Source organism: Ambystoma mexicanum, chromosome 12 (genome assembly GCF_040938575.1).
Source record: "Ambystoma mexicanum isolate Mex_15411 chromosome 12, UKY_AmexF1_1, whole genome shotgun sequence".
Lineage (NCBI taxonomy): Eukaryota > Metazoa > Chordata > Amphibia > Caudata > Ambystomatidae > Ambystoma > Ambystoma mexicanum.
The window spans coordinates 1,091,122,634-1,091,699,349 of NC_090936.1; the positions used below are offsets into that span (position 1 = coordinate 1,091,122,634).

The 576,716-nt window shown below is 47.1% G+C and overlaps 1 protein-coding gene across 2 annotated transcripts; it reads left to right on the forward strand.

Moving 5' to 3' along the window:
* Positions 1–8,947: 8,947 nt before the first annotated feature.
* NET1 (neuroepithelial cell transforming 1) lies at positions 8,948–457,161 on the forward strand. Of its 2 annotated transcripts, XM_069629638.1 has the most exons (11): positions 8,948–9,200; positions 134,101–134,167; positions 266,230–266,289; positions 447,925–448,032; positions 448,766–448,933; positions 449,518–449,677; positions 449,813–449,889; positions 450,283–450,540; positions 451,509–451,679; positions 453,723–453,909; positions 454,714–455,484. In XM_069629638.1, exons 1-11 carry the CDS (start codon positions 9,058–9,060, stop codon positions 455,121–455,123), a joined length of 1,809 nt encoding a protein of 602 aa, XP_069485739.1. In that variant the 5' UTR covers positions 8,948–9,057; the 3' UTR covers positions 455,124–455,484. The 2 variants fall into 2 exon arrangements, with proteins under 2 accessions (XP_069485739.1, XP_069485740.1); XM_069629639.1 differs by lacking the exons at positions 8,948–9,200; positions 134,101–134,167; positions 266,230–266,289 and adding an exon at positions 442,723–442,933 and having other exon boundaries at positions 454,714–457,161.
* Positions 457,162–576,716: the final 119,555 nt, after the last annotated feature.

Here is a 576,716-nt window from a genome sequence, read left to right on the forward strand (position 1 = left end):
GAAGAGTCCAGATCAGATTGGGCCTTCTCTAACGCCATCTGTTGTCTTTTTGCCAGATCATGGCCTTCAGCACATTTATTCTGTATGGCTCCCATATATAAATATAAATATGCCGCTATCCTAACAATCTTGTCGTGTTCATCTTTGGCCTTAGGAGCCATATATAGTTCACTCAGGGCCACATGTAATGGACCCTGATCTCTCCATAAGTCTGACCCTGTTTCAGTGACCTGCCGCGTGATGACCTGCAACCAGGCATCCTGGCCCTGCTCAGCCCATTCACCTCTCACAAATAGTTTATGTAAGAAGTGCTCTCTGGCTATTTTCATATCTACCAAGGTCGTCATTCTAGAGATTGGTCTCTGTCCTGACTTACAGAAGTTTGTATTTTATTTTTGCAGAACAGAACTTTTCTTGGAGTGTCCCTTTTGAGGAAAGCTTCACAGCGTAATGCAGCGTGGTGATCCGACTGGATATGTGTATCTGGTCAGCTGGCACGCTGTATTAAGCTGCACAAGTGGTATTCTAACCCAAACGTCCGTCCCGAGCCCCCAATTTGTAAGAGGATTCAATTCAACACTACAGCTAAGTCAACGCCTAGTCTATAATACTGAATGAAAACCCTTATTGATATATCTTTATGTCCAGTTCATGCGTTCTGGATGACTACCCCTATATAACACCCCTCTGTTGGAATCCCCCTGACCCCACTGAGCCAAGAAGTAGTTCTGTTTTGCAAGTTAAAAGGTTTATTTGAGACTTTAAACAATATAGATATATATATATCACACTTTATAATAAATTAATAATTGAATATCACACTTAATCTGATATGATAAAGATTAACAACGGAGAATCTGGCACTAGCACACTTCTTTATAATCACTAAGGAGTTGACATGAAATGGATAAGGTAGCACACTGGTAAATAGTGACAGAAGAATAATGTGGTAGAGAATGCTTTATAGATTTCAGATGGATGCAATGTTGAATGAAATGCAGTACAGAAAATAACTTGATAGGATTTCAGCAAAAGACAATGTAATCACTTTCTTGGACAATTCACCCCCCCCCCCTTTTATGCAATGCAAGGAAATGGAAGGAAAAGCACACAGTTCTCAGAAATGCAATCAAATGTGATTCAGTTCACCCCAGCAACTTAGACTACAGAAGTTGAAAACACAGGCAAAGGTGCTTTGATATGTGCTGAAAAATATGCTAAATTGCTTTTAATTCCCTGTAGAGGTTCAGGGTGAGTGGTATCTAGTTAATATTAGTCCAGGCTCACTCTTGCAATGATTCAGGAATGATTAGCAGGTTAAACGAATTTCTGGCAAATGGAAGCAAGAAGCTTCTGTTTTCACACGTGGAGAAATTTGCAAATCGCGGCAAAATTCGCGAGTGCGTTTTTCACGATTACGGCAGAACTATAGGGGGTAGGAATGCGGTTCTAAGTTCGTAGGAAAGCCACGATTCTCAGCTTTCAGGGGAAAGTTACTGCAAGTCTCTAGCACAAACGGTCGCGGAGATATGAGCGATTGAATAAAGGTCGTTTTTCAGATTGAAATTTTAAAGTTCAAAAAGACAAGTGCAGCTTGCAACTAGCAAATCACAAGTGACAGCTTTACAAATGACAGGTGACAGGAGACAGTTCTACTTAGATTAAAATAGATTGAATTATATTATTTTAACTAAGAGATTGGTTCTGCACAGTTTTGCTATGTACTCACAATATATTTAGAAATATGCCTTGCCACGGATCTGGTCAGGTTTAGGACTGGACTCTGGTCTCTGCACTTCACAGTGATCTGGGTCAGCTCTCTCTGGTTCTGCTAACAGTGGTCTGGTCTGGGTCTCTAGTTCTGGATAGATTGAAGTCTCTAGGTTGGCTCTCTGAAGGTTGATGGAGGTAAAGTATGGATTTTCCCGGCAGAGCTTCCAGCTGCAAATGGATTTGAAAGGGTCCTATCTGTCCTGACTGTCTGCTTTTATGTGTTTTGAGAGTGGGTGTGTATGCAGCATCACTAGACCCTACCCCTCTCCACTTGCCATTGGTCCAGCTTTCATTTCTCCCCTGATTGGGGGAGCTAAGTTGTGTCAGAGTGATGTCAGCCATTTATGATCTCTTGAAAAAACTCCCCTGTCATCTGTGCACCCAAATCTATATATGATAAAAATACCTATTTCACAGTTACACAGTTGTTTGAAATTACATACCCATGTCACATATCACATGAGGTATACTCTGTCCCAAATCTGCTGTTTCTAGGAGCTTGCATTCAGAAATGGCACATATTTCACTTTTTAACTGATTTTGCCATTTCTGACATTGACCCCACTTTACATACATGTGCGCAGGGAGTAGGGACATTAAATGATGAAGTTTCAGATTTTTAACATGCATACATTTAGAGTAATATCCACTTTTCCGCTAAAACCCCCCTGAACATACCACCGGTTCTAAAAACCTCTTAAACTGTGGGCAGAAAAATCACAAGAATTATGGTATCATTTATAAAATTTTCACATGTCCGCTCTATGAATGATCCATCTTTTTAAAGTTATGTTCTGGCTCCAAAGGGGTGTGGTTTACCCTCAGCACAAGGTTGAATTTCTGGTTTTTCCAGTTCTGCCAAGCCAGCTTGCTCTCACAGGCAGTGCTCCTCCCCTTTCCTTCAGGAGGAAGCCACTTTTTACGACCATTTACGACTCCTGCCATAAACCATCTGCCTGGGTGAAGGGGGTTACATTGTTCAGAGCTCCTGTATTCTGTAGGGGGCTCCCCTTAATTCAATTATCAGAGAGATGGTATATCCTTAGTGTGGCCAGCAAAAGGCAGATAGGCCTGGGAACACAGTTGTGACTCAAGTTTCACTCCTGATGGGGGTAGCTGTCAAGCAAAATCAAGTTCCTTAAGCCAGACTTTCAGCTAACTGTCATGTTTTTTTTGTTGCTTTTTAAATTAACTTGCAATTTTACACATGCAGCTAGAATGCTGATTCTAAGTGCAAAACTATGACATTTCAACAGTTACAAAGGCATGTGACACCAAACATAGGTCACTCATTTAATCTAAACATTTTCGATTTTAGTGTCTTTAAATCCAGTGCAACTTAAACTGCTGACTCCATAGCAGTTTTGTTATAAGCATTGTTTTGGGCTCTTCATTTCCCAGATTTTGTAGGCACACAACACTCCATTCTACCAAATGTCTGCTGGTGTCCAGTGAGTTTTTAGATGTGTTGCAATGTTTAAAATAGACATTTTGAGCCTGCCTTCAGAGAAACACAGGGTGGTTTTAAAGCGCTTTGAAGCTAACCGGCGCTACTGTTTTTCCTTTGGCAACCCATTTCCCTCATGGCAACCCGGCCTATCATTCTCGCACTGGTGGGTGGCAAGTGAGGCAACCATTTTGGTGTGCGCACAAACTGCGCAGCTTTCCTGGATTTCGGCGCACAGGTGGGTTTTCCGCCATCTTGAATTTTCTAAGCCCACAGCACCAAATGTTGCAGCATGATAGCTTAAACGTGGGTCAGGACACCCAACATTTGGAACCAGCGGCAGGCCAGTTTGTCAGAGGGTGAGCCTGAGGTTTGCCACTTCCGTTCCGCTGCTCTACACTTTTGTTTCAGGACTGCAAGTTCGGAGTGATACCAGGTGTTATGCTTAAAGGAAGATTTCAGGCGGATCCTCATGACTGGGGCAAGGGTTCAAAGGTATTGGTGATTGCTGAGTGCAGATTGCTGAGAACAGAGTCTGTGGTGAAATCTGAGATAGGGGGAAAGGAGGGTGAAGGTAGAAGCAAAGGCAACGTCTGACATCGTTTCATCGGGCAAATGTTTGAGAACAAGGTTGGCAGGGCTTTTGTGGGTGCGGTAGGAGGGCCCAAAGGGACCCAGGTGGGAGGAAAGGAAAGGAGAGCATGGTCTGACCAGGAGAGAGGGGGGGCAGGGGGAGAGTGAGCGAGAGGTCACAGTGGATGATGGCATCCATGGTGTGTTCAGGCGAGTGGGTTGGACCGGAGTGGAGGATGGAGAGGGAGAGAGAGGCGCCGATGACAATGAAAAGAGTGGATGCTGAGGCAGAGGCGTCCGATTGGATGTAGAAGTCATCCAAGAGGGGGAGGTTAGAAGTGGATGAAAGTAAGGAGAAGCAGAAATCCGCCCATTCAGAGAGGAAAAGGGTGGTAGCGCCTGGAGGCAGGTAGACGGTAGCAACGGTGAGAGTGGTGGAGGGAGAGATGTGCAACTTGCAGACCAGGCTCTCGAAGGAAGTATAGAGTTTGGTAAGTAAGATGGAAGAAGGCACCCACTCTGGCTAGATTAAGGTGACCCCACCGTCAGCATCCGCCCAAGACAGCTAACACCAGTTTACTGCCCTACTTGCACTTTGACCTACTCTGCATCCCTTATTAACTATCCTGTAAATCACTGCCTTATCGATATTCGCTTGAATGTATATTTTGTAAATTTTGTAAATCTTCCTGTAATACTCCTGTAATACTTTGTCACATTGCCTTGTCATGCTTTCATCTTGTTGTAACTAAGTTAAGCGCCCGGTTGCCCCTGGGCCTGGTGCGCTATAGAAATAAATAAAATACTAAATACTAAATGGTGAGGTCGAGGCTTGGAAATGATCTTGAAGCCGACAGGGAGGAGGGAGTCAAAAGCAGTGACAGAGCTGGCATTCAAGCAAGTCTCTGTGAGAGCGATAAAGTCGAGGTCAGTGTCTTCAAGAAGGAGGCAGATGTCAGAAGAGTGTTTGTTGGCAGAACGGGCATTAAAAGTTGCCAGGTGGAGGCGATCTCTGCCTTCGAAAGTTTTCTGAAGCGGAGTACAGGGGCGTGGTACTCCGGTCAAAGGGAGAGGGACAGTGAGAGTGGTGAGGGCAGAGGCAGCAGACAGAAGGAAGTTAATGAGGGAAGGCAGTTCCCTGTCAAAGAGAAGGTTGGCCTGAGGACCCTGAACCAGGATAGTGCCAGTGTGGTTGACATTAATGATGCAGCGTGAGGATGTGAAGCCAGCCCAGAGGACTTACCATGTGGTCCCACCGATAATTGGAGAGGAAGTGGAAGGGGAGAGAGTAGAGATGAGATGAGGAGTCCAAAGATTTGGAGAGGGGACAGAGAAGAGGATATCCATGAAGACCTCTCTGGATGTGGCGCTGACATTGGTGTTTGCGATGGGAAGGCCAGGGTTCGTTCGCAGGATGTCTTTTTTGTGCTTTTTCGTTCCGGACTTAGTGAGAGAGGGGGATAGGAGACAGAGTAACAGAGAAGATAGGGGAGATGGTGAGTGCCATTTGGGTGACAGAGGGAAGTTGAAGGAGAGGGGTGACGGCACTGTATAGTTCTGACCTAGTCTCAGAGATGGCCTAGAAGTAGCAAAGAGAGAACGCAAATGCAGTCAAATCAGGGTGCAAGATGTAAGTACACACAGATAAATGAAAACGATTTTATACAGAGGACACACCAGAGAGGGAAGAGGAAGGTGAAGAGGATAGGCAAAGTGAGATATGCAAAGATATAGAGCAGGCTGCTAGTGGAGAGGCACAAAAATAGTTCAAACATCACTCATTGGAGGCTCCAAAGTTTGTATGCAGCAGGCTGAAGCATAGTTTGTGGGTTGGGAGAGCGTGTGGGAGAGCGTGTGAGGGCAGACAGGGCCATAGATGTGGGCCTTCGGTGAAGGGGCTGACTTTTGCCTGCTGGTGCCCCTGATTGGCTTAAGTGAGATTGAATGCAGCCAATTGAAGAGGAGGCAGGCTGCAAGCAGTGGATGGCTCCTCTGCCCCAGGCAGGGGCGGCCATCTTGTAGAGTGCACACCAGCACACAAGATAATGTAAGCAGGAGGATTGTGCCCTCTCGGCACAGTTCAATAACAGATGACCCAGGAAAAGAAATGCTTTTCTGCAGATTGAAATGCGCTGCAAATTAGCTATTTTGTAACATGTCGCATGCTATGAGGCAACTTTTGCTGATTAATATGGATCGATTAGAATAAAGTGTAGAAAAGTCCACTGCTCGCCTTTGGTGGGCGATGTGATCCAAGGTGCGAGTCAGGGGCAGGGCGGGTTGGATTCTGGTGTTGGGGCGTAAGTGGTGGTCATGAAGTTGTTGCAGAATCAGAGGTACATGGTTCATGTGTTTTCCCTAGGGCCTGAAGGCCGCCTAGGGGATTGGATGATTATGTTTGTGAGTGATAGCTGAGCTGTTTAGCTGTTTTGCATCCCTTTTTTGTTGTTGCATTTGTTACATTAAATGTTGGGTTTGTAGCTCTTACGTTTTTGCAGCTCTTTCCCTTCTTTTAGTTTCCTTTGGTTATATTCTCTGTTCATTTTCTTTTTTTTTCATTACCTTTCCATTCTTGCTGTTCGATTGTGGGTGTTAGGATAAGGGGGGAGGTATGTTGTAGCTTAGGGTATGTGCGTGTGTGTTGTGTGCGCGTAGCTACCATGTCAAGCGTTCCATAGAATGTAATGTGTAAGCGTTCTGAAAATGTACAGTTGCTGCATATTAAACCGCGGGGTGCCCGATGTAATTTACCTGTGTGAGTGCTTCCTTCTCCGTGGGGAATACTAAACATTTCTACTGCTGACCAATAATGCTGAACACCGTGAACCTGTGAACAGTTGACCACCAGAATCAAGTCTCTTGAGTTCTATAGCGACAGACATCTCTCCTTCAAGAAGCAAATAGCAAGGAAGACACTAACGGGCTGGTACCAACTTTCCCTTCTATGGAAAATCAAGTCCTTCATACCAGAAACAATTTCAGATCTGTTGACCAAGCCTTCCTCCATTCCCATTTGGATACTGGCAACACCCTTCTGAAAAGCCTTACAGCGACCACCCTGGCACCCCAGAGATGTGTCCTATGTGCTGCAGCATGACAAAGATACATTTGGCCACCTCACCCCCAACCATGATTGAACTGCACTGGCTACATCTGCATGCACAAATCACCTACAAATCCTACTGCATCATCTCCAAGACAGTTGCCTCAAGTCTCAAAACTACCTCGCTGAGAAGCTCAGCATCTTCAGAGGCATATGATCCACTAGAAGTAAAGTCATGTACAGACTTCGACTCTGTCAGTGCAGGAAGGAAATAACCAGAATACAGACTTTCTCTGTCTATGTCCCCCTACTGTGGAACTTCCTCGTCATCAACACGAGACTCGCTCCTTCTCTTCTCCATTTCAGGAAGGAGCCCAAGACCCTCCTCTTCAAGGAATGACTCCTCCATAACACCTGGGTCAACACACCCTCCACCTAACCTGCAACTCGGCTATCAGTTTTTTCTCGCCTGGTTGCTTGTAGATCACTTGGTGATCAAATTGCCCACCCTCCCCCCTCTCAAGTTTTCAACTTCCTGCTCCCTTGACCCTCTGCTTCCCTCACTGGGTAATCCAGCAAGCCAAGTTGAAATGACTCGAAAAGTTTTCAATATCATGTATTTATTGTTTGCTTATTAGGCGCTTATACAATAAGAAAATACTGTTTCAAAGCGGCCACAAGGCAGGGAGGGAAATACATTACACTATACATGCCAACCCACCGATTTAGGCGAGAGACTCCCATTTTTTGGTGAAAAATATTGCTATTTTTTTTACAGTCTCCCACCTAAAATAACTGTAGCCCCAATGCATTCCTATAGGAAATGTATGTCTTCTGATTTCCCTGTCGAAATCTCCCTCCCAGGTGCGTCCGAATGTTGGCATGTGTACAACACAAAATGTAAGAACAGAGGGAGGGTGGGCGAACCTGCTATTCCTTGTGCGTATTAAGAACGTGCAAGTGCAGAAAGGGAGAGGTGGAAAGTGCTGGGGGGTACGAGCTGGGGGAGATTAACCAATTAACTAATTAACCTTGAATGGAAATATTTACATTGCTCTTAAAACAAATTTAAAAAACGACACGACTGTTTTTATAGCAAAATTAGTTATTAAATTAAATTAATGGGTATTTTCCTTTAACATTAAGTAAAAATACAAAATAGATTTGTTTGAGAGCAATTAATATCACAGTTTCAGTGGGGAAAACGACAGTGGTTTCCAGTGGTTAATACAAACTCGTGGTAGTAGACACCAATTTTGCAAGGAAAAAAGCACAACGTATGGTAAGCAACAGCTGGGCTTCGCTGACCTATGGACCATTGGACCCTATCCATGGGAAAACAACAAAGATCTCTAGACTCGAGATCTTTAATCCCCATTCAAAGGGAGGCAGGAATTGGGTCTCCTAGGCAACCGCCCGCTTCCTGAACTCTGATTGGGCAAACCGGTGACTGCCCACATTTTCAAACTCGGGTGATACCGTGGCTTATTTATAGGTAGCCTAGAAAAGGTACGAGAGTGGCACGCCTCTCATTGAAGAGCGTTATCTATAAATTCACTTCTGCTCTAGTTCAAGTTTCTGCAAAGTATATTAATGATCATTTCCATGTAGAGTCGCTGCCGGGATCTAACCGACAAAGAACTTCTCTCCAATAGGGTAGCTTGTAAACCTTGTGCAAAACATAGAAGACGGACAAGGACGTCCCCTTCTTTCGAAAGCTCGGCTGCCCTCACTATTAATGTGACGAAAGTGTTGAAACAAGAGCGGCTCCCGTTCAGTAATACTAGTGTGCTAGGCGACTACATGTGGACATAAAAGCGGCATACAAAGACGAGTAAAACAAATTTACCGCGAGCCCAACGTATATCGAGCGATATTATTTGTAGAACTAAACATTGACCCATCTTTTATAAAGCAAGCAAAAGATTAGAGAAAATGAAAAATATAGAAGGACGAATTCTAAGTTAGAAAATAGAACTTATTAATGAGAGTTTAATAAAAATTGAAAGATTAAATCTCATTTTATCCTTTTTGGATATGCCTTATATGGAAGCGAGTACCTTGCTAGAATGGTCGCCTCGATGACTTAGGGTGTTAGTCTGTTTTCGACGTCTCTCCCCCGCGTGCCAGTTAGTCTTTCCTCTCTCTCTATGGCAGTTGTCCGAGCTGCCAGTGTGCAGTTTCGCATTCCTACCCAGGGCAACTCCCTCGGGGTTTAGTGATGTCGGCCGGGGGCACAATGGAGGAACAGACAGAGGTGTTGGGGGCAAAGCCCCCACGACAGAAGGAGAACAAAAGGGGCAGGAAGTCAATGAGTGGCAGCAGTCTGCAAGCCATGAGCACCCCTGAGACCCCCAATCGCAGGTGAGCGGGGCGTGGGGGTAGAGTACTGCAAGACCCATGAGCATCCTTCAGTGCCCACTCGGTGCGTCATCTGAGGGGAAACCGAAGGCGCGAAGTCAATAATTCGATGAGTGTGAGGTGCCCATCCCATCTCCAAGTCATTACACATGGTCACAGATTATAACAGTGTCCCCTCCAAACTATTACTAAGCATAGGTCAAGACATGGAGACACATAGCCCGAGAACCATGCAACTCCCCCTGTGCCCCCCAATAGCAGTTACAGAACTCGTAGTTTTCCATTTCACGTATCAAATTCAGATCTATAAGTACCAGAATTCAAAGAAAAAACACAACTGACGCATGGCATGGGGACATTTGAGAGCTCTGCTTAGTTGTGTATATGGGCGCCACATAGCCCTGGACTTAACTGGCAGCCTTGAAACAATTCACCGCCTGTGGACACATATGTTTCCAGTGCTGTAACTGGGCATGAATCATTTCAGCTGCTGGAAGGCAACATGGTCTGTCCTTTGGCATGCGACCATGGACACCGTAGCAGACCTGCAGTTCAGTTGTCCATGTGAAAAAACACTACATATTTCCCTCCTTTATAGAACACAACCAAACACTTTGGCAGAGCACATCAAGATCCTAGTATGTTGGGAAACTGCAAGACTCTTCCTGCAGATGGGTAAGTGCACGTAGCCAAAGGCAGAAAGCGTGTTCACCAGTGACTGATCATTGCAGTTATATTCCAGGACACATGCTACAGAATCCTGCTGTACGAACCAAACCGAGACAAGTACATGTTGGTGAAGGCACAAGGCCATGCATCACTCATTGGCAGCCATCCATCCGTCCTCTACTCCGCGCCACCCCATGATTAGATGGACTGGGCACATAGTCTGTGAATTATAGTTTGTCCCAGTCACCAGGCAAGTGAAAGACTTTGGGAGGTGGGGCACTGAGGTATGTTGCAAAATCTATGAACCATTGGCATCTGTGAGACAACTTTCTGGGTGTCTACATAGGGCATGTGGTTGCATTCGGCTAGTCTTGTTACCCTTGAGAACTCGAACACCAGTTGGGGTCAGGGCACCCAGGTTCTGACTGCCATAGCCGTATCTTGAATACCTTACCTGTAAGAGATAGTGGAAATCTGAAGAGGGCATTTGCAAGCTATGGTAGCCCAAAGGTGAATTTAATAAACAATCGAGGAATCTCCCTGCTCTCTGGCCCCATCCTACCTGGCCTTTCACTCCACTGTGCCCATCTCCACTGAGTGCCCACCGCCGGGATATTAAAAAAAAATACTACTAATCCTTTCTTCGAATCTGCCCTCCAACTACAACTATTCTCCCTGGAAGGTGACTCTAGCATTACTCAAGCACATTGTCATCCCCCTGTCATCCCCCTGGATCAGTGATTGAACTCTATGCAATCATCAGATTATCTGTGCATATTTACATAATTTACATTTTTATTTTATTTTAATTTTATTGAGCATTTGTTAGGCGCCTATACAATCAATGGTATTTCCAGGCACCACAAGGCAAAAGTGGGGGGGGAGCAAGAGGGGGGAAATAAACAATAGTAAAAGCAACAAATAATCAAACAATCGTGGTCCTACTAGGCCTTGCGACATTCAGACATGCAAGTGCAGTGACAAGCGATAAACAGGGAGATGGAATGGGGGGTATGGGAAAGTGCTGACTGAACCCAGGAGGGGAAGTGCCAATGGTGCCAAGGGAGTGTGCCTCTGGCTAAGTGCGAGGGTGACGGTGTCCCAAGGGGGGAGTGTAGTCGCCCAGAGGGAAGTGCTGACGGGAGTGGGTGCTGGTGTCCACTGGGCAGAGGGCCTGGTAACCTGTAAGATTCAAGAAGGACCAGGCTGCTAGTCTCAGTAGCAGTGAGGAATTAGCAGGGGAGGGTAAGAGAAAAAGAGGTAGAGAAAGGAGAGTTTTGAGAAGTTTCCAGAACTTCAGGAGGTCCGGCTCAAGTCTGAGAAGGGCAGGGAGGCTGTTCCAAAGGGAGGCACCCGTCGATGAGAGAGACCTACCCCCCTACTGTCTGCTTGGAGAAGCGTTTGATCAGCAGAGAGAACTGGAAGAGTGGCGGTCTCGAGCCCGGAGGTATTTAGGGAGTTGGAGAGAGCAGGGTCCCAGGCCACAGAAAGCTTTGCGGATGATGCAGAGGGTCTTGAATTTGATCCTTGCGGCCACCGGGAGACAGTGGAGGAATATTAGGGATAAGTCTTGCAGCCCTGTTCAGCCCTGTTCTGGATTAGTTGAAGGGGGCGGAGGGAGGAGAGAGGCAGATTGAGGAGGAGGTTATTGGAGAGGACCAGAGCTCTGGAGACATTGAGCTTCTGGTGAAAAGTGAGGATACCTCTGAGGAGATGAAGCTGATAGTAGGCCTTCTTGGCAAGGTCCAGAATATGAGGGGTGAAGGAGAGAGAGGAGTCGAAGATGACTTCGAGATTTTTGCCCTCACTGGATGGTAAGGTTGAAGGGCCCAAGGAGGGTGGCCAGAGGGCAGGTGGGAAACGGGGCACAGGTGTCCCAATAGGAAGGATCTCAGTTTTACTGGCATTAAGACCGAGATCGTTGGCAGCACAACATGCCAAAATAGCCGTCAGACAGTCTGGAATGAGAGAGAAGGTGGGAGAGGGAAGTTTGAATGAAAGCTGTGTGCAATCAGCGTAACACTGGAAATGAAGAGAGAAGGAGGTAGATATTGAAGAGCCCCAGTGATGGGATAGAGCCCTGGGGAACGCCACAGTTGGAGAGTGAGGTGGTGGAGGAGAAGGGGTCCAGATGCACCTGGGAAGGGCAGTTAGCTAGGAAGGAGATCAACCAATCCAGTGCCAGGTCCGCGATGAAGAGGGTATCACAGATCCATTTTATGACGATAGAGTGGTTGACTTGTGTTGAAGGCAGAGGCGAGATCAAGGAGAATGAGAACAGAAGGAAAGTTGGAGTTAAGGTTACCGAGCAGTACTTCACGGGTGTTCAGAAGAGCCGTTTCTGCGCCTCTGGCTGCCCAGAATCCAGATTGATGGTCGTGGAGGCAGCCAGCAAGTTCAGTATGACGGATCAGTTAGGGGAAGGACCAGCTTTTCCAAGAGTTTGCCCAGGAAGGGGATGGTCGAGAAGAGGCGATTGTTATCCAGGCAGGAAGGGTCAGCAGATGGCTTTTTAAAGAGGGGATGCACAAGAGGGTGCTTGAGGGAAAGAGCCAGTGGCGAAGGAGTGGTTACAGAGATTGACTAGAGCCAGGGCGAGGGAGGATATGTTGTCCTTAATAGTTCTGGAAGAGCAGGGGAGCACTTGTTTGGATGAGACATTCATAGAACAGACAGTTTTAGAGACCTCCTTATGTGTAATGGGCAGGAAGGAAAAGAGTGCATGAGGAGGTAGTCACGGTGGAGAGTGTGGACAAGATTTCATGAGTTTTAGTTGTGAAATGGGAGGACAGTGCAGAGAGTCTGGGAAGGAAGGAGAGAGGTAGAGACTGCAGTTGGATTGACAAGTTCCTTGCATATTTTGAAAAGTTCAGTCATATCGTTTGTGGCTCCAGAGATTCAGGCTTGAATGTGGGGCCTCTTCTTGGAGCGGATAAACAATATTGCCTTTGGAGCAGGCGACAGGCCAGTTTGTCAGCAGATGTGCCAGAGGTCTGCCACTTTGTCCAGTTGCATTTCAGCGAAGCTAGATCGGAGTCATACCAGCTATTACACTTAGAGGCAGGCTTCAGGCGGATCCCCACGACAGGGGCACGGATGTCAAGGGTATTCGAGATAGAGAGGTGAAGGTTAGCAAGATGGGAGAGTTAGAAGTTGGGGATAAAAGTGGAGACCACGCAGCGACTGACACTCGCTTCATCGGTCGAATGTTGGCGAACAAGTCTGGCAGTGCGGGAGGCGGCTTGGACAGAGGGCCGAGGGGTCCCAGGTGGGAGGAGAGAATGGTCAGACCCAGAGAAGGGGGTTAGAGATAGGGATGTCATCAGAGATGAAGGCATCCAGAGTGTGTCCGGCTGAGTGGGTCGAACTGGAAGGTAGAATGGTAAAAGAGACGGCATCATACAAGTCTCGCAACAGTGACGTTTCCTGTTCGCTGCTTCTGCAGCTTCTGCTATAAGCTTCCACTCCATCACTTTAATCATTATCTCCTCAATGATCTCTGCAAAATCTTTGTAAAGCACGCTGCAAAGGGATTACTCTGCACAAACTCATGTTCTATAATGCATTCATGATCAAAGCAATCTCTTTGTTCAATAAACAAACTGATATTGTTTCACAGAGACTGAACACTGTTACGAAGGAGCCACTGGCATAATGTCTGTCTCCTTGCCACCTGGAACTGTGTAGTGATTTCGATCATCATATATTTTTCCCGAGTGTGCAGTATTTGAAAGAAAGCATGAGCATAAAATTCCCTTGGCGTGGCTTTAATTGAGTTGAATCTTTTCAAGACTGACAGTCTGAATCCTTGTTGTATAGTTAGTATATCAAGTCACTATACATAATACTACAGATTCTGAAAAAAACACTTTTTTAAATAATGCTCCATTTTATTCACTGTTTCCGTATTCCATTCTTGACATCGCTCATGCTTACCAAACAACCCCATTGATGTAGTTAATAAACCCAATTGAACACTGCCATCCATTTTAATATGCAGTACAATCAATTTCTAATGATCACCTACCTGAATGTCCTATTCTGCTTTCACGTTGCAGGTCGATTTTGTGTTTATTTTTTTAATTATTCATATTTTTTAATCCTAGCATAACATTGACAGGATTTGCTAAACCTACCCCAATGCTCCAATCAACGTTTGTCCGAAAATACCACACCAATGAACCCAAATGAGGGTGAAACACACCTGTGGTTGTCTGCGTCCTGGTGGGCGTTCTATTTTGGGTTGATAAAGCTATGTTTAAAATAGCGTTGCCCTCAAAGACAAACCGTTTTCTGGTGCAAAATGTATGCTTTTGAGCGGGTTTGCATACCCTCGAGTCATTTCTCTGGCTCTGAACTGCAGATAAACTTAAAGTGATAGCGACTGGGTGGCTCGGTAGTACGTGTACCTTGTTTACTGAAATAGACTGTTTACGTAGTAGACAGTCCCCTCCAGTCCCTATCAATGTATTTCACCCCATAATTAAGGTAAAAGCCCTGGGCATGCACATCGTCCAGATTCAGAAACGGCAAGTACAATTTCTGAATGTCATAATCTTGAGAAACATATTTCAAAGAGGTTAAATGCGCTGATGTATTTTGGACCTTTTGGGGCTGTTGAGCTAATTTCCCTGTGTGTCCACCTGTCTGATGGTCTGTCGCTGGGCAGAGGTCTGTGTGGGTTGTAGTTTCTCAGTGCGTGTTAGTGAGAAGACTGTATCTTTTCTGTATGTCATGAAAATGAAGTATCACACTTGGCTTCTATGAATTTCTCCATAGTATCCCAACTGTGCACCTCTTTCAAGATTGCGCTACAGTGTTCTGATAGATTTGGATCAATTTCTAAATTTGTTTTGGAAAATACAAAGGCTGTGTTTTAGAATTATATATTAAATATTCCAAGACATTCCTATTTATTTAATGCATTAGACCAACTTTTTATGTAGCGGGTTCCAGCCGGGTTCAAGTACAGTTAATTTACAAATTCAAAACCAACATCAAATCACTTTTTTATTTATTTTTACATTTAAAAAAAACATAACTTTAACATTCAGAAAGAAATCTTTAATTGTACTAATGGCTAATTTTCGGAGTACCCCCTGCCTTGTTTTCTTTCTTTACCTCTGCCCTGTTTTTCCTTTACCGCTTCCATAAAGAAGTGGACAATTTTTCAGCATTAGAACCTCTCCTTTGTTCCCCTGCATCCGCCCTCTCCTCCCTTACTACTTCATGTACCTTTTAATATAAGTTTTATAATACAGACTCGTAAGTATTTCTTGTTTTGTTGAAATTCTAATAGTTTAATTGAAAAAAACACTCTATTGGCAGTGGTCTATTAGACTGGATTTGATAGGATCATTCCTTTCTAGGTTACAGTGCAAATGTAGCAAACTTTAATAAACATACGTTTTCGTGTGGCACTTGATCCTATATTAGTATTGTCTAATGAGCTTTAATTTACGAGTTACTATAACATTAACCTATCCTACAAATCCATTATCAATTGGCATATACACATTTCATGTATGTCTAACAAAACCATGCATTCTGATGAGACACAAAATAATGCAACCAAAATTGTGGATGGAAACTCGGGCTTTGCAAAATTATTACAAATCTCACTAGTCTTGCAGGGCGGCAAGTGCCTAAGTTTACAAACTCGACATAAGAGAAATGCACTTACCCCATGGTGACAGGTGATACAATATTAATCATGGCTTTCTGTAAAATGGTGCATGTCACCATAAGCACACTTCGTATTTGGTGCAATGCTGCCACCCAAAGGCTAGCCATGCACAGTGAAACTTTTATTTGCCATTTACTGCAAACAAACGTCTTCATTACGAGTTTTGCGGTACGGCTAAAATCATCGATAGTGCAGCAGTAACAGAGTTACCGCACCAACAAACTATGGTTGTGGCAGTGGGGTGCAGGAAAAACCTCCAGCAAAATACTGGGGGTATTTCCGCCACCTTACTGCCAAAATGCAACCATTTCTGCAGAATCGCAGCCGGTGGTAATTCTGCCAAAATCCCCATGATAAATTGAGACTAACACCGCCACTTGTAATCCGGCGGTAATTCCACCATACCATGAGGCGATAACAGTAATGTAGTTTGGCAGTATTCTGGCAGTAAAACAGCCAGAATACCACCAAACTTGTAATGTTCCCCAAAGTTTATTTGGAGTAAATATGAAATAAGTTTCAACATCCCCATACTTGCCAGCAATGTTGTGTACCATGCAAATGGTACTCGCTCTATATATCTCTTTGCATAGGCAAGTGAGCTAGTAGGTTATAGAGTTTCTCTTTAACTACAGTCCAAATACATTTTTCACTCTGACTTTTTTTTATCTAATCCCCAAAGAGGAGTATTCTAAATCTGCATTGAAGAAAAGCACCTTTGTGACTTGAAGTACTGTATGTGGTCACAGGTAACAAATATACCGCTCGCGTCGACAAGTGTCAAAGCTGCTGAGCTTGGAATATGGATTCTAGGCAAACCACTATACCTTTGTGCCCAAAACTGTAAACATGTCAAAAGTAAATGTTTTAAACACAAATGTTGATTTAGTGTGTTGTCTGATACCCAGTATCTAAGCCCTCCTCCCCTAACCCAACTGATTCGGTCTCAACTGGATATCACGGTTATATAAAATAATACAATTTACATCGGTGTTGATTTGATTCAGAATTACTTTGCCACACCACTGCAGTTTTGCAAACTGTCTACTACTGAAAGTTCACTACGATCGTTTCAGAAATTGGTGATTTTGCCAAATGCCGCTCTTAGGTTTAAGAGAACAAAGGGTTTCTTCAGGTAATTGAAGGTTTATATAGACTCTTTGGTTTGTTCCGAGAACACATGTTTTATTCACAGAACTTAACGTTTACATAAACCTTTGGAAGTGCCTTTTGATCATCGTATGGATTCATTTCCAACACTGCCAGCAATCATTAACTTCTGATGTGCTGGGAAGGCACACATAGACTAACATGAAACTAGTAAGATCCCGTTCTTCAATAATTGATTTTATATCTTCTAAATACAATTGAATTGGCAAATTAATGATCTCTAGGAATGCAGAGTGCATGCATCACAGTTCGGCTAATCTGGGTGTTCTGCTTTTTATATGCAGTCTTGCTGAGATGTCCTGCGTGCAGTGTGTCGTGGCTGCAGATTTTGTTGTTGTAATAATCAGGTTATTCTTCGACTTGTACGATCAGATAATGCAGAAAAAAGTCCATCTTCTAAACTAGATTCATCCCTGTCAAAGTTGTTTTGTTTGTTTGTTTGTTTATTTATTTGATAATGCGCGCCAAACCCATTAGGTAGCCGGGCGCAGTAGAGGTCAAGACAGCTTAAGCTTGGTTACATAATGTGTGCAAAGAAGCATATAATATACAAAACAGTTAGAAGGATAGGCTGCCAGGATAGTTACAGTGGCATGCAAAGGTAAAGCAAGTTAAAAAACAAGCAGCAGAGACAAGAGTAGGTGGTGCTTGGAAGGTGAGTTAAGTCGTTCGTTCGTAGCCATTTAATTATATTGAGTCTAAATTTCGGATATGGTTGTTGCTTTCTAAGGTCGTGCGGTAGAGCGTTCCACGTTTGTGCTGCAATGACTGGGAAGCTAGATCCTCCTGCTATGGCATGTTTAAATCTAGGCGTTTCCAGAGTGTGGGCATTGGCTGTTCTCGTTGGACGTATGGACGATCTTCTATTTATCCTTTCAGCAAGGTAGGGTGGGGCCAAGTTGTTTAAGCATTTGGAGGTGAGGGAGACTGTTTTTAGAAGTATTCTGTCAGATATTTTTAGCCAATGAACTTCTCTTCTAGCGTCAGAGATGTGTTCTCTCCTAGGGATATTCAGTGCAGCTCTTAGGGCGTTATTTTGCATAATTTGTAATTTGTCAATGATATTTTTGTTGGCACCTGAGTAGAGGGCGTTACAATAGTCTAATCTAGGGATGTAACGGTAACGGTATACCGTTAAAGATACCGTGAACCACTTAATTGAACAATAATAACCGTCACATTGTTTATACCGTTATGCCGTTCATACAGTTAAGTGTGCTTTTCAATCTGATTTGGAAAGGCTGCAGTAAGCAAGTGCTGCGCAGTCTTGGTCTTGCACTGTTGGATGTGCCGTCTGCCAAGTAGTTTCAGTTAGAGCAGTTTTTAATGCCATTCCATAAACAACACATGCTCAACACAAAATCAATATGTTAGCAATAGGAAGAATAGATACAGTGCCAAGAAGGAAAAGGGTTTACTTTGGGGTGGCGGTTTTGGGGTTTATATATTTATAATGGATAATGTTCTCTAAACATATGGCAACGGGGGGATTTCCCTGGTTCTATCATTGAATTTACATATAATAAGTCACACTGCGGAATTCACTGATCTGTCGGTATTCCCTGCTGCCATACCAAAGGGTAACATGTCCGTGATTACTGAACACCTTTTGGCCCGCAAGTAAACTAAAGGCTGTAACGTAAAGAGAGAGTGCGTGTGTATGAGCACAAGCGTATACTACCATCAGCCTCCATTGATCTGTGGCATGCAGGTTATCAAGATGGCAACATGTCCATCTTCACCAGTAGCCAGTGGGGGAGCAAAAAGCCTAAATGACCACTTAAGAAAAGCTATTGAGTTTGCTTTGCCAGTTGCAGCAGGACCACCCCCCTCTCCACACGTGTGTTTGTGTTTGGTGGAAGCAAGGCATTTCAGTGGAAAGTAAGTTGAAAAGCCCAATTCTGGCCCTGGGTGCCTGGTTTTGTTTGTGATGATAAATCTGTCAATTTATGACCTTTTAGAAAATATTTGTTAAGATTAGTTAACTCCACCTGCTATACCGCGATAACCATGATATACCGTCATTTGGCAAGAAGGTTATCGTACCGTCATAAAACTAATACCGTGACACCCCTAGTCTAATCTAGACATTACAAGGGCATTGGCGAGGGTGGTGCAACTCAAGGTAGAGAGGAATGGTCTGCAAGCTCGGATAAGCTTACAGGTATAGGCTGTGGAGGCTGAGAGTGAGTTGACTTGTTTCTTCAGTGAGAGAGTGGCATCAAGATAGAAGCCTAGTGTTTTGACCACTGGCATCACTTTGATGAGATTATTGTCGATATTGAAGGCGGTATAGTTCGGGCTAAGTTTTTTTATGTTAGTTTCGGAGCCTAGGATCAGTATCTCAGTTTTTTCGTCATTCAGGCAGAGGCCATGTGATGCCATCCATGCCTGAATGAGGAGGTATACTCTGTTTACTAAGGCTGTGTCCTCCAAAAAGTTGCCCGAAAGGGGAATTAGGATCTAGGTATCATCTGCATAATTTGTGTAAGTGATACCCAATCTGTTCAATTTGTCGAACAAAGGCTTAGTAAAGATATTATACATAGTGGGAGAGACACAGGATCCTTGGGGTACTCCGCAGGAGATTTGAGTTGGGTCAGCAGCAGTTAGTGGGGAGAAGACTTGCATTGTCCTGTTGGCCAGGAAGGAGTGGACCCAAGCTATGGCTTCCCCTGAAAAGTGTGCCGCCGACCTAAGATGGTTACATAGGACTACATGATCCACTAGGTCGAACGCTGCAGAGAGGTCTAGGAGAAGTAGCATAGCTGTTTGTCCCTTGTCCTTCAACTCGTCAATTTGAGTCTTAAGGTCTAGCAAGGCAGTTTCTGTGCCGTGGAGTGGGCGGAAGCCAGACTGTCGAGATCCTAGTAGATGATTGGCTTCCAGGTATTCCTGAATTTGAATGTAGGCCACTCTATCACTAATTTTAAGTAGAAAAGGGACAGTGGTAATGGGTCTATAGTTGGTGGGGATGGTAGGGTCTAGGGATTGTTTTTTAAGCAGGGGGAAGACCCAGGATTCTTTGAGGTTATTAGGTACAGTATTGGTGTTAAAGGAGGCGTTTATGAGCTTAGAGATAAATGGGGCAAGGTCTCTAGCCGCATCCTTTATAATTTGTGCCGGGCAACTGTCGCCCTTGCAGTTTGAAGGTTTTAGGGAAAGAATGATTTTTTCAGTGTCGAGAATAGAAATTTCTTTAAAGGTAAATGGAGTAGTTGTGTTACAACCTGTTTCAGGGGGTGGTTGTTGCTCAGAGGGTGGCAGAGAAGCTTTTTTCATAGCAATTTTCCGTTGGAGTGTAGTGATTTTGTTTAGGAGGGCTTTTTGAATTGCTGTGCACAATGGCTTGTCCTTCGGGACAGTGTCTGCAGGTGGAATTGGGGCTTCCATTTCGCGGAGGATGGAAAACAGTTCCTTAGTATTGGAACTGGCTTTTGCAATTCTATCATTGAATATATTTTTTTTTTATTTGGTATTTGGAAAGTTCTGTTAGTTTAGCTTTATTCGCAGTAGTCGGGAATGGCGCCAGATTGTTTGCAATTTTATTTTCTCTAATCTTAACTCTTTAAATTGAGGTGTGAACCATGCATTGAGGTGGGATTTTTGTCTGGCTTTGTGGATTTTTAGTGGGGCGGTAGAATCCAGGGCATGGGACATGGCTGTGTTGAAGATTTCCACTAAGGATTTAGGGTCAGCATTATTGTTAACATTATTCAAAGAAGGGAGGAGGTGCAGGAGTAGTTTTTCTACTGTGATGTCCTTTTTGCTTCTAGTAGGGAGTGGGGGTGCCATCTCGATGGTTTTAGGACTAAGGTCGAGTGTGGCTGAGAATGTAATAAGGTGATGGTCGGACCATAATTGTGGTACATTATCAGTAATAATAATGTTACAGTTCAAGTCAGCCACCCAATCCAAGATTCTACCTTTGATGTCGGTGGGGGATAGGACTTTTTGTGCTAGTCCATGATCTTTTAGAAGTGCAGCTATAGCTTGGGAGTGTTTGTTTCCAGCCTCATCGAAGTCGAGGCTGAAATCCCCCAGTATCAAGGATTGTGAGTGGTTTTTAGTGTTGCTAGTTTTGATATCTGTAAGGTCCTCCTCAAAGGTTCCTAAAGGGCCGGGAGGTCTGTATACCAAGTGTATTGTTAAAGTGCGATTGTTAGATAGGGGAAGTTTAGCCGTAAGGATTTCGCATGAGTGGCATGTAGTTGGAGTGGCAAGACTGATGGAAAGGCTAGTTTTGGCAATAATGGCTAGGCCGCCACTGCGAGAGTTAGGCCTATCCACTCTGATAATCTCGTAGCCCTCGGGTATTGCTATCATGAGGGCAGGACCTGCCGCGTCATGGAGCCAAGTTTCAGTTACGGCTAGTAGGTCTAGATTCTCATTGTGTAATGTGTCTGCAATTTCAGAGGCATGGGCTACTAGGGATCTGGCATTGATAAGTGATACTGATAGGGATACTGTGCCTTTATTTGCAGGGTAGGGGGGGGGAGTTTAATTTTAGGTGTATTGGGACTGCCAACATTACTTTTAACTATATTGGCCATAGTTCGGTTATTAGGCATAGTTAACACTAGGGATGTAACGGTATAACGGTATTCTGTTAAAGATACAGTGAACCACTTAATTGAACAATAATAACCGTCACATTGTTTATACCGGTATACCGTTTATACCGTTAAGTGTGCTTTTCAATCTGATTTGGAAAGTCTGCAGTAAGCAAGTGCTGCACAGTCTTGGTCTTGCACTGTTGGATGTGCCGTCTGCCAAGTAGTTTCAGTTGGAGCAGTTTTTAATGCCATTCCATAAACCACACATGCCTGACATAAAATCAATATGTTAGCAATAGGAAGAATAAATACAGTGCCAAGAAGGAAAAGGGTTCACTTTGGGATGGCGGCTTTGGGATTTATATATTTATAACGGATATTGTTTGCTAAACATATGACAATGGGGGATTTCCCTGGTTCCATCATTGAATTTACATATAAGTCACACTGTGAAATTCACTCAGCTCTGTGGGTATTCCCTGCTGCCATACCAAAGGGTAACATGTCCCTGATTACTGAACACCTTTTGGCCCGCAAGTAAACTAGAGGCTGTAAAGTAAAGAGAGCGTGTGTGCGTATGCGCACAAGCGTATACTACCATCAGCCTCCATTGATCTGTGGCATGCAGGTTATCAAGATGGCAACATGTTCATCTTCACCAGTAGCCAATGGGGGAGCTAAAAGCCTAAATGACCACTTAAGAAAAGCTATTCAGTTTGCTTTGCCAGTCCCAGCAGGGCTCCCCCCACAATCCACTCCTCCTCTTCACACGTGTGTTTGGTGGAAGCAAGGGGTGGCATTTCAGTGGAAAGTATGTTGAAAAGCCCAATTCTGGCCCTGGGTGCCTGGTTTTGTTTGTGGTGATAAATCTGACAATTTATGACCTTTTAGAAAATATTTGTTAAGATTAGTTAACTCCACCTGCTATACCGCGATAAACATGATATACCGTCATTTGGCAAGAAGGTTATCGTACTGTCATAAAACTAATACCGTGACACCCCTAGTTAACACTGTTCGGTTTTTGGTATTTTTAGGATCATAGAGTCGGGGTAGTCTAGATCTAAGTCTCATGTTTCTGTCCGGAGGAGGGCACGTTAGGAGGGTGGCTAGAGCCATAGTCACTAGGATGCTAAGTGTAAGTACTAAAGGTAGGGTTTTTAGGTTGTCAAGCATGTTCAGGGCTTGCCGAGGGGTCTCAGATGGTGTTTTGAGTCGGGAGACTATCGCCCAGGTTAGTGTTGATTGTGCAACAATTGCACTAGGTAAAAAGGTGTACAAGTCGGCTAGTATCAGTTGCACAAGTCGGCTAGTGTCAGTTGCACAAGTCGGCTAGTATCAGTTGCACAAGTCGGCTAGTATCAGTTGCACAAGTCGGCTAGTATCGGTTGCACAGGTAGGCCAGTATCGGTTGTACAGGTAGGCCAGTATCGGTTGTACAGGTAGGCCAGTATCGGTTGTACAGGTAGGCCAGTATCGGCTGCACAGGTAGGCCAGTATCGGCTGCACAGGTAGGCCACTATCGGTTGCACAGGTAGGCCAGTATCGGTTGCACAGGTAGGCCAGTATCGGTTGCACAGGTAGGCCAGTATCGGTTGCACAGGTAGGCCATTATCGGTTGCACAGGTAGGCCAGTATCGGTTGCACAGGTAGGCCAGTATCGGTTGCACAGGTAGGCCAGTATCGGTTGCACAGGTAGGCCAATATCAATTGCACAGGTAGGCTAATATCAATAGCACAGGTAGGCTAACATCAATTGCATAGGTAGATTAGTATCAATTGAATAGGTAGGCTAGTATCAATTGCACAGATAGGCTACTATCAATTGCACAGGTAGGCCAATATCAATTGCACAGGTAGGCTAATATCAATAGCACAGGTAGGCTAACATCAATTGCATAGGTAGATTAGTATCAATTGAATAGGTAGGCTAGTATTAATTGCACAGATAGGCTACTATCAATTGCACAGGTAGGCCAATATCAATTGCACAAGTAGGCCAGTATCAATTGCACAGGTAGGCCAGTATCAATTGCACAGGTAGGCCAATATCAATTGCACAGGTAGGCTAATATCAATTGCACAGGTAGGCTAACATCAATTGCAGAGGTAGGCTAACATCAATTGCAGAGGTAGGCTAACATCAATTGCACAAGTAGGCCAGTATCAATTGCAGAGGTAGGCTAACATCAATTGCAGAGGTAGGCTAACATCAATTGCAGAGGTACGCTAACATCAATTGCACAGGTAGGCTAGTATAGGTATGATTATCAGTGTCAGACAGTTGCATATGTAACCCATAATAGCTTAAGGGGGTGACTATCTGGACAAAAGGTGAGTATTGTGCAGTTACAGGAAGAGTTTGTTTGGGATCCTCAAAGTTTAGTCTTATGTTGTGGCCCGGAAGTTTGGGCAGGTGGAGGTTTTTCAGCGTTCGTAGCCAGCCGTTAATTGATACGGATTTGTTGGTGTGCAGATCGAGGGGGCAGATAGCCTTCGAGCGAGCATGGGGGATTGGTTTTAAGTGGTGAATAGATATATCAGGAGCGAAATGTAAAGGTTAGAGCATACCTTATACTATCGCCGGAGATGGGGACGGTGCGCATTCCAGCGCATAACAGGCGCAAAACAGGGCCTTTGCACCGTGGGCCGGCTTCTGCCTCGCCGGCGGATGTGCGTCTGCTGAAATGCAGATGGTTGCCTAGCGACACGACGCTGGCGCAGCCGTAGAAAGGGCAGCTGATGCGGTGGCTATTGACTATTTTTAAATAGCAGGTCGGGTTTAAGCGATCTGTTCAAGGGATTAGCACCGATGTGCTCACCTTCTCCTCGTTCCGTGCTGGTGCTTCACTGCTCCTGTAGTGAAGAACGGGATCTTGCTGGTGCTTCACTGCTCCAGCCGTCGAATTGCAGATCGTGCCTGGTGGGTCATGGGTGTCGGGTGCAGCGTGGTGGTAAAGGGCTCCTGCCCTCTCCTGCTGCAAAGTGGAAAATGTGTTTTATGCAGTACATTAACCCGATCATTCAGCAAGGATCTACTCTGCATACCTCTGAGATGTGCAAACATTTAGTTGTCTCTGTAATCGTCACCGTTCAGTTTGAAAAATGCAGTACTACACGGAATTAAAGAAACAAATAATTTGGGTAGACACAAGAAACATAAACCAGACCAGCAGAAACAAATTAAGTGTCAAAAGATGACATTTGTTTTCACTTATGCCCACAATGAGTAGACTGGGACTCTCCATCTTTACGTACTTGACGGGACAACCCCCAGCCCTCTAACAGTTTGTACTGACCCGCTCTATTTCTTATACTCCTTCTGCTCCGCTTTATCTTCATGGTGCATCCGTTTGGAAAAATGCATTGAAAACGACTCCTATATGTAAAACGTGGCATCTATTATTTGATGAGTATGAGATGAACAGCGTCAAAAACGCGTTTTAAATAAACTCTGGGTAGATACCACTGCTTGACTAAGCAATATGCACTTCCCTCTAACATTTGTTTGACAAAAAAGATAAGGTCCCATTTGCCACATGATTATTTCCTCTTCTCATTGATATCACAAGCCATCGAGCCTCACCATGTTCCTGTGAACCAATCGCCATGTTTTTAGATGGTACGTGTAACCCGAGGGCTGCTTCACAAAGTTGCAGTGTGGTTTTGTGGCGTTTAACCACCACCTGTTTTTATTCTGCCACTGTTCTTTCTGCAGATTTCTTCAGAATGTTGCCATGAGATCCCCTTCTCTGCTTGAAGACACCCTTGTATTTGTTAACTTTTTACTGTTGGTTTTGTGTGGTTGGATTTAAAAAGGGAATTGTTTGCCTTAAAAAGTATGTGTTAGTGTCCTCAAAATTGGAAAAGGCCATTCGCTGCTTCATGCGTTGGTTGGACTGGTCCTTGTTTGAAAAAGAGAGTTCCTTTCTCAACCACCTTGGGAGATGGGAGCCCGTTAATGTTTAATTAGAAACCGTGATTGAGGAGTAGTTGCTGTATTGTTTCAAATCCCATTTTTTAGTTTGGGCTATGTAAAAGCTCAAACTATTGCATTTGAGTACTGATTCCAGTACAAGAATGGCATACGAGGAGGCACACAGATGAATGGCATACGAGGAGGCACACAGATGAATGGCATACGAGGAGGCACGCAGATGAATGGCATACGAGGAGGCACGCAGATGAATGGCATACGAATGGCATACGAGGTGGCACGCAGATGAATGGCATACGAGGAAGCACACAGATGAATGGCATACGAGGAGGGACACACAGTCTATAGTTGTTTGGTTATGAGGCTGCCCATGGCCATGCTAATATGGCCATTCCCACCCGTTCCGGCCTCTACCTGCCCAAAACTCCTCCTCATGGGAACTCTTTGTGCTTGCCAGCTCGGATTTAATGAAGGCTTTCGGTTTGTGGAGCATTCTGAGGTAAGGCGCTGGCTGGCTGTTTTTTTTGTTTTGTTTGGGTTGGGGAGGCGGGTCAGGGGAGCAAGGGGTCGGGTTTTATGGAACAGTGCAGCTACAGAGTTGTGTTGCTTGATCAGCTCGAGTTAAACATTTCGAGTGCTTTTTTTTTTCTTTCACGAGGAGCATAAAGAATAATGCGTAGAGAAACAGCCTGGTAAGGTGAGGAGAAGCTCGGCTGTAAAATGAAGCAGCTTGAAGATGCAGCTGCCTCGGAGGAGGTTGAGTTCAATTTATTCACAAGCATTGGCCAAGCCAATGGTTTTGGCTTGTGTACAACTATTAGGCATTTGCCAGGCACTGCTATTAGATGCCCAGGTATTCGCAACATTTTGCACCTGCAACATCAATGGGCAGTTAATACTACTGTAGCTGTGCCTGGCAAGTGCCTTTGCCATGCCTACAAAAAAGTCCAAACTGTTGGCAGTGCCAATGCTTGTTTTCCCTGTGTTGGATATGTCAAATAAGCTTCTACATTGCTTCCAAGAACACTTTTCCTGGCAGAGAAGTACCTTTCAAGCTGAGCCCCTTACTATTACAAAAAAGTTTCCCCTTCTCAATGCTCGAAATTCTAATATATTTCCTACATTAGTAAAATATTGAGTACACTAAAACTTTGTTTTAGTAATCAACTCAAAGAAACCTAGACAAAAACTGATGGTCCATGGTATTTTAGAATGTTTCCAATCAATATATATAAAATGTAAAAGCTTGCGAGAAAAAAAAACCTTTATCGGATGCTTCGTACACACACACGCGCACACGCACGCACGCAAGCACGCGTTTCTGACTTCAGTTGCGCCCTCCCCCAGAATGCAGGCAATGGGGTAACTATTATCTTTGAATGCTAGCATGGCAGCTGTGAGGGGGAGGAGGGAGGATTGCTCTCTGCAGAAACAGAATTGCATTCCACGGGGAGCTTTTGTACAGTAAAATGTGAATACAAGATTAGCTTAAAAGATATTTTAACATATTATCTAATGTAACCGGGCCTTGCATACTGCCATTTCTTCCATTTGAGGGGCCTTCGGTGCTGTGCCGGGAGAGGGCGCGCTTTAGTTACTGGAGAGACAGTCGGTAAGGCAAGATGCCAGCCCTAACGCTGCGATGCATGCAGATTGGAAGTACCGGTTTGTTGTGAGCTAGTAATGGTCTGTTAGTTCGTTGGGCAGTGTCAGAAGGGAGAACCAGCTATTTGTATCCTGCCTGGTTGCTTGCTCCCCGATTCCGCCCTGCTAGAATGGATGGTAGTGTGAAGCTGGCTGCTTTGTGGTGGATTGGTCGGCGAGGTGTAGAGATATCTGGTTATGAGTTTCGCCCCGGCAGGGAGGGAGGGAGGAAGGAGAGTGGAGAGGAAGAGTGAGGGGGCAAATATATGTGTGGCCAGTTGCTCACGTGTCTGTTTTTAATAAGCAATATCAAAAAGGCATTAACATGCTATTTTTGTGGGGATGCGTCATCTGTCATATCAGTTTTTGATTTGGCATTACTTGTTAAATTCCTGTTATTCAAAGAGAGTTTGCCCTGGCTTAGGTGTGCCGTTTTGCCAATATGTCTGGAATGAGCGATTTTACCCTGGATGTTATCGGATGTCGGGTTGGCTGTCATTGGGTATTGGATATGGCGGATGTCGATATTCATTTTGGCCTCACAGAATGAGTCTTTATTAGCAGGCCTCAAAATTCATACTCTCCTCGAGTCATTGCCTAGAGACAATCGATTCTTGGCAAGTCAGAAATGGTGTGCTGTGTGTAAATGGGGGAATTGAGGGGGCGAGTGACTTTTATTTCGCTATTAGCTTGCTACTTCATATTTTTTAATCTGGACTCTTGGCATTATTTATTTTCTTGCACCCTAGCGAAAAGGCCTGGTTTCAGAGGTTTTCGGATAGTCCATTTGCTTTCAGTATATTTAATGGCCTATGCATAGTGTTGCAGAGGTTTATGGCATAACTGCAAAGCTGCAGGGTTTGAAATTCAGGTTCAATGAGCAGGAGCTAAAACGAGCTCCTGGGTGTCGGGCATCACCCGGTAGGCATGAGCTACCTCTGGGGAGCCTGGAGCGATTACCGAGCACACCGACTTCCACATGAGATGCACACTTTACATTTTTGTTTATTTTGTATGATTCATTATGTTGAAATGTGTACTGTGTGTCCTAATACTACTTTAAATTTGAGTATTTGAGAATGCTTTAATGCCATATACGCATGTTTGTAAGGCACCAACTGGAATGGGAAGCCAAAAGTAGCTCCTGGTAGTTGGTTTAAAACTAAACAGGCTCTCGTAGGCTAGAAGCAGGAGCTAAATAGCTTTCAGCTCCCCTCCATTTCGAACTCTGCGTTGGCTCCTCCTGGGGATTTTTTGTTGTACCATGGAACTATCCCTATGGCTTCTGACATTGATGGTATCGTCTTGCCTGGGACATATAGAATTAACTTCTACAAAGTGACTTCTGAGCCCCAGCCATTGAAGCCTCAGTGGGCGAAAGAAGGGTTTTGAAGTGGATCCTGCATTTGACTTGAAGCCAGCAGATAATCCTGGTTAAGTGTTTCCATCTTTTCGGTCTGAACGGGAGCCTGGCTGCTGCGTTTTGTGTTCTTTGGAGGCACTACTCAACGTTAGATCTCTAGTAGCCCCCCCCACCGAAATTGCGGACATTATCCTTTCAGGAGACCTTGATACTACAGAAACAGGGCTACATGAAGCAGCAGGACCCTGCCTCACTCTTGCTATTCCCGATAACTACTCCATCCTCAGAGCGGACAGACCTAATGCTCGCGGAGGAGGTGTAGCAATCATATTCAAGTCCTCACTTGACCTCAGACTCATCACCTCCCCCCGCTAAAGTCCTGCAAGCACCTCACCATCAAAGTACAAACCAATCGTAAGAGTACCATTACTCTGCAACTTATATACAGGCCCCCAGACCACATAAGGTCCTTCGAGGAAGACATTACCTCTCTCATAGCAGAGAATTCCAAGCCCCACTCCCAAAATATTATTCTAGGAGACTTTAACCTAGGGTTCAATGACCCTAATGACTCTCCTGCCTTATCCGAGCATGACTTCACCCAAGTCGCTACACTACATACCCACCAGAAAGGCAGAATTATTGACTGGGTCGCAGCCCACAACTGCAATATCACCTGCAAAGCCCCACAACCTCTTGTATGGACTGACCACTCCCTCATATTATTCGACATCTACCAAAATAATCCTAACCCTAAACAGCGCCCTTACGCACCAGCCTGCCTGACTAGAAACAAGCTCAACATCACCGCAGAGACCCTCACACCACTGATCCTCGCCATTCTAAACACACTCCCAGCTACCGCCGACTTAAACCTTCTAGTCAACAGCTACAATGATGCCCTAACTAGCACCATTGATGCGTTGCCCCGCTAAAGCAACGCAAATGTAAGCCTGTAGCTCACTTGAACCCTTGCTACACAACAGAACTCAAAACCTTTAGAAAAAAGAAAGCCAAGATGGAAACCCTATGGAAAACTAACCCCTCAGCAGAAAACAAAGCTAATCTCACGACCATTTCCTCCCACTAATAAGAAAGAGATAATCCGCACTAAAAAAGAACCCTACAATGTTAGAATAAATAATGCCCAATCCTCTGCTAAAGAACTCTTCACCATCCTGAAGGAATTAGAAAATCCGAATCCTCCAACCGATACCTTCGTGAAGGACAAGCCATGGTGCACCAGCATCCAAAATGCCCCAGCTAGCAAAATCACTGGTCTTCAAAACAAAATCGAATCCAAAAGATTACAACTTTCAAATAGTAACGCCTCATACCTAGCACACCCACCCCTACCAGCAATACTTCCGGTTTTACATTTAAACCGGTTACTATACCCGAAATTAAAAAAATCATAGCATCCCTTAAACCATCTAATTGCAAAGGGGACAGCTGCCCCGCACAGATCATCAAAGATGCTGCGCGAGACCTAGCCCCCTTCATCTCCAAACTAGTAAACCTATCCTTCTCGACCAATTCTGTACCTAATAACCTAAAACAATCTTGGGTTCTCCCCCTCCTAAAAAAAACAATCTCTCGACCCGGCCATTGCCACTAATACAGGCCTATTACCACGGTCCCCTTCCTGCTAAAAATCCTTGACGGAGTTGCCTATCTACAAATCCAGGATTACTTGGAGTCCAATCATCTGGTAGGCCTGCGTCAATCTGGCTTTCGCCCTCAACATGGAACGGAAACTGCCCTTGTTGACCTCAAAAGCCAGATTGATGAAATCAAGGACAAAAACAAAGCAGCCATCCTACTCCTCCTAGACCTCTCAGCAGCCTTTGACTTGGTTGACCACAAAATACTCTCCAACCACCTCTCTTCTGCTGCCCACTTCTCCCCCTCTGCTGTCATGTGGATACAATCCTTCCTAGCCAACAGAACCATGAGGGTTTTCTCATCTGTGGCCGCAGCAGACCCCATCCCCATCTCTTGTGGTGTCCCACAAGGGTCCTGCGTCTACCCTACCCTCTATAACATCTTTACAAAGCCTCTCTTTGATAAACTGGACCATCTGGGTGTCACCTACACCAACTACGCAGATGACACCCAGATACTTCTCACCATCTCTGGCAACTACAACACTGACGCCACCAGGATTAACGAAATCTTTGCCATCATTCAGGCATGGATGGCCACACACGGCATCTGCCTGAATGATGAGAAGACCGAGCTCCTCCTAGTCGGGTCCCCCAATAATCTACAGAAACTCAGCCCCAATTATTCGAACTTCACCATAGATGGCAATATCATCCCAGTTGTGAAAAATGTGAAAACCTTAGGCTTCTACCTTGACGCCAATACCAACCTCGCCAAACAAGTTAATATTACTGCCTTAGCCACCGCATACCCGGGAAAACTAATCTGGGCCTGTAGACCTTTTCTATCTACAGTTGCCTCATTCTGGCGAGGGCCTTCATACAATCGAAGCTTGACTACTCTAATAGCCTCTACCTTGGTGCCAACCAAGCTATAATTAAGAAACATCAGATCCTCCAATATAATGCGCTTAGAGCAGCACTAAATATTCCCAGGAGAGAGCACATCTCCCACACAAGAATATCTTGCAAATGGTTATCCATTCAGCAAAAAATTGACCTAAAAACCCCCTGCCTCACCCAATAAACCCTTAAACCACCTAGCCCCCCCAGTACCTGACCAACAAACTCACCCTTAAACCTAACACTAAAGTCACCAGATCATCCAATACTCTCAGCCTCATCATGCCCAGATTCACCACCAAAAGAGCGGGGGGCTCGAGTTTCACTGTCCTCGCCCCTCAACTCTGGAACACCCTGCCACTGAATATTAAACTAGCCAAATCCTTCCAATTGTTCAGAAAACTAGTAATTAGCTGGCTTCTGGAGAGGGTAATCCTTAGTTAGACTAAGCTCAGTACTAACTGTATATATTGTACATACTCTGAAATGTTTCCTACTAACTGCCTATACATACCATACTTGGCATATTTCTGCCACAATTGTATAACTGCTTTTATACTGTAACCTTGTAACTTGTCCTTAGGCGCCCATTTACCCCTCGGTCTGGAGCGCTATACTAAATAAAATAAACAAACAAACAAGCAGTTCACAATGTAGCCTTTGGGCCTATGTGGAGACTGTTGGCATAGTCCACTCTTGTTAGTACTAGTTTGATATCTGCAAGCCTTCTTTGGGAAGCGACAAGCATTATAGGATGCGTCAAATTGATCTTGTGTCAAGGAAGCGGATTCTGAGAAGTATTTTAACTTGCGGTTCAAAGGAGTTGTAGATTTCTGTTGGCGAAGGGCACGATTGTGCTCCTCAACACAACAACCCCATTTCTGCTCCACCTCGTTCCATCGTCCAAAACCACATAACCTGCCCCCACCACCATGCAGGGCGACATGAACGCACTCTTGCCCTTGGGCACGAACCTGGGGTTCTTCACACACACACACACACACACCTCTGATCTCCAACCTTGACATCCAAGGGTTTCCTTACTCCCTGTTACGTCCTCAACCACTCCTGGGTGGCACGTACCCTTTCCAATACCTCTGACATGTTCACTTCAGTGCGGAGAACCCCTCCTGCCCACCAAGAGCAGCCGTTCTCAACCTCGACCCTGCTTTCCTTCCCCTCATGAGCTAAAAGGGGGATCTACCAGTATAGGATGACAGCGTCTGTCTATACCCTGTTAACGCTTCCGAGACCACTACCTGCCAGCACAAACCATTGGCGATGGCCAATTGACTGGCCCCCTTCACAAAACCATTTATCCATTCAACTAAACCGTTCGCATATGGGTTATACAGAGCCGCCCCGTGGTGCCTAATACGATTCCAACTCAAAAACTCCTGCATATGATGTGACACAAACTGCACGCCATTGTCAGTGACAATACTCGCGGGTATGCCCTCCCTGTCAAACACCCTTTTAAGCAACCCAATGATTTTTTCCATTGTCACTGTCTCAAAGGCAACTGCCCCCTCCACCCACAGTGACGTATAATCCACCAACACCACACAAACCTAAAAACCACCCTTTAGACAATCCATTGGACCCGTGATATCCAACACCACCTTTTGATCACACCTCATTTGGAACATCATCTGGGAAAACGGGTTGCGGGCGCACAACTCTACTCTCATCACTCACGATACACACTCGTTCACAATGATCTCGTCCATCCCAGGCCACCATTACGACTCCCGCAAGATCTACCCAGACGCCCCTCGTGTGCCAAACCGACTAGCCTTGCTCTGAAACTGACAGGAGGCACCAACCTATCACCCCTCGCAATGCTCCACGGACCTTCCGCCGGTTCACTTAACTCCTGCATGTACGCTCTCCCTTGTTCTCTGGCACTCAGATTTCCAGCCACCACGCAAACCGCCCTTAATCCAAGCCAACTCAGATCTTTAGCCGATTGTCTTTCCCGTTCATCTTTGTCCATGGCAGGAAGCACACAAGCAGCGTGGTTGCTAACATCACACTCTGCATTCTCCTCCGGCACCACCACCGGTAAACGCAACAAATAATCCGCGACCATATTCCTGACACCTGGAATGTACTCTACCCTGAAATTGAATTCCTGTAAATCCACCATCCACCTTTCTATCCTTGGGGACACTGATCCCGCCCCCTTAGTGGTAAGCACATGGGTAAGGGGCTTGTAGTCCTTCCTAATGACGTACAGGATTAGGACGGACCGCAAGCCCCTTGGAGCTTGTTGTTTTAGTTGGGAGTATTATTATTTCCATTTTCTTTGGGCTAATCTGTAATCCGTTGTTGTTCATCCTCCTTGTTCCTTTTTCTACCAGTAAAAAGGACAAACTTCAGTGATTTCCCCCACACAGTGTCATTTTTTATTGCTGGTGGTTTGTAATACTGATTCACCAAAAGTTAGTGGGCGAAGCATGGTTGAGTAAAAAAAGAAAAATCCTGTAGCGTTTTTGAAGGGTCTGGATAGGGCTCCAGATAAGAATTTGAGGTAAGAATGTTAAACTGCGTTTTTAGGTTTGTAATAAGTGAAAACGTAGTTAATTCCCTTCAGGGCAAGTACAAATATACTTACATTACATTTAAAAATTGCTTTGCAGCTAGCACTTGTAAATGAGATGAAGCTATTTTATCTAATAGAACCGTCTTTACATCAAGCAGCTGTACAGCATATGTCTTCTTTGAGGAAAGTGCTCCTCGTAACACTGGGCTGGATACATCACGTGGCGTGAGGGTCAGACACATTTCTCCCTGTTACTCTCCGTTAGTGTGCGCTATTAGGTGTCTATAAGCCAACAATATTGTGTTAGTGTACAGATGGGGAGAATTGGCATATGAGGAGGAAACGTACCAAAATGTCACCAAGATTGTGGCGACATTACAAATACTATGCTCTTGTGCAGAACAAAAATTCCAACCCTCATTACACCGACTAAGGGAAGCAGGGGTGTCCCCCGCTCTCCTTAGTCGGTGTAATGGTGTTCGGGAGTTTGCGAAGGTGGCCCCCACATCCATTAGATGGTATGGAGGGACAATAAAGGGGGAGAAAAGAAAAAGGGACCCTGCGATGCCAGATCCGATCCACGTTAGCGGGAGAGAACTGACACAGCAGGGAATCGAAGGGAGACAGCGGCACACACAAGTGTGCCGCTGGAAAAGGTAAGCAGGTAGGGGGGAGGTGGTAGAGGATTGAAAGTCGACGTTCTGGGCGGCGCAGTGATCACATAGATTTGAGGAGGACACATGGCTTGTAGGTGTTTGGTTTTTCTCCAGCCCATGGGCTTGCTAATCCCTATGGCAACCTCCGGCCATTTCCACCCAGTTCCTGCCCACCCAAAATACATTCTCCTGGGAACAGTTTGAGCTCGCTTTAATCTAGTCGTACCATCAAACTTGGCACTCTAAGTGACTGTCAGTGTTTATGCAAAGCAGTCTTCTCAGATTTAATGACTTAATTGGTGCTGTAAATCAGCTACTGATGTACTAAAGATGTCAACCACGTCTGCCTTCAGCCACCCGATTTATAATCACTATGCACGTCCTTCACTGAAGTCCTGTTAAAAACAAGCATTGGCAAAGCCAACAGTTTTGGCTTGAGTACAATAATTAGGCATTTGCCAGGCAATGCTATTGGATGCGAAGGTACTAGCCCCATTTTGCATCTGCTAACATCAATAGGCAGTTAATACTACTACAGCTGTGCATGGCAAGTGCCATTGCCATGCCCACACAAAAGCCCAAACTATTGGCAATGCTTGTGACCACTGACCTGATTTTAGGTAGTAAATTAGCTGGCTACGCCACTTATCTGGAGCCTGAGTTTTTGTTTAATTTTGTAGACTAGGTGGTGTCTGAAAATGGTGGGGCTGTGAAAATGCTGAAGTTGGGGGGGTGGGAGGGTGACGCACTTGATCAGTAGTATAACCCATTTGATGCTGCAAGTGGTCACATTGACTGGTGGCATTTTCATGGTTTCCATCCTGTTGAAAAGAAATAATATCCTCCAGCTATGTTCACTCCAGGCATACTTTAGTCATTCTAACAATTTTGAAATCATTTGTATGGAAGGTCGCTGAGATGTCCACACTGATTAGGGAGTTTGGAAAGTCAGCATCTGCCTTGTTCTTCAGATTGTCTTTGATAGAGTGACTGCCGAAAATGCATTAGAACTCTAGCTTTACTAAATTTGTTTGGTATTTTCATCAAACAGCTGCTGCTCGGTCAATCCACAGCAGCCAAGGCTCTTTACCTAGAGTTTATATAGTTACTAGTTGGATATACTTTCTTCGGGAAATTAGTTTTGGCCAACAACGGTCTGCTTAATATATTTCCTGCAAATGGTAATGAATTTAAGCAGATTGTATCAGTACATTTGTGTGCCTGCACGTACCTTACTTTCAGTTTGAGCCAACATGTGTTTTTGCCGTCACAAGGTTTAGATATGCATCTTTTTTGTCACACATTGTGTTAGTAAGTGTACAAAACGTTCACGTTTGTAATGCATTAATACAGGGGTCTGCAACTTTTGGCTCTCCAGATGTTTTGGACTACAACTCCATGAGCCCATGCTGCGCTGGCTATGGCTGATGGGAGTTGTAGTCCAAAACATCTGGAGAGCCAAAGGTTGCAGATCCCTGCATTAATATATCTCACAATCAGGCAGGTGTATGCAGTGCTATGGATGCGATTTTGATGTTGGAGTATTTTACTCCTTATTTTTTAAAGTTGGGAGTAAAATGTAAGTCCAATTCCCAATAGGAGTGTTTTTAACTGTAAAACGCGAATGTTCTTGTAATGATTCTTCATTTGTACCTAGGTATTCATACCCATTATAAGATTTACTTCTTCTGATCAGGCCTTAATAAGTAGTTTCTTCCTGAGGTACAAAGTGCACTAGTGTTCCTAACATATCCTTGGATATGTGTGGGTGAAAGAAGAGGCACACAGACCTACGTGTTTGTTTCCCATTATTTTTGTGGGAGTGTTTTTACTCCCAATTTTTATTTTTTGGGAGTATTTGCCTAAATTTAGGGAGTAAAAGAAAGTGGCCGATACACCCCTTAGTAGGGCTTAGTGTATGACTTTTACGTCGTCTGAATTTATTTTGCCAAACATTCACTTTTACCTCTTCATACTTTCACTTCTTCTATCATTCACTTCGTTGTTACAAGGGGAGGTCCCCTTCAAACGCCTTCTTTTCTAACCCATATTCATCCTTTTATCCCCCTTTTATCCCCATCATAACCTTACCCATATCCATTGTCATGGTGGCAATGTGAAGATGCAGACAAAGTAAAGGTAATAAGTAAATGCATTATGAAGTAAACGTCAAGGTTTTCTGGACAGAGTAAAGGGGGATACCAATCAGTCAGGCATTGGCTACATAGGAAGTAAGACATTAGCACATAAGCATAATCGTTTCTAACCAAGCATCCTTCAATGTCATTCAAGTTTCTAAATCTCATTTGTTGCCTTATCAGTGACAGTGAGCCTATTTTGTTGTCTGAGGTTTGAATGGGTATTGGTGCATTTTCACATAGAAGCAAATCTTGTAATCGCCCTTTTTTATTTTTTACCATGATTTCCATTGGCTATCACTTTTATGCTGACATTATATACTACAGAAAATGCAATATAGTTGGTATTAATTCAACAGTATGAAAGTGGCATTACCTCTGTTTATTTAATTTTGTAAATTAAATGGTCATTCACTGTATTTAATGACCTGTGCAGTTGATTATAATCTGTATTTAGCAGTCCGTTTTAATATATTTTTGGTTTGTGTGTGGATTTTAAGGTAGTGTTTTTCCCAGTCTGCAGTTAAAATCCATATAATTTAAGATGATCTTTTTTGTATTGTGATTACAGTCTACGATTTGCTTTTATATATACATACAGCCTAATGCTAACAAATATTTTTCGCCCAAGTGACAAAACACTGATGATGCCTGCCATGATAAATGGAGCGAAGGAAATGGCCATTGGAAAAAAATGCCTTCCGAATAGAGCATATGAGGCATGAGTCGCCAATTCCGTCTTTCATTGGAAATCTGTCTCTCGCTCACAGTTATGACAAAAGAACGACCCTGGAAACTTGCAGGATCAACATTGTTCTATAATAATACAAAGACTGGCTTATCAGAGCTGAAGTAAATGTAGAGAAACTGTATTTATTTGGAATTTAGTACATCGCAGCACCAAAACAGTTCTTCAATTGTTGCCTCATTGATGATGCTGGTATTTCGGGAACTAAGTGTAAACAAACAAACTTTCTTTATGTAGAAACACCAACATAAGAACTAAGCAACCTGGAATGCTATCCACATAAGACTCTAAGCTGACGCTCTCCAGCACATTAATTCCCGGAATGCTGCAATTTGAAAAGGACAGGATTTCTTTACATGTCCTTATAATATGGATATCATGGCAGATGAAAATGTATCTGCAGTTAACTGTGATTTGTATTTAAGGACTGTCTTCAGGGGTCGAAGTTAGGCTTTGTTGCCCAGGAGCAAAAAGCAGCTCCTCGGTATCGGGCATCACCCATTAGGCAGGAGCTACGTCTGGAGAACCAGGAGCTAGTACATAGTGGACAGCAAATGAAGTGGGTTTGTAACCTTTTTGTCCATTTAATATTATCCAATATGCTTTAAATGCATCTTAGGTGTGTCCCTTATTCTCTTATACACATTCCCAAACCTACACTGTTAATATTAGATAGCTATGTTTGTATGACACCTCTTGCCTGGGGAGTCAAAACAAACTCCTGGTAACTCTTGGTTTAAAACTATACAGGCTCTCATTGTCTCTAACCAGGAGCTAAATGGCTCCCAGCAATTTCGAACCCTGGTCTTTAATTTATATTTTAGAGTACACAACTAAATTGTTCTGTTTTAACCAAAAGGATGTGAACTAAAGGGTAGAACCAGAACCTTACAAAAGTTTAATTTCTTCTTTGCCATGCATGTTGGAAGGGAATCTAGAACTGGTCCAAATGGAGAAATGAAAACTGCCAAGGTTCACTTCTCGGGATTAAAACACAAAGGGTTTCCTTGATCGAGTTTGGACCAGTTCTGAAGATAATATCTATAATGGCCATGCCAAATGTTACACTTAATGGATTCAAGTCCTCAGCTTCAAAGGACTTGTCAACATTTGTCAAAGTCCAGGCCTCTCATAAAGACTCCATTAACCTAGGTCAAGGGAAAGGTCACTGAACTGCTCATAGCAAAAAGACATCTGTTCTTGCATACGTAGATTTAATGTAATTAATATTTCATTGCACAGTTAATACTGCAGACCAGTCTCTAAGCATGGAGCTGGGATTTGGATCTGTGCTTCTTTCCATTGTGTTGCTTCCAAGACAAACGTGTTGCCCCTGAGCTATCCTCCCGGCCAAATAAATATATCATGGAAAAGGAGTGGCGTTGCACCAACACTGCCATCTGCAGGAAAAGGTCAGAAACTTCACCATAGAAAACCTAATTGATCTTAACATGAAGAAAAATCTCACATTAAAATGTGTAATCGATAACATTGAGCTCTGATTGACATAGAATATGTATAAGACTATGTAAAACCATATATTCCTTATTGTGTTTTCTGTCATGAACTATAGAACGCGTCCCTTTTGGACTTCCTGGTCCTTGTCACAACGGGGCCTGCACTCCATAATACTCCCAACATGGTCGTCCAGTGTGAAACCCCTTTCTCGCTCCACGCGTTGAACGTAACATATTCTATTAATAGACCACGCCTTCCGCGGCTCAGCGCGTCTCAATGCTATTGCAAAGTAGCGATCCGACGTGTGTCCCGTAGCTCGCGGTATTGTTTCCTTGTACCTGTCTATCTACCCGTTCCTTGCCCCTTCCTTTCCTCCTATTTCCTGGACTTGTGTGCTAGTTGCACCTTTCCTAGTTTCCCGGATTCCTGGACCCACGTTCTGAAAACTGAACGCACTCTGGAGTCGGAAGAGACTCGGGCAGACTTGTTCAAAACCAGGTCCGTCCGCAAGAAGGCAGCAACCAAGGACTCCAGCAAAGAACGGACCCAGGTGAGAAGGGGGGAACTCCTTGACAGTTTTCAATAGGTGAAAAACATAAAAACATGTAGCTCTGCCAGATTTTGTCAGAGCGATCATTTGTTTCAAAATGTACGCCTCAATGTGCAGAATTTGAAAATATTAGGTTTTAATTAATTTTATGTATTTTAGGGATAAATTGGAGTATACAAATGAAATCTTCTTTTCTGCAACAGGAGTGGTCTTCCTTCCCACCTTACTGATCACGGTACTGGAACGCCACACCTCTGTCACAAAGCAGAGTTGGAGTCAGAGAGAGAGATAATGCATGCACATTTGACAGGAGATTATTAGAAGTGGAACAAATTGGAGAGTAGAGCTTGAAGGACTGACCCCAGGCAGATAGGAGAGAGGTTCATTGGGCGAAGGATGTGTAGGAGATATTCTTGGGGCAACAATTCAGGAAGTTCATGCTCCACACCCCCACCCCCAATCAAGAGTGCCACACCAATTGAGAAAATGTTGATTCTTGTCCAGCCTTGTTTTTGACTCGTATAACGCCATTGTGCACCCTCCACACCTTCCATAGTATAGAAGCCAAGAACAAGGCTGATGTGCAGAAATAATATATATTTATTAATAAGTAAACAAAAACAGATTTGCACTATAGTTATCGAAATACACGCCACCTCACTCCATGGCACAAAATCATTCCTTATTGATAAAATTGAAACCGCAGTTCGATTCTTGAGAAAATGTTGATTCTTGTCCAGCCTTGTTTTTGACTCGTATAAAGCCATTGTGCACCCTCCACACCTTCCTTAGTATAGAAGCCAAGAACAAGGCTGATGTGCAGAAATAATAATATATTTATTAATAAGTAAACAAAATCAGATTTGCACTATAGTTATCGAAATACACGCCACCTCACTCCATGGCACAAAATAATTCCTTATTGATAAAATTGAAACCCCAGTTCGATTCTTTTTATACAAAAATCACAGACTCTCTAACCCAACACCATGTGCATTTTCCATTTGACTTTCTATTCCCCCTGTTAACATGTACAAAGAAAACACAGTTCTAAAAATATACCTCAGCGACTTGGGTCACTCATGAGGATTCCGTTAATGTAAGTATAATTAATGCAGCAAGCTAGAACCCGACAGTACAATTGTGCTTTACAATCTACTTTGTATGGGGTCTGATTTTAAGTAAAATATAGCATGCTTCTATTGGGCAAAAGAAATGTGACAGGCGGAGCGCTCTTTGTTTCTAAACTTCCTGCATGCTTTTCAAATCTAGCTGCGTTCTAGTACAACAACAATCTCTTCTCTACAAATGATGAACCCTTTGCCTTTACCACTATGCAGTGAGAAAAATCTCCCTTCAATTTGGAGTCACGTTCTCGCTCTCGGAGAGTGTGTTTTTAACTCTAATTTTTCAATTGGTTTCACTTTGAAGATACGTTTCTGAACAGCACAGACCCAGATATTTAGTTTATCATTTAGAACCCTTCTGTTTTAAGGTAGGGTCTGGGGAATAGCGAACAGTTCGGAGTTTTGTTTTTTAATACACGCCTCCACTTTAGGGGATTTTGGTGTTGGCAAGAATAATGTAGGGATACCCAATTACATTAACAGACTATGGGGCTCATTACAAGTTGGCCCGTGCGGTAATAACAGGCTGGTATTAATACTGCACATTACCGCACCGGCCAACTACAAATTTGCCTGTGAGGTGGCAGAATGACATCCAGCTAATAGCTAGAGGTCATTTGCCACCTTGCCGGCAAATATTGCGGTATTGCAATGCTGGCAAAATCCCCCATGGATTCCAATGGGACTCCATGGAATGGGGATTTACCCGGTCTACCAGCACTCGTAATGCAGTGGACATTCCACCGGACCGAGTGACGGTAATGGTAATACAGTTTGCTGATGTTCTGGTGGATTTACTGCCAGAATACCGGCAAACTTGCAAGGAGTCCCTATATCTTTATCATCACCGATGGATGTTGGGAATTTCAAAGTTCCCTCCAACGTCGGTTGACTCCGTGGGAATTAATAAAGATATTAATTAATTAGAAAATGCTAGGTATCTACTTCAGTATGCCCACCCATTTAATAAAGGGAAGATAGTAATTCAAATAGAACCCCACCAAAGGTTATTCTTATGTACTTACTTTAAATCACTCTGGGTCTATGCTCGGGACAAGCAATCAAGGCTCCATGGTCATCTCATGGGACACATAGTTACTTGGTCAGACGGCCCCTCCAGTTATGGATAGCCTCCAGCATCGATCCTTCTGTCCTGGTTCCCTCCAGATTTTTGTCTTTCTCCTGGTCTCATCCACCCCCTTCGGTCTCCCTTCCAATTATTTTATAGCACTCCAGTTGGCTTAGACCGCTCTGATCATTTCAGACAGCTCCCCTCTTTTAGTCAGCTCAGCATTCTGGACAGACAATCCTCATTTTGGAAAAAGCTCCCTTTCCCATTGTGTCTACTTTTAAAACCCTAATCACAGCCCAAACACTTTTAATGATGAGGTGCCAGCTTATTGGCCCATGATTCGGATTGGACATCTATTTTCCTCCCCCGTAGACAAGGCACAGTCCCTTTCTAATTGGTCTTGGGATTTTTAGGCTTCCCCTCAGAGTTATGGCTTCACCGTTTTGGAATGGCATTTCTCAGCAACTTCAGTTATGCACTTAAAAATCTTCAACATGACACATTTTATTTCCAATTTACAGATCAGTATCAGAAACTATATATTTCTGAATTGGTCCAATCATGCTGGTTGCTATACACTTTCTCATGTTGGTACGTGGTTGCAGGTGTGAAAGGCAGATTTGTTTTTGTTTATTTCAACATGATAAACACTTGAATTCTGAGCTTTTACAGGCAAGTATCTGGTTTCATTGGCTACAATAGTCCAAAATCTCCTATCCAGAATTAGTTCTGGGAAGCTGTAATCTCATTTTGGCTGATAACTCTTGTTCTTAAGGTCAAACCTTTCATAAGCGTTTCGGAAATATTCAAACCATTTTTGTAAGTGTCCCAGTTCCAAAGTTAATGGACAAAATATGATTCTTCAAATAAAACTATTGCATCCTATTAATTACAGCATTTTATTCACTTCATTTAATAAGATATATGTTCTTCTCAAGCCCATGATGTAGGCCTGGGCATTCACTCAGTGTTTACCTACCCTGCAATAAAGCACTTAACATTTTTGATCCCTGGGTTGATGACCATCTCTGTTCTTATCTTCCTTGAGCAGAGGGGATAGCTCCGCCCCCTGACTCATGTGACATTCTCCTGGAACATGTCCATTGTCATCAGCCCCTGGGCTACATCACAAAACGTTATTTAATTTTGACTATTTTAGTTTTCAGAGTTTGCCATCCACTAGCAGCATCATTGTTTATTCAGTATTGTCATTGACCCTAATAAAACCTCTTCCGAGGCTCAAGCCCCCTCTGCCCCTTCCTGGCTCTGCTGAGGCTTCATAAGAGTTGACCAAATGTCTGGTACATGTAGGGGGAGGTGAGCAGTTCTTGATCTTTGAATCAGATGTGGGGGAAGGCTTATTTGGGCTTAAACAGTGCTCTGATGAACAGAAATGAGTACTTTTAAAATGCATTTTTATTTCCATTTCATGATGCCTGCTTCAACTTCTTGTATCACATGATATGCATTTTACTCCTGCATCTTCATTCTCGCAGCTTGTTTTAAAACATTTTTTTTCCGTAGCCACCAGTTTCCTTACTGTGTGCCTTTGAATGTATTTTTGCAGGGAAGTTTCATCTGTAATGTAGTAATTTCCCTCCAAGCTGCAAAATGCACGCATTTCTCCCAGGTATCTCTGTTTTGGCACATGGTACTCAGACTTTCTGGCCTAGTCATATGAATACAGGCCACGCTAAATTTGTACTTTCCTGAAAGTAGCCCCTTTACGTTTAGCATTTGAAAGATACATGATGTCCTTGTGTTCTGGCAGCCAACCATGCACTTTTGGGCTTAATTTAGCAATAGGCAGTTCATTTTTATCTGAGGCTTAAAATACCCCATGAATGACGAGTCTGTTTTGGAATTTGAGTTCTAGGTAAGCCACCTGAAGGAATGAATTTAGGCGGTGTCCCTGGCTGACTAGCCAAAATTGGAAGCCATATTCAAAAGGTAAATGCAAACCCTAATCCACCCCAAATTGTCCAGATTGACCAGGGTAAAATATGGGATGACAAAGATAAAGAAAGTGTGGGGAATACAATTAGAAAACATAGGCAGAGGTGCTAATATCTCAATGCCCTGCCCCTCCCAACCCATCTACATTCAATACAAAGTGAGATGTGCTTTGAAGCCTAATCTACTTTGTACTGAGAAAGTAATTTAAAACTGAATATATTTTAGTGCCACTTTAATGTGGAACTGCCTGTAAAATGAGTACTATTGAAGCATTTATTAGTGGCTTAAGCCGGTCTATAGTCATTTGTACCATAGTGTGAGTCGCAACATACTATTGTCTGAGAGATCCTGCATTAATGCAGCCGGGGGAAGCCATAGTCCTGTATCGCATGTTGGCGCAACACAAATGAGTATAAAGAATTAATTTGATTTATTAAGAATTGAGCAAAGTACAAACCCCTGCATTCCCTTATTTTTACCATAAAGAAAAATGTGTAAGATGATAAAAAGTGGGTATTTTTAAAATTATACATGTTACAGGAGAATGCTATCTTTTCAGCCCGAAAATACATTGACACACACACACACTGATGCATTAAAACTGTGCAGGCATACATTGATTGTAAAGTTGCACCTGCAAGTAGCTTGAAAATTGTACATACACAAGTGTTAAAACTGCATACACAGCTGTATTCACAGTTACACACACACACACACAAAGTACAGACTGCAAATCACACATTCCTATTTAGTGAAAGTCATTTTTGCATTAGTGAAAAATGTAATAATGCCTTCTGCAAGTAGGTTCAGTAGAATCATTACTAAAGCAAATGTAGAATAGAAATGTGTTGAATGGGCCCACTATCTTTTGGGAATATAAACAAATGCTTCTGTGGACCGATAATAGCAAGATTTATATAGGCAGGCGATTTGATTTCTGATTCCTTAGTGATTTTCCTATAACTTTGTATTAATCTGCATGGTGTTAAACTGGAGGCCACCTTTGTTAAGGTTACATTATTCTTTAACATTTCGATTTTTGAATGCCACACTGTCTGTTCCTTGCCCAGAATTATGGGGTGGGATTGTATAAAAAGGGAATGTGAGATTAGCATGCCACACCTGTTGGGCCAGTAATAAAATTCATGCAATATATTCTACATTCCTTGTGGGATCAAAACCTGTCTGGGGTTTCTTGTGGTCTTGTACTGAAGAAATGTTACCAAGTAGTTCTGATGGGACTGCCCCTTTTGGGTGTGACTGAGCCTGATTTGCATAGGGTCTTTTCCCCTTTCTGGAATAGCTTTGCAGGCTGAAGAATAATAGAGAATTGCCCAGAGCAATGGCAGACATAAAAATGAAAAACCGCCAGCCATCACTCTTTTTGTCTTTCTGGCCATATCACCTACATGTTTTTGCAACAAGTAAATCTTTTTTCAAGTTCATTGTTCTTATTGACCTCCTTTCATAGAGGTCCAATGGCAGGGTTAGAAATTGAGGTTTGATGAGCAGGAACTAAAACCATCTCCTAGGTGTCCAGAATCTCCTAGTAAGCAGGAGCTTCCACACCTGAACGAGGAGCTAGTGAGTACACAGAGCTCTTCAAATCTAACCTTCGATATGAGATGCATACTTTAACATTTTGTCCATTTTGTATTAGCCATTATGTTTAAATGGGTCCCAATGTTTCTTCATTAACAGTCTCAAACACTCAGTTAATGTCACATATACGTTTGTAAGCCCCCAGCTAGCTGGCCTGGGGAGCCAAAAGTAGCCGCTGGTACCTTTTTGGTTTTCATTGTAGAAGCAGTTGCTAAATAGTTCTCAGCAATTCCGAACCCCGAATGGACATTTCTCCTGTTATGCTTGGTTTCGGTGAGCGCCTCAGCTCAAGATCTTTATTCTGGTTGATGTTCACGGAGCAATGGCAATGCTGTGCTCTAGTGTTCCTTTATTTGAGCAGCGGTTTATGTATTCTATTGCATAGCTTATTGCTAGCATGTGATTCCCTGGCTCGTGAGTGAAAGTCTCCCATGACTCGAAAAGCTACTGTTTTTTAGTTTTTGACTAAGAGGTGAGCGCTGCCTAGAAGCCTGAACTATTGCATTGAGGCGAAGGTTGGAGGAAGAGGCGATGACCATCGTCATGCTAATCCCTGTAGCCATTCCCATCCACTTCTTCCAGTCCCAGACCAAAACGCAACACATTCTCCTGGGAGCTCTTTGTGCTAGCGCTATTAAGTAAACCAGTATTGACAATGCCATTAGTTTGTGTAGGCATGTGATGGCCTTTGCCAGACACTGCTATAACATGTTCATATGTTCACACCATTTTCAAGCGGTTGCTTTCTTAGGTCCAGGTAGCTCCATTATGGCGGTGCCTGATATATGTATCGCCCATGCCTACATAAAAGCCATCAGTGTTGGCTTTGCCAATGCTTTTTGGGTGGGCTGGGTTTGATGCTGCAAAATGGGGTTCAGTTACTGGCGAGGAATAAGAGAGTGGGTAGAAATTGAGGATACCATCAGTAAACTGCAACCCTTTAAGATACCTGGCAAGTAGCCATGGCAATAATGACCCATGTAAATAGGACTTGTGCTAAGGCTGTATGAGTTGGAGGTTCAGAGAGTGCCTTACTGTAAACATATTGCGTTGTGGTGTGCTGAGAAAGGAAGGAATGCAAGGGTCGTACATAAAGCACCTTTACATCTTCTAATGAAATGTGAGCTCATATTACTTACCACATTCATGTGGGGTGGTGTGCGCGTCTTCAATGAACAGCATCTAGCTGCAGGAGTATTCTTTCTAACTTGAATTGCAATTTGATTATGTGCTGGGTACCATATACACCAGCCTTCTCTGTTTAAAGTGCACTAGGCTTAGCGAGGGCCAGTATTTATTTCCATGGCGGTTCTTCTGTACTGCGCTCTTGACTTAGATCAACACCCTGCATCCTGGTGTCGTTAATATTGAACAAGCGCCGCAGTATTATGCTTCTAGGTTTTGCAGCTTCATAAAAGCATTAGGATTTACGTCCCTTGGATTTGCAAATGTAGAGTATTTGTCTCTGGAGCAAGTTCGATCCCCGGGCTCATTATAAATAACAAAAAAAAAATATATATATATATATATATATATATATGCTACTGCTCATGGAGTTTAAAAATCCTGACAATGTGATTAGAAGTCTGGTATATGTCTCCAGACCTACTATCGCTCCAGACTAAGGAGGCACAGGCAGCAGGAACATGGTCCAGGTATTTCCCAAGATATGGCCTCTATTTTTGGCAATACAAGCTTTGCTCGGTACGATCATTGACCCTATCAGCCACTTGCCCACCCCCACTTTTGCCCCCTTTCCTTCCTTCATACACTTTCCAGGCTTCTTGACAATCTCTGACCTTGCATCCGAGGTGGCTTCTAGTATAATGGTTGTATATTGGAGGTCGTATTTCGTGCATCCACGTGCAGTACCAAGGCCAATGTGTGCTACTTAAACTGATACGTTTGAAACTGACAAGTTAGTTGGAACATTAATATATATATTTTTTCTAATTCTTGTGATTTCGAACATGCAATGCAAAGTGTTGTGAGCACACGCTCATTTAGCCTTCTCTGAGAAATATGGCTTTAAAAGAAGGGCTTGCCATCGTAATCTCTGCAGTATATGGGCGGGGAGGATAGCTCAGGTGCAACGGGTTTGTCTTGGAAGCAAACCAACCAGAGCAACACAGGCTCGAATCCAGTCCAGCGCTTAGAAACTGGCCTCTGGTTTAAGCTTGTTATCAAAGATTAAACCCTATGTCAGAAAAGCTCTGTTCCTGTTTTGATTAATGTCCGAATAAGTGTTTGGAAATTAAAGGGCTAAAATGCAAAAGGTGTGCATGGTCTTCGGGTGCTATATGGAATAATCTAAAGCAGGGTTTGAAATTAAGGGGAGCTGGGAGCTATTTAGCTGCTGCTTGTAGCCTAGCGGTGCCTGGTTAGCTTAATACCAACCTCTACCAGGAGCTACTTTTGGCACCCCAGGCCTACTGATGCGGAACAAACACACCTATGTGAATTTAACTGTGCGTTTGGGACAATCTATAAATAAACACATCTATACAATATTTAAAGCATTAAGGGGTCATATATAAAGGACAATATGATAATTTGGCACCTGATGTGGATGTTTGATTTGCAGAACGCTATGCACTAGCTCCTTGCCCAGCCATGGTAGCTCCTGGTCACTGATTAATGCTGGATACACAGGAACTGCTTTTAGCTCCTGCTTATTCAATCTTAATTTCGATTTCTGTAAAGACAAGGGTAGTTTCTCCTGTATAGGTATATGTTTGCCCCGTGAATAGATTTGCCAGAACATTGTGTATGGGCTTTTGTGCGTTAAGACAACCTCTTATTTCATTTTGACAAAAAGATTCCTAGGAGTTTATTTCTGTGTTTGAATTTTCAATGCTTACACGTGTTGCTTCATGGCATTAGATTCTAAGGGTGGCTCCAGTTTGTTGTGTTATTTTGGTTGTCCAATGTAAATAAAGTGACTGGTGTGCTGTATGTCCAGGCTGTTTGTCTAAACAAGTCTTTCTGCATTTGCTGATGTTACAGGCAGCGCTGGTCATTGGTCTAGATTTTTCTGGATCTGAGATCCAGTAAAAAACATTTTCCTTGGTCTCGGATCCGGGAAAACCATTTGAGCCCATTAATCTAAGTGATCTGCTTTTGTTGCCGGGCAGGGATTCGAACAATCGCCATGTGGACCAATGGCGAGTGAGTGCCTTTGCCGCCAGACTACTGGAAAGTCTGGTTGGAACACATGTGAATATTCCGGCAGAATTTTACTCTGCAGAAAATATTGAAGTACATTCTTGTAAAGTTGTGCACCTTTTCTTATTTGCTTGCAGCATTATAGGAAACACTCCTCCTTTAATAATGTATTAATTAATCTCCTGAAATGTCTCCTGAAATGTAAATGTTTGTTTATTGTATTTATTGGGGCGCTAGGGTGGGGATGCTGAGAAATATCTCATATGTTCCCTCTACCACTAAATTACAAACTTCAATCGCCCCCAACAGCTCCCCACCCCTGCCCCCACCCCTATTGGGATCCCTCAGTTAATACATTTCCATTTCCAGCGCTGGTTACAGGCCTCAAAGAATCGTAACTTGTGACGGTGTGCTTGTATGGAGGAGTTGGGGGAATCATGACCGACTTCATTATGTAGGTGGTACACGGGCGACAGTTCTGAGAATGTATATTACTAACCACGCAATAGTGAGTGGTTGTAATCCCAGGTGGTGGCCAGACCATAAAGGGCAGCGTTTGGGGATAGCTGTGAAAGCATGTTGTATCGTATTAAGACACACCACCAAACAGGTAAGTATAGTCACTGTTAGTTTATTACCATATAGGATTTTAACAGCACCTGTGTATGCAAGCAACAGCAATAACCTTCAACTGTCGTTTCCACTGCGTGTGATGTCAGGAGCCCAACATTCCATAATAAAATGCCATCCCACGCCCCCAACTAACGACCTACTTACCACATACGTGTTGGAGGCTCCACACCTTTATGGTTTAATAAGGATGGGAGAGGGCATTCCTCTTTCATGCCAGTAATCACTGACAAATACACTGCTCCCCAGCCTTAGCTTCTAGAATTGTATGGGTGCCTATCAATGATGGGGAAATATTCCACCAATTGGCTCCGAGCCACAGCAAGGTCGAACATTTCACCATGGTTGATACTCACCCATGTACAATTTTTATGTTGTATACGGGTGTCAATCAGTTTCTTCTGTGTTTTGGAAGAAAGATAGGGTCCTTTCCTTTAACAGGTTGTTCACTTGCTTACAGCGCGGGCGGTCTGTGGGCTTCTGTTGGGAGTCGGTAGGAGCGCCGTTATTTTCCAGGATAGTGGAAGTAGTGTTTATTTACAGGACAGTGCTGCAACGTAGGTACGTGGGTGTTTGAAGTTTCAGCTGTGAAATATGACGTTCATATTTTACTGCAGTTGGCATAGCAGCGAGTTATGACTTTTCAATTTGATTATATGTGCTAATAGAATTAAATGGAATCCATAGTCATTGCTGCCAAAGCAATTATTTTTCTGCGGTGTAGTGCATATTGTATCTGGTAATTTTCAGAACATGGTCTACCGAATTGCCAATTAAGCCAAAGCGCATTGACAGTTGGTGCTAATTTTTTATTTGTTTTTTTTATTGACATAGTTGAAAAATTATCAACCTTTCAATACATCTTTGAATTATTATTACTATTAATAAAAGCAATTCAGTACTTTCGTAAACAATTGGTGCATCAACATTTATATAAAAACTTTTAAAAAACTTTTTGTACAATTTAGTGCATATCAGCATTGGAGGGGACTCCTCAAGGTTATCAAAGTAAGTGGCAACAGTCCAACCTGTTTACTCAATATTCCTTCAATGGTCTGTTTAACTCAGTCAATCCAACTTTAAAGACTCAAGATATTTCATGGCTGCCGAAGTGACTGTTATTCAATGTCCACTTAAAATCAGCAGCCACAAGGTTTCGGGTGTCAACATGCGATAGTCCTTAAACAGATGATGCAAGAAGCGCTTTCTTTTAGGCAACAGAGCTGAACAGTATACCAATAGATGTTTTAACGTTTCAATTTGAGAACCATAATAACAAAATCTGCAAGTGCTCTCCTTTCTGGTCAGCTTACCTCTAATACTCTGGACTTCTCTTGTTGGCCACAAATTTAGTTGAAAACTAAGAAATAAAGTTCTATATTTGGGCGCAGGGAACCGGATTGGATACTTTTCAGGTTGATTAATAGGTTTTGCCTTAAACTGTCCAGTTCTCGCATGTTTATATTTAATGCAAGTGTCCCAAGTTTGGCACCATTCAAATAACCAGTTTTGATTTGGCCTGATTGGGGTTTGTTATGAGTAAATCTAGCGAGATGTCAGCTTGCACCATCCAGGTTGTAGTTTCAGCTTTCCAAGAGGATGAGGACTTGTCAGCACCAGATTCTAGAAGCTTAGATATAGCAGATAGCAATGTATTTGGTTCCGTTGGTATAACACATTTCCTATAGAGACTGAGCATTTCCCACATAAACGTTGCATTTAACGACAACAACGCCCATTTCATATCGTATGATCGCTATGGGTTGACTTGATGGAAGAGAGAGCACGCTTTCCAAAACGGACCTTCTAGTCTGTTCCAGAATAGCACATATTCAAACACCTTGGTGTCGGCCCGTAAATTAATATGGGGACCACTTTTTGTTTATAGGAGAGGTTCCAATGTGAATTTCCCATACCTTTTCTGTATGATTTGGGCTTTTGCGCATCGCAGTTAGAACTGTCTGTTTTTAATTCTAGCCGATAGGGTAGTTCGCGAGGGCTATTGTTTGTGTTAATGCCCAAATACCGATATTCGGATGCTATGCTGAGGGGAGACTCATGCAGGTGCCACTTAAAGGATCACCTAATTGAAGACGTTTAGCTGGGAATATTAGTATGTTGGTCTTTTTCAAATTTATAGTGAGCTGATTTTGATCTGCGTAGCCTTCAAGGGCAGATAACACATTTTGTAGCCCTTTCTGGGTTTTTGACATAGGCACCAGATCATCGACGTATGGGAGCCATGGGTCGACTCGTGTGCCCAATTTTGGGGATCTTAGATTACATGTTTAAGATTCTTTCCTATATCAGCTATAGGAAATTAAATAGAGCCGAGGCCAGAATACAGCCTTGTTTAAACTCTCTGCGCGTGGGACTGGACTGGGCCAAAATCCCCTCCTGAGAGAGTCGGATTTGAATGGAAGTGCCCGATTAAAACTGTGAGACCACGGCTAGAATGTGCCGTAGACTTGCTGCTTCTTCATGTTAGCTAACAGCATTTCGCGCGGAACAGAATCAAATGCGGTTTTAAAATCGATGAAGGCCACATAAACTGGCTGATCCATCTGTTTACACGAGAGGGCCAATACATTTACTGTGGTTTCCAGCCCAGGCACAAAACCTATCTGAAATCCGTCTGATAATGCTTTTAATGTTAACCAGTTATTGAAGTCTGTTAGCAGAAGGCGGGCAAAAATATTGCCCGGAATATCTAGAAGTTCAATAGGCCGAAAATTTTCAGAATTTCAAGATTGCCCTTCTTGTATATGGGAATTATTACAGACTTTTTCCAGGTTGATGGAATTTGTTTAGACTGCAGAACTTGCGTATTGAGTATGAAAAGTACTGATGGCCATGCTTAGGTTGCTCTTTTAGCATATAATTGGTGAGGCCATCTGGGCCTGCCGCTCTTGACTTGGATAGGCGTTTAATCTGAATCAGAATGTCTTGTTTAGCAAATAAAATGGTATCCCGAGTGCTCCAAGATTGAGCAATGTCGGCTTTACGCATGGTCTGCGTTGTATAGAGATTCTTGAAATAGTTACACCAGTCATCTTCATGTACTGCATTGATTTGATAGGGCAACTGGGCGTCTTGAAAAGCAGCATTCAGGATAGTCCATGTTTGATCACTGTTTTTGCTTGCTAGCATAGCTAGCATTCATTCTCTATCTTGCTGTTCAATATAGGCTCAATTCTTGTAGCGCATCTTCAGGTTGCGAAAACCCGCAACCTTGGTAAATGTAGACATTTGCGCTATTCTAAGATCTCTTTGCAGCTCAGTTTCTTTCTGTTTAATTCTGAAGTCAAATGCATATTTATGCTTGTAATAGGGTTTGTGCCCAACAGGAGCTCATTGTTTTAACACACTCATTGCCATTGTATATCGATCTTCTATAGGAGGTATATGTCACAAGGAGTAAATAGGAGGTTTTCTTAAAGATGCAGCTAGTTTAGTCACCATCCTATTAGTCCATCTAAATCTGTTTCTTCCTCCTGTTGATGTCAATTGGCTTGGATAGAAAGAACTTGCGAAGCCCGAGGTGTGCCAATTCAATGTGAAGTTTAGTAGACTGTGATCGCTTTGCACTTGATGTAATACAGCAAAACTCTCTACATTCATAAATATGTTTCTATGGATGAAGACATAATCGATAATGGAAGAGAGATTGGCTCTTTGCCAGGTTGATTTAGGGCACTATCTCTCTTTAGGGCGCCTTTTAACATGATGAATTGTCTGTCCTCAGGGCAAGCCATTGATTTCCAGGGTAGGTGGAAGAAATGGTGGAGGCGGATAGACACGTGTTTAAATCACTGCCTATTATTGTCGAGAGTACTGTGCTGTCACCTGCTATTGGGTGTAACATGTGGATGACCTCTGCTAAATGATTTGTTGGAGATGCCAGCATCGTTCCAATATAGGTTCAAAAGGGCCAGGTCACCCACAGGGGTCCTAAGCCTGACAAGCTGGATGAACCTCTTTGGAGACGCCCAAGATTCCAACCTAAATCCAAGGGTTTTCTTAATGGCAACTAGCAAGCCAGCAGGTGGTCGTCCCTGGGTCGCTTTAGCTTCTAGTAGAAAAATCAACAAGTGGGTCACCCAAAGCGGATGTTTCATGAGCCATGTCTCTTGAAGCATCATAATGTCAATTTCTACAAGAGTATTATTTTGATGCTTAAAACCTCTGGTGTTGTATGATGCCATCTTAGAGTGTTTAATGTATTTCTGATGGGCTGTTAATTACAGTTCAGGTGTTTAATCCCAACTGGCCCTCTAGGCAAGTAAGACTGAGAAAAAAATTCCAGTTTTGAAAATGTACCTGCCGCCTTGCATTGAAATCATCTCGGTCGTAATGATTGTTAGGGTAGCTGTCAACAGTTTTACTGTTGGCTGAGAATTGATCAGTGTGATTTCGTTTCTGGCTGGTTGTGGGAGGCTTTCCTATTGGTCTAGAATGAAGCCCAAGTCGAATAAGGTAGATCTAGCTTTCCTCAAAGCATTTAGTACCAGCCCAGATTGAATCCAAATTCGCACTACTCCAAGATCGCCATTGTTGATAAATTCAACCCTGGCTATGCCAGAGGATTGAAGATCTTCCAGCGCTGAAATATCCCCAAGAGGTTAAGCACGCTAGTCCTATTGAGGACGTCCGTAACGTGTGGTTCACCTCTGCATTTCATTATTAAATTGAACTGGCTAGTCCTAGGTCGAGTTTGCTTACTAGCTGGTTCTTTTTGCCATGTGGTTGTGTGTTTACCTTTGACTCCGGTCTAGTGATAACACCTCCTTGTATGATACTAACTTGAGGTATAGATCGTTGAGCTGATGTCATTGAGCGCATAGAACTCATTTGTAATTTTGTTTTAGGCTGCATGGGCAAAGGTTTTGCAAGAACATTAGTAAGCCTGAGAGTTTTCTCGATTTCAGAACGTCTTTGTTCTAGTGTGAGAAAGTTATCTTCCTTTCGAGCTACAATGGAGGAGCACACGTTATTTCTAGCACCATTTGATGTACTAACATGTTCATTTTTGTGATGTATATGTGCTTTTCCTGGATCCAAAATGGGTGTCGGGTCTTCCTCCTGGTCAGTTGTACTATTTAGAAGTTGTACAGCTTGGATAAGATCATCCAGTGGCTCATCTTCATATGGATTGGATTTGTCAGTGCAGAATCTATAAGCCTCATGATCCTGTTTTTTAACGAGTTGGCGGCGGGCGCTTGTTAGCGCGCTTTGCTGTTATTATTTTGTTAGAACTTGTCGTTTGTTTCGCTGGGGTCATGAGCAGCTGGGAAAATCTCTTTGCTCTCAATAATTTAGGTGCTGTTTTCTTTTTAGTAAATATGTTAAAAGTTAGTTTTGTTTTTGTTTCTGAAACTAGGCATGTCATGAGACAACAACAGTGAATTAATTGCTGCCATGTGCGACAAAGTGTTCCTCTCCGCAATAGAGACCTGTGGGAGTCGCCGTTGCAATGGTGTTTGGGCAACGGGATCAGTCCTTGAAACAATTGAATCCTTGACTTCACCAACTGATGGTGTATCCCCTACGTCTTGAAGATCCTTTGGATTAGATCCCCGAAAAGCCAATGGCTTGTTTGTTAGCCTAATTAGTAGTCTTGTTTGATCTGCTAGTGTTAATTCAAGCATAGGAGTAGTTTCTTGCTGTTTCAGTAAGGACCTGCATGGTGTAGGGTTTACAAAGGACACCGATGAGCACAGAGACGACGTCTCTGACACAGAATATAGTATCAAGGAGAGGGAGAAGTTGAGAGCCGGAAGATTCATTAAGTGAGGGGATTGAGTGTCGGCAACCCATAACACCTCACCATCTGGACAAGCCGATGGCAGCACACAATCGAGCTGGCTGCAGAACTGGTTTGCCGCAGGACCAGCCATTCACACCTTGATTTGCCCCAAGGGGAGAGCAACTGTGAAACATCGCACAAGGTTCCATTGGGAGAGCGCAAAACAGGTCCAGTGTTTACATGGATCTGAGTGGAACAGACTTTTGTCAGTAACTGATCTTTGGTGAGTAATGTGTCCTTATTATTAAGTGTGATGATCGTTGGGGGAAGTTAAGTAGTGTGTCAAGTGGAGGCCATGTTTTTGTGATGTAGTGTAGAGCACACTTGTAGCAACGGCAGATCTTTAACAAGTGATTCAGAGGCGTTAAGGGAAGCATTTTTTGGTGGAGATTTGCACCCGCTCTGGCTCTCTTGTGACCTACGAGAGACTGTGATTAGCGGCAAAGCGGAAACCGTTTGGGAATCAGTTATTTTGACGCTGGCTGTCATAAAATCATTTCTCTTATTCGTTTCTGCCGAGTGGCATTCATGCACAGGACTCCCTGTATGTGGAGGGGGGGGGGGGTGCATGCATAATCTCTGAGTTGACTTTCATGTTGCAAAAACCCCTGGTGTCAGTGGTTGCGGTCTGAGCTCGCTTGCGAGTTTGCGTCTCGTGACTGTTTTCCGCAAACTAACAACATTCAGTGTACAAATCAATTTCACCAGTATTGTATTTTGAGACATACCTGACTTCAGGGTCTACAAGTGCGACATGTGAAATAAGTGGGGTTGTTGTAGACCAGAAACTCCAAATTGAATAAACACAAAAGCATGTGCATACAAATATTAATGTAAAAAAAAAAATATTAAGACCCATGTACACAGCTGCAGCCTGCTCTCCTGCCCAACTGCAGCCTGCTCTCCTGCTCAACTGCAGCCTGCTCTCCTGCCAAACTGCGTAACTGCACTCACAGCTGCACTACTTGATGCGCGCGGCCCGCTCTTTTTATAGGAAGTTGGCGGGAAAGTGGCAGAGCAAGCCGAATTTGAAAGCAAAATTACAAATTATTTTTCTTTCCTTTAAATAAGGTATTGCTCCTTTGTCCACAATGTAATTGAAAGTCCAGTATATAACAGTAAAGTGAAATAAAGTTCAAGTTTAAAATCGAGCTGCAGACTTGTAGGATTTCAAAAAGCACTTGCAGCAATAAATGGATCCCTCCAGCATACCTTTCAAATAAACATCCAGAAGCTTCCAGGAGCAGTGTGTCCACTGCGTAACTGCACTCACAACTGCACTCCTTGATGCACGCAGATGCGCGTGGCATGCTCTTTTTATAGGACGTTGGCAGGAAAGGGGCAGAGCCAGACGAATTTGAGAAAAAAATAAATTATTTTTATTTCCTTTTAAATAAAATATTGCTTCTTTGTCCACAATGTATTTGAAAGTCCAGTATATAACACGTTCAAGTAAACGTCAAGAAGCTTCCAGGAGCAGAGGGTCACACTGCGTAACTGCACTCACAGCTGCACTCCTTGATGCGCTCTGGTTGGGTGCCATACAAATGTTGCATAACATATCTGGCAAATCTACTTTCGTTTTTTGACAATGAGCATGGAAATGGGGGAAGGAACAGAGACATCACTGTTTTCTACTTTGATTTCAAGGAATCTGTCAATACTCTTTCCCTCACAGGGGACGTTAAAAGAAGTTGAACAGTGCTAGCATTGCAGCCAAAGAGGTAAACTGGGATAAAGTACTTGTTGAATGACGGAGAACTGGAAATGCTTGGAAACAGATTCCATGAGGTCAGTCCTCAGTTCATTGGCACTCACTATTTGGTGCTAGTTTCAAAAGTTAACTAATACATATTCATTCAAAGACCTTGCCGAGTAGCAGCCTTCACTGAGTGGATAAAACAGGGTGATCCGCAGTGCTGGAAATGGACACAATGTACTGGGGGAACTCCCTGCCCCACCCATGTGGAAGGGAGGGCGTAGCAGGCAGGCTGAGTGAGTGAGTGAGGGTGTGGTGTGGATTATCAGTATTGTGGGTCGTACTGAGGGGCAGAACTAGGTGTGGAATACTATGGGTGCCCTGAATATATTATTGTGGTTGCTTTTCATAAAAACGGAATGCATTTTATGATCATAAGAATGACCACCAATGTATCAAACATGTCTGTGATAGTAATTCAATGCACACTGGGTATGGTGCTCATTTCATCTGTCAGAATAGTCACCCTGGCAGTAAAATGCGTGCAAAGCCTGAATATATACAGCTTTGGACAGTTTCATTGTTTGAGTTTGAATTGTAAAGGTGACCAAAGGACGACTTTCAATGCGGTTTGTAAACTTGTTGCAAATTGCTGCGTGCAGTGAGATGCCAAACCCACAGCGTTCGGGAGACTCGTGGGAGTCGGGTGAGAGCATTTCCTCAACTTTCGGGAGTCTACACGGAACGGCTCTGCAGCCAGATCATTTTTGCCAGAAGCTCCACTTTGTTCCAACCTAATTCCTTCCCACGTGATTTGAACAGGTGCAGATGTAGGATCAGCGGATTCCAATATGCAGGCCCACAAACCCGAGATCCTGCTGTTGCCAATATGTAGACAATGAAACGGGGTTCTGTGGGAAAGGCCCACACTGTGACAAAGGGAGGTTGTATTAGCACATCGCTCACCGGGGAGGCCATCCTGCATCCTGCAGCACTCAGTAATGTTACACCTAACACTTCTTGAGCATTGCCAAGCTGCTTCAAACCTTATAAGGTCTTCTAAACAAAAGTATGTGCCTCATTCCTGTTCAAATCCAGACTCTGAATTCTCATTGGCAGCAGCTCATCTTGTTAAAGGTTCGCTTCTTCTCTCTAAGCGCTGTTAGAAAACATGTACCCTGCCGTGTGCGAAGTGCTAAATGATCGTATACTTTATAGCTGGGTAGACTGAGTGAACGATTGTCACGTTTAAGGAATCCCCTCCCGTGCTTTCGGCACAGAAGTTGACATTTATATGAAGCGCCTCGGGGCGTTTTATGCTGACGGTGACCGAAACCATGTCATGCTCCGCATTCTTCCTCCAAACACCGAGGTGCTTTTCAATAGGCCTGCAGTTTTTGTTTTTAAATTCCATGAACACATAGTTTATGAACGCCATAAAATGTTTTCAGAAGGCATTCCAGTGATGCCAGTATGGTCACGTGGAGACAATGGAACTAGTGTGAGCTGAATTTGCAACTTGAAGGTGTGAGCGGCAAAACCATTACTTTAAGTTCCCACAACTATGATAATTATGGCCATTAACCTGTTGCTCCTGTTCTATCCTGGCTTGTGACTTCTGCACCACTCCCAGACAGACTTTGTTCTTGAACTGTTGTCTTCAACCGGGATCTGGCTGCCCCTGTCTCCTGGGACCCGACTACTCTTTACTCCCCACCCCCTCTCGCGGGAACAGGCTGCTCATTGCCCCAAACCCTGCAGTCAACCAACCCCCCATCACCCAGGATCTGGTTCCCTGGACCTGGCTGCTTGTCTGTCCCTCTTCTTTAATGTAGACCTGGATGCGCGTCCTGCCCCTCTCCCGGTGCCTGGTTGCACGTCCTGCCCCTCTCCCAGACCCTGGCTGTGTGCCTCGCCCCCTCTGCTCGGGGCCTGGTTGCACCTCCAATGTCCTCTGGCGGGGTCCAGTTACACCTCTCACCCTCTCTGCCGGCTCCGGTTGGACCTCCCGCCCTTTCCGCTGGGGCGGTACCTTTCCCGGAACCTGGTTGCACCCCTCTTCCCGTCTCCTCTGACGGGACCCAAGTACACAACATTGTTCTTATCAGGGCAAGTAAATGTAGCCCAGCATTTGCTCTCCTTATTTTAATTGACTTTATTTGGTCCTATGACCCTTCGAACAAGATGGCATTGTGCGTGAAAGGTCGGATGTGTCTTGGGTTTCAGAAGAAATCTTGACCGTTGCAGCTTTGAACTGTTCTTTACACTGTATATTTCAATTGCCTTCTTACCGCTTTAATGATCAAACAACTCTGGTTGCGTTTCAAGAAGGCGATCAACTCTTCCATCCTCCAGCAACAAAGTGGGGTCACAGCCCTCCCGCCTGGGTCCGGTTCCCCACAATAGATGTACCTACGGGTAGAAGCTCACCAACTGACATGCTAGGTATCCCCGAGAAATAGGTGACCCCTGTAGTGTCCTAGGCATACATCTAATAAGAAGAACTCAATAAATGCTTTCTTTAAGACCGTTGGCCTGTAAGGCAGCCTGGCAGAGCCCTTGTAAGACCTGGGAGTTAAAAACAATGAAACCATTGTTCATCAGGCTGTACAGCCCACAGAATACGCTGCAGGAGCTGCAAAGACGCCAACATCCTTTTAAAGCCGGATCACCGATTGTGATAACTCAACCATGGAATTATTTTGTATTTTCAAAGACTTCACTTCCCCTGCTGACCGCTTCCCTGGTTCCTTTGTCCCATCTCTCAAATGTTAGGTTCTGTTTTCCCGGCAAACATTGCGAACCTCTGACCTGCTACAGCTTCTCTCTCACTGCTTTTGCCAAAATGCATTCATCATCCATAATCTGTGAGTTCTCTGTAACAGTTGACTTGATCACCAAGATGATACAATCATGTAATCCATGATCTGCGAGCTAGGACACCTGCAACGCCAATTTAGCAGGACACCCCCATCATTGTCCGGCTCTTCACTTTGTGCACCAGCATGCCAATTTGTCAAGGTGACATCCCCCACAAACGCAAACACAAGGTTATATCTTCATTACCCAAAAAACCCACCACCGATCCTATAGTGCCTGTTTATTTATACCCATTTCTGATATTTTCCTGTGTAGTCAAAGCCTACAACTGTAGTAATTGTGCAGTGTCGGTGCACTTAGTCTTATGGTTTTCTCTCTGATTTCCACTTGGATTTCTACCACCATTGTGGTATCAAAACTACCTGTATGAACCCCTGGGAGGAGCGGCTCCATATTAGAAGACCAAGGAATCTCTTGTGCATTGATCCTATTCTTCGTACCCAAGGCCTTTGATACAGTGGATCGTAACATTCTGCTACAGTGCTTAAATGACTCCATGGCTATTGCATGCACAGCTTTAAAATGGTATACCTTCTTCCTCACCTTCTGGATCCACCAGGTGAAGTTTGGGCCGGTCCATAACCACACCTACTACCATTAGCTTTGGTGTTCTCTTACGCCTCAGACCTTTAACTAATCTTGAACATCTGCGACCCTGCTGGCACATATCTTCCATAGCATCGTTTATATATTTGCCTTCCCATATTTGCTGATGACATTCAACTGCATTTGGAACTCAATGTGATCGCCATAGGTTGTCAAACGGTCCTAGTGTGTGTGCTCCGTATCCAAAGCTGGAAGATTGCAAACCACTTTTGCATTAGCTCTTCTAAGACAGCTTTCGCTGATGGAGCATGTCGACCCTCCCTGCTCTTGTTGCCCCATATACATTGGGTCTGCCTATCGCTTCTAAACTTCAATTCCCAAATCTGGAGGTCATTTTGATTCTGAACTCTCCTTCATTCAACAAATAAACCCTGTGTGACATGGTCAGTAACCTGACCCTGTCAAAAGGGGATGTGGACCCCTCTCAGCTTGGTGTGGGAGGCCTTCAAGGATGGAAGCCAGAGCCAGTCCTACCACAGAGGGGTAGGGGGGCCCCAGTTACTGTGCCTTCTTTAAGTGCCTATATGTGTGTGGGAAGTACCACTGTTGCTCACCCAATACTTGTCTCGCATGATTTCGGCCAAGTTTTCGCTGTTTCTTGTAGAAAAAACGGCCACTGCCAGCAGACACATTGCCAAAGAAGCCAACGCGCTGCACAACAGAGAGCGAGAGACGGCCGCAAGGCACTGCGAATAGAAAACCTGTAAAGACTCCACACTCACAGACCATCACGTATGTAAGCCTGCAGAGATTTCCGCCCAACATTTTTACTCACTCTCTGCTACAATCAATTCAGTGAGTGATGCCCTTCTACCAGGCATAGGGAGGAGAGGTTGAGTGGGCATGGGACGCGGAGAGGTCAGCACAGCCAAGGGCTCTGGTGGCTGACGATTAGAACTGACCAAATAAGAAATATTGGCTGCTTGCAGTCTAGTTGAGCCGAGAGATTTGCTGGAGCAGGAGAATACTGTTAAGGTTAGGCATTGGTGTACCAAAGTGTGCAAAGTTTCAGAGTGCTTTGCGGCTCAAAGGCTTATGCTAGAGAGTTTGTGTGTGTAATCTATTTAATATTTGCATTTCTGATATGCAGTTATTTCTTTGCACACTAACCTGTATGATCCTAGAGCGCTTGCATTAGCAACCTGGCAGTTCTTGTCTTTTCCCAAAGATCACCTTTCCTTGTCAGTAGGAATATTCCCTAGCTTCACCACCCAATCCTGGTTTTGAAGATAAACGGGACGAGAACACGGAGCATTCATCACATGTCCATCCCCTTTACTTCTATGGCGAGTGCCTGTGTTCGTTTTTTTTACTGTGTAATTTAAAACTCGGTTCCTTTCACCAAGGCATCCTGAGCATATGTATGCTCTGGCCAGGAGACCTTTCATCCTTTGAGAACCCTGAAGTGCAGGTGGATTCACATACCACACGTCTGGGCATTTCAGCACTCGATTAACTAGGTGACCCCAAGATTGGGGTGCTGAGGAACTGCTGTTTATTTTGATAATGAGCACTTACTGGAGCGTTGAGACTCTTGGAAAGATTGGATGTAGATTTGAAAGTCAGAGTCGGTCCATACGGTATCGTACCAAAATACTGAATCAGAAAATCCTGAGGACGAAAATTCCGCATTTTAAATGCTGCATTTCGCTGCATATCTATGTGGGTTAGGGTAATAAGAAAGAAATATGGGGGGGATAACAGGTAGGCCGTGGGGGCCTGCCCTGCATATTTATGTAACGAAATGCATTAAAACAATTAATTTCACAGTGATAACATAGAGCCTACTGATACTACTAGCATGATTGTTTCCTTAACAAATGGTACTAAATTTCGCAGTTTGATAAAACTGTCATCCTGATTTCTTTGTGCAACTTTTAGCCTGCCAATCTGACACAACCAGAATGGACACAATAACTGTTTTTCTGAAACCGGTAATGATAAAACAGATGAGTGAGGAGGCTATTTATTTTTATTTTATTATGCAATTTTTAGGTGCTTATATAGCAGAATTGTTTCAAAGCGCCACAAGGCTAAATGGGAAGGGAACATAGGAGAGAAAAAAACATTGGCGAAACAGTAAATAGTAGTGGTCCTACTAGGCCTTGTGCTATTCGGACGGATCTACGTTATCACACCGCATTCCGAAAAGCTCAAATTACGAAATAGTGAGGTCCACTTTGTCGCATTTTGCAATTCAAGCTTTTTTGGAATTTGTTGAATTGTCCGCGCTTTCCCTTTCATGTATGCAGGGAACACCCGTGCAACCCTCAAACTCAAAATTACCGAATTAGGGGACTGGGCACACCCCCACAAACCCTGCTCACCTAGCTCAGTATTTTCGGATTCAGCATTTCTTTACCTATGCCGAATGCGACTAAAATACATTTATTCAGTATTTTGGGGCAATACCATTTGCAAGTGCAGTGAAGAGAAGTGAAGGAGATGGGGATAGGTGGGGTAGGGTGAGAGCCAGGAATAGACAAGTGCTGGTGGGGTCGGGGGGGCCGAGAGGGAAGTGCCAAACTGAGCCAAGGAGGAGGCCTTGGAGTAACAGCTATTGCGGACGACTCCCAAGGGTGGGATGTAGAGCTGCCAAGCGGGGGCCCGCAGGGGCAGTACTGTGGGGGCTGGGAGGTGCTGGTATTGACTAGGTAGACTGGCTTGGTATCCTGTGAGATTCATGAGGACCAGGCCACTGGTCTCGGCGGCAGTGGGGTGGTTAGCAGGGAAGGAATAGAGAGAAAATGATAGAGAAAGGTAGAGCTTTGGGCAAGCAGTTTCCAGAACTTAAGGAGGTCCAGCTCAAGTTTGAGAGGGGCAGGCAGGCTGTCCAAAGGGAGTGTCACAAGGGCTAGGGGGTAGAGATGTGCCTGCAAAGCCAAAGGGAAAAAAGTACACAAGAAGCAGGAGTACAAGGAGTCCTGCATATAAGAAAGGATAGGCATCAGAGGCAGTGAACAGAAAGGGGCAGGGAGTACAAGTAAAACAAACACGTTAGGTTCCCTCTTGGGGTGTACACAGAATGGGGGAAGAGTTTTCCACAGGAACAGCAAAACTCCAGCCTTCTGAGCAGGTTACATTTACAGGGTCCCACTCAGAATGCTCATCGGGCCTGGTGCGCTATACAAATAAATAAAATGCAAATGGAAAGGAGCAACCGCAGTGGGTGTTTGTGTCTGCACCCTAAGGCACTAACAAGGTAACAGTACTCACAAGCCTGTACGAGTACAGCAGGGACTGTTCAATGACTGCCTCCTGAAACCGGAACCAGCACACCGTTAACAATGACACAAAGTACAATACTGAAACGTGACAAAGGAAAGGGGCAGAGATTGCCTGCTGGAGACCCAGCAGCCAAAATCTGAACAAAGGAAGTACACAAGGTGCAAGTGAAGAACTGTAACAGAAATATCCAGGGGAAAAAGGAAGTCAAAGAGAGCAATGTTCAGGACAGAGAACCGTGAGAAAGAAGAAAAGCAAGAAGACTAGAATCTAAGTGCAGCGGTAAGGAGACTGGTAACTGCTGACCGGAAACAATTAGCAGTAACTCTAGGACCGGAATAACAAGAGTGTGACTGCAGAGAGAAAACAAGGAATCTGTAGCTCTGAAGTGGGATAACCATGGCAGGACTGAAGACTGATAACAAGGAAACTGCAGGTAGAGAACACGATAATTTGTGTTAGAGAGCAAATGGCTGTAGACAGGGAACATAGGACTGCAAGCAGGGGGGCAGGGCTGCAGTATAGGAAGCAGAGAGGCGCAGGGCAAAAGGCAGGGGTGAGAAGGCAGAGAGCACAGGGCCCTGGAGCAGGATCTGGAAACAGGACACAGCAGAAATCCAAGAATCAAAGTAACAAAGGACTGGAAGCGAGCTCAATGCAAGAGACCTGTGCTCCTGCAGGCACTTGCTTAAATACTGAGCTGCCCTCTGCTGAAGCAGGCTAATTAGCAGCACCTGAACATCATTGGCCTCCTCCCTATCTGGTCCTGGGAAAGTGAAAGCTGCACTGATCTCTAAAGCTTCTGGGGATTGTAGTTCTAAGACTGCTGCATAGGAATAGCCAGGTAATGGGAACTGCCATAAGGTGTATTATGGGACATTTAGTTTGTGAAATTAAGTAAGAAAGTTCAGAAGTCTTGCACACAGAAAATAAAGACAACAATATGAATATGTATTGTCCAGGGAGTATTATGGAGATGAATGAGTCCCAAATAGTCCACGATGGGTGCCAATTGGTGTGCCAGTGGCACTGTCGTGACAGGGAGGCACCAGCCGAAGAGAGAGACCCCCACCCCACTCTCTGCTTGGAGAAGCTTTTGACAATCTAAGAGTTAGAGTTGGAGGAGTGGATGGCTCCAGCAGGGGGGGGGGTATTTAGGGAGGGAAAGTTGGAGATCGCGTGGCCCCCGTCCCCAGAAAGCCTTCTGGATGATGCAGACGTTCTTGAATTTGATCCTTGCAGCCACCGAGAGCCAGTGGAGAGATTTTAGGGATGGAAATATACAGTCCCTGGGCTTGAGGCCAAGGATAGGACTTGCAGCCCTATTGTGGATTAGCTGGGGGTGTGGGAGGAAAGAGGGAGATTGAGAAAGAGGCTGTCGCAGTAGTCCAGCCTGTAGAGAACCAGAGCTCTGGAGACATTGAGCTTCTGGTGGAAGGTGAGGAAAGGGAGAATTCCTCTTAGCAGGTGGAGCTATGAGTGGGCCTTCTTGGTAAGAGTCGAAGATGACCCTGAGGTTTTTGGCCTCAGAGGATGGTGGGGGTAGAGGGTCCAGTGAGGGTGGCCAGAGGGTAGGAGGAAAGAAGGGTGCAGGTGTCCCAATGAGAAGGATCTCCTTCTTACTGGCATTAAGTCCGAGATCGCTAGCTGCACACCATGCCTGATTGGCAGCCAGACAATCGGGGTTGAGAGAGGAGCAAGAGAAGATAGTAGAGGGAAGTTTGAAGGAAAGCTGTGTGTCATCAGCATAACACTGTAAATTAGCAGTGAAGGAGATCATCAAGTGAGCCAGAGGGGCAATGAGACTTTGAAAGAGAGGTAGGATAGGTGATAGAACAGCAGTTGGAATAGATAGGGGAGATAGAGTGAGCCATGGGAGTAGCAGAGGAGAGAGCTAGACTGACAGGGGAGCTTCACAATGCACATGAACTCAACAGGTGGCCTAGCAGCCAGGCAGGCACAGCAGGACGAGGTGTGCAATGGAAGACAGTCAATGCACAGATTTAAAAGGCCACTTAAATTAGAATTTCCAATAAAGCACTAAAATGAAGCACACTGGTGAATGCACGGATTTAAAAGCACACCTAAAATCGAATTTTGAGCAAGACACTAAAAAGCAGCAGAAAGCGGTCAATGTGCAAGCGTTTAGCACAGCAGATACATATATCAAGTGGTGCAGAAATTACAGTTTGAAGTTAAGCTAAAAGGGAAGGGAGGCTTGATTCAACCAAGGGCAGAGGGTCCAGGGTAGGGATGTAATCCAGGTCATGGCGATTCGGGCTGCTTACAAGTGCAATGCAAAAGCAGATTTTTCTTGGTTTTTGAATGCAGGGGCCACTGCCAGTTTCTTCTTCGGGGAGCATGGCCTGGGTACAAGTTGATGGAGCGGCGACATGGTGAGGTGCTCCAGACAGGGGCCTTAACGTGGGCCCTGTCGGAGGGGCTGACTCTCTCCTGCCAGCTCCCTGATTGGCAGTGATGAAAAGGAGCTCGCCAATCACAATGAGGGCAGGGCCGGCATCGGAGCACTCTGGTGCTCGAGGAGGAGCCGGCGGCGGCCATGTTGTGGTAAATGGTTATTTTTAAAAATGTATTTGTAATTGGTTATTTTTAACACTCTTAATACCCAGAGGTTTCTAAGCACAGGCATGGAGATTGAACCTGTGTTGTTCCATGCCGTCTTGCTTCCAAGGCAGACACCTTGCCCCTGAGCAATCCTCCCGAGACAAATGGCTGCTTGCACCACTGAGCCCAACTGGGCTGATCAGCTTCAAAAGGGCGCTAGAGGTTGGAGGGCGTGGGGAGCGCAACACGGGTCAGCGTAGCAATCAGGGAGATGATGAAGTAAATACAGTGCTTGCCGCTTCTATTATGATAAAAGCGGGATGAAGGAGATCCAAGCCCTTACGTGCTTACCTAAAATGCTGCTGGGTCACTCGACTGTCCTGCTGTCTCGGGAAGTTAGAGGCCTGATGCTTCTTGTTCTGCCTGAGTTCGATCTCATGGAGATATAAGCCCCTCAGTGAACACTACTCAGCAGAACACTCCTTACAATACAAGCTTCGGCTCCACTGCAGAGCAAGACAGCATTTTCATTTGGCCACAATTGTGAGGTTCAGGTTTACCAAACTCTGAAAACTGACATTTCGGGTTGACATTCAGCTCATTCTCAAACACGCTATAGTAGGCATTTCATATACGCTCCATACCACATAGTCTTTTGTGCTTAAGTTAAAAAGACCTACCACTGTACCCTGATTACAGCAATGCGCCGTTATACCCAGTGTGGGTTGAAGACACCCCATATGATGCTGCCAGATTGACCTTGGACCCTGAGGAAGACTGGCGTGACTAAATACCACATAGTTGAAACATGCTAGGTCTGCCAAGAGAGACCTGAACATGGTTTGCAATGACAATTTTAGGGGAAGAATGTGAACTCTAATGAAAATGAGTCGCTTATTATAATTATAAGCCAGACCGTATGTTTTTACTTTTTGATGCATGTCTTGTATAAATATAATCACCACATTCCACAATTAAGAGTGATTATGACAAAAGACATAAGTGGTGAGTTTCCCAGATGAGAAGAAAAATGATAGTCAAACTCATAATGAACTCAGCAACCTTAGTAACTACTGTGTGGGAAGCGAGAGCCGACTTTTCAAACACTAGGATTTAAAGTTGAAACTAGTGATGCTGATGAAAATCAAGCAACAGTTTTATCTCCAAATATATCATTAAGTGAGCCCGAAAGGAAAATGTTGTCAGGATCTGAGATCTCAAGAAGCAAAGACAGTCACTGTAGTGCCACCCAGCATATTGTAATTCCCAATCCAACTGAGGAAGACCTTTATCGGGACTCTGGCTCCAGGGACTTAAAAATAACAATAAATGTTACCAAGAGCATACTGACAGAGCCTTCAATGTTCAAAAAAGAAGACATACAGAAGATAAAAGTAATTATTCAGTGCAAACAAAAATCTACAGACATCCATACAGACGAGGCCTCCAAGAGAGAGGAAAAGGAGACAGAACTGCCATGGGATTGGCTAGCTAGATCACTAGCCGCGAGCAAACGGAAGTAGAGCCAGAAGAGAACCCATGACGAAAATTGGGAAGTAGGTTCCTGCAACACTCAGGGGTTCAGTCATTTGTTTAACGAGTTTCACCCTGTGTTCCCTGACCTAGACCTTATCTGCATCCAGGAAACAAGGTTAAAAGATTCTCCTCTTTTTGATGGCTACATTGTTTATCTCAATCCGGAAAGAGGCGGAGCAAAAGGAAGACCATCCTCTGGGATTCTAACTCTAGTTAAAAATAAGTGAACCCATAGTGTCATAGAAACATTGAATGTGAACCCATACATAGAAGTAATCAAGATTCAGAGTATCGACAACATCAAGATAGAAGATATACTACTAGTAAATCTCTATTGGAAACCAGAGATAAAAGAAGATGACACTTTCATTGACTCTGTGACAGACGTTATTGAAATAAACTTAGCGGATCACACAAACCTTAAAGTATTAATCTGCAGTGATCTGAATGCTTATTGCCTGAAAGAAAAGGCTCCAAAAGAAAATATTAAAAAAGAAACGCAGATGGGCAAATGGATTGAAGAAATTAGCCTGAGAGATCTCCACCTAGTGAATGGAAACATCGATGGTGACATACCACCATCCACTACCTGGTCAAACGGTAGTAGTAAAGCAACCCTGACTACTGCTTCATTTCTGGAAATCTGCTGTCAGAAATAACAAGAATGGAAGTTGTACAGTCCAATCATATTGATCATGACCCTTTGATCATGACATTTAAAAGGGCCCCTACTAGGACACAAAAGCAATGGAGTCATAAGATTGAAGTTGAAGGAGGCCTAATCCCATTTAAGAATATAACCAATCGAAGTTCATAAATTAACGAAAGATCTAACAGAGCTATTGAAAAAAGAGCCAGACTCTGTAAATTACAGCAGCACACTAACGGCTTTTAGGGAGATAAAAAAAAAGGACTGATGAAATCAAAATGTATATATCAACATATTTACAGCAAAGACATAATACTGCAAAATAAAACTGGTGTTACTAAAAAAACGGAAATAGAACTACAACACAAAGTTCTTGCAGTTAATGAAAGAAAAAGGTCAAGCTGCAGACTCGCGCCTATTCAACCCGATGGCTGAACATTTAAAAAATGGCTTTGAAAAGTCGATAGAAACATCGAACCACTCAGAAGCCCGTGAGCAAAATGAGTCTGGAGCTAAACTGTGAAAAAGACGAGATTTTGCGGGTTGCAAATCTCGAGCTCTGGGCCCAGACGGAATATTAAACGCGCTAATGAAAGAGGCCCCAGAAAAATTGGCAGAATTCTGTGAAGAACAATTTAGCACAATATGTAAGAAATGAAAAATACCAAAATCATGGAAATTGGCTATAGTGATAGCAATTTTCAAACAAGGAAACTGAAGTTTATCACAGAACTATAGACCCATCGCATTTCTTGATGTGGTGGGAAACATCTTTGCGAGCGTTGTTCTCCAGCGATTACAAGATTGGCTAAAAACATCAAACTCTATAGACAAAACGGGTTTTATAAAGGAAGTGGCTATAACCTGAATCTCCTGATTTTAAACCTGCTAAAACAGCGTGCATAGCTCAAGAAGCTGGAAATCTACACAGCAAGTGTAGACGTAAGTCAAGCATTCGACAGTATCAACTTGTCTCTCCTCTGGGAAAAACAGAGAAAAAAGGGATGTCCAAAAGCATGCAAGTAAAACTCGACCAGCAAGGAAACCTTACATGAAAAATACAAGCCTCAAAGGGATTGAAACATGGCTGCCCTTTAGCAGCCCCCTTATTTAACTTCTTCATTGAGGACATAAGAGAAGATCTGTCTGATTGTAACACCTTCCCACCTGAAATAAAAATTAAAACGACTGACAGCACAGGGAAGGGAACTAAACAAATGATTTGGAAGATTTACATTCACGCCGATCTTAAAATTCTTTAACCAAAAGGTCACTCCTGTTATCATCTGTGGAGCTGAATAATTTAAAGGCCTGGGCAAAGAGATATGGGAATGGTGCAAAGGCTTTTTTTGGAAAAGAAGATTAAATTTAGCTCAATCAACTCCCGCTGCTGTAATTCGTCATGAGTTAGGCTTTAACTCATTATACTCCAGGATGATTCCCCAATTCGGGATACTCAAAAGAAGAGAAAACCTCGAAGATGAAGAGATGCTGGCGAATTGGAAGACAGAATGCGCAATTCTCCTCTCTGACCTTGGCGTATCAGAAGATTCCTTGTGTAGGAATCCAATGGCTGCCAAGAGAATATTGTTGGCTGACGATTGGCAAAGAACAGAGGAGAGGAGAAGAGAGCCGCGTCAAAAACCCATCCGTTATCCAATAACACTGGTGGATTTCCAAAAGTGACAAGTATTTCATGAAATTCCCGAATAACAACGCACAGAACACACTTATGCGGCTAAGACTAAATATCCTACATAACCAAAGTACTTTAAAAAGGTACAATAAAGAACTGCCAGAAGAATGCAGGCTATGGAGACAAAAGAATGAAACCTTGAGCCATGTTTGCTTATTCTGTCCTAAACTAAAAGACCTAAAATCAATACACCTCCTCCCTGAATAGGGAAAAACTGCTGACTTGGACACCGAGAGTTGGTGGGAGAAAGTCTATCAAGCAGAAGATCGTAGAGTAAACTATGCCACAGTAAACTTTTTGAAAGCCGCACTAGAGAAACTGGGGAGTTGAGAAGGAAGGATGTTTTCTTCTTTTTAATGTTGTACATTTGATTGAGGACTTGTTTATTTTTCTTTAATTATGAATGGCTCGAAAGATAGGAAAATAGGTTTGTAATAAAATGAATGCTAATAAAAAAAAAAAAATATATATATATATATATATAATGAATGTGATGAAATATTCTGTCTATTTCCCTTGTTTGTGTATCTTCACCATATAGGATGTTGTCATTTTAAACCAAGTATATGTATCATAAATATTGTGTGTGCATGTTAGGTGTGGGATGTGATTTGTTGATGTGATTTGTTGAAAACGAAATCAGATGACCATTTGATCAAACTTGTATGATATTTGGAATATTTATTTTTTCTTTAACGTACAGTATTAGTCTTCACTCCCGAGTGTAAAAGCAAGTCCTTTTCTGGGCAAAACTCATTCTGTTAGACTGGGCCTTTTGTTAGGGAGAATTCTCATTTTATGGCTAATTTCCCTTACCTATAGAGTCCCCCAGCAGCTTGCTGGATTTGAAGGGTTTATTTCTTTTTACCTGCGAAGAGTGAGACTCTTTTTCCCACTCTTGGGCATTTTTGCCATGTGTGTTCTAGGCTATTTTTGTGTTAAATGCCTATGGGATCTTTTCTCTCACCCATAGGAACCATCTTATGCACATGTGTCACACAGCACCCTGCGTGCCGTGACACAGGGGTGTCGTAGCGACCCCCAAACATAGACTCCATACCCAGGGACTGACTACTGTCTCCCAGGGCCTGTAAAGTCCCCATTGACTTTACTAGTCGATTTTTACACCCCATCTTAATATGGAAGTACTGGAAGGGGTTAATAGTTTTTCCCCTATGTTCATTTTCGAGAGTGTACCTTAAAGTCCCCCTCTACAAAGTTTCTGGCTGGTGGCAGTGGTTACTACCTTTTTATATTCAACCGCAAATATTTCTCTATGAATTTTCCCATTGTTCGAGGCTACCACTTTTACTGACAGCCTCTAACATACCGCCGGTTTATTTTATTATTAACTTTACTCTGGTAGGTTTTATTTGCCAGAACTTTGATAAAACTTCTTTGTCAAGTCTTAATCCATTTTCCTAACCCAGGGCGGAGATCCTTTGTTCGTCCTTTTGGTGGGCTTCTGCCAAGAAGCCCTCCTTTTAGCGCCACTGAGTCTGGGGTGGGTCTGTTGTTTGGGAGGGGGGAGTAAAACCCCCGGACAGAGTTGCCACAGCAACTCAGGTCGCACTCTAACCTGATAGGCTGGAGGGTCTCCCGTCAAGACCACCCCACTGTGTGAGTGACAGCTATGCTGTATGAATGGGTCTCTTTCTGCATAAAAGCAGGGTCCTGAGGACTGGAAGAGGAAGACGTTGCCACTGGAACTACGGAACCGGAAGGGAAGAGAAGCCAGAGATATCTTCAGCATCTACACCACCGGTGAAGCCCTTCCGGATCGTCTCACCACTTTTTCTTCCACGCGATGAGAGGAGATCTTCAGCGGAGGAGCCTCCTTCCATTGAGCTAGTGGGGTCAACCAGTTCACCTATCGCATCCTCGGACCTGCCTTGGTCGATTCGACAGTGCCCCGCACTTGAAGACCGGATAGCCAGGCAGCTATCGACCCAGACCGCGATTAAAAGGAGCGTACCTTTTAAACTTCGTTTGGCAGCACCGCAGCTGGTTTCATCCCTGGGTAGTGCAGCGACTCGAACCTTCCTCCACGACGAGAGCCTCTCTTCCTCTGTTGTACCCATCGACCTGCAGGAACTACCAGGAACAACCGCCACTGCAGGAGCCACTTCTTCATGTTTAAGGTACATTGTTCCGCCAGGCCGCCCTTTCTCAGTGGTAGCCCTAAAGGTGTTTTAAATCCTTTAACTACTTGTAGGGGCGGCCGCCCTCTCTCTTAACATTGTCTTTCGCCTTGCATCTACCTCTTCAAAAGTTTTCTACTAAAGACTTGACTGCAGCTACAAGAACATTTGCTCCTAAGCTCTTGGTCCTGTACTGACTATGGCTCAGGTGTATTGACTCTGGCTGGCTTGTTAGATCTGCTCTCACTAGATTAGTTTTCAATGAGAAATGTGTTGATGCACCTAAATCTTCTAAACCGATCTTCCTTCGTACTGTTTTAACTTGTGGAGTGCCATTTTGCTCAGTTTTCATTGACTTGTCTTTTGGTTAAAGTGTTACTGTGCATTACTTGTTCACAAAACTTCAGGGAAGTGTTGCTAAGGGGTGTCTGAAGATATTTCGGTTTAACTTGTACTTTCCCTCCCTTTCATTGAATTGGTAGTGTGCCATTTGTTGTAGGTTTTCACTGTGCCGTTTTGCTCAGTTTTCACTATACCACAAACTTGTCTACAATTGAATAGGGGGTTGTATACGCTTTTCTTTTGACTAAACTTAACTTACTTTATTAACTGTGATCTATTTGTTGACTTAGAAGTGTATAAAATAAATATATATATTCTCTTTTTAATACAAAACTTTGGTCAGTGTTTGCTTGCTCCATACTACTGTACTACCTATTGTGTCAACCCTGAATACTGCTCATCTCCCTCTTGAGATAAGTCTGACTGCTCAGCGACAGCTACCAACTAAATCTTTGTGGTACAGACTGATACCAAAGGGGATTTATTGCTCTCACCTGTAGTTCTAATCTGGGGTAGTGCTCCCTAAGGGAACTGCCCTGGATTCTGCCTAACACTTTTGTATTTCTTCTTTACTCTGATCTACTTTGTTTCAACCAAACCCACTCATTCGGCACTTAGTGAGAGGCAGATTATGATGCACTTTAAACAATCTCAAATTCATTAATATTATTTCAGACAGGTGAGCAAGTCTTTCCTAATATCCAAACCAGCAAGTGTTTTTTACAGGGTGCTGCACTTCCTCATGTGCTGATGAAACTCCCAATTCCTTAGTGGCTAGTGGAAAAAACATTCAGTCTGACTGCTGTTCTCAATGGACATACTCCCGTTTCGTAGTTTGGACACTATTTTTGATGTGTTCAGAGGGATCAAGTTTTGACGAACCGTGGGATTCAGTCACTACTCCTTTCCCTGTGAGGCTAGGGAGGTCATCCATTATGGAATACCCTCCCTTGTGGCAGAGGCAAGCAGGACCTCCCCTTTTCGACACTTGCTGTCTGCACATACCCTTGCACCTGCCATCTGCTGGCTGCACGTATTATTGTTTTGGCCCCATGTACAGCACTACCCCCCCTTTACCCTGGCACTTTTCCCATCCCCTTGCACCTGCGCAATCTCAATGTCACTTGGCCTACTAAGATCGTTGTCTCTGTCCTCCCTCTGTTCCCCCTTCCTTGCCTCGTCGCGCCTTGAAACTCTTGTGTATAAACGCGTTACACATGCCATCTCATATCAGAACAAATCAACATTTGTTAGTGTCAACCAAATCCATCCTTGGTGTCTATGAAAGAAAACCTTTAAGAAAACTGTGATGAAGAATATCGTTGGAAACGTTCATGGTATGAGACCAAAAGAAAAGAAGGACTTTGACAAGATGCTATGAGAGGCAGGGCCCTGGGACGAGAGAGAACAACGTAGTTTGAAATCAGCTGGCCGAGACCCGCTGAAGGAGTTCGGGACTCGCAGTGTCCGGTGTGAGAAAGCAGGCTGAATGAAGCAGCCAGCGCCGCACGTTGGGAAAGGGAAGAAGTGCTGAATGCAGCAGTGAAGGGAGGATGCACCCAGCGGCGCCCTGAGTCAGAGCGGAGGAAAAGTGGTGGCGTGACTGCTAGTCGGACTCAGTGGTCCGATAGGTCCATGAACGACGCTGATACCATGTTTGCAGAGTAAAGCAAGCACAGGAGGAGCGGAGAAGCAGTCCGTGACAGTCCTCAAAGTTGAGAAGCCATTCTGATACAATGAGAAACTCTGAGTTTATTAAAGACCATGTGACGTTCTCCCCACAGAATACAGGGAAAAGGGAAAACGGGAGACCCGGGAGGGCAACCAAAGAGTGAAAATTGTTACTGAAACGCTCATACTCGCCCCAATCAAGACCAAGCATTGAAAGGAGAAGAGCATAAAGAGAGAAAGCAAGTGAAGGACACCAATGGGATCTGGAAGAATCCAGTTTCTGAACTATATGATTTGATGAGAGTGGTTGCTAAAAACTACTTACGAATCCTATATTGAACCCACCATACAGGATAAGGAAGTCATTGCCCTGTGCCTTCGTTGTTCTAATAGGATAGGTTTGTTTTAGACAGTGGGCTGAATCTGATTTGGGACTTTCACTGACGAGCAACTTTGTTAGTTAGGTAGGGAACACCCATAGAATAGGGGAAGTTGGGAGTTTTCACTTTTTCTTTAATAAACCACTGTAGTGTGGAGAAAGTATGGTTTGTGGTGGTATTCAGAGCTTACACTGTGTACTGTGTTGCACATGCTGACAATGGAGCAGTCTTTTATCTATCTCCATAGTGGACATGGAGCATGTGAGAGGTGGAGCTGGGCTGGACTTTAAAAAATCATTTCGAGCGCGGAGAAAAGTGTGGTCTGTGTTGGTCAGCAGAGGTGAAGGAGTTGAGGAGCTTGCTGTTTACCTTGACTGTGTATGGCGTCCATTAGTGAGTTCTATTCTCCTCCTTCCTTATACATTTTATATCTTCATTATTTTGTTGTTTGCAGTCATTTCCCAATTCTTTGTGCAAGGCTCCTCTCGCTCTCCTTTCATTTTTTATTAGTTTATCCTTTGTTATGGTTGCCCCCTCAACCTCTATTTACAACTTGGGGAGCCACAGTATCACAGAAATATGGGGAGGTTACCGTCTCCGATTCTACAGGTTCTAAGACAAACTCTCTCCGCTCTCTGTGCTCAGTACAACTTGCACAGGTGGACAGACCTCATAGGAAAAAACAGGCACAAATCACCACTTTCTGCTTTTTTTTTTTGTCTTAGTTGCGTATTTATAACACGCTTAAATACCCAGAGGTTGCTAAGCGCGGACCCGGGGATCGAACCTGTGTTGCTTCGTGTCGTCTTGCTCCCAAGGCGAACACGTTGCCGCTGAGCTATCCTCACGGGCATGACTTGTAGGGTGGTCGTCTCGGTGCTGCATCTTAGTTGGAAATTGGACTGGTATTCTTGAAGCAGGTTGGCTGATCTTTTAATGTAGTTGGAGGACAACAGTCTTCTTCATGATCTTGCCAATGAAGGATAGAAGGGTGAAGGGCGATATTTTTCTAGGTCGTCCAAGTCTAGATTTAGAAAAGGATGAAATCAAGGGAGTCTCGTATCTGAACAGACTCAACGTTCTTAGGATTGATAGATTCTATGTAGATAGTGGAAATTCATTTCCATTGTGAGAATCCCAGGATTACAAGCGACATTTAAAATTACAACACTGATTTCGATAAAAAGGAAGATTATTCAACCATGAGAAGTTTATCATCTTTCCTGGGTAAAAAGAGCATGCTGTCGTCTCGGCATATAAATGGAAACATTTTAACAATCATAGTGGGTAACTCTGATATATTTACGCAAAGCTTCTTTTAATTACGAAACATTACATTAATTGATGAAACTTTTGGGGGCCCTTACCTTTGCTTTTAATAAAGGAGGCAAATAAAGATGCCAAGATTTCTTTTCATGTCGTGTCTTCTCGTGGTTTGTCAACTAAACGTTGTGCCTCTTCTGATGTGCCAGCTGGTTTTACTTTTTTGTGGCCAGAAGTAGTACTGTAATATTATATCATCACCGCCATGCCACCAATTGCAATATGGCGAAAGATCTAGGAATAATTGAAAGATCGGACCAGTTTCGTGCAACTTTTATCGGGAATTGTGGAGTTCCAACAAGCAACAAACCCTGGTCTTTTTATAGTAAATCATGAATTTGGGTTAAACTATCAGAATGTTTTAATTGGACGAGGATTAGAACATGGAACTATTAAAATGGTACCTACAAATTTGAACTGATATTAATAAGATAAAACCCACAGGAAATACTTGGCTCTTTCGTGCCTTTAGTTTCTATTCTTGCCCCTGATTTCACACATCAAGGAAAATTGAAGGGTGATCTTCATAAACTAGACAGCCTTCGATAAAGTCAACTGGTCCTTCCTATACCATAACCTTAAAAGAATGGGATTTGGGGATAGGTTCATTAATACTATTCGAGCATTGAATTTCGACATTAACGCTAAGGTTTGGGTGAATGGTGCTATGTCTTCCTCTTTTTTCTTGTATAGGGGGACGAGGCAGGGATGCCCATTATCGCCATATCTCTTTAATTTGGCACTGGAACCGCACATTGCGTACCTAACGCAGGAACAAAGTCTACGTGGCCTTCGATTCGGGAATGATGAGATAAAGGTTCTTTGTTATGCTGATGATATGACCATTGTTTTGTCCAACCCAGCGGAGGGGTGCAATAAACTTAAAGATATGTTTGAGGAGGTGGGTCGGTTACCTGGCCACAAGATTAATTGGGAGAAAACGGTGGCCTTCCCGCTGGATATGAGACAACCACGAGATGTTTTGGGTTCCTGGGATTGTCGTTGGGAAGTGGGTGCTGTAAAGTATCTGGGTGTTTATTTGGTCCGAGACATGAGGAGAATGGTTGAATACAATGTGTCTAAGGTATTGGTGACCGTGAAGAGGGATATTCTGAAATGGAGCCGACTGAAATTGGGGTTATGGGCTAGAGTGAATGCAGTTAAAATGGTTCTTTTGCCAAATATTCTCTACATCATACAGTCCATCCCTTTTAAAGTTCACTATGAAAGCCCTTGGTTCCATTGATAAAGTCTTTCAGTCCTTCCTCTGGGGAGAAGGCAATAGGCCGAAAGTGCCTAAATATATTTTGCAGCGTCCGGTAAAGGAGGGTGGGTTTGTTTATCCGAATCTGAGAAAATACTGTATTTGTTTTGTCGTGAAAAAATCAACTTTTTATCTCTCTGAAGCGAGCAACTATATGCCTAATTGGCGTATCATTGAAAACTCTCAGATTTCGCCTTGTTCTCTAAGTACAGTTTACTCTATGTCAAAGCTGCCGAACTCGGGTGTGAAACTGCCAGCTATGTGGGCCACTAGGGAGGCGTTGCAGAGCTTTGTGATAAATAATGGAAATGATGTTTGGATGCATTATGATGCCTCTCTGTGGCATAACATGGGACTAGAATTGGCGAATAAACCCTTTTTCTGGAAAAGTTGGATTAATAAGGGTATACTCAAGATTCGTGATGCGTGGCGTAATGGTCATATGATTCCCTTCGATCAACTGAGGACGTCTTTCGGGATTGGGGGTAGGGAAAGGGAGCTTTACAGGTCTTTGAAGGCTCTTTTGATTGAACGGACTGGTATGTTGACTGATGCTATGTCAGAAAGAAATTGTGTGTGAGATTATTCGTTCCTGCCAGTGTACTGTATCCACATATATAAAGTTAATGCCAATGGATGATCGGGAGGTGGTAGCGTGGGATAAACTTCGCCAGGCATGGATAGAGGACCTTGGTGTTGATATACCTGTGAAGGAATGGGAGTATTTGTTCCGTGTGGGGGTGCAAGCAAAATTGGATCTGGGGTTACGTTACATTAGGCAACAAATCCTTTGCAGATTATATTGGAGGCCATCTAGGATGTTGAGGTTGGGTCTGTTGGAAAATTATTTATGTTGGGGTTGTGGATGTGGCGGAGGGACTTTAATGCATATGTTGTGGGTGTGTTCAAGAGTGTCTGCTTTTTGGTCTGAGGTGCTGGATAGATTAGCCATAGTGATAGAGGAGCAACTCCCACGTACCTTTTGTTCCACTATACTGTTGTCAAACAGGGGTAGGGGACTTAAGGCCAGGGACAAAGCTGATTGGATAAATCGAGTTTTAGTGGTGGCAACTAAGCAGATACTGCGGGTTTGGAAGTCAAGAAAGAAACCAAAGGTGGAGGATTGGTTGTTGGATGTGAAAACTCTATCGAATTATGAAAAGGTTATGTTTTTACAACAAGGAAGGGAAGATTGTTATTCTCGATTGTGGGGGTCCTTTATTGAATTATTTGACTACGTTTCTGGTGATTTTAATTCGATTGTATCTACACATTGGTCGGGGGGAGGGGGGTTGGATTGATTTATTTATACATTATTGGTTGTTGGGCTTTCTCATGTGGTCTTGTCTTGATTGTTGTATGTCCGGATATTGCTAACGGGTTTGGTTGTAAAATGTTTTTTTTCTTTTCTTAAGCTTGACTTATCGGTTTCATGACCTGTTATTTATGTCATATAACTATTGTTGATACTGTATGTTTTGTAATCTATACAATGTATTGGCTTTATACTGGTATTTTGTTCTTGTTTTCTGTATGTTTGTTTGAAATTGAAATAAAGTGAAAAAAATCAAAAAAAATAAACTAGACAGTTGATTGGGAGCACTAGAACAGTGTAACATCCGCGCCAGATTGGGGATTTGTGGTGTACCCTGTAGCGTGCGCTGGTGTCTCTAAGGACAGTTTCCCACTGTCCTGGACTAGGAAATTTGGGAAATGGATTTGAGACCCCTCACAATCGCACCAGGTACTTAGGTCTATATCAGAGAATATTCTCACCAAAAGTACGTAGGAAACTCGGTTGAAAAGTGTACCAGGTGTTTTACTTGCGTTGTCGACACATGTTTTTACCCACAGGTGTCATTTTCAAGGCTGTGCATTATCATAGTTTTAAATTGTTTAGTGGATCACCCGATACCACAATATTTGGGAGTTCTATGTGAAAATGTCCTGGGAAAAAGTCACAAGGAAGGCACATTTTTCTTTCCCGCACTATACCTGGATGGGTATCATTACTATTCTAACTCCAGTCGTAGAATATTTGGGGAAAGTGCTTGATTTTCCTGAGTGCAAATTTGGCAACTTTCTTCCCACGCACCTTTTATCTCTGGATGCCTCTTTGGTAAGTTTCTGTTGAGTGAATTTGAGCTTGCCACTGAAGACTGGAGTTTATCTGACGCACTGGCTGGATTCAGAAAGAGTCCAGGCACAATAGATGTGTGCCTTCAACTATTTCTTTTCGTTTACAAATACGTCACATTTTGAAAAATGTCAATTTTCGTTTTTCTGTTTTTGTGGACCTCCGCGTAGCATTTGAATCCATAATTAAGAATTCACTTTAGGAAACATTCAGAACTAACTCCTTGAAAGCGACTAAAGATTGTAGCAATATTTGCGTATGAAAATGTTCGCTGTACAAGCGTTATATAAATAACTCTTATTATTCCATTCAATGTAAATGGTCGTTTTCCTGCTAAGTTTTTTTGAAAAGCTAATGCTGCTCCTGGCTTTTTGGCATGTATTATGCAGGCAGATTTCTTATAACTGTTTGACAGATGGCTCGTGGCAGTTCAGTTGCAGAACTCAAAAGGCATATGCTGTTAAGCATCTTAACCTTTTTAAGTGAAAAAGTGCTAAACTCCTAGGCAAAGCATTACAACCTGATCTGTTGCTTTTAAGTAGCTCTTACATTAGTTCTGCCGCTATTGATTATTACACTAGATGTCACTGTAGGACAGTTTTACAGTATCTATTCGTGTTGTTCACTCCCCATGTTTTTAGTTTTGACTTTCACACCCTATGATCCGAAACTCCTGCAATGGGAAGTTAAGTCATGGGATATGAGGTGGGGCACACTGCCTTTGTGTTTTTTGGTTGTTTATCCAACCAATGACAGCCCCACGGCCATGCTAGTCCCCATGGCCATTCCAACCCACCTGCACAAAGCACCTTCTCCCAACAGAACATTTTGAGCTAGCTCTGTGCTTTTAAGGGGGTGACCTTATTTACAAGCAGTTTTCGGAAAGGTAATGTCTTAATTGCAACTCTACAGCTGCTCTTCGTATAACAAAAAGATCCTAACCAAATTGCCTTCAGCCCTTTGATTTATAAGTAATATGTGTATCCTTGCATCTGTTCCTTTCACATAATTCCTGTTAACCACAGGTTTTGGGTCTTGTATCGGCGCTGGATATGTATTTGTTGGGTACTGACAACATATGCCCAGGTTCTAACACCATTTGCCAGCTGTTGCCGTCTTACTGCCAGCTTGTACCAGTCTAGCAATGCCTGGAAAATGCCTCTCCTACACCTACACAAATGGAAACCTTGTTGGATTTGCTAATGCTGTTTATAATTAGAAAGTTGCAGAGTCACAAGCGTATTCTAGTGCGCGCATGAAGTGCCTTTCCCTTCTGTACTTCGAAGCCATGTATCATCCGGAATTCGCTCGACAGCATGTTCATGTTTTTTTCTGGGAGGGCCTCCTACTTTATTCGTAGAGCTCTTCCCATCCTTGTACAAGCGGTTCCCTCTCGCGGGGCTCAACCATCGGTCACCAAGTTCTTCTGTCCAGTTATATACTAAGGGTGTTGCTGCCACGACTGGTGCTGCAATCTTCACCTGGCATAATATAATAATTGTGTAGCTCTTCACTACAAACGACCCCCCCCCCCCCTGCCGCCTCCTCCTCCCCCCCCCCCCCGAAACATGTGATTGGCAAACACGTTTCAACAGTTGGGGTGCTTTGTTTGGTTTAAAAATGGCATTTGCTTGAAAATAACTGTTCCCCCACCCCCAATTCATTTTAATTGCATTTGACCACACTAGCACACCCCTGTTAATTTGGTTACTACTTAAATTTAACTGCTGGGCAACAATTATGCATGTCTATGCAAATAGGGCGAACATACTGTCCCTACGCAGTTAGCGGGTTAAAACAAGTCATTTTCTGTTTTGGGGTTGGTGATAATTCACAATCGTGATTGCATTCTTTCATTTACTACTTGAGGTAAGTCCCGTACACTTCCAGTAAAAGCACATGCCATCAATTTTGTTAAATAAAATGCAGTGCAACAAATTGAAAGCTAAAAGAAGGTCCTGCTGAATATACTGGCTACGCTTTCGGGATATTTTGCCCTTTTCACCTGTTCCCAGCAACTTTTGAAAGGTATTATCAAGTTCCCTCTGTTTTTGATTTATCCGTCTCGTTCCTGGTCCTGAAATCTCCCGGGACTCCTGCTTCTGGAAAGAGGTAACCTCTGAAGCGGCCATACATAGCCCTGATGAAGCGCTTGCCAAAGGCTGCAGCAACACGCAGAGCTGTGCCAACAGAATATTTATCAAAACCCATTCCACGTTTATTTATGGCCCCTCTAGCCGGGTCCTGAGCACATTTAGATCACATTACCTTTTCCCACACAAGCCAAAGATAAATTTGTATTTTTATTTCGGTTGCTTAGCCTGGGGGTTAGCAACAGACACTTCTCACGCGTGCTGGGATTCCGAGTTAGGGACTTTAAAAAATAACATATTGCGTAAACATTTATGCTGCTGGACAAAAACATATTCTAGCTGAAAACTTGAGGTATTTAGTTTGCTGAGGCAACGGTGTCCTTTAAAAAAATGCAAACAATGCTACTGAATGGATACATTGTAAAGCTTTTCTTTCCTGCACCTTGTATCCAAACATCTTTTGCCACTTCTTGAGTCAATGATGGGCATTTTCAAGGACCTTGCAAATTGCACTCTGGGAACCTATTGCAATCGGGTACCCGCCGTGCACTTTCCATTGCTTTTTTTTATAATGCAAATAGTGTAAATGCCACCTGCCATGTACTATGGAATCTCCCTGCTTTTGGCATGTGTAAAAAGCAGGCGGCCTCCATGGGAATCTAAAGCATTACTGCCATCATGAAAATGAAATGCTGGAGGTAATGCATGTGGATTTGTATGGTAGCATGCTTGGGGCTGGCAGAAGTGGTACTTGCACCCCGTGCGCCCGCCTGCCCAACCATACACTTCCATGACAATTATATGGTGCACCGTAAAAAAGCATGCATATAAGGTTTTTGCATACACGACCTCATAATGAAAATGACCCCCATTGAGTATTTGTGCACCTTTTATAGATGACTCCCAGACCAAGGCACCTTTTCAATGCAAGATACACCAGATTCCTCCGTCTCATTGTCCCATATAGTGCTGACAGGTCTCTTTTCCTCCTCTTCACCTGATCGTGGTGGCTTCGCTCCCTCGTCGCGGGGGAACTACCCCTGTTCTTCCCCCACATTGCTTCTTCTTTTGAGGCAGTTCCCAGCCTGTCCCCTTTTCTTCCGTCACATTGCCTCTTCTTTTGAGGCAGTTGCCAGCCTGTCCCCTATTCATCCGTCACATTGCCTTTTCTTTGGAGGCAGTTCCCAGCCTGTCTCCTGTTCATCCGTCACATTGCCTCCTCTTTGGAGGCAGTTGCCAGCCTGTCTCCTGTTCATCCGTCACATTGCCTCTTCTTTGGAGGCAGTTCCCATGGCCCAATTGGGTATTGAGCCGCTGGAACCTTCCATTGTCCTTCTTGAGGACGCTTTTCAAATTATTACGTTGAAGTATATTTTATTAACCCAAAAGTTGCAAAAATATGATACTTTTGATGTTCAAGCAGCTCTCCCGGTGCAACGGACGTCCCATATTTGTTGCTAGCCTTTTGGATTTCCGGCAAACATATAATCGCAGCAATTTCAAGAAATTTCTTAAATGTAACTATAGCGAGTTCCGAAATAATGTAGCCCTGAAGTCCCCCTGCAGAATTAAATGCTAGTAAAGAACCTTTCAGGCAATCGTGATCACTGCCATTCCTACTCTCCTGGTATGCCATATGTCCTGCTGAACTACTGAGCCAAGTGCCAAACAACTCTGCAGTCCCATTACTACAGTGCCTGATAGATCATTCTGTTTCATTAGTTACTACTGAGCACAATTTCAGACTGCTCAGCACAGTGGCAGTACGCACTGCTAGTTCTCCGTTAACCGCTATTGTCGGGCAATGCTCTGCATTCGCCCCAGAAAGGCTGCTGACGGTGCCCGCTCCCCACTGAAGTCGTCTTGTTACAACTAGCACGGTTGCAGTCAACTCTCTGCAGTCTCCCCAATATCTACTGCATACAGTGCAAGTTAATATTATGCAGTCTGCATGTTTCTCCTATTTACTGCTACAGACAGCACCTCGCTGTATCCCCATTAGAGCAGCTGGAGACTCCCCCTGGGTGGTAGCGATGCACAGTGTAAGTCGAAAACACATAAGATTAGTGGGGACCTCGGTGCCCTATGAATCTTTGGACTATTCTTGTTACTACTTCACACAATGGCAGACGATTGAGCAGTGCTAGACAACTGTGCTGTGCCCTCACTACTACCACGCATAGTGCCAGGCAGTGCTCCTGAGTCTTCCCATTACTGCTGCAGACAGTGCCATACAACTATCTGCAGTCCCCCAATACTGCAGCCGCCAGTGCCGGACAACTCTGGTCTCCATTAACTACTACACATAGAGGAGGGGCTCATAACATGCAGACTTCATTAAACGAATGTAATAACTAGAATGCTCCCTGTGGGATTTTATTATCGATTGTTGGACATGCGCACACGTGGTTTATTCTTATGACCGCATGCTTAGTTGATCATATGATGAGACTAAAAACCATGAATGAGAGCAATGAAATGTCTTATTACGTTTATGAATTATACATTCATTGTTCCATCCTAAGCAGAACTGTGAATATCTCCCCCCCCCCACTAACTTTCCCTTCCCTTTACAGTCCTCATTAGTAACAGAGTGACTGCAGAATAACTGACTGTGGTTTGTAGTAACAGTAAGACTGTAGAAATGTGTCCAACACTTTTCGTTGTATCTGTTTTGTGAGGTAGCTCGGCACAGTGCTCTGTTTGTACAAATGGGGAGACTGCAGAGTGTGGTCTGTAACTAAAATGATCAGGGTGTTTAGTCTCCAGGATGGGGACAGTGCTTTGTTATAGCTTCACAAAAGGGATCTCTTGGGGAAGTAACCAGTGTTCAAGCTAAAACCTCCCATGGTTTGGTTTAGCTCCTCAGTACCTGCCTACTCTCCATCTTGTTCTCTCCACTCATCCTCACTGTCACATGCCCCGTGCCTCCTCTCACTTCTGCTCCTTCTCCCCACGAGACCAGTTCCATTGGAACTAGCTCCCATCACAGTCAAAGGCAGCATGAATAGATCTGGCCAAAGAGGGAGCACCCCCAAACCACGCCCCCATCCTCGGAGCTGACCCCACTGCTCCTCCAGTGCTGTGTAATAATGTAATTTTGTATATTTGTACAGCACTCTTGCTTGGCCCCCGAGATTCTTGCTCCCTTTGTAAGTTTCTTTTTTATGTTTGTTGCTAGTCTATGCCTCATAAGGTGGCTTACTGCTTGCTCCCAACTTTGAGCTGAGTGATGTACCAGAAAAAGTCGGACTAAGCATTCACGTGTTCAAGGGTGTTTATAAAAATAAAATGCCTATCCAGCCCTACCGCTGTGATGGAAGTTCTCTGCCTAACAAACTAAAAGTAAAGGAGCTTGTCAAATTTCCAAAAAAGAAACCGTCCTTCGTTCAAATCCAATTCAGCTAATAGGCCTTTCGACTTAAGAAAAAGGCGGCCAGAGCACTAGCCTTTGTCTAAGGTTTCTGCCTAGCCAAACACTTGGATTCCTTTTCCAAGAAGGTGTTTTTAAAAGTTGGTCATCGGTTTCTTGCAGTACTGTCCTCAGCCTCCCTGCAGGTGCTCTATGCCAAGTTTGTACGCCTTATGATGAATCTAGACAATTCGTCCCTTCTCCCCAAAGGGGAGCCCACCCCCTTTAATACTAGGGAGGTGAGCCTGCTAGGCAAGACCCTCCCTGTCTGGGCAACTGGGACCTCACTGGGAGTGACTCCTCTCTTGGAGACAAGGGCTCCCATACCGGCATGGAACTCCCGGCCAAAACCACCCTTTCTGCATATGTGGATGTCTGAAAAACTGTAAATTCCCTGTTAAACTGTAAATTATAAAGATCCTTCTGTGGCCCTATTGGCTTCAGGTAATGGGGTACTTCACCCGAGTGCCATAATCATGGAAGACAGACACCATGTAATTCATTCTAATAATGTGTATAGAAGCAAACGTCTTGTGAATGTAGGGGGGGAACTTCCACGTTGGGAGGAGAGCGCAAGTGCTACGAAGAGGCGAGTACCTGAAGCACCTACGTCCTGGAGGGGCATGGCCAGGTTGAGCCATGTCGAGCCGCAGAACCAGTGGTGACGTTCTGAGGGAGATATCCGCTAGCTGAAAGCAGGTTGGCAGGTGTTTTGACGGAGCAAGAGGCTCTGCTCAAGGTAAGACAGAGGACAGAAAGACAACCGTCTTCCTCGGTGGTGTGACCAGTGGTGGGCCTGGCGCCCAGTATCCAACGCCGAGACCCAAGAGAAGTCCGAGACCCAGAACTCCCGTTGATGAGAGTCTTTCCCACAACGAGAGGTACCAGTGGGGAGAGGGATGCCTGTGGAGGCGAACGAGATGCATGACTGCCGGTTTCCAGGAGCACAGATCCAGACGCAGGTATGGAACCCAGAGTAAATGTAACGGGCGCAGAGCCCCATTGAACCAGAGAGCAAACAATTTGAACATTGTACTAAAAGACTGAAATAAATGTCAATATTACGAACAGAGAAAAGGTGGTCATAGGCACCCGGAACCTCTGATCCATAGAGAAAAGGGATACGAACAATGTAAAACAAGGCTGGAATAGCGACAAAGCATGCTAAATTAAGAGAACGAGATAAGCACATGGCCTTGACTAAATAAGAGTGGGAGAAGATACAGAAACTGTATATTAAAGTTAGTCACCGCCAAGAGTGTCAAGGGAGCACAGACCGAGGTCCCATGTTGAGATGGAGTACAATGAAGCAGAATATTCTACAACACGGACAGCATAGTGCATATATTACGGGGAACAATGTTATTCGACAGGGCAAGAACCTTAAAGTTAAATTGTATAATGAAAGATTTTTTACCACAGTGCTAACAGATTTTGGGTATTGCTAGCGCTACGAAGATGGGGACGAAAGAAGTGTATGTTCAAGTCACCCGAAGGGATTGGAATATTTATAAATGAGAAACGATTTCCTCATTGGAGGGAGAGGGAAACCCTTACAGAAGATAGTTGTTTTTCCAAAAGGATTTTGATGCGTACATTGTGAAGGCAACCTACCAGAACTTTAAGATTGAGGACAAGTCAGCTGCAATTGCCCCAGGCAGGACTCCATACCAAGGCCGGTTAAGAAACCTTCATTTTCTTTTGAGTTAGGGATTTTCTTTTAAATGGTACGGCCAGTTAGCTACTGAGGATTCGGACAGAAGACTTTTTATTTGGACTTGACGAGCACCCTTAGTTTTACTCTTGTTAGGTAGGGAACGTCCGTCACAGCGATAGGGTTAGTTAGGCATTTTACTTTTTATTTCAATAAAACACTTAACCATGACATGTTGCCTGAATCCTTCTGGTTCACCGCAGTCTTGACATAGAGTTCATACGGTTTCTTTTTCTCAGGAAAGACAATGTTTTCTTAACATGACTTAGTTGTTAAATACCTTGTTTTGTACTTGTTAATGTTAAAGGACATTTTTACCACTCACTGTCACCACCGGAGTGGTCCCCTGCCGCTCTCTGGCCGCTCTGAAAAAAGGGAGGGACGGAGGGAGGGAGGGCGGGTTAGTGGGAGGAGGCTGGACAAATGCAAGAGTGCAGTGATGTGCTGTTGGCGGCCTCAGCCCGGTGGGTCTATTGGCTGGGCCTGGGGTGTTTGCGGCCGGTAGTCGTTGTGCACTGTTGTTTTTTTTTGTGCTGTAGGTTTGTGGTTGTTTGGTTTGGAGTTTGAGAGGTGAATGCAGAGGAGGAAATTGTTAGTGGAATTGGTTAGTTGGCATCTCTATCCTGAATGGACGAGTTGGGCTTGCATAATCTCTCCAGAGGGTACCCTGTGACTCTGGTTGGATCTGGGCCGTCCTGCATTCGAGGTCCCTTTCACGTTTAGCTGCCACCTCCACTAGCCTCCCTAACAGCCCTGCACGCCCCCCCCCCTACATGACCAGTGCACCTGTCAGTGTCCACAACTCGGTTAGTGTGGAGATTGGTAGTATCGCAACAATTCCACAACACAGTGGTACCTAGTACCAGCTAAGGAGCAAGTGAAGATGTTGGAAGGAATTGGCTGGGGTTGTTGACTCTGTCTCCTTGGGTGGCGCCTGGGCTCCACTCTGCCCGACGTCACCCGTCCAGGTGCCGTGGGTGCTTCTCAGTCGGTTCTAGGAGCTTGTCAGTGTCCTTTTCGGTTTAGTTAATTCTTTCCTTTCTGTTGTTTCGGTTTTCAGTTTGAGTCTGTGTTGTTGAAGAGCCAGGTTTTTAGTAATTTTCTGAATTTTAGGTGATCTTTGGTGTTTCTTATTTCTTTTGGGATGTTGTTCCAGGTTTTTGCGGCTAAGTGGTAGAAGGCGGTGCCTTGGAGTTTTTTCTTAATGTATGGTTTTAGTTCCAGGTGGATTTCGTTGCTTGACCTGGAGGGTCTCGTTGGCTTGAAGATTATTTTCTTTTGTAGGAATTTTGCTCCTTGTCCACAGATTGCCCTGTGCGTTACTTGAGGACTGGAACCCTCCAGGTTCATCCTCCAATTCTGCACATTCTGTTTCTGTATCTTGGAGTTAATGGGGGTGGGGTAAGTCTGTTCTGAGTCTCCGCTCCAGACTGCAGCCTGGTGAAGGACTCTGTAGGTGGGATCGTGAGTGAAAGGCCTTCCAGCATGGATTGGAATCGCAGGATAACTGGAGTCCTATAATCCCATTGGGGTTCTCACTAGTCCCATATAACTATCCCTCTCCCCCCCAGGGTCTGTTTCTCCAGTCCCCTGCTCCAGTCTTGCTATCCCCTGCTGTCTTTTCCCATGCCTTGTTCCTCTTCCCCACTTACGTGTGCCCGTTTCTCTCCTTGCTATTATTTCTTTGCCTCTCTATTGGTGTGTTCTCTCCTTTCTCCTTCAGTGTTTCACTCACTCTCGCCACACTTTCATCTCTTTCCCCCTGTGCTTTTCCACTCCTCCATCTCTCAACAACTCTTACAGCAACTCCTTGTCTCTGTCTCCTTTTTCCTTTCTTATTCACCCTCATTGGTATTCTCAAGCTCTAGCCATCTACTCTCCTTCCCATCTTCTTCGCTCCTTTGGGCATCCCTTCAGCACTTTTGGCAGCCGTGTGTACCTGTGAGGGTTCTCCATTCCTCTACTAGCTCTCTCCCCTTCCTCACCCCTTGGGGCACTTTTCTTGCAACAGTCAGGCTTCTCCAGCCTTCTGTCTTTCCCACCTTCTGCATCCATTTGGGCACTTTTCTTGTCCTCACTCCTGGGCTTTCCTCTCACCCCCTTCTTGTCGTCTCATTGATTTCCATTTTCTTTCTGATTCTCCTTTCCAAAATGTTCCAGTTCAACACTCCCATCCTTATTTTCCCACTCTATTCTGCTAACTTCCAACCTCCTTAGTTCCAACCCTCTACTTTGCTTTCACTTTTACCCCCTCCAAATGTTCCTTCTGCCCCTCTGGCCTCTTCTGCCTCACTCTCCTCCAGATCTTAGGCTTTCTCTCTGCAGGCCCATGAATCTCACTTCACCTATCTCACTGGCTCTTGTAATTTCTTAATTCCAGGGCCTGTCTTTCCCCCACCTTCCTAGACTTCCCCTGCAGGCTCTAGGACCTGCTTACCCCAGCCGTCTGATTGTCTGTTCTGCTCTCCAGAGGCTTGAGGGAATCCCCTCAAGTCTCTGGTCTCCGTCTCTTTCTCCAGCTCCGAATGATCTCTTCCTCCAGACTCCAACAGCCTTCTGGCAGAAACCCTGCCTTTTTTAGGGCCCCGGCTCCACCTTCCAGCTTCTTGGGTAAACGGGGATTCAGCTTTGTAAATATGTTTCTTATAATGTGTTGGAGCCCGCAGGCATCGGGGCGTAAAAGACTGAGAAAAAGATTTGTTATCTGGTATGGGCTGTTGTGCTCTGGCCTTGGGATGGCTTCCGGCCCTGATGTCGGATTTAGGACTGGCTCATCCCGCCCCTTTGGGCCATCTTCTCTCTGCCCTGCCTTCTAGCCTCTCTGTGGGGTAAGGGAACTAGGGCATCTCTCTTCAGGCTGCTAATATAGAGATTGATTTATGCGCCTCACCCTTGAGGCTGACTTCAGGGTTGGCAAGTCCCTCCTGCTGAGCGGTCCCCTCTCAGGGTCACGAAATGACCCCGTCCTTGGCGTGCACTCGATTTGTCTATCTGGTCTTACCTGTATGTGAGTGGAGGCCTTGTTCGTTGACTGCCCCTTGAATGTCCTGCCTAGTTCAAGTCCCCCACTCTTTATATGGGATTCCTGCGACCGTGCGAGGGAAGCAGAATGTGCAAGTGGCGTTGGCTCTAGTGCTCCCCTTTTCCCTTAAACAAGCCAGGATTGTCTGCAATGCGACGAGCTCCTGCCTTCTAGTCGTGGTATGATGGGAGTAGCTAGGGGAGGGGGGTCCACCCCCTGCGACCAGTATAATCGGTCTTCTGCCGGCGACCCTGCTTCCATAAACAAGGAGAGGCGGGGAACTTTTTCATTCACTTCTTTGTTCTATGCTGGGGATGGGAACAGCCGGTTATTTTCCTATTTCCTTGTGGGTGTAAAATAAATATTGCTCTCAATATGATGGGGGGAGGGGTTCTAAGTGATCTGACTGCGGCTCAATTTGCCACGCCCGGAACGTTTGCATGAGAAAGGTGCGAACTACCAAAAGTTTGTACCCTTCTCATGTGAACACATACATACTCACACCCACACACAACACACACATAACACACCCCCCACCCACACCCTCAACACACCCCCACCATAAACAAATCCCACTCACCACCTTCTTCACGCTGAGTCCCTGCGGCATCATTTCCCTTTCACTTCCGTGATCGGGAACCGGCGCAGCAGGGTCCTTTTTTTCTTTTATTTATTTTTTTAATGTAAGGCTGCAGGGGTGTCCCCCGCAGTCCCCGCTCACTATATATACTATAAAGTATAGTGAGGGGGGCGATTCGGGGGACACCCCTGCAACCCCCGTTTTTTATTTTTTTTACAATGCTACCACCAAAGGATTGAACTTTTGGTGTTCGAACCTTTGGTGGTAGCATTTTTAGACCTAATGGTTCATGTGAACGATTAGATTCGGTCAAAACGACAAATACCATGATGGGGACCGAAATACTTGAGTGAAATGTGTAAGCAGGTGTCCTGGGAGGTTTCTGGTGTCGAGCAAAGTTCTTAATATTGCTAGGCTGGACTACCAATAAGCAGTGTACGAGTAACGGGGGCTGCCTAAAAACAGGCCAATATTTCCAACACAGAAATGAGGGAGTAATAATGCTCCGGTAAAACAGGGAACATCAGACTAGAGGCAGCCGGAACCTCGGCGTTAACTTCATCAATACCCGAATAGGCAGGAGATGGGAGACCCTGGCCCTTTAGTAGGTGTCTCTTGGCTTGGTGGGATCTGCATTATTGCTGTGTTGGCACTTGGTGTACACTGGGGCTCCTGGGAGGAGGGGAGTGCGGGGTTATAAACTCACCTGTTTGTTTCGTGTCTGTACAGGGACCCGGCAGCCAGGGCTCCACAAGGGCAGTAGATATCCATGAAGCAGCTGATCAGGCTGAGCCCAGGTAGGGCAACACACCACCTAGGTCTCTCTCTGGCCACATCATGTCTGCTACAGCCTGTGCCCGTGCAGAGCGTTGCCATCAGGAAAGCAAGGTCTGGCAGGTCTCGGGGTCTGGCCTGATTTCCTCACGAGGAATGAAGACTCGCGGGAAAAAGAGGATTCATGGTGTGCCCTCGCCATAGGGTGTTTAGGGTCCCACATAAGGCCTCGGATGGGAAACCGTAAACATCACATGGGCATCCGATGGCCAACTTGGGACTTGTTGATGTCACGTGCCCATCTACCTGATGTTTCCGAGCTCGGTTTTGTGGTCTGCGTGTAGTGGGTGCCATGTTGTCAGCTATTCGGATATAGGGGCTCGTTACAGAATTGCTTTTGCATCAAATAAGGTAACTACCCTCTGCTGAACGGGGACCCAGTAGCCCGACTCCCATGGTAGTTTTAAAACAATGTAGAGCCTTATTTTCCACACCTGCTACGTTTCAATCAGGGCAGTCGGGGACTATAAAACAGTGAGTTCTTGACTTTCGGACGGTTACAGCTAAAGTTTGATAATACAGCTAACATCGGTATCCCAAATCAGAAGCGAATGAAAATGATCGTGAAGCGGCCACTAGATGGCAGTGCACTATTGCTGGCTGTACCTCATTCAGCCATGCAAATTGAAACATCCCTTGACTGGATACTACACGACAGAAAGGTTAACACATTGCAGAATGCTACAGTAAAAGGCACCCCCTCAGTGTGTGAGGATTAACCAATGAGCCGCGGACAAAGGAGGTATTGGAAACACTCCTCTAAGATTTCCGAATGCTAATGGCCTGGACTTCAACGCCTACCAGCCAAGCTGATGGGCTGATATGAAAGAAACGGTGTCTGAACATGAGAAACATTGCACAAAGCACGCCATAGAAAATCAATGAATGCCACATTAACAGTCGGACCCAGTAAACTAAAGGGGAATAAACGTTCATTTTGAAGCATAATTTTCTTATGCCCTTCAGTGTTGTCTCGGGGTAGATGCATAGCAATGGTCTGTGTCTATTTAAAAGGCACTCAGTGGCGACGTGTCTCCACTGAGCATTGTTCCCTGATAACAGGAAAGTGGTGCAGAAATGCCCCTCACACCCTGGGATGTGGCGATCACTGGGCTGCAGTAGCCCATGCCCACCTATTTATTTAGACAGTTGTTTGCAGCGCCCAGAACCCGACGGCATCATAGCGCTAGTACAGTTACACGAGAACATCAAAGTGTCAAATGATGCAGGCTTCGGCACCGGTGAGCAGTCGGTAACAACTCCAGTCCTACTTGTTGAAGAGCCAGGTCTTTCACAGCTTTTTGAATGCTGGGAAGGAGGGCTCATTTCTGATAGCTACGGGGAGCAAGTCCCACGGGGTACTTGCTGCAGATGCTAGTACTAGCAATAGCAGTCAGTGTTAATCATTTTCCTGTTTTTCCCACCTCGGCTGCATGTCAGTTGGACGAATTACTCTTTTTGGGACAAGTATAAAACGTATTATTTCTTTTACTTTTTTGACAATATTGTGTTTTTCCCATTGTTTGAAAGATTAATGCCTTTTCTACGCCTGCTACTCTTTCACTGTGATTTTCACTTTTGCCATTATTCCACGTGTTGTTCACCCTGCCACAACTTCCTTTTCCTCCCTTTTACCCAGTGCTTTAAGTGGGCCGGGCCTGCAGTAGGCACAAGACATATCCCCAACCCCTCACCCTCCTCCCTACGCAGAGTCCAACAGTCCCACACACTTCCCTGAATCTTTGTAAAATAGGTGACCTGACCGCCCTAGAAAGTACTGGGACGAGGAAGTATGAGCCACTTACAGAAACTGAGACGAAGAAGATCGCAAGAAACCCACTTGGGAGTAATGAAGGCAATACTGAGACGAGAAGGCATGTAGTACCCATGTTACCACCAGTTTAATCCTCCTAATAAAGATTGAGGACACTAGCGTGAGCTATAACCTATATTATATTACCATTAATTCTTTGTGTGCGCAAACACAAACGCTGTCTCTGGGAGCTGCGGTTGGGGCACACTGTCCTCTGGCGCGTTTCTCACTCAGCGCACTAGCGTGTCTCTCACGTCACGTAGCATGCACTCACGTCACCACAGCAGCGGAAGTCTTTTGAGGCCCATATGCCACTTAGTGTTAAAACCTGGGTTTATGAGTGTGTCCTTAACCAGTGAGTTATTTGCACTTGATCAGAGTTCGGAAAAGCCTTTTCGTTGATCATTTTAGTCCGTTTGGAAAGCCAAATTCATAATTCTGGTCTCCTGTTTTCACTTCTGACAATAGGGCTAAAGCTGTACTACAATGAGATGCACGTGATTGAATTCCTTCTACCTGTGTGGGGCTTGAGCGTTTTGGGCTCATTTTTACATCTCTCCCAAATCATCACGGTTTACAGTATGCATTACATATGTTTGTGTTCCAAATACCCAGATTATTAATCTGCAGGACGGCTCATCACTTTACATGTCATGGTGACCCGATTGTCTGTTGACTCTTGTAGGTAACGAACATCATCATGCGACATCACCAATGAGGACAAAGGTCAAATAAACCTGTGCTTTCATCAAAAGTTTGCCGGCTTGATATGCATAAGCTAGAATACGCCCCAGAGAGATACAGCATGCACACTGTTCTTAAATGGTATATTGGGCCAGATGCTTTCGATGGTCACAAATGCACACGCTCCATAATCTGGAGAGATGATTTCAAAATGGCTTGTTGCATGCCATCGTGAGAAGATGACACAGAGTTGTGCACAATGCTGAAGAGTAGGAATTGGTTCTATTATCCAGGCATATAGTGAATGGAAATTTGGTAAATGGGGAGTGCTTAATTGACTGTTGATGACCTAGAGGCCCATACAGTAAAAAATGCACATAACACCCAAGATGGCTTGCCACATAGACGAGGAGAACTGCCATCTTTCAATGGAGCGAAGCAGGGTAGTCTCTGGCTGTTTTACAGATGTCACTGTGACTACACAGTTGAGAGGAATTTTTGAGGGTGTGCCAACAAGGACTTTGAGAATAAGTACTAAAGGGTACTAGTGAAACAAGAAAAATCTGCAAATCTACCACTCAGACACTATAGTTATAGTGGCACAGTACTTGACGAGTGCTTGGTCCGTGAGTATGAAAAAACTTATGTGAATTGAGGAATTTTTAAAAATTAGTCACTACTCTAATCTACCTGTGACGATTCACTTGATGTCCTCACTTCCCCCAAGGGGGAGCCCTTTCCCATGAGGCCAGGGAGGTGAGGCAGGTACCCGATAGTCCCCCGGGGGGCGGGGGGTAGTATAATGCAAGAGGATCTCATGGGGAGGGACTCCCCCTCTAGGGATAAGGACAACCATCTAAGGTACAGCCCTTACGAGAACATCACACCCCCAAATCCTCTAGCCTGTCCTTTCTATGCTAACCTCTTTGCAGACAGTAGACCAATGTACTGTTATAAGGCAGAGTACCTCAGGGTTCTTGAAAATACTGAAACGAAGAACAACAACCAGAACCTAGGTAATCCAAGAATTGGAACGAGTTGGCCCCGCGAAGCAATGAAGATGAAACCTGTGAAAGAAACAAAGGGCTTATACAATGGGCAAAGACACTGCTGGCAACACTGTATAAAAATAGGTAATGGAATTAACACTTGGTCTCGGGCAGCCACAGAAGACAGCAGGTGTGCTGCGCCCTGAACGCAGGTGATACAAACCTGCGTTGCTGATCCGGAGGGAGAGTGCTCCAAGCTCCCTGGCAGCTCACTGCATCTGATGATCAGGAGGTCTGCAGCAGCAGACCGGTGCAAAGCAGTGTCAAGAGGAGGAAGGAATGCAGAAGGCAGCTGGGAATGCTGTTGCGCAGCCGCAGCGAAAGCAAGATGCCGGCCAAACCAATTGCCCGCCATCCCAGGACTGCCCCAGCGACGTACCAAGACCAGAGAGGATGTGGGGCGGCTTACCAAGAGGTCACATGCAGTAGACCCTAAGCTTCTTTTGCAACCAAAATGCTTGGGTGGTAAACCAGGGTCAGAAATCCTACAAACTGTCTCCTACTCATCACAGTGGAGGAGTGAAGCCAGTTGACCACCACGGAAGGGTCAAGTAGCCCAAGCGCAATAAAAAGAACTTGAGAGGGAGAGTCCCTCATGACGGTGGCAGGGATAAACCCACTGAAAGCCGAAGGAGGGTCAGAGACCCTAAACAAGATGCGGGTCATCTTCCATGTGGCAGTACTTGGCAGGGAAGTGAACCAAGTGGCTCAGGTCAAAGAAGAGAAGCCATGGTTGCTGACCCTCCTATAGATTTGAAGCCTAGTGAAAAGACAAAGGGAAGGCAGTCATTCCCCCTGGTTGTAAGGAACTGATAACAAGATACTAGTAGAAGGGAGTCATTCTTATGGTAATCCAGACTGGCAGGGAGGTCTAAAAAGGCCTGGGGGACCTATTCTCCTGGCCCACCAAGAAAGTTTTGTTTTGAACTTTACTATCGGGGGAAGGGAGCCATTCTCCCTGACAACCTGTGAGACAGAAGACTGTTCCAAGATTTGGGAACTTTTTCAACAAACCATATCCCAAGAGAAGGGAATAATTCTCCTGGGACTGCAACAGCACTGCCTTTATTGTTTAGTTTCAGGTGTAAGGGACAGAAGTAAGCTTTTTTTGATACAGGACGGTGGATACTTTTAGTTGATCGACATCCTGGCAGGCACCTTGTGTTTAGTTGAGGCATGGAAACCCCTTTTAGTGATAGGGACAGATATATTTTATCTTACTTTTTTGATTAATACAAGTCTTTAGTCCCAAACATGCATCCTTTTGTATCAGCCTTATAGAGTATCAAACTCAGAGATGCACAATGATGAGCGTTATCAGACAATTTAATTTAACTTTGGTTTCAAGTCCAGGCACATGCACTTTTAACTGTGCGGGATCCATTAGTGAAAATGAACGAAACAGGAGAATTGGATAGGCAGGATCCCATGATTATTTTTTAGACTTATTATAGCTGCCCTTAGGTATTTACGGATCCTGTAAATGCATTTTACATGTTTTTCTTAGCCATTACATGCTGCTGAAGATCACAAGATTTTCTAGGGACAAATACGTTAATTGATTAATGATTAAAATATAAATCCCTCTACATTGAATTAAATAATAACCGTGTGTGTGTATATACAATATATAATTTTCATGGAAAAAAATGGTTGATGGGACAGTAAATGGTATAGACATTGTTATATAGGATGCTCCCGACAGGACTGGAAATGCAATACCGTACAAGCTAAAGATTTAGATTGAAAGGATATGGGGAGAGGGTTGTGAACATATTGTAATAAGGATACAAGTGATTTCATGTATTTAATGTCCTATATTGTGGGACCGGTTTTAAGTGTTGCTTTTAGTGTACTTTTATCACTCTTGCCGAAATAAAGATATATGATGATGACTTGGAGACTATAGGACTGAAGAGGGACCTGTGAATCCCAAGTCTCTATAAAATATGGTGCTGATTTAATCTGACTCTCTTGATAGTTTCTATGCACAAAATGGCCACACATGACCGGTTAAACGCTGATGAAACAACTGGCTCTTTTTGATGGCCACGCGGATAAAGCCCATGTAGTGAAATAGTCTTGACTGGTGAGTTCAGGATGGATAGAGTTGGTTCCTAGGATAAAAAGAGCTACTTGGTAACAAATGGTGATTACAAGATATGATTATTTTATAAATTCATGTCTAACTTTCTTGGTATTTGGGGGCAGAGGGAAAGAGCACATAGGAGGTCATGAACCGTACATGTAAACTGGATGTAACAGCAAAAATGTGCAAGTGGTACCTTAAAGTAGGCCAGACAGAAAGACTAAGACTTGTAAGATGAACAATGTAGATAGGTGAGGGGTGTAGAGAGGTTGCAACATTAGAGAGTAAATGTTTGCCCTAATTAGTTTTCGGTTTTAGGCATAGGCCCGAAGGATTTCTGGAATGGTTACCTGTAAAAATAAAAACAGATAAGACTGTGTAGTTGTTTTTCTCCTTCCCAAATGTGACCAGTTATATTGGAATGGCCACTAACAGGTGGACTGAAACATGTTGCTGAAAAGGAGCTTACGGAATAACTCGTGTGTTGGTGGAAGTTGTGAGTTGCAGATGGTGGCATAAGAGTATTTCAGGGGTAACATTTGTTTTACTTTAAAAGCTCCCAGCCAGGGATACAAAGTCACTCATTACACAGTTCTACCCATTTACCCTCCAAGCCATGTCTTGCTCACTTAGTCAATTAACATTAGCCTGTGGCTAATGCACATTTTGAGGCCTGAGCTATTGCATCCCCCCTCTTGTTTAGATATTCATAGAAGCATAGTTCAGTACCCCAGGTATACATAACTACAGGGAACATGGAATCTTGGGATTCTTTAAAACTGGTTTGGGAACTAGATGTCAAAGAGAAGTGAAAACATTGCTAGCTAAATGGACGGACCATACACCTGTGGTCTATGGACAGTTTCCTTCCTTTCTTCATGAGAGTAAGGTCCACGCTTGTATTTTTGGATAAAAATAGCCGTTGCCCCTGAGGTTCAACTCACAAGTAAGTCATCATGAATGGGTAAGTGAGGACACCTTCTTGAAGATAATCACTTCAAGAGATTGCTGGAGCACACGCCGATTCAATGCTTATTGAATAAGTGGTGGATTAAGAGAAATCAGCAGGTCACATAGTAGTTAATAAGCTTGGGCCAATCTCATCCATCTTTGTTGTACAGATTTCAGGTTGGCCGGAGAAGTGAATGGGGGAATACTGGCCTTTTCCAAATATAGCCAGTGCACCATGTCATCTTAAATGTCCTAATGAAAAAATGTCTGCAAAACATTAAAAGAAAAATACTAACCTCTCTTAAAAAAAAAAAAAGGTGAAAATCGAAGCCTCGCTGAGGAAAAAGTTGGTGTTTTACTTTTTTAAAAAACGGTCTGTTGCACTACTCTATAACGACTCTAGTGAAAATGAATTGAAGAGGATTTGTGATGTATTTTAATTTGATTTATTGTTTATTTGTATGGCACTTATACAACAAGACAGTGTTTCGAAGCACCACAATGCAAAAGGGAACCGAACAAGGGAGCAAATATAGACCATGGAAGTAACAATGAATAAATAAGAAAACGGACAACAGTCCTACTTGACCATGTGACATTCAGAACGTGCAAGTGCAACAAAAAAAGGGGAGGTTGGGGGGCAAAGGAGTAAAATGGTAAGGGCCCCCAAGAGGGACTGGTGGCGGGAGTGCCAGGGTGCCTGTTGCAAAGGCAACATGTAATTGCATGTGAGGAGGCATACCAAGCCAAGAGGGAGGTCTGACGCCCATCAGTTAAGTGCAGGGCTGAGACAAACCACCCAACTAGTAGGTGTAGGCCCAGAGGGTAGTGCAGGGGAGTGGAAGCTGGAGGCGATTGGGCAAATGGCCAGGATCCGATTGGACTCTTGAGGGAACGACTGCCAATCTCAGCTGCTGAGGGGATGGTTAGCACGAGAGGGAGAAGGGGAGGGATATATATATATATATATATATATATATAGATAGTTCCAGAGGGGGGAGAGAGATCTGCCCCCAGCTCTTTGCTTGGAGAAGCATTTGACCAGCAGAGAATTGGAGCCAGAAGAACAAAGGGATATGGAGGGAAAATATTTAGTGAGAGAGAGTTGCAGGTAACGTGGTCCCAGGCCTCAGAAAGCCTTATGGATGATGCAAAGGGTCTTGAATTTGATCCTTGCGGCATCCGGAAGCCAGTGGACGGATTTTAGGGATGGAGAGATACAGTCTCTGGGCTTAATGTTATGCTATGTTAAGTTACTTTGCATTTATATAGCGCCTTATATGCCACTGGTATGGTCTGAAGGCACTGGTAGGTTGAACGCCCTTGGGAACCGAAGTTCAGGTCAGTAGACAGTGTGAAATATGCGTGTGAGCACCGGATATGTGTGCAGCTGGTGCAGTATTCGTGTAATAGCTGCTTCTTAGCGGTAGGCGTGGTGGTTGAGAGGTCAGGAGTATGTGTTCGTTCTGGCAGGATTTATCCAGACCGATTGTGGCTGCATTAGGCCTGATGAGAACGCCTGGCTGGGGGTGAGTAACCATCAGTGTTTAGATAGAGTGATGGGGAGTATGCGGCAGATGTTGGTATGAGAACAGTTATACCGAATGGTGTCATAGTATCTCTGTGTTCTAGCTGAATGGTGGTGTAAAGAAGAGAGTAAGCGTGGTGATGTGATATGGTGGGTTACATGCCCATCAAACGTTCATGCGTTCCAAACCATTCCATGTAAGTTGCGCAATTTTATGCACTCCAGTCTGCTCCACGCACTCCGGGCCGCTCCACGCACTCCGGGCCGCTCCACGCACTCCGGGCCGCTCCACGCACTCCGGGCCGCTCCACGCACTCCAATCCATTCCATGTACTCCGATCCGTTCAGTGTATTTCTAAGTTGTTTTCTGCACTCGATCCACGTATTTCACCCGTACCATCCACATCTTTTTTCTTCTTCTCTCGGTATCTTTCACATATTACACCAGTACCTTCCACATACTTTATTCGTTCCATCCACATATTTCATCCCTACCACCCACATATTTCACTCGTTCCATCCACATACGTCACTCGTTCCATCCACATACGTCACTCGTTCCATCCACATACGTCACCCGTTCTCTCCACATACATCACCCGTTCCATCCACATACATCACCCGTTCCATCCACATACGTCACCTGTTCCATCCACATACATCACACATTCTGTCTACATACGTCACCCATTCCATTCGCAAACTTCACCCGTTCCGTCCGCACTAGGCACTCGTCTGCTCGAGGCACTCGTCTGCTCAGCATGCTCTACGAACTCACCCGCTCTACGCACTCACCCGCTCTACGCACTCACCCGCTCTACGCACTCACCCGCTCTACGCACTCACCCGCTCTACGCACTCACCCGCTCTACGCACTCACCCGCTCTACGCACTCACCCGCTCTACGGACTCACCCGCTCTACGGACTCACCCGCTCTACGGACTCACCCGCTCTACGGACTCACCCGCTCTACGGACTCACCCGCTCCCTGATCCAGGTTGGGCCGCCAACCGCCGGTCTTCTTCCTGACGAGGAAGTACAGCGAGTACACTCAGAACCCTGGAGCGTCTTCAGGACGAGTTCTATCGCGCCCTTTTTTAGCCTTGCTCGTACCTCTAGAAGCAGTTGTGGGTTGTGGTTTTCTTGCCTGGCCACTGGTGGAACGCGGAGACACTTCCTTTGGAATTCCAGTGTGTGTCCATGGGCCAGTGCGTTCAGCACCCAGCGGTCAGTGGAGATGAACTTCCACACGCCGATGAAGTTTGCCGGCCGGCCTCCCACCGGGGTGCTCGCGTGGGTGCCCAACGTCACGGCCGGTTCAGCCCTGCTTAGTTGTCGACGTCCCCACCTTGGGGGCCTTAGCGACGACGATTGTCTCTGGCTTTGCTGCTGCCCCTGTAGGCTTCCTGGGCCGAGTAACGGGGTGGTTGACGGTACAAAGTGAAGTTGCCACTGAATCCTTTGGAGGCACCATGGGACTTGCCTCCAGAGGCCTGAAAGGACAGCCTTTGCTGTTGGTGTGCCCAAGGCACGAGTCATCTCGATATCTGCCTTGATGGCTTGCAGAGATGCGTCCACTGTCTTGCAGAAAAAGTTGTCCCCGTCGAAGGGCATGTCCATTACCCTTGTCTGGACGTCCTGATGGAAATTGGTGGCCTTCAGCCAACCTCGCCGACGAAGGCAAATGCCATTGCCCATCTGGCAGAAGCCAGTGATGTCCGTGGCCACTGTGATGGCATGGTCTGATGCCACCTCGCCTTCTTGCAGGATTTCAAGGGCCTCTGCCCTCTTGTCGTTTGGAAGTCCAGGAGAGGGGCGATCTTAAACCAAAGCTCCCTGTCGTAGCGGGCCACGATGGCGAGAGCGTTGGCCACCTTTAAAGGTTGTTGCTGCTGACGAGAAGACCCATCGTCCCATGGCATCCAGCTTCTTTCCCTCGCCGTCTGGTGGAGAAGTGGAAGTCGATGCCACCGACCCTGCAGATTTCTTCCTGGCCGCAACGAGACCACTCAGTCCGGGGACATCTGAGATCTGAGACACTTGGTGCAGAGTCTGGCAACCCTGTATTTCTTCTCGTACCGGTCTCTTTGCAGAGGACGGGTTCTTCAGGGAGGGACAGTCCTTGGTCCCAAATGTCGTCCAACAGCGGGATCACGAGCACTGTCTTCCTCTTGGCCTCTGCGCTGATAAAAGAATCCCTCCTTTTCCTCAGGGTTCAGTTGAAATAGCTTCAAGGCCCTAGGGATCATGGCATGGAACAAACTGATCTTGTCGGGTGGAGAAGCCCTGGGTACTGGCGACGGGAGGTCCGTTAGTCACCCGTGCCCGCCTCATTCCTCAGCGGAGGGATGGAGATGAAGGATGTTAGGGATGAGTCTCGCAGCCCTATTCTGGATTTGTTGAAGAGGGCGGAAGGGAAGAAAGAGGTAGCTTGAGAAAGAGGCTGTTGCAGTAATCCAGCCTGTTGAGGACCAGAGCTCTAGTGATATTGAGCTTCTGCCGGAAGGTGAGGAAAGGGAGAGTGCCTCTAAGGAGGTGAAATTGAAAATGGGTCTTCTTGGCAAGGTCCAGGATGTGAGGAGTGAAGGAGAGAGAGGGGTCGCAGATGACCAAGATTTCTGGCTGCAGTGGAAGGAGAGGGAGGAGTGGCCTAGAGGGCGGCTAGAATGCACGAGCGATACAGGGAACAGGGGTCCCGATAGGAAGAATCTCAGTTTTACTGTCATTAAGACAGAGCTCATTGGAAGTGCACCAGGACTGAATAGCAGACAGGCAGTTGGGGATGGTAGAGGAGGAGGAGGAAGAGGAGTAGGAAGGGAGCTTGGAATGAGGAGAGAAGGTCGTGATCAGGTGAGCAAGAGGTGTAAAGAAGATATTGAAGAGCCGGGGCGAGACAATAAAGCACTTCAAAACACCACATGTAGAGAGAGAGTGGTGGTGGTGGAGGAGCAGCCCAGTGGAACCTGGGAGGGGCTTCGGTTAGGAAAGAGGTCAACCAGTCCAGTGCCCAGTTAGAGATACCAATAATATCTTGGAGCTACTTTATGAGGATAGAATGGTTAACCGTGCCAAAGACAGAAGAGAGGTTAAGGAGAATGAGAACAGCAGGAGAGTTGATCAAGATTTGCAAGCAGCTCCTCGCAGGTGTTCATGGGAGCAGTTTCCGTGCCTCTGGATGCTCTGAATCCAAATTGATGGTCATGTAAACAACCACCAAGCTTAGTGTGTTGGGTCAGTTGGGGGGTGTAAGGAAGGCATGGTATCAATAGTAAGACGGGCATAAGTGACCACAGTTTATTGAACTTCAAAAAGGGTTTGAATAACGCCTGTCTAATCCTAATTCCACAGATGGGAGCAAGCTATGGCCATCATATAACAACAAAGTCCTAGTGGTGTCTTGTCAAAATTAAAGGGCCTATATTAATAAACCTATTACCAATCCCTACCTCTAAATACAAATAGTGTGGGAAACCGTGTTTTGCAAAAAAGAAAGAAGGGTTCACAAAATGATGTGGGGATGTTCAGGCCATTGGCCTCCCTGCCCCACGTTTTCAGCACGGGACTAGGCGGTACACTTGAGCTTAGCACAGTTTCTGGCTTGTTCAATTATTAGCATCAGAGCCTTCCATGTCCAATTCTCTTTGCCTTTCAAAGTCTCTTCTCACATAGGGCCTGATGCACAAAACAAACAATACATTCTTTTCCTCTTCGGACTTTACAAGTACTCAATTTATCAGGTGATTCATTATTCACCTCGGATCCCCCTCAACTGGGCCGGGATCCTCTTAACACAATATTCGCAGGATATTCATATATCCAATTTCCCTTGTGATTCACAGATCACCCCGGATCCCCTTCAGCCGGACTCAGATCCTTCTCAACACAATATTCAATCAGTCTCCCTCCACTGGGCTTGGACTGATTTCACTTTCCAACTTTACTATTAATACAAACTTGCTTTAACCAAAAGCTCTCAGCTGATCTCCCTCCGCCGGGTTTGGAGCAGCGTCCTCTGCGTTGTCATCAGCTTTCTTTGTCATTGACATTGAAGACTATCGAATGTGCATTGGGTTTTGCTTGACCCTTTGCAGGACACTTTGATTTCACAATACTTTGTCACACTTTCGCTTTTGCCACTTTTCGGTTGGATACCTAACAGACTTTCGAATGAGCACACACGTCGTGCCGGACCACTCTGTATACAGTATTGTATCTTGGCTTCAAAGTTCAATCACTGATCTGTTGTTTGATTTTGTTCATGTCGATTACCACATAAGCTTCCTACACTGTTCGCTTCAGCTTTCACTATACAATGTTGCCACTTGCAACCTTGGCTTTAACACAGATCGATCTCGTAGTATCAGAATCCCCAACTCATTGTATGCTGACTTCACTGGCGTTGCTTTGTTGTAGGAGCCAAGTACAGTACTACAGCGGCAATCGATTCTCCCCCGCCTTCACTATCGACGCGTGACAGCCCAGGGTACCTCCGACTCACAATGCAGGATTATTCCGCCTTGATACCAGGTCTTAAGTTTCCTATTTTCGAAGGTTCATAAAAATAATGGTCTCTTGTTGAAAAGGTCAAATGTATATCTCTCCTTGCGATCCCCTTCAGTCTTGCCGTTTTTCACCTTGTATTAAACTGCCATCTTGCAACTGCTGCTTCCTTGTGTGCCTTGCCTTGCTCAGAGTGCGCTCTAATGCTCCGCCTTTCATCCGTGTGGGGAAGTGTAATGGAAGTCAGGTGTGTGTAATGGTCAGTAATTGCCTGACCCTGCCTGACCATTGTATTGGGACATGTCCGGTATATGGCTCAGGTGTTAGTCCATGACATAGTGTTCGTGTCGGGAAATGGGGCGGTTGAGTTCCTGCATCCTACCCTGTAGGATGGGGTAAAGGTGTTACAGGGAAGGGGATACCGCTTCTCTCCATCCGGTGTCTCACTCACCGAAAATCCCTCGCCCAGGTGATCCTTCCGCACTGGCCCACTCCCAGGAACTGGATCCAAAAGCAGTGGCCATGTCCAGGCCACCTGGAGGACAGATCCCCGGGGACAAGCGGGTGAAACACCTTGGTAGAGAGAGGGTGGTAATTGGCCGGATACGAGGGGTCAGCTAAAGCCTTTTTGAGGAGGGGGTGCACAAGGGAATGCTTGAGAGAAGAGGGGGGGGAAAGCCAGATGCAGAGTGGATGCAGAAGTCGGCAAGAGCCGCAGCGAGGGAGGGGGATGTTGACCTTAATGATTTTGGAAGAACGGGGAGAAACCTGTTTGGATGAGACCTTCATAGAGCAAACTACTCTATAGATATCATCCGTTGTGATAGGTAAGAAGGAGAAGAGAGTGGGTGGTGGTGGAAGAGGCCAGGAGAGTCCGGGGGACAGGGTGTGGAATGGAAAAAGGGGAAGAAGAGAGAGAGAGAGGTCAGAATGTCCCGAGTTTTAGATGTGAAACGGGAGCCAGTTCAGTACAGAGGGCCTGAGAGGGAAATGGTGAGGTGGAGACTGCTGATGGATTGGCAAGTTCCTTGCAGATTTTGAAAAATTCAGCCGTGTTGTTAGAGGCTCCAGGGAAATGGGCCTGGATATGGGTCCTCTTCTTGGAGCAGATAGAGAAACGGTAATGGTGACAGGCAAGTTTGTCAGAGGATGAGCCTGAGGTCTGTCACTTCCATTCAGCGGCACAGCACTTGCATTTCAGAGCGGCTAGCTCAGAGTTGTATCAGCTATTATAGTTAAAGGCAGGTTTCAAGCGGATCCTCATGACCGGGACAAGAATGTCAGGAGTGTTAGTGATGGCAAGATGAAGATTGGCAAAGGAATGTCCCCACACTATTAGTTCAAACACAGTCTTTATATAATTAATATTCAAGGTTATGTACAACATCAACTCACTTTGTACTCGGTTATCTATAATAGCAAATATACAGTTCTACGTGGTACCACACTTACTATTAGATCTCTTTAAAGTGCATCAACTGTATGGTTAAATGGCACACAAATCAGTTCGTAACAGAAACCAACAATAGATATACGAGGAAAGCAGTTGGTTAGAACAATTGGTAGAATACTGGCCCGATACCGAGACACAGTTCTTTGTGGAGATCCCCCCCACATGGGCAAACTGTAGAATAAAGATATATCACAAGCCCAGTCCATATGGTGTTCACAAGAGACTTTCCAATAGTTCTGCAACCCCAAAGTACTTGGCGTTCCTCGTCGGGGAATCGAAGGCCCTTCTTAAGTGCCGTCCCTTTAAGGCAGGAGTCACGGGTCGTCATCCGACGGAGAACAGGATGAACTACGATGGTGAAGTGGCAGCTTCTTTCCTAGCGGTGCTCGTCGACGGGGAAGCGTAAACATCCTGCAAGGAATAGGCATGCGGGGCACCTCGGTGTCGATAGTTCAGGACTGCAAAGAGTTTGAAGAACTGTGGCCCAGCAAGGGCGTCGAGTCGTCAGCGGCTCTGTGGTCTTTGGGTGGTGGGAAACACACCAGCGGATGCTCCTCGGCGCGTCGATGGCCTGGCCTTCTCCAGCAGGGTAAAGCGGGCGGCAGTGCGGACGAGCGCGTCCGTGAATCGAAAGTTCTTAGGCAACAGGAGCACTGCGGCTCTGGTCGGTAACGGCGGTCGTCGACAGTGGCGGACAATAGTCCGGGCGCTTCTCTTTGGGATTCTGCGGCAGTCCCCGTCTCCGGGCGGCAGCCTGTCGTAGGTCTGTCTACCAGGGAGCTTTGGCAAAGATCAGCTGGTGCACGATGGTCCCTCATAGCTCAGGAAGAGGGCACCTTACCAGGTCCTCTCTGGGTCAGTCCTTGGAGACACAGCAGCTTTCAGATTGATAAAGAAGGGCAACAGCAATTCTTCTCTTCCAGCAGGGCTTCAAGGTTAAGCTTCAGGTTTACTCCAGTTACTCGTCGTAGTGGACTTCAGCTTCTGAACACGATTCCTAGCAGTGAGAGGCCCCCCGATATACTAGTTGATCTCCCATTCATTCTGCTGGGTCACACTCAAGTATCCAATCACTGCAAAGGGCATTCATGCAGGCAGGCAGCCAATCCGGTGCATAGTGCATTCAGGCCATTCACTTCTCTCCAGACACTCACAACAAGTTATGTGTATTGGGACAAGTACCCAGCCATTCAACACTCCACACTGCATTCATACCGGTTTCAGGGAGGGCTGTCTCGGTCGTTGTGTCAACAACCAGATACTAGACATCCACCACACAGAATGCGTATTTGTCACACACTCCATTCACCCAGGTCCCACCCACAGGGCGTATCCACAACATACAGTCGTTGGAAAGGCTCCAGCCAGTCTGGTCGGCATTTCCCCACACTACCATATATGGAACTTCCACCCAACAGCCAGTCAGGGGGAAGGGACTGAGTCCGGGCTTCCCGGGAAGATCAAAGTAACAGGCGATGGAAGGCAAGAGGCCACGGGGGGCCATCTTGTCTCCATCAGGAATCTACCGATTTCAATGACACGGCCTGGCCATCCCAAAATGGAGGACGCTCAGGGCACCAGTCAATTCGCACAGAGCTGCCACCAGCCCGTACCCTGCTCTGTGGGCCACACATAGGTGCCCAAAAACATACACTAGGGCCACAGGGTTGTACCCCCACCCATGGGTGCCATAAGGGTATCCCATGGGTCTGTTCACCAAAACCAAAAGAGAGAGCTGCACCGCCAGGAGTCCCACATGAACTCCTGCGCGGAAAACCCAACAGAACACACGATAAAAGGCAGTAAAGTATAAGGAGGCCCTGTCCCTCTGATGCATTTCCAGCATCACATATGGCAGTAGTGGAGGGGAGAGGGATAGACGGGGGGGCTGCACAGTGCACAAACTCACCAAGTGACGTAGCAGCCAGGCAAGTATAGATGGTGGTGTGCAATGGAAGACAATCAGGCACAGGTTTAAAAAAGCACACCCAAGTTTGTTTTTCTGTGAAGCCACAAAATGGAGGATGCAGCAATTGAAAAAGCACGCCTAGATTTGAGTTTGCCAACAAGCACTACTACAGCACAAAAATGCGGGGGGGACGGTATAGGGATTAAAAGCGCTCTTAATGAGGACCTAAGGGTTTGCCGCGAGCAGGCAGCACAAAGCAATGCAATTCGAGACAAAAGACATCAGCAATTGAGTAACGGGCCCACGTGCGAGATGCAGCATTTGGTTGGGCATACAATGTGGCTCATGGACAGAAGATGGGGAACTCATTCAAAGACAGTTGAAGTGGTGAGTGAAAAAGCAGTGGAGTTAGAGGAGAGCAAATGGAGACTTCTGAAGCTGGGTAGCATGGCCCAAGCGGTGCCATAGTAGGTGGGAGGCAGTCAATCAATTCCAGCATAGATGGAGGGCCGCGATGGATGTGCACACATGTGGAGAGAGGCACAGTGTGCAAGGCAGGTCAGGAGTGCTTACAAAGTACATGGCCAATAGGGCTTTTCCTTGCAGGGCGGGGTGACTCCAGATAACTGAGAACGGGTTGTGGCCAACTAGAGTACAGGCAGTTCAGGGTATAGTCTGCTTACCAGCAGTTGCAGTCAAAGAAATGGTTTGGTGATGCGTCCTCTGGGTCTTCCAGACCTGGACAGGGCCAGACGGAGAGCCTAGAGAATGAGAGATTGAGTTGAGTTGCCATATAAACAAATATTTTCACAAAGGAACTCTTTCCACATTGAGGGTGCTACGCATCTCTTGCGTTGGGCTGGGTTTGTTGAATCCAGCCTGCGTTTCGGAATGACAAAAAAATGAAATTCGAACCCGGCGAGGGACAATCAGATTGTAATAAGCAATCTGATTGTCCCTCGCCGGGTTATGATCCAGCCAGGAAAGACTTACCTGACGGGGGACCCTCGCAGTTCCTTGCCTTTCTCTCGTCAGGCCGCCATGGAAAGGGAGTCCCTTAATCCCTCGGCAGCCATTTTGTTTACTTCCCCCCCCCCCCATTTGTTTTAATGGCCGCCGTGGAAAGGGAGAAACAACTGTATAGTTCCTTCTCCCCGATACCTGGCGGCCATTTTATCTGCTTTTTTGCCCACCAAATCGAGAAACTGTTGCAGAGCCGTTTTTCAACTCGAGAAAAATTGCTTTTAGTACCCCAGTACGATGTGCCGGGGTACTAATAGTAATAGAACCCTCGGAGGGGGGCACTACTGGTCGGGTAATGCTCCCAGGGCTACGTTAAAGAGGTAATGCTCCCCCCCGCCTTGAGGGTTCTATTGCTTAAGTAAAGGCTCCTGAAATAATGTCTAAATGGTTCTTCTACAAAGTATTTCTGAATAGCCAGAAAAACTGAATGTATCTTAATGTTTGGTGTCAAGGAACCCAACCCTGCCTATGGGACCCCTCAGCATCATGGGGGGGCCCTCCTGTTGGGAAAGTTTTGCTTAGTTATCTGCAATGAGAATTTTGGTTTAGATTTGATGGGCCTACTGAAGAAACCACACTTCAGCTACGGAGGGGAGGTCGACCCTGACCAGACATACCTGAGGACCCAGACCACATCGCCTTAAGGAAAATCTCTTGAACACTTAGCATCTTGCTCTTCTGTCATTCAGTTTCTGGTACCCATACCTTGTTCCATGGCCGCCTTACCACCTCTGCACCTCTGGCATTCGGTATTTGATGCTCATAACTAGATGCTTGGCCTTCTTACCAGTGCTGCTCCTCGGTCATTCAGTTTCTAGTACCCATACCTCATTTCCTGGCCGTTTTACCACCTTTGCACCTCTGTGTTATTCAGTGTATGGTGCCCATACCGTGCCCCAGGCCTCCTTTAGAGCTCTGCTCCTCTCTGGCATTGGATCTCTCGTGACTATACCTGGCTTCCTGGCCTTCTTACCAGCTTTGCTCCTTGGTCATTGTTTCTGGTGCCCCTATCTTGCTGCCCAGCCTTCTTACCAGCTTTGCTCCTTGGTCATTGTTTCTGGTGCCCCTACCTGGCTGCCCAGCATTCTTACCAGCTCTGCGACCTGGTCATTCCGTTTCTGATGCCCCTACTTGGCTGCCCAGCATTCTTACCAGCTTTGATCCTTGGTCATTGTTTCTGGTGCCCATATCTTGCTACCCAGCATCTTACCAGCTTTGCTCCTTGGTCATTGTTTCTGGTGCCCATATCTTGCTGCCCAGCCTTCTTAGCAGCTCTGCTCCTTCGCCATTCAGTTTGTGGTGCCCATACCTGGCTGCCTGGCCTCCTCCCTAGCATTTGGTCTCCGTAGCACACTTCTTGCTCATCTGACTTTTGACAAGTTCTACTCCTTTTAGGCATCCGGTACCTGGTGCATGCCACTTGCTGTCCTAACTTTCTCCCTATTTCTTTGTTCTCACCACCTCCGAGCTCTTGAACACAGCTCTTGCAGCTGGATTCACTTTGCATCTCTGCATGTAGTCCATTGCTATGCCTCTTTGAACCTTAACATGGCTCTGCAGCAGCGCCTGATGTAAGTGCAGCTCTCCGCCCCTCCTCTGTGTTCTCCACTGGCTGACTTGCTCCACAGCTCTCCAGCAAGTTGCATTACTCTTTTTTTCCTCCCTTTGGGCTTGTCGCCTAAGGATACTGAGGGGGCACCCAAGACTCTGTAATATGTCCCATGTCGAGGAAGGCATGCCCCCAAAGCACGAATAGTCCAACACGAAATGGTACTTGCATGTATAAAATAGTCACACTTGTCATAATGTTTGAAGCAGAACTTGTAATTGACTCTTGGATCGTGATCAATCCATTTTTGGAAATTAATCTGTCGATTTCTTGTGACTGGGCAGCAGAGTGACAGAAATATTTACTGTAAAAGGAATTCGTGCAGCATCCCTTTTCTCCTAAATAGCAGCTCCCCCGCCACTATTTCTACAGCTCCATATACCTGCGTACTTGACAAAAGTTCATCTGTGTCTCTATGAGCAATGTTGATGATCACTGTAACCTACCTTCTGGCTACTGCATTAAGATCCAGGTGGAAATGTTGGTGGCTGAAGAGTGAAGTGATGGGTAAAGCAGAAACTTTTTTCCAACGCAGGCTTACTTTGTTCCCTTTTGTTTACATTTGTCTGGAATTGGCACACACACAACAGTATTGCATTGCCTCCCGGGATGTATTCACAAAGGTAGGATTCCCTGACACCTCTGCACGCACTTGCATTGTGCTGTGACGGGGACACCTGAAACTGTGTCCCGCGTTCTCATGCGAGATATTCCCAAAGGTCGCATCAACTGACGCATGTGAGCTCGCTCGCTGAGCCATGAAGGCTAAATCTTCTTAGATCACATTGTTCTCACAAAGGTTCTGATCCTCCTTGCGCATCCTTCTGCACCCCAACCTCCTATCTGGTTTCATCACACACCTGTGAGTCAGAGAAGTATTGGTAGAGCGGAATGCGACATTGCATCTCCGCAATAGATCTGCGTTGAGTGGAGCCTCCCATGTCTGACATCACTGCAGTAGACGCCACGGTTGGCATTTATCATTCATGTAAGACAACTGAGCAACGCAAGTGCTCAAGCGCCAGAGTATGAACATCCTGTTACTGAGCCAGGTTTTTGCGCTCTTGATCACATGCATGCATTGCATGACGCTTAGAAACCCAATCAGACATTAGTATTGTCCCGTGTAAAGAGTTTGGGAGCCTGACAGGCTGGACTTGGACATGGAAGGCTGGGATGTATGATATCCTCACAGGATCAGACATTGTAACAGCCCCAAAGTGAAAATGGGAACCAGTCATGTTGGGTGTTGGGGGGGGAGGTAGGGGTTACCACACAAGTAATGATTCGAACTACATCTGCGTGTGGGAGTCTTGGCACAGTGCCAAGGGATTTCCTTAGCCAAGCAGTGTAGTTTGCCACAAATGAACTGCGTGCGTTAGAGCCATGACGTAGCCCAACATTTTATCCGTCCTTGGAAATTGAGAAGGGAGTCTGACACACTGGTAAGGTGTTAGAAGAAGCTGGCGTTTATGACTACACTGGATCAATGTTATCAATCCGCTTGTATCTGCGCTGCCAGTCTTTTTATTGCAAAAAAAAGAAAAAAAATGTGTGGCATAACATTTCTTTTTTGTTTTTGTCCCCTTTAACTTTTTTTCATTCTACTTTTTTTCTGCAACAACAACATTGCTTTTTAAACTGTTACTTTTGTGCCAATAAAAATACGTTCGAATGTGATGACACCCATTAAATAACGAGTCACTACTTAATTTGTACAGCTCTCCAGGGAGTTCTAGCTAGGTTCACGCTATATAAATCACCTACATCTGTATATACATAATCTAGCATGCCAATAGCCATGATGTGAGGGCAAGGGGGCATTACCCAACTCAGTCACACATCTTAATTCTTAATTAGCTGAAATGTAAAGGAGGAAGGCAGATTCTGTCACGGTGCCGTTTGCATGTTTAAGCAGATTAAAAGATGCTTTGTTTCGAGCTATACAGTACGCGCTCTTCCCGTTTTTCTCCGGCTGTGTCAACATAGAAGTGCCTGGCCGCAGCCATTTGCAAATGTGTGTTGTGACTGGAAGCGCAGAAGGAGTTGGGCGATTTATGACCCTCTCCTCGTTCGTGAACTTGGCCTCACCTGAAGCCGCCACCGCATGACACAACGTTTGAAATATGGCCTTCACAAGGTATCATGTTTAAGGAATCGCTGCTTTCAAATAAATACCATCCGTGACCCGGGTGAAATCTAATCTTCCAACGCGTTGCATTTGAGCTACGCACCTTCTTGCGAATTGACACTATGTCTTGGCAGCAGGGGTGCCCTCAGATTTTAGTTTCTTTGCTTGACCCCGGTTGCCAGTGGTCTCTACTGGATTCAGTTGATGTCCTATGGATTTTTTGGCACCTGCGCAATACTAAAACATTCAAGTTTCAATTCTGAGCTGGTTCTTGATGTAACATTGTGTCTAAAGGTTTCAGATGATCTTTTAATTGAAAAAGCAATATTAAACATTTTGCAAGGCAAGAGATGATTGGACTTCGCCGCCATTAGCAGCCTTTCCCCACATGTGCCCTCTATAGTGGTCAATTACCTCATTACTGTTGCCCTTAGAATGTCCATGAATTCTGTAATGTTGATCTCGATTTTGTCTGCTCAATTATTTTAGTGTAACATTCAAAAAGCCATATTCCTCCACTCTGTCCTGTAGAAACCATTTCTTATAGAGGTCAAGGTGTACAATTACAATGTCCTGTAGACGATGGGCACACCTCGACACCTCAGACAGCCGTGTAGCCGAAGCGTTGCACCATTACAGAGACTACCTGTAGGTAGCACTTGGGAAGTACTGACCTCTGCAGACAGCCAATATTCCCGCAGCCTTTGCTACACGGACTGCCGATGACTCGGAACTTCAAAACAGAAGGCGGGCTGGAGGGCCCTGTCTCTCCTTTTGTTTCCGAGTAAAGGGATATCATGCATCCGGAAACCTTTTAAACAAGATTTTATGATGTGTAATGATACTTTAATCGGAAAACAAAAGGAGAGACCGGGCCCCTCCAGCCCTCCACCTGTTTAAGAGTACAGAGTCATCATCCTGCAGCAGGTTTCTAACCACACTGCACCTTGAATGAAAGGGCTGCCTGCTGCGTGTGAGAGCTGGGGCAGACCACGCCCCCTAATGAGAGCCTTCCACCCTCCCCCCCCTCGATTTAGTATTTCACTTAATCCACTGATTGTGAGGCGTGGTTGGAGAAGCTGAACCTTTATGAAATGACTACTGATGAGTAGTGGCTTCTAAACTGAACTCCCCACACTAATTCAAAACCAGCAGAGATCTACATAAAGGGGAACCGGGCACAACCTGATTGTTATACCTCCTTCGCCTCTTGTGATAACATGGTACTGTAGTTACTTTATCGATAGACTATATCTTAGTGTTGTAGATTTGTTTTACGGAGAAATGTCCCCTGGTCCGTCACCACCCACTATGGCAATTCCATCCCAAATCTCAGAGACAAGAAACAGGCTGTTTATAATCTGAATGTTCTGTTTTATTTAAAATAATCCATTAATTTTGAATGTTCAGGAATCCACCTGCAGTATTCCATACACATAAAAGCAGCTTGTCTACAGCCAAGAGAACAACCTACCTGCTATTATCTCACCAATTATTTATATTTAAAATGCACACAAACATCCATTTGTATAAAAACAAGCCTGAATAACTATTCTATAAAAGATTTTTTAATAAGCTCATCAGAAATGTACAATATATATTTCATATATTTTCTCTAACTCCTTCAGCAAGTGTTGGCATCAGATAAAAATGTTGAATTCACATATAACTTTTGTCACAAATGGCTCCCGAGTCACAGTCTCAGAGGTGGTTCAAGGGTTTTCATTAAAAGGTTTGTGGGGCCTATTGCTGTCCCTTACTCTCTTGTGCTCTGTCGGACCTCCACCCTATCATAGACGTCCCGGACCCCAGGTTAGTAAGTAGAGAAGATTGACTTCCACTGTCTAATGACTGTCTTCTAACGGTGATGACCTAAAGGCTGAATGCCTTTTCTTACTGGGCTTCCTCAGGGACTTCCTAACTCTCCCTACACTATCAATGGGTTGGTTTTCCAATTGGAGTTGGGTTGGTACCTTTATTGTTGCTTGATTCATGCCTATCCCACGACAGACACTCTGCCTCTTTTCATCTTTTACTGCTAGTCCCTCCGCCTCACTCTTCTGTCCCTCCGATGTTTAGCTCCTCCTATGTCTCTCCTCCACTCCTATTGTGGTTTTTCCCTCTTCAACTAATGCTCACTGCGCCCCACTACTACTCCCTCCTCACCACTACTGCTCCCTCCTCACCACTACTGCTCCTTCCTCACCACTACTGCCCCCTCCTCACCACTACTGCCCCCTCCTCACCACTACTGCTCCCTCCTCACCACTACTGCTCCCTCCTCACCACTACTGCTCCCTCCTCACCACTACTACTCCCTCCACACTACTCGGTCACCCTCATGTCACCCATTATTTATTTGCTTATCAATAACTCTTTTCATTACTCTTTCCAAACACCCGCAACTCAAGAATGCACCCTCACATTGCAGTGCCACTTCTGTGCTCTAGCCCAGGGTTATCCAACTCCAGGCCTCGAGGGCTGGAATCCTGATGGGTCTTCAGGCTGTCCCTCATTAATATTCATTAGAAAAAAGTGCATACATTTAGAATCATTATGCAAATGTATCTCATGAATATCAATGAAGGGTGTCCTGAAAATTCAACATGTTTCCTGCCATCAGGGCCGGACAACCCTGCACTAGCCAGTACCACGCGTTGCCTCCAATATTCACCACACCTGCCTCCCGCCGGCTGGTTTCTTTGTTGACCTCTCCCACACTTCCTCCTTCTGTACCCCACCCACCCGCTGGTCCATCCAGGATTGGGTTCCTTTCCCTAACCAATTTAATCTGGTCCTCCCTCTCCCGGGGTGTGTTAAAGTGCAAATTCTTAAATAGGGAGCTAACTCACCCACTTTCTCCATGCAGACTTGCTGCTGCATAACAGGAATGGCACCCCTGGAAGGTAAACATTCTGTTCGTGTTCCAGGCGTTGGCTCCACCTGTTCTCCTGGTAGGTTCTTTGCGAGAGGGTGTGTATGGCTCCCCCTTAGGTTCATGGTGGACAAGGGGGCCTCCGTCCTGCTGCATAGGCTCTCTGTGATTTTGAGGTCCTTGGGTCAGCTGCGTATGGCTGTGGCTCCGGTGTGCTAAATCACATATCAGTGGCTGCTTCCTTGGGTCATTCTCGCTCTCCTACAGTGTCAGTCTCGTGGTGAGGCGCGTACTCTTTTTTTTTTTTTTTTTTTTTTTTTTTTTTTTTTTTTTTTTTTTCCGGACAGGATTTTCCAGAAGTCTGGCGATCATTCAGGTGGTCTCTTATCTGATTTTGTTCTAAAGGCAACAGAAAGAAAGGGGCACGTTTCTGCTGTTGGAGGAAATGATGGAGATATCAGTGGTCTGCACATAAATGCACGGACACAGAGTGGGGGAGGGGTTTGAATTGGGGCTCTCAACAGATTTTCCCTAAGGAGGAAAACTGGTTCTGGATTTCTCCCTGCACCTCCCACCGTCTGTAGAGAGGGCTGTCAACCTTCGTTGACAAAGTCCGGGACCTAGCTTGTCACTCTTCCATATTTTAGAGGAGAGTTCACGCTAGGTATAAGGCATTGTTGGTGTCTAAGGAGGACATGTATTAAAAAAATCCAGTTGTTGTCTACTCTGTCTACAGGCTGGAGTTTAGGATGGAAGCTTTTATTTGTGTGTGGAGCACACAATCTTGGTTCATTGAAAGTGTCACATAAGCAAGAGGAGATACATTTGAGTCGGCAAAAGAATCAACACTTCAGTTTAATTGGCATTAGGAGTGCACCTAAGCAGAAGCTGTTATTTTCTGTGCAGTGCTATTTGGAACAAATGACATTGCTTCTTTAAATTGGCATTACTTTCTTGCAAATAAAGTGGATACATTAACCTCATTGATTCCTATCTTTAAGCTTCATAATACTTGTAGTCGAAATCGCAAGAAAATTATCAATTTGTGAACATCCTTAATGTTCCAATAACTTGTAATATGAGAAAGGTATTGACATATATAACTTTATTAATTTTCACATATTAATGTAAATTGTTTTTGGAATTGTGTAATCTGTTTTGGGTTTGGTTTTTAAATGAAGCAAAGCATTTACAGTGGATAATAGGATTTCATTTTAGTGGATTCAAATTAATTCATTTTTACTTCGTTTTTTCCAAAGCTCTGCATTGCATGTTTATGGGAGTTTCCCATTAACCAACATATGTCAGAGAAAAGCCTCTGAGATCCCAGGCCATGAAGCAGTCAAAAATAGCTAATGGATTTTTGGTCATCCTCCGGTGAAAAAGGTCAGGGCTTTATGGAAATGTGGTCTTTTGAAGCCTTCTTTCACTTGTTGAAGCTCCACAAAAATAGGGATTTTCTGAATATATGGGCCTTCATTTCTTGTATTTGCAAGATGTACAATATGCTCTGAATACCCACAGCAGTGTCTGTTCTCCTCAGCTAATGGGTTGATTACTGATCAATGGTGGGTCTTGTTTTACCAGGGAGCTGGCCTCTGGACCTTTTGTCTTTTGAACTGATCTTAATAAACACAGGCCAGGTTTTAAGGAGGTTGGAGGTGGAGGTAAAAGCGGTCCCCTGCGCGACCTGTAAGTTTTAGTTGTTGGTTGTATTATAGCCTGCAACCTGGCACATGGTTTGTCAGGGAACCAGAACTCCAATGTTCCCAAGGGTTTAGTTACTGAATGGTGTGACAAACCTTGTTTGGTAATGGCGCTGGCTGTTGGTTGCTAACCATTGGTTGTAATCTTCCATTCTCTGAGTTGTCAGCATTTGTAGAATTAATGTAAAAGCGACTCTTGATTGGTTATCGTCAGAGCAGATTTTAATGTGGTAACAAACATGGATCACATGTCTAGCATGTCTAGCAATGTATGCTAGGTGAAAGGTGAAGCAAAAGCCGACGCGCATTTCGACCGTAGTCTTTATCAATCAGTCCTTTTCACGATCGGGGCCGGACGCACTTGCATCCTCGGAAGATTTTCTTCCCTATTTTCCCTCTCTGGCTCTCGCTAGCGTTCGTTTACTAGTCTGTTTATGTCTTTTGAACTAGATTTTCCAGACTGTTCATCGTGTCACTGTCGCTTCGCGAGGGCGGATCCCCATCCTCTTTGTTCAGAGTGTTTGGGTCCGGAACACCGTTGGGACTCCTGTTTTTACTGTGACTCCCTTTCGGTCCGGGCACTTCAACGTCGGTTGGAGCGGTGGGAGGAGGTGTTCGGACGGACTCCTCCTTCGCATTTTCAGGCGTTCATCGACGAGAAGAAGAAACGCCTGGTAAGTTCTTTACTTTTCAGAGCACCCCGGCCGGGGGATACCTTCCCGGGTTCCTCTCGAGCCGGGAGGGGCGTTGACCGCTCTGTTACCGGGGTTCGCCCTGAGGTGCCTGTCGGGCCTAATAATTCTACCACAGTTTTCTCCGAGGGTCTCCGTAAGGGGCCTGTGAACACCAGAATACGCTCCGAGGCCCCTCCTGTGGGGGCTGTTTGTAGACCCAGTTCTACTGAGTCGTGGGGTACCGGAGCTTGCTCTGAGGCCACTCTTTCGGCTTCCCTCAAAAACAAAACCAGGGTACGCCTCGAGGTCTTGGCTGGGCTTGAGGTTACCGAACAGATGTTCGAGGCCCGTGCTGATAAGGCTTCTACCGGGCCGAGGTCCCTCGTACAGAGGCTAAGGAAACCAACAGTTCTGAGGGGCCGGGCAAGGCCCTATCGGTGACAGCACACTGTTCCCGCTCTTGTGATGACACCAGATCTGTTGAGGGGGCAAAGAAGAAAGTTTCTTCTTTTACCGGCAGTGCCGAGGCTCTTCCTTCGAATGCTCAGTTGGCGGTTGGTATGTCGCAGAAACATTCCAGGCCTCATAGTACTGGCTCTGCTGAGGTTCCTTACGTTAAGGCTAAAATTAAGACCCCTGATCCATCGACGGGGACCCCTGCCTCACTTCCTCACGTGCGGCAGTTCCCCTCAGATGAGGACAAAATGGCAGCCGTTCCCGCCACGACCACGGCGGCCATTTTAGGTACTACCCCTACAACTACGCCATCGGCCCCTGGTGTAGGGTTCGGTCCTTCGGGTGAACCCAAGGTCCCTTGTGCGCATCCTTACTGGCCAGTTTATGATTGGAACGCCCGGATGCCTCTTCCGCACAATGTTTCGTTGCCCGCGGGGGCGGCTCCCTTGATTTATGTGGATACGTCGGTAGTGGGGCCGGTGTGGCACCCTTCTCCAGCATTGGATCTTTCATGGATTCACACGCTTAGAATATTCCCCGTCGTCAGACTGGGACCCTCGGTACACATATATAGCCTTTTCCTATAGGAAAACTTCCGACACTTTTGTGTCCTATCTACGTCCTTTTAGGACCCGCCTACGCATGCTCCGTAGGCCGTCCCAGTATAAGAGGCCCGCCCCCGCGGCTCCCCTTCAGATTTCAACCGTCTCCAAAGTAGTGGGATCTCCTCGCGTAGTCTTACTATTTTGTACAAGGTTGTGTGCCTGGAGTTGGAGTTCGAGGACATTTTTCCCCATGGCAGGAAAAGCGCTGTTCCGTCCATGCGCGACGTGCGGCTTGAAAAAAGTTTACGAGGGGGACGGACATATGGATTGCATATACTGCCTCCACCCTCATCATTCGGCTGATAACTGCGACATATGCAAAGGGTTTTCTCAAAAAGACCCTCAAAGACCGAAATCGTAGGCTGGTGGCATGGCTGAATGACGGAGCAGGGGCATACCCCCCATCAGAGGTAGGCTCCACACAATCGGCGAAAATATCACACCGCGCTGCCTCGTCGGAACCACCAGCGAAGAAATCTCGACCGACGGAAAAAGAATCATCTCGCAGTCATTCAGCTAGAGAATCCTCGTCAAAAAAAATGTCATCTTCATCAAAAAAGTATGACAAGGAAAGGCCGAAATCCTCCTCGGGCGATCACCATAGATCGACTTCGAGTTGAGATTCCAGTAAAGGCAGGCCAAGTGTGGAAAACGCGGGATCGCCTAAACCACCTGCTAAGTCACCGTCGTTGACGGCGCTCCAGTCTTCGGCCACCCTGCCACTGACGCATGTGGTATCCACCGTCCCACCGTCAACGACTGCGACTGTGGCCTCGTCAACATGGGTTCTACAGGAAGCCTGGAGGCCTGAAGTTTTTGATCCGATCCCCCCGGATACCTTACTGCAAGAACAGGCTGTGTTGCTGTCCACAGGGGAGGACGAGAGCGGGAGAATAGCTGGCCCGGCCGACCTAGGGCTACGAGTGGTTGACAAGTCGTCGACGAGGGGATCCGGTATACCGGTATCTGCCCCTCTTCTCAATCCTCAATCTGTTTTGTCGTTGGAAATTCTGTCCAGTCTTTGGTACAGTCGTTGGACCAGAGACTACCTCAGGCCAACCTGCCACAGTCACCCGTCGACGAGCAGGGCCCGTCCCGTCCACCGACGCACTTGCACACGCCAACCTCAGCACTGGCACCCCAAGAGGAAGGTGAGCTGCCAGATTCGGAGTCTGACAGGGGAGCCATGTCGGATATCTCATCATCCCCCTCCAGGGATCCAACCTGGGAGTCCGAGGTGGAGTTAGAAACCCCAAGAAGCCCAGCTCACCCGTCCCCTCCGGACGACATTGCATCATTCCATTCTATGATGGAGAAGGCGTGTAAGGAATTTGGTTTGTCCCAGGAAGAACAGAAAAAGGACTGTTTTTTTGTTCGACCACATGGGTAAGAGAAGGAGGTCTGTGTTCTCAATACCAATACTAGACCACGTGTGGAAGGAGGGGTTGCAGACAATGCGTCGCCCCTTTTCCGAGCCGGCAGTGAAAGGACGCCTCGAGAAAAAGTTTAAGGCTCCAGAGTCTACCCCCAAGTGTTTATCCTCCCAACCAACACCGGAATCGGTGGTGTCGGCGGCAGCGGCGAGGAAGGCGAAGGCCCAGCACAAGTGCACGACTCCGCCTGAAAACGAAGCAAGACGCCAGGATGCCTTTCGCAAAAAAGTGCTCTCCGTGGGAGCAACCACAGTAAAGGCCGCAAACTCTCTGGCTATTGTAGCCAGGTACGACAGAGAGATGTGGCACAGGCTAGCGCCGTTGCTGGATCATCTTCCGGAAGAGCATAGGAAGGCAGCGATGTTGCTTGTCCGAGAGGGTGAGGAAGCCTCCAATCACGCAATAAACATCGCGGTGGACCTCGCTGAGTCAGGCTTCAAGCAAGTCAATAATGGGGTTGTATTACGACGACAGTCATGGCTTAAGTGTACCTACTTCAGACCAGAGGTACAATACAAAGTATTAGATATGCCCTTTGAGGGAGACCTTCTATTCGGAGAGAAGGTAGACGAGGCCCTAAAGGGAATGAAAGAGGACTCGGACACGGCACGTTCATTGGGTGCCCTCCAGAGTGGCCGAAGTTACAAGTCTTTTCGTCCCTTGAGAGGGGCTTCAGGTAATTCCAGATTCTCTGCGTCTGGAGACAGATCCTTTGGCAGGTCGGCTTACCCCTCCCAGGGATACAGGCATGCTTCCCAAACGGCAAACCGACGCCGAAACTTCCAGACGTCCAGGAAGAGACCATCTTATCCGTCGTCGCAGAGAGACAAGCAAAATAAAGATCAGCAGTGACAGACAACACACCGTTCTGGGGGGAAGAGTGTCAGCATATGTCGACGAATGGGAACGAATAACGACGGATCAATGGGTGCTGGACACTATAAGGAACGGGCACTCTCTACAATTCAAGCACAGCCCTCCGCACATTCCACCTGCGTTCACCGCTCATTCCCATCCGAGGATACTGCAACAAGAGGTAACTCTCATGTTAGCAAAGGGAGTGATAGAATTAGTTCCAACATCACAGAGAGATCAAGGAGTCTACTCAAGATACTCAAGATACTTTGTCGTAAAAAAGCCGAACGGCAAATGGCGTCCCATTTTAGACTTGCGCGTTCTCAACAAGTCTCTAAAGAGCCTAAAATTCAAAATGCTCACGCTGCAGGAAGTGATCCGCGCCGTTCAAGAAGGGGATTTTCTAGCGTCCCTGGATTTACAGGACGCGTACTTCCATATTCCAATGTGTCGGAAACACAGGAAATTCCTGAGATTTGTAATAGGGCGGACTCACTACCAGTTCACGGTTCTTCCCTTTGGGCTCAAGACCTCCACCAGAACGTTCACAAAATGCCTGGCCCCAGTAGCGGCCTGGCTAAGGAAGCAAGGCCACCACGTATACCCATACCTCAAGGACTGGCCGGTAAGGGGATCCTCCCCAGCGTCAACCAACACAAGTTTGCAAGCCACCATGCAGCTTCTACAACAGCTGGGATTTGCCATAAACTTCGAAAAATCCTCTCTGCGGCCATCGAGAACGTTGGTGTTCCTGGGGGCACAGTTCGAGACCCAGTTAGGGCTAGTGAAGCCTTCTCTCGGCAGAACCTCAAAACTCAACCAGCTGGCGAGCCGATTACGACAAACCAACAGGCTCTCAGTGAGGAAATACGTTTCGGTCCTAGGGGCCATGGCATCCTGCATCCATCTAGTGGCAAACTGTCGCCTATTCATGAGGCCAGTCCAGGAATTCCTCGTGGACCGATGGACGCAGGCCCAAGGATCGTGGTCAGACAAGATAACCATCGACGACGACAAGCTGTTTCGGACCCTTCAGTGGTGGCAGAGTTTCCACAATCTGAACAACGGGGTACCCCTACAGGAACCGGAGTTTCAGCGAACCATAGTCACGGATGCGTCCCTAACCGAATGGGGAGCTCACATGGGTACTCTTCAAACGCAAGGTCGCTGGTCTCCAACGGAGTCACTCCTACACATAAACGTGTTAGAGCTCAGAGCGGTACGATGGGCCTTGAAGGCATTCCTACCACACATCAAGGGATCGCGAGTACGTGTACTGACCGACAATACGAAGGGCATGTTTTATTTGAGAAAACAAGGAGGGACGCGATCAAGAACTCTTTCCATAGAGGCCCAGAAAACATGGCATTGGGCATTAAAGCACGAGATTTCCATCGTGGCTCACCATCTCCCAGGAGTGAGGAATTCGCAAGCAGATTCCCTCAGCAGAAGCATGGCCCATATACACGAATGGGAAATGGACACAGTTCAGCTGATGAAAGTATTCGAAAAATGGGGTCACCCCCTTCTGGACGCTTTCGCAACCAAGGACAACAAGAAATGCGAGCAATTCGCAAGCAGATGGCCTCAGGAGGGTTCCATGGGGGAGGCATTCTCCTTCCCATGGACGGACATGCTCCTTTATGCTTTTCCTCCGTTCCCCCTCATACGGTGGACACTACAGTGGATACGCAGATACAGTTGCCGGGTAATTCTAATGGCACCGTACTGGCCGCGGCAATTGTGCTTCTCCGACCTGCTTCACTTGTCGCTGGAACATCCAATAGCGTTTCCGAGAGTCCCGAACCTACTATCCCGGGACAAAGGCACGGTGTGGCATCACGACCCGGACAGTCTCAACCTTGCAGCCTGGCTCCTGACTTTTCGGAGTTCGGTGCGTTAGAAGTTTCGGAGGATTGTCAAAAAATTCTGCAGGCGGCTCGAGCCCCTTCTACCAACAAATCTTACACCTATAAGTGGCGGAGGTTCTGTGAATGGTGTCGAGGACAGCAAGGCCTACAACAGTTGACGGTACCGCCGGAACAAGTTCTACCTTACCTGCTTCTCTTGGCGGAGAGGGGTTTATCCTTCACATCGATAAAGGTGCACCTAGCGGCCATCTCGAGGTTCACGAGGAAGAGACAGTCGTCTCCTCTGTTCAGCGACAGACTTGTGAAACACTTCATGAGGGGTTTATTTCGAACTTTTCCCCCGGTAAAACGTTTCCCTCCAACTTGGAGTCTCAACACAGTGTTGGCAGGCTTAATGAAACCGCGCTTTGAGCCTATGGCCACGTCGGACATGAAATTCATATCGTGGAAGTTGGCATTCTTAATTGCTATCACATCAGCTAGGAGAATCTCGGAACTGCAAGCGCTGGTTGTAGACCCGCCATACTTAAGATTCTTTAAGGACAAGGTGGTCCTGGCAACTAATCCTACGTTTGTCCCAAAAGTTCCGACAGTGTATCACAAACACTCGTCCATTGTTCTACCTACTTTCTTCGCAACCCCATCATCGGCAGCAGGAAAAGCTCTTCATACCTTGGACGTTAAGAGGGCTCTGAAATTTTACCTACATTATACACAGGAACTCGGGTGTACTCGACAACTGTTCATCGCATATGGTCCGTCGTTGAGGGGAAAAGCGATCTCTAAACAAGGATTGGCTCGATGGGTCTCATCGATGATTGCGTTTTGCCACTCCAAGGCGGGAAGGCCGCTGCAAGGGCATCCCAGAGCCCATTCTACTAGATCAACGTCCTCCTCAGCAGCATTATGGGCAGGAATTCCGCAAACGGATATATGCCAGGCTGCGGCATGGTCAGTGCCCCACACGTTTACCCGCCACTACTGCCTTGCCAGGCAGCATGTGGACGAGGTGCAGATGGGAAGAGCTGTCCTGCGCCATCTGTTTCGGTAAGGTAAGCTCCACGGTGTGGAGAGTCTGTTTTCTACCTTTTGATGATAGTATACTTTATGTGGGAAAGGTTATATGAGTAAACTTATTCCTGCTGTACATATGCATTGTGTATTATGGTGAGGGTATATTACATTACATTCTCACCGCCGTTTCAGGTGTTACTGCTATACAATCTATTCTAAGCATGTGAATCCATGAAAGATCCAATGCTGGAGAAGGGAATAGTTTCTTACCTGTAACTCCATTTCTCCAGCATTGGTATCTTTCATGGATTCACATGCGCCCGCCAACCTCCCCGGAATGCAATGTCTTTGCGTGATAAGTTTAACCCTTCCTACTTTGGAGGGGCCGAAATCTGAAGGGGAGCCGCGGGGGCGGGCCTCTTATACTGGGACAGCCTACGGAGCATGCGTAGGCGGGTCCTAAAAGGACGTACATAGGACACAAAAGTGTCGGAAGTTTTCCTATAGGAAAAGGCTATATATGTGTACCGAGGGTCCCAGTCTGACGACGGGGAATATTCTAAGCATGTGAATCCATGAAATATACCACTGCTGGAGAAATGGAGTTACAGGTAAGAAACTATTCCCTTCCCCGTTACGTCCCAGGATTTGTCCCCTCATGAGAGGCCTCCTCAGGTTCCGAAACAATCTCCTGAGGACGCTTTCTTTGGTAAATTTCAAGCGCTTATGCGCACCGACCCCATGAGGGAATATTTCAAAGGGCTTTTCAAGGAGATATGTCCACCTGCTCCTCTGGCTCCGCCCGTTCCGATGGTGGTTCCGCCGGCGATTCCCTTGCCCGTGGTGCCTCCCCCTGCGCTTCCGCCTGTGCCACCATTGTCCCCAGTGGACAAGGCAGTGCCTGACTCGGTTCAGCAGGATCCTGACCTGTCAGATCACCCTCAAGGCGATCAGGACAACGAGGACCTGCCCCGCTCCACCAGAGCTTTCCATGACCGGGTACTGGACATGATGAGCTTCTTAGATGTTCCGGTGCCCGAGGCACCTGCTCCGAAGGAGGGCGTGCTTTCTGGGGCGTTCAACTTGTCTCCTTTGGAGCGTACCGGTCTGTTCTTGCAGAAGGACGTTTTGGCCGAGGTCCGAAGAGTTTGGGAAAAGCCATACTCGGGACTTTTTGTCAATAAAAAGATTGACGCGAGGTACAGGCTACATTCCTTGGAAGAAGTGACCTTGTCGTCTTGCCCGCCTCACTCCTTCACAGTCTTGGCTGCGGCCACGTTGCAATCCAGACCTGCAGCATCCTCCTCCGCGACGGCTACTCAGGTCTTGGGAAAGGCGGACAAGCTCCTGGACTCCCTAGGGAGGAACATCTTTGCCAATTCGCCCTTGCAGCTCAGGCAGGCCAATGCAGAATTGATTTTGGCGGGAGCTAACATGCGGATGTGGAGAAGTCTGTCGGAGTTTGAGGAGCACATTCCGGTCGAGAAGCTGGAAGATTTCAGAGGAGGCCTTTCCGATGCCAGGGTCTTGGCCCAGGATCTCCTGGAGGCTGCGGCTCATCACGTAGACACCACGGCTCGGGGTCTGATGCTTGGGGTTGATACCTCGCGGCAAGAATGACTACATGCCACTAAGTTCTCGAAGGAGGTGCAAGACAAGGTTCTGGACCTTCCATTTGATGGTAAGGAGCTTTTTCACTCTTCTACTGATGTAGAACTCACCAAACCCAAAGACAGCACTCAGACGGCCAAATCATTGTCTGTTCTGGTCAAAGCTCCCTTCAAGGCTCAAAGGCCGTTGTCGCAAGGTCGACCTTCCTCTGGTTTTAGCTGCTTACCCGACCGCAAAAATCGCAGAATGGATACCCCTGCAGGGAATAACCGCCGTAGACAACAGCGTACACAGTATTTCTCCCGCTCCTCAGGCTCCTCATCAGGTTCAGGTGTCACAGCCACCGATAAACCTGCCAAATGAGGGTTTTCCGCGCTCGCACGAGACCCCGGTGGGAGGAAGCATTGCGACTCATTGGGAGGCGTGGCAAGCCATCACAGAAGACAGATGGGTCTTGTCAGTCGCTCGAGCGGGCTTCCGCTTACACTTCTGCTCCTCAGAGCTGTGGAACCCGTTCCCCTTGGGGAGCGAGGGGAGGGCTTCTACTCCCGGCTGTTTACGGTCCACAAACCCAACCAGGCTGTCCTGCGCACCATCCTAGACCTTTCCCAGTTCAATCTTTCCCTACCCCAAGAGAAATTCAAGATGATCACGCTCGGCCAGATTTGCTCCTTGTTGCAGGCGGGCGACTGGCTCAGCGTGATGGATCTTCAGGATGCGTACATGCATATCCTGATTTGGAACCCACACAGGAGATACCTCTGTTTCTCTTTGGTAGAGGAGCACTTCCAGTTTCGGGTGCTTCCTTTTGGCCTCAGTTCGGCGCCGCGTGTCTTCACGAAGATGATGTCGGTGATCGCGGCCTATCTTCGTCTCCAGGGTATCCATGTGTATCCCTATTTGGACGACTGGCTCCTACACAGCCCTTGTCCGTTGACAGCAGCGGGCAACCTCCAGTCTCTCCTTCAGCTCCTGTTCCGTCTTGGACTGTCGGTGAACTGGCGGAAATCCTCCATGACGGTCTCACGGGACCTGATTCTCCTTGCTTTTCGTTGGAACACGATATACTGCCTAGTGTATCTGACCGGGGACAGAATGGCGGATCTGTTGGCCACGTGTCAGATGTTTACGCAGTCGGAGAGCATGTCGGCTGGTGTTTCTTGAGGCTTCTGGGCCTCATGGCCTCGTGTGTACTGGCTGTTCCTCTTGCTCGTCTCGAAATGAGACGCACCCAGATGGCTCGTCGGAGTTCCTGGCGTCAGGCTGTGGACCTGGGTTCCAAACGGATAACGATTCATGATTCCATGAGAGTGGACCTGGATTGGTGGTCATCTCTCAGCAACCTGTCAGTGGGCGTGGGGTTCCAGGACCCAACCCCTATGGTGACTATCACGACAGACTCCTCCCTTTTCGGGTGGGGCGCGACGTTAGATCTTCTTCAGGTCTCTGACCTTTGGTCACCTCAGGACAAGCTCCTGCACATAAATCAGTTGGAGCTTCTGGCGATTTTTCTGGCGCTGAAGGCGTTCAGACCTCTTATTGTCAACAAGGTGGTCCGCATAAGAATGGACAATGCGGTGTCAATGTACTACATAAACAAGCAAGGGGGAACGAAGTCTCCCCCTCTCGTGGATCTGTCCATCCAGATTTGGGAGTGGGCCGTGCTCCATGGGGTCTGGCTGCTTGCAGTGCACATCCCGGGCCGGCTGAATGTCACCGCGGATGCCCTCAGCCGGCGGACAGTGGTCAGCTACGAGTGGGAGTTGAAGGCGGAGATCCCCTCATGGATTTCTTTCGCATTGGGGCACACTGGAGGTGGACCTCTTCATCACGGCGGTAAACAAGAAGCTTCCTCAGTACGCCTCCAGATGGGGGCTGGGAGCCTCCTCTCTGGGGGACGCACTCGCGATCCCATGGCACAACATGAGAGCTTACGCCTTCCCGCCTCTTCCTCTGGTTCATCGAGCAATTTGGAAGTTGAAGAGCTCTGTCAACTGTTCTCTTCTACTGATAGCTTTGTGGTGGCCGGCCAGGTTTTGGTTCTCAGAACTTCAACACCTGTCGGTGTGTCCGCCGAACAGGTTACCAGTAACTCCCGATCTTCTTCACCAAGGGGAACAGCAGATGTGGCACCCCTCCCCACAATCGCTCAACTTGGCGGCATGGTGCCTGAGTTCACGGATCTAGATCTTTTGGGTTTGTCTGTGGATAACATGCGCATTATCAAAGCAGCCAGGAAACCCTCGACCAGATCTCAATACAAGAGTAAATGGCTCAGGTTCTGTCATTGGTGTTTGGAGAAAGAATTGGACCCGAGGGTGGCGACGATTGACACGGTGTTGTCCTTTGTCTCCTCCCTGGCAGAGTCAGGGGTTCATGTCTTGTCCTGCAGGACATATCTTTCGGCGATTTACGCCTACCTCTCTACAGACTGGTGTTCTTATTTGTTAACTAACCCGGTGGTGAAGAGACATTTTGCTGGTTTGACACGCATCTACCCTCCGGTTCATAGTCTGCATCCGCCCTGGGACCTAAACATAGTCCTGACGGTGCTGTGCCATAAACCCTTTGAGCCAATGGCACGGTTGACCTCAAGTACGTGTCCTGGAAAGTGTCCTTTCTGGTAGCCGTTACGTCAACGAGGAGAGTGAGTGAGCTCCAGGCATTGTCGGTGGAACATCCTTTCTTGGTCTTTCACAAGGACAAGGTAGTCCTTCAGACGAACCCAGCTTTCCTACCAAAGGTAGTGACCGAATTCCATCTGATCAGTCGATTTCCCTTCCGGTCTTTTTTCCGAACCCTGCCTCGGAGGTGGAAAGGGTTCTACACTGCCTGGATGTCTGAAGAGCTCTTAAGTTCTACCTGGACAGGACTGCCGAGCTTCGGAAGTCTTCCCAACTGTTTGTGACCTTTGGTAAACCCCAGGGCAGGTCGGCGTCTAAGGCATCCATTTTCAGATGGATTGCTGCCTGTATCACAGAATCTTTCACCGTCCAAAAGCTGAAACCTCCTAAGGGTATCCATGCACATCAGGTCCGAGGCAAGGCAGCTGCGGTTTCTTTTCAGAAGTATGTTCCCTGGGAGTCCATCGCTAGAGCGGCTACTTGGGCCTCCCCATCTGCTTTCTGTAAGCATTACTGCCTCGATATGAGCTCTAGGGCTGACGCTCAGTTCGGCCAGGATGTGCTGAAGAACCCGTTTCAGTAAGGGGTATTTCCATCCACCCATAGTTCCTGTAAGGAGTGCTTGGGAATCTCCCATAAGTATGGAGGAAAGGGGACGGGACATAGGAGTATTACCAGGTTACTCACCGTAGTGAACACCTTACTCCTAGTCCATAGTCCCCTTTCCTCCATACGCCCGCCCGCCGTCCCCTCTAATAAGGTTCCTCTGTTATTGCTAATGGGTCTTGGAACCTGCGATAGAAAAGGACTGATGGGCGATGCGCGGGGCAGAGCCAAGGTGGGCGGGGTTAAGGCCGCGTGCCGGGCCCCGTGCAGGAAAGAGAGGAGGGACACATTTTTGAAAAAAATTTGGATGCTTTTTACAAAAGTGCTCCAGTCCCGTCCCACAGGACGGAGAGATGTCCCATAAGTATGGAGGAAAGGGGACTATGGACTAGGAGTAAGGTGGTCACTATGGTGAGTAACCTGGTAAATCTGCCACTAGACCTTTGCAATTTACAGATCTATATTGAAAACTGCTTGTTTACTTTCATAGCGATTCACCTTTTTATTCCAAAAAGGACAGTGTGAAATTTAGAAAAACTTTGATACTACACATGCCAGTGACTTTGATACTACACATGCCAGTGATGCATGCTACAGTGATGCATTCTTTGGTGGACACCTTTACTGAAGTAGTCATAAATGTTCTCTCCAGTTTGTAGACCTCTTCCACTTATGTAGTAGATTTGGCATCAAAATCGGGTTTTTACACTTTTTAGTGAATACTTCGGCTGAAGCACTTTTCAAAGTGTCACTCCAGTGCTGCTACCGATACATTTTGTTTAAATAGATTGTTAGGAATGTGCATGTAAGTGTGTGGCAGCCATGTTGCCGAACACAACTGCACTTGCTGGGATGTCAGTAGATGAGGTCCAAAAAAGAGAACACTTGCTCACTATACTTTTTAGTGTGCAGCATTTATGGAAAAAACGACTGATTAGCAGAGTTGGCTTTCTGAGAAAGAATGACCATCGTCATTTGTGTTATAAAAACCAAACAATCGCAGGCTATAGTACATCCTCGCATTATCAGTCACCTTAACATATTGCATTGTACTGGAAGCACATATCGGACAGTGTGTGGTCTATAATCCATTTGGGAATTTTGATTGCCAGGGTTGAGGATGTGCCAACAGAAAACCTCAGTTTGAGGGCTCCTGATGAGAGTGCTCCAGCTAATATTTTGAAGTGGGAGTGTCATACCGTTTATTATTCAGTTTTCTATTAGGGGTATTTGAACAGATAACACATTTAGTCTAGAAGGGTGAATTTATCTGTCCAGTACGGGTGATATGTGGCCTAAGAAAATTTGACCATAGGCGTGAAGAACAATGCAATGGCTACCAAAAGAGTCAAATAGAGCATGGAACAAACTTCCAATGAGCGTTCGGAATTGTACTTTGTAAACACTTAACTTTAGGCTTAAGCATCATTTCTGGCTTTCTGCTGGAAGTTGTATTGGGAAAAGAGTGCCTTTTGCTGTTTTTCATTGTTTAGGAGGCCTGTGCCATAATTTATGGAAACCTACCATAAGGAAGTTGGTATTAACCCTGCTCTAAAAAGGGGCTTCAGCTGCCACCTCAGGTGTGGCGCAGCTTTCTCAGGCCTCATTGGTCAGGTGCAGCTGATGTTCCTGTGCATTGCGAGCAAGTTACCTGCATCTAACGATGCGCAATTGGAAAAATAAAGCTTGATGGATTTAAATGCTTGAATAGACCCCCAGATACCAAACCCCATGGTAGCAGGGGGGGTCCATATGAGTGGGCCAGGAGAAAGCAAAGCAAAGAGGTGCCCATATAGATTCATTATGTTGTTGCTGTTGCTGCATTAAGGAATACATTGTCAAACATCCAGTCTTGGACATGAGAAAGGTAGGCAGTATGGAAATGGAGTCAAGATGGCATTGCCTCTACATCTAAATACAATCTCTGTCCTGTCCACATACGCTTGGAAGGTGCAGGAGAAGGGGTCAATGCGGTCGGCCAAGGGTTGCAAGTACATGTTGAAGAGCCATTGGGAGAGGATGAAGTCTTGAGTGTCCCAAGTTATAGATTCTCGCCTCAGATAGGAAGGGTTCATCTGATGGGTACTTCCACTCATTTATTTATTTTCGGGGGGACCAAACTCAATTGTGGAAGAGTCTAGACATATATCTGTCTATAGAATGGTGACCCTCCCTTAGTTTAGGAGCTAAAAACCGTGCCCACAGCGTCTATTTGCGCTGCTGTTTGCTACATCTAGTGCATACAGCTAAAGAGAGAGTGAAGACCAGAGAGTCTAATTTATTTTAGAAAATGCAAGCGTCTCAGGCCAGCCAGCTTGTCCTTCTGGCCCGTAGTTTTTCTGCAACAGCGTTCAACGGCTCTTTTTTTTTTCTTTTCATGAAGACGAGATTGGTAGTAAACCATTTGTTGTGTTTATGCAGTGGTTTCTTTTTCTTGATAAGAGAAGCGAAGATGTGACTCGTGTTTGAGAGTTCACTTTGCGGGTGGCGAGCAAAGTGGTGCTGTAGCAGTAACTCGCTTCATGGGTTGTACCAAGCAGAACCCATAATCAGACCCAGATCCCACCCAATACAAAAGGAAACGCAGTAGAAGGTCAAGTTTAGTCCTCCCCACAAAGACGGTTTGCACAGTGGGCAGCGGACCATAGAAAATCCGTGACCACTGGAAGCTGTGTGTGAGGAAGCCTGGAGGGGTGGAATATCTGCACTATAATCTGCGTTTTATGGACCCTCTTTTATTAAATAGGACTTGAAATTGGAACATGCAAACAAGTGGAGAACATCAAGGTAGCCCCCCAAGGTGAGGAACATTCTTGATCCACCTTGCGTGTGTAATCCAACCACCCGACCCTCAAAATATGACAGAAATCCATGTGATTGAAATCAGTCCTGACAGAGGGTTGTGGCCAAGGTGTGTTCCAGTTGTAGAATGGCAGCGCAAAGACCATCCTGGCTGGACTCTACTGCATGCACCATACCGATACAGCCATTAATATAGCTTTATAGACTGAGGGGAGCGGTCATTTTCACAGGCTAATGACCCGCCACCAAATTTGGGGACCCGTCAGCTCTAGTGATGACTCCTCCCAAGATCAATAAGGCTATTAGCACATAGTGATAGTAACAATACATGTTTTGGATTGTTGGTGGCGAAGTAAAACACGTTACTTTAATAGTGAGTGAAGTAAATGGGCAAACTGAGTACATTACATGTGGTTTACGTTGTAGTATTTGGATAGCAAGGTTGTCTTCATAAGTGAAGCATTTTAATTGTATACTTGGCTAAACTGAGCTGGTTTAACATGAGCATGCATTAGAACTAAACGGTTTCTCCATAAGAAAGTGAAAGCATTTCCTTACGTGTTAGCTTTCTCAATGTTTTATAGGCAAAAAAAATCCTCCCAGACAGTAAATTGCATTGTAGTTTCTGGGTTTGCTTTTGAAGTCCGAATACAGTAAATACCAGTAGTTACTGACTGGACTCTAAACATTCTGATTGACTGTGAGCTGGTCAATAACCATCGCCATGTGCTAATATACATTATACAATGTACATTTTCACATAAAGAGTAAAAAAGAACAAGTACATGACAATATGAAAGAAAAATGAACACATTTTAAGTTGATAGTGATTGATTGGGATTTTGTGAAATTAAAGGAGGCACCCTCGTAATGTTATAGTCGTAACTGCATTCAACCTGAAACACAAATCTTGGCACCACGAAACCGAACTATCGGAGAAGGATGGGCAGTGTGTGCTAATCGGATACTGGCGAGGATACAGAAACTGTCCTTAACTAATGGTGAACAGTCGGCCTGCTCTCATCTATGCTAATTGTGTAAAACAACCCTTAGAGTGTGCATGTCTGTGCTATATAAATCCCTAAAGAGGGTTTGTGTTGTGATTCATGCTTCTATTTGGCAAAGGTTGTCTAGCATCCCTTTAAATCTTTCATCCTGAATGTTTGATGCAGCATATATAATTCATCGAACCATTGATGGGTAATTGTCAGTTATTGCTCTTAATCTTTATACTTTTGGTGTGCTACTTTTCTTGGTGTGGTTAATGCCCACAGTGGTCAGATTCGATTTTGTATTCTGTGTATATGCAAAAACCTGTTGTTTAACTTCCGGTTGAGGTTGCTAAGCTAGGACATTAGCACGATGGCTTGTATTTGATGCTTTTGTGATCCCTGTAGTATCCTAATTGATTGTGGTTAACTAAGGGGGTATATCCTTCCGGTGTTATTCTGCATTGGCCTTGGCAAAGGGATGCTGTGAAGCTTCTTCCTACCGTGTACTGTGTATGGTAGGCATGTCGGAAACTGCCACCAGGCCCACTGATGGAAATAGAATCCTCGATTTATTTTGATACTTGTTGGCTCTTGCTACTTTAATGATGCACCTGCTCAGTGAATTGGACGCTGGCCTGGTAGTAAAGATGATCTCTTACTCTATCAGTGTTTTTTGTTATTATGCTTATTATGATTTTGGAAAGTAGGGGCAGCTGCTAGCCGGACATTGACTGACAAATTCTGGTGCAAGATATGGTTACCTGAAGCTTTTAGGTATTTGGGAATGAAGAAGGAAGGTGTGGTTAAATGTTTGGCAGCAACGGGGCAAAGTGTGCCTGTGTTTTAACAGTGGGCGGAACAGGCACCCCCACCGGAATAGGATCGGGTGCTGCTACTGTTAAAGACCTCAGTGGGAGAGTGATTGCTGACTTTAATTGTACTGACAAAGCATGTGCTGCATTCAATTATTTCTGTTTTGGAAGTCATTAATCAGAATGATTGCCTGCTACATTGGGTATATTCCTGAGACAGCTATCAACTGCTCCAGAGGCGTACACGTGATACAAATCTGAGCCCTCCTGACGCAATGTCTACTATGAGTATTTGACCTACATTTCGATTCTCTTCATTCTTTGAGAAGTTATCATTTGTATTGTATTCTGTACATTTCTACCCCATAAGTCATTCTCAAAACCAATCCTAGGGCGTGAAATTTGCACTGGCCTCTAACCATTGGCCCGTGATATTTGACTTCTGGTGAATAAAAAATGGTGTGCTGTGTGTATGGGTGTAATTGATTAAGTTGGCGAGTGACTTTTCTTGGCTGACTGTTAGCTTGAAACTTGACATTTTTGCCAATGCCAACACATGCTTTTTAAGGATACACCTTGCTTCCTAGCACCATTGTATTTTAAGATTTCTACTCGTTTCGAAAGTCTTCCAAGGCAGATACTTCATCAAGAACCATGCTCCCCTCTTTCTGCCAGTAACTAATGACCAACCTAGGCAAACAGGCTGTGTTTTGTCCACATTTCATGCAAGTGCCATCACGTTTGCCTACTCCCTGAGCAGTCTTTCAGGAGTCTACAAAGATATGCGACTTTCAGGACTTTAGCCCGTATTTATTTTATTTATTCATTGGATATTTATAAGGCGTTTGTGCATAAAGACAGTGCTTCAAAGCGCCACAAGGGAAGGGAACAAGGGAGCAAATAAACCATGAAACTGACAATGAATAAATCGAAACAGCGTGCAAGTGCAGTGAAAAGAAAAAGGAAATGCGTCCTGCATCCTCAAATGGACAACCTGTGTTGGGTGGAAGGATCTGCCAATGGCAAAACGAGAGGGTGGTGTCTGTCGCCACACAGCTAGAACATACTTCTGCAGTCTTCTTTCATGTTGCTACTTCACGTCTGCCTTTTCCCTCACGTAAAAGAATGGTTCCAGAAGTGCATTTATTTATCCGAGTTATGTAGTTTCTGTCTGTCTGTCGTTGTGGTCAACTCTATCCAGTCCGACCTCGCCTTCGTCATCACATAGTGGCTTCAACCGGCAATATAGGTGCAGCCAGCATAGTGTGCTGCCCCTCTCGCCACAAGAGGGCTCCTCTCCTACTGGACTGTAAACAGCAAGGGGGTTTATGGTCCTATAACGAAGGGCTTTCCGGGATAATAATGTCAGACATGGTGCTTTAAAAACCCCTGCCTCCAGAAGCAAAGCCACTTTCTTGACCTGGTAACAGAAAGTAATTTAGACTGGAAATTGACGTGTGTCCTCGTCGAAAGACCACCTGGAAGTATTTGTTAGGAGCTCGTTTCACTTGCGACAAGGCACTGCTTGGATCGCCTGTAAACCCTTCGAATCTTTACTTTACATCTTTGGTGTCTATAAAGTTTTCCCCGACAAGTGGCTTTGAGTGGTGCTAGTCCTGCTAGGCTTTTCCCTGTGGTGGACACCAGCACCTTGCGGAACTCCCAAAGGGATGTTTTATGAGCCGACAACGTTTATTATTCACACTTCTTGCTCCTCCACTGTAAGAGAGATTTCTAAATCCTCTGTTGAATATTTTGGGTTCTTGGATTGTTTTTCTATTCATTGCATGAATCACTTTTTTCTCTTCCCTTTTCTAAACACAAATACGTTATTCATCTGTATTTCCACAGTAGGATGTTCCAACGTTTGTGTTGTGCAAGTTTAGGTTTGTTGACATGTCACCTTTTCTGGGGGTTTTTCTTACTATTTCAAGGTATCTGGATTTGTTTGCTGCCTGATCTAGGTTTCATATATGTATGGCTTTTTTGTAGCGTTGCAGTGGTTTCTTTTCTTCTTTGGCCGACTGATTGTATCTTTTGGACCAATCTTGGAACCTGTATTAGCTGTACACCCAAGTCTGTTGACCATGTGTTAGAGGCTCCGATTCTGAAATCCACTCTTGAAGGTGCCTACTGCTATCTGAAACTACACACGCAATTGATTTTATCAAAATTGATCATAAATTGTATTGTACGTTTTGAGAATTGTCCATTTTCGATAGAACTAGGGGATGGGAGTTTAAAATATGATTAAAAAGTGAATGGGGTAAATGTAACAACTCGCCTTCCATTCACTGCTGCGTATGGCTGGATTGAAATTAAATTGGCTGACTTGTTCATGTGTCTATGCCAGGGTGTCTAGTATGGTTGTCTCAAATAGCTTTGTTACCTCCATTGCTTCTATGCAGGAGAGGAGAACGTAAGTGTTTCATGATCTCACCCAATTTTCTTTCCATTTTCTTTCCATTTGCAGGCATTCACTCCGCCGAGGCAGCTCCTTCACGTTTCTGACTCCTGGTCCTTATTGGGACTTTACTCTGGTATGTAAGAACCCTAAGGCGCACTAGCATAATCAGGGATTTTATGTATCTAGTACATTTTGTGCTAAAGGCGATTTTACCTTCAGTTAAATGTTCTCATTACAGTTGTGTATAAGTAAAAGTTTAAAGGAGACTGAACATTTCTATACAATGCTCCTCTACAAGGACATGGCTTTGAGATGTACATTCGTATCTGTCTTTGCCCCAATACCCTCTGCAAGAGAAAGGGTCACGATCCCGAAACCTTCATGGAAATATCAGGATCGGTTTTGTCCCAAGCTAGACTATCCCCAGGAAGGAAACGTGCCACGATCCTGAACCTTCAATGGAAATAGCAGCTTTGTGTAAGCAGGGATCCAGATAACATTTTGAGGTGGGAGTATTTTGCTCCATGCTTTCCGAGTCTGATAGTAAAAACATTTTAAAGTGAGTAAAAACGTTGTTCTCATTGTTGTGGTATTTTTTGGCAAGTAAATATAAATTTCTTTTTAAAATAAATCATAACAATTTGTGTTGTAAAACCTATTTTTATGTGTCCAGTAATTACCATAAATGAAACGGTGTCTATATACCCCTTGAGTTCAGCCAACCCAATAATCTTGCTCCTCTGTCTGGCATACACTGATGATGCCACTAGTCACTATACTGCAGTGCAGGTGGCCACAAGAGGGGGACAACTGCCTATCTGTTACTTCCTGTTTTTGTTCGGAGTATTTTCTTAATTTAACGGGATGAAATAGACGTTGACATTGTTTATCTGGGAAGCGGTGTTTAAGTGAATTTTGACCTTGGTGTTCAGTGGTTCCACCAATCCTTGGAGGATTCAATGGACAACCACAACTAAAAGCAGAATTTGTGTTTTCTCCTTAGGATCATTTCTTGCAGAGCATACAAAAAAAACTTGTGGAAGCCTGTCTGTACGCAACCCATACCTAACCAGCTTCCATGCACTGCCAGTCCCTTCTCTCTATTGGACCGATTTATTCCATTGTCAATCATGCTTTCATCTTAAAACATTTTGGATTCGACATTTTGGTACTTTTCTCCAGTAAAGTGGCTTTTTTGTCGGTCCACGTTTGACAATTTATGCCTCCGCAGTGGAGCTTCAAACGATGCTGGGAATGCCCTGCATAACTGCCTTATGTATATCTTCATGACCTGTGTCTCCAATGGCTTGGAGCCCGTCAAGTTTGGCTGGGCTTTGCATTTTTCAACTCCTTTTCAGTTTGGAAACAAAAGAACATGTTTCAACCAACTCTTCAGTACTTATTTGACCTTCCAAAGACTTTGTTGCTCAGATGATGGTGGCAGGAGTCTCATTATCCTAATACCCCTGCACCCTGGTGACAGGTTGTTGACCATTTACCAAACCCTTATTGCTCCATGACATTCTCAGTCACCTCAGTCTTTCAAAAATGGTGGCTTAAAGAAATGTTTCCAGACTAAATTGGCCACTGGTTCACCTTCCTGCACTATAAACATGTTGGAGCCATGGTTGAAGAGCAAGCCCTTCCCTATGCTTTGGTGTTCATCACAACAGCCTCAATCTATATGATACTTCAATGCCAATCCTGATATGGGAGCAGACCAACTAGGCATATTTACTTTGACAACTAAAAATTAGATCTTGGATGCCTGTCAGAACAGCCATGCTAGCTGTCCTATAATGGTTGAAGCAAGCTGAACCTCATCCATGATCGTTAGGCACAGGTTGGGAACTTTGTCCCAGTACTCATGGCATTGGTCTTGTTTCTTCCAACATCAAGACTCTGTTACAGTCCCAACCCAGGCAGGCTGATGCTGCATGAGATTATTTTCTGGACAGACAGAATGCCAGAGGACCCTGTGGTCAATGAGGCTGGGATTTTATCTTCCATGTTACTGAGATGGTGGGCATCCCCCAATCGAAGAGGCTGGGGTGGGGACACCAGAGATTTGAAAGAACCTTGTCCTAGTCTCTCAACTACCCTACCACTAGCCCATCACTTCAAGCTCTCCTCTGTCGTTCTTCTGCTTGCCACTTAAGTGGTTTTTGATACGGTTGATCACCACTTTTTCCTTCCTACCCTCTTTCACCTCTACATCCAAACACTGTACGTACTTCGATTACTTCCTACCTCTCTCTTCATTCATTCTTCATTTCATGGACAATTAGCACCTCTGCGAATTGTGTGTTCTCCAAGATGCCATCCTTCGCCTAATTTTTTTTGCCTGCTAATTTCCTTACTTTTTGTATACTTGTCTCATTCACATTTACTACCATCTAGTCATCTATGACACCCAGATCATTGTCTCCTTTCCCGCTTCTACCTCTGATCACACCACTAGTATCGTTGTCTTTTCATCATCTCCCACTGTAAGGCACTTTGTTGTATTATGGGTAAGTCCTCTAAGATTGAAGTCTTCTACCTCAGGTTCCACCACTTTTTCCCTCCCCATATACATTCACCCTGAGATTCTCACACCATCTCTCAAAGCTTTCACCCTTCCGGTCCTCTGACCTCATACTTACCCTCAACCAATGTATCACCCCCCGCCCCCGGTAACCGCTGTGAATCTGAACCTACCAAGCCTAAGGAACAGCCTCCCTATCCTCGCCTATGATTCTGCTAAAACACTTCATTACCCTTGTATTTTATCACAAAGATCTCTGCATTATTTCAAATCTTCCCTTAAACTCATCTCCTCTAACTTGATGCAGATCTTTCCCTAGCCCAGCATTTCATTTGCCCCTCCACGATAGCCTTCCCTACCTCGTCGTACATATTGTCTATTCAACTGTACCTTAACGTATGATTTATCTTTATAGTTTGTCAGCCTGTGCTGTCCCGGACTGTGTTCTCTCATGAATGTTCTCCCTTAACTACCCAGGTCATTAGCTGCTCGAATATCGCTTTGACCTGCTGTAAAGCACTCTATAAAAGGATGGTTCCACTGTTTTCATCTTTTTGTACAGTGCTTCTGATTGAAGCCCTCTGCTTTTTAATACATATAAAAAAGTTCACATCAACTAAGAAATAATTTGCCATCTTTTTTGTTTCCTAATCTGTCGCACTAGGTGACAGATTAGGAAAAAAAGATGGCAAAGTCCTCTGCCTGGCTCTTGGGGTGAGTTCGATGAGGTGGCAATGGAAGCTGAGTGCCGCCGCCACCACCAAGTGATGCAAGGCCTGCAATTACTATTGGAGGATACCCCTGGTTCAGTCCATCAGACCCCATTCGTGTGCCATGGGTTTATCAGCAAGGGTGAAAATGTGACACTGTCCCTTTAAAAGGACATCATGCCCTATATGTACCCATGGAGAATGGCACCCTACTGTCATCCGAAACCCCCACATTGAACCTGACATAATGGGAATACAAAGGAGTGATGAGTTGTTAATTCTTAGAAGGACCAGAGAATTGACTTTGGAGCTCCACGTCCATAGTGTCCTGAGAGCAGAAAGAGGGAGTGAGAGTGAGTCTTGGTAAGGAGGGATAATATCAGGCGCATTAAAATCCTTATAGACGAGAGTGGAGTCGGGTTGGTGGTATGAAGTGTAATATTACACCTAGCCTGTTGACCAGCTCCAGTGTGCAACAGCACATCTGAAAATACAATTGAAACTCCTGGGTTTTAATCACTTTAGCTTTGAGCATCGATGCACCCCATGGTTTATTGCTGGTCAGAACAAATAGCGAAAACACTGTCAAGCTCTCATTCCTTCAAGAGATTACATCTGCCTTCTGTGATACTTACCGACCATACAAACCATGGCCGGCTCGTCTAGCTGAGCTGACCATCGGTAAGGTTGAAGTTACTTATTTACCCATCCCCTGGCCTCACACACTGTAGAACCAGTTCTCAAAGTCCACCCCTGACTGCCGTGTTTTAATCTGTTTATAAAAAGCCCACTACATGTAGATTCATAAATCACCTTAACATGTTTTCTGAGTGTGCAGGCATGTTTAATAAATACCATCTTTCCTTTAGGGGTGTCACAGTATTAGTTTTATGGCGGTACGATAACCTTCTTGCCAAATGACGGTATATCATGATTATCGCAGTGTAGCAGGTGGAGTTAACTAATCTTTACATATTTTGTTAAAAGGTCATAAATTGTCGGATTTATCATCACAAACAAGACCAGGCACCCAGGGCCAGAATTGGGCTTTTTGCAACATACTTTCCACTGCAATGCCACCCCTTGCTTCCACCAGACACAAAAACGCGTGTGGAGAGGAGGAGGAGGGGGCAAAGCAAACTTGCAAACTGAATAGCTTTTCTTAAGTGGTCATTTAGGCTTTTAGCTCCCCCACTGGCTACTGGTGAAGATGAACATGTTGCCATCTTGATAATCTGCATGCCACAGATCAATGGAGGCAGATGGTAGTATGTGCTTGTGCGCATACACACACAAACACACGCGCACTCTCTCTCTTTACGTTACAGCCTTTAGTTTACTTGCGGGCCAAAAGGTGTTCAGTAATCACTGACATTTTACCCTTTGGTATGGCAGCAGGGAATACCCCCAGAGATGAGTGAATTTCGTGGTGTGACTTATTATATGTAAATTCAATGATCAAACCAGCAAAATCCCTCATTGTCATATGTTTAGAAAACATCCATTATAAATATATAAACCCCAAAGCCGCCAACCCAAAGTAAATCCTTGTCCTTCTTGGCACTGTATTTATGCTTCCTATTGCTAACATAATGATTTTGTGTCAGGCACGTGTGGTTACGGAATGGCATTAAAAACTACTCCAACGGCAACTACTTGCCTTTTCGCATTTGAAGTTCTTTAATTTACCATTAAGTCAATGCTTTTTAGTTATCTTACGAATACGCAGGCAGGATTATCCAGCTGTAGCAAGGTAGCATTTTGAAACTTGTTTCTGCACATATTTAGCTGATCCTCCAAGGCAGCTGCAGAATTGGTCTTTCATGGCGCTCACTCGTTGATCGCCTTGAATGAAAGAGTGACGTGTTATTATGCACATTTTGAGCATTGAGCTTGCTGCTCAGTCACAGGTCATCGGTTTGAAAATTGGCATCGACTTGCATTTATTTTGGAACCACATGGCATGGCCAAGACCCCTCGCTGCAACAAATTTTGTTTTGGCAACTCTTTATCCCATTAAAGGGAGAAATGTCACTCGTATGCGGTCTAAAAGCCCATGTCATTGTGTTTCTTTTATCATAATGTCATAGCCAACACAGACACACCGAAAGGTTGCATAGTGATCTAATCACTATAGCTTGTTTACCATCTGTCTGGTGTATTATGATGGTCTGTCAGAGTCACCACTGACCATGTAATCCTAAAGGGACAGCGTTCAGTGGGCGCTGTTGATTTCTTTCTTGATTCTTGCAATACATGTTCATTTACCTTCTTAAAGATAGTGGCAAAAAAACAAAACATTTAAAATGACAAAGTTCAAATGCATATCGGCACAATTATGGCCTAGACAACCACCTCACCACAGCCCCATGATTACCATTTTCCCAAGGTCTGAATGTATTAGGACCCTTGTGATGCGGGTTCAGAGGGAGGAATGCTTTCATGGGTGGTGTCACAAATTGAGAATAGACCTAAAAAGTATTTCACACCCATTGCTATAGATACTTCAAATTGAATGTAGAATCTGTCCTGCCTGCTTGAGTCCAGTGCCATATGCAGAAGGCAGGTAGGTGAAGGATCAAGCGAAGCAACAACTCTAGTGCCAATGTGCACATTTTCAGAGGACAGTGAGGGGGCAGTTTATTTACTAGCAGAAAGCACTGATAGGCCCAGTGTTCACACAGTCTACAGCAGGGTCGGACTGGGGCATATAATTGTCTCTAGCACCAACATAAAAGTGGCACACAGTTGCAAATGGGAATTCATTCCTTTTGGAACACTGTTTGAATAGTAACCAAGGGGGAGATTTTTGATAAAATGTGATGCAAATTGTACATTTAAGAGAATATTTATTCAGCAACAGTCGTCAAAACTATTAGCCGCATAGTGAAGCCACTCATCAAACTGGCCCACTTTGGCCAAAAAAGTGCCCCACTTTGACCCAAAGAAATGGCCCAAACAAGCATTTTGCTTATTTGGTTCGGCCATGGGCATAATGCCCTAAAGGCCAGTCAATGCCTGGTCTGCAGAGCTAAAGTTGTTTGTGGACATGCATCAGAAGAGCATCCGGTTAATTCCCACCTTTGAATTTCTGGGATGTGTAGTTCCTCATCTTTCAAATTGGTGGGAAAACTACAAATCCCAGAATTCTAAGCTAAAACAGAACTGGATGGCTGTCCGATCCATGACCATGTGAAACTTAAGTCCTTGAATCTAAACCTTGGGGTGAGTAATTAGATATGCATGACTTCAAATGGCCGTCCATTTTTGTTTTACAATTTGCACAGCCGGAGCAAGAGCTGTTCCAATGTGTGTTTGCTTAGTGCTGTAGGATCTTAACTTAATGAACTAATGGCACATGACTGTATCGATACATTTCTGCTCCTGCTGGCTGAGTGGTTTGAAAAGGCTGCAGTGCAAGACCAAGACTGTGCAGCACTTGCTCACTGCAGACTTTTTTTTTTGACTTTCTTCTTTTTTTTTTACTCATTTATTTTCAAGATTTTCAAATAATCAAAAAAAAAATCACCAAAAGTTCAATAGAGTATAAAAACCAAACACTCTACATTAAATAGGTAAGGAAATAAAAGTAATCCAAAGCATGTATAAATACTGAAACATCAGACATTTCAAAACCAATTACTAACCTTTCTTAAAATAAAATACCTAAGCACAGTCTTACATTTTGACAATTCCAACACAGAACAACACAAAAGACATACAGACATCTCACAGACTCACACAAAACAGAACAAAAACAAGACTGACGAAGAATCCTCAATTAAAGCACATATACATTATCAGGCAGTCGGATCCAGATTGAAAAGCACACTTAGCGGTATAAACGGTATACCGGTATAAACAACGTGGCGGTTGTTATTGTTCAATTAAGTTGTTCACGGTATCGTTAACGGTATACCGTTATACCGTTACATCCCTACTTTCCTTTACAGTGGATTCTTTAGGACAGGCCCCCTTTCTCGTATGTGCATTATAAAAGCTCATCTGGGCACTCCATAGCACATTATGTCTGAATCACATTTATATTTCATGTGGAGGTTTTAGCATTTGTCTTTCTACGCGTGTGAAAAGGTAATATGTATCAGTTTAACCAAAAAGTGACACTAAGTAACAATTCCCATTCACATTTAACTATACTGGATACATATGAAATGGACACATCGCGCCTATTTGCTGCACCCGCAGTCACAAATATGGCGTGCGCAACAGAAAACCCTCTTTTGGGGACCTTTCCTGACCACCCCAACATTCCCCCTTTAGTTAATACTTTAACTAACAAATCATAATCCTCTTCTTGGGGAACAACCCTACAATCATTTCTCATCTCAGTCCCAAAATGGGCATACTCTTCTGCTGAACAAACCCAGCTTGTACCCCCACCATTTCCGCAATCTACCCGTTGCTCCACACAATCACAACTTGGTGGAGGATACAAAACAGGTTCAGTCTGAGTACCCATGTGAGTTGAAATGGTAGTTATTCTAGCTTTGGACAGGGTCACAGTCATCATGGCAGCTGCTTTTGGTACCTGGACAGAACAACATTGTAAGAGCAATTGACAGGAACAGAAAAGAATGAGCAAAAAGACAAAAATAGGCAGCAGGATCTTCACAGAGAGGCTCATCCAAGGCTGCACTCAAGAGAAAAGAGACTCAAATTATGAATCAGTATTCAGGGGTCCTCTGATCACACTATATAAATATCGTAGTCAAAAAGAGAGCACACACCGGGCAAGAAGTAACTGTTTATTACAGCCGGGAAAGCACAAACCGAACGGATCAGTGGATTGGAACTGGTTGATGAGAGCTAACAACTTGGTGCACCGCGAACATTAGTTTTATAGGATGAGTACAATAGTCAGAGCATTTGAAACTGTTACTGTTGAAATGTACATATTTTCCAACGTTTCCAAGACAGCCATTGGCTGTGTTAGGTCATATCCTTCGTGCTAATTGGAGAAATGAGGTCAAGAATATTTCAACACATCCCTCTCTTGTGGCGCCACGATTCTTTGTCATTAGTAATATAACATTTGTGCTGACCGCTGGGGCTTTATTACTCTGCCATTGGTCAACAACATTGCGGAAGAGACACCCTGCTTCTGGTGGGAAGGGGGGCATTCAAACAGTACTTTCTGAATATTGGCCTTTGCATGTCTTGTAGTAGATGCGCTGAAGGTTGGGCACCTCCCAGGGACACAAAACATGCTGCTTGATTGGTTCCTCCAGGAACGCCACTCCACTCGGCTTCCTTTCACATGACCACCTGCCGATAGGCATTCGTAGCTATGTGAACGGATCGCTGGCTTAGGTCCATCGCTGCTCCATCCCCGAGTGCTGCTGCATTTGTTGCTGCCCCGTGTTGACATCACCCAGTGAGGTTGCAGCAGGCTCAGTCTGCCTGTGATGCGCAGCATGAGTTCTGCACTGCCCACCCACCTGGCCTGCGGAAGGTTGATCATGTGCTAGGAGCGGGATTTCCCAGACATGGGGCTTTCACTGTTGAATGTGTTCTTATTCAGGAAAGGTCATCCCTCTCGTGTGCTAATTATACGTGGGCCTTTTGGGCTGTTAATGTACGTAACGCAGCCCCACTCCTGCAATTCCCCACATGGTCTCTTTCCATGCTGTGACTATATTTTGGTTGTCCCATGTTTTCCCCTCGTCCCTTTCAGGGTGCCCTATCCCCCCTTGATTGAAGGGCCAGCCCCCTAAATGGTGCTGGTTCATCACTTTCAATACAAATCATTGGTAATTCCTGCCTCATTTTCCATGATTACTGAGTTTATGCAAGGCAGCGATAGTTTGTGTTAGGGTACCATTCTCTGTGTCTTTGGGAGGCACAAATGTGCAGTAGGTACTCCCAATTTTTTGACACACTCCTCCCTCCATTGCTGTCATGATGTCGAGGATGTAACGATTTTGCTTAGTCTCAGTGCCTGTATAACTCTTTCTTAATGGCACTAATCGCTCACTCAGACATGTTGCCAAACAGTAAAAGTTCATAACTGGTCAGCTGGAGCCACTTGGAATTTGCCACTGCTTAGTCGCCAAGTGCCAGAAGAGCAGAAAAAAAAGTCTCAGTATGTCTAAACAGCCGATATTTCTCAGGAATGTCCATTAAAGCTGTTGATGATGCCGCTGACAAGAAATTGGAATATCTACTCTGTTGCAATAGTTCTGATTCTCGTTATCGAACTAAGTCATTGGTTTGTCGATGCAAGGGTTACACGGGACAAAGGGGGCACAGATGTAACCTTGCATATTGGATGGGCCAGGACCAGGTGCTCCACAGGGATGATGACTGGCATGTGGGGTTTACAGAATTTGCACACACCTCGCCAGTCTGAAGGCAAATGCCTATAGGCATTTGATCCACAGGTCCAGAAATTGTCCAGAAGGGCAGCCGTACCTCAAGCCAGATAAGTGATGGAAAGCATGCGACTGCAGTCCCCATTTGTGTCAATGGGGCCCGTGCCATTGCCCTTAAAATACAGAGACAAATTGGTAATTGTATCTTAACAGGTTTTTCCTGGCTCCTTGAGCCTCGTCCGATGTTGCAGGTAATTTTGTCACGCAGTCCCACATTGTTGGTCTAGTTGTGCCACCCCTTTTTCTGAGAATCCCCTCATTCCTCCAGCTCTGCAACTTTTTGCCCCTTGCTCCCATCGATTTTTAGAAAAAATAGCCCATTTAGATTCATTTGTGCTCTTTGGTACACCATTTGTTTTTCTGCTCTTTACGATCGGCTTCTGAACAGTCTTCATCGATGGGTATCCTTGATGCTTTAACCGATTGCCCTTTAAACTGCCCTCAGATCCTGCACAATGCTAGGTGCACTAAGCATAGTGCATCTGCTACCTCTACTTCATTGCGGATAAACACCCTAGGGACACCAGAAGCATAGGTGATGAGAGAACAGATGTAGCAATATCCTACTGATATATCGCTCTCCCAACCGTCATCATATAGCTATACCATATATTATCCACTGCAAAACCATGTGCATTCGTTGTGGGATCTAGTTCATCATCCCCATTATTCAAAAAATCAATATCAACATTTCTTTTTTCTCTTGACAATACTTCGAGTTCCATAAAACTAGATACATTTGAACCTTCTATATTTACACTTGTTGCCATCTTCTGACATGACACGAGGACCCTAAAAACACTCATGTTAATGCAATTTATAAATGTAAACCTTTCTTCTTTTCTTAACCAAAAAGATTCAAGTTCTGGATCTTTTCACACAGCCCTTTTCCACTGGACTGAACGGGGGATACTTAGGGCAAACTTAACTTTGTGCCTCCTGGTGCTCCTATGCTGGTGGAGGGGTTGCCAATATTCCATCGGGTATCACCAATATGAATCGGTTCTTGTTACCCTCCACTTTCAGAGCAATCGGAGTTGCGTAAACAATGCCATGAAGTCCATGGAAACGCTGCTTGCTCCAACAGCGCACAAAGGCCCGGATGAAATTGCGGTCTCTCGGGAGAAGCTCTGGCTTAAGTTGATTGTCTGTTTCCTTGTAGTCTGTTGGTGAGAAGACACAACCTGTAAAGATATAAGCTTAGAACTTTTGGTTAAAGCCCTAAAATACTCCCTGAACTCCTCATAGGACCTCTGCAGTCTTTTGTGCGTTGGAGACCGTGCATGCAGGTCAGAGAGGGGTGTGTAGCCTATACCCGTCATGATTTTGTGGGTGTTCAAATGATGTCTTTTCCTGGCTGATTTCGCAAATAATAAATTGCTAACAGAATATATTGATAGCAAGACTTTTACAACACATTGCACAATTTTGCACAATCCTCTTGGCCTGCGGGTGGTAAACCAATCTGTGCTTGATTCCCAAAAGTGAAGTCATTTCTGCAAACATGGCATTAAAAAATTTGGTTCCATTGTCGGATTTTTTTAAGACCTCACAAATTCCCCACTGTAGAAATACCTCTCGCCAGAAATGTTGCTGCTGATTTAGCATCTGGATGTGCGCAGGGACGAACCTCAAACCACTGAGAGAATGGACAAGCAATTACAATTAAGTTTCAATAGTTATTGCACATGTCCACAAAGTCTATGTGGAGCTCCCTGAATGGCCCATAGGGCCTGGGCAAGACTCCCCTTACTGACTTCATGGTGTTTCCAGGATTTAATTCTTTGCACACTACACAGTTGCCTACAAATGTACTTATCTGTTCCAATAGGTTCGGGATAAACCATTCCTCCTGAGCTCTGATGCGATTTGTCGTCGAAGTGTGTGACGTGTAATTAAGTTTCTCTAGGGTCATTAAAAGCAACTACACGGTCATTGCTACCTTTCCCCCCAGAAAATCTGTAGGTGAGAGAACACATCCTCTCTTCTTCCAGACCTCCTGTTCTTCTCTAGGGGCTTTCCCTTGCATCTCTATGATCTGAAACACCGGGACTGCAGTGTATTGGGGCTGGCAACTCTACCTGCTCGGACACTGTTTCCATTTTCTTGGAATCTTTATATGGTAAGTATGCCACTTCCTTCGCCATATGTCTGTGGCATCATTGCCGAGAGCTACTGGATTAGTACGGTTAGTATGTGCAGTGCATTTGACTAAACCTACCTCTGTGGATAAAGTTAGCGCTTCAATTAGTCCGGGTAGCACCGTAGCATGCTAGACGGGGGTCCCGTCGGAGTTCCTAAACCCTTTTCTGTCGCCTTGACAACCGCAAATGCACAATGGAGGTGACATATGCAGAGTCAGAATAAAAAGTGACAGCCTGTAAGTGCCATCAGTTCTGCCACTTGCGCAGAGTAATGTGAAGGCAAACATTTCTTCAATCTTACCGGGTATTCCCCATCCATAAAGCCCACAACGGCTGCACCAGAATGCCTCTCACTGGTGTCCTGATTAATGGTTGAAGATCCATCAACAAAATGTACCTCACCTCCCTCGAAGTCATCCTCTTTGACATTCCTCCTCTCTTCCTCTCCCCGCATAAGTAGTACAATCATGAACAATATCAGACTGCACTGGCCTGGTTACAAATGTCGCAAGAGTCACTAGGTGACACTGCACAGGATGTATTGATGCATTTGATACAATAACCTTGTATCCTGAAACTCTTTGGGTCGTCAAAGTCTAAGATTGCGAAGACTGCATGCTCAATATACGTCACCAGGCAACCCATGGTAATGGTTGAAGACTTTTGAATTGCAAAAGCTGCTGACGCTAAAGCTTGCTCACAAGGTAAATGTCCCTGCCTCACTGCGTCTAGGAGTCTGCTGTAGTATGCTAAACGTTTGTGGCCGCCTCACCTGCCCATTCGAATGAGAAAACAAATAGAATGGTTTCTTCTAATTCGGGGTGACCAACACTGGAGCTTTACTGATTGCCGCCTTCAGTTCCTGAAAGCAAGTTGCCATTTCTTCGGACCACTCTTTCGGACCTTTCACCTTCTGCTCTTCCGTAGCCCCTGCAGTAAAGGCCTCCCGTTACTAGAGGGTTTAGGTCTATTTGACTGAAATAAATTGACCTTTCCAATTGGGCAGAATTTTAGTTTTTTTATTTGGGAATGTGGGGGACTCCTCCACGCCCCAACCACCCCTCCCCACCCCCCACCATAACACATTTTCTTACCTCACCCCACATATATTTTTAATTTAAATTGACCTAAATTCCCCCAAAAAACAAACAAAAAAAGTGGTCAAATTGAAAAGGTCAATTTGGTTTGTGATCAAGTTTGCTAATACCAACTAGAGTACTCAAAGATCCACAATCTACAATAGTTACAGAGCCCCAAAAACTGCTGTGTTTGTTTCACTGTGACGGGCTGACGTGTATTCTGAACTGCGGTGGCTCTCTCTGGTATTACCTTCCTTCCTGTGGGCAATATTCCTTGCCCCAAAAATACTACCTCTGTCTGGCAGCACTGTAATTTTTTCTTTGTCCACTTTGTGTACCCCTTCTTCGCAAGCAGGGTGAGGAGTCTTATCACCTCGACGCTGCTCCTCTGACGTGCTACAGACTAACATCTCATCCGCATACTGGATTACGGTACTGGACACATTTAAATTCCCCAAATCCATTTGAATCACCCTGTTAAGTGCACTAATGCACTCAGAGATTCACAGTACCCCTGTGGTAACCTTGTGTTCTCAAATCTCGGACCACGATACTTAAATGCTGTGAGGTTCTGGGACCAGGAAAAATTCATTTTTTAAATCATTTGCCGTGAAGTGGGCCAACCCAGTAGGGATGTTACAGAGAATGGTGTCAGGATTCGCTACGACCGGAATTTACACCTCAGGAATATTATTGATGGGGTGCAAATCCTGGACCAGTCTCCAACTGGACCCCTTCGCTTTTTTCACAGGTTAGATGGCCATATCGCATGGTGACACAGAAGGTTATATTATGCCTTGCTTCAACAACACCATAATGGTCTTGTAAATCTTTGTCTGCCTCCCTAGACATGGGGTACTGGTTAACCCGTGGTAATATCGCACCAGGCTTCCATTTTATTAGCACTGCTCCAACACTCTTTAGCAGCCCCACATCATGAGGATTGCTAGTGCACAAATGGTCTGGCACCTTTCCCAAATCCTCTTTTCAATGTGGTGATGTATTTTTAATGATGAGCATAGTCTATGGTACTTCACTTTGCTCTATCGGTATCTGGCAAAGCACCCCAATTTTAACGACCATCTCTCCTGTGTCTTCAAACAATTGCTTGTCGGACACATCAACACGGATCGATGCACAGAACTGTGCGCCATTCTACACTTTCCTCATCTGCTTGAGAAAACCTCCTTGATCACTACTGCTTCTAAGAGAATCGTAATAATGGTGCCTAGTGTTACTTCCTGCGGCACAGCAGGCTGAAATAAAAACTCCATCTGTACCCGCCATGTCTGATTTCTGATCCCCAGGGACCCAACTCAACAAAACCATCACCCCATAAAGAAACAACATTGGATGTACAGGAACCCCCCTGATTGTGGGGGGTACAAACCTGGAGTCAAGCATACTATACCTTTCGAATGGATTGTGTCCTCCATCGTATTCCTCATCTTAGATGTATTCCATCCAGCTTTGCTGCTCTTCGGAAATTTTTTCGGCAGAGGGCGCCGTGCGTCGATGTCGTCGAGTCGATGGTCCCTCGAAGGCCTCTGTCGAGGGGGACGTCATCGGGTGTATAAGTAGCACGCGCGGCACCCATTGGCCTCAGTTCCGTTTTTTCGCAGTATACGTTGCTTCGGACATTCGGCGCGCCTCGAGTTCTGTGAAGATATAATATACAAAGAAGAAATATGTCCTCGTCATCGACGCCGACCACGACCCCGAGATCGGGATTCAAAAAGTGCAAGTCGTGCGGCTCAAAAATGTCGATCACTGACCCACACCGTGAGTTTTTGTGGTGCCTCGGAGAAGGCCACGACATGGAGGCTTGTTCAAAGTGTCAGGCGATGACGGGGAAGACCTTGCGAGAAAGGAGAGGAAAACTACAGGTAGGTCGAAAAACCGATCGAAAAGCCTCTAGCGTCGAGTCGAGAACCCATGAGGAGAAATCTCCTCGACACGAAAGGCATCAATCTAGGTCCCGAAGCGATTCTCATCGCTCGTCGTCTTCGTCAAAAAAGTCGAAGAAACGACGCCACAGTTCTCCCTCCACCTCGTCGCCAGACGAGTCTCCGAAAAAAGGATGAAATGCCCCACGAAACATTTGTCTTCCGAAGAGTGGGAAGCATTCAGGGTCAAAATGATGGAGGTGTTTGTGAAGGCGAGGTCTCGGTCCGCGCCTTCTTCGGAAGCCAGCCGGGAACGCCATCGCTCCGACACTCACACGCCCTCGAGCCCGGGTGATCGAAAAAGGAAGGATAGGGAACCTTCCAGGACAGCGAGCGAAAAACGCTCGAGTCGAGTCGACCGTTCAAGGTCACCGATGCCGTCCTAGACCGATCACACCTCGAAGGGAAAAACATCGAAGACTGCCTTGACGTCCTCGAAGCAGGCCCTGTCGACGACCACTATGTCAAAACCCTCGGCGCCAAAGGCTCCAGCCAAGCCAGGGAAGCCAAAAAAAGAGAAGGAGAAGGTTACAAAACATGTAATTTCCTCAGAGCCTGGTACTGCACCTCTTCCTCCTTCTCTCCCAGAGAAGGTTTTCAAGCCTCTCCCTAGGAAGGAGTTTTTCAAATCCCTGACCTCAATTTCTGAGGAACAGGAGAGATCTGATGAGGAAAAATGTACCTTTTTGGGTTGGAATATGGCACCCCAAATGTCCCAGAATGCTTGATATCCGAGGAAAGCAGAATGAGGAATTTGGTGGTCTTTACACAATGCAAGTGGCATTGACGCATCTCTTGAGAATGACTTTGGTATACCAGATCCAGGAGAGCATGCCAGTCCATCATACCGTCAGTTAATGACCAAGGTGGTAGATTACTTGGGATGGGCTAAACCACCAGCCCAATTCGTCCAAGACCGAGTACTACCTTTTCATGTAGCCTTGCAAAACAGGGTGGCCAAGAATTGGGAAACTGCGGATTCTATTCCTCCAGTAAATAAGTCCCTCGCATCAAAATACCACCCAGCCAGTAGCGACCCCGGCTATCTGTCAAAACATCCAACTCCCGAGAGTCTGGTCATACAGGCAGCCACAGATTCCAACAAACTTGCGTACCCGTCTATCCCTCCAGACAGGAACGATAAGCGTGTGGATGGTTGGGCACGGAAGGTTTTTTCAGCCGGGAGCATGGCATTAAAATCTGCCAACTCCACATGTGCCTTGGCAAAATCTTCGTACACTCTGTGGGAGTGCATCGCAATGGCGGCAGAGCACATACCAGAAGGGGAAGAAAGGGAAGGTTTCCTAGCCATCGTTAGAGATGGAAAGGAAGCCATGCAGGAATCCCTTCAATCTGGATTGGACACTGCGGATAGTGTAAGCAGGTCCATGGGCATTAGAACGGTAATGCGCAGATTTGCGTGGTTACGGAAGTCGGGTTTTGCACCAGACGTACAGCACCGCCTTCTGAACATGCCTTTTGACGGGTCTCACCTTTTTGGCAACAAGGCTGACGAGAGCCTTGAGAGGTTGCAGACCTCAAAAGCAGCTGCCAAATCTTTAGGAGCTGCTATTAGGCAACCTCAGCCTTTTCGTGCGCAAGGGCAGTCATGGAGGGGACGATCCTATCGTTATTACACCTCATATGGAAAGGCGAGAGGAATGGCCAGTCAAAGGGGCCAGAAAAAGGCCACTCGCGGTGGACGAGTTAAATGTGCTAAGCCAGCTCCAGCTGCAGCCTCTCTGCCATCAGCGGCTGCAACATCCGCCACAAAACCACTTTGAGGACTTGCATCACAAAACATGTGTAGGAGGCAGTCTGTCACAGCATCTGCAAGAATGGCGAGCCATTACTTCAGATGTTTGGGCTCTAGAAATAATAGCCCAAGGCTACTGCCTTCCCTTTCTAAAGCAACCTCAAAGCAATCCACCAGGGCAACACCCGTTGAAGTCTTCAAACCCGTTCCTACAGCAGGAAGTTTTAACCCTGCTGGAGAAAGGTGCTATAGAACCGGTACCTGCAGCGGAGAGGAACAAGGGATGGTACTCCCCGTATTTTTTTATCCCCAAAAAGGACGGAGGACTGAGACCCATCTTGGACTTAAGAAACAAGTTCCTCAGGAAGGACAAGTTCAAGATGGTTACCCTTTCTCAGATCCTTCAGGCCCTTCAACTTCAGGACTGGTTGGTGTCATTGGACCTCCAGGATGCTTATTTTCATGTGCCGATTCATCTCAAACTCAGAAAATACCTGAGGTTCGTAGTTGGCGACTCACACTATCAGTTTCGAGTCCTGCCATTCGGGTTGACCTCCACCCCGAGGGTCTTCACCAAGTTAATGCTAGTGGTGGCAGCGCACCTCAGGAGAGGGGGGATTCATGTCTATCCCTACCTGGACGATTGGTTGATCAGAGCGCGTTCCGCCAAGCAAGCACTGGATCATCTGAAAGTCACCTGCCACTTCCTCCACAAACTGGGCTTCTCCCTCAATTTCAAGAAGTCAATGATGACACCTTCCCAACAGCTTCAGTATATAGGAGCTGTACTAGACACATCCTTGGGAAAGAGCTCGCCTCCCAAGGCGATGGCTCAAGACATTCTTCAGATGGTTTCCAAATTCCAAAATGCCCAAAATCTCCAGGCTTACGACTTTTTAAGGTTGCTCGGCCTCATGGCATCCTTCATCTTCCTGGTGCCAGAGGAACGCTTGAGGATGAGATCCCTTCAATGGGCTCTAAAGACTCAGTGGTCCCAGTTCTCGGGTCAAATGACAGATCTTCTTCAGATTCCAAACAAGGTCAGACAAGATCTTCTATGGTGGACCTGTACAGAGAACATCCTAAAAGGAGAACCTTTTTGGCAACCATGGCCATAGATCACAGTAGTGACGGACACCTCACTCCTGGGGTGGGGAGCTCATGCCAACGATTTGACAATCAACATTCGTAGGTCTCCATCGGAGTCCAAACTGCACATCAACCTTTTAGAGCTGAGGGCAATAAGACTAGCGCTGAAGGCCTTCCTGCCATCTGGCAGGGGAAAGAATGTCCTGATAATGACGGACAACGCAGTGGCCATGCATTACCTAAACAAAAGAGGGGGTGTGGGGTCACTACCTCTGTGCAGAGAGACAATGCAGCTCTGGTACTGGGCGATTCAGGAGGGAATCTCTTTAACGGCAATTCATCTAGCCGGGGAAGAGAATATGACGGCAGATGCTCTGAGCAGGCAGAGCACGGTGAACCACGAATGGGAACTGGCTCAGGAAGTCATTCAAGAGATCTTCGCCCTTTGGGGAACCCCTCAGGTAGACCTGTTTGCAACCAGTACCAACCGAAAAATGCGAAAGTTATTGCTCAAGGGAATTTCCCTGAGTGGAGCCCTGGGGGACACGTTCGTGGTGGAGTGGAATTTCCCACTATTGTACGCTTTCCCTCCGATTCCCGTCATTCCTCAGGTCATCAGGAGGCTGAGACGCTTTGGGAACCGCATGATCCTAATTGCCCCGGATTGGGCCAGGAGAACGTGGTACCCGGACCTTCTAGATATGTCCATCTGTCCTCCAATACGTCTTCCTCATCCAGAGGTCAAAACACTCAACCTTCATGCTTGGTATCTGAAAGGCTGAGATACAGGGATTGGAACCTTCCAGATGATGATATGGAGGTGTTGCTTTCGGCAAGAAGGCCAGCAACGAAGTCTCTATACCGTTGCCGTTGAAAAAAGTTTTGCAACTGGTGCAGAGAAAAGAATGTCAATCCTTTTCTATGTTCTATTCCGGAAGTACTATCTTTCCTTCTGACCCTAGCACATAGAGGTCTAAATATCGGAACAATAAAAGGTTACCTTGCGGCGCTTTACATTTTCAAGCGCTCATCGGAAGAATGCTCCTACTTCAAAATTCCTTTGATAACACAATTCTTAAAAGGTCTCACTAATGCATTTCCTCCTCACCCATTTCAAGTACCGATTTGGGATCTCAATTTAGTCCTAAAATTCTTAATGTGTGCTCCTTTTGAGCCTATGCACACATGTCATTAAGATTACTAACGTGGAAAACGGCCTTCTTAGTTGCTCTAACATCAGTAAGAAGAGTGAGCGAATTGTAGGCACTGTCTTCTGGGCCACCCTATACTGTGTTCCATAAGGACAGAGTTGTATTGAGGGTTAAACCATAATTTTTACCAAAAGTAACTTCTGATTTTCATTTAAGTCAGTAAATTGTTTTACCCTCATTCTATCCTCCACCCCATCCTTCTAAGGAGGAGGAAAGATTACACAGACTGGATCCAAAAAGAGCTTTAAGCTTTTACATCTCTAGACTTTCCAGACTTCAGAGTGGACAACCAGTTGTTTATAGGCTACACAGGAAGGAAACTGGGTCAATCGGTAACAAAACAGACAATTTCACGCTGGATCGTACTTTGCATTTCAGAATGCTACAGACTAGCGCAAAAAGACCCAACAGAAGGGTTAAGGGCTCATTCCACCAGAGGCATTGCCTCTTCCACGGCCCTTCAAAGAGGTGTTCCAATAAGGTCCATTTGCGAAGCAGCAACTTGGTCTTCACTACACACCTTCTCAAAATTCTATAGCATGAATGCTTCCCAGTCTAGGGAGCTGACTTTTGGAAAAGCAGTACTTTATTCCGCCTTCTAAAGGCATTGGGGGGGAGGGAATCTGACCCCTCCTCCAGAGAAAGTATGCAAAATACTGCTTTGGGAGTCTATCTAAGATGAGGAATACGTTGGAGGACACAATCCACTCGAAGAACAAGTTACTTACCAACTGTTAACGTTCTTTCAATTGGATGTTCCTCCAACGTATTCCTCATCGCCCTCCCAACCTACCCCTCTGTAGATTTTTCCGGGTTATTGCTATCTCAAATCTCGCAAGGCTGATACCTGTCTGCAGGCACAATCTACACAGTACAGGATCACAGGCAAAAAAAGGGGAAAAACAGAACTGAGGCCAACGGGCGTCGCACGTGCTACTTATGCACCCGATAACGCCACCCTCGACGGAGGCCTTCGAGGGACCACCGACTCGACGACATCGACGCCCTCTGCCGTAAAGATTTCCGAAGAGCAGCAAAGCTGGATGGAATACATCTAAGATGTGGAATACGTTGGAGGAACATCCAATCGAAAGAATGTTACCAGTTGGTAAGTAACTTGTTCTTCTCTGTGAAAGCAATCGACATCTGTAATTTGCTCAGCAGGTCTAGTCCCAAAAGATTCACTGGAGTGTCTGTACAAAACAACAAAGGGACAGATACATTTTGAATACCTATGTTTAATACAGCAATCTTGTGTATAAAGAACCGACAGGCTAGCCCCAGAGAATCCCTGTGTGTCCATCGTTCTGCCTGGAAAGGGGAACTCACCTTCCTTAATGCAAGATTGCGTAGCCCCTGTGTCGACCATGAATCAGAATGTTCGATCACCTACCTGTATTCCTATTCCGCTTCTGGATCGGTGGTAACGGACAGGACTGGGCACATCGGAGATCCCTGAGGGGTATCCTACTCCTGGTACATATTAGCACTGGGGAGAGGAAAAGGTCTCCCTAAAAAAACACTTGCTCCAGCATATAGTGAGTAACCGTTCTTGCGGTATTGGATTCTTGTCCCAAGTCTGCACCAATGCTTGTGCTGGCATGATCGGTGGGATCCCATAGTCGCTCTGCAGTCCCAATCGCTGGGTTCTGTTCAACCCGTCCGTGCCTGCTGTGACCTGTGTCATACCCGATTTACCCTGTCCCTATTGTCCCAATCACCCATGCTATCCCTCTATAGAGTTGGTAATTACTGCCCCTTCCAAACAAATCTTCGCCAATTTCTTCTGAACAAGCTTGGCCTCTGCCTTTTGTGCCTGTTCTGTATTCTCCTTTTGCTTTCCTTGCCTCCTTTTCAAAAATGCAAATGTGCTTGAATTTCTGGCCAACTCTTGGCCTCCATCCCTACCACTTTATCTAGATCGTGCAGAACTTCCTGGGAAGTCATCTCTTTATCATGTGGAAAATAATTGCCACATTCTTGAGTACAAAGTGAGTTATTGTGATACTGTACATAACTTTGAATATTGATTATATAAAGACAGTGTTTTAACTGATCCAGTGTGCGGACATTCCTTTATGGGTGCTTCGGGACTACACTGCACTTAAGAACCAGCCCGCATCACTCCCCGAGAAGCTAGGCTTTGATTGCTCGACCACGATACCAATAATAGAGAATCTTGGCAGGGGTCCTCTGTGCCTCTCTACCATATAGAGCGGAAGTACAGACCACCCCTCTCCAGTCATCTTTACAACCCCCCATACTTATGCCCTGCAATTATTAAAAGCTTCTCTATCATGGGCATTTGTATCCAACTAAACTCCTGGATACTCTGATCCCCTCCAAAGCTTGTCTGACCACTCCCCCATTAGGTCAGTGAATGAGCTCTTCATGTCCCCTATGGCTAACATGACACCGGCATTGTGTTTCTCTAATGCATAGATCCACTTCCCCGCCTCTGCAGTGAGGGAAAGGAGGGTCTTCATTAAGTTATTCCGGTCCATGTGTGACCACGGGACATAATACACCCAAGATCCTTCTGGAGCAACAGCAACTGAGATGGACCTGTTTTTACTTGTGCTTCCCCCCACCTCACAGCCATGCGAGTACCCTGGCGCCTCCTATGGCTCCATGGTGTACCCTCTGTCACTGCTACTGGAGCAGAAGTTAGGGCAGCTACACCCTACTCGACATGCAATTCCCATTCCTCTTCATTTCCTGTTCCGGTTACCACATCCACTGACCCTTCTACAGTCACGGAAGCGTAATCGGCACTACCACAGGGTATCGCCTCCCGTTCTCCCTGCTCAAACCCTGTACCTGTGGCAGCATCCCTGTTCTCTATATCCAACTCAACTGCGTTAACAACTGATTTTATTCAACCTTACAAGAACCTGCCCATGCCTCCACCTCCCTTCCTTTTACATCCCTTACCTGTCTTCTCCCTTCTTCCCGCTCTTCATCTATTTGCAACCATATCAGCACTACCTCTTCCTTCGCGAGCCTCAGCGCTTCTTTCATGTTTTCCCACTCTTTTGTCTCTACCGATCTTCGTAGTCTAACCCCTATCATAGCGGGAAAAGGCCCAACCTCCTCCTCCTCAGTCCTTAATCCACTCTCTGACTACCGGCCTCAGTCTTTGTCTTTCTTCCACCCTTAATCTATCTGATAACCTAGCAGTCGGGAGTTATTCATTTTCCGCTCTCCATTGTCATTCTTTCCGTAGCCCTAACCATTGAAGGAGTTACCCTTCCACTTTCCTCTCTATACTACTTCATAGGAATCGCAGCTGACGGAGGCATCACCTGTGTCCATCTGGCAACCACTGGAGTGGCTGCTGGGGAATATAGAGGTTCGAACTCAGGGTTTATATAACCCTCTGTGGGCAATAGAGGATAACGCCCATATGGGGGCGGTGCAGAAGTAATTCCTGTATCCTCCTTTTTCGGCCCTTCCTTCATGGTTTTAACATTATGCCCATTCCCGCCTTTTTCATACATCCTCCATAGCTCTAAGATATTTAACTGTTTCTCTAGTTTCAAGCTCTTGTGCCTTGTAGTCAAGAATGTATGCAAGTTCTCCAATACCGCCGTATCATAGGGTCCCTCTATAGGCCAAGAATTGATCATTTTACCCATACGTTCCCACAACGATACCGTATGGTATTTTAAAATCTTTGCCTTATAGCTGGGAAACACTTGGCACAAGTGATTCAATGGATTCTCCATACTCCACCCCCATTTATCCAAGATATTTTCACAAAAACAATAACAAACCCGCGGTACAGAAGAGGTCTACCCAAAGAACCCCCCCTTTTTTTTTAACCCCTGTGCAGTTTCTTAGTCATTCCCACCCCCAATCACTCACCATACTTGTTTATACTGCAATTAACTTACGTACTTTCATTCTACTTCACACTCTTACACAAAAGACAATGGGGGTCATTACGAGCTGGGCGGTAAGGGGTTAACGGCGCCGGTCATGGTGCCGGCGCCGTTAACCCCTTACCGCCCTATTACGAGTTTGCTCGCGGCACGGGTCCCGCTAGCAGTCCAGGGAACTAACGGGCACAGTTATTAACGGGCTCGTTGTTAGCTCCCTCCCCATTCCCATTGAGCCCTATGGGGGCTCGAATGGGAATGGGGATGGTCCGGGTTCCTCGAATGAGGAATTACCAGGTCCTCCAAGGTTTGAATGGCCCCGTAAATCCTCATTTGAGGAGCATGCGGACCCGATAAGGAGGTAACCATGCCGCAAATTGCGGCATGGTTACCTCCAACCTCGTAATGACCCCCAACATCTTAACAAAAACACTTGCTGGCAAATATCTCTGAGATATCTTCCGTGCTCAAGCATGGGAGGCGCACAATGCTTTTCAGTACAGCACCGCTGCTCTCGCTCTCTTCTTTACTAGTACGGCCTTCTCTCCTGCAAAACTGTCTTTACCCGTCTACAGGACGTTTCCCCTTCACTACATCGACTAAGCAAGAAAATCTAGGCGAGGGTTATGCCGGCACAGCCAATACACAGTGAAGACTGCCAATGGGATACTTCAGAAAGGTATCTACAATTGGGCTAACCATAATATGCCACCCCACCTCCAGGTGAGGCCTCCAGCCAACCAGACCAGCAAACTAAAGGGTATCAAAACAAACCTCACAATGGGCAAGCTGGGTAGGATACCACCTCACACTTCTAAAATAACAAACTAGGTAACAAATGTATACAAGGGACTTGCAACCTAAGACAGTTCACTCACTCCCTCAAAGCACTCACTCTTTCAATGTCGTAACCTCAACTAACTTCATATGCACACACTCCTGGTCTACCCTTACGAACCACTTAAATCAAAGAAACAACCCTCTTTTACCCCTATTTACCCTCTTGCTTTACCCCCCAAAAGTGCACTTGCATGAACCTGAAGTGCTCCGATGTGGTGCTTCATCAAGTTGTCCTGCACAGCTGGGCCACGGTACCAGGCATCCGTGGAACAGAAGGGTTTTAACCAATATGTCGCCCACAAGCCCTTTTTTTTTCACTGTGCATGGAAGACTAGTCCCGTGGCTGAGTCGTGCGGACAGGAGACCCCCAATGTCTCGGAAAGTCTGGGGTTCCATCGTGGTTGCCAAATTTATGGGTATGGACCCCTAATCGCCCCAACCCAAGCGGGCCCACCACCTGAGGAACGAGTGTATGTTTTGTAGGTAAAGCAAGTTTATTGTACAATCGTCTGGGGAGCTCCACATTGTGGAGTTAAACTAACCCAAATCTCAAAGAACCATATAAGTTGACACCTTATATACATTTTGTCAACAGTTCAACCCCTCCCAGATACTTTATTTCAATCGACCCCCTCCCCCCCTTATGTGATTGGACAAAACCTCTTCAAAGAAATCCCATCTCTCTCCAATTCCTACATTCGCATTGGTAGCTGTTATCTTAACTACCATCTTCAGCTCATGTGTAGAACACACCTCCTTTTAGGATTTGTCAGTTGTAGGTCATGACATCATTAACCAGTTAAACATTTGTATGAAAACATAATTCATTGCTAGTAATAACTGATCTAAGCTCTTTTAACCTTAACTCTTAATTCACATGGTTCACATAAATACTTCAAGTAATATGAAGAAGGCTGAGTAAACCGGTTCTATTTGAATTAGCAATAACAATCTCATTCCCCGGTTCCTGTGCTCCATTGGAATATTCTAATCTAAATAACTGCCATTTCATTGCGCACAGCACATCTGAAAATACAATTCAAACTCCTGGGTTTCGATCACTTTAGCCTCAAGCATTGATTTATCCCATAATTATAATCTTTTATGAGACACTTAATTCCTGAGTTTGGTTTCTAAGCGCAAGACTGGGATTCAAAGGTGTGTTGCTATATCTTGTCTTTCTTTCAAGACAAACGCGTTGCCCCTGAGCTATACTCCAGTTTATTGCTGGTCAGAGCAAATAGCTCAAAGCCTCTGTCAAGCTCCCATGCATTCAAGAGATTACATCTGCCTTCTGCAATACGTATCGGACCATAAAATCCATGACCAGCTCTTCTAGCTGAGCTGACCATCGCTCTGGTCGAAGTTACTTATTTACCTGTCCTCTGAAACTACATATCTCAAAGTTAACCGGTGACTGCTGTTTTATAATCGGTTTATAAAAGCTTGCTACATGTAGATAAATACCCTTTAAATGTTTCCTCAGTGTGCATGCATGGTATATTTTATTTATTTTAACATTTGTAAAGCGCACCTAACCCAAACTGGGGTACTTAACATTGGTGGTTACAATAGTTGCATATTGCAGTGGGTTACAAGATGTGGAAACAGTTATGCAGTAAAATAAGTTAAATGCAAGACATAGTAGATACAGTTCGTTACGGATAAATTGCTGGTACATAGTTATGACAGTAGCTGTATGGTTGTGATTCATCTAAATATCTTGGGAAAAGAGCCAGTTTTTGAGGCCTTTGCGAACGACCATAGGGAGCAATCTTATCTAAGCGCTAGTGGCAGGAAATTCCTTTGTTTAGCCTCAATCGCAGGGAAGCTGCATCCTCCAGCTTTTTTGGCATCTGTATCTAGGGATAGCAAGATGGCACGAGTATGCAGATCGTCTGGGTCTATTGGATTGGGCTTTGGAGATTTGTCTAGCTAGATAGATCAGGGTGCTGTTTGAAGGGCATTTGTGTGTCAGAGATTGGGTTTTGAATGTGATACGTTAACGGACCGGGAGCCAGTGTATATTTTGTCTAATGAGATGTGATATTTTTTGGGAATGTTGAGTGCAGCTCATACAGCGTTGTTCTGGATGATTTGTAGTTCGTTAATGTTGCGGGAGTTAGATCCTGCAAAGCGGGAATTGCAGTAATCAATCCGTATGAGGGCTCTGGCGAGGGTGATACAGTTGTCGGTGGTCAGTAATGATCTGCAGGCATTGATCAGTTTGGCGGTGTAGGCAGCGGCTGAAGCAATTGCATTTACCTACCTTGTTGGGAGAGCGAGGAGTCGATGAACTCCTAGGTTTTTACCTCTTTTGCTACAGTGATAATATAATTTTTCCATCAATGGTAAAGGATTTATAGGAGTCGGTTAAGATATTTAGCCGAGATTGACTGCCAGTGAGGAGTAGTTCTGTTCTCTCGTCATTTAGGAATAGCTCATGTTGCGCCATCCAGCCTTGAATGGGTAGGTATATTTCACTCAGTACGTTGGAATTGGTGTCATAGTTGCCCGTGAGGTGTAGGAGCATTTGGCTGTCATCCGCGTAGTTACTGTACGTGATCCACAGTATGTCTTGGAGGTTGAAGAGTGGTGTGGTGAAAATGTTGTACAGTCTGGATGAGTCTTGGGGCACTCCCCAAGTAACTCTCATAGTACGGTTTGACAAGAATGATTTCATCAATTCAGTGGCATTGGCTGAGAAGTGGGCAGCTAGGGCGAGGTGTTGGCAGAGTATATTGTGATTTGCCAAGTCAGAGGCTGCTGGGAGGTCGAGTAGGATGAGGATGGCCTAATTATCTTTATCTTTGATCTCATCCATTTGGATTTCGAGGTCCAAAAGAGCGGTTTCCGTTACGTGACGAGGGCGGAAGCCTGATTGGCAGAGACGACGGAGGTTGTGAGTTTCCAAGTATTTTTGAATCTGCACAATAGTTTCCAAGTATTTTCAGGAGGAATTAATACAGTGGATTCTTTAGGACAGGCCCCCACTTTCTCGCAGGCGCATTTAAAAAAAAAACTCTGTATTGCCTGCATCTGGCCACTTCATAGCACATTATCTCTGAATCACATTTATAATTCATTTGGCGGTTTTAGCATTTGTCTTTTCTACGCGCATGCAAAGCTAATATGCATCAGTTTAACCAAAAAGTAATACTAAGTAACCTATCCCATTCACATCGAACTATACCGGGATACATATGAAGTTGCCACATCGCGGCCAGTTTGCTGCACCCCCAGTCACAAATATGGCACATGCAACAAAAACCCCTCTTGATTGTGGGGACTTTTCCTTACCACCGCAACAGCACTGTGACGAATCGCAGGATTCTGTCACTTCTCCTCAAGGGGGATCCTTTCCCTGTGGGGCATGGGAGGTGAGCCTGCTACGCAATACTCTCCTCTCTGGGGACTAGGACTCCTGTTCTTATGAGGAACTTCCTAAATCACATGTCATTAACCCACCTTCAATGGTATCTAATGAAAGAAGACATGAAGAACAGATTAAAGTCTGTTATTATCAACCAAACACATTGATGATGTCTATGGCGAAACATCCATATAATACTGGGACGAAGAAACCCAATAGAGGAATACAAAATGTAAGTCTGACAGAGAAGGAGGACTTGGACACTATGCTAGGAAAATCCCACAGCAACGTCTTAAATGATGGAGGCTGGGAGTTTCACACCAGCTTGCAGTTGAATGCTGAAGATAACTTGGTTGCGCTGCGCACGACTGGGAAAAGAATCCCTGCGCAACCTCTGATCTTGTCAGGTGGAGACAGGAGAAAATGCAAGAATTGAAGCTGGGTGCAAAGTATCCTGAACCGAAGCAAGTGAAGGGTGGTGGCGTAACCGTAAGCAATTCACGGTGGACCTGGAGGTCCATGAATCGCACTGAAAACTACTTTATCACGGAACGAGCTGATCAAATAAAGAACAGAAAAAACAGAAGCCTACAGACACCAGAAGGTGGTCACTCCCTATTGGAGGCCCCAGTGACGCTATCCTCAAAGGGTGTGGGTAACAGAGAAAGTGGGAGACCCCAAAAGGGGACCTGAGATAATAACTTGAAAATACTGGAATGCTCATACTCGTTCTGAAGAGTGAGATTCATTTCTGGATCGTTCCTACTCGTTCCAGTCAGAATCGGATATCAAGATTGTATGAGGAGAGTGAGAATGATAAGTGGAACGCTTCTACTCATCTTCGGCAAACCCAAGCGTCAAGAGTATATGAAGAGAGTGGCAATTGTAATTGGGACACTCTATTTCAACCCAGTCAAGGTAAAGAAAGGATATTGAGAAAACTACAAACCTTGCATCAATATAAAGAAGAAGATAGCAATTTATACGGAAGTGGAAGAAAAGAGGTTAACCCTAAAACAGTGAAAGGAAAAGAGAGTAAAAAGGAAAGAAGCAGAAAACCAATTAAAGACACTGAGATCCTGAAGAATCCAGTCTCTGAACTATATGATCTCATAAGAACAGTTGCCACGGACTATCTGAGGATATTATATTGAACGTGGTGGAAGACCGCCTTACAGGAGAAGGGAGACATTCTCATGTTAAATGTTAAAAGTTAAAGGTATTTGTACCGCGCACCGTCACCAACATAATTGGTCCCCAGGCGCTCTGGCGGATCTGTAAATAAGGGGGGGATTGGTTAGTAGGGTGAAGAGGGAGTAGGATAGTGAGAGGAGTGGTGTTCTGTTGGCAGCTTCAACTCTGTAAACCGGGTGCTGAGCTTTGGTGCGGGTATTGGATCGGTGTCAGTCCGCGTGTGCTGTTGCTCCGGCTTATGTGTTGTTGCAGTGTTGTGAAGTGCGTGCGGCTTGTTGTGCGAGAGATGGTTGTGTGAGTTTTTTGAGTGAGATAAGTATGCAGAGTTTGAGCTTATATTGGTTAGTGGGTTACATGACCTTTAACATGCTGACATTCACAGTTTTGTCTAAGGGTTGCACTTGTTGGCCTTCACATGTGGGCATGCCTTCATTCAGTCTTTTCTAGGTGCAGCGCAGGCTAGTGTTTAGAAATCTGTCTAGGTGTGGGCATGCTAACATTCATAACTTAATCTGGATGCGGCTCAGGCTGGTGTTCACAATTCTAAGTGTGACACCTGCTAACATTCAAGTTTCATCTAGGCCGGGTATGTTATCCTTCGATCAATCCTATCTAGATGCGACGAAGGCCAATTGTGTGGCCTGTGCTAGTATTCACGTTTAGCGTATGTGCGGGCATGCTAATATTCCGAGTCCTATCTACATGCGACGCAGGCTAATATTCACAAATCTATCTAAGTGTGGGCATGTTGACATTCAGGTTTCACCTAAGTGCGGGCATGCTAACATTCAAGGTCCTATCTAGATGCGACACAGGCCAGTATTCACAATTCTATCCAAGGGCGGGCATGCCAACATTCAAAGTTCCATCCTGATGCGACGCAGGCCAATATCCACAACTCCAGCTAAGTGTGGCCATGCTAATAGTCACAATTCTATCTAAATGCATTTTCCGGTCTGGATATGGTCCTTCCGGTACGTACGAGTGGGTGAGTCACTTGAGGGTTTTCGTCTGGGTCTAGGTATGTGATCAGTCTCTGGAGCCTTCCTTTAGTGGCTATTTTCCATGATATCTTATGCTCTGTCGAGTGGTTGGTTCTTTGGTTTGAGTGTTTGTCCAATTTGAGAGAGGCCGATGCTGGAGTTATTTTCATCGTTGTTTTAATGTCTGCACATTCTAGTGAATCTCAGTTGTGGTTACGCTGTGAAGAGCCATGATTTGGGGAGTTTCCTGAATGCTAGGTGGTTTGTTGTGTTCCGTATATTCTTAGGTAGGTCGTTCCAGGTTTTGGGTACCTTTTGAGAGAAAGAGGATCCCCCCGAGTTTTTTTTCTGTTGAAGGGTTTTGGTTCCAGGCATATGTCAATGCTTGATCTTAGTGTTCTGGTCGGTTGATGTAGGTGTAGTTTGTCGCTTAGGAATTGTGCGCCTTGTTTGTGTATTGCTCTGTGCGTGATGCACAGGGACTTGAACTTTATTCGCTGTTTTAGTGGTAGCCAGTATAGTATTATTAGCACGGGTGTGATGTGTTCTCTTCTGGGTAGCTTGAGGGGGAGTCTGGCTGCTGCATTTTGTATGCCTTGCAGTTTTTTTAGAAGTCGTTCGGGCATGCCCAGGTATAGGCTATTGGTATAGTCTGCTCTGGACATGATCAGAGCGTTGATGGTAAGTGTTTTGTTGGCGAACGACAGGAAGGGTAAGATCCTTTTTTGCTGCTCGCAGGAGGAAGAAACATTTCTTGATTATCGAGTTTACTTGTGGCTCTAGACTGAGGTTGTTATCCATCAGGACCCCTAGGTTTTTTACAGTTGATGATGGTTCTGGTGTGGTGCCGAGCTCTCTTGGCCAGGGGATGTAGTTGATGTCTCCTCCTTTTTTTGAAACGATCATTATCTGCTTTGCCTGGGTTGATTTTGAGATGGTTGAGGTTCATCCAGTTGAATATGTCGCAAAGGCAATTCTCTAGTGTGGTGTTTTCTTCTCGGGTATCTTGTATGTTGAAGATTATTTGAGTATCGTCCGCGTAGTTGTAGCATGTGGAGGCAGTGTTTTTTGATGAGTTTGATTAATAGGTACATGTAGATGTTGAATAGAAGCGGTGAGAGGGATGATCCTTATGGTACCCTGCACGTGGAGTCTCTGGGTTTGGATTTAAAAGGTTTCATCCATACTGTTTCTGTTCTGTTTGTTAGGAAGGATTTGATCGATAGTAGGGCAGTGTCTGTTATCCCTAGTCCTTCTAATCTCTTTATGAGGATGGCGTGGTTAACCGTGTCGAAACCTGCAGACAGATCAAGGAGAATCAGGGCGGTACTGTTGTCCGAGTCTGCGTTTGTTTTTAGGTCATCCCATATTGAGAGGAGAGCTGATTCTGTTCCTCTCATGGGTCTGAAATCAACTTGTGCCTGTTCTAGTAGGCAATGCTCTTCTATGAACTCTTTGGTTATTTGGTAGATGTACGTTTCTAGCAGTTTGGCTATGTAGGGTATGTTGGAGATGGGTCTGTAGTTGGATAAGTCCTCTACGTTTCCTGTTGTCTCTTTGAGAAGCGACTTGATGTAGGCTGATTTGAAGGCCTGTGGTACTTTACCTGTTGAGATTGAGAGGTTGAGAAGGTTCCTGTGGTATTCCATGGGGGTTCCTTGTTTGAGAATTGTTTTGTATATGTCCGGCGGCAAGGGTCTTCAGGAGAGCCTGATTTGTTGCTTTGGTTTACCAGTTTGACGAAAGCCTCAACTGATGTTTCGGGGAAGTTTCGTAGCTTGTTTGCGTGTTCCTCGTCGGTGTCGGTGGGGTTTGAACTGCGATCGCTTGGTCTGTTTTGTATGGTGTGTTGGATGGAGGTTATTTTGTTTTTGAAGTGGTCTCCAAGGTCCTCGCAGAGTTTCATCAATGGAATTGGCGTGTTATTGCAGCCCGGTGGGTTTTTTATTTCGTTTATGATTTTGAATAGTTCTTTTTGAGCGTTTGGTGTTCTGAAGATTCGGTTGTCGTAATGTTTCCTCTTCGCTTAGTTATTAGAATATTGGTAGGGTCAGAATAGTTTAGACAGTGGACTGAACTTGGTTTGGACTCGCAGTGACAAGCACATTATTTCATTTTTTAGGCAGGGAACACCCATAGTTTAGGGAAAGCTAGAACTTTTCGCCTTTGGTTTAATAGATAACGTGAGATGGAAATCCAGAGTCTGTGTTTTTCTTCTGACCCGCCACAGCACCAGGGGAGGTGCTTGGGTGCCTGAGAGAAGGCCAGCGGTCACTGTTGGATACCCCCTTGCATTCCTGATGTGATTGGCCAGACACTCCACGAGTCTGCAAATGTTCTTTCAGCACATTGAAATAAGTGACATAGCTAACAGTGAGAGATCTGGATAGACTGTGCCTAAAGTCCATATCATTTTTATTTTATTTATTTTTTATTTATATGATGCCAACTATGAACGCAGTCACTATTTATCGACTCAAAGAGATGGGGGGGGTTTGGGGCAGAGGCAGTTGATCTTTCATAGGCCCTTATAGTTTTTGTCTCACTTAAAGGTGGGGTAAGGGAGCGGGGAATCTCTGTAAAACAAATAAGATTACAAGAAAGGTTACGTACATAGTCTTTAATCAGTAAGTGCAATGAGCCAGTATTTAAAGAGGCACAACAGAGGTGAGCACATCAAGGACCAAGTTTCAAATACTAGAGGTCCAAGGCAAACCATTTTTTGAAATGTTTAATTTTTTTCTGAGTTCAAGGTTACCTTGCTCTTAACCAAAGGTTGTTCTACATTTATTCCAGAGACCCATTCATTGGCATTAAGAAATGTTTTGCCTGTGTTTAGTTTTATGATTTTTGCCCGTTTTACTGGCTCGTCCTGTTATGTTTTTAGGCCTGTCTGATGTTTTATCAGTTCTAATGTTCTGCATTTTTTTTTTTTTTAGCGCCCGTTTGCCTTCGGGCCTGAGGCACGCTGTAAATGTATAAATAAATAAATGCTCCCAGTTTCAATAGGCAGAATGTGAAAGGTACCGATCAAAAGGTATCCACATAGTACTATCGAGTCTGTACAATAAAAGGGGTGTGCAAAAGAGCAAATTTACGTTTGAGGTAACCATCCAAAGGCATTCTTATAGATGTGGATATTCTGCGAAACAGCATGATAATCCATGTCAACGTGTACTACTAATTATTCTACCTGGGGCATATGGTCTCATGGCATCCAGCGGCTGTATTTCCAGACTTGTATTACAGAACTTTGTCTGTGGTCTCAGTTACATTTCCAGTAAATGGAGCAGAAAGTAAAGCAAAACCATATAGCCCTGCACCTGGGGTGTTCCATGTTCGTGTAGTCCTTGCTTGCCAGAGAAAAAAGTGGCAGCAGAAGCAACTCCGTTCCTAACTTTCTATCCTGCACACATTCCTAGATCCCCCTATCCTATATGGAGATTACAGAAAGTGATCCAGTTCCTTTCAGAATCTTTGCATAGGATTACTATAACTCTGTCCTTGTTAGTTTGCATTGCATTTTTGGCTTTTCGGTCATTATGCATTGCTCTTTTTTTCAGTTTCTTATAGTTGGCCTCTAATGTATTTGCTCTGTGCATGCTATAGTTTATACTCTTCCGACCTTGCTTTGGAATGGTCCAAACGAATTTCGTAAGAGGGTATTCCTAGCTTCCGAATAGTGCATTTTCATGCTTCACATTTCCTGGCAGGGTCCTCTTTTATTTCTCTGATTTTCTTGTTCTCCGCATCCTTAATCTTTTCTTGTATGAGTGATGACTTGTCTGCGACCTCTTTCTCCTTCACATTCTGTACTGCTTGGTCTGAAAAGCCCCAGAGAAATGAGCTATAGCGGTGGCTTAATGAGTTGCAGAACCTTTCGTTCTCCCTTTACTCACATCAAGCCTGTAACTAGCAGGGCTTTCAGATGGTGTTTCGTTAGTCTCGGCCCTCTTGAGAAGCGTTCACCTTTTAGGTAAATACGTAAATCTATGTGGCTTAATTTGCGCTATTGGTATTCTACGGTTAGTACTTCTTGTTGCCTTGACGATCCGTGCCAAATATTCTAGAAATAGTGCCTCTATCCCACCGTGATATTGACTTGTTCCATTGTTAAAACAGTAACCAGATATTGATTATAAAAAATATGGACTTTTTAAAGTAGTCGTTTAAAAAAAAAAAACATTTAATCATAGACTAATATCCCAACCAGCCACGGAACCATACCAAAATAGTCAAAATACACTATTTGCAGTAGGGAAAAAGGCAAGCAATAGACGTTTGTGCTAGGAGACGAGATGAGCAACTAAAAAAAACAACATCTGAATTCGGAGAGGGAAAAAAAACAAACAAGCGGCAGCAGTTGTGTGATAGAGGTAGGTTAGAGGAGGTAGATCCTGCGGCTGGGCTTCTCTTGAGTTCCGGTGATCATCCCTATCTCTGAAAGCCAAAAAAAGGGAAAAGAGGAAGTCTGCCAAAATTTGGAAAAACACAGATTCGATGAAAGTCTATTATGCGTTAAGCCTGACTTTGTATCATAAACCATTTATCCATCACGATTAATTGTTGCTTCCATTGATGTGCAAACATGCAACCTTCACTGAACCATCATCCATACAACAGAGCTCAAATTAACCTTCCTGAAATCTCTCAATTTCATGTGAGGCATACAACCTACAGTTAGGCTCGGACATACGAACAGGATTTTTAAGGCCGAACAAGTAACCTCAGACTGTTTTTCTCTCTACAGTCCATCTTCTAGACTGGCTCCTTCCATCTTTGTCCAATTCCAATTTTTTTAAGGGCTTTCTCCTCCCCTTGTCAATGTTGTTAATCAGAGAAGGAGTTTGCTCAGGCGCAGCCCAGCATGTGCCCGCTTTTGTGAGCCATGCAGATGTTAAACGACATCCTCATTGGTCGGCTCCAATCAACAACCACAATATTCCATCATAACTACCACCTCTTTCATAGACCTCATGCAACCAATAATCACCTATGTTGCGGAACTTGGACTACTCAATACTATATATTTCATAAAAAATAAGCCGTATATAAATTGGAAAAGAAATGGTGCACAGTTTAATCAAATACTCTAATTTCAGACATAAAAGTAGCCTCTTAACCTGGAAGGTACTTAGAAATACAATTCCTATTAGAATATAGATTTACATTCTGGTCCCCACGTTCCACCTTCAACCCAATATTTAACAGCTCATCTTCCATTGTGCCCAAATTCGACTACCGCCATACCACAAGTTTATCTACAAGCTATCTCTACAACCACTTCCCGCAACCGATGTTCCAACTGAATTGTGCCACCTTAGGATCTGCACTTCTAACTCTTCCCGGCCCAAGGAAGAGATTCATGTGTGGATCCTACTCCCTAGGCCTCACTTTCTAATCCTATGCCCAGATCCTTGGTAGAATGGATGAAGATCTCTAGTGTACCGCCAACAACCTTTTTTCTAATGTTGGTTATCCATCAACGAGTATGTGCTAAGTGAAACAGTAACAAATGGAGTTTCTAATCACAAATTCAAGTCCTCTGCACATCGTTTTGCCCATCTGACATACCACCATGGACCGTCACCCTTCCCTTTGCCAAGAAAGTAGGTGTCTGAATCTATGCTAACCTTTCACTTATCCCATAGATTATTTATGTAGTCAGCTCTTGCTTTTCCTGTCTGTACCCTCACAATAGCCCATCACTGTTTCCTCACAAGTGACTGCTGTTAATAGCCCTACTCGCCCAGATTGGAATATGACAACAGCATCACCTTGGACTTTCCATCTTTCCTCACTCGTAGACTCCAAAGAGTATTCAATGTTGCAGCCCACCTTCTGTGTCTAAAACCTGGTGTCTGCATGAGCACCTCAAGCCCATCACTCAACCACTCACCAACTAACTACATCTAGTACCATGCCTCGTTTGGTCTGGACCTTGCCATCACAATCAAACTGTGTTCTAAACCTAGCTGCACTCTCCCGAGTTCTTCACTCATGCTTACCAGTAACTATTCACAGTTAAGAAACACACATCCCTTCTTCAACAATCCTGTTCCCTTCCACTTGTTTTCCCCTCTAAGCTTGGTAAATCTGTGTCTAATATCTCTCTCCTGTCGCCTCCCCGACAACCATCCCCACTCCTTCCTTTCCACAGACAAAGGTCTGGTGACACCCTGGTAGGGTCACAAAATGCCACGCTTCGGAAAATGGCAGGGGCTGTAGCCACTATGACGATGATGGGCGCATTATAAATGTTGCATAACATTACATCTTCCAAACACATCCAGTCCCTCTAGTAATGACACATTGGGCTTTCAACAATCAAGGTCTGCCTTTCATGACCTCCACATTCCATCTCTACTCTCCAAGCTGAAACTTCCACTTCTCCATGGACAAACCACTTTCTATCTCTCATTCAGCAGCACATGGTGTGGTGGGTGAACCTTTTGTTGTCCTTGCACTAGATCTTTAGAACTGTAACCTCCCTTTGGATCCAATCCATCCATTCCTGACCACCTTGACTGCCACAATATTTTGAAACATGCCTCTTACTGCACCAATAACCTGTTGCTCCTACTTCCCTCACTTTTGAGAACAGTAATACCATGTATTAGAATGTTTTCCTGCAGAATGCAGACTTTCACTACCATCACGTAAACATCCTCTGATTTCCCCCTCACCTCTCCCAACCCCTGTAGGCAGAGAAGTTCTCGACAAACCTTTTCAAATCGTACCCGACTGCCTAACTCACACCACACGCCAATGCATGCTCCCATCTTAAAAACGTTTCGGTTGTCTTTATACGGCATGACCGCTTCATCATATCTTGATCTTTTTATGGTTGGCCTCCACCTCTGTCATTGTCCTTATGTTTTCCTCCTGATTGTACTTGAATTCAGCTTGCTGCTAACCGAATTGCAAACCACTCCTTTCAGAAACACCAAAGCATGCTTTTTATGGTTGGACGTTCCAGAACATCCCCTCTTTTGATCAAACATCTGCTAAGGACCAAATGCATAGTTCTGATACTGGGATAAAAGGGACAGCAACCTTTTACTAGGGGACATCCGGTAATTGCCCAAAGCCGATGTAATAACATCATCTGCAAGTAGTCAGTTCAGTGGCACACAAGACGTCTTTTCACAAATACCTCCACTTCTGTGCCTAAAGCTGCACGCCCTTGCAACTCCCAAAGCCTATGCTTCCATAGTTAGTCTCAAAATAGTCCATATGTGCAATTTCCAAAACATTGCCACACACAAGTATACACTCCTTGATGGAGGGTTTTAGTCCTAAATCTCATCCACTTTCCTTCTTACATGTGGCAAACATTCCCTCTAATATGGCAGGAGACCTAAGATTGTCACGCAGCACCATTGTAGTGTATTTTTATATTGTGTGCCGGTGAGCATGCTTTACTGTTCTCCTACAAGAACTCCTCCCTCGCATATGCTCCTGGCTCCATCTGCTGTGCAGTCTTTTTCAAACAAACACTGAATTTTACATTTTTTTAATATTTTTAACTTTATTTAACTCATGGCAGAGGTAGGAAGCAGTACATACATTACACAGCTTATTGACATTTTATAGTGCGTTGACATTGGGTCGATACAGTAGATCAGTTAACTTTACACACATTATTAGCTGCATGTCTTATAATTCCTGGGACAGAACGCCTTGGCTTCAGTGGACCTCATGCTTTGTCTGTCGACAGTTTCTCTGTGTGAGCTCGAAATGGGGCTCATATGTCTTTGGGTCTGGCCGTCGCCGTGACGGTTTGTATAAAGTTTGTCTCGTTGACTATCGCCATTTCCTGATGCCAATGACTCCGCGATGGTGCTTCTCCGGCCTTCCACTTTTGTAGTATGCACTTCTTGGCTATGATACAGCCGAGGTTGAATAGTCTACGGATTTTGATGTTTGCTTTGCCAAGGTCGCCCATCAGGTATTTTAGAGGGAGCATTGTCGGGGGTATCCCCTCCATTTCATGGAGTGCCGCAGCTACGTGCTGCCAGAATTCTGCTATGCGGGGGAAGTTCCAACACATATGTATGGTGTCTGCATCAGTGGAGTTGTTTTTCGTTCACACTTGCAGTTGTAGCGGGTTGAATTTTGATATGCGTTTGGATGTGTAGTGCAGTCCGTTAAGCACTTTGTATTGTATAAGTCTCAGTCTGGCGTTTAGTGACACTTCTTTGGTTAAGCTGCATATTTTCGCCCACTTGTATTCATCTATTGTTGTTTCCGTGTCTTCCTCCCATTGTTCTCTTAGGGTACTTGGCTGCGTCATGCCCTGTTGGATCATGGAGTATAGGTTCGATAGGAGGGTGCGCTTATTTTTTGGCTGCACTATCAGTTCCAGGTAGACCTTGGATGTGGGTTTGATTGGAAACGATTGCCATTTCCTGCACACCGCCGCACACGTACGATAATACTGTAGCATCTTGACAGGGCTATTTCCCGATTTGTTTTGAAATTCGGGCAGCGTGACAAACCTTTTTTAGGTTTTTTTAAGGGTTTAGAAAAATTATCTACCTGGCCATATAGGGATGGTGGCGAAGTAATACAGGAGTTTAGGCGCAACTATCATCTTTAGAATGGCTATGCGTCCTATCAGCGACATTGAGAACTTACCCCACAGATTAAGTTTATTCTCAAGCCTACCCAGGTAGTCAGCATGACTTTTTTCGTATAGTGATTTGTGAGTTCTTGTAATCACTACACCCAGGTATTTCACTGACTCTTCAGACCATTTCATCCCATGCATATAGGCAGGTCTCGTTGTGGCGTCAGTCAAAGGGAACAATTCTGATTTCAGGGTATTAATCTTGTATCCAGAGTGTTTAGTGAAGGTGTCTGCCTCAGCAAGTATTGGGCCCATGTTTCTTCCAGGGTGTTTCAAGTGTATCAGAGTATAGACAGCGTATAGTGATACAATCTGCAGGGTCCCAGTATGTTTATCCCCCTGTGGCCGGGATGTTGTCGTATCCTGCTGGCAAAGGGTTCTATTGTGAGAGCAAAGAGCAGTGGGGAGAATGGGAATCCCTGGCGGGTGCCTCTGGCTAGGTTTATCGCCGCTGAGAGATTCCCGTTGGTCCTGACCATGGCCTTGGGATTTTTTTTATAGCAGTTTGATGAATTTGCAAAAACCTCCGCCCAACCCCATGCATTTTAGGACACCGAATAGGAAATTCCACAACACTGAGTCGAACGCCTTCTCGGCGTCCATCACCATTGCTGCTGCTGGGATGTCTTGGTTGATTTGAGCAATTCTGCCGAATAGTTGTCTTAAATTCAGAGCGATGGACCTACCCGGGATAGCTCCCGACTGGTCTGCATGCACCAGCATGGTCATATGGGGTAGTAGTCTATTTGCCAGCATTTTGGCATAAATCTTCATATCAGAATTTATTAGGGAGAGCGGGTGGTATGACAACATTTTGTTTGGGGGCATACCAAGCTTGGCTAGAACCATTATTACCGCCTCATTGAGTGAATGGGGGTAGCGGCACCCTCAGTAGTTTGGAGCTCAGGACATCTGTGTATTTCTTATATAGTTCAATGCCTATGCCGTCAGGACTGGGGGCTTTGTTGGAGGCTAGCGAAGCTATTGCCTCTGTTATCTCCTCTACATTGAATGGGCTTCCCAGTTTCTCATTGGATCCTGCGTCAAGTGTCGGGAGGTTGGTGTGCGCTAAGTATTTCGATACTGCCTCCGTTAACACCTCGTCGGCATTATCATATAGTGTCTGATAGTGTTGTCTAAATAGGTCACTTATTTCAGCGGGGTTCACTGTAGTGGTGCCATCGGGTTTGGTAATTCCTCTAATGTGTTGTGCTTCCCGTTCACCCGTGGTTATGCCCGCCAGTAGCCTTCTGGGTCGGTCGCTTTCCCCATATCTACTGGCCTGCACTGTGCGCGTCATGTGTTTGGTCTTGCGGTCAGCCAACTTATAGAATTTGTCTATTGCCTTTGATGAAGCCCAGCAGTGATTTGTTGTGTGTTTCTCCATACTGATTTTCTAAGTCCTGGATTTTTTGTTCTGTGATATCTAGTTCCCCTCTGATCGTTTTCAAATAACCCGATGTTGACGCAATCATAACCCCTCGAAGCCACGCCTTGAATATTTTCCAGATTGATATATATTCAGCAACTGTGCCCTCATTTTCAGTGAAAAACGATTCTAAGTGTTTCCACTAGGGATTCATCTAGCAATGCCGACGGGGCCATCCTCCAAGTGTAGGGTGGTCTGGGGGAATGTTGCATTCGCATCTCCAGCCACACTGGAGAGTGGTCCGACCATGTCCTTGGGAGAATCTGTCTCTTGTACACAGCCGGCCCAGTGTGCTGAGAGGTGCCACAGGTCTATTCTGGAATGTGCGTCGTGCACGGAGGAGTAGTAGGTGAACTCAGAGGAGGTAGGGTGTTGTGTGCGCCATATGTCAAGCATGGCTAATTGAGTCATAATCTGTTTGATAGCCAAGGAAGCTTTAGTGTTGGATTTCTTTCTCGTACTGGATCTATCCAGTGCGAGGTTTAGCATAGTGTTAAAATCTACCCCCGTGCTACTGGGATGTCTGGGTTTTGGTCTATAAGGGTATCTACATCAATATGGAAGGTTGGGTCATCCGTGTTGGGGCCATAGGTTTACAAGGGTTATTGGTGTATTGTTGATTGTCCCGGAGACCACCACGTACCTGCCCTCAGGGTCTATATGCGTAGCGCCGGCCTTAAAGTTCTAATTTTTGTGTACCATTATTGCCACCTCTCTCGCCTGTGACGAGTAGTTTGTGTAATATCTGTTGTTCTCCAGCATGGGGTCTGGCATGGATTCACATGCTCATGAATATTCCCCGTCGTCAGGCTGGGCATCCTCGGTAAAGAAAAATCAGTATCAGTTTCGTTTCTGATCTGTCTTTCGTAGTAGTAACCAATCACTGATCTCTGCGTCATACTGACCACAGCCAATGACTGCCATCTCCCTAAGCCCTGCCTCTAGCAGCCATATTCAGATTTTTACCGCACGTTCAAGTGTTGGGATCCTCGTGCTATTGCTCTCGAGCTTTAGTGCGTTTTCGCGCTTTTTCATAGGAAAATTCTCTCTTTTTTCAGTCAACAGAGCCTCAAGCTCCACCGTTTCTTTATCCGTTCAACGGGGACCCGTGTCGGATTCTTCCAAGCCCCTCAAGGGTGAAGATTTCGTCGAGCCACGCTTTTGGAGGACTCCAGAAGTTTCTCAGGCCATCTCGGACATGGCCCAGGAGAAGGGAAGCTCGACGCCGGGAAAGCTGTTAAGGGTCTGCCCTGGATGCCAGCTTCAGAATGTCTTCAAGGAGGACGAACACTCCCTTTGCCTCTACTGCCTGCATGAGGACAAGACGCACGTGGAGAAGGCCTGTGCGTTTTGCGGCAACATATTGGAGCGGACCATGAAGGACCGCCATCTGCGTCTCGCCAACTGGCTGGAAGGGAAGAGCCTGTCAGGCGAGAAAAAGAAGTCCGAGCGGTCTTCTAAGACCTTTGAGGGCGCCCCGGCGACGGGGGCCCAACAGAAGGCCAAGCACTGCGAGTCCGCTGGCACCGGGAGCGCTGAACGGTCGGGCTCTTCGGTTGCCAGGCAGGGCGCAACCTCCCCAGGCCATCAACCACGAGCCAACGCTCTGGCTCGGGTAAGAGGAAGTCCGAGCACCTGGCGAAGCTTCTGGAGAGGCCCCGGTCGAGCTCAAAGGCCCCATCGGAGGGGGAGCGAGGCGGTGACCCTCCCCCCAAGGAGAAGGCGGTGAGCGCACCTAAGGTGGTGAAAGCCTTGATCCACCCTGCCAAGGCCTCTATCGAGACAGTTGCGGCAGCCCTGGCTCAGCCTGTGGAGGCTACACCAGTGGAGGCGACCTCGGGGCCCAGAGTCTCCCTGCCACCGCAGAGGGAGTCCTCTTTCAAGCCCATCGACAGGACACCCGTGAAACTTCCGACGGAGAAGAAAAAGGGGGGGCAGGAGGCCATCGTGGATTCGGCCTCAACCTCTGAGGAGGAGCTGATCGAAGTCTTAAGCCATGGCATTGGCGTGAAAGAAGACCAGCCCGTCGGGAGGGACCCCGACGAAGGAGACGACGAAACGTCGAGGGTGCCGACGAGGTTCCTGACCGCCCGTCGGAATCCCCTCAACCAGTGCCGCAAGACAACTCGGCTGCCATTTTGTTGGCTATACAGTCCTTATGCTCGGAGATAAGGACGAAATTGCCGTTACCACCAACGGAGGAACCTCTCCCGACGGGGGACCCGGAGCCAGGCCCTTCTGGGAGCCCTCCTCCTAAGAGAAGAAGGATTCATCCTCCACCTCCTTTTCAACTATTGCGCCCTGCTCAGCCCTCATCCCCGTCCACGACCAGTGAGGATGATACGGGGACGGACACGGCCGCGACGGGTACAGACGACTAAGTTTACGATGAGGATCTTCTGTCGTCACCTCCGCCACGGGCTTCCCCGCTCGACGAGATTGGATCGTTTCATCATCCAAGCTTTTCCAGCTCTGCTCGGAAGAGAAGAAGGAAGGTTTCCTTTATCAACAGCGCGAGACCAAGAGGAAGACGGTCCTCGCTGTACCTCTACTGGACGATATCTGGGATGAGGGTCTTGCCCTCCTCAAGAACCCTTCCACAACGCCTGCGAGAAGGGATCGGTACGAGAAGAAGTACCGGGTCCCGGACGCGGCCCCCTTGTGCCTTCGGGCACAGCCGACCCCGGACTCGGTCGTCTCCGCGGCGGCCAGAAAGAAAGCGGGGGGGGGGGGACTTTGGCCTCTACGTCAACCCCCCCCCCCAGACGGCGAGGGAAAGAAATGAAATTGAACACGATGAGACGCAGAGTCATCTCATCGGCAGCGACGACTATTAAGGCTGCCAACGCCTTGGCTATCGTAGCCCGCTACGACAGGGAGTTGTGGTACAAGATCGCCCCCCTGCTGGACTTCCTACCGGACGACAAGAGGGTGGAGGCCCTAGAGATCTTGCAGGAAGGAGAAGTGGCATCGGACCACGCCATTACGATAGCAACGGACATAGCTGACAATGGGTTTCGCCAGTTGGGCAACGGCGTGTGCCTTAGAATGCGTGGATGGCTCAAGGCAACGGACTTCCGGCAGGACGTGCAGACCATAGTTTTGGACATGCCGTTCGAAGGGAGCAACCTGTTTGGGAAAACAGTGGACGATTCCCTACAAGCCATCAAGACGGACACGGAGATGGCCCGGGCTCTTGGTGTTCTCCAGCAACGACGGCCCCCCTTTCGGAGCACCGGAGGCAAGCAGGGTGCCTCCAAAGGTTCCGGCGGCGGATATTCCACCTACCGTCAAGCGGCCCGTTCGTCGTCACAGGAAGCCTACAGGGGATGAGGCAAGTCGGGCGGACCCCGCCGTCGTCGCCAGGGAGGACAAGGCGGCAAAGCCTCGTCGAAGCAGGACTGAACGGGCCGTGGGGTCGGGCCCCCACCGAAGCATCCCGGTGAGAGGCCGGCTGGCGAACTTCATCAGCGTGTGGGAGTCCATCTCCACCGACCGTTGGGTGCTGGACGCCCTGGCCCAGGGTCACGCGCTCGAGTTTCTAAAGAAGTGCCCGCGCGCCCCCCCCGTGGCCAGGAAGGAACATCCTGTCTCTCAACTTCTCTTGGAGGTAAAGGCGATGCTGAAGAAAGGCGCCATCAAGCTCGTCCCAAAGAGGCTTCGGGGCTCCGGAGTTTACTCAAGATACTTCCTCGTGAAGAAGAAGACAGGAGGATGGCGTCCCATCCTGGACCTACGACGACTGAACAAATTCATCAAGGCACAGAAGTTGCGGATGGTCACCCTCCAGCACGTCCTGTGTCAGCTGGAGGAGGGCGATTTCCTGTCGTCGTTGGATTTGGAGGATGCTTACTTTCATATCCCCATCCTAAAGGGACACCGAATGTTTCTCAGATTCGTGGTCCAAGGGCGTCACTACCAGTTCAGAGCCCTTCCCTTCGGATTGAGGTCGGCACCCAGGGTGTTCACCAAGTGCCTCACACCGGTGGCGGCGCGGCTGCGCCTGCAGGGGATCCACGTCTACCCCTACCTGGACGACTGGCTCATCCGAGCAAAGACAAGGGAGCTTGCCGCGGAGCACACGGCGAGGACCGTCCAACTACTCACAGACCTGGGATTCTCCATAAACTACGCCAAGTCCCACCTGGTGCCCGCGCAAGACGCACTGTTTCTGGGAGCGAAACTCGACACAGTGGCGCTTCTGGCCTCTCCGTCGGAGGAAAGGACGAGGGCCATCTTGGGCAAAGTGCAGCGGATGCTGGTTGCGGCCAGGGTGAGGTCCATCAAATCCCTCCTCGGAATGATGTCTTCTTGCATTTATCTCATCCGCCTGTGCAGGCTTCGGATGCGCCCGTTACAGGAGTTCCTGGACGCTCGCTGGATCCAGACGACGGGCAGCTTCGAGGACAGGATCACACTCGACGAGAGCTTCCGGCGAGCGAGCCGGTGGTGGGGCATCCGTGCGCATCTGACGGCGGGCATGGACTTCCAGACCTCAGGCCTCCAGAAGACAGTGACCACGGATGCCTCCCTGGAAGGGTGGGGAGTGCACACCGAAAATCTGCACGCGAGAGGCCTTTGGCTTCCGACGGAGAAGTCCCTCCATATCAACGTCCTGGAGCTCTGTGCAGTGTTTTGGGCCCTCAGGTCCTTTCTTCCGTCCCTCAAGGGCAAGGTGGTGAGGATCTTCACCGACAACACCACCACCATGTTCTACATCAGGAAGCAGGGCGGTACCAGATCCCCAGCCCTGTCCAAGGAGGCGCAGGATCTGTGGCATTGGGCTGTCGCCCAAGGGATGTTTCTGGTGCCGTTTCATCTGGCAGGAATAAAAAACACCATCGCCGACTCGCTCAGCAGAGAGCTGCGCTCGTGCCACGAGTGGGAACTACGACAGGATCTAGTGGACCGCCTCTTCCGACGGTGGGGCACACCCCAGATTGATCTGTTCGCGACGGCGACGAACTCCAAGTGCCGGAGGTTCGCCAGCAGGTTTCCCCAGCCGAGGAGCATGGGCGATGCTTTCTCGTTCCCCTGGGAGGGCCTGTTTCTATACGCGTTCCCTCCTTTGCCGCTGCTGATCCGGCTCATCAACCAGCTCAAGAAGTCACGGTGCAGGATGATCCTCGTCGCACCTGCGTGGCCGAGGCAGATATGGTTCCCGGACCTTCTGGACTTGTCAGCGTCCCCATCAATCAAGCTGCCAGTGGACACGGATCTTCTCTCCAGGGAAGGAGGCGCCATCCTCCATCACGACCCAAAGTCGCTGAACTTGCAGGCCTTGCTCCTGCAGCGTTAGAGTTTGGAGGTTACGATTTACCGGCCGACTGCAGAGAGGTTCTTGCAAAGGCCAGGGCGTCCTCAACTCTTAAATGCTACGGACACAAATGGAAGAGGTTCTCTGTCTGGTGCCACGCACAGAAGATTAACCCTCTACGGATTACTGCTCCTCAAGTACTGCCGTACCTACTGACGCTGGCCAAGGCTGGACTGGCGCTCGCTTCCATCAAGATTCATCTTGCTGCGATCTCCCGATACACCAGAACCACTGGACGGACGTCTTTGTGGTCTCATAGTCTGGTGAAAGAATTCATGAAGGGATTGTTCAGATCCTTCCCGCCGGTGAAGGCTCCGGCCCCGGCGTGGGAGCTCAACGTGGTGCTGACCAAGCTCATGGGACCTCCGTTCGAGCCTCTGCACTCAGCTCCGTTGAAGTTCTTGTCATGGAAAACAGCGTTTCTTGTGGCCATCACCTCCGCACGACGGGTGGGAGAGATCCAGGCCCTTTCCTGCAAGCCCCCTTACTTGACTTTTCACGACACAAGGGTAGTGCTCAGGACGCACCCCTCCTTCATGCTCAAGGTGAAGGAGGGGTGCCACCTCAACGAACCCTTGGTGTTGCCTGTTTTCTTCCCGTTGCCTTCGTCGCCGGCTGAAAGGACTTTGCACTCGCTGGATGAGGCTAGAGCGCTGAAGTTCTACATGGACCGCACGAAGAGTTTTCGGAAGACGTCACAACTTTTTGTGAACTTTGGACCTGTCAATCAGGGGAAGGCTCTCTCAAAGGCTTCCATTTCCAGATGACTCTCCGGCTGTATCATGTACTGTCATCGGTTGGCAAACCGAACGCTGCCCGGCCGTCCGAGAGCCCATTCCACCAGAGCGATCGCAGCTACCACGGCGTTCCTATCTGGTGTGCCCCTGCTGGATATCTGCAAGGCTGCTACGTGGAGGTCAACGCACACCTCCACGAAATTCTACTGCGTCGACCGGGATTCCAGGGAGGAGTCCAGGGTCGGCCAAGCAGTGCTGCGCAACCTGTTCGCCTAAGGTGAGCCTGGTGAGAAGGTAAGAGATGCTTAATGTTGAGTTGTTGTATTGCTTAATGTTGAGCCTGTTGCCACCTCCCGTGGTTGTGCATGTGTATACTGCTATGTATTCTGTTATTCATGAGCATGTGAATCCATGCCAGACCCCATGCTGGAGAAGGAACAAGTTACTTACCTGTAACTGTTGTTCTCCAGCATGGGTCTGGCATAGATTCACATGCGAAATCTCCCGCCTACCCCTCTGCGGCTCTTCACTTGGTCATACTGCCGCTTCACGTGCTACCAAATCTGAAGATGGCTGCCAGAGGCGGGGCTTAGGGAGATGGCAGTCATTGGCTGTGGTCAGTATGACGCAGAGAACAGTGATTGGTTACTACTACGAAAGACAGATCAGAAAAGAAACTGATACTGATTTTTCTTTACCGAGGATTCCCAGCCTGACCCATGCTGGAGAACAACAGTTACAGGTAAGTAACTTGTTCCTTCCCCCATTTTGGCAGCATGTATTTATGTACGGATTCCAGTGCAGGGGTTTCCTGCAGCATTATGATGTTAGGAGTGTGCCGGTCCAAATATGCACAGCTCTTTCTGCGTTTAATCGGGTTGTTAATTCCTCTCATGTTCCAAGTGATCATCTTAAAATGCGTTGCCATAACTCTTGTCGTGGTTCATATGTCTGTATGCAGTTCACAGTGCCCTTCCTGGGTCTGTATGTAGTAGATTCCCTCCGCCTATCTGCCATGGATTTTACGGTTTTCTCCCTTAGCTTTTCTGGGTAAAATGCAGACAAGTCTGGTTGAACTTTAATGTGCAACTTCCCCTTAGTCCATCTGCATCCCCAGCCCCCGCCCTCACCATCCACCCCAACATGATGATGTCTCCCATAACAACTTTTGGATTCACCTTGGGGGGCTATGTTGGGAGTCTGTAGCATGCCGCTACACTCACGTGCCCCATGCTGAGATGGTTGCTTGCTGTTGCTGTCTTATGCATGCGCTTGTTGGATATCTGCCCCTTCGCTTCCTGGGGCTTTCAGTCGTTGTCATCCATATTGTTCATTGCTTCATTCCGGGGTCCATTGCAGTCCTGCCGTGGTGGTCGAGGGTGAATGGGGATCGATGCCTCCACGTAGGCCATTGTTTGTGCTTTATTGTTGAAGAATTGAGTTTTCCTCTCGTGTTGTATCCTTAGCCTGGCAGGGAACATCAGAGAATAGGGCACCTTTCGGGCTTGGAGCAGGCGTTTTACTGCATCATACTATCTCCGTTGTGTCTGAACGCTTGCTGCGAAATCAGGATATATGTGGATCGCATTCGAAATTAATTTTAGCGTACCTTTCTCCCTTGCAAGTCGCAGTATTGGGTCGCGGTCTGTGTAGTTTAGTAGGCCAGCCATCACAGTGCTAGGTGGAGCTCCTGGTCTGGGGGAAGCGCCTGTGTGCGGTGTGCTCTTTCCATCAGGAATTGTGGTGACAATCTCGAGGGGTCAAACATATTCTTCAGGAGATTCTCAACAAATTGTTCCACACGACCTTTGCATGCCACCTTGTGAATGCCCACTGTGCATATATTATTGTGCTGCAATCTAGATTAGAAATCTTTGCGTTTGTTGGTTATTTTTGTGAGTTCTGTCTGTATGACATTAAGTGCGCGTTCGTGTCACTGAAGTGAGTCCTCGTTGGTGCTAATGCGTGATTCCGCTTCAGTAGTTCTTGCACTTTTTCTCCACCCTGGCCTTTAGGGAGCTTTTTGTGCCCACAATGTCGTCCAATTTTACATTGATGGAGAGGAAGCCGTTCTGCATTGTCTGAAGTAGGTGATCATGCGTGGAGCTGTTTTCATCCACCGCCCTGGATGCAGGGCTGGAGGGTGGCGAGGCAGCGGCCACCATTGTCTTGGGGCCTGTGAAAGAGTCCATGCAGCCTTTTCTTTTGTTGTTGTTGGCTCCCCTGCGCATATCGTGTCCCCTTTACATGGGTTAGTGGGGTCCAGGAGCATCCTCGCCTGTGTATTTGAGGGGGTGCCAATTGCTCCACCAGTAGCAGTGCGGACCGAGGGTTAAATGCGGGTGTGTCTGCCTTATTTGCTCGGGCCCCACCTTCGGAATGTCAATTGTTCCTGTGTGCTGTTGCACCTAGTGCTAGTAAGGTGTCGAGGTCCAGGTGCAGCGCGTCAACCTGCTTCTTGGTGAGGCCTCCTGCGTTATATCCCTAACGTCCGGCATTGTGGGGGGTCCTGGTCGGAGCTGTCTACCAGTTGTTTGTGGCACCGGTGGCAGCATGGGCGTATTGTTGATTTCCTTATGCTGGGTTCGGCCTTTGGTCCCCCGTCGCCACCCACCGCTCAGCTACATGGCCCTGTGGGGTCAGAGCGGTCTCGCATGCGGTCTCATTGGGGATCGGTTTCAGCAGATGTAGAACTCTTTGCTTCTGGATGCTATATTGTGCCTACTTGGTTGTCAGTGTTCTGTTCCCCGGTGGTGTGGGGCTCTGGGCAGGGAGTCTCTTGGTTATCCCGCGCTGATCTGAGCAGCGTGTGAGGTTGCTTGTTATACCACGTGCACAGTGATGGAGTTCAGCGCAGCGTTTAGGCTCTGTGACATGAGTGGATTAGTGTTTGGAAGGGCCAAGGATAGTTCTGCACCATGTGCTGGGCCGGTGGGTTACAGCTCCGCTCCCCCTGCTGTTGCACAGGTCGTAGCATAGGAGGCGGCCGGGGCTTGGGCTGATTGGTTTCAAGCAGTTGTTGGCGTGTGGGCAAGCTGTTCTCCGCCGTCTATGCCCAGACATGACAACAAGCTGTATTTCAGAAGTCTTTTCCTGCCACTGACTTACATTTTTGTCCACCATTTCTGGCGCTGGACCATTTCTGACTTGACTGCGCAGAATGCAGTGCTGTACCATTAAATTTCCCCTTCTCGACTCTGGGCTAGTCGGAGGAGGCGTTTAAACAGCAGCCCCTGAAAAGAACAGCCCCTGAAACAGATTGTTGACTTGCAACGCCAGAAGAAGAGTACATTAATTTTCTAGCAGGCATCTTGGTGAGCAACTCAGAAGACTTGGGTTTTGAATATTGAATCCAGGGACCTACGCACACACACATGGTCACACATTGATTATCTTGTTGGCTCGCAACTATGCCTTCTCGAGCACCAGGCTTTCTCAAGCACCAGAATCCCCCAATCTACTGGTATGAGGGAAATCCTGCCTCCACTCTGCAGGACAGAGCTACATGACATGACCACGCTACAATAACCTTCAAACCAGAAAAGAAAACTTGACTTTGAATTTTTAGCAACAATTTGGCCTTTGACACAAATAATTGCTCCCAAGCCAAAGACAGAGAAGCAGTACACTCACATTTCAACAAAGCATTTAGCAGTGTGATTGGCGCCCTTACTCTTTTCCTATCCAAATGTCTGAAAACATCAAAATTAAATGTTTCAACCGCTCCGTAAACCTCATGAAACAGGAGGGACATACGTTGAAACAGAAAAGTATCCAGCATGCCAGAAATTATAGTTGCACCATAAATCTAAAAAAAAAGCCACCTTCATGATTATTTGTATAGATCAAACAGTAAATAAAACAAAAGAACTGTTCACTAGCTACAAGGAACTTTTGAATCCTTCTCAAACTGCCTCCCCGATGGAGCCCATGACAGAACTAGCTGCAAAGATGGTTTCCTCTTTTATATAGATAGTATATTCCATCAGAGACTCAAATCCAACCCTAATAGCCATGCTTGAAAGCTCGGTCTTACTTCAAAGGTAAACTGTTCCTTTGAAGGGTTCCACCATTTTCACTGGATGACGCCTTGTTCATCAAAACCATTACCCCTTCCAAAGCCCAACCCAACCTCTTCTCAGCGCACTTGCCTAAGTTCCCAATAATCCTCTTGGGTACCCTGTTAACTGTTAAGTGCAACCTATCTATAGCTTCTGGCATCCTACCTGCCTCCCTAAAAACAGCCGTTTTTACCCTCTTATTAAAGACCTAAATATCAGACCAGGTCATTTCAGCAAACTGTTGCCGATTTCTACCCACTCGCTTGCAGCAAAATTGATCCAGAGGACTGCAGCCAAACCACTTCAGGACTACAGTGAATAACCATGATATTTTCAATGACAGACTATGTATTTTCGGACCTGGAAGAAGCACATCCTTCAAATTCCAGATGCAAATTACCCCGAAGAAATCGTCCTGCTCAATCTGACCGCAGTGTATGGCTTGGACAGCTATAACATGTTGACGTCAGGACTGGAATTGTATGTGGGAATTTAAGAGAATTCTCTCACCTGCATTGTATAATTTTGTAAAAACCCACGCAGTCGCAGTGAGATGGGGGGACATTTCTCCTCTGTCCCATTTGATCATCCATGTATGGTCCTTCAAGGCTTCTCCCCCCCCCCCGTTGTTGTTTTTAGTCGATACACACCCTGATGGAAATACTGGAACATGGCTTTTTACACATATATGCCGAGGACACACAACTCATAATCCCCTTAGACAATGGCCCCACCCCAAACTCAGTCAACCTTGCGGCATGCCCAGCTGCCCTTCAAGCCTGGGTGGATGAAAGCTTGCTTGGCCTAAACCCACATAAGTTGCAAATCCTTCTATCACTCAGGCTCCAGCATCAGTCATCCCTTACCAGTGCCCCAAAGACCTTGGCCCAGAACCTTTCCCAATATTGAAAGTAAAGAACTTAGGTGTGAACTACGCCCAACATCTATCCTTCCCAAACTACATTTAATTAATTGTTGGTGGCAGCCATTTAGCCTCAAGTCTTTTCTGCAGGATTCTCCCATTGCTCGTGATGAATGACCAGCTGGTCCAGGCACTGGGCATGATCAAGATGGATTACTGTAAAAATCTTTTGCTGGGCTTCCGCATGGTATGAAAACATGATCGCGTCTCCGCAGAACAAAGTCTACACTGCCCACCTATTCATTATCAAATAAAGTTCAAAGGCCTTGACCATCAGACGTGCCGCCTGAGACTCAATTCCAACGTACATTTCCAACAAACTTTTCAAACACATTCCCCTGCAAATGCTCCAATCCAGTACAGCTAATGGATCTGACTCCATCATACAGAAGGAAGAAATATGGGAAAAGGAGAAAGACTGTTGCATGTATCGAACTTTGGAATACCCTCCCAATCAAACTAAGACAGACTAAGACCTTACATTGAGGAGATACCCTGTGTTTAAAAATGTCTTTACATAATCAGCGGCAGTGGTCACTGTACTTAGCGGACTGTCCTGATTCCAAACCTGCTTATATTAAATTGTTTTGAAGTACCTTCTGCAACTAAGATTGGAATCTGCTATTTTACATAGCCTGTTAAAATCTTGGACTTGCCTGTTTTGTCCTGTGAGAAACCTGAGGGTATTCTCTCAGGTAACTCGGTGAAACCCTTATTCAGGTGGCTTGGGCAGGGCTGGCGCTCTCAGGTCCCAACCGTGGGGGTGGACGAACGAGGATCACCTGGGTAGGGGAGCCCAGAGTTTTACTCTGGGAAATGCCCCAAGTGAGACGCGGTACTATACCGGAAAAAGGGACGAGGAGGACGATGTCTCCAAGGCTTTTATGGGCTGTAGTAAATAGACCTCCCATCCACCCGATAAACTTCCCTTTCAAGAATCCACCATCCCTTCTGCCAAATCTGTTACACACCCCTTTGTAGTCAGAAACAATCTTTCTCAGAATCCTTGCTTTCCTGTTCCCTATCCAAATACTCCCCATCCTCCTCATTCACGTCCCTCTAATTATTCTTTCCCTAAATCTCAATCTACTATGACCGAATACTACCGTTCCTACAATCCCCTAAGTTCTGTTCTCCATCCCGGTCATTTTGGTCCATTTCACAAACCTTCCCCATCATACCCCCTAGGATACTCAAATTCTCTAACTCCCCTAAAACCCCCCCATCCGACATGGACACCTTTACAAAACGGGCTTGTAATAAAACTGTTTACCCGACAAGTTAGGCAATTGACTTAAATCACGCACACCTGACGGTCCTTCCTTTTCCCCACAGGGTTAAAAGGTGGAGCAAAAGAGTGCAATACGAGCAGGGCGAGCACGGCAGACAACACGAGACGGCTAACCGAGCACAGCTGTTCAAGCGGAGGAGAAAGGTGTCAGGAATTGAGAGGGTGCCGAGGAGAGAAGTGACCTTGTCCTTTTTGTCCCAGACCTGTGGAACCTTTGTGGAAGAGAGCCCAAGACTGCGAATAATAGCACAAGTGTACTTACTGCAGCAGATGTCAACGGTACACGAGGGAAGTATATCCCGATAAGCCGGAGCGAGGGAAGCTCCCGCGCCTGTGGTACCGGCCTTGACTCCAGAGAAGCCAAAAGCCAAGCGGTTCATTACAGTGAGTCGAGGGGAGAACCGATAACAACCGGGCTGTGTTGACTGAGAATCGCAAAGTGACAAGTTTGAACTATGTTGCAAGAAACCATCTGAACAAAACTACAATTACCAGAAGGCCCTAGGAGGGCCAGCGAAATAGGTCAAAGTGGTCAAACAGCGGGTCAAGCAAAATCCCTGGACAATTGAAAGACTTTGATTTACAAGCACTGTGGAAGAAAGGGAAGTGAATCCCGAAAACCTTGAATTGGGTAAAAAGAGATCATTGAAAGTAAAGGGGGGTCAGCGCCCAGAAGAGGGGGAGCCAGGGATGAACCAATAGCACCTTGATCGAGAGCCACAGTAAACCCGATGAGGGGAGTCTAAGAAGCGAGAGTGGTCGGAGACCAGCAGAGGGGGATCTAAGGGTGAAAAGTTGTCACCCCAAGATTGAGAAAAGTGAAAGCAAAAGTGAGACGGCATGAGTGAACCCAAAAGAGGGATGCCAGGAAAAGGGTCCGAGCCGGCAGAGGGAGATCCAGGGGTGAAGCTGTCACCCAAATACTGACAGCCAAGATAAGTCCGAGACCGACCGAGGGAGATCCAGGGGTGAAGCTATCATCCAAACCTCAAGTAAGGAAAGAACTGACATATAAATTAAGGAAAACTATACACGAAGGGTCAACACCCAGAAGATGGGGACACAGGGGTGAACCATTATCACCCTAAATGAACTTTCATTTGGTTAAAGGTACTGTTTTTGTTATTTGAACACATCAGGCCCCGAAGGCAAGAGACTTTCTTGGGAAACGAGAATTGGCCATTTAAGGTCCTGAGAACTGCCATTGGAACTGTCGTCTCGCGCTGGAGAATCCCAAGACTGTACTGTACTGCGCTCCGAGCTCCCATCTTACCATGTGTCCAAATCATAGGCAAGGGAGACCCAGGCTACCGCATCCTGGCTTATTATTTAAGAACATTTTCTTTCTTTTCTTGAGAACTATCCCACACCCCTTTTTTGTAGTAGTTGTAATGTCTGGCAATAGGTTTTAGTATAGGCCCCTTTTGATTTGACACACCACCACTAGGACTGTCTTATTTTCATTTGATGGTTGACGCTTGCGCCCATCTTAGATTTATGTTTAGATTAGGAGTTTGTCCAACCTGCATACAGCATTGATTGCTCAATAAACACCCTTGAACTGTGTTCACATGTGTCTGTCTTGTTGCCGCCATGAGTTCCTCACAGTCCCTACACATGCTTATCCTTGCCCTACAACCCCATTTTGCACACCCACTATCTGCCTCTGTAATGTTCTGTATAAATGTGGCACATAAAAAAATTAAATGATTAAATGAATGAATGAAGGGAAGGGATCCACTGGACTTTATTATGTCATAAGGCAACTGCCACCAGTTCTTGCGCTAAGGGTCTGCCAAGACAAAGCATCGGAAGAGATCACAAGGTGTTGCTTCTGCAGCCTTTTACTGGCGTTTGGGCGGAGGTGTCTGCCATACTTGGCAGTCAAGATTGGTCTATAGAAGGGCTTCCTTAAGCCTAATTGGGATTCCCCGAAAGGGCAGCCTGAATACTAAAGGACTATGGTCTGTACCACCCCACTGACTATCTCTGGACCATTGATCCTGTGCCAAAACCGTGCGACCCGTGGGCTCTGACCCGAGAGGCAGAATTTTAAGAGAACCCTGCCTCTTATTTATTTAAATCCTACCCTAGTCGCTGTTTGTTTAGATTCCTTTCTTTTTGCTTTTTCCTGCCATCTATGTAAAGGGTATAGATTTCCATCCTGTAAGTGTGATTTTAATCCGGCAAACACCCAAGTCGATGCCTAGCGTGTAATGCACAGCTGAAATCCTTATTTATTTTTGTCTAAAGGTTCTTTATTCTGAACGATGTACCACTTATATCACGCCCCTCTCCTGGAACCCCCCCCAGTCACACTGAAACAGGAATCAGGCTGGTTTGCAAAGTTAAAATATTTATTTATGTATTTACAATTTAATCTCACTATTTCTTTACGGCTACACAATAATCAACAATGGGGTGATGTAGCACAGAATAATCTCCTTAATACACAAGGAGTAATAGTGAGCACAACAATTCAGCACCGAAATAATACTTTTGTGTGTGTGGTCAGATCAGATTGCACTGTGGTTAAAGGTTCCCCCTGCACACCCCTCAACCCCCCAATAGGCAATGTAAAGAGATAGGAGGAGAAAGCAGGTATTCAGGAGTGGCAGAATTCAAAACCAACAATCCCACTTTCCCCCAGTAAACACAAGAGAAAACCGAATTGACTGTCAAGCTGTCAGAATGGCTTTTAAAGTTATCTTGAGAATGGACTGGGCAAAAACACTAATTATGGTTTAAATTGCTGAAATTGTTCTAATTCATATGGCAGCTGCTTTGAATAGTTGCACACAAACACTAGCAATGATTTAATACCAAGAAACAATTTGAAATCTTAAAATTAAGGTCGGGAGCAATCATAAGCTGTTATACACGTGTAAGAATTTACCTAAAACGAAATTCGCGGCAAACTGTTGACTGTGCGATAATCGGGATAACAATAAGGATTTGGGGGGCGGTTTTACATGCATTTTAAAGCTGTGGATGTTAGCTACAAGCAAAAGTTGAAGCACAAAAACGGAGGAAGTTAGGGACGTTTTAGTAGAGGTCGTTTTTGGAGGCAGGAGAAGGAAAAACAGAAATGCACTTTTTAAAATGACAAAATGAGTTTGCTTACACTAGGGGATGACTATGAAGAAGCGAATACCACACAGGGATTACAATCACTGGATCAGGGTGACCGCCTGATAAGGAAACTCAACTTCTTCAGATGAGAAAAGATCAGCGCAAAGATAGTTTTAGCAATACTAGCACAGGAGGAAGATAGGAGGGATAGGATAGAGAGTTCAGGCAATTCAAAAGTACTCCTAACAATGCAGGTTCTGAAGACAAGATAGGATGGATTTAAAATAGGGATTGGACTAAGCAAGGTACATATGCTAGTGACAGTTCTATCCATAGATACTTGCTAGATATGTTTCAAACAGAATGGTCAGGGGTTCTGGTCAGAGATTCTGGTCAGGACAGCCTGCTGGGCACATCGGATTTGGCAGTGTCAAAGCGCTCTGGACACCGCCCGGCACAGGACTGGATCTGATCTAAAAAGCACTCTAGTCACAGCACGGCACAGGACTGGATTGGATCTGCCCTTTTTGGTTCTGATGATAATAATTTCAGCAGGCAAGCAGTACAGTGCAGCCTGCCTGTATTTTAGTTCCCCTTAGATTTGTGGGGTTGGTTCTGGTTCTGGAAATTGAGGCCTAGCTGAAAGTGGTTCAGCTATGCAATGGGTTCTGCTTTGCCAGGTTTCTGGAGTCTGGAGCAAGGAAGATGGAAAGTTCTGCAACAGGGTGCTCCGCCAGCATTCGGATAGTGGGTGAATCTGTATGTCTTTCTGCCCTCTGCTGTCTCTATTTATGCTATGCTAAAGGGCGTGCGTGCGTGCTGGTTTAGCCTAAGTTCGCCCCTTTGACAAGGATTGGTCAGAATCTCCTCTCTGCCTTGATAGGAGGAGAAAAACAGGGTGTCTCCTTTATGGTGTGGGTTTGAGGCTTAGAGTCCACCCCTAGCCTCTTGAACACAAAATCTACTTTTGACATAATACATATTTACACATATGCAACCTCTATAACAACCACATATATAGATTACATATTTTGTACAGCAGCTACTCCTCCAAACCCTGTAGCTGTAGGATCTTGTCTGCTTTTCCCAGAATTTCGTCCTTTTCATCAGGAACACAATGTCCCATTTATCAGTAAATTTCTACTAGTGTGCGCATATAACGTGGGCATAAGTGTATAAAGTTTCATACTTCTTGCAGAAATACATTTGGTATAAAATCACATTATCTGCTGTTTCCTTCCACAATATGTCACATGATCTTGCCGCCTCTTGAATTGTGCAGGCAAAAATTAGATGTGCAATTCCATTACTTTTGTGTTTTTGACAATTTTAAGTGGAAAGTTATATGTATTTAAACAAAATGTTCTTTGTGAATGTTTAGCCACAGATGGTTGTTTGTCTCCGCCTCTTCTTGCCTCCCTTAAGGAGCAGTCTCCTCCCAGTTCTCTTGGCAGAGGCATTTTACGACAGTCCTCACACTTAGCCTTTCCTGCTTTGCAGCTGTTCATTGTTTCCTTCCCCCATGCAGACCAGGTTCTTCCCACACCCTATAATTATCACTGAGGAGTGATTTCCTGGTGGAGGGAGCTGGAGGGGGAGGCCTTGCATCTGTGAGGAAAGCTGTTATTCCAGTTTGGTTGCTTTTCGCCAGGCTTACGTTTAAATGTTAATTCTGTTGAATTTTCCCTTAGCATACAACAAACTTGTGGGATCAAATCACAGCTAAGTACTTCTTCCAGATTTTAACCGTAGAATCAAAACAATTACAAGATGGATTACTCTCAATAACAGGCCTCTTCGCTTGCAAACATTTGATTTTAGTTTATACATGTTTAAAGTTTTTTTTTTTTTAAATTCAATTTTATTAAATTTTCAAAGTTAACATTTATCTTCATTAAGGCAACACAGAGGAACAGTTACATCTATAAGTATAGAGAGGATTCATCATCATCGTTCTGTTCCACATCGTATAGTATCATCAATAAACGATCAGTACAACTGAGAGTGTGCACATATAGGAAGTAATAATAGAAAGAAAAAGACATGAATAAAATCCGAATATTGAACATTCTTTACAAACATTAACAATTTTTCCCATCCCCCCTCCCCTGCCCCGAGAAAGAGAGACAAGTCTTTTAGGGAATAAGGTGTTATGGTGCTGCGGTCGTCAGTAAGGGTGAAGTTTCTGTTGTGTGTGGTGTATTTAGGGGTTCGACATGTGGGAGGAGCGCCTGTGACCTTTGGGCGGTGTTTATGTAATGGTGAGGGGGAGGTATAGTTCAGAGGGGTGAGAGTCGGTATGTTCTTTCCAAGAAACGTGTTTTATTTCATTCATGATGGGGGGTCATCCACATCTGTAGTTGGGTATTCAATTAGACGTGTGCGCTCTCAGAAAGTCCGACCATAGGAGCTCGGATTGTGTCACTCTACCGTGGAGGGATGCATGGATTTTTTTCCATGGTGCATATGTTCAACACCACATTGATCCACTCTTGTTTGGACGGGTTCGTGGGCGATTTCCATTTAGTAGCAAGTAAAGCTCGGGCCGCGAGCAATAAATAGGGGGTTAGGCCTCGGACCTTTGTCCATTTGTCTTCAGTTTTTTCGAGGCTGAACAAGACTAGGTGCGGATCTGCTGTTCTGTGAATCCCATCAGTGTGCCTGATCCATCCCAGGACCTCATCCCAAAAGATCTTGATCTTGGGGCACCCCCACCACATGTGCCAGTAGTCTGCAACCTGCCCACATTCACGCCAGCAGGAGGGGGAGGAAGATTGGTACATCTTGGATAATCTATATGGATCATATTGCCAGCGATGTAAAAGTTTTATGGAGTGGAGTTTATATTGACATGATATGGAAGTACGCAACGCCATGGCACACATTTTGTCCCATTCGTCGTCATCTATATCGATCTTCATATCAGTCTCCCATCGCCGTCTGAGTGTAAGTGAGGATTTACCACCTCCGTTCAGGAGTAAGGTGTATATGAGGGAAATCAGGTTCTTCCTGTGCGTCTTGGAATCTAGCATTTTTTCGAAAGGGGTGAGGTCTCTACTTAATTTTTCTTTCCACTCAGATTTGGTCAATACCCCTTTAATTTGTAAATAATGGAAGGTGGAGAGGACTCCAATATTTAGGGCTTCTGTTAACTCTGGGAGGGTAATGAATGAGTCACTGCGGAGGAGCTGGCCCACTCTTTCTAGTCCCGCTTCAAACCATGTCTGGAACCTCACGACATTGGGGATATAGTTATTAATGCCCGGGGACCATAGATGACTCAATGGGGGCGGCCATGTCGTGATTCCCGTCCTCTCCGAACCCTCTCGCCATATATCCCATATAGCAACAAAGAGCGGGTGGTTTCCTGTTCTCCTCAATACCCGGTTTCGTGGGGCCCATAACCATTCCCCAAGTGTTGCTGGGGTCAAGTAATGATTATCCATCGCTACCCATTGTGGTTCTTTGTGATTGCGTAGGTGGGGGACAAACAGACGCAGTTGGGCAGCAGCATAGTATTTCCGGAGATCAGGGAGTCCCACCCCGCCTTTGTCTTTGGGGAGCGTCAACATGGAGTAGGCTATCCTGGCCTTTTTCCCCCTCCACAGGAATTTTAGAATTTCCTTCTTCACCTCATTAAAGTATTGATCCGGTATTTTGATTGGAAGCATTTGGAAGGGATAAAGAAACCTCGGGAGGGAGGTCATTTTGACGGCATTGAGGCGGCCAAGCCATGAGATCGTCATTTTATCCCACCTGGCCAGATCTGCGCGGAGCTTTGTAAGAAGTTGTGGGAAATTTGCTTCGTACAGGGAGTCTAATTGTTTCGTTATTAGTACCCCGAGGTATTGCATCTTGTCGTGTTCGATCGACAAACCCAAGGAGGAGTATTTCACAGTATTCGCCTCAGCATCTCCATGAAGGGGAAAGAGCGTGGTTTTGGCACGATTGATCTTGAAGCCCGAGAGGCGACCGTATTCCTCCAAGAGGAGGATGGCTTGGGGGACTGATTTCTCAGGATTAACCACATTTAAAAGAATATCATCAGCATACAGGGCGAGTTTATATTCAGTGTCTCCTAGATGGATCCCCTCTATGGTTTCGTCTTCCCTGATCTTATGTGCACGCGGTTCAAGTGATAGGGCGAATAAGATAGCTGAGAGGGGGCATCCCTGTCTAGTGCCTCGTTTCAATTGGAACCACCTGGAGTACTCCCCGTTAACGAATACCGAGGCAATGGGAGACGAGTATATCGCTTTAATTCCCCTTCTAAGGTTTGGGCCTAGTCCGATTTTTTGAAGGACCTCCATTAAGAAATCCCAGTTCACCCTGTGAAACGCTTTCTCAGCATCAATGGAAAGCAATGCTGGGTTGGTATTTAGGTTGTGGGAGGCGTGCACCAAGTGTAATGTCTTGCGCATGGTATCTGCACCTTGGCGGCCAATTATAAAGCCCACCTGGTCGGGATGGATAAGGCGGGGCATAAGGGATTCAATCCTAGCTGCGAGAACCCTGGAGTATATTTTGGCATCTATATTTAGTAAGGAGATGGGGCGATATGATCCACACTTCGTGGGATCCTTCCCCTCTTTCGGGATAACTGCTATGAGTGCTTTGACAAATGAGTCTGGAGGATTTCCTGTTTCTAGAATTTGATTGAATAAACCAACAAGGAAGGGTGTGAGTTGCGGGGCGAATGTTTTGTAAAAACCTGCTGTATACCTGTCCTCCCCCGGGGATTTGCCTAATGTAAGTCTCTTAATAGCCTCTTGGATCTCCTCTCCCGTTATAGGGGCGTCAAGCGTATCTGATTCAGTTCGTGTCAATTTGGGCATAGCAACGTCGTCAAAGTAGGATCGAATGCTGGGAGTGTGTGGGTCGTCTTCTGGGGTGTACAGGGTCTCATAGAAATCCGCAACGGATTCCGGAATGGTGGGGCGGGGAGTTGCCACACCCGATTCTCCTTCTATTATCTCTTGAACCCTGCGTTCTGCCCTTTGGGCACGGAGTCTGGCCGCTAATAGTGCGTCAGCCTTGTCCCCTTTCTCATAAAACTTCTGTTTCAAGAGGAGAAGCTTGCGGGCTATTTGCTCATGTTCCAGGAGGCGTAACTCTTCCCTTTTTTTCCTTGCTTCTAGAACTTTGTCTGGATCAACAGTGTCCCCTTTCTTCGCATCACTTTCCAGTTGGGTAATTTCTGTACGGATTCTGTTTTCAATTAGGGCCCTCTCTCTTTTTTTCTTAGCTCCCTCCCGCATGAGGATTCCCCTCCATGTTGCCTTCCCAGCTTCCCAAACCCCTTGTTTCGAGACTTCCCCAGTATCATTCGTTCGGAAATATTCTTCAATTTCAGTTTCCATCTCTAACTTGAAAACAGGATCCTTCCATAACGTCTTGTTACATCTCCATTGTCCGCATCTAATGGGCAAGGAATCCCATACTAAATCAAGGGATACCATGTCGTGATTGGACCATGAGATGGTCGCGATTTGTGAATGTGTGGCCGTGTCAAATAAGTCACTGGAGGAGTAAAGGTAGTCTATGCGAGTGAACGTATTGTGTGGGGCCGAAAAAAAGGTGTACTCCTTCTCCATCGGGTGCATGCAGCGCCACACATCAATCAAGCCATACAAGTCCATCATCGTTTTAAATTGAGTGTGATCTCCTCTGCCTGCTTCGCGTCTTTCTGGGTTACCGGGGTGCCAGTCGAGATCCGGGTCTGCCCATATGTTAAATTCACCGCCAATGATGACGTGACCTGTTGCCTCTAGCATTATTTTGGGGATTGTCTTGGATAGGAATCGGAGTTGTCCCACATTAGGGGAGTAAATCGTGGCGATCGTAATGGACAGCCTTCCAATGGTCCCCGACACCAGGAGAGCCCGACCCTCTGCATCGGACCAAATTTTCGAGGCCCTGAAATCTAGCCCCTTTCTGATGAGTATTCCCACTCCCCCTTTCTTCAGGGGTCCAGAGCCCCAGAATTCCAACCCAGTTCTTTTTCCCAGGATTGCCCTTTCCTCTCCCCTCATGTACTTGGTCTCTTGCACAAAGAGTATATCCATATTTGACCTTCGAAATTCTCTAGCAAGGAGTGATCTTTTAGTAGGTGAATTAAGACCTTTGACGTTAAGCGTTCCCACCCTCATGGTGCCCCTATTGCATAGTTCAGCGGTCAGTATAGCAACATTTTGAATGCTCGTGTGGACCTGATGATCGCTGTAACTTCGAGCCTTGGAGTTTAGACAACCATACCAGCATTTCCCCTTTTAAGACTTTCAAATGTTCCCTCGATTCAACCCAGAGTCTCTTCCCGGTTCCCCACCCACCACCCCCCTCCCCTCCCTGAGTTCGGTGGCGTTCGATTGATCCGAGTTGAAAGCACTGGTCCGAGATCGAACCACTAGAGGAGACCGTTACTTCACGGTCCCCATATCTAATAAACATTACTAATGTCCAATGAGCCCCCTATATCCCACCACCGACAGTAATCAGTTCAGTGTCATATAGGTAGAAGATTCAGAACCATTTTCAGAGCACATAACTTCGAAATCTTCATGTTAAAGGTTAAGTCAAATTAGGTGCGTTCCACTTGTTCGGTATCAGCTGCCTCCTTCTGAAGGGCCATTTCCTCTACGGTACTTCCTCGAGCCCTTCACCTTCCTACGTTTCGGGCCCTGCACGTGCCATTCCTCTTGGCTTCTAGGTAGTTGGCTGCGATTTTCTCCGTGTTCCTGCGGGCCCAGTAGTTCGGAGATGCATGCTTTGATTTCTTGTTCAGAGTTTAGTCTAATTCGCATGCCTTCATGCTCAAAGGAGAGGGAGAAGGGGTATCCCCACCTGTAGCGTGTGTCACGACTCTTAAGCCAAGTAGTAAGTGGTTTGCACATTTTTCATAGAGCCAGGGTCAGAGACGAGAGGTCCTGGAAGATAGTTATTTGGGCCCCACAAAGGGTGATAGCACCTCCACTCCTCGCTTTCTCCAACACTCTCGTCTTGTCCTGGTAACGGTGAAACCTGGCCAACACCGATCGTGGGCCTCCAGGCGGGCCTCCGGCTCTGTGAATGCACTCCGTTTTAGGCTCATCAATGTTGTCGTCTGCGACGAGGAGCTTAATGATGTCGTGGAGAGTTGATTTCAAGTCCTCCTCCGTTTCCCCTTCTTTCTCTGGAATCCCAAAGAAGCGCAGGTTGTTTCTCCTTTCGCGATTTTCCAAGTCATCCATCTTGAGTTTAATTTCCTGTTCCCTTCGTTCCAGGTCTGTTATTCTATTGTCTAGCTGTGTTCCGTGGATATCGATTGAGGCCTGATTATTTTCGACTCCTTCGACCCTGTCTTCTATGCTGTCAAGGCGCTCTGTGAGCTTGTCGATTTTCCCTCCAATGTTGGCTCCCATGTTTCTTATTTCCGCTAATAAGTCTGCTATGTCTCCCTTCGTAGCGGCAGTTTCTTTATCCATAGTGGATGATGCAGCCATTCTGGGCCCAATGTAAGCGTAGGCAGCAAGTTTCTGTCGAGCGTTCATGCATCTGTAGACCAGCTTCCTACACGTTGGTTCATGGAGTTGCCGGAGTACTCCCTGCCACAGAGGAGGCACACGCCCCTGTTCTCTTCTCTTCTTCCCCTTACACCTCGGCCGGAGCCAGGTGTGTCAGGGGGCCATACCCTCTGCGGAGCTGATGTTTTTGTGCCTTGTAGTTCGGGCAGGGTCTCTTTCCAGTGGTTGCAATTAATTACTTGACGTTTACTAGTACTTCAGAGGATTTCGGTCATCTCCTCGTGACTGTGTGTGCTATTAAGGCGCTCAGTATTTTCTCGACCCTTTAGGGTCTTGATACGGGGGAACCGGGACTCCGGATGGTTAGAGGGGTCTCCGCCGCATATGGTGGAATCAGCAGCGTGGGGTTCCTTGTCCCATGAGGGGGAGCGCTCGTTAGGGTCGGCGCGTTATGGCCTTCCAGGCTTGGGCCGCAGAGTAATGTCACTGGTGTCCCAGGGGTCCGGGGTATTGGGATGGGAGGAGGCACACGCCCTGGAATCAGGGGCCCTACCCTCCCCCTTGAGATGGGCTGCGAGGCTCAGTAGTGCTTAGTGGTGGGCCAAAACACCCACAGGATAAGATGGAGGCAGCTGGAAGTCTGGTCCGTGCCGTCCGCGTTGCACAGTTAGCCGGGGCAGAGGGGAAGAAATGGGGGCCCTGCGCGGGTCGAGCTGGGCAGCCCGTAGATGGAAGCGGGCTGCAACGCGCTCCGAGGAACGTGCTACGGGGGCCGCGGTTAGCTCTGCGTATTAGGAGCATGTGGGACTCACTAGCGTGGATCTTCGTTAAAGTTGGGCCGCATCGGAGACCACGGGTCTGCCGTAGGGTGGGCGGCGGGAGCAGTCGCCACACGTCGAGGGCTCTCCCACTCCCCGAAAGCCTCCAGGCGAGACGTCGTTGAGAGAGCCAGGGTAGGGAGCCGGAACAGAGCTCGGCGGCGTCACTGGTCTCTGGCAGTTGTGGGCTGTTGCAAGGGTGCCGCGTAGGAGGCCCTGAGGGGAAGTTCGGGCTGGAGCTCCTTTCTCCACCGAAAACGCTCCGATTTTCACCGGAGTTTCGCCAACTGGGCGGGGGCCAGGGTCGGCAAGCTTAGGCCGTCGTTGTTTAGCAGGTGGAGGGGCCAAAAGTGGGGGCTCAGAGCACTTTTGGGGGACCGTGAGACGGAGCTCACACGGGGAGGATCTTCATCCGTGCGCCCCCTGGCGGCCAACCATGTTTAAAGTTTTAATCCTGCAGGCCCCTGACAGCTGTCATTCAGGCAGCCGGGGGTACTGCACCCAGAATTTGACATCCACAGACAAACCACTTTTGCTGTGGAAATCCCTTGATGCTTTTAGCTTTTCAGGACATTGTAAGTTCACAATGGTTTCTTGCACTAAGTAAATTGTAGCACCCAGTAAGAATTTTGGATGTTTGAGGGTGTTTTGTACCAACATTCTGCAGTTTCAGCAACCAAGAAAAAGTGATTTAAAGCACGATTTTGGGTTTCATCTAGCAAAGCACTGCTTTTCCTTCTGTACTTCATCTTCACATGTTGTGGAGCCCAGTGACATGTTTCAGGAATGAGATCTCTGTTCCACTACTGACAGCATGCATGGCAGAATGGGCAGCCATCTTGTTGTGCTTTGCAAAGTGCGATTTTCAGAGGTTTTGGCGCGCACAAGGGTTTTGCGGCCATTTTGATGGTTCTGGCGCCATCAGAACAAAGTGATGCCGCATGGCAGAGCAAAAGTGGGTTGAATCATCCCACATATGTAAATGAAATGTCCGTGATAAAATAGTCCGATTTTACTGTGTGGGGGAAATAACAGAGGCTGACATTTTTTAATTATGAAACCTTTGTATGCCCTTATCCCCTCTACCCACCACTCCTTTACTCCTTATTATCATAAAATAGCCCTAAGTACCTTCCTTCACCTTTCTGCGTTGGGTTTCTCGCCGCAGGGTCCCTTTCTTTTGTTTCTTTTCTTTTTCTTTGTCCCCCTGCTTTCCATATAATGGATGGAAGGCGGGGGGACACCTCTGCCACCCGCTAAATCCCATAAAGTCAAAGAAGGGCAATGGGAAACACCTTTACAAACCCTGTACCCCTTATTCAACAGTATTTTTTTAAAATTCTTTTCATTTTTGCTGTGCCGAATTTTGCATTTTTTCCCATTCAGCTTTTTTCCTGAACATTTCTACGGAAACAAAGTAAATGAACTGTCAAACCATGCAACTCTCTGTGTCACATATTTTGTAGGGAGGCCATCTGTGACACGACCTATAGGGCCTGAGGAGCTATGTGAATAAAAAGCAAATATTTATTGGAAGCAGTGTAACAGTTTCACAGAAAAGATGATCATAAATCATATGTAGCAAGAATGCAACAAAATTAAACCAAATTCTGAATAGAAAGAGATGTAAAAAGGACATTCAACTACCACAAATTAGAAAGATTAAAACATATCTGTAATCAATTCATGAGAGACCTAACAAAATGTACAGATTTGATTGCAAGACCAATTTGAATAATGAAAAAAGTCTGAACATGAGTCAACTGAGGTTTTGGGTTCATGGGAGTACATTATTTCAGATCTCCTGCCTTCGTCACCACTGTGTTAACTAATGATTTCAACTTGGAGAATTGGCACCAGTTACGTAAAAATCCTAGTATTCCCAAATTAATGTGGGTAGTGCACATATTATCTGTGGCATAAACCAAGTTAAACAATAAGGTGATGATGAAACAATAATGAACCCTTTGGGTTCAATTTGCGTATATTTAAGGGACTGATTAAAGCAAAGAGTTTTTTTTTGATTATTTGTCCCAAGCAGGAATGGTTGTTCTCCAGCATCGGGTCTGGCATGGATTCACATGCTCATGAATATTCCCCGTCGTCTGGCTGGGAATCCTTGGTAAAGAAAAAATCAGTATCAGTTTCGTTTCTGATCTGTCTTTCATAGTAGTAACCAATCACTGATCTCTGCGTCATACTGACCACAGCCAATGACTGCCCTCTACCTAAGCCCCGCCTCTGGCAGCCATCTTCAGATTTTTACCGCACGTTCAAGTGTTGGGAGTCCTCGTGCTTAGCTCTCGAGCTTTTACTGCGTGTTTCGCGCTTTTTCAGGTGATTTGTTTTCACATTTTTTCGGTTAATCGAGCCTCAAGCTCCACCGTTTCTGCTCCCGTTAATGGCTACCCGTTGCGGGATTTTCCTACGCCCCTCAAGGGTGAAGATTTCGTCGAATCAACTTCTTGGAGGATTCAAGAAGATTCACGGCCTACTTCAAGATGGCCCAGGATGCGAGTTCGTCGCCCGGACCCAAGCTGTTTCGCAGCTGCCCTGGATGCGGGCTGCAGAATGAGTTTAAGGAAGACGAACATTCGCAATGCCTCTACTGTCTTCATGGGGCAAGACTCATGTAGAGAAGGACTGCCAGTTCTGCAAGAACTTGTCGGAGCGGACCATGAGGGACCGTCGATCCCGTCTCGCAAGCTGGTTGGAGAAGGGCTCGATGAGTGAGAAGAAGAAGAAAGGGTCCGAGCGGGCTTCTAAGTCCTGTGCGGGCGCCCCGGCGATGGAGGCCAAACACCAGGCCAAGCGCTGCGAGTCCGCTGGCTCCGGGAGCGCCGAAAGGTCGGGCTCATCGGTCGCCAGGCAGGGCGCACCTTCCCCGGCACCGTCAACCACAAGCCAACGCTCTGGTTCGGGGAAGAGAAAGTCCGAGACCCCGGGTAAGCTTCGGGAGGAGCCCTGTCCGATCTCGGAAGAAGGGGAACGAGGCGTTGCCCCTCCCCCGAAGAAGGCCCGGGACGCACCAAAGGTGGTGAAGGCCCCTACCCAGCAGGCGAAGGCCTCTATCGAGGCTATCGCGGCGACTCTGGCCAAGCCGGCAGAGACACCGCCAGCGGATACTGCCTCTGGGACTAGAGTTTCCCTGCCAACAAGGAGGGAATCCTCTTTTCAGCCCATCGTCGTGGCCGCCATGATGGAAGAAGCGAGGGGGGCACGGTGCCCTCCTCAAGCTCGGAGTCAACCTCGGAGGAGGAACTGACCGAGGCCGTGAGGAACCTCGAAGTCCAATTCGAGAAGGTTCGATCCCGTCAGGAAGATCCTCGGGAGATAACCGAGGAAGACGACGATGGTGAGGAAGAGCGGCCTTCCCTTCCGGTGCGGCCAGACCCGAGGCCTCAGGATGGCTCGGCGGCCATTTTGTCTGCCCTCCAGTCCTTATGCTCTGAGATAAGGACGAGATTCCCACGGCCCAGGCCGGAGGACCCGCAACCTGGTCCGTCGGCAAGTCCTCAGAACAAACGACGGAGGACCCAACCCTCTCCCCCTTGAGGCCTACAGTTCCCTCCTCATCCTCCCACGAGTCGGGAGATGATGGTGCGTTGGGCTCGACAACGGGTTCTGAGGGAGACGACGACGGAACGGGTCTCCCGTCGCACGGGCCTCGCCGCCCGACGAGATTGGCTCATTCCACGCCATGATCGCCAGGGTGTCTGAATTGTTCCAGGTCTGCCCGGAGGAGCAGAAAAAGGAAGGTTTCCTCAATCAGCGCCGGGAGGCCAAGAGGAAGACGGTCATCGCGGTGCCCCTAATCGATGACATCTGGGAGGAGGGCCTGTCGGTTCTCAAAAACCCCTCCACGGCACCAGCCAAACGGGACCCGTACGAGAAGAAGTACCGGGTCCCCGAAACCGCTCCCCTGTGCCTCAGGGCCCAGCCAACGCCAGACTCGGTCGTCTCGGTGGCGGCTAAGAAGAAAGCGTCGGGGTCAGGAGCCTCGACGTCGATTTCCCCGCCGGACGGCGAGGGAAAGAAGTTGGACGCCATGGGGGCGGCGGGTCATTTCGTCGGCGGCGACGACGATCAAAGCGGCCAACGCCCTGGCGATCGTGGCCCGTTACGACAGGGAGCTCTGGTTTAAACTGGCCCCCATATTGGACTTCTTGCCGGACGACAAGAGGTCCGAGGCCCTGGAAATACTGCAAGAGGGCGAGTTGGCGTCGGACCACGCCATAACGGTGGCAACCGATATTGCCGATACCGGGTTCCGCCAGCTGGGCAACGGTGTTTGCCTACGACGACGGGGTTGGCTTCGGGCGACCGACTTCCGTCAGGATGTCCAGACCAGGGTGTTGGACATGCCGTTCGATGGCAGCAACTTGTTCGGGAAGGTGGTGGACGAATCCCTCCAAGCCATAAAAAAGGACACAGAGACGGCCCGCGCCCTAGGAGCCCTTCAGCAACGACGGCCCTTTCGGAGCTCCGGAGGCAGACAGGGTGCCTCCAAGGGATCCAGCGGTGGCTCGTCGTCCTACCGCCAGGCGGCACGCTCCTCGTCCCAGGAGGCCTACAGGGGTCGCGGCAAGCAGGGAGCGCCTCGCCGCCGTCGGCAAGGTGGCCAGGGCGGCAAGGCCACCACCTCCAAGCAGGACTGAACCGGCCGTCGTCTCGGGCCCCCACCGAAGCACCCCTGTGGGAGGCTCGCTGACGAACTTCGTCGGCATGTGGAAGTCCATCTCCACCGACCGTTAGGTGCTGGATACCCTGGCAAGAGGACACACTATCGAATTCCTGAAGAAGTGTCCTCACGTTCCACCTGTGGCCAGGAAGGAAACTCACGTCCCACAACTGCTGTTGGAAGTACGGGCGATGCTCAGGAAAGGCGCCATCGAGCTTGTCCCGAAGATGCTCCAGGGTTCCGGGGTATACTCAAGGTACTTCCTCGTCAGGAAGAAGACGGGCGGCTGTCGCCCCATCCTGGACCTTCGTCGTTTGAACAAATACATCAGATCACAAAAGTTCAGGATGGTCACCCTCCAGCACGTACTGGGACAGCTGGAGGAAGGCGACTTTCTATCGTCGTTGGACCTGGAGGATGCATACTTCCACGTTCCCATCCTCAAAAGTCACCGAATGTTCCTCAGGTTCGTCGTCCAGGGACGGCGCTACCAATTCATAGCACTGCCGTTCGGATTGAAGTCGGCCCCCAGGGTCTTTACCAAGTGCCTGGCACCAGTGGCGGCGCGGCTGCGCCTGCAGGGGATTCACGTCTACCCCTACCTGGACGACTGGCTCATCCGCTCAAGGACGAGGGAACTCGCCGTCGAACACACTGCGAGGACCGTCCAGCTACTCACAGACCTGGGATTCGCCATAAACTACCCAAAGTCCCACCTGGTGCCGTCGCAGGTGGCCCTGTTTCTGGGAGCGAAGCTCGATACAGTGAGGCGCCTGGCGGCCCCGTCGGAAGAACGGACGAAGACCATTCTAGGCAAAGTGCAGCGCCTGCAAGCCACGGACGTGGCCAGGGTGAGGTCCATCAAGTCCCTCCTGGGGATGATGTCCTCTTGCATCTACCTGGTGCGCCTCTGCAGACTACGGATGTGCCCTCTTCAAGAATTTCTCGACGCCCGTTGGATGCAGGCGACGGGCACCTTCAAAGACAGGGTCCCCCTCAACGAGATGTTCCGGCGGGCGAGCCAGTGGTGGGGTTTCGAGCGCACCTCACGGCGGGCAAGGACTTTCAGACGCCGGCGTACCAGTAGACGGTGACGACGGACGCCTCCCTGGAAGGTTGGGGCGCCCACACCGGAGATCTCCACGCAAGAGGCCTCTGGCTCCCGGAGGAGAGGCTCCTGCACATCAACGTCCTGGAACTCCGAGATGTGTTCTGGGCTATCAAATCGTTCCTCCTGTCGCTCAAGGGCAAGGTGGTGCGGATCTTCACGGACAACACCACGACAATGTTTTACATACGGAAGCAGGGAGGCACCAGATCCCCAGCCCTATCGAAGGAGGCACAGGTTCTGTGGCACTGGGCGGTCGCCCAGGGGATGTTCCTGGTTCCCTTCCACCTGGCAGGAGAAAGCAACACCATCGCCGACTCGCTCAGCAGGGAGCTGCGTGCGTGTCACGAGTGGGAACTGCGCCAGGATCAGGTGGATCAACTCTTCCGACGATGGGGCAAACCCCAAATCGAACTGTTCGCAACAGCGACGAACTCGAAGTGCAAGAGGTTCGCCAGCAGGTTTCCCCAGCCGAGAAGCATGGGCGATGCGTTCTCGTTCCCCTGGGACGGCCTATACCCCTATGCGTTCCCTCCGTTGCCGTTGCTGCTTCGACTCATCAGCCAGCACAAGAGGTCCCGGTGCAGGATGATCCTCGTCGCACCGGCGTGGCCGAGGCAGATCTGGTTCCCGAACCTTCTGGACTTGTCAACGTCCCCTCCCATCAAGCTGTCGGCGGACGTGGACCTTCTCTCCAGAGAAGGAGGCGCCATCTTCCACCACGACCCGGCGTCGCTGAACCTGCAGGCTTGGCTCCTGCAGCGCTAGAGTTTGGAGGCTACGATATACCGGCTGAATGCAGAGAGGTTCTTGCAAAGGCCAGGGCGTTCTCGACTCTCAAATGCTACGGTCATAAGTGGAAGAGGTTCTCTATCTGGTGCCGAGCACAGAAGATCAACCCCCTTCGGATTACGGCCTCTCAAGTGCTGCCGTACCTGCTTTCGCTGGCAAAGGCTGGGCTAGCCCATGCCTCCATTAAGATTCATCTGGCGGCGATCTCCAGATATACCAGAACCACAGGACGGACGTCCCTGTGGTCCCATCGACTGGTAAGAGTTTATGAAAGGACTGTTCCGGTCGTTCCCGCCGGTGAAGGCCCCAGCCTCGGCGTGGGAACTTAACGTGGTGCTGACCAGGCTCATGGGGCCCCCATTCGAGCCGATGCACTCCGCACCGATGAAGTTTGTGTCGTGGAAGACTGCATTCCTGGTGGCCATTACCTCAGCACGACGAGTGGGAGAGATCCAGGCCCTATCCTGCAAAGCACCGTACTTGACTTTCCATGCCTCAAGGGTGGTGCTTAGGACGCACCCCTCCTTTATGCCCAAGGTGCCGTCGGACTTCCATCTTAACGAGCCCTTGGTGTTACCTGTTTTCTTCCCGTCTCCTTCGTCGCCGGCCGAGAGAACTTTGCACTCGCTGGATGTGGCTAGAGAGCTGAAGTTCTACGTGGACCGCACGAAGAGTTTCCGGAGGACATCACAGCTGTTTGTGAACTTTGGACCTGTGAATCAAGGGAAGGCTCTCTCGAAGTCTTCTATTTCCAGATGGCTCTCCGGCTGCATCATGCACTGCCACCTGTTGGCTAACCGACCGCTGCCAGGCCGTCCGAGAGCCCATTCGACCAGAGCGATCGCTGCTACTACGGCGTTCTTATCTGGTGTGCCCCTGCTGGACAACTGCAGGGCTGCTACGTGGAGGTCGGCGCACACCTTCACGAGATTCTACTGTGTCGATCGGGATTCCAGAGAGGAGTCCAGGGTCGGCCAAGCAGTGCTGCGCAACCTGTTCGCCTAAGGTGAGCCTGGTGAGGAGGTAAGAGATGCTTAATGTTAAATTTTTTGTATTGCTTAATGTTGAGCCTTTTGCCACCTCCCGTGGTTGTGCATGTATGTACTGCTATTTATTCTTATATTCATGAGCATGTGAATCCATGCCAGACCCCATGCTGGAGAAGGAACAAGTTACTTACCTGTAACTGTTGTTCTCCAGCATGAGTCTGGCATGGATTCACATGCGAACCCTCCCGCCTACCCCTCTGCAGCTCTTTACTTGGTCATACTACCTCTTCACGTGCTACCAAATCTGAAGATGGCTGCCAGAGGCGGGGCTTAGGTAGAGGGCAGTGGTCAGTATGACGCAGAGATCAGTGATTGGTTACTACTACGAAAGACAGATCAGAAACGAAACTGATACTGATTTTTTCTTTACCGAGGATTCCCAGCCTGACGACGGGGAATATTCATGAGCATGTGAATCCATGCCAGACCCATGCTGGAGAACAACAGTTACAGGTAAGTAACTTGTTCCTTACTGAAGATTCATTGATTTTCACAAAACCACCACAGGGCGCTACCTAACCATACTTCCCACAATACACACTAAATATTGGTGCTTTTTAGAGGTGAATAGTATTCTAACATATGGGGTGTATGCATAAGGTGTATTCCAAAGGATGATCATGTTAGAAAAGAAGTATAAAATGAAGTACTGTCATCCTTATAGGAAAAAACAAACACAACTTCTCATATTGCTTTGGGATGAACACGGAATGGGTATCGCCCATTTAGGAGTTCAAAAATGTCTAGCACAAATCCTTCACTTTTTAAATCAAGTATGTGATAGGATGTAGTACCATAATAAACCAATATTGTAAGTGTTCCTTTTACTGTAAAAAAAAATGTCAGCCCATCTTGCTGGTTTTAATTAGACTTGTCTTGTGCTTACTGAGAAACCACTAAAGGGAAGAAGTCCTTGCAAGTTCTTCACCTTGTCATATAAAGAAACCTTAGTTTCATGATTAAAGGATGTAAGGCAGGAATAGTAGTGATCTGTCTGTAATAGGCTTTTGCACAGTGAAGGGAAGGAAATGACATTCTCTGCAAGAGGGTTGCACTCTTGAAGTCCCTGGACATCAATATCCCACCATCCTCTTCCTGGCTTGTCCCTCATCCATCTTTGATACGATAACGCATTCCATACTTGTGGATTGCCTGCACACCTCCTTTCGCTTTGAAGGCACTCTTCTTAAAGTAATCCTGTCCTTCCTTTGACAGGGAGTCAGATCTGGATCCATTCTTGCCACATAATCAGCTGCGGAGAAAAACAAGGATCTTCGCTATCACTAATATTCAATAGATGTGCCAAACTCCTTGCAGACCTAATTTCTCTTTCTCTGCCACCTTTCAGACATAACATAGATGAGTCTCTAAGTCCCCTCCATTGATCTGCACCACATCTTCTTATGCCTCTTGCAGATAAGCTATTGGATGATTGACATTGTCTCAGCACGTTGTTGGGAAGGGGACACAACCTTCTCGCGCCCCCAAGAGCTTGAGAGTAAGGCAAAGGCAGTCACAGGTACTGTAAGAGACCAGGGAGGAAGAGGATGCCCTTAAAGGCTTCTACACGATTACATTATGGCATGCCTCATTGATGTAGTGCACATGAGGTTATAGCAGACATCTTGGATATTAGCAGCCATATTGTAGCACAAAGTTAAAATGTAGCGCAACAGTCAGCATCCTAGGACTAGATTGCGAACATGAGCAAAGGAATATGTTGTATCTCGGGCACTGATGAGAAAGGCCAGAGCTACACAGATCCATAAACCCTTCATTGTTCTAAAATGGTGCCAACCTTCGTGCCCTGTGAAGAATGTGCCCTGCAAGGCCATGGGAGGAGGGCTGAGTGCCTTTCTACGATACGATCCCACGAGGAGGAGGGCACAGGCCTCCAAACCCCACCAGCCCCAACTCTTAGTTATAGCACCCAAATGCCCTGGCTTTAGGAACTTTGAATTCCAATGTATTAGCCAGCCCCAGACCACTGATCATAAACCTGTTGGACTCCCGATCAATCAAAAAGATCAGAAAGCAGGGCCTTCCTACCTCCACTTCTAGGTCACGTGATTTGCGCGGCGTGGTGCAAGGAAGGATTCATTTATAGCCCAGAATGAGGGTAGAAGTCCTTGGGGAGGTGCCGGCTGTCTGGGAGTGAGTGTTTGAGTTAGGATGACCTCAGCTTTCCCCCCGGCGCCACCGTCTGCTTGTACCAGGTGCACTGCTAGATGGATAGAGATGTATTGTTTACGTTGCAAAATAATTGCTTACTACTCGACTTGTGACAGATGACGAATACAGCATCGCCACGTGGAAGAAGATGAAGGGCGGAGCTGGGGCCAATGGCCTGGTATCCCCTATGTAGCAGGTGACCTATGTGTAGGGCTGCACCAACCAGGTGTGCAGGTTTCTACTGTATGTAATGATTTCACTGATGACACACTGTACCTTTTATAATGTACTGCACGTGCCGATGTTGCCAGAACGTTCTGCGGCAGCAGAGTTCTTTGTTGACGCTTTTTCCTTTTTTATGGAAATAAACCTTGTTATCCTTGCAAGAGGTGTATTGGGCCTTTTTCCTTAGTGGGTTGTATTTTCTTCTGGTGTGAGCGTGTAGGGGCTTTCCTACATTTGGTAACCCTGATGTGATCCCAGCGTCCCCCCACGACGACGGAGGGTTCCATGCCACTTTTCTAAAGGAGCCGTAACCACCTGCAGTGACCAGTCCCAAGCGCGCAACCCACAGATGTGTGCAGGAGCCATTTTTACAGAATTCCTGTCTGCTCTTTGGAGCTGGGGGTGACCCAGAAACTCTGGTGAACATGCCGACGTGAGCATACCCCTTGTGAGGGATATCAACGAGGAGTAGAATGCGTGGGGAATGTGGTATGCATGAGTGAAAGTATAGTGTGGTAAGGCTATGTGACCAAGATTTAGTTTTTATTCTTTTTTTTTGGGATAAATTAAGAGGATTTTATGGAGGAAAAACAAGCGTGTAAGGAGCCTTTCTGAGTGAGCGAAGATGATAGTGCCATTTGTTTTGTGATAAGGAGGCAAAAAAGCAGGAGCCCCATGTAATTAGAGAGGTCTGTGGAATTAGTGTATCATGATTTTTGTGTAAAAGGTGGAGGTAAGAGGTGGGCCAGTGTTGATATTTAGTTTTATTAGCGCATAGTGTGATAGTGTGTGGAAGGGGGGAGGGGCATGCAAGTGGTCACCGGGGAAGGCGGAGACGGTGGACGGGTACTGACTTTTCTGATAAGTGTGCGTGGCGCATAAGTGTAAAAGTTGGGATTGTGGGCATGCAAATTATGAAGATGGAATGGGGGACGACATTGAAGTATATGTATAATGCATTGTACAGAGACAACATTAAGTATCGCAAACAATGGCTGATAGAGACGGAGTAAAACTAGACGATAACGCACACTTTAGCAATTTCCACGTGCAGATGTGGGAGCCCATGCGGCGAACATCCCTGATATACCCGACCTGCATATCATACAGTATATCAAGGGGGACGATGAGGACCTCATGCACTATATTATCAAGGTTCAGGAGATGTGGTTGGGATGGAGATGGGGGACCAGTGGGACCGGTCAGTTCCTCTTTTTTATTTCGTTATTAAAAGGGGTTTATCTAAGGAAGTGCAGAAGGCACTCGACAAAATTGTGATCATTGAAGCAAAAGTGTGGGCTGAGATACAAACTATCATCATACATCACTGTAAGAGAATAAAAGAACGAGAAAGGGAAACTGCTCAACTGCTGCAGGCTGAGGAAGCAAAACTAGTGCAGAAGAAGTTAGCTAAAATAGCAGTTGAGGGGGGGACATACCATCCCATGCACGAACTGAGGTGGCGGAGCAGACCCCAGCCCCTCGAGATGTCAGAATAGCAGCATTTTGGGAAGGACTAGGACAAGAACAGTGGCGATTCTTGTTTCACAGTTGTGCTTCCAAACGATGCAGCGAACGGCGCCATGTCGCAAATAATAGGAGCACTGCACACCATTAGATGGCACATGCAGACTGAAGCTGGCATACAACAAGGGGATTGGTTTGATGACCTTTTCTCTTGGGCACCGTCTTGGATGGGAGCCATTGTCGACCTGTTGGTGCCTGTGATGGGTACTTTTCTGCACCTGCCAGCTGGGACTTGGATGTTGTGCCAAAGGAGTGCCAAGCGGTGCCATAATGATGGTTTCAAATGGGGTATCAAATGCACCTCGCGGTACAAAAGACAGTGCTGTCCAAACAGATGACCCCAACAAACCATGCATGGTGGTGATAGAGCACTGCTTATACCCTCCCGGTACTATCGCTACACCCCCACCTGATCCCGAGCATTATACTGAACATTAGGTACACTTAGCAAGGGATGCAGGTTGCATATATATATATATATATATATATATCACTTGTACCCACAGTCTGTCCAGCGTGTGCGTCCTATATGTAGAGCATGTCTTCTGAAGGAGGGATCACTGGTTTATTTGGAGGCTGAAAGGTTGGAGGAGAAACGCTGACGAGGGACAAAAAAAGGTGGGCCTAATGGAGAGTTTGTTAATGTAGAATTAACGAAAGATGGGAAAGTTGGGAAGGGGACACGACCTTCCTGCACCCCCAAGCGCTTTGGGATAAGGCAAAGGCAGTCACAGGTACTGTAAAAGACCAGGGGATGCCCTTTAACCCCTTAAGTGCCATGGGTTTCTCCCCACCCTCAGAGCCAAGGCCTTTTTGGTGATTTTGGTATGTTGCCATTCAATGCCTTGTAACATTTCTGTTACACGAGATATCGCAGCCAAATTTGATCCCCTTTTTTCCTCACATGTAGGCGGTCATAACGGCACCCAGGAATCCTAGTTTGCTGTAGAGAAAATAACAAAAAAAAAGGGAGAAACGTTTGGGTTTTTTCAAAAAATGCCAATAAAATGATGTACAAAGAAGCCTGTGTTTTTTTCCGTGTAAGAGCTAGGAACAAATGGTTTGCAATGCTGAATTCTCCTTTTTCCTTGTTTTCTAGAACAGGTTGTGTGGGAACGAAAAAAAATATTTTGATACGGTTATCAACCGTTTTGTGAGAGAGAGGCGATTTTGGCCTTTTTTTCCAATCGGGCATGCGTGGACGGAATGGAAGAAAAGCGTAGGAAAGCTGATTGGGAGGACAGAAAAGTATATATTTCTGAAAAGTAGACAAAAGTCCAAGTTTAGGAAGGAGTGATTTGCACAGGTCAGGCAACAACTATGTAGGGAAGAATTACATAGTTTGGGGAAAAAGAGGGAAAATGACCGAGAAAAAAAGGTATGTGGTGGACCTGGTTGTCCTGGTACGGCAATGGCTTCTATGAATTTTGTGAAAACAATGCTCCGCTACATTCCCCCGACTCTTGCAGTTAGGAAATCACACATTTTTTGTAATGTTTCACAAAACAAGCAGTAACCCAAGCCAAAAATGGTGCTATGGTACACAGGAGTTTTATGCTTACTGCCTGAACAGACGTACTTAGCATGTGTAAATAATGAAAACAAATGTGGTGAGGAAGGGCAAGCATACATTTTCTGAAAGAGCAAAGGCGGGCCTTTTGAAGGGTAGGTGAATTGTGCAGGTTACAAAAGTGTATAGTGCCTAAAGCAGCGACTAAATGTAGGTCACATTTGGGAAATGAAAGGGTTGTGTGACAAAGGGCAGCAGCAAATGGGTTGACACGTTATGAAAACCACGCAAACACAACAAATGTTGTACCTTCCCACGTTCCCACAGGTGTCCCGAGGAAAACGGTACCTCACATGTGTGGGTGCACCTACTTAGGTGCAAAGGGAAAAGCCTAAAATAGGGGTAATGCCAATTTTCAGGAATTTGGCTCATGTGCACACCATACAGATTTGGGCCTAGGGTGTCCAAGCCACCAAGGAAAACTGGGAACCACATGCATTTCTCAAAATAGGACACCCGTGGGAAGCCACAGAGGTCTGACTTGCGCAAATCGGACCAGAATGTATTACCCAGAACCCCCGGCAAAATACGAATTGTGGCGAAAAAAACACAATTTGCGCACATGTCACTCGGCTCACCCACCGAAACACGCCGCCAGCAACACATGACCTACCGTTCCGCGTTCCCACAGATGTCCTGACGAAAACAGTACCTCACATGTGTGGGTGCACCTACCTAGGCGCAAAGGGAAAAGCCTAAAACACGGTAACCCCAAGTCTTTTTGCACAGCAGAATTTCAGGAATTTTGCTCACGTGCACACCATACAGATTTGGGCCTAGGGTGTCCAGGCCACCAAGGAAAACTGGGAACCCCATACATTTCTGAAAAGAGGACACCCGTGGGAATCCACAGAGATCGGCCCAGAATTTATTACCAGGAACCCCCGACAAAGTGAAAATTGTGTTTTTTCCCACCAAATATCAAACGTTGTCACTTTTTTGTATTTTTAACATTTAAGTACAAATTATATTTGAGACTGGATTTTAATTGTGTAAAGTTTCATGAAAACAACTGTGTTATACTCTAAAACACTGAGAGAACTGAATGTTTGTAAGAAGACATGGTGAAAGGAGTACATCTGCTAGTGAGTGGGGGAAAAGATACCTGGCAAGAGAGTACACCAGGGGATCTTCAAGCCCCAGAGGGGGCAGAGGGATTCCTGGCATGGGAGTACACCATGTAATCCATCTAAAATGTGTAAACCAAAATTAATTGTAAAATGTTTCCTGGCAGGAGAGTATACCGAGAGACCTTATTTTGTTGAATTGAAGAGACACTTTGCCATCCTTAAAAATCATCATTGTTTGGAAAAGACATTTTCCACCATCTTAAGGAAGTGTTGGGTGAAAGAGACATTTCTACCACTCTGAAAGAACTATTGTCTGAACTGAACATTTGATATATTCTACCTGAAACAGTTCAGGGGAAGGGAACCATCCCCTGGATAGAAGGATTGTTTTGTTGAATTTGCTTGTTTGGTCTGTGCACACTTTTTACTGAATTTGAAGCAGACACATCTACCTTGCACGTTTTGTTGTACATTTTTGTGTGAGTATTAAATAGGTTTTGGACACAAGGACTGTTTTCCTTCTTTTGACGACGCAACACAGACCCTTTTATTTTAACAAAACATCTAATGTTGAAAATGTTACAAATGTGTGTCCGTCTCTCATTTCTGACCCCTCACATTATCCACCCAGCTCCTTCCTGCCTCAGGCAGCGGCTCTATGTAGGGAGTTAAGCCCGCAAGTGCCAAGCTAACAATTTGAACCTTCTTTCGGTCACTGCTAGGGCCTAGGTTCACTAACATTCCCTGAAGGTGTGGACCTCCTTCCTGGTAGCACAGGAACAGAGACTGTGGGAGACCAAGATAGCCCTAGCCATGAAAAGTTGCCATTCTCATCATTCTCAAATAAATAAAATAAAAGCACCAAGGAATATCGACTCTCCCCATCCCGTGTCCCACTTGGATGGTTCACCGCAAATGCCCAAGGCTGCAGTAAAGGTTTTATTCAGAAATTACTACCACATGAGGTAGGCGAATCTGAATTAGTCTTCAATCACATAACCTAATGGTGTTTGGCGTTTCTGTAAAGCGTAAAGTGAAGCTATAGGTAATGCCCTGACTGGCACAGGTTGTTTCTTCTTCCTCCCCTCCTCCCCCATACCCAGCGACTTGCTCCCTTCTACCAACCTCCAGAACCAGACATTCCGCCCTGCGTTAGAGTAATCGCAGTATAACATTAGGTTTTGATATAGCACTTGTTTCCAGATTACTCTTCTTGTTTCTTAGTGCTATAATAATTGCTGTTAGCGCATGGAGAATGTTAATGACCATTTCTCAACCAATCGGAATGTTCAGAGGGCAAACAATAACTACTGGTATTGACTGCATTCTGATTTGCAAAGCAGACTGGGAAACTACAATGCAATTTCCAGGCAAGGTTTTTTTTTCAACAAGACTCTTGTTCTCTGGGAGGTCTTTCTTTAATTTAAACATCCTATTTAGCACACCAGAAAGAAAGCTAAAACATTGCAATATGCGTTCACTTTCGTATAAACTGCTTAGTTTTCATGGACACCTAGTGCATGCGCATGTTAAACCATCTCCAGTTTAACCAAGTTTGCAAGTAAAATACTTACTTATGAAGACAACCTTGTTATTTAAACACTACAAAATTAAAGCACATTTCATTTGCTTACTCAGTTTGTACATTTACTTTATCACTATTAAAGCAACGCATTTGCTTCACCACCAAAACTCCAGAACATGTACCTCTGCTAGCACTGTGTTAATCGCCTTCTCGAGGCCTGGGAGGGGTAATTGTCCCTTGGGATAAAGACCCTTTTCTCAATTGATGGTCCTCGGCTTCTCCACAGCCCTAACTTGGTGGTGGGTCATTTTCCCAGGATCACTGTCTATAAGGCTATGTTATTTTCACCCATTTTAACATCACTTTCAATGTATCGACCTCGGAAGGATGGTGGGTACAGTTCCTCCACGTGCCTCTCCTATCAATTATTTAATCCCCGTTTTTTTTGTCCGAAGGGTAGGGTGACCAGACGTTCCGGTTTTCCCGGGACAGTCGCCCTCCGTCCCGGGAGTCCGGGGTTTGCATCGTTGGGTGACTATGGTAATTAAAATTGTAATTCTATTTCACAACACGTTCAGAATGTTGGGGCTGGATAATTGACTCGAACCCCCAACTTTCAGGTACAAGTCTGTGCTACAGAGACTGGCTTAGAAATGATTGTACAGCAAGCTATGTAACATGAGTTAAAGCAAACGCTTGTTTTAAATTAACATGCCAAGATTCACAGACAAAACTACACAAATGAGATCATATACAGTTTATAAAAAGGAGAAGTGCTGGAAATAGGATTGGGAGGGGGCGTGTTGGGGGAGGGGCGGTAATAGGTGGGCTGCGATGTGATATTCCCTCTTTTATGTTGTTGGTCGTCCCGGTTTTTCGGTTTGGAAATCTGGTCACCCTACCGAAGGGCCCCCAAAATCACTATCCATGCAAACTGTCATGAAATATGAAGCGCACAAACCGCGAAGTTGCTTTGGTTCTTCGGGTTGGAAAGCACTTTTGTTCATCGCAGACACTTGGCGTGTCAGGAGCTAGTGTTTAGATTCCGTCTGAGGGCTTGCCGTCTCTACTGTCGCTTGGCAGAGGTTTTCCACTAACGAATACCCCCCACACCCAAGGCTCCGGTTTCCTCCTAAGAACCCTGGCATCGTTTGTAAACACTCCACGCGCTGGAGAGAGGTAATGCACAGGCCAGGTCCGCGGAGCCTTGACAGGCCTCCTGCCTTTGAACGTTTTTTTCTCCGGGCCTTTGATGAGAGGCAGCCTCGCTGCACCCCCCTTCTGTAGACCGCTCTGGGATGCTTAGCGAAGTGGGGGCCGGTGCTGCTGTTAACTGCCCTCTGGAATGAAAAGATTGTGAAAATGGCTATTGGTAGTTCTGCCGTTTACTCAGCAGATGGATCTCATTTCACGGTGGAGTCTAGCCTCAGCGCGGGTCACAGGAGGCCCTGTCTGGAAATCGGGAGTGGACGGCCAGATGTTGAGCTCTGGGCAAGAGAATGTGCTTCTAGCCTTCTGGATACATTTAGGGTAGCTACTATTTGTTGGTGAGAAACAAGTAAAACTTGCAAATAAATTGTGAATTTTCGGGTGGGAAAATCATCCCCACATCAGTTATGTTGTAAAGCCTTTATACGGAGTAAATCACCAGCTTTGTGCCCGACCAGGGTACATCTGTGTATGAAGGAGAGCAGAAAACGGGGCAGAAAGTGGAAGTGGGGGGAGAAGAGGGAATATGATGTGGGCGCACAGCACCCTGCATGTAACTGAGATTCGTGTACCTGTTTTATGGTTTATCATGTCCACTAATGTATTGTCCCGGCTAACTGTTCCATTAAATCCCCTCTACAACCTGGTCAGAATGTCCCTCATACTCACCCCATTGTAAGAAGCTCGTTTCTCCCCTTAAAATCTGATTTCTTATCTATTGTACGTTCTTTTGTGAACAAAAGGGAATTGTTCCTCCTGAATATAAATAAATAAAATAACATTAAACCTTGTTTTTCAATGTATTTTTTTTGGTTTTTACATTTTTGTGTGCGTTTTTTAATGACTTTCTACACGCCTTTTGAATGACACTTTAAATGAATACACAGACTTATGCTGTGGACACAGACACCAGACCTATGGTTACATGGGTGCATTTAGGAATAAGAAAGTTTGCTATTGGCTTTGAAGTCGTTAGCATTGACGAGCATTTGGGGACCTTTTTGATGTTACATAGGCGCCAATTCTTTCTTTGCCGGATGGTACGAAACAGTTGCAATTAGTTATAATTGTTCTTTCTTTATAATTGTTCTTTTATAAGGCTTTATAATTGTCTTTTATAAGGCGCTTAATACGGGGGACCAGTTTGTAAGCACAAGCCCGGGATTCGAACCTGTGTTGCTATCCGTTCCCATGAGCTATCTGCCCAGCCTAATGCAATACCATCTTATATTGATATTTTAACTTTACCCTTTACCCTTTACCCTTCTGCCACTTTTGTTGGCCTTGTTCCACGTGGGGTGAAGAAAGGGGTGGGGTGGTCCTTAGTGGGATAGCGGGAGAGCCACATGCAAAACGGGTGGTGATGATGGCTGCAGGTCTGAAGTATCTGGGGCCAGAATACCAGCCTGCTTCTATGGGGTTGGCAGAGACACTGAGGAGAACCCATGGTCTGATAGGTTGGCCTCCTTTGGGTGTGGTTACGCATTGATGTGGAGGAGTGCAGTAGAACTAAAAAGGAGAGGAGAGGGCAGGTGCCTCCATGATTGGGAACGATGTAATTTGTTATGCAATAGAAAGAATGTTCTATTCCACACAGTTGACTTCCCCCGAACAATGTCGCAAAATAGTTTTGACTGGATCCGGCACTCTCGTCCAGGCGAGGGGTGTGACCGTTCTGAGCAAGCCGTAGCCTTGTGATTGATTTGGCAGAGAGGCTGGTGCACATAAAACTGCAGTAATCAAGCCTGGTTGTAAAAAGAACTCCAATGTAAGTGCTCCAGGATGGGTGGCCGAGAAGGACATGGTTCCCCTGGCCTACTTGATTTTGGGATTGCTGTTTTGGTGATCTGAGGCTTAAGTGAAGGGTACAGCTCAAAGAGAATTCTCAGATCGGGCACCTGGGGGAACTGAAAAGGGATTCCCCATTTCGGTAGGCAAAGGAAGAGTGGCGGTTTTAGCATCTTGAGGATCGGCCAGAAAAAAATGCTTTGGAGTAATTCAAACCAAGGCCATGAATACTCGTCCACCTGCCTATGACCAGTGGACAGACCCTTGGATCTTCCTAACGGTGGCACTTTTCCCAGATGATGCCGATCCTAAGTAATCCTCTGTGCCGGAGACTCGTGCACACGTAAGACCTCGCCACGGGACCTGTTGAGTGCCTTGGCAAGAATGGAGGGTTCCATCCCTTTATGCCGAACGAGAAGCATAATCTTCCAACTATCATACCTCGGTCCAACCTATGAATAGCTGCTACTATGGGAAGCGCACTAGTTAATCTTCCAACTAGCATACCTTGGTTCAAGGATTGTGGATCCAGTGAGTATGCTTCTCTGTGCCCCTGTTCTGACCTAATTGAGGCAGGTTTTTCTGTTTCTTAGCATTTTTTCCCATGGTAGTGTTCCTTTCTCTCTGGCCCATCTCGTTTAACCCACTTCCTTTTTCCCGCCCCCAAGCTCTGTGATTGGGCCTAGCAGCCTTACTTCAGACACACCACCAAGGGCAGCCTCGCTGCCCTCGGCTAAGGACCCTGAGGCAAACAGCAGCTACTGAAGAAGCAGCTTCAGATTGTGTTCACCAGCAGAGCCCGCAGCGCAGCCGTCAACCAGCAGCGGCTGACATGGTAAGTAAGGTCTCGACAGGGTACCAGCCATTACTGTTCCCCATTAAATTGGCCAACCTATCTTTTTACCTGAAAGCTTGTAGTCTGCTGCAAATTTGCATGCTAGACATTTCTAGCGCCTAGGCCAACTGTATTACATAGCCATGTCTCACATCTAGGTAGATTGTGTTAGCCAACCATATAGCGCATTGCCACATTGTGTTAGTCGGCAATATCTTGCATCTTGCCTTATTGTGTTAGTCCGTTGTATCTCGCGTTTGGACAGATAGTTCTGATAAACCATAATTTCTAGCTGTTATGCATTTACTGTTGTGCCTCCATTTTGGGCTCTTCTCCCTCTACCCAGGTGTCCAAATTCTAGGAATTACTGCATTTACTCGGTGAAAAACGTTCTACCGTGCGCTTATCTATGTACAGATATAACAACTACCAAGAATTGCTTATTCAATTTGGCTTTTACTGGTTGGTTGAATATTCAACCAAGCATTAAAAGTCAAAATGAATAAGCAATACTTGCTAGTTGTTATGTCTGTTCATAGATAAGCGCACACAGTAGAAAGAGTTTTTCACCATTTTAATTTAGATAGATTTTGGGATTAATCTCAACTTTCTTAGAGGTGTGCAGCTGTCTCGCACTATAGATCACAACACATTGCAAACCTAAGCGCATCTAACCCAGTGTACCCCACCATATATTATTGCATTTACTGTTGTGCCCCCATTTTAAGTCCTTCTGTCTCTGTCGAGGCGTGTCAAATTTAGATGTAAATGAACATGCTTGTGTCCTCATTTTAGGTCCAAGTAATCCAATTCTAGGGGTTACTGTATTTAGTGTTGTGCCCCCATTTTACATCCAGGTATCCTAGGGGTTACTGGTTTTGCTGTTGGGCCCCTATTTGAGGTCCAGATATCCTAAATCTAGAGGTTACTGCATCTACTGTTGTGCCACCCCTCTTTTAGGTCCAGGTATCCCAAATCTAGCGGTTACTAGTTTTACTGTTGTTCACCCTTCTTAGGCCCCTCTGTCTCTATCCAGGTGTCTCAAATCTGGGTGTTACTGCATTTGCTGTTGTGCCGCCCAACCCCCTTTTAGGTCCAGGTATCACAATTGTAGGTTTTACTGCATTTACTTTTGTGCTCCCATTTTAGGCCCTTCTCCCGCTATCCAGGTGACCCAAATCTAGGTGTTACTGCATTTGCTGCGGTGCTCCCATTTTAAAACTCTTCTCCCTCAATCCAGATGTGCTAGCCACTGTTGCCTCATCTCTGGGCTTCTTCGTGCACCGACCAGACTCTTTCAAATCCAGCACTCCCATCTACAGGAGTATCTCAATCACAGCCACCCCCAGTGCCTCCAACCCGCCCACCTCCAGCCACACCCTTGCACGACCATGGCGATCAGCATACTCTCAAATCAGACACGCGCACTACCAAGATCCTCACCCCCTCACATTCCCATACATCACTATCGCACTCATCCAAACTCACTCACCCACACACTACCACATCCCCCACTCACCTACAAGAGCAGCTCACAAGCGCACCAGAATACACCACATCCTCCCTACACCACCCACCCTGGCACCCTCATTCTCAAACCGATCACTGCACTCTCCCACAATCATCCACCCCAGATTACACCACACCCGTCCTACACCACCTATCCTCGCACCCTCATTCTCAAACCCATGACAACACTCACTCGGAATCATGCACACTCTCGACTGCCTCCCACCACATACACACACCCCTACTCACATACACATGGAGCTCTCAGCCCCTCCAGAACACACCCCATTTCATCCTTCACCCACGCACCCTCTTTCCCGAACCCAGTTCTGCACACACCCAGAATCGCTTGCATACACACCTTCTCACCTCACACTACCCCACTCTCATACACACAGAGCTCTTAGAGAAACCCATTCACACCCCACCTGGCCTACATCCTCCACCCTCAGTCCTGAACGCACTTCACACCACATAAAACCATGACACCGCCAAGCCACCCATTGGAATCCCACACACCTACGATCCATCGCCGCCACCACTCAACGCACACCCTCCACCCGCTAACCAGGGGAGCTCTCAGCCCCACCTTGAGTCACCCACTGCATACCCCCTACCAACCACCAGCGCTGGCTCTTGACCAACCTCCAAACCCTTTTTCCTCACCCTCCCTTACTGAGAACCCACAGCCTCCCAAATCCACTCATCGTCGACCCTCGAACTCTCAGACCAGAGAAGCTATCTGGCGCTCCAAAAAACATGGCGCCTCTGCCAGCTCAACCCTTGCGCTTTCCTTCGGAAACGCACCCTGCACCTCTCTCGCCACCCCCCTGTCCCTCGCCCCCTCAGCTACAAACACAGAGACCACCAGACATCAGCCTCAGCTCATCTCTCACACAAGTGGAGGCTCCCCTCAGCCCAAATGCCTTTCCTGTCCCCCAGCAACCTCCAAACGGACACACTCCCGAACACACACACACACACACACACACACTCAATCTGTCCCACACTCTCACCACAACCATCCCAGAGGAATCCCGGGGATGCTGTGACAGCTTAGGCCTACCCCTTCCCCTGTCCGGCACTACCACCACCTCCCTCGCTCCAACCACACCTCCCTCGCCAAGAACTGCCCACCCACCCGCCTACCACCACCTCCACCACACTGACTGCCCTTAAATGGCCTACCCCGGTAAGCCCCTTTCTGAGCGTGATGCGTCTTGCTCTTTCCCGAACCATCACCTCTACCCCTTTTTCTGCGGATTCCCCCCTACCCTCTCGCACACTAGACGATGACCCTCACCCTCAAATGTGCATGCCTCACTTGCCCTACACCTCTCGATACACCTCCCACTCCTAGCCCCACTACCACCTCCCCTCTACCATCCCTGCCTCCCACCCCCCTTGTAGATGGTTTCCTTTTCTCTCCTCTTCAACCCCCTTCCTCCCCTTTTCCCAGCCCCTGTGCACCATCCTTTAACAACATATACCCAGACACTTCTGTACTACTCATCACCATGCCTCAACCCTATGAGCCTCTAGCCACCACCCGAACTGCCCCCGATGACCTGTGACAGCCCTCCCTCTCTTCCCTAGACAACCTGCAACCTCTACACACCCACTTCAGTATCCCCCCTAACCGACCACCTCTGTCCATCACATTACACTGCCCTTCCTAATCGACATTCCCCCCACCAACACCACCATCACTCCAACAACCTCAACCATCCCTGCCTGGCAAACCACGGACACCCGGGTAAACACTGTCCACACTACCTCGCAAAGTCACCTGCCTCCTCTTCAGTGCCCGCTCTGTGGCCAAGAACAAAAACAGCATCTTTGATCTCCTAACCTCCGAGAACCCCAATTTTATCTTCATCACAAAACCTGGTTCTCGGACGACCTCAAGCTTATCGCGCACAAAGTATTCCCACCTGACTACTCTCTCATCACCCACAACAGGCCTTCCAGAGGAAGTGGCGGATTAGCCATCCTGCACAAACCCCACATCTCTAGCACCTCCACCGAAGCACAACCCAACACAGCTACCTGCAAATCCCTCCCTCCCATCCCTGCGCTGCTATACGGTTAAGTTCGTCTTGAGCGCGTTATAAATGCCCAAAACCAAACCAACCAAATCCTAATCAAACTCTCTCTTGCTTACTCTCTCACACAGCTTCCTACTCGTCTACAGGCCCTCGGGCTATGACAGACACTTCGCCTACAGCCTATACGACTCACTAGCAGCCATTCTAGTTAACCACCTGCCACTCGCCCCACTGGAAGACTTTAACATCTGGTTCGACCTCCCCAACATCTGGTTCGCAGAACTACTATTCGCCAGCCTACCTTCCGGCTCACCTCTTGACCCTTGTCCTGTCTTTCACCTCAAAGAAATCTTCACCTCCACTTTTGCAGGAGCACTGTCGAGGTCCATTCTCAGCGACTCCCTCACCTCTGGCAACTTCCCAGACTCCTTCAAAATTGCGCATGTCAAACCTCTGCTTAAAAAAGCACCCCTTGACCCTCTACTACAGGCCAATCTCCAACACCATACTCCTGCATATCTCATCGACCGCACTGCTTACTCACAGCTCAATGGCTTTGTGGAATCGAACAATCTCCTAGACCCTGCTCAATCAGGCTTTCGTCCGTACCACGGAACAGAAACCACACTGATCTCCATCTGGTATGACCTCAAAGTGATAGCAGACTTAGAAGGATGTGCAGCTCTTATTCTTCTTGACCTCTCGGCCGCATTTGACATCATCAACCACATGATCCTACTTGACCGACTGCACTCCTTAGGGATACGTGATTCAGCTCTCGCTTGGATCACCTAATTCCTCTCTAATAGACAGCAAATCGCCCATCTCTACTCTGCATGCCCAGTAAACACGGGAGTACCCCAAAGCGCCTATCTCTCTCCCCTTCAACCTCAACCTTTACCTGACCCATCCTCCCCAGGCTCATTCGCTCACACAACCTCACTTGCTATAATATGCGGATGACGCACAAATCATCCTGGGAATTCCTAAATCGGCCACCTACCCCAGCCCTAACCTAGTAGTATGTCTCTCAGACATTGACCGCTGGATGACGACTACCCATCTCCTTCTGAACCCAGGTAAATGGGAGATCATGCCATGTGGAAAATCTGCTATATTCCCCCATCCGATTCCCTGGCCACCCTCATTCGGCCTCACCCCCACGACCAGCACCACTGGAAAAAAAACCTTGGCTGCACAATGGACTCCGATCTAATTATGTCTCACTTCATCACCAATACAACCAAAGCCTGTCACTTCCACCTTAGGCTCCTGAAGCGTGTCTTCCCTTACCTTACCTACCAGAATAGACTTCCGGAAGGCACTCAAAACCTGGCTCTTTGCCTAAAAACACACAATGGAATGCAGTGAACCATCCGCCCTACCACCACGTCCAACACCTACCGTGGTACCCCGCTGATTAGGGACCCTGTCATAGACCGTCAGACCTGATCTCCACTACCTAGAGCCTTTGTCCAGACCTGAAACCCATATTGTAGCGGCACACTGACCGAATTCTGTACCTGACAGAATGTATTCATTACCTCGTCCGCAGGAATTCTGTACGCTCTGGACCCTGAAGCTATCTATTGCCATAAAAAAGGGGCGATTGTGCTAGGCTCGTAACTATGCAATCGACCCAAGAAGGAACTTGCCTGCTTATCCTACGCACCTGGAAATCCAATAGCAGAACTAGACACCAGGGGCCGTCTAGCAGTTAATGTGCTTATCACTCCTACCATTGAATGTACATAGCAGAACTACCCACCAGTAATCTATCTAGCAAAACTAGCAACCCAAGCACCAATAGCACTTCTGAACTTGACCATTGCCCTGCAAATATGCACTACGCTATCAATACAGGAAATGCCCTTGCTTGCTAATCCTACACATCTGGAAATCCCTGTGGAGAGGTATATAGCAAGGAACGTTCTAGCAGTTATTCTTTGCTAATCCCAACTATCTGGGAATGTCCTAGTAGAACTACCTGTCGGGGATTCTCTTTAGCAAAAATGCTGACCAATGACGTTGCTAGCACCTATACATTAACAGCATGAGTTTTAGGACAGATCTGCCTATTACCACCCATCAGCCTTCACTTAAACAATCTGACCCACCAAGAAAGAGGGAGATAAGATGCTTTCGGAAAACACACAGACACTCAAACACACCACTATGCTAACTCTTACCTCTGCACCAACTAACAGTAGAATGCAGCTACACCCCTCGATAAATTCGGCCTAGCTGCACACATACCTACACACCTCCACGTTCACGTCAACAGTCTTTAAAACACAGCTATACCGCTTGAAATCGGCCTAGATGTACACATAACATCATTCTCAAACACGAGTGCCGTCAGAATGCATATACCATAGTCCATTACTGATGTTACACAACCGCTACATCACACCTAGCACTTGTATGCAGCTACACATCACGTATTGCACGCTGGCTGCACACCACGTTTTACTACACTACTATCTCTACTGACCTGGACTGTGGTCCCCGAGGGCTTTCAACCCACAGCACTTTGGAATCATAGCAATGGTAAAAGGCGCTATACAAATGCCAAAGAACAGAACATAACTACGGAGAGCTGCTGCCAAGAGAAGTGCACAAGTTAATCTTCCAACTACTATACCTTGTTACAATGCATGGGGAGCTACTGCCAAAGGAAGCGCACAAGTTCTATTGGTTTACCAAAACTCCTGGACTGGTATATACTGTCCGATGGGCAGCCAGACACACTGCTATGCAAGTTACAAAGACGGCCCGATTGTAAGTACAGTAGCAAGTTGCCTTTGGCATAGACCCCAACTTCTGATTCATTAACCCAGCCCTACAGATAAGGGGGTCTGTCTGCCACTTTTACTCCCTAAAATAGGCAAACACTCCCCAAAAATAAAAACAGTGAGTACAAATACGCCCAACAAAAAAATAGTAAACGGACACGTTGTGCTCCTTCGTTCACCCACACAGCTCCATGGAAATATTTGGACCAGAAGTGCGCATAGAACCATAGGAAGAAACTGCTATTATTATTAGCTGTTGGAAAGAAGTATACATTCATCTTTTTTAATGTGTATGACTAACTAGATGCAAAGGAATAATTATTATAAAAACATCTGTTTTCCAGTTAAAGCATTTTTACTTGCTTATAAAATACTCCCATTGGGAATTGGACTTAAATCTTCACTCCCTAAAAAACATTTTACTCCCAATTTAAAAAACAGGGAGTTAAATACTCCTGCTTCAGAATATTATCTGGGGCACTGCCTTTACCACTCCAGTCCCTAATTAACAACGGGAAGGGCTTTTAAATGTGCAGAAAACAAAGGCAACCCTATGTGCCTTCTTTTAAAATAAATGCTGTTTTTTTGGATCGCATTTTACAGTGACTGGTCCCTTAAGGGCCTGTCACAGTGACATGCGCTCAGAACCTGTAGAACATATTGGCCGTAGAGTGCTTTCGACACCATACCAGCTGGCCAGCGCATAATTTGCACTACAGCTCAGCACCATGGAAATGCGCAAGTCACCTTTTTAGATTAAGATGGCCTGCTCATTTCCAAAAATGGGTTATCTAAAAATAGTATATCCTCTACTCTTATATGCCCCATTTTTTGAGGATCTGGACTAAAATGTATATTTAAAAAAAATGTTTTCTCCAGCATGGGGTCTGGCATGGATTCACATGCTCATGAATATTCCCCGTCGTCAGGCTGGGAATCCTCGGTAAAGAAAAAACCAGTATCAGTTTCGTTTCTGATCTGTCTTTCGTAGTAGTAACCAATCACTGGTCTCTGCGTCATACTGACCACATCCAATGACTGCCCTCTACCTAAGCCCCGCCTCTGGCAGCCATCTTCAGATTTTTACCACACGTTCATGTGTTGGGATCCTCGTGCTATTGCTCTCAAGCTATTTTTTCACGTTTTTCCTCAAAAAACTTAGTTTTTTCGGTCAAAAGAGCCTCAAGCTCCACCGACTCTCCATCCGATGAACGGGGACCCGTGTCGGATTCGTCTACGCCCCTCAAGGGTGAAGATTCGTCGAGCTACGCTTTTGGAGGATTCCAGAAGTTTCTCAGGCCCATCTCGGTCATGGCCCAGGAGAAGGGAAGCTCGACGCCCGGAAAGCTGTTCAGGGTCTGCCCTGGATGCCAGCTACAGAATGTCTTTAAGGAAGACAAACACTCCTTTTGTCTTTACTGCCTACATGAGGACAAGACGCACGTGGAGAAGGACTGTGCGTTTTGCGGCAACATGTCGGAGCGGACAATAAAGGACCGCCATCAACGTCTCGCCAACTGGCTGGAAGGGAAGAGCCCGTCCGGCGAGAAAAGGAGGAAGAAATACGAGCGGTCTTCTAAGACCTTTGAGGACGCCCCAGCGACGGGGGTCCAACACAAGGCCAAGCATCGCGAGTCCGCTGGCACTGGGAGCGCCGAACGGTCGGGCTCTACGGGCGCCAGGCAGGGCGCACCCTCCCCGGCACCATCAACCACGAGCCAACGCTCTGGGTCGGGTAAGAGGAAGGCCAAGCACCCGGCGAAGCTCCTGGAGAGGCCCCGGTCGAGGTCGAAGGCGGAGGGGGAGCCAGGCAGTGTCTCCCCCCCCCCCTCAAGGAGAAGGCGGTGAGCGCACCTAAGGTGGTGAAAGCCTTAATCCATCCGGCCAAGGCCTCTATCGAGACAGTCGCGGCGGCCCTGGCTCAGCCTGTGGAGGCTACACCAGTGGTGGCGACCTCGGGGCTCAGAGTCTCCCTGCCACCGCGGAGGGAGTCCTCTTTTATGCCCATCGACAGAACCCCTGTGAAACCTCCGACGGAGAAGAAAAAGGGGGGGCAGGAGGTCGTCGTGGATTCGGCCTCAACCTCTGAGGAAGAACTGATCGAGGTCTTAAGCCACGGCGTTGGCGTGGAAGAAGACCAGCCCGTCGGAGGGATCCCGACGCAGGAGACGACGACATCGTCAAGGGTACCGACGGGGCCCCTGACCGCCCGTCGGACTCCCCTCTACCAGCGCCGCAAGACAACTCGGTGGCCATTTTGTTGGCTATACAGTCCTTATGCTCAGAGATAAGGACGAGACTGCCGTTACCAGTGGAGGAGCCACTCCCGTCGGGGGACCCGAAACCAGGCCCTTCGGGCAGCCCCCCTCCTAAGAAAAGGAGGATTCACCCTCCACCTCCTTTTCAGCTGTCGCGCCCCGTTCAGCCCTCTTCCCCGTCCACGACTCGAGGGGATGACACGGGGACTGACACGGCCGCGACGGGTACGGACGACGAGGTGTACGACGAGGATCTGCCGTCGTCACCTCCCACCCGGGCTTCCCCGCCCGACGAGATTGGATCTTTTCACTCCATGATCGCCAGGGCGTCCGAGCTCTTCCAGCTCTGCCCTGAGGAGAAGAAGGAAGGTTTCCTTTATCAGCGGCGCGAGGCCAAGAGGAAGACGGTCCTCTCGGTACCTCTGCTGGACGATATTTGGGATGAGGGCCTTGCCCTCCTCAAGAACCCATCCACGACGCCGGCTAGAAGAGACCGGTACGAGAAGAAGTACCGGGTCCCGGACGCGGCCCCCTTGTGCCTCCGGGCCGAGCCTACCCCGGACTCCGTCGTCTCCGCGGCGGCCAGGAAGAAAGCGGGGGGGGTGCGGCCTCCACGTCGACTTCCCCGCCAGACGGCGAGGGAAAGAAATTGGACACGATGGGGCGCAGGGTCATCTCGTCTGCAGCGACGACGATTAAGGCGGCCAACACCTTGGCTATCGTAGCCCGCTACGACAGGGATCTGTGGTACAAACTGGCTCCCCCGCTGGACTTCCTACCGGACGACAAGAGGGCGGATGCCCTGGAGATCTTGCAGGAAGGTGAGGTGGCGTCGGACCACGCCATCACGATTGCGACGGACATCGCCGACACTGGATTTCGCCAGTTGGGCAACGGCGTGTGCCTTAGGCGGCGTGGATGGCTCAAGGATACTGACTTCCGTCAAGACGTACAGACCAGAGTCCTGTACATGCCGTTCGATGGGAACAACCTGTTTGGGAAAACAGTGGACGATTCCCTTCAAGCCATTAAAGCGGACACGGAGACGGCCCGGGCTCTCGGGGTTCTCCAGCAACGGCGGCCGCCCTTTCGGAGCGGCGGAGGCAAAGGCGCCTCCAAAGGTTCTGGCGGTGGATTTTCCACCTACCGTCAAGCGGCCCGTTCGTCGTCTCAGGAAGCTTACAGGGGACGAGGCAAGTCAGGCGGACCCCGCCATCGTCGCCAAGGAGGTCAAGGCGGCAAAGCCTCGTCTAAGCAGGATTGAACCGGCCGTGGGGTCGGGCCCCCACCGAAGCACCCCGGTGGGAGGCCGGCTGGCGAGCTTCGTCAGCGTGTGGGAGTCCATCTCCACCGACCGTTGGGTGCTGGACGCCCTGGCCCAGGGCCACGCGCTCGAGTTTCAAAGAAGGTGCCCGCGCGTCCCCACTGTGGCCAGGAAAGAGCTTCACGTCCCTCAGCTTCTCCGGGAGGTAAAGGCGATGCTCAGGAAGGGCGCCATCGAACTCGTCCCAAAGAGGCTTCGGGGTTCCGGAGTTTACTCAAGATACTTCCTCGTGAAGAAGAAGACGGGAGGATGGCGCCCCATCCTAGACCTACGACGGCTGAACAAGTTCATCAAGGCGCAGAAGTTCCGGATGGTCACCCTCCAGCACGTCCTGGGTCAGCTGGAGGAGGGCGACTTCCTGTCGTCGTTGGATTTGGAGGATGCCTACTTCCATATTCCCATCCTAAAGGGGCACCGAAAATTTCTCAGGTTCGTGGTCCAAGGGCGTCACTATCAGTTCAGAGCCCTTCCCTTCGGTCTCCGGTCGGCACCCAGGGTATTCACCAAGTGCCTTGCACCAGTGGCGGCACAGCTGCGCCGAGAGGGGATCCACGTCTACCCCTACCTGGACGACTGGCTCATCCGAGCCAAGACGAGGGAGCTCGCCGTGGAGCACACGGCAAGGACCGTCCAACTTCTCACGGACCTGGGATTCTCCGTGAACTACGCCAAGTCCCACCTGGTACCCGCGCAAGACGCACTGTTTCTGGGAGCAAAGCTCGACACAGTGTCCCTTCTGGCCTCCCCGTCGGAGGAAAGGACCAGGGCCATCCTGGGCAAGGTACAGCAGATGTTGGTTGCCGACGCGGCCAAGGTGAGGTCCATCAAGTCCCTCCTCGGAATGATGTCTTCTTGCATCTACCTCATTCCCATGTGCAGGCTCCGGATGCGCCCGTTGCAGGAGTTCCTGGACGCGCGCTGGATCCAAACGACGGGCAACTTCGAGGAGAGGATCACACTCGACGAGTTTCCGACGAGCAATCCGGTGGTGGGGCACCTGCGTGCATCTGATGGCGGGCATGGACTTCCAGACCCCAGGCCACCAGGAGACAGTGACCACGGATGCCTCCCTGGAAGGGTGGGGAGCGCACACCGGAAATCTGCACGCGAGAGGCCTTTGGCTCCCGACGGAGAAGTCCCTCCATATCAACGTCCTGGAGCTCCGTGCAGTGTTTTGGGCCCTCAGGTCCTTCCTTCCGTCCCTCAAGGGCAAGGTGGTGAGGATCTTCACCGACAACACCACCACCATGTTTTACATCAGGAAACAGGGCGGAACCAGGTCCCCAGCACTGTCCAAGGAGGCGCATGACCTGTGGCATTGGGCCGTCGCCCAAAGGATGTTTCTGGTGCCGTTTCATCTGGCAGGGATAAAAAACACCATCGCCGACTCACTCAGCAGGGAGCTGCGCTCGTGCCACGAGTGGGAACTACGGCAGGATCTAGTGGATCGCCTCTTCCGACGGTGGGGCACACCCCAGATCGACCTGTTCGCAACGACGACGAACTCCAAGTGCCGGTGGTTCGCCAGCTGGTTTCCCCAGCCGAGGAGCATGGGCGATGCTTTCTCGTTCTCCTGGGAAGGCCTGTTCCTATACGCGTTCCCTCCTCTGCCACTGCTGATCCGGCTCATCAACCAGCTTAAGAGGTCACGGTGCAGGATGATCCTCGTCGCACCTGCGTGGCCGAAGCAGATATGGTTCCCGGACCTTCTGGACTTGTCAGCGTCCCCGTCAATCAAGCTGCCAGTGGACGCGGATCTGCTCTCCAGGGAAGGAGGCGCCATCCTCCACCACGACCCGAAGTCGCTGAACTTGCAGGCCTGGCTCCTGCAGCGCTAGAGTTTGGAGGATACGACATAACGGCCGACTGCAGAGAGGTTCTTGCAAAGGCCAGGGCGTCCTCGACTCTTAAATTCTACGGACACAAATGGAAGAGGTTCTCTATCTGGTGCCACGCACAGAAGATTAAACCTCTAAGGATTACGGTTTCCCAAGTGCTGCCGTACCTGTTGACGCTGGCCAAGGCTGGACTGGCACACGCGTCCATCAAGATTCATCTTGCTGCGATCTCCCGATACACCAGAACCACGGGGCGGACGTCCTTGTGGTCTCATCGTCTGGTGAAAGAGTTCATGAAGGGACTGTTCAGATCGTTCCCGCCGGTGAAGGCTCCGGCCCCGGCGTGGGAGCTCAACGTGGTGCTGACCAGGCTCATGGGGCCCCCATTCGAGCCTCTGCACTCGGCCCCGTTGAAGTTTCTGTCGTGGAAAACAGCGTTTCTTGTGGCCATCACCTCCGCACGACGAGTGGGAGAGATCCAGGCCCTATCTTGCAAGCCACCATACTTGACTTTTCACGACACGAGGGTGGTGCTCAGGACGCACCCCTCCTTCATTCCCAAGGTGCCGTCGGACTTCCACCTCAACGAACCCTTGGTGTTGCCTGTGTTTTTCCCGTCGCCTTCGTCGCCGGCTGAGAGGACTTTGCACTCGCTGGATGTGGCTAGAGCGCTGAAGTTCTACGTGGACCGCACAAAGTGTTTTCGGAAGACGTCACAACTCTTTGTGAACTTTGGAACTGTCAATCAGGGGAAGGCTCTCTCGAAGGCTTCCATTTCCAGATGGCTCTCCGGCTGTATCACGTACTGTCATCGGTTGGCAAACCGACCGCTGCCTGGCCGTCCGAGAGCCCATTCCACCAGAGCGATCGCAGCTACCACGGCGTTCCTTTCTGGTGTGCCCCTGCTGGACATATGCAGGGCTGCTACTTGGAGGTCGACGCACACCTTCACGAAATTCTACTGCGTCGATCGGGATTCCAGGGAGGAGTCCAGGGTCGGCTAAGCAGTGCTGCGCAACCTGTTCGCCTGAGGTGAGCCTGGTGAGGAGGTAAGATTGCTTGATGTTGAGTTTGATGTAATGCTTAATGTTGAGCCTTTGCCACCTCCCGTGGTTGTGCATGTGTGTACTGCTATGTATTCTTTATTCATGAGCATGTGAATCCATGCCAGACCCCATGCTGGAGAAGGAACAAGTTACTTACCTGTAACTGTTGTTCTCCAGCATGGGTCTGGCATGGATTCACATGCGAACCCTCCCGCCTACACCTCTGCGGCTCTTCACTTGGTCATACTGCCACTTCACGTGCTTCCAAATCTGAAGATGGCTTCCAGAGGCGGGGCTTAGGTAGAGGGCAGTCATTGGCTGTGGTCAGTATGACGCAGAGACCAGTGATTGGTTACTACTACGAAAGACAGATCAGAAACGAAACTGATACTGTTTTTTTCTTTACCGAGGATTCCCAGCCTGACGACGGGGAATATTCATGAGCATGTGAATCCATGCCAGACCCATGCTGGAGAACAACAGTTACAGGTAAGTAACTTGTTCCTTATTAGTCATAATATGAGAAGGAAAGGAGAGCGAGGGTGAGTGATGGGTCAGGTGGGGAGTGATAGGCAAGAAAGCAGAGGGAGAGCAGTAGGTCAGGGGGGGAACCGGTGGGTAAGATAGCAGAGAGGAAGCAGTGGGGCGGCGGACCAGAAAGCAGAGGGAACAGAGGCTTTAGGGGGAACCATGGGCCAGAAAGCAGTGAGGGAGGGAGGGGGTGGTTGGTTGGAAAGAGGCAGTAAGCTGATGATTGGAAGAGCGGATGAGGGAAGAGTGCAGTAGAGAAAGCATGCAAGATGCAGAAGTTGAAAGAAATAATGAAGGACTGTAGACTGCGGAAGGAATGGAGAGCGTAAGGTGTGTGTATGATTTGGGTTGTGACGGGGACTGGGGAGTGCAAATTGTGAGTATGTGCATGACTGAATGAGGGGTTCGGGAGTGCAAGTTGTGATGGGAGATTGGTGAGTGCGAGGGGTGTTGGTGAGAGGTATGTGGCCATTTGAGGATTGGAGAACAAAGAAGGAGAATATTTTCACTATTGTAACTGATAATGATCAATACATTTAATAATATTAAATATTATTGCACATTAAACCAAAAACGTAGCACAAAACAAACACTGTTCTGTTAAACCAGGGACATCTGAGACTCTTCTATTAAACTGATACAAAAGGTACAAATAATGAAAACCTGGCTTTCTTGTAGTGTCGCACACTGGCTCTTTCCTGCAATGTGCCGATCTTAACACCCTTTAATCAATAAAAAACGTGCCTAAAAAATGCCACAATAAAGGTTTCTGCCGCAAAATGTACCATTTTATACCGAAATATCCTGGTGGGTCCGTTTAGGGGCTGTCAATGACCCTACGAGGACGAACGAAAAGTGAAAATCCGTAGAACCAGCTTTCAATGCTGTTCAAACGCTTTCTTGATTTGTAACGGTTAACTTTCTGAGAGCGCCCAATCCCAATGGAAAAGTAAACGGAGCAAAGGCATAAACAACATTCTCAGAATTGCATGTTAAAAGTCGTCCAACAAGCAATGTTTAAACTCTGGAACTACATTATGCCCGATTCCATTGATCCAGCTTAACTGCTGTCATTGTCCGCAGCCTATTTACATCCTACAGTTAACTGCGCACAACTACCAACCTTGTCTAGGATAATGGTGCCGTACAATATTATGGATTCAGCGTTTCGAAAATGAATTGTTCCAACGTGGTTTTATTTATGAACAGTTAACATGCGCAGAACTCCCCAGCTTAATGGATTTCATTGGAGCCCATACATGGGCGGTCGTGGCATAAGGAGTCCCTTTTCTCCCCCTTCTTCCTTGCCCCCTTGCTATGCCCACAGCTGAGAACAGAGTCTCCCCTCCCCAGCCAAAGCGTGCATGTGCTCAAGCTGGAATCTCTGCAGAGCAGTTGATGGAGCATATGGCGGGAGATCTGATTGCATCCTTGCATGCTTTTCCAGGGAGGAGGAATGTGTCTGCCGGAGGCAGCAGAGTCCTCTCTGATGGGCTGAACAACGTGGCCCTCTAAGAGGCGCAGGAAATATGTGCTTAATGTCTTGTTGGCAGTGCTTTAAGTGGGGTAAGAAATTGAGGGGGGGGGGGCTCACTTGGGGGCGTGGCTTCCGTGGTGGGCGTGGCCTAAAAGTGCACAAACCATAGAATGGTGCGCAAACAAATCGCACCTTGCTATGGTTTGTGCACTTTCAAGCCATCTTTTATAAACATAGAAATGTTACATATTTCTATGTTTATAAAAAGGTGGCTTGAAAAGTGCACAAACCATAGTAAGGTGCGCACACGTGTGTGCTTACTTTACTAAGGTTTGTGCACTTTCAAGCCACCTTTTATAAATATAGAAATGTTATATAGTTCTATGTTTATAAAAGATGGCTTGAAACGTGCACAATTCAAGCCACCTTTCATGAATGTTGGAGGACGAACAAAACCCGAGGTGTATTTGTCCGTCCGTCGACAAAGCTTTATAAAAGATGCGTTGAATTGTGTACTTTTTCAAGCCATTTTTTATAAACCTAGAAATGTGTTACATATTTCTATGTTTATAAAAGATGGCTTGAAAAGTACACAATTCAACCCATAAGCAAACGGACAAAGACGCCTCGGATTCGGTGATATGTGTTGGGGGTTTGTCCTTTGCCCCATGCGGTCCCGTAAGCCCCCAACCTGGAAAGACCACACCTGACATACGTCTTTCCAGTTTGGGCTTCCCGGTTGCTCTAACGCGGCCGGGAACGCCCCGTTTATACTGCACGCAGCGACGTGCAACGTCACGCCGCCGCGTGCGCCTCCCATCACGGGGCAGCGCCACACTCCTCCTTTTTCGGGGAGAACGCACAACTGCTTTTTATTATACACTGCAAACCACACATCAATTAACAACAACACTGCACGCCCACAGCCCCTTTAATGTCAACCACCCGGATCCCCTCATTCTGGTTGATCAACTAAATGTCCCAGTACGTATTCGCTGAGGTAAGCGGGTTTCCCTCGCCCAGCCCTCTGGGGGTACCTCCCACTTACCTCCGGCACGGGAAGTCCTTTTGCAGATGTCCCCCGGACCGGGGATTCCGGTGGGCTGGATGGGGCTCCTCCTTCCTCAGGCTCCTCCGTCAAGTCAGGCTCCAGCGGTGGCTCAGTCCTGGGGTCACCCAGTTTCTTAAAGAAGCTGACATTCCGGGTGACAGCAGACCTTCCGTCCGAGGCCGTCACCATGGACCCTTTTACAGCCACCACGTCCAACGGCTCCGGCTCATAGGGGAGCGAGAGCTTTCCATGAGGATGTCAGTTGCGGATGAGGACTTCATCTCCCGGCTCGAGCCGCTGGGGCCGTAGACCCCGTCGCACATTCTCCTGTTCAATCCTCACCCGCCGGTCTGCCTCCACCTGTTGGTTATCAATCACTCCCGGTTCTTTTTCCCCAATTTCGGGTAGCAGACCCCGGGGGCATCGCTTGAACAGAGCCTCAGCCGGAGCCACCCCCGTGGAGGCATGGGGGTGGTGCGGTACACCCGCAGGAATTGTTATAGGGCTCGTTGGAGTGACTGCCCTTGTCCCTGAGCGATCCTGAAGGTCTTATTGAGTGTCCGCATCAGTCTCTCAGCGTCTCCGTTTGCTCGGGGCCACAAAGGAGATACCTTCCGGTGCAGTACCCCGCAGTTGTCCATCAGCTCGGAGAACCGCTCGCTCTGGAACGGCGACCCGTTGTCCGAGCACAGGGTGTGGGGGAAACTATGGGCCACAAACACCTTCTCCACGGCCACAACCACGTGCTCGAAGGCCACCGACTCGACAACCTCCACCTCCGGATATCGTGAATATTCGTCGACTAGTACGATGAAGTGGGTGCCTACGGACGTGGACCCAAAGTCCGCATGGACGACCTCCCACGGCCGCGTGCCTCGGGGCATCACCTCGATCGCCGGCTCTCGCTGTAGAGGAGAGGCCGCCTGGCACCATACACAGGCCGCCACAAAGTCTTCGACCCTCCGCTCAAGCTCCGGGAACCACACCTTCAGCCGCAGCCTCGCCTTGGTCCTAGCGGCTCTCTGATGCCCGTGGTGGGCCAAGGTAATCACCTCCATCACCTTGGACTGGGGAACCACTATCCGGTCACCTCGGAGCAGCAGGCCCGACGCCGAGAACGACAGTTCGTCCTTGATCTTCCATAGTTGTTCAAGTGCTGTCTTAGCCTCCTAGGTCCGCTCCGCCAGAACTTCCAGGATGGACTTCCAGGAGCCGTGCTGCATTGAGTGCCTGAGGATCTGAAAGCACTAGTCCTCGGCCGCGGCCGCCTCCAATTCTGACAGAGGAATCGCATTCGGCGTGGCCGCCTCCACCACCATTCGGAAGTGCTCGTCGGCCTCTTCCGCGCAGGTGTCGCACTCTTCTCCCCCACGCACTCCCAGGTGTCTGGAGAGGTAGTCCGCCACATTGTTGACACCCGGCCGATAAACCAGCGTGACTCCATACTCGAGAAGAGCAAGCATCCACCTCTCGATTCTGGCCGGGGGCTTCGAGGATGACCCTGCCATAATGGGAAGCAGGGGCTTGTGATCTGTCACCACCGTTACTGGATGCCCCAAGACATGGAGTCGAAAATGTCTGCAACCCCAGAGGACCGCCAGCGCCTCCCGCTCAATCTGGGAGTATCTTTGCTCAGTTTCCGAGAGCGCTTTGCTGGCGTAAGCCACGGGCCGGATGTTCCCGTCCCTGTCGACTTGAATCAATACAGCACCCAGGCCAAATGGACTGGCGTCAACAATGATATCCGACGCCAGCGCCGGGTCGAAAAACGCCATGGTGTCCTCTGCTGTCAGGGCGCTCTTGATATCCTCAAACGCCGACTGCTCCAGTGGGCCCCAGTGCCAGGCCGACTCCTTCGTCAATGCCCTGAGCGGCTCCGACCTCGAGGTGAGATTTTGGATGAAGCGCCCACAGTAGGTCACCATCCCCAGGAAGCTTCTTACATCTGGCACCGACTCGGGGGGCTGCGCCTTCTTAATGTCTTGGACCTTCTTCGGATCCGGCGAGACCCACCCTCCTTGAACACAAACCCGAAGAATTCAATGGAGGGACGCAGGAACTCACAATTGTCCCGATGAAGGGGGAGGCCCAGAGACTGTAGCCGCTCAAAGGTCTTACCGAGTTTCCTTAGATGGTCCATCTCGATCTTTGCGAACACCAAAATGTCATCGCTAATGTTCAGGACACCCTCCAGATCTGCGAGGGCGCCTCTAATGATGTTCTGAAAGACTTCTGCTGCGGATGACACCCCGAAGCTCAACCTCCTGTACCGGTATAGCCCACGATGAGTAGTGAATGTGGTTATGTACCGGGACTCAGGGTGGAGGACCACCTGATGATACCCTGCTCGAAGGTCCAGTTTGGAAAAGAATTGAGCCCCTTGCACTTCGGCAATGTCGTCATCGATGGTGGGGGTGAGATGCCGCTGCCTCTTAATGGCCTTGTTGGGCAGCCTCATGTCCACACAGATCCGGACAGATTCGGATTGTTTGGGCTTCCTAGTCACAACGATTGGGGACACCCAGGGGGTCGGGCCCTCGACCTTCTCGATAATGTCCAGACTCGCCAGCTTGTCAAGCTCCTTGTCAACTTGCTCCCTCAGATGAAATGGTACCCTGCGGTGTTTCAATGCAATGGGCTGCACAGAGTCATCGATGTGTAGCCTAACCGGGTCACCGGTCATCTTCCCAATGCCGTTGAAGAGGGCAGCATACTTGTCTCGAGCAGGTCATTGATGTCCTCGAGGTACACCGAGTATGCGAAACTGATAATTCCGAGAGCCTCGGAAGGGGCACAGCTCAGCAGAGTTTTATTGCTCACAGGGGTCACATAGAATTGGGCTTTGATTCGCGAGCCCTTGTGCTCCACGCTTGCCACGAAGACACCGTCCAGCGGTATTGGTTCGAGTCCTCCAAACACAAAGATGCAGGCTTTCGGCGTGACCAGCTTTGGGGGCGATCCAAGGGCATCATAGTGCCCCCGGGCCATCAGATTGACCGAGGCTCCGGTGTCCACCAGCAACGGGACTGGCGAGTGGTCGACCTCCACCACACACCTCGGTTGCCTCCTGCCCTTCCCCTTCAGGACTTCCACACTGGAAACAAAGAAAATGTTCTCTTCCTCCTTGGCCTCGTCCCCCTGGGTCTCCTCTTCACCCTGGTCCTCCTGGGCCACGTTTGGCGGGCAGTTCTGGCGTGGGGTCCAAGTCCGAGCCGGGCCTCTCGGCACTATCACGGGCAAGGCTGCCCTGCACACCCTCGAGAAATAGTCAGGCAGGCCGCACCTACCACATGTCCTCCCAGCCGCCGGGCACTCCATCGGGTGGGGGAGGTCGTAGCCGCACTTCTGGCACGATTCCCCCACTCTCCCAGCTCTGTCACGGGGTCCCCTACCAGGCCTTCTCAATCCTCTGCCTCCACGGCACACGCCTCCTCCGACTTTATTGAGCGGGACCCCGCCTCCATCTTGCTTGCCCGAGCCTCTGCCATCTCATGGCACCGGCCCAGTTCCAGAATGCGTGGCAGAGTAATACCCGGCTCTCTCAGGACCTGCCTCCTGAGTTTGCCGGAGGAGCACGCCTGAATCAGCATCGTGCGCATCATGTCCTCCGCGTCCCACCACGCACAGCCCAAGGAGAGGCGGCGCAGGCGACCATAAAAGGTGTCCAGTGTCTCATCCTCCTTTTGTTTGGCCGATAACATCCCAAATATTTCATAGTCCACATTGGCGAGGGGCAGAAAGTGGGCCTGGAGTACTGCCTTAGCCGCATCGTAGGTGGCATCCGCTGGAGTGAGCGACTCAAAAATTTCCTGGACCGCCGGCCCCGCGGAGTACAGCATCGTAGCCCCCCTGCTGTCGTCGTCCATCACCTGAGCGGCCCTGAAATACATGTCGAGGCGACCAACCCACCTCCTCCACCGGGGCCCTATGCTGGATGGCGGGCCCGACGCATAAAATTCGGGGATGGGCTGCAGGGCCGCCTGTGCTCATTCCTGAGCCATGATGGGAGGTCCTGGCTGAGCAGCAATCTGTACTGCCGGTGGCCCCTGAGGCCCAGGAGCTAGACCACCTACTTGAACTTGAGGGGGCAGCTGTGGAGCCGCCACTGGCTTTGCACTGGAAGCACCGGGGGCCTGTTGACGAGCTGCCGCGTGACCACCGTCCTGGGGAAACTGTGCGGCTGCCGCGGCCCCACCGTCCAGATCCTCAACGTCATTCATGGGCTTGAGCGCACAGGCACCCCACCTTGGGTCCTGAGGGCCGCAACTCAGCCACCCACCACCTCCACATGGATTGGTCACCCCACCCAGGCACAGCACCAGCCCAACCTGGGGGAGAGGTGGTGGTATCCTGCCCTCAGCTCACCTGAGGCTGCCTCCAGCATCAAAAAAAACATCGAAGAGAAAGACAGAAGCACACCAACATGAAGTTCTCCACGGTAGCAGTCCACCTTGATGATGAAGGGGGCAAAGAGGAAGCCACAGCGTCCTGATGATGAAAGGGATGAAGAAGCACCGTGTCCCCTTGCTGCTGCAAGGCTCAAGAGTGTAGGTGTCCCAAAAATTAAGCTGAGAAAATGATATATTAGCCCTTCTCCTAGCTTTCACTCGACGTAGAAGTCCCAAATCTGGAGTAAAATCTACAAACCAGTCATGGGCGTGCAGATTAATCTGTCTGCAATCAGAATATCCAAAAATTAGACCTGGATCACCTTCACCTTCCGAAACGGAGCCTGATGAAGTTCCACGGCCTCACCGACAAAATGGCCGCCAGCCGCGTGTGTGATCCGCGGCCACGGCGTGAAACGAAATGTCCGATCGTTCCATTTCAGTGAAAAAAAATTCGGAATGCTTTCACCGCTGGGCCTGGGCATCCGACATCACTCGTCGCCACTGTTGGGGGTTTGTCCTTTGCCCCATGAGGTCCCATAAGCCCCCAACCTGGAAAGACCACACCTGGCACATGTCTTTCCAGTTCGGGCTTCCCGGTCGCTCCCGCAGCCGGGAACGCCCCGTTTATTTATACTGCATGCGGCGACGTGCAACGTCACGCCGCCGCGTGCGCGTCCCATCACGGGGCAGCGCCACAATATGTGCACTGCAGAGCAGAAAGATCACAGAGCCCATGACGTCTTTGACCCTCTGCGAACCGCGTGCTCCGTGATCTAATCTGCAGATTAGATCACAGAGACCGCGGGTTTGCTGAGGGTCAGTGACCTGGGGAGGGCAAACAAAGGGCCCATAACTTCCTCTTGTGACCTCTTACGCGAGGGGTCAAAAGAGGAAGTTACAGTGACTGGCAGAAGTGCCAGCCAGCCAGTCACAGTCACTCGGTTGGCTGGCACTTCTGTAGTTTGCCTGACATTAAAATGGCGGGCGCGACTACAGCCGTGGCGGGATAATGTGTCTCGCACTTTATGGAGACTGCTGAGGCCTGGCGCACTTAAAGCACTGCTTGTTGGCCATAATAAGACTAATCCACTGGTTGGCCGCCGAGGTGCGTGAGCAGGGGTTTGCGTGTACCTCAAAGTAGCTCCTTGGAATGGCGCTGCGTTCCCTCAAACTCTTGTGTGTTACAAAAAACGAGCTGAAAGTAAGAGATATGAACCTCTTATTGTACTAACTGAAAATAGTATGCAGAGATGGAATAAAGCACGAGCCAAGTCAAACAGATCTTAATTAATGAGATGATAAGCAAAAGTGATGGCAAAGAATAGTAATGTTACTTTTACATCCACGGCTGGCATGCAAGGAATGCAGTGCTGGGATCGTCCAGACGGAGCATTTAGAATATTGCTGCAGATATGGACCATAATAGAATGAGGGATGGGAATAAACATGCCCACCGTAGAGACGGTGCACAACCTGATCATCACTTGTACAATCCCAGGAGGTATTTCCTTGCCTGGGGCCACCCAGCAGACGTACCTTGGCAGGGGGCACCCTGCCAGTCCATGAGCACACAGGATCTTCCATGGCCTGGAGGCACCCAGGCCATCACCAAAAGACGGCTCCAGCGTTGCCCAGCAGGGGCACCGGCTTCCACAAGCAGAGTTGCCCAGCAGGGGCTCTACTGGGCACACAGGCAGGGTTGCCCGACAGCCATGATGGACAGCGTTGCCCGGCAGGGGCACTGTCCTTGTTGAGGGCCCTGCAGGTTAGGCCCTCTGCCAGCTAAGCAGCGCCAGCATGGCGCTGGTAATAAGACACAGAACACCAGAGTCAGTTACCTCCAAGACTAAGGAGCGGGAGGCCGCTCATTCTTTTTATTAATTGAAGTCACGTGGTCACTGCCATGAGACCTGGGAGATACCTTGTTCCCAGGACGGGTGACGCACCACACTCTTCCTTTTCCTTAAGGAACAAACAAATGACAAACATCACTGGACATCAAAACTAATTACATCTCGAACCGCAACACTTGTGATTATGGATGCAAACACCAATCACATAAATTTACGCTCTGACAGTTGCACTTAAAAATCTGCCTTTAGCATATACACCTATTCAAGGATGACAGTCAAGGTTGGTGGCACATTGAGGGTTTCACCGCATTATCTAAGGACCCTTTATTAACCTGAGTGAGTGAAACTTAACTGCTGAATGCCACCATCGTTGGCACCTGGCACCATTTAAAGCATGTCCACAACACGTACTATCACAGCTTCAGATAGCTCATTGACTGGGCTATTTTAAGCGAGTCCAGGGTCTGCAGGCATCCAGCTTTCATGGGGATGTCTACTGAGTCCAAATTCAGCAATTGCGGGTCCGCAGGAGACCAGTCCGACTTCCGTTGACATCCATTCAGGACAGTGCATTTCACAGTTCAGGGGCCGGCAAAGACGCCCCTGGGGAGACCCAGGGGCCACATTGTACTAATCCATATACAGTGGGGGCAACCAGTGGCAGGGTACTGGTGGCGGGACGTCAGGCCATTTTCAACATGACGGCTGCTGGCAGGGAGACACTGGTGGCAGGGTGTCTGAGCCACTGGCCTAGGAGGGCGCACAAGCACTCATAAGAGCTGCAACCCTTCTTCTCTCCATACTTCCTTCCCCCCCTCCTCTACCCCCCCTGACAGTCACCACCAATGGGCCCGGGAACTTCAACAGGCCATAAAGATGTTCGCCTACGTAGATTGCTTCCCTCTACCCTGCCGATGAGGCAGTGGCATTGTTTTCATTTTGGCCATTTTACTATCCACATTCACACCGCCATGGCCCCGGGTCTGAGGAGGGCCCATGCATTGAATTCGCACTGCGCCATATTGGTGTGTGCCCCTCACGCCAACAAGCATTTAAGTTTACCTTGGTTGCGCCGCCACGGAAGCAGTGCATTTCACTGCCAGGTGCCTGGGATCTTTCTTTCCCCGCTCTGAGACGGAGCACAGCAATTTCACTGCTTGAGGTGGCCCGGGTCTCACGAAGGAAGCACAGCCAGCCTTCACCTTCCTCCTTTTTCACCGGCGGACGGCCCGGGGTGTCCTTGGACTTGCATCTTTGCGATGTAGAGGAGTTGTACAAATCAGCTTTTTCCCCCTACTTAGCCTGGTGATGCCATTGCACCGCCCATATAGAATTTAAACATCGTTTTCAGCCACAAGTTAGGCATGCGCTGCCCAATGGGACTCTTAATGCATTGTATTTGTTGTGCTTTGTTCTCCTCGCAACCTTGCGCGTTTGGGGCTCTTTCTTGTATACATGTGGTACCTTATAAAACCCAAAATAAATAAAATGATGTTGACCCTCCACTACTCCATTTTGGCCACTAGTCACCCTGTGTAACTGCACCTTTTCTTTTTAAATTTGTTTTTTATTGACAGTATACATACAAGGTAGGGTGTGTCGGCAATCCCCGCCTGCCATGTAGTAAACAAGCAAAAGTGTCAACTTTATTTTATCTTTTCTGTTCCGTCTCTGGCATGGGGGTACCCAGGAGAATTTCCAGGGGGAGTAGGGTTGGGCAGACCCCTCTATGTCCTTTATCCAGCTGAGCAGTTCCGACCAGTATACCTGAATAACCGGACATCCCCACCACATATGGAACCACGTGCCCCTTTGGAGACAACCTCGGACAGAAGGGGGATACCTCTTCAAACATTCTGGACAGGGTAGCTGGGGGGCGATGCCAGGAATGCAGAATCTTGAAGCTGTGCTCCATGGCAGCGGTATACAGAGATCCTGTGAATATAGACTTCAATATTGCCCTCAATGTGTGGTCATCCACCGTCATGCCCAGCCTGTCCTCCCAAATGTGCTTGAAGGGTTGTCTGCCCTCCAGGTTAGCCGTTATCAGTGCACTGTAAAACTTAGATAGAGAGCCCTTCCGAGAGACACTTTTAGCTACTACATTTTCAAAGGGGGTGAGGGGGCGTTTAAGGTTGTCAGCCCACCGAGGGTGAGTCAGAATTCCCTTTAAGCGTAGATACTCAAAGATCGAGGGTGGTTTGTTGACCAATGCCTCACACAGTTGGTCATAGTCTATGAAGCCCTCTTCGCGTGATAGTTGGGAAATCCTCTCCAAACCCATGTCTGACCATGCCTGGGTATCTCAGAAGATTCTGGTGTCTAGATTGACTAGGGGGCCCCACAGTGACGTTAAGGGGGACGGCCAGGATGACAGTACTTTGTTATCTTTATTCGGTTTCCAGGCAGCCCATAGGGCTGCTAATGTAGGGTGTGTTCTGAGGTGGGAGGGGAGGGCTTTAGGGGAGGCCCATAGCAGGTCTCTGACTTTTTTCGGGTGGGTGTGGATATCTTCTATATATGTCCAGGATGTCCTCGTATCTTCCCGCATGTGTTCCATCATCACCCGGAGCTGTGCTGCTTTATAGTATAGCCTAAAGTCAAGGAGGCCGAATCCACCATGAGATTTCGGAAGGGTCAAGGTGGAGAACTTGACTCTTGCTCTCCTCCCGTCCCATATAAACTGAAGGACTCGGGATTGTAAAACCTTGAAAAAGGCATCAGGGATCACCACGGGGAGGGCTGCGAAGAGATACAGTAGGCGAGGCAAGACGTTCATTTTAACCGAGACCATATGCCCAAACCAGGAGAGTGTGAGTGGTGCCCAACGTTTGAGATTGTTGCAAATCATGGCCAAAATTTCGGGGAAGTTACTCTGGTATAGTAGTGAAAGGTCCCTAGGGATGCAGGTACCCAGATACCTAGTGGATACTCGTTCTATTCTTACCCCCAATATTTCGGAACTATTCCCAGTATCATGATCCCCCAGACCCATAGGCATAATGCTAGACTTGGACGCGTTTATCTTAAGACCCGAAAATGCACCATAGTAGTTTATAAGCTCGAACAGTCTGGATAGTGAAACCCGGAGGTTGGTCAGGTAACCCAAAATATCGTCAGCAAATAGGGAGAGTTTAAAGTCGCAGTCCTCACAGCGTATCCCTGAGATTTCCTGGTCCGCTCTAATCGCTATGGCAAGGGGCTCCATTGCCAGAGCATATAGAAGGGGTGAAAGGGGACAGCCCTGCCGGGTTCCTCTGGACAGTGCCAGGGGTTCCGATGTGCCACCATTGACCAAAACTCTTGCTATAGGACCATTATATAGTGCTGAGACCCACCCACAAACATTTTCCCCCAGGCCCATTTTCTGAAGAACTCTACCCATATAAGGCCATTCGACACGGTCGAAGGCCTTTTCAGAGTCCAATGCCAGTAAGTAGCCCTCCACCCCCTGCCTAGAAGTCTCGTGCATGAGGTCTAGGGTCTTCCGTATATTATCCGAACCCTGGCGTCCCGGAATGAAGCCTACCTAATCTCCATGTATTAAGGAGGGGAGGTGCTTCGCCAATCTGTTCGCCAGAAGTTTAGCCAGGATTTTAACATCCACGTTAAGAAGGGATATAGGTCGATATGATTGACACTGGGAGGGATCCTTCCCTTCTTTGGGGAGCACTACTATCAGAGCAGACATCATCGAGGGTGGAAGGGTGCCCTGAACTAGCGCCGAATTAAACATTTTAGCCATGAACGGGGCCAACGTTGACCGGTAGGTCTTGTAAAACTTGACCGTAAACCCATCATCCCCTGGAGCTGTACCACTTTTTAATGAGGTTATGGTGTCTATTATCTCCTCTGGGGTTACGGGGAGTTCTAATGTACTTGCTTTTTCGGGAGAGAGACCGGGAATCGGGAGCGAATCCAGGAAGTCGTCAATCTCGGTTCCATCTCCTGCGTACTCCGAGCAGTACAGGTGCTCATATTACAGCCGAAACTGTTCAGCTATTTTACTATCTCTAACTGTCGATTCCCCTCCCGGAGAGTGGATGGAATTCACCCCTTCTACTGTTTCTGAGTTCGCGAAGCCTCCAAGCTAGTATCTTATCCGCTTTTTCCTCTTTTTCCATATACTTCTGTTTCAGAAAGGACAGTTTTCTTTCTGTTTGACCCACCTGGAGATCTGCCAATTTTGAGCGCAACCTTTGAAGCTCCTCCCACTTTCCGGGGAACATTTGCATTTTTAATTTCCCTCCCGGTTGGATGGCCTCTATCTTTTCCTTCAATAGTTTCTCCTCATGGCCCCTCTCCCTCTTTTTCCTCGAGCCTGTTTCAATGAGAATGCCCCTAATGGTTGCCTTGAATGCCTGCCAGTCTCCCATGACCCCGACCTCCCCATTATCATTTATAGAGAAGTATTCTGTAATATCTGTTAGGAGGGATTGGCGCATCTCTTTGTCATGCAGTAGGAGATCGTTACACCTCCATAGGGAGCCAGGTGGCGGGGCTAGGGGGATACCCATTTTTATTCTAACCAAGTCATGGTCCGTCCAAGGGACAACCTCCACCCCGAGTCTGTGACCTCTCCCCGAAGCGTGGAGTCCACTAGAATATAATCAATACGGGAAAATGTAGTGTGAGTTTTTGAGAAGAATGTAAAGTCGGGGTCATGGCCTTGCTTACTGTGGTGTGTATCGCTCAAGCCCAACTCTTCGTTAACTGTTTGGAAAGCCTCAGCCAGTTTTTTGTGGAGTCGCTGATTAGGACACGGGATGGGCAACCTCCTGTCCCGTTCAGGGCTGAGAACCATGTTAAAATCCCCACCAACCAATAAAGTACCCTCCGAAAAAGCTATAATCTTCTCTCTCATCCCCACCCAGAAGCTATCTTGCCCCTCGTTTGGAGCATATACACAAACCAAGGTAAACAGCCGACCCCTCACTTCCCCCTTGACCATGATATATCGCCCTTCCGGGTCTGCCCTCTGGGTTTTGTGTACAAAATGGACCCCAGGCGAGACCAGCAGTGCAACTCCACGTTTCTTGGCCATGAAGGACGCTGCATACGTCTGTTCAATGGTTTTAGCCCTCAGCTTCGGTTCTTTGCCCCTAACCCAGTGTGTTTCTTGCACAAATAGGAAGTGGAGCCAGAGCCTTGAAAATTCCATCACCAGCAGCGACCTTTTAGTGGGAGAGTTAAGCCCCCGTACATTTAACGAGCCCACTGTCAAAAATTGTAATGAATCATCCATTATAGCGATGGTGAAGGCTCATGTCTCTCTCCCTCCACAAAGTAACTAATTTCAGTGCTCCCGCAATGTTCCCGCCCCCTGCTATATTCAAAAGACAGAACTGTAGTTATGTAACAAAACAGAAGACTTGGCTTGCCCCAGTTTAAACCCCATTGAACAAACCCCAACTTTTTCCTCCCCCCTCCCCCCTCCCCCTTCCCCCCTGAACGCCTGGTAATCCAGCGGCTTCATCCTGTCGCTGAGCCAGGCCACCAATGTCTCCCCCCTCCGGGCTCTTGAACTCTTCAAAAACCAACAACTTGAGCCCCTGCACCCCCCTCTTGCATTTAGATTGTAAACATTTACAGCGCTCCCCCGTTCGGAATAAGGTACAAACTTGACCGTGAAGCGTCCTGTGGTTCCTCAAGTGTCAGGTTGACCAGGGGATGCCGGAGCCACTCTTCTGAACTTCCTGTGGCCTCGGACTTTACGTCTCTCCCGTGGAGCCTTTGTCCCCGCCGGGCCAACCGGTTCTCTTACACTCTCTTTCTCTCCAACCTCCATGTTTGGTTCATCCAGGAGTTCTCCCGACACCCTACGAATATCATCCTCCGTGACCAGGGCATACTTGTATCCCTCCAGTTCGAAAGAAAGTGAAAAGGGGTACCCCCATCTGTATCGGACCCCCTTGGCCTGGAGCATTTTCGTTAGTGGGGAGCACAGTCGACGTCTCGCCAGAGTGAAGGCGGACAAGTCCTGATACACTGAAATCCGGGCCCCCTCCCAGTCCACCGGGCCCTTCTTGCGTGCCAGTTCCAGGATTTTGCTTTTCTCCGTGAAATAATGGAATCGTACGAGAATGGATCTGGGGCCTCTGTTAGCCGCACCCGCTCTGTGGGCTCTATCAATAGTAGGTTAATTCGTATTTGCACCTTCAAAAAGAGTTCCCACCACCGCATTTACAGCTTTGATAATGTCCATTTGCGTTTCACCCTCCCGCTCAGGAAAGCCCAAAAAGCGCAGGTTACAGCGGCGTTCCCTATTCTCCAAGTCATCAAGCTTTAGGGAGCATTTCTCTCCTCTCCTCTCGAGCTCTGATAAGTGCATGTCAAATTGAGTCTCAAAAATGTCGTTCGAGAATGTGTTGTTTTCGAGCATTTGGACCCTGCCTCTATATTGTCCACTTTTTTATCCAGGGTGTCCAGCCGTACCGCTATGTCCGCTCTGAAGCCTCTTATTTCCTCCAAAAGGGCTGCCATACCTTTAGTGACTGTACTAGTATCTGACAATTCCTGGTGAGTCGGGGCCGCCATCTCCGGGTTGGTTGGCGGGCTTGGGATCTGATGTCGAAATCTCTGCAGGGACTCCTTCCAGTTCATAGGCTCACCCCAACCATCTCCACTAGGTCTCTTTCTGAACGTCTCAGACCGAGTGGGTTGTGTCACTGGGCCACCATGCAACTCCAAAGGGGGGGGGGGCAACCAGGGGTCTCCACTGTATAGGGCCTAAACTTCGTGCTCACTGTTGAGGCGGGGGGTTGCTCGAATCAAAACTCCAGGCCGCAGCTTGCAAGGGTCTATCGCTCTCTATCCCTGCTTTCTGTCGGGATACCTCTACTTGAAATATTCTCCTGAGGGTGGACACTGTAGTGGAGCCCAGCAGCAGGCGCGATAGGTAGCCCCAGGACGATCCCCTCTACCCTGGATGCTGATGTATGATTTGGGGCACCCTCGTACCGTATGGTGTCCCCAGAGTCCGATTCCCCTCTCCTGGTCAGCGCTGGAATCAGGGGAAGCTCGATGGGGAGGGGGCAGAGAGACCATCGGTGGCCCCACTTCCCGAGGGGGGGGGCTCCTGTTCTCCTGCTCCGCCCGTGGGGGCCTGTGCTCCCAGGGTCCTCTGAAGAAAAATGGCCCTGCAGGCCGAGAGGAGGTCAATAGTTAAAATGGCGCAATCCGCGCCCACTGCGTATGCTCTTACGCCAGATCCCCGGGCCTCCCGTGTTCCGTGGGAGAGTCCAAGTCGTAGGGCCCAGCTCGCGTCCCCAGGCTACGGTCCCAGAAGAGAAAATAAAGCCCAAAACACTATGTGACCTCACCCGGAAGCCCCTCACCGACGTGGGCCTCACACAGGCCGCTGCAGCTCCCCTCTGCCTGGTATGCAGCCGCCGTCAGGGGAGGCCGGGCTCGCTCTCCTTCCTGCTGCAGAGCCGCAGACCGCCCGTGGCGTTGAGTGTCCCGATGCGGATTCCCAGGAAATGCAGGATCAGCCGCGGTGGCCAATGCGGCGGGATGTCGCTCCCCTGGGCCCCAGCTCAGCCGCGGCTCGCCGTTACTTCTCGCGGAGCCGTGGCGCGGAAGAAGGCGGGGCTCCCTCTCCCTCCACTTCCCAAGTGCCAGAACTCGGCGAAATCTCCGTGTCGGATGACCGGAGTTGGGGCGCTCGGGGGCCCTGAGGTGTCCGCAGGCCGCGGGGGGGGGTCGGCGCCTCACTCCTGGGAGTCAAGGGGGGCTCAGGTCCCTCTAACGGCGCCCTGTGGAGGAGACCAGTGCAGATGCGTCAGTGCATCTCTGTGCCCCCTGGTGGCACTGCACCTTTTCTACAACCATTACCATTCACTTTTACGTTCTTACCCACTTATTCATTACCCTCTCCTTACTCTTCCCATATTTATGCCATGCCCAGCTCCACTTAACCTACCCCTCTGCACCTTGCTAACCCCACCTTAGTCCCTCTTATGGCATTCCCATACTTTGCACCTTCCACAATAGATACTCTGGTCATTCCACATGTTCAAACTTAATCTACCCCTCTTGCCTCCCCATTTGTAACACACATCCCTCTCTGTCCTTCCCCTCCAGTCTACTACATCAGAACCTCCCCCCTCGATGCCCCTCTATTTGAGCTCTGGAATGCCCAAACTCTTTGTAACAGCACTACCTTCCTCACTGATCATTGTGACTCCCATAATTCCCCTGGCTCACACTGAAATGTAGATCATCACTCAAGACAACACTACTGTTGCCTCCCTTCACACTGGCTTTTGTTCTGCTCCTGTCCCCTAGGCTGGATGGACGTGACAGTGTTTGGACCCATGATCTTCCAGGTATTTTATGGCATTAGTTACCCCTTCGATGGGCTACACCGGAGGGTAACGACCGAGCAGCCAGAGTTAAAGGCCAGAGCGAAGCAAGGGCGTTTAACAAGGGCACCGGGACATTACCCCCTGGTGTAGCCCATGGAACGGGTTACTAACGCTATTATAACCCCACACTACCAAAGTGGTAATCCAGAGTGCTGATGGCGTCTTTTCTATGAATGAAAGGGACGCCTTGCGACGTCCAGGTCATTCATAGAAATGACTGTTCAAACATGGCCACCACAGAGATGGAAGGCGGGGCTCCTTACGGAGCACCTCTTCCATTTCTTTTGCAGCCAGAAAAGGCAGACTGAGAGAAGCAGCACCGGGCCTCGTCTCCACCACAATCTGGTAAATCGGGCTGGGGAGGGTGGTTGGGAATATAAATGGCACAGGGCGATAATCGTACCTATATATAATAAAGGGGGTATAGAATCCCCAGCCAACTATCGGCCTATTTCCCTCCTTGATGGTGTGGTTAAACTATTTGGGAAACTTAGCCTCAACCTGCTCCAGGATTGGGCCGAACATGAAGAAGTAATTAGCTACCTCCAGTTGGAATTTGGGCCCAATAGGGGAACAAATTATGGTTTTATTCTTTTTCTGGTCATTGCTAAGTATACTATCCTAAAGACAATGCATCTATATGTGGTCTTTTTGGACCTAAAAATTGTTTTCGATACTGTTTCAATAGAAGTATTGTGGTGGATTTTGCTGAAACGTGGAGCACCCCCCCTGATTTGGTGGCCATTATTCGCTCATTATATTCTGCTGATAAAGCCAGAGCTAGATATGGGCTTCGGGGGTGAGCAGACCCAGGAGTTTGAGGTCAATGTCGGTATCAGGCCGGTCTGTGGCCTAGCACCCTTTGTATTTAATGTATATGTGCAAGAAATGATTGATGCATGGGAGGCTATCATGACTGCGCAAGGATGGGTGCTGATAAATATCCTGTGCTATTTTACATGGACGATGCCATCTTTTTGGCTCCACTCCCAGGGTTTGAGACATGCCCTGTCTATATTTGATATAAAATGTTCCGAATTACACTTGTCATTAAATATTGCCAAATGTAAAGTGAATATTTTTAAACCCCTGCGTGCGAAAGGGAGATTGCAAGCATTGAATGTTCGAGGCTCTGTTATCGAGCAAGTACCTTACTTCGATTATCTTGGAGTTCGTTTTTAGGATTCGGGCAGCTGGGGGTCACAGGTGGCCAAATCAGCTTTATTCTTATCCAAGTATTGTGGAGGTTTTTTGTCATTTTTTTGTTCAACATGGCAGGAGTGCAATCTAGCGTGCCTTGGAATTGTTCCACAAACGAGCTATACCTGTGTCCACATAGGGTCACGTTAATACTGAACTGTACATTTGTGGAACTTTTTTTGAGGAATTTGCTTCTGCAGGCTGTGTCTGCGCCGACTGCCCTAGTCCAGTTGGATCTTGATAATATCCAAGTATCGTCCCAGATTGCGTTTAAACCGATATTGTTCTGGACGAGAGTTTGGACTGGCGAGGGCTTGGAGAAATACAGGAATGCCCTGTCCCATATCATGTGTTTGTTTATAATGGCTTACATAATGTCTGGTCTTCTCCAGTTGGACATGTCTGATTTGTGGAACAAGTCCATAAACACTAGGGCAGTGGATGTGAGTACCTTGAAAACCAAATCCATAGTGATTATGTTCGAGAATTTGAGAGCTGATGCTCTAAAGTTAAATTCTGGTGCTGAACTTCTCGAAAGTACGATGTATTTGGAGTTCAAGGGCTATTTGGATGATATTCCTTTACCTTTTCAGAAATCCTTGTATGTCCGATTCAGGCTTGGGTTTTACCAGTTGCCTGCTGAACCATGAATTGGGAGAGTATACAGTCGGACCTTTGCCCAATGTGTGGACTTTATGTGCAAACCATGCTGCATTTTTTGTTAAGGTGTTGCAAAACCCATCTACTGAGATGTATGTACTCGAGACCCATTTTGAATAATGAAGGCATTTGTTGTGTAACTCCTACTATGAGATTCCTAAGAGAATGTTTTCATCCTCGTGGCTTATGGGACAGCGCGTTTTATTTACAGGGCATGGTCCCAGTGAAAGAAGGCTTAGAAGTCTGGACCCAGAAGTACGATAACCTATAGTTGACGTGTCCAAGGTTGCGAGAACAATCTCTCCTTGGCTCTAAAACAGTCAGAATTCCAAGAGTCTTATATATGTCATTTTTCATTATTGCTCATGTTCTGTTTTTAATTACGGTGTTACTTTAATATGCAATTTTGGGTACTTTTTAAAATGTTATGATTTTTGGAACTTGAAAGTCAAAACCGAATGAAAGTGTGACTGACATAATTTTAAAAAAAGGGAAAGGAGGGTGGGGAGAAGATGGTGGTCTGGGGCAGGGGTGAGAGCCTAAGGGTTCTGTGGAACGTGGACTGTGATCAGCGGTTTCAGCCCGCGATCCACAATATCTGATTGGCTTTTCCCCCGCTCTGGGTGCTAATTATTATTATTGTATGTGCGTGAAGACCTAGCTTCGGGAAGTAACAGAGCGCTTTACAATGATAGGGGGAAGAACACAGTGAGGGAAGTAGAGAAAAAAGGAGTGGGGAGCCAACAGGGGAGGGTAGGCAATTGACAGCATCTGGGAAGACATGGGGAGAAGATCATTGAATCTTGCGTAGGGTGGGGAGTGCAGGGTGTGTGGACCTGGGTGTTAAAGAGGATCCATTCCTTGAAGAGTCAAGTCTTGAGCTCTTTCCTGAAGTGTAGAAGTGATGGGGGCAAGTCTGATGTTGATGTGGAGGAGGTTCCAAAGTCTTGGAGCGTTGACGGAGGTGGCCTGTCTTCTGGTTCAATTCTTCCTGCATTGACGTAATTGAAGTCTGCACATTACCTTACTACTAGTGGATCGCAAGCCTCCAAAGATGCTGAGTTTCTCAGTGAGGTGGCTTGTGAACTTCAGGATGACAACCTTGTAGATGATTCAACAGGATCTGAAGATGATACAGGCTTGCAGTGGGAGCCGGTGTAGTATGATGAGGGTCGAGGTGATGTGGTCGAAGCTGAGGAGTCCTTTAATGAGTCTTGCTGCAGTATGCAGGACACATTTCAGGATTACCAGGTTAGTCGCTGGCAGGCCTTCCAAAAAGTCATTGCCACCATCCAGGTGGGAGAGGACCAAGGCTTAGGTAGCAGATCTGAAGTTGTTTTCTGGGATGAAGGGCTTGCTTTTCTGCTGGAGAGAAAGTTGGTAACAAGCTGTTTGTGTCTTCTTTGCTATGTGCTGTTTGAATGTGAGGAGTCTGTCGATGGTGAACCCAAGGGACTTGGCACATGGTGCCATCTGGGGTGTGAATTCCTCAAGGTTCATAGTAGAGGGATGTCGGGGTGTTAGGTGGTGTTGGTCAGCAGTAGGAATGAAGTCCTGGAGGGATTGAACTTCAGGTAAGCACTGGACATTCAGGACTGGATCATTGTGAGGGAGGCCTTGAACCTGTGGATGTCTTAGATGGAGGATATCTTGAGGTAGATATGCGTGTCATCTGCATATTAGTGAATGTGGATGTTGTGTTGAGGGTTCAGAGCAGTTGCATGTAACGATTGAACATCATGGGGGACAGGATGGATCCTTTGCGGGACTCCTCAGGTGATGGGTAGAGTTGGTGATCTGAACAAATCCATTTGTACGAACTGGAACCGATCAACCTCTCCAAATTCTGACTTTCTCCCTCTCTCATGTGAATTCAATCATATCTACAACACTTCCCTTCTGATGTATAGATCCCCTTGTCCTCTCATTCCTCCCTGATCCCGACACTCTGGTAAATGACTTCTCTCTTCCAAACTCTCATCCTTCCTCCAGCATGATCTACAATTTCTACTGACCATTCTTTGATTGCCCTGCATGACCAACCAACATGCAACCATGTTAACTCTCTGAACTTGGTCTTTCTTTTATTCTCCTTCACCTCATTTATCTTCGCCATCTGGCCATAACCCTGTTTACTTCAAGCTTAAGCTTGCCTCTCCATACAAACTCTCCCTTAGCTCCTCGTTATGTCATGGTGCGTGCTCCAAAACCCCTGGAGCTGTTGGGCCCATCCCAGTCCCCGCCAACCAGAGGACTTGGCAGGCCCCAAGGAAGTGCCCCAGAGTCTCATGGACTCAGTCGGCACCAGGCTCATGAAATGGGCTGAAGTTATGGAACTATTTAAACTGCCTGTGAGGCTGAGTCTTCTGTTTAATCCAGGATGTGGCAGAGGGACTATTTTTCCTGAGAGAAAGGGTGTGGTAAAGGGACTACTTTACCTGGAACTACTTACAAGGCTATATAAGCCACACCCTGCAAGCAGAACACGCTTTGCGTTATTCTGCACTCCTGCAGCGTAACGCTCACCTTGTCTGCCCTGCCCTTGAGCTTCTTCAGCCACGCCCGTTGGTGCTTTCCATCCATTGGTGCCTGGAACAAGACAAGGAGAAGAACAGGAGTTACTACAGCAACAAGCCCTTACCTGCAATTCCGGCCATCGGTCTCATCTCCGTCTGGTTCTCTGATTGCCGCCCCTGTTGGAAAAGGACTCCGACGCAGATTCCGATACTCACCTGGGATTCTGCATCCTCTGGGTTTCTTCGGAGCGGTTCTTCCATTCTTCATCTTGGGGCCGCGCCGCGCCTGCAAAAGGGGAACAGAAAAAACAGCAGGTTAGTCGCGCACCATACAAACAAACATTTACTCTGTCATCCGGCGCCACTCATTCGCACCTATACTCACGTGGAGACAACCAGCTCAGCATCCGAGGAGGGCCAAATCTTCTCCCGGATGACGCTCGAAACTGCATCTGTAAGAAAGACAAACACTTTTAAAGCCTTGGGACAATATGAGCATCTATACCAAGCTGTTATTGAGATAGAGACTCACCTGATTATCCAAGCATTCCGAAAAAGCAGCAACAGCACAGCGGAACAGTAAAGTAACTGCGCCCAGAGAAAGACCGAGCCTACCGCGCCCCTGCTGAAGGTCAAGCAGGATGGAGCGCCAACCTCACCAAACTCATAGGTGAGCAGGAGAGGAGTCGGGCACCAGGAGGTGGCAAGTAGTGGGGCCAATCCAACCCACTCATAGCTAACTTCTTGTTTCAACATTACAGGCTAACGCCTTCTGGGGAGATAACAAGGGAGAGGACACCGCTATACCATCAAAACTACACCAGTGCAGTTCCCGGTCATACGACTACGTGCTACGCCCCCATGGAGACCAGGTGAGCGTGACACGTTAATCAAACAAAAATATATACCTGGCGCCTTAGATCCTTACCTAACCAAACTCATGCTGTCTCTATTCAATCTCTTCCCACTTAATGTCTCCTTCATTGAGCAATACCATCTAGATTTCAGCTTAACCCTCGGCCACTACCCAGGTCACACCTTTACTCATGCTCCACTTCCTTGAGTCTCCCTTGAAAAACAAAACCAAAAAAACACCCTAGGTCTCCATCTAGAATTAGTGTTCTTTGAACTGTGGGTTAACCCCCCACCCCCATAGAGGGGCCTGAATAGATATCCAGGGCTAGCACGAGGTTCTTCAAAAAGGGAGTATGATGACCGCTAGTAACAGAAAATGTAAGCAGTTTTGGTATTTGGGGTAGTCTCACGCCTATTGCCACCACCCAAAGGCCGTAACTTAGGGGTCCTGTTTGCCAGTAATCACCAGTTCATAACTGCCAATGCTACTAGGCTCAAACTCCTTAACATCAGAAAACGGAACAATCTTCCCCGCTCTAAACTAAACCGCTTATCTCAACCCTCATACTCTGCTGCTTTAATTATTGTTCCAGCCTGCTATATGTCCTCCCTATCTACTCATCCGCCACTTCAACACAATTCTTTGCTACTTACTCTCTATACAATTTCGTTAGTTCCTCCCCCACCTCTGTTTACTGACTCAATGCTGGCTGATTCTCCATACATCACAAATCCCTTTTCAAATGTCTGGCCATAGGCTACCCCCTCCTGACCCTTCCACCTGCTACTCTCCTACTCTCCCACCCTTCTCTCCAGGGTTTTACCCAGTCCTCCTTCCCTGTCCCTCAATTGTTGCTTCCCACTTTCGCTCTTTGCCATGTTTGGCTTCATTGGAGCTCCCATCGCTCTCATGTTTAATAAAAAAAAGAAAAAACACCACCCTTATACCTGCCATCAAATCTAGCCTTAAAATGGATATCCTTGGCATTGAAAGTAGTAATGTCCCCACACTTTTTTTGAAGATATCTGTAGATCCTCTAAATATGTCATTTGTCAGGGCTGCCCCACCTCCACCGCCTCATCTCCGCACTGTCAGTACGACTTCAAAAACTGGACTTCAACATACTCATGTTCTACTTCGCCCTTCTATAAAGCTCCTTTTAAAGGCTTTGCCCAAGCTGTTATCTTCTCCTCGTGTACAGGGTTTTAGGCTTGCTCACATTTCTTCAATAAATACCAGTTTGTAGAACTTTGACCCACTGGATCGAATACCCGATCAAATCTATCAGTCATTTTGTGCTATATCCCTGTGGCCAGTAAGTAGTCCTAGGGGAAGGAATGGCTGCACCTTCTAGCTATGCTCCCCTCTCTTCCACATCATTCTTGTAACACATGTTTCACAGCCACATTTAGTATTTTATTTTCCCAATGGGTATATATTCGCACAATAGTTTGACCACACGCATATGAACTAACTCTTCCCTAATCCGTTCCCTATTTTGTTAGTGTGGCAATTCATTGCATATTGCATGCCTACCTCGGTAGCCTTTATATTGGTCATGGCCCTCCAAAATCAGTCGTTAGAGGAGGGAGAAATATACCATTTGCTTGTTTCCAGGTTTCCCTCAATCTCTATTGCTTTTTGCTTAGTAGGAGTAGCAGTTTTAGTAAAGCCAAATTAGGTAAATGGTTAAATACCTGCACATGTTTTACCTTTTTATTTTTTTATTTTATATTTACAGCAATCAAACTGTTTTGGATTACTGTATTTTTTAGACGAATGCAAATTGACAGAATGGAAATGAATAAAAGACTAGGACTAGAGGGCGCACTAGATGGTTAGTGAATAAAAACTCCTACAGGGCTAGTTCTTTACCCAACGGAAGAGTACAATCCCAGCTCTGATTGGGCTTTGGGTCAAGTAGGTGAAGGTTGTGCTGGCTGGACTATGGCTGAAGGGGAGGGGAGGGGCTTGTTTCTCTTCAACTCCACTGGGAAAGGAGGCTAATGCCCTTGGCAGAGTTGGAAACAGTGTGCAACAAAATATTGATTTATGGTACAGACAGGCAAAGCTCATGCCCTTCTAGGTGCCTTTATTTTGTTGTGGAATTCGTTGCCGACACCTTACCAAAGCTATGAAACCATTTTTCCTGGCGTGGTGGACACAAAGCCCTTTGTATTTGAATTGATGGAGTTGGCTGATAAACATGTCTGCACTATGGCCCGAGGGAATTTGTTTAGGCCTTAATGTCGCAGACTGGCATGGCTTAAGAGTAAAACGCTGCTTTCTTAGATTTAAGAAAAGGCAATTTTGGCGGGTCGTTGGGTTTTCATTCCACAACAGATGAGGAGTACCTTGGTTCCCAAACGGAGACTGGGCCCCATTTTTTCATGGTTTTCTGTAGTTCCATGCATTCGTGGGGTGAGCACTGTAGCTGTTGTGGTGTTTTCCTGGGGGCTCTGCCTCTCCAGAAGCAGAGGGGTCTACTCACTCTCTGATCAGCACTGAAAAGTTGACCACACTCTACTCCATTCAGGGCATGGTGTCCCTTTTTCCTGGAGGTTTGGCTGTCCATTTCCCAATGGTGGAGGACAAATACTACAGTTCTCTTCCTAGCTACATCTTCCTTGTAGCCACTGATTGGTCAAGCTTTTTTGAGGAACCATTAAAAAAAGGCCCCTCTCTAAATGAGACTTCGAGGGGTTATTAATTCCGGTTGTTATCGGTGGAAAATAAAGTCCCGGGGTGGAGGTGACATGCCCCAGCCCGTGTCAATACCATTTCAAAAGTGAGGCTCAAGATGGTTTCCCAAACACAGATCCCCATTTCCCTTCAGGAGTAGGATTGGCTCGGATGCATACCTGTGTATTCCCATTTGGCCTCTACACAGTCCAAAAGGATCGCCTTTATTGGTTTCATTTGTGACATGCAGGTGGGCAGGGATTTTCTGCCACCAGGACGGAGCCATGCCCCGGGCACGAGCTCCAGTGTTTTTGCCCAACCCCTTTTCCCCCTCTTTCAGATCCACTGGTGCTCCTGGAGAGCAAATGGCAGCAGAGCGCGGTATAAGTCCCAATAGCATACCCTAACATACGTTGTGCATAGAGACTGCCCCTGGATTGTAGCAGTGCATGGTGTAAATCAACATAACGCTTTACATTATTTGTAGGGTTACAAAACTTGCATTAGCAGGCCATTTAGAATGCAAACAGTATCACGGCACTAAATGGGGCCTGTCAATATGATATGATATGGCATCTATAACGCGCCTATACACAAGTGTTTCAAGGTGCGACGAGGCAAGGGAGGGGAAACGGAAGGAAGACAGAGACAACAATCCTACTAGACCAAGTGACATTGAGATCGTGCAAGTGGAGGGTAGGTGGAAAGGGGAGGGAGCAGTGCAGTACATAGGATAACAGTAAATAAATTAAGACAATAAATGAGAGTGTGGCCAGGTCAAGTGCAAGGTCAAGTGCAAGGATAAGTGCAGACATCAGATGTCAAGTGCTAGTAGGGGCTGTAGGGCTACAGAAACAGTCCCCAAGTGCAAGGGTTGCCACGGGGACAGTGAGGGTGTGCAACTGGCGGGGAGGAGTCCTGGGCCCGAGATCAGAGGGTAGCCAGATAACCAGTGCAGTTTCAGATTCAGCCAGACAATCAGCAGGGGAGAGTAGGAGAGAAAGCAGAAGCAAAGAGGAAGGTCTTTAGGTGCTTCTGGAACAGGAGATGGTTCTCAAGTTTCAGAGAGGCAGGGAGGCTGTTCCAGTGGGAGGCTGTTCCAGTGGGAGGCCCCAGCCGAAGAAAGAGATCTACCACCAACTCGCTGCTTGAAGAAGCGACTAATCCTGAGGGAGTTGGAGGTGGACGAGCGTAGAGCTCGCGAAGGAAGATATTTAGGAAGTGAGAGTTGAAGGTATTGAGGTCCCAGGCCCAAGAAGCCCTTGTGGACAATGTGGAGGGTGTTGAACCTAATCCTCGCCGCCAATGGGAGCCAGTGCAGAGATTTTAGTCCTGGAGAGATACGATCACTGAGCTTGAGGACAAGGACAAGTCTTGCAGTCCTGTTTTGGATGAGTTGCAGAGGGCGGAGAGTAGAGGCAGGCAGATTTAGAAAGAGGCTGTTGCAGTAGTCAAGCCTAGAGAGAACCAGAGCTCTGGAGACAGTGAACTTCTGGGGGAAGGAGAGGAAGGGAAGAATACCTCGGAGGAGGTTCAGCTGGTAGTGTGACTTTTTAGAGACGTCAGAGATGTGAGGAGAGAAGGAAAGTGTGGAGTCGAAGATGACCCTCGGGTGTTTAGCCTCACAGGTGTGAGCAGGAAGAGGGCCAAGAGAGGCCGGCAAGAGAGTGACTGGAAAGGAGGGAGCAGGTGTGCCGATGAGAATCTCGGACTTACTTGCATTAAGGCAGAGATAATTGGCGGCACACCACTCCTGATTAGCGGACAGACAGTCTGAGATGAGAGAAGGAGAAGAGGTGGCTGAAGGGAGCCTGGAAATTAGCAGAGCGTCATCCGCATAGCACTGAAAGTTGAGGCAGAGAGCTGCAATGTGCTGGGCGAGAAGTGCCAGGTATTGGTTGAACAGCCAGGTAGAGAGGTTGGACCCCTGGGGAACACCACAGGTAGAGATAGAGGTGAGGAAGGAGCCAAGTTGGACCTCAGAGGGTCGATCGGAGAGGAAGGAGGTCAGCCAAGCAGGGGCCTGATCAGTGACGCCCAGGTTATCACAGAGACGGTTGAGCAGGGTGGCATGGTTGACCGTGTCAAAGGCAGAAGAGATCAAGTAAGATGAGGAGACAGGGGGTGTTGGAATCGGGGTTGGAGAGCTAGATGCGAGAACCACTTTAATTTGTGATTAGCGAAGCAATTATAATTATTATTCTATTAGTAATTCCAATGCAGCTAAGGAGCGCATGTATACATGTATATCTGTAGTGAGCCGCAGACTTCAATTTGTACAGCACCATGAAGCAGCATGCTATACTGAGCATTGCTCCCAGTTATGAGCATGTGTCATGAAGTGGAGGACGGGCAAAAAAGGATTATTTTTTGAGGGGGTGGGAGCGTCCCTCAGATAGAAGTGTCTCTATAGAGCGAGGAGTACGATTAAAGGAAACATTTTCTCGAATGTTATATTTTTTTTATTGAATAATTGCTACATTCTTATCGCTAGATGGTCCTCTTTTGGTGAAAGGTTTACAATTTTATTTAGTGTATATTTCCTCCACTGCCCTGTACTATATAATAATTTACTATTACGTACATCAAAGATTAAAAGTACATGGATGTGCCCGCATTAGGACAGTGAGGCTTTCTAGGTAATGGAGTTTTAACTTTGAAACCATGTGACTTAGCATGTTAAATAGGGGTGGTCACGGATGTGTACATTTACTCCATGATAAAGCTGCGGGAGGCGGCAAAATGTTGGAGCTAGGAACCTTTCTAGTTTATTTTAATGGAGTTTGAATATAATCGCTGTTTTTAACTTCACCATGCTGCCTTTTCAACATCTCCTACTATGGTTAAGGTGTGCCGAATGATGGACACTCAGAGATATTGTCAATACGCTGCATGTAGCCAATACGCTGCATGACGTCTCTTGTGGTCCTAATGGCCCGTGGTAACCAGCATAGACGAACAGACACAAAAGCACACCTACCTACCTACCTACCTCTGGACTTCAGCTCCCTGATGACACTCAATTTGAAAAGTCTGTTTTGCAAAATAATGTCAGCTGATTGGAGTGTCTTGTGTTCATTCAGGATTTCTACAATCCTCCCTCTTAATCTTTGAGCATGCTTTTTAGTACCTCTTCTAGCCTGGAGGAAAGGGTATAGGATGTTGATTAATGAATCTTTTAGAACGTGCTTAATACCAGAGACCAATCTATAAGTGGGATCTATAAGATTCGAACCGGTATTGCTCTGCGTTGTCTTGCTTCCAAGACAAACACGCTGCCCCTGAGCTATCCTTCCAGCACGTATGTTTTTTCCAGCCTTTGGTATTTTATGGATGAACATCCTTATTTGAATATCCCAGATGTTGAAGTGGGAATCCCCTGGTTATCCATACAATATATTATATATTCAAACCTAGACATTAACGTAGTGAAGTCTAATGCTCTTCATTGAAGCGTTTTTTTAAGACCCTTTAAGTTTTTATTTCCATACTTAACTTATAGCCACACTCGCTCCCACAGAACCCCAGACATCCAATCTATTCACGCAGTTTAAGGGGGCGCCTATTAGAACTTAACTCTGCCAGATTTTTGTTGAGGTGATTTAGAATATTCAGTACCTTGCTCAGCAGCTGAGTGATCTCCTGTGTGAACACAGCCCTTGTGTCAGGATGAGATGTAATGAAGCAGGATGATTCTCTCTGAAGGCTGTGCTTGTGTCATCTGGGAGTATGTCTTAGGAGGACTACATGAAGCGTGTCTACAGCCTTTATCATGAGGTTACTGTGTGAAACTATGGCATTTGCCAGTCTTTATTCTGCCATGACCAGAAAGCAAAGGGTCATTGGTGTTCCAGTACGTGGAATCTGATTGGAATCGGATCATCAAGGGCTCTACTCGGTCTAAAGAACCAAAACATGCAAATAAGGGGAAGGTCAGTAAAAAGCCAACTTTGGAAACTATACCCCTCCGACCCCACGATGCCCACCTCCCACTTTCAAAATCATTAACTGGGCAGAATCCGTAAAGCAAAGCTCTGAAAAATACTTTCTGCACCATGTCCTCTGGTTTGCCATCCGCATCAGACTCTACTGTCCCTGACATTCTGCATTGAATGAAATTACACTTGCAAATTGCCACCAATGGATCTGACATCCGTGCAGTCAACGTTAAGACTGACGCCATCATTTCCTTCAAGACTGTTCCCTTCAAAATAATTACCATTGATATCTCTTGTCGGCACTTTGTAGACAGCCATGCCTGCAGTGACTTGGCACCACTGGTGAAAATAACAAGTAAGAAGCTGTTGAAAGCCTCAATGTCCCTACATAGGAAGGGAAATTCTCCAGCATGGGGTCCGGCATGGATTCACATGCTCATGAATATTCCTCGTCGTCAGGCTGGGAATCCTCGGTAAAGAAAAAATCAGTATCAGTTTCGTTTCTGGTCTTTCGTAGTAGTAACCAATCACTGATCTCTGCGTCATACTGACCACAGCCAATGACTGCCCTCTACCTAAGCCCCGCCTCTGGCAGCCATCTTCAGATTTTTACCGCACGTTCAAGTGTTGGGAGTCCTCGTGCTTAGGTCTCGAGCTTTTACTGCGTGTTTCGCGCTTTTTCAGGTGAATTTTCACATTTTTTCGGTTAATCGAGCCTCAAGCTCCGCTGTTTCTACTCCCATTAACGGCTACCCGTTGCAGGATTTTCCTACGCCCCTCAAGGGTGAAGATTACGTCGAATCAACTTCTTGGAGGATTCCAGAAGATTCGCGGCCTACTTCTTGATGGCCCAGGATGCGAGTTTGTCGCCCGGACCCAAGCTGTTTCGCAGCTGCCCTGGATGCGGGCTGCATAATGTGTTTAAGGAAGACGAACATTCGCAATGCCTCTACTGTCTTCATGGGGACAAGACTCATGTAGAGAAGGACTGCCAGTTCTCCAAGAACTTGTCAGAGCGCACCATGAGGGACCGTCGATCCCGTCTCGCAAGCTGGTTGGAGAAGGGCTCGACGGGTGAGAAGAAGAAGAAAGGGTCAGAGCGGGCTTCTAAGTCCTGTGCGGGCTCCCCGGCGACGGGGGCCCAACACCAGGCCAAGCGCCGCGAGTCCGCTGGCTCTGGGAGCGCCAAAAGGTCGGGCTCTTCGGTCGCCAGGCAGGGCGCACCTTCCCCGGCACCGTCAACCACGAGCCAACGCTCCGGTTCGGGGAAGAGAAAGCCCGAGACCCCGGGTAAGCTTCGGGAGAAGCCCTGTCCGATCTCGGAAGAGGGGGAGTGAGGCGTCGCCCCTCCCCCGAAGGAGAGGGCCCGGGACGCTCCTAAGGTGGTGAAGGCCCCTACCCAGCAGGCGAAGGCCTCTATCGAGGCTATCGCGGCGACTCTGGCCAAGCCGGCAGAGACACCGCCAGCAGAGACCGCCTCCGGGACTAGTTTCCCTGCCGCCAAGGAGGGAATCCTTTTTTCATCCCATCATCGTGGCCGCCATGATGGAAGAAGCGAGGGGGGGGGGCACGTGCCCTCCTCGAGCTCGGAGTCAGCCTCGGAGGAGGAACTGACCGGGGCCGTGAGGAACCTCGAAGTCCAATTCGAAAAGGTTCGATCCCGTCAGGAAGATCCTCTGGAGATAACCGAGGAAGACGACGATGGTGAGGAAGAGCGGCCTTCCCTTCCGGCGCAGCCGGATCCTAGGCCTCAGGATGGCTCGGCGGCCATTTTGTCTGCCATCCAGTCCTTATGCTCTGAGATAAGGACGAGATTCCCACGGCCCAGGCCGGAGGACCCGCAACCTGGCCCATCGGGAAGTCCTTAGAACAAACGACGGAGGACCCAACCCTCTCCTCCGCTCGCCCTCCGTAAGGCCTACAGTTCCCTCCTCATCCTCCCACGAGTCGGGAGATGACGGTGCGTTGGGCTCGACGACGGGTTCTGAGGGCGACGGCAACGACGACGGAACGGGTCTCCCGTCGCACGGGCCTTGCCGCACGACGAGATTGGCTCATTCCACGCCATGATCGCCAGGGCGTCCGAATTATTCCAGCTCTGCCCGGAGGAACAGAAAAAGGAAGATTTCCTATATCAGCGCCGGGAGGCCAAGAGGAAGACGGTCATCGCGGTGCCCCTAATCGATGACATCTGGGAGGAGGGCCTGTCGGTTCTCAAGAACCCCTCCACGGCACCAGCCAAACGGGACCGGTACGAGAAGAAGTACCGGGTCCCCGAAACCGCTCCCCTGTGCTTCAGGTCCCAGCCAACGCCAGACTCGGTCGTCTCGGCGGCGGCGAAGAAGAAAGCGGCGGGGTCAGGAGCCTCGACGTCCAATTCCCCGCCGGACGGCGAGGGAAAGAAGTTGGACGCCATGGGGCGGCGGGTCATTTCGTCGGCGGCGACGACGATCAAAGCGGCCAACGCCCTGGCGATCGTGGCCCGTAACGACAGGGAGCTCTGGTTTAAGCTGGCCCCCATATTGGACTTCCTGCCGGACGACAAGAGGTCCGAGGCCCTGGAAATACTGCAAGAGGGCGAGGTGGCGTCGGACCACGCCATAACGGTGGCAACCGATATTGCCGATACCGGGTTCCGCCAGCTGGGCAACAGTGTTTGCCTACGCCGACGGGGTTGGCTCCGGGCGACCGACTTCCGTCAGGACGTCCAGACCAGGGTGTTGGACATGCCGTTCGACAGCAGCAACTTGTTCGGGAAGGTGGTGGACGAATCCCTCCAAGCCATAAAAACGGACACTGAGACGGCCCGCGCCCTAGGAGCCCTTCAGCAACGACAGCCCTTTCGGAGCTCTGGAGGCAGACAGGGTGCCTCCAAGGGATCCAGCGGTGGCTCGTCGTCCTACCGCCAGGCGGCACGCTCCTCGTCTCAGGAGGCCTACAGGGGTCGCGGCAAGCAGGGAGCGCCTCGCCGCCGTCGGCAAGGTGGCCAGGGCGGCAAGGCCACCACCTCCAAGCAGGACTGAACTGGCCGTGGTCTCGGGCCCCCACCGAAGCACCCCGGTGGGAGGCCAGCTGACGAACTTCGTCGGCGTTTGGAAGTCCATCTCCACCGACCGTTGGGTGCTGGATACCCTGGCAAGAGGACACTCTATCGAATTCCTGAAGAAGTGCCCTCACGTTCCACCTGTGGCCAGGAAGGAAAATCACATCCCGCAACTGCTGTTGGCAGTACGGGCGATGCTCAGGAAAGGCGCCATCGAGCTTGCCCCGAAGAGGCTCCGGGGTTCCGGGGTATACTCAAGGTACTTCCTCGTCAGGAAGAAGACGGGCGGCTGGCGCCCCATCCTGGACCTTCGTGGTTTGAACAAATACATCAGATCACAAAAGTTCAGGATGGTCACCCTCCAGCACGTACTGGGACAGCTGGAGGAAGGCGACTTTCTATCGTCGTTGGACCTGGAGGATGCATACTTCCACGTTCCCATCCTCAAAAGTCACCGAAAGTTCCTCAGGTTCGTCGTCCAGGGACGCCACTACCAATTCAGAGCACTGCCGTTCGGATTGAAGTCGGCCCCCAGGGTCTTTACCAAGTGCCTAGCACCAGTGGCGACGCGGCTGCGCCTGCAGGGGATTCACATCTACCCCTACCTGGACGACTGGCTCATCCGCTCAAGGACGAGGGAACTCGCCGTCGAACACACTGCGAGGGCCGTCCAGCTACTCACAGACCTGGGATTCGCCATAAACTACCCAAAGTCCCATCTGGTGCCGTCGCAGGTGGCCCTGTTTCTGGGAGCGAAGCTCGATACAGTGAGGCGCCTGGCGGCCCCGTCGGAAGTACAGACGAAGACAATTCTTGGCAAAGTGCAGCGCCTGCTTGCCACGGACGTGGCCAGGGTGAGGTCCATCAAGTCCCTCCTGGGGATGATGTCCTCTTGCATCTACCTGGTGCGCCTCTGCAGACTACGGATGCGCCCTCTTCAAGAATTTCTCGACGCCCGTTGGATGCAGGCAACGGGCACTTTCGAAGACAGGGTCCCCCTCAACGAGGTGTTCCGGCGGGCGATTCAGTGGTGGGGCGTTCGAGCGCACCTCACGGCGGGCAAGGACTTTCAGACGCCGGCGTACCAGGAGACGGTGATGACGGACGCCTCCCTGGAAGGTTGGGGCGCCCACACTGGAGATCTCCACGCAAGAGGCCTCTGGCTCCCGGAGGAGAAGCTCCTGCACATCAACGTCCTGGAACTCCGTGCCGTGTTCTGGGCTCTCAAATCGTTCCTCCCGTGGCTCAAGGGCAAGGTGTTGCGGATCTTCACGGACAACACCACGACAATGTTTTACATACGAAAGCAGGGAGGCACCAGATCCCCAGCTCTATCCAAGGAGGCACAGGATCTTTGGCACTGGGCGGTCGCCCAGGGGATGTTGCTGGTTCCCTTCCACCTGGCAGGAGAAAGAAACACCATCGCGACTCGCTCAGCAGGGAGCTGCGCGCGTGTCACGAGTGGGAACTGTGCCAGGATCAGGTGGATTAATTCTTCCGACGATGGGGCAAACCCCAAATCGACCTGTTCGCAACAGCGACGAACTCGAAGTGCAAGAGGTTCGCCAGCAGGTTTCCCCAGCCGAGAAGCATGGGCGATGCGTTCTCGTTCCCCCTGGGACGGCCTATACCTGTATGCGTTCCCTCAGTTGCCGTTGCTGCTTCGACTCATCAGCCAGCTCAAGAGGTCCCAGTGCAGGATGATCCTCGTCGCACCGGTGTGGCCGAGGCAGATCTGGTTTCCAGACCTTCTGGACTTGTCAACGTCCCCTCCCATCAAGCTGTCGGCAGACGCGGACCTTCTCTCCAGAGAAGGAGGCGCCATCTTCCACCACGACCCGGCGTCGCTGAACCTGCAGGCTTGGCTCCTGCAGCGCTAGAGTTTGGAGGCTACGATATACCGGCCGATTGCAGGGAGGTTCTTGCAAAGGCCAGAGCGTCCTCGACTCTCAAATGCTACGGTCATAAGTGGAAGAGGTTCTCTATCTGGTGCCGAGCACAGAAGATCAACCCCCTACGGATTACGGCCCCTCAAGTGCTGCCGTACCTGCTATCGCTGGCAAAGGCTGGGCTAGCCCATGCCTCCATTAAGATTCATCTGGCGGCGATCTCCAGATATACCAGAACCACAGGACGGACGTCCCTGTGGTCCCATCGACTGGTAAAAGAGTTTATGAAAGGACTGTTCTGGTCGTTCCCGCCGGTGAAGGCCCCGGCGTGGGAACTTAACGTGGTGCTGACCAGGCTCATGGGGCCCCCATTTGAGCCGATGCACTCCGCACCGATGAAGTTTGTGTCGTGGAAGACTGCGTTCCTGGTGGCCATTACCTCTGCACGACGAGTGGAAGAGATCCAGGCCCTATCCTGCAAAGCACCGTACTTGACTTTCCATGCCTCGAGGGTGGTGCTTAGGACGCACCCCTCCTTTATGCCCAAGGTGCCGTCGGACTTCCATCTTAACGAGCCCTTGGTGTTACCTGTTTTCTTCCCGTCTCCTTCATCGCCGGCCGAGAGGACTTTGCACTCGCTGGATGTGGCTAGAGCGCTGAAGTTCTACGTGGACCGCACGAAGAGTTTCCGGAGGACATCACAGCTGTTCGTGAACTTTGGACCTGTGAATCAAGGGAAGGCTCTCTCGAAGTCTTCTATTTCCAGATGGCTCTCCGGCTGCATCATGCACTGTCACCGGTTGGCTAACCGACAGCTGCCAGGCCGTCCGAGAGCCCATTCGACCAGAGCGATCGCTGCTACTACAGCGTTCTTATCTGGTGTGCCCCTGCTGGACATCTGCAGGGCTGCTACGTGGAGGTCGACGCACACCTTCACGAGATTCTACTGCGTCGATCGGGATTCCAGGGAGGAGTCCAGGGTCGGCCAAGCAGTGCTGCGCAACCTGTTCGCTTAAGGTGAGCCTGGTGAGGAGGTAAGAGATGCTTAATGTTGAGTTTTTTGTATTGCTTAATGTTGAGCCTTTTGCCACCCCCCGTGGTTCTGCATGTGTGTACTGCTATTTATTCTTATATTCATGAGCGTGTGAATCCATGCCAGACCCCATGCTGGAGAAGGAACAAGTTACTTACCTGTAACTGTTGTTCTCCAGCATGGGTCTGGCATGGATTCACATGCGAACCCTCCCGCCTACCCCTCGTGGCTGAAATATACTAGTCTTAGGCCAGACATGCAGGCTGAAGCATGAGATATGTCCTTCAATGGTGAACAACTGTTGGGTAAGGAACTAGTTCCCTTATTCTTGGGAACGCGTCTCTCGTTTTCTTGACATTTCCCACCAATGTGTCGGGGCAGGCTTTCTCTCCCCCGTACCTAAAGATTAGGAATTCCACCCAAATCACACTTTCTATCATTTTCATTATCAATACAAAAAGATCTGTAAGCAGTGCATTGTACATATTTTTTGGTATTAGGTTTCAATTAGGACACTGATGTGGCTATGGTGATGGGGGCGGGTGGGTGTTCAGACTTTCCTTTCCTTGTGCACTTGAAGGGGAAGGAACTCTGAAAATGATGAACCAAAAAGATCTTAAAATTTGCAGCAGACGTTATCAACAGAACGTCTCAGAGAGGGGAGTCAACAGATCTACAGCTCTGGCGCAAGACAAAGACGAGAGGCAGTAAGAGTTGGATTTGCAGCAACTGATTCTCCTCCTCGGATCGTCCACCAATTTTGTATTCAAACAGAATTATGTTACTGTCTAGGTTTGTATGTGTGGAATAAATTGAGTAATTGTGTATCTATTACTGGGGGATTTCTTCTTCGACATCATGGATTATTCAAATAAGCATGTTAACCTATAAAAGGTACTAATTCTGGAGAACTAGATGTATATATGTAATTTTATTTTAGCCACTGTGTTGATAAGTGTTCATTATACGGAATGCCTATAAATGCTCCGCAACTGATTTTCGTTCAGACCTGCTGCACAGTGTTCTAGTACCATGATGACATCCTGCTAGTGTGTCTCAAACTAAGCTACTCCCTGAATCGAAGGGAAACTATTTTTGATAGATCTGCTGTTGGTGTGATTGTCTGTGCACGAAATGTCTTGTCATTTGGAACTGTTTCAAGAATTGCTTCTCCACATTTCCCTGTTTTAAATATTTTGTTTTCACTAAGTTCACTATATGTCCAAAGTGTTTTGTTTGACACAATGTTCAGCACCCTGGGTATTGAGTCAGTGGCAATGATAGAGTGCAAGACAAACCTGCCTTTAATCTATGCATTAGAAAATAACTATGTGCCTCTTTCTTAAATATTAAGTATTTGTTCCAAGTTCGGATCTGAAATAATCTAGAATACTATTTTAGTTTCTTATCTGTATATCCTGGTTTCCCTTTTAGAAGAGAAAACGTAGAGAGAAGGATGAAGATGTGGTCAGTCTCTGCAGCCTGGACCTTAAGGTAATAGCACTACTTTAGGAGTTTAACCATCGGGGTGATGTGGATTCGAGAAATCATATGAGAATTACATTTCTTCTCCTGGTTCACAATTCTATCCATGTTAAGGTGCCAGTGTATCTATCCTTCTCTATTCAACTCTACAAGCCTTCTCGTAATCTCTGCTCTGCCTCCACGATTACCCTTGTGGCTCCTCACCCTCCCTGTGCTTCCTCTATGTTCCACTTCTCTCTTCTTGCTCCACTTGCATGGAATTCTTTTCCCCCGGACATCCGAGAAACAGTCCACACAGATTTGTTCAAAACCAAAGTAAAATCCAACCTCCTCTCCTCCGAGTTACCCTCTTAACATACCTCTCATCTGCCTGTTAGCTAACATTGTTCCCTCACCTCTAACCTGCCGTTGTCCCTCGATTCCTCTGCAGTCACTCTAGTACTTCAGCCATCATGGTCACACGCCCGAGCACAGCTGGCCGTACCGACTACCTGCACTTAAAAATGTCCAATGTTCATTGTGCTTAATCTATGTATGTCAATCCAAATGTATTGTCCCCGGTGGCTATTCCATTTACCCCGATCCCCCTTACCTCAACAACCGGGGCAGAATGTCTGGAGAGTGTTTGTAAGAAGCTCACCACTTCCCATCAAATCTGATTTCTCATCTATTGTACGTTCTTTTGAGATCAAAAGAGCATTATTTCTCCTGTGTATAAATAAAATAACTATTTTCAAATGCATTTACTGACCAGCAGGCATGCACTTATAAAATTCTATTCATCTGCATTCCTGTTTTTACAAGTGGCTCAAAATGTGTGAGTATTGTATAATAAAACTTTTTTTTCTTTGTTAAATGTTATTATGGTTAAATAAACCTTATAACAAAATACATATAAACATAATACATACATATAAAACATATCTATACAGAATCAAGTCTAACAATCTATATAAATAAAACCAATTCTTACACATCCAATTTAAAAAATTCATACATAATATAAAAATAACTTGCATGAATAAAATCAATGTTCTTTCAATGTTCTTTCTCCTACACACCCTTCTCTAATAATGTTTCTTTTTCCAGCAGTATTAAATTTAAAGGCTCTAGCCACAGCCTAGTGCTGTTTTGAATACAAATTATGGCTGCTCGCCATAAGGCAGACCTCTTCCACTTTGTTACAATATAATGTGAAATTAAAATCGATGCTTTTATTTTACAACGGGCCAAGTCCCAAAATACTGTAGACACATGCTGCAATTACCTGGATAATTTACTTTACTCAATTAGATGAATATATAGAAGTGTACTTCAGCTTTTTGTAAAGTCCATTGTATAAAGTGAGGACTAGACTGGTATGTTAGAATGCAATCATTGTTTTCTTCCTTCTGCTCAGAATGTCAGTTAGTTATTTACATAACTGCCCTTGTTAAGTAGGCAGTAAGATAACGGCAGTACATGGGTGGGGTTACAATTATAGACTACGACATCCCAATGTTTACATAATACCCCATTCTAAAATATAGGCAAGACTAGCAAGGAGCTGAAAGACCGAATTACACAATGGCAGTACACACCACGATTAGCTTTAAGATGCATGATTTTAGGTAAACCTCAGTCAGCTTTATACAGTAAGCTCTTAACAGGTATGAAAAGGCAGAGCTTCTGGCGCGCTGATTCCATGCCGGGCAGAGCTGGAAGGACTGAGTGGCTCGGGTAAGATAACAGCAGCTGTTCTAATGCATTTCCCAGAGCAGAGAAAATCTACCCTTTGACCCTACTTTGTCATTTTTTTCCAAATTCTGATTTTATTTTCATGTCTATATTTCGGAGGCAGAATTAGCATTTACAAACATTTCATTTTTTAAACATATTTTGGTTTCCATGGTCTTCGCAAGCCAAGCATGACCATGACATATTTTTCCGAGTTCAGCCCCAAATGTCAGCGGGTGTTTAGAGAAGCACTGCGCCGTCATACCGCTGCCCCATCTTGTACTGATAAGTTAGACCCATACATGCATTTCTGGATTGAAGCGATAAATCCAATACGTAGATTGGTATTGTTTTTTTGTGCATTTGTTTGTCCATGGTTCTAGTTAGCTTCGTGGTCATTAGGAGCAATGGGCTTTTGATATTGTTTTGGCCACTTCCATTTGATAGGTTTACAGTGGCTAGAATAACATCACATGGCTACTGGCTCACTAGACCTTACAGCGCTACCATGAGTATATCTTTAGTTTTACTCTGCCATATTTTTCATGGCTGTACACACATTTTGTTCTTGGGCAATATTCAACTAGGTCATGGCTGATATGATATGCCATTTATAACGCGCCTATACACTAGTATAAGGAAATGCTTTTTGTTTCACTATACTATTTTTAAGCTTACTGTATATACTATTTTTAATGCTCATTATTTCTATAAGTGAGTAAATATGCATAAATGCTAAATAGATGCAGAAGAACAATCTTTGTATTTCTATTTGTATATAAAGAGACACTATTTTGCAAGTTGAAATGCTTATTGTTTTAGTGATGAACTGGGGATGGAGGTTATGGATGGCATCTAATGTTAATCATTTACGCAGGGGCAATGGGGATGTGTTCCTAGATTCTCTGGGAGTTTTCCCACAGCAGTTCTGGTGTCAAGTAAGAAACCTGGCAGGTGCTCATGGGTAGAGGTTTGTGTTGCCATAAAGGTAAATATCCAATGACCTCTGGGAGTTTGCATCGAGTATAGCACCGTTGTCTACTGCAAAACCTGCCACAACCCTGGGTGGGCATTTTGACCACCTCTGGAGTGGACGTTGGGCTCTGCCAATCAGGATATGGTGAATATCAGCTATATCATGATGTGGGGTGATACATTTGCACTCATCATTAGCTAATGATATTTGTGTGTGTGTGTGTGTCTGTGTCATTTTAGTAGACAGTCCCATAAGGGTATGTAAATGCCTGCAAGAACCTACATTGTTTGTGCTAGACTATAGAGTTTGTCAATATGATTGTCCCTACCCACTGGTGTGATGTTTGTTACCCGTTTCAATTTTAGTTACACGTTCCCTATACCTTATTTCTCTAGTTTTACCATTTCTTTTCAATGAAACCATTTTTTCTTTTTTTGCAATTTTATGATCTTAAGATGCAATTATCCTATAATGCATTTGCATCTACATTGTCCTGTTACAATCCTTTTACAGAACAATATTGTACTTTTTAACTTTGTTTAAGCTATACACACCCGGTCATACCCAAATCCGTATTGCAAGGAATCATCAGAACGTGTAGCTGTCAGGCATTTGACTCTGCTCCTAATCACCATATATGCACCCTACTACAATTCACCTATCTGCTTTATAATTCCAAGACATGTCATTTATGGGTGCTTCCAATATTCGCCCTCTTTATACTATGCAAGTTTCAGTCATTTCCTTTTTACTTCCTTCCGAGGACATTATTCAGTGCTTATGCTGTGGATTCCCCTTGGACTAGCTGTTTGTATAATCTCCTTCTGGCTCTTTTGAGGTATCATAGGCTCTGTGGATCATAGGTCAATATTCAAACTTTTGGTGTATGCAATGATGTTTACTTGAGTTACTATTTACTAGCATTCTATAGGTCTATTTTAGTACATATCACCCAAATAAAAAAAGGCTTACCAGGTTCATGCTGTTAGTAACTTTATACTGAACTGCTCTGTTCGAAAATAACAAACACGTGTGCAAGAGATGAATATGAAAAGTAATACATTCTTTGCTGCTTAGGTTGATTTAAAAATGTTTGTCTACTATTCTACTCGCCACCAGAAGTATCCTAATGCTGAGTATTCTCCTTCTGGCATTCAATTGTGGTACCTTTCCCCTGTGCACTCTCAAATGATTTCATAGGATATATGTGTATGGTATAACGAATGCACCATTAGTCCTATTCTGTTAAATATTATTTTTTATTGGGCATGTTAAAATGCTCCTGGTGGGACTTGTCAAGTGTTTGGTAGTGTATGGATTTAGCCAAATTTTCATGGATATTATTTTTCTTCTGACAGAAAAAAGATGAAATCAATTTATTCTTCCACTTTTTATTGTAAAATTTGCAAAGGTTTGTGCGCCCATGCATCTACTTTCTTTTCGCACTCGTATTGGCATTTGCTGCATTGTTTCAGAAAACGTCCCGGGATTGGCTTCCTTTTACTGCCATCACACGTCATGTTGAAATAATCGATTGCATTGTAGCTTCTTTGGATGTCCTTGTAGAATTAGTCCCAGCTCCAGTATGCATAACATTAAACTGTAATGTTGCCTGTATTTGTCTTTATACCTCCTTACCCGTGCTTCACATGAGTTGTCATAGGCCGTTATTATCTCATCAGTGCAGTGTTGCTGTTAGGAACATGTCATTCTTTGTGTGCCCAATATTACTTTTATCTAAATGTTTCATTTAATATGTAGTTCACTCTGAACCTAAAATCTCAACCATTCTATAGCAAATATTAGAACTCTGGTGCTAAGCCTAGTGTAATTTTTATCTGCTGAGACATCAATTGAACATCAATGGCATTAAAGAAAAGAACATGTTTGATTTTAACTTTGAACTCTTATGGTTTTACTATGTTTCTCCAGCATGGGGTCTGGCATGGATTCACATGCTCATGAATATTCCCCGTCGTCAGGCCGGGAATCCTCGGTATAGAAAAAATCAGTATCAGTTTCGTTTCTGATCTGTCTTTCTCAGTAGTAACCAATCACTGGTCTCTGGGTCAGACTGCCCCCAGCCAATGACTGTCCTCTCCCTAAGCCCCGCCCCTGGCAGCCATCCTCAGATTTTTACCGCAAGTTCAAGTGTTGGGAGTCCTCGTGCTCTAGCTCTCGAGCTTTTGCTGCGTTTTCCCGCTTTTTTCAGGAGATTTTCTCATTTTTTCGGTTAAATAGAGCCTCAAGCTCCACCGTTTCTACATCCGATCAACGGGGATCCGTTTCGGAGTTTCTACGCCCCTCAAGGGTGAAGATTTCGTCGAGTTACGCTTTTGGAGGATTCCAGAAATTCCAAGGCCTACCCGGACATGGCCCAGGAGAAAGGGAGCTCGACGCCCGGGAAGCTGTTCAGGACCTGCCCTGGATGCCAGCTTCAGAACGTTTTCAAGGAGGATGAGCATTCGTTATGCCTCTACTGTCTCCATGAGGACAAGATGCACAAGGAAAAGGACTGCGCGTTTTGTGGGAACATGTCGGAGCGGACCATGAAGGATCGCCACCTCCGTCTCGCCAACTGGCTGGAAGGTAAGAGCACGCCAGGCGAGAAGAAGAAAAAGAAGTCCGAGCGGTCTTCTAAGTCCTGTGAGGGTGCCCTGGCGACGGGGGCCCAACAAAAGGCTAAGCACCGCGAGTCCGCGGCACCGGGAGTGCCGAACGGTCGGGCTCCTTGGCTGCCAGGCAGGGCGCATCCTCCCCGGCGCCATCAACCACGAGCCAACGCTCTGGCTCGGGTAAGAGGAAGTCCGAGAACCCGGCGAAGCTTCTGGAGAGGCCCTGGTCGATCTCGAAGATCCCGGCAGAGGGGGAGCGAGGCTCGGACCCTCCCCCCAAGGTGAAGGCCCCAGGCGTACAGAAGGTGATGTTGGCCTTAATTCACCCTGCTAGGACCTTGATTGAGGATGTCGCCACGGCCCTGGCTCAGCCTGTGGAGGCTATACCAGTGGAGGCGCCCTCAGGTACCAGAGTCTCCCTGCCACCGCAGAGGGAGTCGTCTTTCAAGCCCATTGAGAAGACCCCCACGAAGTCCTCGTTGGAAAGGATGGGGGAGGGGCTGGTGGCCCTCGCTGATACGGACACAACCTCTGAAGAGGAGCTCATCCAAGTCGTGGAGGAGGCCCAGCCCATCGGGAGGGATCCCGACGAGGGCGACGACTAGGGCGACGGTGTCGCAGACGAGGCTCCTCAAGAGCCCTCGCTCCCGTCGTTTCCGGCGCCGCAGGACACCTCGGCGGCCATTTTGTCAGCCATCCAGTCCTTATGCTCGGAGATAAGGACTAGGTTGCCCCTTCCCCCGATGGAGGTACCTGAGCCAGACCCGACAGGGGAACCGGAGCCAGGACCTTTGGAGAGCCCACCACTTAAGAGGAGGAGGACGCATCCTAGGCCTCCTCTCCCGCCTCTGCTACCTTCTCTGCCTCCCCCCCCCCGGTCCACTACCCACGGGGATGATACAGGCATGGACACGACTACGACGGGTACGGATGACGACTGAGGCGACGACGGGACGTGTCCCCCGTCGCCCCCTGCCCGGGCGTCCCCCCGCCCAACGAGATTGGATCCTTCCATGCTATGATTTCCAGGGCATCCAAGCTCTTCCAGCTCTGCCCCGAAGAAAAGAAGGAAGGAAGGGTTCCTTTACCAACGGCGCGAGGCTAAAAGGAAGACGGTCCTCGCCGTACCGCTTCTTGATGACATCTGGGATGAGGGGCTCGCCCTCCTCAAGAACCCCTCCACGGCTCCTGCGAAGAGGGACCGGTACGAGAAGAAGTACCGGGTACCCGACGCTGCCCCCTTGTGCCTTAGGGCGCAACCTACCCCGGATTCGGTCATTTCGGCGGCGGCGGCCAAGAAGAAAGCGGGGGGGCATCGGCCTCGACTTCAACCTCCCCGCCGGACGGCGAGGGTAGGAAGCTGGATGCGATGGGACGACGGGTCATCTCATCTGCAGCGACGACCATCAAGGCGGCCAACGCCCTGGCCATCGTAGCCCGCTACGACAGGGAGTTGTGGTTCAAGATCGCCCCTCTGTTGGACTTCCTTCCGGACGCCAAGAGGGCTGAGGCCCTGGAAATCTTACAGGAAGGTGAGATTGCCTCGGACCATGCCATTACGGTGGCTACGGACATCGCCGACACCGGTTTCCGTCAGTTGGGCAACGGCGTTTGCCTGAGACGACTAGGATGGCTCAAGGCGACGGATTTCCGCCAGGACGTACAGACCAAGGTTTTTGACATGCCTTTCGATGGGAACAACCTTCAACAGCCTTCAGGCGATCAAGACGGACACGGAGACGGCCCGTGCACTGGGTGTGCTCCAACAGCGATGGCCGTCCTTTCGGAGCTCCGGAGGCAGACAGGGTGCTTCCAAGGGAACCGGTAGCAGCTCCTCTACGTACCGTCAAGCGGCAAGATCTTCGTCGCAGGAGGCCTACAGGGGACGCGGCAAGTCAGGTGGATCCCACCGTCGTCGCCAAGGTGGTCAAGGAGGCAAGGCGGCCTCCAAGCAAGATTAAAGCAACCGTCGGGTCGGGCCCCCGCCGAAGCACCCCGGTAGGAGGCCGGCTGACGAAGTTCGTCGGCGTGTGGGAGTCCATCTCCATCGACCGTTGGGTGCTGGACGCCCTGGCCCTGGGGCACGCCCTCGAGTTCCAGAAGAGGTGCCCCCGCATTCCTCCCGTGGCCAGGAAGGAAAATCACATCCCTCAACTGCTGTTGGAAGTAAGGGCGATGCTCAGGAAAGGTGCCATCGAGCTCGTCCCGAAGAGGCTTCGGGGCTCCAGAGTTTACTCAAGATACTTCCTCGTAAAGAAGAAGACAGGAGGATGGCGTCCCATCCTGGACCTGCGACGACTAAACAAATACATCTAGGCACAGAAGTTCAGGATGGTCACCCTCCAGCACGTGCTGGGACAGCTGGAGGAGGGCGATTTCCTGTCGTCGTTGGACTTGGAGGATGCATACTTCCACATCCCTATTCTAAAGAGACACCGAAAGTTCCTCAGGTTCGTGGTCAAAGGGCGGCACTACCAGTTCAAGGCCCTCCCGTTCGGAATAAAATCGGTGCCCAGGGTGTTGACCAAGTGCCTAGCACCGGTGGCTGCGCCTGCAGGGGATCCACATCTACCCCTACCTGGATGACTGGCTCATACGGGCAAGGACAAGGGAGCTCGCCGTGGAACACACTACGAAGACCGTCCAGCTGCTCACGGACCTGGAGTTCTCCATCAACTTTCCAAAATCACACCTGGTCCTGTCGCAAGTCGCCCTGTTTCTGGGAGCACAGCTCGACACAGTGGCGGGGCGGGCCTCACCGTCGGAGGAAAGGATAAGGACCATCCTAGGAAAGGTGCAACGTCTGCTGGCCACGGACGTGGCCAGAGTGAGGTCTATCAAGTACCTCCTCGGAATGATGTCCTCCTGCATTTATCTGGTGCGCCACTGCAGACTTCGGATGCAGCCCTTGCAAGAATTCCTCGACGCCCACTGGATCCAGACGACGGGCAGGATCCCGCTCGACGAAGCGTTCCGTCAGGCGATACGATGATGGGGTGTCCGCTCTCATCTGACGGCGGAAACAGGTTTCCTAGCCCCGGCCCACCAGGTGACGGTGACGACAGATGCCTCCCTGGAAGGTTGGGGAGCGCACACCGGGGTCTCCACGCGAGAGTCCTTTGGCTCCCGGAGGAGAAGACTCTCCACATCAACATCTTGGAGCTCTGTGCAGTGTTCTGGGCCCTCAGGTCCTTCCTTCCGTCCCTCAAGGGCAAGGTGGTGAGGATCTTCACCGACAACACCACCACAATGTTTTACATTCGGAAGCAGGGCGGAACCAGATTCCCTGCCCTATCCAAGGAAGCCCAGGATCTGTGGCATTGGGCCGACGCCCAAGGGATGTTTCTGGTACCCTTTCATCTGGCAGGGATAAAAAAACACCATCGCCGACTCACTCAGCAGAGAGCTGCGCTCATGCCACGAGTGGGAACTGCGCCAGGATCAAGTGGACCAACTCTTCCGATGATGGGGCAAACCCCAGATCGATCTCTTCACGACGGCGGCGAACTCCAAGTGCTGGAGGTTCGCCAGCAGGTTTCCCCAACAGAGGAGCATGGGCGATGCTTTCTCGTTCCCCTGGGACGGCCTGGTCCTTTATGCATTCCCGCCGTTGCCATTGCTACTCCGGCTCGTCAACCAGCTCAAGAGGCCACGGTGCATGATGATCCTTGTCGCACCGGCGTGGCCGAGGCAGATCTGGTTCCCGAACCTTCTGGACTTGTCAGCGTCCACACCAGTCCAGCTGCCGACGGACGCGGATCTTCTCGCCAGAGAAGGAGGCGCCATTCTTCATCACGAACCAGAGTCGCTGAACTTGCAGGCCTGGCTCCTGCAGCACTAGAGTTTGGAGGATACGACATCCCGGCCGACTGGAGAGAGGTTCTCGCGAAGGCCAGGGCATCCTCAACTCTCAAGTGCTACGGACACAAATGGAAGAGGTTCTCTGTCTGGTGCCGTGCACAGAAGATTAACCCTCTGCGGATTACGGCCCCTCAAGTATTGCCGTACCTATTGTCCTTGGCCAAGGCTGGCCTATCTCACGCTTCCATCAAGGTACATCTGGCTGCCGTCTCACGTTACACCAGAACTACAGGACGGGCGTCCTTGTGGTCTCATCGACAGGTGAAGGAATTTATGAAAGGACTGTTCCGATCATTCCTGCCGGTGAAGGCCCCTGCCCCGGCGTGGGAGCTCAACGTGGTGCTGACTAGGCTCATGGGGGCCCCATTCGAGCCTATGCATTCAGTGCCGTTGAAGTTTCTGTCGTGGAAGACAGCATTCCTCGTGGCCATCACCTCTGCATGAGTGGGAGAGATCCAGGCCCTGTCTTGCAAGCCTTCATACCTGACTTTTCACGACACGAGGGTGGTGCTGAGGACGCACCCCTCCTTCATGCCCAAGGTGCCGTCGGACTTCCACCTCAACGAGCCCTTGGTGTTGCCAGTTTTCTTCCCGTCGCCTTCGTCGCTGGCTGAGAGGACTCTGCACTCGCTGGATGTAGCTAGAGCGCTGAAGTTCTACGTGGACCGCACAAAGAGTTTTCGGAAGACATCACAGCTGTTTGTGAACTTTGGACCTGTGAAGCAAGGGAAGGCTCTCTCGGAGACTTCCATTTACAGATGGCTCTCCGGCTGCATCATGCACTGTCCCCGGTTGGCAAACCGACCGTTGCCAGGCCGTCCGAGGGCCCATTCGACCAGAGCGATCGCTGCTACTACGGCGTTCCTGTCTGGTGTGCCCCTGCTCGACATCTGCAGGGCTGCTACATGGAGGTCGAAGCACACCTTCACGAGATTCTACTGTGTCGACCGGGATTCCAGGGAGGAGTCCAGAGTCGGCCAGGCAGTGCTGCGCAACCTGTTCGCCTAAGGTGAGCCTGATGAGGAGGTAAGAGTTGCTTAATGTTGAGTTGTTGTATGGCTTGATATTGAGCCTTTTGCCACCTCCCGTGGTTGTGCATGTGTATACTGCTATGTATTCTTATATTCATGAGCATGTGAATCCATGCCAGACCCCATGCTGGAGAAGGAACAAGTTACTTACCTGTAACTGTTGTTCTCCAGCATGGGTCTGGCATGGATTCACATGTGAACCCTCCCGCCTACCCCTCTGCGGCTCTTCACTTGGTCATACTGCCACTTCACGTGCTACCAAAATCTGAGGATGGCTGCCAGGGGCGGGGCTTAGGGAGAGGGCAGTCATTGGCTCGGGCAGTATGACCCAGAGACCAGTGATTGGTTACTACTGAGAAAGACAGATCAGAAACGAAACTGATACTGATTTTTTCTATACCGAGGATTCCCGGCCTGCCGACGGGGAATATTCATGAGCATGTGAATCCATGCCAGACCCATGCTGGAGAACAACAGTTACAGGTAAGTAACTTGTTCCATCCTAAACGCTGGAGCTATAAACCTACATTAGTAGCATCTTAAAGATTCACTTCTGCTCCGTTTTCTCTGTCCCGAGGCCCCTCAGTAGATTTCCACATTATGCTTAAAGCTATACTTCATTCTGTAGGGGTTTAACTGTCTAAAGGAAGACTTACTGAACTTCGTGCTGTTGTCCGATTAATTTATTTCCTGTATTTTCCTTTGAATTGCCATCCATTGGAAGCAAGACTAGGGTTACCTATCTTGGTTGAAGAGCCTTTTTTTTAAAAATTTTTTTTACAAATTTAAAAATCGACCCCACTCTTAACTATCATTTCTGTGCTTAATGATATATTGATTTTTTTATTTTTATTAAAACTTCAGTTCAATAATTTATTATCGAACTTTTGTTACATTATTCGTCGTCATTGAAAATTGCTACGAACAAGTTGAAATCAGCATCTAAGACCATATTCGTGCTCACTGGGTATATCTAGGAATGAAGAAAAAAAACAGAAGTAATATTAATCCTGTGGATCCATTCTAAATAATCTATTAGTGGACAATGCGTGACCTTTAACATAAATACGGTTATTTTTCTTTGAAAATCATATCTAAGAAGACAATAAGTCTGCATGATAGCATGACATTATGGCCAGCACTTGCGTATTCCCACCATTCTTCCAAGTTGTTATTGTGTGGTCTGAAATTACTCAAATGCAAAGACCGCTGCCTGGTTATACCTGTACAAGCAATTATCAAATGTTTTAAAGACTCTGTTGCACCTACTTCACAGAATCTACGTTTGTTGTCTGCAACATCTTTAATACGTCTAATCCAAACCATTTCTCGATTATTTAAGGCATTTAACCTGAATCTTAAGAACCTATTTCTGTGATGACGTGATGGACAGTTCAGAAGGTATTTTGGCGGACTATGATGGTTAATTTCGCCGATAATAAATGGCAAGACAGTTTTTAGTTGTTTCCGTTTTTCGATGTTCTGAATCCAATCCCAGTGTTCCAGCTTTTTTTGTGCAAGTTGTGGGTGGTTAATTAACTCAGTTCTGCTTATACTTGCAGCTGTCATTATGACATCCAATTTTTGCTTCCATGTTTGGATTAATATGGACTGCATTTCCACTTGTCTGATATTAAATATTTTATAAGCTGGAATCTTGTGTCCAAGGTACATTTTCCTCAAACTCATCAGTGATTTCCATACAACTGTCGTATAGAATGAGTTAATTGCTAATTCATATCTCAAAGCTTGTGCTGAAATATATTGAGGGAGTCTTAACGCACCTCGCCAAAAGGTGCCTTCTAACCTATTCCAAAGTCGATGATCAAGGTTCCAACCCGATTCTGCACCAAATAAGATAGTTGGGATGACCTTTTGACGATAGAATATCAAAATTGGTGTAAGGGTGAATTTCCCATAGTCATTGTTAATCTTGACCCCTTGCAGTCCGAATTTAGTTGTTCTGTTGGTCAGGTCTTTGATCCAAGCTGATTCACATATTGAGTTATTGAACATCACACCCAGGTATCTTATCGAATTTACTATGCTAAGTCTATCACTTGCAATTTGCCAGTTGAATTTTTTATCGAGTTTACTGTGCGAAAGACCAATGCTCTTAATTTGCGTTTTTTCGGTGTTTATCATCAGCTCATTTGTGACCATATATCCATTCATCCGGGACTGGAGGTGTTGTAATCCAATCCGAGTATGGTCAATTATCACCACGTCATCTGCATAGACCAGACAATTAACCAAAGTATTGTTAATCTTTGGCGAAAAGCAGGGAACTGAAGCCAGCCATTCAGGGAGGTCCGCAATAAAGAGTCTGAATAAATCGGCCGCCAAAAGGCAGCCTTGCTTAACCCCTTTGTAAGTTGTTACCGGCAGGCTCAAATCGCCTTGTTGGTTAAGTCTTATCTGGATCGTTGTATCAGAATGCAGAGCTTTTAATGGATCTACGATTGTAGAAGGAGAACCCCATTTATGTAGTTTTGCCCATCATTTTTCACGGTTTATGGTGTCAAATGTTTGTCGCAAGTCTATAAAAGCAAAGAAAATTTTCTTTTTTGCTCGCAGCGCCTCCAATTTTAAGACATTCAGCAACAACAGATTCACAGCTACTCCAACACCTTCTGTAAAACCTGTTTGTCGAATATCGTTTTTTCCTGATTTAGCAGCCCAGGTAACAAGTTTCTGTCGAAGAAAAGAGCTGAAAATTTTCACGATTGTATCCAAAAGAGCGATAGGACGATAATTTATTGGTTCCCTCCGGTCGCCCTTTTTATAAATCGGTACAACAATGGCTTTAAGCCATGATTCCGGAATGCTCTTGCTATCCGAGATTCTTTCAAACAGGAGCTCAATGAACGTAGCCCAATGGGCTTTATTTTGCTTCAACATAATATTCGAGACTTGGTCTGGACCTGCGGCTCTTGAGTTTTTTAAATTCTGTATTGCTATACTAATGTCTTCTCTCGACGGTGTTATATCCCAGGCTGTTGCATGCTCACTGACTTGCAGATGTCTCCAGTCCTTTGGCTTTTTATAAATTTGCTCAAAGTGGTCTACCCATCTTGAACCATCTATTGGGTTAACAATCGTAGGCGCAGCTTTTGAGTGACCCATGTTTAAGATAGCCCAAATATCACGCGTATTCTTTGTAATCAAGAGCTGCATCATTAATTCTGCCCGATTTTGGGCTATCAGCATTGCATGTGCTTTCAGCCAATGTCGATATCCTTGAAGTCTAGATCTTATTTTGGCAACAATGCTGGCTCTTGGGATCTTCATTTTCTTTATCCATCGCAGATCTTTCCTCAATTCCTTTTTCGCTTGTGCGATAACATTACTAAACTGATGTTTGTTGGTATGGCCAATTGTTCGTGAGTCCGCCATTTTCGAACTGAAATTGAACAACAAAGGAACATAATTCACATGATTCTCCCTAATTAGATCAGAGCAGAGTGATTCAATTTGTGACCCATTAATTCTTAAACGATTGCCTGCCGCATTTGAGGTGACATGTGTCAGATGTATTTCTGGGGGTTCTCCCCACCCCGTTTCCCAGACTAGCCGGAGCAAGTCGTGATCACTGTGATTCATTAAGGTCACAGTTAGGGAGACAACTCTTTCGAAGAGCTGTCGGGATACCCAAATATAGTCCAATGTATTTCGACTGTACGGACCTCGCCATGTTGTATTGCAAGGCTGATCACCTTCAACGTTACCGTTGACCATTATACAGTTTCTTGATGACATCGCATCGGACCAAAGTTGTCCTCCATTCACCACAGCATCTGATCGTTTCAAGATATTCTTTTGTGTAGCATTGTCATAATTGAACGAGCTACAGTTTAGATCACCGCATATCATGATGGCTAAATTGTTGTATTTCAGCGAAGTGGCATCTATTAAAGTGGTTACGGCACTAATAAAGCCAGTCGGGGAGATAATTGCGGGATTCCAATAGCCGTTGATTAAGAGCAGATATTGATTTACCGACTTTGCTTTGACGGTTATTTGAATCAAAGTTCCTTGTACAAAAGGATTTGGATTTAATAATTCTAGTGGCGTCATCCATTTGTAGTTCTTCACTAGGGTGACTAGGCCAGAAAATGGCCGTCCAGTTGAATTTTTTTTCACAGGATTTAAGAAAGTGCTATAACCATCGCGAATAGGTGGATCCCGTTTCTTGTAGGCATACAGCAAAAATGTTATCCATTGGCACTCCGAAATTGTTAAATAGATTAACAAAACCTTGTGTGTTCCATGATAGCACTACTAAGCATGAGTCGCTCTTCTGTCATAGTTATTGTTTTCTCATTTGGGGAAAATTAACGTAGGGGACCATTCCGTCCACGGTTCCCCCCCGGTTTCATTTGTCACATTTCTCTACTGAGGAATGGGCCATTGATTTTCGCAAGGTGGCTCGTCGGATATCTAATCTTTCTACGTTTCTCCGTACTTCACTTCTTGCCGAAACTTTGTAAGGCTCTTGCTCAGGTTCTAGTGTTAAATCGAAGCCAAATACTAGTAGGTTTTCTGCTGCTCGTCGTAGCATGTTTTTCACCACTGAGGAGCCAACATGCAATAGAACCTGATCTGAAGTTGTTTCTGTTGGATATTCAACAATCTTTATATCATCTGAAGAAATTCTACGCAGAACTGGAACACAAGCAGATAGTTTCAGGACATTGGCTCTATTTAAATTAACTTCGTTGTCATCTGATTGAACATTTTGTATGCGTATTTTCCAGAGCCGAGTGGTTGCAGTTTGATTTTTAGGATAATGGGCTCTAGGTGAATGTTGAGTTTGCATGAGCCTCTGATGAGATGTTAATTTTGGATTTAACTTGGAGGCTAATATTGATGAGGCTCTCGAAGAATGTTTTGCCTTTTCTTCTTGTTCTGAGTTCCCCAAGGATTTTGTTTTCAGCTTTGACTCAGATTTTTTCCCCTTGCCAGTAAATAAAGTCCACGAGGCCCATGCTCTCTCAGGCGAACTACCATTATTTTGTTGTTCATTCTGGTCGTCCGCATCCGCTGAATATGTCGAAAGATTGCAAAGGTCGATTGCTGTGGAATCATCTTGACTGCCAGAACTCAGTTCGTCAGATTCAAGGCGAGGACGTTTTGCAGCATGTTTGCATGCAGCCATGACTTTGTCAGACTCCGGCTCAAACACAGCCTTAGCTATCTGCTTTGCTACCTCAGTTGGCCGCTCGAACAGGCCAGATTTCCGCGGTGTAGTCAAATTCCTTACAAATGTTTTCACGTTTGAATGTTTGGATTTTGATTGTTTCATTTTATTTTCTTGACTTGAGACTCTCTTATCTTGAATAGCTGGTTTAAAACTCTTTTTGGTCAGCAAGATTTTGCTGCTCCATTAAATATGTTGAAAGAGCTTTTTTGGTTATTCGGTGGCACTGATGTTGCTACGTTCTTTGTTTTTATTTGAAACTGAGGGCATAGATGCTTTTAAAGACAGAAGGGTCACTCCGCTATCACTTTGTAAGCTGTTGAGTGCATTTGCGGCATCTACAGATGAATGTTGAATAGTTAAATGAGGTGGTCTTGCGTTATTATTATCAGGCTCAGCAGATTTCAGTATGTCTTGGACCACCGCAATATCAACAATCATTGGTGTATCATTAACATGATTTGACTGAAGCTAAGTCCGTGGCCGGACAGTTCTCCTGATCTTTTGGTGTCTTAACTTTCTTTTTCAAGGATGCCGATTTTGTCACGACATTTTGCTTCAGAGCATAATCGCCATTCCGAACTTTCATTTCAACTTCCTTAGCCTTCCTTTTGACAATGATGTCTTGAAGCCATGTCGCTTAGGCGGTCCTGCCATCTCGCGGACAAGTCCGCTTGTTGTTCTATTTGTTTCTGAAGGAAACTGGTAAAGTGTTCAAGTTTTTCCATTTTGGTCATTAGATTTGATAACATTGCCCCCTGATCACCTAATGCGCCATTCAAAGCTTCATACAGTTTTGTGAACGGTAATAGGACAATCGAGGAGGCTGATACTACATTATTGTGGATCTGAGTGAGGGAATCAGCTGAGAGACGTTGTTGAGAAATTAGTACCGAAGCATCAGATCCATTCAATAGATCATGCAAATGTTCATTATCATACTGAACGTCTGAGGACACGGGCGTTAGCACTTTTTTTGCTCTATCTTGCTTGGAGGTACTATTGCTTTTTGCACACGGGCTGCTTACATTTGATGGTGAAAGTACCGGCTCGTCGAATACAGACTGATTCAGTTTTGATTTCAAGTCAATTATTCGCTGCAGGCGTCGGGCTCTAGCCAAGGAGCTTGCATCTAAACAGGCCATTTTAGGGGGAGAATAGGATGATCGCGTTTGAGAGACAGAGACATCAGCTATCTTTGGATCCGCTTCTGGCCTAGTCTCCCCTTTTTTCCCTGTTTCATCAGGGATTTGGCATGCATAAGCGCTATGGTTTGCGCTATCAGCTGCATGCGAAACATTTTGCATCCCTCTATTGTCGCCGATTGTATTTATTGCACAATTCTTTAAAGGTGCGGATACTTTATTCCTTTTGTTTAGTGCTTTATCAGGTTTACTCATATCATCAAGTCATGTGATCTGGACAGGTGTCACATGATTCGATTTTGAATTAGTCGTACATTTTTTCTTTTTACCATGTCACAAAAATTGGACTTTGTTGCTCTTATCTCAGGAGATGTATTTTGGCTAATCGGCATGCATGGATTAATTTGTAGAGCCGCGGCATTACTGGTAGGTAGCCGTAATGTTTGTGACTCAGTTTCATTAGATGTGCTCTGTGAGGGCACACCATCTTTCAGGGGGTGTGGATTTGTGAAGGCAAAGTGCTGGTTGCCTTTTGGCGCGTTCAGCATGCTAATTATTTCATCGTCCGTGACTTCGGACGTAAGCATGGACGCAGGCAAAGAGCCAGGAGAGTCACAAGAAGAACTGACCATTGGGATCTCTGTATGCAATTGCGGCAAATCCACATTTGCCATCTGCGTTTTCTTATTAACTGTAGAAGTCTGTTGAGGTACCGGTAAAAAGGTGTTCCCAAGATCTTTTACACAATGGTCCTCCAGTCTTCCAGTGGCTTGATTAAGCATACTGGTCAGTTGCTGAATTGCATCGCTGCCTTTTTCTTGAGATTGTTCGTCGATGCCGGTATAAACCGGATGAGTGTGACTCTGAGTGTTTGCACATTCAATTGTAGTCGACATCATTAGAACGGGCAACAAAGATTGCAGATGTAAGTCTGTCTCAGGAGTAGCAGAAGCTTTTGGGGGGTTTGGTACAGCAATTAAAGAGGCGGGCCACGGCACGCCCTTGCTTACCTTCCACCCCCCGTCTGAGGAGGCTTTCAGCGCACTCCATAGATTTGCCATTCTGCGATGATAGAAGGTTTTCCTTCTAGTTTGGGGGCCTTCCGCGAGACGAGTCATAGGATGTTCTGTTTCCGCTTCTGCTAGAAATGCCACTTAATTCACTGGTTGCTTTAAAGCTTCTTTTTACGACTTGGCCACTAAAGGGCTTTGCCGAGCAACCGAGCAAACAGCCAAACAGTAAAAGTCGATGTCGCTCGCCCTTCACACGCGAGGGCTTAACGCCGCAAGGGCTTCTGGTATCGGCTTTTATCTCCACACCGTCACAATGGGCGGGGCTTGAGCGAAGCATTCCGATGAACGCTGCGATCAGCTGCTCCAACACAAACAGCCTAACAGTAAAAGTCAATGTCGCTCGCCCTTCACACGCGAGGGCTTAACGATATATGACAACGGCCTGCTGTTACTGTCATTTATTTCAATTCATTAACATTCTTGGAAGAGTTTTCTTCACTCCTTTGATATGATATGATAGGTTATTTATAACATGCTTAATACCCAGAGGTTTCTAAGCGCGGACCCGGGATCAAACCCATGTTGCTCCGTGTCGTCTTGCTTCCAAGTTTGAGCAGATTGCCCCTGAGCTATCCTCCCGAGCGTGTTCTCTTATATATTTATATTTTCTCCACCTCCTTTTCGTGGTTCTTGGCTGTCGTGCATTACATCTGAAATTGCAAAACTACTAACAAGTTGATGTTATTACCTGATTTTTGCTGTCATTCACATGCAGGGTAGTCAATCACATTTTCAGAGCATAGTTTGCCATTTTCAGAATTAAGAGTGTACTCCCCCCCACCTCCCCCCCACCTCAGAGTACCCACTCAAGCCTCCAACGTTTCAGCATGATGTTAGGACAGTGCTGTGCCAGATAGGGATGTTCTATCGAAATTAAAACGATACCAGCTTTTCTGAGTATAAGGCTGAATGTTTTCTGTCAATACTTAGACATAGTTAGCCGTCTGCCTTCAGATTGCATTCAACTATGCCAGACATTTTCTTTGTTGTTCATTTTCTTTGATCTTGTGCCTAGAGGTTGACATTTTGAATGTTGTCCACCTCCATTGGGTTACATGTGATAGCATCCCCGCAAATATATAGCCATACAAGAATGGCGCAGTTTTCTTTGCAGCAATATTATCCCATGGTACCTGCAGGGGACAACCCCACAACCCCATATTTTTTCGGACCCATTTACCCCATAAATGGTCCCCATAAATAATAATCGCCTATGCTGTTTCCTGGCGACTATATGTATGGCAATATTATTTATGGGGATAATATTACCTGATACCGTCCATTGGCACCCTCCATTGGCATGAATAGGGGTGAAGAATTGTGTATTTTGAAGGCAATTGTATCGATGAATAACTGCATGGTAACTGTCATTTATCCAATTACCACTAATGGTTAATTGTGCCTTTCTTGAACACTGGTGAGTTATGCATCAGAAATAAGTGAGCGGTGATGTGTTCCTGAAATTAATCAAGGTCACCCAAACACTGCAAAACCAAATCGTGCATAGAACACAAAGATATTGGAGCTGAAGAAAGAATAAAAGCTTAAAAGATCACCTTCAGAACACCCACAAACAACTCAACAAGGGACATTGGATTTAGCCCTATTCTCCCCACACAAGACCCATCATCCTTTATCTCTGGATAGCTCCTCATATAACTCCCAGCATAAACATCACACAACCAACTCCCACCAGTAACGCAATGCAAGAAGAACAGACCCACCAACCCCAAGCAAACCGCCTGTTGAATGTGAGATCTGCATCACTTCCTGTCCACCTTTCGGAAGCACGTCACTCTTGATTACACCTTGCATCGAAAAACGGGCCCCTATAGTCATCCCTCATGGAAACAGGATAATAAATGTTACCCCAATAAGACACTAGTGAGCCTGTTAGATGATGAAAGCAAATACCAAGACTATTTGGACAACCATAATACAAATAATGAACAAATCAATCGACTTCCATCTAAGCTTTTGAATCACATGGATGTCTCGTCATCAAAGCCTACGCCATCGCCAAACATTCCACAGACATCTATGGTCTTCTATGTGAAGAAAAACAAAAATCTCGACTCTCAATCGCTCACCCGTCAAGCACAAAACTATTCTCATAGGATACACATTTTTTAAAAAATGTTTGCCAATAGGATATCTAGGAGTAGAGAAGGAATTGCACTTTCTCACAGACATTCCATCAAACTGTAGGGTAACTTAACAACAACCAGACCTGGAAACCCAACCCACACCCCTTTTCAAGAAGAACAAGCTTTATTTTGTATACATAAAGGAAAACGGCGACAGGGTATTATAGGTCCACTGCTGGAGAGCTTCTCTCTCTTCATCAAAGCGAACATCACTTTAGAAGCATAAAAATCATCATAAATGACTCATTCAGTATACAGTGTTCATACCCCACCCTCATTGGCTGCTGCCTATTTACATGCTAATTTTCACAAATGGGCCCCTCTCCAATTGGTTGTGCCATCTTCTCCATCTTCTTCACGCGTGGGTAAAGGCCTATTCACCTCAAAGTGCTGTAAGGTAATTTGTTATATTTTAAAAGGCGCCACCCTGTCTTTACTCCTAACTACATAATGTGCACCTGGATATCAACATGAACTCGGTAGCTAGCTTTGAGGTCAGCCTGGTCCTTGCAAACAAAGCAACTCTTTTCTCATCCCAGACACGCATGTGCCCCCATCATGCCTCCCCGCTGCAATCTACTAAGTATTGGCATCACCCTTTGCTCTCCCTAATAAAAATCACAGACCTTGTTCTCTGCTCCCCCTGTATCAGCTACTCCTCCCAAGAGGTAGGCCTGGTGTCCATTATTCTGGGGCTAGGGGGGCCGGCGCTGGTGTCCTAAATCTCTGCTCGTGTTTTGGCAGCTCAAGACCTCTGCCCTGGCTCCCATGAGTATGACCTTGGTACTGGGGCACGCAGCCCTTCACCAATTTAGTTGCTTGCATTCTGTGAGAAATTTGACCACCCGTACAGGAAGAGTGCACTCGCCTGGGCTTTTTTTTCTTTGTTTAAAAGAATGAATGATGGAGCCATTGCCGCGCACATTTCCGATGCTCACCGCACAGCAGAAAAATAGTCATGTTCTCTGGAAGGACACAGCTTAGCAGCGCTGCCCGCCCCTGTCATGTGTAGCTGACACCTGACAGCAGTGGGTACATGAAAAGCCTTTGGCCATGGCCAGCCTGATTGTCCTTTCTTTAATGGTCGTTCCCTGCGTGTATTTGTGCGCCCCTTGCCCATGGGCTACCGGCGCAATATAAATCAATTAAAAACATTTAATTTCAAGGCCCCATGGATTTGCATCTCCATTGCTGGTGGCAGTGAATACCGGAAGAATGTTAATTAGCAGGCAGCAGGGAAGGCCTGGGCGCAGAAAGTGACAATGGAGACCAGTCGCCAACACTTCTTTGTAATGCAATGTGTCAACTTGCTACTAACACCCCTCCTTGGTATGAAAGGGCAGTGAATGTCCTGTCTGGAACCACTCCTTTCAGAGCAGAGAAGTATGTGACTTGTAGGAGACAAAAGTCTGCCTGCAACCCCCTACTTCAAGGGAGAGCCATGTTGTGATGAAGCGTTGCATAGGGCTCAGTTAATTAGGGAGACACTTTGATGTACAGCAGACAGGAAGATGGGTGGGACTTAGAAGTATATGTTGTAATCTTTTCCCTGTGACCCAACAGGAAAACGTGTGAGCTCTAACAGTGGAATAAGTACCTGTCTCAATATACAATAACTGGGAAAAGGATCACTCCCGGCTAGGTGCACCTACTTAGTCGAGTGTCCTGGTGATGGCTCTCTACCCAACAGGGGGCCATTGCTATGCACTAATAAATAACACGTAAATTATGTCCTCATGAAAGCTCTCAAGTATATAGGATCAGAAACACTCTTAAGCTGGAAACTCAGTGTATATATAAAGAACAATTTCACATATTCTTTAGTTAACAAACTTAAAACAGATTCTGAAATAAGTTTCTAGATACAAACAATTGTTAAGTAGGCAATAGTACATCAAGAGGCCTAAAGAGAGAATCAGAAATGGAGGGAAACGGGGAAAAAAAGAAATTGGAAAGGTCTAAAACAAATAAAGCTAATGTTTAGAACCAGCCATTGTATTAGGCACTTCAACAAATTGCAGAACCAAAAATGCATGAATAATGCAATGCGTTATCAAAATTTGGTCACTAATTGGTCAATCTCTCGTAGCATATAATCCAATCACTCGTATAGTTTTGAGATATAGGACTCAATGTCTTTTGAATCTACCCGAGTACATTCAAAAGACATTGAGTCCTACTTAACAGTGGAATGATAAAATAATCAGGACAATTCCTCAAAACTATGAGTGATTGGATTGTATGTTACGAGAGATTGACCAATGTATCTAGAAATTGTCATTTCAGAATCTGTTTTAATTTTGTTAACTAAAGAAAAAAAAAATGAATTTGTTCTTTATATATACACTGAGTGTCAAGCATAGAGTGTTTCTGCTCCTATATACTTGAGAGGTTCCATGAGGACATATTACTTGTTATTTATTAGCACATAGCAATGGACCCCCGCTGGGTTGAGAGCCATCACCAGGACACTAGACTAGGTAGTAAGTGCACTTAGCTAGGAGTGATCCTTTTTCCAGTTATTGTATATTGAGACAGCTCACAGTGACTTATTCCACTATTAGAGCTCACACTTTTTCCTTTTGGGACACACTTTCTTGTTTGATCAATTGTTCTCAGTCCCAGTCCCAGACAGAGTAGGGAGTTACCCTCTAGTTTATAAGTCATCTTTCCCCTGTCTGTTGCCAAGCGCCCTGGTTATGACCCGAAGCATCACTGAAGATTGTTGGTGGAGACCCAGGATTGGCTCACTTAAGTTAGGCTTGGTCTACGCCAATCCCTGGGCCCCATTTGGCTTTAAAAGAGGGTTGAGCCCCTCACTGATGAGATCATCCAAAGACTTTGCAAGGAGTAAAGAGTAAGGAGAAGGACTCATTTGGAGCTGAGTTGAAGGTACAGTCTACCTTACATCTTCCACCAGTGAAGGAAGGCCACGAGTTCCAAGAGGGAAGCAAGATCCCGCCCTTAAACAGGGAACAGAGGGAGATACCAGCCTCAGAGGACCCGTCCAGCAGCTCCAGAACCGGTACCCAGGCAGCACTTAGCGTGCCCTACTAGGTTCTGCTAGCAAGATTTCTTAGGTGGGGAAGTGCCAGAAAGTCTCTGAACAAAGGGCAAGGACGTTGCCTGCTAACGCCCTCCTGAGCTTTGGGCCATCCGCCTTTAAAGGTCACGAGCCCTGTGAAGAAGCTAAGAGGAGTGCCACACAACCATCATCCAGCGTCCATCTTTTTAAGGACAATTTCAAGACAGTCAAGTCCTCGAACCGCATCTGGTAGCACCTCTGACTGTTGCCTCGCCGCAGTCACCAGAGTCATCCGAGATGCCTCGACCAGCATTCCATATCCGCCAACCAGCACAGAGACAACAATTCTTGGCCCGAGCCTCTGTTCCGGTCAGCCTGGAGACATCCGTATAGCCTTGCTTGCCAAACTGCCTGCTGCCTGGTACCCGCAGCTGTTTCCCGCCACTAACTCTGTCTCACGGGCTGCAAAGCACCTTGGAACCGCCTCAGTGCTGTTGAGCACCAAGAATTTCAACACCAGGTACATGTGGTTCTGCCCCCCTGGTCCTTCTCTCAAAGCCCCTAGAGACAGTTACGACCCTTTGCCCCTTTGGTGTTGAAACCAAATAACATTGAACAGTAAGACTGATTGCTTTACCAACTACCCTCCTGTCAGTATCCAGAGTGCATCCCTTTCCTCTGTGAGTTTGTCCTCTGTGTTCCTTTACAGTGTAGGTTGTAATTGTGTGCTAGAACTGTCTGTTGTAGTAATACTAAAGTAGATATGTTTATACAACCTTGACTGGACAGTGCCTTTATCATTTGATAATAATTGTATTTTTGCTGTGTTGCAACTAACCAATGATCCACAACCTTACAGAGATAAACCTGCCGTTCCGTTTACGTTACCATAATTGGACAAGGAGGTCTTAAAATTCACTTGTCTTCCAATCTGTTTGGATCCCTTCTGGTGTACTAGTGGTGTGGGATTGATTGTTGGTTTAGAAACCGATATTCATCCCTGGACCACTGGGGACCTGGAAGTTGGTTCGTCACATATTCCTTCCCAATTGTTCAAAGGTTTGACTAAATACATTTTGTATACGAGTGTACATGCTTGTTCCCTACCGTGCCTGGGACTTGGAATGTGATAATGAAGCAAAGGAAGGGGCCTTGTTGTTCTGTTTTTCCAACATGGCCTGCGAGGATTCTGGTCTACCCTCAAATGCATTATTAGTTCATGTTATAGATGTCCCACACATGCAATGCATTCTACATAACGCTATTGCAAAGCAGATGGTTATTATCCCCTGGATACATTTCCATACTACATATGTTTCCCACGTGACCCCTTGACCCATTATATTCTCCCAACACCACCCTCTACATGTTCCCCCTGTGTTAATATATATTCTGCAATCTAAATCGTTTAAGAGAGGCTGCAATTTGAACGTACATCCCAACATTCTCCCATTTAGTTAATCCTCCATCAACTAGCTTCTTTCTCTCTCTCTCTCTCTCTCTCTCTCTCTCTCTCTCTCTCTCTCACACACACACGCACACGCACACTATCTCTCTCTCTATCTCTCTCTCTATCTCTCTCTCTATCTCTCTCTCTATCTCTCTCTCTATCTCTATCTCTATCCTTGGGAACCAATGCCCTGCAGATGTGACACAAATTCCCCCCTTCCAGAGAATACTTCTCTGGAGTACACGTGAGATATATATAGTCCCCATCTCCTGTTAAATCAACCCAGTGCTCAGTGTAATTTTCTGGATCTGGTGGGGCGGTGGTCAATGTCCCGGGGGGGGGGGGGGTATATGGGTCTTTCAATTCTGACCATGCGTGGTTTATTTGGGTCTTCAGTTTGAACCTGCCCACCCTCTGTCCCTGAGAGCCATTCCCGCCTCAATGGTCACCATCATCTTTGCATTCTTTGGGATAGTCTTTGCATAGCATCAAAGCATCATTTGACACGTGCAGAACAGTAGGAGCAACACAATCGGAACCAATATCTTCACTACTGCCCTAAGCCAGGATGGCACCCATGAAAACAACGTGTCAAACCAATCTTTGGCCTGCACACCCACTTCACTTTCCATGCCAGTCTTTAACTTGTGCAAGACCCCTATGATATGCGTCAGGGACCAGTTCTCTGCGACATTTGGGGGGTTGTACATGCAGCAAGACAACACTATATTATTGCACAAGCCCCTTCCATCACCGTCAGAAGATAAAGACTTACTGGTTTTGCAGTGTCATCAACTAATTCACTCTCAATTCAGTCTTGATAGCATTCAAGCCTTGTTCTGTGTGATTTGGCAACTGGATCACTTCCCATCAAACAATTTGCATCCATTTTGCATTAGCTGCAGCATGGTCCCTTGGCAGCAGGAGAGACGCAAAGAACACTTGCGTCTTGGTGTACAGCCGTTACTTGTCTGCAATTGCTTTGAGCAGCTTGGACAAATGTTCAGCTTGGATATATAATTTGATCTCTTCTTTTGCAACTTCACCAACCGCTTCTTTTTGCTTTGGGGGGGGACTTCAGGCACTCCAAGGATAGCGAGTGCAATGTTGCTAGTACACATGTGCATTGTCAGGAAGAAGGAAGATGCAGATATGCCTGTTGGCCGCATACCCAGTACAAATCCATCAGAACTGCTGGCCCTTTTGCAAGATCTGGAATGAACATGGTCTTATTGCACTTCGTATTCTTGCCTACCTGAACAAACGGCCCCATGCCCATGAAACAGAACTAATATTCTTCCACTGGTTGAACTTTTACTGGACCTTCACATGCTTCAATCCATGTTAGCTTTGGTATGTATGCAGTGCATGTTGTAAAACGGTTCTCATTAATGTTCCATATTACTACTTCTCCGATCCCTGACAACCCCCCTGCCGCACCGCTCATCACTGCCTTCTCCCATCTGTTCGACACGTACAACACCCTCTAATTGTAACATGGGGCCGTGGCTTACATTGAGATGCACTATCTTCTTTGGCACACTTTTTTCCATCTGTGTCCATTAGTACAACTTGTACCATATGCCCCTGGAACAGACTGTAGACCCGACACAGCACCAAACACTGGACTTCCAAGGGCAACATTTCCTGGGGCACTAATATATTAGGTGCTCCCGACATGTGGGGGATGAGGGAGCAGATATAACAACTCCTGTTTTACCTCGATTTCCCTTCTGAGTTCATGTGACTGTACCACATATTACTAAATTCTGGGTGGTGCACATAAGACATTGTATCAAAGACCACACAGTTGTATTGGTCATATTCGTCTTCCTCAAATAGACCCGGTTTAACCTGCAACTTTACGTTCCATATTACTGTGTCTATTATTCTCATTCTTTTAAAATGCACCACTGTGGTCATATACTCATCACTTGGTGGTGTAGCATCAAAAAGTTATTTCTTTTTCACACCCCCTTATGTTACACCCCCACCTCGCCCTTTATATGCTCTAACCATATGACCTAACCATATAAACTAATTAGACGGATATAAAAATAAGCCAAAGAAAATCCACACATAAGAGGAACAAATATTCTACTGCAAAAAGACCTAAAACATAGACCTCTAGTACCAAGGAAAAACACGAATACCTGCAAATGCATATTACAAAACGTAATTTTAAACTTTCAAAAAATAATTAGCAATAGTACACTTGCAATCCCAAAAAAATAATAAAGCATCAATACTCTTCAAAAAGAAAAATACTGCGAATGTTATTGCCATATAAAAAGTAATTTCAGAATAAAAACACTCTGATAAGATACTTGTTGCAGGAGGTAACGTTTGCGGTGCCTTTCTAAAATCAGACAAGTGCACCCAATACAATAATTCCTTCGCTTTCCGTAAGCGAGTAGGATACACTACGGTATAAGGTCAGTTGTAGCGAGGCTCACTCCACCTGCAGACAAAGTTCTTTACATACACCATGTCCCCATTAAACAGTTGTAATGATGTTTAGCTTGCAGATTCTGTTGCAGTGCTGTCTTCACCCTCTTCCGTTTGGCGTGGAGCAATCTGTTGAGAAAGGTATTTTTATACATTTTGTTTACGGAGTCAAATATGAATGACACTCAACCCCCAAAATTGATGCAGCCCTGTGAACACCAGATGCACTATGCACAGGAGGTGTGCATGCATCTCCCCGTCACAATTTCATGCAGGGAGAGATGCTGATTTTGTTTTTAACAAGCCGTTCATCCTTTCCACAACGCCGTTTGCTTGAGAGTGATAAATGGAGCACATCTTGTCTTTAATTCCTTAAAGAGATGCAATTTCGTTAAACAGCTCATTAAAGAGGTCTGTGAGAATCAACAAATGACTCACGAGGATGGAGTTCTGGAATTGTTAGTTTCGGTGTTTGTTTGTTCAGTTTGTTTACATGTTGTAATCATTTTAAAGGTTTGTAAAAACCAATAAAATTATTAATAAAAAAAAATAAAGAAGTGTGTGCCATTGTCACTCTTAAGTGTCTCGCAAACACCCCATCTGAGGAACACTTCTGCTGCCAGGTTTTTGATAAGATTTGGCATTAGGGTGTGCACATGAACCAGCCTCAATCCAATGGGAGAAAGGACACACCACAACTATAAGGTAACAAAAAGTGTTACATCTTTCACCCATATCTGCTAAGTCTATATGAAGATCTCGAAAAAAGGGCCACTTGGGCGAGGCAGTGTGCCTCTCAAAGTCTTCAATGTTTGCCCAGTGCTGTATGTCTGATAGACGATAGAACTGAATGAATACATGGACAATAGTTCCTGAATATTGGGCACATACCAATCTTCTTTTATGTTGGTCGCAATGTGCTGTTTAGACACAAGGGTAGGATAATGCAGTTGATAAAAAGCCACTAGAGCCAATTCTTGGGGCATCACCACGTTGCCAGTGCTTACCTCTCTCTAAACTAAATCAGTTGGGAATTGGGCATACACCCTCCTCTACCACAAAAACCTCTCATGTTGCTGCGCCTGACCTTGTATTTCAATTATTTCAGTAACAGGGAATGCAGTATATGGAACCTGCAATTGCAACTACATATTTACAAGTGCTGGATGCCTGGGAATGTCTGGTACTGGCAAATGCGTGGGCAGTTTTTCTGCGGTCTGTTGCTTCGTTCCTGATGGAGACAAAATCTCTGCTACTTGTATGGGCGGCACATTTGACTGCAGCAAGTGTGGGCTGCGAAAGAGCATGATTCAACTGGTCCAAAAGTGACGCATGCTGCACTGCAGACCCACCTGTCCTGCAAAACCCTCACTTCATCCATCTGGACACCCCTGAATGAACAGTGGTTGTAACATATGCCAAGTGTGAAGGCATCGTGAAGCAAGACACAGGCACCAGATTCAAAGTTCAAACTAAAATACTTTAATAAATCAACTGTCAGGGTGGTAGAAGGCCTAACCTGACCTATGCTAAGGTGAGATTTCCTTACCTGAAAGAAGCTAAGGAAAGTCTGAGTCAAACTTAAGTCTATCTTTGTCCAAAACCTATCCTTACCCTCACAACTAAAACTAACCAATGTGTAGGGATGCCAATAAATAAGGAAATGGTGATTAACATTAAGTGCTGAGCTTCTTCCAAGTCTTAACTTCCTTTTCAACTCCCCTTCTCCAAGTTAAAGAAAGTTCTATAAGTTCTATAAGTCTCAAGATTACCTTTGACGTTCATGGCAATGCAGTTCCACACAATCCCTGTGGTTCCCTTCCCCAAGTTCCAAGCAAAACAGTTCAAAAAGGGTCTTGAGGCTTTTTTCTCAAGACAACACTTGCAGACCACACTTGCAGACCACACTTGCAGACCACACTTGCAGACCACACTTGCAGACCACACTTGCAGTTCCTCAAGTCTCAGGGTTCTCTTCCCCAAGACTTTGATGCAGCTACTTGTACTTGTTTCAGTCTTTTCAAAATGTTCAACACAACTCTAGGTCAACCTGACCCTCCTACAGGATTGCATCACCTGTTCGCTCACAGTGGTTCTCCTTGGCTTGTTTCACAATGGTGACAATGAAATTGATACTAAAATACTAGTGCCCATTAATATCAGAGGGCAGCAGCTCAGCCTACCCTCCACCATTATACCAGGCATTGCCTAAGAATTGATCAATGGTAGGGATTTTGCCAACATTTCTATGTTTATACCAGATGTTCCATCACAGCTCTCTCGATGTTCCCCTGTTTAAATTAGCAAGCATATTTTTTCTTCTCTACAGCACTAACATGGGATTGGTCAAAATGTCCATCTAATAGCTGTGCTATACCAAGCGTTTCTTTAACGAGTGGCCAAAGTCCCAAGAGGAAAATATGTGGGAAATCTGAGAGGCCTATAGCCTCTGGATCGAAGGGTTCGTCAGTCCCAGGGAATAAAGGGGAGTCCTTGGAGACTAACAACAAAAAGCCCTTTGGTGAGATACAACATAAAAGGAATAAGAAAGACCGACCAGAGGCATTTATGGGATATTTGACAGAGTATCCTGTTTGAAACTAGACATTCTCCCCTTTTCTGGGTAGGTCAGCAAAGAGAGTTCAACTCACAGGATATGTGATAGTTGCAGGACTTACATCCCTGCCATTTCACAGTAGAACACTGAAAAGAGAACAACCAGAGCAACATAGGTTTTCCTTCCCGGTTCTCCTGTGAAACAGGTTCATCCACATCGCATAGGGGAAGGGTATGTGAAAATCCAGAGGGTGTTTCACAACCTTGTTCTTGTGGATCCCATACTCAGGTGGCCAGGGGAAGGCCAAAGCTTTTTTATCCCGACCCTGGGGGTGAACAGGCGAGGGAGGAACATCTGGGTAGGGCGTCGTCAGGGAGTGGGGGAGAAGCACCCAATGATGAGACATGGTATCCCTTTTTTCACAATCCATCGAACCCCTATTCCCGCTATTTTTATGAGAAACTACAAAGCCCAAAATTCCTCCCTACAGTTCCCCGACACAAGTACTGCACCAAAAATGAGGAATGAGGTTAGAAGGATTAATTCCCATGACTTGCATTAGCCCTGTCCTTGTAATGAGGTAAGGCAGAGTCAGGCATTTAACTCCAAAAATGTACACCTGCCACTTATTAGCACTGCCTGTGCAGATAAAAGGTGGCGCACACAAGCACACTCTGAGCGAGGCTGGGTATGAGAAGGAACAGCTCTTCCGGGGCTGTTGCGAATGACGCTGTGGAAAGCCAACAGGCTGGTCGGCAGTGGAGAAGGCCAAGCAAGATTTCCATGCTTTCGGGAGGCTGGGCGCGTTCGAAAAGCAGAGCTGAGCGAGCGAAGGGAAGAAACCTTCAAGTTACCAGAAGGTGGCCTGCGACCCTCGCGGGAGAACGGCGGAGTTGGGGAGGAGCAGAATAGGCGTTGGTAATGCCGTTGAGCTGCGGAAAAGAGATGAAAGAAATCCAATTAACGTAGCCGGTGATTTATCGAGGGAAACACAAGTCTGGTTGATATTAAAAGGGAAAGTGACTATCGCTTAAAGTTGAAGGTTACGCATGTGCCGATAAACACGAATGAAGAGAGCAATTGGGAAAAGGCAACGGTACAGAGTAGCAGGGTGGTCCTGCGAGAGAAAGTCACACATTCAAAGATTTCTGTGAAATGTTTGTGGTATTTGAAAGATATTGCAATCGGAGGTTAAGGAAAACCGCAATAAGGAAAGAAGGTTGAATAAGAGGAAAGTGACATTTGTGAACTGCAGCCGGAGTTCAGGAGAACTTTGACGCCCTCCTTATCCCCGACCCCCTTTCAGCCCTCTTTCTGCTTTTTCTTTACTTTTACTGTGCTTTCTCGCACTCGCTCTCTCCCCCTGCCCAGCCCTCTCTCCTGCTGGTCTTACTCCCCTCCCCCTGCCCCTGTCCCCATTGGCCCTTGACCTCACTACTGCAAGAAACATCACTGTGCTGTCCTCACCTGCTCTCCATTTTGCAGCCGGAGTTCAGGTGAGCTTTGACTTTCTCCTTATCACCCGACCCCCTTTCAGCCCTCTTTCTGGTTTTTGGCTGCTATTTTTACTTTTCCGTGCTTTCTACACTCTTTCTCTCCCCCTGCTCAGCCCTCTCTCCTCTTGGTCTTTCTCCCCTCCCCATAGCCCTCCCCCTGCCCCCATTGGCCGCCGACCTCGCTACTGCGAGCAACATCACTGTGCTTGCCTTTCCTGCGCTCCATTTTGCAGCCGGAGTTCAGGTGAGCTTTGACCCCCTCTTCCTTATCTCCAAACCCCTTTCAGCCCTCTTTTTCTGTGTTTTGTCTGCTTTTTAAAAACTTTTAAAAATATGCTTTCTGCTCTCTCTCTCTCTCTCTCCCCTGCTCAGCCCTCACTCCTGCTGGTCTTTCTTCCCTCCCCATAGCCCTCCCCCTACCCCCATTGGCTGCAGACCTCGCCACTGCGAGCAGCATCACTGTGCTGGCCTCACCTGCGCTCCATTTTGCAGCCAGAGTTCAGGTGAGCTTTGACCTTCTCCTTATCCACTGACCCCGTTTCAGCCCTCTTTTTCTTTTTCTGACCTATCTTGGAGCAAAGAGTGCTCCGCTTCGGCTGAGAACGCAGTTCCCGTTTTTTGGGCCGGGAGCCCTCCCCTCTTCCCGCCCTCCACCTCCGATTTGGCCAAGAGACCCCCAAAAGACAGACACTCAGGCCAGCCCCTGCCCGGGCAGCCCCTTCGGCGAAGGACCTTAAGGCAAAGGACAGCACCAGAAGAAGTAGCAGCTCCAGACAGTGTTGGCCCATGTTAGCCTGTAGGGCCTGCAGCCGTCACCCAGCAGCCACTGTCTAAGTGCGGTTACGGGCAGGGGGTGCAGCCATTACTGCCCCCACTAAACTGACCTACGCCATCCCACCTTATTAAATCTCTAATAGCATTGGGTCCACTGTACACACCCAAGAGTTTCTTAAGGTAAAATTAACCCCCTCTATTGCGGCAGATAGCTGATTGTGCCAGTTAGCCATAATTCACATTCAGCCTCATTGTGCCAGATAGCCAGATTTCACATTTGGCCTGATTGTGGCAGATAGCCATTTTGCATTTAGCCTGATTGTGCCAGATAGCTTGATTGTGCCAGATAGCCATATTTTGCATTTAGCCTGATTGTGCCAGATAGCCGTATTTTGCATTTAGCCTGATTGTGCCAGGTAGCCGTATTTTGCATTTAGCCTAATTGTGCCAGATAGCAATATTTTGCATTTAGCCTGATTGTGCCAGATAGCCATATTTTGCATTTAGCCTGATTGTGCCAGGTAGCCATATTTCGCATTTACCCTGATTGTGCCAGGTAGCCATATTTCACATTTACCCTGATTGTGCCAGGTACCCGGATTGTGCCAGATAGCCATATTTCGCATTTACCCTGATTGTGCCATGTAGCCATATTTCGCATTTACCCTGATTGTGCCAGGTAGCCTGATTGTGCCAGATAGCCATATTTTGCATTTAGCCTGATTGTGCCAGGTAGCCGTATTTTGCATTTAGCCTTATTGTGCCAGATAGCAATATTTTGCATTTAGCCTGATTGTGCCAGGTAGCCGGATTGTGCCAGATAGCCATATTTCGCATTTACCCTGATTGTGCCATGTAGCCATATTTCGCATTTACCCAGATTGTGCCAGGTAGCCTGATTGTGCCAGATAGCCTTATTTGGCATTTAGCCTGATTGTGCCAGATAACCATATTTTGCATTTAGCCTGATTGTGCCAAATAGCCATATTTCACATTTGGCCTGATTGTGCCAGATAACCATATTTTGCATTTAGCCTGATTGTGCCAGATAACCATATTTTGCATTTGGCCTGTTTGTGCCAGATAGCCATATTACGCACTCTCCCCAACACCCATTAGCTTGTAGCCTGCATGCAACAAGCTCTATTTAGCAACTGTTCCCAAGATCCACTGTGTTGCCTAGCCTTGTATCACATCTAGGAGAACTGTTGGTTGGTGATATCTCACAACTAGATGAACTGTACTCTAACTGTGCTAGCTACTCCAGAAAGAATTTTGAGCACTAACCGGCATTACAATTAGCTAGTACTGTGAATAAAGGCTTACCTAGTCAGAACTGTGAATATTGGCTTGTGTCACATCTACACAGAACTGTGAATACTAGCTGGTGTTACATCTAGACAGAACAGTCAATGTTAGTTTGCGTCACATCCAGACATAATGTGAATATTGGCTTGCATCACATCTAGACAGAACTGTGAATACTAGCTTGCGTCTCATCCAGACAGAATTGTGAATATTAGCTAGCGTCACAAATAGACACAACTGTGAATATTAGCTTGAGTCACAGCCAGACAGAATTATGAATATTAGCTTGCGTCACATCTAGACCGAGCTGTGAATATTGGCCAGCAGCACAATTAAACAGAAATGTGGGGGATATTCAGGAGCCGCATCTAGATGGAATTTGGAGATTAGCAGGCCCCAGCTTGAGAAAGAATTGAGAAGTTTAGCATGCGTCGCATCTAGATAGCGATGCCACTAATCAACCCCACCAAAAAAGAAATCTCACTCCTCTGGATACATCTCTCACACTCTAAACACAACCGCACCTTTAAAGCACACCAAACCGCACGCACCTCACTACACCGCAACAGCAAAACAAATCACACATATCCTTGCACAACAGAACATGACGGCTATCAACCGAAAGCACACCTAAACTCAGCGAACTGTTAACTGAACTGAAGCTGCCAACAGCACATCACGGCTCCCTTGCTCTTTCTCCCACTCGGTCCCACTAACTCAACCCACCCCCTTTCATTTTCAGATCCACCAGAGTGCCAGCGGACCACTCAGGTGGTGATAGTGCACAGTACAAATTTCCTGTAACATAACTGTGAATTATGCCAAGAGGGCAGAAGTAAAGTGATATTTGTGAACTGTGAAACACGGCAAGAGAGCAAAATAAAGTGATCTGTGAAATATGCCAAGAGGGCAAAAGTCAAGTTTAAGGATATTGAGAAAAGCCAAGATGGCTAGCGGGAGAGAATAAGAACTATGAAATAAGAACTACAAGTACCAAGAGGCAATTGGTTTTGAATATGAACTTTGAAATTAAAAGAGAATAAGACCTGCAGATACCAAGAGGTATTGGTATTACATATGTACTTTTGAAAAGGCCAAAGTAGCAGATTAAAGAGAATAAGGACCAAGAAGTATTGGTACCAGAAGATATTGTTCATTACAAACTGAAGGATTGTTGAAAGAGAAGTTGAAGTGGTCATGCAGAGGTCTTCGTAAATTCCTTGCAGTCTGGAAAGTCTTCGACATTGGAAAAGATTTGTGAGATCAAAAACGTGGGGTAGGGAACCCCCACAAAAGACAGGCTTGAGCCCGGCAGGGGGAAGCCTTTCCAGAACTGTGAGAAATTGAGAATATATGAACTAAGTATTGATGGCAAGGCGGACCAAGCCTAAAGAAGTGATTGAAAGCCTAAGAATCAAGGGTTCAATTGTACCAGTAAGCCAAATTGTGCAAGACTAATAGATTTGTGCCATTCACCCATCCTTTGTTTTTGTTTTTTTAAGAAACTCTGCAGACCCCGTGGGGTTGAACCTGTGGAAGGGAGTTGGTGTTGAAGCAATTCTGACATCTCCTTTTGCCATGCGGTCATTTCCTTTTGAGACACCATTTTCCTTTTGTAACCCCTTTAAACATTTGTTATTCTAAGAAGGAGGGCAAAGTTAGGTTTTCTTATTATGGGCTTTTATTTTGGCCAGACAGACTTGGACATGTTAGTTATTGTTTAATGGTCGGGATTACTCCCATTTTAGAGTTGAGACCAGTTAGGAATTCTACAGTCCCAAACAAAAGTATAAATAAAGGTTTTCAAAACTTGCATCCATTGCGTCTGAATCTACAATTGATACCATGCCTTCCTCGGTGCAGTTCTCTGGCTCTCTTTATACACCTGCAACCACTTGACAGGTTGTAGATGTGGATTCTCAATTGGGCTTGCCTGACCATAATTAAAGGGACATGCCTGACACTCACAGTATTCTGCATGCATCTTTCACGCCCCAGTACTAAAGTGGTGAAATGGGTTTTTACTGTTCATCACTCTCTCGCCTCTTCCTCGTCCCCGTACTGTCCGAGATAAAATGTGGGGAAAAGAGGAGAGCTGACTTACAATAGCCTCTACAGGCTGGGAGGGGTAGACTGGACATCAATAGGGAAAGTGGATATCCTGTCTCTCCTGTGGGTACCCCACTCCCAATCCCCAAGGGCCCGCCACCCAAGTGATCCTCGCTCGCTTCTCTGTACCCTGAGTTAGGATCCAAAAGGGATGGCCTTTCCCTGGCCACCTGAGAAGAGGATCCAGGGGAAGTAGGACTGAGGATACCCTTGAGTCTCTAACATACCCTTCCCCAATGTGAGTTGGACCTGGGTGCTTCACAGGGAAACTGGGTGAGGAAGTCTACTTTACCTTTTTCTCTGCCTTTACGGTGTTCTACTGTGAATGCGGTAAGGTTGAAGGTCCAGGAACTAACCGGCTTACTCAAGGGTTGGATTCCTTCCTCTCACTGATCCAAACTAGAGAGGAATGGACTGTTATGAAGCGAAATCTACGACCCAGGAGGTAATACTTTAGGTGAATCACTGCCCGCTTCATGTCCAGTGCCTTTAAATCTCGATGACTGACTAGTTCTTTTCTCTGGGGAAGAGCTTCCTGCTGATATATGAAATGGGATGTTCCATACCATTATGGATTTGCGACAGGACAGCTCCTTATCCCATTAAGGAAGCATCAGTCTGGAGAATTAATTCTTTACAGAAATATGCACATTTCAAAATGGGACTTTGGCATAGGGCTTGCTTCAAGGTCGTTTAACAGATCTCACCTTCTTCCCACCTGATCTTTTGGGGCTCAGCGCTTTTCAATATGTCTGTCAATTTAGATATTTTACTGGAGAAATTTGGAATAAACTGGTGGTAATACTTGATTAGTACCAAAAAGGCCCTAAGATCGATCTTTGTTTTTGGAGTAGGGGTATTGAGAACAGCTCTCACCTGCTCTTGCTGTGGTTGGACAGTGTCATTATCCACAAAGAACCCCAAATACTTAACCGCAGACTGAGCCAGCTTACATTTTCAGAGATTAGCAGTCAACCCTGCCCTTCTTGGCACTCTCATGACTGTGTAAAAGTGGTACAAATGGTCTTCCCATGTCCTGCTATGGATTTCAATGTCGTCTATATAGGCTCCATAAAATTCTGAGTATGGTTGTAATATTTCATCCCTTAGGATATGGAATGTTGCAAGAGCACCATGCAGGCCGGAAGGCAAGACTTTTAATTGAAATAACCCTATGGGAGTGGCAAAGGCAGTTTACTCTTTATCTGGATCATCGAAAGGTAGACTGCATCACCCAGCCGGTCTCTCAGATCGTTGATACAGGGAATTGGGTAAGCATCAAAGGCAGAGATGGCATTCACCTTTCTAAAGTCTATACAAAACCTCCAACTGCCATTGGGTTTTGCCATCAACACGATAGGGGAGGATCAAGGACTATTAGAAGGTTCAATGAAGTTAGCTTCTAGCATTTTATTTATTTATTTCATTTGTATAGCGCGCATACAATCCAGAGGCATTTAGGCGCTGAATGTTGCTAACTTCCTGAATGATGGTATCTTTTCTAGCCTCTGGTAACCAATAAGGTTTCAAGTGTACCACGTTGCCTCTGGGAGTGCAGATGTGATGATAAATATTCTTCACTCTCCCATGTTCCTCTCGAAACTCCTCAATGAAGTATCTGACATGGTCCTATACATCTTGTTTCTGATTGTTACTGAGGTCAGGTGAAATTAAGGCTCTGCTTTGTGTCTTTTGATAAAAGACAGGATAATATTGTAGCCTGGGACTCTGAATGATTTTCCTTCCATTATTGCAATAGGTTTATATGGTAAACTTGGGTTTTAAGATGGTGGTCTGGTTGTGAGATCTTATAATTACAAGGACCCGTTTGTTCCAGTACCTTGTTTGGTCAATGCCATCTGGATGCCAGTTTATTTTAATAAGTAGGCAACAGTACCAGCACTTCTTGGCCTATAGAAAAGGATCTCAAAGAAACCTTTTTATCATAGGAGGTCTTTTGTTGTTCCTGTGCTTTAACCATATGAGTCTGGACTAGCGATCTAACAGCTGTCACATGTTCTTTCAATCTATTTGTGGTTTGGGTGACTGGAATTGGGTCTGCCTCTCGCTTCCCATGTTTCTCTCAACATATCTAGCACATCCTGCGGTTCTCATCAATAAAGGAGTTAAAACAGGGAAAGCCCTGTTGAAGCCTAAGGGGGTTTCTGGACTGCAAACAATGCCAAGGGTATTATTTGATCCCAGTTCTTACCATCCTGCTCAACTAACCTTTGAAGTATGATTCTGACGGTCTTATTAAATCTTAACAGAAGGCCATCTGTCTGAAAGAAGAGCCCTGGTCAGTCAATATCTCCTTCAGAAACCCTACTCGAGAGAGCAAAGGTAGCAGGTGTTTCAGGATTTGCTGTGTTGTGTTGGCTCTCAGAGGAAAGGCCTCTGGATAAATTGTGGCATAATCTACAACAACCACAATGTGTTTGTTCCCCAGTTTGGAAGTTCCCAGTGGTCCCACAATGTCCATACCAATCCGGGAAAATGGAACCTCAATTATTGGTAATAGGTTTCAGGGAACTGGGGTTGATATTGTGTGCTAGTTTTCTGTCAGATGACTCATGCTTGGATGTAGGTTTTAATGTCAGCGTGGATTCCGGCCAGCAAAACATGTTCGCTACTTGCGTTTGAGTTTGGGACCACACTATCTCCAACTTTTCCTTCCTAAATACTCCCCGGCCAGAGCCCTGTGCTCCTCTAATTCCAACTCTTTGATAGTCAACTCTTCTCCAAGCAGAGAGAGAGGGGCAGGGGACTAACTCTTCAGTTAGTGCCTCCCTTTGGAACAGCCTCCCTGCCCACCTGAGACTTGAGCCAGACCTCCTTAAGTTCCGGAAACTTCTCAAAACTCTGCTCTTCTCTACCTCTTTCCCTTTCATGCTAAGTACCCCACTGCCGTGGAGACTGGTGGCCTGGTCCTCATGAATCCCACAGGTTACCAGGCACTTAACCCAGTCGATACCAGCACTGTTCCCCCTGGCCCCCACTGCACTTCCCCTGCATGGCGGCTGTGCATCCCACCCATGGGATTCGTCCGCCCTAACACTTAGTCTGAGGCCTCCCCATTTGCTCCCCTAGGCACTTCCCTCCTGGGCACCCACCAGCACTTGCCATTCTTGCCCACCCATCCATATGTCGCACTTCTCTTCACTGCACTTGTATGTCAGAATGCCACAAGGCCTAGTAGGACCACAAACATATATTTGCTGTTTTTCCATTGTTACTAATTCCCCATTTCCCCATTTACCCTAGTGGCGCCTCGAAACACAATTCTGTTGTATAGGCACCTAACAAATGTTCAATAAATACATCGACATTAGTTATAGCTCCGAACTTCAGTAACATTCTGAATTGCTCCTTCTAATCTGCTTAATCTTACACATGTTCTGAACACTCACAAGGCATAATAGGTTTGTCTTCCCTCCCTTTTTTATTCTCATTATTTGTTTTTACTATTCAATTATTTCTTTGTTGTAATTCATTGTCTACCTTCCTCTGTCCCCAAACTGTTGCGCTGTGAGCGCTTTGAAACAGTTTTGAGAATTGTATAAGCGCCTAACAAGTGACCAATAAATCAATAAAATAAATGTCAACAGTAATCTACAAATACAGATCTCCCCTCCCAAATCCCACCTTTGCTGACAAGCTAGTCAACGTTATTGCTAATCTATTGATAAACCACCAACTACTCACAAGTCTTTTAAAACCTCAGGACATTTCACTTCAACTAATTAGTTAAAAGGACAAATGGCGCGGCCGGACACCTCCGCAGCGCTTTCTGCATCATGGCCCTTCAGATCACCTCCTTGCATGCTCACATGCGGTGTACTCCAGGCTTCAGCCTCTCTCCTATTCTCTACAACAAATACATGATGCTGAATCACATCAGGAACACAGGCTTCACATACTTCAACTATGCAGATGACAAGCAAATGGTCTACAAACTCACCAATGATCCAACAATCGGCACCACTGACCTCAGCACTTGCCTTACAATTATGGACTCTTCGATTACAGTCAGGAGACTTGGGCTCAAACCATCCAAAACAGAACTCCTGATTAACGGTGTAATACCAGCTAACTTCACAGCGAACCTCTGGCCGCAAGTGATGTGTGATTGCCCCCCTACCTACGTCTACTGTTCGAAATCAAATCTGAGAATGTCAATGGACTATTACTAGAACTACACAGTAAAGCTATTGTAAGAGTCTGTTCCTTCCAACTGCACATCTTGTGCATTGTGCCCCCTAACTGACCTTTTCATACAAGACTGTGGGAGTTATCACTCTGGTACTATCAAGACTTGTCGGTGCCAACTGCCTTTACAGTGGACTCCCATAGTATCTACTCTACAAACTGCAAATAGTTAAAAACATGGCAGCCAGCGGACTCCTTGCATTGAAAATGGCGTAGATATTTAGGAGAATGTTATCCAGAGGGGCGCACCCAAAGACTGCGAAGTGTAAGGAATGCTTAGGACCTTGTTGCCTGCTAATGTTGAGGTGGGGGCAAGTGATGAAGCAAGGCGCATATATCATTGATTGGTAGTGTTCTCATGATGTTAACTAGGTCTCTGATCACCACGAGTGTGGTGTAAGGTAGGAGGGTGAGGTTTTAGAGTGGGTTTAGTTAGTTGGAGGATCGACATACAGGGTTAGGGGTAGATTTAAACGTAAAGGTAGGCTTATATTTGGCCCAGTATGCACCGGTGAGACCCGTAGACCGCCTGTTCGATATTTCAGTGCAAGTTTTCACCTTTCCTTTTGGTGGAATCTGATCAGTGTAGGGTTCATTATGGATAGGTGAGTCGGTGGAGTGAAAGAGAGTTCATGGTGGTTTCGGTTTTGCAGACGCATTGATTTCGAAAAGGATGACGGAATTGGGTCTATAGATCTGGGTTTCCGAAGAATGATCTTGCATGGGAGTTAGTTGAAGAGACATGTTTTTAGCTGTTTTCTGAAGAATCTGTGGTTTTCCTCTGCATGGAGGAGTCTGTGTGTGGAATTCTAGAGTTTAGTTGATAGGAGGGAGAAAGTGGAGCTTCTGTGTCATTTTTGGTTAAGGGGCGGCTCTGTTAGTAGGTGAAAGATGTATATGAGCTTTTCATCCCAGATGGTACTTGATGGGTAGTGTCGAGTAGTTACAAATTCACTCCGAAAGATAATGTGACTGTTTAAAATCATGCAGTAGTATGGAGGAGGATATATTTTTTTAGAAAAAGAAGGTTAAAGGTTTGATACAGATGTTAAGTTTCATCCATGCACCTGCACAACGATCCTCCGTACTGCGCTGGCCCTGAATACAATGCACTCATGCCTGGGAGGGGTCCATGGACTGACCTGCTGAACTTGCATGCACTGTGATCAGTGTAAGTGTTTTCACCAAGCCTGCAAATACACAGAGTGGGTAGTTGGTACACATGTACACAAACTATGCAATGCCTGAACTATCACATTTGATTGCCTGCACTGGTGAGGAAATGGCGCCGAGCATGGATATGGTATGGATTATTGATGACTCTGTCCATTGATTGGAAATACATACCCCAGATTGAGCAAAATCAAGCACATAGTGAAACTAATGGACATGGCGTGCATTTTAACGAAGAGAACGATAGCAATGGCCTGGAAATCCCCAGGTGGCCCCAGATACGAACCGTGGATCAGGGAAATGGAGCGATGGACTAGAGCTGAAACCAAAGCCTGGGAGGAAGGGAGCAGCCGGGGAGGAGAGGACACAAATGCAACACTGGAGTCGTGGAAGGCTCTCCTGAGAGACATGATCTTTCTGACTGACTTTAAGCCACCTTGAGTGCATCCTAGGCCACGAACTGCAGACTCACAGCAGAACTAACAGCTACATCCACAACAACTCTAACTCTGGGACTTTAAGATACAACCGGATGGTGCCTGGAGCGGGGCCCGAAGAGGGGCCGGCAGGTACCCATGCAGTGATGGGAGGCGGGACGGTCAAGTTACTGTTTGTTTATCGTTTTCTTTTTGTTATTGTTTTGCATGTTTACCGGGCAACTCACTGTGACAATCTGGATGTTGTTATGCATCCATGTCTAACTGTTCTATGCCAATATAAATGCCAATAAAAACACCTAAAAATAAATTCATGGCATTGTCAACGTCTTGGATTTCAATTTTCGGGTGATTTTTGGTATAGAATTCAGTGTTTGAAAATTGAGATTTGATGCGTAGAAGCTAAAACCAGCTCCTGGGTGTTGGACACCACCCTTTAGGCGGGAGGTACCACAGGTGAACCAGGAGCTACCAGAAATGCTCCTTTAACTTTTTGTCCATTTTGATTGAACCATTGTGTTTAAATGTGTATTTGATGTGTTATAATTCTTCTTTATTAACGTTCTCAAATATACAAAGATAATGTCACAGTTCCTTGACCCTAGGAGCCAAAAGTAGCTCCATATAGAAGTTACTTTCAAGCTAACCAGGCTCTGCTATGCTAGAAGCAGGAGCTAAATTGTTCCCCTCAATTTCGAATCCTGGCATTTGTGGCAAGCAGTGGTAGCCAGGTACTGGTAATGTGCCAGGCCCTAGCTGATTGCAAACACCCACACATGGCCATTGCTGATTGTGGGGCAGCAGTCTGGGTATAAGGGTAGGCTGTCTTTGCAAACCTGATGAATTGTTTTCCACATTCTTCATTTCTGCCCATGAATAGAGAAATCCACACACAGTGATAAGAAGTTACTTGCAGCATTCCTTTTTGACTACTGTATGCACGTTTTTGCCAATATTGGCACCCATGGGAGAGGTGCCAGCCAATCAGGTTATGCATCGCTCACCGCTCCTACTGTGGCAGAGGCCTGCAATCCTTCACAAGGATATCCTTGCACTAAATCCCATAAAGAAAATTACCAAATTTCAACCAGAGTACCACAATTCAACCATGAATGACATAGAGGGTCTAATTTCTCCTTCCCTGCAACCAAAGTCTGAAACTCCTACCTAGAAACCTCCCTACCCAAGACCACCTAAGTCTCAGCTAATAACCTCGCTCTTAAGCTTTCTCAAGAGATCAACATAACACCTCCCCTCCTACTATACACCTACTCCCTTCTATCTTGGTAGGTGCCTTTCTACAGAAATCGCCAGCAACCTTCTTGCACACCAACGACTAACCTTTTGGAATGGGGCTCGCATCAGATGCCACAACCTAACTGGAAATCAACAACTATCACTATTAACATTTAAGAAGCTGCCTTACTCGCTTCACCAGCGGGCACTACGTGCCTTGGCCCCAGGGAGCCCCATAAAGCTTCCCTCTCCTTTTACCTATTTTATGTTGTTATAGCGTGGTATGACCTCAAAACGCAGGTAGGTTGGACGACCTTGGGGACCGTAGTCCAGGTCAGTTGAGAGAGTAAGGTGTCGTTGGGTGCTTGGGTGCACCAATTATGTGGGCAGCCGATGCAATTGCCTGATGGTAGCTGCAGCCTAGCATTAGGTGTGGTGGTAATTGATATCAGTTGAATGTGCGCAGTCAGGAGGATGGACACCAAGACTGGGTTCTGGCTGCGTTAGGCCTGTGTAGGACGCTTGTGTGCAGCTAGGCCGGTTTTCGTGGGGTGTAGCTGCGTTTTATTAGAATGATGAGGTGTTTATGGAGTAATGTTCATATGTGAGCAGCTAGGCCGAAATTGATCGAGGGATGTAGCTACACTCCAATTGTGTGTTGGTGTACAGAGTAAGCATAGTGGCATGGGAGGTGAGTGTTTGGGTGGAGTTATGATCTAAGGTGCTTGCTATTCCAGATTTCAAGCGCGCTTATGCCTAATAGTGACATATTAAGCGTATTCTGTGGCATCATTGCTCGGGATCTCATTGAGCATTTGTCATCAGGTTTCAAGGTCTTAGTCGCCTCAGATGGTCATAGTCGACATTACGGAAAGAGCCCTGTTTTTAGAGCTTTGCAGAGGTCATGATGTCTTGAGTGTGTCGAATATGTGGGGGGAGTGAGTTCCACAGGGTTGGGGCCAAGGTAGAGAAGGCGGATCCTCCGATCCTGAACGAGTTAGAAGTTGGAATTGCTAGAAAGAGGGCAGTGCTTGATTTTAGGGTGTGAGATGGGATGTAGGGTTTTATCTTTTCTTGCAGGTACTTTGGGCCGGTCTTGTGCACTGCTCGGTGATGAAGCATAGGGTCTTGAAGGTGCCCCTTTGTCCGACTGGGAGCCAGTGCAGGGTTCAGAGAGCAGGAGAGATGTGGTCTCTGTGTCCCGGGGCGAGGAGCAGTTTTGCGGCAGCGTTTTGGGCTTTTTGAAGTTTATTTGGTATGCCGGTGCTTCCAGGTATAGGGAGTTGGCATAGCCCAGTCTCAACATCACAATAGACATAACTGCGGCAAGTCTGTTTTGGTAGGAGAGGTAGGGAAAAATGCGCCTGAGAAGTTTCAGGTGGTAGTGACAGCATTTTGACACATTGATCTGACAGGAGAGGGTTAGGCCTGAGTCCATAATGCAGCCTAGGTTTTTGGCTATATCGGAGGGGGGGTGCCGAGGGAGGGTGGCCACAGGAGCGGATGAGGCAGAAGGGTAGCATTGCCGCACACCATGCTTTCCTTTTTATGAGGGTTCAACAGGTGGTTATTTATCATCCATTGGTCAATATCACAGAGACGAGCTTCAAGGTCTGGACGAGGGTTGGTGCTGGTCTTGGGGTTTCTTAAAGTAGTTTGGGTATCATCCGCGTAGTTGTAACAGGAGAGGTTGTGCGTGCAGATGATTCCTGGTAGAGTGGTAGATAGAGGTTGAACAGGAGAGCAGATAGGCACGCGCCTTGGGGTACTCCAGTGTTCACCAAGAGAGCAGTTGAGACAAAAGGGGAGAGGAAGGTTATTTGTTTCTATGTGTTCCCTGTTGCTGAGGAAGGAGGCAAGCCATTGGAGATCAGTGCCACGGATTCCTAAGGAGTGGAGGCTGTCAAGGAGGATTAAATGGTTAACCGTGTCAAAGGCTACAGAAAGATCGAGGAGAATCAGTGCTACGCAGCCCTCAGAATCTGCAGTGACCTTGAGATCATCCCAGATCGAGATCAGAGTGGTTTCTGTTCCATGTCGTGGTCTGAAGCCTGATTGTGCGGGGTCGAGGAGTTTGTGGAATTCTACAAAGGAGTTGAGCTGGGAGTATGCAGCCCGGTCAATGAGTTTCGCAAGAAATCTGGTGTTGGAGATGGGCATGTAATTCTTGGGGTCAAGGCATGTCTATTTTAGAAGTGGCTTGACATGCGCAATTTTGAAGGCTTCAGGGAAGATGCCAGAGGTGAGTCGTAAAGCATGGCTCTCGCGTGTTCTTCTGCTCAGGTAGAGGAGAATATTTCTTTCAGGACAGAGGCGGGGCAGGGGACGAGGGGCGACCAGTGGGGTTTGCTGGCTGATATTAGGTCAAGGAACTCGTCTCTGGAGATGGGTTTGAAGGAGTCGAAAATGGGTAAGGTGGGGTCGGGGCAATGGGATCAGGAGGGGTCAGTGAAGGGGAGGGAAAGAGCAAGGACAGCTTAGTGTTGAGGGTTGCCATCCTGTCAAGTGCTGTGTTTTAGAAATGTAGGGAGCGGGTGTCGCAGAGTGATTGTGTGGGGGAGGATTGGGCAGATGTGCACGTAGGTTTCACGAATTCCGATATGATGTGGATTTCTTTAAAACCGTTGGCACAGTTGAGAATTTGTTTATTGTAGGCTTTTTTGGCCTTTCGGATTTTGGATTTTTAATTGTGGTGGTGCAGGGCGAACATGGATCGGCTGAGATCAGTTTTAGATGCTCGCCATTTGCGTTCAAGAGTTATTGTTTTTTGGCTTTTTTTTAGGTGGGGCATGAACCATTTGGGGGACGTTCCTTTGCGTGAGGATGCAGGGCGCGGGGGTGAGAGGAATTAGTGAGTCTTTAAGCCCGGGGTCAAAGGAATTGATGGTTAACGGCCTATCATGGTGGACAGCATTGCAGGGGGGTGGAGAAGCAGGGCTTCGGGTAGGTCGGGAAGGACCTTGACTCTGTTCCAGCATTTCAGATCAGGGGTGGGGGCCTGGGGAGCTGTAGGAGCAGGGGCAGGTGTGTGGATAGAGAAAGGGGTTGCAAAGTGGTCGGTCCAGATGAGCGGTGTGGGACAGGATATAAAAACAAGGTCATAGGAGCTGAACATTGGGTTAAGAGTGTGCCCACCTGAGTGGGTTAGACCAATGGTATGTTGGGAGAGGTTGAGCGCATCAAGGCCGTCAACCAGCGGATGAGTCATGGGGTTGTTGGGCATATCAAACTAGATATTGAAATCTTCCAGGAGTGTAAAAGAAGGGTGATTTACCTGAGTTGCAGCTATTAAGTCACAGAGATTGTTGCCGAAATGTCTGTCATATCCAGTGGGTCTGTAGATGAGTAGGAAGCTGTGGATGAAAGACGATGGTAGCGAGAGTTTTACCAGAAGGGATTCACAGGAGGCATTGCATGTCTGGGTTTCGACTATACACAAACCTGTTTGGTTTACTCCCTTTAACTAACCAAACACTCTGTAAAACCTCATCCACCACACTTGAACGTCCCCTACAGCCAGACATAACAGACCTAGCCAATACCACATGAGCACTACATAGCTATTACCAATGCTCCTCACTTCAGCCTTATTACACTCACCCACATTAACTGGTTATATTTCCCTAATCACATTTAACAATTTTCAGTCTTTGGGCTCTGCCTTGCAGATTACATACTCCCAAGCAACTACGCCATACCCATTGAAGTATACCCACAGATACCCATTTTCATCTGACTTGCACCCATCAACACCACAAGTTTCGCTTCTGATTCGCTCACTGTTGCACTAACAACCCCCATCTCTTTCTTACCGAGAGCAGAGAGGTCCAAACACTGGCAGAAGGGCGCTATAGAGGACTACATAATATGATTTGTAACCCTCAGTTGCGTTTCTTAAGATTAAGGTTGCATGAAAAGTTACATAGAAAAATAACAAATGCTTTTCCCCGTAACCTTTGAATCTGGGTATGGGTCTTCACCAAATTTGGCAAGCAACTGACCGTTCCCAATACGATCAAGGATTACTAAATTGAAGATCCATGCAAAGATTTATTTATTTTTTTGGGATATTTATAAGGCGCTTACACAGCAAGTGCCACATGGCAAGAAGGGAAGGGAGCAAATAAACATTGGAAATTGACATTGAATAAAAAGAAACCAACAACGGTCCTACTAGGCCTTGTGACATTCAGAGCGTGCAAGAGCAGTGAAGAGAAGAAGAGAAAAAAAAGGTGGGTTTGGGGGCTAAGTGCTATTGGGGTCCCCCGGGGGAGGATGTGCCGGAGGTGCCTATTGGAAGGCAACAGATAACTGCATGGGCGGCGATGTTCAGGTGAAGGGGGGATGTCTACTGCCTAACAGGTCAGTGTAGGTGAAAGGCAAACCCCCTGAAAGGCGGGTGTGGCTCAGAGGGAAGTGCAAGGGGAGGAGCTACGGAATGTTTAGAATAGTGCATTTCTTTAGTTGGTTAGAATGGGGAACATAAAATAAAAACTACATGTAAAGGAACATTGTTGCAACTTTAACTCGCCCTCTCAAAAACAAACAAGTAACTTAATCACATAACTATATCATTACAACATAAATACGAAACATGCAATAGATTTGAAAAATATTCCTCACTACCATGCAGTTAAATGTAGATCATGCACAGCTCCTATTAAATGACATGAAAACATGCACCTACGCGAACCCCTTAGAATAAATGGCCTCAAAACCTACAGCTACAATCACAACTCTTATGATATTACTCACCCAGATTGACTTGAATCACTAGCACTTAACGTATAGTTTTAATGCCATCTTCATACCACTTTTCACCCCAACAGTCAACTAATATTCATACCCTAAGGAGAAACAAGCACCCATACAGCCACAATATAAAACCAAACCTTTATTAAGACATCAACACACGAACACCAATCCAGAAAGAGTCTAGCAATGTTCTTTTTATTTTATGTTCGCTATAATGATACTTTTATGTTAAAGCTTAATGTTGATATTTTCCACTTTTGTAGACTCTTATTTGTTTCTCCTCGATTTTTATTATTATTACATGTAAAATAAAGGACAATGTGGTGATTAGTGGGTGTTCGTATATCATTAGCTGTAAACCTTTGATGAGCTTGCCAGTCTGGCACTGTCCGTAGGGAAGTTCATTGGTCACTTCTTTTAGGCAATCACTTAATTGACTTCCTATTTGCCAAGGAATTCATTGCAAGCTGTTATGATTAGTCTTCAAGTGTGTTTACTGACTTGCCCCTCGATGTCTAGCCAGCAGGATCCCCTCTAGGGCTAAAAGAACACTTGGTTCATCAAAATGATCTTTGGCTATTGGGTCCGAGAACTAGATGTATGACTAGAGGAGACAGTCGGTTTGTGGGTCTCCACCCAAGTCTTTCCACAAAGCATTAACATCCTATGATTGTGTGTCCTTATCCTGCCCCTTGCTGATTCCATTCTTGCATTTATAACATCTGCACCTAGGTGTAGTTAGGTCTGCTTTGCTCCATTGCACGGCGCAAATGCATAAATGTAAACACAAACGTAAATTGCATCCAGTGATATTGCTTACCACAATCCTGTATGTGTTATGTATACTCCATAGAAGAGCCCTGATGAGCATCCAATCATTGGATGTGAAACGTGGAGTCTCGATAAAGGCTGTGTATATATTCAAATGGCCTTAAATATCACCTCAAATGACCTTTTGAATTTATTTTATGATGAAAAATCATAAGGATGGAAATATTTGAACAGCATTAACAGACAAAAAGCAATAACCTTTCAAAATCTGAGTGCCTCCTTATGTTCTGAAGTATTTTTTAACTGCATCTATTGTTTGACTTTGAGTGGGAGTTCTTGCAAGGTGTCCATGCAAAAAACAAGGGTGGGGTCCTGGGAGTCCCTCTGCCGGACATTAGTCCCGGTTACGAGAGACTTATCCAAGGTCCCTTATTGTAAATTATGTTTGTGTCGACCTCTTCCAAGTGTGATCTATGCTCCTAGTTTTAACTTCTGTTTAAAAGTCAACATACCCCGGATGTCATTAACCTTCCATTCTCTTGGATGTAACATGATTCATAGTGTTTACTTTCAGGAAGTGTGTTATCAGTGTGTTGCCTTTTCAGCACAGACCAGTGCACGTCTCAAGATATTGCATGATATACCGTCTCCTGCAGGATTTTACTTTGCAGATTCATCTCCTTTGTGGTTTGCCTACATTCACAGGAGATATTGGTGTGAGTCTGCAAGCAAGATAGAGGTTGGTTCTATGACCCGTTATTCTTTCGCCCATTCCACTGCACAGCACACCAGTTTAATGGCAAGTTCCTATACATTTTGTAAAGCCTCAAAAGGATTACTCATTTAAAGGCGAATACCAGAAAAGATCTTTCGAATGGATTGTGTCCTCCCACATATTCCTCATCTTGTGATAATTCGTTATCTCCAGCTTCGCTGCTTCGGAAAAAAAATGTCTCGGCAGAGGGCGCTGTGCTCGAGGTTGTGGCATTGATTCTCCCTTTACGTACTCCGTACTCTGTCGGCGTCACCGATGGTATAAATAGCTCGAGCCGTGCCCGTTGCTTCAGTTCCGTTTTTCCGATCGCTTCGCTATCGAGAACGGCGCGCTTCTATTTTCTGTGAAGAAAATGTCGTCATCTTCGACACCTTCGACACCCAGAACTGGGTTTAAGAAGTGTGCAGATTGTGGATCTAAGATGCCGATCACCGATCCCCACCGGATTTGTCTCTGGTGTCTCGGTTCCAGTCACCGAACCGACGACTGCGGGTCCTGCCAATCTATGACCGGAAAAGCTCTTCGTGAGAGGAGAGGTAAACTGTCGGTGGGGAGATAGGCCTCAAAAAAGGTTTCGTCAAAAAGACACAAGAAAGCGACTGATTCTAAGGAATCGGATCGCCATATAGGCACTCAGAGATCTCGATCTAGGAGTAGATCGAGACACTCTTCGTCATCATCGAAAAAAATGAAGAGGAGACATAGATCTCCCTCATCATCATCTTCTTCTTCTTCTGAGTCGACCGAAGAAATTCGTTGTCCGACTAAATCGGAGTCTCCCAGTAAGTGGGAAAAATCCCGCAAAAAGATGGAGTTTTTCAAGAATGTGGCCCGACCCCCTCGAAAAAGCCATACCCCTAAAGGCGCTCCATTGGACGACAAAGGGAAGTCCAAGGCTACCATGGCTAAGACCGGTAGCGTCGAGGAATCCAAAAAACCTTGAGTCGATGTAAAACCGTCAAAGACTCTTCGAGAGTCGAGCACCTCTGCAGTGCCATGCAAGAAACACAAGTCGTCGAAGACTTCGACAACTTCGTCGACGCCCACGACGTTGATAATTTCGACGCCAAAGCCAAATGCCTCATCGACGCCGTTATCAAAGTCCTCTTCGAAGACTTCGAAGACACCTTCGAAAACTTCAAGGGATTTGCCAATTCCTTCGAAGCAGATGGAAGAGGAAGAAAGGAGATTCACTCCTTTGCCCCGGTCAGACTTTTTCAAATCTATGTTAGCAATCTATGAATCTATGTCAGCAATCTTCAGAAGAAGACGAGGTTAATCGTTTGGGAGTTACGTATGGCACAAGACAAGTTCCTGAGGAACTTATTGACCAGGAATCTAGAATGAGAGACCTGAGTGATATTCTACATTCTGCCAGTGGAGTTGACACATCCCCAGAATTCCTGCAGAGCATGCAGATGCTGGGTACAGGGGTCTTATGACCAGGGTAGTTAAATATATGGGTTGGGGTAATACTTCACCCATTTTTGAACAAGATGACATGACGGATATAATCGTCACGGGACCTCAGAAAGATCCTGTTCTCCCTTTTCACAGGGCCCTTCAAAGGATTGTGGAGAAAAACTGGGAGAAACCAGAAACTATTGCTGCTGCAGATAGCACTTGTCCAAGAAAATATAGACCAGCTGGAACTGATCCTGAATATTTGAATAAACATCCGGCTCCAGAGAGTTTAGTCATTCAGGCAGCATCTACTTCAAAACAAACTGCTTATCCAACTATCCCTCCAGATAGAGGATAAAAAAATGGATGCCTGGGCACATAGAGTTTTCACGTCAGGCAGTATGGCACTTAAGTCGGCAAATGTCACCTGTACCATAGCCAGGTTTACCCATACCCTGTGGGACTGTATTTCGGCGACGGCTGATCATATTCCAGAAGGCGAGGAAAGGGAAGGCTTCCTGAATATAGTCAAAGACGGGAAGGAGGCAATGGGGGAATGTCTCTAGTCTGGACTGAATACTGCTGATAGTATCAGCAGATCCATGGCTGCAAGTGTTGTGCTACGCAGATTTGCGTGGTTGAGGAAGTCGGGGTTTGCACCAGACGTGCAAGCTAGACTCCTCAACATGCCCTTTGATGGCTCGAGGCTCTTTGGCAGGAAGGCTGATGAAAGCCTAGAAAAACTTCAGACTTCGAAAGCGGCAGCTAAATCACTTAGCGCCTCTTTGAGCCAGCCTCTAAAACCCTATTCCGGCTCATCTTCCTGGAGTGGTCGCGCTTTTCGATACTACTCCTCTTTTGGTAGAGGAAGAGGACAGGTTTCTCAAAGGGGCAAAAGAAACTTCGTGGAGCACGAGGAAGAGGTGCAAAATCAGCCCCAGGAGTGGCATCTGTACCCTCAACCACTCCTGCAGCCGCCTCTAAATCCCTCTGAGGTCTTGTTACACAAAACACTAGTGGGAGGCAGGATCTCTCAACATCTGAAGGAATGGCGGGGCATTACCTCAGATGCTTGGGCACTGGAAACAGTAGCCCAAGGTTACTGTCTTCCCTTTCTAAAAAGGCCTTAGAATCATCCACCGGGAGCCAACTCCGCCAAAATTCCGGATCCGCTCCTGTTGCAGGAAATTTTAACCCTGCTAGAGAAAGGTGCCATAGAACTGGTACCTGTAGCGGAGAGGAACAGGGGTTGGTACTCCCCATATTTTCTCATCCCAAAAAAGGACGGAGGAATGAGACCCATCTTGGACTAGAGACACTTGAACAAGTTCCTCAGGAAGGACAAGTTCAAGATGGTGACTCTTTCTCAGATCCTTCAGGCTCTCCAACTCCAAGATTGGTTGGTATCATTGGACCTTCAGGATGCTTACTTTTATGTGCCAATCCATCCAAAGCACAGAAAGTACCTGAGGTTCGCGGTTGGCAATTCTCATTATCTGTTTCGAGTTCTGCCATTCGGGTTGACCTCCGCCCGAGGGTTTTCACCAAACTGTTGGCGGTTGTGGCAGCAAGTCTCAGGAGGGAAGGTATTCACATATATCCCTACCTGGACGACTGGTTGATCAGGGCAAGTTCTCCAGAACAAGCTCAGGAACATCTTTCGATCACCTGCCATTTCCTCCACAAATTGGGCTTCTCCCTCAATTTCAAGTCCCACATGATACCATCCCAGAAACTCCAGTTTATCGGAGCAGTCTTGGACACTTCATCGGGAAAAGCCTCGCCTCCCGAAGTGAGAGCGTTCCACATCCAGCAGATGGTAACGAAGTTTCAGAATGCCCAACATCTACCGGCCTTCGATTTTATCAGGTGGCTCGGCCTCATGGCATCCTGCATTTTCCTAGTAACAGAGGCCAGGTTGAGAATGAGATCCCTTCAATAGGCACTCAGAACTCAGTGGTCCCAGTTCTCAGGGAATATGTCGGATCTTCTGCAAGTCCCGAGCGCAGTTGCTCAGGATCTTCTATGGTGGGCTTGCAATGACAACATTCTCAAGGGAGAGTCTTTTTTGCAACCATGGCCGGAGATGACGGTAGTGACGGACGCCTCACTCACGGGGTGGGGAGCACACACCAACGATCTGACAATCAGCGGTCGTAGGTCTCCATCGGAGTCCAAACTACACATCAACCTTTTGGAGCTGAAGGCAATCAGACTAGCTCTGAAGGCCTTTCTGCCCTCTCTACAGGGAAAGAATGTCCTGATAATGACGGACAACACGGTGGCCATGTACTACCTCAACAAAAGAGGAGGAGTAGGGTCACTGCCACTGTGCAGAGAAGCAATGCAGCTCTGGTTCTGGGCAATACGAGAAGGAATCTCTGTCGGCAATTCACCTAGCCGGAGAGAAGAACACGGCGGCAGACGCTCTGAGCTGGCAGAGCACTGTCTCTCACAAGTGGGAGCTGGCTCAGGAAGTCCTTCTGGAGATCTTCGCCCTTTGGGGAACCCCTCAAGTGGATCTGTTTGCCACTGCGATCAACCGGAAGTGCGATCAGTACTGCTCAAGGGAATTTCCTCAAAGAGGAGCTCTGGGAGACGCATTCGTAGTGGAGTGGTAGTTTCCACTGCTGTACGCGTTTCCCCCAGTCCCCGTGATTCCTCAAGTAATCAGGAGGTTGAGAAAGTTCAGGAAAACCATGATCCTAATTGGCCCGGATTGGGCCAGGAGGACGTGGTACCTGGACCTTCTAGACATGTCCATCTGCCCTCCAATACGTCTTCCGCAAAGAGAGGATCTTCTCTGGCAAGAGGAAGGTCGGGTTCTCCATCCAGAGGTCAAGACACTCAACCTTCACGCATGGTTTCTGAGAGGTTGAGATACAAGGATTGGGATCTTCCGGATGACGTAATGGAAATCTTGCTTTCGGCCAGAAGACCAGCAACAAAGTCTTTGTACCGATGTCGCTGGAACAGGTTTAGTAACTGGTGCAAAGACGAGGATGTGGACCCTTTTCAGTGTGGCACCCGAATGGTGCTCTCTTTTCTACTACATTTAGCTAATCTGGGGCTCCAGATAGGAACAATCAAAAGGATACCTTGCTGCTCTGTCCATTTTCAAGCGCTCCTCGGAAGAGGTTTCATATTTTAAAATACCGTTAATAATTCAATTCTTAAAGGGGCTTACCAATGTATACCCTCCAGAACATTTTCATGTACCAACTTGGGACTTAAATTTAGTATTAAAATTCTTGACTTGCATACCTTTTGAGCCTCTGCACTCATGTCCATTGAGGCTTTTGACTCTAAAAACTGTCCTCTTTGTGGCCCTATCATCAGCCCGCAGGGTTAGCAAACTTCAGGCTCTCTCATGCAAACAACCATATACTATTTTTTATATAGATAAGGTAGTCCTTAAAGTTAAACCTTCGTTCTTGCCAAAAGTAGTCTCGGACTTCCATTTGTCACAAAAAATAGTACTACCAACCTTTTATCTTCCTCCTCATCTGGGCAAAGAAGAGGAGAGATTACACAGATTAGATCCCAAGAGGGCTCTTAGTTTTTACATCTCAAGGATGGCTAAATTGAGACAAGATGACCAACTGTTTGTGGATTATACTGGTCATAAATTAGGCTCATCTGTAACAAAACAGACCATTTCCCGCTGGATCATATTAGCCATAGTTGAATGCTACAGATTAGCGGGAAATGAAGCACCAGATGGGCTTCGTGCCCATTCTACAAGGGGAATGGCTACTTCTGCGGCTCTAAAGAGGGGAGTCCCAGCAGCGGATGTGTGCAGCTTCAACCTGGAAAACAATGCATACTTTTGTTAAACATTATTGTTTGGACACTGCCTCCTCTAACGAGGGTTTATTTGCAAAGGCAGTTCTGCATTCTGTCCACGAAAAACTGAAATTAGTACTCCCGCCTCCAAAAATTGATACTGCTATGGGAGCCTATCACAAGATGAGGAATACGTGGGAGGACACAATCCATTCGAAGAACAAGTTACTTACCAACTGTAACTTGATTGGATGTTCCTCCCACGTATTCCTCATCGACCCTCCCATCCTACCCCACAGTACAGTTTACGTTTCCTACACTTTCCTCTCACGAAGAATGTATCGGTCATGGGACATGCCTGGGTGTTCCTCCGATATATATATATATATATTTAATCGAAAAAACGGAACTGAAGCAACGGGCACGGCTCGAGCTATTTATACCATCGGTGACGTCGACAGAGTACGGAGTACATCGAGGGACAATTGATGCCACGACCTCGAGCACAGCGCCCTCTGCCAAGAATTTTTTTTTCCAAAGTAGTGAAGCTGGAGATAACGAATTATCACAAGATGAGGAATACGTGGGAGGAACATCCAGTCGAAAGAACGTTACAATTGGTAAGTAACTTGTTCTTCTCTGTCATTTCGAATTCCGTTCCCCCAATAAGTGTCATCATGCTTATCTTTAAAGACTAGTCCATGTTGCTTCTGGACTCTGCTCTGTCGGTTAGGTGGCACATTGTCTAAAAGGATTTACAAGAACCAGGGCTCCCGATCAACCCAGTACAAGTACAAACCATTAAGGGTTTTGCTCATAAGCCTTCTGAAATCACTAGGAAATTACATAAACAGGAAGAGAAGAACAGCAGGACTCCTTTCCATACAATCCATAGCACCACATACTCTGGTGACTACCACTCCACTTTCAAAACGTTTTGTAAAACCATTAGTGCTGGGCGATATGGACCAAAAGTCATTTCTCAATATTTTTGGGCTGAATGGCGATATCTATCAATATTGTTTATATGGGTTCATTGCTCAGTTGTAAACTGCCAATTATATGTGATATGTCACAAACGCCTTTATTTATAAGACATTGATCAAAATAAAGTGCAAATACAGGGTTCCTCTTCCTGTTTTAGAATACACACAGCTTGTGTAAAGATCAAAAGATAAATACAGAATTCTAGTATATGTAATGATATGATGTGACATTTATAACATGACTGTACACAAGTGTTTCTAGGCGCAACAAGACAAGGAGGGGGAAACAAAGCGAGAACAAAATAACGACCTTACTAGGCCTTATGTCATTCAGATCATGCACGTGTGGGAAGAGGGAAGGGGAGAAGTGCCAGGTGGGAAGGGGAAGTGCAGTTAGCTCATAAGTGCAGCCAGCGGGTGGCTCATAAGTGCAGAGAGTAGGGACCTTGGGGTTGCAGATACAGACCCTTAAGTGCTGGGCTACCCGGAGGCAGTGCAAGGGCAACTAGACATGCAGGAGCCTGGGCCCGATTTCAGCGGGTGACAAGGTGACCAGTGCACAGAGCAGTCAGGTGCATCAGCAGGGGAGAGAAAGCGGAAGCAAAAAGGAATGTCTTGAGTTGCTTCCGTTGGTGGTTCTGCTCAGGTTTGAGAGCGGCAGGGAGACTGTTCCAGAGGGAGGCCCCAGCCGAGGAGATGGATCTGCCCTCAACTCTCTTCTTGGAGAAGCGTCTGACCCTCAGAGAGTTGGAGGTGGATGAGCGGAGAGCTTGAGAAGGAAGATATTTTGGAAGATAAAGTTGGAGGTAGAGCGGTCCCAGGCCCCAGAACGTCTTGTGGATGATGCAGAGGGTCTTGAAGTTGATCCTTGCAACCACGGAGAGCCAGTGATGAGATTTCAGAGCTGGAGAGATCCGATCCTTGGACTTGAGGCCAAGGGCAATTCTTGCAATCTTGTTCTGGATAAGTTGTAAAGGGTCGAAGAATAGAGGCAGGAAGATTTAGAAAGAGGCTGTTGCAATAATCCAGCCTAGAGAGGACCAGAGCTCTGGACACAGTGAGCTTCTGGGGGAAAGTGAGAAAAGGAAGAATGCCTCTGATGAGGTGATACTGATAGTTTGACTTCTTAGAGAAGTCAGAGATGTGAGGAGAGAAGGAGAGGGCGGAATCGAAGATGACACCAAGGTTCCTAGCCTCACAGGAAGGAGCAGGAAGCGGGCCCAGAGTGGGCGGCGAGACAGAGAGAGACACACACAGAGACAAAGACAGACACACAGAGACAAAGACAAAGACACAGAGACAAAGACAGACAAAGACACAGAGAAAGAAAAAGGAGGGAGCGTGTGTCCCAATGAGGAGGATCTAAGTCTGTGTGTCTGTGTGTCTGTGTGTGTGTATATATATATATATATATATATATATATATCTCAATGTTAACAATATTGTCTCATTCTATATCGATTTTGAAAATATATCGATATATATCTGACACTTTATATATCGCCCAGCACTAAAAACATTGTACACTAACAAACATAAACTGCTCAACTAGCATTATTTTAGAAAGGTGACAATTGTCAATTAGGGGTGTCACGGTATTAGTTTTATGGCGGTACGATAACCTTCTTGCCAAATGACGGTATATCATGGTTATCGCGGTATTGCAGGTGGAGTTAACTAATCTTAACAAATATTTTCTAAAAGGTCATAAATTGACAGATTTATCATCTCAAACAAAACCATGCACCCAGGGCCAGAATTGGGCATTTCAACATGCTTTCCACTGAAATGACTTGCTTCCACCAAACACAAACACACGTGTGGAGAGCGGGAGGGGGCCCTGCTACAACTGGCAAAGCAAACTAAATGGCTTTTCTTAAGTGGTCATTTAGACTTTTTGTTCCCCTACTGGCTACTGGTGAAGATGAACATGTTGCCATCTTGATAACCTGCATGCCACAGATCAATGGAGGCTGATGGTAGTATACGCTTGTGCGCACGCACGCACGCACGCATGCACGCACACGCACGCACACACGCACTCTCTCTTTACGTTACAGTCTTTAGTTTACTTGCGGGCCAAAAGGTTTTCAGAAATCACAGACATGTTACCCTTTGGTATGGCAGCAGGGAATACCAACAGATGTGACTTATTATAAGTAAATTCAATGATAGAACCAGGGAAATCCCCCATTGCCATATGTTTAGAGAACATTATCCATTATAAATATATAAACCCCAAAGCCGCCACCCCAAAGTAAACCCTTTTCCTTCTTGGCACCGTATCTATTCTTCCTATTGCTAACATATTGATTTTGTGTCAGGCACGTGTGGTTTATGGAATGGCATTAAAAACTGCTCCAACTGAAACTACTTGGCAGACGGCAGATACAACAGTGTAAGACCAAGTCTGCGCAGCACTTGCTTACTGCAGCCTTTACAAATCAGATTGAAAAGCACACTTAACGGTATGAACGGTATAACGGTATAAACAATGTGACGGTTATTATTGTTCAATTAAGTGGTTCACGGTATCTTTAACGGTATACCGTTATACTGTTACATCCCTATTGTCAATGTTTATATATCACTCCACAAAACAGTCTTGTTTAAGAAAATTACAATTCTTTTACAATACGAAACACTAAAAGGATAAAAACCGCAAAAGATTGGATTTATGGCAAATAAACCCTGTAACACATGTATGTGTATCTACTGTTGGGAGTGGTTATACAGGGATTGGCAGCCCGGTCCAGAAGAAAGGAGTCAAATTACTTTAAAACATCTCCTTACATCTTTTACATAAAGTCTCCGCAATTCCCCTCCTCAGTATACCATAAACCTCTAGCGCATGTGCAAGTCAACGTACAAAGACACCCAATACAGATAAAAGGAGGAGGTGGCAAGAGGGGGCCTTGAAAGATACATTTTCCAGTACTGCTAAAAAAAATAATTGCCACAAGGGAGCTTAAGTGAGAGGGGATGGAGTTTTGCCCATTTGTATTAACATGTAAAATTCCAACTTTCAGGTTCGTAGAGTATCGTGCATATTTCTTAGATGGAGGGTGGGTGCAAATCGGGAAAGAGTACCAGACCTCCAATTAGATGGATTTATTGCTATATATTGTTTTCTGAAAGGCTAGTGTGAATTTGTACATTATCTGTAAATCGCTGCCCAATGAAAAGCAACTCAAGGTTGTATTTGTATTTGTTTATTATTTATATCGCACACCGAACCCTAAGGTAATTGGGTGCTTGAAAACTTGGGTGTTACACACACAGAAAAAAGCAACGACAATTATGAGGACCAATGGTTACAGTTAGGTCTGATGGAAACATAAAATGTAAGTCTAGAGACGGAGGACAAAAGCATCATTGGATAGGCTTATTGCTGGGCCCGCTTTTTATTCTGGATTTGAAAATCTGGAAGGATGATTCTTGTCGGGAGGAGAGGGGTATGGAGTTCCAACGCTTGGCTGCTTGGACTGGGAAGCTTGCTCCTCCCGCAGTTTCTAGGTTGAACCTAGGTACTGAGAGGCAATGGGAAAAGGCAGATCTGGTCGGACGAGATGGTTGGTACTTACTGAATTTATCTGACAAGTATTTGGGGGCAGTGTTTGCGAGGCATTTGTGTGTGATTGCCAGGGTGCGAAGAATAATTCTATTGCGAACTGGCAGCCAATTGGGATCCTGTCTGATAGTTAAAATGTGGCTGGATCTAGGAAAGTTCAGTGCTGCTCTCAATTAGTTATTTTGTAGGACCTGTGGCATATTTAAATTCAGTTCAGAGGATCCTAGGAAGAGTGTGTTGCAATAGTCAATCTTAGACAATGCTAAGATGCTTTTAGCAATCTTAGACAATGCTGTCTTACTATTACTAAAAAAGAAAACTAAGGTCCCTGTTTGTACTTCTCATAGAGAGACTAGCAACTTTGCATTACTCTCTGCCAGTGCGCTCTCAGCGGCTCCCAGGTGGGGGCAGAGTTACTTGGCAAATCTCAGAGCGCAAAATGCAGCCGTTTTTTCTCTGGGATTAGGGATGCAGGTCCATGTATCGGCAGCACAAGTAGGGTTTAATCTGGCAGATTAAAATCCACTTCAGCTACTGTGAGGAATTTGACCATCCGTATGGCGGGTGTGCTCTCGCCTGGGCTTTTTATGATATTTTTTAAAGAAATGGAATGATGGGAGATGAACCTCGGAAAATGCGTGGGGCTAATCCGCACACATTTCCCTTCGCTCACCGCACAACAAACATAGTCACGTGTACTCTGGGTGGAACACAGCCTACAGGCGCAGTCCTCCTGTCATTTTCAGTTGGAATGTGACAACCAGAAGTACATGAACGCAGGAGGGGGAGGGCAACACCTTCCTCCTGTCATGGCCAGCCTAATTAAATATCAAATGCTCCATGGATCCGCTCTATCCTTTGTCCGCCTGCTGGTGGCAGCGCATACTGATGACTTAATTGGGCCTGGTCGCAGGACTGACAAAGGATAGGATACCAAACACCCTTTTGATATGCGTCTGTGTCAACTTGAAGGTCAGCTCCCACCCCTTAATATGAAGGGCAGTGAATATCGTTTATTTTATTTTTTATTTAGATTTGTAAAGCGCACTGCAGTCCACGGGCATCGAGGCGCTAAAATGAATTTATGAAGGCTTGATTCTGGGTTACATGAATGCCGCCCAAGGAAGATTCTTAACATGGTACAGGTTTATACAACATATGAGTGACTGGGCTGCATAGTTACAGGCGCAGCGGGAGTCTCGAAGCAGGTTAAGGCAAACCTATTCAGATAAAGAGACTTGTTTTAATCGCCTTGCAGAAGGCTATCATGTCTGGGACAACTGTTTACAGTGGTAATCCCCACAGGGGTGCCCCATTCAGGAAGGTACGACTATGTGATTTGATGGAGACAGTCTGTTCTCACCATAACTTCAAGGGAGACCTGCGCTTTGATCAGGAACCACAGAGAGTTCAATTAACCAGAGAGATAGTTTGATCCTCAACAGACAGGAAGATGAGTGGGACTTAGTACATGTTGTCACCCCTTTACCTGTCATGTTACAAAACACTCTGGTTATGACCTCACACAGAACAGAAGATTGTTGGTGGGGACCCAGGATTGGTTCATTAAGGTAGGTTTCGCCTGCACCAATCACTGGGGCCCGTTTGGCTTTAAAGGAAGTGAGTCTCTCTTTTGGCAGATCTGTTCACTTTGAAAGGAGTGAGAAGGATGACTCATTTGGACCCTGGCTGAAGGTACAGTCTGCCTTACAGCTTCGCCAGTGAAGAAAGGGCAAGATTTCCAAGAGGGAAGCAAGATACCTCCCCTAAACATCTCCCCGGGAACAGAGGGAGATACCGAACTCAGAGGACCCGTCCAGCAGCTCGCGAATGGATACCAAACCAGTATACACCGTCCCTGCTTGGTTCTTCCAGCAAGCTTCCTAGGTGGGGAGTGCCAGAGAGTCTCTGAACAAAGGACAAGGCTGTTGCCTGCAAACACTCTCCTCAGCACGAGTCTAGCGAAGAAGCTAGGAGGAGTGCCACGACAAGCATCAACCAACGTCCATCTTTTAAGGACATTTTTGAGGCAGTCGAGCCCTCGAACCTCGACCGGCTGCACCACTGACTGTTGTCACGCCGCAGTCTCTAAAGCCGTTCGAGATGCCTCAACCAGCGACCCAGATCTGCCAACCCGCACAAGGACGATACTCGGCCCGAGTCGCTGTGTAGGACAGCCTTCCAGCCTCGCTTGCCGAATTGCCTTCCGCCTGCTACCCACAGCTGTCTCCCATCTTGAACCCTGTCGTAGGAGCTGCAAGGCATCCTGCAACCGACTCGACCCTGTCCAGCATCAAGATCATTTCAAGCACCAAGTACATTGTGGTTCTGTTACCCTGGTCCTTCTCCGAAGGCCCCCAGTGACATTTACGACTCTTTACTCCCTTGGTGCTGAAACCAAATAATCTTGAACCGTTAAGACTGATTGCTTTACCGACTACCCTCCTGTCAGTATCCAGAGTGCATCCCTTTCCGTCGTGAAGCTGTCCCTTCTCTGTGTTCCATTACAGGGTGGGTTGTATTTTGTAGAGTGCTAGAACTGTCTGTTGTGATAATAAATTAGATATGTGTATTCAACCTTAACCGGACAGTCCCTTTTATCAATGGGTAATAATTGTATGTTCGCTGTGTTGCAACTAACCAAAGATCCACGACCTTGTAGAGATAAGCCTGCCGTTCTGTCGACGTTACCAAATTGGACAATGGGGTTTATAATAAGCCTTCCAGTTTTCAGTTTTTACTGATATTTACACAAATACAGATGGAAATCAATCTGCTTTCTGTCTTTATTTATTTATAAAAATGGAAAAAAAAATGGAAAAACAGATCTCTGTCTGGTTCTCTGTGATGTCACTCATAAATCACAGGCCAATTGCATTGCAGATTGGCAGCATGGAGAATTTAAAAGCTGTGTAAAATTAGCATTAATTGCTGACAGCATATATCTTAAAACAGCAGCAGTCACAGGAGCAACAGTTTGTTATGGAAAAAATTGAACTAACATTTGTTTCTTATATGGCTGCGTGTGTGCTTTAATAAATGCATTTTTTAAAATTAAAATAAATGCAGAAAAATACTGATTGTCCATTATCTTTTTATCAGACAAAAATAAATGTGGATTTATACAGAAAAAAGGTGCAAAAATAAATAACTATGGACAAACGCAGACATAAATGGCAGAAACATAAATACCATAAAACCGGAAGCCTTATTTATGTTTAAAGGTGTATGTTATGTTATATAATCTTATAAAGCGCACGTACGCCCGAAGGCATCTTGGCGCTAAGGAGAGGAGGGTGAAGCAAAAAACAAAAAGAGAAGGATCTTCAGAAGAGATGGGTCTTTAGGTTCTGCCGGAAAGCCACATGGTTAGAGGTTGCACGCAGTGACCATGGCAGTTGGTTCTATGCTATTGCGGCTGCCACAGAGAAGGCACGGCCACCGGTCCTAGTCCGTCTAACAAAGGGGACTGATAAAAGTAGGGCAGCATGAGACCAAAGAGGGCGAGCAGGAACATAATGAACACATTTTTCCTGGAGTTATACAGCTAATAGCTTGTAAAAGGCTCAATGCACTAGGCACATAGATTCAAACAATATCCGTTTTTCGAACGGAAGCAAGTGCAGTTGTTTCAGGATCGGTGACGTGTGAGTGCGTGCCGGAGGGCGCGCGACTACTCTGGCTGCTGCATTCTGGAGCATTTGAATGCGGTTAATCAGATAGCGTGGTTGGCCATAGTACAGCGAGTTACAATATTCAGCCGTACTAAGAACCAACGCTGCTACCACAGGGGCATGAGAATGATCAGGAATAAAGGGGGAGGACCTTTCGCAAAGTACGCAATTTAAAATGACCAGATTTGCAGACAGCACCAACCTGCTCCATCATTGCAAGAGGAGATGAAAACTTTACCCCCAAATTTGTCACTATAGAGGACGAGAGGGGAACGGCTAAAAAGAAGCCGGCCAGAAATCAGGAGTCCAGTAAGTGAGAGGACTAGTCGTTCCCACCATAAGGACCTCTGTTTAGCTGCCATTAAGTTTAAGTGAGTTGTTTGCCATGCAGGCACCCAAGTCTTCTAGACAGCTTCTCAGCCAGACCGCGTTTTCTGGGCGAGAGAGATCCAGGAGTACCAGGATCTGCGTGTCATTCGCATAAGAATAGAAACGGAAGCCATGAGACATAATAAGAAGGAAAAAGGGGCGAATATCGATATTAAAGAGGATTGGTGACAATGCAGATCCTTGTGGAACTCTGCAGAACAATGAAATACATTCGGAGCAGAAAGGTGGCAGAAAGACTGACTGGGACCGGTCAGCCAAAAAGGCTGCAAACCAGTTCTGTATCTGGTCGCCAAGGCCCATGCTCGACAAACGAGAGATCAAGATAGAATGATCTACTGTTTCGAACGCGGCCGACAGATCGAGCAAAAGGAGAGCTCCCCACCACCCTGGTCAACTAGGCGGGTAAGATCGTCGAACACGGAATTAAGAACAGACTCAGTCGAAAACCGGACTGAAATGTATCAAGGAACCCAGAAGTTTCCATAAAAGATGACAGGAGGGGAGAGACCCAAAGCCTCTAGCACTTTCATCAAGGATGGAAGAAGAGAGATGGGACGGAAGTTTGCCAGCAAGGCTGGATCCAGCGAGGGCTTCTTCAATGGAGGAAGCACGCGTGCATGCTTCAAGAATCTTGGAATTATCTCCTCTTGAAAGGACAGATTCACTGCCGTTGTAATATGAGTGATCAGATCTGTAGTGATATCTTTGAGCACATCCAATGGAATGGCATTGGCAGGTGAAGCTAATTTAAGGCCGTGAATAGCATTAGAAATATCCTGCTCAGAGAAGACGGGCAAGAAAGCCATGAAGTATTTGAAATAGGCAAGTCGGGAATAGACTGTTTGGGCACAGACAAAGCAGAATTGCCTCTAATGTCCTTACAAATAGCTTCAATGTTAGAGTGAAAGAAGGAAGAAAGGGAATCACATAGAGCTTGAGAGGGCTCAATGGAAGTACCGGTCTTAGTCAGAGTGGAGAGGGATTGCACTAACTCAAAAAGTGCTTTAGGCATATTAACAGCATACTCGATCTTTTCACTGAAGAAAGATTGTTTCCAATCTGTTCAGATCCCTTCAGGTGTACTAATGGTGTGGGGCTGATTGATGGTTTAGAAACCAGTATACATCCCTGGACCACTGGTGCCCCGGAAGTTGATTTGTCACAGCTACGTGTTTGACCTTCTTGTTTGCCCCGTTACCATACTACTAAAATTTCATGTTGTATTCCAATGCAAGACTTTAAAAAGTATCGCAGTTTCGTCTTCCTGAACACCCATTCAAGGTCATATCAAAAGGCGATTGTTGCATAAATCAGTAATCATTTTCACTGGACCTGCAATTTTCCACGTCTTTAGTGATAACAACCCCTGCTCCACTAGGCACTTCAGGGACCAGCGTCCAGAGACCCTGCAATGAGCGTATAGGTGAACTATAAATACATGAAATCAGTCGGTTCTATGTACTATTACAGATGTGGAGGAAGCAAGATCAAGACTCTCTAACAGCGGGAGACCCTTGTACAAGTGCTGGGAATTAATCAGAGACTGTTTTTCATTAAATTTACTCCCGCGGTTGTATTACTTGCAACAATTGCACTTTTTCTTTCTTCTTTTACAGTCGTTTCAATCAGGGCAATGCCAATTCTGTTGTTCCTTTTCCATCGCTAGTTTTTTGTTGTTGTCTTGGTCCCAGAATTCATCTTCTCTCCATTCCTCTGGCTTTTCAATCACAAGGTCCCGGGAGAATAGTTCAGCAGCAAAGTGCTCGCCTGAGAAACAAGACGACACGAAGCAACACAGGTTCGATCCCCGGGTCCGCGCTTAGAAACCTCTGGGTATTAAGCGCGTTATAAATACCCAACTAAGACGACTAAGACAAGGGGTTTTTCACATTATGAAACCATTTGACTCATCTTGTCACAGAGTTGCCAGCAGAGTGGCTCACGTTTATCTTCTCTCCTACCTCTCTGGTCTCGTGGAGTGGTCTTTAGCTTTGGAATCTCACCCTCTGAAGGGCTGATGCTCTTTGAAAGTTTATTTAGCCATATTTTCAACACAGTGTGATTCTCTCATCGTTGCCCAGATGACAGCATTTAAAACTCTAATAGCGTCTTGATTTATTTTGTTAAACTCTACTCTTAAGGTCGTCGCGTTCAGTGATGTGACTCTTGCAGCGTTCCATCTGGTTTTCCAATCCTTCGCGTATAGTCATTGCTAACCAAACTTCCTCAATGTAAACCCTGTCGCTGCTTTGTGGACGTTTGTCTGATCTGTTTCGTGGACTTTCGCCTGGTCTTCTGGTGTCTTCAAGCATAGCGGCAATTCCTCTGGAACTCTGGTGAGGCGCGTGTTGGTGTCTAGTAGCTTTTCTGTGATTTGGTGTACCATCAGCTTTCTTGCCTGTCACACTTGTACACAGAGTCGCGTGTTGCTCTTCAGCGCCCTCCCATCTGACATCCTAATTTTTTCTCAGCTGGTACCTTCCACCTCTTCTGGTGCTAATGAATCTCCCGGCTGTCAATGTTTGACCCAAGAACCAGCTCCTACTCTCTAGTGCCACTCATTCTTGAATTAGTCCTTCTTGTGTTGGAAAGCAGACACCAGCTTTTCCACTGCCTGTGTTATTTTGACAAGCTATACAGTGATGACTTCTCACACCCTTTAGCTCTTTGAAGGGATACTGCATACATTGTCAAAAAATATATTTCACCTCTGCAGCTAAACTGTCTCTCCTGGTTTGCGCCTTTTGGATTTGACTCGGTTGTGCAGTGTGCGGAACTAAAGCTTCCTTTAAGCAAGTATCTTCAGATATAGTTTGTTTTAAGGAACACTAGAGCATTGGTTGGCTCCCATCAATGCATTTTGACGCAGTACACTTTGGTGCTTGGATTCTAGAAGCTTTGAGTTCAGTATTCATAAACAAATAAGCTTGCTAACTTCGACTAAAAACTGTGAAAAAAATAAAAGTGAGTCTTACCATCTCCAGGAAGGAAGCAGCCCTCAATGCTATGTTTACCAATAAAAGAACGAGAAGAAGGAAGTAGGAGTAAAAAAGCAACCATCTCTGCCACTTGTGATATGATGCTCTGAATTTGAGTTGGATTTACGCAGGGTTTTTTGTATTTACATTGTCTACATGTTTCAGGTTGAACGGAAAGACAGTGCCCATCCCCCCGAGGCCCCAATCTTCTATGTATAGCTACATTTAACTTTGAATATGAAAGGAGGAATAGGAGGACAGCGCAGAGTTGCTGGTTTGCAGTCAGTACCTGTGAATCGCATTGAGGAAGTAGACCGCACTGCAGGATGCAGACCACAATGATAGTCGATCAGCCAACAGGAAGGAGTGTTTGAGTGAAGTCCTGAAAGCCATAGTGAAGAATGAATGCGGTATACACAGCATTTGCCTACATATGCGTTTCCTGCTCTTTGTTAGATTTTAATGGCCTTGCCCTGCATTGGTCATTGTTAATCGGGCTAGATTTGAGGTTATGTTTTTGTGTACATAAGCAGTATCATATTGATGACGACACGCATACACAGTAATTATTAGAATTAAGCCCCCCCCCCACACCCAACCCCCCTGAAAGGATATCTAGTTACCTATGTTCTTAGTTATCTGGGTATTGCATACATCTATTCCTGTGTAACTTGCATGCTAGTAATTTAATTCATGTGGGTATTAGATGATCCCCTAACTGAATGGCAGGTGACTAGAGCCTGAGCCCAGACAGATTCGGGCCTACAAATAATTACGTAGACCAAAAGATGCCTGGGATGTACTTGCATCAGAGTCTTCACAAAAATCTAGCTCCATCAGGTATCGTGAAGTTGCTGTTTCCCATAAATAAGGATTGAGATTCTTTGTAAACTTTAACCAGGCAATGATTGGAGGGTTGAGTATATTAAAGTGTTTTATTTCCCTGCGTCACTAAAGTGTTGAATGGCAATTGCTAGTAGCAGCCTTCAATTCCATCTTTTTTTAACCTTCTATTCCATTTCAGCAGGAAGAAAACGGGCAAATCAGTCTTGGGCCCCTCTCCAAAACCTGAAGTTGTGGCATGCTGGTGTAGGGAGTTGGACAAAGGGGCTACATTTCCACTATTATCTTTATTTAAATAATAAAAAAGGCCTACATTTCCCTATCCATAAAGGGTTGTCCTTACCTAACTAAAGAATAACTGGGATGCTTGTTGTCAGGGTGGTTCTCAAGCTCGGTGTCCATCCTCTGTCCAAACTAACCTACTCTAGCCCTACCACTAATAAAATACATTAACATAAATGTTTCCAGGAGAATGACTTCCTTCTCCTGGTTCAATGGGATCAGCCCTATGGGTGTATTTCTTTTAGTTATGGTAACAGTTCAGTTTCAGCATTTGTATAGAAATACCAGGAGAATGCATCCCTTCTGCTGGTCCATCAGTTCAGCAACTGCAACCTTCCTCTGGTTAACTTGATTAGTTTGTTTGCTACTGTTTTGATAACCTTTCGCATTAGTTTCTGATTCAACAATTATGTGGAAAACCAGGATAAGTATTCCCTTCTCCTGCTTAACTTGGTTCAGCCACTCACTATCTTTGGATAACTTCCTGCAACAGTTTTTATCAACCTTTTGTAGTTCTTCCCAGGCATCCTTAAAGGTCATACACTCCTTTGGTTTCCAATATACAGTGATTCTTTGCCTTTCTTTACCTTCCTCCTGTTCGTAAGAACAAGGGGCAACTGTTCCCATAGTGTCCTTGGTTCATTCTAACACTCCGATAAAGGAGACTTTTCTCGTGGTAATCTCTGGTCTTAGAGTCCCTCTTGAGGCTAGAGTGTTGAGGTAGACTACTCCCGATACATTCTTCTTTTATTTTCTTTGACACAACAACTGAGATGAGGAAGATCGCCTGTTATTTAATCCCCAAACTTCTGTCACAACTGTGGAGATAACTCCTGAGACTCTCTTTCCATTCAATATTCTTGACCCCACTACTAAAACGAGGGAGATTACTCCTGAGGCTTTCTTTCCATTCAATATTATTGACCCCACTACTGAGACCAGGGAGATTACTCCTCATGGTTTCTTTATATTTAGTACTTCTGGCACAAAGACTGAGATGAGGGAGATCCCCCTGATGCATTCAGTACTTCTGGGACAAAGACTGAGATGAGGGCGATTACTCATGATGCCTTCTTTCCATTCAATACCCTTGACAAAACTACTGAGATGAAGGAGATTGTTACTGGCACAGACTGAGATGAGGGAAATCACTCCTGATGCCTTTTACATTCGACACCTTTCCCCAATCCCCTACTGGGTCTCATGTGAGATCTGTTACCTCTTCTTTGGTGGGGACATGTCACTGGTTCTTCCTGGGATGTTTTGATGCTGTCTTCCCACAGAACGCTCATCTTGCTTCTCGCCTTGCTCCCTGCTACTGTGCTTTGCCTCAGCGAGGTCTCTGGCCCGGCAGTCTCGGCACAGTTAATGGACAGGTCGGTCCACCTTCTCAAAGTCCCGCCATCGTCGGCCGTTTCTCAGCTTGCAGTCAGGCCTGCTCTATGTCGGCCTGCAAAGGACTCCTGCAACCTGGTGTCCGCATTTTCCCGATGTAGCTTCTTGCTTCCAGGTTCGAAAGTCTCGGGTCTGCCGGGCTTCACATCTGCTTCGCTCTTCATTGAGTCCTTTCTCCATTTTTATGTTGGACAGCTGGGTCCTCTCCAGCGCAGTGTCATAGTCCTTTGTTTGTGTCCATTGTGTATTCTTCATGCCTCCTCAGGGCCACCTCTTCTCGGTACCATCTGTACTTGGCAAAGGAGTAGTTTGTATAACTCCAACATTATTCTTCTTCACAGTAATATTTGAAGATGGCTTGAAATCAGATGGTATGTTAATTTTGGACTTTCCTGTCTGGGTGAATATCAGTTCTTACAGGAAGAAAGGAAGGAGCATTGCAAGTACATACAGTACATACAGTAGTGCTTTCAGATTGTTTCACAGCATTCTTTATGGGTTTCATGGCCTCCAGGGCAAGAGGGTTAAGGTCTTCCATTACGAAACGGGAGTCCTTATCCCCATGAAGGGAGTCTCTCCCTCTGAGGTGCCGCTTTCCGCCACCCCTAGGGGGAATGTTGCTTAGCTGGCTCCCCTCCCTACCCTCACAGGGAAGGGCTCCCCCGAATGTGAAGTGATCTCATGAATTATCACAAAGTCCATCCTGAACTGCTAGGTCATATCGTCTGCATGGCACCACAATCAACCCGAGACATGTTTGGCTTCCGTGGGTGTCATAAGTGTGCTGTAGGGCGCGACTCTGCACCCATGCCTGGGTGACTTTGCAAAACTAATAAGTGGTGGATTCAAAACGTTTACTTGCTCATAACCACTGATAATTCCCCAGGGCAGTGTCCTTGCTCTCACTGAGCCATTTCTCTTAACAAAAACATAGAAGACAAATTGGAAAACAAAAATATTTATCTTGATAGTTATTACATTGAGTGATTTGAAACAAGACTTACTGCTTCTGGAACTGTGTTGCAGGATTAAAACATTGTAGTAATGTGCAGTGCTGTTTTGACTGAAGGTAGCAGGCTGTTAAAACATGGTCCCTTAGAAGTGAGGTGGAATTAAGTCTCGGAAGGACCTCCTCTGGTCATGTTGTAAGAATTGAAGTTAACCAAGTTAGGCATTCTATAAAGTTATACTTATCAAGGGGTTCTGGGGTTTCTTTCTCAAATCTAACAAATTATCTGCATGCAGATTATAAAGTTAAAAGTTGCAACATTGTTCCCTTGATCAGAAATCATTTGGGTGTTGGAATGGTACAAAATGTGAAGACAGGGCTTGCAAAATCTATTAGCCAACTTGCATTGGCTAAATGTTTTTATGAAGGGCGAGTACCATTTGGATGATATGCAACCTTGCTGGCGAGTATGGGGATGTTAGAAACGTATTTTTCATTTACTGCAAACACACTGTGTTTGCAGTAAATGTCAAATGCAAGTTTCACTGTGCATGCTTGACTGCACTGCACCAAACATGAAGTGTGCTTATGGCGACATGCACCATTTTACAAAAAGCGCTGGTAAATATTTTGTCACTGCTAACCTTGGGGCAAGGGGATTTCTCTAGGGTCGAATATGTAAACTAAGGAACTTGCCCTGCAGGTCTAGTGGGATTTTAAAGATTTTGCAAGGCCTGGAATATAATTGTTTTCAAGGGTGTAAATAGAATTTGCTGGCAGTGAGGCAAACGCATCCTTTTTGGCTACATTAGAGCATGTTTTCCTATCTTTAGACAATCGTAGCAGCCTACGTGCTATGCTTCTCCTTTGTTCTTCTCACTACGCTCAGCTCTCTAGCCAGTCAGCAAGCTTGGAAAGGGGGCTCTACCCACCTATAAAAGCTGCATTCTGAAGTAATATGTACATGATGGGCAAGGAGACATGGACAAGCTCTGTCACAAGTTAGAGGGGAGGCGAAGCTGCCCCAGCCCCCCCACTACCTATAATAGGGTAAAAACCTTTCACAGCAGGCTCCATTATGTGCCAGGTGTCCCTTTCCCTCAGCGTGCTCTGCTCTGACCAGTTGGAAATGTTTTTCACTTGCTGTTGTCTTTTCCCCGGATAATTTTATTCTAGTAATCAACCATTATCCTTAATGTCTTTATCTTTAGAAGACATCTTTTTTGGGAGAGGTTCTGTGCATAGATGGACACAGAACGCCTCATCGGTTTGTGGGCTGGTCATGATACACATCCATGTTTAGACTGGAGCATGTTTGTCAGGAGTACCCATAAGCCAGCTTTCCAGCACCAGAAGAGGAAAATTGCAAAAGTTTCCAGAATCAAGTTGTTCTTTTATGGGCAGAGGCCTCGGCTTCTCAACCTCTAAGGTTCTGCCGGATGAATCAAAATGTTCTTCAATATGACCTCAGTGTTGAAAGGATCCGACACCCATGAAGCAGCAAGAGCCAATGTTAGCCAGAACCAATGAAAGCTGAATGCCTCCTGAACCCCTGGTCATGTCCTCAACAACAACAAATTACTTGCCATCACCAAAGCATTTCTCACCACAAAACCCAAGAAATCTGCACCAGACAACTTTTCCTGTACTGGGCACTTAATGTGCACTATGTTTCAGGAAGCTGGGGCTATAAACATTTGGTGGTCACTTTCTCATAACAGCGCAATATTTATGCAGTATGGCAGTGCTTGACGTACAGATATTTTCAGAAAATGGAGGCTCATTAAAACAACCACAGTGCATCACTCTAAAAAATGTCCGGTGCAACACTACTAGTCTGCCACACTGCTAGACTTAGCCACTAAGAATGTTTTAACGTGGAACTTTACCACTATCGGTTTTCCCACTATCACTTTCGCTACTACCAATTTTGCCACTATGTTTTGTCATTGTCTGACTTTGCCACTAAAAATGTGATGTGAGATTGTACTAATGTGAGGTTTTATCACTGTCGGTTTTTCCAATGGCAGTCTTTGGATTTACCGGATTTTAAGCTGTTGGGTGTGAGAAAAAGGACATTCCTAGGCAGAGTGACCAGGCTTGTGGACCACTTTGATCTATAGCACGACCAGTCCCAAAAGGCAACAACGTGCTGTCTTGTACAGCAGGATCTGTTAAGATTATATTTGCAAAGTCTTTCCAGAATGTTCGTTCCACAGTTTGCCTGTTTTGACGCTGAAGGATTATCCTTCTGTTCTTGCTCCCTCAATGGGATATATTGTAGTCCTTTCTTCATGGAGTTTCTAAGAGCTCAGACGGGCCTGTATGGCGCAGGTTTCCCTTTCCTATCATGCACGTTACGGCCCTTTTAATTGACATTCTGGCAACCTGGGAAGTCCTCTTCGAGGAGATATATAGGCCCGAATCCCTGCCTCGAGAGAACATTGCAGCAGCCTTGTTTGGTGCTAGTAATGGCACCGGTAGAAATCCTGGATGAGCTGGAACTATTTAAGAAATGGCAAGGCACCCTTTGTTCTGTATTTTTGCACAATGGTGTGCTGTAAATAACGAGAAAGTGGGCCCTACACATGATTTAGGCTTCTTAATCCTTTATATATCAGTTCAACGTTGAATCTTGATGGTGTTCAACTTTTGTTTCTTATAATATTTTTCCACATTTCTGCGATTCATTATCTTGTACTTTATACGTCAGTTATTAATGTATGCGCAATGCCAACAAAAAATGATTTAAACAAAAAAACGTCTTCTTTGGGAATGTTTCCGTGCTGCGCCTAGGTGGCAACACATCGCAAATGTCTTTGATCCGATAGGCCTTTGCCTAAAAGGACCCTTCAGCGAGGAGTGTGCTGGGCTCCCTCTTGAGCAGGGACCCTGTGTCACACAGGGACTAGGCTGGGCTGTTCTCTGGAAGGAGCGGGCCAGACGGCTACTGAAAGCGAGCCGGCGTGCTGCTTTCCATATTACTCTAGAAAAGAAAAACAGATGTTCCCGCTAAATGCAGTAAAAGGAACACACTCTGGCATGAGCTGCAGACCAAGAACATAAATCACAAACAAAGGAGGTCTGAAATTAAACGAAAGGCGCTGCTCAAGAAAATGTCCAAACCGCGCGTACGAAATGAACCCAACCAACCACTGTGGTGGCCAAGAAAAGGAGCACGAGGATTTAATTAAACAAAAAAAATCCACAACAAGCCATCTACTGTTTCAATTGAATTTGAACACGTGCGCATGCGTGCTTAGAACTGGAAGCCACTATAAATACCCATTCAAATTGGCGTGCAGTGCGAGTCCTGTGGGTGGCTTGCACAACCCACAGCAGACCAGGAAGTTGCACCTTTGAATGTAAACAGAAAACGAAAGAGACTCGGGGTTAGCAATAAAAAGTGAAAATGAAAGGGCGTACAGTGTGTAGGTCTTACAAGCTTAATGTGGGAAATGAACGCTGTTGCCTACACGTGTCTGTTGTGCATTAAAAATACCGTAAAACCAGGGGCCACACAAGCTCAGCGTTAACCTTCACTGCATGCCTGGCGTGTCCTCTTTTTCCTCTCCAAGTCAGAGGAGCGTAAAGTAGTACACCGTACGCGAGCAGCTCATCTTAAGTCTATAAAAGACTTCACAGGCCCCCTGACTGCCACGAACTTCTAACTACTCGGTGCAACAGTAATTGGCTGATGACTTGCCAGTCACCTTCAGCAGAAACAGACGGGGCAAAGTATAGACTTGCATACTCAAGAGCCGAGCACCCTGACAGCAAACGGTTGTTATGCAGTACCACAGTCGTGGTACTGACTATAAAGGTACATGCCCCAGTTGTAAGCTGCTTGTGATATCTGACTGGGTGAGGCCGAGGTGGCTCCCTGGCCCCCAACATAACCAGACACACAGGGTTCTGGTCAGGGACGTGCTGTCCCGTTTGGCAGGCACTCCCTACTTATTACCACAGCATAAAAGCACGGCATGATGCTACTCGTCGAGGCTAGCCATTTGACTGTCACATCCCTCCCCAAATTGAATATCAAAACAAAACCCCAAATCAATGTTCGAGTCTTACAATTTTTTTTTTATTTTTTTTTTTTTATTGAATTTAGCTGAGAAACTCAACTTTTATCAAATGCAAAGCTTAATTCATTAAATCTTCGTTCAAAGAACAGTACAGTTAAGAAAGAAATTTTACAAATTACTAAAACAAGAACACCTACATAAGCGCATATTAAAAAGAGGACAACATGTCCAGGCTTTGGATAGTAACATAATATAAGACACCAATACGTTAAAAGTAAGATAAAATAAAATGCAGGTGGACTAACACATTTCCCCTTCTCTTGACCCTATATAGCTTCTGCGCATCAAAGTTTAAGACCCTGCAACCAACCTATTTTCACTGTGCAGTTCACAGCCTTACATTTTGGTCAGTATTCAATTTAAAGGCATTCAGAAAGTTATATGTGGCAATGCGGATACTAATGATTCTTGTAGCTAGAATAGTAGTCCATCTGTGCTCTTCTGCCATCCAGCCAAAAAGGGTTAGATGTTTCCAAAAACACTTAGCTCTGAGATCTATTAAAGCTGGACATTCTACTATTAGATGTTCTAATGATTCTTTAATGTTTTTATTTGTGCAGAATCTACAAAAATTCAACTCAATCTCAATTTGTCGCCTCCTTAACAACACTTCTCTTGTTTGAAACAAATTAAAGCGGAGACGTAAGATGCAAGATCGCACTTGCGGCGTTGGAGACCTGAATAAATAACTTTCTAGTTCTCCCAACTTTTTATTAGAAAAAGCACTGCTGTTGAAGTCCGTATATCTAAGACACAGATTTTGGGTCTCAATCCAATCCCTCTTATGGATTTTATCTTTAGCCTTGGTTGGATTCATAACAAGAAGCTCTATGCTTATGTCAGCCTTGGCCAAGATTTGCAAAATGTATTTTGTCCAAGTAGTCGCAAATTTATGTGACGACATTAACATATACTTGGACAAAATGGTAAGATTATCCGTTTGTGTATGTACCAAACATTTGCGAAACAGGGCACATAAACGCCACTCATATTCCGCTAACAGCGACGTGAGGCCCAGCTCGTGTCTTACCCACGGTGTCTTACAATTGTCTGGTACTTCGGCCCGCCGATAGCTTCCGTGCAGCACAAAACCTCGGAATCTGGTAGATGGTGCTGGTTGTTTACGAACGGAATAGCGAAGTTGGTTCTCCTCCCTCAGGGTTGTGCTGGCTTTTGGGAGGATTGGTTCCCCCTGTCTGTCGAAGAAAGGTTGCAGATCCCGCCTCTTAAAGAGAGGTCCGTTGTCTGTCTTAATGGTGGTAGGAATGCCGTGGACAGCAAAAATCTTTTCCAGTGCCGTGACCACTGAGGTTGTGTCCGTGGAGCGTACTGGCTCAACTTCAGGATATTGTGTGAATTTGTCCACCGCTACTAGCAAATGTCTCATTGGCGATGGTGCAGAAGTCAATACTGACCGTGTCCCACCTCCGTTGGCTTTGGGGGGGTGACGATCGGTTCCAGGGGGCCTAGTCAGTGGGAGGCTTGACACGCTATACACGCTTCTACCAGCGCTAGTACTTTTTGTTGAATGTGTGGCATCCATATTCGTGACTTCAGGAAAGCTTGAGTTTTAACCACCCCTTGCTGTCCTTCATGGGCTAGGATTAGTGCTCTCTCTTCCAGACTCGGAATTACGATCCAGTGTCCTTTTAACACCAGTCCATCTGGAGGGACTAACAGTTTGTAGCGGACGCCAAATAAGTTCTTAAGCATCTCCTGGGTTTGCACTGTGCGATTGATGTTGGATAGGTCCTCCATTCCCCTGTCAATATTACTTCTTTGGTGATTTGCAGACCGGTGTCTTTGGCATCATTTTCACCTGGGCACATGCGATAATGTTGCAACATGTTCTTCTGCTTCTAGCGCTGCTTTGCACTCTCTCTGGGTTGCTGGTCGGAGTTGTCACGACAGGAAGTCTGCTGGCTGTCAACCCCAGCTCTGTATTGGACTTCCCCCTCAAATTGGTGTAATTGTAGCATCCAGCACTCGATCCGCGCAGGAGGGTTTTGGGCAGAGCCTTTAAATATCAGTACCAGCGGCTTGTGGTCCGTGAAGACTTTGACGGTGTTACCCACAATGTACACATGGAAATGCCTGCACCTCCACAGGATGGCTAAGGCTTCTTTTCCGATGTGGGCATAGTTATTCAGTGTGAGTCAATGCTCTGCTTGCATACGCTATGGGGTAGATCGTTCCTGCTTGGTCTTTCTGTGTTAGGACAGCGCTGAGGCCTGCTAGGCTGGCATCTACAAGTAGTTCTGTTTCGCGGTTAGTGTTAAAGAAGGCCTTGGTGGCATCCCCTGGCAGGGAGTCTTTGACGCATTGAAAAGTGGATTTGTGTGCTTCTCCCCACTCCCACGTGACATTTGCTTTGGTGAACTCACTAAATGGTGTTGCTATCATAGTCCGATCTGGAATAAACCTCCCGCAGTAGGTGGCCATCCCTAGGAATTTGCTAATCTCAGTGGTGTTGGTGGGTTCCTTGGCATTTTTCAGGTCCGCTACTTTGTTCAGGTCCGGAGACACGCCTTTTTCATTGAACACATATCCGAAGAAGCTGGGCATTTTCTTTCCAAATTCGCATTTCTCCACATGTAGCATCATCCCAGAGTCTTCTAGGCATTGAGCGTTGCTTCGAGTTGGGAATCATGTTCGCTTTCGGTATACTAGGATATCGTTGCTGACATTAGGCATGCCTGGGCGGTCTTGCAGGAGGCGGGTGTGAAAAACATTGATCTTTTAGTTTGGTCGTTAACGGGCTTGGCTCATTTGAAACCTTGGAAATTCTGTGTTGAGTTGCGGTTTGAACTTCCTGGTTAGCACTAGTTTTACAGTGTCATAGTCATCCTAAGTGCCTCTGTTGGGTATGGTGTTGAATAATCTCAGTGCAAGGGTTCTGAGATTGAGTGTTCCCTTCTCCTCTGGGTCTGTGCCCTTGCCTGACTGTGTTCAGTTCGAACTGTTGTAGCCATAGCTCCCACTTAAGTGCAGTTCCAGGCCCATATGGATCAAAATGCTTCATGAAGGTCCCCTGAGTTGAGTCCAGCCACGTGGTGTTGTCAGGGAGGAGTCCTTATGAGGCAGACAGGTCTTCCCCCATGGTGGATGGATGATGTTGCTGCTTTGTGAGCTCTAGGCGGGGCTCTGGGCTATTTGTGACTGAGAGTGGGGTGACTTGGTGGTCAGTGCTGTCAATGTGTCTCTTAAAAACAGTCTTGTTCTCTCAGCTAAGTGTGTCAGTGGGGTACAAAGATAGCTGTAGGGACCAGACACCTAGTACCAACACACAGCTCCGGCTGTGTTGGCAGTAGCTTGCTCTGTCTTGGGGTTGGTGCTGAGCTTGTGCGTTTAGCTCTTGTTGAAACGTTAATTTCCTCACTTCCGTTGCTCAGAGAAAAGGAAAAGAAGTGTGGGTGTCCCCCCTTCTGCCCCGTGTTGGTGACTCTGCTTTTCCACCGCAGGACATCTAATATCAGGCAGGGACTAGCTGTGAGCGTACGGGGGAATTAGGGTGTGGTTTGACGCTAGGCCCCTACTCATGTTTGCTGGCACCTTTCTCATGTCGTTTCCTCGTTGGTGTAGGGGGCTGCTGCAAACGTGCGTGCAGCTAATGTGAGATTGCACAGCACTCACCACTCGTTGCCAGTGTGATGTGTGTCCGGGTGAGGCCAAGGGGTTCCCCGGCCCGGACATAAGGAGACCCATCCAGCGTTATGGTCAGGGACGCACTGTCCGTTTTAGCGGGCTCCCACCTTCCTTTATTACCTCTGCATACAGGCATGGCATGACACTATTCACCCTGCCGCCGGGGCAAGTCGCATAACTGTCACACTGCTGAACAACAGTTTCACTTCTTCCAGATTATTGATATAAGTCAGACATTGGAGTTCTTCGGTAGAGAAAGATTGCGCCTAATACTTATAAAATGGTCACCTAATGCAACTAAGCCTCTGGCAAATCCCTTAAGAAAATGTATCAGGTTTGGACATGACTGGCACTAGTAAGTGGCACCCCAAGCTGATAACAAACCATAACAGACCATAATACATCCTTGCTATCTCTCTGCTTCCCTCGCTGTGTTCTCCCCCCTTTGAAAGTCAAGCAATCCACAGGTCTACGCTCAATAAATACCATCATGATACTAACCTGCAGCAGTGCTATACTGTCGGCCAACAGTCAGGGAAAGGCTGGTGCTGTCATGGTGTGCTACCTACTAGTGCAATACTCTCTTACTGCCTGTATTAAGACCTAAAAACGAGCCAGAAATGACCAAAATCTTCAGTTTATCCATGCTCTGTCATTTGTCTTATGCTTTGTTGGACAAACGTACTGTGGATGCACAGAAACGAACAACATTGCACACCCAAACTGTCCACACCACTACAAGACAAGACTAATACATTTCCTGGCAAATCAGTCAGGATCTGGATTCCATGATTAATATTAGCCAGCTCAAATTCCATTAAAAAACATTGAGGACAAATATTCTGTTTACCCAAGGTTAATCAGTCACTGCCCTAAGCAAAACCCTTATAAAACATTTTTTTAATGTAAGCTTACAAAAAGAGCAAAGACTGCATAGGGGTGATCGCTGGCGTGTGACATACACTCTTGTCCTTCCAGTGCCTCCGGTTAAATTGACTACCGCAATTCCTTCCTTGACTATCGTTAATACTATCCTGTATGCAGACCATCCAGGATTCTCCAACTCCAGGGCTCGAGGGCCGGAAACATGTCTGATGTTCAGGATGTCCCTACTTAATTTTCATGAGATAGATTTGCATACAATGATTCTAAATGTATGAACATTTTTTCTCATTAATATTAAGGAGGCCATCACGTCGCCCCTTGCGCCAGCGGGCTCGCTAGACGCCGCCATCCCCTCTCAAGAATTTGTCAATGTATCATGCCTTTTTTTTTCAAATCATGCCAAGCACCACAGAGGCCAGTGCCCACTAAAGTTCTCCTTCACATCATCCATTTATCAGGTGCTGAGCCAACATTTTGCCCAACTATTGCAAATTATGTTCGGCATGCTGGCATATAATGGTGGAGCGTAACAAATTCTTACAGTGACTTACAATCTTGTTGTGGGCCTATATTTCCCACTCTGCATCATGAACAGGATTTACAGTGGCAAGGCTGGCATGAATTGTGAGGGCAGCATGAAAGTGATTTACAATGGCATTGTGGATCTATATTGTGGATACAGACATCTGGAACCTGTATTGTGTCTCTTATGTACTGTTGGTGACCTGCCTTTTGTATATTTTCATATGCGACTATAGCGAACAAATACATTGTATTGTTTTTTTACCCCATTTAAGAAAAAAAACTTGCTGTAAAATTCACCTTTACAGCCTGTTGAGAGGCAGATGAATACGTCACCCATAGCTTCTGCCCCTTCCTTGGCCCAATATCGAACAGGTGAGATAGGCTACTAACTGAGGCAACTGTACCACCCTTATCCCAAGCAGGTACAGCAGGAGATGAACACAATCTCAGCTAAAGATGGCAAGAGAAATTAAACTAACGTGACAATACTAGTGCATTCATTAGACACAAAGCAAATGTGCACTGAACATGAAGAATGCCTTTATTAGCATACCATCCATAAGACATGAAGAATACCAACATAAGCAATGTGTACGCCGAATACAACATGAACGACATGCAAATATCGCTCACTAACATAAAAACGCAACAGTAATGGGTAGCCATGTTTTCCAAAATGGAAGCCACAAGTCCATGCTGCTAATTGAGTAAAGGGCCTCAAGGCTTCACGAGAACTCAAAATGCTGAAACCACAGAAATACAGGTCTGCGCAGAGCTCTGGCAGGAGATGATAAACATCAGCCAAGATTACCACAAATTAAGGGAGGGTCAGAGCGTTGAAGTGAAAGCACGAGATAGCAATTCCCAGAATGCAGACAGATACTCCCAGATTCATTCAAGTTTTATAAGAGGACAACCACCTTTTGTAAGGCAGGTGCAGGACAACTATAAGCCAAGAGACTCCATGAAGAATAATTCAAGTGTCCTCAGTGGCAAGAGAATACATAAGACCTGCATCAATATTAGCTAAAATCCCAATAAATGAAGGATGAAATAATTCCAAACACTGTCCCATTCAAGTGACCCATAATTGGAGAGCACTGTCTATTCATTAGCAACAAACACAGATTGGACATCTGCCTTACTCCTTACACATATCCCCAAACACGAGATGCCACAAAAGGCCAAATACAAAGAAATCACCCTGGTTCATGGCCTAGAAATGAGGGATGAGTTCTTGTTTAATTGGAAGGAAAGCAGTGTGTGGACCTCTCTCCCCCTACTCCTATCTGGCTCATGTCTTGACAACCTGTCAGTTGTCCAAGGTTGGCTAGACAAAGCCAACTGTAACCGGCGATAGCGCCAAGAATATTATGCATGTGTGCTGTCCCTGCTTTATTTTGATAATGCAGTTTGTCATTTTAATGGAATTAGTTTTTGTTGTATTTATATCTGGTTGTGAATGGAGTGTTAAAAAAACTTGCATTCAATTTAGTGTTAATGGTATTTAAATTGTGCATTCTACCATTAAGACACCCTGCTATGTCTATTTGGTTGGTAAAAAAACACAAATGTGTAATGGTCTCACTACTGCCCTCTGCAGGGCGGACGTAATTAATAATTTGTGGTATACCACTGAATGGTTAAACTGTGAGAAGGCCCTCCTGTTCCATCCAGCACCAGTCACCCCCTACCTCTTTCATGTCACTTCTGCACTGGCCTGCACACATTTGGTGCTCCAGCCGGAATAGTGGGAATGGATGGGAAGTGGAGATTTATTGGAGACTTTAAGAGAAAGTGGGGCGAGAGCTTCATAGAAAACACTCTTATGCAGAACAACCCATGCAATGCAACAGCTGGGTATCACGACATAGGTCTACTGCAGGCCATGGACTTGATCTATATCAGTCCTGTTTTCAACTCCATCTCATTGGACTCCACCTCCTCATATGGAGCACTGTGCGTTCTTCCACCAGACCCAAAGACAGCTGGCATCAGCTTGTCCAATAAGGAGTGGCTCAAGAAGAGCAAGTGCCTGTGTGCTCAAAGTTTCCCAATATCTTTCACATTACAATAAAAGACCCTGGTATGTGCCGATCTTTGACAAAACATATGTGATAACGGACCGCCTGCTTCTGATACCCGCGGGTAATCAATCTAGCCTTTTAGCCAGTACCTTAGATTTCCCCCCGCCCCCTCTTTAGGTTACTTTTTTCTGTTGTGAATGTTTTAACTACACTCCATTTATGTTCTGTCTCCTTTCAATCCACCAATGCTAAAATGGACTCCAGGTCTTTGTTCCTGCATAACCCATTTATGCAATTTGCAGAGCAAGAACTTGTTTTCGCTTGCTTTTTTGGCAAGCGGGGCTGTCTGAGTGCCAGCTCCAGGGTGGATGCCTAGTTTATTTAGGCAGTTCTCCATAATCCTTTTGCATTAACCTGGTGTCCTGCGGGGACTTTTACCTCCCATTGCTTGGGTTCAGATTTCCAGTCTGTACCCAACGGTATAGAAACTGTGCCAACTAAAGTGCATTGACCTGCGTGCATTAGAACCATGATTGGCTCCCCTTCACCAGGCAAAACCAGTACATGAATGTATTGAATAATCAGCACTGTAACATTAATTTGAGCTGTCCACAAGACTATGCACATGTTTTCCTTACTGCTGCCATGAACTGAATTCCCTTTGATTTGTTGGTGGGATTTCGCCTCGTACGTTTCATACTTCTTAAGACATTTCCATTGACTCCTGGATGAAGTCACTCCAATGTTTGCAAATTCTTTTTTTAGCATTAAATGAGTTTAATTATTCCACGTTACAAATTATCTGACTATTGGAAGACAAAATCAGACTTCTGATGGTGTTAAATGTATTTGCCAAAGCTTCGTTGGACTTGATGCTATTAATGGTAGAGGAAATGGCTTTAAATTAGTTAAAGTGAGTTAATGGTTGTAGAAGTAAACTTTTAAGCACTTAAAAGAGCCTGATAATTGCTAATAACTTCTATACAAATTAAAGATGCAATTCGATACATACATACTGTAACTAATATAATTCAGGCCTAGCCAACCTGTCACCCTCCAGATGTGTTTGCATACAACTCCGACAATCCCTCATTAGTGACTGTTGGCTGGGGCGGATGGCAGTTGCAGGCCAAAATATCTGGACGGTGACAGGTCGACTACCCACGCCTTAAACACAGCAGATTGATAAGGATCGAGCAAGATCTTTGTGCAGAACTTTGGGGTTGAGAGCAGCTCGCCGGGCAGCCCAGTTGCAGGATTGATTCCCTGCCGGTCCATCAGGGCCTCGAGTGAGTGAATTGTTTGTTCTACATTTTTTTTACAGCGCTCCGAGCGTGTGGTGTGTTTTTGTTCTCCCCCCTCTCCTTGCAGCCTCTTCCTGGTGCCCTCCTCTATCCCGCCTCCCTGCCCGCCCACCCCCCTCTGATTGGCTCTCTCTGGTGTCGCTCTGGACTACCCGACGGCTGCTCTCCCCGCTCGCCTCTTTGTGCAGAACTTTGGGGTTGAGAGCAGCGCGCCGGGCAGCCCAGTTGCAGGATTGATTCCCTGCCGGTCCATCGGGGCCTCGAGTGAGTGAATTGTTTATTCTTCATTTTATTTTTTACAGTGCTCTGAGCGTGTGGTGTTTTTGTTCTCCCCCCTCCCCCTGCTGCCTCTTCCTGGTGCCCTCCTCTATCACGCCGACCTGCCCACCCCCCCCTTTATACTAACCCTCCTGGGCAGCCCCCTCAGCTAAGGGCCCCTTAGGCAAAGGGCGGCTCCCTCGGCTGCGGCTCCTGTTGGTGTCTGCAGGTGTCCGCAGGGGATGCCAGGCGCCGTTCTGCTGCTCCATCTGGTCAGCTCCACCTGCTCCCCGGCCCACCCCACCTACACCTGTTCACTTCGTTCGCATTGTGTCTAAACTTCACCGTGTCCTGCAATTTGTGGTAAACTAGGGCTTTTTCTCCCCTCGCAGGACTCTCAAACTTAGGTGGCCTCTCCACTGGTTACCTAATACGCATTACTGTATGTACTGTTGTTCTGAAATGTGGTAAACTAGGGTTTTTACTCCCCTCGCAGGACTCTCAAACTTAGGTGGCCTCTCCACTGGTTACCTAATGCGCATTACTGTATGTACTGTTGTTCTGAAATGTGGTAATCTAGGGCTTGGCGCTCACTCCCTGTCCGCTTGCTCTCGTCTGTCTCCCCCCCCCCCGCTCGTATTCCATGGTGCTCTCTATCTCGCCTATCTTCTCTAACTGCTTCTCAATTGACTATCCTGCTCTCCTCACTAAATCTGGTAGGAAAAAGTTTAAAAAGGATATCCTGGTCTCAAACCCAGGCCTGCCTATCGCTGACACCTACACCAGTGCCTCCTCCAAGGAAACGCTCACTGACATCCTCTTTTTCATACCTTCCCCTCACCTATGGACCCTTCATATGGTCTCTGTGCTCTCTCCTTTCTCCTCTTCTCCCATTAATGGTGGCACCCCTTGGGATGACCTCTTGACCTCCTTCCACTCCTCTAAGGCCATTCTGTATGTCTACGCTAATGGGACCATCTTGGTCCAATGCCCTCAGGCCAACCTTCACCTCTTTGATAGACGCTTCCCGCGCCTCATCAACTTCCTTTCCTCTCCTGCTGTCCCCCCCCTCTGTCCTTGGCTACCTTGCCTCCACCCTCCCTCCCTGCCCCCTCTTGTGCTCCTTCACCTCCGCTGGGCTCACCTCTGCTCTGTACCCCTCCCCGGAAGTCCTTCAAGGTTGGCAACCTTCTCCACATTGCCACTCTTAACTCTCGCTCTGCCGTCAAACATTCCTCTGATATCTGTCGCCTTCTTGAGGAACTGGACCTTGACGTCCTTGGTCTCACTGAGACATGGTTCACGGCCAGCTCTGTCACCAGCTTTGAAACACTCCTACCTGACGTTTACAAGATCCTCTCCATGCCCAGGCCCAACCGTGCTGGGGGGGGTGTGACCCTTATCTTCCCTGAGTGGATTCCTGCAGACTTGCTCCTCTTTTGAATGCCTTGTCTGCCGACTCTCTCTCTCTCCTAGCCATTCTCTTACGGTGGCTACTATCTATCGGCCACCTGGTCAAATTTCCTCCTTCCTCTCCGAGTGGGCGGACCTCTCCTCCTCACTCCTGTCCTCAACCACTCAACTCCTCTTTCTTGTAGATTTCAGCATCCACCTGGATACCTCCTGTCCCACCTCTGGACTCTTTCGCGACCTCTGCAACTCTCTCTCACTCTCTATTCTCCGGTCTGGGCCAACTCATACTGCAGGGCACACTCTTGAAGCTCTGATCTCTTCTGACCTTCCCCTCTCTGTCCCTCTCTCCACTCCTCTCTCCTGGAGTGATCACTTTCTCCTATCCTCCCACCTCACCTTCCCTACCCCACAGGCAAAGCCACCCTCATCCACTGCCATCCTCCTTCTCGGTCATCCGAACCATGAATCGCGTGTCAGTTGAGGCTTTCGCTGCCACCTTCTCGCCCCCCGGCCCTCTTCGGCTGACTCCCACCCTGACACAGCTCTCTCCACTCTGCTATATCTGATACTCTTGATATCCTTGCCCCTGTCATGAGAATCCACCTGAAGCCCAAAGCCTAATGTAACTCCTGGTATGACTCTGATCTCATCACCCTTAAACGCAAGTGCAGGGTGGCAGAGACGAAATGGCGTGCTTCATGTGCATCCTCTGACAAACTGGCCTGCCGCCTGCTTCAAAGGCAATACCGGCTCTCCGTTCTCACCAAGAAGAGAGCCCGCATCCAAGCCCGCATCTCTGTGGAATCTAACAATTCGGCCGAACTCTTTAAAATCTGCAAGGAGCTGGCCAAACCTGCTGCAGTCTCTACCGCTCCTGTCCCCTCCCAGGCCCTCTGCACAGCACTGGCCTCTCACTTCATTTCAAAAACTCAGGACATCCTGTCCTCACTCTCCTCCTATCACCTCCCCCCCTCTATTCCCTGCTCTTCCTCTGGCCCTTCTGCAGCCACCCCACCTCCCTCCTTCTCTGCCTTTCCCCTTTTTTCTGCTGACGAGGTTTCCAGACAAGTCCGATCTATGAAAGTCTCGTCAAAACAGGTCCACCCATGCTCCTCCAAAACTATCAAGGACCACATCAACTCCTTGGCTCCTGCCCTGGCTGACTTCTGCAATCACTCCTTCGCCTCTGGAGTCTTCCCATCGCCCCTCAAGCACTCCCTTGTGCACCCCCTTCTTAAGAAACCCTCTTCCGACCCCTCCTACCCGGCTATCGCCCAATCTCTATCACTCCCTTCCTGGGCAAGCTCCTGGAGAATCTGGCCATCTCCCAGCTTAATCTCAATGCTGAATCTGTTGGTAGTCTTCACAACCATCAGTCTGGCTTCAGAGCTGCCAGAAGCATGGAAACTGCTCTCCTGAACATCTGTGAGGACCTGCTCTCGAACCTTGACTCTAACACTCCATGTGTTCTCGTTTTGCTTGATCTCTCTTCTGCCTTTGATACTGTCAACCATACCATCCTGCTCTACCGTCTCCGTGATAACTTGGGTATCACTGGTCAGGCTATGGCGTGGCTGTCCTCTTTCCTCTCCAATCGACCCTCCCAGGTCCAACTGGGGTCCTTCCTCTCTGACATCTTTTTCTCTACATGCGGTGTCCCCCAGGGATCCAACCTCTCTCCCTGGCTGTTCAACCAGTACCTTGCACTTCTTGCACACCGCATCGCTGCTCTCTGCCCCAACTTTCAGTGCTATGCATATGATACCCAGCTCATTTTCAGGCTTCCCTCGGCCTCCTCTTCTCCTTCCCTCATCTCTGACTGTCTTTCTGCTATCCAGGAATGGTGTGCCGCCAATGACCTCTGCCTTAATGCCAGTAAGACTGAGATTCTACTCATCGGCACACCCACTCCCTCCTTCCCTGCAGCTCTCTGGCCGGCCTCTCTTGGCCCTCTTCCTGCTCCTACCTGCAAGGCAAAAAACCTCGGGATCATCTTCGACTCCATACTCTCCTTCTCTCCTCACATATCCGACGTCTCTAAGAAGTCACACTACCAGCTACACCTCCTCAGAGCTATCCCTCAATTCCTCTCCTTCCCCCAGAAGCTCACTGTCTCTAGAGCCCTGGTTCTCTCGAAGCTGGACTACTGTAACAACCTCTATCTAAATCTGCCTTCCTCTACTCTCCGCCCTTTGCAACTCATCCAGAACAGGACTGCAAGACTTGTCCTTGGCCTCAAGCCCAGGGACCGTATCTCTCCAGGACTGAAATCGCTGCACTGGCTCCCAGTGGCTGCGAGGATTAAGTTCAAAACCCTCTGCATTGTCCACAAGGCCTTCTGGGGCCTTGGGCCAAAATACCTTCAACTCTCTCTTCCTAAATATATTCCTTCTCGAGCTCTTCGCTCATGCGCCTCCAACTCCCTCAGTATCAGCCGCTTCTCCAAGCAACGAGTTGGGGCTAAATCTCTCTCCGCAGCAGGGGCCTCCCTCTGGAACAACCTTCCTGCCTCCCTGAAACTTGAGGAGAACCATCTCCGGTTCCGGAAGCACCTCAAAACCTTTCTCTTTGCCTCCGCTTTCTCTCCCCCTCTCCCCTACTAAAATTACTGAAACTGCACTGAATCTGCAATTGGGCCACTCACCGAACTCGGTCCTTGGCCCAGCCACTCTCCCCTGCACTGCCTCCCTGGCAACCCCTGCACTGTGGGACTCTCTCTGTATCCCTACAGCCCCCGCCCCCAGCACTTGTCTGCACTTACCTTGCACTTGCCACCAGCTGGCCCTTATTATTTATCTTATTTTACTAACCCTGTACTGCACTTCCCCTCTCCCTTTCCCCCTTGCACTTTTCCCCTCCCCTCTACCCTTGCACTTGCGTGATCTGAATGACACCTGGCCTAGTAGGATCGTTGTCTGTCTCCCTTTGTCCCCCCCCCCACCTCGTTGCGCCTTGAAACACTTGTGTATAGGCGCGTTATAAATGCCATATGATATCATATCAAGATTAATGCCTAGGAATTTACCTGTGACTCAGAAATAGACCACAGGTTAGGAGACCGATTTTATTTATTTTTATTTATTTGAATTTGTATAGCGCACTACAGCCCAAAGGCATTGAGGCGCAATGTGGGCCATTGTGCACGCTCATAATGTAGGACAGCTGGCAGTTACTGTAGAGGGGCTCTTCAATCGAAAGAAAATCTTAGTACCTTGAATTTCAGAGACCGAAGAAATCTAGAAAAGAGAGTTAATGGCCATGGTTAGAAAGCAAACCGGTGTAGAGGGTTAGAAAGCAAGCAAGGACATAAATGTGGCTGCTGAACAAATGTGGCTATCCTAATACCCTTAGTTACTCTTGACCTGCTGTGATAGCATAATAGCCTTGCCTTTTTTGATTTTTAATAAATGATGATGCTGGTAATTCATCACAGAAAGTGAAATCTGCTACTAAGACCTCACTTCTAATGCTCCTCACTGAAATATTTAGTATAAACGTGCAACTCTGCTGACACGGTAGAACATCCGCAGCAGGTGCTTTGTTGTTTGGCAGCATAGCAGCTAGAGAGTAACGTGCACTCCTGAAAACTGCTTGCGCTACCCAAAATTCCGACGGCAAGGGATTTCCCTTTTTAACAATGGCCACATCCCTAATCCAAGTTCTATATAATTGTGTTTATCCCAGATCAGAGTGACAGATTAATAAATAAATGTAAGCCATATTTGGTTTGACATGGTGGCTTCTGGGAATCTACATTAATACTGGCCAAAACCTTTTGATGCCATTTCATTGTCCTTCTGGTTTCTGGTGACCCGTTCCACTGACAGGGCCTTTGTGTATCAGCTGTCTGGGACTGAATTTCACCCAACACAAACCATTTGTGGTTAGCCCTAAAAGTCCCCTTTGTTCCCTGTGGTAAAAGCTTGTCACTTTCCCCAGAGGATAGGAAATACCCCAGGGACTGTGGCGTGGACCCATGCTTCAAAGTATAGCCCTGCCAGGACTCGACCTAATGGCAGCAATCTTGTTGCACACTGACTTGACCATTTGGAAAGCCCTAATCGATGCTGTCGCGAACTGCAGAAAAATGCTTAACAACCCTAAATGGCATTTATAGTGGTTCTACCCCATTGGCCTACTTCAAACGGCCCAAGTGATATTTAAGACCCCCACCCATTCCCTTTTTTGGACAATACCTTGAACCTGAGCATTTCCTGCAGAAAGATTTGGCTTAATGCCCCTGTCTTTGGACCCAGGGGGCCCTCTCTCATTCCAAAGGCTGCATATTCTCAGCCTCCCTATACAAGAGTGAGTTATTTGTACTTTTAGTTTAATTGAAGACTCATATTTTCTAGAAGCGTGGTTGGATTTCCTTAGATTTAGGTACCATAGTGTTGTTGTTTGGATGCTTCTTTGCTCACACCACTCCGGTAGAGTATAGACTACCCTAGACCACGTCACCACAAAAGGTGAAGGACCTGTCCAATTGTGTCTGTTACCTTTGATTGGGATAGCTGCTGGTTTAGTAGTAGTGTGGGACGGAGAATGAGTTTTATATACTTCGTATCCTTGAACTCCTGCAAAGTAGTAGTCATTTCCTCACACTGTCATAAGTAAGCTATAAGCAAGGTTCCAGTCTCTCACCCTAACCAACACCACATTTCCACATCGCTATAACACTCCATCCTAAACACCCTTGCCCATAACCACTCTCAACACGTGGTATGCATGCAGAAACCTGACTGAGTCTCCATATAAACTCCCACTTTATACTAAACATATTTTATTTATTTTATTTTATTGTTCATATATACCAGCAAGTGGTTCTAAGTGTGGGATCGTGATTTGAAGCGTTGCCTTGCTTCCAAGGCAAACGCGTTGCCCCTTCTCCATCTTTCCTCCCCTTTAATACATACACACACTAGACTACACACTCAGGCCAGGTCTTGCAGGGTCTCCACGGACACCGTCTTCCACAAACACTTAAAAATGGTTCGTCATGTTCCTGTGTTTATGCTGTAGCACCTACCGTGCTCTCCTACTACTGCTTGTAACACCCCACCCCAACCTACCTCTTCTCTTGCAAGTCCCTACGTGCCGAGAAACCAGGAAAACTACAGAAGTCGCCCTTTAGAAGACCAAATAACACTGCAAAACTTATCGAATGTAGTGTCTGACTGGCTGTACTCGGCAGTTAAATGTTTAAGAATTCCTTTGCTAGACCCTCTGAGCGGGAAAGCCCGAGTCCCCCAGGACTAGCTTGGCTTCCTTCGTTGAATACCTTTTCTGGATACCCTGTGATATTTCCTTTTGTTTTAGGAAATGTACATTCTGCTGCCAGGGGTGGTATTTAAGAAACGCTGCACTGATGCAAATTTAAACTAAGAGCATGTTTGCCCCAGCAGTCCTTGCTTGTAGCGGGTGCAACATGCCTTAAAAGGACGTGTTTTGCACTGGGCCCGTGTTTGCTCAAGTAGTAATTGCCTTTGGCCTTTGCAGTGTTTCTGTAATACCGCTCTAAGTTTCCCGTTCTGCACTAGCATAAAGGCTGCGTCATAGCGGCCACAGCAGTAACCGGGCAAATGTCACAACGTTTCGACAGCACGTGTGTGGTTTCTGCAATAGGACAAGGAACTACGCAACGCATCCGCCGCTGCCACATGTTGATGGCTGTGTGAATTTACTACACGCAAACCACTTTTACTTTGAGGATGATTGAGAGACTGCGAGCGTGCGCTGTCTGCCCTCAAAAACAGTGATATGATACGACAGGTATAACGCACCTGTACACAAGTGTTTCTAGGCGCGAATGTTGGACAGGAGTGCTCGTGTCCCCTACCCACCCCCAGGCAAGCCTAAAACACAGGTGTTATAAAGCTACATTGTACACTGAGCCAATGTGACCTGAACTGCTAGGATTCTAATCCTACATTGCATCTCAATTCGTAATACAAACCCCACGGCTCCTTCATAAAAACGCCCAGAAAGATATAGGTTGGCTAACATTTAACAACGTTTAAGGTACGCTCGGTGCGAGTATAGCGCGCATAACCAGCGAGCTGCCCTGTATCCAGAGAAGAGCGGACTTTAGAGGAACCTGCGTATAGTCCTTTCTCGGAGCCATTGAGCACTGAGGTGATTTAATGATGCCGGTTTGGTTTAGTACAGAGCTGACCTTTTATATGCACTGGGTAGGGTAGTGCCTTTTGATGTGCCGTGGAGTGAAAGCCCACTGTAAACCGAAATGGCTGCCTGTAAAACTACTACAGAGAAGCAGAGGCTAGAGACGTGGCCAGTCCATCTTTGGTCTGTTTCGAAGGTCAGCTTTGAGTTAACCGAGAACCGAGGACATAAAATTGTGGAGCACAGCATAATTGCTGTAGGATTCCTAGCTCGGAACATTGTGTTTCAATAAGAGCACTTGGGTTGACAAACAGTTATGTGACCGGGAAAGAATGTTTGCACCAGAAGAAGAAACCGAAACTGCGTTTCTTTATATTATTTTGTGTCTTTTTTTTACCACTTCTACTTTAAAGAGTAATCTTTCGGTCTTAGCACAGCAATTGCGCCTGCTGTAGATTGCTATCCAAGACTATTTTTTTTCCATTCAGTTCCTTTTATTCGTGAAGACAAAGTAAAAAAAAATGCAGCGCTTTATTTAATTTTTTAACATACAAAATGTGTTTTGGTAACGAAAGCAAATGATCAAAGTTATTATTAAATCAAAATGGAAAACGGGAGAGTTATAGAAAACTCTTTGCATAGAAAAAACAGATAAAACTCATTCTCGATTCCTCATCAGTAGAAACAAAGTTTGGTATCGATCCTGTAATGGTGATTTTTGGTATTCAACTTTAAGTCTGTACTTTTAGAGCGCATTGTGGCCACGTGTACATTTCTTCTCTTCTTTCTCAAATGTAGTATATTCTACGTTTTTCAGGGCGCAGAAGTTACTCTGTCAGGCGTGTGTAGCTCATCCATTGGTTTGCATATTAACAGGTAATGTCCAGGTTAATTATCCAGCACGTACTTTTCGTGCTACTAGCCAGCGCTTGTTAATTGGGACTACTTCTCCGTGCATCTTCCATTCTCTGTCTTCAATCCTTGCTTGTGGAACTCCCTCCCTTCTCTGATTAGAGATATCGCAATCACATTGCCCTAAAACACTTTCCTTTTAAGTCTGTTAAAATTTAAAATCTATACCTGTTACTTCTATTTAGGCTCTTAATTCCTCTTTTTAACATCCGTGCCCTGATGCAGTTAATTCTCTTTGGTTTCACTCAAAACACTACGAATATTTATTTGTTTGCTTGTTAGGTGCTTACACAGGAAGTAAATACTGTTTGAAAGCGCACACAGGGCAACAAGTAGGGGACAAGGGATAAGAAACAATTAAAATATATTAACACATTAAATTCAGTGGGGGAGGAAGGGAAGGACGAACCTACTATTCCTTGTGAGCATTCAGAACGTGCAAGTGCAGAAGGGAGTGGGAATGGGATAGGTGCTGGGGTGTGCAAGGGTGCACAGGTGAAGTGCAATGTAAGGTAAGTGTGATCCTCCAGGAGTGCAGGGTGAGCAGAGGTAAGTACTGAGGATAGACAGACGCTCGGGAGATTTGTTGTGGGAGGTCAGGGCCCCAAGGATGCATTAGGGCCCGGGCCTCCAAACAAGCAGCTTTGAGATTAGCAGAGGAGAGAGGGAGGGAAGGAGGAGGTAAAGCGGAATATCAAATCAAATCTCATCCACGCCTGTTTTCATTCATTTCGTGCTGGTATTTACAGTCTGATTTTGCCATGTTGAGTGATGGATTGTACATTCAAATTCGCAAAGAGAATATCAGGACTTCATAATTAACTCAAACCTAACACATTAAAATTTGAAAGCTCATTGCCTTTAGTCCCTTTCTTGGCATGTTACTTAGAGGGAGTCAAAGGTACACCTTAAAGTTGCTTTATCAGTTTTACCTATTGATGACATAAAATGGTCAAATTATTTCTGTCTATGTGTGGTTGACATCGGATCGACAGGAGATGAACAGACCTATCTGTGTTTGATTGAAGAGCCCATTACAATTCCCCTCACCTGTACTGCTCATGGGAGAAGAAGCAGGATATTTTGCTTTGACAAAATGACTACTTTGCTTCAGGAGAACATGGAGGAGTAGGGATTGCTAAACTCCTACTCAACCCCACACAACTACTAAACCAGCAGTGATCTCAGTCATAACAATGAAACGGGCAAAACATGAACGGCCTACATCCCAGGCCTCTTTAAGCCACCATGGGCTGACCGCAGGCTATGCTCTTCAGGAGAGGTCTGAGCTGGGGCAGAAGCAACAAACAACAATAATAATACATAGTTTGAAAATAAAAGAATGTCCAACCAAAGTTATATAAAATAAAATCTTTAATTATATTAACAAAAGTGATTCTAGGAAACAAGCGGTCTCAGGTCGGGGGCACTGGAAACCTCGGTGGCCTTGGGTCCGAAGAGCAGAGAATTGACTTCAGCGGCAAGCAGATTTGGCTGGCTCAAAACTTCGTTGTGTTCTGCAACGACTTGGAGCTTGAAGAAGCTTGTAACCAGTCAAGCAATGTCAAGTTGAGGACTCTAGAAGACTTAGTAGGTCACAGATGTGAAGACTGCAGAACTTTGTCATCAAACTCTGAGATGCAGTGGCGGTCGAGCATCTAGATCAGAGATGACTCTGGTGGTTCCCTTGCAGCAGCTTGGATGGCATTGAGGTGTCAAAACCAGCGACAAGATGGTTCAGAGATGCAGGGAGAGCAAAGGGTTGCTTCCTCTGTTTCCTGTGTGCTTGGGGACCCAGTGCAGGATCTCAAGGACAAGATAAGTCTTTCTGGCTGTAAAGAGCACTTGCAGGATTCGGTTTCTTCCAGTGGACCGAGTCCTGAGTACAAGTGTCTCGGTTGCAGAAGCCTTCTCAAGCCAACTAGTGATCCCATATTACCGTGCGTGTGGTGGTTGGGAAAGAGCTTTCCTCTTCCTTGGATCACCTCGTTTTCACCTCTCTGGCAGAAGGCTTTGGAGAAGTCTTTACTCCCAATCTGGTTCCAGTGAATACTTCGAGCAGTGCCCCAAGATGAATCATCTAAGGTGAGAGTTCCCCACTCCCTTACTTAGGCAAGCAAAATGCTAAAGCCTATTGGTTCATAGCAAGCATGTTGTTAAGTGTCCAATCCAGTGTTCTGTAACAATTGTCAGTTGCCTTCTGATGTCATCCCCAGAGTGCTTTGCCTGCAAGAAGTGGGAAGGGCAGATTCCAAAATTGTGAAAGCCATCTGTGGACTTCAGATTTTTCCTGGGCTACTCTAACTCCACCCCCCTTTCTCTTGTCTGCCTACTTTAAAATGACTCCAGTAATCAGCACAACGGTGAGAGGTGGCCATTGTAATGGCAGTGCTTCCTTTAAAGTACCAGTTACCAGCTAAACCCTCATGGTGTGTTCCTGTTCCCTTTGGCTTCCTGGGTGGGACCGAATGGTGGTTGTGTGAAAAGCTAACTCGGGCAGTTTACACACACCATACTCTTGTCATAAATAAGTCACTGTCCGCCAATCTTACAATTAAATTACATCAATGCAAGACAATCTTGTGGCGATATGTTTGTGTAATCTCAGTAGCCACCATGCCCAAACAAGACTTGGATTTCATTTCGATTTTAACCTGCCACCAAATTGCTGGGGTACACAATTGTGATTATTTTGAACCAGAGGGTTCCTACTGTTAAAAAGCCACTTCTGCTTGTTGGAACTTTATGATGCAGTAGCTGTGTTTAGTTATGCACATGCAACCTTTGATCCTGCACTGTTGCTACTGTTGGTGCTGGAGTTGTCACAGCCAAGCACATGGTTGCATTAGGCTTTTTGGCATGGAGCATTATGAAAGAGGGGTCTGATAAAAAGATCTCATTTTCAGAAACAGAGTTACCTGCATCAGTGGACATAAGCATACAGGATTTCATCTCATGTGTAAGTCACGTTTATGGAATGCTATGTTCTAGCTCCTTGTTCCCCAGAAGTAGTTCTTGCTTACTGGGTAATGCCAGGTACCAAAGAGTTGCTTTAAGCTGCTGATGACCATATCTTTATTTCGATTCCTGGGATTCAGAACATTGGTCAGTGCCAGTGTGTCAGCTTCTTTCAGTGATATCCACCCATGAATCTACCACCTCAGCTGCCTCTTTCTCAGAGCTCTAGTTAGGCCTTTCAGGGCAGGTGTTTCAACTACTTTCTGGCTATTGTGGCGGGTCAGGAGGAGGACACTCTGAGGACATGTTAACCATATGTTTATGAAATAACAAAAAGAAGGCCTATCTTTTCCTATCAATATGGGGTGTTCCCTACCTACTTTAGTAACTGCGGTCCTCGTCAGTCATGAATAAATGTCCCAAGGAATCTGTCCTAACTGACCCTACCGCTATTATAATCCACTAATGCCAGGCAAATGACTCCCTTGCACCGTTCTGCTCAATATCCACTTTGTAAACAGTCTCTTGTCATCCTTTGTAATAACCTCTGTAGTTCTTTAGTGGATTGACAGCCTTTCCCTCCTCTTTAGTCTCTGGGGCTTTTCTTGCTCTTGTTAAGTCTCCTCTCTTTCTTAGAGCACTCTGTGTTCTTGTATAGTGTCTCTCTCTCTGTGCACCTTTTGATGGCAAACTCGTTATAGTTCACCTTTTCCTGTGGTACATTTTCTTATATAATGTTGATCATTGGAACTTTGCTGGTCTTTACTACACAAGTGTGTCCCTCTCTTATGTTCGACTCCTTGTTTCTTGTATGTGGAGTAATTTTCCCCTTTTCCAGGGTAGTAGTAATCCAATTCTACTCCTCTTGCTCCCTGTGATTCCCTTTATTACATTAACACAATTCAAAGTTATCCACTTGCTTTCCACACTTCTGTTATTGTTGCTGGGACGAGTTTCTCAGATTCTGATGATTTCCCTTTTGTCTCCCGGTATACACGTTGTCCCTATTACAGTCTGCGTTGTAAGGGAACGTCCCCAGTGCCTGTGGGTATTGGAAACCTTCTTCTTGCTTTTGGTTTGCTTCTCGCTTTGTTCCACATGACGTCTTCTTCGTATGTGTTCCTGTCTCCTTCTCTGTACCGCAGCGGGTGACCAATTCAGGAATTGCTTTCTTCCAGAGGTGCTATCAGCATAGTTGAGAGGGCTACCCGCCCACTACGAGTTCTCCGTGGTCATGCCAGCACTGAGTTCTGTGGTCCAGCCTCCCCGGCTGTCTCCTTCTCGCACATGCTGGGCTTCCAGCGTTCCTTGCTCCACCTCAGAGGCACCCTGAATTCCTTTGGCTGTGCAGTCTGTCGGCTCTGCCTCCTACAGCTGATTTATGCAGAGGGGGCTTCCCCTGCCTTCCACTCTCATTCTCTGTGTCTTTGATAGGTCATCCCTTTTAAGCCAATGTGGCTCAGTCCATTGGAGATTTTGATTTAAAGGGACAGTTTTACCTTCTCTTCGGGAACGGCATACATTAACTTTATCTTCACTCCAGTCATGAAAGTTATGGTTGGCTGTATTGGATAGTTCCTTGTTGGTCATCACATGGAGGGCATCAAGGAGTCCTTGTCCCCAAAAGGGCAGTCTCTCCCGCTGAGGTTACACTTTCCTCGACCCCTATGGAGGATGTTGCAGAGTGGGCTCACCTCCCTAGCCTCACAGTGGGGGAAAGGGGAGAGGGCACTCCACCTTAGCGAGAAGTGACAAATTCTCCTGATTCGTCACAGTATATTCAGGTCCCTACAAATGAGTTGCCTCCTCATGCCTGTTGGGGAGGGACTCCCAAGTATGCCAGAGCGATGGCCTAGCTCCCTCCCCAGAATAAACAGAGGACTCAGTCAGATTGCAAGTACTCACTGCGGTTTATTGCAGGCAAAACCAACACGCACCGTTACAAGAACTTGGAGAAATTCCAGCATGTCTCACAGTAAATGGCGTGCAGGCCAGTTTTATCTTAGAAATGCGTCACTACTCTGTCATCAGTTGGGCCTTTCTCCAAAAACACAGTGCTACTTGGGGTTGCCGGCAGGAGCATGACAACCTATATGTGTACCTATATGTATTATTCTACTGGCTCACGCGTGTCAGGTGGTTGGCCTGTCTCTTCCCCAAAATCTAACTTAACTACATTGTTGAAGAGTATTGGGCTCACCATTGGTTCTTGTCCATTGCTACCCACCCCTAGGATGCTGAACTGTGATTGGCTACAGCTGACGTCCCCGAGCCTTGGACCAGAAAGCGTTCTCAGCTCACTGTGCACCTTTTCAAGGTGATGGGAACAATTATCTGTCTGTATTGTAACTTGTGTATACCACCTTACCAATGAGACCATGTCCCGTTCAGTGCAACACTTGTAGCATATTTTGTTGTGGCTTGCGTCTAGCTGCCTGGGATTAGCTTTCCTTTCCCATCACTGATCACTGTCCATTGTCTGCTTTGGCTGTAACACTTGCCCAGAGCCCACAAATTTGAGATTTGTAGCTCTGAATTATGAGGATTTATTCCATGTCTCTGCAGCTCCTCCTTTTGTCACCTGGGGATTGGAATGTCTTCCATATCTCTTGTCCTTGGCTGTGGGTCTCGTCTCACACATCTTGCTCACTGTGCAGCCTGAAACAGCTTAGCTCGTCTCCTGCTTTGTGGCCTGAGGTCTTCCGTACTTTTCCTACAAACATTATAATGCGGTTTCTATATTGTCAATGTTATGCTATGGTCCTTTATAAGTTGCTATAAGTGGTAAGCTCAGGGGCTCCATATATGCTCCTCTATGTCCACGTGACTCTTAATTCTAAGCATCAGCAAGCTTCACTTAGGATCTCTTGTGCCTTGCGGTTTCTGCATTAGTGCATTTGGCTAATGACAAAATAATAAAGCAATGACAGTATGTATATATTTATCTCTCCTCTAGCTATAGAATTGTACGCTTGTGTTCTTCATGTATTCAAGTGTGTGTTTGTGTCACGCAGTGCGGTTTGCACGTGTGCTTTATGTCTAACACTGCTATGTTGTGGTGTCTCTATTGACGTCCGTACATGGCTTCTTGGTACTTAGTCCAGACTGTCCATAGAGGTGTCATTGATCATGGTCTCCGGCTCCTCTCCTACGAATCGATAGATTTGCACCGCACCTGGTCTGTGTGGCCGGCTGAGTGGATACCTCTCAGTGTATTTATCTATCATTGGTTCACTTGGGATTCGTCCAAAATAGAATGGGTGGTTGTGATATTTTCTGGCCTTCCGTCTTGTCATGAACTTGGTGAGGGGGTAGGATCCCGACTCCGTCGTCAATCCTTTAGCTCTTGGTTGCCATATCTTCGTTATTCCTCAGAGGTGCCCATAGTAATTTGTATGATCATCGAAGGACCAGTTCATATAATAGCACACTCCTTCAGGGTTGCACCACACACATCTTCCTTCATAATGCTTTGCATCCAATGGGTTGTCCAACGTCATTGCTCCTAGTGGGAACAGTTCACATGTCCTATTCTCACTCTCAACGTCTCTTTCTGCCACAATCTTGTCCTTTGCTCCTCCTATGTTCACATCAATCAGAAACTGCATCCCTATAGCTTCCCCCACCATCTTCTTACACCTAGTGAGACAGATTTTTATCCTGCACATTGACATTACTGCCAGTACCAGTGCTCCCATGATCACTGACAGTCATAATGGTATGCTATCCAGCTCTGATCCTTCCCTGTCCCTTTTGCTTCTTCCTCCATTTTGGCAGGCATCTGCAACAGTTGTAATACCGCTTATGACAGGGTACCGTTGTCTTTGTCATTGGCAGGTATGAACGTGCAACAGAAACTCCCAGTACTCTTACGTCCCGTCCCCTTTCCTCCATACTGTATGGGTGTCCCTTCCAAGGGATGGGAGACTGAACCTTTTTCACCAGAAAAAAATCTTCTTCCCCTTTAAATTTAGAGGCACGCGGGGGTGTGGCCCAGGGAGCATGCACTGCCCTGACTCCGCCCTCCGGCGCCACACCTCAGTCCCCTTTTCCGCATTGACGGGAATGGGCCGAATTCACCAGAGCTCCTGGGTTTGGCTCCAGCCATGTAATTCCACACGCAGATACTTCTGCTCTTTGTCTTTTTTGTCTTTTCTATCATTCAGGTACTCGGTCCTCAGGTGTCACGGTCCTCCCTGGCGCATGTCGACTTGTACAGGGTTCAGCAGGTGTCCATCCTGCAACAGGCTCTTCCCAACTTCAGACCCCCACTCCCTCTGCCTACGTTGCCTTGGCCCAGACCACGGTTGGCAATCCATGTTCGGCGTGTGACTCGCTGTCCTCGAAGGCGCTGAAGAACAGACTAGCCAGGTGGAGGGAGCTCTTCCAGAACTTGATGAAGCATCAAACCAGGCTCAAGGTAGGACCGATATTTTCCAGCGCACCCTGCAAGGTAGACGCCTTCCCAGGGACCCTCCCGCGTGGGAGGGACCGGCCAGGTCCTTCTTACCGGCACGTGCACCGAGGCTGCTCTAGCTACCGGCCTTCGGGTCGAGGGGTCCTCAGATCCTCCAGGCACAGTGTCCAGGGACCGGAAGGTTCTTGTACAGGGTCTTCACCCTTGTACCGGCATCAAGGCCGAGGGGCTACACCCTAATACCGGCAATACGTCCAAGGGGGTGCCTAAACGTAGCTCAACCGACCCCCGGGTCGAGGATGTCGCACCTACCGGGAGCAGGGTAGGCCTCGTGATCCACACGCAAGAGTCTTGGACGAGGCTGGGCCCAGCACGTGGCAGGCAGCTCGACAAAATGGCCGCCGCGCCAGAAAGAAGCACCCGTCTGCCATTCCAGGAATTCGGCAAAGAACAAGTGTCAAGGTGGGACTGGCCTCAACCAGGTACGTGGCTACAGTCTACCTTACATTTACACAGGGCAGCTTTCCTTTGTGACCATATGGACAGGGTATGCAGTGGCTCCAGCAGCCCCCCGCTACCCAGTCGGTACCCCCTGCCACCTCTTTGGCCAGTGAGCAGGTGCTCTTTGAGAAGTTCCTCGGCCTCATGAGGTCTCCTCAGATGGGGGTTATCATCATCAACGACGCAGTCAGGAAAGTCCTCCCCGCCATGCTAGAGGCACCACAGACGCCTCCATCGGGCCCCCAGGCCCCAGTGCAGCTGCCTTCTCAAACTCTGCCGCCTCCTCAGCCTCCGGCTGCGGTCCTTGTACCCCAGCCTCTCCGGCTGCATCTACTCCTCCTCCACAGGGTTCTTCAGACCCGCAGGAGGACCCGGACACGCCATACTAAGCCAGGGCCTTCCACAAACGTCTTCCTGGCCTGGTGGAGTACCTGGGCCTTCCCCGACCCGAGGTCAAGCAACAGGCAGAGGGGGTTCTGGAAGAAGTCTTCACGCGATGCCCCCCTGCCAACACGGGGATTCCACTGCAAACCAATGTAGTCTCTCTGGCCAAGAAGGGTTGGCTTAAGCCCCATTCAGTCAAGCCGGTCAATCAACGCCTGGATGCCAAGCACAGGCAGATGGAAGGGGATACACTCTTGCTCTCGACCCATCCTCAGCCACACTCCTTGGTGATCGCTGCGGCATCACTATACTCCAAGCCTCAGTCGTATTCAGCCTCCTACTCTGCGGCGCTGTTAGGCAAGGAGAAGATCTTGAAGGCGTGTGGCAAGAAGATCTACTTCAACGCCTTCTTGCACCTTTGTCAGGCCAATGCAGATGCCATGCTGGCTGCCGCCAACCAAAGGTTATGGCGGGAAATCGCGGACTTCCTCCTGGAACTCCCCTCCCAGTGCCACTCGAGCTTCAAGGCAGGGCTAGCTGAAGCCAAGCTCATGGCGCAGGATCTCATGGAATCCACAGTGGCTCATATTGATACCTCAAGCCGTGCCATCTGCATTGCCACAGACATGAGGAGAACAGCCTGGCTCCCGGCAACAAAATTCAACCCGGATGTCCAGCACCGCATTCTAGATCTACCGTTCAAGGGGGTGGACCTATTCTACTCCTCTAAGGACGAAGAGCTGGACAAAAGGAGGTACAGCTAGCAGACAGCAAAGTCTTTATCCATTCTTATGAAGACCACGCTCAAATCATACTACCAATCCCAGCAGTGCTGGGAAAAGGGTTGTACATATGGAGGGTTCCGCGGCTTCCAGGAACGCAGATCCAGGCAGCCGGACCGCTCTCCGTCTCAGATTCGGCACAAACAACAAAAGGGGGGGGGGTAAGAGCATTTTTCAGTCCCCCTCCTCAGCATCAGCCTCTGAGGGAAAGAAAACATGACGCGCCGCTTTGGGTCCACGTGTCTCCGGTGGGGGGCAGGCTTGCTCTCCAATTCTGGCACCAGAATTTCACGGACCCCTGGATCCTCTCCGTAGTATCCACGGGTACCGCGTTCCTATCCCAGCCTCTCCTTCCTCCTCCCCTCCACTCCCACAGGTTGGGACAGCAACTCTTGTGGCGGAGATCTGGTCGCTCGTAGAGAGTCAGGCAGTGGAGCAAGTTCCAGCCTCCCAGCAAGGCTTTGGCTTTTACTCCAGGATTTCCGCCATTCAGAAGAAGAACCAGGCGGGCCAGAGTTATGCTCGACCTTTCCACCCTCAACCCCTCCGTACCCCTGCAAAAATTCAAGATGGTTACGCCAGCTTTTATAGCGGAGACATTGGCAAGGGAGACTGGATGTGCTCCCTGCACCTGAAGGACGCATACCTACACGTCCCGATTTGGCAGCCCCATCGTTCTTTCCTACGGTTCAGGATCATGGGCTACCATTTCCAATACAAAGTCCTTCCATTTGGCTTCAACTCGGCCCCCAGGGTCTTTACCAGACTCATGAACGCTGTGGCGGCCCTCTTCAGAGCGCAGGGACTCCACATCTACCCATACCTGGACGACTGGCTCATCAGGGCTACATCTCCGGAAGCAGTTTTCCACTCTTCCCATGCCCTTATGAACACACTGCACGACCTAGGCTTCTCGCTCAACCTCAAGAAGTCGCAGCTGCAACCTACACAGACTTTGACATTCCTAGGACTCATTTGGGACATGTGCTCCGAGAGGGTCTTCCCATCCGTGGACAAAATCTGTGCCATCAAGAGGGCCACCGTCCCCTTCCTCAGCAGAGTGGTGAACTCGGTATGGTGGTACCAACATCTCCTGGGTCTACTGACTGCAGTCCTGTTAGCCGTGCCGCACACAAGACTAAGGATGAGAAGGATTCAGCTGCACTTCGGGGCATCATGGAATCAGGAGCGGGGCTGGCAATCCGAGATCAACGTTCCTCCATCTCTCCTCCTGGACCTAACTTGGTGGTCCATGGACTGCAACCTACGGCACCACGGACGGGCAAGCCCTTTCGGCCGCCCTTGCTGCAGGCCACCATCACCACAGACTCCTCGCTCGAGGTCTGGGGAGCCACCCTGGACAATCTCTCGGTCCACGGCACCTGGACTCGACAGGAGCAGGAATACCACAACAATTGGTTGGAGCTGAATGCCATCTGGCTAGCGCTCGGAGCATTCCTACCACTTAAGGGCAAGGTTGTCCTCATCCAGACAGACAACTCGACCAGCATGTACTACGTCAACAAGCAGGGAGACACCAGATCCCCTCCTCTGTGCAGACTGGCGATCAGCATGTGGGAATGGGCCCTGGAAAACGACATTTACCTCTTGGCAGTCCACCTCCCGGGGGAATCGAACCTGGAAGCAGACAGGCTCGGCAGGCTGGGAGTGGACAATTACGAGTAGCAGCTAAACAACCTTGTTATTCAGGAGATTATCAATATATGGGGTCACCCCCAAGTGGATCTCTTTGCCACCTGGCACAACAAGAAATGTCCCCAGTTTGCATCCTGGCAAGGTCAGGGCCCTGGCTCTCTGGGCGGCGCGTTTCACCTCCAGTGGACCGGCATGAAAGCCTACGCCTTTCCGCCCACTCTTCTGATCCACAGGGTAATTTGCAAGATCAAGGAGTCGCACCGACTCCTCCTCATTCTGATAGCTCCATGGTGGCCGGCCAGGCCATGGTTTTAAGGAGCTCCTCATCCTCTCGGAGGTGCCCCCTATACACCTTCCAATGGGCCCAGCACATCTTCTGGCGCAGCAGGGGGGCAGAATCATCCACCGTGCGCCATGGAAAATACCCCTCACAGAGTGGTACCTGAGCAGGTAACGCTTCGGCACCTTAGCCTCTCACAGGCCAATCTGGAGATCATACAGGGCGCCAGGAGCAAAGCCACCAGGGCCCAGTACAAAGCAAATGGACCAGATTTTGCCACTGAGCAGACTCCAAGGGAATTGACCCCCCCTGACCTGCAACTTGGATGACGTGCTCTCGTTTTCGGCAAACCTCGCTCATTCGGGCGTACAGGTGGACACCTGCTGCACATACCTTGCAGCCATTGGTGCTTGCAGGAACTCGGAGGAAGGCATTTTTTCCTCCTCCAACCCTATCATCAAACATCTGACGGGTCTCGCTAGGCTCTACCCGCCGGTTAAGAGACTGCACCCTGTGTGGGACCTTCACATAGTCTTGGGCGCCCTGGCGCACAAACCATTCTAGCCAATGGCGCCCGTGGACATCAGGCTGGTCACCATCAAGACGGCCTTACCTCGGCTCGCAGAGTCAGCGAGATCCAGGCGCTCGTTGCCTGTGAACCATATACCACCTTACACCAGGACAAGGTAGTCATGCGGACGCACCCGGCTTTTCTGCCCAAGGTTCCATCTGCATTTCACTTGAACGAGGAAATAGTCCTTCCTACGTTCTTTCCCGATCCCAAAGACAAAGCACAGCGAGTTCTGCACGTCCTGGATGTCAGACGTGCCCTAAAATTCTACTTGGACAGGACCTCGGGCTTCCGCAAGTTGGACGCCCTGTTTGTCACTTTCAGAGGCTCAAGGCCAGGCTATCGGGCCTCTAAGGCTTCAATATCCCGCTGGATGGTCTCTGCCATCAAAGAAGCGTACGAGGGCCAGCACAGGCTGCTCCCGGCCAACATGCATGCCCACGCAGTCAGGGCCAAGGAAACGACCATCGCATTCCATCACCATGTCCCTTGGCAAGTCATAAGCAGGGCAGCCACTTGGGCCTCTCCCTCGGCTTTCTGCAAGCATTACTGGTTCGATGCCGGCTCTAGATCTGATGCGGCTTTCGAACAGGCGGTTCTCAGGAACCTATTTGCTTAAGGAGGGTCTCCGCTCCACCCTGGGGCTACAACCAGTTGTAATCGCCCATACAGTATGGAGGAAAAGGGACAGGACGTAAGAGTAATTATAAGTTACTCACCGTAGTGACTAACGTACTCTTAGTCCATAGTCCCCTTTCCTCCATACGTCCCACCAACCTCCCCCCTAAAAATACTGGTGTCATTAGGCAATGTTAAATCTATTGTCGACGCATCAATGGGGACTGAGGTGTGGCGTCAGAGGGCGGAGTCAGGGCAGCGCATGCTCCCTGGGCCGCATGCCTCTAAATTTAAAGGGGAAGAAGGTTTTATCTGGTGAAAAGGGCTCCGTCTCGCGTCTCTTGGAAGGGATGCCCATACAGTATGTAGGAAAGGGGACTATGAACTAAGAGTACGTTAGTAACTATGGTGAGTTACTTATAATTTTTTGCACAAACCCCTCCTTCCATAGCTGCGAACAGATCCCGAACGTATCTGTTCTGGAGTGCCACCAACCCTCCTGCTCGGAGCTCTTCTTTTATTGTGTTGAACCCATTCACTGTGGAGTTGATCGTCACCATCAGCTCTCAACAGGTATTCTGTAGTCATTTCGCATTCGTGTACGTCTGTATGGATGGTATTAATGATGCAAAGAACATCTGCGTTCTGCTGAACAGTCTATGTTCTGCCGGAACTTCATCCAGTGCTATTTCTGATGCTTCTGAAAAGTAATTCCCACCTCTTTACTCTGCCCAATTCAGCAGGCTTCTCCTTCTTGTCTGCCTGTTACTCCTTCAGTGAACTCTTTTACCTTTGGTTGATGTCTATTTTCGGGAATTCCTCGAGCTTGAAGTCTATCTGTGGCACAACCAACGAAGGCATGTTGATCTGTGCCAGCAAACAAACTCCTCCCCATTTGGGTGGCAGCTTCTCGTATGCCTTTGCGCCACACAACCAGAGGTGATCCATCAGTACTGCAGTGCCCACCTTGAATGCTGTGTCTCTTCCTATGCTTCGGCATCCTGTGTTTTCCCCAACTTCCACTTCACGATCATTTTGGTAACACAGTGCAGGCGTCTTCGTTGGGATTATCGGCATTGGTCCAGCTTCATTTTCCACTCATGTCAGCAATTTTGCACTCGCGTCCCACTACTTGAAGCACTGGTCGTTCTCCTCTTGAATCTTGTTCACTGGTGAGCGTGTTAGGGACAGGGCTTTTCTCCCTTCCACTCCATCTGTCCATCCATCTTCAGTGTACACTTGGCCGTACACAACTGGTCTTTCGCAGCATCCAGGTTCTCCTGTCTCTTTCACTCTCGTCCATGGGCATGGCAGTTCCTTCAATGCTACTGTCTTTATCTCTCCATTGTCAGGTCCATCAGTTATATATTGTATTCCTTTGTCCAGCTGCCAATAATTGTTCATCATGTCTAATGTCTTTATGTAGCTTTCGTCATACGTGAACGTTGCTCGTGACATCCATCTCAGTGTGGCTGTCTTCCCTTGAAACCTTCCTCGAGTTGTCACCCTAGAGAGATACATCAATCATTGTGCTCTTGCTGGAGTATTTCTGTTGCTATGAACGTTCTGGAGGCATGCATGACATGGGGGATTAAGGAGCAAACATAACAGGTTACCCCAGTGGTTTCCTTACCTACTTTGGTCATGTGCTTGTATCACAGGTTGTGAGACACTCGAGCAGTATCGTGAGATACATGTCTCCCTATTCATGTCTGTCAACACTGCGCTTACCTCCCCTTACCGTATCAGCAGTGTTCTCCTCCACCTGACATGGTTGTTCCACCTGCTTGGGTTGGGGGAATGTTAGTAGAGGGTACAGCGGTAGCACTAGCAACAATTGAATTTTGCTAAAATATAAATTTAAAAACTCCACTTGGAATTAAGAGACACAACAACAAAACTACATTTTTGTATTTCACACATTTCCAGTTACACTGCTGGTCCTTGCCTCCTGAAGATATAGTTGCCCATATGAATTGCGTGAAGAAATGCATGATTGTGTTAGTGTTTTAAGTAACACTTTAAGCCCTGTGGACCAAATAATCGTTTGTGGCGAATACAAATATTTCTTTCCATACTGCCCTTACTATTGCGTCCCTCAATGTGGCAAGGATAAGGAGGGGCGTCGTGCTCGAGCTGTGGGAATATTTGGGCCAAATACTCTATAAAGGCAAGGTAATACAGTGTGGACAAATTGATTTGAGAAAATATCTTGGTGGTGGGCAGTGAGCAACATAAACAATCATCAATCAGTACATCGGCTTACTCGTCGATTGTGTGCGGAAAAGTAAAATAACAGTGTTCTCTCACTGTAAGTCGATGAGCAGTCCTGTCTCTAACTCTGGCCCGCAGGTGTGTGACTATTGGGTGTCCTCCACTCGGTTGTGTAAGTTCAGAACGCGCTTGAAGCTCCCCTAGTTGCTGAACGTTGACCCTGTTGATCTCGTTGCCAGGTGAGGCCGCTGCTTTTTTGGGGATTGATGTCTGCGAGGTGGTTCCAGACAGACTTCCCCTCTAGCTTGACAGCACAATCTGCATGTCTCTCATGCGAGCAGCAATTCCCTCTTTCCCCGTGTGTGTTGGATAGAGCAATTGCGTTAGTGCAGTGTTCAGTAATACTAGTGGCATGACCACTTTCCCAGTGTTATTCTGCCGCCATGGGGCATCTGTCAGAGACATTGTATATCCCCTTTTTGTCCACAACTCCTTCTCTTCCATGGGTAAAGTGCCCTGTAATTCCATAATCTGTGCTTCTGGCAATACATTGTACACCTCCTTCAGTACCATGTTCCTTGTGCACTCTCGAGCATGTGGAGCACAAGCTCCATCTAGTTCCCATAGCTCCCCAAAATATGCTGCACACTTTGCCTCAAAGTCTGCTGCTTTGTTTCCTCTTGAGGTGGGATCTTCCCCTTTAGTGTGTGCTTGGCACATTACTATTGCTATCTGTGCTGGACAAGTAATTACTCTTATCAATCTGCCCAATAGAAGTGCATGCTGTACTGGAGTCCTGTCCACCCTCCTGAATCCTCTTCTATGCCATTGTGACAGTCCTGAGTGTGCTGTGGACATCACACAGGCGGAGTCAGAATATACTGTCACCTGCTTCTCTGTTATGTTCCCGTGCTAGTACTAGGACCACTAGCTCTGCTGCTTGTGCTGGGTAATGGGATGGTCGTTGCGCACTTGCCACTACCTCACACGTTCTGTCTTCTTTCAATTTTACTACTGCAGTTCCTGTATGCCTGACCCCATCTGTCTGGTCAATTGTTGATGACCCGTCAATATAGAGCACTTCTCCCCCCTCAAGTGCATTCTCATCTACCTTGCGAGTGTCACTGAACATCTCTGTTCGAGGGGATTGGGTCCTCCGACGTATTCCATATCTATGACCGGTAATCACCACAGCTATGCTGCTTCGGAAACTTTTTTCTGCGTCCTGCGTCGATGCGCCGTCGTCGAGGACCTCGTCCGACGTCATCTGATGTGATAAGTAGGACGCACAATGCCCGTAGCCTCAGTTCCGTTTTTTCCGCGAACGTGTTGCTTTGTGAATCTCGGTTACGCCTCGACTCTTTGGAGTTCTGTTCTTCTCGGTTCTTCGAACCTGTTCGTTTTTGTGAGAAAATCCTTCGTAAGAAGATGTCTTCTATTTCGTCTTCGACCCCGTGTCCGGGGTCCAAGATGTCGGTGACGGACTCGCACGACGCCTGCCTCTGGTGCCTCGGGGAGGCCCACGACATGGATGACTGTATCGACTGCCAGTCGCTCACGTCGAAAGTCTTACGGGAACGTAAGAAGAAGTTGTCGGTAGGTCCGGGTGTCCAAGCCCCAGAAGTCGAAGTCTGCGGGGCTTTCCACGGATGATTCGAGAGATGACTCTCTGCGTCGTCGTCGGAAGTCTCGTGGATCTCCTTCTAGGAGTCGGTCTCGCCACTCCTCTGCCTCTTCGAGGCATTCTCGGAAGCGCCGACAGCGGTCGTCTTCCAGGTCCTCTTCTGAGGACTCTGCCCGGCACGTCGCTTACCCCACCACCCGTACCAGTCGCAGGGTGCTAAGCCATCTGTGCCCCCGAGTGGGGTCGGCTGTGAGAGGTCGAGAGACACCGCTCGCAAGAGTGGTCGGCACCAGTCATGGGAGAGGTCCCGTTCGGACAAGGGGACTTGTTCTCGACGTACCCGTTCCAGGTCCCGGTCCTCGACGCGTTAGAGACCGTGTGCACCTGTGATGTCTTCGAGGAAGACATCGACGCCTGAGGCGTCGAGGGCGTCGACAGGTTTTCCCGAGGCTCCTGCTCCGAGGAAGTCGTCGAAGCCGTCGACGCTCAGGTCGTCGAAGGACACGCTTGGAGCTCCGGCTTCGAGGACTGTGTCGACGCCGTCGATGCTGGCGGCGCTGCATCGAACGTCGACGCAGATTTACTCGACGCCGATCCTCTCGGCGCCGATGCCTGTTCTCTCGGCGCCGATGCCTGTTCTCTCGACTCCGGCGCCGATTCACTCGACGCCCTTGACGCCTTTCGAGGCCGTGGTGGCGGAGGTACCCCATGGCACGGGGGAACCCCCTAGAGAGGCTCTGGTTAAGAGCAAGCACTCTCAGGTGCCTTCTTTTCACCACCTGGAATATATTTCGGAGGTGGATGAGGATTCTGATGGCCTGGTTCCTAGTCAGGTTCCAGATGAGATGGTCTCTGGCCATAGCCAATTTGACGATTTGAGGCAGTCACTGCATGATGCCAGTGGACTGGACACCTCTCCGGAGGTGGAGTTTTGTAGGCCTGAGCCTGGCTCTCATGCCGATTCCTCGTACCGGCGCCTTACGGCTAGGGTCTCCGAGTACTTGGGATGGTCTGCTCCCCCAGGGGAGTTTGTGCAGGATGATCTCACGGACATCCTTGATGTTGGTCCCCCAACTGACCCGGTACTGCCATTTCATATGGCTCTACAGAGAAAGGTGGGGGCGGCTTGGACTGCTCCGGAGAGTCTCCCGGCGGTGGGCAGGTCCTTGTCGCGAAAATACCGTCCAGCCAGTAGCGACCCCTGCTACTTGACCAGGCACCCCACTCCGGAGAGTTGGTGGTGCAGGCGGCCACGGCCCCGGCAAAGCAGGCGTCGTACCCTACCATCCCTCCTGATAGGGACGACAAACGTTTTGATGGCTGGGCGAAGAAAGTGTTTTCTTCGGGTGATATGGCGCTTCAGGCGGCCAACTCCATATGTGCCTTGTCTCGTTTCACACACACTCTATGGAACTGTGTTGCATTAGCGGCTGAACATATTTCCGAAGGGGACGAACGGGATGGTTTCCTTGCTATGGTCCAGGATGATAAGGATGCCATGTGTGAGTCCGTTCAGCCGGGTTTGGACATGGCTGAATGCGTCAGCAGGTCCATGGCGGCGAGCACCGTGATACGCAGGTTTGCGTGGTTGCGGAAGTCGGGGTTTGCTCCTGATGTGCAGTCCCGGCTCCTCAACATGCCCTTTGACGGTGAACACCTTTTTGGCAGCAGGGCTGACGAGTGCCTTGAGAGGTTGCAGACCTCCAAAGCTGCAGCGAAGTCGTTGGGCGCTGCAGTTCGCCAACCTCTGCCTTTTCGTCCTGGGGGACAGCAATGGAGGGGGTGGTTCCTTTCGCTATTACTCGTCCTTCAGTAAAGCGAGAGGAGCTGGCAGTCAAAGAGGCCAACGCAGGGGTACCAGAGGTGGACGACAGGGTACCCGTGGTGCCAAGGCCGCTCAGGCAGTTGCCTCTTTGCCCTCAGGCAACGCCGCAGCCGCTACCACTCAGTCATGAGGCCATGTCCCATGGTTCGCCGGTTGGGAGAAGGCTGGCGCAGCATCTTGTAGAGTGGCGTGCCATTACTTCAGATGTGTGGGTTCTGGAGATCATAACCCACGGCTACTGTCTTCCCTTTCGGCAGAGGCCTCATGACGATCCACCAGGGAACCTCTCTTTGAAGAGTCCGGATCCGCTCCTTGCGCAGGAAATTCAAGCCCTCCTGGAGAAAGGCGCCATAGAACTGGTGCCTGTAGCGGAGAGGAACAAGGGATGGTATTCCCCTTATTTTTTGATTTCGAAGAAAGACTGGGGATTGAGACCCATCATGGACTTGCGCGGTTTGAGCAAACTCCTCAGGAAGGACAAGTTCAAGATGGTTACTCTCTCTCAAGTCCTCCAGGCCCTTCAGCTCCAGGACTGGTTGGTGTCTCTCGACCTCAAGGATGCTTACTTCCATGTGCCGATCCATCCCAAGCACAAGGAGTACCTGAGGTTCGCGGTTGGCGACTCGCACTTTCAGTTTCGGGTCCTGCCGTTCGGATTGACCTCCGCCCCAAGGCTTTTCACCAAGCTCATGGTGGTGGTGGCAGCGCATCTCAGGCAAGGGGGGATTCACGTCTACCCCTACCTGGACGATTGGTTGATCAGGGGGAGCTCTCCCGAGCAAGTCCTGGATCATCTGTCCGTCACCTGCCACTCCCTTCACAGGCTGGGCTTCTCCCTCAATTTAAAGAAGTCCCATTTGACGCCAACACAGCGGCTCCAGTACATCGGAGCAGTGCTCGACACTTCCCTGGGGCTGTGTTTTTCTCCCCAGGTGAGGGCTCTTCACATTCAGCAGATGGTACACAAGTTTCAGCATGCCCAGACGCTCCCAGCGTTCGAGTTCTTGAGGTTGCTTGGCCTCATGGCATCCTGCATTCTTCTGGTGCCAGAGGCTCGCCTGCGGATGAGATCTTTGCAGTGGGCACTCAGGATGCAATGGTCGCAGTCCTCCGGCAGGATGTCGGACCCGGTTCAGGTGCTGCCCTCGGTCACCTAGGACCTTCTGTGGTGGGCCGTCGAGGGCAACTTGATGAAGGGGGCTCCGTTTTGGCTTCCCTGGCCGGAGGTGACGATCATGACGGATGCATCCCTCACGGGATGTGGAGCTCATGGCAACGAGCTGACAGTCAGCGATCGTTGGTCTCCTTCGAGTCCAGACTCCATATCAATCTGTTGGAGCTGAGGGCTGTCAGGCTAGCCCTGAAGGCTTTTCTGCCGACTGTGTGAGGAAAGAATGTCCTGATCCTGACGGACAACACAGTGGCCATGCACTACCTCAACAAAAAGGGGGGGGGGCAGGGTCACTTCCTCTGTGCAGGGAGGCGATGCAGCTCGAGTTCTGGGCCATCCAGCAGGAAGTTTCGATCTCAGCAGTTCATCTGGCCGGAAACGAAAACGTGACGGCGGATGCTCTGAGCAGGCAAAGCATGATCTCTCACGAATGGGAGTTGGCTCAGGAGATTCTCCTGGAGATCTTCGCCCTTTGGGGGACCCCTCAAGTGGATCTCTTCGCCTCCAGTGTCAACTGGAAGTGCGAGAGGTTCTGCTCGCGGGAATTTCCTCCAAAAGGAGCCTTAGGAGACGCGTTCGTGGTGGAGTGGTCATTCCCGCTGCTGTACGCGTTTCCTCCAGTCCCCGTCATCCCGCAAGTGCTGCGAAGGTTACGGAAGTTCGGTTCCCGGATGATCCTCATTGCTCCGGCGTGGGCTCGGAGGACGTGGTACCAGGACCTTCTCGACTTGTCCATCTGTCCTCCACGTCGTCTTCCCCACCGAGACGATCTGCTCTCACGGGATGGGGGTCAGGTTCTCCATCCAGAGGTCAGATCCCTCAACCTTCACGCTTGGCTTCTGAAAGGTTGAGGTATAAGGATTGGGACCTCCGTGAAGACGTGATGGAGGTGTTGCTCTCGGCCCGACGGCCAGCAACAAAGTCTCTGTACCGTTGCCGTTGGCGTAAATTCTGCGACTGGTGCAGAGTTCAGAATGTGGGTACTTTTGCATGTGACATCCCCATGGTTCTGTCTTTTTTACTTTCTTTGGCCGACAGGGGATTGCAAGTGGGTACCATTAAAGGTTACCTGGCGGCGCTGTCCATCTTTAAGCGCTCGTCTGAAGAGTGTTCCTACTTTCAAATCCCTTTAATTTCACAGTTTCTGAAAGGGCTCATTAATGTGTTCCCTCCGTCACCTTTCTTGGTGCCGGGTTGGGATTTAAACCTTGTTCTTAAGTTTCTTATGGGTGCTCCGTTTGTGCCTTTACATTCTTGCCCTTTCAGGCTGTTGACTCTGAAAACTGTTTTTTTAGTTGCGGTTACTTCCGCTCGCAGAGTGAGTGAGTTACAGGCACTTTTGGTTAAGCCACCCTTCACTGTATTTCACAAGGACAGGGTTGTCCTTAGAGTTTGTCCTTCTTTTCTTCCGAAGGTGGTTTCGGAATTTCATTTGAGCCAGAAGGTTGTTCTTCCGGCGTTCTATCCTCCTCCACATCCTGGTAAGGAAGAGGAGAGGCTCCATAGGCTTGATCCTAGGAGAGCTTTAAGCTTTTATGTTTCACGCATGTCCCGGGTCAGAGTGGACGATCAACTCTTTATTGGTTACGCTGGAAAGCGTTTGGGACAAGCTGTGACGAAACAGACCATGTCTCGCTGGATTATTTTGGCCATCTCAGAGTGTTACCGCTTGGCGGGTAAAGACCCACCGGCTGTATTGCGGGCCCATTCTACCAGGGGGTATGGCTGCATCTACTGCCCTGCAGAGGGGTGTTCCTATTCGCAACATCTGTGATGCAGCCACCTGGGCTTCAGTACATACATTTGTATGTCACTATTCCCTCGATTCCATCCGAGGACAGGATCTGGCATTTGGCAAGGCGGTCCTTTGCTCTGCTATTTGATTGGCAATTCTAAATTTTGATTCTAAATTCTTTCCCTCCTCCTTGCTCTGGTACTGCTTTGGGAGTCTGTCATAGATATGGAATACGTCGGAGGACCCAATCCCCTCGAAGAACAAGTTACTTTCTTACCTGGTAACGTTCTTTCGATGGGATGGTCCGACGACGTATTCCATATCGCTCCCTCCCTACCTTCCCCGCTGCAGAATTTCTTTTGCGATTGCAGCTTACGTTCCGCATGGCTTTGTGTCTGACTGGCAGTGGACTAATGTCACACGTTCTGGGGGAAAAAACTACAACTGAGGCTACGGGCGTCGTGCGTCCTACTGATCACATCGGATGTCGGAGGAGGTCCTCGACGACGGCGCATCGACGTCATCGACGCAGACGCCGAAAAAAGTTTCCGAAGCAGCACAGCTGTGGTGATTACCTGTCATAGATATGGAATACGTCGTCGGACCATCCCATCGAAAGAACGTTACCAGGTAAGAAAGTAACTTGTTCTTTGCTGTGCAATCGTGTGCATAGTCTCCTACCTGTGGGACATCTGCTAGAAATATTGCAGGGTTGACCAATCTGCACCTCACTATCTTCAGTGAAGCATTTGATAGTATTACTTTATACCCTGATGCTCTGTGTCGTCAAGGTGCTCTTTGGCTTCCGCAGTATCGCGAAAGGGTGTGCTCCACAGAGAGTGGTAGTGCACCCCATGGTAATTCCTGCTGATTTCTCCACCTCAAATGCGGCAGCTGCCAAAGCTTGTTCGCGCTAATAGTGTCCTCTCATAACAGGGTCGAATTTCCCACTGCAGTATGCTAGGGGTTTGTGTCGCAAGCTTGTCCTCTGTCAGTACTGCTTTCATTGCTGCACCATCCGTGTTTGAGCACAGTAAAAATTCCTTTTTGTAGTCTGGGATCCCCAACACTGGTGCTGTGCATATCTCTTCTTTCAGCATGTCAAATGCCTCAGTCATTTCTTTGGTCCATGTCAGTGTTTTGTTCCCTTTCTGTGCCTCCTTGAGAGCGCCTAACAGAGGCCTTGTGTATGTACTGTAGTCAAAATCCATGCTCTGTAGTAGTTGCATAGCCCTAAGAAGGGTTGCATCTCTCTCACTGTCGTGGGCTTGGCTGTCTTGCGTGTTCTCTCTGCTGTTTCTGGGGTGATCTGTCGGACGTTTTGGGATATTGTCTGTCCAATGTATAGCAATTCCTTCTGACAGTACTGTTACTTGACCTTGTCCACCATGTATCCCTTGTATGCCAACACTGTCAACATGTGCACTGAGTCCTTTCTACATTGATCTTCTGTCTTGCTGTGGATCAAAATGTCATCCACGTACTGTAGTACTGTGCTGTCCGTCTATATTGCATACGTCTATCTGTATCACTCTGTTAAAGATATATGGCGACTCACAGTACCCCTGAGGAAGTCTTGTATATTTAACTTCTGGTTTCTATACATAAAGCTGCTCAAGTCTTGTGAGTCTGGGTGTAGTGGCACTATGAAGAATGCATTCTTCAAGTCAATGACATGAAGCAGGAAGTTTCTGTACAAAATTGCAGCTGATTTGCAGCTGATTTGCAACTAAAGGATACTCTGCTTCAACAATGTGGTTGGGAGGCCTTAAAAATCCTGTATGAAACACCATGACCCCCCCTTTACCTTCCTCACTGGGTACACTGTGGTGATGCATGGGGATTCGGATGGTACAAGAATGCCTCTCTCAATCAGTGGTGTGATTGTCTCATAAATGCCCTCATCTGCTTCCTTAGTGGGTACTGTTTCACTCTTGGTAAAATTGCTCCTGGTTTCAGCTTTATCTTCACTCCCCCTATGCTTTTTGTGTCCCACATCATAGGGACTTGTAGTTCATAAGGTGCTAGGTACCTTGGCCAGATCCCCCTCACAGAATGGGGGTGGCACTTCCATTGTCATTCTTTGTGATACCTCACTGTAGTGTATCCACAACCAGTAGGTCACACTCAGTTCAAACACCATCTCTGTCTCTAACCTTTCTTCTCTGTGTAGAGCTCGTCGTCTGACACGGTGGTCAACCTTCACCCTTCTGCCACTGCAATCACTGCTGTCCCGGCTCTTCCTGTGTCGTCCATCCCATGTACCGCAATTCAATCCTCTCTTAACAGTACTGCCTCAGTTTCTATTTTCACTATGGTTCCCTCTTCCTCGTCTAATAGTGTCTCAGGCCTGAATAGGTACTTGTTTGGGACCCGCCATACCTTCCCTGCAAGCCCTGGGAGCTATGCAATAGCTATGTCAGTCCCGTACTGGAACATTTCCGCATCCACTGGCACCTCCCTCTGTACCCTGCGTCCACAATAAGCTTGGACAATCTCTCCCACATTGAGCATCTGTATTCCTGGTGAGGAGCACACTATCCCTTTGTCTGTGAATGAAATAGTGATGTTAAGTCTGATCACGATGTCTGTCGAGAGTAAAGTGTAAAGGTAGAGATAGATCATGGTCTCCTATACAAAGTGAGATATCGTATGTGAAAGGAATCACTTCCCGAGCCCCAGAGAATCCTTGAGTGTTCATGGCATCGCCTGACAATTTAAATGCTCCTTCCCGATTGCAGGACCTAGTCACCCCTGTGTCTAAAAGAAAGGAAAACGTTTTGTCATCTATCGCCACCCCTATGCGAGGTTCCTCCGCACGGTGGGGTGTGATCGACAGGATGGGACACATCAAGTTCGTATGTGGGCTGTCCTATTGTGGGTATAGGGACATCCCATTCCCAGTAAAGGGGTTGTTCCTTATAAAGGTAACTCCTCCCAGTTGTCTAACGGGAACCGTTGCCATGGAGTACATGTGTGCTGCTGCGTCATTGCTCTCTGTCTGTGTTAGTTGCTGCGTGTTCCTGCAATTCAGTGGTGCATGCAAATACTGTGGTACTGGTGCTTGTGGCATCTGCTGGTGTGTGCCTTTTATCTGTCCTGTTGCTGGTCGTGTGTATAGTAGTCCTGATCCCCTTAGTATGACTGCCCTTGGTATGACTGCTGGCCCTGTGCTCTCCAGTTCTGCTGCATCCCCCTGCTCCTGCATGCTCTCAAATTGTGCCTCAACTGCCCACACTTCCAGAATTGTGGTGGCTCCCCCCCTTGCCCTTGGAAACCCCTGAAAATCCCCCCTGGCCCTGCTGCATCTGCTGCCCATAAGCCCGAAACCCTCCTGGAAACCCCCCTCAGTTGTGATGAGTCTGCAGTCTGTATCCAAGTTCTCTCGATGCCCCCCTCTTCCTTGAAAATGCTTGCTGTGTGTTCTCTACCCCATGAACCCTCCTCCCATGGGCGGAGCAAACTGCTGCGGCGGCTGCGTCCCCTGTGTGGTGGGGCTGGTTAGTGCAACCCTCTCCATTGCATACTTAGATTGTTTGTTTTTTCTGTACTAGTTTTGCCTCTAATACCCTCCTGTCTTCTGCCTTTTTCTTAGGCTTCTCCTGCCATAGCCTACAATGGTGAACTTTTGTGAGCTATATTTCTGGCCATCCTTTTGCTTCCATGCCTACCAACTTCCTTAAGTGTTTCTGAACGGGCTCTGGCAGCCCCATGCATAGTATGTGATAGAATTTTGCTATTGTATTATCCCACGGCTCTCGAGTTTCAAGGAGCCAAAGCTCTTGAATCTCCTGAATATACTGCAAGGGGTCTTCATCTTTCCTCATTTTCCAAGACATAATTTCCCCAATGTCTGATGTGTCTTAGTATTGTGTCTTTAATGCTCGCCATACGGCAGCTCTACAATTTGCAAACGGAGAACCATTGTGCGCCGTGTTTTGTGTTGTCACTCCAGAGAACCCCGCCCTCTTACATACGTCATCTGCAGCGTCCCCTAAGATTGCCACTAATAGACTCTTTACGTCTCCCACTGCTATCCGGTTGCCCGCTCTAATCCTCTCCATCTCATAAATCCACTTCACAGGCCCCGTGCCCAATGAGGGCAGTCTACACTTTATATTCTCCTTGTCTGCATTTTTCCATTGTATGTACTGAGGTCGCACCCCTCCCCTCTCCAATAACAGCATCTGCATAAAACCCTCCTCCTCCTCATGTGTGTTCCAAGTCAATCTGACCGTGCCTGCGCACACATCGATTGGTTCCAGTATGGGTACCCGAACACTGTCCTAATATTTTCTCGTTAACCTTCCCCCTGAACAAGCTACAGCTGTCTCCCCCTTCCTTCGTCCTAGGAGGACTCGAAGCCTCTCTGCCACGTCATCGATGTTACTTAAATCGTCCAATAACCTTGGTGCTTGCTCCTCCTTGCTGCCCCCCACTGCTTACTTTGTGTGTGACCCATACTCCCATGTCTGCACCTGTCTCCATGTACTGGGACTGACAGTGCCCCCCCCTTCTTGTCCCCACTGTTTGTCTTGATGGTCGGACCTTGAGCCCATGTTACTGCAAAAATCATCTGCGAAACTCAGTCTCCTAGAGGTCAAGTCCGTGTTTTGTTTCATACTGAGGTCGATATCCCTTAAGTCGTACCTGCTGCCCTTCGGCCCAGGCTCCCCATGCCTGTCCTATGATGTCGTGCTATGTGGCTCTGTCTGTCTGCCCTCCTCAACACTGTCATCTCTCCTGCCCATGGTCCATTGTCTTCACCGCCCTTATTGCTCTCTAGTCTGCCTCCCTGCGCATGTTCCCATGCCAATCTGTCCACCTGCAACATCCTCTTTTCCCTCTTGAGCAACTTGCGTTTTTCCTGCTCTGCTACTTCTCTCCGCCTCTTGATCTCGTCCACTTCTTCTTTCTGTACTGCTGCCCTTTTTTCTGTGGTCTTTCTGTCCTCTCCTTTCTTTCCTTCTGCACCTGTTCGCTCTCCTCCTCCTTCCTTCTTTCTCTATCCTCTTTTCCTAATCTCTCTTCTCCACTCCCTATCTTCCTTCTCTGGTCTCTCCTCCATTTCCTTCTCCCTCCTGTCCGATTATTCCATTATCTTTGCCCAATCTGAGGCCTCCTCGCTGCTCCCCTTCAGAACTCCCATTGCCTTAGGCACTCCTGCTTCCCAAGCTGTCTGTCCTTCCAGCTTCAATAGTATCTGTCCTCCTATCCACTTGTTCGTTGCTATGCTCCCGAGTCCCCTCCTTCTGGCCCTTCTGTGCCTCGCTGCTTGCCTCTCGTTCTGCAGCTGGCTGTCCTGCGTTTCTCGGACCCTCCTCCTTGGTGTAGGTGTCTTGTATGTTGGATTTGAATACCCCTCTGCTGCTCTTAGCTCCTGCAAAATGGGTACATACCTGGCTCTAGAACTTTCAGGCGTGCTCCGCGCACCGCCCCTTTACACCTTTGCCATCACTGCCTCCTCAGGCACGCCCACAATCTTGTGCATGTGACTTCCACGCACCGCCATTGGTCCACCTTGTCTGCCAATCCCAAGTTTCCAATACTAGCTCCTTACTGTCTCATGCTCTGTATCCTGCAACGGGTTTTAAGACATGGCACACTCCAGCCAGAGACTTCTTTCACTGACACTGAAGGTGGCATACGAATAAAACAAGCCCTTTTATTTGTATTTGAACCCTGAGTTCTTTATTGAAAATGTACCCAACCCGTCGCACACCCACCTTAACAAACACCCTGTGTCGCAATGCATGAACCATGCCGGTGTGTAACAAGGAAATATTTATTCATTTTCAGAATTCAAATGAAAATCGGAGCAAAACGAAATTTATGTCCGCAGCAACCACGGTATGACAATACAATTGCAAAACCTTAGAATACAGTTAATTCAAATTCTAACACAATGTGCATACACCTTTAAGAGAAACAAAATCACCTTTCTTTATAATCAGATGGCACATAGGTTATGTACTCCCCCTGCAACACTTTGCCCTAAACACCTGCTGACTAAATTCTGTGGAGTAGAAAGCAGTTGCAAGGAATCAGAAATAAGAGGGAAAATCGTTTTTTAAATTCAACCCACCACCACAGAATGGGAGGCCAAAACGAAAAATGAAAACCCTCAAAATGAGCAAAATGGCAGACTCAGATTGACATACTCAGATTTACTGGTTACAGCTCAGTTTACACTTGCGGTAGGATAGCTAGGACAAACATTTGTGTGGCTGTACTAAAGAGACATGGAGGCTCACAGGCTACTGAGCAAGGCACTAAAGCAACGTGAATACAGGCGAGAAAATCAATTTTGGGGAATTAAAACAATGCAGCAAAAGTCACACTTGACAGAATTGCAATTTCTTATTTTACACAGCTTTACACAGGCAAACAGTTAAGAAAATGGGCTTGGCAGTCAAAATCGGAAATCGTTTTTTGTGATGGGGAACAAAGGCACATAGCAAATTGGATACTGTGGGAAAGGATGACTTTTTATAGGATGCTAGTATGGGATTTTCTATAGGAAATGCAAATCGGATTTTTAAAGAAAAGCACGTAAACGGGCAATTGAGTTTTGGGTGCACAATGACAGGTTCTACTGAGACTATATTTTATGACTATTCTTAAGGAAAGACACTGCGTGCAAGGGGGTTAATTTCGAATTCTAACCAGCTTGCACTATGCACTTCCATATAGGAGAATTAATTAATTTAATTCAAATGATACTAAGGACTTACACAGATAATTGAAAGACATAGAAAAGAAAGATGCTAACAGATATGAACTAACACAGATCAGATTCTTCTAGGGAAAGGATCAACAGAGGATACTGACAGTATGGGATGGGACTATGGTTTTTTATGGGATTTTAGTAGGATGTCAACAGAATGCAAGGAAAAGAGCAGGATATGCAGTTTTCTCTGGTACTGGGTGAGGTGATACTTCCAAAATACACTTGAGTAGGGTAATTTGGACAGCCAGCCAGGTCTCTGGACAGCGGGCCAAGGATCTGGTCACTGGGCAGCGACTGGGCTCTGTTTGATAGCAACAGCTGGGCAAAGGGCCTGGTGACTGGATTCTCCTAAAGTGGATCAGCGGCCTCTCCTTTCCCTGTATTATTTGGTATGCCTGGCTAGATGGAGGGTTTCTGCCTGGATATAGATGGACCAGCCTGGATGCTGGATCTGGGTTTGAGTCTTTGAATCTTGAATGTTGCAAATTGAATATTAAATCGTTAATATCCCTTGTGTCGATCTGCCTCCTAGTTATATAGCCAGTGACATCAGAGAATTTTACAATATGGGCGTAAGTACTCTGGACTAACCCCTTGAATGGGATAGGTCAGGCTACTGATACCCCCTCCTCCCTCTGGGCTGATTGGTTTAGGGGAAGTGTATTTTATGCCTCCCTTTGTCTGACAAGCCACATTTTCACAAAAATGAGTTATGGAACACAACTTTATATTTACACCAGTCACTATCATAAAAAGCAGATATGCAGAGCCCATATTACACAAGGAGTTGGCCAGTCGGAATGCCGATTCTGTGTGATGTTGACTCGCCCATTGGCACAATTTCGCAGTTTTCGGGAGAAATATAACTAAGAATCTGCAAATGTCTACATATATCCATACTATTATATGGCGTATTTTCCCCTGGTTCAATGTCTGTGCCATTTATGCTTCACCCAGAAATGCATTTTTGCTGCCATTCCAGTTCCCCACATGCCAGTAAGACGCCCATGGTCTCATGGTATTTGTTCAGAAATCAGATAAAATACTATCATACTAGTGCATTCCTGCTTATTTCGGGTGCTGGACAAAATGTCTTGATGTACAAGTTTTTTTTTTTTTTTTTTTAAATTGTGAATTTAGTCAACATTTTGACTTTTTACACAAAACATAAATCACATTGAACAAAATAAATAAATTCTTCTCACAAAATAAAATTGCAAAACTCATTGAATCAAAAGCACAAAAAAGAAAGAAAAAAGATAGAAACATATATATTACCAGTACATAAAAACACAAAAGACAAAGAATAAATATTTTAAAGAATTTTCTACATTTCATCCAGTGCTCCACATTATCAGAGTCACAGTACCAAATACCTTCAATACCACCATATTAAGTTCCTCTATGTCACAGTGCCCAATAATTTGAGTTCTTTCAGTAGAGCTATCACTTCGATGTAAGGAAGGTTCCTGCCCCTGACTCATTCTGTCCCCAAACTACTTTGAGATTAATCATCTCGGATCATGAACACATTTTTGTAGCCTCTTCTGTCTGATAGACCACGTCCTGGAACATTCTGATAACAAATGAGCAACTGTTTGTTCCACCCCTTCACACAAGTTGCATATATTAGTCGGGAAAGATATTGGATCGCTAATATGTTGAATTTCTAGGGTTAGTACCAAATTCAGCCTAAATCTTAGGGACTCCATTCTAGCCCTCGGGTTCAAACTTTTCTTAAGATAAAATGGGATTGTTGCTCTCGGTGTATCACATTCAGACCAGGAGGGGGATAATTTTGCAGTTCTCATCTTTGCAATTGTTCTCATCCAGTCCATTTGTTTGACTGATTCTTCAACCTTCTGTGGGTTCTGCATTAGAGTTTCACAAGAGCTATCGGACATCTCTAGAATCTTTTTTACATCTCAGAGAGAGAATTTTTAAGAATGGGTTATTCCATTTCAGTTGTTGGGCTGCGTCCTCATGTAAGGACTTCTTTGGCGGAACCAGGATTAGTCTATATTGACAGTTTTTAAAATCAATGGGCCAGGTTAGTCCCTTGTGTGGGCGGTCCTTCCACTTCCCCCAGCAAATTGTCTCCCCATGGATCAGTTTGCACAAAGGGTTTCCATGACTCCCCTTTGAAGCCATCCAGTGGGTGCTGGGAATGAATGTAGAGGAAATCACACCTTTGGGCCAAAACACAGGGCCCAGTCACCTCCTTTGTATCCTGCCGGTCCGTCTGATAGAACATGTAATTATCACACTCAGTCCCATAAGAACAGAGCACATGCCCTTGCAGCCTTAGTTCACTGGTAGGTGCGAAATTAGCCTTTATGCCAAAATGGTTTGACAGGAATTCCTGGGCCTCATTCCATGCTGTTTGGAGTCCTTTTTGGGGGGAAAAGAGCAAAATATACCTAGCTTTGCAGCCCCTCTACCCACATATACAATTGTTTTGCGGTGCAAGCCACGGTATTATTTCACATTTAGTTTTCAAAGCTCATTTTTCTGCTTTGCAACATGTTTTACACGTGTCCATATTATTTTATGTTAATTTCACAAAATGCGGTTTCTGCCACATACAGTGTCCTTGGCATTAACTTTCAGAAAGGCTTTTAAAGATATGGTCAGTTTCTGGACACAGAGATATGCTGCAAATAGTTTCTTGGTAATTGACACGAGGCAAGAGAGAGTGTCAAGCTATAGCTTTTCTTTACAGTAATTTGCGTGTGCTGGTTTATTTCAAAAGTAAATCCTGGCTGTGCAGACTTGAACAGAATTCGTTTGCTTTTCATGAACTTTACTGATGAAAACAATGCCGTTCTGGGAGGGATTGTCTTCTTGATGGCAATCAAATGAAATACACATGCAGGGCTGTATTTTAATGAAGCAAAACTGTGTGATGTTTAAAATGAAAGGAGGCACAAGTGAGATGCCCTCTTGAATTCAGGTAATTTTCTTGCGCAGCCTTGAATCTTTCAATGACAGAAGAGCAGTGTAGAGCCATTCTGCATTTGTTATTTTCTCTGGATTCACGTGACGGAAACAAAATGCAGCCATTCTTGGGGTGGCTGTGCTGAACTCTCGCCACACATGTGCTAAGCAGACAAAAGCACAGCTGTTTTTGGATAGATGTTTAAATGTGCTTTTTGGTTGTAGGTGAGTTCTGTTTTTGGCTTTAATGTACCCCACAGTCTTATGTGCAAGCCTGTGGGTGACGGCACCAATTGTACTAAACAAGATAGTGCTGAAAAATCTAATACCGCACGCACACTGTTATAGCCCGTTACTCCCAAAACACACAAAAATCCCACAGCTGTTTTCCCGCCTCCAGGCAGAGTATACCAATATTCTCTTGTTTCAAGGTGCGACGAGGCAAGGGAGGAAGAACAGAGGGAAGACGGTCAACGATCTTACTAGGCCAGGTGACCTTGGGATCACGTGCAAAACGTCTCTCTTCAGGAGACTTACTCATTCGACTCACCTTCCACAATCTAGGCCTGCTCCCTGCTAAGCCTTCACAGTGATACAATCATCTATGACCCAAGCTAAAATGCCCAATCCACACGAAATCCACTTATTTACATATTTTCTGTCATCCGCGCCTTCGAGTCAATAGTCTAGGTTTTTCACCAGAACCATTTACCTCTAAAAGGAATGTGCCCTAAACATAGAAAAGGGGAATCTACCTCGCTCCTGTCCCTACTAACTTTGACAATGCTTTGTCAATACTCAACAATACTAAACAATACTCCACAATACTCAATACCCTCTCTCAAACCCACAGTGGCTGTTTGACTGGGTCAATACTTGCACTCCTTGGTCTGCTGCCGCTGTTCAGCTGCCGTGTCCCCCAGGTGCTCACTTCCCCGTCCTCGTCTGCCTGGACTCCTCACTGACTTCGGGCATGATGATTTCCAACTGGCTCCTGACGGCCTTTCCATGGGTATGAGTTTCCGTCTTCTCAAAATATGCGAGGGTCCTGCAGCCTCTACGGTTCCGCGGCAGGGGAGACAACCTTGTGCCGGGCTGGCACAGCCAACCATCCACTCTGTTACCAACTACTTAGGGAGGGAATCCAAGGTATGCCAGAGCAATGCTGGGGGTCCACCGACTTGGAGGACCGAACTCCCTCCCCAGAATAATCAGAGGACTCAGTCAGACGGCAAGTACTCACTGTGGTTTATTACAGGCAAAACCAACAGGGATCAATACAAGAACTGAGACATTTCTCCATGTCTCACAGTAAATGGCACGCAGGCCGGTTTTGTCTTTGAAATGCATCACTACTCTGTCATCACTGGGCCTTTCTCCAAAAACCTATCGCTATGTGGGATTGGCAGTCAGGAGCAGGATAAACCTATCTGGGTACCTATATGTATTATTCTGCTGACTCTCTCATATCCAGTGTTTGTCATGTGCCTTCCCAAAAATCTAACTTACCTACATTGTAGCAGACTATTGGGCTCACCATTGGTTCTTGTCCATTGCTCCTCACCCCTAGGATGCTGAACTGTGATTGGCTAAAGCCGACGGCCCCAGGCCTGGGACCAGAAAGCGTTCTCAGCTCATTGTGCACTTTTCCGAGGTGATGGGAACGAGTATGTGTCTGTATTGTAACTTGTGTATACCACCTTGCCAATAAGTCCCGTTCAGTGCAACACTTGTATCATATTTTGTTGCGCTCTTGTTACAGCTTGTGTCTAGCTGCCTGGGATCAGCTTTCCTTTCCCATCGCTGATCACTGTCCTTTGTCTGCCTATGCTGTATCACGTGTCCAGAGACCACGCATTTGAGCTCTGTAGCTCTGAATTATGATGATTTATTCCAGTTCTCGGCAGCTGGTCCCGTTGTCGTCTGGGGATTGGAATTTCTTCAATATCTCTTGTCCTTGTCTGTGGGTCTCGTCTCACAATTCTTGCTCCCTGTACAGCCTGCAACAGTTTAGCTCGTCGCCTGCTTTGTGGCCTGAGGCCTTCTGTACTTTTCCTACACCCATTGTAATGCAGTTTCTAGATCGTCCATGTTAAGCTATTGTCCTTTATAGGTTGCTATACGTGGTGCGCTCAGGGGCTCCATATATGCTCCTGTATCCACGTGACTATTAGCTTTAAGCATCAGCAAGCTTCGCTCAGGATCTCTTGTGCCTTGCGGTTTCTGTGTTACTGCATTTGGCTAATGACAAAATAATAAAGCAATGACAGTATGTATCTGTCCTCTAGCTATAGAACTGTACGCTCGTGTTCTTCATATATTCGAGTGTGTGGTTGTGTCACGCAGTACGGTTTGCTTCATGTCAACGCTGCTATGTCGTGGTGTCTCGAATGACGTCGGCAACATGGCTTCGAATGGATTGTGTCCTCCAACATATTCCACATCTTTGACATGTAATGTCCACAGATGTGTAGTTCAGAAACGTTTTCTGCAGAGGGCGGGCTGCGTCGATGGCGTCGGGTCGATATCCCTCCATGGCCTCCGTTGAGGGTGACATCACCGGATGTTATAAATAGGTCGCACAGCGCCCATAGCCTCAGTTCAGTTTTTTCCTCAAACGTGTTTACTTCGGAGACTCGGCGCACCTCATGATATTTCTTGTGAAGATGTCTTCTTCTTCAACCCCTCCGACTCTGCGGTCTGGCTTCAAGACTTGCCAGGATGGCAAGTCTAAAATGTCGATCACCGACCCGCCTCGCATTTGTTTGTGGTACTTGGGCGAGAGTTACGACACCGACGACTGTTCCAAATGCTAGTCGCTGACTGCTAAGGCCTTGCAGGAGCATAAGGGGAAGCTTCAGGTAGGTAGGGATTCCAAGCCCAGTAAGTCCCGTAAATCCAAATCCAAAGGGGGTGTCAACCGACGAGTCGAGAGGTGATTCTCCACGTCGGGAGGAGTCCCGGGGATCTCGGTCCCGGAGTTGTTCCCACCATTCGTCTTCCTCATCGCGGCATTCTAGGAAGCTCTGTCACTGGTCGCCTTCCCCGTCCTCGGAGGATGGAGCCGCGAGGAAAGTGGCATGCCCGACGAAATCTTCGACTCCGGAGGAGTGGGCTGCCTTTAAGGAGCATATATTGGTGATTTTTAAATCGCAGGGCACGGTTCCGTCCGTGCCTACTAAGGAAGCCGGCAAGTAACGGTCTCATACCGTGGCTCGCACCCCTTCGGGCTCGGGTCCGGGACATTACTCGCATCAGCAGCCTTCGAGGTTCCGTTCGGATAAGGCTCAGGATAGTCGCAAGAGACGTGCTTCCAGGTTTCGGTCCTCATCCCCAGCGAGACCGCAGAAATCTGCTAAGGGCTCGAGGTCAGTGTCGACTCAGTCTATGCCGTGTCCATCGGATTCGGACATCGAGGCTTTGCCTTCTTATCCCTCGGAGCTGTTGGCGCCATTATCGATGCCGAAGCCTTCGGCGCTCTCAACGCCAAAGCCCTCGGCGTCGAAGCCTTTGGGGATATTTGCCCGGAATTTACCATTAGAGATCCCTGATTCTGTGGATCCTCCACGGAAAGCTACTGCTAAATCTGTGAGGCCAGTGGTGGACTCCAGGCCCTCTTCTTTCCGCAGGCAAGGTTTTTACCTCCCTCTGGATGACCTTTATGAAGAGGAGGAAAAGTCTGACTTTGAGGACCCTGTTGAGCATGATGTGGGTCATGTCTTTTCTGGAGACAGTCAATTGGAGGAGTTGAAGAAAACCCTTCATGATGCCAGTGGGTTGGATACTTCTCCGGAAGTGGAATTTGGCAGGCCTGAGCCTGGGGCTCATGCTGAGTCATGTAGGTGGCTCATGGCTTGGGTCACGGAGTATCTGGCTGGTCCAGTCCTCCTGAAGCTTTTGTGCAGGATGATCTAATCTATTTTAGATCAAGGTCCGTCCTCTGACCCGGTGTTGCCTTTTCATCTTACCTTACAGAAATGGGTGGCAGCTGCTTGGCAGTCACCGGAATCTCTTCTGGCTGTTAACAAATCGTTGACAAAGAAGTACCGCTCTTCCGTTCCCCAACTACTTATCCACTCACCCCACTCAGGAGAGTTTGGTGGTTCAGGTGGCTACAGCCACCTCGAGGCAGGTGGCGTACCCTACCATCCCTCCTGACAGGGACGTCATACGCTTAGACGGTTGGGCTCGCAAGGTATTTTCTGCGGGCAGTATGGCGTTGAAATCAGCCAACTCCACTTGTGCCTTAGCAAGGTTTTCACACACTCTGTGGAACTGTTTCTCTGGCGGCTGAGCATATTCCCTAAAGGGGAAGAAAGGGATGGGTTTCTTGCTCTCGTGCAGAAGTCTGGTTTTGCTCCGGATGTGCAAGCCCGTCTTTTGAACATCCCCTTTGATGTCACCCATTTGTTTGGCAGCAAGGCTGATGAGCACCTTCAGAGGTTGCAGACTTCGAAAGCTGCAACGAAATCTTTGAAAACCGGTGATGGAGAGATTATTTTCGTTACTACTACTCCTTTGGCAGAACGAGAGGAGCCGGCAGTCAAAGGGGTCAATGTAAAAGTACCCATGGTGGTCGGGGAAAAAGAGTTGCCAAAGCCACTCTGGCAGCTACCTCTTTGCCTTCAGGCGCTGCCGCAGCCGCTCCTGAACAGTCGTGAAGCCATGTGCCATGGTTCGCCGGTTGGGGGCAGACTGTCTCAGCATCTCGAAGAATGGCGAGCCATTACTTCTGATGCGTGGGTTCTGGATACAATAGCACACGGCTACTACCTTCCCTTCCTCAAGCGGCCTCACGAAAATCCACCAGGGAATCTCTCTTTGAAGCTTCCGGATCCGCTCCTTGTGCAGGAAATACTAACCCTGCTGGAGAAAGGCACTATAGAACTGGTGCCTCTGACGGAGAGGAACAAGGGTTGGTATTCCCCATATTTTTTGATTCCAAAGAAAGGCTAGGGATTGACACCCATCCTGGATTTACGTTGGTTGAACAAACCTCTTAGGAAGGTCAAGTTCAGGATGGTCACTCTTTCTCAAGTCCTCTAGGCCCTTCAACTTCAGGATTGGTTGGTGTCTCTGGACCTACAGGACGCTTACTTTCATGTGCGGATTCACCCCAAGCACAGAAAGTACCTGAGGTTTGCGGCTGGCGACTCGCACTTTCAGTTTCGGGCCCTGCCATTTGAATCGACCTCGGCCCTGAGGGTCTTCACCAAGCTAATGGTGGCGGTGGAATCGGTTCTCAGGCGAGGGGGGGGTGCACGTCTACCCCTACCTGGACGACTGGCTGCTCTGTGCGCGCTCTCCCGAGCAAGCATTGATTCACCTCCGTCTCACCTGCCGCTCCCTTCACAAGCTGGGCTTCTCCCTAAATTTCAAGAAGTCGCATCTGACATCTTTCCAACAGCTCCAGTATATCGGGGCTGTTTTGGACACGTCCTTGGGGAAGTGCTCGCCTCCCAAGGTGAGGGCTCATCACATTGTGCAGATGGTGGACAAGTTTCAACATGCCCAGAGTTTCCCGGCTGTCGAATTCTTAAGGTTGCTCGGCCTCATGGCATCCTGCATTTTTCTGGTGCCAGAGTCCAGGCTGAGGATGATATCCCCGCAATGGGTCCTCAAAATGCAGTGGTTTCAGTTCTCAGGCAAGATGTCGGATCCCGTTCAGATTCCACTCTCAGTCTCCCAGGATCTTCTGTGGTGGGCCAACGAGGGGAACCTGATGAAGGGGGAGCCGTTTAACCGTGGCTGGAGGTGACTGTAGTGACGGATGCTTCCCTCACAGGATGGGGAGCTCATGACGAAGACTTGACCGCCATGCGCTCCTTGGTCTCTGTCAGAGTCCAAACTCCACATCATCCTGTTAGAGCTGAGGGCCATCAGGCTGGCCCTGAAGGCTTTTCTGCCATTGGTGCGGGGGAAGAGTGTCCTGATCATGACGGACAACACAGTGGCTATGCATTTCCTCAACAAAAAAGGTAGAGTAGGGTCACTCCCATTTTGCAGAGAGGCAATGCAGCTCTGGTTCTGGGCAATCCAGCAGTGAATTTCACTCTCGGCAGTTCTTCTGGCCGGAGAGGACACTGCGGCGGCAGAAGCTTTTAGCAGGCAAAGCACGATCTCTCACGAGTGGGAGTTGGCTCAGGATATCCTTCTGGAGATCTTCGCCCTTTGGGGAACCCCACAAGTGGATCTCTTTGCCACCAGTGCCAACCGGAAGTGCGAGAGATTCTGGTCAAGGGAATTTCCTCCGAGAGGAGCCTTAGGAGACGCGTTTGTGGTGGATTGGCCATTCCTACTGCTGTACGCGTTTCCTCCAGTCCCCGTCATTCCTCAAGTGTTACGGAGGTTCGGATCTCACATGACCCTCATTGCTCCGGATTGGGCCAGGAGAGCGTGGTACCGAGACTTTCTAGAAATGTCCATCTGCCCTCTACGCCGTCTTCCCTACCGAGAGGATCTGCTATCGTGCAAGCGGGGGGGGGGGTCAGGTTCTCCATCCAGAGGTCAGGACTCTCAACCTACACGCTTGGTATCTGAAAGGTTGAGGTATAAGGATTGGGATCTCCTGGATGACGTGATGGAGGTGTTGCTTTCGGTCAGGCGGCCAGCAACAAAATCCCTGTACTGTTGGCATAATTTCTGCGACTGGTGCAGAGGACAAATGTTGATGCTTTATCAGTGTTCCATTCCCATGGTTTTGTTTTTCTTCCTTTCTTTGGCCCACAGGGGCCTTCAACTGGGTACCGTTAAAGGTTACCTGGCGGGCTGTCTATCTTCACGTCTGAGGAATGTTCTTACTTTAAGATTCCTTTGATTTCCCAATTTCCTAAAAGCCTCACTAATGTGTTCCTGCTGTCCCCTTTCCAGGTGCCGGCACTTCTGTTTGCAGAGTGAGTGAATTGCAGGCACTTTAGTCTAAGCTGCCTTTTACTGTATTCCACAAGGATAGGGTTGTACTGAGGGTACGTCCATCCTTTCGACCTAAGGTAGTGTCTGAATTTCATTTGAGCCAGAAAGTGGTTCTTCCTTATTTATATCTTCCTCCTCATCCTGGTAAGGACGAGGAGCGGCTCCATAGGTTGGACCCCTGAAGAGCTCTGAGCTTTTATATTTCTAGGATATCCAGGGTCAGAGTGGACGATCAACTCTTTGTGGGGTATGCTGGTTTCCGATTGGGCCAGGCTGTTGCAAAACAGACCTTGTCCAGGTGGATTATCCTCACCATTACTAAATGTTACCGTTTGACGGGCAAGGACCCTCCTGAAGGGTTGCCAGCTCATTCCACTAGGGGTGTGGCTACTTCCACAGCCCTGCAGAGGGGAGTTCCTATTCGGAATATTTGCGATGCAGCCACATGGGCTTCTATCCATACCTTTGTTAAACATTACTCCATTGATACTCTTCATGGTCAAGATATGGCCTTTGGTAAGGCAGTTCTTTATTCTGCCATCTGATTGGGTACTCTAAATTCTTTCCCTCCTCCATTTTCTGGTACTGCTTTGGGAGTCTGTCAAAGATGTGTAATACGTTGGAGGACACAATCCATTCGAAGAACAAATTACTTTCCAACTGTTAATGTTCTTTCGACTGGATGTTCCTCCAACGTATTCCACATCGCCTTCCCAGCCTGCCCCTCTGGAGAATTTACTATGCGATTGCAGCTGCTTACGTTTCCGCTAGGCTATGTGCAGTGAAGCAGGCATTGGATATGTGCATGTCACACGTTATGGAGGAAAAAACATAAACTTAGGCTACGGGCGCCGTGCGTCCTATTTATGACATCTGGTGATGTCGCCCTTGACTGAGGCCTTTGAGGGACATCAACCCAATGCCATCGACGCAGGTCGCCCTCTGCCGAAAAAGTTTCCGAACTACACAGCTGTGGACATTACATGTCAAAGATGTGGAATACCTTAGAGGAACATCCAGCCGAAAGAACATTACCAGTTGGTAAGTAACTTGTTCTTCTTGGTACTTGGTCCAGAATGTCCATAGAGGTGTCTCTGATCATGATCTCCGGCTCTTCTCCTACGTATGCATAGATTTGTACCGCACCTGTTCTGTATGACTGGCTGAGTGGATACCTCTCAGTGTATTTATCTATCATTGGTGCACTTGGGATACATCCGAAATAGAATGGGTGGTTGCAATATTTTCGGGCTTTCCGTCTTGTCATGAACTTGGTGGGGGCGGTGGTAGGAACCAGACTCCCTCTTCATGCCAACTTCACCATCCTCCACTACAGTAGGATCCAAATCCGCCACCTCTGGCTCCTGTAATTGCCCCCCTATCTGCCCCCCAGCTCTGCCTTTTGCCTCTCCATGTTCTGGTAGATCCGGGGCACTGTTGACTTTGGTCCTTGCGTGTACTCCTGTCGCTTCAGCTTAAACCCTCTGGAACAACTGTGGCAACCACTTCTGCTGCCTCTCAGAACAAGCTGTTACAACCTCTAAGGGACCATCATGTAGCAGGCGAGGAGGAAGAGGACTAAACTTCATCGGCCAGGTCATTCCTTCACTGCATGTCTGGCATTGTCACCCTTTGGAGAATATCTCAATCCCCAGACACCGAACCGGAAGGTGGTATTTTGGCAGAAGCTCTTGTACTTCAGTCAGTGGGATTGTCTGGCATCCCCTTACAAAAGGGCTTAGGGTGGTGCCTCCAAATACTGCAAAAGGCCATCATGCCACCCCACATACTTGAGGTGAGATTGCGCCAGGTCTTGTCTGATGTCCCATTTCTGCCCACACATCTGCAGCCTCACTCAGTGGTGGATATGATGTTGCTATACGTCAGCCCAGCTGCAACCTCCTCTTCAGCTTCTTCAGTGAATCTGCTGAATAGAGAAGACAAAATCTTAGAATCTTACGCCTGCAAGGTATATTCCATTGCAACGCTGCACTTCAGACAGGCTGATGCATATGCGCTGCTAGTGGACGCTAATCAGCATTTGTGTTGAGAGAGTTCAGATATTCTTCCTGTTGTTCTTCTGGACAGGCAAGCCACATTCTGGCTTACGCAAAGCCAGGTAAGTTGTACTGGATGTAGTTGAGTAATTGCTCCATTATAAACTAGACTAGGAGTTCTCAAACCGCAAAAGCCTTATTTGTTCTGACTAAACAGTCTAGAAACCCCCTTACCCTGTGGTGAGGGGTGCGGGGCAGGGCTCCAGATATAAGAATGTTCAGTGGCTTTAGGTGCTTTTGTGGAGAGGTGAGCTCTACCAAGGCTTTGTACCCGCCTCTTCCTCAACCATCTCTGGAGGAAAGAAGCAATAGATCAGCATCCAGGTTCACGAGTCACTGGCCAGCAGCAGGTTGGCTCTGCTTAGGACATACGGCTTCAGCACTTTTCTGACCCTTGGTTTCTGTCAGCGGTTTCATGGGATTTCCAGCTTCCTCTTCCCCTGCTTCTGCTAAACCAGTCTCCAGCACATCTTCTGAAGGTGTCAAAATTGCTCAATATGAGAACTGTGGAATTGGTGCCGGCATCAGAGAGGTTGCTATGAATAGCATGATATCAACATGTTATGTCAACAAACGGGGGGAACAAAATCTCCAGTGCTTTGCCACTTGATAGTGTTCTAGGAAAGAGCCATTGAGCAGAACATCTTTTTTAGAGCGGTCTATCTCCCTGGTGAGCTGAAAACCAGGGCAGACCGAATTGAGCAGGCTCAATACTGGGAACCATGAAAGGGAGCATCTAATGAGGGATCATGTAGTCTTTCGTATCTAGGCTACTCGATCAGTGGACTTATTTGCCACCAAAGCCAACTCCAAGCACATCAGGAGTTCTTATTGATGAGACGCAGGTAGAGGTTCCTGGTGGACACATTTAGATTGAGTGCAGCAACTACCCTTACTGTGCATTCCCACTGACTTCTCTTCTACAGTGCATGATCAGCAAGCTCAAGATTGTCCAATCGATGTGCAATGATCTTCATAGCCCCCTACTGGCCAGGAGGAGTTTGGTCCTCAGACCTGCTCAGCCTGACCTCACAGGGCCCAATGTTCTTCCATCTGGATCAGGATCTTTTATCTCAGTAGCGCGGGTTAGTACTTCATCCCTACCCCTCAGTCTCTGGCTTTAGCCACTTGGTGCTTGAATAGTTAACCCTCAGGCCCCTTGGTGTATCGCAGGAAAATTGGAAGATGCTTCAAGAAGCCAGTTAACCACCTACTCGAAGCCAGTGAAAGAGTAAGTGGCTCCTCTGTGTTGAAACGGACATAAATTGTCCCTCTTGCTCATTGGATGATGTAGTATCCTTTTAAGCCTAACTAGCACAGACTGGCGTTCAGTTCGATGCATGTAAGGTCCTACGTGGTCGCCATTGGTGCTTAGAGGAATTTAGAGGCTTTTACTTTCTCCTTGGCATATACCATTGCGAAAAAGCATTTGAAGGGGTTTTGTAAACTTTTCCATCCTATCGGGAGACCCCATACATTCTGGGACCTTAACATGGTCCTAATTTTCCTGGCGAACAAGCCATTTGAGCCCCTGGCATCAGTAGGTACCAGACTTGTGTAAAACAGTTCTCTTTGTGGCCTTAACTTGTGCCAAGAGAGTTGGCGAAATCCAGGCCTTCTCTGCTTTAGTGCCTTTCACAGTGTTAGATACAGAGAAAGTGATGATCTATGCATGCCCTACATTCGTTCCTAAAATAGAGGTTCCTTTGCCTGTGCTTTCCTACTCACAAGGTATGCGGATAGGATGCTAAATTGCTTTGATGTCAGCAGAGTGCTAAAGTTCTATCTAGCTTATACCTAGGATTTTCACAAATCCGAGGCGCTCCTTGACTTTTGGTGGCTCTCCTCCTGGTCATCAGGCCTCGAAGGCCTCTTAATGGATGGTGACTGTCATCATGGAATCTTACAAGGCACAGAAAAGAGAGCCTGCCCCAGGGTTTTCGCACTTATGCTCTCCGAGCAAAAGTCATAGCTGTTACTTTTCAAAGCTGGTGTCCTGGGATGTGATCAGCAAGGGAGCAATCTGGATCACCTGTCCCTACTTTCTGCAAACACTACCCTATGGACACTAGTTCCTCTTACAAGAAGAGATAGAAGCGTCAAAAGAATTCATCATGATTCTCCTGGATTTTATTTAACAGAATTCATACTTCAAACATGAGACAGAATTTTATTTACAGACGGCGGGAACAGCAATGGGAGCCATCATGGCACCCACATACGCAAACTGTTTTATGTACCAATTTCAGACGACCAACATATTAAGACATCAGGAATGGGCTAAACGCATCAAATTATGGACACGATATATTGATGATATCTTGGGTGTTTGGCATGGTGATCACGCATCACTTGACCAGTTTCTACTGTACATCAACACAATAGATGCAAGGATTACATTCACAGCACAGATTGGCAATCCCGACATTCATTTTTTAGACTCCAAATCAAAGTACATGATAATAGCATCTCAGCCACGATATTTACCAAACCGACAGATAGGAAAAACCTTTTACACCGGTTAAGTTTTCACCCACAGAACACACTGAAGAATAGATGCTGAGGATTAAACTCATCGTAGGTGACCCAGCAGAATGTGAAACAGAACTCTCGAAATGATGTAACAAACTCGTGACTGGTTACCCCGCTGAAGACATAGCAACTACCAAATCTAAACTAACGACAAGGACATATGAAAGTCTTCTACAAGGTAATACACACAAAGAATAACCATCAATAGTGTTTGTATCGAAATACTCATTGCAAAGTAAACAAATCAAACGGTGTATTTATAAACACTGGAACATCTTAACCAGCGATGTCAGAACCAAAGATCTATTCCTGAGTCCTCCAGTGTTTGCATACCAATGCAGCAACAACCTTAGGAATCTTCTAGTCAAAACAAGTAGAAGTAAACAAGATAAAAGAGGCAGATCATGGGGGAAACTCTTCCCCTGTTTCAATTGCAGCAACTGTAATATCATCAAAGGCTACTTTGTATTTCATCCTAGCACAGGAGAGAAGTTTCAACTTAAATGCCATGCTACATCCCTCACGGAAAAGTACTGCATAAAATGCCCCTGTGCCAACTACTACTTAGGAGAAACAGGCAGAAAAATACGAGTGAGAATGAACGAGCATAAATCTTGCATTGGAAACAAAACATTCTCTCAGCAGTAGCAAGACATTTTGTAGATAAAGGACACAGCATCACACAATTGAAATTCCAAGTACTAGAAGTCATCCACTCGCAACAATCCACAACAGAATGCAAAAAAGAAAGAGCCCAACGTGAAGCATTTTGGATAGACGGTCTAGACTCTTTTCCCCGAATGGGATGAATGAGGATTGGGATCTAAATTGTTTTCTGTGAATAAGATGTACCAAGGATGAAAGGATTGTACTTAGTTTTGACACCGGACAACAGATTGCTCTTGATACCATTTGCATCACAGTGAGGAAGGAGAATGCCTGGTCTCATACATGAACAATTTCATTTATACCCCAATCAGTTTTTGGCACAAGTTTATTTGCTTTGAATGTTAGAGTGTCTCTTCTCTATGGGACATGGGGAATTATACACCACAAGACCATGTTACGGCATGGTTTTAGGATTCTTTCTGAACCTATTTCAACAGGTTATTACAGATTGCACTTCAAGCTTTCAGATAGCCCTCGCTGATTCCATCAGTTGTTTCACCATATTATGTTGCAAGTCTCACAGTGAACGTAGACTCCATAGCACTAGGTCTCCACATAGATATGTGAAAGGATCACACTAGATTACCAGAGTGTACCTCACGCTGACCACCTTAGCCCGCGATCATCAGTAGCCGAACAACATCATGCCGCAATCCTCCTAGTGAATTTAGGCTAAACACTATTCTCAGAGAGTTAATGTATCTTTCAAATGGAGCAACATTGAACTTCACACACTCGCTTTAAACTGACAAGATGAGTATGTTTTTTGAAGGCAGATACGCTGAGATATCATCTGGCCCTCTCATCATACATTCTTTCCCTCGCACTTTCTGTAAGAGAGATCTAATCTCTATTTTTGCATGCAGCACAATATTCACACAAAGCTTTCTCTTGCTCTTTCAAGATGGCTGCCTTCTTTACCATCTACTTATTCCATTCTACTTCAATCTATCATTTACACATCACCATGACAACCAGCAAGTTTATTATTATAGCAATGACTTCAGCGTTGCCTCCTCGAGCAGCTTTCAGCGAACAGAGATATTCACTCCAGATTGACCTAGCGCTGCATTACACAGCGGTAAGCACTGTTCAGGCACTTAAACCTACATTTATAATAACACACGCTGTTCCTAGTTTTTAATGAATACCTTTATTCCACAGCTACCGTACACATTTATTTCACTGCACAAGGCATTTAGAATCACTAGCAGGTCAGTAGTACTACCTTGATTTATGAGCAGAATAGCACACAGGGCCATCACTGCGCATTGGTTTCTCTGGTAACCGATATGTCAGTTACAGTTCGGAAACGTTCCTATTACTATTCTTTGACGCACATTAGTGGTGGGTTCTAACGTTAGGTTACACCAAGTAGAGTTCTAATGAGGAGCACACATCCTGCTATTATACGGCACAAAGCAGCACTTTAGTAAGTGGTATCCTACACTCATTACGAGAGGGTGACAATGAGCATGGGCAAACGCATGAATAGCAACACTAATAACCGCTTGGTATGAATATAAATAATGACAGTATGTGTTACGCTTTATTCATGCTCTTATTTGTCTCATTTTCCCATATGTTGTCTTTGTTGTGTTCGTAATGTGGCCAATTGTCGTATTTTGATCCTTGATTACGTTACTTTATACAGGTGTTGATGATAGTGTGTCTTACTATATAATTTGACATACTGAATTTACTATTGAGTGATCTGTATCAGATGAGAAGAGCTATTGACCCTGAAGAAGGACAAGGAATGTCTGAAATGCATTGGTCTGATTAGCATCTGCGCTATTACTTCAACACTTGAAACACACAGGAAACTTGATTGCTGTTTATCACACTTTATTTGAACTACCATGAAATCTATACAACTACCAAAGGAACTCTTAACACTAGAAATTGAACCACATAGTAGATGATAGGGTGTGCAACCCACACCGAAGGCTATTCAGCCTCAGGCCTTTCACTAATTTCCACAATTTATGTGTCCAGTATGGCGGCACTAAGTCGTGAGTCTGCACCCCACTCACTTTCAGGAACTAGTTGTTCTTAATAGAGTAACCTGTAACTACAAAAACTGAAAAACGTGGTGCCAGATCACTCATCGAAGATTCGAGCATACTGCGTTGCAAACAGCTCCAATCTCATGTCTGATGGCGCAACACCTGTGCGGTATTTGGGAAAGGGTAATATGGACTAAGAGTACAGTAGTCACTACAGTGAGTAACCTTTCCGTTACTTACCCCTTCTGTTCTCCACATGCACACAGCACACCATTTCTTACTTGCCAAGACTCAACGTATACCTCTCCAGTGGCTAGTGCACATTTTGAGGCCCGTAATCATGCAAGATAGCTTCCCATCATTTTATTAAGTTTTACTTGCATCTTCAACTTATTCTTAACCTTTTATCTATTTTCATATTTTATTGTAACTTATGCAAATTCTACTCACATGTTCTAGTACTATTAATTATCACTATAAATCTAGGTTTTCTTTTGATTTCATGCATTTGTTAAAATTTGGATTTTGTCGTACTCTCTCATTATGCGTCATTTCGAAGCCATTGCTTTCACCATACTCAGTTTTGCATGATACGGTTTCCCACCATTTATATGGATATATGCATATTTATCATATTCTTATAATATATTGCCTGAAACATTAACTTCTCTTTATTAATACTGAATTAATTAGGGGTGAATTGGGGCTAAACTGCTTATCGGTGTATCTTGCCTCGTTTGGCACTTCAATGCAGTGCCATGCTCTGAAAGGAGGCTGGTTTGTTACTGGTCTCTTTCTCATTAAGGAGGTACAGGCTGTTGGTTGTGGTGATGCCCATGGCTGGCATGTCCAGCAGGTCTACAGTTAATGAGCACTGATTGCATAGATGTTGCCAGCAGAGTTGCTTTGTGCGCAAGTTCGCAGCTTTCCATTGTCCTTGGTGTTTGTGTGTGAAATGAGTCTATTGAAAGCATCTAATATTCACTCCAGCTCTAGGGCCAGGATTTCCTTATTTAATAATGTGCACAGCAGGATTTTGGCCGTCATCGCTGTTGTAGGCAAAGTGCAATAGCTCTCCTAATGTGCACCTAAATGGCGTATGTCCATAGCAAAGAGGCTCGAAAGGAACCTGAAATTGAATGCACTGTTGCATCGATGGAAGAGTAACATTGTTGGACCATACAGTAGAGGGTCATGCTCAACATGGTGGTACGTGGGCAATTGACATATATTTAGAGCTCTTCCTAGAACTATTAATCGGGACACAGAAGCCTGTTGTGAGGGGTTGGAAATGTGTGGCAGAAAACTTTGTAAAGGTTTTTCAAAAGATGACATTTTATTAACTTAAAAGGTTGGATAAACACCTCACTAGCCCTACTCTGATGAGGATTTCCCTGCCTAAAATAAACTAAAGGAAACACTGTATCAAAAGATTTCTGTCCCTCACACGTAGATACACAATCAATCAATAAGGAAATAAATAGCAGTTTAACTGCGACAAATATAACAGTATAATTTACACCACTGTAGCTGCTTCTTCTAATAACCTGGGCAAACTCCCCTTCCCCAGAATCAGGAAGGCTTTTCTTTAAATGTTCATAAAGGATAAGGAAATCCTTTATTATAATGAAGAAGTCATCTTCAGTTCAAGTTCCTATCCGACTTGGTAAGATAAAGTTCCAATTTTGATTACAAGGATAAAAAGCTTTCCTCTTTCCACTTGTAGTCAAGGTCTTGAGATAGTGTTGTGTCCTCAACAATGCACACTTCAATAAAGATCTTGAAACGGTTTCTTGTCATTGATAAAGAATATTTTAGAACTTCATTTGTTTTTTAAACAAATGTCTGTCATGATATTTTGGCACTGTTATTAGCTTCAGTACTACTTCTCCAAACACTTTAGTGATTCTCCAATTACTATGTCAAAAGCATTACCCCACCACAGTACCCCTTGAGTTTCCACCAGGTTTACCCTTATACCAGGTCTACTACTACTACATCTCTCTGATCCGGTGTGCTCCTGCCAGAATAGAGGCAATGGTTACAAAAGCTCTTGGTATGTTATACTCTCCTGCCAGCCAAGACAAACTACTGCAGTTCTCTACTCAGGTATACACTCCTGCCTGAACAGAACCAATTGGTACAAAGCACTAGAGCCTCGTATACTCCCTTGCCAGGCCCAGCTACCAACTCTAAATAATTCTGGGGTATGGGTCAACTTCAAAGTTTTTAACAATGTCTTCTGCTTCCCACAATTAGGTTTGGAAATTTCTTCAAGGGAAACAAGAATCACACTTGTGCTATTTACTATACCTTAGTGTTTGCAACCCATAAGACAGGCAGTGCTGCCTTCCTCTTCTATCAGAAGGGCAGCCATCCTGCCAATCTTGTTCCACCTTTGTATTCTTAACCAAATGCTGATAATCACTCTCTCTCCTTCACTGTTATTTGGCTTTAGCAGTGTGGCTTTAAGACATTCTCTACACCTAGGCAATATTCTTCACACACATTATTACCCCCAGTTATTGTCTTTTAGTTTATGCAACCCTGGTTGTTTGTCAATTGCCTGAGTGTGCGTCCCTTTTGGCTATGGCAATAGTGGTTTGGGTTCCCTTCTCAAGATGTTGCCCCTTCGTATGTTTGGCTGTTATTACCCACTATGGAACAATCCCCTCCTTCAGGTGGGATCTTTAAAGTCCCTTTATGCCAACTGCTTTGGTGTACATCAGCTTTGTATGCATCACAGTCATTAATTTGGTTTACATCTGTTTAGGTATTCAAAAGGGAGTCTGGTTTCAGACAACGGGCAGTCCCGGAGTGCTCCGGGTCACAATATAGCAGTGAACTCACCGGGTTTGGCATGCTCATCCATGTATCTCGCTGCTTCCAGCTCGTCTGCTTCAGTTCTCCAGCATGGGGTCTGGCATGGATTCACATGCTCATTGATATTCCCCGTATGGCTGGTAATCCTCAGTAAAAGAAAAAGTTTCACTTTAAAACTGTATTTCTCCTCTAAACGAATCACTGTGCTATGGGTCATACTTCCCCCCCCATCCAATGACAGTCCTCCCCTAAACCCCACCTCTGGCAGCCATATTTTGGTTTTTACCACACCTTCACTGTTGGGAGTCCTCGAGTTGCTCTCTGAGCTATTTTGTACTTTCCCCACATTTTTCACTGAAAAGTTCTATTCTTGGTCTATTGGAGCCTGTGTGCTCCTATCTTCATCGGCTTGCAATGGGGATCTGTGGGTGAAGTTGTACGCCCGTCAAGGGCGGTTGTTCGTCAAAGTTTCTGGAAGGCCATCTTGTGCCTACTTTGCGCCCTCTGACCATGAAGGAGGAGAAAAAGGAGGGAAGGACACTTTTCAGGCCCTGCACCCAATGTGGGCTAAGGGACGTCTTCATGGAGGACAAACATCAGAAGTGTCTGTACTGCCTGCACCCAGACCACAACGAGGATGGGTGCGAGATATGCCTGGGCTTCTCGAAGAAAATGAAGAAAGACACGTATAGCAGGCTGGCGGTATGGCCCAAGTCGAGCAAGGCCTTTGACCCGTGCTCCATGCAGGGTCATGCCTCACCCAGGACTGGTCGGTCCGAGGACTCCCCATCCATGGGGGTCCAAGAGAAGGCCAAGAGCCGCAAGACCGACACCGCGATCGTCGTCGCCTCATTAGCCAGCCTGCCATCAGGTTCATCCTCAAAGAGCAAGTCCTCCACCCCGGCCAAGTTACGGGACAAATCCGAGAAACAGAGGCCGGACGAATAGAAGACTGCCTTACAGCATGCTCATCAGGCGCAGCCGAAGACTGTCGACCACTTCGTCGACATCTTCTGGGGCAACCGCTACTGCAGGTGGTACCAACCCGATGAGGATGGTCCCTACAGCACAGAGTATCCCGGGCTCCCAGGTGTGAGACAGCTGCTGAGGCAGCGGTGAAGGCTATGGGCACCCCGGGGCTGTTAAAGCACTGACTCAGGTCCCAGTACACAGCCCTCAGGAGGGAAAGGGGGGGGTTGAAAAGGCCCCAAAGTAGCCCACCAAGGCTTATGTTCAGCCAATGGACATCTCATCCATGGACGACGACTACCAAGCGTCTGTCCAGTCCACGTGGAAGATGGTGGCTCAGCACCTAGCACTCCATCATTCCCTCCACAGCCGAGGTACATATCCATGGACATCCTGTCAACTCTCCACACCCTAGTGATGGAGATCCAGTAGGGACCGGCACCCGTACCACCAGCGGACCCGGATACACAAACGGAAATAGACGAAGATGAGGGCTTTGTCCCGGCAGACGACGAATCACCAGCGACGGGAGTCCAAGAGGAAGACGATTATGGTGGTACCCTTTTTGGATGACCTTTGGGAGGAAGGCCTAGCTCTTGGGGTTCCACTGGTTCCCCGTCAGGAGCAGCACATCCCTCTGCTCCTAGAAGAAGTACGAGCCATGTTACGAAAAGGGACGGTAGAGCTTGTTCCCCAACGGCTCAGGTGCTCAGTAGTCTACTCCAAACTTTCTGGTCACGTTGCAACATGTGCTCGGCCAACTGGAGGATGGTGATTTCTTGATGTCGCTGGACCTAGAGGATGCATACTTCCATGTCCCCATCCACAGGAAACATTGGACGTTCTTATGGTCCGTGGTACAGGGCCAACACTACCAGTTCAAGGCCCTACCTTTCGGTTTAAAGTCTGCCCCAAGAGTGTTCACAAAATGCCTGGCCCCAGTGTCGACTCACCTCCGTCTGCAGGGCATGCATGCATACCCGTACCTGGACGATTGGCTGATACGAGCCCGCTCCCGGGAACTGGCCGACAAGCACACGAAGGAGACCGTCCGACTACTGATGGAGCTGGGGTTCTCCATGAACTATCCTAATACTGGTTGCTGCCTGGAAGCCTCGTCGGTGCAGGGGTCGCTGGATCACGACGGGGTCACCAAATATAGGCATGCCCCTGTAAGCTCACACCCGAAAACGTACAACCGGCTAGGGAAAGAGGCCCAAGACACTGCTTGCAAGGATAACACATTTTTATTCCTACAAAATAGGAATGCATCAGCAAAGAACTCTGCCGCCGAATGTTCTGGCAAATTAGGGGTGTGCCAAATTAGGGATGTGCCAAATTAGGGATGTGCAGTAAGCTAAAAGGGCACCTGGCGTCATCTATTTCGTCATTACATACAGTGAAAACCTGCGAGGCTTGTTGGCGAGACCCTATACTTGGATGGCCCACTCCATAGGGGATGCTAGGCCATTGGTCCCATCCATCTCCGTCCACGTGGGTGCTGCTGGGCTTGTCATACGCTGTGGAACAGGGCCTAATAAGCAATTAGTTATTTTGGAAACAATGCTACTCTGTCGATGTAACGATGCCCTGGCAGACACAGATATGGGCCCAGGCGGAGAGTCGAGGTCATACCAAATTGCATACTTCACTCATTCCCAGATACGCCAGCAACCTCCCATGGTCTTCCACCCTCGTTTTGGGCTATAATTTCATCCCTCCCTTGCACCTTGCAGTACAAATCACGTGGCCCAAATGTGAAGGCGAGATAGCCTTGCTTTCTGATCGATCGGGTGTCTTACAGATTTATGTTCGGTGGTCTGTGCCTGGCTGGCACGGTGGTTTGTGGGGGGTTTTGGGATCAAAGCATAGGGGGGCTGTAGCTCTGATGCAGGGTGTGTTGGGGCTGAGGGTCTATGCTATCTGTATCATGGGATGGTAACTGCCAAGAGGCGTTCTGCCCCATTTTCATCGCCTTGCAGCCTGGGGCGCGATGGCCTACAGCCGCCGAGACAACGAAAGGCTTGTAACTCCCTGAAGCTCACTCGTAATGTGGGTTATGTGTGTGCTAATAAAGCCGGCCTAATACTAACACGATTGGTGCTTTCGCTGTGGTTGGGCCTACGTTCCAAAATGGCTGCCAGTCCCTCCAATCAAGTACCTAGGCATAATAATTAGTGCAGATGCAAAGGAGGTTCCATGGTATGACCACCTAGTCAGAAAGGTCACCCAACTATCGGCCCAAGCTAAACTTATAGGTAACAAATATGGGAAATGCTCACTTATCCCAATTGTACGCTTCTATAACCAGAAAGCTGTTCCCACATTGACATACGGTGCAGAGGCATACCTTAGTCTTCCTTGGGATGCATGGGACCGACTGGAAGGAAAATTCCGGCGCTCTCTATTACAACTGCCAAATGCAGTCCCAGTAGCTGTTATCCGTCATGAGATTGGCCTCCTCTCTTTGTACGCAAGAGTTAAATGGAACGCGCTACAACTCTTCAACAAAATCGGTCCTTTTTGCCCTCCCCAATTCTCGATCTTAACATCTAAATCTGGAATTTATACGGATTGGCCAATAGAGATCTGTACTCAAACATGTCTTGAGATTCTGACCAATCTCGGCACCTCAAAAGAGATCCTGGCTAAAAATCCATGCAATGTAAAGAAAATGGTGTGGACTCAGGACTGGCAAGAGACGGAAACAAAAAGAGGCCTCTCAAAGATAAACGCGGAAACCAAGTTCTTGTTGGGTGCCTACAACCACATTCCATCCTATCGGACAAGGTTTCCAAGTGTCAAACATTGACAATTGTTCATGAGATTCAGGTTGAACGTTCTCCACAACTACACTACTCTTCATAGATATGACCCAAGTCCACATTCAAAGTACAGACTTTGCGACTCGAAAGAGGAGTTGCTCAAACACTTGGTCTTGTTTTGCCCAAAACTGCAAAGTTTAAGAACCGTATACCCAAGTAATCATCTAGTGGCATTGTTTGGTCTAGACACTGAAGCTTTCTGGCAGGCCCTTTATGCGCTTTGTTCGGATTTTGCAGGGGAGAGACCTAGTTGTTCAGATGCATTAACTACATTTTTGGAAACTGTTTTAGAGAAACTATTGCACGTTTAAATGTATTAGGAATTATTGTGTAAAGATGTACAATGGTAAAAGTTTATGAAAACTGTAGACCAATAAAACATTTTTTTTAATGGCTACAAATAACAAAGATGGTGTTTACACTTGCCTCTACTATATCCCTCCTAATGCATGCACTATGCGATCGTACACTCTCACCTGTGTACACACCCCTGCCGCCCCTTCTCTCTCTCGAAGTGTGGTCTATCGTTTCTCATTCGTAATCGTCTAGGGGGATTGGAAGACCCTCTCTCCTTCCCAACAGTAGCCAATTTATTTTATTTAGATGAATTTTGAGAGTAACCATTGTATTTGCATCTATATGAATCTGGATGTAGGCAATACTGTAGTACACTAGGTGCATTTATATAGCCAGTGGCCAGAACTTGGTAGCCCTACATATTATCCCCACCAAAAATATTGCTGTATATATGGTCGGCTGGAACGCCATAGGCGATATTTTTGGGGGGCATAATTTGGGGGAGCGGGAGTGTCCCCCGCACATCTAAAAAAAAATGCAGGTGTGTCCCCCGCAGGATCCGTGCCTCAGTATCGCCGCAAAAATATGGCGCTATTTTTGTATCGCAATATTTTTGCGGGATATTAACACATGGAGCCCAGAACTTGGCAGTACTCCCCCCTTCAAATTCAGCTGCAACCAAGAACCAGCCAGGACACACAGGTATGTATCGCACTCTATGCCTATGGTAACTAGCCAAAGGCCACCCACCCGCATCTGCTATCATGCACTACTCTAAAACACATAGCACAGCACCCCCGCCATTAGAATGCAGCTAGCCCCCATGATAAAAATGTGGTCAAGCTGTACACATATTGATTCTCCTGCTCTCGCACACTCTCCATTCTACCTCTCTGCACCCAATCACATGCCTGCTCGATGTGGGTGACTAGCAGGGACTTGGCCACCCCTTCCAACCTATTGGCTAAAAAGGCCAAACACATTCTATAATTCTCTAACAAATGTCCCATACCTCGGCTTCTGCCCCTAAGGGCGTTCAGCCTACTGCGTGTTGGGACCATACCAATGGTGAAAGGCGCTATACCAATGTCAATTACATTCTCCAGCATTGGATCTTTCATGGATTCACATGCTTAGAATATTCCCCGTCGTCAGACTGGGACCCCCCGGTACACATATATAGCCTTTTCCAAAGGAAAACTTTCGACACTTTTGTGTCCTATCTACGTCCTTCTAGGACCCGCCTACGCATGCTCCGCAGGCCGTGCTAGTATAAGAGGCCCGCCCCCGCGGCTCCCCTTCAGATTTCAACCGTCTCCAAAGTAGTGGGATCTCCTTGTGTTGTCTTACTATTTTGTATTAGGTGGGTTATTGGATTTCGAGTACAATAATGTCCTCGGTGTCAGGAAAAGCGCTGTTCCGTCCATGCGCGACATGCGGCTTAAAAAAGGTTTACGAGGGGGACGGACATATGGACTGCATATATTGCCTCCACCCTCACCATTCGGCGGATACCTGCGACATATGCAAGGGTTTTTCTCAAAAAACCCTCAAAGACCGGAACCGACGCCTGGTGGCATGGCTGAATGATGGAGCGGGGGCATACCCCCCCTCGGAGGTGGGCTCCACACAGTCGGCGAAAACATCACGCCGCGCGGCCTCGTCGGAACCACCGGCGAAGAAATCTAGACCGTCGGAAAAAGAGTCGTCTGGAAGTCACTCCACTAGAGACTCCTCGGCAAAGAAATCATCCTCATCAAAAAAGCATGAGAAGGAAAGGAAATCCTCCTCTGGCGATCATCGCAGATCGACCACGAGTCGAGAGTCGAGTAAAAGCGGGCACAGTGTGGAGAAGTCGGGACTGCCAAAACCACCTGCGAAGTCTACGTCGTCGACGGCGGTCCAGTCATCGGCCGCCTCCCTGCCACTTGCACAGGGGGCAGCCACCGTCCTGTCGACAATGGCGTCGACGAGGGCCTTGTCGACGGGTGTCCTACAGGAGGCCTGGAGGCCTGAAGTCTTTGACCCGACCCCCCCCGGAGGCTTTGCTACAAGAACAAGCTATGTTGCTGTCCTCGGAGGACGAGAACGAGAGAGTTGCTGGCCCAGCAGACCTAGGGCTACGAGCGGCTGACAAGTCGTCGACGAGGGCATCCGTTACACCGGTATCTGCCCCTCTCCTCAATCCTCAATCGGTTTTGTCGTTGGATATTCTGTCCACGCTTCAGTCCTTGTTACGGTCGTTGGACCAGCGACTACCCCAGGCAAGCCTGCCACAGCCACCCGTCGACGAGCCGGGCCCGTCCCGTCAACTGACGCACCCACGCACGCCAATCTCAACACTGGCACAGGAGGAAGGTGAGCTGCCAGATTCGGAGTCTGACAGGGGGGCCATGTCGGATATCTCATTATCCCTCTCCAGGGATCCTACCTGGGAGTCAGAGGCGGAGTTGGAAAACCCCAGAAGCCCAGCTCACCCGTCCCCTCCGGACGACATTGCGTCATTCCATTCTATGATGGAGAAGGCATGCAAAGAATTTGGTCTGTCCCAGGAAGAACAGAAAAGGGACTGTTTTTTGTTCGACCACATGGGCAAGAGAAGGAGGTCGGTGTTCTCGATACCAATACTAGACCATGTATGGAAAGAGGGGTTGCAGACAATGAGACACCCATTCTCAGAACCAGCAGTGAAAGGACGCCTAGAAAAAAAGTTTAAGGCTCCAGAGTCTACCCCCAAGTGTCTATCCTCTCAACCTACGCCGGATTCGGTGGTGTCGGGGGCAGCAGCGAGGAAGGCAAAGGCACAGCACAAGTGCACGACGACTCCTGAGAACGAAGCGAGACGCCAAGATGCCTTTGGCAAGAAAGTGCTCTCCGTGGGAGCGACCACAGTAAAGGCCGCAAACTCTCTGGCGATTGTGGCCAGATACGATAGGGAGATGTGGCACAGACTAGCTCCGCTGCTTGATCATCTTCCAGAAGAACAGAGGAAGGCGGCGATGCTACTGGTCCGAGAGGATGAGGAAGCCTCAAATCACGCAATAAACATCGCGGTGGATCTCGCTGAGTCAGGCTTCAAGCAAGTCAACAATGGGGTGGTATTGCGTCGACAGTCATGGCTTAAGTGTACCTACTTCAGGCCAGAAGTGCAATACAAGGTCTTAGATATGCCCTTTGAGGGAGACCTTCTTTTCGGTGAGAAGGTGGACGAGGCCCTAAAAGGAATGAAAGAAGATTCGGACACGGCACGTTCATTGGGTGTCCTACAGAGTGGCAGAAGTTACAAGTCTTTTCGTCCCTTTAGAGGGGCTTCAGGTAATTCAAGATTCTCTTCTGGAGACAGATCCTTTGCCAGATCGGCTTACCCCTCCCAGGGATACCGATGTGCCTCACAATCGGCTAACCGTCGACAAAACTTCCAGTCTTCCAGAAAACGACCATCATACCCATCGTCGTCGAGAGACAAGCAAAATAAAGATCAGCAGTGACATACCACAAACCGTTCTTGGGGGAAGAGTTTCAGCATATGTCGACAAATGGGAAAGGATAACGACGGACCAATGGGTGTTAGACACTATAAGAAACGGAAACTCTCTGCAATTCAAACACAACCCTGTGCATATTCTACCTGCGTTCACCGCTCAGTCCCTTATGAAGGGACTGCAACAGGAGGTTACACTCATGTTAGCGAAGGGCGTGATAGAATTAGTTCCAACATCACAGAGAGGTCAAGGAGTCTACTCAAGATACTTCGTCGTAAAAAAGCCGAACGGCAAATGGCGTCCCATTCTAGACTTACGCGAGCTCAACAAGTCCTTAAAGAGCCTGAAATTCAAGATGCTCACTCTGCAGGAAGTGATCCGCGCAGTTCAAAAGGGAGATTTCCTGGCGTCCCTGGATTTACAGGACGCGTATTTCCATATTCCAATGTGTCGGAAACACAGGAAATTCCTACGTTTTGTAATAGGGCGAACTCACTACAAATTCACGGTTCTTCCTTTCGGGCTCAAGACCGCCCCCAGAACGTTCACGAAATGCCTGGCCCCAGTGGCTGCCTGGCTAAGGAAGCAAAGCCACCATGTATACCCATACCTCGACGACTGGCTGGTAAGGGGATCCTCCCCAGCGTCGACCAACACAAGTCTGCAAGCCACCATGCAGCTTCTACAACGGCTAGGATTCGCCATAAACTTCGAGAAATCCTCTCTGCGGCCATCGAGAACGCTGGTATTCTTGGGGGCACAGTTCGAGACTCAGTTAGGGCTGGTGAAACCCTCTCTCGACAGGACCTCAAGACTCATTCAACAAGCGGCCCGGCTACGGCGAAACACCAGGATCTCAGTGAGAAAGTATGTTTCGGTCCTAGGGGCCATGGCATCCTGCATCCATCTGGTGAGAAACTGTCGACTATTCATGAGGCCAGTCCAGCAATTCCTCGCGGACCGATGGACACAGGCTCAGGGATCGTGGTCGGACAGGATAACCATTGACGACGACAAGCTACGTCGGACCCTTCAGTGGTGGCAGAGTTCCCACAATCTGAACAACGGTGTGCCCCTACAGGAGCCGGTGTTTCAGAGCACCATAGTTACGGATGCCTCCCTAACCGGATGGGGAGCGCACATGGGTGCTCTCCAAACGCAAGGTCGCTGGTCTCCAACGGAGTCACTCCTACACATAAACGTACTGGAACTCAGAGCGGTACGATGGGCTTTGAAGGCGTTCCTACCACACATCAAGAGTTTGCGAGTGCGAATACTGACCGACAATGCAACAGCCATGTTTTATCTGAGGAAACAAGGAGGGACACGATCAAGGACTCTTTCCATAGAAGCCCAGAAAACATGGCATTGAGCATCGAAGCACGAAATTTCCCTCGTGGCTCATCACCTTCCAGGAGTGAGGAACTGCCAAGCTGACTCCCTCAGCAGAAGCATGGCCCAGATACACGAGTGGGAAATGGACACGGGTCACTTGAGGAAAGTCTTCGAGAATTGGGTCACCCCCCTCTGGACGCCTTCGTGACCAAAGGCAACAAGAAATGTGAGCAATTTGCAAGCAGATGGCCCCAAGAGGGTTTGGTGGGGGAGGCGTTCTCCCTCCCCTGGACAGACATGTTCCTCTATGCGTTTCCCCCGTTTCCCCCGTTTCCCCTCATTCGGAAAACAATACAGTGGATACGCAGATACAATTGCCGGGTGATCCTAGTGACACCATACTGGCCGAGGCAACCGTGGTTCTCGGACCTCCTCCATCTATCGCTGGAACATCCCATAGCGTTTCCGAAAGTCCTGTACCTTCTATCCCGGGACAGAGGCACGGTGTGGCATCACGACCCGGACAGTCTCAACCTTACGTCCTGGCTCCTGACTTCTCGGAGTTCGGGGCTTTAGACATTTCAGAGGATTGCCAAAGAATTCTACAGGCGGCTAGAGCCCCTTCTACTAACAAATCTTACTCCTATAAGTGGCGGAGATTCTGTGAATGGTGTAGAGGACAACGGGGCCTACAACCATTGTTGGTGACGCCGGAACAAGTTCTACCGTACCTGCTCCTCTTGGCAGAAAAGGGATTGTCCCCCTCATCGATACCTGGCAGCCATCTCGAGGTTCACAAGGAAGAGGCAGTCGTCTCCTCTATTCAGTGACAGACTGGTAAAACACTTCATGCAGGGTTTATTTCGAGCGTCTCCCCCCGTGAAACGTTTTCCCCCGACGTGGAGCCTCAACACAGTGTTGGCAGGCTTGATGAAACCGCCTTTCGAGCCTATGGCCACGTCCGACATAAAATTCATTTCGTGGAAGTTGGCATTCTTGATAGCTATCACATCAGCCAGACGTATCTCGGAACTACAAGCGCTGGTCGTGGACCCGCCCTACCTAAGATTCTTTAAGGACAAGGTAGTCCTGGCGACTAACCCTATGTTCGTCCCGAAGGTTCCGACGGTATATCACAAACACTCATCCGTGGTTCTGCCTACTTTCTTCGCACCTCCATCATCGGCAGCAGAAAAAACTCTTCATACCCTGGACGTTAAGAGGGCTCTGAAATTCTACCTACATCGTACACAAGACATCAGGGCTACTCGGCAACTGTTCGTCGCATATGGTCCGTCGACGAGAGGAAAAGCTATCTCTAAACAGGGATTGGCTAGATGGGTCTCGTCGACGATTGCTTTTTGTCACTCTAAGGCCGGAAGGCCACTGCAAGGACATCGTAGAGCTCATTCTACAAGGTCGATGTCCTCCTCAACAGCGTTATGGGCTGGAATTCCGCTGACGGACATATGCCAAGCTGCGGCATGGTCAGTGCCCCACACGTTTACCCGCCACTTCTGCCTTGCCAGGCAACATGCAGACGAGGTGCAGATGGGAAGAGCTGTCCTGCGCCATCTGTTTCAGTAAGGTAAGCTCCTACCTGTGGAGATTCTGTTGTCTACCCTCTTAAGGGCGATATACTTTACGTGGGCAACGTTATATGACTTAAATTATCCCTACGGTAGATATGCATTGTGTAGTAGGGTGAGGATATATATTGTTACATTACATTCTCACCGCCGTCTCAAGTGTTACTGCTATACAATCTATTCTAAGCATGTGAATCCATGAAAGATCCAATGCTGGAGAAGGGAATAGTTTCTTACCTGTAACTCCATTTCTCCAGCATTGGTATCTTTCATGGATTCACATGCGCCCGCCATCCTCCCCGTATGTAATGTATGTGATAAATTTAACCCTTCCTACATTGGAGGGGCCGAAATCTGAAGGGGTGCCGCGGGGGCGGGCCTCTTATACTAGCACGGCCTGCGGAGCATGCGTAGGCGGGTCCTAGAAGGACGTAGATACGACACAAAAGTGTCGAAAGTTTTCCTTTGGAAAAGGCTATATATGTGTACCGAGGAGTCCCAGTCTGACGACGGGGAATATTCTAAGCATGTGAATCCATGAAAGATACCAATGCTGGAGAAATGGAGTTACAGGTAAGAAACTATTCCCTTACATGAAATATAAAAATTACAAAAGTGCTGTTGTGACTCTGTGTGCACTAAACACATTGGCGGAAAAAATAACAAATATGTGTTATGTAAGGAAAAACAACCTCGACCTTAACGTAAACAAAACAAAGGTGATGATCATGGAAACACAACAAAAAAGCAAGGAAAACCACATTGGTTTATCAATTCAGAGAAACTGGAAATCACTGGCAGCCCAAGCATCCATCTTGGAAAGAAAGTTTTGTAAGTTCTCACTAATACCAGTGATAAACTTCTATAAAGCAAAAGCCATCGAGGCTATTAGATACGCTGCTGAGGCAATGCCTCAGGCAACTACCATCTACACTGTGGATCAAACTTAAAGGCATATTGTGGCACAAGGTCCTAAAGCTACCAACTTCGACTCCCATGGCAGTAATTACAAAGGAACTCTGCCTGTCATCATTGAAATTCGTGATAAAGGGGAACAGCCTGTTATTCCTGGGAAAAATTTTAAAGCCCAGACCGAAAATACTCGACATCATTCACAAAGAAATGGCCAGTGGAAAACAACAGATGATGGCAGCCTGCTTAAAAGGTCACTTAGCTCTGGTAGAAACAATCGGGAGTTCCCAATGGATCTTGAACGCATCCCGGACAAAGTCAAAGAAAAACTTAAAATCTGGGACTGTATCAAGACACTGGACAATCAAAGGAGTGCAAATCAGCCGCCCACTTGACATTGAACACTCAAAAGGTGGACGAGGTTCGAAACTACTTAAAAAAGTTTTCCGACAAGGCACTTCACACAGCTTACCTAAGAGCCCGCCTGAATGTTTCAAAAATGAACAAAGTCCTATTTTTTCGGAAACAATCAGTGAGCAACACGTGCCGTTACTGTAAAAACACAGACCACGTCGAGACAGTGTGGCATCTTCTTTTATCATGCATAGGCACCGCAAACCTAAGGACCACGTACCTGCAACCACACAGGTGCAAACAGAATCGTGGTGGGACTGGATGATGAGCGGCGACAATACATCTCTAACCATCACTACAGCAACATTCCTACAGAGCCTGGCACTCGAAGAAAAAGTCAAAATTCCGATTACATATGGAGAGAAAAACTCAAAAGACTGAGTGAAAAAGCACATGCGCGACGAACACTATCGTCTAATTTGTAAAAATGGTCAGTTACAATTAAACACACAAAAAAAAAAGTGTTGTCTTGTGTCCACTTCAACCATCGGAAGACGGTCGTTTTGCAGACCGATAGTTTGCATTCAACACAAATACATGACACCCTGATAAAGAATTAAGATTCGGAAGGGACATGTCTGGCTAGAAATGGTGCAGTGAAGCGCTTCCGGTGGATGGGGCTGGGGTGGCATTGGGTGCATTTAGAGTGTGGGGATTTTTACGTTGCTATTTTAGTGCGTTGTCCCATGATAGAGAGAAGTGTTGCACGTTCTCTTGTTTCTATTAGTAGTTTAGTGTAGGGGCGGGCGGGGTGGACAGTGGTCACGCTATCTTGGTGCTCATGCAAACCGATTTCCCTCTGTAACGCTAGGTGGCACTGTTGACTTTAACTTCTGACTGGTATTGACATAGATGCAGTCGTGTCACTCGCTTAGAAACGTTTCAGTGGAGGAAGACGTACCTTGTCGTGGGTCACAAAACCCTTTTATCGCACTGTAGGTAGCAGCAAAGGCCACCAATCAGTACAAATGGTTGCTATTTATTGACTTTACTTTACGAGCGCTTAGAAGTCTGAGTACATGCATTTTTGTTGTGCCTTCGGTCGGCTGTCCGCCGGTTTTCCCTATTCTCAAGGGGGCGTGGGGTTTGTTTTTTGTTGTTGTTATAGCCCATCTTTGGCTTTAGTTTCCCCTTCCTTGCGACTGGGTCAGGCTCGGGCTGCGCTATAGGCCAAGGCCCGAACCAAAAACGCAAAATGCTTGTGTGGGGCAGTTATTTTTTTTAGGTTTTTTTGTTGGTTTTTTTTTTGGTTTTTTTGCCCATTGTGGGCCAGTTTGAGGAGTTACTTCACTATGTGGCTAGTAGTTTTGACCATTGTTGAATAAATATTCTTTAAATTGCACAATTTGTATCACATTTTATGTAAAAGCTCCGCCTTCGATACTATTCAAACAGACTGTCACAAAAAGAATGAATTGCTATTTGCAACTGTGGGCTACTTTTTCATTGTTGCCCGGGAAAATGGTATGCCCCAGTCCGACCCTGTCTTCGGCCCCCAATCAGTGATTGGTCTGGGCCCACCTGCTGTACTCGCGCCTGCCCCCACCGCGGCCACTCCCATTTGTTGCTCAATTTTTGGGGACTTTGTACGAGCTTTTGTTATTAGATACTGCACCCCAGTAAACACGTTCCTAATGGGCAGACATCAGCGCTGGGTGGGAGTCGTCCTCAGTGTCTTTGCCTAGGGCTGCCCACGCGTGTTGTTTTCCACCTGGCACTGCTTTGCAGCATGCAAATTGTACAACGCTTTTAGCAGGCCACACGATTCAGGCTTTTGCCAAATCACATGACTCGAAATGAGCTCGTTTTTTTTTCGGAAAAAGGAATCGTTAAAGGCCCACGTTGGAAAGGTCGCATGCGGTGGGAATGAACCCTTCGCTCCTGCGTAAAGCTGAAGACTGGCGTCTGTGTATATTTATAATCTCCTATAAAGGTTTTTATATTGGCTTCATGGTGGATTCCTCTTAAGCACTCTAATAATAGAATATGGAAACTCATATGGAAGGGAGGAGGCTTTTTTGAGGCAGACCTGGAAATTGACAAAATGTAGGGGGCGGATTGTCAGTTGTGTGGGCGGGACTGGGGGCGGAGCTACTTTTTGAATAGGATGCTAGCTGCTTTGCATAAAAATAAAGTGCATTTTGGGAACATAAGTATGACCACCATCAAAACTGTGCTTGGTATTCAATCTAAGTTTTATCAGGTAATATTTTAATGTTTATTACAAAAAGGAAAGTGCACGTTGTGTTGAAGCTTTGTATCGTGCGACAGAGAAAATGGTGTGTGTAACCATAAAAGGAAATGTATTGAACATAAACTTTCAATAAATGTATATTTTGTCTAAAAAAAAAAAAAGTATGACCACCAATTTATTAAACATGTCTGTGCTAGTAATTGAAACATTTATTCCTTCTGAGCAATGCAAACTTGGTATGGTGCTCTTTACTCTGTCAGAATAGTCACCCTCACCGTGACAGTAAAATGTGTGCAAAACATGAGATATATATATATATGCAGCTTTGGGTGGTTTCGTTGTTTGAGGTTGGGCTGTTGAGCAAAGGATGACTTTCAGGTGCAGTCTGCAAAGTCATTTCATTTCGGGGCTCAGCTGCATGCATAGAAACACTGTATCTGTATGCGTGCAGCTGACGAGTGCGGTAAACCCTCCCAAGTAGAGGAAGCGCTTGGCCGCTGTATCTGAGACACGGCGAAACTCACTGCAGTTTCCTGAACGCTGTGGCTGAGACTCATGGCAGTCAGGGGCAGAGAGCTTTCTCAGCTGAGGGGGGACTTGGGGCTCTACGCGGACCGTAGCTCCATCTTGTTCCGGCCCAATTCCTCCGCTGAGAAAAGGAGTATTCTCTGGCTGAGTCAGGGGTAAATTCACATCTAAATATAGATGAAAAGTTTGTGACAACCGGCCCGCAGATGGTTTAGACATTTCATAGGTCTCCTCTACGTTGCAAAGCCTGGGTATGGACACGCTTTTGGCTGCTCTCCAATTTGCTTTTCGTCTTCAAGGTGTGGGTGCTCTAAATTGTCCTTTAGGGGAGCTACATCCTAACAAATTCTAATGAGTCAAATGTGGCTAGTATGTCAGTCTTGCTCAATCCCTGATGCCCTTTCCCCACCCAGAGTAGTGTCCAAACTGGGACCACCTCTGGCAGCGTTATAGAGCGGCATTGCTGAGTGAAGAGCAGCTCATATTCCTTATAGCTTCATCTTAAGGACCTTTACAGTCTACTTTATTTATATTTATTTGCAGAGCACTACCTTTTGGCAGATTCCTGCTGTGGTTCCTACCATTGGTCTCAATGGCTCTTGAGTTTTGCCCTGGCGACATCACCCTGGGGAGGGGCGAGTCGTTTGTCTCGGGGAGGTCATTCCTGAGGGATGAGGAGTGATGTGATTGCAATGAATCCTCTCTCTCTTCTTGTCTCGCAGGCCATTTTAGGATTACCCCGGAGCATAGAGCTCTGTTTGATCACTATTGGGAGTGTACATTTTTGTTGGTTCAGTATCCTCATCTTACAGCTCCAATTGCTCGGTATCATCAGCTTGTAGCAGTTTTGGATCAGTATTGTGAGTTTGGAGCTCTGTTGGGTTACTATTGTGAGTGTAGAGCTATTTTGGGTCTGTATTGTGAGCTTCTGTTGGGTCGGTATGTTAGCCTCTGTTGGGGTTAGTAAGTGAGCTTCTGTTGGGTTGGTATTGTGAGCTTCTATTGGGCCGGTATTGTGAGCTTCTGTTGGGCCGGTATTGTGAGCTTCTGTTGGGTTGGTATTGTGAGCTTCTGTTGGGTCACTATCGCGAGAATAGAGCTCTGATGAGTCGGTATCGTGAACATAGTGCTCTGTTGAGTCAGTATCCTGAACATAGTGCTTTGTTGAGTCGGTATCGTAAACATAGTGCTCTGTTGAGTCGGTATCGTAAACATAGTGCTCTGTTGGGTCGGTATTGTGAACATAGTGCTGTGTTTGTTCGCTATCATGAGAGTAGAGCTCTGTTGGCTTGGTATCGTGAGACGTTCTTCTGTAAGTAGCATGGCCCTTATCCATCGGTCCATCTGGCCATTCCTTAATCTAGAACTAAGCCTACCTGTGCTGTAGCCTTTGGATTTCATAGGCAGTGATGCTTGGGCAGGGGGTATTTGTCTATCCTAGCATTGAGTTTACAAGTCCTCCTAACACCCTTAGGTGTATGTTCTTTTGGCCTGTAGATTAGGATAGTTTGGTGATGAAGCCGGAGTTTGTGCCTTGATTTTTTTTTTTTTTTTAATAGGGTTTTTCATGCAAAGTTTGGGATGGTGGTGTGGGACATAGTGGAGATGTAGGTCCTGCGGTACAGTGATGCTGGAGAAATGTGCAGAGGAGGCGCCCTTTTGACAGGCCGAAGGATGTGGCATGGTTGTGCTGGGTGCGTGGTTGTGCTGGCTGCGTGGGAAATTGATAACCAGCAAAAAAGGAAAAGCGGATGTGACCGTTGTGCACATGAGCGGAGATTGACAGTCTGGGGTATTGTGACCTGGGGCTCCACAGCTCAACGTCTCCAAAAGGGCGGTGACAGGCTGCCAAAATGGTGCATGATTTAAAATTGAGGAGGTCCCCAATAATCGAAAGCTGCATAAGTGTGGCTTTTGCTTTCAGATTAAAAGCATGCCCTTCCTGGCAAAGAAGTGACAAAATAAACTGATGGGGAGGGTGGGGAATAAGAGGCAACCCTCGATTATTTTCAGTGAAAAAAAAGAGTACCGTTATCAGAAAAAAGGGAGGCAAAAGCAGCAAATTAATATAAAATGGACTAGGACCAGTGCTTTAAGTGGGCTGGGGCCAGGCCGGGACCGGGCCCAGCAGTCTCCAAAGAGTGGGGCTGAGCCAGGCCCTGCCGCCCCTCCAGGTCACACCACACCATGAAGGGACCTAATCATGCCAAGACCTCAGCCGTGGCATAAGCCTGCCATTAAGTCAGGCAAGCTGACAGACGTGCGTGCCAGCCGCAGCTGTGGCTGGCTGGCACTTCTGTCAGTCACTGTAACGTTCTCTGGTGACACCTCACACGAGAGTTCACCAGAGGAAGTTACTGTCCTTTTGTCTCCCCAGGTCACTGAGGTGTCTTTGACCCTCAGCGAACCTGGGGACTCTGACATATTTCTAGGTTTATAAACAATAGCTTGAAAAGTACACAATTCAAGGCATCTTTTATAAAGCTTTGCCGACGGACAAATACGCCTCGGCCGTTGTCCGTCGGCACCGCTTTATAAAAGATGGTTTGAATTGTGTACTTTTCAAGCCATCTTTTATAAACCTAGAAATATATTACATATTTCTATGTTTAAAAAAGGCTTAGTAGACAAACCATATTAAGGTATATCCGCAAATATGTAAATGCTGTCTATTTGCGTGCGTACCTTACTATGCTTTGTGTACTTTTCAAGCCATCTCGAAGTACACACATCATAGTAAGGCACACAAGTAAATAAGTAAATGTAGGCATTTATATATTTATGTGCGTACATATGGTTTGTGTACTTTGCAAGCCATCTTTTAGAAATATAAAAGATGGCTTGCATAGTACACAAACCATAGTAAGGTACGCAAATATATAAATGCTTCTCCAGCATGGGGTCTGGCATGGATTCACATGCTCATGAATGTTCCCCGTCGTCAGGCCGGGAATCCTCGGTATAGAAAAAAACCAGTATCAGTTTCGTTTCTGATCTGTCTTTGTTAGTAGTAACCAATCACTGGTCTCTGGGTCATACTGCCCCCAGCCAATGACTGCCCTCTCCCTAAGCCCCGCCTCCGGCAGCCATCCTCAAATTTTTACCGCACGTTCAAGTGTTGGGAGTCCTCGAGCTGTAGCTCTCGAGCTTTTGCTGCGTTTTCGCGCTTTTTCAGGAGATTTTTCTAATTTTTCGGTTAAATAGAGCCTCAAGCTCCACCGTTTCTACATCCGATCAACGGGGATCCGTTTCAGAGTTTTCTACACCCCTCAAGGGTGAAGATTTCGTCGAGTTATGCTTTTGGAGGATTCCAGAAGTTCCGAGGCCTACCCCGGACATGGCCCAGGAGAAAGGAAGCTCGACGCCCGGGAAGCTGTTCAGGACCTGCCCTGGATGCCAGCTTCAGAATGTTTTCAAGGAGGACGAGCATTTGTTATGCCTCTACTGTCTCCATGAGGACAAGACGCACAAGGAGAAGGACTGTGCATTTTGTGGGAACATGTCGGAGCGGACCATGAAGGATCGCCACCTCCGTCTCGCCAACTGGCTGGAAGGGAAGAGCCCGTCAGGCGAGAAGAAGAAAAAGAAGTCCGAGCGGTCTTCTAAGTCCTGTGAGGGCGCCCCGGCGACGGGGGCCCAACAAAAGGCTAAGCACCGCGAGTCCGCGGGCACCGGGAGCGCCGAACGGTCGGGCTCCTTGGCTGCCAGGCAGGTCGCATCCTCCCCGGCGCCATCAACCACGAGCCAACGCTCTGGGTCGGGTAAGAGGAAGTCCAAGAACCCGGCGAAGCTTCTGGAGAGGCCCTGGTCGATCTCGAAGATTCCGGCAGAGGGGGAGCGAGGCTCGGACCCTCCCTCCAAGGTGAAGGCCCCAGGCGTCCAGAAGGTGACGATGGCCTTAATTCACCCTGCTAAGACCTCGATTTAAAGGATGTCGCTGCAGCCCTGGCTCAGCCTGTGGAGGCTACACCAGTGGAGGTGCCCTCAGGACCCAGAGTCTCCCTGCCACCGCGGAGGGAGTCGTCTTTCAGGCCCATTGAGAAGACCCCCACAAAGTCCTCGTTGGAAAAGGTGGGGGAGGGGCTGGTGGCCATCATGGATACGGACACGACCCCTGAAGAAGAGCTCATCGAAGTCGTGGAAGAGGCCCAGCCCATCGGGAGGGATCCCGACAAGAGCGACGGTGTCGTCGACAAGGCTCCTCAAGAGCCCTCGCGCCCGTCGTTTCTGGCGCCGCAGGACACCTCGGCGGCCATTTTGTCAGCGATTCAGTCCTTATGCTCGGAGATAAGGACAAGGTTGCCCCTTTCCCCGACAGAGGTACCTGAGTCAGACCCGACGGGGGAACCAGAGCCAGGACCTTCGGAGAGTCCACCGCATAAGAGGAGGACGACGCATCCTACGCCACCTCCCCCACCTCTGCGCCCCGCTCTGCCTTCCCCCGGTCTACTACCCACGGGGATGATACAGGCACGGCTACGACAGGTACAGATGACGGAGGCGACGACGGGACGTGTCCCCCATCGCCCCCTGCTCGGGCGTCCCCGCCCGACGAGATTGGATTCTTTCATGCCATGATTTCCAGGGCATCCGAGCTTTTTCAGCTCAGCCCAGAAGAAAAGAAGAAAGAAGGGTTCCTTTACCAACGGCGCGAGGCTAAAAGGAAGACGGTCCTCTCCGTACCGCTTCTTGATGACATCTGGGATAAGGGGCTCGCCCTCCTCAAGAACCCGGCCATGGCGCCGACAAAGAGGGACCGGTACAAGAAGAAGTACCGGGTCCCCAACGCTGCCCCCTTATGCCTTCGGGCACAACCTACCACGGATTCGTTCGTCTCGGCGGCGGCAAAGAAGAAAGCTGGGGGGGCATCGGCCTCGACATCAACTTCGCCGCCGGACGGCGAGGGCGGGAAGCTGGACACGATGGGACGACGGATCATCTCATCCGCAGCGACGACTATTAAGGCGGCCAACGCCCTGGCTATCGTAGCCCGCTACGGCAGGGAGTTGTGGTTCAAAATCGCCCCTCTGTTAGATTTCCTTCCGGACGCCAAAAGGGCTGAGACCTTTGAAATCCTACAGGAGGGGGAGATTGCTTCGGACCACGCCATCACGGTGGCAACGGACATCGCCGACACCGGTTTCAGTCAGTTGGGCAACGGCGTTTGCTTGAGACGACGAGGATGGCTCAAGGCCATGGATTTCCGCCAGGACGTACAAACCAAGGTTTTGGACATGCCCTTCGACGGGAACAACCTGTTTGGGAAGGCGGTTGATGAGTCCCTTCAGGCCATCAAGACAGACACAGAGACTGCCCGGGCACTCCGAGCTCCGGAGGCAGACAAGGTGCCTCCAAGGGATCCGGCAGTGGCTCCTCCACTTACCGCCAAGCGGCAAAATCTTCGTCCCAGGAAGCCTACAGGGGACGGGGCAAGTCAGGTGGTGCCTGTCGTCGTCGACAAGGAGGTCAAGGAGGCATGGCGGCCTCCAAACAAGATTAAACCGACCGTGGGGTCGGGCCCCCCCCGAAGCACCCCGGTGGGAGGCCGGCTGGCGAGATTCGTCAGCGTGTGGGAGTCCATCTCCACCGACCGTTGGGTGCTGGACGCCCTGGCCCAAGGGCACGCCCTCGAGTTTCAGAAGAAGTGCCCTCGCGTTCCACCCGTGGCCAGGAAGGAAAATCACATCCCTCAACTACTGTTGGAAGTAAGGGCGATGCTCAAGAAGGGTGCCATCGAGCTTGTCCCAAAGAGACTTCGGGGCTCTGGAGTTTACTCAAGGTACTTCCTCGTAAAAAAGAAGACAGGAGGATGGTGCCCCATCCTGGACCTACGACGACTGAACAAGTACATCAAGGCACAGAAGTTCCGTATGGTCACCCTCCAGCATGTGCTGGGACAGCTGGAGGAGGACGATTTCCTTTCGTCGTTGGATTTGGAGGATGCGTACTTCCACATCCCCATTCTAAAAAGACACCGAAAGTTCCTCAGGTTCGTGGTCCAAGGGCGGCACTACCAGTTCAAGGCCCTCCCGTTCGTATTGAAGTCGGCACCCAGGGTGTTCACCAAGTGCCTCGCACCGGTGGCGGCGCGGCTGCGCCTACAGGGGATCCACGTCTACCCCCCCCCCTGGATGACTGGCGCATCCGGGCAAGGACAAGGGAGCTCGCCGTGGAGCACACTGCGAAGACCGTCCAGCTGCTCACGGACCTGGGATTCTCCATCAACTTTCCAAAATCCCACCTGGTTCCGTCGCAAGTTGCCCTGTTTCTGGGAGCCAAGCTCGACACAGTGGCGCGGCTGGCCTCGCTGTCGGAGGAAAGGACCAGGACCATTCTGGGCAAAGTGCAGAGTCTGCTGGCCACGGACATGGCCAGGGTAAGATCTATCAAGTCCCTCCTCGGGATGATGTCCTCCTGCATTTATCTGGTGCGCCTTTGCAGGCTTCGGATGAGACCCTTACAAGAGTTCCTCGACGCCCGCTGGATCCAGTCGACGGGCAGCTTCGAGGACAGGATCCCTCTCAACGAGACGTCTCGTCAGGCGATCCGGTGGTGGGGTACCCGCTCCCATCTGTCGGCAGGCACGGACTTTCAGACCCCAGCTCACCAGGTGACGGTGACGACGGACGCCTCCCTGGAAGGTTGGGGAGCACACTCCGGAGATCTTCACGCGAGAGGCCTTTGGCTCCCGGAGGAGAAGTCTCTCCACATCAACATCTTGGAGCTCTGCGTGGTGTTCTGGGCCCTCAGGTCTTTTCTTCCGTCCCTCAAGGGCAAGGTGGTGAGGATCTTCACCGACAACACCACCACGATGTTCTACATCCGGAAGCAGGGCAGAACCAGGTCCCCGGCACTATCCAAGGAAGCCCAAAATCTGTGGCATTGGGCCGTCGCCCAAGGGATGTTTCTGGTGCCTCTTCATCTGGCAGGAATAATAAACACGATCGCCGACTCACTCAGCAGGGAGCTGCGCTCGTGCCACGAGTGGGAACTACGCCAGGATCAAGTGGATTGACTCTTCCGACGATGGGGCGAACCCCAAATCGATCTCTTTGTGACGGTGACGAATTCCAAGTGCCGGAGGTTCGCCAGCAGGTTCCCCCAGCCGAGGAGCATGGGCGATGCTTTCTCGTTCCCCTGGGACGGCCTATTTCTTTATGCGTTCCCTCCGCTGCCGTTGCTGCTCCAGCTCATCAACCAGCTCAAGAGGTCCCGGTGCAGGATGATCCTCGTCGCACCGGCATGGCCGAGACAGATCTGGTTCCCGGACCTTCTGGACTTGTAAACGTCCCCACCAGTCAAGCTGCCGACGGACACAGACCTTATCTCCAGAGAAGGAGGCGCCATTCTTCACCACAACCCGGAGTCGCTGAACTTGCAGGCCTGGCTCCTGCAGCACTAGAGTTTAGAGGGTACGACATCCCGGCCGACTGCATAGAGGTTCTTGCAAAGGCCAGGGCGTCCTCAACTCTCAAGTGCTACGACATAAATGGAAGAGGTTCTCTGTCTGGTGCCGTGCACAGAAGATTAACCCTCTGTGGATTACGGCCCCTCAAGTACTGCCGTACCTACTGTCGCTGGCCAAAGCTGGACTGGCTCACGCCTCCATCAAAATACATCTGGCTGCAATCTCCCGATATACCAGGACGACGGGATGGGCGTCCTTGTGGTCTCATCGCCTGGTGAAAGAATTCATGAAGGGACTATTCCGATCATTCCCGCCGGTGAAGGCTCCTGCCCCGGCGTGGGAGCTTAATGTGGTGCTGACCAAGCTCATGGGGGCCCCATTCGAGCCTATGCATTCGGCGCCTTTGAAGTTCCTGTCATGGAAGACAGCTTTCCTCGTGGCCATCACCTCCGCACGACGAGTGGGAGAGATCCAGGCCCTATCTTGCAAGCCTCCATACTTGACTTTTCATGACACGAGGGTGGTGGTGAGGACACACCCATCCTTTATGCCCAAGGTGCCGTCGGACTTCCACCTCAACGAGCCCTTGGTGTTGCCAGTTTTCTTCCCGTCGCCTTCGTCGCCGGCCGAGAGGACTTTGCACTCGCTGGATGTAGCTAGAGCACTGAAGTTCTACGTGGACCGCACGAAGAGTTTTCGGAAGACGTCACAGCTGTTTGTGAACTTTGGGACTGTGAATCAAGGGAAGGCTCTCTCGAAGACTTCCATTTCGAGATGGCTCTCCGGCTGCATCATGCACGGTCACCGGTTGGCAAAACCGACAGCTGCCCGGCCGTCCGAGAGCCCATTCGACCAGAGCGATCGATGCTACCACGGCGTTCCTGTCTGGTGTGCCCCTGCTGGACATCTGCAGGGCTGCGACGTGGAGGTCGACGCACACCTTCACAAGATTCTACTGCGTCGATCGGGAGTCCAGGGTCGGCCAGGCAGTGCTGCGCAACCTGTTTGCCTAAGGTGAGCCTGGTGAGGAGGTAAGAGTTGCTTAATGTTGAGTTGTTGTATTGCTTAATGTTGAGCCTGTTGCCACCTCCCGTGGTTGTGCATGTGTGTACTGCTATGTATTCTCTTATTCATGCGCATGTGAATCCATGCCAGACCCCATGCTGGAGAAGGAACAAGTTACTTACCTGTAACTGTTGTTCTCCAGCATGGGTCTGGCATGGATTCACATGCGAACCCTCCCGCCTACCCCTCTGCGGCTCTTCACTTGGTGAAAGGAAGCGCCCCCAATTTCAGCACGATCCTCCCCGCAATGAGAGACAATAAGGGACTCTCCCGTAGTGGGAATAAGGCCAAGACAGAGTGCGGGTGAGCGTAAGTGGGAGTTTATCCAAAGAATAGGGCATGCAAAGAACTCTGCAACCTCCGAGAGCGCTCTGTCTGACAATAGCAAAGACAGGCGTATTTCTAATACAAAAAACGTCATCAGAACCTACACACTATAGGGGGCACAAGTTAATTGGGATTGGGTGGCGTCGACTAACTATAGGTGTTGCTGCAGCGCGGTTGGTCTTTGGCGTGAGGACGTCACTGGTCAGCCTCGTGGGTTGGGTTGGGCCTGGCAGGCCAGCTTGAGGTCATCCGAGCGGTGTTGGTATGCTGGGGCAGCCTGTGACAAAGATGAATACCTCTCCTGACTCGTTTGCCCTAGGCCATGCACACTGCAGTTATTCAAGAAACGACATCTAAGTTCATCAATAAATCGCTCAGCAGTTTGTCTTATACAATAAACGCAACGCATGAGGAATGCACCTCTTGAGAGGTCCGGTGATTGTCGGTTAGGGTGAGATTTACCTGTGTCCTATTGACCGGTATTCTAGGTCGAGGGGCTGAGTTTTGGGGCCTGAGACGACTGGTACATGCCTGTCTGCCGCGTTAGAAGTTATTATATAAATGGGTCTCTGTGTCTTGTCCCAGTGATGGGGGTCGTTCTTGGGGTGGTCTAGGGGGAGGGTTGTGGACTTTACGAGAGGGTGCTGGTAGATCAGAGGATTCAAAACGTGGGTTTATTACCGTGCTGTAAATAACCCAGGTGGTGGGCTGTGGCCTTGGGTGCGGTACCGGGGCCTCTGACTCTCTGAAGCGGCTCCAGCTTGGTTGGGGGAGGTGAGGGAGCGCGGCACAGGCCTTAGCTTCCTTATCTGGCAGGCTTGGCAGGGTGGGAGGGAGAATGGCCTTGCATATACTCACAAAGGTTTTTTCCTCGTGCGTTGCTAACTTTTAAATGCAGAACTTTTATACTGTTCCGCCTTATTTTGATGTTATTTAAACACACATATATATTTCCATTTCGTTACACATTTCTTTAATACAGTCGGTCCGAGTACCTTTTCGTTACCTAACATTATATTTACTACATGATGTGATTATTTTATGTACATTAAACGTTACACGAGGTCGTTCTAGGTTATGGCCTACAGAAATTGATGCTCGTTGCGTTAGGTGATTAAGGAAACATATATGAGTAAGTAAAGGCTATACATTTGGCCGACATCTTTCTCTGTGGTTGTAGCAGCACTAGTCCAGACCTAGGGTGGTATCATGTAACGTTACATCTTTATGGTTTATTCACAGTTTACATGATCTGTTTAACCCGAGGTAGTTTGTTAATGCCAATACTTGAATTATTTTCTACTTTCTTCAGATAGTGATGCTTCAGCTTTTTTCCCGTCACCCCGGCCTCGCGGACCAGGTCATGCAGGGTGCGATATTACATTGTGGATGAGAATAATGTTACAATGTTAGCATCTCGGGTTAGTTCATATCCGACTTTCTCATGGGAACGCGCTCGCAGCGGATCTACCAAGGCTACTGCGGCGGCAGAGATGCATGAAAGGTCCTCCAAAGGTGGGGGCCTCGTTACAGTGTGCTGAACTCACGCCATGTTTGCTAAACAAGATGGCTTCTAGGCCTAACTGAATTTGGGTATATGCAGGGAACTGATACGTGTGGGCAATGTCGTCGGCGGGTGACCCCTCCTCCACCTGGGCCCGGGTGGCATGAGGGGACGGCCACCGAGTCATGGTCCTCACCTGGGGAGAAGGCTGCAGGTGAGGAGGGCCTCGCGGCCAGTCCTCCCCTACATTTCCCCCCTTTCGTTACTAAAGTAACGAATTCTTTAGCTCTTCTAATCTTCTGCATTCCTGCTCCTCTATCACTGCGTCATCCCATGCAGGTGTTCCTTTTCTAGGCATCCAGGCTCTGCATACCCCCCTCAAGCTCTCACCTCTTCTAGCATACTCATCTGGGGTACAGGTTAAATATATACAGTCACCCGTCTCTTCCAAGTCCACCCAGACCTCCTCATACCATTCCAGTTCCACATCTCGGGGTTCTTTGATAGTGGTGTGCCATAGTTGGTCTACTATGTACTTATCACGGCACATAGGCACTAACTGGTATCTGGGAGTATTATCCGGTCCTGTCTGTACATGTACTTCTTGTGTCGCCTTAATTGTACCACCTGAGTTGCCCATTGTCACCATCATCATCGCACCGTTAGGGACTGCGTTAGCACAACATCGAAGGCCCACCTGGCACAGGCAGAACACCACGAGGAGGACCACCGCAACCGGTATCAATAATTTCATCGTCATTCCAAGCCAGGAGGGAACCCAGGAGAAGATATTGTCGAACCATGAGCTGTCTTTAGCCCCACCTTCCAGCTTCATTTTCTCTCCCAGGTTATGGACTGCTTCAATGACGTGGGACAGGGACCCATTTTCTGCGTCTTCAGAAGGTACGAACGTGCAGCACGCACTTCCTATTTTTCGGCAAACACCTCCATCGATTGCTGTTAGCAGGTCCAGAACATACCTGTTCTGCATGGTCATTAGTCGCAGAGCTCGTAATTCCACCTTTATTATGTTGAATCCTTCTTCAGTGTCATTGGCCAGCTGAATTAATTCCCACCGTGTGATCTGAAGCCATTTTGCATTTGCTCTTGCTTGGACACTTGAAACCAGTGAGGCAAAAAATGTTTCCACGGAGCTGAACAGGCGATACCTGTCTGGGATCTGTGCCAATAAATCGGATGACGCTTGTGATATATAGTTTGATGCTCGCTTGTTCCGTGATAGCTCCTCTTCTTTCCCTCCGGAGGACAGGACATAGAGGTGTGCTTCTGCAGTGGGAGACGTCTCGTCCTTGTTCATGTTTCCTCGCGTCTTTTTATTTTTGTCGACGTGGCTTTCTGGAATCACCATTAGGGCCGAATGCAAAGTGGCCATTGAGCAGCTGCCACTCCATGCCTGGGGAAGGTGCAAGTAAGCCTGATTCCCGCACACCCAGTATGTGTCCATTAGTGCTGCTGTTCCTTTTTTCATGTCTGGGATGGTGAGAGTTTTGTTACAGTTTTTGTTCGTTCCCATTGCCACTTTTCCTTCTCCCTTGAAACATAGTTCGTTTTGTATTTCACTTTGTAGCTTGAAGGGTTTCTCCATCGCTGTTACCCATGTTAGTTTAGAGATGTGTTCTTTCCATATTGGTAAGCACGTTTTTTCCATCCATCGCAGCTTGTCTGGTTGGACACCTCTCAGTGCTTCCGCTTTGCACAGTACTTCTTCATCTTTCCATTTGTTTTCTGAAAACAGCGTCCCTTGTATTGCAAAGAAAGGTTCTTTAGGACAGACCACTCCAGACGCTTTTGAATAGCACGTTTTGTTGTCCTGTATTATTTTGAAAGAGACATCGTGTGCTTGAAAGGTGTTCTTTATTCTACACAGTGTGAGATGAAGGAGACATTGGGCATCCACAATGGGCAATTCTCTTGGCAACAACACTTTGGGTGTACCTGATGCATGGGGGATGAGCGAACAGACATAGCAGCTTTCATTAGTTGTCTGTTTAGCTGTTGTACTCATATCTGCATACCATTTATTTGCTTGGTGGGGGTGTCGTGGGTCTTCCATCTTGTCTAATCCTAACCCATAATACTCATCATACCCCCTCCTGCTTGTCTCTCTTCTTCGCCTACTTCTCTCCCCCCTCCTATACCTTATAGTTTCGATAGATGTAAGAATAGGCCCCCCTTTCTCATTCCCTCCCTCCTTTTCCAATTCTTCATGTAGGGACTTGTGTTCTGTCATTGTAATTACTTTTCCATTTTCCTCAATAAACAACAAGTCGCTGTTTTGTATCGGGGCGGGAAGGGTAGTGGGGCTGTTATATATTTCAGGTAGGGACATTGTGTCATTTTTCATACCTTTGTCTTTTGATCGTGACGGGGCAGCAGTGGGTGGTGCAGTGTAGTAACCCCATACAAGGCGGGATCCATCCCAGATCAAAAAATCACCTTCTTTAATATTCATATTTGTAATTGAATTCGTGCCAGGGGCAAGGGTGGTGTTACTCCCCCCTCCCCCCTCGTTCATCTCAGTAGAGATGAACGCTATGACCCAATGTGTCATTAGGCAGAATATTGAGATGAAGAACACAATAACACACATTGATAAACCGCATTCGTATGAATATGTCAATCTATCTACTAACATTTCTCTAAATCTAACAAATCTATTAGTTGCAGGCTGCCCATCCGATGCCATAGTAAATCCTGTTTGAGACATAAAAGTGCATTAAGTACACGCATGTAAACATTTAGAACGTTGTGAAATTTTTTCGGCAAAGTATGGGAGTGGGTGAAGGAGGGGGTATGTCCACAGACAAGGTAACTTTACAAATATTACTATCAGTACATTATTTCATACATAAAGAGAAAAGTCGAGAGAGAGAGAGAGAGAGAGAGAGAGAGAAAAGAAAACTTCTCCAAAACCCAAAAAGGACCAGACAAAAACCTTCAAAAGTTGTAAAAAATTATATATATATATATGTATATACACATGTTCATTTCAGTACGCATGTCGTGCGCCATTCGTGTTCAGTGTTCAACACTTAATGCACACAAAATTCCCATCATCCATTCTGCACAATTTCATTGTCCGCAGTTGTCTGTGCCTCGTCCTGTACCTCACCTTCCGCGGCGCTATAAGCTCTGCGTACGTCTGTCAAATGCACCCAGTATCGTAGGCCCTTTACCTTTACTGCTGTCGGTGTGCAAAACACTACCTCATAAGGGCCATGGAAACGTGGTGCATTCCACCTTCGTACAAAACTTCGGACATATATAAGGTCACCAGGCATTAGTTGTAATGGTTTTTCAGGCATTGTCTCTGTTTCTGTTGTGTTCCCCTCCTCTCTTGTAGAGGGGGGGGCTAGTTGCTTTGCAATTACGCGCGCTGCCCGTGTCAGTTTTCTCAAGTACTCTGTGAACTCCTCTCCTAATATCGCTGCGCTTCTGTGTGCATCAGAACGTTCACGGAGAGGTGAATGCGCTGTGTGCATCCTCCTTCCCGTGACGATCTCATGCGGGGACAAGTGGTGGTCTTTACTTGGCTGATTTCGTAACTCGAACAAGGCCAAAGGCAGGCAGTACATCCAGGTCTTTTTAAGGGAAAAACACAGTTTTGACAATCTGCTTTTTAACAGACCGTTCATTTTTTCCACTACGCCATTACTTTGAGGATGATAAATTGAACATAATTTGTGCTTTATTCCCAATAGGGTAGTCACTTCCTTGAATAGTTCATTAACAAAATGCGTGCCGTTATCTGAGCGAATAACTTCGCAAATCCCCCAGCGCGGGAACACTTCCCGCACTAGGAACTTCGCGGCGCCCTTCGCATCAGGGCGCGCACAGGGGCCTGCCTCCACCCATCTCGAAAATGGACATACAACCACAATCATGTAGCGAGCCCCGTTACATCTTTCTCCCATGTCTACATAATCAATGTGGAGCTCTCTGAATGGGCCATTTGGTTTGGGTATCGTTCCTCTCAGTGTGCGCAATGTCATGCCTGAGTTGTAAATCTGACATGTCGTGCATTCTAAAGCCAGTCTTGTGACATGTTCATGGAGGCAAGGTGCAAACCAATCTTCTTGTATCTCTGCCATTATGTGTTGCTTTGCGTTATGTGCGGGAAAGTGTAGTTGTTGAAATGCTATTTCTAACAATGTGACTGGCATTACCGCTTTTCCTGAACTTTTTTGTCGCCATAACAAATCAGTCGGCGATTTGCTGCATCCCCTTTTAGTCCACAGCAATTTTTCTTCTGCACTAGCTCCCTCTTGCAGCTCTATTATTTCCTGTGTGGGCATCATGTTGTATCCTGTGGGGACCTCTTGGCTTGCTGTGTGGTGCAACATGTATTCTCCTACTACACCTTTCTGTAAATACGAAGCTTCTTTGGCAGCGGCGTCTGCTGCCGCGTTCCCCAAAGATATAAAATCTGTATTTGTGGTGTGGGCTTGGCATTTTACGATGGCCACTGCCGTGGGGTCTTGCAGAGCCTCAATCAGTTCTTTCAATAGTTCTGCATGCTGAACTGGTGTTCCATCTGCTCGTCGGAACCCTCTCCGCCCCCACCGTGCCAACCCGCCGTGTACTGTCGTTGTCATGTATGCTGAGTCGGTATATATTGTCACTGCGCACCCCTTGGCGGCATGCAATGCTTCTATTAGCGCAATTAGTTCTGCTGCTTGGGCTGAATAGTGGGATGGGAGGCGGTGTTGCACTAGTGTCTCGTATTCATCTTCCTCTAATCGTACAACTGCCATACCCACATGTTTCTCTCCTGTCTCCATATCTATTGATGCTGACCCGTCTACGAAATACACCTCTCCCTCGTTCAGGGCATTCTCAAAAATCACTTGATCCTGACCTTCGTCACCTGTGAACGTAGCGCAGTTGTGGTTTTGCATATCCTCTACGGTGCATGCCTCTGTGATGAATGTGGCTGGGTTCACTGTTTTACATCTTACTATGTGGATGTTTGCGCTGGACAGTATTATTTCGTATGCTGTGGCGCGTTGTGTTGTCAATGTGCTCTTTGATCGCTCTAATATTGCAAAGAGTGAGTGTTCCACAAACAGTGTCACAGGACAGCCCATCACTATCGTGGCACTTTTCTCAATCGCGAACGCGGCTGCAGCTAGAGATTGCTCGCACGCGAAATGACCTTGCATTACTGCGTCTAGGGTGCCACTATAGTAAGCCAGTGGTTTGTGCCCTAACGATGTCTTTTGTGTCAATACTGCTGTCATCAGAGTTCCTTTGCAGTGTGAAAATAAGAAGAATTCGCGTCCATAGTCTGGATTTGCCAGTACTGGAGCGCTTGATATCAGCTCTTTTAGTGAGTCAAATGCTGTGTTCATCTCTTCTGTCCATTCTATGTGTTTGTTTTCCTGCTGTGCCTCTTTTAGTGCCTGTAACAAGGGCCTTGTGTATGCTGCATAATCCAATATCCATGCTCGGCAATAGTTGCACATACCCAGAAATTTCTGCATCTCTTTTACTGTTTTGGGCTCCCCAACTGCTCTAATCGCCTGTGCCCTGTCGGGTATGATCCGCTTGCCATCCTTTGATATCAGCTGTCCCAAGTATAGGACCTCGGTCAGACAGTATTGTAACTTCCCCTTGTCCACCTTGTACCCTTTATTGGCCAATAATGTCAGGAGTGTTATTGAGTCCTTTCTACACTCTTCCTCAGTTTGTGCACAGATCAATAAATCATCAACGTACTGAATCACTGTGCTTTCTACACACAAATTCCCCAGATCTTCATGTAGTACCCTGTTGAATATGCTTGGGCTCTCGCAATACCCTTGAGGTAGTCTGCAGTGTTCGAACCTCCTCCCCCCTAGTGTAAACGCTGTTAAGTACCTGCTCTCCTCTGCTAAGGGAATCGAGAAAAATGCATTTTTTAAGTCAATAACTGTGAAGTGGGATGCCGTTTTTGGAATGTTGCACAGTATTGTTGATGGGTTCGGGACTAAAGGGAACTCCTTCTGAATCACATCATTGAGTGGGCGTAAATCCTGTATCATCCTCCATGAACCTCCCTTCGCCTTTTTAATCGGGTAAATACATGTGTTGCATGGGGAGTTTGAGGGCACTATTATTCCTTGTGCTAGCAGTGCATCTAGTGTCTCTCTGATCCCTTCTTCTGCTTCGCGTGACAATGGATATTGTTTTACCCGGGGTATAATTGCTCCCGGTTTCAGTTTTATTACCACAGGCTGAACCTCATGTAATAACCCCACGTCATGGGGGCCATTTGTCCATATGTTAGCGGGTACTAACCGCATGTCGTCATCAAAAAATGCATGTGGTGCTCCTACCACTGCCATTAATTCAACTTGAGTTTTTCTGGCTGTAACTACAATGTCACACGGCATTGCTAGTTCCATCACTATTTCGCCATCTGTCTCAGTGTCTGAAAATAGCTCCTCGTCCGAGAGCTCCCTCAGTGGGATATTTGCATTTGTACACAGTACTGTCCGCCACTCACATCCTTCCATGTCAACGCCAATCACACATATTCTGTTTGCTGACACGTGTACTGCGTGTAAATCCAACGATACCACTGACCCGAGAGCAGTGTCGGGGCTTGCTATGGGGCGGAAGAGGAATTCGGCTGGAATCCTCCAATCCATCCTTTTTAGTTCTGGTACTATGAGAGCCAATGCTCTCATGCCCTCAACAAACATCTCCTCGTTTCTTGGTAACCCTCTGATCTCTTGCATAATTGTGTGGCCGTGTATTACTGCTAATATGCGGAGAGGACATATGCCTGGCGTCGAACATACGATACCGCTCCCTGTGAATGATATTGTCATGTTTAGTTTGCTCAAGAGATCTCTCCCCAGCAAATTAATGGGAGAGTGTTCATAGTACAGTAAGGGTGCTTTCACTGTTTTACCCCCCACTGTCACATCCAATGCTTCTGTGTAAGGAACTTCAATTACAGCCCCAGAGAACCCCTGCGTCTCTAACGTTCTATTAGATAACGGGAACCGGCCCTCTCTAATGCATGATTTCTCCGCTCCCGAATCCACCATGAATATGAACTGCTTGTCTCCTATCTGCGCTCCTATCAATGGTTCCTCTGATGCATTGTGGGTCGTAGATAGTACTGGACACGCAAGTGCTCTCTGTGGGCTGTCCTATGCGGGGTGTCTCATTGCCCCCCCTTGATCAAAAATGTTCCCCGAAACTACTGACACTCCGCTGTAAGGTGCAGGAGCAGGTGCTCCGTTAGCTACTGTGGCGAAAGTGTTACCTGGCGTGTATTGCATGTTGTCATTATTCTGTGGGTGGTTTTGTGTCCTGTACTGATGTCCGTGTAGCTGTGCGTTACTTCTTTGTCCTACATTTTCTGGTTGTTGATATTGTCCCATGGGGAGGCCGTAGGGGCTTCCTGGGTGGGGGTGACCGTACTGTCCTGTCTCCTGGAACCCGTTGTTTTGTCTGCTCCTGCACTCTCTTGAGTAGTGCCCCCATCTCCCACAATTCCAGCAGCTCCCCTGTGGACCTCTGGGACCCTGCCACCCATTACCTCCCATTCCTCCATACCCTTGTCCTCCTCTTCGGCCCCGGTACCCACCTCTTCCCCCTCTTGGGGCCCACTCTTGCCACATTGGACCTCCGTTCTGCTCCTGCTCAGTCCACTGTCGTTGTCCTTGTCCTGCCCAATTTGCTGCTATTCTTCCTTGTATTGCTATTTGCCCCTCCTCTCCTTCCTCTCCCTCCCTCATGAGTGGGAGTCCTGCTACCGCTGCTGCAACCTTCACTAGTTTTGATTGTACCAACTTTGCCTCGTCTGCCAACCTTTTCTGTGCTACTTCCCTCTCTCTCTCTTTGATCCTTTTGCAATGGTGCACTATTATACTTTGGATCTCTGGCCACCCCTTCGCCTCAACGCCCGCTATCTTATCGAGTGCCTTCTGCACCTCTTTTGGGAGCCCTCTCTTAATGATGAAATAAAATAGAGATGTGGATTGGTGCCAGGGCGTGCCCGTTTCCGCTCTCCACATCTCCTGCACCCGGAGAATGTAATCCATAGCATCCTCCCCGTCATTCATTGTACATTGCATTACTGACTGTAAATCAGGGGTATCTGGGAATGTCTCCCGCAGCGCGTCCCACACCCTTGCTCGTACTGTATTAAAGGAAGCCCCATCATGACGATCATAATCTAACGTCACGGCCGGGAAACCAGCCTTAGCCCATACTCTGTCCGCTTGATCTCCTACTGCGGTGACTAGTAGGCTTTTCACATCGCCTACTGCCAACGGTATGCCGGCGGTATGTTTCTCAAATGCATATATCCACTTGCTCGCCCCTCCTGACAGCTGGGGCAATAATTTCATTAAATTAGCCTTATCCATCTGAGCCCATGGTATATAGTTTGGTCTCCCCCCCCCTCTGTGTATCAATGGAAGTTGTAACTTCCCTTTTGCAGTTGCACCCTCCCTTTCCTTAGTCGCTGCTAACTCCAATGACGCCATCTTCCCCACCCTATTTCTTAGTCGTCCCATCCATTCGTCGTCTATAGTCCCTAGTGAACATGCACCGTCCACTTCCTCGCTTTCCCCTCCCACTGCCATACTCAACCTATCACTGTCATCCAACCCTCCTCTGACATCACATAACAAGTCCTCTCTGATCCCTCTCTCTCGTGATACATCACCAATGCTCCCTTCTACTGCTCCTACCTCTATTATTCGTGTCGGCTCCTCCTCAATCCTGAACAGTATTTCCCCCTTTTTCCATCCTTCCTCAATCTGTCTACCTTCGCTCGATGCTCTAGACGTGCGTCCTGATTGTGTGGGGGCACACGCTGTGCGCTCACATATGTCTTTTATCCTTGAGAATTCATCCCTTGCCACAGTAAGCCTCGACTCTAAGTCACTCGTTAGTTTCTCTATATCCACCCTCTGTGTGCTTCCCTGGGCGCGCTCTCTGGTGCTTTCGTATGGCGGGGGGGCTGTTGGTCTTTGTGGTGTACCAGTTGTGGGGGGAGGCACATACGTAGGGTCGCTGTATCCTGCTGCGGGGGCTGGTTTAGGTAATATCGGGTACAAACTAATCACCTCCGCAGGTTATGCTGTACTTAGCTGTTCCTTTTCCTCTCTTGGAATCATCAATGGATTATCTGTGGTGGAAGGTAGATCAATATTTGGTGCCGGAGCTTTGGGTGGGGGTACCTCCTCAAACAATCTCCAGAGGTCTAATATCTCCTTCCTATTTTGCCATTGTTTCCCCTTATACTTGAGGCTAATGCATGTTCGTACCATATCAAGAACGCTTTTGTCAAAAGACCCTCCCTCGGGCCAAATCTGGGGCAGACCCTCCCCCTTCAATTCTGTTACCCATTGATCGTGATATTTATTTATTCGTTCAGCGTATCCCGGTAAGCTCTTACAAATATGTGACAAGGGAGTTTCGGCCCCCATCTTCTAAATCACTCTCACAGCCGTGTCCACCTTCTTTACGTTTAGTTAGGTGTAGATCTATGTATGTATACCTTTATGGCACAGACAAGAGCGGACGTCTCAAATTTTATCACCCAAGTTTATTTACTGCACAAATCCTTTCGCACTTACCATAGCTCATTTCCTTTCCATTCCCATACACTCTCATGTGATTCCGCTCACAACTGATCAAGTACTAGTTATGGTCAACACTCTCTGGCGCCACCTCGCGGTCAACCGATCGTCTCCAACACTCACACGGTGCGCGCACCCATCACAATGCCTTTCCACTCACACTTCTTCTTATTTCCTCCCTTTCCTCCCTGGCCAGCTGTCCCTATTTTTCTGCTAAGGTTGCTATGTTCACGTCTGTACGTGCCACTACTTAGCCCCCACTCGGCAAAATGTGCTCCCTATTTTATAGTCCTTCTACAAGTATATTTATCTTATACCCTTTTCGCTTTCTTCCCCTGCCCCGTGGATTGGAAAAAAGAAATAGAGAGAGTAGCAATCACTAAAAAATATTCCCGGTGTCTCCTTTTGCCAGACACCAATAACTTATTTCTTACTTCTTCATATATTCCCAGTACTAGTTTAGATAGCACTATGCGGCGCCGCCTTCCACCCCCTTTCGGAGCTAGGTTTCCGTCACTTCTACCACTTCACTTATTTCTTACTCCTAATGGCCATATGCAAAGAAAAGATAAAGAAAGTTTCAAGACCCGTCTTTAGTAGACCCCCGTTATTCTTCTCCTCTACCTGTCCCCGTTCTCCTGTTCACCGTTTCCCCTCCCTTCCCCTTTACGATCGCTCGCACTCAGTACTCACGTGCCCGTCTTGAACCGATAGTCTCCGAAACTGGGTCCGTCCAGGCGGTGTCACCGGTAACTCAACGGTCAGCCCCTGGCTCCGGCGAGCGGCACTCAAAGGGGATTTTTTTCCAATCGGGATCCCGTACCCTTTCTCATTGAGTGCGCACTTCTTATTGTGCCGGTCGCCGTTGGCGGGCGGCCTCCCGGAGCCGGCTCACCGTGCGTATCCCTTCTCGACCGGAGATTCTCGTGCCACAAGGGGGTCGTTAGAAAGGAGTTAGGAAAAATAATTTGGAGATATCACGCTATCGGGGTCACCACTGAAAGGAAGCGCCCCCAATTTCAGCACGATCCTCCCCGCAATGAGAGACAATAAGGGACTCTCCCGTAGTGGGAATAAGGCCAAGACAGAGTGCGGGTGAGCGTAAGTGGGAGTTTATCCAAAGAATAGGGCATGCAAAGAACTCTGCAACCTCCGAGAGCGCTCTGTCTGACAATAGCAAAGACAGGCGTATTTCTAATACAAAAAACGTCATCAGAACCTACACACTATAGGGGGCACAAGTTAATTGGGATTGGGTGGCGTCGACTAACTATAGGTGTTGCTGCAGCGCGGTTGGTCTTTGGCGTGAGGACGTCACTGGTCAGCCTCGTGGGTTGGGTTGGGCCTGGCAGGCCAGCTTGAGGTCATCCGAGCGGTGTTGGTATGCTGGGGCAGCCTGTGACAAAGATGAATACCTCTCCTGACTCGTTTGCCCTAGGCCATGCACACTGCAGTTATTCAAGAAACGACATCTAAGTTCATCAATAAATCGCTCAGCAGTTTGTCTTATACAATAAACGCAACGCATGAGGAATGCACCTCTTGAGAGGTCCGGTGATTGTCGGTTAGGGTGAGATTTACCTGTGTCCTATTGACCGGTATTCTAGGTCGAGGGGCTGAGTTTTGGGGCCTGAGACGACTGGTACATGCCTGTCTGCCGCGTTAGAAGTTATTATATAAATGGGTCTCTGTGTCTTGTCCCAGTGATGGGGGTCGTTCTTGGGGTGGTCTAGGGGGAGGGTTGTGGACTTTACGAGAGGGTGCTGGTAAATCAGAGGATTCAAAACGTGGGTTTATTACCGTGCTGTAAATAACCCAGGTGGTGGGCTGTGGCCTTGGGTGCGGTACCGGGGCCTCTGACTCTCTGAAGCGGCTCCAGCTTGGTTGGGGGAGGTGAGGGAGCGCGGCACAGGCCTTAGCTTCCTTATCTGGCAGGCTTGGCAGGGTGGGAGGGAGAATGGCCTTGCATATACTCACAAAGGTTTTTTCCTCGTGCGTTGCTAACTTTTAAATGCAGAACTTTTATACTGTTCCGCCTTATTTTGATGTTATTTAAACACACATATATATTTCCATTTCGTTACACATTTCTTTAATACAGTCGGTCCGAGTACCTTTTCGTTACCTAACATTATATTTACTACATGATGTGATTATTTTATGTACATTAAACGTTACACGAGGTCGTTCTAGGTTATGGCCTACAGAAATTGATGCTCGTTGCGTTAGGTGATTAAGGAAACATATATGAGTAAGTAAAGGCTATACATTTGGCCGACATCTTTCTCTGTGGTTGTAGCAGCACTAGTCCAGACCTAGGGTGGTATCATGTAACGTTACATCTTTATGGTTTATTCACAGTTTACATGATCTGTTTAACCCGAGGTAGTTTGTTAATGCCAATACTTGAATTATTTTCTACTTTCTTCAGATAGTGATGCTTCAGCTTTTTTCCCGTCACCCCGGCCTCGCGGACCAGGTCATGCAGGGTGCGATATTACATTGTGGATGAGAATAATGTTACAATGTTAGCATCTCGGGTTAGTTCATATCCGACTTTCTCATGGGAACGCGCTCGCAGCGGATCTACCAAGGCTACTGCGGCGGCAGAGATGCATGAAAGGTCCTCCAAAGGTGGGGGCCTCGTTACAGTGTGCTGAACTCACGCCATGTTTGCTAAACAAGATGGCTTCTAGGCCTAACTGAATTTGGGTATATGCAGGGAACTGATACGTGTGGGCAATGTCGTCGGCGGGTGACCCCTCCTCCACCTGGGCCCGGGTGGCATGAGGGGACGGCCACCGAGTCATGGTCCTCACCTGGGGAGAAGGCTGCAGGTGAGGAGGGCCTCGCGGCCAGTCCTCCCCTACATTGGTCATACTGCCACTTTAAGTGCTACCAAATCTGAGGATGGCTGCCAGGGGCGGGGCTTAGGGAGAGGGCAGTCATTGGCGGTGGCAGTATGACCCAGAGACCACTGATTGGTTACTACTAAGAAAGACAGATCAGAAACGAAACTGATACTGATTTTTTTCTATACCGAGGATTCCCAGCCTGACGACGGGGAATATTCATGAGCATGTGAATCCATGCCAGACCCATGCTGGAGAACAACAGTTACAGGTAAGTAACTTGTTCCTTACATACATTATGTATTTGTTTTCGTACTTTTCAAGCCAATGCCCATCATGCAAGCCACGCCCCCAAATGAGGGCTAGGCCTGAAATCGAAGAAAACATGTTTAAAAGTGTAAAGCTCGAGGCCAAGTAGGGTGTAGGAAGGACGGGGAGACCCCCACAGACTTTATCTTGTATCCGTCCGGCTCTATATCTTATCTTAAGCCCACCGTCCGGAGCATGGAGGCCCATTGAGGTGTGGCTTTGCCAGGATGTGTACACACACACCAATTTAAAACTGTAACCATACGTGACCTATTGCACTTACCAATGTACCATGCAATTGCTGTAACTAGCGCCTAGATACCTCAGGGTTGTGTGCGCTGAAATAAATAACATGAGTCTTTGCTGCAGGGGCCGCCTGGCCCTTCACCCGACTTCCCCCCCCCCCCCCCCCCCCCTTGCCGCAGCTTCCGGACCCTTTGTCGGCGGCGGCTCCCTCGATCAGATGCAAACGCGACTATTGTCTTTTTTAAGCCACTTCCCATAAGAAGCAGCAAGTGCAGCTGGTCCTCTGCGCATGCGCCGTGCAGCCCATCACACTGCAGAGGTGTTCGGTACAGAATGAAGCCGTGAGACCGGCGTGCAGTGGGCATGCCCTGGAAGTTCAAAAATAGCATGTGTCCTTTACTAAAAGCAGCAACAGTTAATATCCAAATCCGAACATTTATAATAAACCTTGCAGAACGTTAGAAATGTACACCTTTAATAAGCAAAGACAGTAAAAACTCAAATCAGTATAAATAACAAAACATGATCTCCATCGATGCTCGGAATATACACGTAGTAGGCACAGCAGACTGATCGGGTCTAGACCAAGGCCGTGGCAGCGAGCCTGCCTCGCTCCTTGCAGCGGCTGCATAAGTAATGCTCTCATGGACTCGGCCCTGCTGATACTAGAATCCTGTATTACTATGCACTGTCTGGTCGTGCCGTGGCAAACGCCCACTGGTTAGTCATCAAAAGGCTGCGATAGCGCTGCAGTGGGCGCATGAACCAACTGTACTACCTTGAAGCAAGAAGCGCAGCCGGTGATTGTGCGCTCGCTCTTTCGTGGTGTATAGTGCGGTGGTCCCCGGTTGCGTTTGCCAATAAAAGCCTATGTTTATCGAGGAAGACCCGTCGCTCCTGGATTGCACTGTGGCCCTGCCCGGTCATTGGGCAGGTTTTAGGGACTCGCGACTGTCCTGCGAGTTTGTGCCCAGTTGAGGTGGAACGGGTTCCGCGGTCTAGTGGCTAAGCTGCTGATTGTGGAATCGAGGCTCACCCGCTAACTCAACGCCGGTGTGTGATTCCGCACCAACTACTTCATTAACAGGCGGTGAAAAAGGCAGCCCTGTCCAGCGAAAAGGCTGCGGTATACAGTGTCGATTCCCTCAAACTTGTAAGCAGCAAGCACTTGCTTTTAGCAGAGTTCAGTAGTAACAACGTTTTAATCTCCCAAGAGGCAGGGGCGCCGTGGGAATCCTGGCTGCTCTGCACGCGGCGCTTGCCAAGCGTGCAGCTCGGTGGGTTTGTTCAGCATGTGTCTTTTTCTGTGATCACACTGAGCTGCTTTAAAATAGCCCGTTCAAAGGCCCAGGCCAAGGCGGCTCGTGTTTCGCAGTTTCCCATGGAGCCCGCCCAGGACTGGCGGGCCGCCCCCCGGCCCTCCCCCCGCCTTAAGGAGCGGTACCCGCCCAGCGGCAGTCAGTTCAGCCCAGGGAGCATGCAGCATGGGAAGGAGTTGTGAGTGTTTCCTAGCACACCGCAGGCTCGTCTACGACAAGGTGCCCCGGCCGCACAGGACGCAGCATGGTGGCCCACGATGATATTGGGGGGCTGCTGCCCATCAAGAGGACTATTCGGGTCATCGAGGTGCATAACAGCCAGTCTTCCAAGGAACTCGAGGTAGGTTTGAGATTCTTCTGCCGCCCGTGGACACTTGTGTACAACTTTGTACTGCTCGGCGAGGCGCCCACAGGGCGCCGCATAATCACGATGTTGGCGCTGTACAAATCTCGCGCATCGCAGCCGATCGCCCAGAGGCTCACTCGGAAAGTGCTCCTGCGATGTGCCGTCTACAGACTGGGTACTGGGGGTTCACGCGCCCGCATCGGGGCTCACAGCCACCCGAAGGGCCCTAGCATGGGGGGGTAACAAGAGCAATGCACAGGCTGGTTACTTTGGCGAGATTTCACTTTGGCAAACTGCATCGTAATAACGGACATGTGATGTGATCAGCAGTGGGTGCGCACAATATACGTGTAACGCCCAGGTCCCGTGGGGCGCGGCAGTGCAGATTGTGAGACTTGACTCCTTATTTGTCAGATGAAGTGCCTGTAGTTGGTGGTACGCGTCGATAGATTGCCGGGGTGAGAAGCGTGCGCCCCCACTAGATAAAGGTATAGGCAGTTGTGTACAGCCCTGTACTTGGAATCGTGCACGTATGTGTTTTGTGCTCGCTCATGTAAGCAAGTGGTATTCACGCACCTACACAGTTAGTTGCCAGTGCCCAGGCTGGCATTTACTCCCATTGCTGTGCGCTTTCCTGGCTTTCGGTGTGCACGCGTGTGTTTTCCCGTGCATAGCTGTAGTTTGCGGTGTGTGGCCTGTGTGCTGTGCAGTCCTGCAGTTGCCGATCTATGTGTAATGTGGTTGCTGTTGCGCATTACTGTAGGCAGTGGCCTGCCTCTGTCGCGATAAGTGGTTCGTGACGGGGTGCGCTTCTGAAGTTGTTTGCTCTCCTTTTAGCTGACGGTGTGCAGTGCCCGCCTGTCGAGGTGAACTAATGTGTTGACAATGCCCCCTGCTGCTGTGGTCATGTTCACACTGTGTGCGTGGGAGGCTGCTCGTCGTGTTGGGGGCACGGGTTTGTTCCATGATGGGGGGGGGGGTGTAGTTCTGCTAAATTGACCGTGTTGTGTCATTTCAGGTGTTGTGTGTTTGCACACTGTCCCACTGTACATGTGCACTCAATTAAATCACGCACCATTCCTGAGCGCCCCGAAGCATCGCACTGAGGTGTGTGGCGCTATGCAGACACATCCAATCATTTAAATGAATAGGTGGTTCACAATATGCCTTCTGCTGGGTTTCGGAGATTAGGAATTGGAACTGTTGGTGACTCTTCCTTCAAAGCACACGCACCAGTCTTTAGTTCGGATCAGCTTCTTGTGATGGGCGGCATTGCACGGGCGTGTGCTATACATGCATCCGAAAAAAAATACTTCTGGTTTCCGCGCATTGTGTGAGTGTGTCTGTGGGGGGTGTTAATTAGGTGAACTAGTGGTGATGACGTTCCCCAGCCCACCCACCAGGAGTGGCCAATACACACACACACATCTAAGCACAGGTACTTTCCCCCGAGTTGATCTTATCGCCTGGCTCTGCGTGATAGTGTGTGACCCGTGTCTTCCTGTCCTTTGAAGTGCTGCCGCCAGGGGGTGCTGCGGCCTGTTCACCTGTCAGCTGTGATGCTCTGGTTCCTCTCCAGAGCTCCCCAATGTGGGAGCTGCCCGCCTAGTTTATTGGGTGTTCCTCTGCTGTTGCGTTCCTGTGTAGTGCACGCGCGTAAGTCCGTGTATCTCCCCCTCCCCCGTGCCTGGTAGCCCGTGCGGCAAAGCTTTCTTTCGCAATGCCACTGCCTCCTCACACATTAATATACGTTCTGGCCATTTGTATTCCAGCCCTTCATGTTTACCTTACGTTTTGGGGGGGGGGGAGGGATGGGCTTGTTAAGCGTCTCGAGTAGTTTAGGAAGATTAAAAGTCTCCGGCGGCATCTTCCGTGCAGCAGGCGCGTTAACCCGCTGCTCTACATTACGAGCAACAACAGATGGGGGGGCCCATGTTGTACTTGGATTCGACGGTGCACTCTTGGGAATCCCCCCGCTCCCCCCGCCCTCCATCAGGGAGGTGGGGGCAGGGGCGCCTGCAAGCGATGAGCGTCAGTGCTGCACGGAGCGAATAGTTAAACCTGGTGAAAGTGACACGGGTCAGGTTCCAGATGTGAAGAAACTGTGCAAGGCGCGCACACTCTGTTGCCACACTCGCCATAAAGGAACACACTGCCTGCTGTTGTTTGACACCTCCCACAGTAGCTGCCTCGGCCCGGTCCCCTGGACCCATCGGGCCCTATGTAACCCATGTCAGTCTCTTCGACTTGTTCATGTCCTGGGGGTTCAGCGCCCGGAGAGAGCGGCCAGCGTCGGCCGACCCGCCCTGGGAAATGTCCACACCCTTTCCCGGGCGCAGAAATGCACACCCTTCCGACAAGAGGCCCTTTGTGCGCCCCTATGGACAGCAGGCCCTGCGCGTATGCGAGACATGTCAAGCTCGCACAGATGTTCCGAGCTGGCATTCCCACACGTCCCTGCAGAACAGTGCCTGCTATTGTACAGCACATGCGTGCACGCTTGCCTAATCGCGGCACGGCCGCCCTTGCCTTGCTGTGTGTGTAGCTGTGTTTGTGGATAACACAGACTTGGATCCACCTTCGGGGGGCCTGGCTGTCTCTGCATCAGGACCAGGTGTCTCCCTCCCCCCACCCCCCGTGTTACGACGGATGCAGGGTCGTCCAGTTTGTTCTGGTGGGAGCTGGGTGTTAACTTGTTGATTGCTCTGGAAAGCCGCCCCGTACCATTAAAACACAAAGCAGCGCGAACGGCCTGGAAAGTGTCGGCCCGGAACAATGTCTGCGTGTAAGATGCCGAATTCGTGGGAGGCGGTGGGATTGGCAAGCGGCTGACCCCGTCCTGCCACTTCAGTGAACTCCTGACCTCTGGCTTTTGTGACGGCCAATATAAACCGCAATGTGCCCACAGCTCCAGTTTAGACTGTGGCCTGCATGCTCTCTTTGGGGACAACCCCACAATCTATAGCCGCCGGGTGTGCGTATACGACTTGTGGGTATACATTTATTGTGACCAGCCGATAATTTTTATACATTTATTGTGACCAGCCGATAATTTTTTTTCAATCTTCTATTCGTTTCCACTGTAAAACAAGAACACATTTCTCCTGTTGTGTAGGTCCTTTAATGGGCATTTTGTCTTGGTTGGACTAGGGTGCATCGTTGCCTTAAGCCTCGCCCAGCAAAAATGATGCTCCATAGACTAAAAAACGCACATCAACCTCACCTTGCGCTTTCCCTCCACCGACTTCAATGGGATGCCCGCTGCATTCAACCCATTTGCATTGAACCCATTTGCATTGAAACTGTAACAGATTGGGAGGTATTGCACTGAGATTCAGCTATTGTAACACGTGACAAACCTCCCCCCAAACCCCCTCCCAATCCCCAAAAAAGCGTACGTGATGCTGGCTAGACCTTGGTCGCGCGCTTCTGTGTGCGCGGCCTTGTCCTTGATACTCGCACTCGTCTTGCAAATGTTTGGTTTGTTTGTGGCGTAGCCTCGATTTGATCACGGACCGGGTGTGTCTAATTGAAGGCAACTTTGCGGCCTGGAATTAAGGGCCCGAGCTTGGATCTCGGCGCCTCCACCCCGCACCATTGCGTGACTTGCCGCATTCCTCCGTCTTTCTATGTTTTGTTTCTTTGGCACTATTGAGTGTGCTCACAGACCGACAGCAGCACAACATTAAGCACTATATAGAAATGTAGATTTGATTTGCATACGAATAGGCGATTGGCCAGTCTCTAGTTATTTTGAAGGGTCCTACTCGCCATGTGTTTCTGTTTGCGTTGTTTTGTCCACAACTTTACCAGCTCGCCGTTAGTGGCTCATCGGTCACTGCCCGGGGGTGAGGACCACCTACAGAGCTCCGCCGCCTGTGATTTACAGATCCTCTGAAGCAGAGACACAGTGGCGACCCTGGGGGCAGGAGGTGGTCATCAGAGCCCACCTGCCCCGGCGGCCAGGGACGCGCCGCTACGTGCCACCCCCACCTCTGCTCCCAATCAGCATCGAGGCCAGCGCCGTCCTTACACCTGCAGCCCCCCCTCAAGTGCCAGTGCAGGGAAACGCCGACTTGGCGCAGGGTGCACGGGGGTCTCTGGCTTCTCGGATGCTATGGGAGTGGTACCAGCCCGAGTTGCAGGAGTGTGCAGGCTTTGTGGCGGCACTAAGGTATGATGGCACAGCCCTTAACACCAGGCGTCCCGGGGTTGTGTGTGCGTTTCCATTCTCCGTGTACGGTCTGTTCTGTTGTTTGTCTCTGCTGTGGCTTATTTGGTGGCGTTTAGACACACCGTCGAGGTGTGGAGGTGTGATGTGTCCGGTGGCAGTGGCTCCTCCAATAACGGCCCTTCTCTTGCATTGGTCATGTCTGATTGTGCTGTATTTAAGCAGCGTTATAACATTGCCAAGAAATGTATTGCACAATGTCCGCTCCCGCGGGTAGGGCCTCTAGAATAGGCTTGGATACCGAGGGACAGCTTAAAGGTAAACTACTTTTCCCAGAATGCAAAGTTGCAAGTGGACAGTGTGCATGCAATAAGCGGGGCTTGTAGTAAAAGGAAGCAATGAATATACACGTGCCCAGAGCTGCCCTGGCTTGACGCGTCGCCAACCTCTTGCACCTATAAGATGCTTCTCGCATTAATGTGTTGGCCCTTTCCATGAGCGTGGTGGTGGTGTATGTATAGGCGGCGCGACACACACCGAGCTCCGCGTTAATGCGCTTTTTCTAGGTAATAGTGAGCAGCAGGGCGCGCCTGTCCTTGAAACTCCTTGCACTTTCTTTGTTTATATATACCTCCGTACTTGGGCCCTGGTCCCCAGGAGTCCGGGCTATGCTGTTCATGTTGTAACACACCTGCATGCCTGATCTGTTTGATTTCTCACCCGTTTCCCAACTTGTAGTGAAGCCTGAGGTTGTCGTAGTTACACCCGCCCTGTCATGCACTGAATAACCCGTTTTATTTTCTCATCCTTCCAGGAGCCAAGCTATAAACGAGTTCGACCTCTGACCCGCGTCACCTCCTTGGCAAATTTGATTTCTCCCGTCCGAAATGGCGCAGTCCGTCGCTTTGGCCAAACCATTCAGGTGAGAGGGGGGGCGAGGCTTCTTTATTTCTGTGCGCCAGGTTTTCCAAACGGATTCCTTGGCGTTCTGGTACTCGAATGTGAGCACCCCCATGTCGGGGTTTCAAACTGGCACGGGTTTATCGGGATCCCCTCCCCCACTTCTCCAATTGTAGCCAGCAGCACTCTGCCAGCTGAGGCTTGTAAGACCACACTTCCATGGGAAAAGGCAAACTGCACGTGCCTGCGTGCAAAGCCAGGACTGGGTGTCATGGCTGCAGGGGGCACGGGGCTGGGCTGCTTGGTAACTATGCATTATCCTGCATTAGCACGTGCTTCAGCACACCATTTTTTTTTTAAATATCAGTTTTTTACACTTTAATATGTGACATCAGTAAAAGGCTGTGATTCGATGTGGGACCCGTGACGGCTCTTCTGTGCACTGGGCACAGGGTGCCCAAATATAGACCTGGTCTTTATTTAACGACCCAGTGGGTCCAGGCACTGAAGCCTATAGTGTGTTCACTTGAAGTGTACCAAGACTACGATTCCCAGAATGCAGAAATTGAATAAAGACCTGGTGGCCCAGTGATATCCAATAGCTAGCGTGGTGCAAAGGGATGATGCGAGCCCACGCCCTGCATAAGGGACTGCTTTCATTTCTGCTAACTTGTACTTAGTAACATAAATGGAAGAGGGCAACCTGTATCTGCTCTCTGGCGTGACATGTATGTTGGCTTCTTCCTCCCTGGCAGTCGTTCACTCTGCGCGGCGATACCAAGTCCCCCAGCTGTGCACACAAGACCTGCAGCAAGTCCTCTGGCCCCACTCCCCCCAAAAGGAGAAACAGTGTCCTGTGGTCCGAGATGTTGGATGTCAACATGAAGGAGTCGCTGAGCACGAAGGAAATCAAGCGGCAAGAGGTGAGTGGTCGGAGGGGAGGAGGGGCAGGAGGGAAGTGAATGTGTACCTGCGTGTGCCCACATCGGGACACGTCTGTAAGCTTCAGCTAATGGGGTGTTGGAAAGAAGTGCTGGTGTTTACTTTGATTAATAGGGTGGGGGCCAAGCGTTTGTTCCTTCCCTTTCTCAGGCCAGTTGCAAGGGTCTCCTGGCTTTCACGTGGCAATTGGCTGGGAGCATTCTCTTATATTGTTTGGTCTTTTAGAGGGTACTTAGTGGGGGGTGGCCGCAGCATTAAGCCCACCAGATGTTGGATTACAAATCCCATGGGCCCTAGCTACTATAGTGTGGGTTGATGAGCGGGAGGTATAGGCCTAAACATCTGGATAGCCACAGGTTGCACTTCCCTTATGTAAAAGAAGAAGTGGCGTATTGGCCAGTGGTGGAATGCTGTAAACCTTATTGAAGGGTTGGACTCTGTGTACAACCATTGCATTTGGTAGGAAGCCATGGCCATCGGGCACTATCTGACCCCGTGCACTGGATCCTCTGGGATTGCAGGAGTATTTTCTAAGCAGCCTTCTCGTCCTTTTCTCCTTGTACAGGCAATATTTGAAATGTCACGAGGGGAGCAGGACCTCATCGAAGATCTGAAGCTCGCCCGGAAAGCCTACCATGACCCCATGCTCAAGCTGTGCATCATGTCCGAGGAGGAGCTCACCCAGATCTTCGGCGACTTGGATTCCTACATCCCTCTGCACGAAGGTAGGGGCTGTGCTTGTGTTTGATGGAGCTGGCTTTGCCGGGTGCCGCTTGGCACACCGCTCATCACTGGAGTCTTAAGGATCCCGGCTCGATCCATCTTCTCATCATAGCTTTATTTGTACTTTCCACGTCTAGACCTCTTGTCCAGGTTGGGAGAAGCAACTAGATCGGATGGCACCGTCGGGCAGATTGGCAACATTCTCGTCAACTGGGTATGCCTTTTTTTTGTATTAGCTAATTATTCACTTCTGGCCCATGTGGGGGAATAGCACGCACCTTTTGGATGGGTAATTGCAGTTCTCCACTTCCACAAGTTAGTCTGCTTTTAATTTGGCAGCAGATCATTGGCAAATTTCTTGGGTTGCCTGGAAAATATTGTTTAATATATTCTCTACTGAGTTATCAAACTAACAGACGGTTTAAGGGCCGATGATGTGTTTGCGTTTTCTGATTTGATGTTTTTAGCGACCTTTATATCAAATCATCTCAAACCATTCTAAAGCATCCTGTAAATGACTCCATGAATAACTCACTTAATGAAATGTATTGTTAATACAAATGATTTCTTCATCCTCTTAACCTGCTTCCTCGTTGTTTCGCTGCAGCTTCCAGGCTTGAACGCGTATAAGCACTACTGCAGCAACCAGCTTGCAGCCAAGGCGCTCTTAGATCAGAAGAAGCTGGATCGCCGGGTCCAGGACTTCCTCCAGCGCTGCCTCGAGTCCCCCTTCAGCCGCAAGCTGGACCTGTGGAGCTTCTTGGATATCCCTCGAAGCCGGCTGGTGAAGTACCCTCTGCTGCTCAAGGAGATCCTGAGGCACACCCCCAAAGACCACACTGACGTCCCAATCCTGGAGGAGGCGGTGAGTAGCAGCGCTATGTGTACGGCCCGGCTCTCACAAAGCCTTTGTGTATTACGTGGGAGGGAGCATCAAACAGGCTGTATAATGAAGGTGAAAAGTAGGCCTCTGGTTTGTGTCTCAGAGCAGAGTATGGGAGTGCAGAGAGGTCTAACTTGCTGCTTGATTTTCTTGGGGGCCGGCGGTGGGGTTGATGCTTGTGCACTTTTTGGGGAGAAGGCAAATGTTAGCGCAATGGTGGCTCAAGCTCCAGTATGCCTCTTAGCTACAGTGGTCCGTGTCGGTTATGATAGTTTATTTATATAGCGCCTATACACAATGTCTTTCAAAGCGCTCCAGGACAAGGGAGGCAACGGGAAAAATGCAAGACATTCTTACAGGCCATGAACAACAAGTATTTGCAATTAACTATCGTACTCAGCCTAGCGACATTTCAGTTAGTGCAAGTGCTAAAACCACAGATGGGAAGGTATGCCATAACTCTTGATGTGACAAAGATGAAATGTGACCTGGCCACCCTGTCTGATAGCTGTCCTGGTTGTTTGTAAGAGTCCTACAGCTGTTTGTCATTGTGATCAAGTCTATTGGTTAGGGCCAGAATTCATCATCACCTTCGATTTGGTGGCTAGCTTTTATACCGTGAACAGCTGACCTCAAATACAACCCCGATGCAGAGGCGTAGACAGGGTAGAGCCTGAGCGGTCAAGGCCTACCCAAAATCTGTACATGTCCACTCAGCAGCACTGTGTGGGCATTTACAGATGTTAATGTCACTGCGGTGGGCCCAACTACATTAGCTTCAGGCCCCTCTTGTTAGACAATGCTGGCTACGCTTCTGTCCCGATGGGCTTTATACTAGCTGATCACCCATCCTAAAATTGGCTTAATTTCCACCTTTTGTGTATCTGTAACCGCATGCCCATGACAGACCCGTGAGTGTTGCTTCATGAGTGCTTCTCTTCCTTCTGCAGATAGCCATAATCCAGGGCGTTCTGTCCGATATCAACTTCAAGAAAGGCGAGTCGGAGTGCCAGTATTACATCGACAAGTTGGAGTACCTCGACGAGAAGCAGCGGGACGACCGCATTGAAGCCAGCAGAGTATTACATTGCCACGGAGAGCTGAAAAATAAGAATGGACATGTACGTTGATTTGCTGCGCGTAGGCTAACCTCTTGTAGCTTATAGAACGCACTTGTCCCAGTAGTTGCCTTGAGGTCCTCATACCTAGTTGTGCATGTCTTGCCCTTGGTGTATTGTGGTAGGGACATGTTGACGTAGCAGTCGGTCTATTCAATCTTTGGATTGTGTGTTGCGTGCATTGGTCAACACTCTGACCCACCAAGCAGGTTGAGGATCCAAAATTTGTCAACCTCTTTTCAGTATTATTTTTTCGGAATCGACCGTTTTAATTAAGACTGGCTAGAAATGTATGGTGCAAATTATTTAGATTTTGATCATTTTACATCACCGCTTGGCTCAGGGGAATAATCCGGTCATTGGTGTTTCTTAGCAACGTTTGTGCTACTTTTTTCCCAGTGTGCAATATAACACGGCCTCGTCCCACGCGGTAGTAATGTATGGGGCAGCATGCACATTTTTTTGCCAGGGTCCTGTATAGCTTCTATGTTGCGTGATGTATGGAGACACACTGGTTTGGCATTGGTTTATTTTTACCATCGCTCTCCGCTCTAGACATCGTGTCTACTCAAAGCGGCCAATCCAAACACCGGCTCCTAAATTAGCCCTGTGTTTTTGTACAAGTTTGGAAGTATGTGTCCGTTTGTGCTGCTGCACTTGGAGGGCTCTGTTCTTATTCCTCAGTAGAGCTATGCTAGAGGTTACACTGCGTTTACCACGTCATGGCATAGGATTTCCTGTTGCGGATTCCTTCGTGAAGGCGCACCAAACATGTCCAGTGATGGAAGCCAGTCTCCCTGGTTCCCGAGGATCAGCATTGAATGAATCCCCGAGCCCAGAGATGTAATCCCCTTTCTTGGCTCGCAGTACACCCTGCCTTAGGACTTTGGTGGCTGCCTTTCTGGCTGGAAGGCGCCTGTTGTGTGTGGGTCTGGAAGTCATGTTTGCTTAGCTGCCTGCCCCTTGCTTTCACTTGCTGCCGTTCTTCCAGGAAGCTGCTAGATTAAGGAGGCCAGTGGATTTGCATAGGCGCTTCAGTGGTTGCCCTTTGTTGCTTCCTTTGTGTGTTTGCCGAGTAGTCATTTGACCTGCTTTCTTGCTGCAGCCCCACTAGTGTCTTGTAAGGCTTTTCATGTACGTTAGGGAATGCTGGGCTAGCACTAGAAAAAATCTGTACTTGTATGTATCTTCCCACCTGGATTGATGGGGATGGGCTAGAAAATCCTTGCAGCAGTATGCAAAACACACACAACACGCACCTCTCACACACACTGCCTCATTCACACACCACATCTCTCTCACACTGTCTCTTACACTGCGTTTTATCTCTCACACATAAATACTAGCTCTCATAAATACTAGATCTCACAAGCACTGTCGCGCACGCAAGCTCTCGCACACACGCCCTTCCTTTAGCACACGCTCTCGCACACATGCTCCCATGCTCTCTCTCGCTCCCACGCGCGCCGTCTCCCACGATTACCATCTCTCTCACATACGGGTACCATCTCTCATGCATGCGCGTGCCATCTCTCTCTCACACGCTCCATCTCCGCACATGCGCGCCATCTCTCACACGCATTAACTCTCTCACTGTCTTCCGTTCACATGCACTGGCTCTCACACACAATAGCTCACCCACAGAGGCATTATTGCGTGCACACCCACCATACACCACACACAATCAAGTTTAGCAGAAGAAAGACTTTTTGTGCAACCCCAAGAAGAACCTTCGTGAAATAAAATATTTGAAAGAAGGCATATCCTCTTAAGAGGAAGAAAAAAACTCACCCACTGTAGGTACTACGCCTTCCTTATGAAATGAGACCAATAAACACACGCTAGCCACTTGGGTAAAGATAATATTTATCCTGTTTCCATAGAGATGAACTTCATGACCATAAGTGTTCTGCCAAAGCAATTTCCCCAGTTTTGTTGACAGATGACTATCAAACCGTGTTAAGTTCGAACATGCCCAATTTGGTTATTTATTTGGTTCATATAAAGACCTATGCGTGACCGAAGCTCTTCTCGTCTTTCCCATAGAAGCTATACCTCTTCTTGTTCCAAGAGATCCTGGTTTTAACTCGTCCAGTCACGCGCAACGAGCGTCACTACTACCAGGTGTACAGGCAGCCTATCCCCCTGCAGGAGCTGGTCTTGGAGGATCTGCAAGATGGCGATGTGAAAATGGGGGGCTCCTTCAGAGGGGCGTTCAGCAACTCCGACAAAGGTAGGTTTCTTGAAAAGCGTCCATACCGCTGGGTGTCGGTCACTCAGGTATATAGAGGATAACCTTCCAATGCCTTACACTCGTTAGTATTATAGTGCAAAAGTGGGGAAGAGCCCATCCTGAGAGGTTATCCTGAAGCAAGAATAGATTTTCATGATACCCCAGACTTACATTGTTTGTCCCAAAAGTGCTGCTTGCAGTCTTTCATTCTGAAGTTTTCACAACAGGATGGCATTTGCAAGTAAGCGTGGGCACCATTAGTCCAGAAATGTAACTGTCCATTCCCAGTTTCGTACTAGTTGAGGGTGCAGGTCAACCCAAGCTAATGTAATACTTACATCCAGCTTTGTTGGGGCGTGTGGGGGCTGGGGGCAAGGTTCCCTCTGCCTGTGGCGGCTTGCCCCTCCCGTACATGGATAACGAAGACGAGAGTTGGGTAGGGAATCTTCACTTAAATGTTGATATCGAATTTTTGTATTTAATAGTGAGCACCCTGATCAACCGATCCCTTCCCCGTAAAGCAGTAGGTTATAATTTGTGAGATGACCTCACAGCATCCTTTTATATGGGAACCAGTTATAAAGCGCCCCATTCCTGGAGTATCTTAAAGGATCCAAATGTACAAATGGAGCATTTAAATTGTGTTATGTGAAACATTGTTTCAAAGCTAAAGCAGATAAAGGAACATTCTGTTGTTTTTAAGAACGAGAAAAGCAAATCATGTGTGGACTGTAGTAATCAGTGACTTGTATTTTTTTACTTTTGATGAGCTTCAGACTAAAATGTTTAATTTTGATTTTTCAGCTAAGAATATCTTTCGAGTACGCTTCCACGACCCATCACTCGGCCAGTCCCATACCCTGCAAGCCAACGACATATTCCATAAACAGCAGTGGTTGAACTGTATCCGCACCGCAGTGGCACCGTTCCAGCAGGCCAGCACACCGACCGAGCTGAACGGGCTGCCCGAACTTAGCGAGGAGTCGGAAGAAAACCAGCCGCCACTCCAGAATGCCCAGCTGCAGCGTCGCCCCTCGACTGCGTCGGTCATTACGCAAATGGACATGGACGAAAGTTCCAAAGAGTGCAGCCCCAACACAGACATGGCCGAAGGCCTACAGAGTCCCAAAACAGCGCCCAAGGTGCATTGGAGCCACCGGCGGACGCGGGAAAAAACGCAACCGAGCGTCAAACGGAAAGAAACTCTGGTTTAAGGCCACAAACTGACTATGAAAGCAGACTTTTTTTTATTTATGAATGTACATTTTTGTTCTCATAATGTGAGCATGCTGGGATTCTTTTTTGCAATCCTACCGTTCCCCCTTTTCCTGTGGCAGCTACTGGTACTCAGTTAAAGCTGTTAATCTGGAGTCTGTTTTTTTTTAAGCAGAGAAGGCTGCACAGATCTTACATTTTTAATAAATATTTTGCAGCGGTTTTGGCGGCGGCCAAGTGGTAGGGCAGATTTCTGTTAACCAGTTGCTTGAAGTGCCATTAATCAGCGTGCCAACATTATCCGTTTGGGTCACTCGGGCGTGGTCCTCTGATAAATAAAATAATCTTATCAGAACAGTGTTAATGTGTATGCACTTTTTCATGTTCACATTTTGTAAGTATTGCCTTCTTGCAACTCCTTGAAAGATAGCCCGATCATTGCAGTGGTTGAAGTTTGCCTGTCATCGGTACTGTACCCGTACAGTATGTTCAAAAAAGGTACTTGATGTCCTGCCAGCGTGAAAAATTACACAGCTTAAAATGTAAATCTCTGTGGCTTGCCTGTTCCTACATTCAGCCGTCACCTGCATTAAATATGCAATAGTCACATTTGGGTTGATCTGGGGGCTGATGTGTAAGAGTAGCAAAGGGCACTTACATAGCACTCTGTTTGCCCAGCGCTACATGGACTTTTTATTCCAGGCTTTTTTCTTTCACGTTGTTGTCGCAGTGTATTATGGGTTTTGATGGCAGTTTAAATCCGGGAATGGATTAACGTCTCGCTTCAGGCTCTGCGAAATTGTTCTCTGTAGTCACTTAGGATGTTTTTTGGCCAGTAAACTATGAAATGTGACGAGAAGCAAAATAATCCCATTTGGGCAAAACTGGGGTTCATATTTTATTGAATCCCCCAGTGAATTTATCCAAGGGCAACGTTGTTTGGAAAAGTATGGTGTTTAGTTCCACATTTTGTCACCGTGTGCAGAGAACACTTTAAAAACAGACCCCAGCATTTAACAGGTTTTTCATTTTACCAACTGGAATTTTTGTCTTATGTGTTGCTCACTGTACATTCCTCGTTTTGGTTTGCATTACCTGCCATGTATTTAATGTTTTTTTTAATTTTTATTTGGAAGTAGTATATCTAGCATCCTTGTATTTAATTATTTTATATATATTTTTTCTAAAAACATCAAACAAATTAGTTCTGCATTACAATGAAAGCTGATCCTCAAGGCTGAAGTATATATATATATACACGTATATATGTTTTACCAAAAGGAGTTTTAAATTTGACGCCAAGCCATATTTTGAGCCATTGGGGGTTGGGTGGGAAAGGTAACTGGTGGAATGTAGCATTTTTGGGGTGATTACAAAGGATACATAAAATGGCTTGTGTGTGCTCTAGACTACTGTTGGGGGAACCACATTGATTGGAGAGTTGGAGACTGTTTTCGATAAGTCGTAAGAAGGCTGTAGGCAGTGTTGTTGGTGAAGGAATAGCTGTTGCATTTTCTGTCTCGGCATGGTGTGGGCTTTTTATACCTCTGTATAAAAGCAGTGTGGGCTGGAGACAAGGAAAGATGGACTACCGTTAAGTTGAGGAGGGTCAGAGGAAAGAAGTTGCTCGTCTTGGTTTAAAGAAGAGGTAATAACTATATAAAAGTGGTTGTTTTATCGTGTAGAATGATGAGAAAAATCCCAGATCCATTTGACTGTCTCTAAAATCTGAAAAAAATGTAGATCCTTCGTAAATTGCGCAGGGATTTCTATTCAAGTGGCATCAATGTCAATTCGGCTGGCACATTTGTTCTTTTTCTTTGAAAATTGGTATTGGCGATTTCGGAAGTCCAATATGAAACGAGTTGTACAGTGACGGCAACGTGCATATACTGTAAAGATGTAATATGTGAGAGATGGGCATATGTTTGGGGTGGGAGTCTGAAGAGACTGTAAATATGTAAAGTGAGTGGTTCTCTGTAAAATTACTGTACAGTTTCAAGTGCCGAAGTTAAATAAAAAAAGGAAAAGACCAAATATTGTTTCCGTATGGTTTGTTTGGCTGCAAAGTACTAGCCGTAAATAAAGTGGCTTCTGTTTATGCTGCCAGAATTTGAACTGTAGAGAAGTTGGTACGCAGAACCACTGTGACACCACGCGTAATTCCGTGTTCTGCAAAATCGTGTAGTGTGCAAGGATATGGATTTTTGATTTCGATATCGTTAGTCTTAAGTACCCTTCTCAATAAACAAAACTGTCTTCCGGAACAGCTGAAATATGAACATTTGATCAGCTTCATGAAGCCAAGCAACAATCTGAAATTGCAACAATCTGAAATGTGTCAGTACGTGATCCAGCCCGATTAGAGTGGGCTAACAGAAAATACACTTGTGAAGATACACACTTAAGCCAATGTCTGTACAAATTTATTTTATAAATCGAAGATTTATTTTGAGAAGAAAGCGATCAACCAGACTGATTCGTCCACATTTTTTGTGCCACTTTCAATCAAAAAGGCTTTCATGAGTGAACGAGAACTACCTAAAGCGACATAATTGTGACAAAATCAATTGCTCAGATTTGTTACATTTGGCAAATACATTTTGCATCTTTAGGGATAGAATTGGTTCATGGTTGTAGCTCTGAAAATGACATCTGCTTTTTCAGAAAATAGATTGTGAAGAATCGTTCAAAGGTCTCTTGAGCGGAATAGCAGTGTGCTGTATACATTCTAATAACGTAACCAGTGTGTGGTGAACTTTTTAAGGATTTATCAATGTTCTTTATTGGGCCGCAGGGGGTGTTGCATGCCCGATCAAGATATGAACGTTTCACCGTCATTACGTTACATCAATAAGTGAGACTTGGTTCATCGGCCCAATTAATAGTGGTGAATAAAATCTGGGGTGTGAGAACCTATCATACTGTGGAAGTTTCTCAGGATTGCTCTGAGCCGTTGTTTGGAGCTAGGGTTAGGGTGTGGCAGAGTGAATTGCAGGGACAATTATTTGCTCTAATGTCCTGTGCCAGATGGGGACCATTTTCAATTAAGGGTCATTGCCCTACACTACTCTTTTGCTCCTGAGGACTGTAAAGAGGCGCCATCTCCAGTTGGGCACGCCATACACTGAGATGTTTTGCCCAAAGCCTGAGCTTAGGAAGAGGGGGCAGTTATGAGACAAACTGATAGTCGGGTGCTCCATTCTGGCCAACAAGCCCTCCGGTTTACTCTCCAAGCAAGAAGCAAAAGAGAAAGGGGACCTAGAGTGCCATAACTTCTTATCTTTATTCTTCTCTTGCTTTAAACAATGCTGAACTTTAAACTTTGATTGCTTAGTAAGAATATGGCAACCGTCAGGGATTGGGGCTCTTAGAATTCATTCAGCTATAACTACAGTTCTGTTTGGACCAACATCTTCGGAGTTCAGTGGAGCTTAAATGCTGCATCTAAGCTTATAATTATCAGATTGATTAAAATACATAAACTGTTCTATTTGTATGCAGTTCTCACTGCGCGACAAAGGAAAACTGGAAGAGTACCCCGGCTACAACCGGCCGAGCAATGGACAAACACTGAAGGTAACGCGCTATGCTCAGTTACCGGCATGGGCAAGTTAACAATGGAGGGGACAATCCAGTACGGGGATAATGAACCGAAATGCCTGTTCCTTCATCACAGTACTTTAAAGAAGAATATCCCAAATCCAATAAGAAGAGAAACCAGCGTCTGGGACCCGAATAGAAATGGTACAGACCAAGAAGCTAAACAGCACTTGGCAGGAGAATATACTAAGTTTGTCCAGAAGAGAAAGGTGGGCCTGGGCCTCAAACAAAAATAGTACAAATCAAGAAGCTAATCATCCCTTACAACAAAGTACTTGACAGGAGAGTATACCAGGTCTGTTCAGAAGGGAAACTAGGGTGTAGTACCCAAATCGAGCAAGAGAAATACAATCTGGCATTTTGAACATTGTGAGAAAAGCCTTTCTCTTGGCATAGCGAGAAGGCTGAGAAGCCAGGGGAAGGGAGACCTTTTCCCCTGGTGCTTGGTGAACATTGTGAGAGAAGCCAAGACAAGGGAGTTATTCTCTTGGCATTTTGAAGAGCTCGAGGAGGGCCAGGGGAAGAGAATTTTCCCCTCCTGGTGGTTGTGAACATTGTGTGAGAAACCCAGGGAAGGAAGTCATTCCCATGGCTTTGTGACAAACGCAAGAAAGACCAGGAGAAGGGAGTCCTTCCCCCTAACATTATGAACTGTACGATTGAAAACCAGGAGAAAGAAGTTGTTCATCCTGGTACTGTGAAAAGTATTAGGAAACCTGGGAGAGGTTAGGGGCAAAGAAACCCTCCCTCCTGACCCTGTGAGGATAACAGACTTCCTTTTTCCATGTGTGTTGGTGGAGTGCCATGTCAAGAGAACTTTTCAGACTTTTGCCTTTTTGGAAGAACCTTTCCTTTTCATCACCTGAAAGTGAACTTTTGTTCATCATCCTTCTGAAAGGAGCCATTCTTCTGGACAAAGAACACAACTTTATGTAGTTTGGTTTAGAGTGTAAGGGAAGGCAATAGGTTTTGACACACATACTTATTTTGGACAGACATCCTGACCGAGTCCTTGGTATTTAGTTGAGGCAGGGAAACCCCTCTTAGTAATAGGGACATGTAGCGTTTTCCCTTTTATTTTGCACAATTAAAGTTTATAACCAAAAACATGCCACCTGTGTGTCAGTCTACACCCGTACAAATATGTATGAAGCTTCACATGGTACTACCAATTTGTGAAAGCTTTGACGACTTGCACATGAAGCATTGATGGCGATTTGTACATAACTGGGTGACCAACAAAAGAGCCTTTTGGGCCCATTGTTTACCTGGAACTCCATGATCTTTAATCTTAGCAATAACTAGATTATGATCTGACATTGAAGAAAAGTTAGCTGCAATAAGTATTTTTGATAATTGTAAATACATTTGATTATAATTGTATCCTTTTTAAAAATATTCATGTTGTAAAAATGTGGATGTGTGAAAAGTTTGATTGTAAATTGCAACACCACTGTATTAAATACAAAAATATTTTTTTAAAACTTTCTGTGCAAAAATGACTACTGCAAGAGGTACAGGTACATGGCCAAAATCCTGCCTTAAAATGCAAATTACTCCCTCTGGACAATTTCCCTTTATAGAATTAACCAGTGAAATACTCACAGCACAATACCTTTCCTAATATCCCTCCTCTTGAGGCTCCCAAGGTACAGCACACCTTTCCACAACGTCTCAAAATAATCTTATAAAAATAGCAACTCATAATTAAGTGGACCCTTCTGCGTGTGATGTAGGTTAAGCCTAATCAAAATCTGCATGTCCCTCAACTCAGTAACACACCATAGGGTAACTTGGTTTCCGACAACCTATCTGTGTCTACCGTTGTAGGGTTTAAGTCTGCATTTTGCATTCACTACTGCAGTCTCAAATCGTCAATGCAGAAGAGATGATCACAAGTCCACCCAACCTGATAGCTGTAACTCCAGTTACTTCCTGCCAATTTCTAGGGGTTTGCTATCACGTGTAACCATTGCACTCCCAGGAGAAATTTGGTACAGGTTTACTAAAAAAATCCCATTCAAGATGATTTTAGGTTTATAGCTTGAAAAGATGGAGTGGATTTGGCTATCAAGGACAAGGTTTGTTGACCTCTGCCCGAGCAACTTCCATCTATTCTCCAACCGCTTTAGAAGATGTATTACTTTTCCTTGAAAGAGACCATTCTCAACATCAATACCATCTCTTTTCAAGATTTAAAATTCCTCGCCAGCATGAACGCAAATCAGCAAAAACCTTTTCCAACGGTTCAGCTCTGATCCATTTGAGTTTCTTTGGAAAGAAGTCTTGACACGTCTCCACCACATCTGCTAAACATTGTGGCATGGATCAGTCTCTCACCATCCACTTGTCCTAACACAGAAGTAATGCCAATCTTCTCTGGTCCTGAAGAAAAGTGTCCAGACTCTCTGGGAACCCATGAATTCAAGCACCTGTCTCGTGCCTCTCGTAGTCCTTGCAAGAAGCCGTCCGCCCATGGTTGAAACGTGCGTCAGTGACCTCATTGAATGCCAAAAGCATGCACGGATCCCTTGAAATGTCACACATTGACATCTGCATCAGTTCTGGCAATTATTGTTAGAGAATGTGTTGCACAACCACTATGAATGGCAGTAGAACAGCCTTTGCTGCAGAATCATATTTGCTCCCTTTAGCCTCAGAAAAGAACTACTCTGAGCACTAGCAGAAGAATTACCTGAAACGCTTTTGCCTGACTTGATGGCAACTGTTATCACCAGTGACATGAACATATGCAGACACTATAAACATGGATCTTTGTATTCTTATTCTGGCTGAACCCTTTAGTCTAACTGCATTTTAGCCCCTCCTAGCACCAAGAGGCCACTTGTTTGTGTATGTGCACTCTGTAGACCCACATTAACCATAGTATAACGCTTGAGTGCCTGGATCAATGTGCCATCTTTGGCCATGAGTAGCTTCTTCCTAAACAGGACCCAGTAAGTTAAATATTCTTGTGGGTGTAGGTGTCTGCGCGCACGAGCGTGTGTGTGTGTATCGGTGTCAGTGTCGGCGTGTGTTTGTAAATCCACTAGCTGGGGATGATCCAACATGTGCAAATGACACCAAACTGGTTCTCAAAATATAGGGCAGAACAGATTCCTGGCAAAAGCCACGAGTTCTTTCCTCCCGTGCACCCTTCTAAGGAGGAGTGATTCCATAAACTGGACCAAAGAAGTTAGAACATTTTAACTTTTAAGAACGAACAGGTTCCATCTGGCTGACCAGCAATGTTTGGGTTCTTCAGGTCCAAAGAAAGGCATTGCTATCCCAAAGCAGACCATCCAAGATGGTTAGTGTTCGATATAAACACCTGTGGCAGTTGTCCCACAAAGACGCCCTGGAAGGGTTTCATGAACACTCCGCAAAGGGCAAGACAGACACTCCGTACAGAGAGGAGTTCTCATTCTGGCCATTTGCCAGGCAGCAACTTGGGCTTGACTCGACACCTTCACCAAGCCCTACCATTTGGACATCCTGGCTGGTGAGAAAGCCGGGGTGGGTGGGTTTGTTCTCCAAAATGTTTCACTCTAAGATCATTATCCCTCTCCAACCTCCTGTATGTCTTGGTACTGCTGTGTGAATCTTTCACAAGATGAGGATTCTGTGGAAGGAATCTATCCATAAGACAAACGAATTACCTCTGTCAACGTTTATTCTGATGGATAGTCCTTCCACAGATTCTTCATGACCCTCTAACCTACAACAACAATTTGTAGTACTAGATTAACTTTTTCTCAATTAATCACTTTTTCATATGCAACAGTTCTGCTGTTCCTCGCTGTTTCTCGGGGTTAAACGGTTGGAACTGAGGGCAAGTAGCACTGGCCGCTTCCTGTAGATCTCTGGATGGCATATCTTATGGTACAAGGCTGGCCTCAAATGCTCATGATGGAGCCATCATCTGATTGGAAGGAACATTACCAGAGGAAAGTAATTTCTTCTTTATGCAGCTGATTTCTATGCCCATGCTCATGTTGGCCTGCCCTTTCAAAGGGCAATTGAAAAGGTATTAGAACACATGGAGATGCCACCTCTCTCAAATTCACAACATGGCCTGCCATGCAGCTCCCCTCCCCCCATTTAACACCAGAATTTCTAATTCGGTCCTCTCTGGGTGAAGCCTGCCTCAGGTCTGGGCGTGGGCGGGGATTTCTCTAGGAAGAATCTCCCGCAGGGGCCACACACGGACCTGCCCCTTGAATGGAAGAGTAAAAAGCTGGAAGCTCCTGGACAACATTTGTATTTCCCTCCAGTAGCTTGGGTCTAAGGACAATACATGCATGCTGCACAGCCGTCCTTTATTCCAAAACATTGTGGGACATGTTTCAGGACGCAGCTAGCAGCTTGCCCCCTGAAATGTAAGGGGTGTTTACTGAAGTAGTCACTGGTGCCAAAGAGACAGCTATGCAAATATAGCAGGCAGGCTTGGATACAGTGGAATGCATGGCCCGCTCGGTGCGCTCCTGTGCTGTGGCCAGAGCACATCCCAGAGTGGGAATCTTCAGATTTGGCCTGGTAGTCAGACCAAAGGTGTAGCTATGCCCTTCGATAGAGTAAACCTCTTTGGCTCCAAGCTTGATTAATTCATGGTCACCCAGCCATGTTGCTTGGTCTGGCGGGTCAAGAGGTCCCTGGGTTCTTTGACATAGGGCGCTTCTTTCAATCTTTTTCCTTCTTTGCTCCCAGGCACAGAGATCAGATGACTCGAGGCAAGCATCATTCGAAGCGTTAAATTCTCATGGGTAGGATAAAAGTTGCACAAGGGGCAACATTTCCACCTCCATCCCAGCCTCAGAAACCACTCTTCTCCAGTAGAGGGAGGTGGTGTGTCACTGTTTGTCCCAATGCCTTGGCCTAGGAAATTGTCTCCTAGTGGTACTACCTCCCTTTCCACCACTCCCAAGTAGACAGAGCTGTCGCCCTACCCTGTCCTCCCCTGGAAACCCTCCGTCTCAAGGGGATCACTGAGTTCCCAACTAAGGACAGTTTAGAATTTGTGCCTCCCTCAGAGAGCCGTGTAGGGAGGGAGGTGTTCCCAATATATTTTGGAGCCGACGGATGATGAGGGTCTTTGATGCATCCCCAGTCTGTGGCTCCTGTAATTGTTCCTGTGCAGGGACAAGTTTAAGATGCTCACCTTTTTTGAGATTCTCCAGTCCATGGTACTTCAGAACAGGCTCCTGTCCCTGGATATCGGGAAGCATACTTCAAGGTGCTGATCCACCTGAAGCACAAGGAAGTACCTGAGATTTGTGGTTGGCAACACCCATTACTAGTTTGTGGTCCTTCCTTTTCACCTGCCTTTGGCCCGAAGGTTTTTCACCAAGCGGATGGATGTGCTGGCCTCTCATCTCAGGAGATGTTCACATTTTCCCTATCTAGATGATAGGCTCATTCATTCATCCTCTCCGAAGTCCCTCTTAGGCCACTTTTTCAACACGTGCCACCTGCTACACAGCTTTGGATTTTCCCTCAACTATAAAAAGTCCCATGCCACCCCCTCGCAAATGCTCTAGTTCACATTGACTCTTCTGCACAATTGGCCATGCACGTTCTTTCCCTCAAGGACCATGTTGTCAGCATTGTCCAGATGGTACAGCATTTCAAAATCAGCCCAGAGACAAGCCTCTGCCTTTCTACACCTTGTGCATCTCAAGGCCCCCTGAATCCTTCTGGTATCAGAGGCCTGGTTGTCCAGGAAGTCAGTGCCTGCTACATTGTGGTCTCAGTTTAGGGGCCACATGGCAGACCTCTTACGGATCCCAAACAAAGTGACACAGGACCCTCAGAGACAATGTGCTTCGTCAATCTTGGTCTTGGGTGGTTCTGGTCGCAGAGGCCGCTTTGAAGGGATGCGATGCTCACTTCAGTGATCTGCTTCTGAATGGCCTCATGCAGAGGTGAGCGCACATCAAACCCCTGAAGTTACTGAACTTCGGACAGGCCCTTGTTACTTTGGCCATGCATTACTCAACAGGAATGGTGGTGTGAGGTCGCTGCTGCTGTGCAGAGGGAATGCAACTGTCTTTCAAGTCTCTGGAGAACATTGTCTTGTCGGCAGTGCAATCTGGCCGGTCTGGAGAACATTGTTGCTGACTCTAAGTAGGCATTAGTCAATCTCCCACAAGTGTGACATGTGTGAGGAAGTCCTGGATGGGATATTTGCCTCTTGGTGACCCTTTGAGTTAACCCCTTTGCCTTCAGTGTCAACCAGAAGTGCAAGCTTTTCTGAACTCGAAAAAAAACCCTTGTTCTGAGTGATACTTTGATAGTGTGGAATTTCGACTGCCTCTGTGTTCCCTCTAGTTTGTGCTATCCTGCTGGCCGTCAGGAGGCTGAAAGGTTCAGGTCCAACCTCATCTAGATCACTACAGCGGGGCACCATAGGACAAGGTACAAGGAACCTCTAGACATAGCGATCTGTCCTCCTTGGTGTGTCTCTGCAAAATGTTCTTCCAGTCATACGGCAGGGTTCTTAATCCAAGCCTGTCCGGTCTCGGTTTCCAGGGTGAGGTAAAAACGGTGGGATCTTTCTGAGGTCCTGGATGTTTTCCTTTAAGCCAGGTCGCCATATACAAAGTTGATCTATACCTGCCACTGGCATACGTTCTCTGACTGGGACCAAGAGAAAGACTTTGACTTGTTCTCTCTGTTCTGGCCTTGATTTTCTGCTTTCCGTGGTCCAAGATAGCCTCCAGGTTGGCATTAAGCGGTACTTGGGTGATATTTTGGTCTTGAAGAGGACTTCCGTCCAGGGTTCCTTCACTGTGCACACTGTTTTGCAGAGGGATAACTAACAAGTTTCCATCATGCCACTTTAGTGTTCCTTTGTGGTATTTGATCTCTGGGTTCCCTTTTTTAAAGGTAATGATGTATAAGGATGTATGTGCTGGGTGAACTGTAGGCTCTTCTCATTAAGCCGCCTTATTGCTTTTACAAGGATTTAGTGACTGAGATTGAGACCGCCCACCCTTCTAAAGTTATATTGGACTTTCATTCCCAGAAGATCCTTCTTCTGGAAGTCGTCTTCCCTGTGCTTCATCCATCTCAGACGAAAGAAAGTTTTCATTGTCCGGACCCCCAGCGTACTCTGTTTCTATGTCTCTCAGATGCGGGACTTCAGGAAGGATAACCAGATCTTCGATTGCTTTTCCAGGGCTCAGGCAGGCAGAGCTGTTCATAAACAGACCCTGTTCAAGTGCTACAATCTGGCCGACAAGGCAGTCCCACTTGGGGGGAGGGATGGGCGAGGTACTCTTTAGGCTCGACCTGTGGGAAGCCTATGTGCTGCCTCTGGAATCTGTGATATGGGCTTCTGTCAGACTGCTATGTGGTTGTTATAGCACATGTTTGCCATGCATTATCTCCTGAATTCCTTATATGGCCAAGACTTCGACTTCAGTTATGCGGTTGTCTACATTTTCTTTGTGTACGAGATGGTTACATGCTCTCCTCCGTGTTCTGTACTCCTTTGGAAGTCTTTCTAAGATGCAGACACACTTGTGTATAGACGCGATACAAATGTACGATACATAAAGGTAGGAATCCATTAGAAGAACACGTTACTTATGAAGTGTTCTTTCTGATGGATTAGCCTTTTTTCAGATCGATTCCTCGTCACCCTCCCCATATCTGACATTGACACCCTTGGCAGGGAAGCCAGATGATCAGGAGGCATGGAACCCGGGGTGGAACTGCTAATCTAAGCTCGCGTTCCAAGCTGCCTGATGGTCGGTTCCCCCACCTGCCATCTTCCCCCCACCGAGCCATCAGTATTTTTTGCCACCCCCCAAATCCCCACTTATCTGCCCCTGCAGCATCTGTCCCCGCTCCGTTTGGCCGCCATGGAAATGGAAGTGGTGCTCAATACACAGCACCACCTTCCTATTCCATGGTGGCCATGTATATACAGTATTTTCTTTCCTCCGTAAGCAGGACGCCGCAATCCGTTCATGGAAAGAAAATACTTTCCATTTCAAAAAAATTAAAATTGGCACCCATGTAGAAAGCTTCATGGGTGCTAATGGCGATATGCCCTGAGGTGGCGGGCCGTTACCTACAGGGTCGGCCCGCCACCTCGGTGCTTATCGCCTCATTGCGGAATGCTTTTAACATGTGGCAGTTCTGCAGTTCCTCACCCTCCGAGTGCAGGGAAAGCTGGACATAACTGAGGTCATGCGGCACAACTGCTCTGTTTACACCACCCATAATTTCACACCCAGAGGCATGGTTCGGCAAGAATTCCCAGTGGAACCGCAGTTCGTACCCTGGTGGCTGAAAAACGTTCTGAAGCTGGACTTGCGCCAGAAGGATATTTCTAAGCTGAGAAACCGGGTCAACGAAGACTAATCCATCAGGAATAATTAGTCTTGGTTGCTTAGTTCTTCTAGCGTCAACACTGTAGTTGGTGGTTTGCTGCCCAGGCACCCATCCTCTGGAACTCTTACACTTCCAGCTTCAGCAAGAAGAGAGAATGACTACCTCTTTGTGCCTTAAAGATGTTCTCTTCTGAATGCATTCACAGCGTCTTTTGTTCTTGTCCTCATCTTCCAGGTGCCTTCCTTTCGCCAAAATCTGATTGCAGTCAGCCACTGTGGTCGCACTGGCACTCTACCGACAACCTTTAAATGAAGATGGTTATTATTTAGAAAGCCTGAAAGAATTGGCTAGGAAGTGGCGCATTAGGTTTAATGCAACCAAGTGCAAGTCCAAGCCCTCTTGGCACAGACACGCTCCAGAGCAATACAAATGAGATGTTAAAGGTTGGCAAATAGGAGAGCGGTCAGGGGATTATTGTAGGAAGTGACCTCATCAAGCGTTAATGATGTCACAAGCACAGCCTTGGTAGACCAAAAGTATGTCGCAGCTTCTGTAAGCACCATAAAAATAAAACAACGTTATCGTGCCAATAATCGTATGATTGGTGAGGCTGCATCCAATTCTGATGTCCATTGCTTGAGTTCAAAGCTCCCAAAAATGCTGATTGGAGATGAGCTTCCAAAACTGTACATTGCTCATTTAAGAAAAAAAAAAAACATATTGCATCGAGAAGAACGGTTTGCACTTAAAATTGTCTAACCGGGGCAAAACAGGTTGATACTGTTTTGCACTTTGTAATGCAAAGACTATGCGCCTCATCAGAAGTTTGGCGCTATCCTGGTAGTAAATCTGCCGGGATACCGCCACGGCAAATATCTTTATCACAACTTGGTCCGGCGCTATTAGCGCCAGATCTTGAGTTGCGGCAATCCTGTTCACCCCCATTTTCTTAAGTCAATTGAACTCTGCTAGGGAGTATTGGTGCCATTACCGCTGGTGCAAATAGCGCAACAGTAATAGTGCCGCAAACGGGCGGAAAGTGGAGAGTTTTACCTCCAGCAAAAAGCTGGAGGTAAACTTCCAACTTTATGACCAAACTCGGTATTGGACGGAGCGGTAATGCGACTGTAATAGTGCGACTGCTGCATTCTTACCGCTCTGCCCAACCCCTGATGAGTCCCTATAACTGCCTCCGGCACTTAATGCTTGCAGGAGGCACTTAAAAACATGTGGGTTATACAGGAATCCGATGGCTTCACATCAGCATGAAAACATCACGCTAGTAGAAAACTATCTGGTATTTATAGGCGGAGTGGGAATGGTAACCTCATTCTGTGCCCGCACTCCACCAACAAAAAATGACATCCTCTGGACCGCAAAAAGGGGTGTGTGGTGGTTCAGACATGGGCGCTGAACGCAGCTACATGTTGTCAGGTTAAGGATCTTTATTAGTTAACAGTTAGCTTGGCCTCCTGGCCAATGAGCAAAGGAACAAACTGAATTAATAAAATGTTCCTAACTACAAAAGTCCATATCCTAAACTAGTAACTCAAAGTTCAAAGCAGTTCTTTATCAGGATGTCCAAAATAAAACAAGTTTCTGATCCAAAACCTGACGTGAAGAATTCACATTCCCTCTTCCAAACGATAAAGTAAATGGTGACTTGATCCTTGTCAATATCTCTTTTCTGTATATAATCTAAGTTTTTCATTTGTTGGTCCCTCAAGATGTTGAGTCAGCAAGACTCCCACCTTACTGGTCTTTAGCTTGGCCACTATAGCGTTCTCTTTCTTTCTTTGAGGTGCTTCAGTATATCCCCTTGTTCCTGGAGTGCTTTGGTATGCCCCCTATTTTCTTGGGGGGGGGGGGCATCACCTCTTTCTTGGGGTGCTTCATTGTACCACATTTTACTTCGGGTGCTTTGGAGTACCCCCTCTTTCTTGGAACGCTTCAGTGTCCCCCCTATTTCTTGGGTTTCTTTTCGCTCTTTTACCCCACTCTGGGATTCTGATTTCTCTCTACCACTCCACTCTGGAATGTCGAACCCTCTTCCATGTCACACTAAGGAGGATTGGGTGATATTCAAACAGGACTCGCTCCTTCAGCTTCATCTTGTTCTGCCAGGGTCTCTGGATCATCCCATCCCTCGAGATGCAGGGGGTACTCCAACTCTTCCCTCGCTGGGAACAGTCAGGGCACTGCAGGCAACTATGCCCTCTCTAGCAGCGACTCTTCCACTTTTACCTCCGGGAGTTTCAGGGAGCCACTCCCCGACCGTGCCAATCTTCAGGCCCTGCTTATGTAGCCAGAGCTACAACCTATGGTTGGATTCTGATTCGCTGGGAAATATCTCTGCATGGAATGTATTGTTCTCTGAGAGTTTGGGCTTGTGTTGATGCTGCCGAAGTCAGGGGCTAGGGCCTTTCCTCTCAAACTGCAGCATGTGTCTCTCTGCCCTCTCCAGCCCTGCAGCAAACCAGCTCGGGGTCTACAACATCCTCCCTCCGTCCTTTCATGGCTCTGCCAGTCGTGAAGGTAAAAGGGGTCGGGAGGGGGTTCTTTGGAGTACTTGGGGGCAAGGGGGGGCACAATTCACCAGAGGTGTTAAGCCTGGGTAACCTGTTTACGTCAAGTTTTAAACCTTGTTTTTGCGCTTTGTGGGACTCAAAAATGTGACTGTGAATGTTTCAGGCACAGGTTTAAGATTGAGAGGCGCAAGAGTTCCATTACGGCTGTGGATGCACAGTCAAAATTCCTGGCATTAACAAGTACAGCAGGCAAATATTTAGAACAGAGCTGTAATGCATAAACTCTTTTACCCCATGGAAATGGTGGAAACATGAACGGGAGATGCATTCAAAAAATCCAACAACAGAAACAGAATTCAAAATAGCACTGATGGGTGGGGCTTGGCTAGCAGCCCAGGAAGTGGCCGCCGGTGTCTGAAGCTCCGGTCCCCGCACACTGTCAAGGTCAATGGAAGGCGGTCCCTTACCTTTATTATCGGTGTAACTGGGGGCAGAGGGCAGCAGAGATGGTTGGGAGCCCGTAACGGCATATGGAGACCCGTAGAGACCATCGGAGGTGCTGGAGGCGCTGCACTACATGGGCTGTGTGAGTGGTTGGTGGCAGCGTATTGTAAGAGGATTCAATTCAACACTACAGCTAAGTCAATGCCTAGTCTGGGATACTGAATGGAAACCCTTATTGATATATCTTTATGTCCAGTTCATGCGTTCTGGATGACTACCCCTATATAACACCCCTCTCTTGGAATCCCCCTGACCCAACTGAGCCAAGAAGTAGTTCTGTTTTGCAAGTTAAAAGGTTTATTTGATAATTTAAACAATAGATATATATATCACACTTTATAATAATAGAATAAATGAATAAGACACTTAATCTGAGCAGTAATCAATAATGGATAGTCTGGCACTAGCACACTTTTGAATAGGAACAGAAGAATAAGGTGGTAGAGAATACTTTATAGAAGTTCAGATGGATGTAATGTTGAATGAAAATGCAATACAGAAAATACTCAATATGATTTCAACAAAACAATGTAATCACTTTTCTCTGGCAATCCCCTCCCCCCTTTATGCAATGCAAGGAAATGGAAGGAAAGCACACAGTTCTCAGAAATGCAATCAAATGTAATTCAGTTCACCCCAGCAAGCTTAGACTACAGAAGTTTGAAACACAGGCCCAAAATGCTTTTATATGTGCTGGCAATGAAGTGAAAAATATGCTAGAATGCTTTTAATTCCCTCTTGAGGTTCAGGGTGAGTGGTATCAAGTTAATATTAGTCCAGGCTCACTCTAGCAATGATTCAGGGATGGTTCTTAAGAGGCAAACAAATTTTTAGCAAGGAAAGCAAGGAAGCTGCTGTTTTCACACGTGGAGAAATTTGCAAATCGCGGCAAATTCGCATGTGCGTTTTTCGCGATTGCGGCAAAAGTGTATGGAATAGGAATGCGGTTCTAGGTTCGTTGAAAAGCCAAGATTCCCAGCCTTCAGAGGAAAGTTACTGCAAGTCTCTAAGACAAACGGTTACGGAGTTATGAACGATTTTGTGAAGGTTGTTTTTCGGATTTGAAATTTTAAAATTCAAAGTGACAAGTGACAGCTAGCAGCTAGAAATGACAGGTGACAGTTAGGAGGCAGTTCTACTTAGATTAAAATAGATTGAATTATATTATTTTAACTAAGAGATTGGTTCTGCACAGTTCTGCTAGGTACTCACAATATATTTAGAAATAGAATGGGCCTCGCCACGGATCTGGTCAGGTTTTCTTCACTCGCCACGGACGGTCTCTGCGCACAGCGTCTGGGTCAGCTCTCTAGTTCTGAGAACAGCGGTCTGGGTCAGCTCTGGTTCTGATCAGGTCTGTGGGTCCGGATACAGCGGTCTCCGGTTCAGCTGGTCTCTCTCTGGATACAACACTGCTCTCTGGCAAATGGCAAGAGTTCTTGCAAAGAATTCAAACAGCTCGCCTGGCTGTGATAATGGCAATGATTTGAGGCCTGCTAAAGAGGGATTTAGCTTGTAGTTGACCTCTCTGCTACAAATTCTGAAGTAAAGTCTTGGTCTCTGAAGGTGGATAGATTGAAGTCTCTATGTTGGCACTCTGGAGGTTGATGGAGGTAAAGTATGGATTTTCCCGGCAGAGCGTCCCGCAGCAGATGGAATAGAATCTCCCTCTCTGTCCTGACTGTCTGCTTTTATGTGTTTTGAAAATGGGTGGAAAGGCTAGCTTCCTAGGCCCTACCCCTCTCCACTTGTCATTGGCCACTTCCTCCTCTTCCCCTTGATTGGGGGAATGAAATGAAGTGTCATCATGATGAGGTCTATTTATGATACAGAGAACCCACACCTGTCAAATTATACACAATCTATATTTTGACCCAAAAGACATATTTGCACAGGTACACATTTGTTTGGAATTACATGCACCCATCACATATCACATGAGATATACCCTGTCCAAATCCGCTCTTCCTGAGAGCTTGCATTGAGAAATGGCAACATATTTCACTTTTTGGTCAGGTTACCAATATCAGATTCTTACTCAAATTTACCCAAATGTGTGCAAGGCATGCAGGCATTGATTGATGAAGTATCAGACTTTTCACATGCAGACATTTTAACTAATACCCTCTTAACTGCTAGTTTGCCCCCAGATCATGCCACCGGTTCTAAAAACCTCTTAAAATGTGGGCAGAAAAATCACAAGAATTATGGTATCATTTAAATAATTATGACAAGTCCGTACTATGAGTTATTCATCTTTTTCTAAAACCATATTCTGGCTCCAAAGGGGTGTGGTTTCCAGGTCACATGGTACAGAAACCAGTCTTTCCACTTTCTTCAAGCTCAGCCTCTGTCTCCAGTTTCTCCCCCTCCCAGTTTCTGCCAAGCCAGCTTGCTCTCACATGCAGTGCTCCTCCCCTTTCCTTCCAGGAGGAAGCCACATTTACGACCCCCATCATAAAACATTTGTTCAAGAGGAAGCCATTTATGGCCACTTCAATAAACCCTCTGCCTGGGTCCTATGTTTAGTCTCCAACAGTCCCTTGGTAATTCAATCAGAGAAGTATCATATCCCTTTTGGTGGGAACAGCAAAAGGCAGCTAGGCCTGGGAACTGCTGTTGTGCAAGTCTCAACTCCTGTCGGGGGTAGCTGGTGGGCAGAATTCAGTTCCTTAAGCCAGGCCCCAGCTAATGTCACTTTTAGTTACCCAGTTTTCTGCATTCAAATAAAACTAACCATCTTTACATATGCAGCTAGAATACTGATTCTAAGTTTCAAACTATGACATTTAAACAATTGCAACATATGTGACACTCAAAGTAGGTCACTCATTTCTTTTAAACATTTAGATTTTTAGTGTATTTCAGTCCAAATTTACTTAAACTGCTGAAATCCACAGCTCAGCCAGTCTCGTTATAAACCTTCAAGTCACTTCAGAATATAACTTTACATTGGATCCACCCCTCAGTAAGTCTTTCTTTGGCCTGCTTTGGGTTCATTTATTCAGTTTTACACAAAAAAAGAAAAAAGTCTGGTGTTGTTTTAAAACGCCGGCTTTCTGATAGTGGTGAGTACTGGTAATGCAACCATTTTGGGGATTTTTCTTGGATTAATGCATTCCGAACAGGAATGGTGCTTACACAAGGTAGTTTTGACATCAATAACAGTGGATTTTGTTAACAAAGATCTTTCTTTACACTGGTGGGTGGCAAGTGAGGTAACCATTTTGGTGTGCGCACAAACTGCGTGGTTCTCCTGGATTCTGGCGCACTTGTGGGCTTTTTGGCCATCTTGGATTTTCTAAGCCCACAGCACCAAATGTTGCAGCATGATAGCTCAAACGTGGGTCAGGACACCCAACATATCCCCCCACGTGACTGCCCTTTGAATTTGAGTCGATGGGGATTCGGGTGCACAAGGGTTTTGACCCACGCACTGGTATGTCCGCATAATCTTCTTCCAATTCTGCAAATGGCACAGTTCAGCATCTTTTCCTCCATCCGGTACTGATCGATCGGTTCTCCTCGCCGATCCTGATGGGAATATTGGGCGGTACACTGGGCCCCTTGCGTCTCTGCTCCCGGTCTCCGGATCGTCCTCCTTGGCCCATCTCCAGGTTTTCTTTCTCCTAGGACGACAAAGGAAGAGCGGCAATACCTATTCATGGACATTTCTCCCCCACCATTGATATAGCGGGGTGGCATATAAATTTATAGTCAAAACATATGAACATGCACATTTCTTTTTGCATTCAAAAATAAAAACACCCACATTGAGAAACTCAGAATTTGATAGGCGATATGTAGGATATTTTAAGTTAGAACTGAATTAATCTGAGACAGTACCCTCTAGGATTCCAGAGGATTCCTCCAGTTGTTGCAGAGTGTGCCCTCGATAGCAACACTTCAACTGGTTAATGTGGACCCACTTGTCTTCCCCCTCTGCCAAACCGCCTTTGGGGATGCGGATCTTGTAGGCCACAGGGGAGATTTTGTCTATAATCTCAAAGGGTCCCTTCCATGTAGGCAAACATTTTCGCTGCTTGGCCTGGTTCCTTTGGAAATTGTATAGATAGACCCGGTCCCCCACCTGATATTCCTTCCTGGAAGTTTTCAGGTCATAGTGGGTCTTCATGCTATCAGCTGATCTTTCTAGATTCCAAAAGCATGTTGAAGGTGTTTCCTTAAATTCTCCACATACTCATGAGTTGTGGAGGCATTTATCAGTGTCTGCTCTTGGGTCCTGTAGAGCAAATGCTGCGGAAGCACCATCTTGCGCCCAGTCATCAACTCAAATGGTGACATTTTGGTTGCAGATGAAGGGGTAGATCTGATGGCCATTAGGACCAGTGGTAATCGGATATCCCAACTTGGCCCAGAATCTGCCATCTCTTCTTTAATATGCTCACAATGGTTCGGTTAGATCTCTCTACTGCCCCAGAAGAAGCTGGCCGGTAAGCAATATGCAACTTCCTTTTGACCCCCAGTATCTCCCACATGTTTGTCATCACTTCACTGGTGAAGTGGCTACCTCTGTCCGACTCAATCCTTTGAGGTAGACCAAAACGGGAAAAGATGTGGTTAATCATCAAGGCAGCAGCAGTTTCTGCCTTGCAATTTGGGGCTGGGAGACATTCCACCCACTTGGTAAACAAGCATGTCACAGTCAACATGTACTTATTCCCCCTAGCAGAGCGAATCACGGGGCCTACAAAGTCGATTTGTAAATCTGACCATGGCAGTGTCATCCCCCTCTTTTGAAGAGGCGCACGGTGCGTGCGGGATGATGGCTGAAATTGCGCACACACAAGACACCCCTTCAAGTATTGGTCGAGGTCCTGCCCCATGTGTGGCCAATATGCAACCTCTCTTAAGATTTCCAATGTTGTGTGAAACCCCCTATGACCGGTGGTGGCCGCATCATGGGCGTGACTTAACATCAGGCTTCGGAATGAGGTAGGAACCACCCACTGATCGTGGCCAGCTTTGGATTTCCTTACCAGCAAACCGTCTTGGATTCGGAACATTTTTGGACATTTCATCAACACTCTTAGGTCCTCTTTCCCAATGTAATCGGTATCCGTCAGGGGAAAGTTCTCAGGGTCCTCAAGGTGTTGTTAAAACTTACCAATAATTGGATCCCCCTTCTGAGCGGTAATCAAATCAGCATCAGGGGTCTCCTTACTCCATTGTGCAATTGAAAGGTCGTTGTGAGCATTTGTCTGGGACCTAGTGATAGCGGTGACCTGGATTTCCCCAACAGGGACTCAATCTCAATTAGATCCCCTTGGATGGCCCCGGTTTTGGCCAGCTGATCAGCTAAGTCATTTCCAGTTTTGTCTGGTCCCTCTACTTTGGAATGACCCTTGATCTTTTTCCAATAGATGGTCATCTCATTCGAGGTGACCAGATCATCAATGTTTTGGATCAACTTCCCATGTTTCAAGGGTTTGTTGTTAGCACAGAACATGCCTCTGGTTTTCCAATTAACCAGGTGCTCCACGAACCCGTTCCGTACATAATCCGAATCTGTGATTATGACCAGTTCGTGGAGTTGATGCTGGACAGCAGTGAGGATGGCCTGATGCACAGCCATCAATTCTGCCACCTGACTACTTCGGGGACCAATTTTGTACCCAGCGGAGGGTTCTGGGAACTCCTTCACCCATGCATTCCCTACGCCGGCCACCAGTTCTTTCTCCCCGTTGTTGTCAACATGGTAAGAGCATCCATCCACATAGACAGTGGGCATTCCCTCACACTTGTCCTCTTCAAAGACTTTGTGTGGGGAATTAAGGTATGCCTCCGTGTTGTCCTTTATTTTTAGACTTTCTTCCTCGAGACAGTTTTCTCTGGCACAATCATGCAAGTCAGCCAGACCTTGCGCGAGGGGACTCTTCTTGTTTTGGCCATATCTGACCTCCACAGGAAAGCCTTGCATTGACAGAATCCAGGAGGTAATTCGGGAATTACTCACATTTCCGGCGCGGATTGTGTCACTTTGGAGATATTGCAGAGGCTAGTGTCGAGTCTCCACTATGATGTGTTCCCCCTGGATAAACGGGCGGTAATTCTTCAATGCCCACACCGTTGCCAGGAGTGCCTTCTCACAATCGTTGAATTTTTCCTCCACAGAGGATAAAGTTTTGCTCGCATAGGAGATTACTTTATTGACCTTGTCATGCTTTTGGTCAAGCACGTATTAGAGAACCCCGTCTCCAGGAAGAACTCCTTGTTTCTGACAGGGTAAGCTAGGCAGGGCGCTTGTGAGAGGCTTCTTTTGAGTTGTCTTAATGCCTCGGCTTGTTCTGGACCCCATTCCCACTTGACCCCCCCTTCAGGAGATGAATCAGGGGTCTGGTGATCTCTGCGTAGCCCTCAATGAACTTTCTGCTGTAATTAGTCAATCCAAGGAGGCTCCTTAGTTCCCGCAGAGTTGTGGGGTCTTTCAATTTTTGGAGGGCTTCCACTTTCTTTTCCTGGGGACAGAGACCCTGAGGAGTAATCTCATGCCCCAAGAAATTAACACGGGTTCGACACCACTGTACTTTCTGAAAGGAAAGTTTTGCTCCGGCGGCCCTCAACTGGGTCAGAACATAACGGATCTCCGCTATGTGTTCCTCCACAGATGAACTTTTTATGAGGACATCATCTACATAAGCCAGGTTACCCCTCGCACCCAGGTCGGGCATGGCCTTATGTAGGAAAATATTGAACTCATTACCGGAGTTAAGGTATCCGAAGGGAGTCCGAGTCCATGTGTACTGCTGGCCCCCAAAGGTAAAAGCCAGTTTGTATTGGTCCTCCCTGCTGACAGGCACGGTCCAGTATCCATTGGTCAGGTCTATTGCAGTGAATACCTGTGACCCCTGAATCTGGGCCAGCCCTTGGTCAATGTAGCGCAGAGGCCATCGGGAAGTATGGACCCGTTTGTTGAGCTCCCTGAGGTCGGCGCAGAGTCTCCACTGGCCGTTTGGCTTCAATATTCCCAGCACCGGATTATTGAAGGTGCTGTGGACTGGACGGATTATTCCCCGGACTCAAGGTTCTTAATTATTTCCGTAAGGGACTCCATTGATGCGAGAGGCAAGCGATATTGCTTCACAAACACAGGAGTGATTCCAGGGTCCGTGGGGATTGTTGTTGTGTGGATGTCAGTGCGACCACAGTCATATGAGTCTACCGCAAAGAGATCTTGGAAATCCAAGAAAACTTGTTTCAACTTTTGCTTTTGTTCCAGAGTAACACAGGCATCAGCTAGGTTGACTCTCTCTTCCACCATCTGCCTGAAGCCTGGAAAGACTTCTGGTTTGGCTACCTCAGCGGCCTCCTCCAGCTGGGTGGAGAAGTCCCTGGTCAGAGTGCTGATTTGGACTGGAGGCTTCAGGTGGGAAAGGCAGCCCTCATGGACCTGGAAAATCACCTCATCCCTCCTGAAGTCACAAGTCACATCTTCCTTACCATAAGGGCAAGAAGTGTACACCAGGAAGTTCCCCCCATGCTGGGTAAAAATCCTGTCTGGTGTTGTATTGTCATCACTGTCACTGTCAAAGCAGTCCTTGGGGATTGGCCCTAACAGTTCATTACCTAAATCTATGGAAAAATGTCGGTCATCAACCGCCATTCCAATAATGGTGCCTGCGGCTAGAGTAATACTCTTCAAGTCGCTGTTATCCATCTCTATTAGAATGGTGTCATGTTCTATGTTGACTAATGGAGTTGGGTTTACCCCCAACCCTTGCTGTTGGAGAGAAGCGTTTAGATGTATGTAAGCATCAGAGTTTTGCAAATATTGTCCTCTTTTAACTTTCACTTCCAGGGAGAATTGTCGGTTCCTTTCTGGGATGGTGACTTCCTCTTTGATCTGAATTTCAACTGCATAAGGTAGCAATTGAGCTGACCTAAATGCTTTTTCTGGATCATCAAAGCCCATGGGATTATCCGCTAATCGGGACCAAGCTTTGAAGTTTATTAGGTCCAAACTAATGGCAAAGCGATTGAGAATGTCACTGCCTAAGTAAAAGGCGGCAGGGACGTCTCGCACGACCCAACAATTGTGGACTATGCTCTTGTTGCCAATGGAGATTTTGAGCATACACCTGCTTGGCAGGAGATGTTTGGAATTAGGTGCTTCCAGGTCCATTTCCCATTCGTCTATCAGTTTGAAGGTGGGAATGGCTGGATCTTTTGGGAGTTGGCAGAACATGGCTTTGCTGATGAAGCTCTTACCGTTGTTCACACACACTCGAGCGAGAACAGAGTCCTTCCCATCATTTAACTGGACAGGGATGAACAACTGCTCTCCAATTTGCTGAATATCAGCCAGGCTCTGAGCTGATTTCACATCTTTCTGGACTATAGGAGTTGGAGTTTCTGATTGTGGATTAGTATAGAATTTCAGAGTATTTCCTTCCAGCGTGGAATACCACTTTAGGCTGGAAGGAAGGTTGATTTTCAGAAATAGAGATGACCCCCCCATCACCAGTCTGTTGTCCTACTGCTATTACTGTCACGTCTGGAATTTGGTTGTTCTGGAAGTGAAATTCTACTTGGTCAGATTTTTGTTCAACCATGTGGCAGGTGCCGTTTAAACTAACATGGTTGACACTCTGTTTTAATTTTATTGGTCGGCTAGTCTGGGTCCAGAGGACCTTGTTTATGCAATCTATTAAGGGTGACAACCTCCTCAGGAGGTCATTCCCCAGTAAACAAGGGGTGCCCTCTGGAGTCACTACTATGACCGGGTGTTTCACCTTGTGTCGCCCGATCTTAATGTCCAAGTCTGCAGTCCCCTCAACGGGAATTTCCTTCCCGTCAAAGTTCTGCAGTTGTCCAGGAAGAGAGGTGAGAGGAATTTGGTAATTCTCTCCCCTTCCTGCATTCAGTTCGTCAAAGGCCCTTCTGGACAGAAGGGTAGCTTGAGATCCAGTGTCCACCAGTGCCAAAATTGTACCCTGCCCCTGTACTTGTACCGGGGCATAGTATCTTCCCTCCTTCTCTTCAAGGAGGCACAGATAATGCACATTTTTGGACAACTGGTGGGCTAACTTTCTGGTTTTGGACATCGCTAGCGAAGAGATTTGGGCAGAATTCTGTGGAGAGCCTTGGGAATCTGAAAGAAAAAGTTGGCAACTGGAGATCAGAGCCATTGTGGGTTCCCCTGGCTCCGGTTCTGGGCCGCCCTCCCCTTTTTGGAGGCAGTCATCAGGATGGGTTTGAACCAGGGGATTTTCTTGCGGTTGGTTCTGGGATGAGATGGTGGGCGGCGGTAGCTCAGTCTCCACATCTCCCCAGTCTGGATTTGCATCCCTAGGGACCCATTTTTCTTTGGGAGGAGTTCCCCCCTCTCTGAAGGAGAAGATCCTTTTCCCAGGATCCTCTGAGGATCCCTCTCCCTCAAATTGGAAGACCTGTACCTCCTCCTCAAAGTGGGTCTGTTTGGGTCCTTTGTTTCTCCTACCCCCCCTCTGCTCCTTGGGAGGCAGGCTTTCAGGGGCAGGAGATTTTGTTTCCGGTTCCTGGGTTTCCAGGGGCTGTTTACAAGTGAGGAAGGAAGCTTCCTCCAAGGCTTTACACCCCCCTTCCCTTTGTGCCTCCTCCCTGGGAACCGGTGAGTTATCGGGGTGCTGCCCCCGTCATTGTTCTGGAGCACCAGGTCCAGAGTTGGGTGCGTTCTGCGCCGGCATGCCGATCTGAGGGTTCTGCTGAGCCCTCAGTATGTGACCCAGATCCCGCGCCATGTTTTGAACCTGGCGCTCTAACTGGGAAACCCGCTCGGGCTGATACGGGGACCTGTTTTCTCCCCTGGGCTGATCCCGGGAAGGGTAGCTATCCCTTCTTTGGTAGTACCCCTGGTTGGGAAGATTTGGATACCCCTCCACCCTTGGCCTCCCCTCTCCCGGATTCGGTTGTCTGGGCTCAGGGAATTGGGGAAAGAAGGGTGGAGGATTTTGGGGCTGGAAGTTGGGTGGATACCTGGGGAAGAAGTTCTGCCCAGGGTTTGGTGAGTTTCTGCCCTCCTGTGAGAAGTTGGGAGGGAAGTTCTCTGGGTTAGGTGCTTGGCTGGATCCCCCCCCCTTGGGCTGGAGGAGTCCACACATAACCCAGGATGGGTCTGTTTCCCTTGTAACGGGGACTTACATAATCAGGAGAGCGAGGGACCCCATTTGTGGGGCTGCCTCCTTGGCTCCCTGTCTGTGACTGGCCCGAGGACCTTCTGGGCCTAGCATTATTAGGTGCAGGTAGGTTTTTAGGCCCCCCATCTCCAAATCCAAAACGGGGGCAACCTTTACCTCTGCCACCTTGGCAGCAGCAGGGGTGCTGTTGGTTTTGGGGTTTTTAGGCTGGTTTTTGTTTTCCACCGGTTTCTGCACCTCGTAGATGCGGGTGGCTTGTTCAATGACCCATTCTAAAGATCTTTTCTCATGAAAATCTCTCACGAGCTGGGTCATTATATATTTGGGCAAGGCATGGAAAAATGTATTGACGAATTCTCTGCTGTCTGTGCGCACCCTCCTGGTGGTCTGTGCAAAAGCACGCTTTAACTCCTGCACAAATTCTTGTGGGGCCTGATCCTCCCCACATTGTAAATTGTAGGCTGCCTTGCGAGCCTCTTGAGGATTTCTATGAGTAGAAAAATGTTTCAAGATGGCCGCCTTATAGGTGGACCATCTTAAATGATTTTGGTCCTCCAGCCCCGCAAAGAAACTGCAGTATTCCGGGGAGAAGGTCCACTTCACATATTGAATACAGCTTTGGCTGTCCTTCAAATGGAAAGTCTCCATCATTTGCTCAAACAACTCTAAGTGCTCCCAAACAGAATACTTGGCGTTCTTATGATAAGGCGTGATGACGCTCCTGATTGCCTTAATCTGCTTTAAGGGGTCCTTAAGCAAGGCCCTTTTTGTCTTATTGGCCCTTTTGGTCCGGGTAACCCTGGTTCATCTTCTGACTCAGAGGCACTGCTCCCAGAGGTTCCCGTCTGTTCTTCCAGGTTTTCCCGGATTCTGCGAGCCTGGGAATGGCTGGCAGAATGTGGGGACCTGGTCTCCTGTGTCCTGTACCGCTCAGAGGAGTCTTCAGATCCCTCCTTGCTGCCACGATTTGATGGGTACCCCCCCACTGACCTAACTGGGCCGAGGTTTTCAGGATGCCCTTAATGGGCCTACTCTCCTGGGGTTCCCCATTAAATTGCACTGTGCTTGGGTGCCCATACCCGGATGCCCGCCCCTCCATTCCTGGGTGGTACTGGCCTATGAGCCCCATGCTTCTGGCTGGATAGTAATCTGCCATCCCTGTGGCCCTGTGGTCATGTGCGCCAGGGGACATGGGGGTGGCAGAGTCCAGGGACTGAGAGAGATAAAGGCCTCTGGTACTAGGGCTCCTGGGGTTATGCTCAGGAGTTTCTCTTTCCCAGCGAACCTCATCTCTATCCGCCCCTGCTCCCTGTTGCAATGCAAGAGCCTGCGCCTTCAGTTCCTCAGTTAAGGCCTTACTAGACTCTATCAGTCTCTCCTGCATCGCTACCTGTTGTTGGAGTCTATCATTGTGCTGGCAGAGAGCCTCATTCTCTCTCTGCGTTTCCTGATTGGTCCTGGAGCACTGGGCCAGTCTTTGCTGCAGGAGGGTTACCTCCTGAGCTGTGTCCCTATTGGCCTGCTCCTGTCTTGCCAGAGCCTCCTCCACCCTCCTGGTGTGCTCTAGCAAGTCCTGGTGTTCTTTTTGGAGGTCACCCAGTCCCTGGTGGGCCAGGTGATTTTCTTCCATTTTTCTCCTTAAGTGGCAGACTTCCTGGCCTAAGGTGTCCCTTTCCTGACCAAGAGCTTGAATTTGTGACGCCAGGTTGTCCCTTTGCCTTTGGAAGGCAACAGCTTTCTGGCGCTCCTGATCAAACTCTGCCTGGGTATCCAGGTCTTTCAGGATCAGTTTATTGCTCTCCTCTTTCTCTCTGTCTAGTTGGATTTGCAGGGTGGCTACCTGCTCTGTGCATGCCCTGTTGAAATTGATCTGTTGCTCCAGCTTTTTCTGGCTCTGCAGTAGGGAGTCCAAACTGTCTTGGCGTTCCTTCTGCAAAGCCAGAAATCTGGTATCCTGGTCAGCCTTTTCCTGTTGCAGTATATCCATGTCCTCTTTTATTTTAATGATATACTGCCTACTATCATTTTCTGACTCCTGGTTCCTCTGCAGCCTCTGCTCCGAAGAGTCCAGATCAGATTGGGCCTTCTGTAATGCCAGCAGTTGCCTACTCGCCAGATCTTGGCCTTCAGCACATTTGTCCTGCATGGCTCCCTGGCAATATAAATATGCCGCTACCCTGGCAATCTTGTTGTGCTCATCCTTGGCCTTAGAGGACATATATAGTTCACTCAGGGCCACATGTAAGGGACCCTGGTCTCTCCATATATCTGACCCTGTTTCCGTGATCTGGGGTGCGATTGCTTGCAACCAGACCGTCTGGTCCTGATGAGTCCACTCACCTCTCACAAATAACTTATGTAAGAAGTGCTCTCTGGCTATTTTCATATCTACCAAGGTCGTCATTCTGGAATTTGAGTTCCTTCCTGACTTACAGAAGTTTGTATTTTATTTTTGCAAAACAGACCTTTTCCTTAGAGCGTTCCTTTGAGGAGTGCTTTACAGCGTAACACAGCGTGGTGATCCGACCGGATATGTGTATCTGGTCACCTGGCACACTGTATTAATCTGCACAAGTGATAGATCTAACCCAAATGTCCCGCTCGAGCCCCCAATTTGTAAGAGGATTCAATTCAACACTACAACTAAGTCAATGCCTAGTCTGGGATACTGAATGGAATCCCTTATTGATATATCTTTATGTCCAGTTCATGCGTTCTGGATGACTACCCCTATATAACACCCCTCTCTTGGAATCCCCCTGACCCCACTGAGCCAAGAAGCAGGTCTGTTTTGCAAGTTAAAAGGTTTATTTGATAATTTAAACAATAGATATATATATATCACACTTTATAATAATTTAATTATTGAATATGACACTTAATCTGAGCAGTAATCAATAATGGATAGTCTGGCACTAGCACACTTGTGAATAGGAACAGAAGAATAAGGTGGTAGAGAATACTTTATATAAGTTCAGATGGATGTAATGTTGAATGAAAATGCAATACAGAAAATACTCAATATGATTTCAACAAAACAATGTAATCACTTTTCTCTGGCAATCCCCTCCCCCCTTTATGCAATGCAAGGAAATGGAAGGAAAGCACACAGTTCTCAGAAATGCAATCAAATGTAATTCAGTTCACCCCAGCAAGCTTAGACTACAGAAGTTTGAAACACAGGCCCAAAATGCTTTTATATGTGCTGGCAATGAAGTGAAAAATATGCTAGAATGCTTTTAATTCCCTCTTGAGGTTCAGGGTGAGTGGTATCAAGTTAATATTAGTCCAGGCTCTCTCTAGCAATGATTCAGGGCTGGTTCTTAAGAGGCAAACACATTTTTAGCAAGGAAAGCAAGGAAGCTGCTGTTTTCACACGTGGAGAAATTTGCAAATCGCGGCAAATTCGCGAGTGCGTTTTCCGCGATTGCGGCAAACCTGTATGGAATAGGAATGCGGTTCTAGGTTCATTGAAAAGCCAAGATTCCCAGCCTTCAGAGGAAAGTTACTGCAAGTCTCTAAGACAAACGGTTACGGAGTTATGAACGATTTTGTGAAGGTTGTTTTTCGGATTTGAAATTTTAAAATTCAAAGTGACAAGTGACAGCTAGCAGCTAGAAATGACAGGTGACAGTTAGGAGGCAGTTCTACTTAGATTAAAATAGATTGAATTATATTATTTTAACTAAGAGATTGGTTCTGTACAGTTCTGCTAGGTACTCACAATATATTTAGAAATAGAATGGGCCTCGCCACGGATCTGGTCAGGTTTTCTTCACTCGCCACGGACGGTCTCTGCGCACAGCGTCTGGGTCAGCTCTCTAGTTCTGCGAACAGCGGTCTGGGTCAGCTCTGGTTCTGATCAGGTCTGTGGGTCTGGATACAGCGGTCTCCGGTTCAGCTGGTCTCTCTCTGGATACAACACTGCTCTCTGGCAAATGGCAAGAGTTCTTGCAAAGAATTCAAACAGCTTGCCTGGCTGTGATAATGGCAATGATTTGAGGCCTGCTAAAGAGGGATTTAGCTTGTAGTTGACCTCTCTGCTACACATTCTGAAGTAAAGTCTTGGTCTCTGAAGGTGGATAGATTGAAGTCTCTATGTTGGCACTCTGGAGGTTGATGGAGGTAAAGTATGGATTTTCCCGGCAGAGCGTCCCGCAGCAGATGGAATAGAATCTCCCTCTCTGTCCTGACTGTCTGCTTTTATGTGTTTTGAAAATGGGTGGAAAGGCTAGCTTCCTAGGCCCTACCCCTCTCCACTTGTCATTGGCCACTTCCTCCTCTTCCCCTTGATTGGGGGAATGAAATGAAGTGTCATCATGAGGTCTATTTATGATACAGAGAACCCACCCCTGTCAAATTACACACTATCTATATTTTAACCCAAAAGACATATTTGCACAGGTACACATTTGTTTGGAATTACATGCACCCATCACATATCACATGAGATATACCCTGTCCAAATCTGCTCTTCCTGAGAGCTTGCATTGAGAAATGGCAACATATTTCACTTTTTGGTCAGGTTACCAATATCAGATTCTTACTCAAATTTACCCAAATATGTGCAAGGCATGCAGGCATTGATTGATGAAGTATCAGACTTTTCACATGCAGACATTTTAAGTAATACCCTCTTAACTGCTAGTTTGCCCCCAGATCATGCCACCGGTTCTAAAAACCTCTTAAAATGTGGGCAGAAAAATCACAAGAATTATGGTATCATTTAAATAATTATGACAAATCCGTACTATGAGTTATTAATCTTTTTCTAAAACCATATTCTGGCTCCAAAGGGGTGTGGTTTCCAGGTCACATGGTACAGAAACCAGTCTTTCCACTTTCTTCAAGCTCAGCCTCTGTCTCCAGTTTCTCCCCCTCCCAGTTTCTGCCAAGCCAGCTTGCTCTCACATGCAGTGCTCCTCCCCTTTCCTTCCAGGAGGAAGCCACATTTACGGCCCCCATCATAAAACATTTGCCTGGGCCCTGGAAGGCCCATTGTTCAAGAGGAAGCCATTTATGGCCACTTCAATAAACCCTCTGCCTGGGTCCTATGTTTAGTCTCCAACAGTCCCTTGGTAATTCAATCAGAGAAGTGTCATATCCCTTTTGGTGGGAACAGAAAAAGGCAGGCAGGCCTGGGAACTGCTGTTGTGCAAGTCTCAACTCCTGTCGGGGGTAGCTGGTGGGCAGAATTCAGTTCCTTAAGCCAGGCCCCAGCTAATGTCCCTTTTAGTTACCCAGTTTTCTGCATTCAAATAAAACTAACCATCTTTACATATGCAGCTAGAATACTGATTCTAAGTTTCAAACTATGACATTTAAACAATTGCAACCTATGTGACACTCAAAGTAGGTCACTCATTTCTTTTAAACATTTAGATTTTTAGTGTATTTCAGTCCAAATTTACTTAAACTGCTGAAATCCACAGCTCAGCCAGTCTTGTTATAAACCTTCAAGTCACTTCAGAATATAACTTTACATTGGATCCACCCCTCAGTAAGTCTTTCTTTGGCCTGCTTTGGGTTCATTTATTCAGTTTTACACAAAAAAATAAAAAAGTCTGGTGTTGTTTTAAAACGCCGGCTTTCTGATAGTGGTGAGTACTGGTAATGCAACCATTTTGGGGATTTTTCTTGGATTAATGCATTTCAAACAGGAATGGTTCTTACATGGTAGTAAATCCTTGCTTAACATTGTTTTGATGGGGCTCCTTACAGTAAGATGGTTATGTGGAACCCCACAAAAGGGTTGAATCTTTAAAGTGGTCCAATGAGTCACGATTTCAGCAACTTTTTGACATCAATAACAGTGGATTTTGTTAACAAAGATCTTTCTTTACACTGGTGGGTGGCAAGTGAGGTAACCATTTTGGTGTGCGCACAAACTGCGTGGTTCTCCTGGATTCTGGCGCACTTGTGGGCTTTTTGGCCATCTTGGATTTTCTAAGCCCACAGCACCAAATGTTGCAGCATGATAGCTCAAACGTGGGTCAGGACACCCAACAGTATCAGCGCGGTGGCAGAGGAGACGGAGCATGGATCGGGCGGGAGATCCATCACTCAGAGCAGACTCTCGGGATTGCTTGTGGCTGGATGCAGCATCCAGCACTGTGCTCTTGGAGGCAGTTGGGTCCCCGGGCGGGGGAACGGCTGTGCTCGTGGCCTCCTGCGGAGTACGGAAACTGAGCAGTGCAGCCGCTGTAGTCCATCCTCCATTGTGGTGGGCCACCCTGTTATGAAGACCTGGTGGCCATCTTGGAAGACGGCTTGCTTACTAAATGCTATATGAAATCTTCTGGAGTGTTGGGAGTATGCAGTTCTGAGGTGAAACTGAGGCTCACAGAGCTCTGACAACTTGGCCAGAACAAATTTGTACATTAAAAGGCTGTGCCAATGCAGAATATGACAGCCGAGAAGTCGCTGTATTTTCCTGGTGAGAAGCAGGTGTCTGCTTCACCTGCACACCCCAAACGGGATCAGGATGAAAATAACGGGCAGGGGGAGTTGGCAATTATATTGGCAGAGCTAGCGGCAGCGGCCATACAACTCTAAATTCGTTTGGTGTATTGGCGCACAAAAGAGGTACTAGATGAGGTGAAGGGGTTCCGGGTGGGGATGCTGCTTTTCACAGTGAGGCTGTCGGAGGCTTAAGAGAGGATTTCCATGCTGGAGGATAGAGTGGAGCGGCTCGAACCTATGCAGGGAAGAGTATTTGAACTGGAAGCGAGCGTGACTAAATTGGAAGACAGGAATAGGAGTAATAACATTACTGTGTTTGGGCTTCCAGAGGGCGCAGAGGGTGTCAATGTAGCCATATGGCTGAAGCAGTGGCTCCCATCATTTCTCAATAGTGCATTCCCCCCTGCCTTGCAAGTTCAGAGAGCCCATAGAGTACACCTTTTGAGGCCGACTAATAAAAGAGCGCCTAGAGGACTTTTTGTGTGCCTCCTGTGATACATTCAAGTAACAAAATTTAAACTGTCCTTTCAAGCCCGCTCCATAACTATTGCGCAGGCCTTTTCTAAGCAAACCATGACTAAGAGGAAAATGTTTTTGGATATGCAGCCTGCTCTGTGACAGAAAGGTCTTCGCTACGGTCTCCTGGTCCCGGCTAGGATGAAAGTGTCTAAGGAGGCATGTCTCATGACATTTTCTGAGGAACCCAAAGCCCTCTGCTCCTTTTTACAGGCCTATCCGGAGACAGCAGAGGAGACAGCTATGGAGGTGAGCTACTGGCAGAAGGTGCAGTCTACAACGTTACAGAACCTGGAGCTGTCGCCACCAAGCACGTATCAACCAAGGTGAGATTGTCATGCTAAAGATTTCAGAAAGTGGGACCGTCGACGTCCAAGCCGAGGTCAGGATCTCTGGAAGAAAGTGCACCGCGGGGCCATGGTCCTGCTAATGGGGACAAAATCTAGATCCCCTTAAAATCAAACCAAGCATCCCTGGTACGGGAGAATACTTGAGGAGCCAAGTGGTCATGTGGCTTCACGCTCCTTGTACATTAAAGATACCAGGTGGTGTGTGGTGGGCTGTGTCACCTAAGGTGCCAATTTTTGTGTTTGGTAATGGTTCATTGATACAAGATGGGTTGACAGGTGTGTGGTGTCGGGCTGTTTCTGAAGCGCGCTTGCCCCTATAGTAGCCCCATCTCCCTCTGGAGTCTTCGTTCAGGCAGAGGTAGGGGTACATTTGTTGCTGAGAGTTTTGGTGCAGTGTAGATCCCCGTTCTGGGGCAGGCTAAGACAGCTGCTCCTGTGCAAGGGTGGCAGTGTATTCATATGGTTGCAGTTGCCCGATTTAGGCTTGTCTCTCTTTCAGTCTTTTCTTTCTTTTGAGGGAGTGATACGAGATGCGGGAGAGCAATGTGTACTGGAGTCATCATTGATGGAGGGGGCTGTTGGGATTGACAGGGTTGACCCTTTCTCCTTCTTGATAGGTGATGTACATGATGGCATTTTGAGCATTTTATGACACTCCCATCCAGTACTGGGAAGTTCTGTTGGTCAGGGTCCACTGTCTGCAGCCCTTCTCTATAAGTCAATTCCTAAGTCCTCACAACAAACAGTGAGTTTCAAGATTGAGCAATCCTGGGTGGATGATTGTGGGTTGGATTTCCTGGGGATTTACTGGAGAGATATATGAGCAAAAATCCATCAAATATCCATGTCAGCATCCATCACTCACACGGTATATGTGTTGTAAAATAGAGCACTCTGGACTACAAAGAGTTGAATCAAGTGACCAATCAACCTCGTGTTGGTCACGCCGGGAAGGCTAGGGATCGTTAAAGCACATGCTGTTTGAATGTAAATATGTATACGCCTTCTGAACGGTCATTTGGCCCTTCATTGTGCAGATGTGTAATTTGGTCGCACTGTTCTCACCTAGTGTGGTCATGGGGGGCAGTGTTGCCCTAGAGCTACATGGAAGTAACAACCAGAAACTGCTCTTCAATGTTTTGGTGGCAGTGGCATTTAAGGTGATCACCTCCAATTGGAAAAACTATAAATTAAGTTCTGGGATGAAATGGTGGAACTTGCTTGCCTATACCCATCGTATGGAGACAGAACTTGAACGCAAAGGGGCTGGGAGACACTCAACTCATGCAGCCTGGACTATGCTGTTGACTGATGGAGAGAGTTTGCTGTTGGGTAAAAGCGAGCCTAACGGGGGCGATTGATGCACAGGACGATTGTAATAGTACATGTTGAGCAGGTATGCCTGCTTCTGTATTTGCTAGTCTATACTGGTTAAGCATTGGGTGCCTGTCCCTGTCTGTTATAGGTTGTGTTTGTGGTCTTTGCATGATGGGTTGGAGGCATTTAGTGTATTGTATCCATACATGAAGGGAAGCATTTGTTGGTTGATTGAAAGTGTCTATCTAAGATGCATCTTCTTTTAGATGTAGAGTCCTATCTCAGAATCCTCCCCATTTAGATTTCCAAATAACTCCTTATAGCTCTCTTGTAGTTCGGCCCTTGCTCCACCCTCTTACTCTTAATCTCAGTCTCACCCACGCACTCTTTACTTCACTCTACACTTCTTTCTGCTCATTCCATCTAGCTCTCTTTTGTTCATGACTCTTCCTTTTGATAATGTAAAAAAGCCCCCAACACTTGCACCCGAATAAATACAACCCACTAGTGAAATAGACCCAAGACATCTCTTGCAAGGATAGCAAGTATTTTATTCCTAGAAAATAGGAGTGCATAAGCAAGAGCTCTGCTTCTGCAGAACGTTCTGCCAAAATCTGCATAAGCAACACTTTAAGATGCATTGCGTCATCAGTGACATCATTACATACAGCAGAAACATGCACGGCTGGTTGGTGAGACCCTATACATAGGCTACCTGCTCCATCTCCACGTGGTTGATGATGCAGACGCCATCGGTCATGAGGTGGCGGCTAATTGGCAATTATGTACAAAATAAACAATACATCTCTATGTAGCAGTGCACCTGGTACAAGCTGACAGGGGCTCGAGGAAAAAGCCAAGGTCATACTAACTCACAAACTTCACTCAATCCCAGACAGACTGCCATCTCCCAAAGGTCTTCCACCCTTGTTCTGGGATATCATTGTATCCCTCCCTGCACCTCACAGCACAAATCACGTGACCCAGAAGTGAAGGCGGAAAGTCCTGCTTTCTGATCTTTCTTGATCAATTGGGAGTCTAACGGGTTTATCATCAGTGGTCTGGGGCCGGTTGGTACCTTGGAATTCAGGGGTCTTAAGGCTAGGGCATTTGGTGCTATAAATTAGAGTTGGGACTGGTGGGCGTCGGAGTACCTGTGCTCTCCTTCTCGTGGTATTGCACTGTACAAAGATGCTCAGCCCTCTTCCCGTGGCCTTGCAGGGCACATTCCTCCCAGAGCGTGAAGGCTGGCAACTTCTAAGACAATGAAGGGTTTATGGATCTCGGTGGCTCTGGCCTTTCTCATCAGTGCTCGGGGTACAACCTATTCCCCTCCTCATGTTCGTGACCTAGACCTGTGATGCTGGCTACTGCACCACTTTTATGCCTTGTGTTGCAATATGGCTGCTAATATCTAAAATGGTGTTTGCTGCCACATGTGCACTAGGCCTACGAAGCATGCACTAATATGATTGTGTAAGGGACTTTAAGAGACCCCACCTCCCCCTCGTCTCTTTTTTTTTAAACTTCTTTTTATTATTTTCAGCATAATAAACGGAGACAAAAAAAACAAGGAAAAGAGAAAAAAGGATCAAAACAGCATCAAACTGAACCCACTCCCCACCCAACCCTTGCCATAGCGCCAATGGTTCTTCCCGCCCAGTCGTTTCCGCCTCAATCTTTTAATCATAGATGTCCAACAGCTTGAGTCTCTGAGGGCACCATTGCTCCCTGAATTCCTCTTTCAAAAAGGCCAATGTCTCTCCCCGTCCGCTGAGAAGTTCTCCAACTTATTATTGGCTGCATAAGATGCCCATTCCAACGGAACTATATCCCACATTTTCCTTAACCACTCTTGCTCTGTCGGAATTGTGGGGCTCTTTCACCTCTGGGCGATAAGGGCCATTGCAGCCAACTTGAAAATAACTTTTGCCTTGGTTCTGCCTCTCCTCTTCGCCCCCGTCCTCTCTTTCCCAGTATAATCTCACATGGGTCCTGGCTGGCTCCCCTCCCCCCCCAAACGTCAGGGAGAGGGCCTGCGCAATATCGCTCCAGAAGGGCCTAATAATGGGACAGTCCCAGCATATATGGGCTGCTGAGTCCACTTCCCCACATCCCCTCCAGCACTTCTCCTCGGTTGCCGGGTACATCGCATGTAGGCGAGCCGGAGTATAATGCCAACCATACATGTATTTATACGAAGCCTCCTGCAGTTGGATCGCCCTTGCCACCTTTGGGATCTGCTTCCATAACCTCCCCCAGTCCTCTTGCCCCATACTGACCCCCGGCTGCTGTTGCCAACCCCTCATGTACGCCCAAGTGGATTCCGGGCACGCATACTCTAGTTGTCTATACAAGTCAGAGATTAACCCTTTGACCCCTCATGGGTAGTGAGAAACCATTCAAATTGCGTTAGGTCCCCAGTCGCAGCCTTCCTTACCTCCCCAGACATTACCCAGTGCCTAATCTGGAAGTATCAATGTCTCTCCGGCTCTCCCACCCCAAACTCCTGCTTGCATTCCTCAAACGTTTTCACCCTTTCACCACGAAACATGTCCCTCAGAGTTCTATAGCCCCCCCCTCTCCCACTTTAGAAATGCCCCTCTCTCCAGCCCTGGCGTGAAGTCCCCATTATTAAAGATTGGGGTGAACGGGGATGGCAAAGGTCGGAATCCCCAGCTTCTCAACTGCCCTGCCCCAACTATCCACCACTTCCTTCGTTATCGCACTTAAGTATAGGTGGGACGGTCTCAGTCTACGCGGGAGCCAAAGTACTTCTCCCAAGTGGTGCCGAGCTACAGCTCTGTCCATTTTTACCCAGTGCTTAAGATAGACCTCTGAAAACAATTCCCTGATTACCCTTAGTTGTGCTGCTTCATGATAGCGGCGAAAGTCGGGGAATGCCAGACCTCCCCTTCCCCTGGAAGCCGCTAACAGTCGCCTGGACAGACGCGGCCTCTTACCCTCCCACATGAAGTCCTTGACCGCCCTATCTAACTTCTTGAAAAAACTTTCCGGGACCGGCAGGGGGACGGCCTGAAAGAGATATAGTACCCGGGGAGATCCACCATTTTCAGAACAGCCCCTCTTCCCAACCAGGATATTCTGAGAGCGCTCCATTTCCTTAAGTCTTTTTTGATTGTCAATAGAATGGGCAAATAGTTTGCCCCATACCAGCCCGCCAGAGAGGGTGTGATCCTGACTCCCAAGTAACACAGCCCGGCAGGACTCCACTTGAACGGGGAAATTGCCCTCGCCTCTTGCTCCCATAGGGACAGGTTCATTAGCTCTGACTTCTGGAAGTTTACTCGTAAACCAGAAAGCTCTCCAAATTTAGTCAGTAGTTCTATGCTAGCCCTGATGGAGTCCTTTGGGTTCGTGAGCGTGAGCAACATGTCATCGGCGAAGGCTGCTACTTTATGTTACCCCCCCCCCCCAAATGGTATACCCTGAATTTCTGCCGCCTCACATATGGTCAGGAGAAGTGGCTCCAAATATATGGCGTAAAGTAATGTAGAGAGGGGGTACCCCTGCTTCGTCCCCCGCTCCAGTCTAAATGGCTGAGACATCTCCCCATTCACTAGGATCCGCGATGTGGGATTTTTATAATTTGCCATGACCATTTTTATTCCCAAGCCCATTTTTTCCATCACCTGGAATAAGAACGACCACTCCACCTGATCGAACGCCTTTTCAGCATCAAGCGCCAAAAGGATTGCCGGAGTGGTCGTCTTATGCAATTTCTCCACCAAATGAGCCACCCTTCTGATATTATCGGCGGTGTGTCTCCCCACAACAAAACCTGCCTGGTCTTGGTGGATCAAGAAGGGCAGGTGCTTTTCCAGTCGCTTTGCCAAAATTTTGGTGAACATTTTTGCCTCCGTGTTTATAAGGGCGATAGGACGGTAGGAAGTACATTCCTCCGGGTCCTTCCCTACTTTGTGGATAAGGGAAATTTTGGCCTCCTCCATCGAGGGGGTAATTCCACCCCCATCGCCAAACGTATTAAACAATTGTGTTAAGTGCGGTACCAAAAGATGAGAGAACGTTTTATAAAAGGAGGCGGATAGCCATCAGGTCCAGGTGCCTTGTTGAGGGGGAGCGTTACTATAGTGGCCCTAACCTCATCCTCCGTGATAGGTCGGCCCAGGTCCTCACCCTCCTCTCTAGATAATCGTGGAAGAGGGAGACTTTCGAGGAACTCTTTCTGCGGCTGCATTTGTGGGCACTGTGAAGAGTACAGCGCTCCATAAAATTCTACCAGCCTCCCCTTTATCTCTTCGGCCCGATTGAGTCTCTTGCCCCCCTCATCCTTGATGGCTATTATAACCTTCTGCTCCCTTTGTCCTCTCAGGAGGCGAGCTAGGAGTGAATCAGCCTTATTAGCCTTAGCATAGAATTTTTGCCTCACCCTAATCATAGCCTCTTCTGCTTTTTTGGTCCGTAAGATCCCCAGCTGGCCCTCTACCAACCTATATTCCCTATATGTCTTCCTGTCTTCCTGGTAGGAGTCTCCCATACCCGCGCCCTGGCAACCTCAACCTCCTTTTCCAGCTGAGTTTCCAGACCTCTCAGTAACCTGTTTCTCTCCACTTTTATTGTGATGAGTTCCCCCCTTAAAGGCGTCCCACCTCGTACTCTGACTTGTGTCCAGGCTATTATTCCTCACAAAGAAGTCCCTGATCCTGCCTCCTATCTCCTCCCGTATTGCTTGGTCCCTCAGGAGTTCCCCCGGGAATTTCCAACTCCACACCCCCGGCCTTCGCCTCCCAAGCCGCATAGTCATTTGCAGAACCTTGTGGTCCGCTATCCCTAGGGGGCCCACCTCAACAGCCTCCACTTCCCCCATCAGGCTGGCAGAGATCCAGATGTAATCGATTTGGGACTGGGTTCTGTGGACATCTGAGAGAAAGGTAAACATCTCCTCGTCACCTCGTATTGCACGCCATACATCACATAGTCCGGCCTCCTCCCATCTCGCCCTCAACTGGGGGGAAGCCACTGCTCTGCCCCGTTCCCTTTCGTGTCGGGATCGGTCCCCCTTCCTATCCCAAGCGAGATTAAAGTCATCCATCAATATCACCTGTCCCCTTGTAAAATTCTCTAAGATGCCCAGGGTTTCGCACAAAAATTGGTCTTGGCCCGCATTAGGGCCGTATACTGAAGCAATAGTATAGTATGAACCCATTATCTCTCCCCTCACCATGATGTATCTCCTGTTACTATCCCTAAGGATATCATGGGGGCTAAAATTAATTCCCCTCCCAAAGGCCAGGGCAACCCCCCTTTCTTCATATGGCCTGATGCAAACAATATCAGTGGGCAGCCCTTTAAGCGCAGGCGACCCTGGTCCCGCCTTAATAGATGCGTCTCTTGTAATGCCAGCACATCCGGCTTTTGAGATTTAGTAAATAACTCCAACTTTGTTCGTTTGAGAGGGGAGTTTAGCCCCCTCACATTATGTGTTAGCCACCTAAATGCTGGGCTGAGGTGCAACCTGCCACCCGTGCCCCCGTTTTATCCTCACCCCTCTCCCATCTTGGGGAAGGCGTATATATCCTTCCCCTCCTTCTACCCCTTTCTTATTCATTCTGCCATCCCCAGAAATCCATCCTACTCCATTGGCAACTATGACTTCCTGAAGCCCCCACTCCCACTTAGGGTGAGGCCGCTCCCTCCCTCCCTCCTCCCTCCTTCCCATCCCCCCTGCCTCTCAGACACTCTTGCCCTTGCTCGTTCCAGGATGTTTTCACCTCGGTGCCTCCAGGCCCCCGTGGAAAGCCTTTGTTCCCACCAGCCCCAACACGATGCCTCCAACCGAGAGACTATGCCCCCGGGCTATCCCATGCCGCCGCCCCCATTACTCTCTGACTCCACCAGAGTCCTCCACCCCCGGCCCGCGCAGCGCCGCTCTCCTCCTACCTTGAGGCCCCATCCCCACTGTGGACCACTCCCATGGTCTGCTCCTCACCCCCTATCTGCCCCGGGCGGAAAGGGTCCCCTCCTGCTCCCCCTCCTCGCTTTCCATGTCTAATCTGATTATACCAGCTGCCTCCTGCATAGTAGTGGCTCGCCTTTGGCTCCCCTCCCACTCAAACACCTGCCCGAAAGGGAAGGACCATTTATACTTTATCCCTTTCCGGACCAATTCCCTCAGCACCGGACCCATTTGCCTCCTTTTCAACAGCGGGCTAGCGGCCAGGTCCTGAAACAGAGAAATTTCTTTTCCTTTATAAAACACTGGTTCTCTTTGCCTCGCCGCTCTTAGGACTGCTTCCTTTTGGATATATCGGGCCAAAGTGGTCTGGTATTTGATCCTCCAATGAGGCGGCCCACCCTGTGGACCCTGTCCAATTCAGTCGCCCCCGGGGATTCCTCCCCCAGAAGCCCAGTGAAAATCCCCTGGATCTCTCCCTTCAGTTGTTGGTCTGTAACGCCTCCGGCAACGATTCGATCCTAATGTTAACCCTTCGGGATCTGTTCTCCAAATCCTCCATCGTTACCTCCAAGTTCCTTGTTGCAATGTCCAACCTATCTATGGCCTCACTGTTCGCCGATGTATCTCTTTCGCACTCCTGGGGGCCCCTTTCCAATAGGCCAGTCCTCTCCCCCAGCTGAGCCGTCTCCTGTAGCAATTCTCCCAAGACCGTGTTTAAATCGCTCCTCATCAACTGAAATTGTTCCTGAAAGGTTTTAGCCAATGAGCCTCTTAGATTCTGCATTTCTCCTCTGATGTCTTGCCTCGTCATTTGCGCTGATGTCTCTGGGCCTTCCTTATCCCGTTCCTTCCCGGGCTGATCGCCCCCTTCTTTGCGCCGCTCTCTGCTTTCCATTGCTGGCCAAAGGGAAGTCAAGCTTCCCTTCGGTTCTCTATCAAGAGGAGCGGCTTTCCCTGCCCTTCCCTTGGGCCTGGAAGGCATCTATATTAAGTTGCTCTGGCGGCTCAGCGATTGTGTACACTGGCGGTCAAGCTCTGTAGTGTCTTATCTTTGCTTGACGGGGCCCTTCCCACGCACACTCCCAGGGGGATAAGATCAGAGCCCCCCCACGCCAGCAGCGCTAGTTCAAAGCCACCTCCGCCACAGCAACATTGTGTGCCACGCTGGGACCGCTTCCCTATTTTTGTGGGGCCTCACTGACCACCAAGGCTTAAACCACACCAGCTGCGTGGGGGTCGTCAACCCAGCGAGGACACTCCCTTGTCAGCCCCCACGCTCCTCACCTCTACTTAGGGCTGCTTAGTTCATCCAGCGAGTGTATGCAGTCCTCTTCTCACTCCTACTTCCCACTGCTCCACTCTTCACCTCCGACCCGGAGCAGGCCTGGCGCCAATAGAAGGGCCCTAGGCGGCAGGCGGTCCGCGCAGCTGTCACCTTGTCTCCTCCCAAGATGTAGTCTGTTGATGTGCCTTCTCAGCTCCTTCTCCGGGGCCTACTTGCTGCCAGCCTCACACTGCTGCCCCCAGCGGGTCCCTGCCGCCGTTCATGTTGGTGAGGGTGTAGTCCCCGGGAGGGAGAGGCTCCAGATATCCTTGCACCCGTCCTCCAGCCGCTTAGCCCTTCCTCTATGGCAGCTCGGGCTACGTGCCTCTCCGGGGGGCCCCCCACAGGCCGCCGCCCCCACCTGAATAGGGGTTTCTCAGGGGAGTCCCTCCACTCCTCCTCTCCAGCCACCTTAAATGCCCCGAAACCTCCCCCGGGAGCCGGCGGGCCTCTGCTGTCACCGATGGCACTGTTTAAGCCGGGCCTCCCCCATCGAGCATCTGTGTGCACCTCTCAATCTGGGGGGGGCTGGGGCCACCCACCCCCACTCCACGGAACTCCGGAGTGGCTTCGGGGAACCCGGTACCTCCTCGCAGGTCGGCCCACGGCACTCTTCTCACCTTTCAGGGGGAGGTGGAAAACCCGCTCCACTCGCCCGCGTCTCCCGGGTGGCGCCTTGGGAGTCCTCAGGTGCCGCAGGGCTTCGGCCACACTGTTCCCGGCGGCTCCGCTGGTGCCGGCCCGCCTCTCACAAGGCAGGGCGGGCCACAGGAGTCGCCCGCACCACTCCTCCGTCCGCCTCTCGCGTGAGTCCTGGGCCCCAGATGCTCCTCTCCGGCCCGCACGTCAGCCGCACCAGCTCCCAACACTGTAACAGCTCCAGGAGGGAGGGGGAAGGGGAACCCCCGCCTTCGGGCCGTATCCCTCCGTTTACGCTTCTTTGTGCCGCCGGGCTGCTCCGTCACAGTCCTGATGCTCTCATGTGCCCCGATGTTAAGCTTTGGCTCGGGGAGTGGGGTGGGGGGACAGCCTGAACCAAGCCTCAGACACCGGAGCTGCCATCGCCATGTCTACTCAGTGCCGGTCTCTTATATTACATTTCACAGCCTTTGGCTTATTCTGAACCGCTTGGGGTGTGAGAAGAAAGGAACATCTTACAAGTTGAAGGAGCAATATATGATCAATCTTTTTGGCATGCAGTCTGACAGCATGTAATATGTAGTTAAACATTAATTTAAAGATTAGTGTATAAATACACTGCTGCTGAAACTAACGTAGCTTACTCCATGATTGGTTAATTGATTAATTGTTTCATAATTGGTTAATTGAGGAACTGCCGTCTTCTTAGCTGATGAAGTATGTTTTGATATACAAATGTATGAGTTGTGATTCTTAATTCCTATGTTAGACCTTTAATAAAAAAAGTGTTTAACAAAATAGCACTGTCAATGTACGGGTAAAGATGGAGAACATGTCCAGGCCGTGGACAGAGATCAGTCAGGAAACGGAAAGACTAGCAACCTTTTCTAGTACCAAATACTGTTTTTCCTAGTTGAACCAGACACAATAAAATGTTTGACCAATAGAAGAAGAGGGTGGGTTTGGCTACCACTTCCAGTGCTTAATTTGAAACAGTGTTTGCCAGGGTTGAGCCCCACGGATTTCTTCTGAGCACCAGCAGTATCGTCTTAGACGTAGTTCACCTGTGATTTGGCAACTTTTTTTGTAACTGACAGTTAGTCAAACAACAAAGGTGTGAGCCGGGCTGGTGCTGCTGTGCTAGTTATCTGGTCTCATGAATAACAGTGAGCCAGAAGGTGGCATTGCTGGGAGCCTGTTGTTGGACATTGGAGCCGCTCGACTACTGTAGTTACTGCAGCAGAGTGGGCAGTTTAGATGTCATCAACAAGTCTTCCAATGTTCAAGGTGCAGCCCACTAGTTCTGCAGGAAGTCAGGGGAACGGTTCCATGTCATTTTGCTGAAAAAAATTACTTCGAGGTAATTTACTTCTAAGTGAGGATTACTTCTATTTTTTGACATAGACATTGACACACACCTGGCATTCTTAAGCTGGGCACTTCCCCTTTTTCTTCTGGTATGCAGCCAGCAAGGGGGTTCATCTATACGCAGGTGCCCGGCAGGCCACCAACTCATTGATAATTAAAAACACACCTGCACATGACTATGGTCGCTGCTGTACAGTTACCTGTGCCATCTGTTGGGCAGAGGGTCACCCGGAAAACAGAGAACAAATCCAGGACAGTCACCAGCCAGCATCACCACCATAGAGGCGAGGCCAGGCAAAAGGCCACCATGGATCAATGCTGGCCTATAGAAGATCTTGCTGGAGTGGTTGGAAAATTCATCAGTTCGGTAATGATTTTGTCAGCATTTGTTCACTTGCACACATCACCTACGATGAGGTGATGGGAGTTGCTGATTCAACCCCAATTGTGCTGACACTGGGAGCAGCAATGGGTGGGGGTCTTCAGTGGAGAGTCAGGTGCTGTCCTGGAATGGCACATGGATGCTAGAAAATGTTGGGGCCCTGGTACATATTTTTCTTTTTACAAATGAATCCCTGATCTCTTCCCTTGCGGGTCTGACATCGCAGAGACCCTGTGAATGGCGACTAGTGGGGCAGCTGAACGGGCAATCGTTTCCCTGCCTGCACATTTTGTAGCAACTAGTGTAAGTTTGGAGACCAAGTTAGGACAGTACTTTTAGCCAGTGCATAGAAAAGGCCTTTGCTGGCATCACGTTCTTGGGAAATGGAGAAGCTGGAACGCAGGTGCTTCACAAAAAGACAATTGTACGAGGGGAAAGGAGGTGTGTTTGCAGGAGCATTAAGCGAGCAAACGACCCGAGGTTAGTGTTGCGTTATGTTCTAAATCGGGCTGTGACAATGCAGCCGTCAGCGATAAGAATAGACAACTAATTTAGAGAGACGCCGCCCGCCGGGCATGCAGACAGGGTAACCCGGCACTACCGCTCGAGCCGCTTTCCTGGAAGCTGCACAATGCAGCGGGGCCAGGGGTCCCGGCAGGCTTGGCAATGCGAGGCGGAGGATTACATGCTTGCCCGCCTCGGCTAGCAGCACTCCACCGCTCATTTAAGACATGTTACGTTTCCGGTGGGATATTTAGCGCTTGGAAGGCCCACTCTGTGCGTGACAATAGGTGAGCACGTCACGTCACGTGATGTGTAGCCTGGTGCACGCACAAGTACATACGCACAAGTATTCGAAGACCAGGGCTGGTAGGGAGATGTCTGCATCTGTACAAATAAATACCGCCTGGAAATGATGCTTTGCAGGTGGCATTTATGAATGGAATCCGCTTGCTCTTTAGTAGGGGCTAAATGGATGCGGAATCCCTAGGAATGCATTGATTTTACGCCTGCACGAGAATCTCATGCAGGCGTACCATGAAGTGCAGTCAAAAGAGGGAGGGAGATCTTTGCTCCACTCTGTGCCACTTCTCTGCCTTGTCAGCCTTGAAAATGGGCTGCAGCGAAACATGGAGGCATACACGTATTGTGTCTCGCATACCCATATCCATCACTGGCCATGGTAAAATAGCTCCCAGAGACCAGAAGAGAATACATAATTAGAATAACTTACAGGGCCTTGCAGTGTTGCCTTCCAAGTCAAAAGCAAAAAATAAGCCCAATGGAGCTTAGAAATAAGCCCAAAACAAGCGGACACTCACTCCAGTAACCCCCCAAAACAAGCCCAATCTTTGGGAGCGTGGATGGAGCTGGGGGGCACCCTCTTTGTGCGGGAGGCTGCTTCCCCTCATTGGCTGCTGGTTTTTCTCTCTGACTGTAGCTGTTGTTCGTCTTTTGAACCAATCAGAGAGAAGCAGGCAGCCACGCATTCATCATACAGGTGGGCTGAATCAGCTGGATGGGCGAAATAACCGACATTTTTAAAAAATGTGAAAAAATAAACAACCTGTTAGAATTATACGCAACATTGGCGAAAAACAACCCCAATGGCGCTTATAACAAGTGGACTTGGCAACCTAGAGGGCCTGTAACCAGCATTTACATGGATACAATTTACCATTACATATTGCAACAGAACCGGCCTGGGCTGCAGTGCGTAATTTGCAAAAAAATAAGTGCCAGCGCTTAAATATTTTGTAACATACCCTTGACAAGTCAGGATGGTCAGCTCCCTGCCTAATGTTGCCATCACCCACATCAGTTGATGGTTGTACTCACTACAGCAGATGTGGGATTTACAAATGCAATCAACATACACATAAAATAACATACTAGTTGTTTCTTGATGTGAGACACGTGTTTAAGTGTCTCTTTAAACACAATCATCATTTACATTTTGCTGTGATTCTATTGGTGTTTATGTGACTGACAGTTCAAATAATAAAGTAGCCAAAACACCCTTATTTTAGTAAAAAAATGTTTTAAAAAGAATTTTATTACATTTATGCAAACCAACAAAAAATACAACCAAACACACAGTGCAATTCTCAACCATTACATGAACATCAATCAGTCCTTGTCCACTGCCCCCCCAATCCCACCCCCCATTACGAGCCTGTTTGTCCTTCACATTCCGTATCTGCTGCATGAGGCAGGGTATCACTATCCTCGGATTCCGCTGGATCCAATATTGTTCCAAATAGTTCAGCTATTAATAATTTCCATGCCATCAGGGTACCCACTTCTTCTTCCCCATTCATGTTACTTGCCTCTTGCCATACCACAGTTTCAGCCTCCGCCCATTTCTGCAATTCCTTCCACCACACCTCCACCCGTGGTCCGTGACACTTTTTCCACCCCATGGCAATCCTCCGCTTTGCAAGCACATATGCCAAGTCTTTCAATTTCCCAACATGTTTAAGTTTCCGTGACCTGGGAAACCCTCCTAGCAGGCAGGCCCATGCCGTGTCTATGACGAGCGTGACCCCTTTCTCAGCTAGTTTTTGTGCCACTCCTCTCCAGAAGCACTCAATAACTGGGCATGACCAAAACATATCTGTCATATCAGCATTCTCCACGTCTCACTTAGGGCATGCCTGTCGCCCAGCATTTCTAAACTTAGATATCCTCAGAGGGGTCATAAATGCTCTATGCGTTACATACAGTTGTATTTGCTTCAATCTGGCATTCCTTGATACTTTCTTATGGTATCCTAGGGCACGCTCCCACATCTCATCCTCCATCTGGGCTCCCACTTCCGCTTCCCAATCCAATCTCAAATGCGTCAATTCTTTCCCAACCTTAGTCATTACCATTTCATACAATCTAGAAATCTCGTGCCTTCCCTCCGCTATGTCATATATTGTCCCCATAATGGCGTCTGGTTCCTCCGCCAATACTGTCTCAGGCCACGTTTTCCGAATTTTCTGCACCAACCTGTGATACGTAACATATTGGCCCCCATGCAGTCCCGTCTCTTCCCTTAGTCCTTCAAAATCCTTGATGGTCCCCTCTTGCCAGATATCCCCTAACGTTACCAGCCCGACCGACTCCCAGTAGGATCTGACAATCACCCTCAGTTGCTTATCTCCCCCTACCAAAGCAACCAGCGGTACCTGCGGGGAACACGGAAACGAGTCCCCCATGATTCGGCATGCTCGGCGCCACATTTTCCACCCTAGCACCATCATCCCAGAGCGCTCCTCCATTTCTGACTCAGGCAACCAGATCATTTCCTTCAAGTAAAACGGGGTACAGTCTCGGCCAAACAACCTAAATTCAGGGGTCGCTTCATCGGAGAGCCATGTGGCCACATATTGTAATTGACCCGCTACATAATAAACCTCAAAATTAGGCAGTTTGATCCCCCCTTTCTCATGGAAATTCTGCAACTTCCATTGCGCCACTCTGTTCCGGGTGCCATGCCACAGGAAGTCCCTACACATACCGTTCAGTTTAGCAAAAAACCTCTTAGGAATCATATATGGAATATTACTGAAATAATGCAGAAGCCTAGGCAGGACCACCATCTTAAGCATCGCCCCTCGTCCCATCATTGCTAAGGGCAGCTTCTCCCAAAACTTCATAGATTTATGGACTTTTTCAATAGCCATCTCAGTATTATGTCTATGTTCCTCTTCCGCTGTATGATACACATCTATTCCAAGGTAGCGGAAGGAACTAACCGTCCACGGCACTGAAAACACTGGTAATCTTTCTACAGGGGTTCCCTTATAACTACCCAACGGGAATATGCTAGATTTTTGGGGATTCACCGCTATGCCGGACAGCCCCGCATACCTCTCCATCACCTCCAGAATATACAGAAGATTTTCTTCTGGGTATCTCAAGTATAATAACAAATCGTCCGCATATAGGGATATCGGGTGTCTTTCCCCGCCTACCTCAATACCTATCGTACCATATTGTTGCCTGAGGTATACCGCCAGGGGCTCCAGAGCCAAAATGTACAACATCGGGGACCAGGGACTCCCCTGTCTAGTGCCCCTACTAAGTTGCCATCTCTCGGATATCACTGCTCCCGTTCGAACTCTGGCTAGTGGCTCACTATACAGCATCTTCGCCCACCTGATATAGCCCGGCCCCACCCCATACTCCCCCAGGGCCGCCAACAGCCACGGCCACCTAACCGAGTCAAAAGCTTTTACAGCGTCTAAAGACACAACCGCCATTTACCCTTCATTGTTACTCCCCCATTCTACCACGCAATGGAGTCGCCGGTGGTTGTGAGTTATATTCCTGTTCGGGATATAGCCCGTTTGGTCTGAATGTATTAATTTACTAATTACTTTTCGCAATCTGTTTGCCAGGACAGCCGTCAATATCTTGACGTCCTGGTTCAGCATCGATAATGGCCTGAATGAGCCACAGCTATGCCCTGGTTTATTAGGTTTGGGGAGCGGTATTATGATCGCTTCTCTGAGCGACTCAGGCAACCGTCCCACTTCAAACGACTCATTAAGCATTTCTAGCATTGGCGGGAGTACTTCCTCTCTATATGCTTTATAAAATTCACTAGGGAACCCATCCGCTCCTGGGGTCTTACTGGTAGGCAGCTGCCTAACAACCTCCTCTAACTCCTCCAAAGTAATTGGTGCATCAAGCTCTTCTCTTTCTTCTGCACTGATCTTGGGCAATCCTATATCCTCCAAAGTTTCACGTATCTCGTCCTGGCTGCCCCCCCCCGTCCTCATACAGTACCCTGTAGTAATCTGCAAATTCCCTATTGACTCCCTCTTGGGTGTCTGCTACCTCTCCATCTTCTCTGGTTATTGTCCTAATCGGGGGCCTAGGGGTTTCACTCTTGTACAGCCACGCTAAGAGGTGGCCCGTTTTATCCCCACCCGCATGCTGTCTCTCAGCATACTTTTTATAATTCAGGTTGCAGAGCCTATCCCAGTGTTCCGCGCACTGCTGCTGTAGTTTAAGCACTAGCCCTGTATCAACATTTCCCTTTCTTAATTCACTTTCTAGTTCATCTTCTGTTCTTTGTAGGTCAGCCAGGGCCCCACCCTGCAGGCCTTTTGATTTAGCGATGGCAATCCCCGCATCACCACCTTGAAGGCCTCCCATAGTGTACCCGCCGAGTCAACACTGCCTGTATTCACCTCGAAATAATTGATAATCTCATCTCTGATATCCTCTCTAAAAACTGGATCTTTGAGCGCCTCTGCACGGAGGCGCCATGTCGGAATCAGCGCCCTAGGGCAGCAATATTGCCACCCCAGGACCAGGGGCGAGAAATCCGACAGGACCCTCGCTTTATACTCTATTTGCGAAATCTCTATCACTACATCTGGCGTGGCAAAATATAATCAAGTCTTGTGTGCAGCTGCTGCAAGGCTGAGTAGTGCGAATATTGTTTCTCCCCAGGATGCTTCGTTCTCCACACGTCCACCAACCCAAAATCATCTAGTAGCGTCTGCAATGCTTTAGCTGCTGGGGCGGGCCTGTCAATCTTGTCATCAGATCTGTCTACCTTGGGGTTCAGTACACAATTGAAATCCCCTCCCCAAATCACTGCACTACCCACACACATACTTAGGTTGGTGCACAGGGTCCTGAAATATGCTGCCGTGTTTTGATTAGGGGCATACGTGTTTACAATGCACACCTCTTTATTCTCTACCACCCCTTTCACTATAACCATCCGCCCCTCAGTATCTACCACTTCCTGTGTCAGCAGGTAGGGAACGTGCGGCGCCACCCAGACCAGTACTCCCCTAGCATAGGCAGAGTACGAGGAACCCACTACAGTACCTTTCCATTTTTTCCCAACCAGCTCCAACTTTTCACGCGTTAAATGCGTCTCCTGCAGCAATGCAATATCTATCTTTTGTCTTTTCAAGTATAGCATGACCTTGTTCCTCTTTAGATAACTGTTAAGTCCCCTGACATTCCACGTTACTATCTTAAGATCTCCCATAGCTCTTTAGTACCCATCTTCCTTCCTCCTAGTCAATCCCACCCACTCACGCAATACAGATATGACCCTCTAGCTCTTCCATATAGGCTCTTATGTAGACTTAAACTCCCCATAACTATGTACATACCAAACTCCCCTCCTCCCAACCCTCCCCCGACAACTTTCACCCAGCTCTATTCCTGGATTTCAGGCACTCCCACATCTAGCCCCGACTATCACACACCTATGTTCGGGGCCCAGCAGGGTAAAGCCGCCCTAGTGGCCGCTTAACTAACAATACTTGGGGGGGGGGGATTGCTCCAGTTCCGTTACTCCTGTTTCTACATGTATTACGCTTTATGTGAATGCTAGACCACTATGAATACATTTGCACTATATTCCAGTCCGTACCAAGCTCAAGGCCAGCATATTAATCAATGTTCAACCAGTCTCTTTTCCCGTATAGACAGGATCACCCACCCACTTACCCCCCTGTGTAAATGGTGCAAGCTCCTCAGGAATCACCATCTTGCCGGTCTCGGTCCACCTCCTTTTCCGGGCAACCCTGCAAATCCAACCATGCCATCACCTCCTCTGGAGTATCAAAGAAGAGGGCTTTGCCTTTATGCAACACCTTAAGCTTCGCCGGGTACAGAAGCATGTACTTAATGCCTGCTTCGCGCAGCCTCCTTTTGACGGCCACATAGTTGTATCTCTGCCACATAGTTGTATCTCTGCCGCTGCACCAGTATCATATAATCCAGGTATGCAGTGACGTTAGTGGAAGCTCTTTCTATTGTTCCGCCTTTATGAAAGAATTCTAGAATCTTTTCCCTGTCTTTATAATTCAAAATCCTCGCGATGATCGGTCTCGGTGGAGCCCCAGGTCGTGGTCTCCTCATCAAAGCACGATGCGCTCGTTCCACCGTAAACCCTTGCGATAGTTTGTCAGCCCCTATCTCCTGGAGGATCATGTTCTCCACATAGTTAGTGGGGTCCTGGCCTTCTACCCCCTCCGGCAGGCCGACAACCCGTATGTTATTTCTTCTCACCCTCCCTTCCGCTTCTTCTACTCGATTTTCGAGATTGGCAACCTTCTGTTTTAGCACATGTACTTCCTTGGCATTACTAGTGCTAACCTCTGTGTTGGTCTGTACTGCGCTTTCCAAACCACTGGTTCTTTCAGCCAGCACTCTTACATCTTGTCTTAACAGAGTGAGTTCAGTCCCCACGGCATCAATTTTAGTTTCCAGGGCTGTCCATAGGCCCCCCATAGCCAAGCCCCATTTCGTGCTCAACTCTGTTATAGCCTCCAGGATCTGATGTTTGTCTCCCTCTGGGGCTTCCTCTGTAGAAGTCGCATCCTTGCTCTGCGCCAACGTAGTAGGGGTCCTCTGCGTCTTCGTGAAGACCTCCATTGTCGATTGTTTGGTCTTAGACTTCGCTGGTTTCACCGACATGATGTCACCCCACGTACGTGTGCGGCACCAGCTCAATGTTGTTGTCAGCTCCACAGGTTCTGCCGGTTGTTAGGGCCTTTATCTCTTGATTGTTGTGTAATTACGACCCATGCAATCGCTCTGAAAATGGATTGCGGCCTCCCACGTATTCCTACCACTGGCTTAATCCTCCATCGTCGAGCTGCCTGAGCCCATGCGGCCTGTGCTAGGTCAAGCGTCTACTTTGGAGAGTGGAATTCAGTTCTGGCAATCAGTACCTTGCCTTTTTCCGTGCACCACGGTGCTTCTACTAGTGGTGCGCCAACGTACACCCCACTAGCCTCCTATGTCTGACAGGCCAGTTTATGCGAGTTTACTTTGCCTCCGTATCACGCTTTAGCATCAACCCTCCTACATCCACCTCTGCACATCTGCTGGCCACCTCTTTCGGTAATGCACGTATGCGGGCTTGTCTCTGCTTAACCTCAATCACTCGGCACCAGTTGCCGTACCAACTGCGCAGCGGGGCATTATGACACAGCCATCACAGTCCACAGTGTCTCCTCAAGCCACTTTGCACTGCCGCGATATGTTAAGTTTGTGTAGCGCAAGTCCGTTCCACGGGCCGTCCTTACCATCGGTGCCTCCGACTTCCCTCTTCCCGCGAGCGCGGCCTTCCTGCCCACAGACCGGCACCGCGTCCAACTTTCGCTGCCAGCCGTCCCGGCTATACGCAGCGAGACGTTCCCAGCGGACGCTTGCTGAGGCACCGCTCCTCCGATACGGGGTCCAAGGCCCTCCTAGCGTCCTTCAAGTACGGCTGGCGCCCCTGATTTCACACGCAGCGGGGTCCAGCCGTAACGTGTGTGCCCACAAGCTCTGTGTCGCTTATTCAAGCGACCTCACATCGCAAAGTCGCCAACTCCAATCCGCCTCGGGGTTGCTATATATTGACAGTTTCAGCGGGGACACTTAGCATCCGTGCGCAGCCAGGCGCCTGCAGACGCTCATTATAGTGGCAAGCGTCAGTTTCATTTCGGATCAGCTTTCCCTTTGTGTGCCGCCATCTTGGCGACAACTTATCTTCACGACTGTAGCCAAGAAATATTTTTTCTCCGCGATCCGCAGGCCCAGCTCACTCTCCTTTTCAGATTCCTGTAGCATAGGTATTCCAATGCTCAATCCTGTGAATTCAAGGCACACATGCCAGTTGAAAAAGCGTAATTTAGCGAGATGTCGTCGGATCATCAGGAGCCCAGCACGGAGCACTTCCTACTCCACGGCTAGTTAGCCACGCCCCCCCAGAACACCACCTTATAATCAAACTGGGATTGAGACAATAAATGCCGGGGCTCAGAAATAAGTCTCAGGGCTGAGCTCTGGCAAACACCCCCACAAATTAAGCGCTGCTGGACTGTCATTTCAGATGGGATAGTGTGGGAGTTTGGGACAATCCACTCTCTCGCACGGGGGGGTCATGCATGTCATTGTCAACAATTCCACTGATGGGATGGCTTTGATCATCTGGGAGAGTCTTCCAGGGGTTGTAGGTCATAGTACAGAATCAAAAGGATCGAATGACAAAAGGGTCAAGTCAATTTGACCGAAAAAAAGGATCGAAATATATATATATATATATATTTATTTTTTTGGGGGGGTCCCCCCGCAAACCCCTGTTTTTGGTGTAAAAGCACCCCTTTAAAGCTAATCTAGAGCAAAAAAAAAAGACATTTACATTTTTTTTTTGATCCTTTGGTTTTCGGTCGAATGCACTCTCACCTTTTGCATTCGATCCTTTTGTTTTCGAGACTTTAACTGGACACCTCTTCCAGTGTATTTGGGCAAGAAATTAGGGTTTAGGTAGGTTTGAACGTATGCAATTAGTTCACTGCTATTTGACCGAAAAACAATTGCATGTGAGAACGAATTTAAAAGCATGTGTTTTTTTGGGGGTTTTTTTTGTCCCCTGCCTCCAATTTTAAGGAAGCGGGGGACATCCCGGCACCCCCAAAATTGCTAAATACCAAACCTGGATGGCGGGAAACACCACAGCAACCCCCGCTCTTTAGGGTTGCTATTTAGCAATTTATGCAGTCAAAATGGCCCAAAGTCCAAATCACCCATGTCAAATTCGACCAAATTGGTTGTTAGGTCATTTTATTTTGGTCATATAGGCTAATACCAAAATGAGCACTAGCGAAAGCAGGATGCAGCGCAGTGGGGTCAGGCCAGATAAGTTGTTGAGAGATAAGCAGTGCTGATTCTAATAGGAAGAGAACAGTTAGCGAGGGAATGGGAAGAAAGACCATGAATAGATTTCAAGACAAGACTTTACAGCTTGAAAAGGGTGCTATTGTCCACATGGAGCCATCCAGCTTGCTGAGGGGCGAGGTGAAAGAGGATCTGAGTAGGTTTAACAGGTTATACATAGCAAAGGTAAGAACTTTATTGAGGGGAGTGAAGCATCAGGCTCATACAGTTGTTCAGTTTGCGGAATTTCAGGGAAGAGTTCAAGATTGAGTGGTGTGCCAGGTGCAGGCAGATTTTCGTTATGTTGAGGAGGTTTAGCTTGGATGTCGTGACAGTGGCAGTGATGCACCAAAGGCTGCCAACCATGGGTGAAGGGTGTTAGGAAAGATTTCCATGCATGTGTAATATTCCCTCCAGTTGTGAACCCCCCCAAAGTTTTGCTTTTGTCTGACCATCCTATCTTGACTTTTACCAGTGGAGCCCAGCCTTCTGCTGTACTCTGCTAGGCTTTCGCTCATCTCGTTAAGGGGAAATTGACATGCCCTTCAGATTGTCAGTATGGGGAGACTTTGTTTCCCTTAGTCTTTTCACTTTGTTGCTATTTCTTGGTAACTTTTTAGCAGTGCACAATGTACCTTCCCATACAGTGTGCTGGGGTCTCTTTTTCATTCTTAAGGCCCTAGACACCCTCGAAGGATTTTTGGTGAATGTACAGGTGTGCCCAGGATAGAACTGGTGTCAGCAGTCTCTTTTCAATAGTCCAAACAGTGTTTACTGCGTTTGACCCAGTATGGTGGCCGGTGCCTAAAATGGGCATGCCACAAAGTCCTTTCTTCTGTCTTTTGGCCATTTTGTCCCTTAGCCTTCCCCGGGTCAAGCCGACCCAGGAAATTCCTTATTTGCTCATGCAGGCTCTGGAGCACACCAAGGCTTTCACAGACTTCTGAATGCCTTGTGTGTGCGCGCCAAGGATGTGGGATGGACCTGTCTAGTTCAAATGCACATCCTGGGTGCCAGGATGTCTGGTGTGCTGGAATGACTGGGACCACCGTGGTCCATGATTGGTCCACATCTGGGATGGTTGAATGTGAGCAGATCTCCCATTGGTTGCCCTTCGTTTTGGCGCGAATCAAACTTTGGATAAGGGAAGGCACTCTACACCCATTCTAGGTCGATCTTCTGATTTCTCACCGAACTTAGTAAAGGAGCCAAGTATCTTGAACTGAAGAAACAGATCTGTGGAACCACTGGAGATCCACTGGAAGGTTGTGCACCCTGACCCCACTGTTGTCCCATCATAGGCCCTGTTTCTCATTGATCACAGAAGGCCTGAAAGGGCGCTTTGACCCTTTGGCGTAGTGGGACCAACTACTCTCGGCACCCCCTTCTTAACCTGTAAACGAGCCCCTTTGGAAGTGTTCCTGGACCACCCAGTGAACTGACCAGCTTGTGTGGGTCCTTTGCTCTGGAATCGCTGCTGTCTCGAGCCTTGACTTTAGACTTTGGGAACCGTAAACTCTTGGTTGAAGGCACTCACCCGCCGACTTTCGTAGACCTAGCATTCCTAGGTCAGGAACTAGGAGAGTCTGCCCAAACCTGAGCCTATGCGGTACCCGTGTCACCCCGCAGTGGTGATGAGCTTCGTGGTGCCTTGCTGCTGTGCCCTCCTGTGCCCTAAGATGAACTGCAGCAGAACTGACCTGATCCCTTCCGCAGAAGTTGAGAAAAGGCCAATGTCTGACCATGGACTGAAGTCCTCAGAACGCAGCCCCTGAAAGCCTGAGAGACGCACAACTGCTGGACTCGTACCTGCAAGCGAACTGGACTAGACTGGCGAAGTTTAGTCCGGACTGCGTTGAGGGTCGATGAGTACTTGCATCACTTATCGGTGGCCCCCAGGTGCATCCATAGACATTTACGCATGAGTGTCCCCCAAGGGCCACTCACCTTAGTTAAGGTAGCCTGAGCTACCACACTATTCCTGATTCCTTGAAATCACTATGAACTCTTGTGTGGACCCTCCTCGAATAGTGGAACTCTATTCTTCATCACCTCACCCCCCTTCCTGAGACACTACAGCCTCTTGAAGACCCCTTTTGTACTTTAATGCACGATCAAACACTGCCACGCTAAACATACTTTTGAGCATACGGCGCCACACTTCATAGGTATTGGACTGCCTACGAGTTAGGGTTGTGGTTCTTGAAGAATTGCTTAAAGTATTTTTGTACTATCTGTAACGCTCACCTGATTCTCGCAGAGGCGCCGGTCTTGACTGGGCGACTACCGTATCTTCAAAGGTGATGTGTAGCACCCGGTTGGCTCTTTGGGCTGGACCTCTGTGCACTGTATGCCTGACGTGTAGAGTAAGATGTCTGCAGATAGAAAATATGGGGTTAATGAACTGGGGTTATTGGGGTGTCCCTATCTCTTTCCTCTTCTCCTCTCCTGTAGACCCCCAAAGGTTAACGCTCTCACCTTAGGTAAGTGAATGCCGAGCTCTCCATCTGCCTCGGGGCAGGGTGCTGTAACCAGTTTCTTCACTGGATAGGTAGCGCAGGCCTCTTGACTTCAGAGGACTGCTGTCCGTCGTTTACTGCACGAACGGTAAGTTTCGAGTCATTCAAATGTCTTTAAAGTCTTTAGTAATGATGTCTCTTGTTTTGCAGGGTTCCGGCGATGGCGGATGACGGGCTGAAGTGAGTTGAAGATGGAGCCCGTGTGATGAATAGAAGCGCCTGGAAGCACGTAAGTAAGCGCTTGTTGCCTGCTTCACTATGCGCTCTAACTGTCTTTTTATTTTGCAGGTACGAGTTCGGAGCGGCTGCAGGGTGCCGGAATACCCACTGGATTAGATGTGGAAAGGAGTAATGGCACGTGAGTATTAAAGTTCCCCAATGTCTTTAAACGCACCTTGTTTTGTCTTTCAGATGCGGGATGCAGCGCCGAAGGCCTCCGGAGCGTGCAAAGAGTTGGTAAACTTTTGTCTTTCAGATGCCGGAATGCTAACCTGTTCTTTCCTGTCTTTATAGGTGTTGCTGAAGACTGGATTCAGGATGGTAAGCCTTTGCCTTTCAGATGCCGGAATGCTAACCTGTTCTTTCTTGTCTTTATAGGTGTTGCTGAAGACTGGATTCAGGATGGTAAGCCTTTTTCCTTAGGCCCAGGACCGGATGCAGAAGACACGATGAGCGTTCTGCTGCAGAGGTTGCAGAATAACGCAAAGCAAGATTCATCCACCGGGTGTGGTTTAAATAGCCTCCTGTAGTGCTTAGGTGTCTCCTTCCACAGCCACGCCTAAGTAAGAAAAGAGTTCCTGGTAAGAAAAGAGTTCCTGCCTTCCAGAAGAGTTCCAGTGTTCTGAATCTAGGGAGTGGCTCCAGCCCCACCCAACAGGAAAAGTAGTTCCAAACAGAAGAGGATCAGAGGCTCAACTGGCAGGCAAGTAAGCAGCATGGTCTGCTGAAGGTAAGTCCACCCAAGCATTATGAGCCCGGCGCTTCCAGCGCTGGGACTGGGCATATTTATGAGCCTGGTGCCACTGGCGCCAGGACTGGGTCCAAAAGGTCCCAATTGGGACTGGTTGGCACTTGAAACCTGGGTTATGGATCTGCTTCCAAGGGAGTTGGGAAAACCCTGACCTTTTGGAAGCAGAGATCATGACAGTACCCCCCCTCAAGGCCCCTCCCAAACGGGGCTTCTCCGGGGGTTTTGGCTTGTCAGGAAATGTTCGGTGAAATCTTTTGATTAGGCGAGGAGCGTGGACATATTCAGCAGGTTCCCAGGATCTCTCTTGGGGGCCGTAGCCTTTCCAGTCAATTAGGTAGAATAGTTTAGATTTGGAGATCTTGGAGTCCAGAATGCTTTTGACTTCAAACTCGAGTTCTCCATCCACTAGGATAGGTTTTGGAGATTTGGTTAGTCGGGTTTGAGGTTGCACGGGTTTTAATAGAGAGACGTGGAAGACCGGATGTATCTTCATGTGCGGGGGCAAGTCCAACTTGACCGCTACTGGGTTTACTATGGTAGTGATGGAATAGGGACCAAGGTATCTTGGGTTGAATGTGCGTGGCCCTTTTAGAGATAGATATTTGGTGGATAACCAGACTTGATCCCCTACTTGATAGTGAGGGGCTTCCTTCCGATGTTGATCTGCTCCTTTCTTGTATTGTTCTTTAGCCCTTTGAAGGTGAGAAACAGCTTCCTTAAAGGCTTGGGTGATTGTAGAATGCAGGTAGTCTACTGCTGGTGTTTCAAGATCTTGGAGGGGATCCAACTCTGAGGTTCGAGGGTGACTGCCGTACAAAAGAAAAAACGGGGTTTTCCCAGTTCCCGAATGGACAGAGTTATTGTAGGCATACTCGGCTATCCAAAGGATATCTTTCCAAGTTTTTTCAGTTTGTTGCAGCATGCAGCGTAAATACTGTTCCAGAGTTTGATTGGTCCTCTCGGTTTGTCCGTCGGTCTGAGGGTGGTGACTGGTCGATAGTCTCACATCAATTTGAGCCGACCGACAGCAACTTCGCCAAAAATGAGAAATAAATTGACTACCTCGATCCGAAATTAGAACCGAAGGAAAACCGTGCAGTCGGACGATGTTTTCGAGAAATTCTCGGGCCAGAGTTGCTGCTGTTGGCAAGCCTTTGAGCGGAATGAAATGCGCCATCTTGGAGAATAAGTCCACGATTACTAGAATCGTATTGTATCCGGAGCATGGAGGTAGATCGGTGATGAAGTCCATAGAAAGCGTATGCCAAGGGCGAGGTGGGATGTCAATAGGGCGTAAGAGGCCTGCTGGTCTTTCCTTTTGACCCTTGTTTTGGGCGCATACTCCACAGGACATTATAAAGTCTCTGATATCTTTTTTCCAAGACGGCCACCAGAAGTAGCGCTTGATCTTTTCTGAGGTCTTGGCTATACCGGGATGACCTTCCATTAAAGAGTCGTGATAACAAGAGATTACTTTTTTCTGTAAATCTGTGCTGGGTAGGTATAATCGTTCTTGGAAATACAATAAGTTGTCCTTTACTGCAAAGTCCTTTCCCTGCAGATGCCAATTCTGTATGTCTGCTGGAGTTACAAGTTGCCTGGCTTTATCCTTAACTTCCTCTATGGATTCTGTGGCGATTACACCCAGAATTCTTTGTTCGGGAATGATTGGTACAGGTTTAGGGTTGACCAAGTGTTCTTCCACTCCCATCCGAGAAAGGGCATCGGCTTTACCGTTCTTTGTACCAGGTCGATAGGTAATTATGAAGTCAAACTCGGCAAAGAATAATGCCCAACGGAGTTGTCTAGAGGATTGGGCTTTTGCGGTCTTCAAATATTGCAGGTTTCGGTGATCCGTAATCACAGTAACGGTGTGTCGGGCCCCCAGCAGATAATGCCGCCAAGCCTTAAAGGCAGACTTGATAGCCAGAAGTTCCTTGTCAGTAATCGTGTAATTGATTTCAGGAGGCGAGAATTTGCGGGACCAAAATGCCACGGGATGCAACTGATTGGTTACCGGGTCCTTTTGTGATAGAACTGCCCCATGGCAAGGCTTGAAGCATCAGTTTCCACGATGTAGGGGAGTTCGGGGCGAGGGTGTTTTAAGATTGGTGCAGAGATAAATTTAGTCTTCAAATCCTGGAAAGCTTGTTCCGCCTCGGTAGACCATTCAAAACGTTTGTTTTTCTTTAACAAGGCAGTGATGGGCTGGACTATTCGAGAGAATTCGGGGATAAACCTGCGGTAAAAGTTAGCGAAGCCTAACATGCTTTGCACACCTTTTACGGAGGATGGTGATGGCCATTTGAGAACTGCATCGACCTTCTTTGAATCCATACGCACTCCGCCAGGTGATAATATGAATCCCAAGAACTCAACTTCAGTCACGTTGAAAACACATTTTTCCAACTTAGCGAAAAGTTTGTGTTGACGCAATCTTTCGAGGACCATTTTCACGTGTTTCCGATGTTCAGATTCCGATGAAGAATAAACGAGGATGTCGTCAATGTAAACAACAACACATACATCTATGAGCTCTCTGAGGACATGGTTCATAAAATATTGAAAGGCGGCCGGGGCATTGCAAAGTCCGAAGGGCATGACCTGATATTCAAATAGCCCATACTTGGTGCGGAAGGCCGTCTTCCACTCATCGCCCTCTTTTACTCGTACCAAGTGGTAAGCTCCTCTAAGATCCAGCTTTGTATATATGCATGCTTTTCTGACTTGGTCCAGGAGTTCAGGGATCAAAGGTAACGGATATCTATTCTTAACGGTGATCTGGTTCAGGGAGCGATAATCGATACAAGTTCTAAGGTCTCCTTCCTTTTTTGGAACGAAGAACAAAGCTGAAGAAGCAGGGGACTTGGAAGGACGAATAAACCCATTTGCCAGGTATTGATCCAGGTATTGTCGAAGGTGAAGGTTCTCAGGCTCGGTGAGGGCATAAATTCTACTACAAGGAGGAGTAGATCCAGGTATCAGGTCTATCTGGCAGTCATAAGACCTATGAGGAGGTAGAGAGTTAGCCTGATCCTTCCGGAAAACATCTTGGTATTCTAGGTATTCGGGAGGTAACTGGGGAGTCTCTGAAGAAATTGCGGCCAGTGCAACACCAGGTGGAGGGTGACAAGTAGAGACACATTCTGGAAACTGGACCTTTCTTGCTCGCCAATCAATCAGAGGATTGTGTTTCTCTAACCAAGGTATTCCTAGAATAATCTGAAACTGAGGGGCCTTGATCACATCGAAAACGATCTTCTCATGGTGTCCATCTTGACTTACTAGCGTCACCTCTTGAGTGGTATGCGTTACTGGCCCGGAGGCTATCTCCGTACCATCCACCGTAGTAATGACGTCCTTTACAGCCTTGGGACAAAGAGTTAGATTCATCCTCAAAACCATTTCATGATCCACATAATTGCCGATGGCACCGCTGTCGACGTAAGCTTCAATTGCATGTAATCGATCCGGATTATCAGGGCTAATGAGGACCATAGGTATCACGAAATGCGAGGTCACGGAACTGGTTTTCACGCTCGGCAAGAGGACCTCTATTCTTGTCGGGCGAGGTCGTTTCCCTGCTCAGAGTTTGTAACTTTGGTAACTGCAGCTCCTACTGCCTTCCTGGCAGGTTTCACCGGACAGTCTCGAAGAAAGTGCCCTGAGTTTCCGCAATATAGGCATAATTGCAACTGTTTCCTCCTTTCCCGCTCCCTTTGTGTTAGAGGACCTTTCAGACCCCCTATTTGCATGGGTTCCCCAGAGTCTACTCCTTTGGAAGGAGTTGGCGGTTTGGAAAATACTCGAGCATCAAACTTGGAACGATCGGCCTTCCTGTTCTGCAGCCTGTGATCTATTTGAACGACCAAGTCTATATAATCCGAACAGTCTTGTGGGGGATTCACTACTTGGGCTAAAACGTCTTTGAGCTCTCCACGTAGACCTCTATAAAACAGCGTAATCCTTTTGTCCTCAGGCCATTGAGTTTCCACTATTAGTCTATTGAAAGATGCAATATAAGCCAAAAGGTCTTGATTACCCTGTCGCAACGAAAGAAGCTCATTGTCCAAGGCCTGCCCTTGTGAATGTCTTGCGAACAGTTTTTCCATACTAAGCTGAAAGGCTTGAAAATCATGGAGAACCAGATCATCTTGATTAACTAGAGGGATCGACCAGTCTGCCGCATTGCCACTAAGGTACGAAAGTACAAAAGCTACTTTTGCTTGATCAGTTGGAAAGGCTGCTGGCCGGCATAAGAAGTGCAACCGGCACTGATTGATAAATACTGCAAACCTCTTTGGGTCACCAGAAAATCGTTCGGGCGGAGCCAGAGGTACATTCCCAGGTAGGTTGATCTGCACTGGATTCATAGAGGATGTTGAAGGAAGATTTGCCCCTGATGCGGGTAACGGGGTCTGTCCGGCTTGTGACTGTAGCACTTGTCTAGCAAGATTGTCTGTTCTCTCCTTGGAAATAATTAGTTACCTTCTTAGAGCATTCGTTTCCTGACGAGCTGCATGCACTTCTGCCCTTAGTTCCCCAAGTAACCGGGCTAGGGGGTCAGTATCCGAGGTTTCCATAGCGCCTGGGCGAGAGTTTTGCGGTGGGCTTTGCGTTCTGTAACGCTCACCTGATTCTCGCAGAGGCGCCGGTCTTGACTGGGCGACTACCGTATCTTCAAAGGTGATGTGTAGCACCCGGTTGGCTCTTTGGGCTGGACCTCTGTGCACTGTATGCCTGACGTGTAGAGTAAGATGTCTGCAGATAGAAAATATGGGGTTAATGAACTGGGGTTATTGGGGTGTCCCTATCTCTTTCCTCTTCTCCTCTCCTGTAGACCCCCAAAGGTTAACGCTCTCACCTTAGGTAAGTGAATGCCGAGCTCTCCATCTGCCTCGGGGCAGGGTGCTGTAACCAGTTTCTTCACTGGATAGGTAGCGCAGGCCTCTTGACTTCAGAGGACTGCTGTCCGTCGTTTACTGCACGAACGGTAAGTTTCGAGTCATTCAAATGTCTTTAAAGTCTTTAGTAATGATGTCTCTTGTTTTGCAGGGTTCCGGCGATGGCGGATGACGGGCTGAAGTGAGTTGAAGATGGAGCCCGTGTGATGAATAGAAGCGCCTGGAAGCACGTAAGTAAGCGCTTGTTGCCTGCTTCACTATGCGCTCTAACTGTCTTTTTATTTTGCAGGTACGAGTTCGGAGCGGCTGCAGGGTGCCGGAATACCCACTGGATTAGATGTGGAAAGGAGTAATGGCACGTGAGTATTAAAGTTCCCCAATGTCTTTAAACGCACCTTGTTTTGTCTTTCAGATGCGGGATGCAGTGCCGAAGGCCTCCGGTGCGTGCAAAGAGTTGGTAAACTTTTGTCTTTCAGATGCCGGAATGCTAACCTGTTCTTTCTTGTCTTTATAGGTGTTGCTGAAGACTGGATTCAGGATGGTAAGCCTTTGCCTTTCAGATGCCGGAATGCTAACCTGTTCTTTCTTGTCTTTATAGATGTTGCTGAAGACTGGATTCAGGATGGTAAGCCTTTTTCCTTAGGCCCAGGACCGGATGCAGAAGACACGATGAGCGTTCTGCTGCAGAGGTTGCAGAATAACGCAAAGCAAGATTCATCCACCGGGTGTGGTTTAAATAGCCTCCTGTAGTGCTTAGGTGTCTCCTTCCACAGCCACGCCTAAGTAAGAAAAGAGTTCCAGGTAAGAAAAGAGTTCCTGCCTTCCAGAAGAGTTCCAGTGTTCTGAATCTAGGGAGTGGCTCCAGCCCCACCCAACAGGAAAAGTAGTTCCAAACAGAAGAGGATCAGAGGCTCAACTGGCAGGCAAGTAAGCAGCATGGTCTGCTGAAGGTAAGTCCACCCAAGCATTATGAGCCCGGCGCTTCCAGCGCTGGGACTGGGCATATTTATGAGCCTGGTGCCACTGGCACCAGGACTGGGTCCAAAAGGTCCCAATTGGGACTGGTTGGCACTCGAAACCTGGGTTATGGATCTGCTTCCAAGGGAGTTGGGAAAACCCTGACCTTTTGGAAGCAGAGATCATGACACTATCTGACCCACTTCTTTTAAAGGTTGCAGATCCATACTTGCTTAACATTGTTTTGTTTTAGGACAACAGTTAATGTATATATGTACTCTTGCGTCCCGTCCCCTTTCCTCAATACTGCATGGGCTTCCCTTCCAAGGGAAGGGTGACAGAACCTTTTCCACCAGAAAACCCCTTTTTCCCTTTTAAATGTATAGGCGTGCGGGGGTGCGGCCCTGGGAGCATGCGCTCCCCTGACTCCATCCTCCGGCGCCACACCTCAGTCCCCTTTTCTGCGTCGACGGGAACGGGACAAATCCACCAGCGCTCCTGGGTTTGGCTTCTGCCACGCGCAGATACTTCTTCTCTTTGTCTTTTTTGTCTTTCTCATCATTCAGGTACTCAGTCCTCAGGCGTCACGCTCCTCCCCGGTGCATGTCGACTTCCACAGGGTTCGCATGTGTCCACCCTGCAACGGGCTCTTCCCAACTTCAGATCCCCACACCCTCTACCTAGGTTGCCTTGGCCCAGACCACGGTTGGCAAGCTTGTACAACGTGCAATTCCCTGTCATCGAAATCGCTGAGGAACAGACTAGCCAGGTGGAGGGAGCTCTTTCTGAAGTCACCTTCAGAGGACCTCAAGAACTTTGTGAAACATCGAGCCAGGACCAATGTAGGGCCTCTATTTTCCATCGCACCCCGCAAGGAAGACTCCTTCCCAAGGACTCGCCCACGCAGGAGGGACCCACCAGGTCCTGGTACCAGCACATACACCAAGGCTGCGTCAGCTTCCGGCATACAGGCAGAGCGATCCATGGATCCTTCCGGTGACAGCGTTGAGGGACCAGAAGGTTCTTGTACTGTATTTTCATCTGAGGGGCTACACCCTTTTACTGGCCTTATGTCCAAGGGGTTACGCCCTAGTACTGCAGTACATCCGAGGGGTGCCTAAACGCAGCTCTACCGACCCCCGGGTTGAGGGTGTCACACCTACCGGCCCTAGGCCTGAGGAGCAGGGTAGGCCTCGCAATCCACACTCAAGAGTCTTGGAGGCGGCTGGGCCCAGCGAGCCGAGCAACACGACGCAGGCGCGTGGCAGGCAGCTCGACAAAATGGCCACTGTACCAGACAGGGACACCTGTCCGACGCCATTCCAGGAGTTTTGGCTAAGAACGCGTATCAAGGTGGGACTGGCCTCAACCAGGTACGTGGCCTACAGCCTATCCTTCATTTGCGCAGGGCAGGTTCCCTATGCGTCCTTATGGGCAGGGTATGCAGCGGCTACAGCAGTCTCCCGCCACCCCGTCGGTACACCCTACCACCTCTCCAGCCTGTGAAGAGGGGCTCTTCGAGAGGTACCTTGGGCTCATGAAGTCACCTCAGATGGGGGTTATCCTCAGGGACGCCATCAGGGACGTGCTCCCTATGATGCTACCGGCACCTCCTCCGGTGTATCCTCTGCCTCTGGCTCCCCAGCCGATTCCTCAGGCGGGTCCGTACCAGCCTCTGCCTCAGCCTCCGGCTCCGGTACCCGTACCCCAGCCTCTGGCTCCCGCTACTCCTCCACCGACGCAGGATCCTCCTGACCCACATTACATGGATTAGGAGGAGGATCCTGTCACGCCATCCTCAGCCAGGTCCTTCCACAAGCATCTTGCAGGGCTGGTGGAGTACCTGGGCCTACCTCAACCCAAGGTTGAGCAGCCGGCAGAGGGGGTTCTGGCTGAAGTCCTCACACGACGCCCTTCTGCCAAAACGGGAATTCCACTGCAGAACGATTTAGTCTCCCTGGCCAAAAAGGGTTGGCTCAAGCCCCACTCTGTCCAGCTGGTCAATCGATGCCTGGACACCAAGTACAGGCAGATGGAGGGTGATACACTCTTGCTATCAGCCCATCCTCAGCCACACTCCTCGGTGATCGCTGCGGCATCACTATACTCCAAGCCTCAGTCGCCCTCAATCTCCTCCGCGGCGATGCTACTAGGCAAGGAGAAGATCTTGGAGACGTACAGGAAGGAGCTGTATTCCAACGCGTCCCTACATCTTCGTCAGGCCAACGGCGATGCCATGCTGGCGGGCGCTAACCAAAAGTTATGACGAGAAATTGCATACTTCCTCCCAGTACTCCCTACGCAGAGTCAATCACGTTTTAAGGCGGGACTGGCTGAGGCCAAGCTGGTGGTGCAGGACCTCATGGAATCCACCATGGCCCATACTGACACCTCTGGCCATGCCATCTGCACCGCCACGGACATCAGAAGGACAGCCTGGCTCCGGGCAACGAAATTTAACCCGGACGTCCAGGAACGCATATTAGATCTGCCGTTCAAGGGGGGGGCGACCTCTTCCACTCCACCATGGACGAGGAGCTGGACAAAAAGAAAAACAGCCCACAAACGGCCAAGTCTTTATCCATCTTGACAAAGACCACACCCAAGTCGTACACCCAGTCACAGGAGTGCTCCGACAGGGGGCATACGTACGGAGGGTTCTGAGGCTTCCAGGAACGGAGATCCAGGCAGCCTGACCGCTCGCTGTCTCAAAACCGGCACAAGCAACAAAAACGGGGGGTAAAAGCTTTTTCCAGTCCCCCTCCTCTGCATGCGACAGCCTCCAGTCTCCAGTGGGGGCAGGCTTGCTCTCCATGCACATTTCTGGTGCCAGAATTTCACTGACCCTTGGATCCTCTCCGTAGTATCCACGGGGTACCCCCCTACCCATCCCAGCCTCTCCTCCCTCCTCTCCTCCACTCCCCTAAATTGGGACAGCAACTCTTCTGGCAGAGATCCGGTCGCTGGTAGAGAGCCAGGCAGTGGAGGAAGTCCCAGCCTCCCAGCGAGGCTTGGGCTTTTACTCCAGGATTTTCGCCATTCAGAAGAAGAACCAGGCGGCCTGAGAGTTGTGCTGGACCTTTTCACCCTCAACCTCTCCTTACCTCTACAGAATGTCAAGATGGTTACGCCAGCTTTTATAGCAGAGACATTGTGCAAGGGAGACTGGATGCGCAGCCCACGCAGACTGTGACATTCTTGGGCCTCATCTGGGACACGTGCTCTGAGGTGTTTCCGTTGGAGGAAATATCTCGGCCATCAAGAGGGCCACCACCCTCTTCCTCAGCAAAGAGGTGACCTCGGCATGGTGGTACCAGCATCTACTGGGTCTCTTGGCGGTGGTCCTATTAGCCGTTTCACACACGAGATTAAGGATGAGGAGGATTGAGCTGCACTTCGCTGCCCCATGGAACCTGGAGCGGGGCATCAATCCGAGATGATCAACGTTCCTCCATCTCTCCACCCGGACCTAACATGGTGGTCCAGGGACTGCAACCTACAGACGGGCAAGTCCTTTTGGCCACCCACCCCGCAGGCCACCAACACCACAGACTCCTCGCTAGAGGGCTGGGGAGCCACCCTGGATGGTCTCTCACTCCACAGAACCTGGATTCGACAGGAGCAGGAATACAACATCAATTGGTTAGAGCTGAACGGCATCTGGCTAGTGCTCAGAGCATTCCTACCACTTTTCAGGGGCAAGGTTGTCCTCATCCAGACAGACAATTCGACCAGCATGTACTACGTCAACAAGCAGGTAGGCACCAGATCCCCTCCTCTGTGAAGACTGGCAATCAGCATGTGGGAGTGGGCCCTGGAAAACGACATCTACCTCACGGCCGTGCACCTCCCGGGGGACTCCAACCTGAAGGTAGACAGGCTCAGCAGGCTGGGAGTGGACAATTACGAGTGCCAGCTAAACAACCTTGTTATTCAGGAGATCTTCAACAGGTGGGGTCACCCCAGGTGGATCTCTTTGCCACCTGGCACAACAAAAAGTGCCCTCAGTTCGCCTCCTGGCAGGGACAGGGCCCCGGCTCCCTGGGCGACGCATTTAGGCTTCAGTGGAACGGCATGACGGCTTATGCCTTCCCACCCACTCCGCTGATTCAGAGAGTGATTTACAAGATCAAGGAGTCTCGCCAGCTCAACATCATTCTAATAGCTCCATGGGGGCCGGCCAGGCCATGATTTTCAGAGCTGCTCAGCCTCTCGGAGAGGCCTCTGATTCACCTCCTGACAGGTCCAGCACATCTTCTGGCACAGAGGGGGGGCAGAGTCTTCCACCCCGCACCTCAGAAACTATCCCTCACAGCAGGGTGCCTGAGCAGGTAACGCTGTGGCTCCTCAGCCTCTCCCAGGCTAATCTGGAAAACATACAGGGCACAAGGAGCAAGGCTAACAGGACCCAGTATAAAAGTAAATGGACCAGGTTCTGCCATTGGGCAGACTCCAAGGATATCAACCCCCTGGCATGTACTTTGGATGACGTGCTCTCCTTCTCGGTGCACCTCGCCCACTCTGGTGTGTAGGTGGATACCTGCCGTACATACCTCGCAGCCATCGGGGCTTACAGGAACTCGGAGGAGGGGATCTTTTCCTCCTCCAATCCTATCGTCAAGAAACATTTGACGGGGCACGCAAGGCTCTACCCACCCATCAAGAGGCCTCACCCCGTGTAGGACCTTAACATAGTCTTGTGCGCCCTCACGCACAAACCGTTTGAGCCAATGGCTGCTCACCATCAAGACGGTCTTACTAGTTGGCCTCACCTCGGCTCGTAGAGTTGGCGAAATCCAGGCGCTGGTCACCTCAGAACCATATACTACCTTTCACAGGTATTGCTGCCCAAGGTGCCATCTGCTTTCTACTTGAACAAGGAAATAGTCCTTCCTATGCTCTTTGCCGATCCTAATGACAAAGCACAGAGAGTGCTGCACTGCCTGGATGTCAGGCGTGCCCTGAAATTCTACTTTGACAGGACCAAGGGCTTCCGCAAATCGTAGCCCTCTTAGTCACTTTCGGAGGCTCAAGACCAGGCTATCAGGCCTCTAAGGCCTCCATATCCCAGTGGATGGTCTTGGCCATCAAAGAAGCATACGAGGGCCAGCACAAGCCACTTCCGACCAACATGCTTGCCCATGCAGTCAGGGCCAAGGCAGCGGCCATCGCATTCCAGCGCCATGTCCCTTGGCAAGTCATAAGCAGGGCGGCCACTTGGGCCACTCCCTCGTCTTTCTGCAAGCATTACTGTTTGAATGCCGGTTCTAGATCTGATGCGGCTTTTGGACAGGCGGTTCTCAGGAACCTATTTGCTTAAGGAGGGTCTCCTCTCCAGCCTGGGGCCACATTCAGTTGGAGGATGCAGTATGGAGGAAAGGGGGGGACGGGTCGTAATAGTAATTGTAAGTTACTCACGGTACTGACTAACATACTCTTAGTCCTTAGTCTCCTTTCCTCCATACGTCCCATCACCCTCCCCCCTAATAATACTGGTGTCATTAGGCAATGTCAAATCTATTGTCGACGCGCCAATGGGGACTGAGGTGTGGCGCCGGAGGGAGGAGTCAGGGCAGCGTATTCTCCCAGGGCCGCACCCCTGCGCACCTCTAAATTTAAAGGGGAAGAAGGTTTTTTCTGGTTAAAAAGGTTCAGTCTCCCGTCCCTTAGAAGGGACGCCCATGCAGTATGGAGAAAATTGGACTAAGAGGCCTTTAATAAATGTATATATATTTTTGATATATAAACGTGACTGAGCGTAATTTGTGGTGTTGTTTACGGTGTGTGCTCATTGTTGGCCTTCGATCACACTCACCCCTCCTGAGACCTAGGGCCTCATTACACGGATGGCGGTAAGGATTTACCGGTACCGGTAAATCCTTACCGCCTTACTACGAGGTCCCTTTGCGGGTTGGGGGATTTAATGCCTGCTTTTTGCAGGCGTTACAATCCAAACCGCAAAGGGACCTCAGAGCTAATTACGGCACCGCAAAATTGCGGTGCCGTAATTAGCGCCTTCCCCATTCCCATAGAGCCCTATGGGGCAGAAATGGGAATGGGGAAGGGCAATGGTGGAAGGGGGATTTACCGCCCCTCCAACCTTGGATTGGGCGGTAAATCCCCTTTCCACCAAGGCGGTGCCGGTATTTTACCGGCATGAGCCATGGCGCTAATAGCGCCATGGCTCACCGCCTACCGTGTAATGAGGCCCCTAGTCTTGACCGCCGCCAATGCTACCTTGATTTGTCTGGCTTGTCCAGAAGGTTACCCTGTTCCAAGAAACTAAGCTAGTTTTCAACCTCTGCCCATCAGGTCAGAGTTCAGAAATCCATCTTAACAAAGGGGCAAAGGAGATGGGAGAAAAGAGAGTGGAGTTTGCATTAAAGGTTGCGAGAAATAGGACTTCAGTCTAGGAGGAGTTAGGAAAAGGCAACGTAGAGGCATCCAGTAGAGGACGATGGTTCCACAGTTGGTTATGTGTTCGGAGTTGGGGATTAAGGTGGAGAAAAGGTTCTGGGTAACGTCAGTGAAGAAGTGATAGTGCCAGTCAAACATAGAGATTATGTTCCCCACAGAGGAGGTGCACAAGATCATAAGTGGGCCAGACTCCTGGGCACTTTAGGAATGTTTACAGAGAGAGGTCTGACAGAGAAGGTGTTGGTGTTTCATGCAATGAAGAAGGTGTGTTTAGAGGTATAAAAGGATGCCCAGCCGTATATGGTGTCCTTGAAGCGAAGGAAGGGGAGAGTGAAGAGTGTAAAAGAGGCAGGAATTGCCCATGGTATTGAAGGCTGCAGAGATAGGAAGTAGAATGAGGATGGAAGAGAGATGAAAGTTGTGAGCAGAGGTTAGGAAGTTGGAGACATGGGTGAGAGCGGTCCCAATGGAGTGTTTGAACTGGACTTGAGATTTGAGGGTAGGGACGAAGAGTGGATATACTTTGTTGGGATGGTCAAGAAAGGTCCCCACAATCAAGAGGGGCTTATATTGCATGCACCATATTTGTCACTGGGGGTGCAGCGTATTGTGTGCAATGTTGCAATTTCATATGTATCCAGTGTAGTTAATTTTGAATGGGATATAGTACATTAGTGTACTTTTTGGTTAAAGTTGATGCATATTAGATCACAGGCACGTAGAAAGATAAAATGCTGAAACCACAAAATGAAATATAAATACGATTCAGACATAATCTGCTATGGAGTGCCCAGGAGCAGACAATGAGGAGTTTTCATAATGCGCATGCGAGAAAGGAGGCCTGTCCTGAAGAACCCACTGTAAAGGAAAGATAGTATTTATTAAACCTGCTTGCACACTGAGAAAACATATAAAGGGGATTTATTTATCTAGATGAAGTGGGATTTTTATAAACAGATTAAAACACAGCAGTCAGGGTTTGACTTTTAGAAACTGGTTCTGCAGAGTTTCAGGGGTCAGAGAATGTGAAAATAAGTAACTATGATCTTAACGATGGTCAGCTCAGCTAAAGGAGCTGGCCATGGTTTTTATGGCCTGATAGTATCACAGAATTCAGATGTAATCGCTCAAATGCATGGGAGCTTAACAGAGAGTTTTCAATATTTGTTTTTGACCAGCAATACATGCAGGGTGAATCAATGCTCGAGGCTAAAGTAATCGAAACCCAGGTGTTTCAAATGTATTCTCAAATTGCGCCAGGTGTGATGATATGGCAGTTATTTAAATTAGAATGTTCCAATGGAGCCAGTGAGGTGGGGCATATGAGATAGCTATTGTTAGTTCAAAGAGAACCTGTTTATTCAGCTTTCCTCATATTGCCTAAAGTATTTATGCAAACCATGTGCAATCACAATTAAGGTTAAAGGGCTCAGGCCAGTTGTTACTAGTAATGAATTATGTTTTCACACAAATGTTTAACTGTTTGATGATGCCATGACCTACCACGGGCAAATCCTAAAAGGAGGTTTGTTCTACATGAGCTGAAAATGGTAGTTAAGATAACGGCTACCAATGAGAATGTAGACATTGGAGAAAGATGGGATTTCTTTGAAGAGGTTTTGTCCAATCACATGTGGGGTGTGGATTGCAATGAAATATATGGGTGTGTTTTTACTGTTGCAAAACTGTATATAATGTGTCAACTTTTGTGGTTCAGTGAGACTTGAGTTTGTGTGACTCCACAGCGTCATCTTGCTCCTTTCTGGACGATTGTACAATAAACTTGCTTTACCTACAACAACATGCACGTGTTTCTCAGGTAGTGGGCCTGCTTGGGTTAAGGTGATTAAGGGGCCCGCCCCACCCACAACCTCAGTATATTTAACTATGCTGTTGAAGACAACTCTGTTGTAAAATTTTGAGTGGTGGAGAAAGACAGGTTTATTAAGCTGGGTGGAACTGCGAGAGGAGGGGACAGTTGCAAATGCCTTGATACTTTGGAGTGCAAAGGGATCAATAGTAGAGCAGGATGAGGGAGATCGGAAGCAAGGGTGGGAAAGGAGTGGGATAGTGAGCAAAGAGTTTGGAAGAAGGGATATAGAGTGAAAAAGAGAGGCGTGGCACAGATAGGGGTGAACGGCTGTTTTTGGGAGGATAGATATTTAGTAATAATCGATATCTGAGATGCAGATCTCTAACTACATATATGAATGGGTATAGGATAGTTCTAATGGACTGGGTATACAGTTAGGTGAGAGATTGACTTAGCTAATGTTTGTGCTATCTCAGAATGCTCATCTTTTCTTTCTTCTTTCACTCTTGAGTTACAGCGGTTTAGCAACTGTGACTCAGCCCTCACGTTTGGTTGATCCAGGAGCAGAGGACTATCTCCAGATTCTGGCAGAATGTGTCTGTTAGGGAGGAATAAGGGCTGAGGGCTGTTGGAACTCATGCAGCGGATGCGTGTAAGATCAAAGGGAGAAGGCTGAATGGAGAAGCAAAGAGTGGAGGACCGGAAAAACAGGACTAAGGCGAGGCGTCACCCTGGTCTGGGTTGTGAGGTTGTGGAGGGTGGTCGGAGAGGGTGGAGTTCATTTGTAGCTAACGAGCTGGGGTCATATTGGAGAGATTGGGATTACCCATTATGACTGCAGGACATTATTTGGCCGCATTTCAAGTAGGAAATCAAGGAGAAGACGATGCTAAATGTGTCCTTTCAGCAGTAGATGATAGATGAGGATAGTAAGTGGGTTGGGATGCGGAAGTTGGACAGAGGTGTGTTTGAATTTTGGGGGAGTATAATCAGAAGGGGGAAAACAACAGATCGAGTTCTCATCCTTGTCTTTGGTAAAGTTAAAAGGGAATGTGTCCCACACCCTGTGCTCAGCACCATATGCCACTTGCTAATGTGATGAAGGGCTTATTGGAAACCTAGCTCCTAAGGGATCAGTGATGGTAAACCAGTTTTTCATGAAGGCCGCCTTTATTCACTCAGAGACTAGACCCGTGACTCTAACTTTTAAAGAAAGCTTTGTAGCCTCCTTTCTTTGCTGCATCCTTACCACCCACATGTGCATTATCATTCTTAGTATGACATGGAAAGCTGCATTATGGTAGTATGTGGTTTCATCGACGCCATTTGGCATTTAGTTCGACACTTTTCATTAGTGCAACCCTAAAAAATGTATATCAAGCACCTAGCGGTGCAAAGTGCATAGCAAATTTTATTCTGCTTCTCTGAGGCTTTTCCACTTATTACAATTATGTTTACTTTTCCACCGTTTGTGTGCCTTTATTCCATGAGGTGACTGGAGTGCGGTCCATTCCCGTTTTTTGTGGGTTGTTTTAGCTATATATATATATATATATATGTCTGTCTGTGTATAGAGTGGTCAAGGAGTGGGGTAGTGGAAGAGGCTATTATGGGTTGTACTAACTAAAAGAGTGGAACTAGGAATTGATTAATTAAAATAGAACCGTATTAAAGGCTAGCAAGTGACCCAACAGAACCAATAACCAGGCTTCACCAGCTTCCAGTATGCAGTGGCAAAGCCCCAGCTTACTTGGAAAAACACTTCACGTGGCATGAACCGTCTAGAAATTTAATATCCTCCAACAAAGGTCTTCTCCAGACAACCCCAGATAAAAAGCAAAACGGCCTGGGCAAGGCCTTTCCAAACAGAAGCATCCATAAATGGAATGAACTGGCCGTATCCTTGAAATTAGAAACCAACTACATACTCTTCAGAAAGAAGTTAAAAACCCTACTCTTTAAATAAACTGGATCAGCGACCTCTCTCAGCTCCCCATGATGTGATCTTCTGTGTGTCTATTCTTGTCCCGTTTTTGTAATCACTGTCCTGTCTTTTTGGAATGCGCTCTGATGCCTGCGGGCTTTAGTGCTATATAAATAAATAAATAAATAAATAAAATAAATAGTGGATGATAGCTAACCCAGTGATTCCGCTGCTAAAGAAACCTTCTTTGGAAGTGGCGATGCTTTCCAGCTATTGCCCTATCTCTTTACTTCCTTTCTTTATGAGAGTAATGGGGGCTGGTATTACTCCTCAGCTGAGATGTTTTCTAGAAGATCAACACATTTTCGATTCTTGCCAAATGGGGTTTCACCCCCTTATCGGGACAGACTCTGTTTTAGTTTCCATACTTGTTGACTTGACTGTAATTAGGGATCAGGGGAGTATTGCAGGTCTCATTCTGTTAGACCTGTCAGCCGCCTTTGAAACCATTGGTCATGGCATTCTTCTGTCCTGATTGCATCATTCTGGTATTAGAGGTTCTGCCATTGAATGGTTTCAAGCATTTTTGTCATTATGGATGCTATTAGTTTCTTTCTCTTCATTTAGATCTTCCCAATGGCTGTCACTTGTGGTGTCCCCGAGGGGTCTGCCCTCTTCACCTCTGCTCTTTAATGTTTACATTCAGCCGTTGGCAGCTCTTATTCAGTCTTTGGTTTTCATTTTTTCTCATATGTAGATGACACACAACTCATATTCAGGCTTCATCTCGAGCAGACAGGCACTGCTGCTTGCCTGAGATCTTGTTTGGAGGCAGTTCATGGTTGGATGGGTGTCAACTACTTGAAATTGAACGGTGACAAGACAGAGATCCTGATCATCGGTCATCCTGCTTTTTCCTGAACTTTGGACCTCTGACTTCTGGACGTCATCTCTGGGCACACATCCTAGCAAAACCAGTGAGGAATTTAGGTGTAAAGATCCTTATTTATCTTACTATGGAAACCCAGATTAGTGCTTCCTGTAGTTCGGGTTTCCTCAAGTTAAAACAACTTAACATTTTACCATTTCTTCCTGAGGATTCCCATGCCCCAGTTGTTGCGGCCCGTTTCAATGGCAGTCTTGATTATTGCAATACTGTCATCCTCGTTCAGCCTGCCTACTTATTGCATTGCCTACAGGCCCTAAAGAAATGCAGCAGTCCACCTGGTAAAGGGCACTCCGTCTCAGCTACTCGCCGCGACCTGCATTGGTTTTCTGTTCTATCTTGGATCAACTTCAAGTCTTTGTGTGTTATTCATCGTGCTTTACACAAGATAGGTTGTCTTGGGAGGTTAGCTCAACGGCAACGTGCTTGCCTTGGAAACAAGACGACACGAAGCAACACATGTTCGATCCCCGGGTTATAAATACGCAACTAAGAGACATATTCCTGAACAGCGTCTCGATGCCCCCGGGCTCTGTGAGCGCTTTAAAAATGCAAATAAAATTAGAATTCTCTACAGAAAAAAAATGGTCTTTATCGCCCTGCCTGCTCACTCCATTCTGCTGTTATATTTTTTAGAGTATGGGTTTATTATTATTACTTTTGTGAAGATTCTTCAGTTTCTCGTTTTATGAAATATTTGAACTGCTACATTTGGAAACAACGATTTTTTTTCTTTGCCACTTTCAGGATACAATCCATCTTTGAATTCATTTCTAAACCATCCTGACTTTGTTCGCTTGACCTGGATTTTTCCTACCCAAGGGATTCCCTTCTCTCGAGTGGGTTTAATCCACCGATACTGACTTAGACCTATTTGGGGACGATGGTGATCATTCCCCAGCTTGTGATCTGGCAGCAAGCTCTTAGCAGTCTTATTGGGAAATTAGTATTTTCTTCACATTATGCACTTTATTCGTGCTGTATAGTTGTATGTTCTATATTTACATTTACTCTTATTCATATATGAGCTCTGAATTATTTAATAATCATTTTAATGTTTCTAATTAAATAAAGGAAAACACATTTTTCATAAATGTTTTTGTGAATTATGTGCAGTGATCTGAGGAGTTTATAGAGGGACCGCTCCCGACTGCTGGTGGGATTGTGCTTCTTTTAGTAGACTTATTTACATATCCACTGGCTTGAGTTTTGTGCTTTGTTGCCACGGGCGTAGGGGACACATAACCTCTGGGGGGCCCAGAGGGGACTTGGCATCTATAACACAACATAATGGGCCAGGAGGATAGCTCAGGGGCAACACTTCTGTCTTGGAAGCAAGACAACACAGAACAGCACTGGTTCAAATCCAGGCCCTGCGCTTAAAGACTGCTCTCCGGTATTACGCATGTTATAGAAGATTAAACGCAAAACCACTTTTAATTGCCCACATGAAAGTTCTACTTTAATTTAGGGAAGCTCTTACTCTTTTGTTTAATTAAATTGTCCTCTGGTTAACACACTAAAAACTATACATTCACCCCCACAATCAGTAACAAACACTCAATTTCCCTACCTGCTCAGAGCTAAGTCTGCAAACGTTCATACCACCCTGGCTTTCCCAATGCTGCCTCTTTCCCATTGGCCACGGTTTGGCTGTCACTCTGGCAAGGGTCCAAATTCGCCTCTACATGGATATGGCTCCACGCTATGGTGGGGTGATGTGAGCAATATTATAATAATATAAAAAAACGCACACACACACATGCACTACATAACACACCCCTTTCTTCAAAGTGAAAAAGCAAACGGCGGGACAGCACTGCAAACATAAAATAGCCCACCATAAATCTCATCAGCAATCACACCAGCAATGCAGAACGGGAGCAGTTATCCGAACAGTGAGGGCAGGTCATTGCAAAAGGGGTCCGGTCAAAGGTTTGAATCTAAAAGGATCGAATGTCATAGGGTCGAGTCAATAGGACCTAAAACAAAAGGGTCACATTTTCTTTTTTTAATATATATTTTTTTTGGGTTTCCGTATAGGGAAAAAAAGTGTTTTTTACCACACAAAAGAGGGTTTGGGGGGACAGGGGGGACCAAAAAAAAGAAAATCAAAAAAACTAAAAAAATCGACCCTTTTGTTTTCGGTCCTTTTGATTCGACCCTTTTGTCATTCTATCCTTTTCATTCGAACCTTTGACCTATAACCATTGCAACATAGGCGAAGATCTATTTTTGAGCAGGTGTACAGGAAATCAAAATCAGAAAGCAACGACCACTTGACATTCAAGGGGCTATGATGGAAAAATAAACCGGGATTAGTGTCTGATGCCTAAATTAGAACAACTGACTTATCCTGACCTGCTTTCGCCTCCCGCCTTAACTACTGCTTGAGTTTTAGACACATGTCAATCGTCTGACCAATGCCTCAGGACTAGGCAATCGTAAAGGTGAACCTCACAACGTTCACCTTTCTGATCAACGTTGAAGATAGTGGCAATGGGGTTCTTCCTGCTCCTTGTGAGATTCCTGTATTTATGCGAAGACCAAGTTATGGGAAAAAAGCCGCTGCTACTCAAGTTACACATGAACGGGGCACCAACGTGATCACCTGAAACAAGAAATTAACGATAGGCTCAGACTGGCCCATGGGGAAACAGCTGATAGGCCAGGTTCTTGGGATGACATTGTTCCTTTGATGAACTTAATGCTCTGTAGTGTTAAACAACATTACTGGTATTAATGGCTCAATCTTAACAATAACTGTCATGAATCACAGAGTGTGCCCCTTTTGGGCTTCTTGGTCCCTGTCACAGCAGGCTTGCACTCATTAATACTCCCAACATGGCCGTCCAGCGTAATCCCTTCTCGTTCCATGCCCTGGATGTAGCCTTTTCTACTAATAGACCACGCCTTCCGCGGCTCCGCGCGTCTCAATGCTATTGCGAAGTAGCGACCAGACTTGTGCTCCATAGCTCATGGTTCTTCTCCTTTTTCCAATTCCGCTATCCCTTCCTTGTCCTCCCCCTTCTACTTACCTCCTGGATTCGTGGCTAGCGTGCTTCCACTGCCTCCTGGATTCCTGGATTAGGCGTCCCAGAAACTGAACGCATTCTGGATTCGGCAGAGACTCGGGCAGCCTTCTTCAAGACCCAGTCCATCCGCAAGAAGGCATCGACCAAGGACACCAGTAAAGAACGGACTCAGGTGAGAAAGGGGGAACTCCTTGACAGTTTGAGACGCCACCCGACCGAACTTGATATTGATATCGAGGCTGCGTAGTATGCAGGAATTATCAACCGAGGTACAGAATTTAAGGCGGAGAACGCCGCTTTCAGACAGTTGGTCCTATCCCAGGATTCTGCTACAAAAGAAAGTGTCTTACTGGGCGGCATCGTGGACAAATACGACGGCTCAGCAAAGACCCTTCATGCATTCCTGGATTCGTGCTTGGTCCACTTTACCTTCAAGCCCTATTACTTTTCGACCCCCAGGGCCAAGGTGGGTTTTATAATCTCTCACCTTTCCGGGAATGCCTTAACTTGGGCTACTCCCCTCGTTAACTGTAGTGATGCCCTCTTGGACGACTATGATGGGTTTATACAGGCCCTTAAAAACATGTTTGTCCGCCCTGCGCAGGTTTACAGTACCCAGGAACGCCTGTTAGACTTTCAGCAAGGTTCCCAGGATATGCTCACGTATGTGACCCGATTTAAACAATTGGCTAAGGAAGCTGACTGGTCCACTGAGGCGAGCTTTACCCTGTTCAGGAGAGGATTGAACGAAGAGATTAAGGATGAGCTGGCCAGAGTGTGGCACGACCAAGCTCGTTCCAGACATCATTAAGTCAGCTCATTACCCCATGGTTTTGGGTATGCCCTGGCTACAGAAACACAATCCATATATCAACTGGACAGCGGGTTCTCTATTCCTATGCTCAGAGTTTTGCATGTCTCACTGCCTATCCCTAGAACCTCCTTTAACACACCCAAAGGAGGGAACAACAGACATCACTCATGGTGTCTAATGTCATACACGTTCCTGAGGCCTATCAAGGATATGCTGATGTGTTTTCGACTGCCATATTCTAGGCCTTACCCCCACACAGACCTGAAGACTGCGCAATAGATACAGAACCCTCCGCAGTGATTCCCTTCGGCAGGATGTTCATCCTTTCCGAACCCGAGAAAAAGGCCCTAAGAGAATACCTGGATACCAACCTTGAAAATGGCACCATAAGACCTTCAAAATCTCCTGCTGGTGCTTCCCTATTATTTGTTCCCAAGAAGGATACCAAGGAACTCAGACTCTGCCTCGATTATCGCAGCCTAAATCAATGCACCCTCAAGGACCGGTTCCCGTTACCCTTGATTTCGGACATCCTGGAAGCCCTGAGAGGCGCGGTAATATTCACCAAGTTGGATCTCAGGGGCGCCTATCATTTGATTTGTGTCCGGGAAGGGGACGAATGGAAGACCGCCTTCAGAACACCCTTTGGCCATTATGAATATCTAGTCATGCCCTTTGGACTAGCTAATGCCCCGGCAATTTTCCAACGCTTTATGGACAGGGTGTTTTCTGACATGTTGTTTCTCTTCGTCATTGTATATCTGGATGACATATTGATCTTCTCCAAAGACCCTATACAACATGAAGAGCCAGTGAAGGCAGTCTTGCAGAGACTTAGAGAACAGAAACTCTTAGCCAAAACCTAATTGCTGACGCCTTATCTCGACGACCAGACTACGAGCCCATTGAAGACAAGGCTTATCCTCAGATGTTTTCCCCCAAGATCTTTGTAGCCCAAGCAGTCAACCGCCTTGAAGAAATCCAAGCTCAGACCCAATCCTCTGATCTGTGGAAGGATATATCCAAGAAAAATCAATGGAATCTAAGGGTCCGGGAAGGGTATCTGCTCAAGGACAATGTATTGGTCATCCCTACAAAAAGGCTACAACAAAGAATAATAAATCTCTGTCATGATACCCTACACTCCGGACATCGTGGCATCGCCAATACCCTCCGTTTTATACAAAGGCAATTCTGGTGGCCTAGGATGAGATTCGACGTACGGCAGTACATTCAATCCTGTATTTTCTGCACTCAAAATAAACATGACAACAAGAGACCAGCGGGCCTTCTACTGCAACCTATACTGCCAACCAGGCCATGGGAGATTATCGCTACGGACTTCATTGTGGAACTACCACCTTCCTGTGGATACACTACCATTATGATTACCATAGACTTGTTTACTCATATGTCTCATTTTACACCCCTGCACAAACTGCCATCCTCCTCTGAACTAGCAGGAATCTTCCTGGAACACATATTCCGTTTGCATGGACTCCCTTCCAAGATCATATCGGATCGTGGACCTCAATACATCTCACAATTCTGGAAATGTCTCTGTCAATGCTTAGGAATCCAACGTGCCCTTTCTTCTGGATATCACTCTCAAACCAATGGAGCCACAGAACGTGTCAGTCAAACCCTGGAACAGTATCTTCGATGCTTCGCCACCAAGGTTCAGGATGACTGGTCCCTCCTGATACCCGTGGCTGAAATCGCCTACAACAATTCCGACCATTCGGCACTTAAGATCAGCCCCTTTTATTGCAGTCAAGGTTTCCATCCATCGGTCCTGCCTTCTGTTTCTTCCTCAACCTACACCAGTACCTACAGTTGACTCCTGGATCAAACCCCTTGTCAATATACATAAGGAGGCCAATGAATTCTTGGAGAAGGCCAGAGAACAGACCAAGAAATGTGCAGATTCCAAAAGAAGACCAGGCCCTTCTTATGCAATCGGTGACCAGGTCTGGTTGTCCTCAAAATTACTACCCCGACATCTACGGCCTAGTAAATTGGCCCCTCGATACTATGGTCCCTTTCCCATCAAAGAAGTTATAAATCCCGTTTCTTATCGGATCAAATTGCCAGACTCCTGGAAGCAAATACACCCTGTCTTTCACACATCTTTGCTGAAACCCTACTATCCATCCTCCCGGAAACCCTGCAAACCTCCCCCTATACTGTTCGACAACCAATTGGAATAAGAGGTGTCCAGGATTTGTGATTCCAGGTATAGAAGAGCCAGCTCCAATATCTGGTTGAATGGAAAGGATATCCCCCTAGTGAAAGAACCTGGGAGCCTATGTCAAACATCAAGGCCCCTCGGCTGCTCAGAAGATTTCATCTCATTCACCCGGGCAAACCTGGAGGGAAAGGTCTTCGGAGGAGGCATGTTGTCATGAATCACAGAGTGTGCCCCTTTTGGGCTTCTTGGTCCCTGTCACAGCGGGCTTGCACTCATTAATAGTCCCAACATGGCCGTCCAGTGTAATCCCTTCTCGCTCCATGCGCTGGACGTAGCCTTTTCTACTAATAGACCACGCCTTCCGCGGCTCCGCGGCTCTCAATGCTATTGCGAAGTAGCGACAGACGTGTGCTCCGTAGCTCGCGGTTCTTCTCCTTTTTCCAATTCCGCTATCCCTTCCTTGTCCTCCCCCTTCTACTTACCTCCTGGATTCGTGGCTAGCGTGCTTCCACTGCCTCCTGGATTCCTGGATTCGGCGTCCCGGAAACTGAACGCATTCTGGATTCGGAAGAGACTCGGGCAGCCTTCTTCAAGACCCAGTCCATCCGCAAGAAGGCATCGTCCAAGGACACCAGTAAACAACGGACTCAGGTGAGAAGGGGGGGAACTCCTTGACAATAACATCACAAAAAGTCTCCTCCCAGGTACCAACCAGAAAGTGTGTCAAGGAAAACCACACAAAAAGTGACCGTGACGTGAGCCGTTTTTGTGCGCACTAGATGATTTTATGCTAGTCCGACCAAGCCAGAGAGTTAGAACATAAAACAAGAGGTTATCTACAAATGAATGCGCTCGAACATGGACAGTTGTTTGACCACCAATAAGGGCACCAGGAAATGCACCCTAATGCCCCAGATCAAAGTTCTGCAGGTTATATCAGAAAGCATGCATGCACGCCTAAGTATTTCAAAAGCTCGCCACACAAGACACTCTCTTTAGGGCATGCATATCTGCCCCCACATGTGGCCCCACACTGTAGTGCTAGAGCAGTCTGGGTAAAGCACAGACTTCGCATGCAGCGCTGAGGTAGACAGTGCTCCTGAGTCCCGACTCGGCTGGAATCTTGGGTAAATAAATTGGCCTTTTTGTAGTTGCTGGTTGTTAATTGGACAAAGGAGCTCTGCTCACCGATTTTCTACAAAATTGCACTTGCTAGTTGCTACGAGTGCGGCATCATTCATGCCACATCGCATCGTGCTGCGAGCATCTCATGCATATGAAATCTATTCATTTTCCCACCGACCTTTAAGCTCTCGTCTCACTAAATCAGGCAAACGATTACAGCTACTTGAGGGGTGGCCTGACTCTGAGCACGCGTAGCTGCCTGTTCCCTGCCTGGTCACCCAGGCTCTGCTGCCATGCACTGCGCACATGTGTGATGCGAGCACGGGGAGACAGAGCGCACGTGCAGTTCGATTCCCCCTGGGCAGTGCCCGAGTCAAATGCGCAGGCTCACGCGAGCAGAAAACATTTATGTGCGCAGTCCGACCGGTGCACCAAGAGCCAGCCACACACAGCCAGCGGGGATAGCGACAGCGCCATAGCGATGAGTGTCGAACCCGAACCACCCATCAGGGCTGGACAGACTGTATGTATGAGCAGAGCCGAGTACATCCAGGCCACTCAGGCCAGCCTGAGTCAGCCAGGCTGACTTGGATGTTCGCTCATATAGTGTCCAGCCCTGATTTCACTTAAGTCAGCCTTGGAAACATCAAACCCCTGCTTCCTCGCTTCGCCTCTGATTGTGGGGGATCGGGGGTGGGGAAGAAATGGCAATATATCCCCCCACCTAAGCTTGAGGGGGGATATTTGTCCTCCCTGGCCACCCATGTCCTACGCCCATGGATTCAGCACTATTAGAGGTGGCCACTTGTCTATGTGAGTGTTGGACGAATGGCTTTCTCTATTGCCTGGCCCTAAATTATGGAAGGCCTTACCCCTGGCGCTTCAGCGTTTTCAAGATTTCAGTCTTTTCAAACGCAGGTTTAAAAACTGATTAATTCGTTCACTCTTTCTAGCTTTCCATCTGCATCGATTTCAGCGCCATGACGCCTTCAGTGACAGTTGCGCTTTACAAATGGCTTGATTGATTGATGTCACCTGCAGCAGAGCAGACCTCTCTGTACTGCACCCAGGCCTAAATCCTAATTCATAAGATCTCCCTCCATAGCCCAATCTTATTTAATTTTGTCCAAACAGCCTGAACTCATTACCATTTCCTGACTTGTTTTTTGATGATACATCTTAATCACCACGCGACAGAACACACGGGGCAGTCCCTGTCACCCTTATCCTATCTCCACGCGACAGAACACACGGGGCAGTCCCTGTCACCCTTATCCTATCACCACGCGACAGAACACACGCGGCAGTCCCTGTCACCCTTATCCTATCTCCACGCGACAGAACACACGGGGCAGTCATTGTCACCCTTATCCTATCTCCACGCGACAGAACACACGGGGCAGTCCCTGTCACCCTTATCCTATCTCCACGCGACAGAACACACGGGGCAGTCCCTGTCACCCTTATCCTATCTCCACGCGACAGAACACACGGGGCAGTCCCTGTCACCCTTATCCTATCTCCACGCGACAGAACACACGGGGCAGTCCCTGTCACCCTTATCCTATCTCCACGCGACAGAACACACGGGGAAGTCCCTGTCACCCTTATCCTATCTCCACGCGACAGAACACACGGGGCAGTCCCTGTCACCCTTATCCTATCCCCACGCGACAGAACACACGGGGCAGTCCCTGTCACCCTTATCCTATCTCCACGCGACAGAACACACGGGGCAGTCCCTGTCACCCTTATCCTATCTCCACGCGACAGAACACACGGGGCAGTCCCTGTCACCCTTATCCTATCTCCACGCGACAGAACACACGGGGCAGTCCCTGTCACCCTTATCCTATCTCCACGCGACAGAACACACGGGGCAGTCCCTGTCACTCTTATCCTATCTCCACGCGACAGAACACACGGGGCAGTCCCTGTCACCCTTATCCTATCTCCACGCGACAGAACACACGGGGCAGTCCCTGTCAACCTTATCCTATCTCCACGCGACAGAACACACGGGGCAGTCCCTGTCAACCTTATCCTATCTCCACGCGACAGAACACACGGGGGAGTCCCTGTCACCCTTATCCTATCTCCACGCGACAGAACACGGGGCAGTCCCTGTCACCCTTATCCTATCTCCATGCGACAGAACACGGGGCAGTCCCTGTCACCCTTATCCTATCTCCACGCGACAGAACACACGGGGCAGTCCTATCTCCACGCGACAGAACACACGGGGCAGTCCCTGTCACCCTTATCCTATCTCCACGCGACAGAACACACGGGGCAGTCCCTGTCACCCTTATCCTATCTCCACGCGACAGAACACACAGGGCAGTCCCTGTCAACCTTATCCTATCTCCACGCGACAGAACACGGGGCAGTCCCTGTCACCCTTATCCTATCTCCACGCGACAGAACACGGGGCAGTCCCTGTCACCCTTATCCTATCTCCACGCGACAGAACACGGGGCAGTCTCTGTCACCCTTATCCTATCTCCACGTGACAGAACACGGGGCATTCCCTGTCACCCTTATCCTATCTCCACGCGACAGAACACGGGGCATTCCCTGTCACCCTTATCCTTATCTTATCTTTTTAACTAAAGAAAAGAAAGCCACCTTTTATCTAGACCATCAGAAATGGAAGTCAGAACATAATGATGAAACTAAAGTTCAATCCACGATTTGTGTAATAGATGATTTTCTAAGATAGTGCACTGATATTTTGCTAATACTGTGCTACCTAACACTACATGCAGATAAGTAAATTAAAACTCCATACAGGTAGTCACTGCAATTATGTCCCACCAATGCCCTATCTCTCTCGGCTGGCCACTAACCTAGGCCTTCCCTACCTAGATCGGGTGCCCTCCTGTGGCACCTCTACCCCTGGCCACATCGCTCCTGTAAGTATATGTTTGTCCGTCGTTAAAGGCCTTTGACACGTGGCAATCAAACACTACTTATCAGCACAATAGAAGCAACTAAATGAAATTTCTAAAATAATCCCTTGCTTTACTCTGCAAGTTCTCGTGTGCAACACAAGAGTTAAAGTCACACGTGCACTCTTTCAAAAGCAGAATTGAAACATTCTCATCTTCCAGGAATCGTGTGTCAACCACCCTCATTTCTCATCAGTGAAGTGGCTTGTGGCAGGATTGCCCAATTGGTGATGAGTTCCTGGGAACCATGCTAAATGCCAAGCGAGACGAGTTCATTCATATTTGGATAACAGAATAGTTTTTATTGGCTTTGTGTGTTCACAACGTCTGCACATTTGGACCCCATATTTCAGTCACCTTTGGACTGCACATTTCTGCCACCTTTTCACTGGCAATACCAGCCATCCTTAATCTGCAGATTTCAGATACCTGAATTAAGACTGCAGATTGCAACCGCTTTTGCATTTCAGATTTCACCTCTGCTTGGAATGCACTGTTGGCCTGCAGATTTCAGCCACACCACAAATGCAAATGCCCACCACCTTTAGACTGCAGCGTACAACTGCATCGGAACTGCATTTTCCAGGTGTCTTTGGACTAAAGATTTCACCCATGCCTCAACTCTAGATTTCTGCCACGCGTGGACTCCAGATTGTTAACATGTTTGTAGTGCCAATTGCAGCCAGGTCAGGACTGCACATTTGAGCTACAACTTGACTCAACGCATATATATGCCACGTTTCCCTCGAAAGTTCCGACTGATCCCATTTCCCGCTGCAGGCCTTCCCCATCCCAACCTTTAACTACAGACCTTCAAAAAGGTCGTTGGTGAAGTCTCTCTAACTTCATCACTAGTGCTCATGCCCCAAAAGTCTTTGATTCTCATCTTTGTCGATTTCTCAGCAGCCTTTGATACGATCTACCACCCCTCTCTCCTCCCTGCCCTCTCCCGCCTCAGCTTCCAGGAGACTGCACTGGCATGGATCACCTCCTACTTGCTTGACCAAGCCTCCTTTCTCTCTTGGAAGACGCGCACCTCTAATCATTTTCACGCTGGAGTCCCCCAGAGCTCTGTACTTGGCCCGCTACTTATTACCTTCTACACCAATTATCTTGGAAATATTATCTCCTTTTTTGTTTACTCGTGCCACCTTTTCACCAATCGCACCCACATCACCTTCTTTTCTCTCTTTGCACATGGCCTTTCAACGTACAGGTTACCTGTTTTTCTTCTATTCACTACTGAATGACTCTTGGATATCCCATGCTCGATGCCTCAAAGCGAACATCCCTGCTTTAACTCACAAGCACTCCTACCACCCCATCTTTCCTTTCTACTGACGTGCTCATACCAGCACCCAAGGCTTGTGACCTTGGGATACTCTTTAAGAGTAAAACTAAGCCCCACCAGCTCATAACCTCCATCGCCACAGCTGCAAGACTGCACCTAATAAACATTAGGTCCTCACTTACCGCTCCACAAGAATTCTCATCTCCACCCTTGTACTTTGCAAACTTGATCAATCTGACAGCTTTCTCCTGGATCGCCCTCTCTACTACATTGTCCCTCTTAATAAGATAATTAACTTTGCAACTTGTACCCCCGATAATCACCTCCGCTCCACTCCACCACTGCATATTTATTTATTTGAAGATTTATAAAGCGCAACTAAGGCCCAAGGGCATCTAGACGCTGGTGTCAGCGGTGACGTGAGAACGTCTCCTACTCAGACCTGTACAGTTACTGAATTAGAACAAATTAGTTTTAAGTGCTCTACGGAAGGGGAAGTACTCATCCATGGCGCTCAGTAATAGCGGAAGTGAGTTCCACAACCGCAGGGCCATAACTGAAAATTCCCTGCCTTCCAGTCGTTCCCACTGATACCTCGGTATGTTAAGGAGTAAGTGCGAGGCGGAGCATAGCTTTCTGGCTGGACAATAACAAACTATCTTATTTTTAAGATATTCTGGGCCAACATTGTGCACAGCCCGGTGGGTGACAGAGTATCTTAAACTCGATCCGTGCCGCCACCAGGCAGGCGGTGCAGAAGGGCTGTAGAAGGGGTCAGACGTGGCGCCATACGTGCCAGTCTTGCAGCTGAGTTCTGAAGCACCTGCATACGCTGAATCAGTTGTTTGGGTTGTCCCAGATATATCCTGTTGCTGTAGTCCAGTGACCCCATTATAGTAGATGTTACCAATGTTGCTCGACTGACTGGGGGTAACAGAGGTAGAATTTTCCACAAAACATCCAGTTTTCGAAACCCTGCACTACAAATAGCGGAGATCTGCACCTCTGGCGAGCCATTGGGCAGAAGCTTTTCACAGATGCACAAGCAACAAGTCATGGGCCCAGTGAGTCGGGCCAATATTGAGAGTGCCAGAGGTTGTCCGCCATGTGGGGCCATGCCAGATGGCTCTCTATGCTTCACCAATACCCTTTCACATGTCTCCCCTTACTTGGCATAGCTATCTACGATCTCGCCCCACTATGTGGCTGCGTCTTTTTCTTAAAACTCTCCTTTCAACAACCGTTGGTCCATTCCCCCACTGAACCTGCATGTCTTCTTGCTTCCGCTCCTTTACTCCGATTGCTCCTTACCACAGGTACTCCCTTCCGTCAACCATCAAATCTGCCCCTAAACAACACATGTCCTCTATTTAAGGATCTTCCTCACCACCTTGTCTCATCTACCACCCTACTGTTCCCACTACTTGCCCGTCTCTGCCGAAGGTTGTCAAGCACTTAAAACCATATCTATATTGTATACACTGCATCGTAGAGCCCATAAATTGTAATCAATTGTCCAGGTGCCATGCACACTGCCATCTACTTACAATGCACAGTTTGAGGCTGCAAATCACCACTTTTTGCGCACAACGCTACAAGACAACACCAGTAATGGTTTGACAATATACAATGTTGCTTAATTGCAGAGGAATGGACATCCACACCTTTGCAAGGCCTATCACCTGTGGAGGATGTGGACGTCCACATCCTACCGCCACCTACTTTAACTGCGGCTTCACACTGAGGAGATTTTTGCAGCTGTGGATTTTTGCTGTTACGCTACAGGAGTTAATATGTATTATTTTGCAACACAGACATAAGCCCAGTGAATGGTAATCACTTTGCATGTGCCCCATCGGTTCATGATTTCCCTTCAATGCCATTCATGAGACACATTTGGTTAAAGATCCAAAGCCTGAGAACCAGGGCCTACCTGACTTATACACACCACAACTTGTGAACAGAGACTGTTTCACATTAACCCAGTTAGGAAATTGATGTAATATCACTTTCATACCTCAGGCAAGCTCCAGGATATGACATTGCCATGGTATGTGTGAGGAATTCAACTATCCACATGGTGGGTGTGCACTCACCTGTGGTTTTTGAAATGTGCAATGAAATGAAATGATGGTAGACCAGGAAAATATGTGCGGCTAATCCACACACATTTTCCTTTGCTCACACCACGACAAAAGCATAGACCCATGTACACAGCCTACAGGCACAGTCCGCCCTGTCATATTTAGTTGGAATGTGACATTCAGGAGTGCACCATGTCATCTCTATGAAGGGGGAGGGCCAACCTTCCCTCTGCCATGGCCAGCCTGATTAACTAATAAAGGCTCCATGGATCCGCCCTGCTCTTTTGTTAGGCTCTGCAGCTGGCAGCAGCGATTAACATTCAAATAGAGGGTACTTCAAACAGGCCCACGTGGGGCCTGGTTGCAGAGATTAACAAAGGAAGGAGAAAACCCAACAACCATTCATATGTATCTGTGTCAACCTAAAGCCAGCTCACACCCTCAGTATCAATGACAGCCGTCATTTCTGGGAATGTTGATTTGAGAAGGCCTATCCGCTAGAGGGACACCATTCATAAGGTATGAGGATGTGGTTTGCAGGAGCCAGAGAGTCTGGACTCGCCACAGCTTCAAAAGAGACCTGCCTCTTTAACATGGACCACACAGGCAGAACCATTAACCTGGGATACTCTTTGATCAACAACAGACAGGAAGATGGGTGGGCCTTAGTGTCACAAGGGAGTGAGCCCAGAGCTCTTTCTGTTGAAAGAAGGATTCCTCTATTTTAGTTCTGGGGCACACCCTGTTCCTGTATTTACCCCTTTACCGTTCCTGTTGCAAAGCACTCTGGTTATGCCCTCACACATACAGAAGATTGTTAGTAGGGACCCCAGGATTGATTAATTGAGGTAGACTTAGCCTACACCAATCACTGTGGTCCACCTGGCTTTAAAAGAGGACAGAGCCCCTCTAGGGCAGATCATCTGAAGACCTCACAAGAAGTAAGAAGAGAGAACTCAACCTTGGACCCTGACTACAGGTACAGTCTGCCTTACATCTACTCCCAGTGAAGGAAGGCCAGGATACCCAAAGAGGGAAGCAAGATCCCTCCCCTAATGAGGGAGATACAGAACTCAGAGGACTCGCTAACTGCTCCAGAACCAGTACTGTGCTCTAGCACCTTGAAGCATCTCATGTGCTAGATAGAATTACCAATAAAATTGATCAGACCCAAATAACCAGACAGACACAAAGAATATGGCAAAGTACTACTTTATTATCAGCATAAATAAAGTAGGGCAGTCTGGCGAATAACAGGAAGTAATTCACACACTCACATCCAATATGCGATTACACAAAGCTTTTATAACTTGATGCGTGTCATTTATGACGTCATCCTACGTGGCAAACTTAGAAACCTATTGAAGGGAGGGAGCGATTGGTTAGAGGAACATATGTACCTATAGTATAGATAAGTGTTAATAACTTAATTGGCTGCCCCTTATCTGGTGGCCACGCCTCGAACTACCTCTAAATATGTATAATACTGATTACAGGGGAACAAATGGCAGCGGGTTGGTGTCTGCAACATTGCATAGCATGTTGCTACATAGACCCTCTGAATGGTTGGCATGCTTTCCCAACCATGAACTTTCAGCTCATTAGCAGCACGTTAACAAAACAAAACTCAGGTGCTGCAAGCAACATCAGACTACTTCCCACTTTCCCAATTAGTCCATCGTCTCTCATCGTTCAGGCCCAAAGCCAAGGCTTCTCCTTTGTAATTGACCTTGAATGCCTGTTCTTTGTTCTGAGACTTTCAAGGGAGTGTAGGGAAACTATTATCTTCATTTGGGCTCAATGAATAGCCCTTATTTCTCGACCTTCTATTTACTGCTATTTGATTCAATTGTGCTGGGTGTCACTACTCTTCTTGGCCTCTGGAGACTTACTCACTCCATCTCACATAGGTTCTCCACATCTTTAACTGTCCAGTACTTGGCTCTTGCAGATGTTTCCTCCTCTGCTTAATCTAACAGAAATATGTCTCACGTACATGGCTTATCCTTTTGATTCCCCTTGTGCCTTGCAATGATTCCTTGAAATAGCATCATTGATCCCAAGCCAATAGACTCCTCTTTATTCCTCACGTGAAGCTGTTTTTCCAGCATCTCCTGACTCTGCAGCCTTGGTCTGTCTCTGAGTTAGTTTGAATGGTTTCAATACGATGCCGACGTCCATCTTTCCATCATAGCCACTCTAGCCATGTTATGCTTTCCTCTAAAGCAAGCTTCTATATGTCTCATTTACCTTGCGTTTCTGCGTATATACATTTATTGATCAGCAGGTTACTTTATCTTCTTTGCATATACGATTTCTTCATATTTGATTACATGTTTCTCTTGTTACTTCAGTTACATCTTTATTCTTTGAGTATTTGCATATCGTTTCAGTGAATCTCAGTGTCATTCCTCTATGACATCACTCTGCTTTTGTCAGATTTCACTTATAGCTTTATAATGTCCAATGGTGTGTGCAGACAATAGCAAAATGGACCTGGGTAGGTGAGGCTGGAGAAACAAGCCACATAGCAAACTACACTCACTAGTTTCAAAAACAGGTTAATTAAAAAATATATATATACAATTTTTAACACTATTTGCTCATAGAGCACATACATTCCAAAGAATATATGCATTCATATATATTACACATCACACTATTCATTCCACCATACATTCACATTTTCCATTCATACACATCCAATACACACTTTTATACACAACATGGGCTATTTGAACCCATAAAAAACTTGTCAATAAATCAGTGCCTCACATCTATATCTCTTGTGAGCATGTGTTAAAGGATAGTTCCGGGACTTTTTTATTATTATTCCTACGGTTCGGCCATGTGTTTTTAAGCATAAATCGGTAGATTGTAGAAAACTTTCCTATGGACCTTACCTGACTTTTTGTCCATTAACGCACTCGAAATCAGCCGCCATTTTGTGATAATCCTATCATTTCCCCCCATCGACCTGGCTCACCTGCGTTTGCGGCACTAAATCAAATCCCCCGCCCCTGAGCCTGACATCAGCAGACGCGTACCGCCCATTTCCAAAGCACGTTTCGTGTCAACAATCGCTGCGCCTCAGCTAATGAAGTGTCGCCATGGAAATGGCAGGACGCCTCTTTCCTCAATAAGTATAAACACACCGTTTCACAACACACAGCAGCTGATTTTCGATTCCATTACTCTCTCTGTGTTACTTTGAGTATTCTGTGACTCGTTTCTGTGCTCTGGTCAGCTACCTTCGCCGCTTCTAGGCCTTGTGAACACCTGTACCATCTCTGTAAATTATTTTACTTTCTTTACCACACAATGGCTACAATAATGCCGTATATGTACGAGCCCGAGTACACCGAGGAGGAACTACTGGAAAGGCAAGCACGCGAAAACGATGGGGATTCGGATGGCAGTTGGGAGGACCAGTCAACGGATGAAGAGCCAGGACCATGTCGCATGGATGGCGTCTTCACCTGGTGCACGTGCAATCGGTACGAGCTAATGCCAACTGAGGAGGAGAACTGCTGCTGCCGTGAAAATTCCGGGTGCTTGGCCTACATTTCGGAAGGCGAGCCAAGTCCTCAATGCATCACCGAGCTGCCAGAGTTCAGGGAAGCCTGCCTCTCACGGACCGTGTTGAGGATGATGATGGTGCTTATGCACGAACTTCGCGGCACTGTTCGTCCGCGTAATCCGAGTAACGAGTAAGTATACTCTGGTTGTGATGTCAGTGATGCCACTACTATTTCATGGTCGTCTCCCACATATAAAATTACATCTACATATCATTCGAACACATGTAAATTGGTTCCATATTGTGCATTTTCTAGATAGAATTTTTTTCAAAGCAGAATGACATTTTTTACCTTCATCGACATTGATAAGAAAGTTTTGTCATTTTAATACCGTTTGCATCTTTCTTTTTCACCGGTGGTACAGGCTGATGGCCTATCGTTGCTTCACTTGGTGGCTTCACGGGAGGCTCGGACACCGCGTTCGGAGAGTAATACCTGCCTGTGCGGTACTTGCCATTAGACAACATTTCCCCAGCGACAGTGGACAATACAGCGGATTTTCCCTGGATGTGCTGCAACCGGAACTTTACAATCTTTAATGTTTATTATTTATGTTCAATTGAAATTAAGATCTAAAATAAAACCCAACATATATTTTAACAATGGTTGTTTTGATTTTTTAAATGAATCTAGTGTGTCTCCATTGAATAGTCTTCCTGTGCCTTGTCTTGTCACACCACATGTCTCCGGCCAGCATCCTCCCTCACGCTGGCCGCCCACCTTCAATCCACATAACCGTTGAACCCATATGCAGCAGACATACATATGTTATTTTGCGGGTTGGCATCAAGCCTCCCGGCCTTGCCTCCTCCCCCAAAAATACTTACCACACCACTTTGTTCAAGCGTTGGCAATAAAAGGCCGTTGGATTTTATTGATACAAAACATGGTTATAGGTAAATAATCAATATGGTTGATCATAATAAATCATCCTTTTGGGCACCGGGTACAGAGATGACCCCCTCTGGCCCGTGCCGCCTTGCCACCACAGGCCAGCCTGCTGCTGACTAACTGCCTAGGCATCCAGGGTCTCCAGGGTGAACTGCACCCATATATTCTCCTGGGAGGGTGAGGTATTTATAAACTCCCCCCCCTGCCTTCCATGTACTAGATCCTGCAGCCTGCCTCTTACATGCAGTTAGATGGCCTCTCCTTGGTGAGGCCCTGCGGCAAACGAGTCTTGTCTGCACGACCACCGCCCCAATCCACCCCCCGCCCTATCAAAGGCAGTTCGCACCGGGGTACTTGCGCTGGCAAGTGGAGCTGTCAGGGAGCGATAAAGGCCAAGAGGTGCCAAAGACCATGTACACTTTAAAGTGGTCTATAGAGCATGGGTTGTTGTTCCCATGTCTACCTCCAGACCCCGTGTCTCCTGCCAAGCATCCCCCCTCACGCCGGACGCCCCCCTGCAATCCACATAAGTGTGTCTCCATTCACGAGTCTTCCTGTGTCTTGTCTGCACGACCACCGCCCCAATCCACCCCCCGCCCTATCAAAGGCAGTTCGCACCGGGGTACTTGCGCTGGCAAGTGGAGCTGTCAGGGAGCGATAAAGGCCAAGAGGTGCCCAAGACCATGTACACTTCAAAGCGGTCTATAGAGCATGGATTGTTGTTCCCATGTCTACCTCCAGACCCCGTGTCTCCTGCCAAGCATCCCCCCTCACGCTGGACGCCCCCCTGCAAACCGCATAATGCCACGACATATTCACGTCATTCATTCACAAACACACCCCTGTTTCGAATTCTTTATAACCCACTTCATATTTCTAATGAGAACTTCTTTGCGCTTTGCTAGTCAACCCGTGAAGGTGCTGCTTATCTGCTCTTCGTCTCTGTGAACTTCCGTGACCCCTTCGAGCAAACTCGTCAGTTTGCAACCTGTGAACTGCTCCCTGTTCTACGACAAGAAACTACTCTGATCCCTGCATCTAACTGTTTGTTCGTCAAGGTAAGGCCATGTACCATAATCATTTTGCGTCCAATTTTTTAATTTATATCTATTTGCTAGTAGTCATCAAATTGCATCCATGTTTTCTTTTCGTTCAAGACAGTACATGCAAGGAACTAGTCACATGTTCTGAGTTTAGTCAAATTATTTTTCTATTTTTTTAAAGTTATTCAAATACTTATCCGCATGTGAATAACGTGTATAGTTCCAAGAACCAAAACGAACCTTGCATTGAACCTTTTATGTGTCATTTAATTTTTTAACACATTGGTATTCATAGAGAATTGTTGATCTTTACTTTTCAGAACTTTCCAATGCCTGCCTGTTCCATTGGCGGTTGCCCTTCGAAGACCCATAAAAAATCTGAAGGTACTATAATGCATGTTTTCCCTAAGACAATAGATCAGATAAGAGAATGGGTCCGATATTGCGGATATCCACCGTCTGAGCTTGAAAGTAGAGTCCTAGAAGTCTTTGCGGACAAGAGGGGTGATCGATACCGCATCTGCAGCAGGCACTTTAGCTCAGACATGTACTCCACATCATTGCTAATAAAGAAGAACACACCGCGAGCGAAGCGAAAATTGCTCTCAACCGCTATTCCCACTCTATTCGTCCACATCCCTCCAGTGGTGAGTCAAGTTTACGGATTTAGCTCTCGGCCTTGCGGTAGTGTGTAGCATTAGCTAACAATAATTTCCCCATTTATGTATCCACTCAATATGAAGGCGGAAGATTCTCCATCCGTGTCGTTATTGCAGTCATCAGCCACTTCAAGCGCCTATCGGGTAATCTTTCTTAGCTATTCTGCCACTGACTTGTTTTAGGCATGTAAATCAATAGTTTTAATTTATCGTGTAATTATTTTACCTAATGGTACACCCTAGTACTCGTCCTCTAGTCTTTGTTTTCAGTTATAATTATTGTTATCCAAAATAATGCAAGTACTGTCTTTCAGGGAGATGCTGAGGAGTCCAACGCATTGACGACAACCGTTGATGTCACTCAGATGCTCGAGGTACGTTTCCGGACAGTTCCATCGATGGAGATCATCAGATCTTGCATTCTTGTAGCGTGATTGTTACACACAATGTTTCTTTCGTTTTTAGCCATTGATATGTCCTTCTGTCGTCGCCCTCCTATGTGTCTTCTTTTTTCAATATTGTGTTCATTACTAATGAAAGTCCTATGTTTCAGGGAGTCGATGGAGCATTAGTCCAAGAAGAAGGGGGAGCATGCAGTTACGGGTCGGCGCAATGTTCTACAAGAACATCACCCCTAGTAGTTGATGCAGATCTCTGGGTGGTGACACTTCCAACGATCGAGCAAATCGAATCATATTTAGATATCCATTACTTATTTTAGACAACTGATCATTTGTGCAGGTCTATTTAGATGAGCCATTGACGCCTGCACAAAGTTTATGTTATTTTTAACAAAATAGAAAACCATACTAATGCAATTACTGTGTTTCAGGGAGTTGCTGAAGCGTCATCTTCAATAATATCATCAATGGAAGTCTATGCGGAGCCCGAGGTATGGATCTTGACAGTTCCATCTAACTAGATCAACAATGCGTGAATAATTGTCGTTTGAATGTTCTACACAATGCGTTCATTCGTGTTTTGCTATTGAGATGTGCGTGGGTATTGGTCCCCAAGTACATTTTGTGTTTTCAATATTATTATACATACTAATGAAAGTTCTATGTTTCAGGGAGTCGATGGAGCGTCAGTGCGTGATGGATGTGCTTATCATGAAAATATAGTCGTTGCAGCGCAAGAGGAAGTGGAGCCATGCACACACGAGTCGGAGCAACAGCGTCCTGATGTTGAAGTTCGAGGCAAGAAAGTTTCAAAGAAAAGAAAGCAAAAGAAGGTTAGTGTCCTGGTCACTATATTATGTTGTTTTTCACTGTTAATAGTTCAATACTGTAAATTGTGTTTAAACTGAACATCCCTTTTCCAATCTGTCCTCTAGTTGCGAGTGGGTGTACGAACTAGATCTACACAGACAGTGAAGCGAACGAGAGATGTTGCTTGTCAAACCTTTTGGCAGGGACTTGAGACTGGAGATGCATCGTGCCAATGGGAAGAATATGAAGTGATTGACAACGGAGCTATACCACCACCAGCCATTGATAGTGAATGTCCTCCTGGTAGTTCGGATGCAGTCGGAGATCAATTCACAGAATCCACACCCGCAAAAACTAAGACCGCGAGAAAGTTGAAGAAATTGTTTTATTCACCCATCGCCGGAGAAGGAACAGATGTTGCAATGGAAGAGAATGAAGTGGACGACAATGAAACACCATCAATATCACTGAACATAGCGGAAGACGATATCAGAGATTCTACCTTTCATGTGAGTGACATGTCCTCAACGTTACAGGCCGAACCAGCTGGGATGCAGAGTGACAGTATAAGGAAAGAGGCCAAATTCATTGTATTCGATAGTTGTTTGATTGATATTATTATTAGGATGAAATGTGGGCATTCGGTTGGTGGGGAAGTATGTGGGGAGCCATTGATTAATGTGACTCGTGCAATTCGAGGCACTAACCTTAAAATACATGCCACCTGTACAAAATATCATCCTTTCTCATGGTCTGCACAACCCATGCTGGGCCAACTGCCAGCAGGCAATCTACTTTGTGCAGCGGCCGCACTTTTTAGTGGTTCAAGTTTTAAAAAGTTAGAGTATTTCTTTCAGTTTGTGGGAATCCATTTCATTGCGAAAACTCAGTTCTACAAATACCAAATCGATTATCTATTTCCAGCCATTAGCGAAGCTTGGAGAATGGAAAAAATGTCTATTGATAGTACATTCGCGGGCAAACGGTTCAGGCTAGCCGGTGATGGACAGTGCGACAGCCCAGGATTTTCAGCCAAGTACTGCACCTACCACTTTCAGGACATGGAAAGTAAGAAAATTGTGAGTTCGGTGGTCGTGCAGGTGTCACAAAGTACATCCTCAGTGGCCATGGAGAAAGTTGGCATTGTAGCATCACTGCAAGAACTACAATCGAGGGGAATGGTGATCGACCTGATAGCCACGGACAGACACGTTTCAATTGCCAAGACAATGAGAGAAGAGTACAAAAATATAAATCACCAATTTGACGTATGGCATCTTGCAAAAACAATCAATAAAAAAATGTCGGCTGCAGGTAAAAAAAAAGATATGAAAGGTATTTCACAGTGGTCCAAGTCAATCAGCAACCATCTTTGGTGGAGCTCAAAAACATGTGGAGGGTCGTTGGAAATTCTACTGGAAAAATGGCGGTCAGTAATGCTACACTGTAGCAACGTTCACCGCTGGACCACAAACCAACATTTCCACAATTGTGAACATGGCCATTTGTCCACAGAGGAGGCACGGAAGAAGAAGTGGTTGATTCCTTCATCACCCACTCACAAAGCCATTGAAAAGATTGTATTTGATAAAACTATAACAAGAGATTTGAGGGGACTCACGTAATTCTGCCACACAGGAGATTTGGAGGTGTTCCACAATATGTGCCTAAAGTACAGGCCAAAACGATTGCATTTTGGCATGGAGGGCATGATAAATCGGACTCTTCTAGCGGTCTTGGCACATAACCATAATGTTGGCCGTCAACAAAGTAGGACGACCGGAACTTTAGGGACGCTTCGCTAGAATAAGGCCTTCACTAAAAGAAGTAAACAATGGGTGATCAAACCAGTGTTTCAGGATATGCAATATGAGTTTATTGAGAGACTTATTGTTGATGTCCTAGATAGGCACATACATGGAGTTGTGAACGAACCCGTGCAGGGGACAACTGCATTGCCACCCAACATTGCCTCTGTTGCATGTCCACCTAAAGCAGAGCTCATTGAGAAATACACATCACGGTTTAAATGATTGTAATTTGATTGTCTGTTCTCTCGAGTCTCCTCATGTTGCAGGCCCATTGAATATGTGTATCTATGTAATGTGTAAATAAAAGTGATTGCTCAGTGTACATGCAATGTGTCTCTCCACCGTTGCCCCTCCCTTCACCGTGCAGTTGTGCGAACCACCCGGGTGTCACCTGTGACTTTGCTCTGGAGTCTCCTCATGTCGCAGGCCCATTGAATATGTGTAGCTATGTATTGTGTAAATAAAAGTGATTGCTCAGTGTACATGCAATGTGTCTATCCAACCTTGTTCATTTGCGCATTAAATTAAACCAAACAGTAATATAAATCATTTTTCAAAAAATATAGAATGTCTCCGTATTTATGGTTCTCTGGGGCTGCAAATGCACGTAGACCGAATGCAAAGATGGAGTGTAAATTTCAAGTCCTGTGAGATGGCCTTACACTGAATGTAGCTAACTAGGAATGTGTGCTCGTTCAAAGTGAAGGTCAGCTGCTTTGATTTTTTGCTCGGGTGCCGGAATGGCCCACGACTCAGTATAAGGTTCTATTGTTATTTGACCTTGACAGGCCGGGACCATCCCGAAAGACTTCTTTTTGGGGGTGTGGTGCAATAACGTAAACGATAATAAATATAATTTCAGAAACGAAAGCCATTTAATGTTCGTTCATTAGAAGAAATAACGTCGGCATAGAAGGAGTGGTATTTCGGGGCTGCCCTACGCACAGACACAATGGAAAATGCAAATATAATGTAAGTAACTCTTTAGATGAGTTTATACCGCAATTTAATTACTATACAGTAGCTTTAAAGACGGGTTAAGTTGTACTTGTTCGTTCTATGTGGCATATTGTTTTGTACCGCGCACTATCTTGAGGAGAACCATCTCCTTTTACGGAAGCACCTCAAAACCTTCCTCTTTGCTTCTGCTTTCTCTCTCCCTCTCCCCTGCTACAACTGGTCCACTGTCTGCGACCTCGGTCCTGGGCCCTTCCACTCTCCACCTGCACTGCCTACCTGTCAACCCCTGCACTGGGGGACTGTCTCAGTATCCTACAGCCCCCCCTTCCCAGCACTTGTTCTGCACTTACCTTGCACTCGCCACCAGCTGGCCCTATGTATTTATTATTTTATGCTACTTACCTTGTACTCCACTTCCCCCCTCCCCTTCCCCTTGCACTTTTACCTTCCCCCTACCCCTGCACTTGCGCGATCTGAATGACACCTGGCCTAGTAGGATCGTTGTCTGTCTTCTCCTTGTTCCCCCCCCTCCCTGCCTCGCCACGCCTTGAAACACTTGTGTATAGGCGCGTTGCAAATGCCATATTATATCATATCAGTGACGAAGTGGTCCACTGGCGCTCAAGCGGCTCTGAAAAAGGCGGAGGAGAGGGGGTGGGTTACTGGAAATGACGTATAATACCCAGTTGCACTGTCCTAGCTATGAAATATTTTCCCGACCTAATATATAAAATGAATAATTTTAATAAAGATCTGATGGTGAGACTAATTTCATTTTTTATGTTTTTAAAACAGGTACATCCTTCATTATTGTATGTGTCACCAGTACCAGACACCGGCGGATGGCTTTTACAACCGCCAGTTGCTTCTCTGCGTGAACAACGTTACCACCCTGACCATTTTATAGGACGATCGCCAAGTACAAGTATGCCCTTATGCGGTACTAATGGCTAGATGCAACATACATACCCTTGTGGTGGCCTAGTGCCTCGTTGTTGGAACAGCCATGCGATTATCAGTGCGACCGAAGAGCTTATTTTATCGTAAACCAACACCCTGTGTACTGCACACAAACATCGCTTGCCTCAAGACGAACTATTTTGGATCGAGAGCAAAGAAAAATGCAAATCGCTGAATATTCTCTAAACATTTGATGTCAAATAAATGTACTTTACCAAATTTACAATCTTGCGGTTTGATTTAAAAGTACAGTTTCATATTCCGAATTGTGGCGCGCTGTGTTGTGAGCTGATCTGTGTTGGTTTCCGGGTTCTGTGTGGAGTCGCTTAGAAGACGCCTGGGCGCGTTTGCCTACGCAGCACAGTCACGTCACGGATAGAGGCGGGGAATATGAATGTTTTGATAAAGTCTGTTTCAGGGGCGGGGGATATGATTTAGTGCCGCAAACGCAGGTGAGCCAGGTCGATGGGGGGAAATGATAGGATTATCACAAAATGGCGGCTGATTTCGAGTGCGTTAATGGACGAAAAGTCGGGTAAGGTCCATAGGAAAGTTTTCTACGATCTACCGATTTATGCTTAAAAACACATGGCCGAACCGTAGGAACAATAAAAAAAAAGTCCCGGAACTATCCTTTAAGATGTGAGGCATTGATTTATTGACACGTTGTTTGTGCAAATAGTGTTAAAAATTGCATATATATTCTTTTAATAAAACTGGTTTTGAAACTAGTGTGTGTAGTTTGCTATTTGAGTTGTTTCTTCAGCCTCACCTACCCAGGTACATTTTGCTATTGTCTGTATTACTTACCTGGAGGACCTGTGGTATTTCAGGTACCCTTATCATATAACCAATGGTGTGTGCAGACATCCTTCCACCCTCTCAGTGCGAGGGTACATTCGATGCGGTTGTCTGAGTGGTATTCGATGCGGTATTGAGATAATACCTGGTAATCCACATAGGGCTCTTCTCAGTATGACAGAGGTGAGGGCGTGGGAGCTATGGATAACATGTCCACCTGCTCCTCTACAGTACCCAGCCAGCACACAGCATGCCCTGCAAGGCTCTGCAACAAGCTTCCTGGATAGGAAGTACCAGTAAGTCTCTGAACCTGAAACCAAGGATAAGGCAGCTGCCTTCAACACACTCCCGAGCTTTGGGCTGTCCGCCTTAAAGGATGGCACAAGCCCATTTAAGAAGCTGGGAGAAGTGCGATGAGCCTTTGCCGATGTCCGTACTTAAAGGACATTTTCGAGCTAGTCGATTTCCTCAATCTACAATTGATGGCAACGTTAACCGCTGTGAAGCCGCCGTCGCCTAATGACATCCGAGACATCTCGACCAGTGCTTCAGAACCGCCGATCAACACTGAGACAACGATTCCTGGCCCGAGCTGCCTTGTAGGCCTGCCTGCAGCCGTTAGTCCAGCTTCGCTTGCTGAACCGTTGTACCTCCTGATATCCGCAGCGACTCCCATCTCGAACTCAGTCACAAAAGCCTGCAAAACGCCCTGAAGCTGACTCGACCCTGTCAAGCACCAAGAACATCTACAGCACAAGGTACATTGTGGTGCTCTCCCACTGGTCTTTCCCAGAAGCCCCCTAGAGACATGAAGACCCATTACTCCCTTTGTGCTAAAACTAAGAAATCTCACAAACTGTGGTGCTTATTAACCATACCGACTTCACTCCTGTCGATATCCAGAGTGCATACCTTTTCCTTATTTGAAACTGTCGGGCCTCTGCATTCCTTCACAGGGTGGGTTTTAATGTGTAGTGTTGTTAGACTGTCTGCTATGATTAATAAAGTAGATATGTTTAATATAACCTTGACCGGACACCCCTTTTATCATTGGGTAATAATTGTATTTTCGTTGTGTTGTAACTAACCAACGATTCATGACCTTTTGGAGATAAGCCTGCCATTCCGTCCACGTTATCAACATTGGACAAGGAGGTTTATAATTTGTTTATTATTCCAATCTGTTCGGATCCCTTCTGGTGCATTAGAGGTGTGGGGCTGATTAATGGTGTAGAAACCGATATTCACTCCTGGACCACTGGTGCCCCAGAAGTTGATTTGTCACAGTATGTTTGCAATTAAATAAGACTGTACAGTTGACTAGACCTGGTTCATACCGGGAGACATGAAAATGAAGACGTTAGCCCTGCTTGAGACTACCTCCTTGTGGTCATGATATGATGTAACTCACTAGAATATAGCATTCAGGATATGACTCAGATGTGAACCTGTCCATTCTCTCTCGAGTCCAACAGACCGAAAATAGAAACACCAGTCATAAGAAACTCGGGGGGGGGGGAGGTAGTGGTGGGGAGTCGAAAGCTGGTACAGAGACGATGTGCGCTGGTTGTGGTACCCTGCAACCACACAGAAGACAATAGTTACTTCGGTGTTTTTGGAATGGCGCTATACTGGACGAACCTAATATGCCGGACTACTCATTGAATCTAATGCTTGTAGCCTCTACACATCAGTAGTTGCCACGTGAGTGCAAGCAATAGCCAAGAGCTTTTGAAACGTAGGAACTTGCTTGTGGAAAATTAGAATGAATAGGCTATCATGTACAGAAACACAGTTGTTACTGGAAAGTGCTCCAACACAGTGTGACCTGACTTCTCGATTTTGCCTGGACACTCCTGGGATTGGGCACTCTGTCCTGGTATCCTGATAGTTTTCCTCCCGGTTTTGGGGAAAGGGGACAACAACAAAAACAATGTTGCCATCGCTGCTTGGTCTCGAACCCCCAATTGTCCAGGTGCCAGCCACATGCATTAACAGATTGTGCTACATAGATTTGCAGGCAAACTGATAACCAGGTCCCTAATATTATTCAGAGTACAAGCTCCTTTTTGATTAACATGCTTACATCCCAAGTAATAACTTCACAATGTATATGTAGGAGCAGTGCTGAATCTGTGGGGTGGGAGGTGGTTTGAGGGGAGGAATGCGTGGGGGCGTTGGGGAAAGGATAACGATAGTCCTTCTTTTGTGTTGTCCACCGTGGTTTTTTGTTTAGCAAATCTGGTTACCCTACTTAAATAATATCATTGTCTCAAAGAAAGGCACGTAGGAAATTGGATAGGAACGAAAAGAAAGGGTTACCTGGAAAGTATTTCCTGTGAGACTCATTCAAAGGGGAGCACACAGAATTAACAGATCATCAAGTCAGCAGGAGTTGAGAGCAAAAATGGGGCTTAACCCAGTAAACGCACAGAGCAATGGACCAGCAAGGCGAGATTTTATTTGCTATTTCTCTTGTGTCCAGGCTCTGTCTTCTGCAACCAAATACTTCATTACACCCTCAACTAAATTCTAAAAGTGCTGCAAAAAATAACACTATCTAAGAAACCTTTTCCACAGATGCAATTTAATGGGGAAAAAGGAAACCCCACTCTTCTGGGTGCAACATGTCCCCCTTAACTGTTCCCAAATATTTGACGGTATGGTTTTGAGATATGAATGTACTGTACTGGATGTTGTGCTGTTAGAAGCACTTTTAAATGTATTTTGCCCAATGCTTTGGCACTGTGTTGCTCTCCACTGTACATGTACAACTACGGCTGTTACAGACAAAAGCATTTCTCTTTCCTCAATAATGTTTGAAGACACCTATTATGCATGCCCCATGCCCTGTTCAGTGTAACTTTCAATGTGTATAATAACCATAAGAAAGAGTTAAGAGTTAACACATACACTATTTTTGGAATGGTGACTAACTACTCCTCCCAACTACTCTCAGTCCGGGAAAAAATGACTCAGTAGTAGTAATCTAACAGTACACATACACTTTTATTTCACAAACAATACAAATCTAAAACATATTCAAATCACCCATACAACACTGTTCAAATACAGAAACCAGACACCACAAAATCATAAACATGAAATTTGCAACACACTTATGTTAAAACATAACACAAGGACACAATAGAACAAATACTGACATAATGATCCAATTTATGCATCTGCATAAGAAGAACCCAACATGTTTCTGTCCTTCGCAGCACTTCGGTAGGACATTCATCAGGGGTTATCCTGTTTCAGTTCTTTTAGAGTTTCCGAATCTTGTTTCTTGAGTGACTTTTCTCATAAAAATAGTTTTTCTAAAAATCATCAAAGCCGAATATATCCAATTCACAATTACATAAAACGAGAGAAAGAGAAACATTTTTGGGGAAAATGTAAGTCACCAGTCAATTCATATCCGAATTCAATTCAAACATCAAAAACAATGATTCCACTCTTATGTGATAGAGAATTGTATAAGTTTGTGAACACACAAACATAATTGTAACAAAATACCTGCTGTTTATGCCCACGGTTTTGCTTCAGAGATCTATACTCTGGGTGACAGCAGGATATTATTGTCTTTACGTATTGGGTTTATACTTTCCATGTTATTAGTATTGTGCATTTGGTTTTTACTATACCATGTTTCCATCTATAGATTAGGGATTCATGAGTTTATGTTTCCTTCTTCTAGAATGTATTTATATCTCCTGAAGAAGACGTCACTATAATAGAGTACAAACGTCGAAACCGGTAGAGAGGAATTTGGGATGAGGTCGTGGTTGAAGATTCTTTGGACCCATCTCTTTTTGTCGGCCACTTTCATTATTCAACGTGGCGATATTGATTTCACATTATTTCTATAAACTTTTCTGATGAATTATATGTCATGATTTTTATAGATTTTAGATTTTCTATTCATTGTTGTTCCGAATGAGTGAAGTGATGAGTGATGGATGTATGTGGATGAATAATTGCACGTTTGAATAAAATGAATTGTATTTGATAGATGTGTTCTTAAAAGTTCTTATCCTGCTATGTAATGTTTCGCAATAAGTGCTGATTAAATCATGATTTAAGTCATACTAAAAGATGTATCAGGTTCAATCTTCTCTTTTCTTGTTGTCCATCTCGGTTTTTTGTTTTGCATATCTGGTCACCCTACTTAATGGGGATTAACCCAGTAAACGGTCCTGGTTACATTTCAGTTGCTATTGATCTTGTGCCCAGGCACTTTCTTCTGCGACCAAGTACTTCATTGCACCCTCAACTAAATTCTGAACATGCTGCAAAAAATAACACTTATCTAACAAACCCTTTCCACAGGTGTAATTTTATGGGGGAAAAGGAAACCCTATGCTTCTGGGTGCAATATGTCCCACTTAACTGTTCCCAAATATTTGACGGTATGGTTTTGAGATATGAATGTACTGTACTGGTTGTCATGCTGTTAGTAGCACTTTTAAATGTATTTTGCCTAATGCTTTGGCGCTGTGTTGCACTTCACTGTACATGTACAACTATGGATGTTACAGACAAAACGCATTTATCTTTCAATAATGTTGGAAGACACCTGTCATGCATGCACCATACCCTGTTCATTGTCACTTTTAATTTATATAAGATATTTCTGCAATAGAACAGATTCTACAATAAAGCAGACAATAATCAAGCCTTATACTGCAACTTACATATATATATATATTAAAGGGCAGCGATAGCTGCCCTATAGTTAAGGTGAGGCGGACTCCCACAGGAACCCCTCAAAATTCTATTGTTAAAAACTTGATTTCAGTAATGGTTTTGGCCGGAATTTCAAAAAGTGATTAAAAACCTGCACCCTCCACCCCCAGACTGCAAAATTTCATAAAGATTTGTAACAAAATAAAAATGTTATTAAGCATAACAAATTATTGTTTCTACAAAAGTGCGGCCCACTTCCCATTCATTTTCCCATAGACAAACAAGGTCAGTTATTGGTAAAGTGCACAGCCTAAACTACTGGATTGATTTGGACTAGGTCTGAAACAACTTGTGCACAAAGCGTTGACCCGCAATCCATGCTTGGTTTGGGGTTATTGAATGCAGTAGTTACTTAAATCTTTGACGAAGGAGGGGGTGCCCCCTTCTCAAAAATAGAGAGCTATATCTTGGGGATTTACCCTAAACCGTTTTCTTTTAGAAATGAAACGACCACCATCTTGTTTTTCTTTCTATGCGAGAGATATCCGCGGCTATAGCTGAGGATATGGGTAAATGAAACACAGAAAAAAGCTATTTGCAGGTTAAAAAAAACATGCAAATGCCATCAGGCTACAGGTGGGGGGCGGGTGTGGCTCGAGGGCACCAAGTGAAATTTGGGAGTTGGAGGAGGTCTAGGGACTGAGTTTGCAACACAAAGCTTTCTGTAGCCTTGAATAGCTGGCATCTCAAAGCAAACTGTGTGTGGTGTGAGGGGAAAGGGAGAGGGCAGGGGAGGTGGGGGGGCCATCTGGGGAGTGGAGGGGGGAGCTGGCACAGGTGTGGGGGGCACTTGGTGAGGGTCTGTGGGGGCAGGAAAGCATTATTTTCTTTTCCGGGCATTTTGCAGATATTCGCGGCTATAAAGGACTACGGATAGCCAAGGGTATGTGTAGTTCAGTACCCGCGGTGGTTATTATTATTTTTCAAAGATATTTTTACAGCTATAGTGGCATCGGGGGTGAAAAATGACTGCCCATGGCCAGTGACACGAGTGCCATTCAGGTCTCCCATCCATGCAGTAACCAGGAAAGACCTGGCTTAGTGTCAAGGTGAAGAAGGGGCCAGCCTCCTCAGGCCATGTTGCCCGATAAATGAGCCAAAGTTACAAGACCGCTTCGAGAAACGGGCCATCCCTTTCTTTGCTTTGAAGCAAAGTAGGTTCAGTCCCGGTTACTGCATGGATGGGCGACAGAATGGGCATCCACATATTTTTTTTTAAAACATGCTACTGTCAGTCTTTGAAAGTTTTGCACTCAGAGACAATTTTTTTACCCTTTGCTGAATTGCATTCTGTTTTTTGTAGTCTGCAAGTCAATAATAAAAAAATGATATTTTTACAGCAACAGTGGGTTTCCCATCCCGGCAGTAACTGAGACAACCTCTACTTATCTTCAACGCAAGGAAGGAGTCAGCCCCCTAAGGCCATGTGCCTAATAAATGAGTTCACTTTACAACACCACTTAGAGAAACATGGCCTTAGGGGGCTGGATTGTGCCTTGCTTTGAAACTAAACAGGATTGGCCCTGGTTACTGCATGGATGGGACACAGTCCACAATCCCAAATGCTGTGTTTTCTTAGTTTTAAATATCTCATAACACACGGCATCCACATTATTTTTTTAAACCGTGCTACTGTCGTACCTTGAAAGTTTTGCACTCAGAGACAATTCTTTGCCTTTTGCTGAATTGCATTCTGGTAGGTATAGTCTCACGGTCAAGATGGGGAGAATAATGCCACAATTGTCCATTTCTTGCCTAACATAGTTCTATAAGAATTTATATATTTGAGTGACACTATGGTAGGTGTGATTTTCAAGTTAGCTTAATAAAGCAGAGCATTGTTGAAAGCCAGACATGGGGTTGAGGAGGGGAAATGATGAGAGGGCAAGTAAGTTATGAGTATTTGCCCACAATGTGGCAAGAGAGTTTTCAATCCTGGACACTGATGTCCACATGTGGGTGGACAGCCTAACTTCTTTTTAGAGGGCTGACGCAACCTCATGGATTTTTTTGAGGTTGGCAAGCTTGCTCACCTATTTTGCTACAAGGATTTTACTCGGGTTGTCATGTTCCCAGTGCAGACACTTACTCACAAGACCCCACGCCTTGTTTCGTATTGGGATTTAGTTTTCCAGAGAATATTTCAAGACAGATTGTTGGGTTTAAAAGGTGAACATCTTTTATACTTTGCCAGTTTATTGGAACATTTCCTCTCCCAGGTTATTTTTCTGGTGTTGATTACTTTTTTTTAAAGTCCAATGCTATTTTGTCTTGCGCACTTTCGTCTAAGCAGTAGGTATATTGAACTACATTTGTATATTTCACTTTAAGATATATGTTCACTTACCGTGCATATATTCATGGCTGCCAGCTTTTGATTTTCGCTATGGGGGTAATAGTACCTGTTTTTTTAAATATTTGCAGCTGGTCATTTTGGTCACTTTTACGTGCTGCTTAAATGCGGTTAGTTGGGGTTGTGCGATGTATCACAACAGTCACCAAGAGACTGGCCATAAAACAAGGGATGTGGAGCACGGGACAGGACATTTCAGCACGGCCAGTTAGGCGCACGCTGTTATGGTGTGACCGTTTCGCCGCAGATCCTGTTTGGGCGCGCCCAGTTAGACGCAGCCAGTTGGGCGCAGGCACCTCTCGCCGCCAGGATGGTTTGGTGCGAGAGGTCGCAATTGGCATGAACATGCAGGCACTTTGCATTTTGTAATATGGATTAAACGTGAAAAAAATAATTTTCTGCAAAATTATAAAATAGGATGGGACATGTATTACACCGTCGTTGCAGAATTGAACATGTATTAAACATGAAACACAATTATTTACTGCAACATTACAAAACAGAATGGAACATGTATTACACCGCTTCTTGGCAACATTATAAAACTGAAAAAACGAAATAAAAACACATTTGTGCTGAACACTGTCTTCGAGAACCCTGATCTACAGGAGTTAAAGACGCAGCACGTAACCATTATGCTACATTGATATTATTGTGACGTTGTTCACAGAAAAGCAATATGCAATCATAAATCATAAAAAACTGACCAGATTGTTTTCAATATTGCTTGGTTTACAATTGCAATTAGGTGTGTAGGGGACGGGAGTGTTCCACACATTTTGTGGACACCTGTTTTCTTCTCTATTTTGTAACACAACCTAGTGTCAGATTTCTACTTCTTCCCTGCACCCTAATACTTATCACCAGCCAGCATCACCAACACAGGAGCAACGCCAGGGAAAAGGCCACTGCCTAAGAGGAGCGTCTGCCATGAGCGCCAAACTATACACATCGATTCTGCTGCAGTGTTTGATAGGCAAGTTCATTAGTTCAGGAATAAATTATTCTGCATTTGTCAATGACTTTACATAGGTGGAAACCATGTTTACTTCGTTTTCTGTGGATAGATGGTCAACATGGTCTACTTTCCACTATTGAATCCGAGCAAAATGTTAACAATAATGACATGTTTAAAGAATCACTCAAACATTTGTCTTAAACTAGTATGCTATGTTATTTTATGTCAATTGCTATCTATAAATTGCACATCTGCCATGGATAGTGCATCCATCACCTGCAATAGCCGGTAGCAGTTACGGGTTATACCCTAAATATGCTAACACTTTGGGACACTGCCGTGGATGGTGGCACCAGTGGGCCTGGAGTTGCCTGCCCTCCTGTACCACAGATGTGCTAGATAATATGTGGGCCCTGGCACATATTTATTTTACAAATTAAGCACTGCTCCCAGCCCTCCTCTTTCTTTCTCTCCCCAACCTCCTTCTGTCCATCATCTCTCCCAAGCCTCTTCCACTTTTGATTACTTCTCCCCTAGCTCTCATATTGAACTTGCACGCGTCCTTCACAGTGCCAACCCATCTTGAGCTTATATCAACCCTTTTGCTCTCTAATGGTGAAAGACTTAGGCCCTCATTTCGGGTTTTGCCGGTTACCCACCGGTAATTCCAGTGGGCTACCGGCAAACCCACCTTACTGACTCCGCTGCTCAATATCCCAGTATTACCGGGATATAAGGGCTGGCAGACTAACGGTAAATTCCCATTCCCATCGAATGACTCGATGGGAATGGGTAGCCGCAATCACGAGCACTGGTAGTACTGGTGCCGGTGATTGTGGCATTTATCTGCCAGTAGTGACCTGAACTCCTGGCAGGTCAGGACTGCTGGTAGTTCACAGACCCTACCAGCAGGCTTGGAGTGAGCCGGTCTGGTAAAAATCCCACAGCTGGAATTACCATCAATTTTTCTGGTATTTTTACAGGATCGGCTCACTCATAATGAGCCCGTTAGTCTTAATCACTTGCCCTTATATTTCACTCCCTCTGCCGGACTCTTCAATTCCTCCTTCAAATCTGCAACTGTCTTATCCCTATTGAAGAAACCCTCTGCTGACCCAAACGTCCCAGCAGAGTATCGCCCAGTTTCTGTTCTTCCGCATTATTTTAATGTCTTTGAAAGGACCACTAAGTACTTGAGGATAATGGCCTTAAAGGTCCACATCAATAAGGCTTCTGTAGTAAACACTCCACCGAGACTGCACTGGTACATATCCCCACATTTCTCTCTAATGCGCACCACTCCAAACTCTCTTCTATAGACATCCTTTTGTACCTTTCTGCCACTTTTCACACTGTTGACCACTCCTATCTCCTCATCACTCTCCAGGACCTTGGGTTTCACAAATCTGCTCTTTCCTGTATTGCCTTGTATCTGTAAGGTCGATCCCCTAAATTCCCTTGGAACTCACAAACCTCTGACCTTGCCTCTCTCAATGTCGTTATCCCCCAGAGATCAGTCCTTGGACCTCTGCTCTTCGCCCTCTATACATCTGCCCCCGGAAGGCATATCTGATCCTTTGGCTTTCACTATCACCTTTTTGCTGATGACATGCAAATATTATTTTCCTTTCCCTCCTTCCCTCAAGCCATCTCGGAACGGATTACAAACTGTCTCATTGTAATTCTTCACTGGATAGCTCTTTGCTGCCTCCTGCTGAACTCTTCAACTTACTCCGGGCTTCCAAAGCCATTGTAACAACCTACCTGGTCTTCTGGCTTTTGAGGTCATTGCAGAGCTGGTGCCTGCTGTTCTGTCAGATGACCGCTCCAATCTACCCATGCTAAAAAAAACTTTCGCCGAAATAGGTACAGCTGAATGGGTGTCCAACAGGGGTTGAGGGCGATTTGTTTTGTGGTGGAGTGTGGTGTGGCAAACAGGTCTCTTTGCCTCTTGATGATGCGGGATTACCCTAGCCTCTTTGGGTTATCTCCGTAAGTAATGGAGGTGCTTCAGGAGGGAGGACAGGCCACACCACCACAGTCTTGACCTGCAACGACTGATACTGTCCCTTTTTGAGTGAACTGCAGTAGTTCTTGCACTCCACAGTCCAGAATATTAAGGAAATCTGCAATGGTTAAAAGCCACCCTGCACTCGTTCTTGCCTTGCACATTGGCTTCTTAATGTCTTGAATGACCTAACTATCTTGTCTCACTCTTTCTCTCTCTCTCTCTCTCTGTTCACTGATGCAGAGCAATGGTGATCGAAAAGTACCACTTGAATGCTTGCCCAGAGTCACTGGTAAATCTTGTACTTATCGTATAGTAAAGCCTTTTGTATGTGTCATTTGCCGCACTAACATTGTATCCCTCTATGTCTTCCTGCGGCTGGAGGAACTGGGAATTCCTGATGGCTGTGTTTGGCGTGTGATGAGGGCAGCAGTGCGCGAGAAAGTGAAAATCAATATGTACGCATTCAATCCATTTGTTGCTTTCCTTCTCGTCTAGTTACTTGCGTCTAGTTCTTCTTCTTTTCCGGTTGAGTGGCCAGACAACTGTTCCTTGCAGGTAGGGATCCTGGAACGACTGGATTTTGCCCTTTAGTTGGGGGACCTTAAGTAACCTCTGATACAAAGTCATGCGAGATTTCCTATCAACTTGAAATCTCATGGGATTTCGTCCAAAGTCCTGCTCCACTGGAGAGTTTTTCTCCATGTCTGCTTGATTAAGGGCTCCTGTTTTGGGAGTGTTGGCATTTCCGAGGTTCTTCTCATAAAGCCTCTATGAACTCTGGCTGTCCACCCTCCTGGACATTGGGACATCTGCCCTGAATGGCATGATTGGCTTCTGGGGTAGCTTGTTCTGACCCTTGCTGTGTGTGTGGTGTCTTATTTTGTTGCATAGTGAACCCTCCAAGTGTGACCATGGCAGTCATCCTTCCCCTTCCCTCTATTATCTTCTTTCCGCTTGAACTTCTTGATCCTGCACCCAAGGCTCACAGTCTTGGAGTCCTCCTTGATAGTGACATACGACTTTAACGATTCATCACTACCACCGCTTCTGCTGCTCGTATCAACCTCCTCAACATCACAAAATTGGTCCTTTTCTTCTTACTAATCACTCTACAAAATCTCCACTCTCGTGCTCAGCAAACTTGACTACTGCTCAAACCTGTTTCTTTGCCTTCCTCTCTATTCCTTCCTCCCTCTAGACAAAGAGCTCAACTTCGCTTTCCACATTCCCTATAACATACCGAGATCCCTCCCCCCCCACTTCTACCTACTGGCAATATGCTGTTTGGCGATCCATGCAGAACCGCTTTCCTTCCAAGTTCCTTCTCCTAGTCTACAAAGCGATCAAGGGTCTTGCTCCTCAGTGCCTGTCTGTTTGTAGCTCAGTTTATTCATCAACTCTTTCCCACCGATCCTCCTCTGCACTCAACCTCATCAAGAAGAAAGAAACCAGCACAGAAGCACCAGCGTCCCCCAGACAACTTTACCCCCACAGCACACGGAGGTGCTCGGGGTATCTAAGATAGCCACTACCGTTGCGGTGGTAACGAACACCAACAACAAGGGTCTGCCTCCACCAGGTACCACTTCCCAGTGGCTGCCTTCCTCATCAAATGGGATTGCTGCATCCAGCAGACCGGCGCAGCCGAATCGGAGCAAAGGCCAAGAGCTAAGGCCTCTCACAATCTCTGCCAGTCTCCAAGAAGAAAGAAGCCAGCACAGAAGCACCAGCATCCCTCAGACAACTTTGCCCCCACAGCACACCAAGGTGCTCAGGGTATCTAAAATGGTTGCCGTTGTTGCGGGGTTAACGAACAACAACAACAAGGCTCTGCCTCTACCAGACACCACTTCCCATTGGCTGCCTTGCTCGTCAAATGGGATTGCCCCATCCAGCCGGCCGGCTCAGCCGACCCAGAGCAAAGGCCAGGAGCTAAGGTCTCTCATAGTCTCTGCCAGTCTCTGCCTGCGATGCCCACATGATCCACCCTTACCCGCAGCACTACCAATAAGACTATCCATGGTCCCAAATACAGGTAAGCAGCTGACCCTCAGTCATGGCTGCAGCCGCTCAATACGCCCACCTCACCCATGCCCACGTCCCCTTACCCTCTAGTGCTCTAGGCGCATCTCAATCCCACCCCATCCCGCTCCCTGACACTGGCCAACCTCCCACCCCAGTCTCACCGATCACAGCACCAGCCGCTAACCTGCGTCTGGAGCCTCACACTCCAGCAGCTTAACACAAACGAGCACAGGCCGTTTCCCAGTCCCCCCACCCGAGCACTCCAGCTGCCTCATACGCTCTTCACAATACCGCCCGCCCACTTCAAAAAATCATCAGAAGCCCACCCTCCAAGCAATCCAGGCACGCTCTCAACAGCGGCACACCCCAACCGAGCCCCACCGATCACTGACCATTCAAACCCTGGCATTGCCAGCCCAGTTGCCCACCCACTTCCGTTAATGCAGCAGCCTTGACTTGCCCATCCGTCCCGCAGCTTAATCGCAATTACTCATTAAGAGCGTGCACCAGACCGCCTGACTACCCCTCCCTACCACAGACACTCACCAAACGCAACCTCCTGCTAAGATTGCGCTCCACACTCACCCCCATAGCCAACTGCCCCCCGGCCAGCTCCAGCCCATCCTCTAGCATCAGAAGGACACATCCGGAAATATCCTCTGCCCTGATCCACAGGAAAGCAGCTCCCAGCCACCAACGACCAACAAATGCCCCCCTCACACCGAGCAATGAAGATTCACATATGATACCTTACTTTACGCCCAAAACTAAGGTCTCCTCAGGGGTAACCCACCCTGCAGCCAATCCCACTCCTCTCCAGTGCAACAAAACTTCAGAGGCACACTCACTAACTTCCCACCTAGCATCAAGGCAAACCTTATAACTACAGCTACCTGCCCTGAGAGCGAAATGTTGTGTACTGTGGCCAAAAATGGCTCTAGTAACGGAAGTAATACCATGCCTAGGGAGGCCACACCGGCCACCAACATTGTCTTTCATGATAAAAATGTCTCGTCTTTAAAATGTATAAAAATATTTGTGGAATATGTCAATACTGCAGAAACTGTTCCCAGCCCTGATATCACGGCCAGGAATACCAGCACCAATTAGGTCCTTCGCACTATAAATGACCCCAAAGCTAGCTCCTCGTTTAACAGAACCTCCCCACTTGTCGATACTATTGACCTTACTGCCTCTCCACCACCAATCTCCCCAATTTCTCCCACCAAGGACTCCTCCATCCTCGTCCCCAACCCTGCGCCACTTCAGTCCAACCCTACGCCCCTAGCACCCACGACCACCCCCGCCATGCCTCCACATCTACGCACCCCAACACTAAGAAAGTATAGAAACAAACCCTGCCACAACTGAAATGTGCCCTGATCAATGCCTGTTCACTCCCAGCACATGCACTGGACATCAGCGATCGCCTCATCAAAGCCGGAGTGTCCAGCTTCCCTGTCACTGCACCCAAACACTGGAATGCCTTGCCCCCCCCTCCCTGAGAGCCAAACCTTCCTACTGGACCTTTCACAAAGCGCTGAAAACCTGGCTGTTTAAATAACAACCACTAATGTCTAGAACCATTATTACTATTGTCGTTGAACCTACATGTAGGCATCTGTAACCCCTGCCGTTTGTATTCTCAATGAATGTTTGCAACTTACTGCTGAATGTATGTAACTTACTTCTGCAACAGCGCCACGATGCCCAAGCGCTGTTTGTGCGCTTTACAAATGCAAAAATAAATAAATAAAACTGTCCCGTGCCCTCCCTGGGACCCCTCTCGGTTCTGCTCTTCTTTCTTCTTGCCCTGCTTCACTGGAACCCGCTTCCCATAACAATCAGAGACAGACGAACTGTGGATCCATTCAACGCTGGGCTTAAACTTCACTAACTTATTAAAGAGGTTGCTCTCTCTACCCTCTCCGTCATCCCCCTTCTTGACCCCTTCACTGCGTCCAGTGACACATAATAATGAACCCTTGTATATTTAAATAGTAATCCTCTTTAGTTTGAAGCACTTGCTTCCTTAGATTAATATTACCTTTGCACGTGCCCTGTTTCTTATATTTATTTATTTTCTGCTTGTGTAGTTTTGTCCCTGGTATATGTCTGACTTTTTTTACACTCTCATAAACTGGCTCACTGCTTGTTCGCATCTCTGTGCTATTGCACAGATTGCGGCCACCATCTGTAAATGTGTTATTGTAAGTCATTACTGATCGAAATTGACACCCCTGTTTTTCAAATAAATACATAATACAAATACATACACACAAAATATACAGGTTATCGCTGATTGCAATGTTAACCAAACTCGCCTCTCCTCCGAAACCCCACTGGGGAGTTAGTTCTTGCTATACAAAAATGTAAAAAATTGATAAACTTTACAACTTTCTATGTAGATAAAAGAAACCTTGATTACCCATTTTTCATGTTTAATTAGTGAATTTCTTACTCGAGGCCCTAATCAACACAAGTCACATAGAGCCTCTTATTGGGACCTTAAGGGAATGCGTCTGCATTTCACAGAGGCTCCATTTTAGCCTACTAATGATTGCGGCATTGCGCTGGCTACCTATAAAAAAAAAGAACAGCCTCTTGGCTTGGCTTCTGCAAAAAGAAATAATGAGCTGGCTGAGGTGGAGTCTTTGTGTTTTAATGAGCCGTTTGCGGTGCATCTTGCGAGTAAGGTGGTCCTGCGTCACCATGCTCCTTGAGTCAGTAGACAGGATATGACAATGTCAGTTCCCTTCTGAAAAGGGGCCACATATCAGACCTGATGATAAACTGAACATGACAACAAAACATGTTAGACGGTATGACACTAGATGTGGGGGGAGCTCTTTGCCCTCTACAGCACATGGCAAAGCCGGTTTATAGTGATATTTTCGATTGTAATATTTTCGAATGCCATTTTCTCGACACAATCTTGCCGCAAAAAAAATTGGAATTTTTTTTTAATTTTATTTTTGAAAATGGGGGGCTTACCCCCAAACCCCCGTTTTTTGGACACTTTTATTTTACTAACTAAACAAAAAAAAATAAGATAAAAAAAAACTTTCAAAACATTTTTTTCGGCATTTTGTATTCGAAAAAATGGCATTTCGAAAATATGTATTCGAGAATTTTACCGGATACTGGCAAAGCCAGATAATGAGCAGTAACAAGGACCAACTCCTTCTTTGCACCATGTTGGTCTCTGCTCTCCACTTGCAGTAACCAAAACTATCTTGCAATGTTGTTAGTTGTTGCAAAGCTTTTCTAAGCTTGATATCCCTGGACCTAAATGAGAAGAAATTGACACCATTAGCTAGGGGCAAAACCTCAGGACATGAGTTGGGGGTCTGTTACCAGCTGCTACAGATAGCTGGAGTGGCCATTATTGCCTAAATGATGATATTGGAAAGAACATTATTGTTCAGGCCTGACTTTGGTAAAGAATCAATAGAAACGGGCTGGCTGTTCCCAACGTTTATGAAATTGAATCAAGTGGCAGGCATCCCTGGTTCTTTGCATGATCATGCTAAGTTAAAGATCACGCGGGAATCCCAATGGGTTTTTGATCTGACAGTAAAAATGGGAAGAGCCTGGAACCATGTGAATGCAAGTAGGGTGGAGAAAGAAGAAGAGGAATAAAGTAGGGGTTATTGTTAGGCTGGCAGGATATCATGGATTCAACTCTTCCAGTGATCAGGGTGCTGGAGGGTGTGGGGGGTACCCGAGGAGTACCAAAAGGATGATGGATGTTAACAAGCAGGAGAGAGGGCTTACCCATGGTGCAAGGGGACGCCACAGTGTGGCAATGTGAAGGGGGAGGTTGACAAATTCAAAATGGAGCCAGACACTTACATTAGGAGGGAGATGGGAGAGATATGATGGAGGGATGTGAAGCAATATTGTGTCACATTAATGCAGTGGAAAGCACTACATTGTCAAAGGGTCACAAATGTTGTGCTATTGGAGACTCACTTGACTAATGCGCAACCTGAATATCTGATTAAGGAATGCATTAATGATGTGACTGTAAAGAAAACTAAAGGAAATATTAGTATTGACTAAGGCCTCATGCATTAAGTTTGTGAACAGTGTTAAAGATACCTTAAGAAGATGGCATATTTGTAAGGAGCAGAGGGGAGGGTAGGTACACGTACAGTTGCTTTGTTTTGTGGACCAAATCTGGACTAGATAAGATTCTGGTCAATTTTTGTTGGAGCTTTTTTCATTTCATGCATGTATTGTGCACAAGGTTGTAATAATGTGGTGCTGGATTTAAATACGAATGTGACTAGAAGAAGTAAACAGTCAGTATCTTCTCTGTTACGCGAAATGTAAAGGGAGAATTAAAAATGATGAGAAAATTTGGCTTGGAAGATTTTGGGAGAAGTTCCTTTTCCGGATAAAATCGGGCCACCATTTTACTCCCACAGGAGTTGCTCCAATAACTCCATTATTATGCATCCTCTTCAGGTATTGGATCACAGGGCCGGCAGCGCGATTTAAACGTCAAGATGTGTTAGTCAAAGAGTAAATGGCCCGCAATATATTCAGGAACAATCACAATTCATAAATGATTCCTTAGTTAATTAGCATATACCCATATTGTGGGACCCATTCAAAGGCTGCTTATGGGGACTTATACCACCTTTGGAATTTAAAGGCAGATGTCCTTACGGGCACTGTAACTAGGCAGAAGACTTAAATGTTTCGAAAGAGGCACATGTCATCTGGCTAAAGTAGAGGGGAGGATGAAAGGCTGAGGTGTGATAGTTGAACTCATCTGGAGAAAGCAAGGCACAAAGATGGTGACAGCTAAGTGGTATAACCAGCCTAATGTCACTACCTCTCATATAATAACATAGTGATACACGGAAAGAGCAGCTCTTAGAACAATTCAGAACCTGAGGAATAGACGGCAAGGCGAGGATGGAGAGAGTGAGAGTGAATTTGCAACATGCTATGAACAATTATATTCAGAGGAGGGAGTAATTGAGGAAAAGTTAATTGAGCAGTTTTTGGAACCACTTCATTTGCCAACATTTTCATAAGACCCAAGTTCAAAATGTGGTGGTGAACTAAGAACTGATGAAGTTCCGAACAGGTTTTTAAAAAATACGCAATCGATATTGTCTGTCTTTATTTTGGAAGGATGATATGCCAGAGCAGAGACTGAGGAGAGCCAATGAATCGGGTGCAATTGGCACTGTCTACATTCAGAAGGGATATGAAAAATGTACTGGAATCTGTGATTATGCCTCATATGGCCGACACCTTTGCTTTGAGGAAGATAACTGCAGGCAGAATCAAGACAATTTAACCTGTCAGGATAAGACTTTTTTCAAGGTTTTGGGTGCAGAGGATTTAGAAAAAAAGCACACCTCTTTGAGACGAGTAGAGCCCGCCCAAAATGTTTACGGCTATAAAGCTATATGGCGGCATTTTTGCAGAGGCTAATAACAGACACTTTTTTTCAGGAACTAGCGGGTGATCTGCCTGCATGAAATGTGTCAGAAACCGGGACTCTAAAAATATATATATTTTTCCAGATAATGCAGATGCTGCACACAATAAAGAGTACGATAAAATCTAACTCTAAAAACGTTAGGGGGTGGGGGTTGGACATGAATATTAATGAGGAAAGGTTGAAGGGGTGTGTTTCTATGGCTTATGCTGTCTAAGCATGATCAGTGCTACATTTCAAGTCTAAGCATGATCAGCGCTGGTCCTTACTTCATAACCTCTGGTCTAATTTTAGGGAATGGGTGGTTTTGAAATGACATTTTACAGAGGTGCTGACCTATACTTGATGGGGGTGGGGCGGCTCGGAAAAGATACACCAGAAAAATGTTTTGACTCAACCGATGGGGCTAGGCTAATAAGAATCGGGGACAAGGCCTTGAGACCAATAGCATTGGTGAGAGTTCGATCTGTTAGGTTGTAATTTACTCCAAGAAGAATTATTAAGTTCAAAAGGAATACAATAGTAAACGATTTTAAGAGTTTAGAGGAAGATAATATTATCAGATCACTGCTAATTGTACTAAAGCTGAGAATTTCTGGAGATAGATTTTAAAAATAATCTGTCCCTTATGCCGGAGATTTGATACTGGTAATGCAGATTGTGTCTTATTTGGAGTCAGGAGAGGGTGGCTGGAACCAAACAGTTATTTTATCTGTATCACCAGAGTATTAATGGATGCATGTAATGCTGCAGTAGGAAAAATATAAAGGGGTGGAGTTTAAGAGCTTCAGAACACTGCATTAAGTGAGAAATATATTCTTATATGAGGAAGGAACTTTTAACCTTTAATTCTTACCTTACATTTCGCTAAAACATGGTTGTAGACCTTCCAGGGCGTGAACATCATATAGAATAGGTTATATGGCTAGTTGCGTTCTCAGTAGAGGGGCTCCTGCATTTTTGCAAAGCACAGAAGAACAGGCACACCTCACTGATGACTCGAAACAGGACAGAAGCATGACTCTGGGCTTGCTGTTTGTAATAACTGGATAGAAGCAATACGGTACCCCAAGGCTACATTTATTGAGGCTAATATAAAGAGCTCTGCTGCACTCTCTATGCTCTGCCTCAATGCTCGTCCTCAAATTCCATCCCTTGTACCATTCACCTTGTCATTTCTAAGGATACCACACACCCCTCTCTCTTCTGCTTTGGTATCCTCTATATCTATTACAATCTTTCAGATATCTTGGCATTTTATATCTTAGTCCACTCTAGGATGTGCCCCTCACAGTCTACCTCTTGTAGGGAAGTCATGGTATGACAAGTATTGACACTGACACAAAGGATACAGTTTGTAAAATATGTTTTAATAATGTTGGGGTTGGAGAAACTCCTATTCTGTCCTATAACTAAGATGGGAGTAGCCTCGACCATCAAACGATAAACAAAACAATAGTGGAGTCTGTCAAAAAAAAATGGCCTATACTAACAAAACCCGAATGACTGCGTTATCTCTTGTACGAAAAGTGTAAAAAGGAGAAAATGTATGCAAAAGGAAAAGTCAGTGTTCAAATGATAATGTGGCTGAACCAGCTCTCCTCCCCACGTTAGGCCTTATGAGGTAAGGCGATCCTTGTAGACAGGATGACACACTCTGGCTCAGCTTCCAACAGAGTGCACAGTTCACAACTGTGGATTGAGGCCCGCCTGGCCTTCCACATTTAAAGTTCCATTCTCTGGCTTTCATAATAATTTTTCAACCAAAACGTTCACAAACATCCCCCTCTGCCGGGCTCAGACCTTTCAACACACAGATCTCGTAGGTCCCCCTTTGCCGGGCTCAGACCTCTCACGATACAGTTCACACAAAGTTGCAAGGGGGCTCCCTTCACCAAGCTTAATATATATCGGGTCTCCCTCAATCGGGCTCGGACCACTTTCGGATGTTAAAGTCTTTCGAATGTGTGTGGCTTTCTTTATAGACCACCGCAGGACCACTTTGATTCAAGGTTCACTATTTACTTTCACTCTTACGGTTTGCTTTCCCTTTTGCTTCAAACAATGCAACTTTCACAGAGACTTTCGAATGGTCTACTTCCTTTCACTGGCCAACTCTGTTACTTAGTATTGCTTATCTTGCAGCTGTATTTCACTTTGAAGTTCATTCAAGGGTCTGCCTTTCTTCATGTTTGATCCACGTGCAGCATTCACTTGTGATATGATGTTGCTACCTAATTCACTGTAACACACACCAGTCTCTCCGGTTGCTTGTCAACTCACCGGTTGTGTGCGCTTCTTTCTTGTTTGGTGAGTTCCAATTTTCGAATCAAGGTTAGTAACACAGGCTTGACCTCGCCTCCCCAACTCTGCCGTTCACACGGAAGGGTCGCTGGTGTCCTTGAAACACAATGCAATCTTCACTTGTGGGATCAGGCCTTTTCCTAGCGTCTTTCGCATCCTGTCGGAGGCAGCTACCTCCAATAGGGTAGCCTTGGGGTTTTTGGCCCGCTACTCTTGTCCCTTGGTCTGTTGCTCTGCTCCAATAGGTGTGTCTTTGTCATGGAAGTTCTGCTCATTCTCGTGTTCCGCCTTGCTCAGAGTGTGTCTTTAGGTGTCGCCTTTTATTCGTTTGAGGAGAGCTAATTGGTGTCAGGTGTATGCACTTAGGGTAAAGTGCCTGACTTTGCCTGACCCGATTAACAGGACATGTCCTGTACAATGTGAGAGAGTTAGGGCCTCATCACGAGTTGGGTGGTAACGCCGGTGCTAATAGCGCTGACGTTATTAGTCCTACCGCCAATGCCCACCGGCGCTATTAGCGCCGGATCAAGGGGTTTGGCGGAACGGGAAATCCCCATTCCCCAATTGGGCTCAATGGGGAAATTTCACGCTTATGACCGCCGGCGGATTTTCTGCCAGCGGTAAACGTGCAGAAAATTGGCAAAATCTCAGCGGATTTCCCCCCAGCTCATAGCTCGGTGGAAATCAGCCAAAGCTGTGATTTGGCGGACCCTTAAATCCGGCGGTAACAGCGCTATCACCGGATTTAAGGGCTACCGCCAAACTCGTGATGAGGCCCTTAGTCTGGTTACTCTCAGTAACTCTTTTCCTTGGCTCAATGTTTGTGTAAAAGGGAGGGGGCTGAGTTGGGATTTCAGAAAATCCTAAAAAAAATAGGATGGGGTAGATGAACAAAAAAGGGTGAATACCGTGTCTCACCATCGGCTATCTCTTCCTGCACTGGTCCACCCCCAGGAGCTGGATCCAAAAGTGATGGTTGTGTCCTAGCCCCATGGATGACAAGTCCCTGAAGACTAGGGGGTTAGACACCCTTTGGTTTCTCACACAGGTAATACAGTTCTTGCTCTCACTTACAGTTCTTGCTCTCACTTTGGAACATGGGCTAGACCTTCCCTTTCTGTATTGCAAAGGGCACATCTTGGTTGATTATAATTTCCCGATCTCCTGGCCAAAACATCCATAAACTGTAAATAAATAAAACAAGCTCTTGTGATCGGGCTTCTGTCTAACAAATGATTGCTCCAAAGAAGATCATTTTGAATTTTATTTAGAGCAATGATTATATATCCTCTATTGGATTGTAGATTTAGCTCAATCATTTCTCTGGTTTCAAAAACGGAATATTTCAGCCGGTCTCTTAAATCTTTGTATACCAATTATTATAGAAACTGTCAGCATTAATATTACATATGAGGTTTGTTTGAACCAAAGTATGACTTTGGGCCTCATTACACGGAAGGCGGTAAGGGTTAACGGTCACCGGTAAGGGTTCCGGTGACCGTTAACCCTTATACCGCCTTACTACGAGGTCCCTTTGCGGGACCCGACCTTAACGCCTGGTGTAGACCAGCTTTTAAAGTTGGGTCCCGCAAAGGGATCTTGGTGCTAATTACAGTACCGCAATTTGCAGTACCGTAATTAGCTCCTTCCCCATTCCCATAATGCCCTATGGGGCAGAAATGGGAATGGGGAAGGGCCATGGAGAAAGGGGGAATTACCGCCCCGCCAAACTTGGAATGGGGTGGTAATTCCCCTTTTCTCCATGGTGGTACCACTTTGAAGCACACCAATATGGCCGATTTAGCCGTACTAACTTGCAAGTCCAAGGCGTTCATGAATGCGGTTTATCTGTTTATTAATAATTGGAGAGCTTTTGGTGTTCTCGCAATTAACACTGTATCATCCGCGTAAGCCAATACGGTTATAAACATATCACCAATTTTTGGGACATCACATTGGACTCGAAAAGGGCCTCATTCAGGGTATTAATGTAGATTGAAGATTGAAAATAATAAAGGGACCAAAACACATCCTGGTTGCATACAGGATTTTATCAAAAACAATGGAGTGCAATGGTCATTGTTGCCACTTCTCCCGCCTGCCTCATTTTTCTCCTGTCAAAGTACTAAGAATTCACAACATTTTGAGGGCAATTCATGGACCTGAGCGCTTGCCATAGTTTATCTCTTTTTCCTTTATTCAAAGCTGTCCTCAGATCCATGAAAGCTAAGTAGATGGGTTCTTTTTTTTTACATATAATGAGTGGGCTATGCGGCAGTTCTGCTCCTGTATTCTTCAAGGTTTGAACCGTCTCTCTCTCACTTGCTCACTCTTTCTTTCCTTCTTTTTCTCTTCTTGATGTATTCTACTTGTGTTTGTTCCTCTCCTTTCATGGTACAAGTTTATTCCTTTCTCTTCATTCAGAGTTAAGATGTTCCCTTTATTCAATGTCCACTCTTTATCTTGACTGAGACGAGTTTGAGGGTTCCAGTAATGATTCTCACTCTCTTCATTTACTCTTGATACTTTCTCTCGACTGGGATGAGTATGAGCATTCCAGTAATGATATTCAGTCCCCCTCCCGCATCTCCCGCTTTCCTCGTTACCTAGATTATTCAGGGATAACGTCACTGGGGTTCCTAACAAGCTGGGACCCTCTCCTCTGCTTATCAGGTTGGTTTCTCATTCTGCTGTAGTGTCACATATGGTTTTTCTGTTCTTTCTTCGGTCGATTCACCGTGCAACACCTCAGTGTAAGTACTATAGACATTGTTCACGGACCTCC

Excerpts from the sequence above, each read along its gene's own strand:
- NET1 (XM_069629638.1), top strand. The coding sequence starts at position 9,058 with ATGTCGGCCGGGGGCACAATGGAGGAACAGACAGAGGTGTTGGGGGCA. Across the intron at positions 9,201-134,100 it reads CCTGAGACCCCCAATCGCAG|GCATTCACTCCGCCGAGGCA; the intron begins GTGAGCGGGGCG and ends TTCCATTTGCAG. Across the intron at positions 448,934-449,517 it reads AGGAAATCAAGCGGCAAGAG|GCAATATTTGAAATGTCACG; the intron begins GTGAGTGGTCGG and ends CTCCTTGTACAG.